General features: G+C 48.0%; 25 protein-coding genes and 1 long non-coding RNA gene across 47 annotated transcripts; 14 read left to right on the top strand and 12 right to left on the bottom strand.

Annotated features, from left to right (window-relative positions):
* Window positions 1-1828: 1828 nt before the first annotated feature.
* CELF5 (CUGBP Elav-like family member 5) lies at window positions 1829-43231 on the top strand. 2 transcript variants are annotated; one of them, XM_054291201.1, is made up of 13 exons: window positions 1829-2111; window positions 8636-8718; window positions 21210-21258; window positions 29516-29644; window positions 30197-30276; window positions 31511-31657; window positions 37464-37608; window positions 38169-38315; window positions 38531-38593; window positions 38681-38764; window positions 39842-39985; window positions 40081-40245; window positions 41113-43231. In XM_054291201.1, the coding sequence occupies exons 1-12, from the start codon at window positions 1829-1831 to the stop codon at window positions 40206-40208; spliced, it is 1482 nt and encodes a 493-aa protein (XP_054147176.1). In that variant the 3' UTR covers window positions 40209-40245; window positions 41113-43231. The 2 variants fall into 2 exon arrangements, with proteins under 2 accessions (XP_054147176.1, XP_054147175.1); XM_054291200.1 differs by having other exon boundaries at window positions 21210-21261.
* A 552-nt stretch (window positions 43232-43783) lies between these two features.
* On the bottom strand, window positions 43784-49079 carry HSD11B1L (hydroxysteroid 11-beta dehydrogenase 1 like). Of its 2 annotated transcripts, XM_054291213.1 has the most exons (8): window positions 49060-49079; window positions 48184-48492; window positions 47380-47510; window positions 46339-46450; window positions 45890-45981; window positions 44983-45076; window positions 44199-44364; window positions 43784-44022 (listed from the first exon to the last, which is right to left on the bottom strand). In XM_054291213.1, exons 2-8 carry the CDS (start codon window positions 48266-48268, stop codon window positions 43836-43838), a joined length of 867 nt encoding a protein of 288 aa, XP_054147188.1. In that variant the 5' UTR covers window positions 48269-48492; window positions 49060-49079; the 3' UTR covers window positions 43784-43835. The 2 variants fall into 2 exon arrangements, with proteins under 2 accessions (XP_054147188.1, XP_054147187.1); XM_054291212.1 differs by lacking the exon at window positions 49060-49079 and having other exon boundaries at window positions 48184-48808.
* Window positions 49080-49344: 265 nt separating this feature from the next.
* Window positions 49345-52074, top strand: MICOS13 (mitochondrial contact site and cristae organizing system subunit 13). Its single transcript, XM_054291225.1, has 4 exons — window positions 49345-49410; window positions 50496-50652; window positions 51375-51426; window positions 51880-52074. Exons 1-4 carry the CDS (start codon window positions 49382-49384, stop codon window positions 51975-51977), a joined length of 336 nt encoding a protein of 111 aa, XP_054147200.1. The 5' UTR covers window positions 49345-49381; the 3' UTR covers window positions 51978-52074.
* A 1899-nt stretch (window positions 52075-53973) lies between these two features.
* Window positions 53974-74817, bottom strand: LOC128947072 (scaffold attachment factor B1-like). The gene is made up of 21 exons (XM_054291182.1): window positions 74497-74817; window positions 73123-73210; window positions 72147-72211; window positions 71856-72062; window positions 69814-69873; window positions 69195-69222; window positions 67792-68296; window positions 67311-67360; window positions 64334-64434; window positions 62102-62251; window positions 61930-62006; window positions 60912-61051; window positions 60471-60562; window positions 60009-60115; window positions 58677-58970; window positions 57224-57361; window positions 56723-56765; window positions 55709-55830; window positions 54739-54851; window positions 54575-54626; window positions 53974-54338 (listed from the first exon to the last, which is right to left on the bottom strand). The coding sequence occupies exons 1-21, from the start codon at window positions 74683-74685 to the stop codon at window positions 54209-54211; spliced, it is 2751 nt and encodes a 916-aa protein (XP_054147157.1). The 5' UTR covers window positions 74686-74817; the 3' UTR covers window positions 53974-54208.
* A 249-nt stretch (window positions 74818-75066) lies between these two features.
* LOC128947071 (scaffold attachment factor B1-like) lies at window positions 75067-94054 on the top strand. 9 transcript variants are annotated; one of them, XM_054291176.1, is made up of 23 exons: window positions 75067-75377; window positions 76534-76621; window positions 77401-77465; window positions 77552-77830; window positions 78970-79032; window positions 79778-79805; window positions 80754-81258; window positions 81770-81816; window positions 82227-82327; window positions 83141-83290; window positions 83388-83488; window positions 83951-84087; window positions 84622-84710; window positions 85172-85308; window positions 86128-86421; window positions 87125-87262; window positions 88394-88433; window positions 90719-90831; window positions 91534-91646; window positions 91844-91910; window positions 93320-93357; window positions 93445-93558; window positions 93591-94054. In XM_054291176.1, exons 1-23 carry the CDS (start codon window positions 75183-75185, stop codon window positions 93773-93775), a joined length of 3087 nt encoding a protein of 1028 aa, XP_054147151.1. In that variant the 5' UTR covers window positions 75067-75182; the 3' UTR covers window positions 93776-94054. The 9 variants fall into 9 exon arrangements, 7 of the variants coding, with proteins under 7 accessions (XP_054147151.1, XP_054147155.1, XP_054147154.1 ...); XM_054291180.1 differs by having other exon boundaries at window positions 93445-93571; window positions 93624-94054; XM_054291179.1 differs by having other exon boundaries at window positions 93320-93361.
* Window positions 81448-81734, bottom strand: LOC128947099 (uncharacterized). The gene is made up of 2 exons (XR_008484022.1): window positions 81541-81734; window positions 81448-81485 (listed from the first exon to the last, which is right to left on the bottom strand). It is a non-coding gene; the product is annotated as an uncharacterized LOC128947099 (long non-coding RNA).
* A 2091-nt stretch (window positions 94055-96145) lies between the features above and the next one.
* Window positions 96146-104457, bottom strand: SLC35E1 (solute carrier family 35 member E1). Its single transcript, XM_054291204.1, has 6 exons — window positions 104058-104457; window positions 103357-103427; window positions 102925-103062; window positions 102124-102249; window positions 101405-101650; window positions 96146-99893 (listed from the first exon to the last, which is right to left on the bottom strand). The coding sequence occupies exons 1-6, from the start codon at window positions 104455-104457 to the stop codon at window positions 99663-99665; spliced, it is 1212 nt and encodes a 403-aa protein (XP_054147179.1). The 3' UTR covers window positions 96146-99662.
* Window positions 104458-105454: 997 nt separating this feature from the next.
* Window positions 105455-129437, bottom strand: MED26 (mediator complex subunit 26). The gene is made up of 3 exons (XM_054291193.1): window positions 129335-129437; window positions 110961-111035; window positions 105455-109715 (listed from the first exon to the last, which is right to left on the bottom strand). Exons 1-3 carry the CDS (start codon window positions 129407-129409, stop codon window positions 108036-108038), a joined length of 1830 nt encoding a protein of 609 aa, XP_054147168.1. The 5' UTR covers window positions 129410-129437; the 3' UTR covers window positions 105455-108035.
* A 1971-nt stretch (window positions 129438-131408) lies between these two features.
* SMIM7 (small integral membrane protein 7) lies at window positions 131409-133770 on the bottom strand. The gene is made up of 5 exons (XM_054291226.1): window positions 133719-133770; window positions 133226-133267; window positions 133088-133140; window positions 132444-132534; window positions 131409-132051 (listed from the first exon to the last, which is right to left on the bottom strand). The coding sequence occupies exons 1-5, from the start codon at window positions 133742-133744 to the stop codon at window positions 132036-132038; spliced, it is 228 nt and encodes a 75-aa protein (XP_054147201.1). The 5' UTR covers window positions 133745-133770; the 3' UTR covers window positions 131409-132035.
* Window positions 133771-133903: 133 nt separating this feature from the next.
* TMEM38A (transmembrane protein 38A) lies at window positions 133904-141157 on the top strand. The gene is made up of 6 exons (XM_054291210.1): window positions 133904-134123; window positions 136053-136209; window positions 137106-137290; window positions 138627-138714; window positions 138821-138938; window positions 139194-141157. The coding sequence occupies exons 1-6, from the start codon at window positions 134000-134002 to the stop codon at window positions 139407-139409; spliced, it is 888 nt and encodes a 295-aa protein (XP_054147185.1). The 5' UTR covers window positions 133904-133999; the 3' UTR covers window positions 139410-141157.
* A 17763-nt stretch (window positions 141158-158920) lies between these two features.
* On the top strand, window positions 158921-174321 carry SIN3B (SIN3 transcription regulator family member B). The gene is made up of 19 exons (XM_054291172.1): window positions 158921-159028; window positions 159568-159674; window positions 160556-160709; window positions 161762-162025; window positions 162391-162534; window positions 162743-162865; window positions 163351-163440; window positions 163684-163802; window positions 164417-164624; window positions 165278-165394; window positions 165840-166078; window positions 166536-166719; window positions 166924-167518; window positions 168419-168588; window positions 169411-169584; window positions 169870-169962; window positions 170258-170352; window positions 170772-170976; window positions 171814-174321. The coding sequence occupies exons 1-19, from the start codon at window positions 158921-158923 to the stop codon at window positions 172042-172044; spliced, it is 3420 nt and encodes a 1139-aa protein (XP_054147147.1). The 3' UTR covers window positions 172045-174321.
* Window positions 174322-179870: 5549 nt separating this feature from the next.
* Window positions 179871-182024, top strand: F2RL3 (F2R like thrombin or trypsin receptor 3). The gene is made up of 2 exons (XM_054291208.1): window positions 179871-179946; window positions 180955-182024. The coding sequence occupies exons 1-2, from the start codon at window positions 179871-179873 to the stop codon at window positions 182022-182024; spliced, it is 1146 nt and encodes a 381-aa protein (XP_054147183.1).
* A 4147-nt stretch (window positions 182025-186171) lies between these two features.
* Window positions 186172-246176, bottom strand: CPAMD8 (C3 and PZP like alpha-2-macroglobulin domain containing 8). Its single transcript, XM_054290877.1, has 43 exons — window positions 246082-246176; window positions 243332-243483; window positions 242134-242156; window positions 241102-241267; window positions 240949-241001; window positions 239760-239777; window positions 238675-238729; window positions 238419-238532; window positions 237353-237437; window positions 236971-237079; window positions 235675-235902; window positions 235368-235538; window positions 234887-235015; window positions 232064-232253; window positions 230624-230796; window positions 230365-230514; window positions 230090-230251; window positions 227567-227709; window positions 226518-226583; window positions 222849-223074; window positions 221506-221659; window positions 220843-220985; window positions 220346-220397; window positions 218910-219208; window positions 217533-217758; window positions 216807-216983; window positions 214740-214821; window positions 212867-213023; window positions 212358-212432; window positions 209501-209666; window positions 208064-208150; window positions 207049-207185; window positions 206568-206723; window positions 206146-206208; window positions 204583-204815; window positions 201828-201915; window positions 197200-197274; window positions 196511-196616; window positions 196317-196427; window positions 194979-195194; window positions 194431-194505; window positions 187668-187836; window positions 186172-186580 (listed from the first exon to the last, which is right to left on the bottom strand). Coding segments are annotated over exons 1-43 (5556 nt in total). The 3' UTR covers window positions 186172-186579.
* Window positions 246177-253912: 7736 nt separating this feature from the next.
* Window positions 253913-260221, bottom strand: HAUS8 (HAUS augmin like complex subunit 8). Its single transcript, XM_054291227.1, has 10 exons — window positions 260158-260221; window positions 259928-260031; window positions 259552-259648; window positions 258724-258837; window positions 258144-258232; window positions 257464-257535; window positions 256830-256988; window positions 255990-256131; window positions 254845-254986; window positions 253913-254122 (listed from the first exon to the last, which is right to left on the bottom strand). Exons 1-10 carry the CDS (start codon window positions 260216-260218, stop codon window positions 253996-253998), a joined length of 1107 nt encoding a protein of 368 aa, XP_054147202.1. The 5' UTR covers window positions 260219-260221; the 3' UTR covers window positions 253913-253995.
* Window positions 260222-261327: 1106 nt separating this feature from the next.
* Window positions 261328-308648, top strand: MYO9B (myosin IXB). Of its 6 annotated transcripts, none has more exons than XM_054291159.1 (43): window positions 261328-261375; window positions 267442-267550; window positions 270075-270968; window positions 282223-282317; window positions 283557-283619; window positions 283742-283841; window positions 283970-284070; window positions 284285-284414; window positions 285215-285304; window positions 285546-285662; window positions 285926-286060; window positions 287879-288000; window positions 288524-288665; window positions 288892-289087; window positions 290365-290440; window positions 290840-290929; window positions 291944-292054; window positions 293008-293047; window positions 293508-293630; window positions 294072-294152; window positions 294269-294379; window positions 294866-294988; window positions 295459-295608; window positions 295728-295894; window positions 296438-297394; window positions 297906-297972; window positions 298305-298435; window positions 299079-299236; window positions 299344-299522; window positions 299992-300090; window positions 300580-300756; window positions 301235-301276; window positions 301797-301908; window positions 301993-302063; window positions 302720-302918; window positions 303493-303621; window positions 304172-304277; window positions 304948-305079; window positions 306009-306132; window positions 306570-306617; window positions 307089-307225; window positions 307480-307607; window positions 307756-308648. In XM_054291159.1, the coding sequence occupies exons 3-43, from the start codon at window positions 270132-270134 to the stop codon at window positions 308190-308192; spliced, it is 6633 nt and encodes a 2210-aa protein (XP_054147134.1). In that variant the 5' UTR covers window positions 261328-261375; window positions 267442-267550; window positions 270075-270131; the 3' UTR covers window positions 308193-308648. The 6 variants fall into 6 exon arrangements, 5 of the variants coding, with proteins under 5 accessions (XP_054147134.1, XP_054147138.1, XP_054147135.1 ...); XM_054291163.1 differs by having other exon boundaries at window positions 307480-307619; window positions 307756-307838; XM_054291160.1 differs by lacking the exon at window positions 290840-290929.
* A 477-nt stretch (window positions 308649-309125) lies between these two features.
* USE1 (unconventional SNARE in the ER 1) lies at window positions 309126-499308 on the top strand. Its single transcript, XM_054291214.1, has 9 exons — window positions 309126-309263; window positions 309421-309470; window positions 310003-310081; window positions 310766-310918; window positions 311100-311118; window positions 311815-311845; window positions 312084-312246; window positions 312448-313625; window positions 499295-499308. The coding sequence occupies exons 1-8, from the start codon at window positions 309126-309128 to the stop codon at window positions 312628-312630; spliced, it is 816 nt and encodes a 271-aa protein (XP_054147189.1). The 3' UTR covers window positions 312631-313625; window positions 499295-499308.
* Window positions 320829-377435, top strand: INSR (insulin receptor). Its single transcript, XM_054291171.1, has 21 exons — window positions 320829-320928; window positions 329225-329776; window positions 354241-354556; window positions 357336-357481; window positions 358288-358432; window positions 358673-358887; window positions 361140-361266; window positions 362038-362288; window positions 363158-363325; window positions 363949-364150; window positions 369824-370089; window positions 370662-370804; window positions 371286-371445; window positions 371751-371850; window positions 372095-372162; window positions 372930-373159; window positions 373381-373491; window positions 374355-374514; window positions 375521-375650; window positions 375855-375989; window positions 377076-377435. Exons 1-21 carry the CDS (start codon window positions 320844-320846, stop codon window positions 377428-377430), a joined length of 4065 nt encoding a protein of 1354 aa, XP_054147146.1. The 5' UTR covers window positions 320829-320843; the 3' UTR covers window positions 377431-377435.
* On the top strand, window positions 387203-434158 carry ARHGEF18 (Rho/Rac guanine nucleotide exchange factor 18). Of its 3 annotated transcripts, XM_054291165.1 has the most exons (32): window positions 387203-387278; window positions 392335-392471; window positions 392770-393269; window positions 394840-395023; window positions 395617-395631; window positions 395693-395807; window positions 396440-396497; window positions 396698-396742; window positions 397024-397104; window positions 397464-397569; window positions 398080-398254; window positions 411086-411153; window positions 412828-412891; window positions 415736-415880; window positions 416577-416689; window positions 416849-416989; window positions 417451-417701; window positions 418441-418566; window positions 419779-419896; window positions 420749-420997; window positions 421818-421894; window positions 423606-423784; window positions 424123-424214; window positions 424519-424707; window positions 425726-425857; window positions 426836-426951; window positions 427344-427400; window positions 427899-427946; window positions 428514-428981; window positions 430014-430338; window positions 432034-432156; window positions 432249-434158. In XM_054291165.1, the coding sequence occupies exons 1-32, from the start codon at window positions 387203-387205 to the stop codon at window positions 432407-432409; spliced, it is 4734 nt and encodes a 1577-aa protein (XP_054147140.1). In that variant the 3' UTR covers window positions 432410-434158. The 3 variants fall into 3 exon arrangements, with proteins under 3 accessions (XP_054147140.1, XP_054147139.1, XP_054147141.1); XM_054291164.1 differs by lacking the exon at window positions 395617-395631 and having other exon boundaries at window positions 394840-395050; XM_054291166.1 differs by lacking the exons at window positions 387203-387278; window positions 392335-392471; window positions 392770-393269; ... (6 more) ...; window positions 397464-397569; window positions 398080-398254 and adding an exon at window positions 404953-405017.
* LOC128947077 (ectoderm-neural cortex protein 1-like) lies at window positions 443112-447336 on the bottom strand. 2 transcript variants are annotated; one of them, XM_054291196.1, is made up of 3 exons: window positions 447290-447336; window positions 444692-446486; window positions 443112-443570 (listed from the first exon to the last, which is right to left on the bottom strand). In XM_054291196.1, exon 2 carries the CDS (start codon window positions 446469-446471, stop codon window positions 444702-444704), a length of 1770 nt encoding a protein of 589 aa, XP_054147171.1. In that variant the 5' UTR covers window positions 446472-446486; window positions 447290-447336; the 3' UTR covers window positions 443112-443570; window positions 444692-444701. The 2 variants fall into 2 exon arrangements, with proteins under 2 accessions (XP_054147171.1, XP_054147169.1); XM_054291194.1 differs by having other exon boundaries at window positions 447264-447314.
* Window positions 450283-453975, bottom strand: PEX11G (peroxisomal biogenesis factor 11 gamma). Of its 2 annotated transcripts, none has more exons than XM_054291218.1 (5): window positions 453910-453975; window positions 453141-453317; window positions 452812-452990; window positions 452290-452340; window positions 450283-451450 (listed from the first exon to the last, which is right to left on the bottom strand). In XM_054291218.1, the coding sequence occupies exons 1-5, from the start codon at window positions 453973-453975 to the stop codon at window positions 451225-451227; spliced, it is 699 nt and encodes a 232-aa protein (XP_054147193.1). In that variant the 3' UTR covers window positions 450283-451224. The 2 variants fall into 2 exon arrangements, with proteins under 2 accessions (XP_054147193.1, XP_054147194.1); XM_054291219.1 differs by having other exon boundaries at window positions 450283-451447.
* ARRDC2 (arrestin domain containing 2) lies at window positions 465077-469196 on the top strand. Its single transcript, XM_054291202.1, has 8 exons — window positions 465077-465400; window positions 466648-466714; window positions 466806-466953; window positions 467293-467395; window positions 467615-467871; window positions 468013-468172; window positions 468401-468552; window positions 468638-469196. Exons 1-8 carry the CDS (start codon window positions 465124-465126, stop codon window positions 468689-468691), a joined length of 1218 nt encoding a protein of 405 aa, XP_054147177.1. The 5' UTR covers window positions 465077-465123; the 3' UTR covers window positions 468692-469196.
* IL12RB1 (interleukin 12 receptor subunit beta 1) lies at window positions 481146-485924 on the bottom strand. The gene is made up of 15 exons (XM_054290876.1): window positions 485836-485924; window positions 485582-485751; window positions 485350-485498; window positions 484852-484894; window positions 484635-484733; window positions 484460-484554; window positions 484156-484381; window positions 483193-483363; window positions 483006-483113; window positions 482306-482446; window positions 482088-482231; window positions 481873-481969; window positions 481728-481800; window positions 481365-481613; window positions 481146-481298 (listed from the first exon to the last, which is right to left on the bottom strand). The coding sequence occupies exons 3-15, from the start codon at window positions 485473-485475 to the stop codon at window positions 481203-481205; spliced, it is 1668 nt and encodes a 555-aa protein (XP_054146851.1). The 5' UTR covers window positions 485476-485498; window positions 485582-485751; window positions 485836-485924; the 3' UTR covers window positions 481146-481202.
* Window positions 490586-522421, top strand: MAST3 (microtubule associated serine/threonine kinase 3). 3 transcript variants are annotated; one of them, XM_054291169.1, is made up of 28 exons: window positions 490586-490644; window positions 493838-493869; window positions 506034-506122; window positions 506356-506428; window positions 506603-506623; window positions 508456-508534; window positions 509604-509761; window positions 511052-511127; window positions 512122-512331; window positions 512417-512518; window positions 513000-513132; window positions 513626-513693; window positions 514027-514112; window positions 514233-514441; window positions 514741-514879; window positions 515086-515218; window positions 515320-515485; window positions 515707-515808; window positions 516073-516195; window positions 516479-516588; window positions 516732-516877; window positions 517309-517529; window positions 518451-518651; window positions 518735-518961; window positions 519044-519166; window positions 519277-519413; window positions 519647-519831; window positions 519939-522421. In XM_054291169.1, exons 1-28 carry the CDS (start codon window positions 490606-490608, stop codon window positions 520955-520957), a joined length of 4407 nt encoding a protein of 1468 aa, XP_054147144.1. In that variant the 5' UTR covers window positions 490586-490605; the 3' UTR covers window positions 520958-522421. The 3 variants fall into 3 exon arrangements, with proteins under 3 accessions (XP_054147144.1, XP_054147142.1, XP_054147145.1); XM_054291167.1 differs by lacking the exons at window positions 490586-490644; window positions 493838-493869 and adding an exon at window positions 497525-497614; XM_054291170.1 differs by lacking the exons at window positions 490586-490644; window positions 493838-493869 and adding an exon at window positions 497525-497614 and having other exon boundaries at window positions 520196-520655.
* A 1340-nt stretch (window positions 522422-523761) lies between these two features.
* Window positions 523762-542294, top strand: PIK3R2 (phosphoinositide-3-kinase regulatory subunit 2). Its single transcript, XM_054291187.1, has 16 exons — window positions 523762-523881; window positions 531060-531783; window positions 535801-535893; window positions 536264-536326; window positions 537254-537385; window positions 537576-537777; window positions 538041-538126; window positions 538397-538502; window positions 538589-538687; window positions 538812-538992; window positions 539179-539304; window positions 539545-539687; window positions 539891-540067; window positions 540287-540358; window positions 540555-540725; window positions 541376-542294. Exons 2-16 carry the CDS (start codon window positions 531444-531446, stop codon window positions 541566-541568), a joined length of 2184 nt encoding a protein of 727 aa, XP_054147162.1. The 5' UTR covers window positions 523762-523881; window positions 531060-531443; the 3' UTR covers window positions 541569-542294.
* A 2897-nt stretch (window positions 542295-545191) lies between these two features.
* Window positions 545192-548187, top strand: IFI30 (IFI30 lysosomal thiol reductase). Its single transcript, XM_054291217.1, has 7 exons — window positions 545192-545361; window positions 545976-546155; window positions 546600-546674; window positions 546749-546844; window positions 546921-547073; window positions 547921-547989; window positions 548073-548187. The coding sequence occupies exons 1-7, from the start codon at window positions 545227-545229 to the stop codon at window positions 548136-548138; spliced, it is 774 nt and encodes a 257-aa protein (XP_054147192.1). The 5' UTR covers window positions 545192-545226; the 3' UTR covers window positions 548139-548187.
* Window positions 548188-549561: 1374 nt separating this feature from the next.
* LOC128946878 (la-related protein 6-like) lies at window positions 549562-554613 on the bottom strand. Its single transcript, XM_054290875.1, has 4 exons — window positions 554447-554613; window positions 552422-552620; window positions 550565-550860; window positions 549562-550162 (listed from the first exon to the last, which is right to left on the bottom strand). The coding sequence occupies exons 1-4, from the start codon at window positions 554611-554613 to the stop codon at window positions 549589-549591; spliced, it is 1236 nt and encodes a 411-aa protein (XP_054146850.1). The 3' UTR covers window positions 549562-549588.
* Window positions 554614-558792: the final 4179 nt, after the last annotated feature.

Here is a 558792-nt window from a genome sequence, read left to right as displayed (position 1 = left end):
GGCCCTCAGTGAGTGTTCTGGCAGCTCCACACACAGCTGGGCATGACAGGCAGTGCTGCAGAGAGCAGGGTGCAGGGAGTGAAGAGGAATCCCCAATCCCTCTGGCTGTGCCTCTCTCATTCTTGCCATGACTTCAGCCTGGAAGCCGGGGGGGTGCTCATACACAACCAGTATATCCACGATAGATAGATAGATAGATAGATAGATAGATAGATAGATAGATAGATAGATAGATAGATAGATAATATCCATTCTTCCCTCTGCTCTGTAGGATTGGGCTCCCTCTTCTCCCCCGGTAACACATCCCCCTTTTTCCTAACCTGCCTTTTCCTGCTGTATCTCCTGGTGAAGAGGCCTAGGTAAAATCACACCTGAGAGATCTGGGTAGGGTTTGAGGCTCTGGCATATGGGGAGAGGGTAGGATGAAAGATGGGATTTGGGAACCAGGCTGGAGAATGCTGAATTGGGCTGCAAAGGAGCACAGAGCTGTGGCTGCCCTGGTTATGTTGTGCTGTGTAGTAGGGTCACCTCTCCACTCTGCTGCCCTCCCTGAGCAGGATCCAGGGCAGGAGAAAAGGGAAAGGCAGAAAGCTCTCAGCAGAGACTACACAAGGGGAAGCAAGGCCAGGCTGTGCCTGCACCAGGTCCTTTCACAGGCACAGCCTGGCATTGCTCAGAGGAGCCGAGCACCTGACTCTGCCACAGCTCTCTCCGCAAACAACCCAGCCAAACCCCCTCCCTCCTCCCAGCGTTCATCCTCAGGGACACTGGGGCAGCATGACAGGCTGAAATGTGTGCTGTGACGACAAAAGCCGTGCACGCTGCTGCGGAGGGAATGCTCCGTAGGAGATGCAGGCAGCGTGTGGCTGTGGGCGGCGGAGCGGGGCTGGGCTGCGTCCCTGCGGCTCCCGATGGAGCCTCGGCTGTGCCTCAGCGTCAGCCTGGCGTGACAGAGGTGGGGCACGGAGGTGACACAGCCCCGAGGCCACCTGAGCACTGACATCCCCTCAGTGCTTCACAGCATCTGGCAGAGCTGGAGGAAAGCGGTGGGAGAGCGATGCCGAGCCTCCCTCACACCATGAGGGAGAGCCGGTCCCCTCAGCCATAATGGCTGCTCCAACATGGATACACAACCTGACCATCTGGCACGGTCTGACACAGAACCGAGCTGGGGATCCTCCACTCAGCCCCAGTCAGGAGGGAGCTGAGCTGCTTGGAGATAAGGGGACTTTCCCTAGAAAGGCAGGGACAGACAGACAGACAGACAAGCTTGCCCGGGGTTGTAGAGCTGGGGCCATGTGTGGCTTCCCCTTCCAGCTTAGCCCCCTCCAGCCCCCGTGCTCGCTGCTGGGTCACGGCTGCGTTACAAAATTTTCAGCTTTAAATAATCTCTTCGCCTCCAGACCCTTGTGCTGAGGCACCAAGAAAATGGGCCGAATGCTAATTTCTGACACGAATGTGGAGCGGCTCTGCCTTCGTGGGTGCTCTGAGCTCTCCCTTGCTCCCAGGGCCCTCAGCTCTCCTGGGCCCTAAAAACACAGCGGGGACGGGCATCGCAGCGATCATTGCCGCCTTGTCGCCTTCACCACCCTCTTGTCCCAGCCGGTCCTGAGTGACCCTCCCGGGTCGCTCCCGGGGGTCGCCGGTGCCGTCCCCGCTGCCCCCCGTTCGTGAGGGGCCGCGGCGGCGCGGGGCCCGGCAGGGGGCGCTGTGGCGCGGCTCTTTGTGGCGCCGCGGCGGCGGCGCTGGCGGCGGGGCCGTTCCCGCCGCGCTGCCTCCCCCGCCCGCCCGCCCGCCCGCCCGCCCGCAGCCGCGCCGGGCGCGGGGCATGGCCAGACTCACCGAGGGCGAGGCGAGGAGGCAGCCGCCGCCGCTCCCGCCAGCGCCGCAGCCGCCCCCGCCGCCGCGCCGAGCCTCCCCCATGAGCAGCAGCGGCGGCGCGGAGCCCCCGGCGCAGCCCGACAGCATGAAGGACCTGGATGCCATCAAGCTCTTCGTGGGGCAGATCCCGCGCAACCTGGAGGAGAAGGACCTCAAGCCGCTCTTCGAGCAGTTCGGCAAGATCTACGAGCTCACCGTGCTCAAGGACCGCTACACCGGCATGCACAAGGGTGAGCGTGGCGCGGCGCGCACAAAGGGGCGGCGGGCCCCGGGTCGCTCCACGCGTGACCCACCGCGGTGTGCTGCTCTCCCACAGCCCCGCGTCCCTCAGCGGGGACTGGCAGCCCCGATCCGCTACCCGGGAACGCGTCCGCATCCCCAGCGCCCACGGGCGGGGTCTCCATCCCCGCGACGGAGCCCCGCGGCCCCTCCGGCAGCCCCGGGCCTGTGGCCCCGCGTGGGGTGCGGTGACAAAGGCGGCGATGGGCAGCGCGGGCCGGGCCGAGGCTGCCGCGGAGCGCGGGGGCCGCAGCGGGACCGACCCTCGCTGGGCCACCCCCGAGGGGGCTCACACCGAGCCCGGGCACGGCTCCGGCGCTGCGGTTCTAAAATCCGTGCAACAAAGAATATCGGCCGCGAACGTGCTGCTGTCAGTGGCGTGTGGGGTAGGTGAGGGGCCTTGGTGATGGCACACGGGGAGATGAGGGGTCTTTCATCGCTGAAGGGGGATCTGTAATGGGTGCTGAAAAGTTTGAGGAGGCTCCTTTAGCCTCGCTTATTGTTGTGTTTTTATGCTGAAGAGGTGCCGCGTTCGGCGTGGCGGCTCCCTTCGGTGGAGCGGCTCTACCCCACCCCAGCAGGTGTTTGGGATCTTGTGACCAGCGCGGCTCCAGCCAGGAAAGGAACTCACGGAGTTGTTTGCTGGAGGATCCCAGGGGGTGATGGCAGCATCGCTCCCTGGCGCGGGTAGAACAACCTGCAGGGAGCCGACAGTGAGTGCCCTGAGAGCTGTCGGTGCTCAGCATGGGCTGCTGTGCCCTAAAATGATCTGTGGTGGGGCCATGTGTTGGTGCATGCTGGAGGGAGTGTGCAGCACTCAGTCGTGATGCTTCAGATTTAGGAGGAAGGGTAGGAAAAATCCAGTGCCTTGGCAACGTGAACGGTTCTAGGTTGAACAGAGAGGGAAGAGGACAAGAATAAAACAAGTGTATTTTCAAACAAAAGGCCAAATCTAACTCTCCAGCACAAAAGGAAAGCACTTTCTCATTGAAGCCCGTGGGGGCTGGGTTGGCATGAATTTAGCTGAAGGAGTGTGTCTGGTTGTGAGTGAAAAACGAGGATGCCATGTGCTTGTGTGCAAGGAACTGCATCCAAACCTGCTGCCAGGGGATGGTGACTTGCAAGGTTTCAAACCCAGCAAGGAAGAGAATGGGCCCAAGGCAAGAGACAATTGCACATTTCATTCCAGTTGACATCTTAAATATAGACTGTGTGGTCTGAGGTCAGCTTCCAAGCAGGAGACAAATTCTAGGGATCTGCTTAGGTATGGAAATTAGAGGGGGCAGCAGTGGTATTAGCCAGATGTGTGTGATATTAACTTGCTGTTAAAAGCAGGATTTCTGCAGCAAAATAAATACATCCTTTTGGTTCTAACATTTTATTTGAGTGAATGTGGGTGTTGTTGGTCAGGGGTTCTGTCCAGAAGATGCTGTTGAGATGTGAGGTTGTCTGGGTGTTTTTTGGGGTTTTTCCACACCTCTCCAGCTCCCTGTGCCCCTCCCTGTCCTGTTTTGTACCAAGTGAGAGGCTGGGATTCCTTTCCTGGTGCCATGAGTTTGCATGCAGATCCTCAGCCTGTTTTGGAACAGCCTCTCCAGAGAAGTCATCCCTTGACAAGGAAGTGTGTGGGGGTTTATCGTGCAGCCAGGGAACGGATCCACAATCCAGCCCACCCTGGTGCCTGCTCACTCTCATTTACCAGCTCTGGCTGCAGTGCCTGTGCTCCATGCTCATCCTGGTGAGGAGCTGCTGCTGGCATCTGCAGGCCTGCAAGGTGCCAGGCCTGACCCAGGAGCTGCAGTGTCACAGCACTGTCACAGCCCCCAAACCGGGGACACTTTGGCTGCAGTGAACACAAGCCACCTTTCTGGGGCAGTTCTAACAGCAGACTCAGTTTTCTCTCCCCACCTTCCTGATCTGCAGTGAGATCCAATTGACAGCTCACATGCAGCTTCCATCTGCTTTTTTTTTCCCTTTTTCTCCCCAAAGGGGAGGAAGCAGTTGTGTGAGAAGCCAGCACTGCTGGTGAAGCCCAGCATGTCCCCTTGTATTCCCTTGCAGGAATATGGAGCTGAGCAGCCACCTCTGCCTCCAGGGAGCAAGAAAGGGTGGAAAAGGCCTGCCAGGGGCTGGAGAGCATGAGTTGGGCTGCAGCTCCTCCATGGGTGCTGAGAATGGATGAATTTGGTGGAGGCAGAGGGGAATCTTAGAGATTTAAAAATATGAGCCCTGCTATGAAATGGTTTTGTCAGTACCTGACTAGTCATGTCTCAACAACCTGGCTACTGGTAGCTGATACTGTTCCAGCCTAATATTATTCATGAGGCAGTTTTTCTATTTATGTTAATCACAGATCCATTTGCATGTTAATGGCAGTGTTTGTCTCAAAGCTAATATTTTCATGGGAAGAGAGGGGAGGTGTTTGAACAGGCTTTTGGAATGGGTCAGGGGAGGCTGAGTGGGCAGAATCAAGTGGAAATTTTTTGGCCTTGTGTTCCAGGATTAGGCAGAAGGCAGTTCCTTCACAAGTGTCAACTGGATGGGTTTCCTAGGAGTGTTCATGCGAGGGAAAGTGGAGACATTAAGGAGTGTGAGGTGCCAGAATGAATTGCAGGGGAATATTCAGCAGGAGCAGCCCTCTCCCAGTGTGTGGACAGATAGGTGCCTTTTCCAGAGGGATACAGAAGGATACAACACCACCCTCAGCCCAAGTTGCCTCCCTGGCAGCCCAGTTTTGACTCAGCTTCTTCAGCCTTGTAGATTAGCTCCCCACTGACTCCTCACTTCCCCTGCTGAAGTGTTTAATGTGATTTCTGATGCTAAGCAGAATCTCGAGATCCCTCCCTCCTGCAAACCAGCAGCCTTTTCTTGCTCAAGGCTTTAGACTGCTGATGTGTGGAGTAATATTTAGGATCTGAAGGGACTGTAAATTCCAGAGTCAATGTGCAGTTTGTAGGGAGGATCAGGCACTGAATATATATATTATTTTTTATGCAGTCTCTTTCAAGTGAAACTAGGCTGGGTTCTGCCTTCAGGGAGCTGGAAACCCTCTTGGAGCCCATGGAAGGAGGGTGGTACCACCAACACTGGTTTTCTAATAGATTTGAAGGCCAGGTCACCAAAGCCTCAAACAGCAGGTGGAATTGGATATCTGTATTTGAGGCTTTGGTGACCAGGCCTTCAAATCTGTCAGAAATAGATGATGGAGGTTATAGAGTCTGGTCTCTCTGGTGGGACATAGAGGGATTTTTGGCAGAATGACGGTGATGTGGCTTTGCAGACAGACCTGGCTTTGCAGGCAGTGCTCTGGGTGCTCTCCTGCATCCCTGTGACACAGAGGGATTTTTGGCAGAGTGATGGTGGCCTGGCTTTGCAGACAGACCTGGCTTTGCAGGCAGTGCTCTGGGTGCTGTCCTGCATCCCTGTGCTGGGAATGGATCATTGGCACTGCCTGGAACCTTCCAGGCTGACACTTCAGAACACCCTGAGCACTTTCTAACACCACGTCCTCTGTCTCAGCAGGCACAGCTGACTTGGTGTGAGAAGTGCCCAAAGGGGCCTGAGCCTGTCTGAGCTGGCTGTTAAATAAAGCAGGGAATGTGGAAGTGAGAAAGCCTGGTGAGAGTGACAGGCCCTCTGCACATCTCTTCAGATCCTTGGGTGGCTCTGTCCAACTCAAAGTTTTGGGAGCCCAAAGAACCCCTGAAGGACAGGGTGAGCAGAATCCTGTCCCAGCATCTCAGGAGTAGCTGCACAAGAGATAATGGCTCTTCAGGAAGGAAGTTTATTTCCTCCAAATATTTATTTACACAATTAGTGCACAGTGTTTCTGCCAAACCTTTTCCTCTATTTCTGACCAGGGCTTTGCAAAGAGAATGGAATTGATAACCTCCAAAACACCTGCTTGTATAAGGCAGTAATCATATTTACCAACATCTTTATCTCCCTCCTTTCCAAAACCAGTACAGCTTCCCGGGTTCCTGGAATTGGGGAATGAGAGGAATGTCCTCAACCCTCAAGGCTTAGAGACATGGAGAGCAGTGGAACAGGCTGTCCTGTACCTGCAGCCCCAGTCCAGACAGGACTTTAGAGGCTGCCTGAGTGCTGCTCCGTGCTTGAGTGAGGAGATGGAGCACAAGTGGCTTCTGCTGAGCAAATCCCCACACCTTGGAAAGCAGAGCAGCACAGGGGATTGCATTTGGGTTGGAGTTGGAATGAAGCATCTTCAGGCCCCACAGATACATGGTGTTTCTGTTTCTCTCTGGAAGGTGCTGCCTCTTGGTACCCGAGCTGCTAAAAGGTGAGCAATGGTTCTGCCTTTGATGTAGGGAAGGACCAGAGGCTCTAGGAGGGGATTCAGGGCAGTTTTTCATTGCTGCTGGTGGACCTAGGTGTTGCTGGTTTCACAAATCCCTGATCTGGCATATAACAGTTCCCTGTGTGAGGAATGTCTCTCCTTTATCCCACTAAATGATGTGTCTTTATCCAATTCTCATTTTTATTTTGTCCTCCCATGGACTGGCGTTTTTGGGGGTGCTTTCCCTCAGTTTTGCCATTCCTGAGCACAGGAATATGGGAATCAAGGATGGGGTTTGCATGCTTCATGTGGACATAACTGTGCTTCTATCCTGAGTTTTCTGAGGTTGATGGCTGATGCTCCTGAGGCAAGAATAGTGCCTTCACTGCACGTGGGCATAGTACCAATGCATTGAAGCTTTTAGTGGAATAAATTGCTTATTCCCAAGTGCTGACTTGGGAGTTTTGTGAGCTAAACCTGGCCCAAATTATCTCAGAATTCTGAGTCTTGTATGACTTGCAAAGTAGCAGCCTGGAGCAGCAGGTGGAATTGGGTGTCTGTGTTTGAGGCTTTGGTGACCAGGCCTTCAAATCTGTCAGAAATAGATTATAGAGTTTGGTCTCTCTGGTTATAGAGCTGCTTTTGGGGTTTGATGTCAGGGCAGTCCATGGGGAAGAGTGAAAGCTGAAGGGAGCTTTCAGAGCCAGCTGCCTTTGCCAGGAGCAGGAAAGTTTACCTGCATTCTTCCTGACCTCACTATATTTGTTAAATTATAACAATTTATAATTTATAATGAGGTTGTTATAATTTTAATTACAACAACCAAACCTGTAGGTCCCACGTTTGACTTTGGTGCAGCATTCAAAACCTGGGCAATAAGGAGCTTTAATGAGCTCTCAGAGATACCTAGTGCTTGTGTGCTGTTTAGGGAAGGTTTTTTCCCCTAGCAAGAGATGTGAGGACAGATGTGAGTGTGAGGACAGATGTGATGTGCTTACCTGCAGCAGTTTATTTGAGTTAGGATGGAAGAACAGGATAATGGTGTTGCTGTGGTTGGGATTGTCCTGAGGAGCTGGGGTGGAGGGGAGAGAGGTGCAGACAGTCCCTGCACCCACCTTTGGGTGCAGCTCATGGAGAGCTGAAGCTTTGGGGTACCCCAATCCAGGCACAAGAATGTGGAGGCAGAAAAATGGGCTTTTCTGACCATAACAATGCATCTGCAGCCCCAGAACAGCAGTGAGGACAGGGATGTTCATCAGCCAGAGGGACTCATCCTGCCTCTGCCTGGGATGTGAAATGCCACTGTGGATAGGAGGGGCACAAGTGAGGGGGTCAGATGCATTCTGAGTCTATTCTCCAGTGCTTTGCCTACCCTCATCTGAAACAACTCAAGTGACAGAGCTCCAGGCACTTCCCTGGGGAGATCATTCCACAGTCTGAATCTCTTTCTGCTAGGAAATGTTTCTTGATAACCAGCCAGATTTTTTCCTTTGCTTATTCTTAGCATCAGAGCACCCAAAGATGATCCCTCTTCTTCCTGGAGGGGCTACAACTCCTCCCCCTCCTCCCTTGGCTCCAGCTTTCCTCTGAGATGTTGAGTCATATCTTGACTAAGAATGTCAGGATCTGGCCTTTTCTCTGTGCTTTTTATCTGGCTTCTTAGGCTGGCCCTTGCAGAATGCAGGATGCTCTGCTGGGCTCTGTATTGTCCTTGTGTACTTTGGTGTGTGTTTGTGTGCATCACACAGGGCCAGGCCTCTCCTGCCACAGCTCCTTGATTTGTCATCAATCTGGATCATGGAGCTTTTGTATAAGCCTAAAATCCCAGATATTTCTCTTCTTTCATTGCTTCTTTTCTTCTTTTAATCAGTAATCATGCTGGTCCTTTCCTCTGTCCTGATCCTTGTGATTGGGGCTGTTTGTGCCACACACAGGATCAACTTTCCTTTTGCTCCCCCTTTGTGTCTCACCTTGTTCAACACCTGTGTCAAGCCATTATTCACTGGGATCCTTTTCCAGCTCTTAACAGATTTCAGATGTAGCCTGCAAGTCCTTTCACATTGTTTCTTTGTCTTTTTTTTCCCCTGGAGCTTTAGACACATCCAAATTATGTAACATTTGTGTTGATGTTCATCTGCAAGTGCCTGTCTAAGTTGACACTGTGTGTATCTGCTGCAGGTTGTGCATTCCTCACATACTGTGCCAGAGACTCTGCCATCAAAGCCCAGACAGCCCTGCATGAGCAGAAGACTTTGCCAGGGGTAAGTCCCAGTGAATTGTGTGAATTGTCTGCAGTTGGGGAATTTTCAGGGGAGGGAATGAGGGAGAGAAGTGGCTTAGATCAGTTTTCCTGCTTGTGGAAGAGAAGGGTGTTTGTTTCAGGGATAAGGGAGTGGAAACACAGCACTGCTCCTCAGAGCTGCTGCTTTTGTGCTTTTTTCCTGTTTCTGTGCTGCTCTTTGCTCTCTGGGGTGTGACAGGACTCCTTCAGCTTTCTATGCCTGTGGGCTTTGGGGTGAAGTGTGTGGGTGCACAGTGGGCACTGCTGAAAAACTCACAGGAGATAAGATACCAGAGCCTTTTTCCAGGTGTGCAGAACCTCCTGGTGCATCCAGTTCCACTCTGCCATTGCCCTGCAGGGTGCCTGGATGGAGCTCTGATGCAGTGGCTGAATTGAATCAGCCTCTCAAAAATAAAATACACACTTGCCACAAGCCATTGTTTGGAAGAGAAATGAGTTATTTTTAGGTGAGAGAAGTTCTGCTGGTCTGTTCCTGGGTCTTGCTGGTTTGGGAGCAGAGTTCAGTGGGATTTGAGGGAGGCTGGGCCCTGTGGAACAGGTCCCTCCTCTGCCTCCCTGGGACCTGCTGGAGAGCTGGAAGGAGTTCTGGATTGTTGCCCTTCCCATTTTGGTGTGATTGAAGAGCTTTGACTGGGCAGTTCCCTTGCTGTACTGAGGGGGTTGATCAAGCACATGGAAAGGATTCATTTGGAGGTGAGTAGGAGGAGGAGTTGGGTACTTATAGATAGAAGCTCACAGGAGGCCCTGAGTGCTCAAGGCAACAGAATAATTAATGTAAACCAGGGGTCTCTGGAGGGTGGTTAGGAATTCTTAACCATAACATTTTTTCTTTAACCCATACAGGTCCAAAGAGCTTCTCTCACCTCTCCCAGCTGCCCTCAAGACCTCCACACACACACACACACACACATCATTTTCTGTATTTGTTTATCTCTGCTTTTTTGGCATGGGCTGGAAAATGCATGTGACTTAATTATCACTTAACAAGGTCCTTATCTCAGGCCAGCCAGGGGGAAGAGTACAAATAACCAGCACAAATGTGCCTGAGATATTTTTGTGTGGTGGGAAATGGTTGGATTTTTAAACTAAAGCAGTGTGTTGGATTTTTAAACTAAACCTCGTGTGTTGGTCCAGGGCAGAGCTGACAGTTCTATAAGAACAAGTCAAAGGATGGAGGAGCAGTTGAGAAGAGTCATGGTACAGTGCTGTTAATGCAGTGGGAAAGTCAGATGTGCCTCTAAAAAATTATTCATGGGAGTTTTGGTGGATTCAAGGCAATCTCAGGTTTGCTACAGTTCTACATGGGGGATTTGTTGCTTGTTTCACTGTGTTCTCTGCTGTCTGTGCTCTCAGGGGTTGTAAGAGCTGCATGGAGCAGTGTTTAAAGCAGCAATTTATCTATGATGTGGTGATCTAAAGGCTTTTTATGTTAAGGGAGGTGTAAGACACTGCCTGGGAACAGTAAGAAATCTCTGGTAGGTGAGTACTTTTGAACATCCTTGTCTGGAGACAGTTAATGAGCAGTGTGGTGTAATTATGTTTCAGGATTAGGATGAAGATGAGCTGTGCTGCATTTGGAGCTATTTTCAGGCTGCCAATATAGCACTTCATCACATTTAGTTTCTCTTTTGTTCAGTCCCTCAGTGACCAAGAAGGCACAATTCTCTCTCTTTTTGGGCATGTGGAGATGGTTGCTTGGCATGGACTTGGGCTGGGTGAGCTGAGGTGACTTCCAGCCATGGTTTGGTGGTGTTTGTGTAGCATCACCTGTCCTTGTGGGCAGCACTTTGGAAATGAATCACAGACAGCAGAGCCAGGCAGTTCTTCCCTGTTGTAGGAACAAGGATGTAAAATTTCATCTCTGTTTATTCACATCTGGATCATCTCCTGGTGATCTCTGGGGCAAAGCCCATCCCCAGGAGTTCAGCCAGGCCCCAGCACAGGGCAGGGCACAGAATGTTCTGACCACACCACTGAGATTTCAGTCAATGGGCCACGCTCTGATTTCTTGTCATTTTACCCATATCCTTTCTCTGCATTGCACACAGCAGGAGAAGAAAGAAAGCTGAAGGGTTATGAAGTGTAGGGTGACACAAACTGCCACCTGAGTGCATGGCAGGAGGTTTAGAGACATCAAGGGATCAGACTGGCAGAGGAAGGATCTTGTGCTGATCCTACACTTGCTGTTGTGCCACCAAGCAACTGCAGATGCCACAAGAACCAAAACACCTTCCTTTGTTTCCCTCAATGCAGAGAGCAGTGCTTGAACTCAACACTTCATGAACCTGAACAGAGACAAATGAGATTTTTGGTCCAGACTGAGGATTTGGTAAGGACAGAGTTATGGAAATGCTCTGATATGGTTTCTGAGATACTCAGGCTGTGATCAGGCATCTGGAGCAGGATTCTGGGTTCTGTTCCAGGCTGTCACTGTGTAGGTGTGGGCTCACAGAGATGTTGCTGAGGTCCTCCAGGTCTGATGCCAGCAATGTCAGCCCACCTGCAGGGCCATGAGTGCAGTGTAGCTTACCTAGACTTTTATCTATAGTTATATTTATATTTTAGATTTTCCACATAAGTCTGTAGGAATCACTGTTGTCTGTATTTATTCTTGTGGCATTTGGGCAAGTTCTCTTTGTATGAGGTCAAAATTGTATTTTGTTTCTATATTGAGTGCAGTTGGATGTATGGTAACTGAATGGAATTTAAACTCTAAAAAGCTCATTTTTTAACAGTAAGGCTCAGCATCTTATTCTGAGGTAGACAGAATTTTGGCTTTTACATTCTTTTATATGGACCAGTGTGCTCAGGGTGCAAAGCAACAGGACTGTGATAGAATCATCATGTTGGGAAGGACCTCTGAGATTATTGAATCCAACATTAACCCAGCACTGCCAAGTGCACTGAACCATGTCCTTAAATGCCACATTTGATGGTGACTCAACCAGCCTCACCTGTACATATTGTATTATCTAACACACCTGTGCTGCCCTCAGAGCTGCTGAATTGTTGAAATCAGGCCTTTAAGGCTATTTCCTAAATGTGGTGCCCTCTCCAGCTGCCAGCCAGCCCAGAAGTGCAGTGTTTCACCTTCTCCCCACTCCCTGGTACACTCCTCCCTGCCTCACTGAAATGATATTATATCTCAATAACCCATGCCTTTGATTCGTGATTGTGCCTTCACTTTGCTGAGTTCTGAAAGGAATTGGAGAGGTTATTAATGACACACAGTGATCACACAGCAAGTTAAAGCCTCTTGCTAAGTGAAATTTGAGGGAAAAGCATGCAGCTTTTCAATATTTCGCAGAAACGCTTTATGTCTCTTTTCATTTGCAGCCAGACAGTTGCAAATTACATAAAATTGCTCCTGAAGAAGAAGAGGAAGAAGAATAGAGGGAGGAAGTGGAGGGGGGGAGGTTTAAAAAAGTAATTCTTTTGGCAAGGTACAGTTCCAGTTTTATTTCTATGCAGAACAAAGAAAGGCCTGCTGAAAGGTAGGCAAGTAAGTGACAGAAATTGGTATTGATCCAAGCTGGGAATAAGGGCAGTTTAAGAGCAGTGATGAGGGTACTGAAATGTGGCCACATCATAGGGAGAACTCATGGATGCAGGGACACAGGAATGGAAAATTACAGAGAGCAGCAGCATGAGAGCAGACACAGGCTCTGGGAATGCACCAGGGGTTGAGATGCTGCAGCACTAATTCAGGTGGTTGGGCACCAGCATCGTGCAGAGAGCCAGCAGAGCTGGAGCAGAGGGCTGTGTCCTGTGCTGCCAGCAGCAAGGGCTCACCTGGGCCATCTGGCAGCATCCACAGCCCGTGGTGGTGGCAGGAGGGAGCACAGGAGGCACTTTGGTGGAGAGGGCAGAGCATCTCGTTCTCCCCTCCCCTCTCATTTGTGCACCAGTATTTCTGAAAGTTTTAACTGGTCTAAATGTTTGGTGAAGTTTGAAGCTGTGCCCTGCTCATTAATCTTTACAACTTGAACCCTTGAGCAGGGCAGGGTGGAGAAGTTTTTCCCATGTTCATGCTGCAGGTTTGATAGACAATCCCATTGCTGAGAGCCATGCAGTTTGAGAGACAGTCCCATTGCTGAGAGCCATGCAACATTATCAGTTAGAAATGCAGAGAAATACATTTCCAGGCTATCTCATGGAAATGGCAGCACCAGGACATGAAGGTGCTGGACTAAAGTAGCTCCTGGGCAAGAAGCAGCAGCAGAAATGTCTGTTCAGAGGGAATTGAAAATACTTGTGCTGTTGAGGATTTAGCTGAAGTTTGAAGCTGTGCCCTGCTCATTAATCTTTGCAGCTTGAACCCTTGAACGGGGCAGGGTGGAGAAGTTTTTCCCATGTCCATGCTGCAGGTTTGAGAGACAATCCCATTGCTGAGAGCCATGCAGCATTATCAGTTAGAGACACAGAGAGCATGGCAAGGCTGTCTCATGGAAATGACATGAAGGTGCTGGGGTAAAGCAGCCCAGAAGCAGCAGAAGTGCCTGTTCAGTGCAGAGAGAATTGAAAATACTTGTGCTGTTGAGGATTTGACTTGAGGGACTGAGAACTCTCAGTGAGGCAAAGCCCACTGAAGTGCCTGCCCTGAAGATGAAGCTGCCAAGGCAGACATTGCCTCCTGTTCCCTGTGGAATTCCAAAACCAGTGGAATTAAAGATCAGCACCCATTCCCACATGCTGCCCAAGTGGACACATGCAGGCTCTGTCCTGTGCACAAGGGCTCTTCCTTTCTCCAGAGGAATTGCTGCCCTTGGCACAGCCAGGCCCTGGCATCTCCTTGCAGCACAAAGCTTTGATTTTGCCTCCCAGAGCTGGGTTTTCCCTGCTGGTCTCACTTTCCTGTGCTGCTGAACTCACCTGGACCTGCACACCAGCCCACAGACACCCCCTCCTGGGTGAGGCTCCACATTCCCCCCTCCCTGGGGTCATTTGGGGTGTGAGCCTGCACAAAAGTGTTTGTGAACATGATGGAGATGGGATCACAGGATAATTTATGGTGCAAGAGACCCCTGGGGTCTGTGCTCAAACGCACTCAAAGCAGGGCTGACTACACCACATCACTGAGGGCCTTCTCCAAATGGGATTTCACTGTCTCCAGGGGCGTCCTGCAGTCACCTGGGGCCTCTTTTCTCGTCTGCCAGCACCCCTAAAGGGAAACAGCTTATCTCACATCAGCCCAGAGCAGGCCCAGGGGATTTATGTGGGGTTTGGGGTGGATTTTCCCGTGGGTGTGTCAGTACCCACGGAGGTTTTGCTCTGCTGGGATTGTCAGTGTTAGTGGTTGCCAAGGGAACTGGCACAGCCACTCTGTGTGTGCAGGCAGAGGGTCCCTGTGCCTCCCCCCTCTCTTACATCACCAGAAATGGCTTTTCCTGGCCACTGCCGTTACCTGCCATGGGGCAGGAGGAGGGAATGGTGCAGCAGTGAACCTGCCAGCACAGCCAGGAGAGGCTTGTGCAGGCTCTGCAGAGCTGCTGAGTCCATCAGTTCAGACACTGCTGTCCTAAGCTCTTCCCTTCCCCTTCCCTGCTTTTTTGGGGTCCTTGGAGGTTACACCTTGTGCACAGAGAAGCTCCTGAAGGTGCTCCCTGGACCAGTGGGAAAGGCTCAGGGTGCTGGGGGTCCTTTCCAGTGGATCAAAGCCAGCTGATGTGTGCTCCCAGCTTTTCCCTCTGCAGCTTTCTTGCACTTGCTCAGAGGAACTTGGTGACCCATCTCGCAGCATCTTGCTGCTGCTTTTTGCAGGCTTTAAGCCCTGAGCATTCCTTGGGGCAGTTCCTTGGGAAATGTGGCAATCTTGGGCAAATCTCAAGCAAGATGCTGCAGCTGACACAGGACTGTGGATCTGAGCACCCAGCCATGCCTGAGTGTTGTCCCATGACAACATTCTGGAGGCCAGAATGATCTCTTGTGGTCTTGATGAACTTTCTAGAGGAGTTTTGGGGTTTTCAGTTTCATCAGTCCTTCAAGAATCTTCCTTGCTTGTGCATAAAGATGTAGCTGAGCCTTGCAGGCAGAAGCTGTGTCCATCAGCTCAGACACTGCTCTTCCCTGATTTTTGGGGTCTTTGGAGGCTGCAGCTTGTGCACAGAGAAGCCCCTGAAGGTGCTCCCTGGACCAGTGGGAAAGGCTCAGGGTGCTGGGGGTCCTTTCAGTGGAGAGATCAAAGCCAGCTGATGTGTGCTCCCAGCTTTTCCCTCTGCAGCTTACTTGCACAATTTGGTGACCCATTTTACTCCTGCTTTTTGCAGGCCTTAAGCCCTGAGCATTCCTTGGGGCAGTTCCTTGGGAAATGTGGCAATCTTGGGCAAGTCTCTGAAGCAAAATGCTGCAGCTGACACAGGACTGTGGGTCTGAGAACAATCTGTTTTTGTGGTCTTGATGAACTTTCTAGAGGACTTTTTGGGTTTTCAGTTTCATCAGCCCTTCAGCAATCTTACTTGCTTGTGCATAAAGATGTAGCTGAGTCTTGCAGGCAGAAGCTGTGTGGTTTGCACTCTGGGATTCACATCCTGCTTCTGCCACAGACTTTCTGCATGATCTTCATCACCACATGCCTCAGTTCCTCCACCTGGAACACACACTGCTCATAATTATCCTTGTCTCCTCCGTGGCAGGATTGAATGAGGTGAATTCATAAGCAGCCTGTAGAGCTGTGCCACAACTTGGTGCTAATGTTGCTCATGTTTCTGTATGAGACAACCCCTCTTTCGCAGGAAGGATGGTTCTGGACAGGACTGAGGCACACTGAGATGGCAGAGGGAAGATGCAAGCAGGACACTTGAGCACTGAGACTGGCACTAATCCATTCCCAATCAGAAACAGAACCCAAATGAGCAAATTAGCATTTAGATTTATGAGCTCTGCCCACTTAGAAGTGATTATGATCATTCAGTCAGGGCATTTTGAACTGGCCAGAGGAGGACAAGCCCACAATTTGTAAAAGGAAGAGCCTAAGACCTAATTCTGCCAGTGGCCTTGGATGCCTTTTGGTTTTTGCCATCCCAGAGGAGCCAGCGTGCATTGTGTGCTTTGTACACTCTGCTTCTGACCCTCTTACACTCTGAGGTTCCCCTGCATTGCACCTTAGGGGCTATTTTACATCACTCACTTGTAATTAATAGAGAGGCTTGCCCTGCTGCCTCAGGGGGCTTTTTCCTTCCATCCAGCTTTTGCAATTTGAAAGCTGAAGAAGGGGGAATCTGGGAATCTTCTCCTTGAAGAACAGGGCTACCAGATTGCTGAGCTGACTGCCAGCTCATGCTGGGCACTGATTGAACATGGTGAGCCAGTTCACCTCCACAAGTCTTTATTTGGGGTGTGGTGAGAGAGGTGGTGCATTTTTTTGGCCTTGGTGAGACCAATAGCAAAACTTCCTCTGACTGCAGGAGTGTCAGGATGTTTGATGCCAGGTTCTTGTTCTACAAAGGTGGGGAGCATTTCCTCAAAAGCAGAGGGGAAGGGTTCCCTGCTTCTCTGTGCTGCCCAGTCCTGGGATTTGGGGTTGATGTAATCCAGACACTTTCCCCAAAGCCTCTTAGCCTTTCCCCTTTCCTGGAAGTCTCTGGGCTGCAGTGACATGGGTTGGACTGATGATCTTAAAGGTCTCTTCCAACCTAGAAATTCTGTGATTCTGTGACCCTCCCTGTGGGTGTCTCCTCTCTGTTCTCAGAGGGCTGCACAGGACATGGCTGCTGTGTGATGCTCCTGAGCTTGGCTGCCTTTGCTTCCCACCAGGAGCCCCCCCAGAAATCCAGCAAGGCTCCTGAGAGGGGCAGTGGTGCAGGCAGAGAAGCCTCAGTGAGAGCTGAGAGCAGGGACAGCTGTGTTGCGTATCCAGCCAGGAGGGAAATGTGAGGGAAAAGCTGGAGCAGGAGCTTTGCTGCCCATCTGGTGCCCTGCAGAGGATTTCCTGAGTGCAGTGGGTCATGGAGCTGCCAGCCCTTGCAGTGGCAGCAGCAGTGGGTGAGGAGGACCCTGAGGTGTGAGGGACAGGGGGCATTTGGCCCTTGTTGTCCTGACAGCTTGTGCTAAATGTTAGTGTGATATTCTTAAGAAATGAAGGCTAATAATGCTCAGCTGAATTATTGAACAGGGAAGGCAAAGCTCAGCTTGTGAGGCAGGTGCAGGCTCATGAATCATTTGCTGGAATTCTCCATCCTACACATGTGCTCACCTCTATGTTCCTGTGTGGTAAAAGGCATCCATGTCCTTCCACTCTGGGAATTTAGGGCAGGCACATCCTGACTGCTGGGTATATAAAAATACAATTTTTTTATTCAGGTGTGCTCTCTGATTACTGAGCTGGGTATATAAAAATACAATTTTCTTATTCAGGTGTGCTCCCTGATTACTGTGCAGCCTCAGGTAATGACTGGAGGCCAGGAGAATTTGTACTTCCAGAAGTGGGTCCTCCATTGCTGTTCCTCTCTTCCTCCCTCAAATTAGAGAGGTAAAACTTGACCATCCCTACTGTGTGTCCTGTAGGGGACAGAGCTCTTTGTCTGAGACCTCTACACAGAATTTAGGGACAGTGCTTAAGGCCTTAAGTTGGTTTAGTTAAAGCTGCTGTGGACTCCCTGTGTTTGAGAGGCCTTTGATAATTTGTTCATCTTTGGTGACAATATGAGAGTGGTGGTGTCCTTCACCATGGAAGCCTCTTGTGTGCAAGGAGGACCATGGCTCCCTCTGCCTCAGATGAGAGACAAATCTGCCAGACAATCCTGCTGCTCTTCTCCAAGCCTCAACATCTGGACAAATTTCTTGTATCTTGTTTCCTTCTCTTTCCCCTTATCTTCTAGAGCAGATAAAGACCAGCTCAGAGCCTCTGGAAACGGGCAGGACTTGGTGTGACATGGGCAGGGGGAAAGTCTTTCAATGCCCACCCCAGGGGCTGTTTCAGGTGGGCAGGAGAGGAGCTGTGGCCATATCTGGGGGTGCAGGACAGCCCTGATTCCTCTTGTATTCCCAGTCAGGTGCTGCCTCTGGGTTTGCACCATTGCTGTGCTGGCACTGCCACCACTGCCAGGGCACCGTGGGCACATCACCTCACAGGGTCAGTGACCCTGAGGGATGCCACTGAAATCCTCCCCCAGGATTTCAGCTTTGGTGGGGTCACCACCCCTGGGGTCACGTCCCTGGGGTATGGGGGAAAGGACAGGGATGGACAGATGGGGAGAGGGGGCCCCTTCCCCAGAGATCATATCAAAATGTCTCTTTTGTGCAAAGCGCAGGGAATGCCCCCAAGAGCTGGTTTCCATGGCAACTGCAAATGTCAGGTTCCATGTGGTGAATAACCGTTTCCATGACAACACCTCCTTTATCCTAGGTGCTGGGAGCTGGAGTGACAGCCCTGTTGGGGGAGGGGACAGGGAGATGGCCTCAGGTACTTAACCTCCCCCCATCGTCCCCTCAGCCCCTGCATCCCTGGCAGGGAGGCGCTGGGTGTGTGTGCCCTGCATTTCCACAGCCTCCCTGCTGCCCCTCCTACCCCCACATGGCTCTGGGGCTTTGGCTTCCTCACAGGAGCTGAGATCTGAGTCTGTGCCTCACCTCCCTCCCCATCAGCTCAGCTGGTTTTGCATCCTGGGTAGAAACAAAACCATTCCTTGGTGCTGGGGGAATCCATGTCCTGGATGTGACGTGGCCAGCTGCCTCTGCTGGCTCTGCAGGGAGCTCTCTCTGTTGTGAGCACACATCTGGGCTGCCTGCCCTCTCCCACTCAGCCTCTGCCAGCCTCAGCTCACACAGGCAGCGTGCCAGGGCCCGTGAGCACCGACAGCAGCCTCTCAGCAAGGAAATCTGAGGCTTTGTGCAGCAATCCCTGACCTCAGGCTCCTGAATCCCTGCCCCACATCCCACTCAGCTCAGCAAAGGAGTGCTGGGCCCTCAGCAGCTCCTGGTGACTTCCAGTGCTGCAAATGCTGGGGCCACATGGCAGCAACAGCAGGACATCAGGAGCTCTGCTGATCCCTGCAGCTGAGCAAGGGTGGGGAAAGGACCTGGGTAGGATGGATGGGGGTAGCACAGTCAGGACAGACAGAGACAAGAGATCTCTGCAGCCAGGGCATGGAATTTGGGGTTTATTGCAAAGGGCCTGGGTGCAGAGCCCTGCTGGGAGCTGCAGCCACAGCTCAAAGCAGGCCTGAGAGGGGAGAGGGGTAGAGAGGATGAGAGGGTGAGAGAGTAAAAGGCAAGAGGTAAGAGCTAAGAGAGTGAGGTTCCCATTCCAATACAATAAATCTTCTTCATTGTTGAATATTCTAATTCTCACTAACCAATCTAGTACAATAACAAATCCATACAGCCTATACATATGGCCTATAAGAATCACTACATTACCATCCTGTGTTACATTTTAAACCCTAAAAACTCCTCTTTGGGCTCCTTCTGCCAAGCTGGCAGGGCCTGCTCTGACCCTTGGGCCTGTCTGCAAGCAGAGGGTGTTGTTCCATCAAAAGGAGATCACCTTCAGCCGGCCACACCATTGTTTTCCAGTTGTTCAGTTACTGAGGTATCTCAAAACTTGCTTTCATTTCAATCTCACTTATAGTTTCCATATTCTCAAAATCTTTTGCCAGGCAATCATATTTATAAGGCTTTCCTGGTTCATCTTCCCCACCAGACCTGCAGCTCTCTCTCTTCCCTAAATGATTCAGCAGCTCTTGGGGCTGTTTTTGTCAAGGTGCAGCATGGCACCAGCTGGGCCTTCCTTTGGGGAGCTGCCAGCCCATCCCTGGGGCCATTCTCAGCAGCCCCATGATCAATCCTTGAGGCAGGAATGGTGTGGGCCTGCTCCAGCCTCTGCTCATCCTGCCTGGGGTCCTTCAGCCAGAGGAAAACAGCTTCAGAACCCCTCAGCTGCCAGGCTGTGTGCCATGCCATGCCAGGAGCCCCCAGCTGCCAGGCTGTGTGCCACGCCATGCCAGCTGTCACCTCCTGGTTGGCATCTCTGCCCTGTGAACTGCAGAGCCACCTCACAGGTTTCCTCCAGCTCTTGGGGATGTGGAGACTGACAAGCCTTCCACATATTGCATGCTGGCTTTTAAACACATTTCACTTGGTGACTTTTATGGCTTGATTTCCTTTTCTGTTTTGTTGCTGTTTTTCCTTAGGGGTTTCCTAAAAGAGGGGGCAGGCTGTGCCTGGACCTGCAGCTCGTGTGCAGGCCTTGCCTGCAATATTCTGGTTGTTTTTTTATTATGAATGTCACTGATTCAGGTCACTGTCAGCCCCTGTGAGTGTTGCTGAGAGCCATGGAGTGAGATATGCTGTGAATGTGGAAATCTGCCCTGTGCACCATTCCTTGGAGGATATTCTGGTGCACTTGGATCCTGCTAGCTGGGAAAGGAGGCTACAGCTTGTCAGCTGCCTCTCTGGGCAGCACAGGACACACAGCCCTGCCAGCAGATGAGTTTTGCCCTGCTTTTCAAGGCAGACACTTAAAGCTGTGTGTTCCTAATGCAGCTGCTTCTGTCTCACCTGGAGAGTCCCCAAACCGTGTGAGCTAAGCTACCCTTGAGGCTTATTTGTGCTTGGATTATTGCTGCTGACACTCACGGCTGCAGGAGAAGGAAAAACCTCTTCTCCACGCCCAAACAAGAGGAGTTTTGCCACTTTCAACCTGAGCATTTCCCCTGAGGGTCAGACATGGAGATGTTGGAGAGCAGCACTGCCCTTCTCAAGAGCTTCTCTGGTGTCTGTGTGAGGGCTGGGGAAGTGGAGACAGCACAGCCCTGCTTACCCTGCTGCTCCTGGACAAGTTCTCAAGAGCTTCTCTGGTGTCTGTGTGAGGGCTGGGGAAGGGGGACAGCACAGCCCTGCTTGCTGTGCTGCTCCTGGCCATGTTCTCAAGAGCTTCTCTGGTTCACAGAGCTGTCTGTGTGAGGTCTGGGGAAGGGGGGACAGACAGCCCTGCTTGCTGTGCTGCTCCTGGACAAGTCCTCAAGAGCTTCTCTGGTGTCTGTGTCAGGGCTGGGGAAGGGGAGACACCACAGCCCTGCTTGCTGTGCTGCTCCTGGCCACGTTCAGTGTCCCCTCCCTGCTGCAAGGACAGTCCGTGGTGGCTCAGTGGGTGACGTGGCCGTGCCTGCACTGAGTCAGGGCACACACAGGAAGAGCTCCCAGGCACAGCCTCACCTCAGGCCACTGCTCAGGCTCCAGTCACATGGTGCTGAGCTGCTTCCTCAGAGTCCTCCCAGTGCTGAGGAGGCAGAGCTTTGTGCATGGTGGGCATTTCCAGGAGAGCAGAGAGGGGAAAAGCGCCAGGTTCCTTTTGGAGTAAAATGCTCCCTTCTTCAAGGGTACTGCTGGCCATCACAGTGTCTTGGTTTCCCTTCTGCCTCTCCCCTTCCTGTGCCCTGTTGCCAGTGCCTTCAGCAGCCTGTGCTGGGCACTGGGCCAAGCAATAACCTCTGCATTTCTGTTCCCTTGCAGATGGCACGCCCGATCCAGGTGAAGCCTGCGGACAGCGAGAGCCGTGGAGGTAGTTGTCATCTCTCCTTGCTTCTCCTTTGGTGGCCCTGGGCTTGTGAGGGGGGCCAGGAAATGAGACAGAGGGTCCTGACTCTGTGTGAGGAGGGGTCTGTGTGTGGCAGAGGGCTGGGGGGCAGGAAGGCAGTGCAGGGACACAGCAGGTGCTGAGGGTGATGGTGTGGCTGCCCCTCCTCGCTTTCCTGTAGGAGCATCAGGGGGTAGGATGGTCAGAGATGAGAGATCCCTGCAGCCAGGTTGTGGAACTTGGGGTTTATTGCAAAGGGCCTGGGTGCAGGGCCCTGCTGGGAGCTGCAGCCACAGCTCAGAGCAGGGCTGAGAGGAGAGAGGGGGAGAGAGGATGAGAGGGTGAGAGAGTAAAAGGGTAAGACAGCGAGGTTCCCATTACAATACTATAAATCTTCTTCTATGTTGAATATTCTCATTCTCACTAACCAATCTAGTACAATATACAAATCCTACAGCATTTCCATACAGCCTATAAGAATCATTACATTACCATCCTGTGTTACATTTTAAACCCTAAAAACTCCTCTTTGGGCTCCTTCTGCCAAGCTGGCAGGGTCTGCTCTGACCCTTGGGCCTGTCTGCAAGCAGAGGGTGTTGTTCCATCAAAAGGGGATCACCTTCAGCTGGCCACACCATTGTTTTCCAGTTGTTCAGTTACTGAGGCATCTCAAAACTTGCTTTCATTTCAATCTCACTTATAGTTTCCATATTCTCAAAATCTTTTGCCAGGCAATCATATTTATAAGGCTTTCCTGTTTCATCTTCCCCAACACTTTGGGTGCCATCAGCCTGGCAATGTCCCCAGGACATTACTGTGTGGCACTGGGGCTCCTGCAGCCTTTGGGAAGAGATTCCTTCATTCCTACACCTGCCCAGCCCACTAAGAGGCAGATCCCTGCAGCAGCACTGGCTTTTTAATGTGTTCAGCTCACTGGTCTGCGGCTGATTCTCCTGTCTGCAGCTCCCTCCACTGCCTCCCCCATCACTGCTGAGCTGCCTCAGTCCTGCAGCAGCCCCCAGCACATTGTCAAGGCCAAAATGCTGTTGCAGAAAAGATCACATGATGGGGAAATAATGTCTGAAGGGAAAGGATCCTGAGATGGAGGTGCTGTCAGCCTGCAGGGGACAGCTTGGGCAGAGCAGCATTTGCTGAGAAGTTCAGAGCTGGGAACAAGAGAAGCTGGTAATTTAATGGGGAGCTCTCAGCAGCTCAGATGCCTCCTCCAGGTGGAGAAGGTTTGCAACTTCAGCCCTTTCCAAATCCATTAACTCATTTTGCCTCTTCTCCTTGCTTTACTGCTCTATTTCTTCTCCTTTTCTCTCCATGGCCTGTGCTGTTGGTGCTGCCCCTGAAAGCAGTTCAGTAGAGGCCAGGGGAGGGTTTGTGTGCTGCTGTTTGTGCTGTGGGACAGCATTTTATTTCGATTTCAAAGGCTTTTATTTTACATTCCCAAACAATTTGTAGTGACTGTCACTGCCAAGAACATGAGATATATTTGATAATATTTTACGTGAATGTTTATTTCTGGTTGTGTGATACTCAAAAACCAGGGTGCTGATTTAGAAACAAGCTTTTGGCCAAGGAAATCTCTTAAGTTTATGAAAAGTGCCAGAATTCCTAATGTCAGAACATCAACTCTGCTTCCCATGGACAAGAACAGAAACCTTTGGGCTCTGAGCACCTCTCTGCAGGCTCCTTGCAGTTCCCACAGGACAAACTGGAGTTTTTCCTGAGGCAGGAGCAGCATCAAGACAGCTCCCTGTGTTTGTCTGGGACAGGTTTCTCTCCTGAAATGTTTCTGTCTTGATGCTCCACTTGTCAGAGAAGTGGCTGAACTTTGCAGATATGGGAAGAGGAATATCCCTACAGCAATAACCCCACAGTGGCAGGAGGTGAAACAAAGATTTGAAGCAGGGCAGAACTGTATGAAGTAGGAATTTATCAAGGAATAGTGGGAATTTATCAAGGAATAGTAGGAATTTATAAAGGAGTATCTGCATGCATCACTGAGGCACAGCTCTGCATTACCCTTGAAGGGAACCTCCTTTGTACTCACCAGGCACTGACATTTCTCAAATGAAGCACCCTGAATTTAGAAAATGAAGTTGGAACACCAGAATTTATCTCTTTGGTCTGAGAGATGCTAGTTTTTCTGAGAGATTCTAATTTTCAAAGGGGCAGTTTTGGCCAAGCCCTGCAGGGGCTGTGTGGGAATATCTGGATGCTCAGTGAAGAAATTCACTACACAAAAGTTGTTTCCTGCATTAGTTCAGAGTAGGATTTGTGATGCTGGGCCAGACATTGTCAGCTTTTCCTGCTGTGAGCCTGCAGTGCCAGGAGAAGGGCAGAGGGGTTTTTGTGCTTGTCTGGAGCTCTGGGATGCAGTGATGGACATGAAGGCGCCCCAAGCCTTCAGCACCACCCAGGGACAAGGAAACTCTCTCTGCTTCCAAGATTTGCTGCATCCCATCCCCACCAGGAGCTGCCTTCCCTCCCTCCCTGATCCTGTCCAGATATCTGAATTCTCTGGAAATTCTATGAATTCTATCTGCTGGCCAGATAATCTGAATTCTATGGAGGATTTGTTTCCTGCATGGAAAAGTTGTTCTCTGCATTAGTTCAGAGTCAGATTTGTGATGCTGGGCCAGCTTTTCCTGGAGTGAGTCTGGAGTGCCAGGAGGAAAGGGCAGAGGGGTTTTTGTGCTTGTCTGGAACTCTGGGATGCAGTGATGGGCATGAAGGCACCCCAAGCCTTCAGCACCACCCAGGGACAAGGAAACTCTCTCTGCTTCCAAGATTTGCTGCATCCCATCCACACCAGGAGCCGCCTTCCCTCCCTCCCTGATCCTGGCTTTGTGGGATCTGTGTCCTGTGCTTGTTTGCTCTCTCTTGCTCACAGATTTCAGCCTCCACCCCTGGGTTGTTCCCTGCTACCTCCATCAGCAGCTCTGAGCTCGGTGCTGGCTCCTCCTGCTGCCCAGAGCACGTTTCCATGGGAACTCGACAGTCAGAGCTCACAGTGAATTTCCCTGCTCGCTGGACAGCTCGGGAAATTGCCAATCAGAGGGTGAAAAGCTGGAGATGTAGGGAAAGTGAAGGGGAAAACAGCAGGAGGGGAGGGAGAGGAGAGCTTCCAGTGCTGCAGGAACCCCTGTGGGGAGCTGGAGAGCCATGGAGGTGATGACTGAGAGTGCCAGAGGGTTTGGGATGAGCCCTGAGAGTGCCAAAGGGTTTGGGATGAGCTCTGAGAATGCCAGAGGGTTTGGGATCGGCTCTGAGAGTGCCAGAGGGTTTGGGATCAGCCCTGAGAGTTCCAAAGGGTCCCTGAGAATGCCAGAGGGGTTTGGGATCAGCCCTGAGAGCCAGGGGATTTGGGAACAGCTCTGAGAGTGCCAAAGGGTTTGGGATCAGCTCTGTTAGTGCCAGCAGGTTTAGGATCAGCCCTGAGAGTGCCAGAGGGTCCCTGAGACTGCCAGAGGGTTTGGGATGGGTGGTTTTAGGATCACAGCTCAGGTGGAAGGGTTTAGGATCACAGCTCAGGTGGAAGGAAGGGTTTGCAGCATTCCAGCCCTGCTGGGAGGGATGAGTCAGCCTGGAGGCCGTGGGAGAAGAGCCCTGCTTGGAAGCTGACAGGATCCAGAGGATCCCTGATCATGGCTTGGGCTCCAGGATGCAGGGATGTAGGGGTCAGCAGCAGAAAACCCTTTCAGAGGATCTCCAGCTGCTGCAGAGCATCCAAAGGGAACAGTCTGGATCATTTTGCTTCATGTGATCTTCAGAAGCAGGATATTCACTATGAAAAATATCTTATGTTATCAGTTATCAGTGATTTCATTCCCTTTACTATTGCTCTTCTTCTTCTGAAAATATTCCACACCCATAGCTGTGTGTATTTATATTTGTATTATTTGTGTATTTATATTTTTGAGTCCCTAAGGTGTCACCTGTGCTGCATAGCACATAGGAAGACTGGCTTTTTTTTTATTTTTTTTCCTTCCAAATTCCAAAATGAAAGCTGAAATTCCCACATGAAGGCAGGACTTCCAAAAGGTTCTGTCAGTGAGCCCTGAGACAGCAGAAGAACCTGTAAAGGGATGGAGCAGTCACTGTTTCAGTGGACTTTTCCCACAGGGCAAGGTGAAAGGGTTTTAGGATCACAGGGTAAAGAAAAATGCTTTTGATTCAACAGAAATGGTGTGAGGAATAAACCACAGGAATTACCCAGGAAATCTGAAGTAGAAAATAATTAATAACTTGTAATTTGATGTTGATATGATTGCAGGGTTTAGGTAACTCAAAACATCTCAACACCCCTGCCCCAGCCAGCCAGGGGTCCCTGAAGAGAAAGGCAAAACCATCAGGTGCATTTCTGGCTGTCACATCTCAGCCCACAGTTATTTCAAAGAACAGAGGATTATTTCACAGCACCTAAAGTCAGTGCAAATGTTTCCCAATGTATTTCTCCCCTTTATTGATGATTTTTTAAGGGGCTCTCCATGTTTGCCACCCAAAGGCTGCAGAATATCAATAAAGGCCTGGCTGCAGCTGCAATGGAGATTTGGGGTAGTTTTAGTGGACTTTTCGCACAGGGCAGGATAAAGCAAAATGCTTTTGATTCAACAGAAATGGTGTGAGGAAGAAACCACAGGAATTACCCAGGAAATCTGAAGGAGAAAATAATGAGTAACTTGTAATTTGATGTTGATTTGATTGCAATGTGTAGGATAACTCAAACCCCTGCCCCAGCCAGGGGTCCCTGAAGAGAAAGGCAAAACCATCAGGTGCATTTCTGGCTGTCACATCTCAGCCCACAGTTATTTCAAAGAACAGAGGATTATTTCACAGCACCTAAAGTCAGTGCAAATGTTTCCCAATGTATTTCTCCCCTTTATTGATGATTTTTTAAAGAAGCTCTCCATGTTTGCCACCCAAAGGCAGCAGCATGTCTGAATAAAGGCCTGGCTGCAGCTGCAGTGGAGATTTGGGGTAGTTTTAGTGGACTTTTCGCACAGGGCAGGATAAAGAAAAATGCTTTTGATTCAACAGAAATGGTGTGAGGAAGAAACCACAGGAATTACTCAGGAAATCTGAGGGGGCTCTGAAGGAGAAAATAATGAGTAACTTGTAATTTGATGTTGATTTGATTGCAATGTGTAGGATAACTCAAACCCCTGCCCCAGCCAGCCAGGGGTCCCTGAAGAGAAAGGCAAAACCATCAGGTGCATTTCTGGCTGTCAGATCTCAGCCCACAGTTATTTCAAAGAACAGAGGATTATTTCACAGCACCTAAAGTCAGTGCAAGTATTTCCCAATGTATTTCTCCCCTTTATTGATGATTTTTTAAGGAGCTCTCCATGTTTGCCACTCAAAGGCTGCAGAATATCAATAAAGGCCTGGCTGCAGCTGCAGTGGAGATTTGGGGTAGAGGAAGGAGGAACCTCCCAGACCTCCAGTGTCCCCTGGATGGCCAAACTGGGCTCACATCTGGCACTCAGTCACACCACAGAGCTGCTGCTCCTTTAGTTTCCATGCTCCTCTTCACTGCCCAATCAATCTCTTCCTGTCCAGTCCCTTTTTTTTTCACCCCCTCTGTTCCAATCTGATTTTTCACCTCCTCTGGGTGCTGTTTTCAGCCCTCCTGAGCTGGCCCTTGTGGGGCAGGTGCTGTCTCCCTGCTCAGAAGGCAGCTGAGCAGCAGCTGTGAACTCCTTTTTGAACTTTATGAACTCGTGTGCCTTGGCTGGGGATTATTGGGCATCACCAATTTGAATGGACTCAATCAGCTGAAATAATGTCTGCAAAGGCAGCCAGTGCCATGCAGGTGCAGGGAGGAATTTAGAAAGAATCACAAGGAAAACAGAAGGGGATGAAATCCCCATGGGTGTAGGTGTAGTTACCCAGGGATTCATGAAAATGGGAAACCTGGCCCAAATATTTCAGCCACTTGTAGTTATAAAAATCAGGAATATCTGCTTGGGAGTGGGTTAAGAGCCACTTTAACACCTCATGGCACATGTCTGCCTGGGGTTACAGGGGAGCTGTGCCATACTGGGGCTCTGGGGCAGGCTGAGGTGATGTCTGCATGCTAGGTGAGCGTGGCTGGCTCTTGTTCATGAGGAATTTCCTTCTGGAAGACATTCCCAGGGGGTTGGGGTGTCCAGGTGTGTTCCAGGGGTGTGTGAGTCCATTAATTCTGCTTTTCTGTGAAGGACCCACAGCACTGGTATGTGTGTGCTGAGTGTATCTGAACCTGGTGAGCAGCAGGGAAGGTTCCTCCCTTGCTTACCTGGGTGGGGAAAATCCCCTGAGCCAAGAGGAGCAGGGCAGGGGTGTCACAGACATCTTTTATGGAAAATCCTTTCCTTAGGGTTTTTCCTCCTGAGAAGCTGGGAGGCCTCAGGAACAAAAGATAAATAATGATTATCTGCTGTTGTAGAATGCAACAGGTGCATCTGTGATTGGTCTCATGTGGTTGTTTCTAATGAATGGCCAATCACAGTCAGTTGGCTCAGACTCTGTCTGAGACACAAACCTTTGTTATTCATTCCTTTTTTTTCTATTCTTAGCTTAGCTAGCCTTCTGATGAAATCCTTTCTTCTATTACTTAGTATAGATATAACATAGATATAATATATAATATATAATGTATATTATATATAATATATAAACATATAATATTATATTATATTATATTATATTATATTATATTATATTATATTATATATTAGTATATAATATAATTAATATTATATAATAGTACAGTGTAGTACATAATATAATAGTATATAATAGTATATAATAGTATATAATAGTATATAATATATATAATGAAATAATAACTATAATCCTATATAATATGTATAATTTTTATATATAGTATATATTATAACATACCATATATAATTAATATATTAAATAAATATATAATATATATAATAAAATAAGAAATCAAGCCTTCTGAACCATGGAGTCAGATCCTCATCTCCTCCCTCATCCTCAGACCCCAGTGAGCACAGTCACACAGGGGCTGTGTGGATGTGTCGTGTGCCATCCTTGCCTGGCATCCCTCCCCAGCACCCCCCTGGAGCTGCAGTGCTGCTGTAGCTCCCAGACCTGTTCTTTTTCAGGTCAGTGCACTCTGAGGCAGAGAGCAGCTCCCTTGCTATTGCCCCTGTCACATTGCGTTGCTGTGTGTGGCGCCAGCCCCTCTGATCCTGTCGCTAACAATAAGGAATCCTCTGGCACTGCAGCTCCTGACACGGCCCCTCCTGTGGGTCCTGTCTCCCCACCCACATTTGGGCCACTGGGGGAGGGTTAGCTCTGTTTGCTGGCTAAAACCGAGCCTGGCATGGAGTTTGGGCTGGGATTTTTCAGTTTTGTGCTGTTTTACTGCTGTTCACATCAAGCAGGGGAGGATGCTGCCCCAAACATTGCTGTGCTTGTGGTTGTGCTTGGCTGGGATGGGATGGGCTCCTGTGGGTGCTGAGGTGGGGAGAGAGTGGGAGAAAGCTCTCTGCACCTTCCTTGCCTCCACATTCACCCATCCCAACAAACCATAATCCTCATTCCTCTCTTTGAGTAGGAGCCCAGGAGGAGGCTGAGCTCCAAGTCCTGGATTTGGTCACTCTTCCATCTCCCTGCCAGTGTGACATGGGTGCACAGGGAGAGAGGGGAGCAGGGCCCATGGGGCTGATCTGTAGGATGTGGATGATCCCACAGTGCGGCAGATTGGGACCCAGGTTTATGCCAGAATTTATCCCAGGCTTTGGGAGGCAGCTGGTTAGGCTGGAGTGGGGAAGGGCAGATGGATATCAGGATGCTTGGTTACATGGCAGCCGAGGAAATGGTGGCTTGGAGAGAAGGAAAAGGAAACAGAAGTAAAAGATCGTGGTGTGTTGCCTAAGGCACCTGTTGGACTTCACCTGCTGATAAATAGAAATGGGATTGCCCAGACAGATTTTCTTGCCATCATTTCTTTTGGATTATTTGAAGGAAAAAGCTAATGAATGAAAGGAAATTATATATCTGTTGTTTTCCACTGGGGAGGGTAGGACAGGGGAAGCCACACAAACCCTTGAAGGTGTGAGGAGCTTGGGCAAACCCTGCGTTTTCACCCCTAGAAGCATTTCCATGGCAGGCATGTTTCCAACAGCAGGCTGTTCTGTGCTCAAGTGTTCCTCTCCTCCTGTCCTGGACTGCAAGCCTCATAGCAGGTTGATGTTTCTGTGTTTGCCCCTAGGGGACAGGAAGCTCTTTGTGGGCATGCTAAATAAGCAGCAGTCTGAGGATGACGTGCTCCGGCTCTTTGAACCGTTTGGGGTCATTGATGAATGCACGGTGCTCCGTGGACCTGATGGGAACAGCAAAGGTGTGAACCCACCCTCTGTGTGTCCTGCCCTTTGTCCCTGCCCTGGGTGCTGCTCACCAGCCTCAGCTCCCCCCTGGGGCACCCTGGATTTAGGGGAACCCATAAACCAGGCAGGAATAGGGAGCAGGGCAGGATCCCTGTGCTGCCAGGAGGGGTTGGGGAAGGTGGGCAGAGCAGGAGGGAGGCAGAACAGGATGAGTAGCTGAGCTGTCACTGCTCTGTCCTGAGCCTGTCCTGTCCAGCTGGGGCTGCAGGTTGAAGTGTTTGTACCCACAATGAGGAATCCACAAAGAATTTGGGGAAGAGGTGATCAGGGGCAAGGGTGGAGATGGTGTCATCATCTGCAGAATATATCATTGATGTAATAATTTGAGACCCTTCCTCTTTTTTCCAGGCTAGAGGACTTGGGATGAGGCATCCTTTTTGTTCCCTGCTTCCTTGGGGTGGCTTTCCTTTGCCTTACCTGAGATACAGACACTGTCTCTTGAGTGATGGCACTTTCACAGCACTCCTGTCACTGCAATCTCCTGTGCTCTTTCTGTCCCTTTCCAGGCTGTGCTTTTGTAAAGTTCTCATCTCACACAGAGGCTCAGGCAGCAATCCACGCCCTCCATGGCAGCCAGACAATGCCCGTGAGTATAAGGCCAGGGGACCTTCCCTCTTCCTCATCCTTGTCCCATTTCCCTGTTCCAGACACCTCCCCACACTATCCAAAAAACCACAGCAGGTTCAGCAGCAGTGTGTGGTGTGGCTGGGAGCTCTGTGTGTGTGTGTGCTCCTCTCAGTGACCATCCTGTGCCCTGGGCTGCTCTTTGTGCCTGTGTTCCTCCACACTGGGAGGGACAGCACTCACAGCTGTAAAAGCTGAATGAGCCAAAAATCAGGCCATGGTTTTGTCTTAGAAGCAGCCACCTGTTCAAAACTGAGCAGGGTGAAAGCTGACAGTTCAGCCAACATGGGTGCTCAGGGCTTCAGTGTGTGAGCTCTCCTTGGCTGCTCTGATTCAGGCAGCAGAGGAGACCCCTGGGGTGGGCTGGGTGTGGGTGGGAACCCTTTGTGCCTGTGTGGGGTTGTGTGGCTGGAGCTGTGCAAGTGGGGCTGCAGCTGTGGCCTCATCTCTGGCAACCTCCAGCCTGAATTTGGGGCACCTCAGGGACAGGACAGCTGCAGCCAGGGAATTCCCAGCTGCCAGGAGCTGCTCTGGCTGCACCAACCTGAATTTGAGGCACCTGATGGACAGGACAGCTTCAGCCAGGGAATTCCCAGCTGCCAGGAGCTGCTCTGGCAATGTCCAACCTGAATTTGGGGCACCTCAGGGACAGGACAGTGCATTGCTTCAGCCAGGGAATTCCCAGGAGCTGCTGTGGCTGCACCAACCTGAATTTGAGGCACCTCAGGGACAGGACAGCTTCAGCCAGGGAATTCCCAGGAGCTGCTCTGGCAATGTCCAACCTCACTTTGGGGCACCTAATGGACAGGACAGTGCAGCCAGGGAATTCCCAGCTGCCAGGAGCTGCTCTGCCTGTGCAGCCAAGCTCATGGTGGTGCTTGTGGCCATCGATGCCCTGGGTGTTCCTGGCTGCACCATCACCTGCTGAGCACAGCCAGGGATGTGTGTATCCATAGGCAGCTGTGTGAGGCTCAGGGTGTGAGAGGGAAGGGTTGGATGGACAGACAGATGGGGGAAAGGCACAGCCCAGGTTCCAGGCAGCTCCCCAGCACTTCCACACCAATATTTGCTCTTCTGCTCCTCTCCCACTCCTCTCTGCTGCCTGTCCTGCCCCGTCCTCCCTTGCCTGACCGCTCTGGCTGTCCCACGCCTCTTCCTTCTCTCCTGCCTCCTCTGTCTCCTCTCTCTGTGCCTAGGGTGCCTCCTCCAGTCTAGTGGTGAAGTTTGCTGACACAGATAAGGAGAGGACCCTGCGCCGTATGCAGCAAATGGTGGGGCAGCTGGGCATTCTCACTCCATCTCTCTCCCTGCCGTTCAGCCCATACAGCGCCTATGCGCAGGCTGTGAGTATCCACGGGGGAAGGGGGGATTGCAGCCCCTGGGAGAGCTCCCCAGCAGCTGGCTGCCTCCTTTCAGCACCCACTGCCTCCTTTCAGCACTCAGCTGCCTCGTCTGGCAGAGTTTTTGTGTGGTTTTTCTGTTGGCAACGGAGGGAGGGACAAGGGAACAGCAAAGGTGTTGTTGTGGTTTGGAAAGACAGGAGGCTGCTAAGGAAGGCAGGAGCCTCCCCTGAAGTGGAAAATGTAAACCCTCCCCACCCCTCTGAATTGCTATAAATTTTAAATTAAGGGGCTCTCAGGCAAAAATAAGGGAGCAGGAATAACAGTTCTTTAATAGGGAAGAGAAAAACAAAAGGATAAAATAAACAATGCAGTAAACTAGAACAACGCTGACAGAGTCAGAACCCAACCTGACACTCTGTGGGTCAGGGTGTTGGTGGCAGTCCCATTGGAATTGTGGCTGCAGCCCTCCTGCAGTGTCAGGGGTGGTTCTGCTGGTGCAGGGATCCTGGAGAAGGGTAGAATCTTCCTCTGAAGCTCCAGTGGAAGAGGCAGCTGCTGTTCCTCTGGGGAATCCAGTGGAGAAGCTGTGCTGGTGTTCCAGAATCTCCAGATTATATCCAGGCAGGAATGCTTGGCTGAGGTTCCAGAATCTCCAGATTATATCTGGGTAGGAATGTTTGAAATCTCCAGATTATATCCAGGCAGGAATGCTTGGCTCCTCCCTCTGGGCTCACATCTCCCAGTGGGATGCTGCAGTTCTTATCAGCCATGCAGTGACATTCAGTAGCTGTTATCAGCAATGTCCCCTCCCAGGGGAGGTGTGATTGTGGTCACTCAGAGAGAGATAAGGCAAGCTGCCCACTTGACAAAGATAATCTGCCATACAGATGGTAATAAAATACATCTTGCCTTGCAATCTGGAGCAGGTGTGAAGCCTGGGATCTCTCCTCCAGAAGGGAGAGCAAAGATGGGGATGGCACAAGAGGAGAAAGAGTCAGGTGTGAGGTCAGTGCCTCAGGAGAACCAAACCCAGTGGAAAATAAAAGGAAGGGAAAAAAATCCCCAAAAAGTGGGAGACAGGCTGAGTCTTGAGTCAAGGGGAAAGCCAAAACAGAGTCACAGAGCAGGAAGGCTGCTTGGGAGAGCTGGGGCCTCCTCAGAGTGAGCCTGGGATTTCTCTGATGTTGTTGGAGGTGTTGGGAGCAGGTCAGTCATGACCCATGTCCTTTGTGGCTTGTTCTGAGGAGAGCTCAGAGCATTGGTTCCTGCAATACCAACCTGTGAGCCCTTCCTCTGTGTGACACAAATGTGTCTCTCTGGGTTTGGAGCAGCAGGAGAGCTCTGGACCCAGCTTCAGGAGTTCATTTCTCTGCTGAAATTCCCAGCAAGTTCCCCCAGTGCTGTTCTTGCTCCCAGGTTCTCTCACTTGGCCAGTGGGAGTTGGAAGGTGCTGCAGAGGGAGCAGAGAGCCAGAGGTGTTTCAGCAGCCTGGCTGTGCTCTGGGATTTAGCGAGAGACCCTCCTTGCCCTGGAGGATGGTGGCAATGGCCATTGATGTTCCAGGTAGGTCCCAAACTCAGCAAGGCCCACATCAGCTGTGCTGGAGCATTGTCTGAGCCTCCTTGGTGACTGTCACTTTCAGGTCTCTGCTGCCAAGGGTAAAGCCCATGGGAGGAGGCTCAGAAATTGCTCAAGGAATGAGAGATTCTTGTGTGGACAAAGAAGTCCAAAGCAGATATTGTTACTGAATGTAATTCCCTAGGGGGGAGTGCAAATAAACCTGGTTTTGTGTATGTGGACACTTCCTCTGGCTTTAGCAGCTCCTTGCTGTGCCTTCCTTTCATTCACATGGCAGAGGAGGATCTGCATCTCAATTGTTGGCTCAATCCTCAAAGATTCCCCAAAAACTGCCAAATGCATTTTAAGTGTGTGGCAAGAGTATGGATGAGATAAAAAGGAAATGCATATGAGGCTCTACAACTTTGGGGAAATTCTCAAGCCAAACAAAGAATCGATCCCACACAGATTATTGTCACCAGGCACCACCTTTTGCCAGGATCCTTTTCTGTCCATTCCAGGAGCCAGCTGCAGCTGAGGGCAGAGTTGTACCCACCATGAGATGATGATCCTGGTGTCCCAGAGATGGCCCTGATGTGGGCATGGAGTGGTGGTGAGGGCAGGGAGGGACCACACAGTGAGGTTGTGGTGCCAGGAGCTGCTTTAGCAGCTTGAGCTCCAGGCTGTGAAAGGAGGAAGAGCAGTGAGAGCTTCCAGACTCAGGAGCCCTGGTGATGCCAAGTCAGGTCTAAGCTGTGCCTCCTTGCTTGTCTGCATCTTCTTTCTCCTCAGCTGTGTCTGTTGCTGTGTTTCTCTCTGATTCTTCACTGGCCTTCCCTCTGTGACTCTGTTTTGGCTTTCCCCTTGACTCAAGGCTCAGCCTGTCTCCCACTTTTTGGGGATTTTTTTTCCTTCTTTTCCTTTTACTTTCCACTGGGTTTGGTTCTGTTTTTTCCCTGAGGCACTGACCTCACACCTGATCTTTCTTTTCTTGTGCCATCCCCATCTTTGCTCTCATTTCTGGAGGAGAGAACACCAAATGCCACCATCAGAGGGAGAGGGAATCAGCCCTTTGGAATCCCACCTGACATCTCTGAAAGTGGGGGCAAAAGAGAGGGATTTCCATGCTGAATCTCCTTTTGGCTCCTCAAAACCATGGGCAGCCCTTGGCAGCTGGGACCTCTGGTGAGGAGGAAACCCAAAATCCTTCATCCTCATTTTGGGCTTGGAGGAGGAAATGCTTGCACCCAGGGTCCCTCCAGGGCTGGGAAATGCAGCTGAGAATTCTGGATTCTGAGAATTCTGACAATTCTGGATTCTGACAATTCTGAATTCTGACCCTTCTGCCCATTCTGGATGTGGCTGAACCACACTGACAGGAGCAAGAGCTGCTGGGGTGAGCTGGTGCATCAGAAGCACCACAGTTCTTGTAGCCATAATTTCATACACAACATTTCTTGTAGCCATAATTTCATACACAACATTTCTTGTAGCCATAATTTCATCCCCAGCAGTTCCCTCTCCCTGTCCCCACAAGAGTTTGCTGAGTTACCAGACCAAAGTGGTCCCCAGGGGTTTAAGAAGAAATTTGGACCCTGGGTTTGTTTTTGTTTTGTTTTCAGTTGTCTGGTTTAAATTTATATTAATAACCTTATTCTTCAAAATCTATCTCAAACGTGAAATAATCATACACTAAGTTTAGTCTGAAGTTATTTAGATCTATGCAAATATGCAAAATAAGGTGCTTAAAATGTCAAAGAGCTGAAACTGTATGGAAAGGTCTCATCTGGGAAGTACAACTGGCCAAGCATCTAAAATCAGTTTATTTCAGTGCTTAAATCAGGTTTTGATCCCAGGTGCTTCTGCAAATGAGTTCATTTTATTCAACAAGTCAGTTCAGGTGGACTCAGGGAAAAGTTTGGGAGCTGAAAAAGAAATTATCAATAAAAAAGAGGCCTGAAGTCTTAAAAAAGAAACTAGAGCAATTTACTAAGTGCTTATAATGCTTGAATATTTCTTGTCTATCATAAATCAATTAGTTCCAAATACAAAACATAATTTGTTCACACCTCCCCTCCTTTTATTTCTGCTCTTATGGTTCATTATGATAATTTTATGTAAGTGAAGAGAACAATTCCAGAGTGGCAATTTGGTGCTGCTGTAGCCTTGGTCCAGCCAGAGTGTGGCACAGAAATGAGAAAAGAGAAGATCAATGTTCACTTAGTGAGTGGGAAATGTGGTGGTTCCTGCACTCTGGAGAGGGACAGGAGCAGGAATCCCCCAGGGACCCCAGGTGTGACTGCAGCCCTGGCTTGGGGGCTCCAGGAGTGAGTGCAGGGGAGCCAGGGGTGGTTTGGGGGTGCACAGAGAGGTGGGACCAGGGTTTGTCCTGTCTGGAGTGGCACAGGAGTGACCCCTGTGCTGTCCCCTGCCCCAGGCCCTGCACTGGGATGGGCCTGGGAGCTCTCACCCATCCCCTAAAGGGCTCCAGCCAATTTCACCCCAGGGCTGGGCTTGTTCAGCTTCCAGAGGCAGCCCTGCCATGAAATTCCTCTTCTCTTTGTGCTAAAGCCATGATCAGCTGCTGGGTGAGGAGATTGGGAGGTTTAGCTGGCCACAAACCTCTCACAGCCCTGGCCCAGCTGCCTTGTCGTAGGAAGAGGACCAGGACACCAGCTGGTTCATCACAGGTCCAGTTTATTGAAGAAAGCATCAAACACTTATACAGCAAATAACAAGCTCATGAATATTCTGTAAGCCAAGCTATCTATTGGTTAAACTATACCATGAACTCTTCCTCAGTCCCCAGGGGTTACATCTCTCTTTTCTCATGTCTCTTTAACTATTAGTTATGATACTGCAGCCAGGCCCAAGGACACACTATCTAGCAGGTGCAGAACTTGGAATTAGCCACGGCTTTGTACTTTTCCAATCTGTAGTCAGGTAAATTTCCCAACACTGCCTTACTGGGCAGGGTGGGTTCCTGGAGAGCTCTGTGCTTGTGTGGCAATGTCAGGAAGATTTTTTGGTGTTTCCCTGGGTTTTGCCCCCTGTGTCACCCCTCAGCTCCTCCTGAGGAGCTCAGGTTTCCTGAGAGCCATGAGGGCCTCCCCTGCTCTTCTTGCTCGGTGTGAGGACAGAGCTGATAAAGGGCTGGATAATTTTGCATCCGAGTCATTTTTGCCACTGCACTCTGAGGGCATCTTATGCTCCCACTGATGGTCAGATAGAACCAAAAGGATTTTTTTTCTTCTCTTAACCCTTCTCCCACCCTTCCTTCTGTACTGTGCATCTCTGCCTTGGCACGAGGAGCTGATGTCCCCCGGCCCCAGGGTGCAGGGCAGTGCCAGGGGACAGCCTGAGCTCAGGGCTCCTGGGCTCTGAGGGCAAAGCAGGGCACCAGAACTGGGCCTGGCACAGAGCCCTGCCCATGCCAGAGCAGGATCTGCTCATGGAGGCTGGGCAGAAGCAGAGGGACCTGGGCCCTGTTCCTGGAGGCAAAGCTGTGTTAATAAATGTGCCACTGTCCTGGCAGAAGTGACAGGGAGAGGGACAGTGCAAATGGGGAGATGCTGCTGGTGCCAGGGGCACAGCCCTGAGCTGCTCCCTGCCCTCTGCAGGAGCTCTCAGAGCCCCAGGGGCCTGTCCTGCTGCCCTGCCCAGCTGAGTGAGCCACAGCCCCTCCGAGAGGGTGAGCATGGGGGTGCCCAGCTGTGACCCTGGCATCTGGGCTGTGTGCCCTGCCTGCAGCACAGGGTGGCTCTCAGGGGTGGCTCTCACTGTCCCACGCTGGCAGGGACAGCAGCTGTGTGGGTACAGAGCTGCAGGGACCTCGTGGGCCTGGCAGTGCCAGGGGAGCACAGCCAGCACTGCCACCCCAGCAGCCCTGACAGTGCCAGGGGAGCACAGCCAGCACTGCCCATCCCAGCATCCCTGGCAGTGCCAGGGGAGCACAGCCACCACTGCCTATCCCAGCATCCCTGGCAGTGCCAGGGGAGCACAGCCACCACTGCCACCCCAGCAGGCTCTGGTGGTGCCAGGGGAGCACAGCCAGCACTGCCCACCCCAGCAGCCCGGGAGTGCCATGGGAGCACAGCCAGCACTGCCACCCCAGCAGTGGCTTTGGGGGAAGCTCCAGGGCAGGTGGCAGCACCCGGGGGAGGTGCCAGCCAGGCTGCTGTGCCCAGCCTCCCCCAGCTGTGCAGGGCCTGGCACAGGGAGGCCCTGACTGCCCGCTCCTGCCTTGCAGCTGATGCAGCAGCAGACCACGGTTCTGTCCACGTCCCACGGCAGCTACCTGAGCCCGGGCGTCGCCTTCTCGCCGTGCCACATCCAGCAGATCGGCGCCGTCAGTCTCAACGGGCTGCCGGCCACTCCCATCGCACCAGCGTCAGGTGAGGCTCCCCCGGCTGGGAACTCCGGCGCTCACGGGGTCCCCTCAGGGCACAGAATTCTGCAGCTCCAGCTCAGCAGCTGCTTCAGCTCGCTGCTTTCCAGCAGTGCAGTCTCTGCTCTGCACAAATTCCTGCAGTCCTCTGACGGCCTCACATGTTCAGCACATCCTCCTGCCCCGTGGCTGTGCATTTTTGCTGCAGTTTTTGTAAAAACCTGGGCTCTCAGCATCGCACTTGGCTGTTCATGATCCTCACCCCACAGCAATAATCAATGTTGGGTTCAAACCCTGTCAGAGCAGGCTCATGTCCTGCCAGGTGCTGAGCAAACCCAGATCAGAGATGTTCCCCCCACCCAAAGCTCTGACAGCACTCAGTTCTTCTCACACTCTTCCCACCAGTGCTGCCTCTTCATTTAGTGAAGGCTCCAGCACCAGTCTGCCATCTCCATGTGCCAAATACAAGAGTTAATGGCTTCAGACACAGCAGTGTTGGCAGAATGGGGGAGCAGGGGCTCTGTGGGACCTTGATTTCATGGGCTGTCCTCTCTTCTTGTTCTGCAGGGCTACATTCACCACCTCTCCTGGGAACAGCAGCCATGCCAGGCCTGGTGGCTCCCATTTCCAATGGATTCACTGGAGTGGTACCATTCCCAAATGGGCATCCAACCTTGGAAACAGTTTACACCAACGGCCTTGTGCCATATTCAGGTATTGAGAACAGTAAAAAAACCCCACCATGCAGAGACCTGAGGAACTGCAATTAGCTCCTCTTTTCTGGATTTCCCACATTTTTGTAGCTCCTTCCCAGCCAGGCACTGAGACTCATTTGGGGGTGAGGGTGGGAAACAACACAACACAGAAACACAAACACACAGAATGCATGAGTGATCCCTTTGCTGTCCTGATTGTGCTTTTCTCTGCAGCCCAGAGCCCTTCAGTAGCAGAGACTTTGCACCCAGCCTTCACAGGAGTTCAGCAGTATGCAGGTACCAGCTTCCCTTGTCTCCCTCAGCCCTTTGTGTGGCTGACCAGATCCTCAGGTAAATGCTTTGTTCTGTCTCCTTGGGCTACAGCTGTGTATCCAACCACCACCATCACCCCCATTGCCCAGAGCATCCCCCAGCAGCCTCCCATCCTGCAGCAGCAGCAGAGAGAAGGTGAGGATCACCCTGGGAATGGGGTGGCCAGAGGTGTGGGTGGGATTTGTGAAGCTCATCTGCTGCACAACAGAGCCAATGGAGAGGAGGTAGCACTGATTTTTGTCCACTGATATTTAATGCTGGAGCTGGGGTATGGAAACAACAACGTGTCTGCAGTGAGTGGGAAGGATCACAGGGTGTTTCCTGACCTCACATCTGGCCAGGTGCAGAGGGGCAGGAGGCCCTGGAACAACTTTCACACCAAAGAGGATGAGAATCAGCACCTTCCCTGTGCAAAGAGCAGGGACAGGCTCAAAGAGCACCTTCCCTGTGCAGAGCACTCATCCCCTCTTTGCTGGTGCCAGAACCACAGTGCAGCCAGTCAAACCAGCCTCTGCAATGTGCTCTCCTCTCTTTTCAGCCTCTGCAGTGTGCTCTCCTCTCTTTTCAGCCTTCACAGCTTACTGAGTTTATTTTCAACTTCAAAACTGGCTTGAATAGAATTTGGAGGCAAAGGCATTGTCTCTCTGCACTTGATTGGTAGAGCAAATGTCAGCAAGGGAGCAGCAAGTGGAGGAGTGGACAGCACCAGGCCCATAAATTGGATGTGTGGCAATCCAGGAGGTTTCCAGTTAAGGCTGTGGCCTCTGGGCTGCAGGCAGTGCTGCAGCAGCAGCTGTCACACAGCAGTGTCTGCCACTCTCCAAGGACTGGGACAGCTCTGAGCTCTCACCTCAGCTGATTTCCATCCAGCAAAACAGCACCCAGATACTCACAGAGTTCCTACACTGTGTAGTGAGTTCCTGTGAGTTCCTACACCCTGTGTAGGAGCTGGGCAAGCTTTGAAAGAGAATCTGCTCTCCAGATTTTGTATAGAGTCTCCCAGTTTTTTGTATAGAGTGTCCCAGTTGCTCTTTGAGAGCCCTCAGATCCCTTGATGGACCAGTGGCAGGGACAAGCAAGGGGAGGTCAGAGCAGAGGGAGGCAGTGCTTGGGCTCTCCTCCAGTGCTGAGCTGTGAGTTGAGCCCATTTCTCTTCCCCTGCCCTTTGGGGGCTTTCTGTTTTGTCCTCCTCCATCACCCCCATACCTGCAGGTCCTGAAGGCTGCAATCTCTTCATCTACCATCTCCCCCAGGAGTTTGGAGACAACGAGCTGATGCAGATGTTCCTGCCCTTTGGCAATATCATCTCCTCAAAGGTGTTCATGGACCGTGCCACCAACCAGAGCAAGTGTTTTGGTAAGTGCAGGCAGGGGAAGCATGATCAGTGACAGTGACACACTGGGCATGGCACCAGCAGTGCCACTGTCACCCATCCTGTGTCCTTCCTTCAGGTTTTGTGAGCTTTGACAACCCATCCAGTGCACAGACTGCAATCCAGGCCATGAATGGCTTCCAGATTGGCATGAAACGCTTGAAGGTGCAGCTAAAACGGCCCAAGGATGCCAACCACCCCTACTGACAGCAGGGAGCCAGCAGGAGTCACTTCTGCAGCACAGGTACAGTGTCCCCAGCAGGGCACAGCTCTGCCAGGCTCCAGCTGCTCCCTGCAGGGTGGGAGCCCAGGAGTGGAGGCAGTGACAGCTGGTGGGGCACAGGGTGAGCAGAGCAGGCCTGGAGATGATGGCCAGGTTCAGCAATCATCAAAACAATCATCAGTCAGGGAAATCTGTGGCTGTGGGGCAAGCCCAAAGCCAGGCCAGAGAGATCAGGGTCAGGTCTGAGGAAGGTGAACAGGATCAGAGTTCAGTGATTGCCAGGCAGGTTCTGTAATGACAATAATAAATATTGAGGTGGGAAGCCAGTGCAGGGGTTGGAGCCCAGGTGATGAGATCCATGGACAGCACAGGTCCTTGGGCAGGTGGGACTGGCACTTCCACACTGTGTCAGACAGAGGGTGATGGCACAGGGCTGTGAGGAAACTCCTGGAGCTGAGGGCAGTGTGGACAGGCACTGGTGGGGCTGGTCAAGTTCATCAAGGCCTGTGAGTGCCCTGATGAACAGGCACTGTTGGTGCCCTGTTTGTGCTCTAAGCAAGGTTTTTCTGTGCTGTCCAACTGCTCCCAAAAAGCTTTTGACTGCCTAAAAAGGTATTAAACCCTAGTAGTTAGTCTGCAAACTGTGCTTTCTGGGGTGAGAAGAGAATCCCATGCTTCACAGGGATCACAGAAAAGCAGAGAGAAGGTGAGACCCTTGTTGGGCTGCTGTCCAAGAGCCAGCTCCTGCCAGCCTACAGATGGGGAGCAGGGGAGGGCTGATCTGATCTGGGTCAGAGTCCTCCATGTTTAAGCAGCAGCTCAAAGCCTGAGGTTTGCACAGGTGCCCTCCTAATCTCCCAATTCCCTCCCTCCTCCATTTCTGTTCAGGTGAAGGGAAAGTCCAGAGGAAGAATTTCTGCTTCAGGTTGATTTTCAGAGAGGCCAGTAAATTTATCGACTCTTTTGACACCACCCCTTTCCTTCCTCGGCTTCCCACCTTTCCCACCCCATCTTCCTCCTCCCCTCCTCTCCAAGACATGCAATTAAAGAGAAGGCTCAATATCTGCCCAGGAGGAAGATTCTTGCCACGCCTGGACTCGCATATTTGCTGCTAACGTGGTGCAAAGCAAAGGGACCAGCAAACCAGCAGCCCCTGGGACACCGAGCTCTTCCTTGGGGTGTGGCTGGAGAACATGGACCAAGCAAACCCATGGTGTGTCTCTAGGTTACTGCAGTGATGTGTGGAAATTTATTTCCCTCCCTCCCTCCCTCCTGCTCTGTTTCTGGCCCTTTCATAGATAACTATAAATATATACAGTCTCTATTTTTTTTTTAAACTAGCTCACAGGACCAAACTTTTCCATTCAGAGAGTGACTGCTTGCAAGAGGTGTTGGAAATTGAGGGGTTTGCCTTTGCAACGGTGTCTTCTCAGCATGCACTGCAGATAGGCCTGAACATTTTGGAGAGAGGGAGCTGGGGGTGGGTTGGGGAGAGAAAGAGAGAGAGAGAGAGAGAGAGAGGCAGAGAGAGAAAGGGAGAGCACATCTCTCGAGCAAGAAGAAGGAGAAATACATTCCTGCAGGATTAGGGCACAGTCAGCTGCTCAGCTTGAGTCACTCATCCACCTTAGCACCAGCCTGGTTCAGGATCTGGAGAGCTCTCCCTTACCTTTCCAAGGGCTCCTGCAGACCAAGCTCCTGGGATGTGGTGCCAGCCCCTGCCCTGAGCACGCTGTGATCAGGCTGAAAGCACAGCAAACCAGTCCCTAACAGAGAGGAGCTGCACTGCCTCCCCACACACGGCACAGATCGTGGTGCACAGCTCTCCATGGCAACTGCATCTTCCTGATGAAGGCAGGAGGAGATGAGAGAGTGAGCAGATGCAGAGGAGGCTCCCAGGGCTGCACACTGCCTCCCTGTGTCGGATACCAGCACTGGGCAGTGGGCAGTTTCCTTCCAGGTGACACAGGTGACATTTTCTCCCTCTGAATTCAGCAGCCTTCCCCAGCAGATGCAAGGAAAACAGGATGAAAGAAGGTTCCATTCTGGGATTTCCCCCCCAGCACCCCCTCCAAGAGACAGATTTTACATTATGCAGCATATACATATATATATACACACATATATATATGTAGGGACAGCTCTATACACTATATACACAACTCTATAAAGCACAGAATGTAGTTCAGAACTGGATTTTAAAAAGATCCCCTGGGAGTGGGGGGTGTGTGTCATCCTGCCAAGGCACAGCCCTTGAACAGTTTGGAACAGTCTCTTCAAGTTTCTACAAAAGGAAGGAAAGGAAAGCAAGGCAGAACAACCAACAAACCCCAGAGTGATAAGGAATGAACGATTTCAATAGTCAGAGTTTGATAAGGTACCACAAACATTGGTGTGTGTGTGAGGGTGTGTGAGCACATTGAAATAGGGACAAGAGAGTTGGTGGGGCAAAGTTGGTGCAATTGATACTGAAGTGAGCTATGGGGATTTTGGAGAATCTCGGCCAACTCTCATTCTCCTCCAGTTTGCCCTTTGTTCAGGTGTTTGTGGCACAGTCCTTTAAGTACCTTCAGATCTCCTCAACCACCCTTCTGTGTCTGATGCTGAGAGTTTATGAGAGGTGAATGAAGCTGTGAGAGTCTGTGTGTTTCTATAGTCCATGTTTACTTATTGTAAATACCATTTTTATACTTAACATCTATTATGTATGTGATTTGTATAATGTACTTTATTTCTGCTACAAGTAATTTCATGAAGTTTAAACTTAGTCTAATTTTGAACAAAACAAAAAAAAAAAGAAAAAATATGAACAAATGCAAAATGGGAAAAAAAAAGGACTTTGGGAATCCTAGGTCAAGCTGGTTTAAAACAAGCATTTACAGTTTCTTCCATCACAGTTACTGATGTGACTGTACAATGTTACAGGTGCGATACAAGCTTTGTCAATGTCAAATTCCTCACTCTGGTCAAAAAAAAATCCTAAATTTATTTAATAAAAGTTTTACTTGCTAAGTAACTGGGGCTCTACTTCATCTTCTTAGTTGTACCTGCTTTTAAGTAATGCTTACAGACATTGCCAGAGCCCTGGGCTAATTTAATAGTTCACATGGGCTCAGCAAACAGCCCTTGGCCCACAGAACCCAGGGGAGCAATATTTCATCACAGAGGAAGCATCAACACAACACCAAGACATTAGAAACTTGTTTAATTAAAATAGAGATAAAAATTCTACTTAGAGGAGGCAAGAGGGTTCGTGGTATCCAAAATAAGTAGTGAGGAGGAGATGCAGCCATGCCAGGACATCCTGTGCAGACACACAGGGGTTAAACTGGGGCTCAGCAGAGGCTGGATGCAGTCAGAGCACACAGGGGAGGCTGAAGGAGGAGGGAGATGGGAGGAAGGCTAAGGCAGAGTGGAAGAGATCTCTGACTGATGGGTAGCAGCAGCAGAACCATGGCTGAAGCAGGATGAGAGACCATGAGTCACGTTAGGAAAATGGGATTTTGCCAGCACTGCTGCCCTGCTCCTGATTGACAGCAGTGGTTCAGTAGGATGCTTAGTGGGATGGCAGGAATGGGATTACAGGGCTGTAGGATGAGACTGGGCACCCCTCAGGGGCTGCTGTAGTTGTAGAAGGTCCGCAGCACCTGGTTCCCGCTGCTGGGGAACAGAGCCCAGAGGCAGCAGAGCGGCCGCAGCCACCGCGGGTAGAAAATCTCGGGTGCCCGAGCGGCTCCGCCCCGGACGATGGCGAGCGCGGCCTCGGGAGCGGGGGAGGCGCTGAGCAGCACTTTGCCCCTGCAAGGCAACGGGCACAGGGTCACAAACCTGAGCCCACAGCTCCTGTTCCACAGTGAACTCCCCCTGTGTGTGCCCAGGCAGCTGCACTCTGCCCACACCCCCTCAGACAGAGCTGCTGGGCATTGTTTTGCACGTTTTCAAGAAGAGATGTGTTCCTGCAGACAAACACACACCTGGTGTACTCCAGTGCTGACTCAGTGTCAATCAGGCCCAGGATGCACAGGGTGACTGACACATCTCTGCTCTGCATGATGAGCTCGTGGCGCAGCGAGCTGAAGAATCCATCCAGGGCAAACTTGGTGGCAGAGTAAGAAGTGGTGAAGGGAGTGGGCATTTTCCCTGGAAAGGGAAAAGAGAGAATGGAAAACCCCAGAAAAGTGAGTGTAAGGAGGATCCATGGAGAAGGAATCTGGGAAAAGATGGAGGCTTTGCCATACTATATCTCAACTCCTGTTCAGGTGAGTCTCCCTTTCTGTAAGTATATTAAAATACATATTACTATAGTCATATATATTACTATATTATTAAATATTATATATATATATATTTAATAATATAGTAATATATATTATATTATGTATTATATATAGTAATATATATAATATATATTTTTTATATATACACACATATACACATATACATATGCATATATACATACATATACATATATATTGTAATATATATAATATATAATATATATAATATATTATATATAATATATATAATATATAATATAGTAAAATATATTATATATTATATAGTAATATATATAGTAAAATATATACTACTATAGTAATAATACATTACTATATTATTATCTATTTATTATAATATTATTATATACTATAAAAAGCACAGTTTGAAAATGTTTAGGAGTTGAACAACAGAGAAATATGGACAGTACAGGGAATCACTGTTTCCACAAGGCCAGCATTTACTCCAGGTAAAGTCACCAACCTGTGAGGGAAGAAACAACCACCAGAGCACCTCTGTTCTTCTCCAGGGTGGGAAGAGCTGCTGTTGCAAGAGCCACATAACTCAAAAAATTCACCTGGAATGATAAATGTAGACATGGAAAAAGCAAGAGGGTTTGGAAGCATGAGCCAAGAAAGTCAATAGAGTGGTCAGAAATGGAAAGGGGCGTGGTTTGGAATTGCCTTTTCAAACATCAAATGAGAGAAATCATCTCTAGTTGCATCCCTGAGTCCTTCAGATTCCAGAAAAAGCAGTGAAGAAGATCCAGAGCAAAGGTTACTCCTGGGCTTTAATATACACATTTCCTAACAAGATACAACCGGCTGTCCCTGCTTTTTCTTTATGCTTTTCTTTACTCTGCAATCCCTGTCAAAGACACCACTCTCAGTTTGCTCCCCTTCTAAGTTTTTCTTGACTGAGCTCAGACTATGAGGCACAAAATTCAGCATCTCTTCAGAGCTTGACTGCTCTCTTAAATTATATTAATGTCTTCCCTATGTTCCTAAGTTCCCACTCCCCTCAACCTGACCTGCCACACAGACCTCGGTGGGTCAGAGAAAGAATTTTATAGATAAAAATCAATAAACAACCTTGAGAACAAAACCAGAAGAGTTCTGACTCCTTCTGTGACTGCCAGGCTGGGAAAAGAGACATTCTAATGCATCTTGGGGTCACTCTGAGCAGCAGAAGTCCCAAAATCCCAGGAGAAGCCAGGGGAGTTGCAGGAGAGCTGGGAAGCTGCAGAGGACCCAGGAAGTTGAGGGGAGCTGGGAAGTTGAGGGAACCCAGGAAGTTCAGGGGACCCAGGGAGCTCAGAGGAGCTGGGAAGTTGAGGGAACCCAGGAAGCTGAGGGGACCCAGGAAGCTGAGGGGACCCAGGGAGCCTCACCTGCAGCAGCCAGCGCGTGTACTCCACATCCCCAGCCCACTCCTGGAAGCGGTTGGTGCCGATGTGGTTCAGCATCAGGTAATCCAGGCCCCCTTGGAGAGCAGAAAGAGCAGTGACACACAGGACCCATCCCTGAGCATCAACCAGGGAGCTCAGGAATGCCAGGAGGGCTCCAACACTCCCTCAGAAGGATGGAAGTGCTTTACCATGAAGACAGGTTAAATATGCTCATCTGGGGCAGCTTTGGCTGCTCCTCAGGGGTAGAACTGAAAGGAAAACTGTTTGACTTTGACAATAACTCCCTGAAATGATTCAGGAGCAGAACTTAGCTCTGGTGGTACATCTGTGTCCTTAACACCTTTCTCAGTTCAGGGAACTGAAGCAGGAAGCTCCTTCTAGAATGAGAATTGTGCACACACCTGAAATCCAGAGATGCTCAGGATGCTTACCGAGCTTTTGGACAGCAAACTGCACCACCCTTTCAGGCTCTGAAGGGGAAGACATATCTGCAGGGATGTAAAATATTTTCTTTGCTCCAAGTGTCAGGCATTTCTCCATCACCTTGAAAAAGAACACACCCCAAAGATTAAAATATTTGAAAAAAGAGTAGGGCAAAAGGGCACTATAAAGCACATACTACAGCCAGTGAGAGTCAGTTCTGGACAGAGACACACTTTATTTTAAAGTTTATTGTTGTTTGGGCCATGGAGAGCTCATTCTGCATCCAGACTGAATCTGCATCCTGCAAAGAGTTACCTCTATTTAACTCTCTGCTTAAATGATCTACCTGGGACAGGATCAAGATTCACTGGAAAAAAGCCCCAATCTTCTTCAGGGGAAATCTTCTGGAACAAGGATTATGCTTTACATTAAATTCTTCTCTTTTTTCCAAAATAACTGGAAAAGAATTCATCTTTCATAATTCCTTTGCTATGTTGAGTGTGTGAATGTGCCTGACAATGATATGCAGTTTTGAAATAATGCCTTCCAGTCATTAGGAACTATTATTATGCTCACTGTCCTCAGCTCACCTTTGGCACCATTTCACAGTGAAGAACTTTCCTTGGAAGTCACAAATCCCCACAATTAAAGAGTTCCCCTTTCTAAATGTTGCCCCATTTCATAAAGATGGAGAAATCTCATCTGTTGGAGTTGGTCAAAAGGCATTTAACCTACAAAAAGTCTTGAGTTTTTAACAAAACAGCTACAAATAGAACAATCTGGACTGAAAAGTTGCACAATATTTTTGGACATTTTCCTAATGTCCAGCCTGAATTTTCCCTGATGCAGTTTCACACCATCCCCTCATATAAATAAATGTTCAGGCAGTTAAAAAAAGCTCAGGCACTGAATTTGCATCTTCTTCTCTTCTGGGTTCATGCTTGACAGTTCTGAAGGAAAATCCATCATGCTGACAACTCATTTTTTTGTTGGTTTGGTAAAAGCCTGGATCTCTGATATGTTCCCCCATACAAGGAGGAGGTTCTTACCTTCTGCAGCACAGCTTCCCTCCTGGCAGTCAACACAATTTCAGCACCAAACCTGGCATAGTGATATGCTATCTGCTCTCCAATCCCAGCACTGGCTCCAGTCACGAGGACACGGGCACCAGACAGGCTCTCTTTTTATGGGAAAGAGAATAAAAGATACAGAATTAAGTGAAGAAGCAGCAGAGGAGCTGCCCTTAACTACTGGCAGAGCTTTAAAGAAGAAAGATGCACCTGAGTGCTCAAAATTCCTGGTGCTTCTCCACAACTAGAAGAGGCAGGACTGGTGATGCAATGACACGATGAATGCCAGCTAGCTGTGTCACAGGGCCTAGATTTTGGTTGCTAGACCGAAATCTTTAAAGAACCAAGTTCCTGAAGTTGTTTTTCACCTTCTGAGAAGCTGCACAGAAACCAGAAGGCTATGTGCCTTCTGCAAATAATTTACTCTTTGCCACCAGTCTGGAGGCACATCACCCCTCTTGTGCCAGGCACTGCACACCTCTAGAGATGGTTCTTGAATTTGTAACAAGGAATTTACAACCAAAACATAAAAAGAGCAAGGCAGTAGCAAAGTGCCATTTTCCCCCCCCGACAGAGACAGCAGGATCCCTGCTCTTAGATAATTTCATCTTTCTCTTTGTTTCAAGTTTCTCTTTGTTTCTGGGAATGAAACATTGCCTTGGGGTCACCAACTCTAGTAAGACTACGGGCAGGAATGAGACCATCAGTCCAAGTTTGGAAACTCAACCTCTTCCCTTGTGTGACTTACATTTCAGCTTGAAATCATCCCCCTGGCGAGCCTACCTGGGTTAAAGTCGTCTTCCCAGAAGAAAGCTATGAGCACAGCTACAACCCCTGTAGCACAAAGAACTTTTCCAATTGCCTTCATATCCCTCCAAGCTGTGAGGAACAACGTGAAGTCTTGAAGCTGAGCACTTCAGCCAAAATAACACCGTGTTCTCCTTCCTCTGATGCTTGGAGCCAGCCTGGGAGAGGCTTTTGTAGAACCGAGAGCCCACCTGAAGTGTCTTTCCCCTGAGAGCCACAGCCACCTTGGTTAAGAATAAAAAGGATTTTTCACCGGCAATTCCCACAGCCCTCTGCACTCAGAGCCTACAGGAGGAAAAAAAAACCCTCTCGTGTCTAATCTTAGAGAGCTGTTAATTCATTAAAGACTAACGACAGCTGGCAGCAGTGACCCCAAAGCAGCGGGATCTCGGGAGGGAGGCGGCGGCAGAGCCCACAGGACGGAGCCGTGTCTGGATGAGAAGAGCAGCGGGATGAGCTGCTCCGCCACCACGCTGCGACACAGCGCGACAGAACACAGAGCGGCGGGGACAGCGCCACAAAGGCGCAGGAGCCGCGTTCGGCCCCCTCACGCCCCTCAAGACTTGCCCAGCCCCTTCAGCCTTGCCTGGCCCCTCACTCAGCTCGTCTCGGCTCGGCTCAGCCCTGCCCAGCCTGGCCCCTTCACATCCTCGACCCTGCCCGACTCCTCACGCTCCTCACGCCCTCAAGTCCTACCCGGCTCCTTCACAGCTTCAGCCCTGGCCGGCTCCTTCAGCCCTGCCCGATCCCCTCACGCCCCTCAAGTCCTGCCCAGCCCCTTCAGCTCTGCCCGGCCCCCTCACACCCTCGGTTCGGTTCGGCTCGGCTCGGCCCTGCCCGGCCCCCTCATACCCCTCACTCCCTCAGCCCTGTCCGTCCCTGTCACGCCCCTCATGCCCTCACGCCCTGCCCGGCCCTGCCCTCTCATGCCCTCAGCCCCGCCGTCCCCTTCAAGCCCTGCCTGGCCCCCTCACGCCCCTCACACCCTGCCCGGCCCGGCCCTGCCCGGCTCCCTCAAGCCCTCAAGCCCTGCCCGGCCCTGCTCTGCTCTGTTCTGTTCTACCCTGCCCGTCCCTCTCGAGCCCCTCACGCCCCTCCTGTCCCTCACGCCCCTCACGCCGGCGCCGCGGGCGGGGCCTCGCGCGCACGTGACGGTTCCGGCCCCGCCGCCGCCATGGCCGCCCGGCTGCTGCCCGCTGCCAAGTGAGTCCCGCACGCCCTGCCCGCCCTCCCGGCCCGGCCCTCCCGCACCCTCCGCACGGCGCTTTCCCCTCGGTACTCCCTGCCCGCCCCTCAGTGCTCAGTGTCCGGGCTATCCCCGGCCCGTCCCCAGGCCCGCGGCCTCCCCGTCCCGCGGCTCTGCTCGCCTCGCTCCGCGCCCTTGGCCTCGCCTGCCCCCGCGGCTCCCCTTCTGCACCGGCCGGGAGGGCCCCGCCGCTCTCTGCGGGCACGGACACGTAACAAAGCCGGGAGTGGCTCGGAGCTCCCGTACACCCACAGCCAGGCAGGGGAGAAGGGTATCCTTGGGGGCCAGCCGGGCATTTCAGCAGAGAAATCGCTTTTTTCCAAAATGCATGTGAATACATGACTTAAAAAATTGGTTCTCTCTTCTCAGCTCTCTTGTATCTGTCCTATGTCCTATTACTGCAGTACCGCTGTCTTGGGTTGTCCCCTTGTACAGCTCTTGCTGTTTTCTTAAAGGGAAAATACCTCTCTGTGAGTCTGGGAAAATCGCTTACCTCAGATCTCTGATTTATAATAAAAATGTCAATAAATGCCAAATATTCTCTTCCCATCTTCCCTTTTGTAGGTTGCCATCACGGCTGTAAAACTGGTGACTGCACATCATGCAGGGAAACTTTAAAAGCCGTGGTCAGGAGTTCACTGGGCTGTAATGAGCTTAACAAGATATTGGTGTCTGTCAGATTTATCAGATAAATATCAGATTTATAAGGAAGAATTAACATGGATGGCTTGCTTACTGCAGAATCCTTGAGTTGCTTTTAGCAGAGGAATATACCAGTGATTCTCAGGCTTTAAAAAGTGTCACATGCTCTTGAGGAACACTTTCTCATTTTTATATTGAAAACCATCACTGATAAAATGTGAATAAGGTGTAGTTTGAAGGGGCTGACAGGAAATAGCTGTCCTGGAAAGGCAAGGAACATAGGAAGGTATTTTTCTGCTGATTTTTACTTACAGTAACACATGAGGCAGTCCCAACCACTGAGAGAGATGCACTGATGGTCAGAACAGGAACTGAACTGTTGTGCTTTCAATTCTTTCAGGTTTCTGGTCAAAGGAGGCCTGGCTGGAGCTGCTGTGTATGTGGCATATGACCAGGGGCTGCTGGGCAGTGGCATTGAAGGTGCTGAAGCCCTGAAAAAAGCTCAAGAAACGCTGCCTCCAGCTATCCAAGAGTGGACAGATTACCTGGGCTGGGAGGTGAGGGCTGCTCAGGTGATCCCTGCAACACAAACACCTCCTCTGAATCAGGAAGAGAAAATATGGGGCTGATATTCTGATTCCAGTGAGGCTGGCAGGAGTTTTACTGCTAAAACTGGGTTCCACATGGCAAATATTTTGAAGAGGATTGAAATGGAAGGCGAATAAAATGCTAAATTTGGGGCAGAGGTATTGCTCACAGATGTTATTTCAAAGGAGAGGGGTAAGCAGAGGGTCAAGGGAAGGACTGCAAACATGCTCTGGGAGGTAATTCACTGTGCAGTTTTCTTCTGAAGGATCCTAGTTGTTTTTAAGGAAAACAATGAAAATGTTATCCTCCCAATTTTTAACATTGCTAAAAGTTCAAGTTGAATTTAAATTGCTTGAAGAGACCCCTCCTCTGTGAGTTGTTCTTAGTTTTAAAAATCCTCAGAAAATAAGAAACCTTTGCTTAAAGTTTGAGAAAAATTTTCATATTACAAACTAACAGAGACAGCCATTGAGATGGTTTTTCAGGAGCACCTAAATAATATGTTGTACTTTTTGCACCTACTTTATATTGCAGAAAAAAGCAAAACCCGGACTTTAAACATCATGTCTGGTCCCTTTTGGGGCTTATGGCACCTTATTTTTGAGATCTGAGATCAAGAGGCTTTGCCAAGGTGATGTGAATTCCCAGTGAAACCACTCAAGTGCTGATATTTTGTTCTCTTTCTTTCCAGCTCCCAGCCACTCCAAAAATTGACTTTTCCCTCTCTGCTTCCTGGAATAAAGGTAAAATAACTGCTCACTAACTGAGTCTGAGCTCAGTTTTTCAGAAGGGATGAGCATTCCCATTGTTATTAGAATTTTAGACATTTTTGTTTGAAGGCCATACCTATAAATACCAAGTAATTAATACCTATACTGGGTTATAAATACCTATAAATAGTAATATATAGGTTTTATGGTGCAGGAAAGAATCTTCATGTAATTGTGGGGAAACACAATCCACAAATAACTGTGACATGTCCAGCATCACCCATGGAGTCTGTGGCAAGGCCAGAAATAAAACAGGAATTAAACAAAGAGCTGAGCTCAGTCCTGTAATTGTCTTAGCTCATGTACAGACCCTGAGGTTGGAATTTCTGTGTCACAAATGCTCAGGGCTTAAAGAGATCTGTTGGAAATGGGGAAATTTGGCTTGGATGATGATTTTGGGGTAATTTTTCTCTGCTTTGCTTGCAGGGGTGCACACAGTCATGGGTGCCTTGTCTGCAGCTCCCAGCAGGGCCTGTGAGTACACAGTGGAAGGCTGGAAATATGTGAAGGATCTCATGAAATGAACACGTTCTCCAGAGCTCAGGATTCTCTCCATCTCCACCTCTGGAGGGCAGCTCAGCCGTGTAAGGGCTACAATAAAAGACTTTGGTGGAACTTTCATTTGTATTTGGGTTGGTTTTAGCCTGCAGAGTGGAATTTTTAGCCTGCTTTGTGTCTTAGCACTGATCCAAGGCTTCAGGAATCACAGATAGTTGTGATGAAGTGCTGAGAACAGCTTCTGTTCTAAAGCTTGGAAATAAAATAATTGTTCTGAAGCTGAATGAATCTTGAAGATAAAAGCAATCTAATTCAAACCAAGCCAACCAGAGTTCAAAAAAATTTTAAAAATCCAAGGTAACAGTAAAAGATGCTGTAAAAGGTGGTCTGGGAGGATTATACATAACTGAGCAAAGTTTATCTGCATTAAACATTTTGTTAGCTTGCACCATGCCCCACTTGGCAGACTGTGCACATTTTCATTTTAATGTGCATGCAAACTTTCACAAGGTCACTTTTCAGTCACAGGTTTTGCTTTTTCCTGCAATATAAAGTAGGTGCAAAAGGTGGAACATGTTATTGAGGTGCTCCTGTCACTTTTCACAGGCAAATATAAGGAGGACACCACTTGTAAAATAAAGTTACAAATTGATTCTGTGTTTTTAACCCTCTTTGATAGGATTGTTGTAATTTAGAATGTGCCAAAACACAGCTGCAGAACAGGGAACAGCAGGATGAGTCCTTACTCAAATCAGGAAGCAAATATAGAACATGAGGATGAAGAAGGATTTGCAGTTTTGTTTCCTTTTTTAACAAATAGATAAATGATGAAGCTAACTGCCCAGAGATTTCAGAGGATTTGGCTGAGATGCAAATGTCTTTAAAAAGTGGTTATGTTAATTCCTGAAGGATGGGTCCATCAGCAGCTCTTAAACCTGATGGTGCAGATGCTTCAAGCTCAGTAAACTCTGGAGTTGTGTCCTGCAGGTGCCAGATGCTTCACAGCACCCCAAAACCCAGATAACCTCTATTAATGCCCCAGTTCTTCTCTAAATTTGCAATGTCCACTGCTCCTGAAGCAGCACAGCTTTGGTTCCAGGTCTGTTCCCCCTTCTCTAAAGAAATCCTGACATTTATCAGGAGAGTTTTCCTCTCTCTGGCTTTGCTACAAACCAAATGGAACCACTTGGAGCAAAGCATGTACAAACAGAATACTGCACCTCCTCTATGCTCAGAACTTGAGTTCTCCACACTTTTCAGGATCTTCTGTACCAATTCTTTGATGTTTGCTCTCCAAAGCTTTATCATTGTGCTTTTTCCATTGATGAATGAAAAAAAATCTTCATGCAACTCATAAAGAACCCCTTCTCTAAAGATGGAAAAACCCCAGTGACCCTACAAATGAAAGTTACAGCATTATTTTTCCTCTTAGCATCATGAAAGCCATTTTAGGGTAAGGCTAAGGTCATGTTGCTCCAGAGATGTCTGCACAAAGAGGAATTACAACGTGGATATGACAAAGCAACAGATCATTTGCACCAATCTTGATCATGTCAGTTCCTCAACACAAAATTATGCCAAAGCACAGCCAGTGGCTGCTTCTAAGAAAATGATGGACTGCTAGGTGAAATTATAAGACTGGTGGAGCTTTGGACTACCCTGATCTATCAGAAGCTAAATAAAAACACCTCTGGGCTGTCTCTGACAGAAGCTGTGCTGCTATCACAGAATTTAACTCCTTTTTCAGACATTATATTGCACATGACACCAGATGAAAAGAATTCTTCACCCCTTGCCCTACAAGCTCCTGTGGCAATTCTGCAGTGGCAGGGCATCAAACTTTGCAGCTGTGATCCACAAACGTTCTCTCCTGGGTTGGTAACTGACAGCTGTGGTAAAACACAATATTTCACTATTTCTGGGAGTGCAAAGGGACACCTCTAAGGCATTTTGGCACTTCATCTTTGAAACAATGTTAAGCTGAAGAAATCTGTTTGACAGGAACTGCTGAAACAAAGCAAGTAACTGTAAACTGGCGTTTATTTATGGAAAATGGAATGCTTCATTAACAAACATTTTTAAATGGGATATGAACAACACCTTACAAAACAAATGAGTTCACATTGGATTGAGTGACATAATATGGCAGCAGCTTAAAAAAAATTACACTTACAGTCGCCCATAAGTTACAATTAATGGTAACCCTGGGGTAACAGATTTGTTTCACTTGCCACCTTGCATTAAAAACCAAACCCAGTCAGTAGCGACGGTTGAACCGAGGATCGTTGGGTCTGTTTGCCCTTTCCTGGCCAGCAAATCCTTCTCCCTGCATTCCTCCTCCGTGCATGATCTGACTCTGATTGCCACCCTGCATGAAACTGCCACGCCTGCAAAGGGATTCAGACATTTCAGTATTCTCATGCTGGTACACTCAGGCTGTTCTGTTTTCACTCTTCCATAAAACACACTACATAAAAACCATGGGGATATTTAATTATTCATTGATATTTAAGTAACAAATTACGTAACTGGTACTCCCATAAAATGTTTCTTTTGCTAATTTAAATAGAAGAAATGTCCCTTGACAGGAAAACAAACACTTTGCTCCTTTTAAAGTTCTTACCCTGACATGCCTCCACGATGCATCACATGGCCAGGTCTGCCTCTACCGCCACCTGAAAAAGTTCAAACAATCCCTTTATATCCACAGCAAGAGTTTTACTTCAAGGATAATGTCTGAATTTCCTTTTTCACACAGCACAGCTAAGGAGCTGTGCAGAGCCATACCTTGCCATCTCTCATGATCCCGTCCTATCATCCCTCCATCCACGCTGCTCTGCCAGGAACGATCTTGGTGCCCCTCAAACTTCCGACTGTGATCTCCCCAGTCACGGCCATCCCTGTGAACAAATGAAATTCCCATCTTGTCACACGAGCCACAGCACATGGAACAGTTTTTATATTTGAATCCAAGTCACAAACTTACTCAAATGTCTTACCAAGGCTCATGTGAATCTTATATTTATACTGCTATCTGTTAAGTAAAATCTCAGAAAAATTCTTCTGCTCGAACCAACTAAGATGATGAATAAAAAAGATATTGGGGGAGAACCACTATCCTGAAATTAGCAAGCTTTGATAGGAATGCTAGTTAAAATTTGTCACAGACACATTTTATGAAAAATCCTTTCCTTAGGATTTTTTCTCCTGAGAAGCTGAGAGGCCTCAGGAACAAAATGTAAACAATGACTATCTGCTGCTGTGGAATGCAACAGGTGCATCTGTGATTGGTCTCATGTGCTTGTTTCTAATTAATGGCCAATCACAGTCAGCTGGCTTGGACTCTCTGTCCGAGCCACAAACCTTTGTTATCATTCTTTCTGATTCTATTCTATTCTTAGCCAGCCTTCTGATGAAATCCTTTCTTCTTTCAGTATAGTTTTAATATATATCATAAAATAATAAATCAAGCCTTCTGAAACATGGAGTCAGATCCTCATCTCTTCCCTCATCCTAAGACCCCTGCAAACACCATGACAAAAATTAATGGCAAGCATTATGACTTTAAGATGTGAAGTTATTAAAAAGATCAGGCGAGTGCATGTTTTGATGCACAAGGCATCAAATATCTGCAGTCCACCCAACACACCTTTGGTGAAAGCTGGAAAAAAAAATAACATCTTCCAAAAACTTTGACATGTGAGAACGCTCCTTAGGTGTAGGAGAAGAGCTTTGAAGAGGTGCTGGCAGCACTAACCGTGACTGTGGGGGGATCCCTCTGCTCTCACTCATCCTCCTGTCGGAGCCGTAGCTGCCCCAGCTCTCCCGCGAGTCCCGCGAGTGCCGCTCGGGGCCTCCGTGGCGCTCGTCTGGGTAGTGCTGGAAGGGACAGAGCTGTCACACACCTGCTCACAGCTGCAACTGCTCCATCTCACCCTCATCTGGGAGGGGAGGGACCTCCTGACAGCTGCTCAGGCTTTCCCAGGGAGTTTTGAGGATCTCCCCAGCAAGAGATATCACAGGCTCTCCATGCAGCCTGTTACAGTGCTCCCAGTTAAAGGGGATTGGAATCCTCTTCAGATGGAACTGTGTTCCAGTTTGTGCTCACTGACCCTTGTTTTTTCAGTGGGCACCACTGGGTGGCACCTCATTACATCTTACCCACATCCTCCCTCCCATCAGTTATTGATGCACATTGGTAAGATCAGCCCAGGACTTTGCATTTCCTGCTCTTGACCTTGAGGATATTCCCATCAGCCCAACTCTCCAGCCTACCCAGGTCCCTCCAAACCTCACAGTAAAGGCCACTGAGGATTCTATGACTCCATAAAATTTACCTGTCACTGCTTGAATGAGCCCTGAAAGTCCTTCCCCCAGCCCTCAACCACAAACATCTCTACAATTCAGTTATAACCATGTAACCCCACAGAGTGAATTTGTACTTTGTACCTTTGCCTCTTCTAAGCAATCTTTTGGAATAGTGTATTTTGACACAACTCACTTGCTTTGATTTCTATCAGAATAACTATATATTTTACAAGAAACAAATCTTCAAATTTAATTTAATCTTATTGAAAACAATCTGATTATTCCAACATATTTTGGTAGATATAATGTAATTCTCAACTACTGAAATGTAATTTGACACACACACACTATAGAAAACCAGGAAAGATATTTCTATAGCTCTATAAGGCTTTCTATGCTTTCACTATAGAAAACCAGGTTATAAGATGCAAAGATATTTCTGTAGCTCTATAAAGCAACTCACTTGTCCATCCCGATCTCCCATAATTGTTCTGGATCCATCTCTCCTAGAAACAAACAATTAGAATCAGACTGTGATAGTAAAACACACAGCAGTTTATAAAAATCCATTTATTTAACAACACAGATGAAAAATCCTGCTCTCACATTGTGCCATATTATCCACAAAAGGCATAAACAGCACATATGGAAAATGTGCCACATTTTGGATTCCTGGGAAACAGAGTTAGTCCTAATGTATAAACCAAAACATTCTTGTTAAAATTCTAGGTGCCTACAATATTATTTTTCAGAATCCTATGAATGTGTGAAACAGATTGGAAAAAAACTCTGACCAAGCCTGGGAGAAGCTTTAACTCATGACACAGTACAGACCTTGTCAAGGTTTAGAAGAGAAATTCCACAACCATTTGAAAAATAAAATGCAAACTGAGTATAAAAGCAAAATGTGACATGAAATACATATTTGTATTTTGCTGTCAGGCAGCAGAGGTGAGACACCAACCTGTCTATTGAGTGCTCCTGGTAACGGCCACGGTCCCTGTGATCGAAGTCATGGAAGCGATCCTGGCGGCTGAAGTCTGAGTGGTACCTGTCATTCATGGCCATTCGTTTTGCCTCTGGCCAGTATGGATCATCCCTCCTGAAACAAAGAACAGACTCATTTCAGCCCACAGAATAAATGCCTGTGGCTGCATTTCTCTTCACAGAGAAAAGCAAGGCACAACTTCCCAAGGATATTTTTTGGGAATCGCAGCGAGGAACCTCAGAGAAAGAAAAAACAATTCTTATCTCAATTGTTGCTCCTCTTGTTGTGCAGAAGTGGAATTCTCTCTCACAAGAGAGTTTACCTGAAGGGAATTGGTAATTGGATTTTGGTGTGTTTGGATTCATTGACCAATTGAATCCATTGGTCTGCATGGGACCAAAACATTGGGACTGTTGGCTGACAGTCACAAGATTCTGATCAGTTGAGTGGAGTTGAGTGCTTGTGCAGATTCAGTCTAGATGTAGTGAAATATAGTATAATAAAGTAATTAATTAGCCTTCTGATATCAATGGAGTCAGATGTGTCATTTCTCCCTGCCACAAGGGTATCTTTGATATTCAATAAATGCCTTTTGATATTGTTCCTCCTTCCAAACCAAAAGAAGGGAAATTAAGTTCAAAAGGGTACTGAAAAACCTGGGCTATTAAACACAACCATCTCAATGCAACAACAACTGCTGAGAGCACTTGTATGGCTTTTTCCAGTCTATGCAGATGAGACAGAACCAGGCAGTGACATTTCCCACTGGCATCATGAGGATTTGGTGGTTTTACCTGTTGTAGTGTGTTGTTATACTTTGTAATAGTTTTGGTTTTGTATCCCCGTATTTTTCCCAAATGGTTTACCACAGATTGTACCCCCTCCCTTTACCTGTGTAATCCCTTTCCTTTGCTGAGATCATCCCCAAATCCCCACCCTGGCTCTGTATCAATCACTCAGCATCCCATCCCCTCCATCTAGAACTTTCAGTCCAGGATGTTGAGTGATCAGCCAGAGGCCAGGGGTCAACCCCCATAAACTGACCTAAATGTCCATTTCCCAGTATCCATCCCTTAGGGTTAATAAAATGTTATCTACTTTAGGTTTCCACCTCCCTTTAAATGTAACCTTGGCATATCTTCCTGGGCTCTCAGCAGGAGAGCCCTGAGGTGTAGGGGCTCCTCCAGAGCTCCTGGAATAAACCTTGGATTAACCCTGCTAAGAGTTGACCCCTTCATCTTCTCCGTTTTTCCAGTGTCTCCTGTGCTGCAGGTGATCAGCCTGGCTGCCTTTGGTACCCTTGGGGGCATGAGAGAGTGTCTCCCCTGCTGTTCACTGTCTTGGGGCAGGCTGGGGTTCCCTCAGTGGCACTCAGAGGGACTCAGCAGCACTCAGAGGGACTCAGTGGCACTCAGACCAGAACATTCACCTGCCATCTATGTCATAGGGTCTCCTCATGGCGGATCTCCGCTCCTGCTCGTAGCGCAGCTGCTCGTGCTGCCGCCGCAGCTCCTCCCTCTCGCGCTGGATCCGGTCCTGCTCCCGTCTCCTCTCGTGCTCGATGTGCATCCTCTCCCTCTCCAGCCTCTCCCTCTCCATCCGCTCCCGCTCCAGGCGCTGCCGTTCGATCTCCAGCCTCTCCCGAGCGATCTCCAGCCTCTCCCTCTCCTCGCGCTCGCGGATGGTCTGGAGGTGCTGCTGCCGCTCCCGGCGCTCGCGGGTGCTGTGGAGCAGAGACAGAAGTGACACAGGCAATGCTTCAGCAAAGAAAGGAAGTCAAAAGAGTGCTAAAAATTAAAATTACAGTGGCTGCAAACTTGCATCATCCCCTTGAAATTAACACACGTGGAGGGAAGATACAATGTACACAAATTTATTTAGAGACTGATCAAATGACTCCTACAAAACCCATCCCCAGGAGGAAATACTCTGTATGGTCAGGAGAATCTGAATTCAAATACCCAAAAATACTGCTATGGGACCAGGAGAATCTGAATCCAAATGCTCACAAATATTTCTATATGATCAGGAGAATCTGAATCCAAATGCCCACAAAGACTTCTATAGGGTTAGGAGAATCTGAATCTAAATGCACACAAACACTCCTATAGGATCAGGAGAATCTGAACCCAAATGCTCACAAGTATTCCTATATGGTCAGGAGAATCTGAACCCCAATGCCCACAAATACTTCTATGGATCAAGAGAATCTGAATCCAAATGCTCACAAATATTTCTATATGGTCACAAAAGTCTGAATTCAAATGCTCACAGTTAATTTCTTATATTGAAATAAAGTATCTGTGAAGAATATTTTATTTTTGTGAAGAAAGGCAGATGGTGTGGTGGATAATGACTCCACTAAAGCTCAGGAATTTAACTAGGAGGGAAAAACTTTTTCCTCCTCAATAAAAAAACATTTTCCTCCTGCTCAATCTGACTACTTTTAGGTGAGAAACAGAAGTTTTGTAATGTGTGGAAAACATGGAATCCAGGTCACACTTCTAGCAAGGAATTTGAAGGATGGCAATTATCACCTTTAAACATTATGAAACCTATTAAAAATATGAAAACAAAAAAAAAGCCCTATCAAAAATAATTAAATACCTAAATGAATTTCAATAGGTACCCATAAAAATATAACAAAATTACAAGTGGGGAAAAGAAACTGAAGGCATTTTTCTCTGTTTTATTTGATTAGAAATGAAAATTGTATCTATTTTAGGGATAAAACCCCACACAATGTCAGTGCTGCTCTTACCGGCGCTGCTCTGCCTCCCTCATTTTCCTCTGTGCTTTGATTTTGTCAAAGGGGACAATCCCTTGTCTCTCTCTGCTCTCTGATTTGCGGTCCTGGCTCTTAACACTCTGTATTTAAAAGAGAAACTTTAATTTATTAAAGGAAAACCACCACAAACAATCCTCTGAGCTCTGTTTCCATTTGTACAGTTCACATCTCAAAGCTTGGTTCCGGTTTTTTTCCAAAAGTTGTTATTTTTTATCATTACAGACACCATATATTAATACAATGATACCTTGCCCCATTTGTTTGGCAGGATTTGAGTGCTGTACCAGCCAAATGAGAGGGATTTTATTAATTAAAACCATTTTATAGAAACTCTAATTGGACAAACTGGCAAGACAAGTGTGGGTTATACAGAGCCTGGCAGGATTCAGGATCTGTTTTTTAGGAAAATGTTTTCCATGCAGAAGCATCACTTACTCTGTCCTTTGATGTAGTGGAGGTTTTCACACTAATGACAGGTTCTCCTTTGGATTTATCCATGACTACTGTTCTCTCTGTTCCTTTACTTCCTAAATAAATCAGAAGTAGAAAGAAACAAATTATATGACCTACACCACTCATTGCTACACCATGCTCTCTAAAATGTGAAAATTGGCATTTAACTCTCTTCAAAATCAGTATTTTCACTCCACCTAATCCAGGCACCTCTTTTATGGATTGCACAATGTCAAACATTTCCCCTTCCCTTTATTCATTCTGGATTTCCACCCAAGTATCTGAAACAATCCCAGTATCTTTAGAAAGAACTACCTACAATTAAATATTCCTACATCAACATATTTGTATAAAAAACCCAATTACCTGATTTAATAGTTTTAGGCTGATCTGAATAGTTAAAAAACCAAATTACCCAATTACCTGATTTAATAGTTTTAGACTGATCTGATGAACCAGACTTCTGGTCATCTTTATCTTTTTTTTCCTTTTCATCTTTATCTTCTGTTTTTTTAGAATCATCTTTTTGGTCAGATTTCTCATCTCTTTTAGCACCACCAGGTCTGTGGATAGATATTGATACAGATTAGATTAATACCGACTAAGAGAAAAAAAATTCAAGGGAAATGCCAGCAACAAAGTAGAACTCTGATGTGATAACAATCATAATTAGATTTCCAAATATTTCCTTCCACAACTTCCTGCACCATAAAACAAGATATTCAGACCATCCAAGTAGTCAACAAACTTGCCAAGGATTCAGGATCTCAATGGAAGCATGAAGACAAATTCACACCACTTTGTGCTAATACCCAAAGAGTTTCTTACACAACATGACAATGAACCATTTTTGTCAGGCAACTGGGTGAAATAATAGCAAAAAACTCTCAGCAAGTAGCATTTAACAGAAGTTATGCCTCAAGAAGGCAAAGTTCTCAATGTTTAATTCACTCTTAGTGCCTCTTTCAGCAATGTTAGAGAGGAAGAGCAAAGTGCTCAAGAGGAACATGATCTGGAACAGATCTTAGACAATTCTGTTTTAACTGTTTGGGACCTGGAGGAAACCCTATTCCAATGAGACAAGAGGTAATGAGGAAACAGTGATACACAGATCAAAATTGTCACATCTTTCCTACAGATTTAAGACATGAAAGCCCCACAATCATTACTAAACCTCAAATATGGCTAAATTAAAAATTAAAATTAAAATTTAAAGGTGTGCTTGAAAATGCAACCTTCCAATGCCTACTTTAAAGCACACAATAGGAACATTTTAATTTAGGCACTGAACATCAACTCAAGTCTGTCTTGTAGTAAAAGCTGTACTCCTTTTTTCAATTTTTGCCACAGAAATTCTTACTGTAATTTAACTTTTCTCTGACATCAACACAGACTGAAGCACAGCAAAACACCTTTGGTAGGAGAATTTTTAACACAGTACCTCTCACTGACTGTTTCTCTCTTTGCTTCACTCTCTTTTTTTTCACTTGTCTTCTTCCCAGCGGGTTCATTTTTTGCCTGAAATTTATTTTGCACATCATCAGCTGAGAATGTGGCCTCGATCATTTGCACAATCTGCTGGAAATTCAGCATCTCTGAGGCCCAGTACTCACTTTTTCCACAGAAATGATCTTGCCATGCAGCTCCGTCTTGTGCAGGTGGGTGATGCACTTGGTGGCCTCCTCAGCTGTGGACATGGTGACAAAGCCGTAGCAGCGAGCGCCGGGGCTGCGAGCGTTGGTCACCACCTTGGCCCCCACCACCTTCCCAAAAAAAATGGAATTATTCTCCCTGAGACAGATCCCCAAGGTTAAACAGCACCAATTGCAAGCTTCACTTCTGCTTTTTTAATTCCTGGCCACTACTAGGCAGGAAAGTTCTGGTTTTGAGAGATTAACAAATACAAAGGTGCAATGCTTGGAGCCAACCATGCTTCTGTTACTGATGGAATGCTACGAAAGCTGAAGCAAGAGGTGGGAGCTAAAATTGAATTCTTTTCCAGGGAAAGACCTCCTAGCTGACAATAAATTTGTTTTAAAAGGCATCTAACCTTGCATTAACAACATCACATTGCTTTAGTATAAAACAGTAAATATCAATACATATTTTAAAGCAGATTTCCACATTAATGCTCAGCTGCTAAGTGCCGAAAAAAATTGGAATTACTCTCCCTGGGACAATTCCTTAAGGTTAAACAGCACCAACTGCAAACTCCACTTCTGCTTTTTTAACTCCTGGCCACTACCAGGCAGGAAAGTTCTGGTTTTGAGATTCTGATTTTGATTCTGATTAACAAGGATGCAATGCTTGGAGACAACCATGCTTCTGTTACCACTGGAATGCTACAAAAGCTGAACCAAGAGGTGAGAGCTAAAGATTGGATTCTTTTCCAGAGAAAGACAATAAAATTGTCAATAAAATTTGTGACAAGTGACGATAAAATTTATTTAAAAGGCATCTAAACTTTACATCATTTTGCTTTAGTATAAAATAGTAAATACCAATACAAATTTTAAAGCAATTTCCACATTAGTGCTCAGCTGCTAAGTGCCACCGTCCCTCCAAAAAATGTTTATGTGTTTCTGCTGAGGCAGATCAACAATGTTATCTGCAATCTTGAAAAAACATGAAGTTTCCCCAAAAACTAAAGCTTGAAAAATCACACAAATGGTGTTTATACATGCTCAGATATTCAGTACAGCTCACTTTGTAATACAGAAATCAATCATATTTTAGGAGAGATGTTTTAATGTACAGCTGAATAAAGAACCTACTTCTGAGCATTTGCTTTATTGCACAAGTACATCTACTTCCAGGAAGATCTGCCTCTGTTAACACCCTGAAGAAAATAACAATATTTTATTTAAATGACTCAATGGTACCATGACATCTATCAGAGCCAAATGCCAGGTTGGCTGTTGTTTAGATTTTACTTAAATTTAAAGTTTTGTGGCACATCTCCATGACCAACAATTCAGGTTACCAGATGGAATTCTAAGCAATGTAAGTATTGCATTACCAGGAGCATTAAAAGGTTTTATCAGTCCCATGACTTTTAAACTCCAAGCTGTGCTACAATCAATCAATTTTTGTACCTATTTGTAAGTTGTGCTACAATTAATCAATATTTGTACCTTACCATATTTAAGTTCCAGAGTATTTTCACCACTAAAACATCCAATGGTTGATTGCCAGCACACACAATTTGCTTTTATTACAATCTGCTGGTAGTTATGTGTAAATAGGCTTCAGTTCTGACAAAAATCCTCATTCATGGCTTTGATATCAGCTTTTTATTGAACTCTTTCCATTTTCCAGCTGACATTGACATTTTGTCTGTCCTTAACAGCAACTGCAAAACCAAACAAGTCCCCATATCCCAAACTACCCACACAAGTGTTTTTCAAAGGAACTGCCAACTCTTGATAAATTAAAATTTAAGTTACTAAGACAATTTCTAAGATATTCCCCAGTAATTCTGTCTCAACATTTACTGCATATTTACTTAGTCCTAAGGAAATCTTTAATAAGCATTTAATTCAGTTGCCTGTGAATTTTCAGGTGAGAATACCACACTGCAGCACAGAAGTGTGTGTATAGTTACTGACTATTTCAAATGGAATTTTATATTTATTTTTATATATTCTGGGCAACAGAATAAAAAACCTCCAGTCATTCAATGTGTATTTTTCCTTGATATCCCACAGTATTTTTGCTAATTGGAATCTTTTCATGGGTATTTTCAGTGATGAGAGTTTTAGAAGTTTTATTAACAGTTTCAAATAAACTTGTGCAAACAAACCACACACCAAAAGAAAAACAAACCAACAAAAAGAACCCCTTACCTTCCCATATTTGCTAAACAGATTCTTCAGATCTGTAGCTCTGGTGGTGGAAGCCAATCCACTCACCCAAAAGTTTCTACCAGAACTGCTAGCACTGCGACCTAGGTGGGAAAACAAACAGAAAAACCAAAACATACCCCAAATCCTAATTATTTGGATTAATTACTTGAATTGTTACGTGAATTAAAACAGAGCAGGATCACAAATTTTTAATTTTTTAAAATCACAGAGCAAGAAATGCATTGTGTGATATTCTCCTCCCATGGTTTGCTTTGCTGAAGGTAAGGAGCAGTACAAGTGCAAAAATTTGGGTGGAACTATGAGTTTTGATATAGAAATATTTTATATCATTCTTCAAGAAAGCAACTGGATTAGGGCACCTCTGAATTAATGAGGCCCTTAAAAACATGCCAGGATAAATCCAAGCAATTTACAGAACACAGAGGAGTTGTGGGAACTGTGTCTGCACCCCACATGTGCTCATATCTTTTTATATTAACTCATTTTTATCTTATCTCATTTTTATCTTAACTCCAAGGGAATGCTGATGCAGAATTCCTCTCAAGGAAAAACAGTCACCACCAAGAAATCAAGGAAATTTCTCTTTCTGCCCACACAGATCCTCAGCTGGGATTCAGTCTGACCTTAGGAAAGACCTGGCCTAGGAATTTAGGAAATCAGACCTGGCCTGCTTAAACCATGCAAGAATTCCAGAACACCCCTGGCCAATTCTGCAGCTCAGCTACAAAGGTGATTTAATTAATGCTGATGAACTTGCCAAGTCTGAACACCCACCATGAAGTGATTAAAGAGTGAACTGCAGCCCAAGGTTCAGTGTTTGCATGAAGCACTCACACAAGGATTCTGTTCCCAGTCTCCTCTGAAATGTCTGTCCTGTCCTTCTGTCAGTCTGGGCAGCTCCAAGGCCTCAGTGAAAGGGTTTTAATCCAACTCCCTGCTTCTATATTTCTGTTTTGGGGTTTTTTTGGTGATAAATGGAATTTTACAGAAGTCATTTTTCCCAGAACCTTTCCAAAATGTTATTTTATTTGGGTGCCTTTCCATCTTCTACAACCTGATAATTTCAGTCACTAGCACAAGTAACTGAGAACACAGTTAATATTAAATTTATATTAAGAATAAATTTATATTTATTAATTAAATTAATATTTAAACAGGTTTCCTAGGGAAGAATGCAGTGATTTGTATCAATCTCTTACAAAAACACCCAAAAAGAGGTGGTTTTTTTGTATAAAGGTGAGCACACTTGTGCCATCATTTATCTCAGAAGTGCATGCACACGAACACATGGGAGATGCACTGTGCTGGTATTTTAAAAAGCTGAGCCAAAGGCTTTGATGCTTTTACTCCACACATTTCTACAATTTAAAAATTACTGTCTGTAGTTACTCTGGCACCAGAATCCTGAAGAAAGTGCTCATTTTTCTTTTTTTCTGCTATTTTACCAATGCATTTTTAAAAGATTTTTAAAACTATGTTAATGTTCTTTTTGATTAAGAATTGATCAGTCTTCATGTCAGGTTTTGCCCTCCCACAAGACTTTAAAAAGTGCTCCTGCAATGGTTCTGCACTTTTAAAACAAAGAAATACTGAGATTTGAAAATATTTAACTTTGAACCAAGAACAATGCAGGTATTGGGAGTGAACCATCAACACTGGAGAAATCTTTCAGATGTGCATCCATCAACAGCCAAACCCAGCAGGGTGAGCTCATAAATTTATTTTTCAGCACTCTTGTTGACAAGACAGTTTTCAGAATTCTTGCATGGAATATGGAAAACTCTTCATTCTAAATTAAACCCTCTCATACAAGTGGGCAAATAGCAATGTATGAGTCACACCTGACTTGTACATACTATTTTAGGTTCCTTCTGGCTCAGTCACTTTGTTCTGCATGCAGAGAATGTTACACTCAAGCAGTTCCCTCTCACTGCTGTTCACCAAGCCAGAACATGAATAAAACAAATATTGTGGAGCACACAGGAATGCAGGAGCAAGAGGGTTTCAGACACCCAAATTCCTGAAGGCTGCTCTGAAAGCAAACTCAAGGAAGAATTTTTTCAGTCCACAAAAATAATGCACTCAAGTCCTCAGGTAAAGGACAGCATGCACTGAAAACTCCTTGAAATATTCTGAAATAAGAGAACTTGAGATTACAGACTGGAAACAAGAGGTAAATTGACCCTAACAAGGGAGGGCCAGCAGCTTGTGCAAACAGGTATAACCCAGGACCCTGGAAAAAGCAGCTGACAGGGAGGTGAGTCTGGGTTGTAAAACCCAATTAAAACCAATCCAATTCCTCCTCACAATGAGCTTCTTGATTTTTATAGGAATTGCTGGAACTTCCATATTTTAAAGTGCTGAAGTCCTGCCAGCAGCACGTAAGAGAACAGTGCTGCAAAGACTCAGCTGCTTGGTTATTAAAAGCAAGAAGTATGAAGGAATCTGTCACTGATTAAAATAAATTCTTCTTGTTTATGATGCCCATTTGCACCATAGATAGGATCTGTGTGGACAGAAGTTTAATAAAATCAATATAATTTCAAGGCAACATTAAGCTGTAATATTTGTGGCATTTAAATGTGAATACTGGATCTCAAATTACTTCAGCAAAACAGAAAATGGGAAGAAGAATTCCAAGTGTATAGTAAAGCAAACAATTGCAAAAGGTTCCTAACAGCTGTTAGTGGGCATCTCCAGTGTCAAATAACCATAATTGCCATGTATTAACATTGACCTTTAAAAATCAAGCTACAAACACAACAGTGCAATGCACATGTCCTGAAAGAATGCATAAAAGGAAAATACTTATTTAGACATTACTAAAAAATGCAGAAAGAGGTGAATTTATGTTATTTAACAGCTGCATAGACTACAATCGTTACTGAAATAACCCATCCAAGACAAACAGCCATCAAAGCAATCACTGAAATTTTACATTTAAAAACAAACATACCTTTCTCATCTTTTGAGATTATCTTTGTATCTCTGTCCTCCTCAACAGGGCTAAAGACAAAACACCACATTATTCAAGTCAGAAAGAAAAGTGACTAAATATAAACTATGAAAAAAGCTAAAATTAAATACCTACCAGAAAATATGTTGCAAACGAAAACACACCTTTGTATACTGGATTTAAGAAATCTGACAAGAAATAACGAAGTCAGATTCTTAAACAGACTTACATTAAGAAGATGATTACAAATAAGACTAATTTGGGAAAACAACCTTTGAAGGTTGATGAAGGACAAGAAATCAAACCCACTGCGTTTAAAAAAAATAAAAAATATCTGCACATGGAGAAATAAAAGAGACCTTTAGGAATAGGCTACAATTTCATCAGTCTCGGAGGCCAATTGAAGGAAACAGCTTATTCGCATCACTTAAGGACCAATGATAAAAGATAGCATCTGGTCTAGAACGGAGAAAAAACAAACCTCTTTTTCTGATCACCGCCCTCACTGGCTGAGGACTCTTTAGTGGCAGGGGAAGATTCCTCTGAATTAGCTTTGTCTTCTGCTCTCTTGCCATCTTCTTTGCTATCTCTGGCTTCGGCACCTGCGCCTTTCTCCGCTGCCTCCCCACTAGAGGCTTCCAGGCCTTGGGAGCGTTTGCTACTCTGATCGCTTAGGGTCTCTACCACTACACCTTCAGAGTCCGGGGCCTCTTCCTCGGGGCTCTGTTCACTTGTCTCCCCTTTTGCTACCACTAAACGCTTTGCTTCCTTCCTTGCCAAAGCTTGGGCCGATTTGCTGTCCAAAGCTAAAGCATCTTCCTCCAGCTGAGCGGCAGCGAGAGCGTCCTCTTCCTCAGCCAGCCTCTTGCCTGGCCCCGCGTTACTGGCTTCCTGCGCACGCGGCCGCTCCGCTTCGGGAGGTTGTTCTTCGTTAAGTAGCTCAGATTTACAAGTTTCCCCCAAAATGTCGAGTATTTTCTCATTTTCTACGGATTTAACAGGAATAGAATGGCACAAGATTTAATCACCAGGGAAATACAGCAAATCACAAATGTGGAACTGGCATGGCTGCCACACTAACACCAAGAGAACTGCTAAGCTACACAGAGATTGGAAAACCCTAGTGTACACAGTGTTACGCCTACCACGCTAACTGCTCTCTCACACCCTGCCAAATCAGCCCTAGCACCTCAACAGCCAAGAAAAATGCCCCCACAGATTTAACAAAAAACTTCAGGCTCAGCCTTCATATTCTTCAGCAAATCGTTCAGCTCTGTTTCTTCTCTAGTTAGCTTCCAGAGTCCGAGATGCTTAACTGAACGTATCAAGGCACTGAGAGTTCAATTTTTAAATTTCTGTGAAATTCTTTTAGCAGACAGTCCAACATGAGAACTGGGCATCTTCTTATGGTGCATGAGTGTGTTTGCAGTCCAGAAAGGGAAAAGTATCTGTATGAAATTTCCATGAAGAAACTCTCTTCTTTCTTCTGTATCCAGTAACTAATCTTTAAACTTTAATGCCCTACAATATCTTTTTACTGCTTTCACTGCTCTCTACATAGTAACAGAGTTAAGGTGTGTGCAATATCACAAGATCTGTTTACAAGTAGAATATTTAGCTTTTATAACTGTGATTAAACTTCTCTAAATCCACTTATGTAGTTTAACAGGTTTTTAAACCATTTCATTTCACTGGAAGTATTTCAAGCATCACTTCACAGATCTGGGGATATGATTGGGTTTCCAATCTCTATGACCCTGCACGATCTGGATTGTCCATTATAAAAATAATGCAAATTATGTTTGTTTGCTTGGGTTTTTTAATAGTTAATGGTTTAAAAAGTATTAGTTGAAAAGACAGGAATATGTTTTTCTTTAACAGTACCTGGCTCCAAGTGTAGCTTCTCCATTTTCTGTTTAGGAAAAAAAGACCACAGAATGAGGATTTTACAAAATGCCTTTTCTAACACAGAGTAATAACAACTCCCTACTCGATCCCAAAATTGAAAAGTAAACAAATTCATCTATCACATTTAGCTCTTTTTCTCACCATCCACTGGAAAGGAATATTTTATATACGGAGTATTTTATATTTTCTTTTCTGGCACATTAAAGCCAAATCAAAATATCAGCCATAACTGCATTCTCCCAAATAAATCTGAATCATAAAAGACCAATAAAGTACCTTTGTATACTACAACTCCAACTACAGAGTAAGAAACAAACCCAGCTACTACTTCAAATAATTGTGGGAGAAAGAAGAAATCAGCAGCACAAGCCCCTTTTTATCTGCCATAAAGTGAAGGAAATCTTGAGAGCTGACTGAAAAGTAGGGAAAAAACCACAGGGCACCCTCAATTCACACACTGTGCTGAGCAAGGACTTGGATTCTGGTACAATTTCATTTTCATTATGGTCAATTTTGGTTTTTTGCAGTATGAGAACTCAGTAAACATTAATACTACAACATACAGCTATGAAATAGAGCTACATTTTCAGTTTACCTTCATTTCAATTAAATCTGAAGAGGCTTCTAAATTGTTTTCAATCTCATCATAATCTTCCTAAAAGAGTAAGAAAGGAATGAAAGTATTTCTTACCAAAAGCAGCTTAAGGAGAATACACCTGTACTTAATTTTCCCTTTCAAGAAAAGCAGAAATATTTTAATCTCAATTGCTACTTCAGAGTGTGACCCAGAAATGAGGAGCAATGTGTGAACATACCTGATATTTAAATATCTTTCTCCAATTACTTTTCATTTTAATTTCAACAAGACATTGTCTATTTCAAAGTTATTCTTAGAGTCTTATCTCACATTTCTGTGGTTACTGAACATGTTTTTTTTTTCACTTTCCCACTTTTTAACTTTAATTTCTAAATGAAAAAAAGTTAGAAATTAAGATGACTTAGGTTTACACTCTTCCAAAACGAAAACATACCCCAAAAATCTTTTTTCTTTAAAGAGCTGAGGGTAAGATGCAACCAAAACTCATCCATTACATGAAGTTAGTTTACAGAACATCACAAAATTGATTTCAGGTGAAGGGGATGCTGTTGCCACTGTGTTCAGTCCCATGAAAGGGGAGATTCTCTCCAAGCCTTTGTGTTTGTTTGGTCTGTTGGGGCGCTGAAATCCCTGCTAGGGGGGACTCAGTGGTAAATTGCAGCTGCTAAGCCACAGAGCAGCTTTCAACCAAAGGAAAAGACAGAAGATTTCTTGTTGTTGACCCAGCTCTGTGCCAAGGGTCACCTCAGATGCCACACTGGTGTCACCCACCTCCAAGGCATGACCACCCTCACTGATGTAAAATCAGAGTCACACAAGCTCCACCTGAATGTAAAAATAGTATAAAAGTGAGTTAAAAGTGGGGAGAAGTTAAGGAAGGCTCCACTGCCACAGTCTGAACTTGTCTTTTCCCATTTAGGGATGTCTGGTGGGTAAGAATTGTACTCTAAGTGTGATGAATGATGAACTCCAGCCAGCTTCTGGTAGGAATTAAAGCTGGTTAATATGGGGGGGCTGTTTTGCAGGCAGATACCACCACCAGCAATCCTGGAACCTTAACCTGTTGTGATTTTCTATTAAATTAATGCTGTTATTCCATAAAGGGATCAGTGTGAGTCCTTCAGGGCACCACCAGTACCTGCAGTGAGTAACAGATTCAGCTGAGGAGAGCTGGGACAGGGGTCTGGGACTGTGTCACCCTCCCCAGGGCACTGGAACCACTCTCTGCTCCAGGGCACTCCCAGTGAGGGGTGCCCAGAACAGGATGCTGATTTTGTGGGTCCTGGCTTTCCTGTGGCACTGACAGACCAATCAAACACAAAGGCTTGGAGAAAATCTCCCTTTTCAGGTGACAGAAGGTAAATGATACGAAGTTGAAGCAGATATGCAGACTCCAAAGAAAGAATATGTTGTTTAATGAGTGAACAACCTAAAATAAATTAAAACAAATCCACAAGGATCCAAGAAGGATAATATCCGGGGACTGAATGTGACACATGGATAATCCTATGCTGTCTGCAAATGACATTGCAAACTCTCTCAAAACCAAATAAAAGCCTGACAATGTCAGAACAGGGCAACACAGGAAGTCCTTCTTTTATCACTCTCTATGAGAAAACAGCACACCACAGCTTCTTTAAACCAGAGCATTATTTCTGCAGAAAAAATATCCAAATTACCTGAGTTAAAATTTCTCTCTCCCCATATATATAAATGCCTAGGTGTATGCAAATATACACTTTAAGACATATAACATACAGACAGAAGAGGGAATACAGAAACTAAAACAGCATTTTCAATTCCAGGCTCCTTTCACAGCAAGCAAAGCTGCAAGGTAAGGAAGATGGTGATTTGTCTACTGAGAACATTTCAAGCCTCAAGAATATTTACCATTTGTAAGAGTAGGTCTTGAGAGCTGTGAATGGGGAATAGAATCCAGACCACATTCATGTCCTGTATTCTACTGGACAGAAATCCCTTCTTTATGTGCCCATATCTCTACCAAATGTCTTCTGAAAAATTACAAAGACCTCACTCACCTCATTTTCTGTCAGCTGATCAGGAAGCTCTTTCATTTCTGCTTCCACATTATCTTTGTTATCAGACAGGGAATCCAGAATATTGTCAGGACTGTAATCTTCCCCACAGTCCACAGCACTGCTGTTATCTATTTCAGCTTCATCTAACACACTGATATCCATCATGTCAATGTCCTGCAAGGTGTCCAGATTTGCTTCAATATCCTCCTACAGAGAGAAAAGGGTAAATGTGTGTTTATTGCAGGTCACACAATGCACATTCTTAGTAACTGCAATCATCATTTCACTTACCTGCCCATCTCTGGAGTTTTCTTCTAGACCATTGTCTTCCACACCTTCTTCTTCTGGCTTTCTTCCTACAAACAGTAGCACTGCAGTGAGATGTAGCACTACATTTTGTACTATGTTTAAGCTTTGGTGAATTATCTGTTACAAAAAGTAATCCTTGAAAAGGCTGATTCAAAGTCTGGGTCTGTGTGGATGTAACTGAGGCCCCCTTGCCACCCCATAAAAGCAAACAGCATGAACTACCAGCAGTATTTTTTTTTAAATGCTACAGTATTTTTCTAAAGCTACAGTCTCATTGCACAACACTTCAATACCTAAAAAGACACAACAGCCTCTGGGTAATCCATTTAAAAGCAACACCTTAAGATTGTTATGAAAACACCTCCCTTAATTAAAAGGATTTAAGAATTAAGTGTTCACTTTCAAGATCTTGGACATACAAATCACATTTATGCACATCTGGCAGCTCCATCTCGTACTGCTATTCAAACACAACAGCTCTTTTTCTATTTTTAGCCTCTCTGTCTTAAAAAAAGCAGCTTAATAATCTGTTTCTCATCACAAAATATTTTAAGAACAAGTTATCAGCAACTCAAGTAAGCCATGTGTAAAATGGCATGTACAACATTTAATATTTTGAAGCAAGATGTAGTTAAATATAATTAAAGTTTACAAATTATAGAGGCTTTCCATGGAGCTTATGCTGCAGCTGCTTGTTCTGTACTTGACACAATTCTACTCATGGTCACAAATAAAGCAACACCTGCAATTTACAGTTTCAGCTTTGAGTTTCAAAACTTCCTAATAAGACACAGGTTTAAAGTTGTGATTGCTCATTAATGCAAGAGTGTTACCATTTTCCACAAGGTAAAAAGCAGGTTTTTTTTTCAAATAAACTAATTCAACAGGAGAAAACAAGTTTGTATGCCAAGTTCTAGCACCATGAAACAGTGGAAGTGCAAGCGTCCACACACTGTACCTTTGCTAGTTCTTTTTGGCATTCTCTTTGTGGTCAGCTCTGAGGCCACGGGAATTTCATCAGGGTCTCCTCCTTCCTCCTCAATGGCCTGTTGGAGACAGCAGGATGATATCCAGTATGATTTGCTGCTGTGCATTTTTACTGGCTTTGGATGGGGTAGTTAATTCTCTCCACAGCAGCTGACAGGGGGCTGTGGTTGGAGTTTGTGCTGATAACACAGTTATGTGGTGCTTGGCTTCCTGCTAGGGTTTAACCACAACTGCATTTTTTAGGATTTTTCAGAGAGAAATATTGGTGTCCCTCCCTAGCTCAGGCCATACAGCCAGGCAGCTGTATCACCTGTCAGAAATACTAAATAATACTAAATAATAGGGAGCAACACATCCCCACAGGCAAATCAAGCTAGAGCTGGGGAGCAAAGCTCCCTGCTCTGCAGATAAACACATTAACAGTATAAAACTGGGAGAGACTATCACAGGAGCTCAGGAAAATGAGTTTTTTTTTAATATGCACGCTTATTAGAACCCATAAAAGGGCCAAGACTAACCGTGCTGTTCTGGCCTCATGGAAGTCTGTGGGAACACATTCCAGAGAGGTCAGAGAGATGGAACAGGGTCAAATGTAGCGGTGCCAAGCATCAGGGCAGAAACTGATGCACAGAAAGTTCTACCTCAATAGGAGCATAAAATTCTTTCAGTGCAAGTAAGCATGCACTGGAATAGATTGCCCAGGGAGGGTGTGGAGTCTCTCTCACTGGGACATACTCAGGATGAAATCCTGTACCATGGGTTCTAGTACAAAACTCTGCTGAAGGAGATGGCCCACTGCGATCCCTTCCCAGCTTACCAATTCTACGAACGGCATGGAGAAACACGAGGAGGGGGACGGGGAAGAGGCCCGTGTGTGTGTGTCGGGGGAACCGGAGAGTAAAGCGGGGAAGGACGCGCGGACACCGGGGTCAGGCGGTGACGGGCAGGCCGAGGCCATCTCACATTGTACCCAGCGCAACCCGAGCCGCGCGATGGAGGAACAGGCGCCCACACCACAGAGCGGTGCCACAAAACAGCGCAAAGGCAGCGGAGGCAGCAAAGGGGACAGGCCAACAACAGCCCGCGGGTGCCCGCAGCAGCAGCGGAACCGCGCTCCCCTCAGCCCTCAGCGCTGATCCCGCTTCCCCCTCAGCCCTCAGCGCTGATCCCGCTTCCCCCTCAGCCCTCAGCGCCAGTCCCGCTCCCCTCAGCCCTCAGCGCTAGTCCCGCTCCCCTCAGGGTCCCGGGCCCGACTGCGCACGCGCGGAGAGCGCCACAGACAAAGGACCCGGATGGCCGCACGCCGCTCTCCCCCCCCGCTTCCCCCGCCGCGCTTCGCCCTCACCTTCCTGAGCCGCTCCATGAGGACGCTCTTGTTGCCGCCGCTGTCCAGGTTACGCCGCTTGAGCTCAGCCCGCAGGTCGATGACTCGCAGCTCACTCAGCCGCCGGGTTTCAGGTTCCGAGCCAAAAGCCGCGGCCCCACCAAGGGATGTGAAATCCCCCAGTCCGGCCGCTGATTGACTCTCCGCCATCAAGGCCCCTTCGATATTTGGCCTCGAGCCCGAACGCGCAGGAGAACACGGCACAACCCAGCAGCGAACCTGGCGATCACGGCACAAAATGGTGGGGAGCGAGACGCGCCGAGGGGAGGGGGAAACAAAGCGCGCTGTGCGCATGCGCGGGCGGGACTGAGCGGGCGGGGCCTGGCGGGAGAATCGCCCCGCGCAGGCGCAAAAGGCGTCGCCCGCGTCCAAGGACAGCTCCCGAGTTCTCGCGCATGCGCGGGAGAGAAACTGGGGGCCGGCCGGCCGCGTGACGTCATCGCCGCTCCGGAGTTGGCGGCGCCGCGGCGAGCGCGGCCCGCCCGGGCCCTGGCGCGCATGCGCGCTGCGATTCCCTCCCTTTCCCGCCCCCTCGCTCTCCCCTGCGCCCCGGGTCTCCTCCATTTTGTGCTGCGGCGGCGGCTGCGGCTCTCCCGCCTCGCCTTCTCCCCGCCTCGCCCCGCACGAACGAGTCCAAGCCGCGGCCCATGGCGGAGAGTCACTCACCGGCCGGACTGGCGGAGGCTGCGTCCCTGACTGGGCCTGGCGTCCCCGGTTCGGAGTCGGAAAGCCGGCGGCGGCCGCTGAGCGAGCTGCGCGTGATCGACCTGCGGGCCGAGCTCAGGCAGCGCAACCTGGACAGCGGCGGCAACAAGAGCGTCCTCATGGAGCGCCTGAGGAAGGTGAGGGCGGTGGGGCTGCCTCGGGGTGCGTGGAGCGGCTGCGACCCCGGCCCGGCGGCACCGCTGAGGAAAATGGCGCCAAAGAGCGTTCGGGGCCGTGAGGGGATCGGTGCGAGCGCTCGGCGCCCTGAGGGGATCGGTGCGAGCGCCCGGGGCCCGGCGGGGCTGGGCCGGCCCGGGCTCACCCTGTGACCGCTGCTGCTGTCACCGAGTGTCACCGAGCCCGCTCCGATCCCAGCGCACGGCCCGGGTATTTCCAGCTTCGTGCACCACAGGGTTCTGCTGTTCTCTGAGCTGCTGGATTTACGGTTCTGTGCGCTGTCTGTCGGGATTTTTGCTGCGTTTTTCTGGCAGTTTAGCTGGTAGCCCTTTCACTGTATCCTCATCACACCGCTGAGTGTGTTAATCCCATGAGGAATCCCTTCTCTGATCTCCTTGCTGTGTCTCAGAGCCGAGGTTTTTACCCTGTCAAAAAAACCCGTGTGTCTGTGATCAGTTCCAAATGCTGTTCACTTTCAAGATCTTGGACATGTAAATCGCATTTATACACATCTATCACCCCCAAACTCGTACTTCTATTCAAAAACAACAGCTCTTTTTCTATTTTAGCTAGTCTATCTTAAAACAAGCTGCTTAATAATCTGTTTCTCATCAGAAAGTATTTTTAAGAACTTTAAGAGTTATCAGCAACTCAAGTAAGCCACGTGTAAAGCGGCACGTATATTTAATATTTTGAAGCAACATATAGTTCAATATAATTATAGTTTACATATAACTGAAATATAATTATAGAGGCTTTCCATGGAGCTTATGCTGCAGTTGCTTGCTCTGCACTTGACACAATTCTCCTCATGGTCACAAATACAGAAACACCTGCAATTTACAGTTTCATCTGTAAGATTGATGATAAACAATTCCAAATGGTGTAGGATTGGCCTTTTTTTGCTGACAGTTTTCCCATAACCTTACACCAACATGTCACTGCCTTCTCCCTGCTTGTTGCTTTGCTCTGGTGGTTTTTTGTTTGTGTATCCAAGTTGCTGATTCATGGTTTGGAATTTTTCAGCCTCTGGTGTGCAGCTCTCAAACTCAACAAAAATGTACAAATGAAATTTTTAATGTCTATTTTTATATCTTTCTCTTTTGCCCCTATTAGGCTATTGAGGAGGAAGGAGGGAATCCTGATGAAATTCCAGTGGTTTCAGAAAATATCATGAAGAAAACTCCAAGAAGAACCAACAAAGGTAGTTAGAGAGACTTTTTATTACTAGATTTGGTTTACGTGAAATGTAAATTGGTGAGTTGAGACTCGACTGTTTTGCTAGCTAATTTGTTTTATTTTTATCATTACCTCTGATTTGGAGTGATGGTGCAATTGCTAAAATGCAGGCTAAAATGTGAAATCTTGAATGTCACAACTCTGGGTGAAAGAGATCTTTTAAATCATATTGATTTCCAAGTCTCAGAAAAACACCTGATGTCTGTTACAGCACCTTTAATGTGGGGATGGAAACAGATGAAATATTCTTCTTGGCTTTTTTGAGTTGTAATGTGCTTGTAGTTTTTGAGGAAAATAAAATGCATAAAAGGTCAAACAGCTGCTCAGCTCTGAGTTTGAGGAGTTGCTCATTGGTGCTGAATCTGGTGTGGTGTTTTCAGTAATTTCAGTAATTCATTAATTGGGATAATTCCCATCCAGCTGGTGGGCAGAGCATTGCAGTGAAACCCACAGGTAAAGTGGGGTTATTTCAGTATTTTATGCTGTGTTTTGTTTGGTTGGTTTATTTTTCTTCTCATAAATGTTGAGGTAATAAACTGCTGCAATCTGAGCTGAGCCCAATGTTGTGGGGAGGTCACAGAGCTTGAGCTGCTGCCAGCTGCTGGACTGTGACTTGTTTGTCACTTAGTGGGTGCTCACAAACAGGGCAAAAACTGAAGGAAACACCAACTCTGATAAAAAAGCAAAGCTTGAGGGGTACAATTATAATTTCTGCTCTCATTCTAATGCTGATGTTGTTGTTAGGACGTAGAGCAGATGAAGAAGGAGTGGAGGACAATGGCCTGGAGGAGGATTCTGGAGATGGACAGGTACAGGGGCTGCCTCTGGAGGGGATGCTGGCAGGTGGCTGTCAAGTCACTCTGACTGTGACAATGTCCTTTTTTTCTTTTCACAGGATGATATTGAAGCAAGTTTGGACACCTTGCAGGACATTGACATGATGGATATCAGTGTGTTAGATGAAGCTGAGATTGACAATGGCAATGCAGTAGATTGTGGAGATGATTACAGTGCCCATAACATTCTTGACTCACTGTCTGATAGCAAAGAAAATGCTGATGCAGAAATGAAAGAATTTCCAGATCAGCCTACAGAGTTTGCTGTAGGTAACTTGGAGGCATCCCCACAATTTTCAGAAATTAAAGAAGAACCAAGAGAAATACCAATAGTGATGGTATGCATCTCTTATGTGTGTGGAATCAGGGTTTTCTTTTTTAAATTTATATATTTCTGGGTTAAATAGCAAAATGCTAAAGCTAAAAGAGTACTTGGGAAAAGAGCTAAAGAGTACTTGGGAAAATTTGGAGCTGTAGTGGTCCTTATGGTCATTGCTTTTCTTTTTATATATTTGTAGAAATACATGTCTTAATTTTTAAAATACTTAAATGTTGTTGGTACACATGTGATTGTATTAATAACAGTTTACAGAGCATTTGTTTTTAATCATGCTTTGAACTCTGCTTCACCCTATTAATTATAATGTATATATTATTCCTATTTTCATATTTTTATTTTAGAGAACATGTGAGGCATACAAATAGTGTAGCTTATTTTCTTCTCAACTCAACAGCACCATCCAGGAAATTATATTTAATGTTATTTTTCTGCTAAGATTGGGTCTTGCAGTTATTCAGTTGCTGAAAATGTTATTATGTTGACTTTCTGTGTTTATCTGGCTGTTGACACTGGGCTAGAGGATAATCCCTATCCCCTTGAGATAAATCAAGTGCTTTATCTCCTGAAATGTACAACAGCATTTAAAAAAAGTTCTTTCTGCCCCATTTAATGGGGGAGTATTGCTCTTTGTTGTGTGTCCACATTGACTGTGAGATTCTAAATTTATGTATTTTTTTTCTAAAGCTGCACAAATAAGCTTGGCCTCCTATCCCCAGGCACATCCTTGTCCTACACAAATCAAATGGAAATACTCAGAATAAAAGGGGTTATTTTTGAGTGAGTAAATGTCTTGAAGCCAGGTCAGCTCCCATCAGTGAAGGAAATAATTACCAAGTCCTGTAGAATTTTTGGCTCTTTGTTGTTGGCTTTAAATAACAGGGATAAAAATCAGATTTTGCTGTTGGAATCCCTATGCTTAAAAGATTTTTGTGAGCTGACCATCACCATCATAGTTAGGAGATAATGAGATGTTTTATTTAATTAGTGGGGGTTATCACTCAGTTTTTACCATTATTGGTTGTTTTGGGTGCTGGGTAAGAGCTGTCAGTGCAAATACAAATCTTCATTTTCTCACTCAGGTTTCACTCACAATATTCCTTTATAAATAACAAGCTGTCTCCTGTTTATTTTTTAAAGGTAGAGTTTGAAGATGTTGGGAACAGTTTAGATGCTTCTTCATCAGATTTAACCATAATAAAGGTAAATGGTAGCCAGTTTTTCTTTACAAACAAAAAAAAGCATAAAATAATGCACTATATAATACTGTATGGTGAAACTGTGTGTGTATAGTGGATGCATTCTTCCTCTGCAAAGAATGGGAATTAATGCCTTTGGATTTATTCATAGAAACAAAGATTTCTTCATCAGATCATATATGTGCTTTTATCTGATGTAAATACCAGCTCAATGCCTTCCTTTGTGTTTAACTTCCATTAAAAATGTACATATCCCAGGGTGAGAAGAAAGCTGGAACTGTCTATTCCTGAAATGCTGCCCTTGTTTCCAGATCACTCCTGGTAGGTTAAGAGCACCAGCTCCAGGTGAAGCTGGTGTTTCTGTTGATGCTGTTTTCAGAAAGGAGACTTCAAAACACACAGGGTAGAGAAGGGTAACATGAAGATAATCTTTCCTCTGTGCTGCTTACATTTATTGATTTATTTATCCATGTGAATGTGTACCATGTGTTCAACAGGTGGCTGAATTTGAGAGGTTTTAAAGTTTTCACAGACTTCATAAAGTTTGAGGATGTTAAAAACTCATCTTAAATTTTTCTTCTGAGAAATTTATTTAAATTTCAATGTTTTCAAAGCTGAAATAGGCTCAATTATAGTAATGCTTTCACTAAATACTCTCCTGTAATGGGTTGATAAAAAATGTCATTCAGAATTGCATCTTGCTTATGAAATAATGATATTTCTCCTTTTTAAAATCTTTTTCACTACAGGAACTTGAAGAGTTACCTTTGGAGCCAGGTACTGTTTGTTTTTATGTGGTTACTTGGATTTATTTTTTTAATGAAAAAAAAATTCCTGGGTATTTAAACAGTTTCATTCTTCATTTAGGCTTTTTGCGTCCCTGTTTGGTTTTTTTTGGTTCTTTTTTTTAATGCATTACTGTAGTGTACGTTATTATGGTGGAAAGTCCAGGTCATGCAGGGTCATAGAGATTGGAAACCCAGTCATATCACCAGATCTGTGAATAACCACCCTTGGAAAACTTGTTTAATGCCATGAAATGGTTCCCTAGAACTGTTACTGCAGAGTGAAGTTAAGGAATGAGCCTTAAAGATGTAAAGGTTCTGAAAACAGATCTTGTGATATCACACTGTACAGTGGTTCTGTGAATAAATATAAATACAGGAGTGTAGGCAGTGCAAAGCTCTGGTGCAGAACAGAAATTCAGGAGTGACTGGACTTCAGAAGAAGGAGCACGCTGCCATCAGGAATTTGCTACAGATCCCACTCACTGTCTGGACTGCATGCACACTCAGAACCATCAGAAGATGCCCAGTTCTCATGTTGGACTGTCTCTGCTAAAAGAACTCAACAGAAATTTGGAAAAATTGAACTCTCAGTGCCTTGATACGTTCAGTTAAGCATCTCGGACTCTGGAAGCTAACTAGAGAAGAAACAGAGCTGAACGATTTGCTGAAGAATATGAAGGCTGAGCCTGAAGTTTTTTGTTAAATCTGTGGGGGCATTTTTCTTGGCTGTTGAGGTGCTAGGGCTGATTTGGCAGGGTGTGAGAGAGCAGTTAGCGTGGTAGGCGTAACACTGTGTACACTAGGGTTTTCCAATCTCTGTGTAGCTTAGCAGTTCTCTTGGTGTTAGTGTGGCAGCCATGCCAGTTCCACATTTGTGATTTGCTGTATTTCCCTGGTGATTAAATCTTGTGCCGTTCTATTCCTGTTAAATCCGTAGAAAATGAGAAAATACTCGACATTTTGGGGGAAACTTGTAAATCTGAGCTACTTAACGAAGAACAACCTCCCGAAGCGGAGCGGCCGCGTGCGCAGGAAGCCAGTAACGCGGGGCCAGGCAAGAGGCTGGCTGAGGAAGAGGACGCTCTCGCTGCCGCTCAGCTGGAGGAAGATGCTTTAGCTTTGGACAGCAAATCGGCCCAAGCTTTGGCAAGGAAGGAAGCAAAGCGTTTAGTGGTAGCAAAAGGGGAGACAAGTGAACAGAGCCCCGAGGAAGAGGCCCCGGACTCTGAAGGTGTAGTGGTAGAGACCCTAAGCGATCAGAGTAGCAAACGCTCCCAAGGCCTGGAAGCCTCTAGTGGGGAGGCAGCGGTGAAAGGCGCAGGTGCCGAAGCCAGAGATAGCAAAGAAGATGGCAAGAGAGCAGAAGACAAAGCTAATTCAGAGGAATCTTCCCCTGCCACTAAAGAGTCCTCAGCCAGTGAGGGCGGTGATCAGAAAAAGAGGTTTGTTTTTTCTCCGTTCTAGACCAGATGCTATCTTTTATCATTGGTCCTTAAGTGATGCGAATAAGCTGTTTCCTTCAATTGGCCTCCGAGACTGATGAAATTGTAGCCTATTCCTAAAGGTCTCTTTTATTTCTCCATGTGTAGATATATTTTTTTTTCCTAAAGAACAGTGGGTTTGATTTCTTGTCCTTCCTCAACCTTCAAAGGTTGTTTTCCCCAAATTACTCTTATTTCTGTCATCTAATGTGCTGGTTTGAAAGGTTGTTTTCCCCAAATTACTCTTATTTCTGTCATCTAATGTGCTGGTGTGGCCAGGAAGAAGTGGGAAACAGAATTGTCCGTTTAGGGGTACAAATCCCTATTTCCTGTCACTCTTCTAGAAAATTGCCAGTAATAGTGTTTATTTTGGAACTAATTTACTGGTAGGTATCCAGTTTTAGTTGTGCTGTCTAGAATTAATGGTCTTTTTGTATATGATCTCTTGAGTAATGTGGTGTTTTGTCTTTAGCCCTGTTGAAGACAAAGATACAAAGGCAGTCACAAAAGATGAGAAAGGTAGGTGCATGTTTGAGGATGCAAGATTTTTTGGGTTTTTTATTTTCAAATGATCTGGAATAAAAAAGAGGACTGTTAATTCAGTGAACCCTCAATGCAGTTGTATCATAGTCCTTCAAAATATAACTAAAATATCAGTTCTTTGTAACTTCTGTAACATTATTAACAAACAGAGTTGAGATTTGTTTTAAATAAGTTTTTTTTTGTGAGTTAACATTTGATACTTTGTAATTCTCCTTAAAGTAATTGAAGTGCAGGAAGAAAATCTGTAGCTACAAACTCTTAGGCTGTTCAAATGTACATTTACTATGGAGAGTTTTATGAAGGAAAATTGTGGAGGAGTTAGGACTCTGAATTTTGCACTGCTGCATTTGTGTTTCACATGGTCTTTTATGTTTTTTGTACCCCAGGCCGTGTGGGGAGTGGTTCTGGCAGAAATTTGTGGGTTAGTGGACTTTCCTCCTCTACTAGAGCTACAGATTTGAAGAACCTTTTCAGCAAGTATGGAAAGGTATGTAGTGGATGTATAAATGAACAAACCATTCTGTCAGTTTAAAATGCTGACCTTAAATTTCACTCTTATTTTCCCCCATGAGTACAGGGCAGGCTGAGTTCTTAACTTTGTGTTCTTTTGAAACTCCATATCTGAAAGCAGCACAGTTCAATAAAGAAGATTGCAATGGAGGGGTGGGAGCAGAGATGGAATTTGCAGAGAATATCTGTGCAGATACCTGTGAGAATGAGGCAATTCTTGACAGGAGAGAGTGGTAGATCATCATGTAATAGTCTAATTGAGTATCCAGGAATTAATGCTGTTTTAAAATATTCCATTTCAAGGGGTATTCTCTGGAGAAACCCAGTCTTTGAGGACAGGCTCCCACTTGTTTTGCAGTGCCTGCTGGCATACAAGAGCAGAAGTTGTGGAAGGGAACTCTGTGTGACCACGTCCCCTTCTCCCAAATACTTTTCTGAATGTAATATTAAATGTTTGTCACTCACTAACTGCCACTGCCTGTCAGAGATTGTTATCTGTGGGTACAGATGTCCTATAAGGAAAGGGAAAGTGGTAGTAATTTTTATTCAATTTTATATTGTTTTTTACAATCTCACTCTCCCTTCTTTGTATAAATCTGCCTTAAGCTACTGCCCTGCTCAGCAACTTGAAGATGAATTTTCTGAGCTGCATTATTGAAGGGGGCATTGATTGAACTAAATGGCTTTTAAAAGTCCTTTCCCATCCAAACTGTTCTATGAAATGATCATTAAGTTAGAATTTATTTAGTGACAGACCTGCAAACACAGAATATTTTGGTTTTTCCCAAAGGTGGTTGGTGCAAAAGTGGTGACAAACGCTCGCAGCCCTGGCGCTCGCTGCTATGGCTTTGTGACAATGTCAACATCTGAGGAGGCCACCAAGTGCATTAATCACCTCCACAGAACAGAGCTGCATGGTAAAATGATTTCTGTGGAAAAGGTAAGTGGCAGCTATTTCATGACATTGTAAGAAAATAAAATCATGCAGTTTTAATCTCTGTCTCTGACTATGGAATTCTTTCTGGCTGAATTTCTAGGCAAAAAATGAACCAGCAGGAAAAAAGCCTTCTGACAAAAAGGAAGGTGAAACAAGGAAGGAAAAAGACAGGCACCATTCTGCAGAGTCCAAATCTGAGAAGTAAAGTGTTGTTTTGTGTTTTATGATACTTAAAGACCACTTATTTCAAATATAACCAGGTGACCAAGTTGAACAGTAGCTGTAATAAGTCTTGGTTTAATGTTTTATCCTGCATTTGAAGTAGGAATAATGCTTGGAAAGTTGATGTTTTACAGTAGTAAGGGCATCTTAACTGGTTCTCTGTTCAGAAATAAAAAGCTCTTTAGTGTCAGTATAAAAACTTGTTAGCTATATTAGGAGATACTAAATCAAATTATTTATAGATAAAAACCATTATTTTTACCAGTCGTTTGTCCTCTGATCTGACTCTGTCTTGGACTCTTCTTCTAATTGACAAATATTTCTAGGATTTTGTCTTTCTGGTAGACTGACTGTGTGGTTTGTGAGTGATACTTCCAACATTGGTTTTTCAAGTGGTTTGTTGCTTTTGAAAGAGGCATTTTGCTTTCCTGCTTTTTGTAGATCTGTTGGTATTAAGAAGGAGGAGAAGATTGACAAAAAAGAGGATGCTAAGAAGTCAGAAAAAGATGAAAAAGAAGGAAAAGAAAAGGATGAACAAAAGACTGGATCTTCTGATAGATCCAGGGCGAGCAAATCAGGTGATGCCGGCTGTCTTTCAGAAATGTTTTCAAGGATACTTGTACATTATTAGATGTGATTGATAATTCAGTAAAAAGGAGCTTGCTTAGTAAAACTGGCACAAACATCAGAAAACACCTTGAAAATTTTTACTTCAATTTCTAATAACTTAAAACGGTTTCCATAATTCTTACGGAATTGTCACTGGGTTTAGACCTGACACTATGTGTGGTTTTTGTACTTTTTTGAGCTTTTTTTTTTAAGCTGTGATTAAAGATGTATTTTGTGGACAGAAGAATTAAGTTAAATTTGTGTTCTTTTAGCTGTTATCCCTGCCAGAAAATACTGCTGTAATTTTGTGATAAATTTACTACTCCCATCCTCATGTTAGCCAAATCTTGGCAAGCTATTTAAATCATGAATAAGTTCCATAAGTTATTAAAGACCTCATTAAAATAACTTTTTACTATTTATTATCTTCACAGTTTTGAATCTTGAAAGAATTGTTGAATGTCTTTTGTACCATTTATTTTTGGCTCTGTTTTGTTTTCTAGCAAGTCGAGGAACAGAGAGGACAGTGGTAATGGATAAATCTAAAGGAGAGCCAGTTATTAGTGTGAAAACTTCTGCATCAAAAGAAAGGGTAAGGCCAACTTCCAGAGAACCTTTTGTGTAAAAATAGGTGTCAAATAGATTTATGTGCTCAGAGATGAAGGGGTACAATTTGGTACAATTATACTTTTGGAAAAGCATCAGGATTTTAATGATGTGGCAGTGGGGAAATGCTTCTGTTTCACCTGTTTTATACTTTTCTACGGCTGACCTAGTGGAAGAAGTGGAGTTGCAGTATGGAAATGGTGTTAGGATGATGTGTTTCCCTGAGTATGGGATGTTATTGTGCAAGTCGGGTTGTGTTCCTCTAGTATTTATTTGTAATATTTAGAAGTTCTGCTCAAATTTGGGGTACTTTTCCCTGGAATTCCACTGTTGTTTTTTACCTCTGGGGAAGGCATGGCAGCCTGTTTTGTTCAGCTTGACATAGTGTAGGTGTTTGCCTAGGAAATGCACTGTGTTCTGCTCATGCCTTGTTCTGATTCATCACAGAGCACAAAGAGCCAGGACCGCAAATCGGAGAGCAAGGAAAAGCAGGATATTTTATCCTTTGATAAAATCAAGGAGCAGCGAGAGCGGGAACGGCAGAGGCAGAGGGAGAGAGAAATCAGGGAGACGGAGAGGCGCCGGTGAGTTCCCAGCACCTCTGACCTTTAAATGGCATTTTTTACCTCTTACCTGTACCTTTAACTCCCTTACCTCTCTGTGTTTTTGTTCAAAGCAGTACTGTGCTGACCCTCCAGCAGTGATATCTCAGATTGATTTCATACTAATTACTGCTAGAACAGACATAATGCCAAGTGATGGAGGATTTTACTGCTGAAATCAATGTTCTCATCAGACTTCCATGGGTGCTTTCAGGCTTTGTCTTCCACTTGACTGGATTTGAATTTTCTTGATTTTTTTCCCCAGAAGCTTTTAAATATTTGTTGTAGATCAGATTTCTGTCTTAGGACTTGCTGTACTCTCTGAAAGCTTTTTCAGACCTGACTATCTACTTAAGTAGATATCTTAAATAGATACTTAAGATAGGTGCTTTCAGGCTTTGTCCTCCACTTGACTAGATTTGAATTTCCTTGGTTTTTCCCCAGAAGCTTGTAAATACTTTTTGTACATCAGATTTCTGTCTTAGGACTTGCTATACTCTCTGAAAGCTTTTTCAGACCTGACTATCTACTTAAGTAGATAGTACTACTATCTACTATTAGTATCTAAGAGTAGATACTATGTTACTTATGCAGAATTTTTCACCTTTGCATCTGTCATTTTTATGGAGTTTTTTATTTTCCCCTAAGCTGTTACTTAATTGGCAAGAAGGGGGAGAACATAGAAACTTCTTAAAAAAAAAAAAAGGCAAAACCAAACAAGAAACACAACCAAAAACAAAGAAGCAGTAAAGCTTGGACTGAAGAATCTCAATTAAAAACTAAATATCTCTTTTAAATCAGAGAGAGAGAGAGGCGAGACCGGGAGCAGCGCCTCGCAGCCATCCACGAGCGCGATGAGAGACAGAGGCTGCAGAGGGAGCGGGAGCGGCTGGAATTCCAACGGCAGCGCCTGGACAGAGAGCGCCTGGAGAGGGAGAGGCTGGAGAGGGAGAGGATGCACATAGAGCAGGAGAGGAGGAGGGAGCAGGAGAGAATCCAGAGGGAGAGGGAGGAGCTGCGGCGGCAGCAGGAGCAGCTGCGCTACGAGCAGGAGCGGAGATCTGCCATGAGGAGGCCTTATGATCCTGACAGCAGGTGAGGAGCAGGGCAGTGGGACTCCAAACTCCTCAGCCACATCCCCTTGGGAGCCTGTGGGAATGGGGAGCACTCTGGATAAAGCAGTCATGGGAGCTCACAGCTGAAAGACTCTAGGTGCTGCTTCTAGCACTAATAACAATTTGAAGAAGAGCAAATATCACACTTGTCCACTTGTAAGCCTTGTTTGGGTCTACTCTTCTTTCCCAAAGAGGGATGACCAAGAGTAGTAACAACATAGAGTTGTTACTTCTTTGAGTAATAGAGAGTAGAATAGTAATAATAGAGTAATGGAGTTGTAATAATAGAGGAGGAGTAGTAGTAGAGTAGTAATAATAGAATTAATAGAGTAGTAGAGCTGTAATAATAAGAGTAGTAGTAGTAAAGTCATAATAATAGGGTTAATAGAATAGTAGAGTTGTGCTAATGGAGTAGTAGTAGTAGAGTAGTATAATTAGAGTTAATAGAATAGTAGAGTTGTTTGTATCAGCTGTAAATGGTAAGGGAAAAGATACTCATTCTCTTCTCACATCACCACATACTGAAATTAAGCTATTTTTTGCAAACCAAATTTTCTCTGAAACTGAAATGCGAATCCTGCTTAACACACATAGATTTTTAATTCCTGGGTTGGATGAGGTTTGAGAGAGCAGGAAAGGGGAGGTGTTTCTGGGGCTGCTGCTGATGTGAGCCCTGTGTGCAGGAGGGATGACCCCTACTGGCCCGAGGCCAAGCGCCTGGCGCTGGATGACCGCTACCACTCAGACTTCGGCCGCCAGGATCGCTTCCACGACTTCGACCACCGCGACCGCGGCCGCTACCAGGAGCACTGCTTGGACAGGTGGGCAAGGCACTGCCTCTTCTTCTCCTTCCTGTGCCTTCAGGGAAATTTGGTGCCTTGTTGTGGCTTGATTTGGTGTCAGCAGAGTAAAAGGAATCACTCCTGTGCATTTCTCGTGTCTGATTTCACACGTGCTTGCAATCCTTTGTTTCCGTGGGTTAGGGACTATGGAAAGAAGGCGATCCATGTGGCAGGGAGGAGTGATGAGGAGGACTCCATCTTATCAGAAGGCTAATTAATTACTTTATTATACTATATTATTCTCTTACATTACATCTAAACTGGATCTGCCAAGCACTCAACTGCCCAGATTTTGGTGACTGTCAGCCCCCAGCCCCGACACACACACACACCTGGCCCTGACAGGCCAAGGAACCAAACCACCATCACTTTGGCTAAACAGTCTGCATATTGCATTGTACTTTGGCACAACACAGGCACAGCAAATAAGATTAGAATTGGTTTTTCTTTCTCTGAGGTTCAGAGAATGTGAATCTCAGAAATAGTCTTAGGAAGACTTGTGTCTTGCTTTTCTCTGTGAAAAGAAATGTGGCTACAAGGGATGTAGAAAGAGGCTGCATAAAGATTATAAGCCAAGTCTTAATGTAGTCTGCTATGATGCTGATGGAAATACAACAGCTTCTCCAAAGTCTATGGAGGTCTGCTGTATGAAGATTTAGCTCTTTCCTTTTGCTTTAAAACTTTCCCTATTTTCATCTTTACAGCCTGGCTAATGCAGGTTTTTGGCATCACAGAATGGAAAATATTTTCTGCATGGTGCCATTGCGATTTCTGTTTGCTCTCAAGGGATCTCTGGTGAAAACTGTGCTGTTTGTTTTTGCTTGTAACTCCTTTCTGACACTGGCAGATTCACTCAGTGTTCTCCCTTGGTGTCACTGAGTACCTGGCCATCCTCAGTGGTGTGGTTTTTACCCATATTACAGTGATAGGTGTTAGTTTGATCTCTTTTTATGCTATGAAATAAAAACTCTTTTGAGTTATCTTGCCACTGAACATTAGCATCCAGATTTACAGCCTAATGAAGATTAACTTTTCATGTGTTGTTTCATGCAGACCCTGGTATTAGAATAACAGTGTTGATTTAACTGAAACTTTTCATTTTTTTTCCAGGAGAGACTGTGCAAGGGGAATTCCAGATCGAGATGGGCAGGTATGTTACAACCAAATTACTGCTTCAGTTAAAAACCAAAACAAGCTGGCCCCAGAGCAGAAAGGACACAGTGTGCACACAACACAAACACAATCCTTTCAGCTGAGATACTTAAGCAGAACTAATTTTGTGTGCTAATGAGCATAAAATAAATTATTAGGTCACCTGCTTGCTGGGGTGGTAGCCTGAGATACAGGCAAGGGGAAACCTCTGAGTGATGGGAGCATCTTTTCAGGCTGATGTGTGGCAGTAAAAGCTTTTTGATTGACCATCTAGGTGTTAAGAGAGAGCTGCTGTACTTATTTAGCTTGCAGTGGATGCCTTCTCTTACATTTATCTAAATGAAACAAGGCTGTAAAAGGACAGGTGTGAAAATCAATGCCACAATGGGATTCAAAACCTTTCATTTCTGAAGAGAGGTAGGAAGTGAGCAGATATTCAATATAAAAATTTAAAACCTGAAGCCAAGAACATAAACCTTAAAAAACCTTAGCAAACAAAAAGGACCTCTCCCACCAGGGAAAAATAAACACCTGGAGTGAGCCATGCCCTACAGCAGAACCTTGAAAAAATGAGACAGCTATAAATTTTTTACCAAAAAGCCAAATTTTTGTAATCCTAGAATGTTGGGAAGGATGAAAGTTTGACAAGTAGATCTCACAGATACATATACTTAGCAGAAAGATTTTTAAATGTAGAGTCTGATGAAGGAATAGAGATGGAAGCAAGTTTTGATATAGAAGAAAAGAATTGCTGAGCCAGTCTTACTGGATAACCAAGGAGGCAAAGGGTGTGTTAGGTAGAAGAGGATTTTATGGCTTAGAGCAAAGAATAAACCCACCTCAAAGATGTTTTTACCAAGCAGGAAGATAGCACAGGCAAACAAGTCAGCAAAGTTGCAAGTAGAAAAAAACTCTCAGACTTATCCACTGCAAGAAAACTGAAAATCAACTTCTAGCTTAAACTGTAATGTACTGACTTTTAGTGCTTGGAGAATAGTAACATGAATATGGTAATTATAGTCATTATGATAAGCTATAAATAAAAGTTAAGGTATAGATTGGTTCTACTGTATTAAGATGCTCAGCAAAGAAAAGTATAGAATGCAATATAACCAAAACCAAAGGGTCTCCAGGCCTGCCTGGGGCTGACAGCTGTAGGCACAGCTCTGTTGCCCACAACCCTGGACTGCTGGAACATCTTAGATACAATAAACTGCATTTTGGAGAGCTGCCTGGAGTCCCACATCCCTCATTTCAGCTCTTAGAGTGGTGCCCAACGTGTGGCACCATTAGTAAGAGGTCGAATGAGGGATGTGGGACACCAGGCCTGCCTGCAGCTGGAGCTGACAGATGTAGGCACAGGTTCTGCCACCCACAATCCTGGACTGCTGTGATGTCTTGGATGTATTAAACTGCATTTTGAAGAGCTGCCTGGAGTCCCATATCTCTCATTTAGGCTCTTACAGTGGCACCCAAATGGGGTGCCATTAATAAGAAGGATTAGTAAGAGCCTGAATGAGGAATGCAGGTCTGCAGGCCTGGCTGCAGCTGGAGCTGACAGCTGTAGGCACAAGCTCTGTCACCCATGACCCGTATAATAAACTGCATTTTGAAGAGCTGCCTGGAGTCCCACATCCCTCATTTAGGCTTCAACAGTGGCACCCAACGTGAGGCACCATCAGTAAGAGCCTGAATGAGGGATGTGGATCTCCAGGCATGGCTGCAGCTGGAGCTGACAGCTGTAGGCACAGGCTCTGTCACCCATGACCCTGTAATGTCTTATATGTAATAAACTGCATGTTGGAGAGCTGCCTGGAGTCCCACATCTCTGATTTAGGCTCTTACAGTGGCGCCCAATGTGGGGCACCATTAGCAAGAGCCTGAATGAGGGATGTGGGACTCCAGGCCTGCCTGCAGCTGGAGCTGACAGATGTGGGCACAGCTCTGTCACCCACAGTCCTGCATTGCTGTAACATCTTGGATACAATAAACTGCATTTTGAAGAGCCCCTGGAGTCCCACATCTCTCATTTAGGCTCTTACAGTGGCGCCCAACGTGCGGTGCCATCAAAAAGAGCCTTAATGAGGAATGCGGGTCTCCAGGCCTGGCTGCAGCTGGGGCTGACAGCTGCAGGCACAGCTCTGTCAACCACAACCCTGGACTTCTGTGATGTCTTGCATGCATTTTGAAGAGCCACCTAGAGTCCCACATGCCTCACTTAGGCTCTTACACTAGCAGAAAGCCTGTGTTGGTGTTTGTGACCGTGTCCTGCTTGCCTTGCAGCACTACCCCGACGAGCGGCACGGGGGCCCCGAGCGGCACTCCCGGGACAGCTGGGGGGGCTACGGCTCCGACAGGAGGATGAGTGAGGGAAGAGGGATCCCCCCACAGACCCGGTTAGTGCCTCCCACAGCAGGGAAGTGATTGGGGTTCTTCACATCTCCTCAGTGAGCCTTTGGAGGGTGACAGCAGAAGGAGCTTGACAAGTGTAAATCCTCTCTCCAGATCTTTGAGCATCTGCAGGAGCAGGGAATTGCCATGTGAAGCTCTGTAGTGAGTAAAGAGCTGCTCAGTTAGCTCAGCTCCTGACTGTGCTTCTCCTGTAAATAACTTTCATTTCTACAGATGAGATTCGCTCTGTTTCTACAGTAAGGGCTACACAACTCTCATTCATGACCAGTGGTCAGGTTTTAAAGGAAATTGAGTGAGAAGTCTCTGCAGTGGTGGGGGTAGAGAACTTGGACTCACCTGAATTGCAGTGGTTTCTCTTTAAACCAGTGAATCAAGCTGGGCAGTGAATTCCAGCTGCATGACTTTCAGACAGAGGAGTGGCAGCCAATGAATTGATCCATTCCTGAGTATTTCAGTCCATTGCAATATCCATGATGTCTCTGGATGAAAAAAGCCCAGTTTTGTTGTGTGAAGGATGCTGTTCAGCAAGTGTCTGTCATTGTTTCTCTTTGAGTGGTTGGGTGGCTACAGCTCTAGCTTGATTAACCATTTAACACACTTTGGCATGGGGTATGGTGTTTGGCTTTACCCTGTGCTGCTCAGTGGGTAGGGGACATACCTAGAAGATGTTCTTTTATTTTTTTAAGAGATGGACGTGACTGGGGAGATCATGGTCGAAAGTTAGAGGGGCATCAAGATCGTACATGGCAGGGAAATGTGGATGGAGGAGTGATGGGACGGGATCATGAGAGATGGCAAGGTACACTTGCTGCTTACCAGTGTGATTGTGGTTCTTTTCTGTGAATTACTGCTGCTGAACCTTCTAGTGGTAGTTGAATTACTGAGAAATCAAATGAAATTCTGGGAACAAGGTGACATTTGTATTAGGGAAACACAAAAACTTGTCTTTTTCTTTTTTCTTTTTTTTTTTCCCTTTTTTTTCTCCTTTTGAATTAGGTGGTGATAGAAGCATGCCTGGTCAGTCAGGACCAGGCCATGGGATGACTCGAGGAGGGACATCAGGGTAAGAACTTCTATCAGAATGTTTATAATGCTTTTATAATACTTTGATCTGTATAAGCAAGGGGGAAAAAACCCCAACAAATTAAAGAAACACCTTTCAGAGTGTAGGAATGTGCCCCCTGTTGATGGAGTGACTAAATTATTCTTTGTCTGCTTAAAAAGTCAAAAAGGTCACAAGTTTCTCTCCATGATTATAGAAATCTGATCAATCACTTTATTGTACTAATACTAAATTCTCTTCAGAAAAACCCATCACCCTTGCCACACAGTGCAACACAGCTTTGACCTAATTGGTCAATCCCTCCAAACACCATCCAGAATCCAATTAAGAAATCACTTTTTGCTCAACAAATCTCCTTAACCAATTCCACATATGCACAACATATGTGCAGCAAGTGATAAAAATTGTTTCTCATTTTCTCTGAGCTTTCTCAGGAAAACCCTCCAAACACCATCCCCAGAGTCCAGTTAAGAAATCACCCTTTGCTAAACAAATCTCCTTAACTGGACACTGGGGATGGTGTTTGGAGGGTGTTCCTGGGGATCCGTGAGAAAGCTCAGAGAAAATGAGGAACAATTCTTACCTTCATTTGCTGCACCTGTTGTTGTGCACATGTGGAATGGGTTAAGGGGATTTATTTAGCAAAGGGTGATTTCTTAACACATTCCATATGTGCACAACAACAGATGCAGCAAGATAAGAATATTCTCATTTTCCCTGAGCTTTCTCACAGCTTCCCAGGAACACCCTCCAAATACCATCACCAGAGTCCAGTTAAGGAGATTTGTTTAGCAAAGGGTGATTTCTTAACACCCTTTTCTTAATCACCCTCTGATTTCTTCATCATCTTTGCTAAACAAATCTCCATAATCCATTCCACATGTGTCCAATGTGTCCATACAACTTTGAGCTAAATGGTCAGTCCATCCAAACACCATCGAGCATCCAATTAAGAAATCACCCTTTGCTGAAAAAAATCTCCATAACCCATTCCACATGTGCACCAAGATAAGATTTCTCATTTTCTCTGAGCTTTCTCAGCTCCCCAGGAGCGCCCTGGCAGGGAGCTCTGTCTGTCTGTCTGTGTGTCTGTCTGTTCAGTGATGCCCTGGCAGCGAGCTGTGTCTCTGTCTGTTCCCAGGTGTGTGATGCCCTGGCAGGGAGCTGTCTGTCTGTCTGTCTGTTCAGTGCTGCCCTGGCAGTGAGCTCTGTCTGTCTGTCTGTCTGTTCAGAGGTGTGTGATGTCCTGGCAGGGAACTGTGTCTGTCTGTCTGTCTGTTCAGTGCTGCCCTGGCAGGGAGCTCTGTCTGTCTGTCTGTTCAGAGGTGTGTGCTGCCCCAGCAGGGAGCTGTGTCTGTCCGTCTGTGTGTGTGTCTGTCTGCTCAGCGCTGCCCCTGCTGTCGTTGCAGGCGCGGAGCTTTCTCCAGGAGCCTTTGTCTGTCTGTCTGTCTGTCTGTCTGTCTGTTCAGTGATGCCCTGGCAGGGAGCTCTGTCAGTCTGTCTGTTCAGAGGTGTGTGATGCCCTGGCAGGGAGCTCTGTCTGTCAGTCTGTTCAGTGCTGCCCTGCTGTCGTTGCAGGCGCGGAGCTTTCTCCGAGAGCCTCTGTCTGTCTGTGTGTCTGTGTGTCTGTCTGTGTGTCTGTCTGTCTGTGTGTCTGTCCAGTGATGCCCTGGCAGGGAGCTCTCTCTGTGTGTCTGTCAGTCTGTCTGTCAGTCTGCTCAGCGCTGCCCCGCTGTCGTTGCAGGCGCGGAGCTTTCTCCGGGGGCCAGGGCCCGGCCGTGCAGGGCCAGGCTGTGCCCGGGGCGTTTGCAGGCGCCCAGAGGAGCCCCAGGCTGGGTGAGCCGCGCTTCAGCCGCCGCTACTGACGCCTCCCGTGCCCCGGGGGGGTTTAATGCCACCTGACCGTGGCTGGGAGTTTTGTTAACCCAGGGTCACCTTGAGGTTGTGATTCTAAACATGCCAGACTGCTGCTGCGCTGTAGCCAAATCCTGTGTCAACTTTGGTTTGGGGTTGGTTTGGTTTGGTTTTATTTTTTGTTTGTTTGTTTGTAATGAACGTGGTGTTGGTCAGACATCGCTTTTAAGTTTCTGTAAGTGAAACATTCCATTTTTCAGAAATAATAAAATTGGTTTATGGCTACTGGTTTTTTTTGGTTTTGGAGTCTTTGTCTCTTTAATGACTTTGAAACCTCTCACAAGGTCCACAATCTGCTTTTAGCAATGTGAGCTTTGAAGAGAACTGATAGATCTGGGGCTTGGCAGACTCTGCCTGTCTTTAATTATTTCCTTTCTGCCATTAAGTTTAAATATTCTTTCTGCATTTCCATTTTAGTTTTCTGTCATTACAGGAGTAGAAAGTGGAGGAGGAAGGAGAGCTGGGAGAAAGGGGGAAGGAGAGAGAGGAGGAAGAAGAAGGAAGGAGGCCTGAAAAGTAGGATTGAGTTCAGTCTAGGGCTCAGTGCTCACCTTGTTCACCTCCCTCTGATGCTGATAGCCTGCTCTGTTCATGCTTTGCACCTTCAGCATAAAACCCTAAAAGCCAAACATGAGAATGCTTGAGAATTCAATGAGAATTTCTTCCATCCACCTCTGGCTTCCTGTCCCTATGTTTTAATTCCTTGCTTGAAAATTTCTTATTAATACACATACTGAAAAATAATATTAATTGATATAATAACTGAGGGTTTTTCCAAATAACCCTGTTCATCTGTATAATACACAGAAATTTTAGAAGGTAAGGAATTCTGAGTACAGATACATATAGCTCTTGAACATACAAATATAACTTTTATATATATATATATGTAAAAATTAAGCATGCAGACCTTGAAATTGTAAGAAAATCGCTTCTATGAGGAGGAAATCGAGGTTTCTGTGTTTATTTTTTCCTCTAACAAACTGAAGTCTGGGATTTTGGTTCTATTTCAGTCGCTGCTGTCGCCGCCTGGCGGTGACCGGGAGGAACTGCAGCGTCCTGAGGGCTCGCTCGCTGCGCCGCCTTGTGGATAAAGGTGGAACTGCAGGGCAGGAACGGGGGTGACACCGGGGACTCGCTGGTGGCACTGGCACAGTGACATCAGGGATTCACTGCTGTCTCTAGCACAGTGATATTGGGGAATTGCTGCTGTCCCCAGCACAGTGACACCAGGGACTCACTGGTGTCCCCTGGCACAGTGATATCAAGAATTTTCTGCTGTCCCCTGGCACAATGACACCAGGGACTCACTAGTGTCCCCCAGCACAGTGACACTGGGTATTTACTGCTATGCCCAGCATGGTGACATCAGGAGCTTGCTGCTGTCCCCAGCACAGTGACACTGGGGGCTTGCTGGTTTCCCCAGCACTGTGACATCAGGGACTCGCTGCTGACCCCAGCACTGTGACAGCAGGGATTTGCTTGTGTCCCCAGCACAGTGACATCAGGAATTTTCTGCTTTCCCCAGAACTGTGATACCAGGGACTCAATGGTGCCCCCAGCACAGTGACACTGGGGACTCACTGCTGTCCCCCAACACAGTGACATCAACGATTTGCTAGTGTCCCCAGCACAGTGACATCAGGAATTTTCTGCTGTCCTCAGCACAGTGACATCAGGGATTCGCTGGTGTCCCCATCCCAGTGACACTGGGGGCTCACTGGTGTCACCAGCACAGTGACATCAGGAATTTTCTGCTCTCCCCAGCACAGTGACATTGGGGATTTGCTGCTGTCCCCAGCACAATGACACCAGGGACTCACCAGTGTCCCCAGCCCAGTGACCCTGGGGATTTGCTGCACAGGGATCCACCAAAAGCTGTGTGACCTCCTGGTGAAGGCAGGAAGGAGCCCCAGGAGCTGCAGTCCCAGTGTGACAATTTTGTCCCAGTGTCACAGCTCCTTTTTGTTCCAAAGGAATCTCAGCAGGATCCACTGAGTGACATCCAGAACTTCACAGAACAACTAAACAGGAAAACAACACCAAAAAGTTCATTTGCTGAAGGGCAGGATTCCACACAGGAATTAGGGGTGTGGGGTTGGTTTGGGTTTTTTGGGAAACTCATCCATATTCCCATCAATTTATAGGAGATTAATATAAAATAACAACAAAAAAAAAGCTGGGTACCCCTTGGATATCTGCACCACCTGTCACTTCAGGGTTAAGAAATTCCTTTCACTGCCCTGAACATCATCACAAAGAGATTTCAGAATTATTTTTAACAGCTCACAGCACGACCCAGAAATTTAAGCCTTGAAAAAACAAAATTTTCCCTTTATTTATATTGCACCTGTTTCACAAAGAGCCACATGGCAGAAACTCCTTCTGCTGCAAAATGCTGCATCAGAAAAAAATGGGTTTGAACAGATTAGAAAGGAAAACTGAGCTTTGGAAATCATCATGAGTTGACCCCAAAATACCAACACTATTTTTACAAATCACTGTGCACTTACAAAGCCTAAGTCTTGCCTCAATTTTATTTAGCATTCAGTTATTTAAAAACCACAAGCATTTTACCAGATGATAAAGATCCTCTTACCAAAATTGAACCTGCAGGGGGAATATTTTTAAAGAGCACCAAATACTCTTTGGAACTGCCAACAGAACACCCACACGGAGTGGGGGGAATTTGGTTTTCTTATTTCCACAACTACCCAGGGCTGCTTGGGGAAGAAGTTTTTCAATGTTGTGATGAATTTCTGTGTAAAAAATGCATAGTAAAAATCAAAATATCTCAAGTAAGTCCAGTTCTAACCCTGGTTTCAGCATTTGTGAGTGATCACATCCACCCAGCTCCTCAGCAGTGCCCATTATGACACTCCCAGAGCTTCCTGCAAGGAGTGAACCCAAACCCTTGCCTTTGATTTAATAACAGGGTCATTGTACACATTGTGCAGACTTTGCCCTCTTTATTCCAGCTTTTCTGTCCTTCCCCCAGCCCTGTGTACAGAGCCAAACACACCCCTCATTTACAAACCAGCTTAAAACAAACATCCCACTTGGCCAAACAAAAAACCTTGCACAGCTCCAAGATGCAAATGTTTATTTCAGCAATGCCAGGAAGTTCCTTTCCCTCGATGGGGGCAATATTGCTTAAGGACTGGGATTTGGGATCCAGCAAATCCACCCTGTGGAACCTGGCAGGTTTAATGTCCCCCTGCACCACACCCAGCCCTCCCTACTGCCCACAGACCTGGAGCAGATTCATTCCTGAGCCCTAAAAAGATCCTTTATCCTCCTGGGAAATCCTCATTTTGGGCCAGACTGGAATTTGGGACAGTTCTGAACAGGAAACCTTCAGCTGCTGGCAAGACTACAGAAAAAAACTGAGCTTAAATCTTCTCTGGGAAGTGTGCAGGGCAAGCTCACTGTGAAAACATTTGCCAGAAAAGGTTTGGTTACGTTCTTTAAAAGGAAACAAATCTGAATATTTTTAATAAAATCTCTGGTCTGGTTTTTATTTACTCCCTGTGGCAGCTGAAGTTGCAGGAACCTGGCACAGCAGAGGATGGGGAGATGAACTCAGAGGATCCCTGCACATCCCCACTGCCACTTTTTTCTGGTATTTTACCCCCCGTGATTAAAGAAGAATAATCTCCATTTCCCAAAAGGGAAACTGAGGCACAAAGACACAATTCAGGGTTTGCAGGATTCACCAGGTCCCAGCCTTTGAGAGCAGCTGGAAAATTTCAGCCCCTTCTGAAATCTCAGCCTCAAATGAGTCTCTGCAGAGTCAGCACCAAATTCAAATCCAGAGTTCACCAAATCCAAATCCAAACCCAGAGTCAGCACCAAATCCTTTTTACTTTCAGGTAAAAGCATTGAAATGTTGGCAAATGAGCCCTAGAAATCCACATTTGGCATTTTCCCCATATTCCAAAGAAGTAATTATACACTCATTAATACTGGACCAGGCAAAAGAAATTTCACCTGAAGGAAAGATTTCCTCATGACCTTGTTCAGATTTATTTAGATTTTCTGCCAAAATCCCAAATTCTCAGCTGGCATTAACACTGAACTCCAGTCAAGGCAAGAAGTTCTGCTCACACCCAGCAGCAGCAGCATTTTTAACCCATTTTTGAAGTTTCAGAAGGACCATTTCCTCTTTTGGACTCTGGTGGAACAATAAAAACCTCACTCCTCTCACATGCTGTTCGTGTAACTACCACCCCAGCAGCCAAAAGAATAAGATCAGCTTGATCTTGCACTTAAAAATAAATCCTTTATTATCCAGAAAGGAGCCAAATCATCATCTCACATCATGGAAATGGTCATTTGAAAGCAATAAATAAGAGGAGTGTTCTGGGACACACCCTGGGGTTTGTCCCTGGTACCTCTCTGGTTAAAAGCATAAAAGTTATGCTATCAAAGTCTCACTGTACAACAGTCTGGGAAGGAAAGAAGGCCCCTAAAATCTTTTACTAAAGCAAGGACAGAAAATTCTGATTCAGTGAAACCCAAGTTCCAAGTTGGCTTTCACTTCATTCCAAGGAATTTCATTCAAAGGAAGGAAAGCCAAGGTTCATCCCTTCCATGCACAAATCTGTACCTGACACACACAATCACCTTGTCTAGAATTTATTCTGAACCAGTTTTCAGCCATAAATTATCTATTTACTGCTGATTCAAACAGTTTTTCAGTTTTTCTTTCATTTCCTATTCGAGCCAGGGGAGTTGCAGGAACAGCACAGGATACAAAATTTAATTTCTTTCAGCAGGAGGTGGAAGTCAACCTAAATCCACACAGCTACTCCAACAGCAGTGATTAAGAAATTTAAAAAACCCAAATTAGAGGCTAAAAAGATTTAAGAAACAATTAATAATGGTGATTGTTCAAATCAATGCATTGAAAAGATATAACTCATATAAGAGAGCATAAAAGTGAGAACAAAACACCTTTCACCTTTCAATTTCTAAAGCAACAAAACAGTTTTGAAAGAACAGGTGTGAAGCAAGTAAAAAAATAAAATCACATTATTCCAAACACTTTTTATTGAAGGAGTTTCCTGCATGGCCAGGGGATAGCAATGTCTGGACTACATGATTCAGAAAACAATGATGATTTTAGGTTGGGCTTGGCTGTTCTCTGCCACGAGCAGTGATTTGGAGAACTGTGTTTTTCCTGAAGCGGTTCTGGGAGAAATCAATCCTTCCACTGCCTGCTCCTGCAGAAACAATTCTGCTTTCTCATCCAGGGCTGGAGGCAGAGGCACAGGAGTTGTGAATATCCACAAGGAGCTGCACAGATGCTGGAGATGAACTCGACCTTACCTGCCTACAGCTGATCCTCCCCAGGCAAATCCTGATCAGCACATACACCCCTTGCTTTCACTTCTTCCTGAAAGCTTCATCAAAAGGATCATTGAACCGTTATTAGAGAACAAGTTAAAGGTGACATTACCAGCATGGAAAGGAGATACTGGCCAGAATTCAGCTGCCAAGAGAACAAGGAGCTGGCAGAGCCTGAAAGGAGCAGTGGCAGATGTTCCACCGTGCAGTGTCACTCCCACCTCAGCAGGACCTGCTCTGTGAGGTTGGTTCCAGTGTCAGCTCTGGTTTAAAGCTCTTCCAGGTCTGGCTGTCCCAGGTTTAAAGCTGTTCCAGGTCTGGCTGTCCCAGGTTTAAAGCTCAGCCCAGCAGCTCCTGCACCGCTCCCCTGCCCTGCCCTGCAAGCTGCACACCTCAATGGCTCCGTGACATTCATGGATGTACTGGAAGTGTTCTGATAATGCTGGGGACACTTTGATATCACAGTCTGTACCTTTGTGCCAGGAGATCCTAAATATCAAACCTATTGAGGTTGTAGGCTGTGGGGTAGCTCTGCCTGCTGAACTGCAAGTGCTCTGTGAGGACGTTGCTGCGCAGGAAGTCCCCGTGCTGGCCAAAGGCTGCGAGTCCATTCTGGGACTTCTCAGCAGCATTTCGGTGCCTTTCCAAGTTCACCAGGTCTCCAGTGGTCACTGGGAGAAGCTGCTGCTTCTTTGCCTCTTGGTTTGCATCGTATTTTGTCTGGGAAAGGAAAGAAAGTTTGTCACAGAATCATTTGGGCTGGGCAAATATCACTGGCTTGGGGTTGGTGTACAAATCACAAATGGGATGGGGATGCTGGGGACACTTCCCAAACTGTTTTATTTTCCAGCATCTGTCTCATTACAGGGTTATGGCAATGGGAAGATGCCAGCAGCTCACATCCCAGGCAGCAGACAAAGAACCTAATGTTACTTGTCACTTAGAAGTCACTTAATGTCACTTAAAAGTTTTTTGACCAATCACACAAAGCAAGAATTTTATTGACAGCATTTATATCTGTGTAGTATATATTCTATAGCACATATTCTATAGAATAGAATAGTATATATTGACAGTATTTATATGTATAGTATATATTCTACAGTATATATTCTATAGTATATATTCTTATAGTATATATTCTATATTGACAGCAGTTCTATTCAGTCACTATAATAACACCTACCTTTGGTTAAAACAATTCTTGCTTATTTCAAATACAATACCTGCTTTTAAGCCTTCAAACTCAATGCACAGAGCTCCATTATTAAGCTTAGAATTTTCTAATATCTAATTAATATACTAATATTACTTGGTAAAAATCAATATTAACTTATTAATGTTTACTTTAATAATCAGTATTCATTAATATTACTTTAATAATTAATTATTATTAGCTTAATAATTAATATTACTTTAATAATCAGTAATATTACTCTAATGATATTACTTATAATTAGAACTTCATAATATCTCACTAGATATATTTTTCTGTAGTTTAGGGAGTTATTCTATCCAAGCATTAATACACAGACCATTGTTCTAGTTGTCCTTACTTTCTACTTCTCATAGAACTTTTTTGCTGTCAAATCTCATGGCTACTGCTTAGCTCTAATTGCAGTTCTGCTGTCTCTAAAACCTCCCTTTTGCAGCTTTCCCCAAACCCTCTAATTTTAAAGATTCCCACAGGAAAATCTGAGATCATCAAGTCCAAGCTCTGCCCTATCCCCACCCTGTGGCACTGAGTGCCTTCCTTGGACACCTCCAGGGATGGAATGGACACTCCAAACCTCCCTGGGCAGCCCTTCCAAACCCTCACAACCCTTCAGTGCAGGCAGATTTCCTTAGATATCACCTAAGATACCACCCAGACATATTCCCATACCCAGAAAAAAGCAGCCAGTCCTACAGCCACATCACTTTTTTTATTACAGCCTTAAAATATCAGTGGCTTCTAATAAAAACCTCACTCCTCTCACATGCCAAACAAACTTTTGCTCAAGAGATTCCGAGTTACTTCTCTTTTCAAAAAGAGCTCAAGATCAAAATTTAATTGTGTGAGAGGCCCAGCAGCTGCTGTGACCCAAATCCTCCACCTGGGCCATGCTCATCCCTCCTCTGCAATGGAACTTTGTGCCTTTTGTGTTGCCTGTTTTTGCTCCAACTTGTACAAACAATCATTCAAAGCTGCAGGACTGCTCCAGCTGTGTTTCCTGGTGAACAAACCTCACCTTGTTGTAGAGGAAGACCCCCAGGATGGCTGTCATCATGCCCAGGACGTTGGTGCTGGTGACGGGGTTGCGCAGCATGATGAGGGACACGGTGATCACCATGATCCTCTTGGTGGCATTGGCCACCGAGTAACTCAGGGGGCTGATCAGGTTCAGGATGCTGAAGGCAATCACATTCTGGGCAAAATTACAGAATCCACTGATTATAAGCAGCATCAAGGTCCAGGACCAATGGGACATGGAGCTCTGTGGAAAAGTAAACAGCAGGAGGAAAAAAAATTATCTCGGGTTTCAGGTAACAACACAAACACAGCCTGAGGCACTTTTAGCTGCCTTTGGAGCAGGAATGTCTGCACTGAGCTCTGAAGAGGCCCCCAAGCTCTTTGCTTTATGCAATTCCCAACTCAGAGAAACCAGAGGAGGAAATTCCCCAACACTCTGGGAGTGTTTGTTCTGCCTCCAGCTCCCAACTCCGGACATTTCTGCTGTCCATGAACTGCCCCTGCTAACCCTGACAGGAATAATAACAATAATAATAATATTGTTCTCACAATAAACACTTTGTTAACTCCTGTGAAACAATCTGCAGGTGTTTCACAACACTTCCTTCCACACTGAAACACTTCAGAGCACTTTTCTGGTTGGTTGCTGGAGTTTGTTTGGTTTTTTTTTCTATTTTCTTTCATAATAGCAAACAGTTCTCCAAATTCTGCACTTACCAAGTCATTCTCTACCAAGAAGGAAGAAAGATCCACCAGGACCCAGGTTGGGATCATGAAGAACACAGCGTGGCAGCCAAGGATGTTCAGCAACCGAAGGTGGTGAATTCTGGAATCCCTCAACACCTAGCAAGAGCCATTATTGAACAGCAGTCAGGAAACAAACTGCTCCAGGTGCCAGGTAAAATAGGAAAATAAGTAAATATCCTTATAATATTAATTTTCTATTAGGATAGCCAAAGAAAAATTGATGTGTTTTTGAAAAATAATGTTTTTTTCAGTGGTGGCTCTTAGTACCAACAAGATATTAATATTAATAGATATAATTTATATAATACATCATAATATAATATAATATAATATAATATAATATAATATAATATAAATTAATTTATATAATATATATTGATAGCTCTACAAAACAGAAACCATTTTGTAACTAAATAGAAGCAAACCACACATTTTAATTTTGTTACTGTGGTTTCAAGGAGTGCTCAGTGTTGACAGCGACTTGCTCAGCACAGAGGAATGATTTTGATATAACAAGATACATTAATTTGAGCACTACTGAATTGCCACCAGAAAAAAAAAAATCCACATTGAAGAGTAAAGAAAGGGCTCAGGATAAACTCAGTGTAACAGCTTCAACAGGTAGGAAGAGCTGCAGGGAACACACAAAATAACAACCAACCCTCTGGGCTTGTCTGATTGCAAAGCCAACTAAAAAAAATCCATTTATGTAACTGAAATGACAGCCTGTCCTGCTGAAGGGTGACACCAGAGCTGGGAACACAGCTGTACCTTCTTTGAGAAGATGTTCTGAAGAGAAAAGCACAGCGTAGCAGCAAGGGCACTGATGAGTCCCCACATGTCAAAGGACAGCTCTGTGACCGTGGCCAGCAGGACACCAGTGATGATGGGGATCAGGGACAGGTACACCTGCAGCAGGGACAGAGGGGTAAATTCCATCTGCTAAGAATTTTCCACCAGTTTATACATCCTGCTGATTTAGGGATCAACCATTTTACTGCTGCAGCTCAAGGAAATTTAAGTGACTGCAGTAGACACTGACAACTCCTGTGCATCACACAGCATCACCCTGGTCATTGTTCACTCACAACAAAAGGAAAAGGGATTTTAAAAATCTAATTCTAGTCACAAAATCTATCCAAAGCCAGCACAGCCTCCCCCAAGCAGCACCAAGAGAAGAAACCTCAGCAAACCTGTCCGCACCTTCGTCGTCTGCTTCTCCTTCATGATGATCCGTGACAGCAGAACCACCCAGATGGGCATGGTGGCTTTCACTGGGGACAGCAAGAAAACATCACTGGGGACTGGGACAGCTCCAGCAACCACCACCAGCACAGGGACGGAGCCCAGCCCAGGATGGGTGCTCCATTCCTGTCATTGTCCTGGACACTTGGACACTTGTCACCAACCGGACCTTGGTGCTCTGGGCACCCACAGGGCACACACTGGGGCACTGCCCCTGGATCTGCTGCCAGCACACACTGGGGACAGGGGCACAGCTCTGGGGATACACAGCACACACAGTGAGCACTGGGATGCTGCACTGGGTGCCAACAGCACACACTGGGCACTGGGACACTGCAATGGGCACCGGTACGAGCACAGGGTGGGTACTGGGACACCACACTGGGCACTGGGACACTGCACTGGGTATTCACAACACAGAGAGAGTACTGGGACACTGCAATGGATAGCTGTAGGAGCACAGAGAAGGTACTGGGACACTGCACTGGGCACCCACACTAGGTACCGGGACACTGCACCAGGTGCCAATACAAGCACACACCTTGCTTCAGGTCACACCCCTGGGCATGAATACACTCTGACCCCCAGGGCACCCCCCGAGCACCTCCGTACGAGCACAGCCAGCACCGGGACACCCCAGGGACACCCGCATCCCTCACCTGTGTGCGCGTAGGACACGGGCACCCTCCAGAGGGAGACGTGCGCGGACACGGAGGCGAAGTACTTGCCGAAGGCGAGCGGGAGGATGTAGCGGGGGTAGGCGCGGGGCGGCAGCTGCGCGGGCCCGGCGGGCGGGACGCGCCAGGCGCGGAGCAGCGGCGGCAGGAGCCCGCACAGCCCCAGGATGTGGAACAGCGACACGGTGACGGGCCGCGGGAAGCCGCCCAGCAGCAGCTTGTTCACCACGTTCCCGCCGGCGCTCAGCCCGTACCAGGCGAGGCACAGCGCCGACACCCGCGCCCCCTCCCGCAGCGCCGGCCCGCGCCCGCCCCGCGCCGCCCCCGCCCCGGGCCCGCCACCGGCCCCGGCGCCGCCCGGAGCCGCCAGCGGCGCCGCCATCGCTCCGCAGCCGCCGCCGAACGTCAGCGCGGCCCCGGCGCGTCGCTTCCTGGGGCGGGGCGGCCGCGGGGCCACGGCGGGATCCGGGCGTCACTTCCTCCGTTCCTCCGGCGCTTGGCTGCCTCCGCCCCGCCCGGCCCGGGCCCGGCCCCGCGGGATCCCCGCGCTCCTGGTACCGGCTTCGGGGCGATGGAGCCCCAGGGGTTGCCGTGAGCCGGGCCCAGCCCCGCACAGGGTGATGGAGCCCCAGGGTTACTGTGAGCCGGGCTCGGCCCCGCGGTATCCCCGCGCCCTCCGTGCCCGTCCCGGGGCGATGGAGCCCCAGGGGCTGCCGTGAGCCGGGCCCGGCCCCGCGGGGTCCGAAGGCGATGGAGCCCCAGGGATTGCCGTGAGCCGGGCTCGGCTCCCCACGGTCCCCGTGCCCTCGGCGCCGGCTCCGGGGCGATGGAGCCCCAGGGTTGCCGTGAGCCGGGCCCGGCCCCTCATGGCCCCGGCAGCCCCAGGGGTTGCCCTGAGCCGGGGCCGGCCCCGGGAGCCCCAGGGGTTGCCGTGACCCGGGACAGCGCTCGGGGAGCGGAGCCGCCTCCAGGGAGGCAGAACCGACCCTTGGAGCGCCGGGCAAGGACGGAGCGAAGGTCGCGGGCTCGCAGGCACCGAGACCAGCGCTCCCGACCTTTAAAACTAAAGCGAGGAAGGCCGGGGTAAAGGATGGGTGAGTACCTGGCAGGCAGGAGGGGGTGTTGGAGAGCCCGGTTCGTCCATGCACCCTGTCAAGAGACTTCTGCAGAATTAATTTGGCCATAAAACCACGGATTTTAGGTGATAGCAACTCCCCAGAGATTTGCTGATCAGCCATTTCGTGTCATCCCGTCACAAGGAAGAAATGGCAGTGTTTTAACTTCAGGCTTTAGGATTCGAAGGAGAAATTTTGCAAGAGAGGTAGGAGAAGGCAGTAGCAGAGAAACTGAGTCATGCACAAATGAGAGTACACAGCAGGTACGCACATGGTAAACTTCATTTGAACTTGTTTACAAAATTGACAAAAAAATATCACCTTGTAAACTTATTCACATTTGTTGGAGCTCACAGAACTGGTTATACTGGCATGCTGAAATAAAGATTGTCAAGCCTCATCTCACCCTGGAGGACACACAAGTGAGTTGACCCCTTACAGCAGCAACAAACTCAGCAAGGAACAAGATTTAAAGCTTGCATTGGGAGGGAATTTCTCCGGCAGTTTTTGTACCACCAGGGAAAGGGCTGGGTCTGATTCCTGATGCTTCCCCAAACAGAGGAGCACCAGCACAGGCAGTTTGGGTGGAATCTGAAAGCTGTGATGAGCTTTGGGTATCACCTCACCCAGTGCAGTCAAGGGCCATCAATTGCATCAGAAATGGAAGCAGTGGAGAAAAAGATGGAATTTATCAAGTAATACTTTGTCATTTCCTGAATTCAAAGGCCTCCAAAGAGCACGGACCCTGTTCCTAAATGGGACCATTCAAGGAAGGAGGGAGGAAGGGCAGGAGGAGATAAGATGCACAGTACTTTTTTACATAAACAAAACTTAAGCATTTCCAAAATGACCAGCAGCTTAGCCCTCTGCCATCCAATCTGAGCTGCAGGACAGGAGCTCTAAACCACACTGCTCAACCTCAGCAACTGCAGAAGGACAAAATGGAAGTAAACTGAAAATATACTTGGATGCATTTTTTGGTAACCACTTCTGGTTTCACTCTCAGACCTCAGATTTCAGAAATGGAAGCACACAGACATTGTTATTTCTGAGATACCCACACATTTCAGTAACAGTCAGATCATAAATGATGAACAAGAATGACTTAAAAATAAAACCAGACTTCATCAGTTGTATTCCAGGGAATGAACCAACACCATGCAGGCCTGGCCAGGAGCACCTTCCTTTGAAAAATCAGGGAAGAGCTTCACTCTACCCTCAAAGGCAGGACAGCTCCTGCCAGGGCTCATCTCCAGCACAGATGACTTAACAGAGTTAACATCACTAAACCCAGGAATATTTTTGGTATAGTGTCCCCTCCCCAACCCCCTGAACAAAAACCCAACAGTGGGGACTGCATCAAACAGCACAGCCCCAAATATTAAAGCAATTACAGTTAATAGAAATAATCCTTCACTTTCCACACCCCAGGCTGCTTCAGAAAGCACTGTAACAAACAGGAATAAAACATTACAAAGATGAAATCTGATCTCTTTAGACTTTGAGGTACATTATCAGCAGTTGGGTTATCAGTCTCCAGAGTTAAAACAGATCCACCCTGTGTGACTGGACAGCACAGCGAGGTTCTTGGAAGACATTCCTGTTCTCCCTGGGGCAGTGTCCAAGGGATTCAGCTCCACCTCCCTGCTCTGAGGGGTCCCTGGTGCCAGGGCTCCCCTGGCTGGGCTGAACTGAGCAGACTCAGGGGAGAAAAACGAGTGGAGTGTGTATATAAATAATTCACAAACTGGTTTGTGCAAATTTTTTTTATTTCCACATTTATATCACAACGTGTCCACTTAAAGGACCAAATAGCAAAGTTGCTCCCTTCTGCATCCCAGGAACACAGAAGTCTAGTTACTGTACATTCACTAAGGCTCTTTGTTTTTGCAAATTGCGTTTATGATGGATATCCATAAGGCAAACAATATCTAAAGGAATGGTAACAAGTATATTTCCAGCATACAAACAGGCTTCCTTTTTCCCTCTCACAGTACAGTTACAAACTTGTAGCACCCTCATTACATTTAGATTCTAGAAAAGGTGATTTTTTTTTCTTTTTTTTTTTTTTTCTTTTTGTCTTTTTGTTTTTTTTGTCTTTTTCTTTTTTACCTATAAGTTTGCAGGAAGGGAAAAGGAGGAAAAATATTTGGCTGGTGGTGGTGGGATCAAAAAATATCGTTAAACATCTAGTTTTTGCAGCATTTCTCAGAGACTGGATTTAAACTGAAACCAGACTAAAATATGTGGATGCCTATGGAATGTTGAGCTGAAGCTGGTGGCCCAGCCTGCAGTGCAACACCTGCTGTTTAAAACCCAATCTCCGTACCACATGACTCTTAAATAACTCAATCATGTTTCAGAGATGTGATAGAAATAAAACTACAGTTTTTGCACATTGTCTCTCGAATATCTCACTGCCAAATAAAAACCCAAATCAAGTCAAATAAATAGATGCATATTTTGTTAAGGTAACTTCCACAATTTTTTTTTTTTTTTCTCTGTACCTGCCTGTAATAAGATTCCGGCATTCAGAAAGTGCTGGAAATCCTCTTCACTTCTTGGGGACTAACACTTTTTATAGCTGGCTCGCTATAAGAGTTTTAAACTCAACTGATCAAACCTTCGTATGCCTTCCTTTTGCAATTGTTAGTAAACTGGTAGCAGCATTTCACAAAAAAGGAGAATTTAAAGGAACGAGCTGGAAAAGGCCCAGCTCCCTCCCCCCCTCTGCTCGTGGGGCCTGTTTGTCCAGGACAGGAGGCTCTCTCCAGCTGGAAGTGGCATCAGTGTCTGCCAGTTCTGCTAAGTGCAGGTGGAAAAAGCGTGCTTAGCAGGACTGCTCTCAGTCTAGGCAGACGTAAGGCAGGATGTTCAATCTCCCATCATCCCCGTGTGGATCTAAGGATATGCACTGTGTCCAATCATACCAGTTACCCTGTGTGTCATAACAACCGTTCACGCCCGGCCAGTTGTGGTCACGTATTCTGTCGAGGTCATCGCCCGTGACCTCTCTGGTGACCCCAGGCAAGTCTGTAGGTTTGCTGTTAGGAGCTAGAACGTGAGTCTTTCTAGCCTCTTTTCTAGTGCTTTCCTCCTGCTTTAAATACTCAGACATGAAGTAGTGAGCTCCTGGAGTCTGTACTCCTGATGAAGACAGCAAGCTACTCTGTCTGTTTAAATATGACTGAATGATTTCATTTCTGGACAACTCTTTCCAGTTCGTTTGTTCAAAGGGGCTTTGCAGGTTGGGTTTTTGCTCCTGCTTTTCCGTTTCTGTCCTGTGCTGTTCAGTTAGTGCAGGGATTTCTACCTGCAAAGGATCTTTCGGTGTTAAAGGTTTTATCTGTCCTGTCATGGGATCAAAAGTGAGTTTTCTCTCTTTTAACCTCACAGGTTTCACACCCCCTTCTATCACGTGCCCATCCAAGTTGACTGTATAGTCTCTGGGTCGGTACCTTTTCTTCTTTTTGCTATCAGACCCTGAAGCAGCATCATCACTGTCCATTCTGGAAGTGTCCTGTGGGAAGCCCGTGTGCGATTCCCCGGGGTGGCCTTTGCAGCCGGGAGCCGTGTGCTGCTGAAGTGTCCCTGCTGTGTGCCTGTGCTGGCCCTCGGGGGCTCCCTGCTGCTCCTGCCAGTGCTGTGCCACCTCGGGGGCCGCCTGAGCAGGGAACTCCAGTCTCTTGGCTGGCATGGGAGGTGTGGATGGTTGCATCAGGGATGGAGGCGGCGACGGCACCGGCGCGGCGTCCGCGAACTGAGACCTTTGAGATGGACTGGGCATCGAATCCTTTGGTGAGTACGTGGTGTGCTGCCGAGCAAAAGTATCATGCCTAACGTTCCTGGGGCTAAAGGAGGAGCAGCGTGGGCTCTTGGGCTGGTGGGGGCCCGTGGCTTCTTCTGATTTATCATGCTGCTGAAGCACTGCAGTCTTTAGTAATGAGGAAGTGCTTGAAGGTTTTACAAGTCCTGGAGAACTGGTGTGAGGTTTTACAGCATTTACTGGGATCTTATTGTGTTTATCGTTTTCACTGAGATCTGTCCTGCTGCTTTCAGGCCCTGCATGTAGGTTTATGTCTACAGGACTAGGAAAATTTTCAGGACTACCTCCAATCCCATTGGTTGGAGGGGGTGAAGAGTTTTGTAATACTTCATGACTAGCTTTGGAGACCTTTGGGGGAGGAGGGCCCTGATGCCCGTCCCTGTGATCACCTTTCCTTTTCCTATTTCCCAGTTTCTCTGTTTTTGGAGAATTGAGTTTCTGGATGTCATTCCTGCTTTTCAGTTCGCTGATGGGCTTGGCGCCGGGCACAGCAGGGAGTTGGGAGTCTGGTTTGCAGTTGTGGGCCCCTCCATTTGCTGATCCTGGCGGGTTGGGCAGCCCCCTTGGCACTGGCTCGTTCTGGGTTACGGGTTCTATCAGCTTCTGCCAATTCCTCAGCAATTTCTTGGCACGTTTGGCAAGTTCCTCATTGGATGTCTTCTTCCTCACCTCATTGATAAGCCTCCCGAGTCTGGTTTCCTACAAAGACAGACAAGGTGCTTTACAAACATCATTCCAAGCAAAATTCTTAAGGAATGGTTCTGCTTTGTAATGCTGAGAAACACCTGGTTAAAAACATTAAAGATTTAAGGGTTGAATGAATCTTTTTGGAAAGGATTAGTCCAGTGCTCTGCCACATGAAACTGTAAATTTCAAGTCAGGCTGTCTTTATTCCCTGGTAAAAGCAGGAGAGCTGGGAAAAACATCAGAAAGGAATTCTTTAATGAGGAAAACCCATAAGAATGAAGGTGCAAGTTCAGGTTTGAGGGGAAATGCAGCACCCAAAGGTGTGTGCTTATCACAAGGGAAATGAAAGATCTGCAGAGAGAGCCAAGAGAAAAGAATTCCAGGATCTTTGCCTGTTACAGCAACTTGTTAACAATAAAAATTTCCATTTGACAAACCTGACTACCAGCTGTGAGTTGTGTCCTACCTCTTTCCTCCACCTCTCTCCTCTCCCTTCACTCCCCAGCCTCGTGGAAATGTATGAAAAAGCCATTTAAGCACCATTCCCAGGGAGTCCCAAGGTGGTTTCGTGAGCGGAAGGAAATGTTTGATTGTTCCCAAAGCACATTTGAAAACAAAGAACTGTTCCACAAGTCAGATTTCTTAAGGAAAGTACTTCAAAGGAGAACACAGACCAGACTGTGAGAGAAATATGCAACCTGTTGTCATAGATATGTTGAAATACAGGTGGAGTTGTAATTAAGCAACAGTTAAAAGCAAGAACACCGCTAATTTCAATACAAAGAGTGAAAAAGAAATATCTAATTCAGCCATAAAACTTCTTTGGGCTGTTTCTACAAGTGACCAGTGAGAGTTCAGCTCTCCCTACACCTGACCTCACCACAAATATCAGGCCTTGAAATCTGCTGAACTGCATTTAAGATTAATTTTCCTATTTCAGATTTTAGGTGCTTTGTCACCAAATGTCCACAAAGGTGACCAGAAGTGCAGGGTGATATTGCTGAGTACAACAGAATTAATCAGTGGCAAGTGATGATTAATGTAGTGCCCTGCACAAACAGGAACTGTGCTGCCCAGAATACTGAGTCTGGGCCCAGAAAGGATCTCTGTGTTCAGCTAGATGACAAAATAATATCTTAATTGTGAATCCTTTGCAATCCATCTATTGTTTCCAGAAAAAGCTCTGATGGAAATGAGAAAGGCAAGGAAAAGTCCTTTTATAAATATAAAAAAAATCATGTTTAGAGGGTGACATACCTCAAGTGCCTCTTTGGTAATGGGATATTTCTCCAGGCTGGAGATCACTTCCAGCACTGCCACCATGTTATGGATCTGCAACAAGGAAGACAAAGTCACTTCGTGTTTCATGTACTGGTCTTAGTTAACAAATGTAATTTAAGACCTTCCACTTTATAATTGCTGGAAGCATTAATCACAAACTGCTATCAGACTGTCTGGCTTTAGGGAGCTGATTGTTCAAGGAATAGGGACAAGGACACTTTTAGTGACCTAGTTGGAAACTGCGGGAGCTGTAACAACCACACTCTTATGTAAAACCCAAGGAAACAGTGGCAATAAAACTGAGCAACAAAGTTCTGAGACCCCTGTGCAAAGCATCAATTAATAACTGGGCACACCTAATGGGAGCAAGAGCAGGGGCAGCAGTGGGAAATGTGGAGTTGACTCCTTCAGATCCCAGTGCAGACAGACCCAGGGCTCTGCTCTGCAGTTCCATTCCCAGGATCACTTTTCCTGATGGCAAATCCCACTTTTCCTGCTCTGCACACAGCAGTCCCAGCCTGCAGGTCCCTCCTTGGGCCGGGGCTGTGCCCAGCAGGTGTCCCCAGACCATCAGCCACCCCTTGCTGGGGCTGGACATGGGCAGGAGGAATTGCACAATCCCTCAACCCCTGAGGAGGGGAGGATCAGCTTCTCTGATCACATCCTCAGCACTTGTGTGATTTCCATGGTTTCCATCAGAAACCACACACTGCAACACACACACTGCATGTTTTAGGGGTAAACATGGCACTGCTGGGTTGGACTCTTTAATCTTGGAGAGTTTTCCAACCCACACCAGTTTATGATCCTATAGAGAGATCTTTGTTTCCATTACCTGATGTTAAGAGAGCTGAAAGCTGGAATTTCTAACTCGCCTTTGGAGACAGATTTAAAAGATAAGCAAAGGAAAACTTGAATCACAGTCTCATTTATTGCTTAATTGCATTTATGACTCAACTGGAGGTGAAGTGCATGTGAGAAAAATCTCGCAGCAAGAACCTCTGCAGGGATCCTACATCATCCTGAAACCTCATCAGAGCATCATCATCATCACCATCATCATCATCATCATCACCAGCAGCTCTGCCCTCCCAGCACAACCCCTCCTCTTAAAACACTGATTTGTGTAAGAATTGGTTTTTTCCAAGTCAGTTCTAGCCCTCCACTAAGATCCCACAGGAACACCAGGAGCTGAAATCTCCTCCCTTCAGAAAACCTTGGGCTCACACCATATTTTATCCATCCCTGCAGGACTGTTAAATGCTATTTAGAATTTTTGTGTTATTTAGGAGATACCTGGTTAGTGAACAAACACTCGTCCTGATTTTCAGATTCACTTTTATCAAATTTACATTTAAAAAGTCCATGCAGGCTTTGAATGATTCCAACTCCTATAGGGTGTAAAACCAACTCCAGGCTAAAGATGAATTAATTTGTGCTGGTTCTTTCTTTATTCTGCAGATATTTAAAGCCCTACCATGAGGTCAGGCCTGGTAAAACTCTGCTTGACTTTTAGAGCAGCAAGAGCACCTACTCTGATAGATTTTAGTTCTTATTATTTCACTTCAGTGCACTTTATTCCATGTTTCAACCCTTGCCCTGCCCTCAGAGCCCAGCAAGGACAATTTAGCACCACAGTTTAAGCAATACACAACATCAGGGCTGTTTTTTTCAGTTTTTAACTGTTCTAAGGGCTCTGCTTCTAAAGCTCAATTCTGGGAGTTTCCAGACAAATATTTTTAAACTTGCAAAACACGATCCTCTCCTTCCCACCACATATTTTAGACCATGAATTACCAGAGTGAAAAAGGCTCTGTTTCACACACCATTAACTACTACATTATTTTTGCAGTTACTGGTAATCCCCAAATATTCATTATCTAAATGATGGCAAAAAAAAAAGTCACTGGCCTATCAGAAGGTGAAGATGAGGAAAGTGATACCAAATATTCATTATCTACATGAAAATCTGATGGCAATAAAGGGTTATTGGCCTATCAGAAGGTGAAGATGGGGAAAGTGATACCAAATATTCATTTTATACATGAAGAAATTATGGCAAAAAAAGGGTCACTGGCCTATCAGAAGGTGAATATGAGGAAAGTGATACCAAATATTCACTTTATACATGAAGACATTATGGCAAAAAAAGGGTCACTGGCCTATCAGAAGGTGAAGATGAGGAAAATGATACCAAAAATTCATTATCTACATGAATTGATGGCAAAAAAGGGTTATTGGCCTATCAGAAGGTAAAGATGGGGAAAGTGATACCAAATATTCATTTTCTAAATGAAGAACTGGGGGCAAAAAAAGGGTCACTGGCCTATCAGAAGGTGAGGATGGGGAAAGTGATACCAAATATTCATTATGTACATGAAAAACTGATGGCAAAAAGGGGTCATTGGCCTATCAGATGGTGAATATGGGGAAAGTGATACCAAATATTCATTATCTAAATAAAAAACTGATGGTAAAAAAGAGTCATTGGCCTATCAGATGGTGAATATGGGGAAAGTGCTGCATTCATGTGCACACACAGCTCAGGAAGGTGGAAGTGCTCAGGGAATTCCCAGTCCCACAGCAGAGGATGCCCCTGGCCCAGCCCAGCGGCACTGCCAGGCTGGGATTCCCTCCCTGCTCTGGGCACACGTGGTGCCAATTGCAGGCAGTGAAAGTGGCCTTGCACCCTCAGCTCCTGCTGGAACACAAACCACCCCTGGTGGATTCCTCACACATTTGTAACCAATTGAGAACGCGCTGTCACGGAGCAACTGCTGAGCAGAGCACGAACATCTCACACCCAGACAACTGCCAGCAGCTCCTCTCCTTTTCTCTTTTTTTTTTTGACCTGTAGGGAAGCTTAATTCTTTGAAAATAAATACATAAAATGTTCAAGCACGTTTAACAACTCGTCCTCCCTTCCCCTTGTGTGGTTTCTTCAGAATGTTTCATCCAAAGTGCCATAAAGAGGAGCTTATAGTAAAAATCATATTTGATTATTTTAAAATAACACAGATTACGAAATTTCTTGTAGTGCAGTTAAATACAGGGACAGAAACAAGAGGACCTCCTACAACACCTCAAATATCACCTGCTCACAGCAGCACACCCATCCTGCACACCAATTCACCTTAAACCAACTGTAACAATAAAATTCATGCATTGCCACATAACCAAAGTGACGATAATGTTAGCAAACCTGCTTTGAGCAGCACCAGAAATGATCATTTATTAACACAAAGGGCTACTGAAGATGCTTACTGGGAACAGAACAGACAGGTAAAGTGCCAGGGAGCAGACAGAGCAGGACAGGGAATTCAGCAGCCCCAGGTCAGCAACTCAGGAATTTGCATTTTAGTTTCTTTTTCTGCTCACACTGCAACCCCTTAGTGCCCCTCAAAACAATTCCAGGACCCCCATTTAGAAACTTGAAGCAAACAGCTCCAAATAATTGATAAGGAATTGATAAGGTGTTCCAAACTCTCCCATGCTGAGAGCACTGAGGGCACACACACTAATTCACTCCAAAGTTTACTGAGAACATCTGCTTTGAGTCATCCACGATAATCCTTTCCAGCCAACCCTAATGACAGGCACAGAAAACAAATCTTATTTATTCCATGCAAGGCTCCTTAAGTGATCCAGCCATTCAGCCATACTATTGCTGAGATCTTTTCCAAGTTAAGCACTGAATGCTTTTACTCCAGCCTCAGACAAAAGCAGCGGCTTCTGAACTTAAGCTTAATTTTCTTTTCTTAATGGCTATCTAAATCTTATTTCAGCATTTATAAAGCAGGAGTAAGTCAGTGACTGATTTCAGGGTGTTACAGAGCAGCTCTGAGGGGTTTTGGGGAAGGTTGAGCTGTTCCCTCCCAGCTCCATTTCCACCAGGAAATCTGAAAGCAGCAGCAAGCTCAGCATCCAAACAAGCTCTGGTGCTGGGATGTGTTTTCTGTGGGATGTTTGATTCCCTTCCTTTGCTTACACACCAGCCCAGACCCCAAAAACAACATGAGCACCCCCAGAACACCTTCCTGTCCTCCTGGACACAGAGCACAACCTGCACTCTCTCATGCAGCCTCAAAAACAAATGTTACAGAAAGTTTCTATTCCAATAATTTTCTTTTTTTAATACTTCACAGGGATGTTTCCAAAGATCTTTGCAAGCCTGACTAGACTGTGATAAATGACAAACCAGCCCTGAGTTACCTGGAGCAGAAGGAGCAGCTCTTTCTGTGCAACATGAAAAACTCAATAACAATTCCAAAAAAACCTTGCTCATGCAGATCCCTGCCTTTCAGGTAGAAAGGCTCTTTTCAACCACAAAATTCAAAAGGCATCATGTAATACAGTAACATCATCCTTCTGAGTCACATTAGAGCCTTCACAAGTTTCTAAAGGATATTTAAACTTGGCCTGGAGTTGCCCATCACTGACAATCCTCTAAAACCAAAGTGTGACACCATCAATCCTCCTGAAATCAGAGCTCACAACAATCCCAGCCTGACTCCACCATGGGCATGGTGAGCAGAGCACACAGCTATTCACAACACACTGCTTTGCAGAGAATGGATTTCCCATCACACTCAACTACTTCATCAAAATATCCATAAATATTCCAAATTTTGATGGTTTCAGAGAAAGTTCTGCAACACTGTCCCACCTGCAGCCCCAAAGCAGTGTGACAGAAGCAAGCAGAGAATTGGAGACACTGTGGGAGACTGAACAGATCTTCTTCCTACAAACCCAAATCCAGGTGTCCATTGCCAAGCTGGAGGTTTCTGGTGGCAGTAGGTCCAGACAGAAATCCACAGGAGCATTTTTTGTCTTTCCCCTGCTCCAGGGCCAGGAATCTGCTCAGGGAGTGCAGGAAAATGTTCAAGAAAATCCCAGGTTGCAGGGGAATTTTGCTGAGGAGGTCAGGGATCTTTTTCTTCCTACAAACCCAAATCCAGGTGTCCATTGCCAAGCTGGAGTTTCTGGTGGCAGTAGGTCCAGACAGAAATTCACAGGAGCATTTTTTGTCCTACTTTTGCTCCAGGGCCACGAATCTCCTCAGGGAGGGCAGGAAAATGTTCAAGAACATCCCAGGTTGCAGGGGAATATGGCTGGGGAGGCAGAGCTGATTGTCAGAGGTGCAGTGCCTGCTCCAGGGGTGATGGCATCACTGCTGTCCCTTTCTTGGAGCTCTCAGTGTCACCTGCAGCAGCTCCTGCCCCACATCAGGGTCCCACTCACCTTGCCCCAACACTGCTTTTGTACAAAACCTACTTCACAATAATCTAAAATATGGAATAAGAAGTGAGGAGAGAAAAGTTGCTATTCACAGCAGGCTTTATTTAAATGTGACAACAGCAATACAGCAGTGCAGAGTTTATTTAGCATTTTGTGTAGGAACTATGAGACACCAGACACTGATAATACACACAGCAACAGAAAATTGTCATGTCATTTGTTCAAAGGGACAGACCAAACACACCAAGTTAGAATTCAGGTTACAACCTGCTGGTATTTAGTTCAGTTCCCTTGCAGCTGATCTATTAACAGTTCCCCCCAGCCCCAGTGTGACATGATGTTGTCTAAAGATAGGGAACACCAGATACTATTCACAGACACAACATACCAAAAAGATGACCATGCACTACTTTGCTCACATTATTGAAAATGTCTGAAAGTCAGTTTGCCAAGCAAAGATCCCATATTAACCAGTACACAAAAATACTCTTAAAGGTGGAAGGCAGTTTTCTAATGGTATTTGGTAAAACACTAAATAATACTTTGTTCACATTATTGAATATGTCTGAAAGTCAAGCAAAGCTCCAATATTAACCAGTACACAAAAATATTCTTAAATCTGGAAGGCAGTTTTCTAATGGTATTTGGTAAAACACTAAATACTACTTTGCTCACATTATTGAAAATGTCTGAAAGTCAGTTTGCCAAGCAAAGATCCCATATTAACCAGTACACAAAAATATTCTTAAAGGTGGAGGTCAGTTTTCTAATAGTATTTGGTAAAACACATCTTTAAACATGAAGGAATCAATTATTTGGGTTGAAAATAATTCAATAATTCATTCACTAGGAGAATCTTCTATGACAGAGAAATTCATGCCTTGAAAACTGCTCAGAAATTTGTGCTGCAAAACAAGGGGGAGATAAAATACTCCTTGAGCACCAAGAGGATCCAAAGAGTGAGCAGGCACAGGAAACATCATCCGTACCTCCAGATTTCAAACTCCCAGCTCTACTTTAAAGAATCAAACCAATCTACATATATTTTATTCGTACTGAGGCTTAATTTAATGGCAAATTAACATAATACAGATACTTTCCTGTATATGCTTTACAAAGGCAGGATCAGCAAATGAGAGGAAGGTCAGAAATCCAATTCTGCAGTGTGAAGGAACCAGTGGACCTGAAATATTTCCCTGAGCAGTGCCCATGCACATCCCTGAGCAGCCAAGAGAATGAGAGGAGTTTGCCAGCACAAAGCCCAGTTTGCCCTGGCACTCACAAAGGGCCTCCAGACACAAATCCCAGCAGCTGGGAGTGCCATGAAAGCTCTGCAGGGAGAAATTCTCTCTCCCCATCCCCAGGGAGGCACCCAAAGCTCAGCAGGAACAAACCCCAGGCAGGGGAAACCACCCAGCAAAAGGAGAATCCACTGGAGGAGGAGGTACAAGAGGTAGTAAAAAGTAAAATACAAACTATGAACACCAGGCACACCCCCAGCTCCCTGTGCCACAGGAAAATGTCTTGAAGGCAAACAGAAAACAGCAACAGTGAAACACTTTTCTCCATTCACGTTTATTAGCCAGGAACTGAAAGACATTTTTGTTACTACAGAAAGAAAAACCTGTTGGTTTCAACAGTTACTAAACATTTTGTGTAAGACCATAGGAAACCTGCCTGCAGTGCCAACCCTGAGCTGCAGATGTAAAAAGATTCACTGCAATATCACTCCCCAACTTCTTTTTCCACACTCCACAACAAACCCACCCCACCAGACTGTGAAGCTGGACAAATAAAAATTAATTAGCCTGATTTTAGCCAAAGAGGTTCCATGAAATAAGATTTAATTGGTAAAAATTCCTGCTGAAGGAACAGAGCAAAAATCAGGGAGCAAAACTCCAGGCAGCCACTGCCACTCCTGGTGGCATCCACCACAGCAAGCAACATCATTTAGTGTTGTTTTCCAAGCTGCAAGAGATGGCAGAGGAATCAAATTCAGCTGGAATTACATTTTTATATCAAACTGCAACAGTGCAAGAAGAACATACACCAAGAGGAGGTCAGAGGACAGCAGGATAACCATGCTTTGAAAACAGGGTTAATAACATAAAGTTGAAGTTTTCATTTCATACCACATTGAAAAAAAAATAGCAAAGAGACACATGAAGCTTGAAATAAACCTTCCTCTGCGTTATTAGTCATAATAAAGAAATGTTAATCAACTGTTTTTATGCTCACTGGCCTAATTTGCAACAAGACAAATACTGATTGCATACAGAAATAACCAGTGAGCTGCCAGTGCACTCAAATAATCTCTCCACAGTCTCCTGAGCCACGATGGAGCTTTAAGAACAGATTAGACAAGTGCAGAAGGAGCTGTTCCAGGAAGGTGATGGACCACATGAAGTCACTTCCAACCATGCCAGGAGACACTGAGGGAGCACAATCACATCACACCATTTCCATCTACTCCAAACTAGACTCAGAGCAGCAATTCAGAATTGTCCTCTCAAAAAGATCCATACAGGTAACCCTAAGAAACAGCTTGTTTTGTAAAAGACCTAAAAATTGTTTTGTAAAGGACCTAAAAATTCATCACTTCCAACCTTACTGCCCCATGTGATCCCAAAAATGCCCAAAGTTTCTGTCCCCACTCAGGTTCTGTCACCATTTCAGCCACCTCACACTCACCCTCAAACCACTCAACCCCACATCCAACTATGCTACACCTTCCTTGTCTACTGGAAAATCATTTCTCCTCCTCTTCCTCCTGTACAGAAACTTCAACCAGACAAATCTTGGGAGTTACTATTTATTATAAGCCACGAACTGAAGTCCAAAATTATTGCTTCAAAATTTAGAGAGCCATAAAATGAGGTTGCTGTGCAAGCAAAGTCACAGGGACAACTGGTGCTACTTCAATGAGACAGAAATGCAGTTGGGTGATTATTCAGGCAGAATAATACAGAATATGGAGAAAATCCAGCCTTAAAATGTGCCCCTTCTGATATATCTTGGGGCTTTCTGTTTAAGGAACTCACCTGAACTCACTGCTGGTACCTCCCCTTATTTTACCCATCCCTTAAAGTATCTACCCAGATACTTAAATATTTATTAAATAAAATTTTATTAAATTACATTTATTAAAATATAATTTATATCTATTAAATATCATTTAATATTTTTATTTACATGTATTAAATATTATTAACACCTTTACTGATATTTATTAAATATTATTTTACCCATCCTTTAAAGTACCTACTCATATACGTAAATATTTATTAACTAAATATTTAATATTTATTAAATTATATTTATTAAAATATAATCCATTTATATTTATTAAATATTATTTGTTCATTTAAAAAATATTTATTAAGTAATATTTTACCCACCCCTTTATTGATATTAATTATTTTGCCCATCCCTTAAAGTATCTACCCAGATACTTAACTACTTATTAAATAAAGATGTATTAAATATTCATTAAATTATATTTCAATAAATATAATTTACATATACTCAATATTTATTAAAGTATAATTTATTTATATTTATCAAATATTATTTAATAATTGTATTGATATTTATTACTCATCCATTTATTGATATTTATTAAATATTGTTATTAAACCCTTTATTGATACTTATTAAATATTATTTTACCCATCCCTTAAAGCTGCTAACAGAGAGCAGTTTATAGCTGAGTGCAATTCAGAAAGGCCTTACTAATGTCCCCACAACACAGAATTTTCACTCTTTTTAAAAAGTAAAACCATTTACAACCATCCCAGTGTACTTTAAATGGAGCAGGCCAACTTTCCTCAAATTTCTAGGCAAGTTTCTCAGCTGATTCCTTAAATGATAGAGAAGGCTGAGGTGAACACAATGTAGAATTCTTTGTGGAATATATTAATTTATCACACTGAAATGCAAGATGCTCATGTGACTGCTCATGAGAGTTTAGGCATGGTGTGTTTGTTCACAAAACCTGAGAAAAAATAGTGTTACAAACTGAGAAAGTTTGTGGAGAAGTCACTGTATCCTTCCAACAACTGTTACCAATAGCGAATTCTTGTCAGCACCCACCATAAACAAATTTTATGGATATGGAAAGAAAAAAATTGAAATCAATTTACACATCTCCTAGAATTACTGCTCTCCAAACTCCGGATTAAACACTGCTGCCAGTCAGCCATTTCCAAATATCTCTGTTCCCTGAGGGCTCTGTCACCTCAGGACAATGTCACCTGTCAGGAAAGCAAAGCCCCCCAGGAATCCCTGGAGGATTTTTGGCCATTCCAGCCACTGGCACAATCCTCAGCAGCTCCTTGGAAACAAAATGCCTTTTCTACCTTTGGCTGGGGAATAAAGGAAGGTGGGCATGGAGCATTCTCAGCTCAGGGTTTGTAAAGCAGCTCCACTCCAGCCAACTGCCCTGTGTGGTCATGGCAGGAGCAAGGAACCAAGGATTCAGCAGCATTTTTTAATATTTAAACACAGAACGTGGAATTGTGGAATCTCAGACTGGTTTGGGTTGGAAAGGACATTAAAACCCATCTCATTCCATTCCCCTGCCGTGGGCAGGAGCACCTTCCACTGTCCCAGGCTGGTCCAACCTGGCCTTGAGCACTTCCAGGGATGGGGCAGCTCCAACCTGGCCTGCTTATTTCTAACCTGGTGGCAAAAACCCTCTCCATTTCCAGTTCAGAAAGCCCCAGTGAGGTTTAAGCCCCTTGGCAGCCTGTCTTGAAAAGTCCAGCAAAGAGAATAAGAAGTCAGAACCCCAAAGCACAAATTTTGACAAACTCCTTCTCAAAGACAAGGGACACTGAGTTTTCCAGGATGCAGCCAGGCTCCTGAGCAGTGTAAGCACAGGGGTTCAATCCAAATAAATCCAAATCCATGAGCTGCAGGGACCCAATTTCACAAAGAAATCTGAAACATCACCTCTTGCATCTTCTCCACCTCACCATGCTCAACTCTATTCAAGAATCAACTGTGGTTTCTCCAAGGATTAAATACTGGAATTTATATAATATTTCTCCAAGGATTAAATATTGGAATATTATTTTTTCCTGGAACTTTCAGGATGCCAAATTATATAGAGAAAAGTCCAGCAAAGAGAATACAAAAGCCAAAACACCAAAGCTCCTATTCTGACAGACAAACTCCTCCTCAAAGGGACACCGAGTTTTCCAGGACACAGCCAGGCTCCTCAGCAGTGTGCTCAGCCCATGAGCTGCAGGCACCCAATTTCACAAAGAAATCTGAAACATCACCCCTTGCATCTTCTCCTCCACCTCACTGTGTTCAATTCTATTCAAGAATTAACAGTGGTTTCTCAAAGGAATAAATACAATATTGGAATATTATTTTTTCCTGGGACTTTCAGGATGCCAAATTATATAGAGAAAAGTCCAGCAAAGGGAATACAAAAGTCAAAACCCCAAAGCCCCAATTTTGACAGACAAACTCCTCCTCAAAGGGACACTGAGTTTTCCAGGATGTAGCCAGGCTCCTGGCACCCAATTTCACAAAGAAATGTAAAACATCACCTCTTGCATCTTCTCCTCCACCTCACTGTGTTCAACTCTATTCAAGAATCAACTGTGGTTTCTCAAAGGATTAACTACAATACTGAAATAATATTTTTTCCTGGAATTTTCAGGATGACAAGTTCCACAGAGACATTCCCTGTGCTTTCCTGCTGCAGTTAATTTACAGAGCACGAGGAGTGTTTTGTACTGACCTGCTCAGAAAGTGATGCCTTGAGTTCCAGACATTTGTAGATGTGCTGCAAATTTGTTCACCAAAGACAATTTATGACTGTGCATCACCACCTGGAAAAAATCCCATGTTCCTCTACCTTCCACAGCTTTACACTCTTTAGAAAAATACAAATCAAAGCCTCCAGATCTGTACTATAACTGTGATACTCTGCAAGCTGATCCTGCATGGAAACTATGTGAGAAAGCAGCTCACAGAAGCACTGGCTGTCACTCTGAGACAAGACTTCCACCTCTGCAGTCGTCTCCACAGCTCCAAGTTTGAAAACACGCCCAGCTGAGCGTGTCCCTGAATCCCTTGGATGCAGGATCCCTCCTCCCCAGCTGCTGGGTTAGAAACTGTTCACTAAAACACAGCTAATTGTGTTTTACTTCCAGTGACTCCTCAGCAGAAATTGCTGCCACTGACTGTTTGGACATGCTGAAAATTGTACACTTTGATATTAACAATCACACTCGGGCATGCATGGCTGCCCTGTGAAAGCCGTGCCCCTGAAAACACCAATTCTCTGCAGAGTTTGAGCAGATTGCGCCTCAAATTAAAGCAATTTGCTGGCACTTAAATATTATTCCAAACACCAAAAGCATGAATTACCCTCAAAAAGAGTAATTTAGCTGTTAGAACACGGAATAAACAAACCTACATTTACATTCAATTGAATATGAGGTACTTACTTACCTTTACGTTAAATTATTTCTTTAAAAACCAAGTGTAAAAGTGGGGCCACATCCTACCACATTACACAGACCTAAGGAGTATTTGGTGTTATCACCAAGTACATAACTGGTGAGAAGAGATAGCAGCAAAATATTATCAGCCAAAACAGACATGTTTTTATGTAAAAAAAACTACACTGAAGTAGTAATTTAATAGTAAGTTAATTTTAACTCCAAGCCTAATGTATTGGGGTAACTATGCCTTAAAAGCAGTGAATCTTAACTAACATCAAACTTCTGCAGCAGGCAGAATCAATTCCTCCTTCCCCTTTCCTGAAACTTTTGTGGTTCCTGAACAAAATAGAAACACTAATTGTCACCTGCAGCAGCTTCTTGAAGAAACTGGGAAAGGATCTCACAGGCAGAGAAAGCTTCAGCTGCAGTGGAGCTGCTTTGATCAGGAGCCAGAGGTGCCAGGATGACAGTGCTGATGTCTTATGGCCACAGCAAAACCCCAAAAAGAGGCAACCATGCACAGCTTACCACCCCTAAACTGGGCTCACCTCAACTTATCAGAGAAACACCCCCAAAAAGACAAATTGGAATTTCTAGCCCAGCCCCAGAGTTCTGAGACAGCCTGAGCTGAAAGTTTTCCTGTTTCCCAAGGCACAGCTTGGGTCCCTCTGCACGTGGGAGCTTTGGAGAGTTTTCCTGTGGCCCCTCTGGTGCCAGGCTCCAGTGCCCTGGCAGGAGGAGCTGATCCAGGATCCCAAACCCATCCCATGCCCATCCCATCCAGGATGGCAGCTCAGCTCAGCTCCCTGCTCCCTTGGCATCAAGGTGTGCCAAGGTGCACTCAAATGGCCTCACACAGGGTCCAGAACATCCCAAATCAGAGCAGCACCAACCACAGGCCCTCTGCTTTCTGGGAAGTTTGTTCCTGCACATCTCTCCTGCAAGGACCCTGTCCCAAGCTGTGGCTCCTGGTGACTGCCAGAGGTTATTCCCCATATTTATATTCCCTACAAAAAGTTGGTTCTTCCATTCAGGAGCAGTTTCATGGCTACAGCAATAAAAATGTGTTCATGAGTTCCTTCCCTGCAGCCTCTGAGCGTTCAGGGTTTGTTTCCCACCAAGGGCCCAAATACAGCACGTGCAGGTGGCTGCTTGCTGCAAAGTTTTATCATTTGGATTTTAAGAGCTTTTTGATGATGCAATCTGACAATGTGATGGGGCTCAAGCTGCTCTAGGACAGCCTGAGCTGCCACCATCTCTGTCACCTCTCCTTGCCACACAATTCCCCTCAGTGAGCCCAGGAGGAGCTGGGCCATGGGAAGGGGTCCCTGAGGAGCCCCTGTTCAGGCAGGGCTTGGCCAGGTGAGTTCCTTGGTTGGGTCAGCACAAGGGAGGGGACAGGAACAGCTGGAGGTGGGGACATGATCCCAGCAGCTCTCCCAGCTCCACTGGCAGCTTCAGGGGTTCAAGCCAAATCAATCCAATTTTTGATCATTTGGAGCATTGTCCACACAGCCTTTAGTGGAAGGTGGTGGTTTACTCATGAGTTGCAGAGTTCACTCATGACTTACACTCAGGAGCATCCTCCTGGCTGGCTGTGAAGATGTTTCCCAGGTATTCCAGAACACATTCAGAGCCCCTGTACTGCTGCATGCCCACAAACACAGGACAATTCCACACATCTGTGAGCCACACGCAAGTGACAGCAACAAAAAAAGGTTCTGCAAGTGAAACTTGACCATAAGGCAGCCACTGTCACCTCAAAACACCCAGACAGGCGTGGTTGACTTTTCCAGGTGACAACACCTCCCTCCTGCCAGCTCCCAAGGCAGCAGGGAAGCACCCAGGAAGCAGCAACATTCCACTCCTCATGGGATCACACTCTGGGCTGGGCTGGAAGGGACCTTAAAGCCCATCCCATCCCATTCCATTCCCCTCCCACACCTTCCCCTGCCCCAGGTTGCCCCAAGCCCTGTCCAACCTGACCTTGGGCATTTCCAGGGATCCAGAGCCTCCCCACCCTCACAGGATGCTCTTTACTGCTTCCAAACTCACTTAAACACTTTCAGACCCAATTCTGTTGCCAAAACTATTTGTGATGCAGCAGAAGTTTTATCAAATAATTGAGTTACATCAAAAACTACCTAGGAAAAGATCTATATATTGCCTTTTTTCTTCTTTAAATCCTGATCAATTCCTCGGTTCAGTTCACTACACCATCCTGTGCACATAAAATGGGTGTGTGTAGCAGGAATAAGAAGTGGGTGTTATTTAAATTGTCACTGCTGCCGAAACAAACACTCAAATTAGAGCTTCAGAGCAAATGACTACTGCCATCATCACTGCAACCCGGGGAGTTTCAAGGAATTAACAACTGAAAAGCAGTCTGGCATTCCCCTTGCTTTGACCTCTCTGATATCTCTGTTCACTCAGATTTTGTCTGAGCAGCATCAAAGTTCAGAATGGTCTCACTGCTACAAGGGGCACTGTATAAATTAGAAGTTTTTAAATCTCCAACTCCTCTCACGAAGTGACAGCCTGCACTGCCACTAAACCAAATAAGCTGTTTCAGAAAGAAGTGGACAAGCAATATTCAAACCAACTGCATCACCACCCCCACACAGTGAATTCAAGTGAATCCAAGTGTTTATAATAAAGAGCATTAAGAAATACAGATCTCAGTTAAAGTTATAATTAAAAACCTGAATACAATGGGACTCTCTCCATCAGGCCCAAATCTTTATCTGAAACTAAAGCTTGACATGATAACACTTTAGACCTTGCACATTCAGAAATGCTCCCCCAACCCCCTGCATTTTGTCACACACCTGGAACAACCTGCTGCTCTCCTGCACGAAATGTGAGGCTGCTCCAAACGAGATGAGCTGCAAGTGAAGAAAGGGACAAAGAGGGCAAGAGGTACAACAGGTTCTCTGCACCTCCCTCAAAACTGCTAAGCTCATTAGGGCTCACAGAAAAGGATAAAGCTCAAGCAAGAGCCATTCCTAGTCTACTTTCGCCCACACAGAACACTTCTGCACCCAAAGAAATCGCTGGGACCCTCAGGAAGTGAAGCACCAGCTTCCCCTGCTTTCTACACTTATTTATTATTTTATTACATTTATTTTATTACACCTTCTTAAGACATTATTGGAAAGCACCTGTACCACTGGTGAGGGGGGTTTTGCCCCCACAACCAACAGAGAAAACAGCCTTTAAAGCATCTTTAACCATGCATTTTGTGCCAGCTGGGATCAGCCCATGCCAATGCACCACACAACATATTCCAACACACAGATTAATTAATTATTAATAATTGAGGCCATGGACCACTGCTGAAGGTCCTGAGGTACTGCACGAAGCACAGGCTGAGTTAGAGCCAAGCCCAAGCTCACAGGGAGCACACAATGCAGGCTCTCACTCAAACCAAAGCTGGGTTTGTGTCACAGAGGGGTACTAATGGCAAATAATGAAGTTATTATCTAATATTTAAAAACAGGAACAGATTGCTACATATTCAGCATGAGGAACCATTTAATTGCAAGCACAATTCTAGCAGCTGGCTGGAAACGACAGGCTTGTCCACAGAGCAAAAAAAAAAAAAAAAATATCAACATTTCTCATTACTCCTGACTTTTATCAGGGAATAAACTCCCCCAGCAGCGCAGAGCACGAGTTACCAAGGCAAAGGGGTTCTAAAGGGGTGGTTTCTCAGCCTTGTTCCCACCAGAATCAAGGAACATCTCCCCTGTGAGACCTCACAGAACAGAACTCCTGCTCTCCTCCACCTCCTGCTATGTTCTCACAGAAGCCTTGGAAGGAAAGTGATGCTGGTACTCAGTGCTTAGGTCATGGAGCAGAAGTGGTTTGCCCATATGTTTCCTCGAGGAGAAAAGGCTGAATAAATGAAGACACAATACCAGACATCCCGGGTGGCTTCTAGGATGATGTAAGTTCTTTTAAAAATAGCTTATTTCTTATAGGTCTCCTTTGAAATAGTTCAGAATTTACACAGGTAACCTCTAAGTGTGAGAAACTAAGTTCTGAATACATTCTGCAGCAATTACTAGAGGAGGTTCAAGTGCTAAACATGTGTAAATTCAATATTGCTCCCGAGTCAGCAGGGCTGTGTGGAGCAGCTGGAGATGAACAATCAGCACAGGAGATGATTTCCTGAGGCCAGCAGGTTCTGCAAGCTTGGGGAAACCATTCTTTTGACCAGTTCAACCCAACAGAGGTAGAGAAACTTATGTCCTATTTTTTTTTTTTCCCCTGTGAGTCGACCAAGATCCAACTAACCACTCAGAATAAATATCCACAATGGCAGCTTGTGTTAGGGGATGTGTTAGGGAATTTAAGGGAAGCTTAAATTTACAGACCCTACAGTAAAGCACCATGAAGAACCAACAATCTTCTCCCTCCTCAGCCCCATAAAACTGGACTGGTTTTGCCCACCTGAGCTTTCACCTTCTCCAGAAACACACACACTGAAAAACTTGAATTAAATCTAGGCCTCACAGCTTGACCTTCTTGGTAAATGAGGAAGTCAGTGGCAACAATGTCTGCTGTAGGTTTGAACACAAGTAATGCTGTCGGGAGAGGATTCTGAGAGCCAGCAGAAAGCAGCTGGAGCTTTCCATGAGTCCCTGCAGGCACAGCAGCTCATGGCTGCACTGACTCTCCCAGCAGGAAAACAGCACAGCAGCTCCTTGTACTCTCATGATGGTGCCCAAGTGTGATTAAACTCAAAATCTGCTTTTTAAGCGTATTCAAAATGTAAGTTTTTCTTCCCTCTGTGCCAGTGACATGCCAGGTAGTGAACAATCAACACCACCACATATTCCATGTGCTTTGGAGCCAGGAGTCTGAGCTCTCAGCCTGCACAATGAACCTCAGCAACACCACCTCTGCTCTCCTCCAAGAAAAGGTTAAACTGGAAGACAGACCCTGCCTACAGGCACTCTGCAACAATGGGCTGATTTTTCTGCCACCGATTACTGCCCTGGATAAGTATCAAGTATGTAGAATTATAATTTAACATACATCACTCCTAAACTTAAGGGGCTACTGACCTGTTGGGAGCAGGGAGCTGCCTGGTTATTTTGGGTCCTCCTCACAACACAACAGCGTCCTGAAACATCAGCGTGTGGAGAAAGGGAAGAGTATCCATCACAAAATTGACTTCCTGGCTGCTTAGCTCTGCACAGCCACAGTGTCTGACAAAGTAACACCAGAATTAGGGTAACCACTGCAGCTGACAGTTCTCAAGTCAAAAGACACCACAGATCTGCTAGAATTTTATTAAAGTAGGTTGGCACTCGGTCTCACGTATAGAGTGAAAAATCTGCTGCCACAGAAAGAGAGCTCAGAGCAAACAGGATTCATGAAGTGCACTAACTGACATTTCAGCAAGATCCACGTTAAAGTACTGCAAACTCAGACAACGCTGACATTTAACAGCTCACAATTACCACCAGGATTTGTTACTGTTACTCCAATGTGTAACACTGCTGGGCACTCAGATGCCCAGCCCAGGGAGTTCTACAGAACCTACAAGGCCAGAGGGATTTTTCTTCCCCATGACACAGGCAGGCTGCTCCGGGAGGGGTTCCAAATGACAATAACTTTATTGGCTACTTTAGCACTTTGATGCAGGTCTATCACAAAAAAGCACTTGTTCAGACAGGAGCAGGTATGACTTTGATGGAACCAAAGCACCATTTCACCCTAAAATAACACGTACACATTCAGCCTGATGCACCAGAGGCTGCCCCCACAAACTGCAGATGGCCAAGACAGACCCACCTCGGCATCCTGCGGCAGTGAATGTTGATCTAAGACTCAAAAACGGGACAGATTGAGGGCCCTGCAGTCCTCTCACAGTAATAAACACCTAAGCGGAGAACTGCTCGGATGAGCCAAAAAACCCTTAAAAGGAGCAAATGATCCTTTGGATAACCGCCGCTTAAGGCCACTTACAGGTAAAATACACGCTGACTTCTGTGCTTACACCACATCCCAGAAGGAGCCCATAAGCTCATTACGGCGCTGCAGGAAGGGATAAAAGCGAAGACCGAGGCTGCTCGGTGCTGGAGCAGCTCCAGAGCCCCGCGGCCACCGCCGGAGCCCTCCCGGCGTCCCCGCAGCCCGGGGTGCCCGCGGTCGCGGCCGGAGCGGCCGCAGGGCCCGAGGAACAGGTGGGCGCCCCGGAAGGTCCCGGCGAGCGGCGGCGGGGCCGGCCCAGAGCCCCCTGCAGGCCGCGCCCGAGCCGCGGCCTGGCGTGGGGAGGCGGCCGGGCCGCCCGCCGCATGGCCGGGCAGCACCGGCCGGGCCCGGGGCGCCGAGCGGCGGCGGGGCGGGGGCGGCCGCGGCCCCGGGCGGGCGGGGAGCGGCCTCCGGAGCCCCCAGCGGGGCGGCCCTGAGCTCCCGGCCCGGGGGGCGCGGGCGGGAGGCGCCGCCGGCTGCGGGACCCCGGGCGGACGGCGCGCCGGGAGCTCCGCGCTACCGCCCGCAGAGGAGGCTCCGCGGCGGCCGGGGCGGCCCCGGCGGGAGCCCCGGAGGCCCCGGGAGGGGGAGAAAGGCGTCGCGGCGGGAGCGGCGGGCGGGGGTCGGCCCGGAGCGGCGGGGGCCCGCGGGGCCCGTACTCACGTTGCTCTGCGGGTCGATGGCCTGCAGCAGCCGGTCCCTGATCTGCTGCGGGGACGGGGCCGGAGCCGCTGTCATTGCCTGGGCGAAGCGGGGCGGCTGCGGCTGCGGCCGGGGCGGGCGGGCGACGGGGCCGGGCCGGGCCGGGGCGGCGGCGGCGGCGGCTCCTCACTCGCCGGCGGCGGCGGCCTCGGGGAGCCGGAGGAGCATGTTCGCTCCCCGCGGGGCGGGGGCGGCGCGGGGGGCCGGGGGGAGCGGGCGAGCCCAGCGCTCCGCTCCGCTCCGCTCGGGCCGAACGCGGGGCGCGCTGGGGGCAGGGCCGGCGCCGCGCGCGGCTCCCTGGGACGCGCCCGACGCCGTGACGTGCGCGCGCCGCGCCCCGGCCCCCGCCCGCCTGCCCGCACCGCCGGGGGCGCGCACCGCGCGTGCGCGGGGGAGGGCGGGAGGCGGCGGGAACGCGCGTGCGCCGTCCGGGGAGAGGGGCGGGGCTCGGGCGCCGTGAGGGGGGAAAGGGGGACCCGGGGAGAGGGGGGAACGGGGGTGATACTGGGGGATGTGGGGACAGCGAACGGGGACCCGGGCTACGCTGGGGGGCATGGGGACAGCGAACAGGGACCTCTGAGGGGAGAGGAGCGATGCTGGGGGACATGGGACAGCGAACAGGCAGCACTGAGGGGACAGGAGCGATGCTGGGGACATGGAGACAGTGAACGGGGAACCCTTAGGGGATAGGGGCGATGCTGGGGGACATGGGGATCGCGAACGGGGACCCCTGAGGGGACAGGGGGGACAGTGAACAGGGACCCCTGAGGCGACAGGGGCGATGCTGGAGGACATGGGGACAGCGAACTGGCACCACTGAGGGGACACTTGGGGACATGGGGGCAGCAAACGGGGACCCCTGAGGGGAGAGGGAGACATGAGGGCAGCAAACAGGGACCCCTGAGGGGACAGAGGCCATGCTGGGGGACATGGGGACAGCAGGAAGAAGCTGGAGGAGAGGGCGCTGCTGCGGGGAGCCGTGAGGGGAAGAGTGGACCCCACCAAGTACCCAGCAGAGAGAAATAAATAATGGGAATAAACCCCCTGCAGGCCGGGAAGGTGAGGGGTGTTGTGCTCAGCAAAGCACGTAGAAGTGGTTCACGGCATTTAAGAGCAGCTCAAAATTGACTTATTTCGTTATTTTAAGCAGCTGCTTCAAAGCTGAATCATAACTTTTGCACAACTGGAGTCTTGTGGGGCCAGCACGCTCTGGAGCCACACGGTGTGTGCAGGGTGATAAAACTGTTTGAATTCCTTTAGCAGTGGAACTCTCTGTCATCATGAAGTCATCATTCATCTAAGGAGAATAAAAAAAGCTGAGCCCAGGGGTGTCCAGCAGGTCACACAAACACAGCAATGCCACATCCACCCTTCTCTTCACACTTGGTTTAATGAAGATTAGGCACTAAATGTTTTCCAAGAATTATATTGGTTCAATCCCTGTATTTGGCAGTATACTTTTTTCTTTTTGTCTCATTCAAAAGAATCAGGAAAGGGTTAAAATATACCAAAATTACAGGCAATGAATATGTTTAAATTACAACAAAGGTTGTACATATTTCTGGATGGCTCAAACCACACTTGAAGGAACCTGTCTGTACATTTTTCTGGGTTCATTACAGCCTCCCTCAAATGACCCTTCCCCTGTCATGTTTCATTAAGGTGAAAACTTCAGTTCAACCAAGAGGGTGACTCAAGTAAAATGCTGCAGGTGCCTAACACTTGCATCTCACTATCAGGAAAAATCCAAAATATCCCTAAAACCTGTGCCAGGGAATCATTTAAATCAGATTTCCTCTCAACAGTTGAAGAAACTGAAGCTGTGTAAGCCCCACTAACAGTTTATAAAAGATACTCAGTACTTCACTCTCTTAAATGATTTTGGTGATTCTGGGGAAAAGCTGTTGGTCAGAAAGCCCAACTTAATATAAATAATACATGACTCCAGAGAGATTACAGGAATAGCTTTAATTTCCCAAAATACACCAATACAGAATCAATTTCTCCTGTAACAGAATGAACACGGCATGAAATATATATTTTACCCTTAAATAGAACTTTATTCAACCAAATCCAAGATTATTCCAAAATTATCTCTTAACATTAGCTTAGAGAATTATTTTTGCCATTTTTCCCCATTCAAAATCCCTTACATATTGCTTAGGAAAAAAATCTTTGAAATATTAATTTAAAAAGCATTTTTTTCTGGAAAAACAGGGAGAAAGTGAGAATGGAATTATTTTTTTCCTTGAATATTCCTTTTTAACACCTCCAACAAAACGAATGGAATAGTGAGAAGTTACAAGAACACTCTGCTCAACTTTTACACAAAACTGAGAACTCAGGAGTGTGACTTGGACGGGGGGAACTCGAGCTGGCACAGCCCCAGCTGGGACTGGCAAGGCAGAGGCTTAAAACTGGCTTCAATTCTCCTCTGCTCTCAACTCAGAGCTTAGAAAACCAAGTCCAAATTCTCTTTGAGTGAAGCTGAGATAATTTGTGTGAAGGTTGTGGCTCCAAGCCCTGGCAGAGCAGGAACCTGGAGGGGACGAGCGTGTCCCAGCTCCCCACGGGGCTGCAGCTGGAGAGCAGGAGGATCTTTTACTTCTAGAAAAGTTTGTTGCCAGCCAAAAGTTTCTTCCAATGTGCCCATGGGTGGTTTTCAAGATCCAAATAACCTGGGGGATACAAAAAAAAAAAAAAAAAAAAAAAAGAGGTGAGAAACAGCCACACCAGTGCAAGGCTGATTTACTTGGTGGGTTTCCACCCCACCCCAAAATGAAAAACATCCCCCAATTTAAACCCAGGTGATTTTTGTTTTGAGTAACCCCCAAAAACCAACATTCAGCATGAGGCTGAATGGCTCAGGTGCTGGCACAGGTGGTTTTCATGCACTACAGATGCTCACATTAGCATAAAAAACCCCATGAGATCAACCCACATTTGAAAATTGAAATAAAGAAGTGAAAAAGAATTGTGGAAAAATCGAGTGGGAGAGACAGATGTGAAAAGAGATGCATGTGCAAGAAAAGTGCCAATAAGTGAGAAGATGCTGCACAGGGTTACTCACACAATCATGCAGAACATCATGAAGATATTCCACAGGGCAATGAAGATTCGGAAATACCTGAGACTCAGCAAGAACTCTCTGATATTGTCACCTAGAATCCAAGAGGAGAAGCTTTTGATATGAAAAACACACCTGACAAGTCACATTTTCAGCTCTGCCTGAAAATCACAAGCAACTCTGAGAGGGAAAAACAAAATTAAAAAACACAACAAAAAGTTTGGATTGAAATTTGAGGTTGTAGGTGAAGGATGGATGCTCTGTTTGGTGCAACTTTGTAAGGAGACGTGGGAAAATACCAAAAAATTATAAAAAGGGGCCACACTGTGAAAAAGGGAAGACCAAAAAAGGTTTTCTGGGATTTTTAACCAGCAAACAGAGCTGCAAGGGAGCAACACAGGAAATGGCAATCAGGGAGTGAGCAGAGCGTTACCTCATAGCATAGGTACCTACAGGTCAAAAATGCTGAAAGAAATGTGCTTTTTGTATACTTCTCATTTCAGTTTACAATTAATAAACCAGTTATTCCACAGCAATTCACATCTAACAAAAAGGGGTAGAAAATCTGTGGTTTGGCCAAGGATTTCCTCCAGAAAATCCCGTTCCTGTGCGTGTCCCGTGCCCGGCTCCCGCATCCCCTCCGTTACCGGTCGTGGGTTCCCTCTGCTCCTCTCCGAATCCCTCCGTGTCCCTCCTCCTCCTGTGGGGCACAGGGGTCGTGTCAGGCAGGTGAACCCCAAAAAAACCCTCCCCGTTCCCCTGCCCGCCCTTCCCCGGTCGCTCACAGCCTGAAGTTGAGCACGGCACCGGCGTTCACCAGCAGCGTCCTGCGGGAGAGACGGGGATGGAGAGGGGCAAGGAGAGGGGATGGGGAAAAAGGGTCGGGGAAGGGGAATGAGGATGGAGAAGGGAGAATTGGGGACGGTGGAAAGGGGATGAAGAAAGAGGGAAGGGAAGAAGGAAACGAGCACGGGAAAAGAGAGAGATGGGGAGTGAGGACGGGGATGGAGAATGGGAAAAAGGTCGCGGATGGTGAAAGAGGTCAAGGAAGGGAAACGGGGAAAGGGTCAGGATGGGGGAGAAGGGGAAAGGACGGGAAAAGTGAGACGGGGAAAGGGAGTGAGGCCGGGAAGCGGGTCGGGGAGGGAGAACGGGGATGGGAAGGGGTAAGGGGATCGGGAAGGCGGAAAGGGGCCGAGAAGCGGGACGGGAACAGGGTCAGGCACAGCCAGGCCGGGCTAACCCGGCCGAGCCGCTCCCGGTTCCCGGCCCCGGTACCCGCAGAGCAGCAGGTCCCCGATCATGGCTCCGGCGGCGGCGGCTCCGGGGGCCGGGGGGAAGCGGAAGGGGCGGGCGCTGCCCGGGCCGGCGGCGCCTGCGCTCCCCGCGACGGCTCCGCAGCGGCGGCGGCGGCGGCGGCTTCGCGCCCGGACACGGCGGGGAGCGAGCGGCCCGGGCCGGGCAGCGCCGGCCGCATCCCCCGCAGCTCCCGCACGGAGCTGCCGGGCCGGGGCAGGGAACCGAGAACCGGGGACTGAGAGCCGCGCTCCGGGGCCGCGATGGATCTGGCGGAGGCGCTGCCCCTCGGGGAGCTGGCGGCCGCCTTCGCCGCGCTGCCGGTGTTCCCGCTCTTCGACACCGCCTACTTCATCATCTCCGTCCTCTACCTCAAGTACGAGCCCGGTGAGTGCGGCCCTTGGCCGGGGGGCCCCGGGGGGAGCTCCGGTACCGGCACAGAGCCCGCACCAACAGGTCCTGCCACCTGCCCGTGCCTCTCCTGTGCCGCCTGTCACAGGCGGTGTCACAGCTGCGACACCTGTGCCTAAATATAAAGCAGGAAAAACCCCCAGGAACCCGTGACTCTGATTTTGAGAAATAATCCTGGGTTTTATTTGAGGCTGGATTCCGGCAGCATTGAGGTATTTCAGTTCGGTCACTTGGCTGCCGCCCCAGGACTCAGAGTTGCGTTTCTGGCCAATCCCTTGGCTTGAATATTTTTGTGGCAGCACCTTCCTCCTATTTATATACAAAAGGGCTGGAAGTAAAACCTTGGTTTTTTCCCACCCTCTGGACCATGCCCTGAGCTGTTCTCAGGAACCATAACTGACCTTGCTTTGTTTGTTCTCTTGGGCTTGTCTTGCACAGATCGATAGACCCGTGCCTTGGCTTTCACCTTCTGCCATTGTCACAGCCTGGCTGTGCCTCACTCTTTCTCAAACGCCCTTTTCCCTCTATTTTTGACAATGTGTGCACTCTTCATGCTCTGTTTTGAGCAGTTTCACGGTAATTACACAGTGACTGAAGGGAAAACCAGCCCTGATTTCAAACCTCGTGTTATGCGACCTCTAAGCCATACAATCCACACGCTGTTCCCCTTAAACTCCTGTAAACAAGCGCTGCCTTTCCAGCCCTGATCACTCCCAGCTGCCTTCCAGCACGGAGCCCTGAACCGAACAATTAACAGGCAGCCCTCACAAAAATAGCTTTTAAACATATGCAAGCCCAGCAATCCGTTTGGGACTGGAGAAGGCCGGGGTGTGCTTTTCCCCAGATTCCTGCAGTGCTCCCATCCCACAGCTATGGGCTGGGGATCAGTGTCAGGACAGAACCGTCCTGTTTCCCCCTTGGAGACAGCATGGCTTCGTGGAGCCAAGGAAAAACAAGTGTTGCTAAATTTAAGCCTCAAGCTAAACCTCAGGTTCCTATAGAACCAGTTTCGTGTCCCGGCTGTTGCAGCTGTCTCGCTGCCGCTGTGTTTTCAGCTGGTTCAAATGTCCCCGAGGATGGAAGAGCCTGGGCACTCACAGCTTTGGCTCATGCTGATCCACTTACTGCTGTTTAAGGGGTACCAGGTAATCGTGTTGATATAACATTTTTAGTGTTTTCACTCTTTGTCCGCTCACTGAACAGTTTTGTACCTAAAAAAAAAAATCACAAAAAATTCTGGAGTATTTTAAGGTGGTGAAAGAACTTCCCAGAATTGATATTATTGGGAGGTTTCCCTGAAAAAGTACAAAGGTGGATGAAAATTGCTACAGGAATTTAAAAAAAGGCCATAGCAGATTGTGGGAGGAGACCACAAAGTATTTCCAGACTAGCACAGGAGTGGGGTAGAACCCTCAAATCCTCTTCTCTCAAATAAAGATTAAGAATTCCTGTTCTATTTTTGCAGGTTATCTTATGAATGAAAGAGCTGAACAGATTGTTCATGAATTCTTGAGGGCACCTAGGTTGAAGCAGTGGAGAGAATGGTACCAGTATGCATTTTATTTTTAGACTGTAAAAAGACACTGATTTCAAGGGGGAAAAAAAATGTTCTTTATGGTAGCAGAATGAAGGAGAGAATCTCTCAGCCCGTTCATCAACTTCTAATGGCTCTGTTCTTTGGGGGATCTGCAGGTTGTGATCATTTCTTGGCCATCTCTGGTGCTTGTTTGGGTTTCACACTTTTGTGTTTTGTTTTACAAGCGCTTCTCTTTGAGTTGCTTTGTGGGAGAACTCGCACCTCCAGCCTCTCTCTTCCTGGGTCTTGAAGTTCCTGCTTCTCTCTGAGACGGCCTTGAGGGTCCCTTCCATCACTGGTGACTCCAAGATTCCCAATTTTTTCCACAGGAGCCGTGGAGATGTCCCGGAGGAGCCCTTTTGCCTCCTGGCTCTGTGCCATGCTCCACTGCTTTGGGAGCTACATCCTGGCTGACCTGCTGCTGGGAGAGGCTCCCATTGCCTACTTCAGCCACAACTCCAGTGTCATCCTGGCCACAGCAGTGTGGTGAGTGCCCTGCAGCCCTCCTGGTGTGGGGGGAGATGTTTTCCTTGTGGGACACAGCTCTGATCCCACTGGGATTAACTGGGGACTCCAGAGGTGGGCTGAGGCTGCCTTTGAGGCACTCCTGGCTCTGGTTCCCAGTTTCCCTGCCCAGTTGCCTAATGCTGTGATTATCTGGGCTGGGGCACTTCTATTCATAGCAGGCACTGCTGAGCCAGGAGCAGCAGCACCCACGATACCACACGGGGCAAGGGGTGGCACATCCTGGAGGTTTGGGGGCATTTTATGTGTTGTGTTGGTGAAATATGCACAAATGGAGCTTTAATTTCCCCAGTGTGTGTGGGCTGCAGGTGCTTTTGCCTGGCAGAATGAGCATTGTTGGGAAATATTGTGAATGAGGTTTTCATAAACAGAAGTGTTCGAGTAAATCCCTTAGCCATCTAGTTTTCTATACTTGAAAATAAAAGAGAAATATCTGCTTTCAGGGCTGAAAAATATGGCAGTCTTCTGGAAAAAATAGTATTTGAAATCTCTCCTCTGTCTGTAATATCATTTCAGTATATGTAGCTTTGTGTTCTGTATGAACTGATGCTTCTGGACCATACGCAAACTGGGAGATGCTTCTGGACCGTACAGGCACAAACTTCAAAAAAATTCTGAATTAAAATTATTGGGTTTTATTCAAGATGGAGTCTTAGTAGTGAGGGCTCTCTGAGTCACTGAGGGCTCACTCAGCTCTTCCTGTAGAGAGGCTTTTTTGCATGATGGTTTCCTTTCAGAATTAGCTATAAAATCAGAAATATTTTATTTTCAGATTTTCCTTCACCTGCCATAACTCAATCCGCCACACTCTGCACATCCCAGATCAGAACAAACCCGTGGGTTTTTTTTTTTTTCAGGTACCTGATATTCTTCTGCCCCATGAACCTCTTCTACAAGTGTGTCAGCTTCCTGCCCGTGAAGCTGATCCTGGTGGCCATGAAGGAGGTGGTGCGGGTGCGCAAGATCTCGGCCGGGGTGCACCACGCTCACCACCTGTACCACCACGGCTGGTTCGTCATGATGGCCACGGGATGGCTCAAAGGTGACACCTGGGATGCTGCAGGGCCTGCAGGGAGGGGACAGCTCAGGGGGAGCAGCAGAGAGGGTGTTGTGTTTACTGGGGTGCCCCGATGGTGGCAGGAATGAGGAATCTGAATCCGTGTTCTTAGAAGGCTGATAAATTGTATTATGTCATGTCATAATAATATCATATTTATACATTATTATATATTATTATAGATTATTATAATATAGAATAATATAGAATAATATAATATAATATAATATAATATGTCTATATTGTGTATAATATATATTACGGTTGTAATATAATATAATTATTATATTATAAATTATTCTAATAGATAATATTGTATTATCTATTATATATTATTATATATAATATAATATATAATATAATTTTAATATATATTATAGTATAGTTATTATATTACTATGATATCTAATATCTATATTATATATCGTATATATTACAATGATAATGTAATATAAATGATATTATATTGTATTATGTTGTATTATATTATATTGTATTATATTATATTATATTATATTATATTATGCTATACTAAAACTATACTAAAGAATAGAGAAAGGATACAGACAGAATGATCATGAAAACCCATGACTCCTTCCAGAGGTGAAATTATATACATCATATTCTATCATATTATATTATGCTAAAACTATACTAAAGAGTAGAGAAAGGATACAGACAGAAGGCTACAAAGAATGATCATGAAAATCCTTGACCCCTTCCAGAGCCTGACACAGCCTGACCATGATTGGTCATTAAACAAAAACAATTCACATGAAACCAATCAAACATTTATCTGTTGGTAAACAATGTCCAAACCACATTCCAAAGCAGCAAAACTCAGGAGAAGCAATCAGATAATTATTGTTTTCATTTTTCTCTGAGGCTGCTCAGCTTCCCAGGAGAGAAATCCTGCCTAAGGGATTTTTCAGAAAATGTGACAGTGACAGGTGTGGGCTCAGGTTCTCACTGTGCAGGTGTTTGTGCAGCCTTGCAGAGTGGTTGAAGAGCCGGAGTCAGGAGTTCTTTTTTCTTTCTCCTGTGAGCTCTGACCTCACCTGTCTCTTTTCAGGAGGTTCTGCCAGTCAGTTTTCCTTTAAGGTTGTGTTTGGAGCAAGCACTGGAGCATCAGTGACTGCAAGAGGCAAATGCCTTTTCCCTGAGTCAGGATCCACTTGGTGGAAAGTCAGGGAAGCATTTGCCCTGCTCTGTTGGCTTAGGCTGACTTCTAAATCTGAGGAGAATGTCAAGAACCCTTTGTCCCCTTGAGGCTCCAGAGCCTGTGGCAGCTCCAGCTCTGACAGGTTTCTCTGTCTCCCAGGTTCTGGTGTGGCCCTGATGTCAAACTTTGAGCAGCTGCTGCGTGGCGTCTGGAAGCCTGAAACAAATGAAATTCTTCATATGTCCTTGTAAGTCAGCGGCCTGGAAATTCCCAGCCAGGTGAAGAATGGAATGAAAGAACCACTCAGGGCTGGGTGCAAACCTTCCAGAAAATCTCCTTTATTTGTCTTGCAGCCCTACAAAGGCCAGTCTGTATGGCACAGTCCTCTTCACCCTGCAGCAAACCCACTGGCTCCCCATCTCTGAAGCCAACCTCATCTTCTTTTTCAGCATGTTCATGATAGTCTGCAAGGTAAGTTTACAGCTGCTTTGTTGCCAGCAAATTACAGAACCTCAAGTGGGAATATTCAGCTTCCTGAGCCACTGCAGGATTCATTGTCTGTAGGATCTGCTCAGGAAATTCAGTGTTAAATCCTCCATCACACAAGCAGCTCCCTGTGCCTGGAGTCATGCAGCAGCAGGGAGGTTCTGTGGGGTCAGGAGGATGCTCACAGGTCAGAATTTCCCTGCTCTGTGTGATCTCTGGGTGCTCCTTTTTGCCTGGCAGGTTTTCATGACGGCCACTCACTCCCACGCCTCACCCTTTGCTCCCCTGGAGAACCTCATCTGCCCTGTCCTCTTTGGCTCTGTCTCCAGTGGCCACCCAAGCCACCACCACGACCACCACGAGGTTTCCCACCCTCCTCCTCCTCCTCCTCCTGCCAAGTCCAAAGAGGAGCTGAACGAAGGCACCAGGAAAAGGAAGGCAAAGAAAGCTGAATAAAAAAAGCGACGGCGCAGAAAACAGGCCAAGAAAATTCTTCCAGAGCTGAGTCTCAAAGCCACCTGTGACCTCCTTTGTGCTCCAGTCCTTCTCTCTCAGACTCCCAGAGGAGAGGTGGAAGCCAGGACACTGCCAGCTGGGTCCCTGAATTTCATTTTTGCTCTCTGTGCTGCTGCTTGCTTCTTGGTCTCTGCCTCTCTCTATTCTGATCAGGTTTTCAGGGATTTGGAGGTTTGTGCCAGGGTGGGGAGTGGGTGCCACTTCCCAAACTGGCAGCAAATCTGATGCAGCATTTTCAATTGATGTAAAATCTTTCACTGTGTTTATTTATGAATGGTTTGCGCTCCTGCAACTCTTAAGTTCCTTCGAATTTTCACTGACCTTCTCAGCGTCTGCCAAAACAACAAACTGTTAAGGCACAATGTGAAAATCAGGTTTCATACTCAAGGAAATTGAATGTTCTGGTATGAGCCTGCTCTGGTTTATCCCAGCTCCCACAGCTGCCATATCTCCAGGCACTGTGACATTTTAAATGCAATAATGACATGGCCTTTGAGCCAAACCCTGTTCACCTCAGTTCCCTCAGGTTCTGATGGTCAGGACATTGATTTGCTCAGCCAGGTCTGTGTTTGCAGGAGCTCTGAAGCTGTGAAAAGCTCCCAGTGCCAGTGATGGCACTGTCACCATGCTGGGCTCTGTGTGGCATTGCTGAGTCCCACCCCAACCTCAAAACCTTCAACCAGGGGAGAAGCATGGCTCTGGTTTGTTTGTGACCCTCTGGGATACAGGAGGAGTGTGTGCGAGTGTAAGTATTTATTATTATTTATTTGTAATTGCCAGGGCACCTAAGGCAAGGACCTGAATCTGGCTTTTTTTTTTGAACTTTTAGTTGTGGCCCTGAGCCCACAGCTGGTTTGGTGATCCTGGAGTGCTCCAGGACATCCTGAACACTCCCTGGGGGCAGGAAAAAACCTTTCCTACATTCTTAAATTCACATAAAATAGGCTGAAGCAGGGCATTTCACACCAGCTGATGAAAAACTACCTTAGAGGACTGATAAAAATCAGCTGAAAATCCTGATTACCTTCTGCAGGTCCCCTGGGGCCAAATTGCTGGGCTGTGGCTGCAGCTTGTGCCCAGTGAGTGAAGAACCTGAACTGCCCTGCATGGCTCAGGAGGGCTCTGTCAGCTCATTTGTGTTACACTGGCTTTTAGAGTAGTCCAAAGCTGTTCTTATCACTGATTTTCTTCTTATCAACGGCATCTTCCAAGGGCTGGCATCACCCCAGGGGCAGTGGCAAGCCTGGGGATGCAGCACTGGGCATTTTCCATCCCTGGCACTGAGGTTTTGCTGCTGTTTCCATTGCAGCTGGGAATGGAAACAGGATTGGAGAGAAAAGAGGGTTTGTGTGTGTGTGTGCGTCCCTGTTCAAAACTGCTGGTGGTTAATTAATTAAAGATAAGAAACCCTCCCTGTGTGCAAGCAGGGGAAAAGCCAGGAGGAAAGTTCAGATGTGTGGGTTTGGGGTTTGACAGTGCCTTAATGTTGTGAGTTTCCCTCCCCTTGAGCAGGGAGCAGGAATTCTGCTTTCAGCTCTGTCTGCTCCTGCAGATGCTGCTCTGCTGGAACCTGGTGTGTCACGAGCATGCACGAGACTGAAATAAATGTTCTATGAGGTGTCTGACCCAAGGGGAATTTTGTTTTATAAAAGCTGTCAACAAATAAAAAAATTGTGAGGTGACTCTGATTGTCCAGTGGCACCTGGGGAAATCTCTGTGTTTGCTTTTTACCCTTCCCAGCCACACAGGACCTGGGGACAAAATGATTCTGGTTGAAGAAGATCAGAATTAATGTCCTGCAGCTGTGTCTGAAACTGTTATAAATGGAAATAAATGGTGTTTGTGGTGTTGTTCTCAGAGCAGACAGCTTCAGATTTCAGGGAAAGAAATTGGAAATTTAGGAATAAGAATAAATATAAATTAGAAATTTCCTTATTTCCTTGAAAATTCCCTTGAAATTTCTTTATTCCCTTGAAAATTCCCTTAAAAATTCCCTTGAGAATTTCCTTGAAATTTCCTTATTCCTTGAAAAAATGAATTGCCTCCTTTGGTGTTTATACCATGTCTCTATTTTTCCTTTTGTCACTGTAAGAGGGAGGAGGGCATTCACCTCTGGCTGGTAAATATACACACACACACATAGTTCTAGCATATTTATGTGGAGTATCAGCATTGAAAACTGGAAAAAAATCAAAATTCTCTGCATGAGTGAATATTTAGTGTGACTGAATATTCACTGCTTCTCTACTTTCTGAGTGCAGTCTTTGCTCTAATTTGGAGTCTTTGGACTCTGAATCAAATCAAACTGAGTCAAATCACAGCTTCTAATCAAACACAGAGAGAATAAATATTCCAAAGGAGGTTAAAATTTAAGCTCTGAACACCTTCAGAGTACCCAACAGGAGCAGGATTAATTTTGAGAATACAACAGGAATCACAAGTTCCATTTGGTGAAGCCTTTCCCAGTGAGAGAAATGGAACTTGTCTTGAATTTCCATGGCTCAGCACGGCCAGGCTGGTGCAATTCCAGCCTGCTGCCCTTCACCCCAAGGAGCAAAAATGGGATTTGAAAAAGCTGCACAATTTAACCACACAGCTGTGGGGACACAGAGCTGCTCCAGCACCTCTGGAAACCCCAGCTGACCTTTCCAGACCCTTCCTTCCTTCAGGCTCTGCTCCAAACAGAAAGAAAATGGGAGTGGGGTTTTTCCTGAAGGGATGAAAGAATTTTATTTATTTCCACAGTTAAGAGGTGGAAATGATGAGGAAATCATGACAGTCAATCAACCCAAACAAGGATCTGCAAAGCCTGTTTATATTTTGAAGGGCTCTTCTCTTCTCTTCTCTTCTCTTCTCTTCTCTTCTCTTCTCTTCTCTTCTCTTCTCTTCTCTTCTCTTCTCTTCTCTTCTCTTCTCTTCCCTTCCCTTCCCTTCCCTTCCCCACAGATTTAACTCTTAGAATGTTCATAAACACTCCTTAATTTAGAGCAGATGAGAGTGTAAATTGCACTGGAAAAGGGAATTTCCATTGGCATGGTCCACCAATGGAAAAGGTCAGTGAAAAACACTAAAAAAAACAGCTCAGAAAAGAATGGGTCACAATGTTTCAGGTGGTTTGATCATTCTGCCCCATGACATTCAGGTCAGGGTTATTTTGCTCTGTGGACAGGCTGATGAGAGCAGGTTTTTCACATCCTCTGAAGAATTCCACGATGTGGGGATAAATAATAAATAATTTTTAATTAATTATTCCTCTGGAGTCTCTGGCTCCACAGAATATTCCAAGTTGCCAACCCAGGGCAGGACAGGAGCCTGATCTGATAACTTCTGACAAGGTACTAATACTGACAAGATATTTTGAAGGGTTTCTCTTCTCTCCCCCACAGACTTATCTCTTTTAAAATGTTCATAAACACTCCTTAATTTAGAGCAGATGAGAGTGTAAATTGCACTTAAACAAGAAAAAACCAGCTCAGAAAAGAATGGGTCACAATAATTCAGGTGGTTTAACCCTGTGACATTCAGGTGTCAGGGTTATTTTGCTCAGTCAGCAGGCTGATGAGGGAGAGCAGGTTTTCCACATCCTATGAAGAATCCCACGATAAATAATTTCTCATTAATTATTCCTCTGGAGTCTCTGGCTCCACAGAATATTCCAAGTTCCCAACCCAGGGCAGGACAGGAGCTTGATCTCTTGATAACTTCTGATACTGACAAGATATTTTGAAGAGTTTCTCTTCTCTTCTCTTCCGCACAGATTTAACTCTCTTAAAATGTTCATAAACACTCCTTAATTTAGAGCAGATGAGAGTGTAAATTGCACTTAAACAAAAAAAAAAACCAGCTCAGAAAAGAATGGGTCACAATATTTCAGGTGGTTTAACCATTCTGCCCCGTGACATTCAGGTGTCAGGGTTATTTTGCTCAGTCAGCAGGCTGATGAGAGAGAGCAGGTTTTCCCCATCCTATGAAGAATCCCACGATAAATAATTTCTCATTGATTATTCCTCTGGAGTCTCTGGCTCCACAGAACATTCCCAGCTCCCAGGACAGGAGCCTGGCAGGGCTCAGCCTTGCAGGGACAGACGTCATTCCCTCCAGAGATGTCCTGATCTGATAACTTCTGATACCGACTCCAGTGAGACCAGGCTAAATTTAGCTGTAGGTTTAATCCTCAAAGAGGCCCTGGGTGCCTGGTGGGAAAAACAAATGTTTCAGTTGCTGTTTCAGCATTTCATGAGGATTGACAGGTTTCCCTTTTCCTCTTGCAGAGCCAAACCCGGTGCCTGCAGCTTTTCCATGGTGGCAGATCAGCTCCACAGATAGGGAAAGCTCCACAGGCCTTGTGTGTTTGCAATTTAAAACAAAAAGAAACAAAAACAACAACAAACAAACTCAGGGGATCAATTTACACAGAGCATTAATAATTCCTCACAGTAAATGAAGTAACAAAAAGAGGAGGGCAAAGGGAGGAATTTCAGAAAGGGCAAAGCCAGTGTGAGAGCACCAAGCCAGAGCAACCAGTGTTCTTGGTTTCCACTTTTCCTTTTGTTATTATGCCAATATTTACATTATTGCACGCTTTGTCCAAAGAATAAACGAATTATATAATGCAGCAAAGCAGAAAGACCCAGAGGATAAAGGTGGAAGTTACCTTGGCAGCCTCCTGAGCTCTACAGAAGTTTTTCCTTTTATCACTTGCCAGGTGATCAGCTGCCAAATGCCTGCTCCTTCCTGCAGCCTGTTCATGGTGCTTTAAGGGCACAAAAAAAGCATTAAAAATTAGAGCTTGGTGTGTTTCAGCTTTTTCTGGCCTTTAGCTATGATTCTGTGTTTTAAGGTTCTTGTGCTGTTCTTTAGAGGGTGTGAAAAACGCCAATCGCTTGTTTTTAAAATGTTAAAAGTTTGATAGTAGTAAAATGGTTAAAAAAATAGTAACACAATTAGAGTAATAACAATTTGGACAAATTGAATTAGGACAATATGAGACAATAAAAGCAAAGAGTTACAGACAGTCCGGGTACCTTTTTCTGGGCAAAATAAGGACACAGATCACAGAGGATAAACCCTTAAAAACAATAACCTGTTGCATATTCATACACCTCATACATGATGCATAAATTCCATTCAAACACAGGATTCTGTCTGGTCAGTGTCAGCTTCTTCCTCCAAATCCCAACAGCACCTTCGAGGTGGGAAGAAGTTTATTTCTTCTGATAAAAAGGCAATAAATTCTTTTTCTCTGAAAGATTCAGGTGTCCTGTGGCTGCTACCTCGCTGCGAGTCCTTTATTTTAAACAAAGCATCTTACACAGCACAGATTCTATTTTAACAATTTTTATAACCTAAAACTATATTTAACACAGTACTTAAGAGAATTAATACAGCACTACTTTCTAACACAACACATATAATATTCATTTGAATATTTGCGAAAAGCCAATCATAAAATACATGCATTTTTCACAGAGGGTGTAAATGGTTTAAATGGTTCCTGTGAGGATGCTAAGGAAGGTAAATCTGGGATAAAGTGGCATTTCCTACGGCCTTAAATTTTAATTCTTCGTCCAAATAACGAGAAATCAGAATATTCATCTATACAAGACTTCCCAGAAAGGTCTCAAGGGGAGTTTGGATTTAGTGTGAGCTGCTTCCACCCAGGAAAACAGGACACAGACAAGGCAAACCACTCAGAGCAGAGAAATCCCACTGTTGATGCCAAACCCTCTGCACAGTGTGTTGATATTTTCCTCTTTAGGATGCTCTCAGCATTGCCCCCAAGGCATCTGGCTCACCCTGCGGTGCCCAACAAGGAAAAGCCAATTAAAGGGGTTGGAATTTCATCAGACACCAACACGACCTGGTGAACACCCACAAAATTGTTGGAATCTATAAAGTTAGAGGGTTTTTAGGAAATGGTTAAAAAAGTATGTAGGCCTTAGACTGGAGTTCTGTTAGCATTGCAGATACAGCAGAAAAGTTTCCCATGCAAGCAGAAAAGTTTCCCAAGCAGTAGATGTGACAAATAACATTAGGCCTCTGTAGAATTGGCTTTAGGATGGCAACAAGGTAATTTAATGTATATCTTCAGAAGGTTAGCATGAATAGAGCTCTGTTCTTTGTCTCCTATGAACTAGTCTTTGTTTTAACTACCATTACGTGTGTTTTATAAGATTGGATAGAATGCTTGTCGATATGTGTTTTTCTGTGTATGATTGGCTGAAATCTAGACTGAGATGATTTTATGTCTTTCTGTACCACCCCTCCCTAGGGAGACTTTTTGGTGTGGATCAGTGAGCTGTTAACATCGTGTCTCCATTTTGTGTCTTGAGACTGATGTGCTGGAAATAAAAGCAAAAATCTTTTCACTGGTCTGGTTCCAATGTTGTCCACATCTGGACGTTTTGCCGCGGCATAGTGGGTTCCTTTTTTAAGACGTGGGTCCCTGACAAAATTGGACTTATATCTACCCTTCCCCCGCAATACAAAATCACCTCGCAGCGGAGGATTTCACCCCGCTCCGAAGGCAGAAGGCTGTGAAGGAGCTGATGGGGGCTGGAGGCTCCAAGAACAAGCAGAGAATGAGAAATCTCCTCTATCCTGCCCACGCTGCCGTCCTGAGTCACAGCTGCTCCTCACTTCACCTCTGCGGTGACATCTGCGACAAGAAGATGTTGATGGTGCGAAGATCAACACCCAGGAACACCTCGGAGTCTGCGCTGTCTTTCACACTTGTGCATTTGCATCTTTCACGCGTTATCCTTAGCAAAAAAATGCCGTTTATATTTCCTTATCTGCTTCCATTCCTTGCCAAAAGCGAATGTGGGGAGGGATTTTTTTTTTTATTTAAGGAGCTTGTGAATGTCAGGGAGGATCGGTGTGAGGCAGAGATTCCATCTTAGCCTTAGGGTACAGGTAGGCTATAGCCCTGGAATGCAGGAAAACAGGTCGGAGATGTTCGGAGGCTTCAACATATTTATAGCCCGAGGAAATCCAGAATGTGCCCGGAAAAGATTTCCTGGTCTGATTTTGTCTGGTTTTGATTTGCAAATTACAGCGAGCTCCCCCAAAACTCGGCATTCCAAACTGCTGCTGCCCCGTGATCCCAGCTGTGAAAAATGGGTATTTTATAATTGGCTTTTGGCAAAAATCCAATTGAATATTATATGTGTTGCGTTAGAAAGTGATGCTGTATTAAGTCTCTTAAGTAGTGTGGGAAATGTAGTTTAAAGTGATAAAAATGTTAAAACAGAAACGATGCTATGTAAGATACTTCTTTTTTTAAAGAAAGGACTCACACTGAGATAGCAGCCACAGGACACCTGAATCTCTCAGAGAAAGAGAATTTATTGCCCCATTATCGGGAGAAACAAACTTCTTCCCACCTCGCTCAGCCATGAAGATGCCATTAAGATTATGAGGAAGAATTGAAGATGACCAGACAGAATCCTGCGTTTGAATGGAATTTATGCATCATGTATGAGATGTATGAATATGCAACAGGTTACTGCTTTTAAGGGTTAATCCTCTGTTAATGTGTGCCCTTTTTGAGGCTTATTTTGCCCAGAAAGAGGTACCCAGACTGTCCCTAAGTCTTTGTTTCTATTGTCTCATATTGTCCTAATCCAATTTGTCCAAATTATTATTACTTTACTATTACTATTTTTATTACTATTAAACTTTTAGAATTTTAAAAACAAGTGATTGGGCATTTTTCACACCAGCCCTGGTGCTCCTCAGAGGAATCACAAGTTCCTGGCAGCTGCAGCATCCCTTTCTCAGGAAAGGGAATTTTCTTCTCTCCTTCTGATTTCTGTCTTGCTGGGCTCTTTGCTAGTGGTTACATTTTTATTTTCTACGTTTTCCCAATGGAGCTGGCAGCTCTTGGCACTCCCAAAAAAACCTTTGCAGGCTTGGGGACCTCTGTGCCACTGATTTTGTTTGTGTGTGTGACAAGAATTGGTGACAATGGCAGGGGGATGCAGTGGGAGAAGCAGGGAAAACACCCCAGATTTTGATGCCTTGAAATGCAGCCTAAAAATCTATTTTCAGAGTGCTGGTATTGGCTTAAATTAGATTTCGAATAATGTAGGCTAAACCCCAATGTAGGCTCTGTGCTGTTTGTAAGGCTCCCTGCCTGTTTGATTTATGACAGATTAGGATGTTGGTTAATCTCCTCTTATTTGGGTAAATGACTGTGGAGATTAATCAAGTATTGTGTGCAAAAGGAGCCCATAAATGCAGATTACTAATTTTTCATTAATTATTCCTCTGTATGCCAGAGGGATCCAGCCAGGGATAGACAGCAGCCCCTGAAATCTCATTTCATGAGAGAACCGGGAAAAGCACAGCAGCTGATATTGGTTGTTTCTCACATGCTCAGTTCAGTTTCCTGAGAAAGGCAAAAATCCACAGAAATTATAGATTATGGGCTTTTTTGATTGAAGGAAAATTAATCCACAAACACCAGAGGTTTATGTCCAAAAAGAATCCAGAGGAGTCCTTTGACTTTATTTGAATAAAGGGAGAGGCCATGGGGCATTCCAATGGGGTGTCTCCAATTTTTGGAGGATGCAGCCTCCTTTTTATCCCAATTTCCTTCTCTCTTTCCCCATTTCTGAGGTTCAGACTTCCCAGAATCCCTGATACCAAAGATTTCCCTCTAATCTATAACCCTCCCTTTTAATTTTTAATTCTTACAGAATTTAGGGGTTTTTCTTCTCCATTGTTTCTTTCATCTTTCAATGTCTAATTTAATTTAATCAGCAAACCTAAATTTTATTTGTAAAAGCAAATATCTCTTTTTCCATTCATCAATCAGTGGAATCCTTCCCATTGTTTCTTTTATCTCCCAGTGCTGGTTTATCTACCAGCAGCCCCACAGCTTGTTTGGAAAGACAAATCTGCCATTACTCTCAATCAGAAGTTCCCTTTTTATCCTGGTTTTTGTCCTTTTTGTGAAAAAATGCATATTTTATGTTTGGCTTTTCACAAATATTGAAATGAATACTATATGTGTTATGTTAGTAATGTAAGTAATGCTGTATTAATTCTCTTAAGTGGTAAATATCGTTTTAGGTTATAACAAAATGTTAAAATAGAAACGATGCTATGTAGGATACTTTTTTTTAAAGAAAGGACTCTCATCAAAATAGCAGCCACAGGACACCTAAATCTTTCAGAGAAAAATAATTTATTGCTCCATTATCAGAAGAAATGAACTTCTTCCCACCTCACTCAGCCCTGAAGATTCAGAGGAAGAAGGTGAGGATGACCAGACAGAATCCTGTGTTTGAATGGAATTTATGCATCATGTATGAGGTGTATGAATATGCAACAGGTTATTGTTTTTAAGGGTTAATCCTTTATTAACGTGGGTCCCTTTTTGGTTTTTTTTTTTTTTTCCCCAGAAAGAAATACCCAGACTGTCCATAACTCTTTGTTTCTATTGTCTCATATTGTCCTAATCCAATTGGTCCAAATTATTATTACTCTTTCTATATTGCTATTTTTATAACCATTTTATTATCATTAAACTTTAAACATTTCAAAAAAACAAGCAATTGACGTTTTGGTTTCTTTTTGGATCCTTCATTTGCATGAAGGTTTAAGGCTCTTGATTTGCCCATTACAGTTCTGTCTGGGTAGTTCTCTTTAATTAAATGTATAATGGTACACTGAATTCCTTATTTTTTATAACTACTCTTTCCCAAAATCCTGGACAACACAAGCTGCACTCCCATCCAGCCCTGGAACAGCAAGAAGTGTTTGTGCAGAACTTCTCCTCTTGGACAATGCCCAAACATTTCCCACTTCCTCTGCCCACTGGGACGCAGTTGCCAGACTGAGCTCCTAAAGTGGCAACTGGCAGTGGGCAGCAGTGACTCAGATTTTCGGGAATTACAAAACTCAGCTTCTCCCTGGTGGAAATCATTCCCTCAGACTCCATTTTAAATAGGAAAGGCTCTGAGTTGCATAAAAATGCCTCCCAAGGAGGGGAAGCAGGTGTTCACAGGGGTCTTAGGATGAGGGAAGAGACAAGGATCTGACTCCATGCTTCAGAAGGCTTGATTTATAATTTTATTATATATAATATAATATAATATAATATAATATAATATAATATAATATAATATAATATAATATAATATAATATAATATAATATATCATTATGTACATTACAGATCATATATTACATATGTATTATATATTATATACTATATACTATATACTATGTACTATGTACTATATTTTTATATATAATACATTGTATATATTTTATATACTATATAATTATATAGTATTTATTATGTCATATATATTTATTATATATTATATTATACAATACATATAATATATAATATATAATATATAATATATAATATATTATATATTACATAGTATGTAGTATATAGGATGTAGTATATAGGATATATGAAATATTATATTAAATTTAAATTCTTAAAATATTTTCTATATTATGATATATATTAAAAGTTTCATTAAATTTATTATTTTATTATATTTATTGTATTAAAAATATTAAATGCATAAATTTAATATACTAAATGTTTAGTATATTCTTCTATACTAAAAGAATAGAAGAGAGAATTTCATCAGAAGGCTAGCTAAGAATAGAAAAAGAAAGGATGATTAACAAAGGTTTGTGGCTCAGAGTCCAAGCCAGCTGGATTGTGATTGGCCATTAATCAGAAACAACCACATGAGACCAATCACAGATGCCCCTGTTGCATTCCACAGCAGTAGATAACCATTGTTTCCATTTTGTTCCTGAGGCCTCAGCTTCTCAGGAAGAAAAAATCCTAAGGAAAATGATTTTCCATAAAATGTGTCAGTGACAGGAAGCAGAGCAGGATCTCCTGCAGGGAGGTGAAGCTGCTCTTTGGGCAGGGAGGGCTCCGCTCAGTTTTTGCAGTTTCTCCTTGCAGAGTAGTAGGAGCTGCAGCCTCTGGAAGGAATCCATGAGAACTGCAGAGGGGCTGAAATTTAAGGTTGAACTCGGTGATCTTGGAGATCTTTTCCAACCTTAATTATTCTAAGATTAGTCAGCATGTAAGGACACAGTGCTGAGTTTTACCTACAACACCTTTCAAGGTGTGTTGGACCTCAGGCATTTTTGAGATGAAGGATGTAACATGGGCCTGGATTTTCACTAAAAGACAACAAATTAAACCCACTCTCTCTCACTGGAAGGTTTGGAATTCCTGTGGGCTGGAGTGTAAAGCGACACAAGAATTTCCTTTAACTCCTGCAGTGTTGCTGAGAGCTGATGAATTATTCCAGGGCTTTGTGCTGAGCCTGGTCCCTGTGGGACAGCAGGACAGACACAATTCCCACCCCAGGGAGCTCTTTCCTCTCCGACTGGCGCAGGCCCCACCAGGGATCACTTTGCACTCAGCCCAGTCCCAAAGAAAGCTGAGACAGAGCCATTCCCCTTCCTAATTTTAGCTCTCCCTCTTGTACCACTTTATCACATGACTCTGTAAGGCCATGAAAGTTTACATAATTTTGGGGAGAAATTATATCAGTTCTGAAGTGATTTTAATCTCATATGATAAAACACACCTTTATATTTGTTGTATAAAAATATAATTTATTTATATTCCCTTTATTTGGGAAATTCCCCCTTATTTATATTTAAAAATACAGATTTATTTATTTTCCCTTTATTTGGGAAATTCCCTTTATTTATATACTAAAAAATACAGATGTATTATATTCCCTTTATTTAAGGGATTCCTTTTATTTATATAAAAAATACAGATTTATTTATACTCCCTTTATTTGGGGAATTCCCTTTATTTATATTTAAAAATACAGATTTTTTATATTGCCTTTATTTGGGAAATTCCCTTCATGTATATAAAAATATAGATTTATTTATATTCCCTTTATTTAGGAGATTCCCGTTGTTTATATAAAAATATATTTATATAGTTATGTTGGCATTTATTTGTATATATATTCCCTTTGTTTGTATATATTCTAAATACTTATATTTAGAATATATAAATATATATAATAATAAATAAGGATATATTTATTATATTTATATTAAAATACAGATTTATTTATATTCCCTTTATTTGGGAAATTCCCCCTTATTTATATTTAAAAATATAGATTTATTTATATTCCCTTGATCTAAGGGATTCCCTTTATTTATATAAAAATATATTTATATTTATATTTACATTTATTTTTATATATTCCCTTTATTTATATATTATAATATATTCTGTATTATATTTCTAGATATCTATATTATATTTCTATATTATTCTATATTCTATATTGAATATATAGTAATATATGAATATCATATATTTATATATTATTATATATTATATATTTTTTAAATTTTGCATGTATGAAAAGTATCCATGAACATAATATTGTGTATCATTGAACAGGCTGCTGGGTGAGAGCTCTCATGCATGAATGTGCTCAATTTATTTTTATTTGCTTTGTCTTCTTAAATTATCTGAATTTTCCCCAGCTGGCTGTTTGATTTAATTCAGTGAATGCATCACTTGAAAGGTGTCACACAGATTTTTCTGGAAAAGTGGGAATCTCTCTTGTAAAAGGCACAGCAGGGGAAGCAGTGGAGGAATTTCAGCCTCCACTGTGTATGAAAAGCCTCCCTGGGAGCAGAGTTGCCTTTTATTAAGGCTCTTTCTCACTGCTGAGCTGGCCAAGAGCAGTGAGGGGGTTTGAAATCAGCTGCAGGCTTTGCTGCAGCAAGGTGTAAGAAATGTGTTTTTCTGGATCAATGCTGCTGGGCTGTGTTCTGTAACCAAGCAATCCAAAATGGCTCAATCCGGAGTTTTCATGTTCTTTTTTTAACCATAGAATCCCAGATTGGTTTGGGCTGGGAGGGACCTTAAAACTCATCCGATGTGTGGGAACCCAGGACATCCCCTGGCTGTTCTGAGCAGCCAAGACCCTGCCAGGGGGCTCAGAGACCCTGGCACAGAGCCCAAAACACCTGTGGGTTTGATTATGACCCCTGGAGCAAATTACCAACCTTACATGAAGATCAGCAAGCCACAACAGTTTAAGCAGAATATTAGTGAAGTTATCACGGGGTGAAAAAGTAGATTTTGGGGTTTTTGGTATGGGGGTTCAGGAGGCAACATGGAGGGAACTGGGTGTGTCCAGCCTTTCTCCTTCTTCTTCTTGGCCTCCATCTTCTGCTGTGATGGCGGCACAAGTTGGGAATGGCAAATATCAATAATGGCCAGAGCAACAAGCTCCAGTGGTGTCGGAATTCAGGAAGGGAATTCAGGACATCCCTCTGGCTGTCCTGGACTGCCCAAACCCCTGCCAGGGGGCTCAGAGACCCTGGCACAGAGCCCAAAACACCTGTGGGTTTGATTATCACCAACCTTATATGAAGATCAGCAAGCCACGACAGTTTAAGCAGAATATTAGCGAAGTTATCACGGGGTGAAAAAGTAGATTTTGGGGTTTTTGGTATGGGGGTTCAGGGGGCAAGATGGAGGGAACTGGGTGTGTCCAGCCTTTCTCCTTCTTCTTCTTCTTGGCCTCCATCTTCTGCTGTGATGGTGGCACTTTTAGATTGGTTTAGAGTAGAAGCTCACTGTCTAACATAGGTGATAGGAATTGGGAAGGAGTTGTAAACATTGTACAGGTAGTTTTTAGTTATAGTTTTATGAGGGTCCCCAGGATGAGGTGAAAGATGAGAATTGACTCCAAGTTCTCAGAAGGCTGATTATTCTATTCTATTCTATTCTATTCTATTCTATTCTATTCTATTCTATTCTATTCTATTCCTAGACTAAAGAGACAGGAGACATCAGAAGGCTTAAACAAGAATGAATAATAAAAACTTGTGACTGAGCAGAGTCCCAACACAGCTGGACTGGGATTGGTTATTAATTAAAGACAATTCACATGCTGGGTAAACAATTCTCCAAATCACATTCCAGAGGAGCAAATAATGGAGAAGATGAGGCTTCTCATCTTGCCAAGAGAGGAAATCCTGGTGAAGGGACTTTCATAAAATATCATGGTGACACTCATAGATTTTCCATCTCCTCAGAAGTCAAATACTGCTGCACCAATTTCCTAGAATCTTTGAATAAAATGTATTTGTAAGATTGAGTTGTCTGGATTTCAAGGCTGAGGTGGCTTGATTGAGGTGGATCATCACCTTCAAACTCCTGGACATGAGGGTTATAGAATCTTTTCATTTCTGTATTCAACTGGAAAAAAGAGCCATGTAAAAATTCCACTGGATATATTTCAGGGGTAATTTATTCCTAATTAGACTAATTTGCACAGAATTTCTACCATAAAAGAGGCTATTAAAACATGAGGGATCATTCTGTGGCAGTGTATAGGCTTGAAATGTTGCAGCTGCAGTCATGAGGTTCCTTGTCCTGAAAGACCAAGTTGTTCACTGGGTCATCCATGGTCCAAAATCCCCAGGTTTTTCACAGGAGAAACCCTTAGCAAGAGATTTTTAATATTTCAGTGTCTCTTGCAGAGTTCTGGCAATTAGAGTTGCATGTCCTCGTTCACACTGGAATGGGATTATCTTTAAGGTCCTTTCCAACCCAAGCCATTCTGTTATTCCCTGATGTTCAGACTCATCTAAAAATCCAACTTAATTTTCCCCATATCCCTGTTTTTACATTAGTGGTGACTCCACACTGCTGAGGTTTGCTCAGTAACCAGGCAAAAACTACAAATCCCCCTTGCAGAGAAGCAGAAATGGAAATGCCATAGCAACCAGCAGGGACAGAGCAGGGTGGCACTGCAGGCTGGCACCAGCTCCCTGCTTCTGTCTGCAACCCTCTGCTCATTCCTAAACCCTGAGAGCTGCCCAGCCCTGCTCAGTGCACTTTGGTGACAGCCATGAAGAGAAATCTTCATGATTTCTCATTATTTTAATGATTTCTCATTATCTTCATGATTTCTCATGAAATAATCTTCATGATTTCTCATTTTCTTCATAATCTCTCTCCAGCTCATTTCACTTTGCACACCACAGAAATGCAGCAGCTCTGGCTGCTCTCACAGGCTCACCAGAGCCAGGTCCTAAAATGTTTTTCTGTCTCTGCCCTCTCAGGGATGAGGATAATCCACACAGAAATGTTGGCCAGGGCTCCTGGGACAGACCTAGCTGCTGCAGGATCTGTCCCTACCCTGTGCTCATCCCACTCTGTGGATTTCTCGGGGTTGTGTGTAGGATCCTATCTCTCCTCAAAGGTAGGATCATTCCTGGGGCAGATACAGCCCAAAAAATATTTCTAATTATCCACCTGTTATGAATGGTGGATAATTAACCCCATAAACACAATAAACAGGAAGGAAGAATTGATTGTGTTCTTCTGAGGAAGAACAGACAATCCTGTGCCCCTCATCCACAGGAAGATGATGTGAGGATTGTTCTTTGGGATGCAAATCCTGGATAATGAACCTGCCTCTGCCAGAAATCAAATTCCAGATGTGCAGACTGTGATCCATGGCAGCAGAAGCAGCACAGGTTCCTTTTTCAAACCCTCCCACACACCTCAGCTATCACATAAAAGAGGGGCTCACAAAATGAGGGATTTTCTCTGCAAGAAACACAAAAATAAATTTGGAGGAGAAAAGCCCTCTCCTCAAAGCTAGCATCATTCCTGGGGCAGATACAGCCCAAAAATATTTCTAATTATCCACCTGTTATGAATGAGATGCAAGAAACACAATGAACAGGAAGGAAGAATTTATTGTGTTAATCTGAGGATCACAGTCAAGCACATGGCAACCAAGAGGCAGGAGCAGCAGTTTGCCACAGCACAGGATGATTTGGTCCTTGCAGATCCACAGGTCCACCCACACCACCAGATCCCTGATTTCCTTGGAAATCACAGTCCCTGTGCCCCTCATCCACAGGAAGATGATGTGGGGATTGTTCTTTGGGATGCAAATCCTGGATAATGAACCTGGCTCTGCCAGAAATCAAATTCCAGATGTGCAGACTGTGATCTCTCATTTGATAGCTGTGATCTAGCCTCACCTCAGCTACCAAATAAGAGAGAGGCTCACAAAATGAGGGATTTTCTCTGCAAGAAACACAGAAATAAATTAGGAGGAGAAAAGCCCTGTTTGTGTAGGACCCAGCTCGCAGACAAAGGCAGGAGGAAGGTGCTGTGCCTTTGTGCTGGCCATGCCCCGGCCCCATTGGCAGCTGCTTCCACAAATGAGGGGAAAGTGGGTCACTCAGTCGTCAGGACAACAGCAGCACACACTGACCTAGATATGGTGCAGGAACCTAATCGTGCTCCTGGCACAGACCACGGGCTTCACACAGCACCAGGGGAAACACAGCACAGAAACAAGCTCCAAAATGGCATTTTCCTCTCTGTTTCACAGCGATGGCACTTGGTGCTGGTGGCAGCCTCCTGGGATGGCTTCTCTACAGGATCCTGCTCCAGCAGAGCCACCCCTGACACTGCAGGAGGGCTGAGCCACAATTCCAATGGGACTGCCACCAACACCCTGACCCACAGGGTGTCAGGTTGGGTTCTGTCAGTGTTGTTCTAGTTTACTGCATTATTTATCTTTTAATTTTCTTCCCTAATAAAGAATTGTTATTCCTGCTCCCATATTTTTGCCTGAGAGTCCCTTAATTTAAAATTGATAGCAATTTGGAGGGAGGGGGTGTGGCGGTGTTTGCAGGGGTCTCAGGATGAAGGAAGAGATGAGAGTCATGACTCCATGTTTCAGAAGGCTGATTTATTATTTTATGATATATATTAACAGAAAATGATGTATAAAACTATACTAAAAGAATAGAAGGATTTCATCAGAAGGCTAGAAAAGGAATGACAAAATTTGTGACTGCTCACAGCCTCGACACAGGTGGCTGTCAGTGGTCATCAAGTAAAGACAATTTCACATGCTGGGGAAACAATTCTCCAAATCACACTCCAAAGCAGCAAAACATGGAGAAGCTGAAGCTTCTCAGAAGAAAAGATCCTAATGAGAGGATTTTTCAGAAAATATGTCTGTCACACACATCTTTTATGAAAAAATCCTTTCCTTAGGATTTTTCCTCCTGAGAAGCTGGGAGACCTCAGGAACAAAATGCAAACATTGATTATCTGCTGCTGTGGAATGCAACAGGTGCATCTGGGATTGGTCTCACGTGGTTGTTTCTAATTAATGGCCAAGCACAGTCAGCTGGCTCAGACAGAGTCTGAGCCACAAGCCTTTGTTATCATTCTTTCTTTTTCTATTCTTAGCCAGCCTTCTGATGAAATCCTTTCTTCTATTCTTTTAATATAGTTTTAATATAATATATATCATAAAATAATAAATCAGCCTTCTGAAACATGGAGTCAGATCCTCATCTCTTCCCTCATCCTCAGACCCCTGTGAACACGGTCACACATGTCTGAGACAAGGGGGTTTACATTTTCCATTTCAGGGGAGGCTCCTGCCTTCCTGAGCAGAAACCTGACAACTTTCCAAACCAAGGCAGTCCCCCAGAGGGATTCAGTCCTTCAGGGGATGCCTTTGGAAGGTCACAGAGCTCCTGCCTGGCAGCAGCAGCCAGTGGAGCCCAGGGTCCCCTGGAGCTCTGTCAGCAGCAACTTGAGCTGAGCTATTCTGAGGCACCAGGAGCTGAGTGTCAATGGTTAATCGACATCCAGCCCCCAGGGTTCCCAAGAGAACACCCAAATCCTGACTAACTGACAGGCACAAGCTTTTCCCAGCACCCAGAGCTGCTTTGGGAGCAGCCTTACAGCTGGATTCACCTCCCAGGTGCTGGTGCTGAGAAAACTGCTCTGACAGAAAACAAAACTCACAGGAGTTATTTATCTGCAGCTGGTTCTGGCTCATGTCACAAACCAGGGAAGAGGATGAGACTTCTTCAGTTAATAACAGTAATAAAAAACAGAAATTGGGCCAGCTCAGGAGAATTGAGGAGGAAAAAAGGGAAAAAAAAAAAGAAAAAAAAAAAGAAAGAAAAAAAAAGTGGTGTAGGAGGTTGGATCAATGCTGATTTTCTTTCATCTGACAACACAAGGGTATCTCTGAGCTACTCCTTTCCACAGATGGAATAAAGGATTTTACTCTGTCCAACCAGGCTCTTTCCTGTACAGCTATGAGTGCTTCGTAACCTAGGAGCTGTATTTGGTCCCACCACCCTTCCAGCATCACTCCTGTAAAAATCTGTATTTATTATCTCTATTCTTAAGCACCGAAAACTCTAAAACATCTCCATTTCAACCTATTATTTACCAGCACAACAATCTAATGCCATTTTCAGCCCACATCTCTCCTGAAAGGTCTTTGCAGTGCCTGCTTCTCCAAAGATGATAAATACTTGTAAGCTGGGTCAACGAATCAATCCATCACAGTCTGGGATGTGGAAAGCAGTAACTGTGAAAGAAAAAGTCTGTATTAATTTAATCCTTCCTGTATGAAGGGAAACGGGTCACAGGGCAGCAGTTAGGGCAAGTATCAGAACAGGGGATGGAATATCAAATCCAGAGGCAGAAAAACATGCTGGATTCAAATACCAGCAGCAAGTTTAAAGGCAAAGCAAGAAAGGCTTCTGCACTTCTCTATGATGCAAATCATGGGTAATGCTTTAAGGAAAAACAAACCACATGGCTTATTTTATCCCCTCTCCTCCTTGCTCTTCACATCACTCAGATTTACTGAGTTCAAATTGCCTGCTGACAGGGATGGCCGGGGAAGTGACACATTTTAAGCTCACATTTATCCTGATTTATTCTGCTGCCCCAGAGCAACGCTTGAGCTCAGGGCACACCAGTGAGGGGCTCCTCGGGCTCTTCCAAACCCCCCCATGATTCTCCCAAATCCCCTCACGGCCCTTCCAACCCCGGCTCCTCCAGCCCCTGGGGCTTCTCCAGCCCTCGTTCCTCAAGCTCCCCTCAGGCTCCACCAGCCCTCCCGGCCTTCCCCAGCCACCCCTGGGCCCCTCCAGCCCCATCTGTGCCCCTCCAACACCCCCCGGCTCCCTCAGCCCCGCAGCGCCAGACGCGGCTCCTCCAGCCCCGGCAGTTCCAGTTCTCAGCCGGCGGCTCCTGCAGACTCCGTGGGATTCCGCAGCCCCCTCAGGCTCCCGCAGCCCCCGGGGCTCCTCCGCGGGCGATATTCGCCCTCGGTCCCGCCGCTCCCTCAGGCGCTCCCTGAGGCGCCGCTCCCGCCCCGGCGCTCGAACGGCCGGAAGCCGCACAGGGGGCGTGGTCTGTCACAAATGAGGGCGTGGCCTGCTGGACAGGGGCGTGGCTACACAGTGTGGGCGGTAAGGAGGTGTGGTTTACCACGGGGCGTGGCCAATCAGAGGGCGGAGACGCGGAGGGGGCATGGCCCGTGCCGTGCGCGCTGACGCAGCGGCCGCGCGCGCCGCCGGGGCCGCGCTCGCCCGCCCGAACCCAACATGGCGGCGGGGGGCGGCGGCGGCGGCCGCGGGGCCGGCGGGGGCAGCGCCCCGCGCTGGGGCGGCGGCGGCGGCCGGGCCGCGCCGCACGAGAAGCTGCCGGTGCACGTGAGTGCGGGGGCCGCCCCGGGGCCGCCATCGCCCCTTCCCCACCCTCCCCGCCCCCGCGAATGGCCGCTCCGAGCCCCCCCGGGACGGCTCCGCCCGCCCCCGCCGTGACCTGCCCTGTGCCGGCCGCGGTGCCGAACTCGTCCCCCGGGGCTTGTCCCTCATCCGCCGGTATCGGGGGGTGTCCCGGGGACTTGTCCTCATCGCGCCGGGGGCTTCCCCGCCCTCCTCCGCTGCTTCCGTGGGGTCCCCTGGGGCCGCATCCTTTCCCCCCGGTACCGTGTCGTGTTCCCCCGGTACCGTGAGGGCTCCCCGGGCCTGTTCCCCCCTCCCCTGGGCCGTGCCGCTCTCCCTGGCCCTGCTGTTCTCACTGGTACCGCGGTCATCCTCCCCCGGGACCTGTTCCCGGCTCCCCATACCGTGCCGTGACACCCCCGAGCCCGGGCGGCCACCGGGGCCTCACCGGCACCGTGTGCCCTTCCCGGGGCTCTCCCGGGGCCGGTTCCCCTGCCTGGGCTCACCGTGTTCTCCCCCCACAGGTGGAGGATGCCCTTTCCTACCTGGACCAGGTGAAGATTCGCTTTGGCAGCGACCCCGCCACCTACAACGGCTTCCTGGAGATCATGAAGGAGTTCAAGAGCCAGAGGTAAAGCCGAGGTCCTGCAGCCCTGGGTGCTCTGGGAGCTCCTCAGCCTTTCCTAGACCCCCAGAACATCCTGAGCTGGGAGGGACTCTCAGGGATCAAATCCAGCCACCCCAAGAACCCCACCCTGAGCACCCCTGGGGGCTCCTGGAGCTCTGGCAGCCTTGGCACCATTCCCTGGGCAGCCTGGGCAGTGCCCAGCACCCCTCGGGGGGCAGAACCTTGCCCTGAGCTCCATGCCAAGGCCTGGCACAGCTCCAGCCCTTCCCCCAGGTCTCAGCCTTTGTGGGGTCTGTGCAGAGCCCCCCAGCTTTACCCCATCATTCCCCCTGTGCCCTGTCCCACAGTGTTGCAGTCCTGGAAGTATTTCTGGAGTATTTCTGCCCATCCCATCATTTTCCAGAGGTGAAATCCACAGGAGAAAGCAAAATCTGCTTTTTCTTTCCACTCTGAAGCACAGATCTGGGAAATAAATGAGGCAGTCTGAGCAGAACCTGTGATCTGCCAGCCCTGGAGGTGCTGTCTGTCTGTCTGTCCTGCCCCTTTGCCAAGCTGCACACTCATCTCTCCTCTCCATGGATAACATTCCCAGGGTGAAGCTGCAGTAGTCATTCCCTCTAATCAGGCTAATTTTTTTAAAAAGAATTGCATCTTTAATTTACCAGATACTTCACATTTCTCTTGGCATTTTGTGGACTTGTGTTTCTGATTTGGATAAAAGTAACAAACCCCTCTCAGTGCTCATTCCCTCCAGTTGAACTAATTTTTTTTTAAAGAATTGCATCCTTAATTTACCAGATACTTCCCATTCTTCTTGGCATTTTCTGGGCTTAATTTGTGTTTCTGATTTGGATAAAAAAGTAACAAACCCCTCTCAATTTTAGCATTGACACACCTGGAGTCATCCGACGTGTTTCTCAGCTTTTCCATGAGCATCCTGACCTCATTGTAGGATTCAATGCATTTCTCCCTCTGGGCTACAGGATAGAAATTCCAAAGAACGGGAAATTAAGTATACAGTCACCTTTGAATAGTCAGGTATGTCACAGAGCTCTTATTCTCTAAATAAACTCTTCTGTGTGTCACTGGACATGTCTGCACAGTTTAGGCTGTGCAGAATTATGTGGAGTGCACGTTGCTGATGCTTTTCAAACCTGGGATAATGGGTGTAGTATAAATTTAAATGTTTATTCAAAGAATCATATAGTGGAAGGGGCCTTAAAGATCACCTAGTTCTAATCCCTGATTTATTCTCAAACCAGGTAGTTTGACTTACACAGGAATGATGATTCTGCATGGAAACACCAAATATTTCAGTTGTATTTGGAAACTGAAATTTAACAATATCAAGCCAATTACTGAAATTGTGATTGGCTTGATATTGTTAAATTTATTCCCAATATGGGTTGTGGGTAGTGGCAAATTTCAAGGGGTGATCCTGGAAGAATTGCACTTCCAGTCTTCCACTGAGAAACCAGGAAATTTGTTTAGGAAGCAGGCAAAAGAACTGTGAAATCATTGAGTTGTTTATGTTGGGAAAGGTCTTTAAGATCATGGAGTCCCCATCAGGTTCTCTTGGTGTGAAACACTTGCCAGGATACGGATGGGTGTTGCCCCTGCTTGTTTTTTGTTATATTGTGTGGTTGTGGAGCTGAAATAGAGCCATAAACTGAATTCTACTGATAAACTTGTGGTTTAACTCCAGCTAGCAGCAGTAACTACCTTTTAAATCTCAGCTCCCTCAGATCTCTGTGTTGTTTAGGAATTAACACCTGTAAGGGTGTTATGTTTAATATAGCCCTTAAAACTGGCAGCTCCTCTGCAGTAACCAGTGGGAGCAGAACCTGGAGGGGTGTTTGGTACAGCCTCAAATCAGGTGGTTCCTACACCAGGGAGAACTTCAGGCATTATTTTAACAGGTGGAGTTAATAAACCTGGCAGGGAAATTGATTGGTGACTGAAGTAATTTCTCTTCCTTCTTCACGTGACAGTATTTCTTAGCTGGACACCTTGCCAGCACTGCTGCTGGCTTGTTGTTGGGCTGATCCCTGATCTTTTTCCAACCCATCTCGTGTGTCCTGTGCCCCCAGGTGCCCCCAGAGCCTGTTCCCAGTGCACTCCCTGGCAGTGGGCTGGTGTTGCACTACTCCCAGGAGAACTCCCACAACCACAGCGACTGCTCCGAGGAGTTCCGGCAGCAGCTTCCCTACAAAGAAGATAAATCCCAAATCCCCTTGGAATCTGATTCTGTGGAGTTCAATAATGCCATCAGTTATGTGAATAAGATCAAAACACGTTTCCTTGACCATCCAGAGATTTACAGATCTTTTCTAGAAATTCTTCACACTTACCAGGTAAAAAGTCTCCTGTGTTGGAGGCAGTGGGTTGGCACTGGAGCTGTTGGAGTTGTGGTTGTCGAATTTAATCTCTGCCTGTTGAACAGACTTAGAGTTCCCAAGCACTTTTCTTCATAGATATTGACAGGAAATGACAAAAAATGTGAAAACTGTGGGGTGTAAAGAGGTTGTAGCCAGACCTATCTTTACTCACCTTCAGCTGATTTTATGATCCTGTGTGTGAAAAGAGGCCCTGTAAGAACGTGGAGCTGCCTCAGAATCCTTTCAAATTCTGTGGCATTCATGTTTTTGTCTCGGGGTGAATTCTCTGGCAGAGTGAGGGATCTTTTGGCTCTGTTGAACATCTGTGTGTATCTTTTCAGAAGGAGCAGCTGAACACCAAGGGCCGACCCTTCCGGGGCATGTCAGAGGAGGAAGTGTTCACTGAAGTGGCCAATCTGTTCCGGGGACAGGAGGATCTGCTCTCAGAGTTTGGACAGTTCCTCCCAGAGGCAAAAAGGTCTTTGGTATGTGCTGAGAGCAGGGCAGGATATTGAATGCTCTTTCTGCATGTAGAATATGAAAAACATGGAAAATCATTCAGCCAGTAATGAACGTTGCTCCTCTTCATTGTTTGGATTTTCTCAGAACAGGTGACTTAACCACATGCTCTGTGTCCTGTTAGGGCTCTTTATTTGAGAGGAGAATGTTGAAATCATTATTTATTTACTTCAGTTCACAGGAAATGGACCATGTGAAGTGAACAGTGTCCAGAAAACTGAGCATGAGAAGAATCTGGAGCACAGCAAGAAGCGATCCAGGCCGCTGCTGCTGCGTCCTGTTTCTGGCCCAGCAAAGGTATTTTCCAGCAAGTAAAAACTCATAAAAACCTCATATTAATTGTGCTTACTAATTACTGAGATAAAGGTGTAATGAGCAGTGTCTTTTATGTAGGTGTAAAACAGAATTTTGAGTTATTTTAATTGCTGTAGAAAAAGGGAATTTTTAATGCATGCTTAAATGTGTGTGGTAACATGTTTGATACTAAATATCACAATCTTCTGTGCTAAGTATTGGCCCTGGAAAGGAACGATTTATTACTTCTATGCAGGATCTGAAGTGATTCTCTTTTTTTGTTGTTTCTTATTAGCTGGGAAGCATTTGACAGAGATTGCTGTGAGGATGTGACACAGCAATGCCAGATCACTGCTGGGGAAATACAGGGAAATAGAGGGAAATACACGGTCTCAGCCTTTGCAGGGAGCTGTTCTGTGTCAACAGAGTGGAATTTGATGGCATTTGAGTCACAACATTTTAAATATAACTGCTTGTTCTTTTAACAGAAGAAAATGAAGCTGCGAGGTACCAAAGATCTGTCAGTCGCAACAGTGGGGAAATATGGGACACTGCAAGAGTTTTCCTTCTTTGACAAGGTCAGTATTTGTCCTTTTCTCACTTTCTCTGGACTTACCTTCAGCTTTTTACATGGTTGTTAATTTGTTGGTTTTCTGTACAATTTATATGTCAACACTTAAACATTCCCTGACTTTTCAGATATAGAAAAACCAACAAAAATTAAAATAAGTGGGTTTGGAAGATGAATAGACTGATAATGAATAATTTTCTCAATACAAGTGGCATTCAGGGGCTGTGATCATCTCTCCAAACTGCTGCAGGTGCGCAGGGTGCTCAAGAGTCAGGAGGTCTATGAAAATTTTCTCCGTTGCATTGCTCTCTTCAACCAGGAGTTGGTCTCTGGCTCTGAGTTGCTCCAGCTTGTTACACCCTTTTTAGGGTAAGTTACTAACTTACCTCTCTGCCCTTTACTTTGTAGATACTACTCTGTTATTTTTTGGGCACATTGTGAATGTTTTGGATTTAATTTAGAAGTATCTCCTGGGTAGCAGGCAAAAAAAATGAAGTTTAATCCAAAACGAGGAGGAATAAAATCTGAACCTTTAAATTTATCTATACAGCTCTTAATGAGTATTGTGAAGAGGATATTTTCTTCTGTCTGTTCACACTCCCCATTTAATATCTCAAAGTGTAATAAAGGTATAAACATGAAATCTGAGAACAGGGCTGTGAGAAGGATAAACAGCTCCAGCTCTGCTCTGAGCCTCCTGAGCTGCTTGGCTCGCAGAGAAGAGGGAGAATCAAATGGCAAGGATCAGTTTCTCCTCAGGCACTTAAGGGGGAGTGTTTGTGTGGTGAAGGGAAATAATTTTCCTACCTTAAGTAAAAAAAAAACAAACCCTAGAGCAATTCAGAGAGAATGATAACAGAGGTGAGATGTTGGAGAAAGATTTCTCCCTGCACTGCTGAGTTTGTTGAGATATTTCTGCCTCCCTTTTATTAACCACCCTAAAACTGTCACACTGAAATAACAAAATACTTGTGTTTTTGAAGGAAATTCCCAGAACTCTTTGCACAGTTCAAGTCCTTCCTTGGGGTGAAAGAACTTTCCTTTGCTTCTCCTCTGAGCGACCGCTCCGGGGACGGAATGAGCCGGGAAATCGATTACGCCTCCTGCAAACGCATCGGATCCAGTTACAGAGCTCTCCCAAAAACCTACCAGCAGCCAAAGTGCAGTGGGAGAACAGCCATTTGCAAGGAGGTACTCTGGGATCAGGCTCTTCAATCCCTGAACACACACAAAAATCAGAGTGGGGTGGTTTGTGCCACAGCTGCTGCATGCGGAGTCCCCTTTTTGGTGCTAATTCAATTTATTCAGCCAATTTATTGAAATAATACCCACATTTCACTCATTTTATCTAAACCTTTCTCAAATCACATCTCTAATACCTTTTGAGTCTGTGTGCAGACAGAAATTTATTCCTGTAGACAAAAAAGAATATTGAATCTGCTTGTCTTCATAGTTGAAGATAAGATGAGGCTCGTTTGTGGATTTCTATCCTGGAATTAATTTTCTACCAGTGGGCCAGTTTGGCCTTTGGGAACAATTTTTCACAGGAAGAGCCCTGTGAGGCAGTTCCTGAGGTGCCATTCCTGCTGTTGTGGGGAGCTCTGTCTCCTTTATTTACAGCTGCTGATCACAGTTTGTGAGGTGATAGTGAAGGTGTTGAGTTTTCTGAATAGAGCCCTACAGTTCCACACAGACCTCAAATCTGGGGAGCAGTGACCTGGGAATTAGGCCTGGAATATCCTACAGAACCTCAGGAAAGACTTGTGGAAAATACAAGAGAGAAAACCTCATGAGACCAGCTCTGGGCTCGCAAGGCTCAATGTCATGCCTCTGCACTGTTGCAGGTGTTAAATGATACCTGGGTTTCGTTTCCATCCTGGTCTGAAGATTCCACTTTTGTCAGCTCCAAGAAGACTCCATATGAGGAGCAGCTGCACCGCTGCGAGGACGAGCGCTTTGAGGTACCTCTGCTGCTGAGCCCCCTCTCTGCTCCCTCAGAAAGTAAAACCTCTGGATTTTACTGAATTAATTAATGGCCAATTCCTGAAAGTTCTGTTGGTGTTTGTTGGTTTGAGGTGGAGTTTGGTGTGGAGTCTAATAGTTCTTCCTAGGCTTGAATCCAGTTCTTCCTAGGCTTGAAAGTTCTGTTGGTGTTTCTTGGTTTGAGATGGAGTTTGATGTGCTGTGCTTGGAGTCTAATAGTTCTTCCTAGGCATGAATCCAGTTCTAAATTGCATGTGACCTTTGGGAGAGCTGGCAGAGGTTTGTTTTCCAGTAAAAACCTTCTTCTGCTTCCTGGCTCCACCCTGTGGGCTGGAACACCTTCCACAAACCTGATCTGCTGCTGCTGCTCTCCATGTTCCTGCTCTGCCTGTTCTGACACTGATTTTTGGCAACTCTCAACAGCTGGATGTTGTCCTGGAGACCAATTTAGCCACAATCCGTGTGCTGGAGAGTGTGCAGAAGAAACTGTCCCGCCTGAGCCAGGAGGACCAGGAGAAATTTCGCCTGGATGATTGTTTGGGAGGAACCTCAGAGGTGATCCAGCGCCGGGCCATCTACCGCATCTACGGCGACAAAGCGCCTGAGATCATCGAGAGTCTGAAGAAAAACCCGGTTACTGCTGTCCCTGTGGTTCTTAAGAGGTAATTCCCATTGTGTTGGGTTCTTTAAGAAGATGAAAAAGGATTTTTAAACAATAAAATGTGAGGAATAGCCTCAAGCTTCGCTTCTGGTTGGACATCAGGAGGAATTTCTTCATGGAAGTGTTTCTAAACATTGGAAGGGAGGTGGTGGAGTCCCCATCCCTGAAGCTGTTCAAAAACCAACTGGACATGGCACTTGGTGCTCTGGTCTGGTTGACAAAGAAGTGATTGACCAAAGGTTGGACTTGATGATTTCAGAGGTCTTCTCCAACCTAAATGGTTTTGTGATTCTCTAGGTGTTGTTTCAACTCATCATCACTGCTGGTGCTTTCTCAAATGTATTTATTGCTTCCAGAAATCAATTCTGGTTTTCCACTGGAAACTTCTTGCTGCATTAAAATGTTTTGGGTGTGTTTCTGTGTCTGTCTGTCTGAACTGACGCTGTTCATTTATGCAGGTTGAAAGCAAAAGAGGAAGAATGGAGGGAGGCCCAGCAGGGCTTCAACAAGATTTGGAGGGAGCAGTATGAGAAGGCCTATTTGAAATCCCTGGACCACCAGGCTGTCAACTTCAAGCAGAATGACACCAAAGCTCTGCGCTCCAAGAGCTTGCTGAATGAAATTGAGAGTGTTTATGATGAGGTGGGTGTGACAGGGAATGAGCCCTCCTCCATTTCCTGCCTTGCTGGTGTGACCCAGATGTGTCCATAACATCTGGGACTGTGTGGAAGTGGTTGGAAATTGGGTTAAAACCAGCTGTGCCAAGCACAGGCTTATTCCTCCTGGCAGGAATGGCTCTTGAGCATGGATTGGAGGGATCTTTATGTGTTTGTCTCTTGATTACAGCACCAGGAGCAGCATTCAGAGGGGAGGAGTTCATCCACAAACGAGCCTCATCTTATCTTCATCTATGAAGACAAGCAGATTTTGGAAGATGCAGCATCTCTTATCAGCTATTATGTGAAAAGGCAGCCCACCATCCAAAAGGAGGATCAGGCAACCATCAGGCAGATTGTGCATCACTTCATACCTGAGCTGTTCTTCTCTCAGCCACCTGAACACAACATTTCTGAGGAATCAACAGATGAGGACAGGGAAAACCACCAGGGGCAGAACCTGGATACTCCTGAGCTGAGGAAAAAACACGTGCCTGGGCCTCCAAGCAGTCCTTTGGAGACCAAAGCCACCTTCTGTGATGTGACAGCTGCTGAGCCCCACAACACCCTGGATGATGTTTACAGCCTCTTCTTTGTCAATAATAATTGGTATTTCTTCCTACGCCTTCACCAGACTCTGTGCTCCAGGCTCCTCAAGATTTATCGCCAGGCCCAGAAGCAGCTCCTGGAATATAGGACTGAGAAAGAGAGAGAGAAGCTCCTCTGTGAAGGGAGGAAAGAAAAAACCAATGATCCAGCCATGGAGCTAAGACTCAAACAACCAAGTAAGAATAATGCAGGGCTTAGTTCATTCATAATGCTCTGGGTGCTCCATTGTGTTTGTCTGAGTCACCAGGGCCAGCAATGTGAGGGGTGTGGAGGTGCAATCCTCTGCTGTGTTGGTGATTTGTGGGCACAGCTCCTTCAGCAGGGCACTCAGGGTGTCACAGGCTGCTTCACAGAGATTTCCTGAGCACTGTGATCAGCTGCTCTCAGGTACCTCACTGTAGGAATCCGTTCCTTTGATTTACAATGTAAACAGCCCCACAAAGAAATAGTTATTGCCCAGGGCACTCCTGGAAATGCGTGAGGGAAACTGTCCCAGCCTGTCAGGGCAGCTGGCAGGGATCTGCCTGTCTGTAATGTCACTCTCCTGTCTGTAATGTCACTCTCCTGTCTGTCATGTCTCTCCCTGCCCTGGGTTTTGTGGTTCTTGAGCAGTGCTGCTGTGGTGGTGTTCTCAGGAGTCCCAGGATGAGGGAAGAGATGAGGATCTGACTCCATGTTTCAGAAGGCTGATTTATTATTTTATGATACATATTCTATTAAAGCTATACTAAAAGAATAGAAGAAAGGATTTCATCAGGAGGCAAGCAAGGAATAGAAAGGAATGGAATGATAATAAAATCTTGTGACTGATCAGAGAGTCCAAGACAGCTGGACTGTGATCGGCCATTAATTAGAAACAACCACATGAGACCAATCAAAGATGCACCTGTTGCATTCCACAGCAGCAGATAATTATTGTTTATATTTCATTTCTGAGGCCTCTCAGCTTCTCAGGAGAAAAAGATCCTAGCAAAAGGATTTTTCATAAAATATGTCCATGCCATGCTGCTTCTTGCACTGCTTGACTTCACTCTGCCTGTTCTGTGTGTGGAATGAACTCCCTTTCCCCATGCCAGGTGAGGTGGAGCTGGAGGAGTACTACCCAGCCTTCCTGGACATGGTGAGGAGCCTTCTGGATGGGAACATTGACCCCACTCAGTACGAGGACACCCTGAGGGAGATGTTCACCATTCACGCCTACATCGGCTTCACCATGGACAAGCTGGTGCAGAACATTGTGCGCCAGGTGAGCCTGGGCTGGGCTGGGCATCTCCCCTCACACACTGCCAGCCTTCTCCCAGTGCCCTGCAGAGCAACGGGCACTGAGCTCAGAGCAAATCCAGAGAAAAGTTAAATCTGACAGGGAAATGCCCCAGCAGAAGATTAGGGAGAGAATTTGGCTTCTATACAAAACCGTCTTAGGGGGATTTATTCTTTCTGGCCTTTCCCAAATTTTTTAGTTCCGGTCTTTTCAAAATTCTGCCATGCTCAAAATACATCTATTGTTCTGATTTTTTAAAGATTTTCTAAGGTTTTTTTAAGATTTTCTAAGTTTTCTGATGTTTACATTCTCGTAACAAACTTTCTCACACACTTTCTGAAATAATTTACTGTTTTGCATTCTTTATAGAAGAAGAAAAATTTGATAGACTGTTAATTTGTCCAGTGTCATTGGAGAGGTGGCACTTTCACCCTCCAATCCACTGTCACTTTTGGAAAACTGTAAATGTTAAAATCAGAAAATAACTTTCCTTTTTTCACCTTGAGAGCAGCACTCGTGTTTTGTGTCCTATAGTGACAAACATGTAAGGCAACACAAAAAATGTCAGATCCTTACTCAAATCTTTCTTCCAGCTGTAGATTTATAGTTAAGGCACATCAGCCCCTCACTCTCCTCTCTTCCTTTTATTGCAAAGTCATGAAAAAGAGGATGAAATATGGAAAGTCTTTGCAGTTTGCTGCTTCAGCTGAGTGTGATGCCATGCTGAATTTCACACTCCTTTATGACACACTGGAGTTAACTCTTGGCCCAGGTTTGCTGACTGAATTCCCCCTTTTTTAATGGAAGCTTCACCATCTAGTGAGCGATGACATCTGCCTGAAGGTGGTGGAGCTCTACCTGAACGAGAGGAAGCGAGGAGCTGCTGGGGGGAATCTGTCATCCCGCTGTGTCCGGGCAGCAAAGGAGACCAGCTACCAGTGGAAGGCTGAACGGTGCATGGCTGATGAGAACTGCTTCAAGGTGAGACCTTGCTGCCAGGGAACTTCACAAAATCACTGAAAACCTTCAGGAAATCTCCCAGGTGAAACGTCAAGTTTCACCCAACGAGAAGTTGGGTTAGAAGCTCCAAGGTGAGAGAGTGAGCAATGTGGAGAGAAGGCACCAAAATCAGAGCACAGGCACTGAGGGGACATTGTGGCTCTGCTGCTTCTCTCCTAGCTTCTTTTTGTTGTCCAAATCACTTGTGAATATGCAGCATTTTATTGTGAACCCCTGTGGCAAATATTTTCTGTAACTTTATCCCAGGTCATGTTTCTCCAGAGGAAAGGACAGGTGATCATGACCATTGAGCTGCTGGATACAGAAGAAACACAAACAGAAGATCCTGTGGAGGTCCAGGTAACACCACAGTGACCATGGAGTCTGGGTACCACAGACCAGATGTCTTAAAATGAGGAAAACTCATTTCCCTGCTTAATTGTTCAAACTGTGAGGCTTTGCCAGGAGGATAAGTTTGCCTGGGAGGTGGGCAGATGATGTGTGGGGCTGTGGCCATTGACAGAAATGGTGCTTTAGCAAAAGAGTAGCAACCTAAATCAGCCTCAGAATAATCAGCTTGGAAATAAACAGGTTCTTTGCAGTGATGTTTGTCCTGATGAAACGAAATCTCACTGGAATTGTCTCCCTTGTGTAGCACCTGGCAAACTACATGGAGCAGTACGTTGGGGTGGAAGGAGCTCCCAACAACCAGAACGATGGCTTCCTCCTGAAACCGGTCTTTCTGCAAAGGTGAGCTGCTCCCTGCCCTGAGCCACACCTGCAGCAGCTGCTGCTGCCTCCTCCCTGCCCCTGTGCCAGGGGTTTGGGTGCTGTGCCAGCCCTGGGGGAATGCACTCACCTCTGAGGGGCTGCTCCAGGCCAGTGAGCTGCATGGGAATGCTGACAGAGAGATTTATGATCACTGCACTGAGGTTTGTTCATGGAACTGTGTTTGGAATGGAGCAGGGTGCACTCAGGATGCAATTCTGGGTCTACTTTGTTCCCATTTCAGTACGTATTTGTCAGAGGATACAGAGGAAGCTCCCAGAGAGAGCCTGAAATACAAAACGTGCAAATACAAGTCCCATACTTGTGCTGTGAGCCCTGTCAGCCAAGGAGGGCACTCCAGCAGGTGTGACACATGCTTTGTCATCCTTGTTTTGCTGCAGGAACCTGAAGAAGTTTCGCAAGTGGCAGTGCAAGCAGGTGAGGGCCCTGCGCAGCGAGGTCAAGAGCTCCTGGAAGCGCCTGATCGGGGTGGAGAGCGCCTGCAACGTCGACTGCCGCTTCAAACTCAACACCCACAAGATGATGTTCATCATGAACTCTGAGGATTACATGTACAGGAGGGGAGCTCTCTGCAGAGCCAAGCAGGTACATCCATCTCCTTTTTGCTCCCACTGCAGCCCAGGTGGTGGCAGAGGTTGGGGGTGTGATGGTGGTCACAGGGGTCTTAGGATGAGGGAAGAGATGTGGATCTGACTCCATGTTACAGAAGGCTTCATTTATTATTTTATGATATATGTTACATTAAAACTACACCAAAAGAATGGAAGGAAAAGTTTCATCTCAGAAGGCTAGCTAAGCTAAGAATAGAAAAGAAGGAATGATTACAAAGTCAGCTGCCTCAGACTCTCTGTCCGAGTCAGCTCTGCTGTGATTGACCATAGATTAGAAACAACCACATGAGACCAATCCCAGATGCACCTGTTGCATTCCACAGCAGCAGATAATCATTGTTTACGTTTTGTTCCTGAGGCCTCTCAGCTTCTCAGGAGGAAAAAATCTTAAGGAAAGGATTTTCATAAAAAGATGTCTCCAACTGGGGGGTGGGAGGCAAAATGTAGGTAGCAATAATTCTGATTCTGCAATACCAATTGCAGGAATTGTGGCTGAATTCTTGGAAGCTGCCCCCAAAATTTACAGCTCTGTGTTGGGTGTAACACAAAAGAGAGCTGGTAAATGCTCTGTACTTTGGATTAGTTTAGCAGCCTTTTCTTTACATGCAAATTCTAAGTGGGAGTGGCAGCCATTAGGAAATAGGGGTGGTTAAACGGTCTGTGGTTTCCTGTTTCCGTTTGTGCTGTTCCCAAAGCATTGCACACCTCAGGTAGAGCTCAGGGCTTTGGCTCCAAAGCATTGCACACCTCAGGCAGAGCTCAGGGCTTTGCCTTTCCCTCTCAGTGATCTTTACTGCCCTGCTCCTCCCAGGTCCAGCCCGTGGTGCTGCTGAAGCACCACCAGCAGTTCGAGGAGTGGCACAACCGGTGGCTGGAGGAGAACGTGTCCATGGAGGCCGTGGATGTGGTTCAAGACTGGCTCATGGGGGACGAGGATGAGGAGATGGTGCCCTGCAAAACCACCTGTGAGACAGTGAATGTCCATGGGGTGCCAGTGAACAGATACAGAGTGCAGTACAGCCGCCGTCCTGCTTCACCCTGAGCACCCAGAGATGCAGAGCTCTGCTGGTGAAGCACATTTACCATGAGAATAGTGGTGGGAATGCAATGTATGTATTAATGATATTTATCCAAACAGCATTTTACTTTGGATTATCATGTATTTTCCATATGGCATAGACTTGTCTCCTTGCAGTGTAATCCTCCAGCCATCATGAAGAGACTTTGAAAAGTTTTTATGGGAAGGGGGCTCTTGGCATTGCCACACACTTTTGAGCAGTTTCCTGGCTTTAGGCCTCTGCTGACCAGCTCAGTGAGGGGGTGAACTACCACTGGTGGCTTTGTTGGAGAGGCGGAGCTGGGCTGGTGTTTGAGCAGATGCTGGCAGCTGCTTCCACTTCCAAGGGTTTGATATTCCCTATCTTCCTGACTTTGTGCTGTCTTGGAGCCTGTAGAACTCTTCACTGGGGCTTTGTTATCCCTGTGACCCAACAAGGCAACAAATGACTCTTGTTCCTGGTGCTCTGGTGAGAAAAATGCCAAAACTGACACGGGGATGGCCAGCACTCAAGGCTCTGACTCTCCTTCATCAACCAAGTGTTCAGGAGCATGAACTGAGGGAAGAACCCTGAGCTGTGGATCTGGGATGGGAGTGATGCTCAGCCAGAGATCCTCCAGCTGAAATCCAGAAATCCACTGCTTTGGGAGCTGAGGAGCTGCTGCAGACTCTGCCTTCCAGAATATCCATGGGGAGGAGCGTCCATTGCGAGGTCTGGCCTGGTTTTTGGGTTTGTGTTTTGCATGTTGGAGGGCAGCTCCGGAGCTGGGCGTTTCCCTGCCCTGCCCCCGGCGCTCGGGGCTGCAGCACATCGGTGCCATCGGCAGATGGAGCTCCCGGAGCACGACTGGGAGCTGAGATCCAGCCCACGGGCTCTGCTGTTCCTGCTGGGTCAGCACAGGCGCTGGGTTTGCAGGGACACACGGGAATCTGCGAGGAGCAGAGGGAGATCCAGCCCCAACCATCCTAGACGAGCATCCATACTGCTATTGAAGCTTTTTTTGCCATGAAGCCTAACACAGCCTGCCCTGATCCCTGCAGAACACTACATCTGACTTAATCTAGTGAGAAATCAAGGAAATTTACTGGTGTTTGTCCTGCAGCCCCACTGTGACTTCTTCACTCCTGTTTTTCAGTGGCCGAGGGCAAGCACGCTGTCTGTGGAGTGTATTACAAAATCAACATTTTTGAGGCATACCCAGCCTCCTTTCAGCTTTGCTTCCAACTTTTCCCTGGCTTTTGGGGCAATAACCCCCCTCCCTACCCCTGAAACTTTCTGTGGCTTTGATTTTTAGGTTATGATTTCTGCCAGACCTAAGGAGCAGCCTGTAGGATTTGTCCTGGGTTATTTCCACTGTACGACATTTGGTTTCGCAATTGTCTCACTTGACAGTAGAAAAATTGGCCTTTGGGGTATGTTTAATAGAAAACTGTCCCAAGTCTTTGTCTTTTTTTGCAAAATAATCTGTGGGAGGGGAGGAGGGAGGCCACTCTCTGGCATTCGTGGCCACTTGCACAACCACTGCCAGCAGAGACTTTGCAAGAGCCCCTGTTCTCCTGGGCTGGGTTTCTGCTAAACTTTGGTTCCTGAAATGATCTGAAGGTTCTTCCCCTGCCCTCCTTGCAGTGATAAGAGACCACAAGGCTCTGCAAGGGCTGGGGGAAGCAGGGGGACAAACCCAGTGCCAAGCACAGTGTCCCCCTTTCCCTTCCAGCCAACTCACCAAAACACACCTCAGCCCTGCTCACCTCTCTGCTGTCTCCCAGTGGAGATGACAATTGTGCCAAATTTTATGGTTTTATGATACAGAAAACTGTTTACTAGAAAATAGGTGGCAACTTGTGGCTTAAAATGCATTTGATTCCAGGTGTCCCAAGGTGGGCAGCACACCTGGGCACCGTCCTGTTCCATCACCCATTCTAAGTGTACTTCAGGTATTTTTAAGCATCCTTATTTTGTAAACCTTAATTTATAATCTGAACTGATTAAGCAAGACTTTTGCCCTTTTACAGTGCTATTGTCTCAAAGCTGAGAGTAGCAAAGGATGTGAAGGGAATATCAGGCAGGTTTGAGAGGGGCTTGTTCATGTCTGAGGGTTTCAGCTGTGTCACTGCACGACCTTGAGTCAAGAGTTTGTTCTTCCATTTGTTTGAAGGATTCTTTGCTTTTGGGCTTGTAATTGCTTTGCCAGCTCCTTGAATGTAGTTTTTTTTATATTTATTTGCACATTCAAGTAAAATAAAATATTGATTTTAAAAGTCTGCAGCTGTCACTGTTTTATATTTTATTCCAACTAATTTAAACTTTGTGACAACCCCCAGAATTGATTGTTTTTTGCCTGAAAGTGGATTTTAAATGGGAGAAGAATGCAATGGAAAGGTTGAAGGCTGCAGGGTGTGCTGATGCAGCTGTGTGTCAGCAAATGCTGTGTGAGGGTGTGAGCGGTGCACTGCTGATGGAAAAGGGAAATAAATTCCCTGTAAGCAGAGATCCCACGCAGGAGTTGGGGCTGCACTCACCAAAACCCCTCCTGCAGCAGGAGCCCAGGGGGTGGCACAGTTGCTCCACCAGAGAGCTCTCAAAGCAAACATTGGAAGAGCTGCAGCTGTGCCAGGCCTTGGCATGGAGCTCAGGGCAAGGTTCTGCCCCCCGAGGCTGCTGGGCACTGCCCAGGCTGCCCAGGGAATGGTGCCAAGGCTGCCAGAGCTGCAGGAGACCTTGGGCACAGAATTCACAGAATCACTGGGTTGGGAGAGACCTTCAAGATCATCGAGTCCAACCCAGCCCCAACCCCTCAACTGAACCCTGGCACCCAGTGCCACATCCAGGCTTTGTTAAACACACCCAGGGATGGGGACTGCACCACCTCCCTGGGCAGCCATTGCAGAACTTTATCACTTTTCTGTAAAAAACCTTTTCCTAATATCCAACCTATATTTTTTTTCCTAATATCCTAATTAGGTTTTTCCTAATATCCTACCTATAGGATAGGATCTTGCCAACTTCCTAATATCCAACCTATATTTTTTTTCCTGATATCCAACCTGTATTTCCCTTGGCACAGCTTGAGGCTGTGTGCTCTGGTTCTGTCAGCGCTGCTGCAGAAAGAGCCCAGCCCCAGCTGAGCACAGGCACCTTTCAGGAGCTGCAGAGAGTGATGGGGGCACCCCTGAGTCTCCTTTTCTCCAGGCTGAGCACCCCCAGCTCCCTCAGCTGTTCCTCACAGGGTTTGTGTTCCCAGCCCCTCACCAGAGCCCTCAGGGGTGCTCAGGGTGGGGTTTTTGGGGTGGCTGTGCAGGGACAGGGGCTGGATTTGATCCCTGAGGGTCCCTCCCAGCTCTGTGACCTTTTCAGCTTTTCCCAGCCCAGGCTCAGCGATATCTCACAAAGATGCAGGGCCAGGGGCTGGATTTGATCCTTGTGGGACCCTTCCAGCTCTGGAGCTGTGTCCTGCCAGGCAGTGACTCCCTGCAGCCTGGTTCCTGCCCAGCAGCACCTTTGAGGTGAGGCACAGCCCCAGGAACCCCTCAGGGAACACCAGCAGGGCTCAGGAGAAGGGGCTGATCCCAGTTCCCAACCCCACCAGCACATCTGCTACAGGTTAAGACAACACAAACTGCAACCATGAAAATAACCCTCCACCCGCCTTTCCCTCAGCCTCCCCAGATTCCTGGCTAATAACATGTTTAACTGTGTTCCCTGTGAGCTCTGCAGGACAAATGAATGAGTGGATTTTGCAAATGAAGCTGCAGTGATGTGACCCAGAGCTGATAGGAGTTTCCTTGACATCATCCCCAACACTTCCGTTGCCATAACAAAAGGCAGCTCTGCTCTCTGGGCAGCCCCCTGCTCACTCACAGGGAAACAAAGTGTTGTTCTCCCCAGAACAACCCTCTGTGCACAGAATAATTGGATTAAAATGGTGGTGGGGGGCTCTCAGAGGACACAGCCCACTTTGCACAATTCCTCTCACAAAGGGGATGGTCCCTGTGCTGCACAGCCAGGGGTGACATGAGAGCTCTTGGAGATATCTTGGAGTGGACAACAGCAAACAGCTTTAAAACATCCTTCAGGTTGGCAGGATGGAATAGGTACAAATGGTTTGCACAATTAAACCCAGAGTTGCTAAACCTGAGTTCAGCATTTAACATTCCAGGATGTTTTTTAATTGTTTCCTCATCACAGGGATGCACTGGGAGAGTTGGGGTTCTCTCATCAGTGAGAGAATCTGGTGAGCAAACACAAATTGAGGTTTTCTTCATGTTTTAGCCATTCCTCTGGATTAGAACTAACTAATTCAACTTACAGACTAAATTAAAGTCTGGTAACTCCTAACCTGTGCTAAAGAGGAGTTAAGTAAACTCCTAGTTAACTAAACTCCTAACCTGTGCTAAAGTGGATTCATTCTTCATAAAGAATGAATCCAAAGGGTCCTGATGCTGAAAAGCAATGATGATGATGATGATGAGGCTGTGTCAGACCAGGTAGTCCCCACCCCACTGTCACCATTTTACTGAGAAAGGCCCCCAAAAAGCTGTTCCAGAACACTGAACTGTAGGGGTGTTAATGAACTTAAAATACTCCTGGAAAATGTTTTCATGTGGTCTTTTATGGTGTGAAGTGACAGCTGCCAGCAGGCAGAAGAGCAGCTCTGAGAAGCCTCCCTGAGCAGGGTGAGGCTGAGGAGAAAGTTTGGGATCACTCAGGGTGGGATCCCAGAGGAACAGCAGAGATGTGGGACAAGCAGGAGGAGAGGAGAGGATTCTCTGGAGCCATGGAGAGCCTCAGGATGGCCCAGGGAGAAGGAGGGGACCTGTGTCAGAGATTTTAGGGCACTTTGAACGTGCAGAACCTGCAGAACCAGCTCCAGGAACCCCCTGGAGCTGCTGGAGCAGAGCAGCCACAGTGAATCCCATCCTTTACCCACCACAGTTTGCTCTTCCAAGCCTCCAAGATGTGTGGGACAGGCCAGGTGGGGTTTGCACCCTCCCTCCGAGCTCTGAAATCCCCAGCCTGATTTCCAGCATTACATCTTTTGGCTTCAGAGCCGCGGAATGGAAGAGCCCCTGCTCCCGGGAGATGATCTATTGCACAATGAATTACTTTAAAACCAAATTGTTACCCCACAGGGCAGGGATCACACGACTTAAAGAGATGTTAACAAGCCGTGACAAACCTCTGGCATCAGAATTTTCAGGCAAGCTGTTCTGCATCTAAGGCAGTCACTAAAGATCACACAGCATCTGAAAAATGAAGGATACAGAGATGAGTAACCCCTCTCTGCTCCACTCCAGAGACCTGCCCATAGGAAGCAGGGCTGTGATTTGCACACTATCTGAACCTGATTATGGCTAATTTTTTGCATACAGAGCATGGAAAGGATCCTGGCTGAGGCATGGAAAATATGTGGCCACATGAGTCATTCTGCAATGGTTCATAAATCCTGAGAGAATCACAAAAGCAAAACATCTAACATTGCATCTTCCCTCTCCCTGCCAGTGCAACTCCACCTCTTGACACGCTCGGCACAGGGATGTGGGAATATGGTGAAAGCAGAGGAAATGGGATCATTTTCTCCTTGGAATAGAAGAATCTCATCAAACAGCAGCCAGGCTCAGATTTGCAACCTTCACAGAAGAGGCCATTCATGAGGAGAGGAGAAAGAAACGAGCTGCTCCTCCTCGCCTTGCCAAACCAAATTTACAGTTCCTACTGCCTGGGCTCCAGCTCCTGTCCTTCCTTCCTTCCCTGCAGAGCACAGCCCAAAGCCCAGCACCCTCCTGTCCCACTGACCCACGCCACACTGGGGCTCTGACACAGGAGATGGGAGAGGATTTAGGTGTCAGAGCTCAGTGCATCCCTCTGGGTGCCCAGGGTTGCCCAGAACCTTGCCAGGGGGCTCAGAGACCCTGGCACACAGCCCAGAGCACCTGGGGATTTGATTTTCACCTCATACAGCTTTGTATGAGGACCTGAAAGTCACAGAAGTTTAAATAGTATAATAAAATTATCACAGGGTTGCCCAGAACCCCACCAGGGGGCTCAGAGACCCTGGCACACAGCCCAGAACACCTGGAGATTTGATTATGACCCCTGGAGCAAGTTGCCAACTTTGTATGAGGACCTGAAAGTCACAGAAGTTTAAATAGTATAATAATAAAATGATCACAGGGTGAAAATGTAGATTTTAGGATTTTTGGTATGGGGGTTATGGGGACAAGATGGAGGAACTTGGGTGTGTCCAGCCCTTCTCCTTCTTCTTCTTCTTCTTCTTCTTCTTCTTCTTCTTCTTCTTCTTCTTCTTCTTCTCCTTCTTCTTCATGTTCTCCATTTTCTGCAGTGATGTTGGCACTTTGGGATTGGTTTAGAGTAGAAGTGCACTGTCTAACACAGGTGATGGGTATTGGGAATTCAGTGTAAATACGTTATAGGTAGTTTGTAGTATAAAAAGACAACACAGAGAGTGCCCTGTGGCTGCCCTGCTGAGCAGAAAGTAAAAATTTATAGATAAGAATTAATAAACAACTTCAAGAGTGAAAAGTGAAGAGTCCAGACTCGTTATTCAGACAGACACACGGGCTGAAACAGAGACACCCTGCACATCTCAGGGCAGCAATTAACAACAGCTACCCAAGAGATTTAGGAGCTTCCCAGAGCAGAGCACAGGAGGGACCTGCCTGGGGGTTAGAGCAGGTGGGACCTGGCAGCAAAGGCTCCTCAGGCTCATTTAGCCTCTGCCAGGCCCTGTTCCAGCATCATCTGGGTTGTCTGCAGCTCCCTGTGCTGCTCTGGGTTCCTATCCCAGGCAGAGTGGGGATTGTGCAGGGTGGGACTGCTCAGCTCTGGGGAAAAGCAGCTTTTTGTGAGGCAGGAGTGGCTGGAGCTCCCCATTATCTCCCCACCAGCAGGGACTTCCTGAGTGCCCTTTGCAGGCCCCTTTCCTGCTGCTTGGAGCTGCTCTCCCTGTTCCAGTGCTTTATCAGGGGAAGCAAAGCTTCTCCTCTCCCTGCCACCCACCCTTGGTGTGTCATGGTGCTCCTGCTGCTGCTTTCCAGTGCAAAGTCCTCCAAAAACCAGAGGGCTTTTAACCATCCTCTGCAGTAAAGGGTGCAGGAGCTTGGTGATGTTTAGCCAGGAATAAAAGGGAATAAAAAGGAATGAAAGGGAATAAAAAGGAATAAAAATGAATAAAAGGGAATAAAAAGGAATAAAAGGGAATAGAAGAGAATAAAGGGGAACTCAGAAGGGTCCAGCCTGACCTGGAGGCTGCAAGGCTGACACTAAAACCCTTCCACTGCCAGAACATCCCCCTGGAATCACTGGCAGATCTGGGTGGCCTGCAGCTCTGGTGTCTGGGATTTCTCCCTGTTTGTAGTACCAGCAATTGTTGTGACCCAGGCTTTAGGAAAAGACCTCAGCTCACTCACAGAGCCACTCAGGTCTCTGTAGTGGAGAATGCTCAGCATTTCCACGGGCTGAGCTGCATGGGTTCTGTTTACGTGCAGACCAAACCCCACATTTGTTATTTCCAGGAATATTCCGGAGCAGGAAGGAGACCCAGATGAGTCACTTGAGCCACCATCTCACTCCGAGGATGAAGTGCAGCCCTAAAACACGTCAGGCCTGGCTGGACAAGCCCCTCCCAGTCCCACTCTGACGCTGGGGGTGTCCAGCGGTGTCAGCCCCTCCATCCCCTCATCCTTCCGAGGGTTAAGGAGCAGCAGGAGCAGGAAATGCGTAAGCAGGGTCCCTCTGCTGCTGCTGCTGCTGCTCCCACACAGCTCTGGGCTCTGCCAGACCCTGCACTGCCATGGGCACCCTTGGGATCAGGCAGCTCCTGCTCTGCTGGGCCCTCTGGGGACTCTGCCTGGCCTCAGACTATGATGGTGAGTGTCTGCTTTGGGTCAAAGCTGGTGTTTGTTAAAGTGCTGGGTGTTTGGAGCTTTGTAAGATCCCTGGAAGCTCATTTTTAATGGGTTCATATGGGAGGATGCTCTGATAGAGCTTCATGTGGCTCTTGTTGAACAGAGGTGATACAGCAGAGAAAGAAGGTGGGGTGGAAGAGACTAGAAAGAGAAAGGAAAAATAGAGGAGCAGTAAACCAGAAAGGAGACAAAAGCTAAATCTTCAGCTAATAATACACCCAGAGCCACAGCTTTACACTGGAGTGGCTCCAGAACTTTGGATTGTTGTGAAAGCCCAGCAGAGGAATTTCTCTCTGGATTCCCAGGCCTGTTCATGAATTTACAAAGGAATTGTTCCCTGGATTCCCAGGCATGTTCATGGCTGAACAAGGGAATTTCTCTCTGGATTCCCAGGCCTGTTCATGGCTGTACAGAGGAATTGCTCTCTGGATTCCCAGGCCTGTTCATGGATTTACAGAGGAATTGTTCTCTGGATTCCCAGGCCTGTTTGTTCATGGTTGTACACGGGAATTTCCCTCTGGATCCCTAGGCCTGCTGAGAGCTGTAGAGCATCACAGTCCACTGTGAGCTGTGGGAAACCACAGGGCAAAGGAATCAGGGCTGTTCTCAGAGAGGTGGCTGAGGGTGGCTCCTGCACACCTAACTCTGCCAGCTTTTTGTGCCTGTCACTCAACAGCCTTTCCAGAACATTCCCAGTTGTAGGGAGCCCAGCAGAAAAAACAAAGAGCAGCGTTTGGGGTGAGCTGTGTGCTCAGAGTGTCCAGCTGAGTGAGGAACAGACTGAGAGAGGAACAGACTGAATAAGGAAGAGGCTGAGTGAGGAGCAGACTGAGTGAGGTACAGGCTGAGGAATAGGCTGAGTAAGGAATAGGCTGAGTAAGGAACAGGCTGAGTGTGTAACAGTCTGAGTGTGTAACAGGCTGAGTGTGTAACATCCTGGGTGAGTAACAGGCCTCCTTCCCCTCCCAGATTACTCCCAGAACAGCACCAGCGATCAGCCCAGCGCGCCAGAGGTCACCCCTTGTCCCCGAGCCATCCCGGGGGACCAGGCCACGGTCAACAACGTCACCTACCTGCTGATCCCCGAGGCCACCCGTGCCCAGCTGGGCAGTGCCATCACGGTGCGCCTCATCCCGTGTCTGTATGTCCTGGTGCTGCTGCTGGGGCTGCCCTCCAACGCCCTGGCGCTGTGGGTGCTGGCCACGCGGGCCGAGCGCCGGGCCCCCACCGTGTTCCTCATGAACCTGGCCATGGCCGACCTGCTGCTCATCTCCGTGCTGCCCTTCAAGATCTCCTATTATTTCCTGGGCAACCACTGGCCCTTCGGGGAAGGGCTGTGCCGCCTCACCACGGCGCTGTTCTACGGGAACATGTACTGCTCCGTGCTGCTGCTCAGCTGCATCAGCGTGGATCGCTACCTGGCCGTGGCTCACCCCTTCTCCTCCCGCGCTTTCCGCACTCCCACCTTGGCCGCCAGCACCTGTGCCGGGGTCTGGCTCTGCTCCGCCGCCCTCACGCTGCCCCTGACCCTGCAGCAGCAATCCTACCCCCTCCTCGGGGCAGGCCTCACGCTGTGCCACGATGTGCTGCCCAGGCATGACGATGATGGGTTTTATTTTTATTATTTCGTGGTGTTGATCTCCTGCGCCTTCCTGCTGCCGCTGGTGCTGCTGGTGCTGAGCTCGGGCGCGGTGCTGCGCGTCCTCCTGCGAGGGGGAGGCCGCTACGGCCACGCCGCCAAGCTCACGGCCCTCATGGTGGTCACTCTTGTGGTTTTTTACGCTCCCAGCAACATCCTGCTGCTGCTTCACTACTCCAGCCCCTGCTCCAGGCTGCACGGCCGGCTGTACCTCAGCTACATGGTCAGCCTGGCCCTCAGCACCTTCAATAGTTGTGCTGATCCCTTTGTGTATTATTACGTGTCGGAGGATTTTCGGGAGAAGGTAAAGAGGAGAGTGTTCAGGGGCAGCAAAAAAACCACCACGTCCCTAAAGACCTCCAAGGAAACGCTGCCCCGTTCCAAGCACTCGCTGGTGTGAGCCTCCAAGGGCGCTCATCATGCTCACAGAGGGGATAAGAGGAATTCAGCGCTGGAATTCCACAAGTTTCACCCAGAACAGCGTTTTGGGGCCAAGTGCTTTTCCCTGTTTGCACAGATAAGGATGAATAATGCCAGGCTGCGGGGTTCTTTGCTCAGACAAGATGCTGAGTGCTGGACACAACCACGCCTACAGCTTCTCAGCTGGTCACACACCCCCAGGGATGTTCCTCACCTGGGTCTGGTGTTCCTAACCTGGCTGTTCTCGCCTGCTAGTCTTGCTCCTGGCTTGCTCTATGTCCTTAAATGCATATTTAAGTGCATATTTAAATGCATATTTTCCCTTCCCCTAAAACAGAAAAAGAGCCATCATTGCAACCCCAAATTTCTTAAAGTTTCAAAAACCCCTCTCCTGAGCTAAAGCAGTCTGTCAAAAGAGTGCAGAACGCTGGCTTGTGTGGCAAAAACATTCTTGGCTTGATTTGTCAGCAGTGTTAGCCCACTGTTGGTAAAAGGTGTAAAAATCCCCTTCACTCATCCCTGTTTTTGCAAATCACCCTTGGCATCCATCATTCCTTTCAGGCAAAGGTTGTGTTAATGGATTTTGTAAAAAAATGATGTCTGATGAAGGGAAATAGTAAAGTAGGAATGGAGCAAAGCCTCTGGTACACCACATTGCCTTTATGTAACGTCACCTACAGCCAAAAGCTGGCTCTGATCAAAGAGGTGCTCAGGTTTGTTGTTTGATGGAACCTGCTGCAAATCTGACAAAATGCAGCCTGCTCATCTCTCAGACACAACTGGGGCACAGCTCTGAGAGCAGTCAGGTAGAAAATGAGCAATAAACCTCTTTAGAGCTCCTTAATTCTTTAGTTTTCCTAGCACAGGCTTGACAACATGAAGCATGAATAAAATGCAGAGAGGATTGTCTTAAAATCAGTTTTTAATAAAATATTTATCAGAATCTAAAACAAACACTTTTCTGGACTCAGACTTGCTAAGATGTGTGTGAACAAACCAACAGCTGCTCAGAGAGCTGTTTGTGTGTACCTGTGGGGGCAAAAGGCAGGGGAAACACAAAGCTGGGCTCCAGGTGCTGGGCACTCACTCAGAAACAGCAGAGACTTAAAAAAAACCCCAAACCCAACTCCAAAGTCAGGCTGGGAGAGGTTTTCTAAAGAGTTTCTCTATTCACAATAATGAAAACCAGGTTATTGTGCATTAAATGTCAACAGTCAATGTGAGCAAAGCAAGTGCTGGTGTGTCAGGGATGTTCTTCAAGCAAGCTGAACATTCTTCTGGTATTTGCTTTCTACTGAGGCTGATTAAGAAGGAGGGGAAGAGGCAAGACCAAAACACAGGACAAGAAAGAACAAGAGGGACTATTGCTTTAAAATAAATACCATGGTAATGATTACTCTGCATAATGTACAGTTACAAATATATAAATATTCATTTCCTTGAAAGGATTGCAAGCATCAATCACTGATAACTAGCACTGCTGCAGCTGTTCAGTCACAGAACTCGGTGGAAGAAGCAATTTCTGTGTCTTACAAACCCACTGGCACTTTTCTCCTTTTGCAGTGAGGGACCATCAGGAAAAGGAAAGGAGAAATATCTCTGATAGAGGGAGGCAAAGTCTTTAAACCAGAAATAACCCAAAGCAGCAGCAGCAGCTGCTGGCCTTGCTGGCTTTGGCTTTGCAGCACCCAGCTGGTCTTTTCCTTGGTGGAAAAATAAAATAAAATAAAATAAAACCAATCCTTCTGTCTAAACTGCCTGGCACAAAGTGGGAGCCTGAGATGTCCTTGTGCTCCCAGGGACAGGAGGGAGACTGAGCAGAGCCTGTGAGTGGCTTTGAGTCTGTTCAGCTGTGCTGCTCAGGGATCCAGTCCTACAGCTTCTGTATTCCAAGCAGGATGTTGAACAATGGAGGGAAAATAATCTATGCTTTTTTTCCCCCTAGATAAGAATGAATGATGGCTACAAGAAACATGAATGCAAATGTGGGACAGGGGAAAAGCTCTGGACCCTCAGCTGGGGTGGAGAAGGGAGCAGAGACCTCCTTTATTCCTGTGATGGGGGAAAAGGCAACCACAGTGGTGGAACTGCAGGTTCCTTGATTCATTTCCTTCAATAAAATCACCTTTTTTTTCTTTTTAGACACAAAGAGGAGCTGGTTTGGTGCAGCAAGAGCAGGGGAGGCAGAGGCTGCCAGGAACAGAGGGACTGGAAGGGCCAAGGCTCAGGGTGAAGTGAGGATCCAGAAATCCTGTCCCATCCCCTCCCACACACTGCCCTGCTCTGTCTGGCTCTGAGGACATTAAAGCTGCTCTGCCTTTGCCTTCTGAGGGTCCAGGGCTCTCTGGCTTTCCTTTGAATTGTAAAACAGAAGCCAGACTCCTCTGCCTCCAGCACTGGCACAGAGATGCCTCAGACAAGGCCCTGATTGATGGGCTGGCACCACCAGCAGGAATTATTTACCTGGCAGCAGCAGGGGGATGGCTGCAGCTGGAATTAGGACATTACATGTCCCACAGCCTAAGGGAAGTGAAGAAAGCCAGGTTTAGTTCTTGGCTGGAGCTCCCTATCCTCACCTCCTCATCCCCAGGGGGAGGCCTGAGTGCCCAAATATCTGTGAGAGGACCAATAAATTTCAAATTACTTCAAATATCTCTCCACTGGGTGTACAATGGGGGTGAGAGAGAGGAGAGGAACACCAGAAAGGGACTGAGGAATGCAGAGCACAGGTCCCAGCTCCTGGAGATGAAGGCAGTGACAGCCAGCATCAGGGTGATCAAATGCCTCATCCTCAAACTCACAGCACCAAACAGCTGCAGCCTGAACCAGCAAACAGCAGGGCTTGTATTGTGCAGTTTTAAGTTTTAGAAAAGGAAAAAAAAAAAAAGAAAATAAAAAAGGAATCTTGTTGCAGCTCACACTAGGCCTGTTATTTACCCAGGGATAAATATTGACCCAGTCCTGTGTGTGTACACAATAGCCTGCCAGGACAGTTGCTTGCAGGAGGTGGAATTTTAGTTTAAAGGCATTAATTTACCTGCCAGGCAGGAATGCAGCTGCCAGGGTGAGGGCAGGATCTGCCCCTGCACACCCTGGACCCTCACCCCATGAGGGGAGGCTGGCACAGCTGCCAACTTCTGAGGCAGCTCAGAAATTTCTGGGAACTTCAAGACCCAGACCTTCATCATGTCAACTGCATTCTGCAAATGTCTGGCCCCAGACAAAAAGGACTGGAAACTACACATGCCCAACCTCTGGGACACCTCCTGGTTGTCCCCATGTGGACATTTTTCTGGAATAAACTTGCCTTTATTCTGGTATGGAATGTCTATACTGGGATATATTCTTGTCATGGTTCCTGTGTAAACAAGCCTTAAAAATGAATGGAGCTGGGCTTTTTTTTTTTTTTTTTTTCTGTTTCCATTCACCAATAAACACCCTCAAAAAGGAGTTTCCACCCTGCTCTGGGTCCTGGTAACAATAGAAGTGGGAAGATAAAATATTAACACTATTTTGCAAGAGGCAATTGCATGTAACTCCTCCAAAGAGAACAATGCTGCTCCAGGCAGGAAGGGAAACTCAAAAAATCTTGGCTCCTGCACTTTTGGGAACACAAAGCTTTTCTTTTTAAGTTTTGCCACATTGCTTGGGGCAGGTCAGACCGAGGGAGTCCAGCCTGTGACACCAGGGATTGGTACTGGCCAGGGAGCACCAGGACCAGAACATGCTGTGCTGGATGCCAGTGGGAGCAAAATAAAAGGGGTTGGTGAAATCAGGCAAATATTTAAAAAGGGCTGTGCCTGGGCCAGGTTCATTTTCAGGGGCTGAGAAGGCTGCAAGCAGCCCCTGTCAGCACATAGTGCAACACAAAGAGGGCTCCCCCACCTCAGCCCTGCCTCTACTGAGGCTGCAAACAGCAGCAGACATGAAACCTTTCAGTCCTGGCAGTGGATTTCAGTTTTCTCAGGTTAAATGCACCTCCCTGAATAGTGGAGCCACAGGGAAGTGTTTCTTTCCTGATGGGCTGGGGGAGATGAGCAGCCTCTTGCTATGTCATAATTGGCAAAACACACTGATTTTTTATTACTATAATTTGAGCAAAAAACCTTCTCAGCCATCTGTCCTCAAACAGCAGTTCAGCTAAGCACAAGGCCTGGACTTAGCTTCTAAGTGTAGCTAGGAAATGGCATTTGCAGAATATCCTGATAGCAGAGAAAACACTTGGAAATGCTCTATAGGTTTGAATTCCAGCCCCTATTTTTCTCATCTAGAGGGCACACAGCATATTGGTCTCTTACCACTGGGAGGGCTCCAAAGAGGATGCACAAGAAGGCAGGAAAATGGACAGAAAAATAACTCTGAGTGTCCCCCTTAGAGCTCCAGATCTGCCCCGTGGGGCAGCAAAGCCTACAGTTCTGAGGGCATCAGCAAGTAGTCATCATTCAGGTTCTGTTCTGCAGCAGGTCATCATCTGGAGGAGCAAACTCATACAGGAGTCGATTCTGAGCCTCTTCTCTGGATTTAAATTATGTATTTCTGTGGGGAAGAGAACACAAGGAGGAAAAGTGACCTTGCTGTGACGCATCTTTGTGAGATATCAGTGAGACTGGGAAAAGCTGAAAAGGTCACAGAGCTGGGAGGGACCCTCAGGGATCAAATCCAGCCCCTGTCCCTGCACAGCCACCCCAAAAACCCCACCCTGAGCACCCCTGAGGGCTCTGTCAGTGAGGGGCTGGGAACACAAACCCTGTGAGGAGCAGCTGAGGGAGCTGGGGGTGCTCAGCCTGGAGAAAAGGAGACTCAGGGGTGCCCCCATCGCTCTCTGCAGCTCCTGAAAGGTGCCTGTGCTCAGCTGGGGCTGGGCTCTTTCTGCAGCAGCGCTGACAGAACCAGAGCACACAGCCTCAAGCTGTGCCAAGGGAAATTCAGGTTGGATATCAGGAAAAAAAAAATAGGTTGGATATTAGGAAATTGGCGAGATCCTATCCTATAGATAGGATATTAGGAAAAACCTAATTAGGATATTAGGAAAAAATATAGGTTGGATATTAGGAAAAATTTATCATTCTTTCAGTTTTTAATGGAAAGGATGATGAAGTTCTGCAATGGCTGCCCGGGGAGGTGGTGCAGTCACCGTCCCTGGGTGTGTTTAACAAAGCCTGGATGTGGCACTGGGTGCCAGGGTTCAGTTGAGGGGTTGGGGCTGGGTTGGACTCAAGGATCTTGGAGGTCTCTCCCAACCCAGTGATTCTGTGATTCTGTGCCCAGAGGCTCCTGGAGCTCTGGCAGCCTTGGCACCATTCCCTGGGCAGCCTGGGCAGTGCCCAGCAGCCTCGGGGGGCAGAACCTTGCCCTGAGCTCCATGCCAAGGCCTGGCACAGCTGCAGCCCTTGCTGGGCTCCTGTCCCTGTCACCCCAAAGCAAGATCCATGTCCATTCCCCCTCCCCACCTTCCCTGGGCTCCTCTGCTCCAGCTGAACACACCCAGTGACAGATCACTCCATCCCCTCGGGGATGAAACCACTGAGGTCCCAGAGCCTTTTGGAGCTGTCCCATTCCCTTTTTGGGGAACTGACCAGCACAAGGACACCACAGGTGGCTCAGAGCTCTGATGTGGACTCACCATTCTGCTGGGGTGGCCTCAGCCTGGCTGCTGTCCCCTGCCCTGGAGGTGCTGGCCGTGCTCAGCTCTGCCACCAGCTCGAACGCGTCGCCCTCCACGGCGAAGGCGTCGGGGTCGTACTCGTAGGAGTAATAGGACAGGTCTGTGTGCAGGGGGGGCCCCTCCTCGGCTGCTGGGGCAACCAGAACTGCAGGAGCTGCAGGAGCAGGGCAGGGCAGCAGCAGGAAGGGGTTTTAGTCATGGACACCAGGGTATTTCATTGTGATTTCAGCGTTTACCCCCAAAACCTTGGGTCCCTCCCTAATAATTCCCTCCCAGGTGTGTCAGTCACCTCTCCTTTCCCCTCCCAGCACTGTCTGTCAATTCTGGAATTCCAGAAGGGTATGGAATTGGCAGATTCAAAGGTGATGGCAGATTCAAGTGATTGGCAGATTCAAAGGATGCCCTCTACCCCTGTGTAGCCATGATATTTTATGAAAAATCCTTTCCTTAAGATTTTTTTCTCCTGAGAAGCCTCAAGAACAAAATGTAAACAATGGTTATTTGCTGCTGTAAAATGCAACAGGTAAATATATGATTAGTCCATGTTAGTTGTTTCTAATTAATGGCCAATCACAGTCCAGCTGTCCAGACTGTCTCAATCAGTCACAAACCTTTGTTATAATTCTTTTTCTATTCTTAGGTAGCCTTCTGATGAAATCCTTTCTTCTATTCTTATAGTATAGTTTTAGTAGAATATACATCATAAAATAATAAATAAGCCCTCTGAAACATGGAGTCAACATTCTCATCTCTTCCCTCATCCTGGGACCCCTGTGAAGGCCACCACAGCCCTGGGGGGCATTGGGCCATCCAGGTGTCCTTTGTCCCTTTGTCCCTCCCCTCCTGTCCCTGGTTGGTGGCTCCCTGCCCCTTCCCTGCCCCTCTCCCCAGGGTTCAAAGGAGCAGCAACCACGGGCTCAGGGACTTCTGCTGGAGCTGGTGCTGCATTCAGAGAACAAAGCTCTGGATCCAAACCCTCCATCAGAACCGACTCCTTTCCTTCACCATCCCCTTAAAGCTTCTCCACAGAGGGAAACCTGAGCAGCAGCCCCTGTTATGGGGGGAAGCTCCATCCCAGCACCACCAGAGCTCCTGCAGGCCTGGCCTTGTCCCCATGGGCCCAGCTGCAGCACCCAGCCAGACAAAAGTGTCTGTGGGGTGAAACACCACACACCCAGCCAGGCCAAAGTGTCTGTGGGGTGAAACACCACACACCCACAGCCAAAAGTGTCTGTGGGGTGAAACACCACACACCCCACAGCCCAAAGTGTCTGTGGGGAGAAACACCACACACCCCACAGCCAAAAGTGTCTGTGGGGTGAAACACCATAGTTGCCACTATTTGGTTCAGCAAAAAGTGCCAGACAAGCTCAGGCACATCCTGTGTGCAATATTGGTAATTATTCCAATATCAGGGAAGGTATTGGTGGGGTTCATAGGGGAGGGGAGAAGCTGCTGCAAAAGGAGTTTTCTATTTCCCGGTCTGAGAAACTGGAATAAAGGAAAGGAAAGAGGGGGAAGAAAGAGAGGGGTAAAGGGGAAATAAAGAGGAAAAGGGAAAACAAAGGGAGAAGGTAAACAAGGGTGGGAAAAGGAGGAAGCAAGGAGGGGAAATGAGAAAACAAGGGGGAAAGAAGAAGAAACAAGGGGGAAAGAGAAGGAGAAATAATCAGAGAATGAAGGAGAAACAAGGGGAGAAAGAAGAAGAAAGAAGGGAGAAAAGAAAGAGAAAGAAGAGGGAAAGAAGGAGAAACAAGGGGGGAAAGAAGGAGAAATAAGGGGGGAAAGAAGGAGAAACAATGTGGGAAAGAAAGAGAAAACAAGGGGGAAAAAGGAGAAAACAAGGGGGAAAGAAGAAGAAACAAGGGGAGAAAGGGAAATAAAGGGAGGCAAAGGGCAATGTAGTTTTAAAAAAGTCTCCTTTTCCAGCATGGAATTAACTGAGGTGCTGAAGTTCAAACCCATCAGCCTGAGGGCTGCACACAGTGAGATAAAAGTGTCATGCAGAGGGCAGATGGCACCGGGGGTTCACTCTGCACCCCGAAAATCTCTCCTCTCACCAGGCACCTCAGGTAAGGAGAGCCCCATCTCTATGGGGACATGTCCTGTGTGCCCTCAGCTGTGCCTCATTCCATAAAACAAGTGACAAAGCTGCAGGGACACCCTGAGGGAGCAGCTCACCTGGTCACTGAGCAGTGCAGGCAGCCAGTTTTCTTTTGGGGAAGGTTTTGAGGCCAGGAAGACACAGCAGAACCACGGACTCCAGCCTGCATGAGAAGCTGAGGTACCTCTGCCCCAGCACAGTCACACAGCACTGAAAATTCCATCACTTTGTGTAGGGACAGCCCCAGCACAGGCAGGAGCAGGAATTTCTCCTTTTCCCACTCCCTGCAGCCTGTGTAGATCCCTCTCACCAGGCTGTGCCTCTGTGCTCCCTGTCCAGAGGGCAAAACTGCAAGATAAAGGGCAATGTAGTTTGAAAAAAGTTCCCCTTTTTGAGCACTGAGGTGCTGAAGTTCAAACCCATCAGATAAAACTTCCAGGAACAGCAGCAGATTTGTGTTTCCTAAAGTGCTCCTCGAGCCAGCTCAGCTGTCCATCCTTCCTGTGTACACTGCTTTAATCCAAACCAAAGCAAGCTCTGAGGCAGAATTATTGCAGGGGAGGAAAAATCCCCAGCCTGCCCAAAGTTGGCTTCATTTAAAGGGAACACTCATCAAGGCCTTTGAAAATGTTTGTTCTCTAGAAAGAAAATATCTGAAGGATCTTCCCTGTTGCCTCCCACATCCTCCCAGCTCTGGGCAGGGGAGTCAGGCTCTGTTCCCTCCTTCTTGGCCTCCTCCCTGGGAGAACCTGCCAGAGTATGAGCTCCTTCTATGAATGGGTGATTGCTGAGATGGGATGAACATCACAGGCCTGACTCTTCCCAGGAATTCAGCTCTGGAGCCCAAGCAAAGAGCACAGGCCGAGGTTTCCTGCTGCACACAAACCACACCCCCAGCCCCAAATGTTTGTGCCACGGCCAATGTTTGCTGAGCAGGGATGGGGGGAGAGGAAAACCAGGCCTGTGCCAGCTCAGTCAATCCTGAAAGAGCTGTGGGGAGCACACCAGCCAGGGAATTTTGGGGATGACTGCACCTGGAAGCAGAGCTCAGGCTGATGCTCCTGGTAGGAGCTGGTGTGGGTGATGGCATTTAATTAAAAAAAATAAAATCCACAAACAAAACACCGCCACCAAACAAAAGTGTCATAATTCCACCTAGAACTTTATTCCAATTCCAGCCATTGGCCCTTTCTGATTGTTGGAGCAGAATTGTACTAAGAGCATGGCTGTGGGAAGAGGCAGGGGGCCAGAGAGCTGAGCCTGGGGGGGTTCCTGCTCATGTACCCCAGCACTGCTGCCCCACACACCTGGATGTTGTTTTCCACCAAATCCATGCAGAATCACAGCAGTGATGGCAAAATATTGTCCTCCAACATCAGTGGCTGTGCCTTGAGTGCCTTTGGCAGAGATTTATCTTGCAGTTTTACTGTGGATAGGGAGCACAGAGGCACAGCCTGGTGAGAGGGACCTGCACAGGCTGCAGGGAGTGGGAAAAGGAGAAATTCCTGCTCCTGCCTGTGCTGGGGCTGTCCCTACACAAAATGATGGAAATTTCAGTGCTGTGTGACTGTGCTGGGGCAGAGGTGCCTCAGCTCCTTGTTCAGGCTGGAGTCCATGGCTCTGCTGTGGCTTCCTGGCCTCAAAACCTTCCCCAAAAGAAAACTGGCTGCCTGCACTGCTCAGTGACCAGGTGAGCTGTTCCCTCAGGGTGTCCCTGCAGCTTTGTCACTTGTTTTATGGAATGAGGCACAGCTGAGGGCACACAGGACATGTCCCCATAGAGATGGGGCTCTCCTTACCTGAGGTGCCTGGTGAGAGGAGAGATTTTCGGGGTGCAGAGTGAATCCCCTGTGCCATCTGCCCCCTTTTATCTCACTGTGTGCAGAAGAACAGCAGAGAGTTAGTGATGTGTGGAAGCAATCAAAGCACCACTGCATCACAGAGACACCATCAGAGCTACAGGGAATCCCACAGGCTCCAAAATCCACCCAGATCCTGGTGGCCAAGGAATGACAAGGATCTCGGGAAAGGCACAGCCAGAAATTCAGTGAGATCCCAGTCAGTAACTCAGCTCCTGCTCCAGGGTTTTCTATCCAAACAAATATTGCAGCAGGCTGTGAAGGCACACGAGCACACCCAGAGCTGGGTCCACTCATCAAAATCCTGTCCCACCCTTTTGAGACTCAGTAATTCACCTGAGAAGGAACAGCTGAGGAAGGGGATTCGCCCAGGAGTTATTACAGCTGAGTCCTGTCACCCTGCACACTTCCCTGGCAATCAGAGCATCTACAGATGCAAAGAGGATCCCACCCATCTGCTCAAAAAAAGTTTTAAGGTCAAACCTCAGCCATTCTGCCTCTCTGCAGACTTTGGGAAGGCATTTTAAAATGTTCTGACAACAGCAACAGAGCTGCATCCTGACCTTTCAGGGCCATCTCTGTTCAATTACTCGTCTTGAACAGCTGGAATTTATTCCTGCAAACCCACTGGCGTGTGTGGAACTTCACTGTGGGTCCAGAGGGAGCCCCAACACATCCTGTAATTCCCACTGATGGCTGGGAGACTGCTTGCTCCTCAATTAAAGAATTCAATTAAAGCATCCATCAGCCCAAGCTGAGCTGCATGGCAAACTCAGGAGGCTCCCAGACAACACAAACACCACGTGCCTCCCTGAAAACCCAGCATTTCCTGCAGATTAACACACCCAGATGGTTTCACACCAACCTGCCCTAAGCTTGATTCGGCTCCTGGAGTTTTGCAGCCCTTTAGGAAGTCCCAGATTTAGGCACGGCTCAGCAGAGCCCCTGCTGGAGCACCTGAGCCGACTTAACCCCATCACATGCTCCAGCAGCCCAGGAGAGGCTGCCTGAGGAGGGGCTCATTCATCTGCTGCTCTTTGATTCATGTCCTGTGTGCTTGACCTGAGAGAAGCCCTGAGGATTAATGAAAATCACATGCTGGGCCCTTTTCCTGGGGTGGGATTTAGTCAGTTTGATTCCTGAATGCTCATTCTGCCACGGCTGCTCCCAGCTCAGCATCTTCCTGCCAGGAAATTTGGGCACTCCCAGATGCCAGGACAAAGCCAAGTGCTTGTGCTTTGACAAAAATCCCTATGGCACTCAAGTTTGTCCATCTAAAATCTGAATTAAAATGCCACACTAAATAATCCGATTTTCCCCTTTAGCTCCTTCTGAGCCAGCACTGTTTCTGTCAATTCAGAGCAGAAACCACAGAGGGATTTTCCTTTGAATTTAATGCAGATTATTTCAGAAACTCTGCTCTAAACATATGGATTACCATCAAGTTCCATCTTTTTTTTTCCCCCAGGTAATCATATCAAATTTTTATTTGAAAATTATGTAATGGCAGCCCCATTTTTGTAGACCTTGGTGTGGCCTCACATTCCAGCAGTGCCCAAATGAAACACTTTGGGAATGCTGCTTGAAAGGGCTCAGATTGCAAATTTTCCATGCTGAGCACATGGCAAGTGTATAGAATAAAGGGCAACAAGTTATAAATATATTCACAATAAGTCCAGGAAAGAAAAAGGGGGGAGGAAAGTAGCAGAGACATTAAACACTAAGACTGAATGACCATTAGAAAATGTGATAATGGAATATTCACCCTGTTTTTGCACCTTAATAAGAAAACTGTCCATCAGCTGCTGCCCAGAAAGGAAAGACCAGGATGGTGTCTCCTGTTGGACATTTGTTAGTCTGACTCTGGTCCACAAGGAGGACATGAGGAGCCACAAAGCTCCTGAATTTAATTCGTCTCCTGAAGACTTTAACTGGTTTTACCAATTTGTTGGGAGAGTCGGAGGCCAGGGGAAAATTAATGAGTGGAAAGCAGCCAGGAAAATAATCCAGACCAGTTTATTTACTAGAAACAGCATGAAACAAGCTATTCTATTGACCCTCCACTGCTTCTTGGTGAGATTTATTGTGAGCCATGAGCGAGTTCGACACGAGTCTTGGAAAAAAGTGCAGGAACATAAGCACCAAATAAAATGAGCAGCCAAATTCCTGGCTACTCCATCCACTGACCTTAACATTTTTGTTCACTAAGGCTCTTTATTCCAAACAGAAAGAACCAAGGCTGCCAGCCCCATTTTTGCACAGAACTGCAGGGACAAAGTTAATCCACCTGGATTTGAGTCCTTGCAGTGGTTTGGGCTCTTGTCAGTTGTTTGTTGGAACACATTACATCAGCCTGGCTTTCAATGGGATCTTTCCAGCTTAATAGTGGAAGAAAAGATCACAGAAAGTGTGTTGTTCAAACACAGCAAGGCTGAGAAAACAGGAGGGTCAGTTGTCCACTCCTACAAATAATTATCTACATCCTGCAGGTGCTGAGCTGGGCAGGATTCCTGCATGATTTCCTGGAAGGAAAAGGACCAGGAGAGCTGTCTGCTACTGAATACCTCTCATCCTCAGCTTCCCTGACCTCTTAATCTTTTTTCTGATTTCTGAATATTCTGTCTTTTCTATAAGATGGAGAAATTTAGCATCTTTATTTAAAATGTGCTTGAGAGCCACTTGTACTTAGTACAGAGATAGGACAAACTTTAACTCTATTTAAGAAAACCTTTGGATAAATGCAAAAGTATTGCATTACCTGCTGGGGTCTGGGGAACACTGGACTGCTCAGCTGTGTGGGAGTGTGCCTCCCTTTCTTCTGGCAAGTTCTTGGCTGCAAATACAAAGAAAAATAAACTCATTTGTCACATAATTTGTTAATAATGCCTCTCTACTAAAGGTTTGCTTTTCCAGAGGTGGAGTAATCAGTTCCCTGATACACTACACACCTTGAAAGCCCATGCAGAATCTCCAAAGCTTGCTACATTTCATGGATTTAATTTTTATCCAGGAATATTCACTTCAGATCAAACAGTATCACTCATTTTCTCTTCAATTCATTCTGACTGGTAAAACATGTATCCATGAAAACAGAAAACCAGTTTTTCCAAGCTGAAAAGCAGCTGCCCTTATCCCTTAATCTATGTACTATGAACAGCAAAATAACAGCACAGAGCAAGTTCTGAATCAGAGAACTCTGAATCCCTATCCCATCCTACACGTATGGAATATTAATTTGCTCGAATGACGATTTGTGACATCCAGCAGCTGAATCATGATTAAAAAAGGGAAGGAAACGAAACCTACAGGCAGAAGAACACTGAGACATGGGCATCTGCTCTATCCTGGTGTTGTTCCTGCAGGATGCCACCTCCATCTGGCAGTGGTTGGGGTAGATGAGGCCGTCGGAGGCGCACACGGGCTCGCCGTCGTAGCCGCAGTCCCGCGAGCACAGGCACTGCTCGAAGTGCTCGTCCTCCAGGCAGCCAAAGATGTTGTTGCAAGGGCCAGAGTGGACAAAGCCTGGGGATTAAACAATTCCCAGTCAGTTTTGCACAGCACAGGGAGGGTGGAATGGAAATAGTTCACTGATCATTAAATTTTGTGTTGAATTCTCAAAGATTTCTAAGAGGGATGTACAAATTTATAGAGTTAAAAGCTCTGGGAACAAAGTTGTCTTTTTGAAGGAGCCATGGTGCAACAGCTTCCTGACTTCGGATGAAGCAACTGGTTTTTGGCCACAGAGCACAGAAGGGAACAACAGCTTCTGGGGCAAGTTATTCCATTCATGGATGTATGAAATTGTTCAATCTTCCTACAGTTAACTGTGGAACTCCACTGTAAAATATTGGAAACAAAGAAAACCAAATTGCATGGTGAGGATTTTTTACCTCTTTGTTTACTGACACATCTGCCCTTGTGCAGATTCTTCTAGAATTAGACATTTTTCTTGCCTCTGAAGCAAATCACAGTCACTTAGGTGCCTGAAGAGCACCGCTGCTCTGTTTGTCCTGACTTAAACACTGCCAAACCCCCAAATCTTTGTGAAACTTACACTAATACAGAGAGGGAAACACAACATTTGTCTAAATCTAATTTATAATATTATACAATATTATATCATTTTATATGTTTATATATAAATATAATATAAAATTATATTATTTTATTATACTAACACAGAGAGCAAAGCAAACCATTTGTCTAAATATATTTTATAATATTATATAATATATAATTTTATATATTTATATAAAAATATAATATAAAAATGATATTTTATTGTACTAATGCAGAGAGGGAAACACAACATTTGTCTAAATACAATTTATAATATTATATAAATTATATAATAATATATAATTTTATATATTTGCATATAAATATATTATTAAAATTATATTATTTTATTATACTAACACAGAGTGAAACACATCTGTCTAAATAGAATTCATAATATTATATAATAATCTATATTTTATATAGATAAAGATTATATAAATATATATTTATTTTTAGATATTTTATATATTTATATAGAAATATAATATAAAATATTGTAACTCAGAATATAAATGTTCTGAGTCTAGAACAGTTGCGGGTCCCATTTTTCCTAAAGATCTGTGTGGTTTTGGCGTAACTCACCAACCCACTGGCTGGCTGAGCTTTCCACCTCGTTGCAGGTTGGGCCATCACAGAGCTCCCTGGCCAGGGGGCTGTTCTCACTCACGTTGTAGAAACGAGTGGCTTCAAAAGCTGCAACAAGGAGGAGAAATCACAGCTGAGCCTCCAGCCTGAAGATCTGATCAATCAGGGATCAGAGGGGAACAGGCACCAACCTGGCTCGTAGTAATCGTACACCTTGATGGGAACTGGGGCTGTTTTCCCCACTATGTGCTCTCTGAAAGCTTGGAACTTCACACAGGTCATGCACTGGCTGGGAATCTGTGAGAAATGGGGTAAAACACTCAAAAACTACGCTTGAAAATGAACACAGCACGTGCCCCAAATGCCAAGCACAAAGACACCTCCAATACTCCAAATACAAGGACAGAGATAATGAATAAAAACCAAACAGGGTGAACCAAACCAGGATGCTTTGCTGACCTTTAAAACACATTTTTGCCACAGACACTCCAGCTGTGTTCCCTGGCTTGCCCACAACCACCAGACAATTTCCTGCTGCTGACAAAGCCAAGAGATCTCACCTTTCACTCTCAGCTCTGTGCTGGGAGATCTAAATTATTCTGCATTTAGCACTGAAAATCAGATTATTTCAAGGCAAAAATCTGAGTGACATCCACTCAAAACCACTCTATGGGCTGAAGGGAATCACCTGCCTCTGTTATACTTTGGTTTCCAAGCAAAACCAGAACGCCACCTGCAGCAAAAGAAGCTCAAGCAAAAATCACTTAAATCTGCAGGGAGATCCTCACCCCTGAGGGATCCCAACCCTGCCTGTGCCTCATCCCCTGCTCATTTGCCTCTCATTAAAATCCAACATAATTATAAGAAACAAAGCCATTACCTCATCAAAATAAAACAGGACTTTTCTTCCATCCACTTCATATCTTTTTAACCCAATTTGCTTGTTCATCAATAACTGTGGGCAAAAAAAAAAAATTAAAAATCATTGTGTTCAGTTTAATCTCATTTTATAGAAAACAGGTAGAAGTGAGAGAATAAGATTTCAGACTGCTTAGAAAACTCATCAGACACTAAACACCAGGGATTTCTTCTGTTGGAAAAGGGTGTTTCCATAAGAGAGGAAAAATGCAAAGGGATTGAAATTGCTGCCACATGACAGAGGGGGAAAATGCACCTGTGTGTCCCTGCCTGTCTTGCTGAGGAATTCTTGCAAGTGAGGGAAAATGCAAAGAAATTGAAATTGCTGTCACATGACAGAGGGGGAAAAGTTACTTCTGTGTCCTGCTGAGGAATTCTTGCAAGAGAGAGAAAATGCAAATAAATTGAAGTTGCTGCCACATGACAGAAGGGGAAAAAGCCACTTCTGTGTCCTGCTGAGGAATTCTTGCAAGAGAGGGAAAATGCAAAGAAATTGAAATTGCTGCCACATGACAGAGGGGAAAAAGCCACTTCTGAGTCCTGCTGAGGAATTCTTGCAAGGTGCATCAGCTGAGGGCTCTTCCTTATCCCCCTGGGACTCTGCTGCTGCCTCATCCATGATCTCATCCAGCAGCTCCCAGATTGTTTTCAGTGCCAAGGCTCCAGCAAGACCCCAGAGACCCCAAACCACTCAATGAAGTCTCTTATTTATTTTACACCCCTCAGACCACCAGGGAATCTCCCTGGGTATTGAAGGTCCCCTCCTCCCAGCAGCTGAAAAATCCAAAACATTCTTCTGCCAGGAAAATTAATCCTCCCATTTGAAAAGAGCAGCCATTTGAAAGAGCCCCAGGCACCCTCCCTTTTGACAAATGGGGTCAGGCCAGGCCTCTGCTCCTCAGCTTCTCTCCCTTCCAGGCCCCAAATTTGGAATTTGGGGTTTGCATTGTACCAGGCAGGCCCACAGACCCACTTTTTATATTTTTATCTTTTTATGCTTTTTATTTGCGCACCATCTAAGGGCACTTCCCACATCTCCAAAACTTCATTTTCAATTTTCCAAAAATTCCTCCCATGATTTCTGCCCTTGGAACATCTCAACACTGTGATTGTCCTGCCTGATCGAGCATTACTATTTTGACAATTTGTATTAAAATGCATCTGGCATGTGGAAAATACCTAAAACTGAAGCTGGGGAGGATGAGGGTTTGTGGAAAAGGATTTTTGTGTTTTAATCAAAGTTTGGAGAGCCAAGATAGGGCCAGAGCACTCTGTTCTATAATTCTATTCTCCAAACTGTCCTATTACTTCAACCTCTGTTAGACAACTCCATTTTTAAACATATTCTTGTGGGGGCATTTTGTGAGTTTTTGTTTGTTTGTTTGGGGTTTTGTGGGTTTTAGGGGGTTTGTTTTTGGTTTTTTGGTGCTTTTGTTTTTGTTTCTGTTTTGTTTTTATTTTGGTTTAAATGTTCTTAAGTTACTCTAAGATCATAGGCTAAAATCTCTGCGAAAATGAGAACAAATAATTATAATTATTATTATTTTCATAATAATAATAATAATAATGAATAAATCTAATAATTATATATAATAATGTAATATTAATATATCTTATTATATATATCTTAAGTTACTTTGAGATCGGGCTACAATCTCTACAGAAATGGGAACAAATCACTATAATTATTAATTTTTCATAATTATTATTTTCATAATTATAATAATAATTATTATCATCAATAAGTTTAATAATTATTCTATACAATAATGTAATATTAACATATATTGTTATATATATCTTAAGTTACTTTGAGATCACAGGCTAAAATCTCTGTGGAAATGGGAACAAATAATTATAATAATTATTACATATTATGATATATATATTATATAGTATATAGTAAATAGTAAATATACTGTATACTCTATAATATATAATATTAATTATAAAAATAATTGCTACTAACAAATATTGTAATGATAATAATAATAGTAATAATAATAACAACTACAATTATAATTTAGAATGACACGAAACAAGCAGCACTGCTTCTTTCTGAACACTGAAATTTGCCCAAACCTGCCACCAGCAGAGTGCTCCAACTTGTAACTCCTGCTCCTCCTGTAACAAGCCAAGCACCATCTCTTTAAGCCCCCCACAACATGGAAAGGGCCAATTTAATTTGTCCTTATAATTTTAGGGCCCTGCTGGTGGCTGTTATCCCTCAGCAGTCCATGGCTGCAGACAGGACTTTTATGAGGGCCTGGAGACGCCGGCGCCACCGGGAACTGCTGGGCTCAGCTAAAAGTGCATTTTTCTGCTGGGGTTTGATCTATCCCAGCCCAGGGTGACCTCCTGACCCTGTCGACATCCAGCATTATTAGGAGGATTTGTGGTGGGTTGTGCACAGAGCCCTCATTAAGCACAGGCTGCCCTGGGGCTGCATGTGGGGCTGCTCCCGGCCTGGGCTCAGGGAAAATCACAAAATGCCAAAAAAATGCCAGAAAATGCTGATTTACAGCCCAGCCCCTTCACAGCAGGGCAGGGAAAAGGGAGCAGGGGCAAAGGTGGGACTTGGCTCTGCTCAAGGTGGGGTCCAAAATACATGGTGAGGCTTCAGGCAGTGAATTTTGTGTTGGGCCCTTGTTTGATAGCCATGAAGAAATCCCAAAAAGGGATGGTTGAAAGGGACCTTAAAACTCACCCCATGCCATGGCAGGGACACCTTCCACTGTCCCAGGCTCCTCCAAGCCCTGTCCAGCCTGGCCTTGGGCACTGCCAGGGATCCCAGAGCACAGCTGCTCTGGGAATTCCATCCCAGCCCATCCCCACCCTCCCAGGGAACAATTCCTTCCAAATATCCCACAGAAATCTCCCCTTTTCCAGTGGGAGCCATTCCCTGGGTCCTGTCCCTCCAGGCCTCATCCCCAGTCCCTCTCCTGGAGCCCCTTTAGGGCCCTCAGCGGGCTCTGAGGTGTCCCTGGAGCCTTCTCGCCTGCCAGGGAGCAATTCCTGCCCAATATCCCATCTAAATATGATTTTTTCCCATCTAAATTTCATTTTTTCCAGTGGAAGCCATTCCCTGTGTCCTGTCCCTCCAGGCCTTGTCCCCAGTCCCTTTCCTGGAGCCCCTTCAGGCCCTGCCAGGGACTCTGAGCTCTCCCTGGAACCTTCTCTTGTCCAGGTGAGCACCCCCAGCTGTGCCAGGGAACAATTCTTTCCCAATATTCCATCTAAATGGGATTTTTTGCCATCTAAATCTCACTTTTTCAGTGGGAGCCATTCCCTGTGTCCTGTCCCTCCATGCCTTGTCCCCAGTCCCTCTCCAGCTCTCCTGGAGCCCCTTTTAGGCCCAAAGGCTCTCAAGGATGCAAAAATTTTACACCTCTTCAGTTAAACAGTCCTTAAAAAAATAAATCTTTGCAGCATAAGAACCCCAGCAGTGAATGCAACGTTCCACAAAATGTAATGAGTTGTAATGAATGGAATACTCCCACAAATATAGAGCAAAGCTCAGGATTTCAGTTCATCTGCCCTGAAGGGCTGGCTGGGCACGAGGCACATTCTGTCCACCTCAGCTTGGCTGCAAGAAACTCCATGTTCTCCCAGAGAGAAGGGAAAAAAAATAATAAAAAGGGCAAAAAATTCCAAGACACAGAGCCTCCAAAGAAATGGGATCCAGATGTTGGAGATAACACAGCTCACTAAGCAGCCATAAACAGCTCCTGTAAGAGCACATTTGCACCTCAGCTTTTCCAATGGCTCTCAGTTAATTACTGTGCACTGGCTCAGGAGAGCCTTGGCGTGGCCAGGCTGGGTTTGCTCAGCCTGCTCTGTTGCCTCATTTCAGAGAGATTTTTTGACAAGTGGAATCTCTTCCTCCCCTTTCCCAATTTTAATTGCATATTTTCAGCAGTGCTCTGACGCTCAATGGGCTCCTCTTGCACCTCAGAGGGAAATCCTCCCAGGCAGAGATCCACATCCAAACACTGCACCCCCATCCCACTGATACTATTGATCCTATCCCATCCCATTGATCCCATCCCATGGATCACATCCCATCCCACTGACCCCATCCCATCCCATTGATTCCATCCCATGGATCCCATTGATCCCATTTCATCCTACTGATCCCATCCAATCCCATCGGATTGATCCCTCCCACCACACTGATCCCATCCCATTGATTCCATCCCATTCCCATGGATCCCATCCTATTGATCCCATCCCATCCCACCCCATTGATCCCATCCTATCCCATCACATTCATCTTATTGATCCTATCGTATCCCACCGATCCCAATCCCATCCCACTGATCCTATCCCCATGGATCCCACTGATCCCATCCTATTGATCCCATCCCATCAATCCCATCCCACTGATCCTATTCCATGGATCCTATCCCATCAATCACATCCCATCCCATTGATCCCATCCCATGGGTCCTACCCCATTCTACTGATCCCATCCCATCCCATGGATCCCACTGATTGCATCCAAATCCCATCCCACTGATCCCATCCCATGGATCCCAATCCCATCCCACTGATCTCATCACATTGATCCCACCCAATCCCATCCCTTACCTGCTCCAGGCTCTCAATATCTGCCCGAAACCCCGAGAACAGAGGCACTTCCAACACAGCCATGTTTGAGGATCCAGAGTGCAGCCATCTTCCCATGGGAACAATAAGAGAGAAAATGGGAGTAAACTCAAGATCCATAGGCAATTCAGAATGAAGAAATCAACTCCAGAAGAAGGAAAAAAAATAACATATTAAAAGGCTCTCCTCGTTGAAGTGCTGTGGGAAAGCCACAAGCCACAAGTTGGTTTTTAAAAATCCTCTTTTCTGCTTTTATTTAAAAAAATGATGCCCAGCTCACAGGGTGTAGGAGATGTCCTGGAACCCAGAGGCAGAAAAGCAGAGGGATGCAGCCACCTGTGGGGCTGATTGCTTTATCTTTCAATTAATCACTGAGAAAATGCACTTGGAGAAAGGAAATAAACCCTTGGAGTAGGAGAAACTTCTGTTCTACCCTCAGAGAAGGGCTGTGGATGGACAGTGGTGGGAGAGGGATGCTAATCCCCAACACCAGGCAAGGTGATTCAGTCCTGGGCTTTTATAAATGCCTCTTTCACCCCTGGCACTGAGAAAAGGGCTTTTGCTAATGAGTCAGCAAAGTGTTAAATCACTGCCTGTATCATCCTCTAGAGCATAACTGAAAACTCAGAAAAACCTCTGAAACTGAGTTGTTATAAATGTGCACAAAACCTCCACACAAAAAGGCGTGGAGAGAAGGGCTGTTGGGGCAAAATCTCAACTTCGCCACACCCCAGCCCAAGGCTCACAGTAGCATGAGGTGGCTCTGGGTGAGGCACTCAGGGCTCCCAGAGCCATTAAACCTCCTCAATTTCCATTTAACTCCATGCTCCTCTTGGTAATGGGCATCAAACCATGCAAGAGCGTGCAAAGTGTATTCAAACAGAGCCACACTCCCAAATAAACCATCCAGGATCCCTCAATTCCCAAATAAATCATCCAGGATCCCTCAATTCCCAAATAAATCATCCAGGATCCCTCAATTCCCATCTAACTCCATGTTCCCCTTGGTAATGGGAACAAAAAGATGCAAGAGCATGCAAAGTGTATTCAAACAGACCCACATTCCCAAATAAATCATCCAGGATCCCTCAATTCCCAAATAAATAATCCAGGATCCCTCAATTCCCATTTGACTCCATGCTCTTCTTGGTAATGGCCATCAAAAGATGCAAGAGCATGCAAAGTGTATTCAAACAGACCCACAGTCCCAAATAAATCATTCAGGATCCCTCTGCCTGCATCTCCCCAGCCTCTGTTACACATCACAGCTCTGTTTTCCACCCTGGGCTCTCCCTAACCCTTCAGCAGTGCCCCAGGGATGTCACTGGCCATGACAACATTTCATCACATCCTGAGAACACCCCCAGCTCCAAAATAGCTCACTTGTCATCCTCAGCTGCACTCCTCTCCTCACACTGCCCCAGCAAGATGATGATGATGGAGCTGAGAGCATCATTACAGGGAGAAAGGGAGGAAAGGAAGATTTCATTTGCTTTTGTTTCCTTTCCAAGCAATCCATCTCCCTGCACTGGGCTTCCTCTCAAATTTCTGCCTCAGCTGCAGCAATTCCCAGGGCAGGAGTGTCAGAGCTATCAGCAGAGGGGTTGTGCTGATGCAGGGCAGCCTCCTCAGCATCTGACAGCGCTGTGGAATTTGATCCTCCCCCCAAAACAGGCTGAGGGCTCGGGCAGGGGGAGAAGAGGTTGGCACAGTGACATTGTGACACTTGGGGGCAGTGCCTGTGCCAGAACACAAGGACCAGGGGCAAGTTTGGGCCAAGGAAAACAAATCCCAGCTTTTCCTGGGGCCCTGCAGCTCTGCAGTCCTTGTGTGCCCTTGTCTCTGCAGGAAGGAAGGGACAGAAGCTGATAGGGGAGCCAGAGTTTCCCATTAAGCTCTGATAAGGCAGCCGCAATTTTCCATTTCCATCTAAGGCCCTCTCTGGAGTTCTTCTGTTGGAGGGAAGCAGCATCTGCCCTGCTCCGGGTCACAAACATGAAATTAGTTCTGAATTTCTTGGGAATGGTTTCTCCTGTTGCACAGCATGATGCTGTGAGCCCTCTTTATTTCCTCTGGTTGCGGCTTTATCTCTCTTGGGTCAAATTCCCAATAACCTCCCTAAAAATCCAAATGTTTTCTAAAGAGGTCAGCAATCCCTGATGACTGCAGCAGTACCAAGGTGTTTGAGCAAAACTTGTAAGTGGATTTAATACAGGTCAGAAACTATTCTTGCTGCTGTTTGTCTACAGCCAAGTTGTAAGAACTGTGAATTTCTAATAAAGGACTTTTTAAAATAAAGGACTTTTCATGCCTTCTGATGATGGTTCTCTGTATCACCTTTGTCTGTCCCCAGTACCCCTTTGGTGACAATGCACACCAAGACCAGCAAACCAAACATTCTGTGGGGAGCAGGAACAGCATTTCCTACCTGATGCAGGTCTCCAGGATATATACACTATAAATAATACATATATTTACAAACTATATTATGTATATATGTATAAATATATAATATTTATATAAAGAGGAGGCCAATAGTCAATTTCTGCCTTTTTTTTTCTTTTGAGAAAAAAGAAAATTGTTTCTGTAAGAACTGTGAATCTCTAATAATAAAGGACTTTCCTGATGATGGAGTCTCTGTATCACCTTTGTCTGTCCCCAGTACCCCTTTGGCGACAATGCACACCAGGACCAACAAACCAAACATTCTGTGGGGGGCAGGAACGGCATTTCCTACCTGGTGCAGGTCTCCAGGATGACTTTGTACTCTCGGTGGTCCTGGTCAGAGGCCGGGTCCTCGTCATCCCCCAGGGCCCTGTCCCTGTGCAGGGCTCCAGGGTGGCGCTCAGCGCCCGAGCGCAGCGGGGCTGGGGCTGGCAGGGGCTGCTCTGCCTTGGGCTCCTTCAGGTTCACCAGCAGCTGGAAGGCTGGCTTGGCTATGGGGTCAGGCACGTTGTACGTGACATCGATCTGGAGTGGGAAAAGGTGAAAAAAAAATCTAATCAGGATGGGTTATTACGGCTCCAATGTAATCTGTCACAGACATCTTTTATGAGAAATCCTTTCCTTAGGATTTTGGATTTTTTTCTCCTGAGAAGCTGGGAGGCCTCAGGAACAAAATGTAAACAATGGTTATCTGCTGCTGTGGAATGCAACAGGTGCATCTGTGATTGGTCCCATAGAGTTGTTTCTAATTAATGGCCAATCAGCCCAGCTGGCTCAGACTCTGTCCAAGCCACAAGCCTTTATTATCATTCCTTTTTTTCCTATTCTTAGCCAGCCTTCTGATGAAAACTTTTCTTCTATTCTCTTACTATAGTTTTAATATAATATATATAATAAAATAATAAATCAAGCCTTCTGAAACATGGAGTCACATCCACATCTCTTCCCTCATCCTTGGACCCCTGTGAACATGGTCACAGTAATCCAAAGTAATGTCAACACAAAAAAGTGTCCTCAAACAGCCAGCACAGACACAACACCTCCTCAGAGGGAGAGGCAACAGAGGCTTTAGCACATGTGGTAATCACATATCCTCTGAACACAGAGAGACATAGTTCTCTCCCAGGATTTTCCTGGGAAGCTGTAAGAAAATTCAGAGAAGAGAATGAGAAACAATTCTTACTTCCATTTGCTGCACCTGTTGTTGTGCACATGTGTTAGGGAGATGGTTTACCAAAGGGTGATTTCTTAATTGGACACAGGATGGTGTTTGGATTGATTGACCAATTAAGTTAAAACTGCATCAGACAATCTGTAAAGGTTATGAGTTTCTTAATAGTGTAGTATAGTATAGTAAAGCAATTGATCAGGTGATTTCTTAATTGGACACTGAATGGTGTTTGGATTGATTGACCAATTAACTTAAAACTATATCAGACAATCTGTAAAGGCTATGAGTTTCTTCATTGTATAATATAGTATAATATAGTATAGCTTAATAAAGCAATTGAATAGCCTTCTGCAATGATGGAGTCAATGCTAATTATTGGAGTCATGAAGTCAATGCTAATTATTGGAGTCATGGAGTCAATGATAATTATTCCCCATTCAGGGGGAATTGTTGCTACAATAACACACAGTTCTGTCTCTATCTAAGCTCTACCAGAGCTTACATAGACATCTCCACATTCACTTCCCAAATTAAAGCAACACCAAGAGTTATAGAATTATTTTGAGAGAAATCCCAAGTGTAAGTCCTTCCTTGCTGCAAAGTGGGATTAGAAAAGCAGCAATCAGGCTGTGAGGTTAGAGATCATCTCCTGCCATGCCTTCTCCAGCCCCATGAGAAGCTCACCTGCATCAGACAGCATCCTTCACCCTTGGCACTCACAAACAGCCCTGTTGGAATACTGGGGATCTGGGGAGAATGCACAAGACAAGACATGGCACTCAGAATGGAAATGAATATTCAATTTAGCTCTGTTCTGTACAAAATACCTTTATAAAGGACACTACAGAAGTGAAGTGAGCATGGCTGAGTCTCTTCACCACCTGCACTTACAACAGCAGAGACAAACAGCAGCACAAAATCAACATCAGGCATTGTTCATGGTGAAAAATGCCTTTAATTAGGAGTGCTGCCTCCTTCCCAGCAGAATCCAGGCACAAACCCACAGAAAGTCCCACAGTGCTTAACTTCTGCTTTTCCCATCACTGATCCAAGTCCTCATCCAGAACCTGATTGCTTTAAAAACCTCCCTGCTCAGAACCACCTACCACTGCAGTCTGAAGGACTTTTTTGTTCATCTTGTTAAGCTCAAAGGTCTCCTGGTAGTCCAGGTTTGTAGAAGCCAAGGAAATGGTCAGGTTGACTCCTCCAACATAAGAAAGGATGGCATATTCAGCCAGAGCCTGCAGGGCCACACAGGTGTCCTGGGGGCCAGAAGAGGGAGAAATCAGAATAGTGAAAAAGGAGCACAGCAAACTTCCAAACAGCTCCAGCTGGCAGAATCTCCCTTATTAATTCATATGGCAATAGAAACATCAGCTTTTGCTCACTTTTCCTATCAAAGGCACCTGTGAGGACAAACTCTGGGTTCCTTTTATTACCAGCCTGAGGAGGAAGCAGCAAAGAGCTCTGGAAAGTTTTCCTTCTTACCAAAACACAAATAATTTCTGTCAGGAAGATGCAAACTCCACATTCCTGAATCAGTTGCCAGTGCATCCATCCCAGGTACCTTTTCCAGAGGCTGCCCACCTGAGTAGAGGAGAATCCTCCCAGTGCATTCCTCTGCTGGGAGAGCCACTTGACCACAGGGAGTGCAGAGGCCACATCTCCCAGCAGTGTGTAGGTCAGAAGGGCATAGGATGTCATTTCCACCTCTGCAGAAACAACTGAAAGAGGGGTGAATTAAAAAAAAAAAAAATCAAAATACCACCTAGATGTGAGAATCCAGGTCTAGAGATAGTTCTATGAATATTTATTAACTTAAAAATAATTCTAAAAAGTTAAGCATCTGTAGAAGTAAAAAGGGAAGTTAAAATGTTTGCACCCAAGGTGCTTCACCTGCCTAAAATATCTCTGCTTTCAACATAGGCCTCCATTCAGCTAATAGATAACCAATAGTTAAGATATTTACACAATAAACTCCCTTTTCTTGACTGTATCCCACAAGTAATTCCTCTCCCACTGCAGTTCTACTCTTCTGCTGTCCACACTGTTGTCCTGCCCTAGAGATTTTCATACAATATCCAGTCAGATCCCTCCTGAGTATTACTGCACCAAAATCACATTCAAAGAGTCAATGGCTTTAAGTGGCTTGAAAATCACAGCATCATTCAGTTTCTGTGGCTTTGACAGCCAAAGTGCAGAAAAATCAGCTGAAGAGTCAGTGAATCCTTAGGTTCATTTGAAAATACATAGATAAACAGCTCTAAAATTAAATTTATTTGAATTCCCTCAGATTTCCATTTTGAATTATTACTCCCTGACAGAAGAGTGAGAGCCACGTGGGATTTTGTCTCAATAAAACTGGAGTGAAAGCTGATGAAACATCTGGGGCTGAAAAACCTGTCCTGTCTGAACCTCATCTTGCTCTGTCTCACATTTATTTTTCAGCATCATGTCACCAGCCTGAGCTCTGTCTTCTCTGCACCCTTCCCCGAGTGACAATTTCAGAATACCTTATATTTTATAAACAATCCCCTGCAATACATGCAGGCTGGTTGTGGCACCCCCTTCCCTTTTCTCTGCCCTGCAGGTTCCCAATTACCTGATTGAGAGAGTCCATCATTAAACCCCATGAAGGTGTCTTCATCAGTCACAAGGGTTCCTGTGAGGCTCCAGTGGGTAAATCCATCTGGGGGAAGAGGGCAGAGGGACAGGGCTGTTATCAGAGCAGTCAAATTTCACTTTTGCTCCCTGCCCTGAGCTCCCTGTCCCTCCTTTTGGACAGCCAGTGCCTGGGCAAGGAGCTCCTTTGGAATGACAGAGACAATTCAATGTAATCCAATGACAGAGGTAATTCAATGTAACCCAATTCAATGAAATCCAATCCAATAATTCCAAAAAATCAGGTGATTCTTTAATTTTGGATTAAAACACACCACCAGGGAATGTGAGGTGTTACAGGGCATTGCAGAGCCTCTGAACAACTCTAAATCATTCCAGTGGTTAGAGAATTGAACTGAACACCAAGGCTGTGGCTCTGATCTCTGTGTGGGACACTCACTCACAAGTTGGTCCCTTACAATTCAGAATATTCTCTGATTTTGCTGCACTTGCCTCCCTTCAGCATCAGCCACATGTGTGGAGCCCTCTCCAAAGAAAACCAGGAGCACCCTTGCCTTGCAAAGCCAAACTGTGCCACCTTGGGTTTGTATGAAAATCTTGCCTCTTTATATTTCTTTATATTTCTTTTCTTTTCTAATGTACTGAAAAAAAAATCCAGATTTAGTGTTTGTCCTCTTGGTGTTCCTGTTCTGATAGTGTTTAAAGGATCCTACCAAGGGTCTGATCCTAAAGAGGGCACAAAGGAGCTTCATGGTATCCCAAATGTGCTTGTGAAAGGAAACTGTGATGATTTCCACATGAACACAAAAATTATCATATTAGAGAGATGGGATTTTTCTTCATTTTTTTTTCCAAAATCAGCCTCTTTCAGTGAAACTGTCAGTGAGGAATCCTTGATCCTCTAGATCCCATCTTGTCCAGCAGCTCAAGATGATCCAGACTGTGTTTGGATGGTGTGAGGGCAGAATAGTGAAGAACACAGGAACACAACAAACTCCCAAACAGCAAATCTCCCTTATTAATTCGGTTCTGGAAATTTGAACCATCAGGTTTTGCTCCCTTTTCCTATCAAAGGAAACTGTGATGATTTCCATACGAAGACAAATGTTATCACTTTAGAGATGGGATTTTTCTTTTCTTTCTTACTTTTTTTTTTCCAAAAATCAGCCCCTTTGAGTGAAATTGTCAGTGAGGAATCCCTCATCCCCCATCCTGTCCAGCAGCTCAGATGATCCAGGCTGTGTTTGGATGGTGTGGGGACAGAATAGTGAAGAACACAGGAACACAACAAACTCCCAAACAGCTCTGCTCAACTCCAGCTGGCAGAATCTCCCTTATCAATTCATATGGCACAAAACCCACCAGGTTTTGCCCCTTTTTCCCATCCCAGGCCCCTGTGAGGCCAAGCAGCTCCTACCTTGTGTGATGGCCATGCTGTTCATCCTGCGCAGCGTGGCAGCAGCGCTGGGGCTGTGCAGCAGGGTCAGGGCGTAGGCGCTCAGGGCAGTGGTGTAGGGATCCTCTGCTGAGTACAGGTTGGACTCCAGGAAGTGCTTTGCTTTTTCTACAGCTGTTCTTTCTTCCTACATTCACAGGGGAAAGAGGCCCAGGTAGATGTACCAGTCTCAGGAGTTGGGATTGCTTTATTACTTGTTACATTAAAAAAAAAGGCAACTTGTAGCATTCACATTCTCTGAAAAAAATCCCCATTTTTCTTTTGGGAAGCTGAGAAGCCACAGAGAAAAGGAAAACAATTCTTATCTCATTTGCTTCTCCTGTGTTTTGTTCATGTGGAATGTGTTTGGGGATTGTTTCATTGGATTCTGCTGTGAGTTGTTTTAACTCATTGGCCAATCAGTGCCAAGCTGTGTTGGGACTCTGCAGAGAGCCACAAGTTTTTAATTATCTTTTTAGCATTCTGTAAGTATCCTTTCTGTATTCTTTAGTATAGTATTCTTTAATACAATATAGTATTATAAAGTAATAATATTCTTTAATATAATAGAGTATTACAATGGTATGTATTCTAAATATAGTATAATATTATATATTATACTATATAATATATATTATACTATTATATATTATAATATAATATATATTATATAGTAAGTTATAATATTCTTTAATATAATATAGTATTATAATAGTATGTACTATAAATATAGTATAATATTATATATTATACTATATAATACATATTATCATATTATAAATTATAATATAATATATATTATATAATAATATTCTTTAATATAATATAGTAGTATAATATAGTATTGTAATATAATATTATAAAGTAATTATACTCTTTATAGTATTATATTCTTTAATATAATATGCTAATAATATTCTTTAATATAATATAATATTATAAAATAATGAATTAGCCTTCTGAGAACATGGACTCAGATTCATCATTCCTGCCTCGGTCGGGACATTTCCCAGCAAATACAATAGCAACCAAACAAAAACCCCCAACAAAATCCAAACAAAAATCCACACAATCAACTCAGAAAGATACATTTTGTTCTCTGCAGAACAGCATGGACACTTTGAGAACATGTTGGACACCCTGAGAAATGCCATGCATCAAAAATTCTAAAATAAAGGTGCAACCAGCAGAGTAAGAATGATTTAGGCTAACAGAGAAAAGCCAGGCATCAAAAATTCCAAAATAAAAGTGCAAACAGCACAGTGAGAATGATTTAGGCTAACTTTTAGACAGACTTTTCCTCCTCTAAAGCTGGAGAAATTGTGTGCCCTGCAAGGCAGCAGATGAGCAGGGCAGGGTGAGCTCTGTGCTGGAGGTTTGATTGTGCTCCTGACACGTCTGGCAGACGCCAGAGGATAATAAAGGCCAAGGTTCCCAGGGGTCCCTGCAGCCAACAAACATGTTTTATTAACTCCCCCAATGACCTCACCATGCAGGAACGTGGCTCTGATAATTTATAGAAACAATTTAATTGGACTTGATGTAATTTGGTTTCCTTTGATTTCCCTGTGGCGCTAACCTTGCCCTTCCTCATTTCCCAGCTAAGATCATTAGGAACACTCACAAATCTCCTCTAGGAAAAGCATTAGAATGCGCAGAAACTGCACTGCTGGGGCTGCCCTGCCACACAGAGCATCACATCCCTGCTCACAGGGAGGCAGGAAGTTCCTCTGTGAGCTCTGCAGGGTTTTAGGAATTTTTAATAAGGTTGAAAGCCTCCCACTCCAACAAGGATAAGGGCTTAGGGGGCATCTGCCTGCAGCAGCAGCTCTATTTTTTGTTATTCTTCAGGCTCCATAGGGATGGGTGAGGAGTGCTGAGGTTATCAGAGGTCCTGAATGGGCACTGGCTGCTCTGACACGCCACAAACCCACAGGGTTGTGCTGAACGGGCCCTTTGGTGTGAGAGCAGATCTCCAGAAGATGCTGCAGCATCCCCTGCACCTCCTCTTTTCACCTCCCAGCCCACCCCTGCCCTCTCCCTTGGCTGAAGGGCAGGGGAACATCTGCAAGGGAGCATCTTCCCAGTCCTGGTCAGTGGGAATGTGCCACTACAATCTTATCTAAACAGCTCCATCCTAGTGAAGCTGCATTCTGGCAGAAACACATCAGAGGCAGGAGCACTTTGTTAGCAGGAGTTTTAAGGAGGAATCCCCAAAACCACCAGTTATACTGGAAAATTGGTTTTTTTTTTTTTTTTCAGTGGAATTGGCTGTTCCTATATAACTGCTTCTCTTTTTTGCAGTGTTCTTGCAAAGAGCAGCAACATGTTCCTCCAGAGCCCTGAATCCAGCTCAGAGCAGGAGCTCAGCTCTCCAAAGGCTCTGTAATCTGACAGCAGTAGCATTTTGGCCAGTGCAGCCAAGCCAGACCACAAGAGCTCTCTGGATCCCCAAGTTAAACTGCTTTTAGCACCAAGCCAGGATTCCTGAGTCCCTGCAGGCAAGAGAAGAGCAGGATCAGCACAGGCTGCACTCACAGCTTGAAGATAAGAGGCAGAAAAACTCTTTTTGCAGTAATTTCTGGGAGAGGTTGAGGGATGGGGCTGCAGGGGAGTGTTCTGCTCTGCTGGAATAATCACGAGCTGATGGCTGGAGGGTGGGAGACCACCTTGAACAACTTCAGAACAGAATCTTTAACTTCAGAACAGCCCCAAGGCTTTCCAGCAGCCTCCCCTTCCTTGGATGCTGTCAGAGAGCACAGAACCTCTGAAGGCAAACAGCAGCAAAATGAAGATTTTATAAAGAAAGGATAGAGAGAATTTTTGGAGCTTTTGTTACCTCAGAAGTGACACCTGTTTCCAGAAGAGATGCAACCACATAAGCTGTCAGGGAGATCTTCCCATGGATCCCACCCTGGAAGGGCAAACAACACAAACACTGGATGAAAATTACAGAAAAGACACTGGAGTTAAAAAAACAGAATTTGAAGTAATACAAAGGATGTGTTAGAGCTGGAGGAGAAGCTGAAGCATCATCAAATTTCTTTTCCTTGCACACAAGGAGTACAAAATTTAGGAACCCAAGCCCACATTGGTTAGAGCCAGCTGTCCCAGGCCTGAGGACTCATTTAATGTAGGATTTTTTAAGATTTCACACCTTGATTTCCATCCTCTGGGGACACCCCACAAACACATTCTGATGGACCTTTCTGAACTGGAATTCCCCTGGTTCTCCCTGCAGCATCCCAGCCTTTCAGGTGCAAAATTCACATTCAAACTGCACCACTTCATGCCCTGATAATAACTTTAAAATGTTCTTGCTGCAAATTGATCCTGGCTGGTTTTTACCTGAATATCCTTGTTTAGTATCCTGCCCATAGCAGGGAAAGAACCATCTTCTTTCTGGTGCTGGATGATCCAGTCTTTGGCAGCTGAGAGTTCTTTTGGATCAATGAAAATAAACCCACGGGACTGAGCAAAGGACTTGAGGACAAAAGCTGTTAACCTGGAAAAATGAATTAATCGTCTTTACTGAGATAACAAATTCAGATTTAAGTACCTGCAAGGAAAAAATTATATTCTTAAAAAGCACAAATTGAAAAAAATCTTGTTGGGAAACACTAAACATTGTTGTTAAAACCTCAATAACAATAAATTATTGCGGTTTAATAATTATTAAATTAATAATTTAATAATGGGACATAAAATCACCAGAACCCTGTCCAGGCTTTGGGTAAGAGAAGGATTAAAGGTCAACAAACTAAATTGAAAAGTAGAACTCAATGGTGTATTTGTCATAATTATGCCACACTCTGAAATAGTTATTTTTTATCCCAAATTATTAAAGTTTTTAAGCAAAGAATCAATATTTTAAAATTAAGAATTAATATTTCTCATAAGAAATCCAGTTTCTCTCCTCAAGCCTGAAGCTGTGTTACACTTCATACAGAATTAAGACTTCAGAAAGCACCAGAAGTGTTTTTGGAATTCTAAACCTCTGACAGCAAGTGTGAGCACTGGCCAGCTTGGGGGGATTGAGTCATTGCATTTACAGGCCCCTGAGGAATGGGAGGGTAGCAAACTCTGCTGCCTGGCAGGGGATTTTTGGAGTGTTGAGTAATTCTGTGTCACCACATTTCACATCCAGGGACTGGGACATGCTGGGGCTGAGGTGGAAGCTCCCTGTGTTATAGATGCATATTGTAATATTAGCTTTTTGCAAATATTAAAATGGATTTTATATGTGTGGTGTTAAAATAACTTTGTTATAAAGATATACATTTTATTTCTGTTGTTAATTAAGCTTAATGAAAATAGCTGATTTAAGCATGCTTGTGTTAAAATGCCTGCTTGGATGGGAAAAGATCCAATAAAAATATAAGATAAGATAAATAAAAATATAAGATAAGATCCAATAATAATATAAATGAAGACACCTGCTACAGAAATGCCAACAATCAGCACTCACTGACTGAAGACAGTGAGGACCAAAGCCCAAAACTAAAAATGATAATAAAAAAAAGACTAAAACCACAACCAAGGAATTCACATACTCTAAATAAGTAGAACCAAGGAGGAGCCATGCTAAACAGTTCATAGAATATACAAACTAGTTTAGGGAAAAAGTTTATGAATATACAACAAACTGATGTAATAGAAAATGTATTTAAGGATTTTCTCCAAAGATCACAGTGCACAAATCCAAAGATCACAAAGATCGAAGACAAACCCATCCTGTTGGTACAAGGATGTCTCTGAGGGCTTTTGGGTTGGTTTTGGTTGGTTTTTTACCTGACAGAAGCCTCTGCTTCAGGTAAAACCCCCTTCACTAACGGAATCAGTGCTTAATTACCACTTAATTACTACTCCAATTGCAGATATGATCCTTAACCACAGCTTTGTGCCTGAAACCTGCACTAATTAACAGATTTAACTCTCCTAACTGCTCCTGAGTCCTGAATCACACCAGCTAATGCAGTCAGAGCACTCAGCAGCACTGTACAGCAACTCCATAGAATATCATTGGATATTTCTGAGTATTATTGCATTATTTCTGCTCTCCACTGTGTGTGATACCAGAGAAAAGCTAGAAAATTACTTCTCTTTCCCAGCCCAGTGTGGTTTTCCTGTTTAGCAAACACTTAGCACTTTTCTAACTCAGTTTTAACTAGTTTGAGCTCAGTTTTAAGTAGTTTGAGCTCAGTTTTGAACAGACACTCACCACATGCTCCCTGAGGAGTCCCTCTCCCCAAAAGCACTGTAGGAGCCATCCTGCCTCTTGTAGGTCAGCTGGCGCTGGTAGCCTGCAAGGAATTGGGGAAAAGCAAAGAAATTGAAAAGAATTGGGAACTTCAAACCTCCTCACACAGAGAAAAATGAGTGTTTAAAGTGAATGAAGGCTCAGAACATCTGGAACATGTGTAAGGGATTCTGCTGCCCCAGGCAGCTTCTTATTCTGTGTATGTATCTGTGAGTGAGAGCCAGCTCTGTGTGCACTTTGTGCAGAAATCTGCTCAGGGAAACATCTGGGACCCTGCAAATGCTAAAAATCTGACACTTCTCTGGAAAAAAAAATGCATTATCAAAAGGCTTTTACTCAATCATGCAGCCACTCTCCTTCCATTTTACTTCCATTTACAAATGAAAAAGGTTTTGCCTCTGACAGTACAGCTGGGTTCTGGCTTTTCCCAAAGCTGTTGCTTGGAGCAACTTTAGGTAACATAAAAACAACAAACAGCTGTGGCCTCAATGCATGTGAACACCTCCAAGGCTTGCTTTAGACATCCTTATTAATATTACAATAATTAGGTGAATAATTAAGGTGAATGCTGAAGATAAGAACTCCCTCCTGGAACGTCTTCTGAGGCTGAAAATGAAAAAAAAAAAAATTGTTCTTTCTACTAGGAAAATGATTTATCAGACCTTTTTGTCTATAGCCATGCTCATCCCAAAAAATTGAATTGTATAAAATATATATTGTGTATTCATCCAGTTTTCTCCTGTTCACCTGCTTCTTTTTATTTTTTGTGGGAAAGTATTAAAAATACTGACTGGTTTAGCCCAGGCCACTTCAAAACAAGAGGGAATATATGGGAATTATTGGCATTTATTATCTTTGTATCCATGATGGATGCTTGAGGGATGAAGAAGGTTTCTGGCTCGGTAAATCACAAAAGCAATTCTAGAATGAGCATTTCCCATCCGAACCTTACACTTGGCAGGGCTCCAGTGAACACAGAAGGGTTTAAAACTCTTGGGGGTTTCTTCTGTAAGGGTTAATTAGCAAACAGGGTTTGGAGCCAAAAACCTGGAAGGTTTGCAGATTCGTAAAAAGAAACAAAAGCAAATGATGTTGCAAAGGAAACACTGACTCGGGCCATTAACAAATTCCCTTTGCCTCACTGCTCCCAGCAAGCCCAGAAAATTCCCAGTGAAATGAGTGGAGCCAGGCAGAGGAAGCAGAGCTGGGCTTTTGCTGCTGAACACAAGAAATATCTCACATATTACATTTTATATTTATATTTTCAGAGGAGAACCACCTAACCCTGTCACCTCTGATTTCATGACATGACTATTGTCTGACTCATACACAAGAGAGCTTTGTCCCTTTGGGTCACTCTGGGTTTTTAATGATCTCTGCATTCTTACTTGTCCTGAGAATTATTGCACTTAGTTATAAAACTGTTTTGCATGTGGCTCTTCCCAAAACAAATGCTGAGGAAAACAGTGCAAAAAAAAAAAAAAAGGAAAAAATGATAACAAAAAAGGTTGGTTTGAGTTGCTTGGTAAAGTAGGACAGGACACTGAAAGGACAGATGACCTAGAGCCATGTAATGAAGGATTTTAACTACTTTGGATACTAAATTTTGATTTTTGGTATACTATTATTAGAAAATACCATAAAAAAAAAGTCCAGAAAAGAGCCATAACTCCAGTGACTAAAGGTTTGAAAAGACAATTTACGAATAAGGCAAAACCCCCTAAATATACAGATTTTCAGTAAATTTCGTTTTCCTTTACTTTCTAAAACATTTAAACATAGAAATCAGCTAGGGAAAAAGAGATAAAGATAAATCAATCTGAACTAGGAGTTACTGAAGGGAAATAGAGATTATATATCAGAGGAAAACATCTTGCCATCAAAATCTGTCAGACTCTGAGATTATCCTGCAAGAAATGATGAATCCTCACCACTTGGGCTATTCTTGATTACAAAAAGTGACATGCAAAGCAAAACTATGAATTGAAAGCCTTTTCTCCACCTGTGGATTTAATTGTGCTGAGTTACCTTGAACGAGGTAATCTGTAGCCTCAGCCTCCACCTCGTGGCTGAGCTGCTTGGTTTTCTGCAGGTATTTCAGGACAAAGACATTGGGGGCAAAGTGGATCATGTTCTGCTCCCCACAGCCAAAGGGCAACCTCAGCAGGTTGTCCAGGTTGTTCAGGGTGGGACCCATCACATCTCCTGATGAGAAAGAGGGGAGATGCTCAGGATCAGGAAATTTAAGGTTTTCCTTTTGGTGTTTTGTGGTTATCCCCCACCTCACTGCACTAATATCTCCTGGCTACCCCAAAGCAGCTTAAATAAACTGTGACGAATGGGAAGTCCTTCAGCTGTTAAGTCTTAGCCTTTCCATCTCTTGTTGGATTAAATAAATTCCACATTTCAGCCTCTGATTATCCATGACTTCCCAGTTTAGACCAGTTTGGAACACAGCACAGTTTGTGATGAGGATGACAATGAGACAAACACCATGAGCAGTAACAGACAGTGCCCCTGCCAAGCCCCTCACCAACTTCAAGCCATTGTCAACCCAAACAGGCTTCAAACAAGTGCCAAAAAAATTCCCAAGGAATGATCTGCCCCCAAAATTAAGCTGTAATAAACCTTTTAAAGTGCCTGTGACTATCTTATCTGCTGTGCATTACTCAAGAACTGGTCAGAAGTAACAGCTGGAGTATCTGTTGACATTTGGGAGGGGGTACCTAAGTGATACCTCCTGATTATTGATACCTATTATTGAAGCCGTAGCTCTTTCTGATCCTGGAATTATGTTGTGGGGAACTCCAAGAGTAAATGCTTCATTGTGATTTTCATCAGTCTCTTCTTTTCTCCAAATTTTAAACTCTCCCATTGACCCCCAGCCTGTGGAAAAGCCAATGTACTTCACCTCAAGCTGTTTGGGGACTGTCCACTCCACAATTATAGATTCGTTTAGCACCCGAGTACCGTGGCCAACCTGAAAGGGACAAGAGACCATGGAGATCCAAGAGGCCACACAGGGGGAGATCCAGGAGGTCACACAGGGGGAGTCACTGTGCCTGGTGTGCTGGGACACCTCCCAGCCCAGAGAGGTGCAGCAATACCTCTCTCCTTCTCTCTCCTTCCCACCCACAATACAACCCAAGGGAGTTCAATGGGAAATCCACAGGCTTGGCCTGCAAGGTTTTGCCATTACAAATGTTGAGGACTTGTGGAAGAGGTTTTAGAGCAGCTTCTGTGAGCCAGAGAGAAGTTTGAGAAGAGGATCCATGTTTACCCCTGAAAGAATTTTCTACCAAGGTCATTGACAGAGAAACCAAGATAAAAAGAAGGATAAATAAGAGAAACCTGCAACTATTCCAATAAACACTTTATCTCTTGTAATCAATGAGTAAAGTGTAAACTTGTGAGTTTTGTAAGAATATGCATGCTAGAATGAAAACAGCTTGAAGCCTTCTGAAAATGGCAATAAGACAATCAGACAATATGGCAAATAAGACAATGGAAAAAAGACAATACATTGTTGTGATGGTGTTCACAGGGGTCTGAGGATGAGGGAAGAGATGAGGATCAGACTCCATGTTTCAGAAGGCTTGATTTATTATTTTATGATGTATATTATATTAAAACTATACTAAAAGAATAGAAGAAAGGATTTCATCAGAAGGCTGGCTAAGAATAGAAAAGGAAGAATGATAACAAAAGTTTGTGTCTTCGACAGAGTCCAAGCCAGCTGACTGTGATTGGCCATTAATTAGAAACAACCACATGAGACCAATCACAGATGCACCTGTTGCATTCCACAGCAGCAGATAATCATTGTTTACATTTTGTTCCTGAGGCCTCCCAGCTTCTCAGGAGAAAAAATCCTAAGGAAAGGATCTTTCAGAAAATACCATGGCTACACATTGCTTTGCATTGTCTCAAACACATTGCTTTGCATTGTCTTCATCTCAAGCAGGACTGAGGTCCTGAGAACATATTGGTGGCAAAAGCAGATTTGTTGTGATCACAACAGCCTGATCAGGGCTTCAGAGGGAAAAGGCAACAGGAATGAAGCTCAGGAAAAAACTGCTCTGTGTGTGCTCAAACTCTGCTCACAAAGAGACTCCCAGAAGGACTCGGTACCTGGATAACTCCATTTTTCCAGCTGATCCAGAAGCTGCGGAACTCATCCCAGGAGAGGATGCCAGGCGTGTCCCTGCTGGCCACTGGCTCTCCCATTTTGCTGGAGGAGATCCAGGTCCTGGAGTTCTGCTGTCCCCCGATGACGATCTCGGCCATCTCGGCCATGTCGTGGGGCCCCGAGGACAGGGCCAGGTGGGCATCGTTGTGAGCCTTCACTGCCACCTCAAAGTGCCTCATCTGGGCTGGCTTCTGCAGGTACTGGTACTCGTATTTGTTAGGGGTGGAAATGTGTATTTTCTCTAGTCAGAAAAACAAGGGGATGTTGTAAGAGTTGGAGCTCAGCTTAGAGGCGATGACTGAAATTCGAACAGAGCTTTGCTAAGCACATGGGGGTTTTTTTTTCCAGCTTCTTTTAAAGTATTAATGTTGGGAAGGATGAAAGTTTGACAAGGAAGTCTCACAGATATGTGTGCTTAGCAGAAAGATTTTTAAATGTAGAGTCTGATGAAGGAATAGAGTTGGAAGCAAGTTTTGATATAGAAGAAAAGAATTGCTGAGCCAGTCTTACTGGCTAACCAAGGAGGCAAAGGGTGTGTTGGTTAGAAGGGGTTTTTATGACTTAGAACAAAGGATAAACCCACCTCAAACTAGTTAGAAGGGGTTTTTATGGCTTAGAACAAAGGATAATCCCACCTCAAACTAACACACCCTTTGCCTTCTTGGTTATCCAGTAAGACTGGCTCAGCAATTCTTTTCTTCTATACCAAAACTTGCTTCCAACTCTATTCCTTCATCAGACTCTACATTTAAAAATCTTTCTGCTAAGCACACATATGTGTGAGACTTCCTTGTCAAACTTTCATCCTTCCCAACATCTCTCCCGTTCTGATGAACAACACATTAAAATACACATGGCTGTTTCTTCTCATCTTTTATTTTTACCCCCTTCAAGGCAGAAAATCCTTCAAACTGCTCAGCTGAATTTCTTCTGAGCTCAGCAAGTGATTTTTCAGTTCTAATCTAGTGGTCAAAAGCATCTCTGTTCAGTTAGTGGAGCCAGCTCTGAGCTATCCAAACCTCTGGCAGAAAGGACAGACTGATTCCAGAACTGAATCTTAAAGCACCAGCTGAAAATAAAGCACAGTCCCAGTTACTGTCCACAGTGCTGAATACTGAAACTGTTCCATAAAGTAAAGGAATTTAATGGCCATTCCCAGAAATCACTTGGGCAGTTAGAGCAAATTCATAATTAGCCAGCCAGGTAAGAAAGACTCTTTATTTACAAGTTCTTCCTACAGACCAGAACTCATCAATCACAGAGAAATGGAAACAAAGATTTTTTTAAATTCTTTTTTTTTTTTTTTTAAAGTAGCCAAATGCTTCTTTTTAAAACTGATTCAAACAAACTGAATATCTCATTCAAATCATGAACTTACCATTTGGGCAGAAGAACACACTGTAGGTGTATTCTCTGGACAGTCCTTCTGGCTATAGAAAGACAGAAATCCATGCATAAACCACAGGGCTTGGATTATCAGGAACAGATCCCAGTTTGACTTGGAAAACACAGAAATTATTTTTGCTGCTGTGCAATGGTTTATATCCTTTATAAAAAAGTGGTGGCACTGTGTTCTGTTAGTTAGAGCAGTACCAGAGAACTTCCCCTTTTCTCATATTTCTTAGATTAACAGGGCAAGCTTATCCCATAAAAAAATCCATTCTTTTTTCTCCTGAACAGTGTTGAAGATTCACCAGAGGAGCTCAAATGGGCTCTTTCTGTACAAGTCCCACTAAAGCTGATTATTTTCAATCTCCCTAACACACCATAAACCACCTTGAGGGTGAATCACCTTGAGGATCATCATAAACCTGCTCAGGTTTGATTTCACAGTCTCCCAGGCATTTTTAATTTCCTAAATTGGCGTTTTCTCACCTCAATAATGACACTGCTGCGAACATAATCCACCCCCACAGGGCTCCTTTTGTCCAGGTAAGAGTCCTCTGAGTGTTTGCCATTCTTCAGGCTCTGCATCCCCTCCTGGCAACAGTTGGTGCCACCATAGGCAAAGGCTTTTGCTAAGAAACAGAAGGGAAAAGCAGCAGAGATTTTGAGATATAAACACCTCTAGAAGTTAAAAAGATCCAAATTAATTAGAAGCAGCTGATTAACAAGTGCTGTAATTACCTCTCTCATATTCCCCTTACCCATATTTTAGTGATCACATATAAAACCAGGCAATATTTGAACAATTATGGGGCAACAGAGAAGCTCTTCCCTAATTTTTGGTTTTCACTGGGATTATTTGCACAGAATTTGCTGTTATTCTTTTGTTTAAAAATTTCCAATGATCTCTTCAGGGAAATGAAACAGGCCCAACCTTAATATCACAACAAAAAAATGATGACCAGGGAATGTCCTGCTGTTTGTTTGTACATCCTGTGCATCACAGGCAGGGGATTTGTTCCTACAACAAATGAGGTTGAAAAGCCAAGCTGGCAGCAAGTGGAATGAATGAACTGGGGCAATGGGGAAATCACAATTTTCTCCTGAAAGAGGAAGGGAAATAAACACTTGTGAAGCTGTTTTGAGTTGTACCAGTGATGTTGCTCAGGCCCAGCTCGCTGAAGGACAGGACGATGGAGGTGGGCTTGGCCTCCCCTGGGGCCACACATTTCTTCCTGGTCAGGTGGTGCTTCCCAGGGTGCCCCACAAACTTGATGCCTTTTGGGACAGAAATCTTCACGTGGACCTGTGAAAGATTTGGAGATGTCATTTATTGGAAATAACAGCGGCCACAATATCAGTCACGAAGTCAAACTGAGCTATGCGAATGAAGAATTCCGTGGGTTTCCCATCCTAACAGTCACAGAATGAAGATTTGAAGAATCTTCAAATCTTTGAAGATTATTCATTCTTCAAAGTTTCTAGCCATGGATTTGACTGAGAGCAGTGCTTTCAGCTCAGCAATTCTACAAGTATTTCTGGTAGATGGTACTGGAGATGGGGAGTGTGAGAAGGGAGATGGAATTCCCTGGGGAAAAAAAATTCCTTCAAAACGAAAAAAAATTAGCAGCTTTTTGATTATGAAGGAAATTCTTTTTGGTTCAGCATGAGATTCCAAACTGAGGAATGTCTTTTCAAATGTCTTTTCCCTGCCTTTTTCAACATTTGCTTTCCTGAAATGCTGCAGGACACTTCAGCCTACCACAGGTGTTTCAAACCAAAACCGAACCAAGCAATGACATTTATTTGAGTTGAAAAAAATCCAATTATTTATCTTCTTAAAGCATCTCTGTTGAGCTTACCCCTCTGTCAGCCTGACACTTATCTCCTGTGACAGGTAAATCACCCACCAGCCATGGTGAGGAGTTAGAACTGAGGCAGGGGTAGAATTTGCAGGCAACCCCAACAAAGGAAGAGATGAGAATCTTGACTCCATGGTTCAGAAGGCTGATTTATTATTTTATTATATTTATTATATTAAAGGAAAATTAATATATTAAAATTATACTAAAAGAAAAGAAGAAAGGATTTTATCAGAAGGAATAGAATGGAATGATAATAAAATCTTGTGACTGACCAGAGAGTCTGAGACAGCTGGACTTTGATTGGCCATTAATTAAAAACAACTACATGAGACCAATCACAGATGCACCTGTTGCATTCCACACCAGCCGATAATGACTGTTTTAAATAATTAGTATTATTTTAATTAATTTTATTAATTAAATATTAATTAATTTAATTACTTTTATCATTATTGCTTAAAATATTAATAATAATTTGAATTAAGTAAATATTAATTATTCAAATTAATTTTATAATTATTGTTTAAAATAATTGTTCCTGAGGCCTCTCAGCTTCTCAGGAGAGAAAGATCCTAAATAAAGGAATTTTTAAAAAAAATATGGCAGTGGCAGGGGAGGGCTGAGCTTTACCTCCACACACAGGGGCAGGTAGTTGTAGACAGTGAGGGGGATCTTGGTCTGCTCCCCCCTGATGACGTGGTAGGGCAGGGTGAAGTCGATGAAGAAAGGTTTGAAGGTCCTCAGCTCTGCCTGGCTGGCAATGCCCAGCCCCTTGTCCTCAGACAGAGCCACGGCCTCTGTGATCCACGTGGTGATGGAGTCAGGCACCTCCACCTGCAGCTGGGCCTCCCCTGAGCTGGGTGAAAAATGCACATTTTATGATTGGCTTTTGGCAAATATTAAAATGAATGTTATAATATTGTATGTTATAATATTGTATGTATGTTATAATATTAATTATAAGACATTATATTATAATATATATTTTAATATTAATTATAATGTATATCCTATATATAATATAATATATATTCTATACATAATACTATAATATATATTCTCTATACAATATAGTATATTCTAGACATATTTATATATAATAGATACATAGAATATATATGATATATATTATATTTCGCAAATATTAAAAGGAATATTTTGTTAGAAAGTGATGCTGTATTAATTTTCTTAAGTAGCATGTTAAATATAGTTTTAGCTTATAACAAAATGTTAAATGCAATATAAGATACTTTTTTTTTTAAAGAGAGGACTCTCACTGAGATAGCAGCCACAGGACACCTGATTCTTTCAGAGAAAGAGAATTAATTGCTCCATCATCAGGAGAAATGAACTTCTTCCCACCTTGCTCTGTTAGGATTATGAGGAAGAAGTTGACTCTGACCAGACAGAATCCTCTATTTGAATGGAATTTATGAGGATTGAAATTAGTAATTAAAAATCAAATCTTCGCATATTTAGCTTTTTTGTGCATAGCACAAAGCGATATCATAACCCCGGTATCCTCTTCCATGCTTTATAATAATAAAAATTCAGATTTGCTCTTCAGACTTTGCTGTTTCCCTCCTGCAAAGCAGCTTTGGCCCTGGCTGGAACAGAAAATATTTCCTCTCCCACAGGAACAAAAGCTGTTTCGTGGCTCAGCTGGCAGGGTGATGGGTGCAGGTGTGAGTGCACCCCAAGGTTGTTTCCTCACAAGTCCTTATTTATTCCCCAGAGCCTGGCACACATGGAAAATGAGAATGGGAGGGCTGCAGAAGAAGTGTCCAGCACGACACGGTGTCCTCATGATGCACACCCAGAGCTGCACTGGCACTGCTTTTCAGATTTGCTCTCACTTGGGAAAAGCACCTTGGCTTTGCTTTAATCCCTCTAAATAAATGAATTCCCAGTGAGGCTGAAGGTGTTGCTCATGTGAGGAGCCAGTGTGGTGGTTTGATTCAGGGATTCATCTTTGTGTTTGTATTACAAAGGGAAGGGATTAAAACAATAAAAAGTGGAGATCAGTGTGAACAATAAAAGTGGAGATCCGTGTGAACAATAAAAAGTGGAGATCCCTGTGCTTTTTGTCATTCAGCCCCACTCCAAGCACTGCCTGGTGAATTTGGCTCCCCCAGCTCAAACTGCAGAGGGAAAAGCCTTGGGAAATGCACTTGGATCATAAAAACATGGAATGAGTTGGGTTGGAGGGATCTTAAAGCCCATCCAGTGCCACCCCTGCCATGGCAGGGACACCTTCCACTGCTCCAGAGAAGCTGCCAAGTAACAGATATGGTCACACAATCCCAGGATGGTTCAAGTTGGAAGGATCTCAAAGCCTCAGGCCACCCCTGCCCATCCACTGCTCCAGAGAAGCTTTCAAATAATAAAAAAAAATAGAAATGTTTGCAGAATTCCAGGATGGCTCAAGTTGGAGGGATCTTGAAGCCCATCCAGTGCCACCCCTGACATGGCAGGGACACCTTCCACTGACCCAGAGGAACCTCCAAGCAATAGAAATGGTCACAAAATCCCAGGATGATTCCAGTTGGAAGGATCTCAAAGCCCATCCAGTGCCACCCCTGCCATGGCAGGGACACTTTCCATTGCCCCAGAGGAACTTCCAAGCAATAGAAATGGTCACCCAGGATGGTTCAAGCTGGAAGGGACCTTAAAGGCCCTCAAGTTCCACTCCTGCCATGGCAGGGACACTTTACAATGCTCCACCAAAGCTTCCAAGCAATAGAAATGGTCACAGAACCCCAGGATGGTTCAGGTTGGATGTCAAAGCTCATCCAGTGCCACCCCTGCCCTTCCACTGCTCCAGAGAAGCTGCCAAGCAATGGAAATGTTCACAGAACCCCAGGATGGTTCAAGTTGGAAGGATCTCAAAGCCCATCCAATGCCAGCCCTGCCATGGCAGGGACACTTTCCACTGCTCCAGAGGAACTGCCAAGCAATGGAAATGTTCACAAAATCCCAGTATGGCTCAGGTTGGAAGGGACCTTAAAGGCCCTCAAGTTCCACCCCTGCCATGGCAGGGACACCTTCACCATCCCAGGCTGCTCCCAGCCCTGTCCAGCCTGGCCTTGGGCACTGCCAGGGATCCAGGGGCACCCACCCTGTGCCAAGGCTTCCTAGAAAGATTCCTTCCCAATATCCCATCTAAACCTACTTAAATCTCAAAAATATTTAACTCCTTTCCAGCGGCCATTGGTGCTCACCCAGTTTGCATTCGCAGCTGCCCTGATGCTGAGCCCTGAGGAGCAGCAGGGAGGGAGGGAGGGAGGCAGAGCTGGCACAATTCCAGCCTGTTTAACCGGACAATTTGTTGCAGCTGATGTTCTTTCCACTGGGATTTCAGCCCATAACCAGCATTAACATTATTTTCACACATGAGGGCACTTACTCTTCTGGGCACAGGGCCAAAGTACACACTCATTTCCAGCCATTAGACCCTCCAGCCAGGCTCTAGGAATTTTTAGAATTGGTTTGGGAAGTTGACATTAGGCTTTTGTTTCTTTTTTTTTTTCTTTCTTTTTTTTTTTTTTTTTAGGATTGTATATTATAAATTATAGAAGGAAAAAAAAAAAAATTCTTCCTGTTCAAGAGAGTGGAAATGAAAGGAATGCTCCACCTCAGTTGTTTCTAATGAAATGAAGTAGAGAAAATGCAATCTGCAACTTTTTATTCCATGCTCTCCCACTTATAATTAACTGCCCTGGCTTGCTGAGGCCCAAATGGGCACTTCTGGAATTCTTTGTGTATTTCTACAAAGCATATTTCATGCTCAATTGAACAGATTTGAATACACTTGCTCCAAGTTCCTGTCAAATTTAATTTACAACCATTTACTGAGGATGAAGTTTACTTGCAAAACCTGGAGAAGCTTTTTAACAATTGCTTCAAATTATCCTAGATGTGCTGTTGTGGGATGGATTTATTATCTCTTTAATAATTTATTTTTTTAGTTCCAACTGTACCCAGAAGGAATCAGGATTTGAGAGGAGGCAGATTGAGGTCTGGGGGAGATGTTCTTGCAGGAGATGACAGAGAAAGTGAAAATTTGATAAGAAATCAACAGAGAATCAATGTGGGCACAACTAAAAGGTTCAGTTTGAAGCAAGGGAACACTTCAGAACCAGAGGAAATGCTGCAAAGACTGAAATGGTAAAGAAGAAAAACAACAATAGGAGGAAAATAATAATAAAAAACCTTAAAAAAATCAGAAAATACCAATGTAACTCATTAGATTTTAAAGAGCTTTGTTTACAACCCTCTGGATATAATTAATGCCAATACCTGACATTGAGGCAGTGCCAAATCCACGTCTCAGGGAAGAAGGTTCTTTTCCTCTTCTCTGCTCTGCTAGAACAAGAAATAAACCCTTGCAAATTTATTCTTTTAATAAGACATTTCCAGCAGTCATTGATAAATCAGGGTTATCAGCTGACTCTGGCTCACACAAGCAAAACTCTGCCTGGTCCAGACTCATTAAGGAGTGAATAACACAAATTAAATGGGTTTTGAAACAATCCCTTTGTGTGCACACCCACTCTGCAGGCAGAAACAAGAATCTAAAAAATAGTATAAGAAAGATAACCTTTGAAATGAGCAGAAATAATTGAATTTACAAAGAATTGGTTTGTGATCCAAATTCTTTTACCAAAGGGAAATCAAGGGGAAGAAATGCAGCATGTGACTTCCAGCAATGACATCCTTCTCCATCCCTGCTCTTTGAATTGTCCTGATTTCTAATATATTAACAATTTAAATCAGCTTTTTATACTTGTTATACTTCATTATACCTATTATAGCTCATTATCTATTTCCTAACTAACCCCAAAATTTCCTCTCCTAACAGAGGCTTTTAGGAAATTCAGGATGCAGAGGGAAGGCCCATCCTCATCACCTGTGATATCTCACTGCCTTTCGTTCATGCAAATCCTCATTCTGCTGATTCTGACCACCAGCTGAATGGTCCAAATCATGAGCAATGAGCGACTCTGCAAAAACAGCTGTAGCTTGCAAATGTTCCGAGAAATTCCCAGCAAATTGCAAGGAAATATTCTTCAAAATGATAATTTAGCACTCTTTGCACATGTCACTTTTCAAGAATTAAATTAAATTTAACAAAGCGGTGTCAGTTTTTGGTTTTTATATCTACCAAGCCATTAGAAGAATTTCTCCATCACTGCCTTGTCTAAACCTGAGGTGGAAAAAACTGAGAATAGAGGAAAAAACCAGACAGGAGTTATCTATATTTAATATTTATAATATTTAATATTTATGTATATTTATCTATATTAAATATATATCACAGACAATAGATATTAAACCCCAAAAGTTACCTTGGTGCTATTTTGGAATGCATGGTGGCCACCAAGGTGCCAGTGTGTGGCTGGAAGGCTGGGACAGCCTCATCTGTGTACATCCCTCCATTCTGCCTGTGGTTCAGGCTGACTATGTCAGTCATCACCACCAAGCCAGTTTCCTAGACAGTGACAAATCAACAGCACAAAACAAAAACCAGCAAGGAAAAAAAAAAGAAATAAATAAAAAAGAATTAAAGAAAAATAATTAAATTTGATTAGTTAACTGATTTTTTAAAATAGAATCCCTTAATAATATTTTAACATTTGCCAGGGAAATCTCAATTAAATCTTGGGGATTTTTTTAAAGCTTTGTGTAAAAATTATTGTTAATGTGAAGGTGCATAGGCTTTATGAGAAAGCTTGGAAAATATTTGTATTAAATATTATTAATTGTTTAGTAATAATTTATATTTAATATATATTTAATATTTATATTAAATATTAACATTTAAATACTTTAAATATAGAAATCTTTAAATATAAATATATACTATTTACATAATAGCATAATATATAAATATATAATACTAATATAACTATATATAAACTAATTATATATAGTTATATATAGTTAACTAATATATATAAACTATTATATAAATATATATAATATTAATATAACTAATGTATACTATTTAAATATAAATATATACTATTTAAATATAAATATATACTATTGTCTGCTTGGAAAATACATTTAAATCAGTATCTAACATTACTGGGCAAGTGTGACATGTAAAAAAATCTTTATTTTTTCCCCCTAGAATACAACATCACAGCTTTTTACCCTTCCTAAAAGCTCCCAGTGTGCTCTGCTGCAGTGAGCAGGCTGCTCTCTCATCAGGCATCACCAGTCCTGCCCTGCCAGGGATGCCAAGCAAAATTAAAGTGTCCTCACAGGAAAGCTCCCAGCTCTAAATTCCCTTTTTCATGAGAGGCAGCAGCTCCCAGCAGCACTGGAGGATGAGCTTTGTCCCCTGCACACATCAGGTGTGCAGCCCTGCACTCACACCAGCTCCCCAAAAACGAACTTGTTCCCAAAAAATGAACTTGTTCCCAAGAGTTTGCAGCTCTCAGTAAGGACAAAAAAGCTGCATCAGAGAAGAAAAACCCTCAGATCCCAGAGGGAGAAGCAGCAGTCGGCAAAAAGAGAGTAGGGAGGCTGCTTATGGGGCTGAAAATCACCCTACAAACATGAAAGCACAGAAGACAGAAGGAGGATAGTTATGGGGCTGAAAATTGCCCTGAAACATGAAAAGCATAAATGATAAGAGAAGCTGGTTCTGGAGCTGAAAACCCCCTTGCAAACATGAAAACACACAAGGGAGATCCTCCAGAGAGGAGGGAGGGTGGTTATGGAGATGAAAATGCCTCTGAAAACACGAAAGCACAGGACAGAGAGGGGAGGCTGGTTACAGGGCTGAAAATCTTCCTACAAACATGAAAGCAGAGAAAAGAGAAGGGAGGGTGGAGCTGAAAATGCCCCTGAAAACAAGAAAGCAGTGAAGGGAGGCTGGTTAAGGGGCTGAAAATGCACTGCAAACATGAAAGCACAGAAGAGAGACACTGCAGAGAGAAAGGAGGGTGGTTATGGAGCTGAAAATCACCCTACAAACATGAAAACACACAAGGGAGACTCTGCAGAGGGGAAGGAGGCTGCTTCTGGAGCTGAAAATGCCTCTGAAAGCATGAAAGCAGAAAAGAGAGGAGAGGCTGGTTCTGGAGCTGAAAATCACCCTGCAAACATGAAAGCAGAAAATAGGGAAGGGAGGGTGGTTAAGGGGCTGAAAATGCCTTGCAAACATGAAAACAGAGAAGGGGGGCTGGTTCTGGAGTGCCCCTGCAAACATGAAAAGCACAGGAGAGAGAAGGGAGGCTGGTTATGGGGCTGAAAAATCACTCTACAAACATCAAAGCACCAAAGAGACTCTGAACAGAAGGGAGGCTGGTTCTGAAGGTGAAAGTGCTCTGGAAACGTGAAAGTACAGAAAAGACAGGAGGGAGGATTTCAGAACCATCAGAAGGTTCTAGAGCTGAAAATCATCCTACAAACATGAAAGCACACCAGAGAAACACTGCAGAGAGAAGGGAGGCTGATTCTGGAGCTGAAAATGCCCCTGCAGACATGAATGCAGAAAAGAGAGAAGGGAGGCTGCTTATGGGGCTGCAAACGCCCTTGCAAACAAGAAAGCAGAGAAGGGAGGGTGGTTACAGGGCTGAAAATCACTCTACAAACATGAAAGCACCAAAAAAAGACTCTGCAGAGAAGGGAGGCTCATTCTGGAGCTGAAAACCCCCCTGCAGACATGAATGCAGAAAAGAGAGAAGGGAGGGTGGTTATGGGGCTGAAAATGAAAACGTGAATGCACAGGAGACAGAAGGGAGGGTGGTTATGGGGCTGCAAACATGAAAGCAGAAAATAGAGAAGGGAGGGTGGTTAGGGGGCTGAAAACCCCCCTGCAAACACAAAAGCCAGAAGGGGAGGGTGGCTCTTCCTACTGTGAAGGCGAAGCGAGCGTCCTTGGTGATGTCCCAGTGCCAGGGGAACACCGAGGAGCGGCGGCGCCTGCGGGAGGACATGCCGGGCCACCAGAAGTGCCCTTCCTCCTTGGGAGCCCCAAAAGCATCCGACACATCGTACTCTGCCAGCTCCTGGAACACCTGCAGGGAAAGGGAAAGGGAAAGGGCACGGGCTGCTCTCCTTGGCTGCTCCCTCCAGCTGGGGAGGATCACAGGGCTCAGGAGGGGACAGCAGAGCTGGGAGCCCACCCTACCTGGCTGGCTGTCAGCTGGAAGCCTGGTTTGAGCAGGTAGACACTCTTGTCCACCGTGGCCAGGCAGACACAGCTCCCTTTGGCAGCTCTGACCTTGATGTTCACAACGTCACCAGGCCTGGTCTCGTTGGCCGAGAGCGCCACGGCGACCTGGGAAGGGAAATGCCATTAAATCCGGTGATTGTCCCAAAATCCAGCGATTGTCCCAAAATCACTGGGATGATTTTGAGACAATCACCCAGCCCTCCCTCTCCTGTACCTGGTTCTCAAAGGAGGAGGTGACAGGGACCTGCAGGCTGTCCGTGACCCCCTCTCCGTTCTCCCTGACGTAGTACACCAGGAGCCGAGCCAGGGGAGCCATGGAGTGAACGACAGAGAACCTCAGGAAGGTCACACACACCTCAACCTCTGCTGCAGGAGTGCTGGGAGGTGCTGAAATAGGAATTGTGGAGAAAAAAAAATAGCTTTGTTTATCCTAATCACTCCCTTTCTGCCCCCTCCTAATGCTGACAGGCACAGAACTCTCCATCCAGGACTTGCATTCTTCCCTTGTTCCTGCTCCACACCTTGAGTTCACAATATTTCCCTTTTCCTCCTCATTGTGGAAGGTAGTTAGCACTCCTAATTTAATGAGCAGCACGGAGAAGGTGGGGAGGGAAGGATTACTCAGTGGTTTTCCAGCCATGAAATCAAGGAAACACACAGTTAAGTTATCAAGCCGTAGAAAATAAACAGAAAATGTTATCTATTGCTGGAAAATGATGATGACAGAAAAGGAATAAGCTTGAAAAAGGATGACGTCTTTTGTAGAGCAGAGAATCACTGGAGTGGTTTAGGTTAACCTGTTAACACTGTTAAATAGAATCACAGAGTGGTTTAGGTTGAAGGGACCTTCAAAGATCCTGTACTTCTGTGGACAAGGATGTGTTTCACCAGACCAGGCTGCCCAAAGCCCCACAGAACCTGGCCTTGAACTCATCCAGTGACAGAGCAAACTGTGAATGCAACAGCTCAGAACAAACCTTCAGTCCAGAGAATCATCACAAATCCTAAATTACTGATTGCTTGGTGGGTACTGGAGGGAGGTTCCGGTTCCTCTTTCCCCAATTCCCACAGTGGTTACCAGCACAGTCAGACTTTTCCTTTGGCAGGTGTTCTGTCCATCTTCCCAACTCCATCATTTTTCATCCCCCTGCTCCCCAAATCCACCAGATTTGTGTGTTTCTGTTACTCCTTGTACAAACCAGGAGTCCCCATTTCATTTTCCTTCCCCCTGTGGGCTGTGTGATCTCCTTTATCAGCCCATTTAATTTTCTCTTCCCATCCAACATCCTCTCCTCAGTTTGAGCTCAACCAACTTAACCAGCTGCCCCAGCCCTGCCCTACACTTCCCTGCCACTTCACTCCAAGCAAATATTAGAGTTTTGTCATCTGAGAAAGAATTCAGAAAGACCAAAGAAAACTTTTCAAGAGTTACCCCTCTTGGAGAACTTTCTTACATGCCTGAGGACAATGGATTTCACTATTTTTCTTGCACAAAACCATCTATATTCTTTAAAGGAGCATCACATCTTTGCACATTTTTCTTGCACAAAATTATCTATATTCTTTAAGGAGCATCACATTAACAAAAAAGGTGTGGAAAGGGATTTATTTTTGGCTGAAAATAGGGGTGAGCTGCATTTCTGGTGCTGGCTACCTGTTCCTGGGAAGTGTGTGAGGTCAATGTTCCTCTCCAGGGCTGTGGTGGCTCTTTTGCTCCTCTGCTGGGTGACATTGCTGGGCTGCAGCCCCGACAGGACAATGTTCCCCCTTGATGCCACCTCGTAATGGAGAGTGAAGTTGCAAGGACAGGTGGATTTCACTGCAATCCAGGCCTCCTCTCCCACCTGCACGAAGGGACAGAAAAGCCAAAAATTTGCTCTGTTCTGAGTTTTGGGGTGATAAAGGACAGAATCCTGCTTGGGTTCCAGGCCACAGGAGGTGTGAGCCCTCTCCTACCAAATGGGTGGATTGAAACGTGAATAACAATAATAATACAATAAAATTAATAATAATAAAAATAATGTTAAAAATAAAAATAATAATGAAAATGTATAATAATAAAAATAGTATTATGATAATAAAAATTAGTGATAATAACAATAATAAAAATTAATAATAACATAATAATGAAAGATAATAAATTACAATAATAGTGAAAATAATAATAAAAATTATTGATGATAAATAAATAATTAAAATAATAAAATAAAAAATAAATAAAAATAATAATGAATAATAATTCAAGTAATATAATAATTTAAAGTAATAATAGCAATAATAATAAAACTATTAATAATAACAACAATAATAAATAGCAACAAAATAAAATAATAAAATAATGATTAATAATAAAATAGCGAATAATAAATAATAAAAATAATATAATGATAAAGTTTATAATAACAATAATAATGAAAATTTAGTAATAATAAACACAATAAAAATTTAATAATAATAAGAATAAAAAATAATGATGATGATGAATTATTACATTAGCACTGTTCTCAGGGGCCTTTTCCACACTAAAAAGGAGCCTGTGTTCACTGCAAATCTACAGGAGACTGAGCTGGGGGTTGTGTGCATTAATGGAACAATAAAGGAATCTCTGGAATTCTGAAGTTAAGCCTTTTGGCACAGAGCAGCTGTCAGAATTGGTTGAATTTTAGACACCCCTTCAGTAGCCCAGCCCAAAAAAGGAAAGACTTGTGTTGGGGGTGGGAGGAGATGTGTGTTTGATAGTCTTTGAAATTTAATTGTGATTACATCCATGAGGCAAATACCAATTCAAACATCAGGGAAGAGATCCGAGGGAAAATGCTGTCAAATGACACAAAGCCTTGATAACAATTTGTAAATTGGGCACTCAGGGAGGTGTCAAATACAAAGATAAATGAGAAGAAATCTGCTTTATTTTAGTCTGATGCCTGCAATAGGTTCCAGAGCAGCACACCTGGGCACTCTGCACCCAGAGGGGCTCAGGGAGTGCTGAACACCCCCAACACAAAATCCCCCAAATTCCCAACAGAACAGACACCAGCCATGGGACTGATCCCCCTGAGGAGCAGTGGGCTGTCCTGGGAACACAAACTCCTTCCTTTTGGAGCTCTGAGTGTGGCTGACACCTGCAGGGTCCTACATCAGCAGCATTCCTTCAGCACCTTCCCCTCCTCGCCCTCCTGCCATTTAAATCAGAGCAGTTCCCAAATAAAACCATTAAATCTTAGAAAAATCCCCAAAGAAATGTTCTGAAAAAATTCTCTTTTTTTCAGCTCCAAGTGTTCTCCCTGCAGAATTCACACATGGCACCAAGCAAAAGGGCAGAACTGGAACACAAGGAGCTGCTGATGCTGAAACACACCGAGAATGCCACAGAGTCCAAGAGGTGCCTCGTGACACCAAATATTTGAAGTATTAAGAATTCCCCGGTGCAAATGATGAAACAATTCATTAAAAAAATGAATGTAGCTAATTGGAACACCCAGTAAGAGCTGGCAATGCATGGGAATGGTTCCCACATCAGCTGGTCACCCAGCTCCAAGCTTTCCCACAGAAGAATTAGTTCTAATCAGGTTATAATAAGAACAATGTGTTCAGATTAGCAGTGTATAATCCCCTTTCCATACCTCAGGAAACTTGTAAAAGATTAATTAGCCATTAAACTTCCATGAAATGCAATGATTGAAAAAAAAAAAAAAGCTGCTCTTATTTGGATACAAAGAATCTGAAACCAACCTCACAGACCTGCTGATAACAAATCTCAGTGTGTTTATGGCCAAAACTCACTTTTTTTTTTTCCACTGAGCAATATGCAGATATTATCAGAACATTTTCTTGGGTAGGAAGAAAGCCTGAACAACTCTCAGAAAAATTATGCAACAGATGTCATTATTAAATCAGACTTTTTCTCTAGGAGAGGAATCACGACAGCTTTTATAGGGCAGGATTACATTTTTAGAGAGGCTCCTACAAAACCTACCAAAGAAAACAAGGCAATCATGTTCAGAGCCCAATAACTGGAGGATTGAACAGATCCAGCTGAGATTTAAGCTGGAAGTTCCAGTGAGACTACACAGCCTTAATTTTGGTCTTTAGCAATTCAGCCACTCCCACTAACATCACTTCCAATCACTTTCAGCAAGCAATCCGTGTCTGAGCATTACTGGAGGCACAGAACACACATTCAAATGTGAAATTATCAAGTTTTCCATGCCTACACCCACCCTGTCTTAACAGAAAGGGTTGGATTTGTGGATTGGTGCACAGAGCACCTAGAGAATTTTGTTTAGCACCTTGTGGAGCCCACATTCAGCAATTATTTGGTGGCTCCAGTGCAGCTTCTTCTTCCTTTGTGGTAGAAACAGCTCAAGATCCCAGAATCAGGAATGTCCAGAAATATTTAATTAGAACAAAGCTCTTTGAGCCAAGCAATGCAGTGGATTTGATTTAATTTCCATGCTGGAGGGTGCAGCCAACATACCTGGAAAGGTTTATCTGGCGCCTGGAGCTGGATGTGGCACTTGCTGGGTGAGTACCAGCTGCTGATGGACAAATAGTTGGGCAGATATTGATCCCCAGAGGGTTTCCCATCAATTGCTGTCACTTTGGTCTTAAAAAAAACCACAAAAAAGTTACATCAATGTTATGAATAGAAAGCTCATTTTGTTCTTTTTTAGTCTCTCCTCTCCCATTTTATACCTTTCAACACTTGACATCTTCACTCCCCAAATTTTGCCCCCTACCACCATGTTAAGGTGCATTTGGAGGAGCATCTTTTCATGGTGGTTACCAACATCAGTTCTCTTGGCAGCAGGAAACAAACCAGTGTTTGCTGTGTTGAAATCCAGAAGCTGGAGCTAAAAGGCACCGATTTCCTCTTTGCAGCACTGGTTTATAAAGTGCAGGTTTGACAAGATTAGTTCCATTAAAGCCTGCTAATCCCATAAGGAGCTTTTACCCACCTCCAGCCAAACATATTGGGCAGCTGTGGGGATGGAGGGGATCTCAAACTCCACCAGGCCATTCCTTGAGACCAGTTCACTTGTGTAAACGTTGTCCTTTGGTGTGAGCTCAGCTTTAATTCGGATGGTGACTCTGTCAGCTGGGCTTCCATCGGGGTAAGTGACCTCTACCTGCACAGTGGGGCATTTATAGAAAAATTAGCTTTAAATTATCAGCAATTCCAGGTGGGGAAAACTACTGGAGTCAACTTAAATCAGCCATATTAGTACACAAAACCATGAAAAACAGGATTATTCCTAATCTCACCTTGCCTTTGTAAGGCAGCCCGGGTTTGAACTGCTTCCTGGTGTCCTTGGAGTACTTGATGTCAATCAGCTGCTTCTGGACAGGTGTGGAGTCATCAAAGGTCACCTGCCTGCTGCCATCAGAGCTGATCACTGTGGCCCAGATGTTGACAGTGCCTCGGAAGTGCTCGGGGACATCGGCTGGCATCATGTCCCTGACACACACCTCGAACTGGGCCGAGCCATCGATCTGGGGTGGGCACACAGGGACGGGGTTGGACACCACACAGGGCACAGCAAACACAGGCACACGGGGTGGTGTGCAGCAGGGTTTGGAAGGGTTAGGATGGAAAGGAAAAGGAAAAAGGAAAGGGAAAAGGTGTCGGAATGTTCCTCACTCGGGGTCACCAATTGTAGCGGTGTTCACAGGGGTCCCAAGGACAAGGCAAGAGATAAGAATCTTTACTCCATATTTCAGAAGGCTGATTTATTATTTTATGATATATATTATATTAAAAGAAAATGATAAACTATACTAAAAGACTAGAAGAAAGGATTTCATCAGAGGGCTAGCAAGGAATGGAATGATAATAAAATCTTATGACTGACCAGAGAGTCCGACATAGCCAGACTTCGATTGGCCATTAATTAAAAACAACCACATGATACCAATCAAAGATGCACCTGTTGCATTCCACAGCAGCAGATAATTGTTGTTTACATTTCATTTCTGAGACCTCTCAGCTTCTTTCTTTTATGAAAGGATTTTTCACAAAATACGTCCATGACAAAAAGGAAGGGGAAAAGGAAAGGAAGAGGGAAAAGGAAAGGGGAAGGGTGCTTCATTTTCCTCCCTTAGCCATGGTCTGGACTAACTCTGTCACCTCAGGCTCCTGCTCTCCTCAGCCCCATATGCTTTTAAAACAGATTAAAACTATGCCAAGAAATTCTCATCCCACCAATTCCCAAAATATCCTGAGCTGGAAGGGACCCTCAGGGATGATCAGTGCAGCCCCTGTCCCTGCACAGCCACCCCAACAACCCCACCCTGAGCACCCCTGGGAGCTCCTGCAGCTCTGGCAGCCTTGGCACCATTCCCTGGGCAGCCTGGGCAATGCCCAGCACCCTCTGGGAAAAGACCTTCCTCCTAATATCTAAAATCATAAATATATCACGTAAAAATAAGCAATGGCCTCAGTTATAATATTTACACCTTCATTTTCTGATTTCCCATCAGCAAGAAAACAGAGCTGTGGGATAAGTGTTAAAGAAGACAGATCAGGCATTTTATCACAGGTGAGTCCATGGTCTCCCTCACCTGGGTGGTCTTGAGGACAGGGTGTCCCACTTCATGTCTGTAGTAGCCAACACCATTTATTGTCATATTGACAATTAACTTCCCTGTCACTGGTTTGCCAAATGTGTATCTGAAATGCAAAGGAGATGATTAATGACTTCCAGCTGGTTTCTGTTCTTCTGGCTGTATAAAGACAATTATCATGTCACCTGCACATCTAGAAAACATTACCACAGGAAGTTTTCCAAACTGTTATTTTTACCATGTTTTTGAAGGCTCTTACATCAGATAGCTGATGATGATGATTAGAAATCATCTGAAAAGCGTGCAGCAGCTGGGATCCAAGCTCCAGTGCCTGCACTCCAACCCAGAGCAGTGAAACCTGGTTTGGGAATGTTCCTACCTGGCATGGACAGTTCCTTTCTCACACAGGGAAAGGTCCCGGATGTAACGCGGGGGATCGATCAGCAGCTCAAACTTTGGCAACACTGCATGGAAAAGAAATAAAGCAGAACCTTTCCAAGCAGATCTCATTGCTCAGGTTATAGAAAAAAGTCCCCAAAGCCCTGACAGGAGCTGGTTCTGATTTATCAGGGTAACACCCAGTAGAGGGTCAATAAATTAGGTTGGAAATATGGGTGTGTATTCAATTCCCATCTGTTAGAGGTGGGGAAGATATCGTCTGTTCACTGGGCAGTTTTCTTTATCTCTCCCACAGTCAACCCTCCCTCCAGGAGATCTCTTCTCTTAATGGGCCATTAATTATTAATTATCTTCTGTCCATGGCCACTGAGTGTCCCTGCAGGGCTGATCCAATTCCAGCATCCCATGGGGAGATGCTCCGCCCAGGGGAGGAGCCAAGCATTCCTACCTGGATCCAATCTGAGGTTTTGGGACACCAGAACAGCCTTTCCGCTGGATACCCAAAGGAACAGTTGCCTTGTCCACTGGATCTTCAGAGGAAAACTCCACCCTGCTCCAGCAGAGCCACAGCTGGCACTGCAGGAGGGCTGAGCCCCCATGGGATGGGGCTGTGCCACCACCCTGACACACAGCGGGCAGGGCATGCTCTGACTCTGGCAGTGGTCTGTTTTCTTTTTTTTGTGCTAGTGCATTTGTATTTTTATTTATCCTGTTATTCCTGCTCCCATATCTTTGCCTGAGAGCCTTTTAATTTCAAAATTATAATAATTTGGAGGGAGGGGGTTTGCATTTTCCATTTCAGGGGAGGCTCCTGCCTTCCTTAACAGAGACCTGGCTTTTCTAACCAGGACAATCAACAACAGCAACAAACCAAAACCACCTTGGCAAGGTGACCTCAGCAAAGCTCGCAATTAACATCCCTGAAATACATGGCTCTAAGGAATTTCTCCTCATGGCATTTTAAATGTTTCAGGTGTTTCATCTCAAATGAAAGCATTTCTCAGTGTTCTGTACTTCCAAATGCACCAGAGTTGGGGTCAACTCACCATATTTCTGCACCTCAAAGGATTTGTTGTAGGTGTGCCCCTGCATCTCAGCAAAGATGAGCCATTCCCCAAACACTGGCTGATCAGACAGGGGAAAAGTCATATTGACAATGCCTGAAAAAAGAAAACAACATTCTCTGAGCTCTGTCACTCTCCAGCCCCTGCCAAGCCCCACTGAACACTACTCAGTGGAAGCAGAAGCAAAGGGAAATCACAGCACACAGAGGGGGAAAAAAATAAATAATCTGGAACTTACCACAACAAAATGGCTTCAGGTTATTCCATTCTATCATCCGAGACCCCCGGGGATCCTGCAGGGAGGATTAGGGGTGAGAAATGAGCATCACTCATGAATTTATCTCAGTTTGTAACAAAGAGCTTCCTTTTGTAATACACACACCTCTCTGACAGCTCAAATGTAACCAAAACCTGTCAAAAATGTCCCAAAAATACCTTACAGCAGGGGTATTTGCTTTCTGGAGTTATTTAAGAGCTCTGCTCCTGTAAGTAATGCACACAGATAAATGCCAAGCAGATCTTCCCCCTGCCTTAAGACACCAGTCCTGGATGGGGTGAACTGACCTCATTCTTAAAGGGAGCTATACAAGCAGAAAGACAAATTTTGGATAAAGAAACTCAGGTGAAATGAACCCTGCTGTTTTTGTCAGCATTAAATCTTCAACAAGAGTGAATCCTCCTGCTTTCTGACAGGCAAACACATTAAAAACAACAACAAAAAACCCCAAAACTAAACAACAAAAAAAATCTACAAAAACCCACAAAAAACCAAAAACCAACCAACAAAACAAGACAAAAAAACTGCCAAAAAACCAAACAACAACAAAAAAAACCCAAAAAAACAAAAAAAACCCCCACCCCAAAACAACAAAACAGCACCCAAAAAACACCCCCCAAAAAAAACCCCTTGAGCACAGAGGGAACCTCTCATCCCCCTCATAAGGAAAAGGACAGGAGAACCTTTGCTTTCCATGAATTTCTACTCTCCACTATCCATGTTTGGGTGCAAGGATTGGAGTGAAAAGAAGGGAGAAGAAATGGGGCTGTCACAGTTATAAATCACAGTAAACCAAGCCAATTCTTCTCAGGCTGAAAAATGGGAATTAATTTCTAAAAGTGAAGTAGAAAACCAGGATATTTGCTGGTGATGGCAAAAAAACCAAAGGCACAGAGATCAGATAGAGACACAGGGATAGAAAATTGCATTGGTTAGGGGTGGGAATGGCAATAATGGACAGGAAAATCAGAAATTTGTTCCTTTAAATGCTACACAAACCTTGTACCTCTACAGGGCAGGTGTTGGAAGGGCACACAGATACTCACCACAACATAAGCTTCAATCTGAAAGGAAAAAGAAAATAAAAGGCTTTATGAAACAACTTTTCTGCTTTTTGTGATGAAGTGTTGAGTCAACATAAGTGTGAGACCCAAAGTGACAAAGTTTGAACATCTCTGCTAAGAGTAGCCTGAGAAACACACATTTAATTCAGATATCTATCTGAAAAAGTGACAATTTTCAGATTTGCACCTTATTAGCTAAATAAGGTGCAAATCTGAAAAATTCTTGTCTCTGCTCTGGCAGGGCTGCCTCCTATTTGCCAGCACTCCAAGAGTTTGTATTCACCTCCAAAGGGAGCATGACCAAGTGAAAAAAGCTTAAATTATAAATTACATATTGTAAAAATTACAATTTACAAATAAATTACCAATTGCAAATAAAAACTACAAATAAAACAAGCTGTCACAAGCTATGCCCAAAGAGCTTCAAAATCCAATTCTGTTTCTGCTTAAGTGTATTGGGGAGCACCCCCAAGGCTGAACTTCCAGCACAGGGCAGCCTGTGCCTGCTGAATTGTTTTGGTCAAAAAAGACCCTTTTATATGTTATATAATAATATATATTATATATTAATATATAATATTAATGTAATATATATGATTTTTATTATTTTTATAATATTAATATAGCATTAGTAGTATAATGTATCAATATATTATCAATAAATTATACATATAATATATAATATAGAAAATTTATTAATAATGTATATTATTAATATATATAATTCTATATTATAATATATATTATTTTTAATATATAATATATCATATATATTATATATATTATATAATATATATTATTTTTAATTTATATTTATTTTCACATATATCTCTATTTTATATATTAATATAATGCATATTTTTATTTATATTATTAATATAATATATATTATTTATATATTTATAATATAAATATATAAGTATATATTTTATTATTTTATATTATTTTTATTATATATAAATACACATAATATATATTATATATTACATATGTAATAGATGATTATATATTATTATATAAATATTTATTATTGTATATTAAATATATTATATAGAATAAATATAAAACCTATATTTTATATAATTCTCAAATGTTCAAATATTTGAATAAAATGCAGGCTACCAAGTATTCCATCATATTGCACAATGTGAAAGAAAACGGATTTCTTTACCCTGTCATTGGCTGGCCTCAGGTCAGAAGTCACCATGAAGAGATTTATCAACACTAAAAAAGGAAAAGAGGGAATTTATCAGTTGCCAAACAGAAAAGCTCACCCTAAAACTCCCCTTGAAAGCATCTGGCAAGTTATCCAAGGTGATTTTACCTTTCTGCTTGGGTTTGTAGACAGGTTTGTCGGTCTGGATGAACACGGAGGAGCCCTTGCTGTCGATGGTGACTGTGGTGTAGTTGTGGAAGATGTGCCCTTCCTCTGCCAGGTGCCTGTTGCCCCAAACCTTCAGGTGAGCTTGTCCACGGAGCCCTGGAGGCACCTGAAAACCACACCAGGAGGTGAGGAACACACAGAAAAACCTCTGAGGATATCATTGACATTGAAGTGAGCAAGAAGAGGCACCCGCTGCGTTTTGGTGTCAATCTGTGTTAGTAGTGAAAGGAAATTTAAGGACATACTAGGTTTTCTACAATATATAAACCTCAAAGGAGGTAAATTCATGTTGAAACAGGGCAGGAAATTCTCTCCTGCCCTCTATCATTCAAGCAGAGTGATGGTTGATCCATGATCCACACATGCAGCTCCCAGAACAGAGCTGTGTTATGTGGGGAAACCAACCCAACAGAGGGAAAAACTCAAAAAGTCCCCAAAACAAAAAGTGCATGCATGTACATGTTCAACCAGCTGCTCAGAGAAATAAGTACTTTAAAATTACTTCAGATTAAAAGTGACAGAGTAAAAAGTCTGATACCATTCTGGGTGCACATAATTGAATATTCTGTTCCACCACCCCCCTTTAATATCCCAAAGATGACAAGCCCAAATTAAGTCCCGAGTCAAGAAACCAAACACTTTTAAGGGTTTGTTTTTCTAGTCCCACTCCATTTTGCCAATATTTGAAGTCATAACCCCCACGCAGAATTCTCTACTACCATTTGTATAAAATAACCCCAACACAGAAATTTATGTGGAGCCACTGATTTTCTGTAGTGGTGTAAAGGTGAGCTGTGATGGGTTGAGCTTTGTTGTTTTCACTTTCCATTTTTCCCCTGGTGAAGGCAGTGTCCTCCTCACTGTGTGCCCCAGAATGTGACATTTATTTGTGCCAGAGATCAATGGTTGATGTGGCTGAGGGAAAATCCCTTACATGTTCACTGAAAACATCTTTAAATTATTGATACTCACCTTCAGCTTAATAGTTCCTTTATCTAAAATATGAGAGAGAGAGAGCAAGAGTTATTCTTAAGGTAAGGCACTAAGATTTTAGATCTTTGCAGTTGAGTGAAGGAAGACCCCCACACCACAGAGCTGCTCCCTTTTTTGTGATTTTGCTGCTCCCTGCAGTATCCCTTTGTGATTTTACCTGAAATAATTTTCCTGCACTGTCTGCAGGGTAAGTCAGACCCAGTAGAGCTCTCCAAAATAAACCTGGTCCACATTTATTTATAACTTTTGCCCAGGTTAAATTGCAAAGTGCTCTGTGATTGGAGAGCACCCCCAAGGCTGAGCTCAGAGCAGCCTGTGCCTGCTGAATTCTTTTGCTCTAAAAAGGAACTGGCATCGTTTGGGACTTAAACAATTCTCAAAACAAACACTCATGGGATCTGTTTGGATTGCTGGATCCAGCCATACCTAGGAGTTCTCTGGAGCATTTGCTGCCCACATGTGTCAGCATCACTCCCTTTGAATTGCTTTGCAATTGTCAAGCCACTTTCAAATCATCAAGGGGAGGACACAACCAGAGAAAATCTGTTCCAAGAAATGGAATGGTTTCCATAAAACTCCCAGTTTTAACACACAGAAGGGTTAAAACATGAGGGCTAAAGAGCCTGATTGCCTTGACTACACTGCAGCTTCCACCACTACTGACAGTGGCACCACAGGGCTGCTGCAATTCACTTTCAGCACTGTAAATTCACTCAGTTGGATACTACCAGATCACACTGATTTTACTCACAGGACAAAGGTATCTGACTTGGATTTTAAAGATTTATCCAGCTACACAAACATTACCACCTGTCTCAGCAACACCCAGTCCTAAAGATGGGGATTGTGTTCCCAGCACTCGTTTTGGAGAGAGGAAATGGATGATGATGATGATGTAGATTTTTTATTTTTCTCAAAATTAAACGTATAAATATTCAGGCATCAAAAGGAAGTGTAATCACTATAAAACTCTAGAATATCAGTTATATTGGGTGTCTGGATGTCTTGGTGTTCCAAAGTTATCAAAGTGTTTGAGATCAAAACCACATTAACACAGAGAAGGCGCAGCAGCAGCAAATCCATTTGTTTGATGCCATTATCACCTAAAGCAATTCTTTAGGAGATACCAAGGTGCTCCCCCAGCACCTCAGCTCATCCATCAGGGCTCAGAGCTCACCCAGGACCGTCCCATGGCTCCGTGACACCGTCTCTCCCTTGACCACCAGCTGGATCTGCACCGTGGTCTCCTTGGCAGAGTTGAAGATGGTCACACTTATGGCTTCCTCCACCCCAGAGCGGAAAACAGAAGGTGCTGCAATCAAATAACCCCTGAGGAGCACAATTGGAAGTGGTCAGTCAAGACACAGCCACAAGGAATGGCTCCATTTGTGAGGCACTTCTTGTGTAGCAAAAGGAAAAGAACAAATGCTCTGTGGTGTATTTCCTCCTGCAGGGCCACATTTGTTGTCACCAGCAGTCTAAGCCTGTATCTAATGTATAAATATAATTTAATATATAATTATCTAAGCCTGTATCTAATGAATCTAATTAATTAAATTATAAGATAATTTAATGTATAATTATCTAAGCCTGTACCTAATGTATAAATATAATTTAATGTATAATTATCTAAGCCTATATCTAATGTATCTAATTGTATAAATTAACAGAGCCCAAGTGGCTACAAATGGCTACAAATCCTCAGAATTTAAATAAAACCAGTAATATATCCATGTTTATTGCATCTATAATAATAAATTCATATTCAAGTGAATAAATGAATAAAACCCCATTCATTTATCTACTATATGTAACAAACTAAATGTACTACCATAAAAGAGTTAAAGTTCATGAAGGAATAAGGAGGTACCTGAACTTCTCAGAGCTTCATAACCAAGGCTTTCTTTTAAACAATTTTAATATTTTTAACTCGATCACATGGCTCCATTTTCATAGTTCAGCCTCATGAAGGAGAAGTGAAGGGACTCAGATTTTTGGAGCTTTCTAAATGTCAGGCTCAAGGCATGTAACACACCTGACCTTGCAGTTTCTGCAGAAGCAGCCCAGAAACTGCAGCTAAAAAACCGAGCTCGAATTCCCAGCTCTGCCACCACATTCTTGTTCAAACAATTAGATCCTGCAAGCTTACAAAAGGCATTATTTTAGGAGGCACACAGAGAGCTTTAAAGCCACCCAAAACGACCTCCCATCGATGCTGCAATGTGAGAGTTTCTGAATGGAATCTGCACCACTCCTCCCTGCATGGCACCGTGCCATGAACTTGTCAGCTGAAAGCATTGCAGGCTCTGAGCCCTTTGATGCACTGGGCTGGAAGCAACACATTTATATTCTCTTCATGACACACCTTTCTGGGGTTTTTTCCCTACCCAAAAGGATTTTTTTTAAAACAAGAGGCAATTCCTCAGATGCCTTTTCAAGCCAAATTTCTCAGCCCGTGCCTTTCTGCAGTCCCACGAGTCGGGTCGCTTTAGCTCATGATTAATTATCACTTTGGGATGAGGATGATGGTGTTTTACAGCCCCCAAGTAATCTTTTATCAAATTCCAAGCCCATGTTCCTCTCTCAGCAGGCCTCATTGCCATGGAGATCCCATTACCCCCAAAGGAAGTTCAGAACTCTGTGGCATTTGAGTTAAATTGCACGGGGTACTCGCAGATTCAAAACCTTATGGCTGCCAGGTTTGAAAATTCATCAGAATGGCAATAAATAACAATAAAAAGTTACAACAGAGCCTGAAATGCTTGGTAAGAGAGATAGCTGATCTAGCTGCAGAGGGAGAAAGAGTACCAGCTGCATTCAGGATGAAATGATCAGATTTAAACTGTCAGAGCCCAGCAGTGCAGTGCCATATGTGAAGCACATGTACTCACATTGTTCCCAATTGCTGAAACTCCTTCTGAAGTATCAGTCCCTTGATACAACCATTTAAATCACTTAATAAGTGGCATTTGAAAATTAAATATTGGATTTGGCAACCAAAGAGTTAACTTGACAGGGACTGGACAGATCCTTTAAGGACTTTTAACTAACAGCTCTGTCAGGTTACACCAAAACTTGGCAGAAAATATTTTCTAGTAAGCAAGTGAGAATAAGTTCTCCATGGCATTCAGTTAATGCAGCTATTCACGATGCTGTCGGGCTATAATAACGCAGGGATAAAGAACAAAGCAAACCTTAATCAAAATCAACCTAAACACGCTGGAAAAGAGCTGCGGATTCAGTTCCTAACAGTGCGGGGAAACTTCTCTGACTTTCTCCCCGGCTGATCTTTCCCATTAAAAAAACCCACCAAAAGTCTTCACACGCTGCTCGGGAGCGCCCAGCGCTACCTTCAACCACCCCCAGCACGGCAGCAGGCGGATTCCTTAAATAACTGCCGGCAGATAAAAGCTCCGCTCCCGAAGCAGCTGCGGGCAGGTATCGCACGGGAGCTCCCTCCTCCTCCCGGTTCGCTCTGCCCGCGCTCCGGACACCGGGGACAACGAGGGACAACGAGGGACGGCCGGGGACCGTGGGGCAGAGCCGGGGACAGGGGGGACGAGCGGGGACAAGCGGGGACAAGCCGGACAGAGCCGGGGACAGTGGGGGAGAGCCGGGCAGAGCCGGGCGCACCGGAGAAGAGCCGGGGACCACAGGGAAGAGCCGGGCAGAGCTGGGGACGACTGAGGACAGCGGGGAAGAGCCGGGCAGAGCCGGGCACACCGGGGAAGAGCCGGGGACAGCGAGGGGCCGCCGGGCAGAGCCAGGGACCGCCAGGCACAGCCAGGGACAGCCGGGGGACCGCTTGCTCCATCCGCGACCCCTCCGGCCGCCCCGCGGGCTTTGTTCCGTGGCCGTGACCGGGCACAGCCGCTTCTCCCCCGCCGCCCAGCCCGGGGATGCTGCCGCGGGGTCCCCGGTACTTACTGGCGCTGGCGGGGCTGGGCAGCGCTCAGGCTGCAGAGAACGAGCAGGACAAGCAGCAGCAGTGCCGGGGCTTGGCGGGGCTCGCAGCCGGACATGGTGCCGCGGAGCCCGGGCCACGGCGCCGTGCGCGGGCAGCTGGAGCCTTTTGTTCGCGGCGAGCGCAGCCCGAGGCTCCGCCGCCCCGCGCCCGGGCTCCGCTCCCCGGTGCCTCTGGCCGCCGCCCCCGCCGCGTCCCCGCCCCCGGGCCGCCCCCTCCTGGCCCCGGTGCCCGCTCGGCTCCGGCCCCGGCTCTTTGTCTGCGGCTCCCCCGCCCGCCCCTGACAGCGCCGCCGGGGAGGGGGCGAGGGGAGGCGGCCGCGCCCCGCCCGGCCCCAGGTGCGCCGAGCCCGGCCCGCAGCCCCGCCCGCCCCGCGCGGCTCTGCCCAGCCCCGGCAGCGCCGCTCGGCTCCTCGCCTTCCTCCTGAGCTCCAGAGATGGGAGCTGAGAAAGCCGAAGGGAGCAGGACCGGGGCACGGTTCAGTCCCTGTGCGCTCAGGACTTCGTGGAGTTCTGCCCGGGAGCTGCTTTCCCACCCAAATTCCAGCACTGACTGATGCTCGTCCGTCCTCCCCGCTCCCTAGGCCCGAATCTGCCCCTCTCCATCCCTCTGTCCTGGGGATTGGGGCTGGGACAGGAGAGGGAGCCCTCAGTGCACCAGCCCGAGAGCAGAGCTCGCACAAACCGGGAAAAGCAAACCCAGGGCGACAGCAGAGGTGACAGAACAAATGCCATCTCCTCTACACAGAGATGTCAATGAATGATTCCTCTGATCCCTGCTGGAGAAATCCCAGGCACATCAGGGTTTCAGAGGGGAATTCTTGCCCCAGTAATATACGGAAACCCTCAATGTAGTTTGAATCGTATTTCTCCACCTGGCTTGCACACACAAAGAGTGCTTAGATTTTTATCTCGTGTGAAACTGATGCTCATTTTGATGTCTTCTCTTAAAAGTAATGTCACTAGCTCAACAGCTTTTTGATAAATTCAGATTATCTTTAATAATGGCTAACACTGTGAGATGTGGCTACGTTATTCTACTGAAATCTACCCTAAACCAGCACGGTCTCATTTTTGTGGAGAGGCAGAACAGACCTAGATAAAGAACAAACCCTTTTTGACAAATGAGACAAGATGAGACTCTAGAAGGACAGGGGTCACTTCCCAAGGAAATAATGAGCTAGGAACTAGGAGAAGGAATTTATTAGAAAGTACATTAAAGTGGAATGGTTTAGGTTTTGTTTGTTTAAGGATTTTTTTTTTTGAGACAAACTGAAACAAGCAAAGAAAAATATCTGGCAATTCCAAATTCTTTTCCAGTTTCTTCCTGTTTTGAGCTACAAACCCAGAACCCTGTCTGCAGAGCAGCCCTACTGATCCAGCCTCTCCTCAGGGTGACACTTCAGGGGATGTTGGGATCCTTTCTTTAAAGATTAAAGGAGGCAAAATGAAAATGAAGCACCTTTGCTGTTCCCATGGCATGGCAGAGATCAGGTATGCTTGGGCTGAAACAGCATCATGCTTTCAAAAATATTAATTCATTAATTACCTCTACACTCAATCCATATCTTTCTAGAGCAAACCATAAATGGTTCATTACAGACTTGTAGATGAGATCTATGGGGAATGTACCATAAAACGCACAAAATGCCACTAAACACCCATCCTGCCAACCACAGGAAGAGCTTTGAAAAATCTCTGGGTAAGGACTTTGAACAAGCAACAGGATTCAGCAATGGATTGATGCAGGCAGCAAAGTGCAGTTCTAAAATGGAGCTCCATCACCTTCAGAGCAACACACAAATGTGTATTTCTACATCTCAAAAAGCACAGAGAGAAATCACCCTTATGTGGAATACGGCCCTTCTGAATTGCACATTCTTTTAAAGGAGAGATTTCTCCTAAATTGAAGTTTTTCCATTTGATATTTACTGACTACAAGAAATCTCAGGCAATTACAGCCTCTGAAGACTGCAAACCATCTTCTAATTATGAAGGTATGTGCAATCCTGTAAATAAGGCTGGAATGAAAAAAAAAAGGAGGCTTTAGATATAATTTCAAACTATTTACTTGCTGAAATGGAATTTTCTGTGCTTGCCAAAATGAATCCCATTCAGTGTGATGCAACAGGTGTTGGAATTCCAGCAGCCGCCTGCAACCCACATCTGGTAATGGTTAGGAGTTAAAAGGAAGTTCTGTAAGAACTGCTCATGTATAAAAACTATTCATCAGTCACATCTATGGGCCATATTCACCCACCCGCTTGCTCTGCGCATAGCTCAGATTTTTATTTCGTTTACAGAAAACGTAATTCTGCTCCTCATAAAGTCTCAGGAATCTCAGGCACTTGGGAGCACGTGGGGGATTTCTGCTGGTGGCAGAAAGGTGAGGGAGGGACAGGGGTTTAGGGAACAAGGTGTGAATCCATCTGTGTTGGTTCTGGCTGGATCCAAATTCACACCCTGATCACTTCTCATCATTGCCCTGCACGAGAAGGAATCCTCCCCCATGTCCCAAATACCTCATAAAAAAAAACCTGTGCAATGTGAAAATTATCAGACAGGGATTTGTCAAGCAAAAAAATAGTAATAATTTCCAAGTGCTGCCACTCACAGCTGGGAATCCTTCTGCTTTTTCCCCCTCCTCAATTGCCAGATTGAACTCAGTCAGACAACTCACAGGAAACAGTGGTAGGACAAATCATCAATAATTAGTCCTTGCTAACCACCTCAGCATGAGTGGTGTCACTCACTTGTCACTCAGGTATAAAAGGTTATTCTCACTTGCTTAAATATTTTAATACATGTAAATTCTGCATAAAAGACTGTACTAAACCCTAGGCTATTAATTATTGAGTTTTGTATTAACTCTTGCCCACACTAGATTTCAGTAGAAGGTGGGTGAGAAATAAAAAAGTCATCAATTTCCAGAATTATTTCTCCCCCTTTCCCAGTGGAAAAACATTCACTTCAGTCATTGCACAGCACCAGACAAGAACAAGGCCTTGGTTAATTTTTACAGCATTATATTCATGCTAAAAAAGCCACACCTATTCTTTAACTCTGAGTTTTGTTCTCCCTTCATGTTTCTGTGACAGCCAAACAGAGATAGCAAACGCAGAAACTGATAAACTGCAAAATGTCCCAGACTTTGCCACACTCCTGCACCTCCCCAGCACTGAGGAAAATGATTTAACATCAGTCCAGACAGTGGCAGAAACCAGAGTGATCCTGCCCCCCAGGAATACAAACATCTCTAGAAAAAATTATAAAGAAAGGATAATTAAAGAGCACTTTTCAACTAAGACTGTAATCTAAGTAGCATGTAACACGATAATGATATTGAGAACATAATTATTAAATAGTTCTGTCAAAAATGGTTATTATTCATCTATAGAGCAGGAGAGTCTGATCTTTCACAGTAATATAGCGTTTTAATTTCTGACAAAGTGACTGAAATAGTACTAGGAAAGCATTCAAATGGAGGATTTTGAATGATTTAGAAGGGTGTGCTTATCATAAGGGGCTGTCATTCAGATTTTAGTCAGAAATAATTTCCCAATTCTCTTCTCAGCTCCTACATGACTGGTGAAATAAAATTTGTGTATAGTCTGACTGAACAGTAGAGTCACCTCCCATTTGCAAGAGATATTAAACAAAGGGATTAAGTTTTTAAATCCTACAATCTCCAAGCATACATTGTCTATATAAATTTTAAAATAATTTATATCTAGGGGTAACCATAACATAGGAAATTAAAGATCTTGAATTAGCAGGAAACTCAGATTTTGCATGTACATTATCACGGAAATATTTTAAAAAGAAACTGATCAGAGGCATTTGAGCCCACTCTGCAAACCTCATGCTGGCTGTACAGACCACACACAAATGCAGCGGAAGAAACAACCTAAAATAATTTCTGTGAGTCGAACAGGAATGCTCCCATATTCACTGGAACTGCTCTTAATTGGTGTGCCTCAGTGGTGCATTTCAGAGCTGTTAGATCTTCTGCCCCTCTGGAACTCTTTTCATGTCCTGGCAATCCCAGCCCAGCCAGCAGTTTGTTTATCATATTCAGGATGAATTTCCGGATCTCCAACAAAGTGGTATTTACTCCGAGGCAGGGAAGACTGCAGTAATCCAATAAGTTCTCATTAGCCTAAAATGCAAAAACATCTGCTGGGGTCATGAGCTGCTTTGCTGTTGATGAGCACAGGCTCAGCTCCCTTTGCAGCTCATGTGAACAGAGAGTTGAGGGTTTGGGGGACAAAGGAACCTCGGGGGTTTCCAGAGCTGCAGCTCCACCCCAGAGCACCCCAGGCAAGGGGGATCCTGCATTACCTTCACCCCAGAGCCCCCATTGAGTGAGCACAGAAATTACAGCAAAAAATGCCTTGACTCAGCCCTCCTGAGCTGGTGGTCAGGGGCTGGCACAGAATGTGGCCACAGCACCCAGGCAGGGCAAGCTGCAGGGCAAACCCAGCCTAAAATCTCTTCTTAAACAACCAAGAGTTTTGCAAGGGACAAATACTTCCATTTCTTGCTCCCCTTTCCTCCCAGGCTCTCACCCACCTGGCTCAATTCACAACTGCTTTCAGTTTTTCGAGGAAGGAAAAAAAATTCCCTTCCCCACAAAAAGCATCTTAACACACAGGAATGTTAATAACTGGTCAAGAACTTCTGGCCTAAAAGATGAATAAATAGGTAATAAGTACTGCACAAGTTCAAACAAAACAAAATTAAATCTCCATTGATGGATGTTACAGTAAGGAGAACATCATTAATTCCACAGGGACAAAAAAAAAAAAAGACACACAACCTGAAAAAAAAGAGCCCCTAATTTGTTTAGGATTCCAACCGATTTAGAGCATGTGACATTGTCAGAAAATAAGTGGAAAACACAAAATAAGTGGTGTCACATCTGTTTAGCTCCTGCTCCAGTGATTCCGCAGTTCTTTGTTGTTGTTTGTACAGTGCTAAATGACAGCAGCCAATTCAAGGTGGAGGAGCCTAAAACACTTCTGCAAAGAGCCAAACCAGGACCACTTAGAAAGAATAGAAAATAGAAGAAAAAGTCTCAGTTCAAAGCAGTTTAAAACCCTTTCCTGGAGAGGCCGAGCTGCTTTAGCTAACACTTGTTGTACCATTTATACACAGAATTACACGAGTGCTCCGTTTAAAGAAGGGCCAGAAGGCTGAAATCAATGCCTGTGATTCTTGTGGAACAACGAGCGCACATCCCCGGGCACGGAATTGCTGAGGAGCAGCAGCTTGGCCGCAGCCCCAGGACTCCCTTCGGCCTCGTGGGAGGATGAGGAGGGCAGCGAGTGCCGCCTGCAGCAGCGGGGCTGAACCCCCGCAGGATTTACAGCTTTAATTGTGCTCGCAGCGAGCTCCTCCCCGGGGGAGAGCAGCGACATTCCTGCGCTCTGCAGAGGGAAAAATCTGCATTGCTGCTGCTTAAGGAACGTCTGGGTGTAGGTAGAGTCGCCTTGGTTTTTCACAATTTTCTAAGCCTTCTGATGTTTATATTCTTGTAACAAACTTTTTGACACACTTCTGTAAATAACTTGTTTTGCATTCTTTTATGGAAGAAATGTGATGGACTGTTTGTTTGTCCAGTGGCACTGTCACCCTCCAATCCATGCCACTTTTAGAAATCTATAAATGTCAGAATCAGAAAATAAACTTCCCTTTTTTACCTTGAGAACAGCAGTGCATGTGTGTCATGTTATTTCATGTCCTATAGTGACAGGTATACACATCCAACAGTATCTAAAGGGCAGAAAGTCACTTGAACACACAGAATGGGTTTAAGTATTTATTGGTTTAAATTTAAGTATTTAAGTATTTATTTAAGTGTATTAAGTATTATTAATATAAGTTTAAATTTAAGTAAATGTAAGTACTTAAAAAAACCTAAACTTTTTCAGACAATCAGTAAGATGTACCATTAAGGAATCCTATGAAAGACATTCTGATATGCCTGTGCTGAGATATTAGAATCAAGGCGCTACAATATTGATTTTAATTTTATCCCTCCCCTCCCATATTTAAGATGACCCTTCCTAACTTTCAGAACTGACACACTGATCATAAAGAGTTTAAAGGTGTGAGGACACCCAGCTCAGCAATAATCCAAACCAGTTTCATCACGTTGGAGCCTTTCTACCCACATCTCCACCCACCAAAACCAACCAGCCCAAACATTTACAGCCAAGCTGACTTTGCTGGGCAAAGTTCCCCATCCAGTGGCCAAATCCAGGGATGCAGCTGATGCTCCTGGCCCAGAGCTGGATGCAGCTGCACCACCCACACTGCAGAGCTGGACTGCAGCCACACAGGTGAACTGCCAGGTGCAGATTGTGAAGAAAAAGAAATAACAGATGGATATCCTGAAATAACACTGGCTCACAGGGAAGCTACTGCTAAAAAAATGACACACACTGTATGCAAGGAGGGTCTGGACAATTAGTTGTATGGGTGTGCCATGATACTTTCTGAAAAATCTCTCCTTAGGACTTTTCCTCCTGAGAAGCTGAGATGCCTCAGGAACAAAATGTAAACAATGATTATCTGCTGCTGTGGAATGCAACAGGTGCATCTGGGATTGGTCTCATGTGGATATTTCTAATTAATGGCCAACCACAGTGAGCTGTCCAGGCTATCTCAGTCAGTCACAAGCCTTTGTTATCATTCCTGTCCTATTCTTAGCTAACCTCCTGCTGAAATTCTTTCTTCTATTCTTTTAGTATAGTTTTAATATAATATATATCATAAAATAATAAATCAGCCTTCTGAAACATGGAGTCAACATTCTTGTCTCTTCCCTCATCTTCAAACCCCTGTGAACACCATCACACTTAATTTATACCTGATTTTTTAAAAAAAGGAGAAAATAATCTAGTTAGACCTTTAGTAGTACCTGAACAGCACCTGAAGGAGTACAAGGATAATACTCCAGGTATTTTAGGAGTAGGCCAAAAAGCCTTATAGACACAGCTTAAGCTAGAAATGTGGAAAATCATCACAGAATGAGGTTAAAAAACACAGGTTACAGCAAGTCTTCCAGAGAAAAATGTGGAGAAAAGGAAAGGATGTTGAAGAAACAAGCCAGGTGTGGCTGGGGTGTTCCTAGCACAGCATATGCACTCAGTGATCAGGTTTGTGGTTTCTTTCCCCTTCCCAATCCTTTGGATTCAGCCCTTGGGGTGCTCATGGGACTTTGGGACACTTGGTGTGTACAAGGGCATCACTGGACTGTGCAGTATGAGCCCTTAGTGAGGCCAGATGGGAACAGAAGCTGCTGCAGGAGATCAGCAAACACACTCAAACTTGTTAGAGCAGTGGAGAACAGTCTTTATTATCAAAAACAATAAAATCCTTAAAGAGGAGTCAGGTTTATACAAAAGCATTTGTAAATTCAATAATTTATTTACAAGGCAATTAGGCAATGAAGAAGAAGTGAGAAGTTACCAAACCTTCTCACTTCTTTAAAGTGACCAGGCTCCTTCCAAGCAAGTGCTTTACACCCACCCAGCACATCCAGAAATATGGGACAAATCAGAGTCCTGCAGAAGTTGTTCAGTGAGCAATGCTCAAGCTGTAATTACCACAGAGATCAGATTTGCCGGGAATAACACTTTTTATCATTTACCTGTCAGTTGTGTCAGGGCAGAAAGGGATGGAAACCTGTCACAGAAATCCCCATTAAAAGCAAGCAGTGATGTCTCCCTGTGGGACAGGCAGAACAATTCTCCAATTCCTGTATCAGTGAGCACCCCTGCTGCTGAAAAACTGGGCAAGTTGGATGTCCACAGCAGAAAAAAAAAGATAAGAAGTCTGCTGGCTTTGAGTTAGTACCTACCCAGTAAAACACTACACACAGTTGAAATACCAGCCTTTCACAACATCTACTCCATGCTTCTCTTCACACAAGTACTGGTTATGCAGAGAAACTTCTTTCCTGGCTTCAAAGGACAGGTTCTGCACATCTGTGAAGCTCCTGCAACACATGAAGCTAAATCAGTGACTCTGAAGGACAAAAATTCTGCTTTAGCCCAAAGACTGCATGCCTGGACATGTCCATCCTTCTCCTACTATGGCCCCACAAGAAGAAAATAAATGTAAAATGTCAATTTTCTTCTCAAAAGTAGGAACTAGGAGGAGAGATGGGGCAATTGAGTGGCTTAATGGTCTATTAATCCTCAAAGATTTTAACTCCAATCTCTTCTGGGGCAAAAAGGAAGGGGAAGAACATCAGTCATGTTTTATCTCTTCCTCACCCTCCCAGGGATGCTTTGTATTTGTTGTTAAAACAGTTGAGGAGAAAACCCTTCTCTGTTCTCCTTGTGCCCTCACAAGGATGACACATTTGCAGGGTTGTTATTTAAGACAGTTTGCAGCTCACTTTTCTGTCTCCTGGGTTTCTCCACTCCTACACACCTAAACTTGCCAAGTCTGTTCTTGCTCAGTGAAATTCCCAGCTGAAGTGGCAGAGAATGGCACACTGAGGCGGCTCACCTGGGTACAAATCCAGCCCCAAACACCCTCCTGTGACTGCAGGCAGGGCAGGGACAAAAATCTGATTGCTACAAAGAGAATTACACCTAGTGCTACCTCAGATAACCCTCCTCCAGCCTGAGTTCTGAATATATTCTGGCAAGGGATAAAGATTTTCCTCCAGATATTTAGTCAACAAATCTTTCCCCCCAGTTGCTGTGATACCTTTGAAGCCCTGTACTCAGTTGTTGAGACACTTCTTGAAGCTCTTTCAGTGCACCAAGTGCTTTTCCACCATCCTCTGAGTGCTCTGGCATAACTTCTGTCAGAAGCTCCTGTGTGATCCTTAATTGCTTTTCCAGTTCCTCTGGAAGATGAGAAGTTAAAGGTATTACTAAAAATGAACCAGTTAATACAAGATATTAACAGCTGCAGTAACCCAGAGACAGGTGAAAAGATGACAAAAAAATATTCAGCTTTCACAAAACCACCATGAAACTGTGAAAGCCAAATTATTTTTCACTTTGTGACTAGCAGCAGCAACAGGCTATTAAAATTGCTCATCAAGCTCTCATTTAGAGTATATCAAAGGTTTTTAAGAGAAATGTAAGAGGAAAAACAAGTTTTAGACACCCAAAGTTCCCTGGCCAGTATTGCTGTTGGCATGTATCCCCTCCATGAAATCTACTCAGCTATTTCCTAACATTCACAAACAAAAAATGCACCTATTCCTTTCTAGTCTTCTCACAAGAATTCTAAGTTCTTCAAGAAATGTTTTTCATGTGCCTTAAAGTGCAAGTTTACTGTAAATGATTTAAGAATCTTGTTTGTTGCAGACCAGCAGTTCAAAAATGTAACTTTTTGTCCAGACTTCAATACAAAATGCATGTACTGGTTTATTAAATATTCTCTGATTCAAGACAGCACATGATAATATTTAAGCTCCAGTTCTACAAGAAACAGAAGTTTGAGCAAGTCTGCCCAGGTGAATCTGTCCCTCAAACACAGAAAAAAGAAAGATCAGAGCATTCCTGTAAGTTATTTACACAGTAGGAAAAAGAAAGGGGGAGGAATACCTTGAATAGTTAAAATACATAGAAACTTGCTAAAGAAGGTGTATATGAAGACTGAGCTAACTTTAAAAGTTTTTTTAATAAAATTCTCTGCTGCAAGATAAAAAGCTGTGTAGTTAAGTGGTTAAACAGAGGTAAGAATTCCACACAGCACAACATGTGAATTTGTATCCACACAAACTCTCAGAGCACACACAGTTCCTCCAGTGGCAGATGCAGCAGTAACAATGTGAGAATTTTTTTTAAGCATAAACCCACTAAAACTGAAAGCAAATTTGATAAATCAAATTTTCATACCAAGGTAGGTTTGCTTATCTCCTTCTATGTGAATGTTCTTTATGGGTAATTTGTGTCTTGTGGCATCCAGGCCAGCTGCAAAGCTTTTGTATTGCTCTTTGAACTGCTCACACACAGCAACCAGGGGAGACAGCACTTCTATCTGAAAGAGAAACATTGATCAACACCTCTCCAAAAACATCTGTCATTACACACCTGGCTCACTACAAAAAAAAAACTTTATGATCAAACCAAACACCACTCTGAAATGCTTATTGACACAGGAATTCAAGAAGTCTGTGGTACAATAATTCTATCAAACTGTTGATTGTGTTTCCCTCTCTGTCCTCAGTACCACTCCCTTGTTTCTGTAGCTCAGAGATTGGCAGCACAGCAAAGGGTTTTATATCAGATCCTTTGATATAAATTTGATCCTTGTAATTAACAAGTGTGTTGTCCAAAAGCCTTGTTTGATTTTTTCAATGAGTATTTATTAAAAAGCAAAGAGTCAGTTTTGAAAATTCATTATTCAAACATTAATTATTCATTAGAAACCTGTCTTCTCACAATTAGGCCAGAACTACTTGTGGCTACCACATACAAACAAAGCAAATAAAAACCAGAATCTCTGCAATCTCTGCCCTTGCCCAGGAGCTCCAGCTTCTCCTTCCTCCCTGTCCACCAGGGAACTCAACAGTGCCAAAAGTGCTGCAGGCCTCAGCAGGAAGGAGATATTTATTTCCTTTAAGATGTATGAAATTTTACCCCTGCAGGCCACAGAAACAGAGCAATCTCCCCTGGATAAAGGACTACATCATAAATGAGTTTCTGTAACTACAGAGAAACATTTTTAAAACTTACCTGTTTGTCTAATGCTTCATTGAGCTTCTGCTTTCTCTCCTCGAGCAGAATTTCACGTTTCAGCTCCAAAAGCTTCTCCTGCTGTCTCCGCTTTTCTTCACACAACATTAACAAGTATTCTTCTGCTTTCTCCTCCATCTTGGCAACCCTTTTTTCTGTCTATTACATCCCAAAAATATTCACAATTGAAGCAATGCTACATCTGAGCAATTAGCATATTCTGAACAAAGAAATGCAAGCCTCAGATTAGATCAAAGAGTTTCAATTAATGAAGAGGAGACCTCACACAGTAAGCAGAGAAAATCAGAATTAAAGATCCTCTTAAGACTCTTTCTTCACTCCTATTTAAAGGAAAATACACAGAGCACTGAGGGAACAGAGTCACTGCCACAACCTTTAACTCCAGACAGAATCACATTTTTCCCCAAAATTTCTGCCTCCCCCTAATTCCCAAGAACCAGCATTAGCTTAATAAACTGGTATTGAATCATAGCAAGTCTTATGGTTTTAAAAAATGATAAAAATATACAGTCCCAAAAACCTAACTTTTATAGGTCAGGAAGTATTTAAGAAATTGAACAATTTCCCCATATCAAGTTCTACGTGAAACACCAAATATTTGAGCAGCTCTCACCCTTAATCTTAGGAAAGTTAAAATTAGTGCCTCAGATTCCAGCACTTCCAGTGGATCAGAAGAAGTAGTTGCCTTCAGAAAAGAAAAGAATATTTTACATCAAGTTAGGTATTGAAATAATTGTTTTATCAGGGGTGAAATTAATTACCAAATTAATTACTGATAGTCCAATTCATGCCTGGAATCAGGCAGTTCAATGATAAAACTTTATTTTTTTAATACTCATGTTAATTAAACACATCTCTTTGTTCCACCACCTTTAATAATATTTTCAGCACATTTTCATTATTCTGGTAGATTTTGAAGCTCCAGTTTTACACTGAATGAGATCCACAAATAAGGCCCTTTTTATTAGATTGAGTCAGTGTCTGTTCTCAGAACAAAAATGCCACAAAATACTTAAAGATAACGTGATATAATTAAATATTATGGGCAGGAATGCAAGAAGAATCCACCTGAGGAGATGCAATAACTGGAACAGATTTTTTATCACAAGTAATGGAAGGAAAGCTCTGGTCAGTGCCCAGGTGTCTGATCAACACAGCGAACACTGCCAGCTCTGACTTCTGCAAGGAGGCTTTGGGTCCTCCCAGGGCCTCAGCTGTAATTCAGATTAAAGCTAAACAGAAAACCTTCATTTCAAAATAAATATCCTTACCAATGGAAGCAGTGAGACTCACCTCACGAGTCTTTCTAGTTCTTTTCTTTGTCTTTGAATTCTCTTTTGAAATAGATTCTGAAGAAGAACTCTTCTTGAGGTCGCTTTTATCTGAATCACAACAACAAAGTTAGTGTGCTGCTTTTCTGAGAGGTCTGTAGGGTGAGTCAAGAGACCACCAGGTTCTTTAAAGGCAGAGATCATTTTAAAATTATTGTGTGCACCAGTAAGAAAGATCTGTGCTCTGTTTCTCACTCTGATATATTCATGGGCAGATATGGATCATTTAGCTTTAAGTGACAAACAAATGTGATCCACTTTTCAGAAGGGCTGACACCCACCTGTTATAGGAACAAAGACTCAAGAGTACTTTATTCTTTAATCTTTGACTTTATTCTTTACTTTTAGACTTTAAATAAAAACAGAGCACCAAAAGATATCAATTAAGAGGTTATTTTAAACTCCAAAAGTATTGGTACCTCTACTTAAAATCCTTTTGTGAATATACAAGAATACAATAATTTCTTATCTCCAAGTTTCAGCACACACATTAAAAATAAAAAAAAAAGCCACCCAAAAATGGTGTATGAATGGAAATTTACCATTAATAGCAGAAATATCGAGGTCTGGTAGCTTTATTTTCTCTTCATCTAATAAAGTGGACTGCAAGTTACCCTTCTCAAGACCAGCCTGATTCAATGAGTTGAGGTTCACACCTGTAGAGAGAAGCTGTTATCAGACTAGGAGAATCAGAACTAGAAGAATAAGGCTCAGCACAAACCACAATTCCACCTAGGCAAGGTTCCTCCTGAGCTCATCAGAAACACTTTCCAGCAATGTCTAATGAGCACCTGTTTTCTAATGAACAGCCTTAAAAACTTATTTTTCTTGAACCTCCTGAGAAAGTTACCAACTGGAATTGCAGCCAAAATGGAAAATTATTATGGCTCCAGCTCACTCTCTAAAAAGTGAGAATCCCCCATAAAGTGAGACCCTTTGAGGTCCCAATTCCCAGAAAACAAGGGAATAATTTGTCTCAATAACTGGGTATCTGTGGAGACAACCAAGGACTATCAGTAATACCAGACAGGAAACATTGGTAATAACAAAAGAAATAAAAATGGATGGGTTTGCTGACAGATTTTCTGTCATTCACATTTGGCTTAACAGAAAGATCAAATAAAAAAAGCAGAGTAACTGTGAGGGCAGAGGAAAAGAACCATTCTGCAGAATGCAGGAAAGACCAAGTCACTCAATTCCAGAGGCAGGACCTGATTTGTCTTAGTCCCACATGAAGTTTCTTAATTTCCTATGCATACAAATAATAACTGCCAGTAATGCAAATAACACAAAATATCACTACCCCAGAGTTAACAGTTTCATAGGCTAGAAATACAAAATAATAACTTTTAAACACTGGTAAAACTTACTAGCAGAAGCTTTATTTTTCTGAGAGACAGCCGCACTTGCTTCAGCTCTAGAAGACAGCAGTGAACTATTTGATGAGGAGTAACCTGAGGAAGCATCCTGAAAATAAAGAAAACAGATAAGACAGAACATAATCAGCAGTATCTCACCTTCAACTTAAATGCTGACAATAAAAAACTAAATCCCAGGTCACCTTGCTGCTTTGCAAGTCAGCTGAGTACAGTCCCAAGCTCCCACCTAGCAGCACTCCACAACTCCCGCATAACCCCAGCAGAGGTGGTTTCCCCACCGTTTTGTTTTGTTTTTTTCGGTTGACTGAGGTGGTTTTGTTTGTTTTTTTTTCTCCTCACTGCCACAGGTCCAAGCAGCCCCACACACCTTTGCTGCCTTTCGCTGAGCGACGCCTGAGCTTGGCTGTTCCGGCACCGTCTTGCTTTGTTTCTTATCGTACTGCAGGTAGCGAGACTGAACCACTCTTCCTCCTGAAAGAGAGCAAAGAGAGCTCAGCCGGGCCCACCGCGGGGCGTCCCCGCATCAGGTCGGGTCCCCCCACAGCCGGGCCGAGCTCCCGCCTCAGCCAGTGCGGATCCGCCCTCACCCCACGCTACCTTTCCGCTTAGCTTTAGGTGTTTGTCCGGCCGCCGCCATGCCGCTGACCTCCGAGGACATCGCGCCGAGGCAGCGGAGAGCAGACGAAGAACCGGGCGAGAATCACTCCCCCTCAGCAGCCGCAGCCGCCATCGCTTTTGAATCACCGCGCATGGGCGTGTCGAGGAGGGAGCGGTGAGGGGATGGCAGAGCGCCCCCTGGCGGAGCGGAGGAATGAAACCCTCCCGGGGGCTGCGCTGCTTTTAAATAAAGCGATAAAGGAGGGTCTGGCTACTCCTGCAGCACGGCTGGCCCTAAAAGAGCTCCTTGCCTCAGGCTTTTGGTGGGAGGTAGCTTTAGCTGGTGGAGTCTGTTCTGGGATCCTCAGTACAAGAAAGATAAGGGGCTGCTGGAGAGAATCCAATGGAGGCCACAGAGATGATGAGTCTGGAGCGTCTCTGTGGTGAGGAGAGACTGTGGGAGCTGGGCCTGCTTAGCCCAGAGAAGACAGGGCTGAAAGGATCCCATCAATCCTATATAATATATATAAATATACTGCTCTAAGAGGTGTACAGGGGACGGTGCCACTGCTCAGTGATGCCCAGTGACAGGACGAGGAGTAATGGGTGCAAACCAAAACACAAGTCAAACTTCAACATTAGGAAGTTCTTCTTTTCATTGAGGGTGGCCGAGGACTGGAACAGCTGCTCAGGGAGGATGTGGAGTTTCCCTTTCTGGAGAGAGGCGTTCCTGTGTCATCTGCTTCAGGTGGAGACAGGACTGGGTGATCTCCGAAGGTCCTTTCCAACCTAAACAATTCTGTGATTCTGTGAACCACTGTGCCCCAGGGCTCTGACACACCGAGCACCAGCCACCCCACCACAACCGCAGCGCCAGGCGGGGACGCTCTCCGCCCAGCAGGACTCTAGGGTTCTTCAGTTTTGACAAGAATCCACCCCCACTGCCTCAAACAGACACAGATAGACAGACAGCACTTGGCTGCTGCTGCCACCGCCCACCCGCAGCGGGGGCGAAGAGCGGGCTCGGGGCTTGAACCCGAGTCTCCCGCATCATCTCCCTTCCCACTCCCTTCAGGCTGTGCTGCCCATGCGCATGCGTGGGGCGAGAGCGGCGCTGAATGGGCGCGCCCCGGCCCCCCCACACCCGGAAGTGGCGCGCGCGGGGCCTGTGGCGGCGGCGGGGCCGGGCCGGGCGGCCGCGCTTCGACACCGGCGCAGGTAACGGGCCCCGCGCTCCTCTTCCCCTGCTCCGCAAACCTCCCGCTCCTTCGCTACGGGCTACCCAGCGCTGTGGTGGCCCTGCCTCGCAGCGACCGATCTCGCACCGAGCGCTGTGGGCGGCCGGGGCAGCTCTGAGGGGGCGTGTGGGGGTCGGCTCTGAGGGGATCTGTGAGGGTCGGTGCCTTGGGGCTGATGTGAGGGAGCGCGGGAGGGTCGGCTCGGAGAGGTTGTCTGGGGGTCACTTCTAGCCCGGGGGGCACTTCCAGCCCGGGGCAGCCGCCCTGAGGAGCTTGGGGCCGGAACGGTTCCCCGGGACTCCCTGAGGAGCTCGGGTGTGCTCGGGGCCGGGGTCTGTGCCCGGCTCCGGGGTCTGTACCCGGTTCGGGAGGCTGTGCCCGGCTCTGGGTGCTGTGCCGGGCTCCAGGGGTCTGTACCCGTTTCATGGGGTCTGTGCCGGGGCTCTGGGGGGCTGTGCCCGGCTTGGGTGTGCTGTGCCCGGCTGAGGGGCAGTGCCGGGGCTCCGGGGGGCTGTACCCGGTTCATGGGGTCTGTGCCGGGCTCTGGGTGCTGTGCCGGGCTCCGGGGGTCTGTACCCGGTTCATCGGGTCTGTGCCCGGCTCCGGGGTGCTGTACCCGGTTCGGGGGGCCGTGCCGGGGCTCCGGGGTCTGTGCCGGGCTCGGGGGCTGTGCCCAGCTCGGGGGCTGTGCCGGGCTCGGGGGGCTGTGCCGGGCTCGGGGGGCTGTGCCGGGCTCGGGGGCTGTGCCGGGCTCCGGGGGCTGTGCCGGGTTCGGGGGTCTGTACCCGGTTCATGGGGGCTGTGCCGGGCTCCGGGGCTGTACCGGACACGGGCAGATGCTGATAATGTGTCAGCGGTGCCCAGGGAAAGGGAAGTGTCCGACCCCGGCTGTGCCTCCCGTTTCTCGGGCAGAGCCTGCCCGCTGAGCAGGGCACGGTGTTGCTTCCAGCTCCTGGTTTTTTTCCGTCCCTTGCTTGTGATTTTTCAGTCTCTGACTCTCGGTATGAACAGCCTGTGATCTTTCAGACACATATCTCACGATCTTACAAAAATTCGTTAAAGCTCTCAGGGTTCTTTGGTTTCTTTGTGTTATTTTCGAGCGGCTCTTGACAGCTGGTGCTGCTGCTGTGCTGAGATCGTGCTTTATCCTGATGAATGTCATTGCCCACTTGAATCGTGCCTCTTGCTGTGTGCATGTCGATAGTGCTCTGTGTTTTTGGCAAGCTCAGTTTTGCAATCTCTGGGAAGTAAAAACTTTTGCAAGCTCGGAACATCCTTTGTTACATGTTTCTAGACTAAAAGTATCAGACTGCTCTCCTGACTCATGACAATTCAGGGCATCGGTCTGATGCAGGTATGTGTGATCCTGCTGGAAGATGAATTCCCACTCTCATTTTAGCTTTGTTTTCTGTTACTCTGTAAGCATTTTGGTAATTTTTTCGCCCAGCTTTATTTGCAATTCGCGTTTCTGAAAAGCGAGAAGCGCTTTGGATGCAAACGAGCTGAGCATTCTTTGATTTCACCTTCTGGAAAAGGGTGGCAATGGAGCAAAGGGCTGCAGATGATCTCAAGCTCCTGGCAGATGCAATTACCCTTTCAAAGATGTCATCACATCCTCCCACGGTGCTCCTAGAGGTGGATCGGTATCGGTGCGTCTGCCAAGCTGTTTGCAAATAAGTTTGTCATGGGTAATTAGGAGCTCTTTGATTTCCAGGCCTGTTAGCTGCAATCCAGGGCTGAAGAACTTGCCCTAAAGTAACAGCGTGGGGTGAGCTCGCATTCCGGTTTATGATGTAGCTGTCACACCCAGCGAGTTTTAGTGAGCCCTGGGTGGTTTTAACTCAGGATCTTGTCAGGAACAAACCCATTTAATGTAGGGGAGGCAGTTTGGGGAGCATTTAATGCATATTTCAATTAGCTCCAATATTTGTGGCTTTTTTTAGAAAACAGTTCAGCTTGGGGTGTTTTTGTCTTTGCACTGCTATGGGGTTTTCTGCCTGCCCTACATCTGAAGTGCAATAACATTGTGCTTTTCAGGATGATGCATCTGAAGCCACTTCCTCAATCTTTAATCCTAAATTATTCACATAAAAATTATTCACATAAAACTCGGGAGTCACTGCAGTAATGCAAAGTGTTTTAACTTGGAACTTTTTTTTTTTTTTTGGTTTTTTTGTTACTGTGCTTGAACATTTGGCTCAACAAAAAGCTTTTTCACAAGTTGAATGTTGCAGCTCCTGCAGTGACAGCTGCCTGCACAAACTGTCCATTCCCTGTGGGAGGATTCCCAGCTCTGAGCTTTTCTGTGGAACCCAAAACTCCCAAGGAGCTGAATAATTTAGGAAGAATAAATGCAGCTGATGAAAGATTTAAGGGAGGCTCACCTAGGAAGGAAAACTTTTCTGACCCACAGTGATTCAAGCATCAGAGCCCTTGAATAATCCTGTGCATGAATAACGGGTTTGACTCACATGCACACAGGCTAAATATGGCCTTTCCTCAGCTCCAAGGTCACAGGGCAGGATTTGCATATCCTAGGCTTTTAAAAAGGAAAAAATCCTAAAAAATGCAGCAGCATTGGCTGTCTGAACAGTCAAGGAAAAATAAAGACTCTGATTCAACAGAATGTTTTGGCTCAGTGTTTTTTGGGGATTTGAAGGCTGAAGGTGTTTATCACAAGGCCTGTTTATGCTAATATCAAGGAGAAGCAAAGGCTGAGATGCTGATAAGGGTTTATTTTTCCAATAGGAATGTCTTTATTTCCCAAAATGAAAATTCAGAGGTTTTGGCTGTAGAATATTGTGTTTTCTTGGTGTATCAAGTGACTTAAGCCTGGCTTCTGGAGTTGCTTTTATCAAGGCTTTATTGTCTTGTGTGTCTCTGATTACCAAATGAAACTCAATGCAGATTCCAGAAAAATCTGCCCTTTCTAGAAAGACCATTGATACTAAACAATAAAAGTGTTTTTCAAGCTATTTTGGACATGTGTACATTCTGTTCAGCCTAAAGTTTCTTCAAAAAATTTCTCATCAGTGTAAATACAACATTAGAGCAATGAAACTTTTATTTCCTTTGTTGCCAGCTGTAGCCCTGTTAAGAAAAAAATTAAGAAAACTACAAAAGGTGATAGAATTTTATTTATTTGTTGTGTTAAATTGTTTTTAATTTTTTTTTTTAAACTATTGACTTGTGAATTTGTAGGATTTTATGAATTTGTAAGTTGTTAATATTTGGGTAATTGTTGGAGGTTGATTAGGTAAAGTTAGAATAATTTTTTTACATTTATTATTAGTATTTACATAGGTAAGGTTTTGAATAATATAAGAGTGGGTTTGTTTATGTGGATATTGTTTTTTGATTGTTTGAGTTAGTTTATTTAAAAAAGAATTATAGGATTTAGTTTTATTTTGTTTGATTAGTGGATAAGAATTTAAATGTGTGTTAGTTGGTTTAAGTGAAAATAAGGGCTTTTTTGTAGTATTTTTAATGTTTGTTAAAATAGATTGAGGTAGGTTTATGGTAAGGTGAGTTATCAGTTAATTGAGTAACATTTAAATTTGTATAATTAGCATTTGTATATTTTTGAACTAATTTATTAAGAAGATTTTTTTTATTGTGAATTGGTTAAAATCAGAGAAGTTATATTTTTACAATTAGTAGGGATTGACCCCTAAAATTCTTTTGGCTTGCATTCTTTACCTCTGAGCCTTTCAGCTGCTTTGCCTTTATTCCTCAGCTGGGCCACATTTTCTCAGTCATGCCCTCATGTGTAACTCTGTGACATCACACTTTTACAGGTAACATCACTGATAAGAACTCTGTGTTTTGAGGTGAGATTGTGTTTTAATGTGAATTTGAGTCACTCAGAGGAAGTGGCTGCTTGAGGGTGGGGATTGAGATCTCTGTTACCCAGGAGCAGGTACCAGAGAAGGAACTGTACAAAAAGGATTTCTTTGACTTTTTCCTGTGTTACACTGCATTGCAGCCCAGCTTGCAGTAACTTCCCTGCAGGGTTGATTGCAAAGAGTGGTAACAAATGTGGTGTAATTGTTGTGTGGTCCATTCAGAACTCCTCCTTTTGGAGCAGAAAATCCCAGAGCTTTTAGTAAAAGAAAAGCAAAGATTTAAAATTGTTTAGTCCCCCTGAATTTTTTATTACCGAGGAAAACATTGAAGTTATTAGAACCTGAAGTGATTTTCAGGTAACCTACAAATGCCTGAAATACTGAAAAAAATTAAAATCAATTATGCTCAATTAACAGACATGAGGTAGGACAAGGATCTTTACCTTTCCTGTTAATTGTGGAAATTTTAAAGTGTCTCTGTAGCCTGATTTGCTGATAATCCTTTACTTTGGAAATCAAGGTTGGTAATATTTTGAATATTTTGAATTTGCTAAATGTGAATGTTTTGAAATTGCTAAATGCTGAATATTTTGAATGTGCAAAATGCTGAATATTTTGAAATTGCTAAATGTTTTCAATTCAACCAAACAGATTGGTCACTTTTTGGGATGGTCACTGGCAGTTCTGGTGTTGAATATCAAAAACCAAGTACCTGTGGTAGATTTGCACTTTTGTGGTGCGAATTGCTTGGTGAGCAGTGGGAGAAGCTGGAATTTTTCCCTCTGAGGATGCAGCAGTGGAAATGCCCATGAAAATGTGATGAACTGGAATATTACACAGTTCATCCTCAACAATTTTGCTGTAATGGTAGCTTTCCCTTTTTAGCTTTGCCATGATTCATTGACTAAATATGTGCCTTCAAATTATGGCCTTATTTAAACTAAAGAGAGACCCTGCACTGATTGGGGCAAAGCTCTGGGCTGGAGTTCCTCTGCTACCACTGTTGGCTTTAATGCCTATTTAAATTTATTAATTGGCTTAATGGAGTCTGGAAAACCCTCACAAAATACCACCAAAATTTCCGTCTAGAATTGGATTCTTTGGTTTTGTTACTAAAATTTTCTGAGCAAAACCAAATTTACGGATTTTTTCCTCTTCTGTGTATTGAAAAGGGATCTCTTATAAGAAAAGGTATTGAAAGAACTTGAGGTAACTGCAGAATTTCCACCTCCAGCCAGAGGCCAGCAGTGGTGGTTGGGCTGCAGGGTTTGCCTGTGATGTGTTTGGTTTCAGGATTACTTTCTTTCTTGTATTTCTCCTTTTACTGCCAATATTCTCTGCACCTGAATTCAGGCTTGTGCTTCCATGATGAACCAGATCCCACAGAATAAATATTTCAATTGCTAAAAATTGTCTAAATAAGTGATCATAAAATAAGAAGGAATCATTGCAATCTCTTCAGACTGCTCTTGACATAAACAAGAGGGTGATACCTAATTAACTCTTCTAATTAACTCTCTAATTAACTTGGTTACTGGGGGCTGGCTGATTTTCTAAAAAGAGCTTTGGTGTCAGTTAAATTTTTGCAGTTTAACTTTCTGCTGGTGTTTTTGTCTCCTGTTTGCCTGGGCTTGTTTAGCTGGGAATTGCAGCGTGTGCCCTGTGTTGTGGCTTTGTCCTCCAGCCTGGTGATTGTACCCAAGTGCAGCTCCTGTGCAAGGACTGCCTGATAACAGAGTCCTCTGTGTGCTCCTGGCAGACAAAGCTTGCAGAGTGTTTGCCTGCAAAGGGAGTTATTTTCTTGTTGTTGCTGCCTTTCGCTCCTTAATTGAAATTTGTATTTATTCTAGATGCTGTGTTGGTCATATCTTCTGAGTCCAAGGGTGATAGGGCTGCCTAATGAAATATTAATTTATGTTTATCTGGAGATTGCATTCGCTGTCGTGCTTGGGGGGCTATGGTAGAAAACCATGTTCAAATAATTCCTTGCTGTGCTTTCAAACCTATTTCAGGATATCTGCCCTTCCATCCCTCTGATATAGATTGGTTCTTGGATAAAGTTGAAGTTTTATTTATCTGTAAACTCGGCAGCAGTTGTTTTCTTACTCCTATATTCCTGAACTGTATAATTGATTTAACTTCTTGGTGCCTTCTCCATCTATGGTATGTTCTTTATCAGTAACTCTTTCCTTTTTTTTTAGAACCATCATGAAAATGTTTACTTTGATGCCAAGAGCCCAACTTCACTAGGAACTCACCCTCCAACTGCTTGAAGACACCTGTCCTTAGTTGACTACTGGGACTCATTAGGTAACCAATTAATAATCTGTCCAGTGAATGCTCCTTTGCTTTTAAGTTCTAATTTACAGCTTGAAAAATTGTTCAATGAGAAGCCAGAGGTCTGTCTCTTTCAGAGCAGTGTTGTCATCAAATAAATTTGATATCCTTTGTAAGAAAATCACAGGCAGTGGGGGACCAGCAGGTTTTCCTCAAACCTCTGCAATATCTGGACATTTTCAGATGGAAAAATTGGATTTTCCAGTTGTACCCACTTGAGCAGACCCTACTGGCTTGGGTTTGTCACTTGTAGAGAAGTGGAGCTGGGATCTTGAGCAATGTCCCAAATTTTGGTGGCTGACATGAGGCAAGGTTAGGAAATGTGTGTCAGTAAAGTCACAGGTCAGCACTGAGGTTCAGCTCTTCTGTGTTGGCAAAAAGCTGCTGCAAGGATTTTTAGCGAGCTTTTTTGGCCAAAATGCTTCTGAGGGGACTTCCTCTAACTCAGCAGACTGAGTGTCTGAAACTCATTGCTGGGGAGTGAAAAAAGGAAGTCTGCAAAAGGCTGTGTCCTTTAAACTGGCTGAGTGGCTGCAGAGGAAAATGGGCACTGTTCTGTTTTCTGTCTGTGCTCAGGTGGATCTTCCCCATGGGCACAGACAGAAAATCTGCACATTCTGCTCTGTGGCAAGGTTTGAGCTGTTATATATTAAAAATGCTTAACACTTGTTTAATCACTTCAAAGGTGCTTCAGACTCCTTTAGTGGCCAATGGTAATTGCAGGAAATGAGAGGGCACTTGGAGCTCCCTGCTGCAGCCTTTGGATGGCCTGGCTCTTGGAACAACCCTCCTTAATGAACACAGAGTGACATTTCATGAGGAAAAACATTTTTGGGTGGATCATACAGTTTGATCAGAGATGTGTTGTGGTTTGTCTGGCCATCTGTGCCTTATTCAGCCTTCCTTTTGATGAGTAGCCACTACAAATGATCCACCCTGTGTGGCAGTGTCTGCTGTAAGTGTCTGTGCAGAGTCCCTGAAAGCACAGCTCCCTCCTCATGAGCCACAGCTATGTCATATGTTTTGTGAAATGATTCATTATTGCACTGGAAGTGGCAGCTAAAAGCCTCCAACTCTACTGATTTTAATTTGAAATGATTGCTCTCTGTGGCCTTGTGCAAGTTCCTGTGCAGTTGTTTAGTGGCAAAAAGTAACTTCTTTGGCATTTCTCTGCCTCTTCCCTCTTTTTTTTTTCAATGTATTTGGCATGTCAGTGTATAATTAGAACACTTTGTTCTTGAAACAAAAATTGAACTGCTATTCTCAGAATGCAGTTTTACAGCCTGCTGAAACAAAGGGGTTTTTCATTATCCTTCTCCTTCAGTACCCCTTGATAAGCAAAAAAACTGTGGAGCTGAAGCAGCATGGGCAAAACTTAGCCCTGGTGACACCAAACTGCATAAGAGGGGAAAAATCACTGGGGAAGGCACAGAGGTGACAGAGGCTGGAGACTTTTAACTTGGCACTGAAGAAAAGGTGGCTTTGAGGTTGGTGATTGATAGGCTGGGGCTTCTGAGGTTGGTGATTGATAGGCTGGGTTATTGTCTGGCCTGCACCAAGGCTAAAGGGAGGAAAAAGCCATGGTGATGAATGATTTTTGGAGATGTGTGAATGAGGCCCCTGAACCCAGTGAGGAAGGAGTTGCTGTGATGGGTACAAAGCTTCTGAATGGACTGAGTTATTTTTGGAGGATCTTGTTTACTGCTAAAAAGTAGCTGCAATAAGACTTGACTTTGCTTTGTTGCCTAAAATGGAAGATAAAAGTCGTGTTCAGCCCCTCTGTAGCAAGGATGTGGTTCTGTCAAGTGGAATGAGCAATCTCTTGGCTGTGTGAGTGACCTGTGCTGGGGAGATCCCTGTGGTGTCACAGGGGGCTGCCAGCAGTGGCTGCTCCAGGCTGCTCAGGGGGGTGGATGCTCTACCTGTCTGTACTTCTCATGGAAAGAGCTCAGTTAGGGAAAATAGGGGGAAAAAAGTGTCAGAACCATTTTCCTCCTTGTGTCTGTGTACACTGATCCTCTGCCATAACTTGTGGCTGCTCTAAACTGCCACTGCTGACTTAATAAGTGACCAAACCCTGTTTCTGCCTCAAACTGCTGGTGCAGCTTTAAGGAAGAGTTTCTGTGGGAGGGTGGATAAATGTTTATGTGGACCAGGTCAAGGAAACCTAACCTGGGGAAATAAGGAAGTTTTAGTTTGGACGTTGATCCTGGATTGTTTTGCATTGTTTGTATGAATTCTTGTGTGCCATGACAGGAAGAAAGGGGTGGCCTGGGAATAGAAGGAAAAGTGAAAGGCAGCTGGATGCTGTGGCACTCCATAGGATATCCCAAACAGGCTGTTAGAAATAAAATCATTGTTAGTAAATTATAAAGAATAAATATACAATATACTATGTAACTAATGTATTCGCATCCTGCAGAAAATCACACCTTGCCCTAATACTTGTTGTACACACTTTTTAACACCTGATTTTTCATTTTTCTTTTTTTTTCAGACAATGGGCACTGCATATTAAGCAGGGGTGGAAGACTGAAGCCCATCTGGGGACAGAATGAGTTTAAAAGATGCTGACAGTGCAGTTTGCCAGGCAAAGGCAGCCTATAATCTTCATATTTACCCCCAACTCTCAACAGAAAGCGCTCCCTGCTGCAAAGTGACAGCAACCAAGGACAGCACATCATCAGATGTCATCAAGGATGTGATCAACATCTTAAATTTGGATGTCTCCAAGCATTATGTCCTCGTGGAGGTGAAAGAGTCAGGAGGAGAAGAATGGGTGCTTGACATCAACGATTCTCCCGTGCACAGGGTTCTGCTCTGGCCGCGGCGCGCTCAGGACGAGCACCCTCAGAAGGATGGCTACTACTTCCTGCTGCAGGAGAGGAACACTGATGGCTCTATCAAGTATGTGCAGATGCAGCTGCTCTCCAAGGAGACGGATGCCAGGCGTTTGGTGGAGAGGGGATTTCTGCCCTGGCACCAGGAGGACTTTGATGATCTCTGCAATCTGCCCAACCTGACCGAGACAACGCTCCTGGAGAATCTCAAGTGCCGCTTCCTGAAGCACAGAATCTACACTTATGCAGGAAGCATCCTGATTGCAATTAACCCCTTCAAGTTCCTGCCCATTTACAACCCCAAGTATGTCAAGATGTATGAGAACCATCAGCTTGGGAAGTTGGAGCCTCACATTTTTGCCATTGCTGATGTGGCCTATCACACAATGCTTAAAAAACACGTTAACCAGTGCATCGTTATATCAGGTGAAAGTGGGTCTGGGAAAACCCAAAGCACAAACTTCTTAATTCACTGCCTCACTGCACTGAGCCAGAAAGGGTACGCCAGTGGTGTGGAGAGAACCATTCTGGGAGCTGGACCAGTTCTGGAGGTAAATTCATGCTCAAGTTGCCTTCTGTGCTACTTGTTTTTTAGAAACTTCAAATAGCTGCTGTTGAATGTTACTTCTGAGTCGCCTACTTGGTTTAGGCTTAAAATGTCACTGGTTTAGGCTTGGTTTAAATGTCACTGGGCTGCAGTGGTGCTTGGCAACATTACCCAACTGCTTCTGTTTGATTTTCCTTGTTCTGTTCACTTCACTTCCTGTTGCTTGTAATTTGTATTTGACTTAACTTTGCACCACTGAGCACCAATATTCTGGGGCAGAGGTTACCTGTGTTTTCCATCTGAAAGTTTTGATGGCATTTGAATCAAATCATAAGCAAATTTTCCATACATATTGTTCCACTGAAGCATCAGCTGCTTGGTGTGATCCTGCCTTTGTGTGGGAGCATTTTACTGAACTCACTTTTGGAGGGAGTCATTTCTGTTTGTGGATGAGAGCAACGTTTTGAGTTGGGGAGAAAGTAGGAGTCTGTTTTGGCTTTTAATTTTTACAGCATTTCCAACAGAAAGCAAAACTAAACGTGTGAGAAGGAAGGGGCAGAGCTGGCCCTGTGTTAGATAATGTCAGAATAAACTTAAACTGATCTGTTGGGCCCTTTTACTCTCTTAAAGGAATAACCCCAGAAGTGTGGATGGATGTAATGTTCACCCATAACAAAATCTTCAACAGCAAAGAGCTTCAGCACCATCATTGCAATTTTTAGGTTTAGTTTCAAATGTAGTAACTCCTTCATTAAAAAAAAAAAGTTCAAGCTTTTCTTAAAGCTCTTCTGTAAAGAATGAGGAATATATGCAAGTTCTTTTTTGTGTTGCTTTCAGCTGCTTGAAAGAAGAAGTAAAATTGAGGCTTTTTGGTTGCTGGAGTTGAAGTTTGCAGTTCTGAAGAGAAAACAGGAAGGGGTCACAGTGGAAAGCCCTGCTTGATCAGCTGATCTCTCTGCCTTTGATAAATTTAAGTCTTTCATATCCTTGTCTACAGCCCTGGTACAGCTGTGTCAGAGACAGAGATTTAAGGTCCTGTGTGTCTGCTGAGTGACAAATGCAGCTATCCCTGGGCTCACAACTAAAATTCATAACTTTGTGTAAAGCTGGGCATGCTCATAAAGAGATATTTGTGTTTCTCTGTGCTAAGACTGGTTGTCTTAAATACCACAGTTTCTTCAGACTTCCACTGAATATTTAGTAATCTTTTTCATGAGAAAATAGTCTTTTGGAGTTGAAAATTCATGTAAATTTGGAGTTGAAAATTCATGTAAATTTGGAATTGAAAATTCATGTAAATTCAGTGTACATCCAAAAGGCAGGCTGAGAATATAAGAAGTAAAACCCAGTTCTCCTGTTTTGATGCATCAGGGCTGATTCAGCTGACAGTGAAGCTTCCATGTTTCCCAATTTCAGTCACTAAGCATAATTAACAAAAACAACAATCAGCTCTTGGTCCTGGGGAGGGATGCACAGAAAGCTTTGTGGAAGTTAAACTGAATTCAGGCTCCTCTTAGAGCTGGGCACTTCTAAACCCATCCCTGGTGACTCATTTTGGGTTTTTACTGAAGGGAACTAAAGTGCTACAAGGGGGTTTTTCTAGAGTGAATGTTTCTGGGGATTTTTTGCACAAACACTTTTAGTGTGCCCAGACTATTTGAGAATGCTCTGTTTAACTTGGAAGTTTTATTCTGAATCTTCATCAAAGTTGAAAATATGTTTTTGACTAAAAACTTCCATGATGTAGAAGTGGGTTGCATTCTGGGTCAGAACTTCCTCATTTGAGTTATCTCTTATTTTTCTGTTACCTCAGTGAAATGGGGCTGTTTGTAGGGTGACCTTGTGTGAAAGTTCAAGGGGTTAAAGGGGTTCTAGCACAGGGGGGTGAGCACAAGGAGGGTGTTATGGAGGTGGATTTATGATTTGATCTTTTCATGCTTTAGGAACAAAAACATTTCTCACTAAATCCTATTTCTGAGCTGGCTGATTGATCTGAGTTCAATTCTCTGAACAGTTTCCAGATAAACTATTATTAATATTTTTGTTCCTTGATTACAATTTCTAGACTGAAGAACAGAGTTACAGCTGGACCATTATTACAGCGACCTGAGTGGGTTGCTGGGGGTGAGAGAAAGATGAGAATCTTGTTTCTTGATTAGAAGGCTGGATTTATTGATATATGATATATAATACATTAGAACTATACTAATAGGAATAAAGAGAGAAGTTGCAGAGCTGCTAAGCTAAGCTAAGAATAGAAAAGAAGAATCTATAACAAAGTTGTGTCTAGGGACTCTGTCCCCAGCTTGCTCCTGTGATTGGCCCTTAATTATAAACATGGGAACATGAACTAATTACAGGTGCATCTTATTGCATTTTACAGCAGCTGATAATAATTGTTTACATTCTTCTTCTGGGGCTCTTTTGCTTCTCAGAAGATACACAACCCCAAAGAAAAGATTTCTGTGAAAAAATGTCTGCGACAGACCATGAAAGATTTGATGTAAAATGTTGCTTGGTGTTGCCTTGTCAGACATCTGAGAGATGAAAAACTATTATTAATATTTTTGTTCCTTGATTACAATTTCTAGATTGAAGAGTGGAGTTACAGCTGGACCATGAAAGATTTGATGTAAAATGTTGCTTGATGTTGCCTTGTCAGACATCTGAGAGATGCAAGCCCTGGTGCTGAGACAATGGAGTTAATAATGAACCACGGTATCAGCACAAGTGCTGTCACATGGGCTGGGACAGGAGAGGAGCGTGCTCATGGGGCAGCTCTGACACTTCCTGCTCCCTCCCAGCCCCAGCCTGAGCTGTTTGAAGGTTCCTTCTAGGGCAGCTCACCAGCACAGACCAACTGCAGTAATTCTGGTGATGTTTGGCACTGCTTGCAGCTTTGCAGAGAAAAAGGATCAGGAAGTGAAGCTGCTTCCCTGGACAGTGGTGCCTAAAGCTGACCTTTGGTTTCAGTTGCCTCTCCCATGCAGGAATTGCTCTCACATCATGGTTTGTTGTTTTCTTCTTTGTTTTAATTGGATCTCCAGCCTAAGGGAGATCATCTCCAGTTTCAAACTGGTGGGAAGATAAATATAAGCTCTAAAATACTCCTAACGTTTTCAACCTTTTCTAAATTTAGTAATTAAAATACAGTTCCCTCACTTGAAGCTTTGTCTTCTTGTATTGACTAAATTCAAGTTATTTATGATTGAAATCCTGAGAAGAAATTTACACTTGAGAACTATTTGGGTCAAATTTGGAATAATCAAATTGGAGATTGTCTCCAGTTTAAAACTGGTGGGAAGATGAATATAAGCTCTGTTTTAAAATACTAAACATTTTCAGCCTTTTCTAAATTTAGTAATTAAAATATAGTTCCCTGCCTTGAAGCTTTGCCTTCTTGAATTGATTAAATTCATGTCACTTATGATTGAAATCCTAAGAAGAAATTTACACTTGGCAACTATTTGGGTCAGATTTGGAATAATCAAATTTGAGATCATCTCCAGTTTCTTTAAAGCCAGTAGGAAGATAAATATAAGCTCTGTTTTAAAATACTCCTTTTCTAAATTTAGTAATTAAAATACAGCTTCCTGCCTTGGAGCTTTGCCTTCTTGTATTGACTAAGTTCAAGTAACTTCTGATTGAAATCCTGAGAAGAAATTTAGACTTGGCAGCTACTTGGGTCAAATTTGAAATTGTCTCCAGTTTCTTTAAAACTGGTGAGAAGATAAATATAAGCTCTGTTTGAAGATACTAAACATTTTCAACTTTTCTAAATTTAGTAATTAAAATACAGTTTCCTGACTTGAACTTTGACTTCCTGTATTGACTAAATTCAAGTAACTTATGATTGAAATCCTAAGAAGAAATTTACACTTGAGAACTATTGGGGTCAAATTTGGAGCAATCAAATTTGAGATCATCTCCAGTTTCTTTAAAACTTGTGGGAAGATAAATATAAGCTCTAAGATACTCCTTTTCTAAATTTAGTAATTAAAATACAGTTCCCTGACTTGAAGCTTTGCCTTCTTGTATTGACTAAATTCAAGTTATGACTGAAATCCTAAGAAGAAATTTACACTTGGCAACTATTTGGGTCAAATTTGGAATAAGGAATCAAACCTTTGTTTATTTTATAGTCTCAAACAAGACAAACCTTTCCATACACACTGAAGAAGTTTCCAATAAATTTATATTTTCCTTTCATCGGGGAAAAATGGTTGAACTGCATGTTTTAGCTATAAAGTGCACAGCATGCTATCTAAGACTCTGAATTTCTTTTGGAAACTTAAAGTTCACTTATTCTTCAAGGCAGTTAATTTAGTGAAGGGGCAGAAAATTGAGTTAGGGGATAGGAACATGTGGTGAGAGAACAGAGGGAATGGGAGCTTTGTTTTCTTGCAGCAGAGCTTCCCTTGGCTCTCTGTTGTTTAAGCTGTAACCCTCAGTGTCCTCTGTTTATTACAGAATTTCAGTCACTTTCTGAGTGTGCTAAAAGTTCATTTCCCTCTGAAATGGGAGCTGAGAGGAGTTGGGACAGATGAAAATATTTGGGGTGTCATAATTCTTCATGTGTTATTTTGAAAATCATTGCTTGTTCCCATCTGGATGTGTTCTGGTTTCTCAATGGTGCTGAACCAGTCTTTGGAAAGAAATAAAGCCAAATAAAATGGAAATTCCAACAGGAAGCTTTTATTAATTGATCTTCTAAAGAAGAATTATTATTGACAGCACAATCAGGTGGGGGCAGATCAGATTTTCCAGAACTCGCCAGATTTAAAAACTTCTAAAATTTCATCATAGCAAGTTTTATGCTTTAGAATTCTGTGGAGAGGAGCAGAGCAATTTGCTGCCAGCTCTGTTTCCCTCATGACAGCCCCACTGTGCTGGTGCCTTTGGGAGGAGATGGGCTGGGGCTCAGTGGAGCTTCAGCTCTGCTTTCTCTGGTTTTCATTTCTATTTACCATCAAAGTGAGGGCTGAGCTAGAGCAGAGACTGAACAGAGCTAAAGAACAAAGCAGGGATTTATTAGGAGCCTCAATGGATCCACCTTGGGCAGCACAAGAGCCCAGCCAGGGCTGAGCCCAAGATGAACCAAAATGGCCCCAAAATGGACAACAGATCACAGGGTCTGTCACTTTTATCAGTTCTGCTCCATTTGCATATTGCAGTCAATTATCCAATTAGCCCATGCAGTCCCATCCTTGTTTTTCTCTCTCCAGCCCACGGTGTTTGTGCTCTTGGGCTGAGATTTGGATCCTTTGTCCTTGGTCCCCAGCTGGAGCAGGAATTGTTTTGTCTCCCTGCTCTGTGCACAGAGCTCACCATCCCCTCATGTGAACCCAGACCCACCCACTAAAGCAGCACAGAATGTGAAAAATATAAAAGCTCAAACCTGAGGCATCAAAAGCCTGCACATTCCAGGGAAGGTGATTGCTTTGAGGCCATTATCTGCATGGCTTTCCTTTAAGAATCCTAATCAAAGGAGAAACTTCTTTTTCCATTTGCTTGCATGGTTTCTCTGGTAGAAATGTGATGTTGCCCGCTTTCCCCTGCTGCACACAACTCTTGGAGAAAAATCACTTTATTCTTCATTCATCCTGCCAGGGGGATTGCTGGGAGTTCCCAGGACATCCCCCAGCAGGAGGAGTTGTAAAATTACCCTAAATTTCCTGTTGGTGAGTGGACACTTCACAGCATGGCTGTGAGGAGCACTTAAACCAAGTTGAATTAAACCAAACTCAGCTCTGAGGGAATTCTTTCCTGTGCCAGGGTGTGGAATTGGGGTCTGTGTGCAGGGGTGGTTCTGCCATGGAGCTGAGTGCTTTACATCAAACCCCCAGCAGCTTTTGCAGATTTTGACAATTCTTATGAAACAACAAAATGAAATTTTTGTGTTCCTGAGGTACATGCTGGGAGCATGTCTATGGGGGTTGAGGTTTTGGTTTTGTTGGTTTTTTTTAACAAATAAAAGGAGAATTTGGTGATTTTCTGCTTACTTTTATATCTGTCCCTTTTGTAAGAATTTAAATGTCAAGCTCAGCTCTGAAGGAGCCCTTTCCTGTGCCAGGGTGTGGAGTTGGGGCCTCCCCTGTCCTTTGGCAGCTGGGTCTGTGTGCAGGGGTGGTTCTGCCATGGTTTACATCAAACTCCAACAGCTTCTTCAGATTTTGGCATTTCTTATGAATGAAATGAAATTCTAAATGAAAATTTTGTGTTCCTGAGGGACATGCTGGGAGCATGTCTATGGGAGTTGGAGTTTTGATTTTGTTTATTTTTGGGGGGGATTTTTTTGTTTGTTTGTTTGGTTTTTTTTTTTACAAATAAAAGCAGAATTTGGTGATTTTCTGCTTACTTTGACATCTATCCCTGTTGTAAAATTTGAAATGTCAGGCTCCAGTTTCTGCCTCTTGCATTCCAAGGTAAGAGGATGGTTTCAATGATTTCCTGCCTCCCAGAATAGGCTGTCCCAGCTCTGATTCCTGCCACCATTGCTCTATTTTTGACTCAGCCTGTTTTATTCAGTGTTGTGCATTGCAGTGATTTAGTTGGAATTTTTTGGTTTTGTCTTCTCATGGATTCACAAGGGAAAACAGTAAATGGATTTGCTTATATAAAGGATTCATTATCTTTAGCTGAAATTTTCTTGTGAATTTATTTTGTCCTCTTCAAAGTATTTTGAAGAATGTGGTAACAGTCATTAAAGTTAAATGTTACCAAAAAAACCCCACAAAAACCCACCCAGAATGTTTCCTGACTTGGAATGTTCTTAAACTTGTAGATATTAAAGGCTCTTCTGAGGAAATGGGTACATGAAAACTTTCCTAAAAACTGTTAATATTAGATCAGCTTTTAAGAATTTGCTGTGTGCTTTGACTAAATACCAGACACATGAGATCATAAGAGCCTTTAGTTTTAAACTGTATTCATTGCTTACATGAGTAATCACTAAGAAAAGTTTTGCAGGAAGCCTGAGTGATGGGATTTCTTAACTCTATAATGCCAACAATATTTATTAATAAAAAATAATATAGTATAATATATATAATATTATAATATTATATATATAAAATATTATAAAATATTATATATATATAATATTATAATATTTTATAATATATATTGTGTATTGTATTATATAATATATATGTGTATTTTATAATATATATTGTGTATTGTATTTTATAATATATGTGTGTGTGTGTATATATATGTGTGTGTGTTTATATATATATATATGTATATATATATGTATAATACAATGCAAATTTACTGTTCTGTGACTTGGCTTCTTGGACATAACTGGTGAACTGATAATTCACTGGTGGCTTAACTGGAAAACTTTATAAAAATGTTTTCTGGGATCATTTTGCAAGTCCATTACTCTGTAACCTGGCAAGGTTCAGTGCAGGAGATTTCCCAAAGCCCAGAGTGGGAAGTTGGATGGGGTTGTGCAGGGAGCAGGAGCTGAGCCACTGTCCTGGAGAGGAAGAGGAGTTGGATTTCCTGACAATTAATTCACTGTGCTGATGTCACAGCACTTTCACTGCTGCTCTGGCAATGCAGGGAGCTGACCTGGATTTTATGCACCTCTTAAAGTGCATTAAAATGGGCTCTAAAAAAGGGAAATCTGGTGATGCATTGGTGGATAAATACTGCAAACAGATATTAATGACTGGGCAATGCTTGAATTGAAATATCTGAGTGGGGATGCTGCTGGCACTGAGATGTGTGCTGTGGTCTTGGAAAATGCAGAGCTGAGCTCAGCCTCAGCCCTGTGTGAGCACTTCTGGATCCAAATCCTCTCCCTTCTGAAGCCTGTTGATTTTTCTGGACTTTCATCACAGTTACTCTGCACAGGAAAAGCTCCTTGAGCTTTTTCCTTTAGGTCAGGAATAAAAATTCTCTAAAGAATTATGGACGTTCTCCCAGTATATAGAAAGTTTTTCAGATCCTCTGAATGCAGATAGTGGGATAATTTGGTGAAACTGGAATTAAATTTTGGTCTGGAATTAAATTTTGGCCCAAAAGTTCCACTGCAGCACTGCTGAAACCCTTAAGGTACTTTGAAAAGAAAACCAAAACCAGAAGAGAAGGGAAGAGTTTCAACATACAGATAATGATAATGGCAATGTTTTCATGGAAATAGGAATATTTGGCTGGGTGCACACATGTGGGAAATGGATTTGTAGAAAAAGATGTGTTGTCTCAGTAAGGAGTGAAGAGAAAAGTAAAGTTTTTAATAGAAACCACAACAACTCCTACCACTCTGAAGTTATCATAAAAACCAATCAGCCCATTGAAATAAATCAATAACCTCTTGAACAGAAAAAGTGAATACTCTCAAAAAATTACCCCTCATAAATCCTAATACATCCTTCATAATTTTATTAATCCAAAATATCTAATCTTTTTTTACAAAACCATCCTTTAAAACTTATTTCCATTCTCTCTCAACAATATCATTCTTATTCCATAACATTTTGAAATCAACCTTTCTTATCTCAAAATGTACAAACAGCTATTATGTAAAGCTTCTCTCAAGTTTTCTTTTTCTTTTTTCTTTTTTCCAAATGTTCAGGGCTGCAGCGACATCCGCTGTGCTGTGGATGTGGCAGGGAGTGTGTGTGAGTGTGTGTGTGTCTGAGTGTCTGAGTGTCTATGTGTCTGTGAGTGTGTGTGAGTCTGTGAGTGTGTGTCTGTCTCTGTGTGTGTTCGTGTGTGTCTGTGTGTGTGTGTGTCTGAGTATGTGTGTCTGTATGTGTGAGTGTGTGTCTGTGTGTCTGTCTGTGAGTGTGTCTGTCTGTCTGTGAGTGTGTGTGTCTGTGTATGTCTGTCTGTTTGTGTGTGTCTGTGTGAGTCTGTGTGTGTGTCTGAGTATGTGTGTCTGTCTGTGTGAGTGTGTGTCTGTGAGTGTGTCTGTCTGTCTGTGAGTGTGTGTGTCTGTGTATATCTGTCTGTGTGTGTCTGTATGTCTGTCTGTGTGTTTGTGTGTGTCTGTGTGAGTCTGTGTGTGTGTCTGAGTATGTGTGTCTGTCTGTGTGAGTGTGTGTCTGTGAGTGTGTCTGTCTGTGAGTGTGTGTGTCTGTGTATGTCTGTCTGTGTGTGTCTGTATGTCTGTCTGTGTGTTTGTGTGTGTCTGTGTGAGTCTGTGTGTGTGTCTGAGTATGTGTGTCTGTCTGTGTGTCTGTGAGTGTGTCTGTCTGTGTGTGTCTGTGTGTCTGAGTGTGTGTGTGTGTCTGCGTGAGTCTGTGTGTGTGTCTGAGTATGTGTGTCTGTCTGTGTGTCTGTGAGTGTGTCTGTCTGTGTGTGTCTGCGTGAGTCTGTGTGTGTGTTTGAGTATGTGTGTCTGTGTGTGTATGTGTGTCTGTGTGTCTGTGAGTGTGTCTGTGTGAGTGTGTGTCTGTGTGTGAGTGTGTCTGTGTGTGTGTCTGAGTATGTGTGTCTGTGTGTGTCTGTGAGTGTGTGTGTGTCTGTCGGTGAGTGTGTCTGTGTGCCTGTCTGTCTGTCTGTCTGTGTGTGTGTCTGTGTGTGTGTCTGCTGTGAGTGTGTGTCTATGTCTGTATGTCTGTGATTGTGTGTGTTTGTGTGTGTGTGTCTGTGTGTCTGTCTGTGTGTGTGTCTGTGAGTGAGTGTGTGTGTCTGTGTGTGTGTCTGTGAGTGAGTGTGTGTGTGTCTGTCTGTGTGTCTGTCTGTGTCTGTGTGTGCGCAGGAAGGGATTGCCCAGCTCTCTGCAGTAACTCACACCCCATTTCACAAGGGCTCTGTGCTGGGGAGGATTTCCTCGTGAGGACTTCACAGCCTGGAGCTTGCAGAGGAAATGTCTGTGCCAGGAGACGCTGGGGGAGCCTGTCCTGAGCAGTAATTGCATTTTGGGGAGGTTTCCTTCTTTGGGGTGACAAGCTTCCCTTCCCCTTGAACACATGGCTGAGAGTTGATAAAGACATTTCCATGGTAATGGACTTTTACATTTTGTAAGTTCCTTTGTAGTTAAATGTGGCTCAGGCAGAGGATTTTGTGTTATTTGTGCATTAACAGCTATCAGAGGACTCATGATCTGATAGAAGAATTAGAAATGCTTAGTTAAATTTGTGCCATATCTATTTTTTCTTTCTTAACACCTCATCATAAAACTCCATTTTTCAGTATTGTGCAGTTGCTCAATGAGTTGTTCTGTAAACCAAAATTTTTCTGTTTATCCTTTTCCTGTTTTTTTGAATACACAACTTTGAAAATTCCTTCGGCAATTTCTTCCCTGAAGAAAAGTTAAATGTGAATTCTTTTGCATGGTAGCAATACATGGGGGAATAGGTTGTGGTTTGTGACTTTTGTGTGGAAGAGGTGATTTCATGGTGGTTGTGCTGAATCTCTTCTCTGAGGTCCTGATTTTTTGTTATTGTTTGAGGCTGATTTGCACTCCCTACCTGTGGTAATTTTCCTGGGTTTTTTTGAATACACAACTTTGAAATTCCTTATATAAATAACTTTAATATATAAATTCCTTATATAAATAACTTTATAACTGAGATATTAATGTGCTGTCTTTCTTGAAGAAAAGTTGTGTTTAATGTGGATTCTTTTCTGTGGTATCAATACATTGGGGAATAGGTTGTGGTTTGTGACTTTTGTATGGAAGAGGTGATTTCATGGTGGTTGTGCTGAATCTCTTCTCTGAGGTCCTGATTTTTTGTTATTGCTTGAGGCTGATTTGCACTCTCTACCTGTGGTTACCTGTGGCCCTTTCCCTGTTTTTTTTTGAATACACAACTTTGAAATTCCTGGGCTAACTTTATAAATGAGATATTAATGTGCTGTCTCCCTTGAAGAAAGGTTGTGTTTAATGTGAATTATTTTTCTCTGGTAGCAATACATGGGGGAATAGCTTGTGGTTTTTGTATGGAAGAGGTGATTTCATGGTGGTTGTGCTGAATGTCTTCTCTGAGTTCCTAATTTTTTGTTATTGTTTGAGAATGATTTGCACTCTGTACCTGTGCTGTACTGCTGAAAATATCTAAAAGTGCTATTCCCTTCCCTCAGTCTCACCAATATTACTGCAGGGGTGAAATAACAAACACATACACTTCTATGAGGAACTTCCTAGCCTGCTTTTTGCTCTTTTTGCGCTGCAATCCCCCCAATATTCTGATTTATTCTGGAAGCCAACAGGAATCTGAGCAATGAACACAAGAGCTTGGGAAGCTGTGCATTGATCCATTCAGTTTGATTGAAAATTAACTCATTTTGCTTTATTGCAGGCATTTGGAAATGCAAAAACAGCACATAACAATAACTCCAGTCGTTTTGGGAAGTTCATTCAAGTCAACTATTTAGAGAATGGGATTGTCAGGGGGTAAGTACAGGGAGAGCTGGTTCTGGGGGTGATCTCTGGGCTTTTAGGAACTGGGGAGCCTCTGTTGGACACAAAATGCTGCCTTGTTGCAGCTCTGCTCATATGAAAATTACTTGGTGCTGTGGAGTTGAAAATTCTGTAAAGTGAACTGTGTGGAATTGTTAGGTGATGCTCAATATTCTGATTTTGAATATTCTGATGTTGAATCTTCTGACTTTGCTGTACAGCTTGCTCATGTTAAGGATCTGCTGCTGTATCTTTACCTTCATGGTAAATGAAGGCTTTCTGCCCTCTCCATTTTGCATTTAAAAACAGAAGATCTGAATTTTTAAAAGGAATGGAGAGAACTGAAATAGATTTGAGGAAGCCATTTTAAAGAGACAGTTTAAACATCAGCTAAAGAGATAAAGAAAACTATAAAATTACTTAACCAAATGTGTGTGTTTATATCTGAAGGTCTTAAAACATATTTCATGCCTACATTTGCTGGTTCTGAGGGATTGTGGAGCAATCCCTGACCTTGATGCTCCAGTGTTTCTTTTCTTTGCATTTCTTCTCATTTGCAATAATTTGAGTGACTGGGATCTCTGTGCCACATGTGCCTTGAGTGTTATCCTGAATAAATTTAACATATTTTCAGACCCAGCCACACCAGCTCAGCAGATTGGTACAATTTGAATAAACTTGTTTTGTCTTCAGCCTGAGGAAAAAATGCTCAAACTTTGTCCTCAATCCTTGTGCCCCTTGTCAAGGACTTGGAATTCTTGTTTAGGTTACTTTGTCACCCTGTAGGGGTTTGCTGGCTGCTTCCATCCTGTGCTGATCTCTTCACTGACATAAAAATCCAGCAGATTGATTGGGATGAGAATCAGGCAGATATCTGGGATATTTCAGGCTTCTTGCCTTGGCATGCCTTGTCAGATAAGTGTTAATAATTCAGGATAACACATTGTTACCACTCCGGGGGCCTTGTTTCAGCACTTTCCTTGCTTGGTCTGCCTGTTTTAGGTTATCTGCACTAAACCCAAGCACTGCAGAGAGCTGTTCCTTGGGTATTCCTTTCTTCCAGAGCCTACTAAAATTCTTGGTTTAGGTTTAAAGTAGTGTCCAAGCTCTTCTTTTGCACATTTTAGTGCAGATCTCATTGTTTGAACTCTCTTGGCAGATGTTGCTGTCTGATGTTTTCTGAGCTCTTTTCTTTTTGCCCTCATGCTTATTTCATTTTCTGTGCCTCCTTAGGGCTGTGGTTGAAAAATACCTGCTTGAAAAATCTCGTCTGGTTTCTCAAGAAAAAGATGAAAGGTAAGAGAGAAATGGAGTTTTCCAAGAGAGTTAAAATCAATTCAGCAGTTTAAGAATATTTGAATTATACAGAATAAAAGAAAATCCACTATATTTTAATGAGAAATGCATTGACTTTGCAGGAACTACCATGTCTTTTATTATTTGCTACTTGGAGTCAATGAGGAGGAGCGTAAAGAATTTCACCTCAAGCAACCTGAAGATTATTTCTACCTCAACCAGGTAATCTGTGATTTACCAATGCATTGATAAGGATTGGTCAGAGATGAAAGGAAGGAGAACAGATTGTGCTGGGCTTTTTGTGATGTTTGGGTTTCGCTCTTTGCCTTTTTTTGGATTTCTCTTTGCAGCATAACTTGAAAATTGAAGATGGGGAAGATCTCCGACATGAATTTGAGAGATTAAAACAAGCCATGGAGATGGTTGGCTTCCTTTCAGCAACAAAGAAACAGTAAGTGCAATTCTGTTAGCTTTTGTTACTGGCATTTATTGCTCATGGGTTATTGTAATGAGCAATTGGGATCAAAGTAGTTCTGTAGGGAATGAGGAGAGCTGAGTGTTTGAGAGCTTACAGACTGATTATTGAGGCAAAATTAGCTCTGATAACCTGACATAATAAACTCTCTTAAGAAAAATTCTCACATAATTCAACTTTTCTTCCTCAGGATCTTTTCAATCCTTTCAGCTATTCTGTATTTGGGCAATGTCACCTACAAGAAGAAAGCCACAGGTCGGGATGAAGGGTTGGACGTGGGACCTCCTGAAGTGTTGGACATTCTCTCCCAGCTGTTGAAAGTAGAGTATTTCTCTTTAACATTAATTAATGCTATTAATGCTAATTCTCTGTATTAATTAATACACCTGTTTGTCATGTTCTACCTCAGCATTTCACTCAGCTTTCCCAATTGCTGTATCTAAATCTCCTTTGTGATCCACAAAATTGATCCTGTGGGAGGGGAAACATAAAATTAGTGAGATTAATGCAAATTCTCTTTAGTATTAATTAATTAATACACCTGTTTGTCATGTTCTACCTCAGCATTTCACTCAGATATCTCAATTGCTGTATCTAAATCTCCTTTGTGATCCACAAAATTGATCTTGTGGGAGGGGAAACATGAAATTAGTGAGATTAATGCTAATTCTCTTTAGTATTAATTAATTAATACACCTGTTTGTCATGTTCTACCTCAGCATTTCACTCAGCTTTCCCAATTGCTGTATCTAAATCTCCTTTGTGATCCACAAAATTAATCTTGGGAGGGGAAACATGAAATTAGTGAGATTATTGGGGTTAGAGATGGAATATAACCTACAGCATGGAAATAGAATCTGTTGACTCACCAATCACAGAGGTGAGCAAGAATAGATTCAGTGTGGGTGTGTTCTTTGCCACCACAGGGAAACATAAATGTAGGGTTAGGAATAAATGTAAACAGGATAATTTAAACAAGTTGTAGGACTTGTAAAGCTACTGATGGATGATAAATGTGGCTGTTGTCAAAGAGATTCTCTGGAGAAGTTGCATGTCCTCTGCTGCAGTCAGATAACTCATTCAGGATGGTGACAGCAGCTCTTGTTCTCTTGTTTTGAAGGTTAAACGTGAAATCCTGGTAGAAGTGCTAACAAAAAGAAAAACTGTGACTGCTAATGATAAGCTTATTTTGCCATATAGTCTCAATGAGGTGAGTAAAAAAGCACTTGTAGAGTGGTTTTAAATAACTGAAATTTGCTTTTTTGGATTAAAAAAGCTGTTATGGTACACTTTCATATTTTGTGAGGGATGGTTGGAAAGTTAGAAGTTTGAATTAAAGGCAAATTGTGGTTTTATTTATCTCTGCTGGGGTTGTAACCTGTGAGTGACACTGGTTTGAAACAGAAATGATTATTTTTTAAACAAAGTCCTGAAAATTGTTTGATCTGCAGGCAATAACAGCTCGAGATTCCATGGCCAAGTCCTTGTACAGTGCTCTGTTTGATTGGATTGTTCTGAGGATCAATCATGCACTCCTCAACAAGAGGGACATGGAGGAATCTGTTACAGTAAGTCCCCCACAAACCAAGTCTTTGCAGGCACCTAACAGCCAATCCTAGAGATGATATATTGTGATATCTGGGATGAATTTTGATACTTCTCAAGCTCGTGGTAAATTTCCTGGTAATATTTAATCATCTCTGTTTTCACAGAACTATTAAATATTTAAAATCTTTCAGCACAGACTGCAGTGCTTTCTGGGCTGTTTATCTGTTGGGGGTTAAGGCACTGGATGACAGATTGGTAACTAGATTTCCACATCTCCTTTTAGTGTCTGTCCATTGGTGTACTTGATATTTTTGGATTTGAAGATTTTGAAACCAACAGTTTTGAGCAGTTCTGCATAAATTATGCAAATGAGCAACTTCAGTATTATTTCAATCAGCACATTTTCAAATTGGAGCAGGTAAGAAACGAGAGTGGCTGAAGTGAAACCTGTTTTTATCAAATGTTTGTGTATTATGGAAACTTAGCCTTTACTCTGCAATTGCTTGAATATTTCTGAAAGTCTTTATTTTTAAAATTTCTTCTTTCACTGCTGCTTGTTCTTGTACTAATGGGGTCTTTCTTCAGAGGGCTGGCACCAAGTTTCTGCTTGACTGCAAAAACTTAAGATAACATCCAGGTGATTCCAGACAGAAGTCAGCTAAAACTGTGAACTTTGGTACTGGAAGTCTGTAGGTGAGGGGTTGGATTTGGGTGTTTTTGTTTCAATGGTTGGGAAACAGCTTCTCTTATTTTTAGCAGTCTGGAAGTGTTTAATAACCAGTCTTTGCTGCTTCTCCCACCCAACTGCATTTAGGGGGCACAGCTGTGATCCTGGCAGTGGTGCTGAATTCCTGGCATGTGTGGATTGACTGGTTTGCAGGTGCTGTCACCTGACAGAGCTCTGAGTGCTGCAGGAGCCAGCAGATCCTGTCCTGGACTGGGTTTTGGAGGTTTTTTTTGCTCCAGACTTGTTTTATTTCTGCTTTGTGCAGAAGTGAGGTTCTCAGGTCACTGCTGAAAGGACTCATTCTCTAGTATGTGGTACTTTGTCAACAACTTTAGGCAAGCATTTTAAAGAAAATAAAATTACCTAACATCCAAACTCTGTGTGTAAACATGATGTTGAGGTCCCTGTTTTGTAACTTGGGACAGAATTGGTTATCCAGGCTGCCCAGAGTAAATAGTTACATTGTCTTCTTTTTTTTTTTTTCTAAGGCCATTTTTCCAAATAAGCTTAATCCTTGAATGACCCATTTCCTGTATCTCTTGCAGCCTGAGGGCCCTCAGGGAGATCTCTATATCTTTTTAAATAAAGGCTTTTTTGTCTGTGCAAAATGGCATTTCAGTTCTGTAACACGGTGTGCACTGTGCTGGGCAGACTGAATTCCACCTACTTAAAAATAATGCATTTATCATCATCATCATCCTCCAGACCATGAGAGGTGCTCTTTGTCCTTTGTTAAACATAAAACTTATTTAATTTTCTGTGTGATTATTATTTTAACTTTATCATTTTTTTTTACTTTATTACTTTATCATTAGCTTTTTCCTGTGGGTATTTACAGCATTAAGAAAATCTGGTATTTTGCTTTTGTATCTTAGTGGGAAGATTGTCTTGTCAAGCATTTGAGGGATTGTCACTTCAACAGAAGAGCTTCATGTTCTCTTGTCAGGGAGCTCCAAATGTTCTGAGCCCAAGCAACATCCTTTGCTTCCTGAGGGAAGTTCTGGTGCTGATGTTCTGCAGGCCTTCACTGCCTGTTTTGAAACTTCTTGTTATTTTCTCTGACTGTGCAATATGAAAATTCTGGAACTTGATATTTAACTACTCTCATTTCCCATATTACAAAAACCATGGAAGAGCAAATAAACTCAAACTCCTCTGTGTGTGCCCAGTTTTGCTGGAGTGCTGAGGATGTAATGTCTGACTCCAGGGTCCTGGGCTGATTGCTGGGAAGGCAGAGCACAGCAGAACATTCCTTTCACAGCTTTGGTTTTGAAATAGTTTCACCCCAAACAGACCCTGCTGAGTAACGTGCCTGAGGACCTTTGATCTGTGCCACTGTGCCTGTTCTTCTGTTCTTATTTATAAATTCTCCTTATTTTTATCTCTGCTGGCTGAACTAACAAACTCCACTTGCTGTGCCTGTCCAAGGCTGTGTTTTAAGCACTTAAACCACAGGACATCAAAGGTCAGGGCACTGTACTGACAAAGGAATTTTCTTGAGCCACACAGGAGGAATATAAGAGTGAAGGGATCACTTGGCACAATATTGACTATACTGATAACGTGGCCTGCATTCACTTAATCAGCAAGAAGCCCACTGGCCTCTTCTATCTTCTGGATGAAGAAAGCAAGTAAGCAACAAACATCTGCAAAAACATGTGGCAGGGAGGAGGGAAGGACTGTTAAAGGGAACAGAAATACATTGTGGGAAGCAAAGGGTTATTTATGACTCTGATTTACACTGGAGTTTGCTTCTAATGACTCCAATATGGTGGTGAAATACATTGATGCTAAAACTGAACTTTGGCTTATGCAAACTTGGAACTTCCATGTTTGTGGTTTACCGTGGAACTGCAGTTAAAGTAAAATGCATGGCTGGAAGTCTTTGGAGCATTAAGTTGCAAGTGTGGTAAATAGTTAATGTGGTGCAAACTAAATTTGGCTGGTGAAGTGGGAGGAAACACTTGAAGTACACTTGAAACCTCAGAATATTCTGCTGTGCGTGGAGCTGCTTGGTTTGAGCCCACCTTTAAAATTCAAAGCAGGTGGAGAGATCTTGGACAAAACACTTGCCACAAGCAACAATAGGTGCTCATTCTAATAAACATACCAGTGTTTGAGAAATAGCTGACCTCTTTTGTCTTGTATTCCCAGTTTTCCACATGCCACCAACCAAACTCTGCTGGCAAAATTCAAACAGCAGCATGAGGAGAACAAGTTTTTTGTTGGAACCCCAGTGATGGAGCCTGCTTTTATCATTCGCCACTTTGCTGGCAAAGTGAAATACCAGATCAAAGTACGTGGTAGATTTGATGGGCACAAGAATTTCCTTGTCTTTCTGGGAGTTTTTTGTCAGGATGTAGAAAATTTGGGAATGGGCTGGATCAGAAGGGTTCTCAGAGGTACTTTGGGTTTGTTTTTTGGGGGATGGTGGTGGTGAGTGGATGGTAATGCTGACTGTTATTCTGAGTAAACCAGGGAGTTTCTGTGAGCTGTTGTGGTTCCACGTGGCTGTTTTGCAGGATTTCAGGGAGAAGAACATGGATTACATGAGGCCTGACATCGTGGCCCTGCTGCGCAGCAGCGACAGCGCCTTCGTGCGGGAGCTGATCGGGATGGACCCGGTGGCCGTGTTCCGCTGGGCCGTGCTGCGCGCCGCCATCCGTGCCGTGGCCGTGTTCAACCAGGCTGGCAGGGACAGGGCTCAGAAAACTGCAGGTGGGGATGGGGAACGGGGGTGGGATGGGGAAGGGCAGGGATGGACTGAGGAACAGCAGGTGGGGCTGTAGAAGGGCAGGGATGGACCGAGGAACAGCAGGTGGGGCTGGGGAAGGGGAGGGGTGGGACAGGGGAACGGGAGGGGCGGGACGGAAAAGGGCAGGGATGAACCAAGGAACAGCAAGTGGGGCTGGAGAAGGAGAGGGGTGGGACAGAGAAGGGTGGGGATGGACCAGGGAATGGCAGGTGGGGCTGGGGAATGGCAGGGATGGACCAGGGGAGGTCAGGGATGGACTGGGGAATGGCCGGTGGGGTTAAGGAGCAGCAGAAATGGACCAGGGAAGGGCAGGTGGGGGTGGAGAAGGTCAAGGATGGACTGAGGAAGGGCAGGGATGGACCAGGGAACAGCAGATGGGGCTGGGGAACAGCAGGGATGGACTGGGGAATGGCAGGTGGGATTAGGGAGCAGCAGGGATGGACTGGGGAAGGACAGGGATGCAACAGGGAAAGGCAGGGATAGACCAGAGAATGGCAGGTAGGGCTGGGGAAGGGCAGGGATGGACCCGGGAGGGGCAGAGATGGACTGAGGAGTAGCAGGTGGGGATGGGGAGTGGCAGGGATGGACCAGGGAATGGCAAGTGGGGCGGCAAGGGTGGAATGGGGAATGGCAGAGATGGGACAGGGAAGGGCAGGGATGGAACAGGAGATGGCAGGTGGGGTTAGGGAAAGTGCAGGTAGGGCTGGGAAAGTGCAGGTATGACAGAAAACTGCTCTCTGAAAATGGTTAATACTCTACAATTGCTCTGCTGGCAAAATGAGTTTGTGGCAAAACCTCATCAACCAGACACCATCTTTGGCAAAACTGAGTGTGGAAATGGTGTAATATTCATACATGGAGGAGATGGTCACTGTTCTTACCTGAGATCATTCAGCTTTCCTCCTCCGGTCAGTGCAGCATTTCCAGCAGGCTGGGACAGACTTGAAGGCCTGTTTGTCAAAGTTGGAGGTGGTAATTCTGATATTCTCATCTTGTCACTAATTTTGATCTTCCTAGACCTCTGTGAAGTATCAAACGAGTATTCAGGGTTAATAACTAAATTTGAGCAGCTGCAGCTTCCTGGCTGGTAGATGGGAGCTTGAACAGCAAAGCACTGTGGCTTGATAAAGGACTGGATAAAACTCCAGGCCCTTGGATGATTCTTTGCTTGCTGAAGTTGGTGGTTTTTTGCCTGCTCATATCTTTGTCAAAATGCAGTTTTTTGGTTATTTCCTGACAGGAGTGGTACGTCAAGGACCCAGAGTTCCCCTTGGAGAACTCCAGAGATCCAACACGGCAGTAGAAAAAGTTTATCGGTGAGAAACACATCCCTGACCCCTGCAGGGAACAGCTGAAGTGCTGAGCTGGATTTTCATAGATCTAATCTCAACTAGATCTTTCGACAAGGAAAGCAAGCTTTATTTCTTCTGCCTTGTATTCTTTGGCCTTTTTAATACCATCCAAACAACACTCTGGCTTATTTTATGTGAGACCCAATGCCACCACATGTTGGGGACAGCCTCAGTTCCATTTCCCACTGGGTTTTTTGAGTTCTCTGTGGTTGCTGTGTGCAGCTTTTAGCATTGTGTGCTCCTCTGCAGCCAGTCTGGGTCACTGAAGGGGGCAGAGGCAGGGCCAGTCTTACAGAACTGTATCTCTGTAGGGAGATTTGCCTTTCCATGGATATTTAGGCTTTGTACATGTTCCTTTTGCAGCCTCTCAGTGCTCGATTTCTCATTTGATTGTTCTGAGGATTTCGATATAAATGCTTTCCAAGACATCATTTCTTTTTGTGAGAACAAGAAGTAAGTAGCAAAAGGCCTGAACTCCCAGGCCAGGGAGGCACATTTCCAGGACACAGTGACTTTCTCAGTGTGCTCTGGGTGACAGTGAAGCCATGGAGCACTTAAAGTAGTGACTTCATGCTGCTTCCTAATTACTGCATCCTGGACAGCCTCTGTCACTTGGGGAAACAAAGAACTAAATATCCAATTTGTGTGAAAGGATTGGTCACAGCTTACCAGATCTGTTTCCTTGAGTTATCTTAAATATTCAGAAAAGTTCAGAGGTACCCAGGGAAGCCACAACCCTGTGTAATAATGCTGCTGCCTCTGGGAGCAGCTCAGAATGGGGAGAGCACCTAAGAGTCAGAAGTGATTCTTACACTTCTGTTATTTTTGGTTTGTGCCTCTCTGGAGAGTAAAGAAGGTAAGTTCTGTGCCAGGACACTGCACTTCACAAGAGCACAGTGCATGCTTGAAGAATGGAACATGCCATGAATTAAGGACCATCCCAGGCTTACTTTGAAAAGCTAAACATGAATAAGTTTGAAGTGGAAATGAAACCCAAAATTTCTTCAAGTACCCCTCTAACAGTTTGTTTATAACTTACTTTTCTGCTGTAAGTGTTTAAGTAGCCTCATTCTAGTAGTCTAATCTCTGTATAAAAATGTTTACTCTTGGTTATAAAGAAGCTTATATTAAACTGAAAAGGTTCCTTGGCTTAACCATAACCATTAACCTCTCTAAATTTCCCTCCATTTTCTGAATTGATGGCTCAAGAATTTACAGTTAAAGGTAGAATCAGAGAGTAAGTTGAGTATGAGACTGGCAATTAAATTTTAGAGCACTGATAGAGTAGAAAGTGCTGACTTGTCATCCAAATCATTCATGTTTAGAAAAAGTAGCCTGGGATTGACCTGCTGCATTTTGGAGCACACTTGGTGATGGAACCTTTTGGGGTTTTAACTCCTTTTTTCCCCCTCTCTCACGGCTGTGTATCTCTGTTTGCCACCTGTGTTTTGCTGTGGATCATTTTAGAGACATGCATGAACAAATCATCGCCAGTATTAAAGGACTGCCCTGGCAGGGTGATGATCCCTGTGAGCTGCTTCGGTCCCTCAGTCAGCTTCAACACCGCTCCCACCTCCTGTGAGTGCTCTGCCTATTGCTTTGCAAGTGCAACAAGAACCAGGCAGTTTCTCCAGTCCCTAAAAATGATGCTTGTGCCAAATTTGTCTTTTGAAAAATGCCAAACAAGACAATTAAAAAGAAAACATCCCTTCTGGTAGAGAACGCCTTGTTGCTTCATTGCATTAGCTGAAAGTTAAACCTATTTCTCGTGTGAACTTGCTTTAAAAGCTCCAAATGTCTAATGTGAGCTTGTTGTTGCAAAATATTCAATAGTGAGATCTCCCACAAGGTGTGACAAATGTTTCATGAAATTCAGGGTGCTGGTGCTGGATGTATTCCTGGGTTTAGAAGCTTTACATCTGCAGTTCTGTGTGTGTGTAAGGAAATTAATCTCTGCTGTACAAGTAAATGTAAACTGGGTGGCTCAGAGCAGAAACCTGCCCTATATCACAGAGTTAATGTGCTTAGAACCAGCAGGATGTGAGCTGCAGCCTTTCTGAGAGCTTCCACTGCTTCACCTTCTGTGTGTGACCTGCTCAGACATTCCAGAGTCCCTGGTGCTGGGACATGCATTGTCCTCCTGGGAGCAGTTGGGTTCTTTCACAGCTTCTGGTGCCAGCAGCTGTAACTTCTGAATAGAGCACTTTTATTTGCTAGTGTTATAATGAGTTTAATGTCCATCAATGCAGTTTTGAATATCTTTAACTTCAGAGGTAATGTTTCACTTTTGAAAGCTTCCAATACCTACAGAGTTTATTTAAGAAAAAGAAATTGTTCTTGTTGCAGAGCAGTTTGCATTTCTTGCATTGATCACTTGTAAGAGTCATGCATGAACACACCCTGGTGCTGTTGTGCTCATTTTCTTCTGTCCTTTACCTTGCCTCATAAATTGCACCAATTTATGGCTTGCTGAAATAATCAAAAATCATGTGCATTTTTTTTTTCTTAAATTATCTTTAATATTTTCACAGGAAAAGTAAAGGTGTCAAGCAAAAGCAGATCATTCCCAAGGTAATCAGAAAATTTAGATTTCTCTTGGGTATGGGCTTTTTTGCACTGTGAATTTCATTTTGATTGACAGAAATCACTTCACCACTGTTTTATAGTGTAGGAAAGTTGTGTTATTTATCCTGACAAGCTGAAAAATAGGTGAATGTTCTCTTTAATAAGAATTGTTTAATTAGACAGATGTGAAGATGTCATAAGTGTATAAAGTCATTTCCAAGTCAGGGAAGGCAAATGCAGTGATTGTGTGATTCCCCTTGTTCACCTTACACTCTTGGGACAGGGCAGTGAAACAGTTTCACTCCTAAGAAATGTTTTGACCCAAAATAGAAATAATCATGAAATATAACATGTCACTGAATGTGGAACTCTGGGTAGCTGGTTTCATTCTGACTCATTTCAGAGAAAATATTTCCCTTTTAGTTGAAGGACTTGCACTTTGTTGATTATGAAAACTTTTTTGTAGAACTTGCTGGATTCCAAATCTCTGAAGCTCATCATGAGCATGACTCTGCATGACCGGACTACAAAGTCCCTTTTGCACTTGCACAAGAAGAAGAAACCCCCCAGCATAAGTGCCCAGTTCCAGGTGGGTGACAAACCCCAGGGAACAGCCCCTGCTGGGCTGATCTGGGCTGGTCTTGCTTGGAAAACCAAGTGGGTTTTATTCTTGAGGTTTTTTTGAGGTGAGGTTTATGCTTGATTAAAGTCAGAGTACATTTTGAGATGCCATTTATGCCATTAAATGTGTCAGTTCTCTACACTGATCATCCTTGTATACAGATCTAATGCTACTGTGAGAGCATGAGAGGATGTTCAAACCCTGCTTGAAATTCTCTTGAGAAAAGCTAAAAGCAAATACCAAACACAGGGATGTGCTGAGCAATATGGCAGAATCTGTTTGGATTTTGTACAGCCATGAGACCTGAAACAACCTGATTCCTGAGGCAGAAGCTATCCTGCTGTCAAACACCAAATCACCATCAAAATGCTATCCTGAGGAAAAACTTTTGTGACTGTTTCATTTCAGTCTTCACTGAACAAGTTGCTGGAGACCCTGGGCAGAGCTGAGCCATTCTTCATCCGCTGCATCCGCTCCAACGCAGAGAAGGTGAGGCTGCCTCAGAGCTGAGCTGCCTGCTGACATCCAGGGCTCAGCCTTGGAATCTCTGTTTCTGCTCAGGCTCCTCAGGCTCTCACTGGCTGTTTTCTGCTGGTTCTTTACAGAGGGAGATGCTCTTTGATGAGAGCTTGGTGCTGCAGCAGTTACGGTACACGGGCATGCTGGAAACTGTGCGGATCAGGAGGTCTGGCTACAGTGCCAAATACACATTCCAGGTACATGGGGACTGGGTTGTGCTTTCAGGAATATCTATTCTCTTCAGAAAACACATCTTCAGTGTCTCTTTGTATGAGTCTCATGAACACTTGGGATGAGCTGTAAAAATGCACTGAAGTTTTGAGAGAGCCTGCATGGTAAAAAGTCGTAGTTAAACTGTTGTGGGTTGTCTGCCAGTAAATTCCCTTCACACAACCAGGAAGAAACATTCTGAGTGCAGTCAGTGCTGTCTAATGTGGGAATTAGTTTTCTGTAAAAAATCCTGTGTAGGTTTAGAGATCACATCCAGGTGATATTTCCCATTAACAGAGACTGACTGTAGCCTGCATTTTACATGGAGAAATAGCTCAGTTTGTAGTGAGAGGTAAGTATTTTCAGATCCCTGTAGCTTAAGTGTCTTAAATAGATTTCTATTTTAGAGATAAAACTCCAAACTTGGGAGTTGCCTTCTAACTTTGGTCTCTTGGTGTTTCTGCTTTTTACAGGAATTCATTGACCAGTTTCAGGTGTTACTGCCCAAAAATGCCAAAGCCTCCAAGGAAGACATTTGTGCTTATTTGAATAAACTAAAACTGAATGAAAACTACTATCAAATAGGGAAGACCAAGGTCTGTGAAACTTTCTGTAAGGCAGTAAGAACCACTGCTCTACACTGCAAAATTCAGTGCAGTTCATTTACAAGTGTTACTCTTCTCTGCTTTTTGTACCCAAATTGGCTCTTGCAAGTGGTGACACAGAGATTATACTTGACCCCTTGGTTTTGATGCCAACCTGGTTTCTTGACTACAGTACAAATCCATGTTATATAGATAGTTTGGGAAATTGTTGCTGTTGGCATTTGTCAAACAGGTCAACGTTTACATTTTAGAAGGTTCTGTGATTTGAAGGCTGTAAGGACAGGTGTAAGTTTTAGAATCCAAGCTCTGAAATTTAAAAGGACTTTTATCTTTTGGGCAAACTGTCAGCCAGTAAGGTTTGGTGCAGTGGTACCAAACCATTACCCTATCTGTTATTATAGTTCCAGTGGGGGCTGAAAGGAGTTAACTCCTTCTTGATGAACTTTCCTTTAACTGAACAGGTTTTTATGAAAGAGGCTGAACGGCAGATACTACAGGATACACTACACAAAGAAGTGATCAGGAAAATCATCCTCCTTCAGAGCTGGCTCAGGATGGTTTTGGAGAGGAGACGCTTTCTCAGGATGCGTCAGGCAGCCGTTGTTTTACAGGTATCTTTGAGAACTGCCAAAAACTGTTGTTATTTTCCTAACAACAAACAAACAAACCCTGTCATGGGCACTCCCCACCTCGAGGCAGCCCTCCCTCAGTTCAGAACCTCCCTTTGCAGGCGTGCTGGCGCTCGCGCCGTGTCAGGATGGCCCTGCAGAGGAACAACGCTGCCATCGACATCCAGGCGGCCTGGAGGCGGCACCGGCAGAGGAAACGCTTCCTGCAGCTCAGGAGGAGGATTTGTCTCCTGCAGGCCCTGGTCAGGGGGCACCTGCAGAGGAAGAGGTAAAGGGGAAGGAGCAACGTGGCATAAAAACATCAATTCGTCACCTGGCTTCACCTGCCAAACTCAGTTTGTGTGGTGGGGTGACTTAGTCAACAACTTGGTAAACAATCTTGTTGCCCAAGGAAGTTGTGGCTGCCCCTGGAATTGGCCAAGGCCAGGTTGAGTGGGGTTTGGGATAGTAGAAGGTGTCTCATCCCCATGGCAAGGGGGATGGGAGTGAGATGATCTTTAAGGTCCCAACCATAAACCATGGGTCGCACCCCAAACCATTCTGGCATTGTATGAACTTTAAGGTAGCTACTGCCATGTGGTATTTCAGTCAGTATCAAGTGGTCAGTGCAGTGTGGACACTGGATAAGTGCTCAGGATTTGAGCTTTTTTCAGCTCAGCTGCACTGGTGCTGCCAGTCCTGCCACCTCCCTGCAGTCCCAAACTGTAGTTTGGGTCTGTGCTGCTATTTGAGCTGCATTTAAGCAGTTGGTGGGGTTTTTTGACCCCTGGGCATTAAGGATTTGTGTTTTCATATTAAAAATTCTTAACAGATACCAGAAAATGGTTCTAGAAAGGCAGAAAGCTCAAGAAGAGCAGAAGGAAGTGCAGGAAGATGAAGACAAAGAGCAAGATACGAGCAAGACGTCCAACATAGATGAAGATAAGAGCAAGGATGAGCAGAGTGAGCCAGCAACAGATGTGAAACACGAGTCAGAGACAGATCAAGCTGTTGAAGATAAAGATCAAGCTCAGAATGAACAAGCTGAAAAGCTGAGCTCATCTGAGAAAGGCCAGAAGCACACGGTGGAGGGCTCAGAGAGAGTGAGCAACAGCCGGGAGAAGCGGGAATCCCGTCGGCAGAGGGGGCTGGAGCACAACGACTTGCAGAACAAGCATGCACTCCTGTCCTTGGAGGGACCGTCTGCATTGTGCCACGAGGAGCAAACTGTTTCTGAACAGGCCCTGGAAAGTGCTCCAGAGGCAGAGAAATCCACAGCACAAGAAGATAATGCCCTTCAGGGAAGCAGCGAGCGAGAGAAAAGTCCAAGTCAAGAAAAAACTCTTTCAGACACTCCACCATCAAGTGAGATAAAAGAAAGTGATTCTGTTCCTGAGCAACCACCTGGATCAGAGGCAGAGAACAGGGCAGCTGATAGAACAAAAACACAACAGAATCAAAATAACCAAATAAAAAGCAGCCAAAGCTTTACCTGCCCTGAAAGGCCAACAGATCTTGCACTGAAAGTTCACAGCACACTGTCTGCTGGTGGCAGCTTTCATGGCCCTGCTGACTGCTGGGCAGATAGAAACAGGAGGCAGAGGGCAACCAAAGACCTGGACAGCAACACTTCTGCAATCCAGAGATATGTGGATGACCCAGAGAAGCTAAAGTACAAGAGAGAGAAGTGGAAAGGAAAGAGGCAGTCTGATTCTGGCCAGAATGATGTGCTGAGTCAGTCTCTGGATGGGAGGATACGTGTGGATAAGTCTCCTCAGGATCAGCTAGAGTAAGGGCAGCTTCCTTTTTTATCACTTATAAAACAGATATCTGTAATGTTTAAGAATCCATGGAGAACTCCTGAGGGCCTGTACATTTGGGCCATGTTGTGGGAGCACATGGAGTTTGAACAACTTCTGCTTTTCCTTGGCTCCCAGTCCTGCAGGGAATCTGTATGGGCAGAATGTTTTCAGAAGCTCACAAAAGCTGCAAAGCCTGCCTGGCTGTATTAAAAGGAGGAGTCAGGGCATTAGTTGAAATAATGTCTGGAGATTATTTTCATGTGTCTTTTACCCATTGAAAACAAGGTTTTAGTGACCTGCAGCTTGCAAGCATCATCCCTCTGACATGGCAGGAAATCTGACATTGCCATGCTTTTTCACTTCTCCAGTACATTTTGCATTTAAAAGTAAATTGCAGGGGCTGACTCAGATGTAGTGTTGATATGTGAGTTATTTAAAAGATGCGAAGAGGCCACAGACTTTATTAAAATATATATCCTGAAACTTATCTTACTACAGGAAGAAGGGGAGTTCAGCTTCATTAAGTGACCTCTCAACACTGGCCCAGACTGTTGCCATGAACCAGGTACTGATGCTGTTGTGCACATTTATACTTAATTATTGTTTATAAATATTAAAGATTTGTGAGTAATTGTCTGTAGTGTATTTGTATGGCTTCAGGTTGATTTTCTTTTTGCTTGATATGCATGTAAAAAAAATCATCAGGAAATATTTGAAAATATATTTTTTAATAAATGGATCCTTGATCAAAGCATTAGCTCTTGTGTTAGGAAGCTAATATCTGTTGGGTAAAGTGTATTGTCTTGATGAAGTTAACTTAACCATTCTAGCTTTTAAACCATTTAAAGAATCTATGTCACTCAAAATGCAGTTTCTGACCCCTCCTCTCTCCTGTAGCTGTCACCAGACCCAATTGAAGAAGAAAAAGGCAACAAGAAGTTCCCTGTGCAGAAGAAGCCCAGTGACCACTTCCCCAGCTCGGACACGGCCGTTCCTGCACAGCCAGCGAGTCAGCAAGGGGATGCCAAGTATGGCTTGTGTGTGTGACTGGCCTGTCTTTCAGAAAAATGGAAAAAAAAAGAGATTTTCCATTGGTTCTTGAGCTGGGCACCTTGAGACTGTGATTGTACAGAGACACAAGCTGGGATCAGCTACACCAGTGGCTGTGTTGCTGCTTCGTGTTGCCCTGAGCATGATATCTGAGCCTGCTGAGGAACAGATTCTCTGCTTGCATAACACTTTCTGTGAAGTGATTCTTTTTAAAATAAGAACCAACTTACAGCTGGGATTAAAGGTTCATGTAGTGTAATACAACACCAGGAGAAAAGCTGAAAGCCCAGCAAGCATGTAATTCTGCTTCCCTGGCCTGCTCCAGCCTCTGGCTTCTGCAGCCCAGAGACTTCTGAGCCAGAAGTGATGTTTTGGATATGTGAGGTGTTGTCTGTGTGTGCTGAAGGTTGTGCTTTGATTTTGTAAATACCAGAAACTCCAGAAGTGCTTTCACATTGTCTTTCCTTTTTTTTTTGTGCTGCTCAGTTTTTCTGCAGGTTGGGCCTTAAATATTCCCCATAGTTGTGAATCCTGTTGTGGGTTATTGTTAAGAGCCTGTTCTTGTGGCAGAGCCAGCTTCCATTCCTAATGGGACAGACTTGTATCTGCTTTTGTATTCAGGTCTGCTTTCAAAAGCCCTTTGCGGAGACTTTTGGGGAAAAAGCCAGACAAGAAAATTGCAAAGGAGAGTTCTGATGTGATTGAGGAAGGAGATGGCCTCTCCCTGGTGTCTTGTGTCCTCTTTACAGACACAGGAAGTGTCCAGAAAGTTTCAGAAGGTGAGTTTGGTGGTTTAACTCTCAGCACAGTGCATCTTCCTGTGAGGAAACAAATGCTGCAGAATTCTCTCACCCTGCTTGAACATCCAGATCCATTTCTTTGGCAGGTTCCTTGGGGCAGCCAGGCCGCCCCCAGGCTGGGAAGGAGAGCAGCAAAGCCAAGAAGAACAGAACCATAAAGATCAGCAAGATCTCCAGCGCGTCCCAGAACTGGCGCGCGTCCATGGTCCGGGAGATTGCCAACGCCAACGAGCTCAAACACCTGGATGAGTTCCTCCTGAACAAGGTGAGAGGCTCCCAGCCGTGGAAATTCAAACCTTTGTTCATTGTTTATATAGTATTTTCAAGCCTGATGGTCTAGGTGCAAGTTGTGTTATAATTTAAAGCAAAAGGGAATTGATTGGATGGTTTGACTGAGTTACTCTGCATTAGGGCCCTTTCTGTTCTTTTCCTCAAGTCACTGAATGCATAATATTGCATTAAATACAATACAAGGCATTCATGTTAGGTCTTTGTTTACAAATGAGTGGGCAGCAAAACTTTTATTAAAAAACCAGCAAAAGTTGTAAATAGAGAGTTCTCTAATGCCCAACTATCCAACTCTACTGTATTGTATCATCAGCACAGTGCATTAAAAAAATGTTGTTTTAAATAATTGGACTGGTCACAAATGACTAAGCCCAGCCACTGAAGCTTAACTCTGTTCAGATGTTCTTTTTTTAACAAAATCTGATGCAGATGTATTTCTTTTCTAGATCAATGACTTACGCTCCCAGAAGTCTGGTGTTGAATGTTTGTTTTTTGAAGCCACAGAGAAGTTCAGAGGAAACATCAAGACCATGTACTCTGCTCCTGTAAGTAGCAAGTCTCAATAAAGGGAAGTTGGCAGGCAATAAATGAGTTGAGTGTGCAGGTTAAAGGCTTGGCCTGCAGCTCTTCAACAAAGCACTTCAGCAATTCTCAGCACAGAATTCAGAGCTGAATGTTAGACTCATTTTACAGCTCTGCTGTAATCTCAAGCAGCCTGCTTTGTTTTCCTTTGCTCATTCACTCAGCCATAAATTTATTTTTAGAAATGGATGGATTTTGCTGTCTTCAGCCTCCTAATGCTGAAGAGAGGAGCCAACAGCTTTTCCAATATTCTTCTGACACTGCCTTGTGTCAGCCAAGTGCTGTTGGACAGTGCAGGAGGGAAGTGTGCTAACTTGTTTCTGTCATGGGCTGTTATCTTTGACTTTGATCATGGCTGTGCTTTTTCACCTCTGAGCTTAAGTACATGAAAATATGAAACTGTCTCAACAGTATTAAAAAGGAATGTCTGACAAGTATTTTTCCTTCTGTAGAATGGACAAATCCATGTTGGCTATAAAGATCTGGTGGAAAATTACCAGCTCCTAGTTACAAACCTGGCCAAAAAAAGGGAAGAGAAAGAAGTTAAGCTGGTTTTGAATCTCTTTCTATCCCTTCTGGATGAATTCATTAGAGGATATACAAAGAAAGAGGAACCTGAGCAGCCCAAGGTATGAAAGTTGTTCTGTTGCTGGTTTATGGTATGATGAAACACTGTTGCTCTGTTAACATAGGGGACCTGTGTTATCTCAACAACCTTTTCCATGGCATTCTTAATTATTTGGGAAACACTTGCCATACACACATCATGTGTATAACAAATTCTGATTGCTGATACACCTTTATGGAATTGTTAATTTTTTAACTTAATATTTTCAGAATCTGAAAGTGTGCATTTTCTTTGGTGAAAACATAGGAGTTCTCTGGAGGTTTGAGAGATGGAGTTGCTTTGTCATCAGGCAGTGAGCTCAGTTGGTTTTTAGGAAGTTGATAGTGTCAGCTCAGACAACCCTCAAACCAAGCTGAAGCTGCAGGATAGTGTCCCAATGTCTGGAGGTGAAGTAAAGTCTGGGAAACTCAGTAAGGGAGAAAAAAGGAATGGGATGTCTGAATTTCAAAGACTAAGGCCAGTTTTGTTTCCCTTTGCAGCAAACCAAAGCCCAGAAGAAGAAACGGAAGCAGGATCGTGCAGTAAGTGTTTTCTTTCTGCAATAATCCAAGTCCTCAGGTGCACTCACAGCACACAAACACCCTTTGAAGAGCTTGATTTTGTACTGACATTCTGGTTTGTTTTGCATGCTCATTCACTTACCTCTTTTATGAAGATGTGACAATACAAAACCAGTTTTCTCAAAGCAGAGATCTTTCTCATGCAGTGATAGGTGGTACTCAAGCATTTTCTTGCTTGTCCATAGCTTCTTTTAAAGTCTAAAGGCTATTTCAAGCATGGGCTGTTTAAAACAACTACTCAATATTAATGACAAAACTACAGCTCTTTTACTGATGAACTTTAAGGCAGCAAGTCAAGTATGAAATGTTCCAGCAAACTTAAGTTCCTTAAGATAGGGTGAAATTTGGTTTCAGGGTGAAACGATTGTAAAATAAAAGGTGGAAATGGATGGTTTTGTTAATAATAATAAGGTTTTATAAAAATAATAACAATAATTTTTAAAGGCAAGAAGAGTTCACTGGTTCCTTGCTGTCTCACCAGATTGAAGAGCACAATGGCCACGTGTTCACAAATTACCAAGTGAGCATCCGGCAGTCGTGTGAGCACTGCTCCTCCTACATCTGGCCCATGGAGAAGGCCTGTCTGTGCAGTGGTGAGTGAACAGGCCATGTAGAAAGTGGGTAATTTAGGGTACAAAGTGTGATTTAGATGCTTGTAACAATTGCTCTTTCTCTAGTGTGCAAGCTGACTTGTCACAAGAAGTGCATGTCCAAAATCCAGAGCAGCTGTACCTCTTGTGGGAAAAAGGTAAGGCCCATGGATGTGGGATGGGGTTCTGTGGTACTAGAAGTGGTGCATGCAAAATGCTGCATTTATTTCTCAGTAAATGAACAGTGGATGCCCAGGCACTGAATAAAATGGCTTAAACAGTTCCCTCCTCAGTGAGAGAGGGACCCTCTGCAGAAACAGCATTCTCCTAGGAGGTGATGCTTGAGCTAATTTAGGAATCCTTCTCACAGAGTATGTGTGCAGTGTTGGCCAAACTGATAAGGCAATCCTGCAGTGTGAACCATAAAGGCTCTTTATTGCTGCAGCTCAGCAAATCTGCCTTCTGATCCAAGGCAGAATAAAGCACTCAGCTGTAGCTTCTGGAAGCATGAGGTGGTTGTAGCAGGAAGCCATGGCAGTGCCTGGGGCAGGGAAGGGGCAGTGGGATCACAGCTGTGTCACCCCCAGGGGCAGAGGGCTCACAGCTGTGTCACCCCCAGGGCTCACAGCTGTGTCACCCCCAGGGGCAGAGGGCTCACAGCTCTGTCACCCCCAGGGCTCACACTGTGTCACCCCCAGGGGCAGTGGGCTCACAGCTCTGTCACCCCCAGGGCTCTCAGCTGTGTCACCCCCAGGGGCAGTGGGCTCACTGTGTCACCCCCAGGGGCAGTGGCTCACAGCTGTGTCACCCCCAGGGCGAGCAGGACACGGAGTCCCTGCGGGGACACTTTGGGGTGTGCGTGAGCGCCCTGACCAGCGAGAGGAACTCGGTGCCCGTGGTCATGGAGAAGCTGCTGGAGTACGTGGAGATGCACGGGCTCTACACTGAAGGCATCTACAGGAAATCAGGATCAGCAAATCGCATGAAGGAGCTGAAGCAGATGCTGCAAGAAGGTCCAGGCAGTGTTGACTCTTTGCATGTCATTGCATGATATCAGTTTTCCCTGCAATTCTCTTGTATCTGAATGTATCTGTCACTTCTTAGTGTTCAAAAGCAGCTTTTTGCTGACCGTTCAGGCTGTATTATTTTTGTTGTTTAGTACCTTTAAATTACTACCTTCTGCCTATTTTCAAGTTCTGAATTGTCCACTTAGTAGGTATGAAAATAATTTTAAAGTTTCTTTGCACTGCTGTACATACTGAGTGTCCAAGAGGCCTCCTTACATGTCATTTGGGAACTCTGGCAAGGTGTGATCAGGTGTTTGTATTCTAGCAAGGGTAAAATCTCTTTTCCTGGATGTTGAATTCCAGAGTGGCTTCTAGTGGAAGATGTGAACCTCATGTGCCCCAACACCTTGGCCATCATGTTATCAGATTTATCAATTCAATTCAGAAGTTAAAAATAGGCAGCAGATAGTAATTGGGATTCTGTGAACAGGAGATTAGAATGTTCCTAATCTTATTTCTATGGGGTCTCATTGTGTGCATCAAAGGAATGAACTGCTCTAAATAAAACATTTCTTTTCAGACCCAAACTCAGTGAAACTGGAGAATTACCCTATTCACACCATCACAGGGATCCTTAAGCAGTGGCTGAGGGAATTGCCAGACCCACTAATGACCTCAGCACAGTACAATGATTTTCTCAGAGCTGTAGGTAGGTTTAAAAACCATTCTTCAAACATTTCTTGGGAAAAGAATTCTGAAGATGCTCATGCTGACTAAACAGCTCCTTCCAGTGCACTTAAAACAATGATTTTAGACATTTTACATAAAACACTCCTCAGGGAATTTCTCCTCTAGCTTACTTCATCTTGCTTCAGGATTCTTTTTTTAATTTTAACGTGTCACTTACAGCTGCTCTTTCTAAAAACAGAATAAGGATGTCAATAAGTTTTCTTTCAGGAAGGGTTTTTCTTGTTATTCTGAACCAGATCTGGATATACAGATACTTTTAATACCTAGATTCTTTTAACTTCAGTGGGATTAAGGCACCCTAGATAGTGTTGGAGGTCTTACTGTGGCATTTGATGGTTGCTATCAGCAGCTGCTCCTGAAAATGCAGGATAATTGCAGTGCCATGAGGGGGACTTTAACAGTCAGTTATAATAGCTGCTAATTAAATGAGAGTAAGACTTATCAGAATTTTAAGCTTTCCACTAGCCTAGCACAGCAATTAATATCTTGTGTTTTCTCCCTTTGTGCAGAACTGCCAGAGAAACAGGAGCAACTCTGTGCCATTTACAGTGTCCTGGAGAAGCTCCCACAAGCAAATCACAATACCTTGGAACGACTCATCTTCCATCTTGTCAAGTAATGACTTTAATTTCTTCATTTGTAGAGAAACTGTGATTCTGAATGCTGCTTGGAAACTTTCTAAAGTGTTAAACACCTTCAGTGTCAGTTTGGGGATTGTGCTGCTGGTTTGGAAATGAAAGAATTCAAACTGGTAGTTGTGCTCACAAACAGGTGTGTGGTTACTTCAACACCTGGTGTATTTGGATCAAACCAGGTAAGAACAACTTTGAGAACAAGGTAGATCTCAAAGCCTTGGTGAATCATCCAAGCACCAGGATTTAGACAGAGGGGCTTTGTAGTGAACTGAGGAGGAGCATAGGCAAGTCCCAGGAGCAGGGATAAATGGTGCTGGGAAAGGGCTGCACTTACCCAAGGAACCTGGGGACTTTCCAAGCAGCTCTCTGAACATGGGCAAAAGGGATTTTTGAAGAGAAGATGCTGAATCACCAGTACACTTTTGAGAAGCTACCAGACTAGCTTAACATGGGTGACTCCCTGATCCTTTGATACATGAAATGTTATCTACTTAGTAGGTATGAAATAATTGTAAAGCTTTTTTGGGCTGCTGTACATACTGAGTGTCCAAGAAGCCTCCTTGTGTTATTTGGGAACTCTGGCAAGGTGTGATCAGGGTGTTTGTATTCTAGCAAGGTTAAAATCTCTTTTCCTGGATGTTGGATTCCAGAGTGTCTTTGATAGAAGATGTGAACCGCATGTCCCCCAACGCCTTGGCCATCGTGTTTGCTCCGTGCCTCTTGCGCTGTCCCGATACCTCTGACCCCTTGACCAGCATGAAGGATGTCTCAAAAACAACCATGTAAGTTTTGGCAGCTGCTGAGAAGTAGTGTTTTGGAATGGGATGGAAGGTCAGCACCACTAGCTGTATTTGTTATACATATCAAGCTGAGAAGCTGAGGTTCAAGAGTTGTTGAATTTTAGCTCTGCCAGTGCTGCCAGTTCATACACCCCTCTCAAACCTTCCACATGTTTTACTAAGCATAAAGTAGGATGATCTATAAGTCTTTACTCTCAGGTTTGTGTTTTACATCAAGGTAATCTATTTTTTGTTGGCTTGTACCCTAATTATCTATTTTGCTGAGATACAAGGCATAATAAAAAATATGATATAGAATTAAGCTATCTCCTGAATACTTAGAACCCCTGATGATCTCTTCTGCATTGTTCTTTGAATTGAAGAAGGTTCTGTCCTTGACCCTCTCTGTTCTCCTCACCCTGCAGTAACTCTGGCTGTGAGAGCCCCTCACTATCCTCACTGGCCTTGCCTCTGCCTCTAATGGAAAGAGTTTCAAAAATGACAACTTTTTGTAACTTCTTACTGACCCTGGGGCCGTAGAGCTGGAGAAGGGCAGTTGCAGGCTCGTTGTGTCTCTGCCAGCCTGTGCCAGCACAGGGACAGCAGGTAGAAGCAGCAGGAGCTGTTGGCAGCTGTGGTAATGTCTGTGTGCTCACCACTGTGTACAGCCAGCATGGGAGGCTCTGGTGATCCCAGGAGGAACATGTGCCATTACCTGTCACCATTACCTGCCTGCTGTGCCTGCTGTGTTGGACTTTTCACCTGTTTCCATGCAGTGCTGCTGTGAGGGGTGGGCTGGGACACTGTGTGACACTCCAGCCACGTGTGTGTGACAAACACCCCCAGGCCAGGAGCAGCATCCCACCCCACCATGGCTGTTTCAGAACCTTCAGGGTATGAGGCAGCTCAGTAACACCTTGCCTTTCTCACAGGTGTGTAGAGATGCTCATAAAGGAGCAGATAAGGAAGTACAAGATAAAAATGGAAGAAATCAATCAGCTGGAAGCAGCAGAGAGCTTTGCTTTCCGACGGCTCTCGTTGCTTCGGCAGAACACGGTAAGTGTTGAAATAGAACTTCCAAAATAAATAAAAATTCCAAATAAAACTTCCACCAGCTTCTTGGGGAGGGAGTGCTACTTCTCCTGTCCATCCATTCAGTGATTCAAAAATCAGCTGGAAAAAAACAACTGCCCAAAGGTGTAGATAGGAGCTCATATTCAGCTGCACTGAAGCTCTGATACATGAAGGGTGCAGGGGTGGGAATCTCCTTTTGTACTGGTCAAAATCTATTCCCATGTAATTCTGTCAGTGGAACTAAGATTGAGTGTCTGATATGGCAAAAGAGTTCCTTCACTCCAGGGATGGCTGGGGTGCAAAAATATGCTGCATTCTAGGAGGGAAAATACTATTTGTTTTTGTTGTACTGATTAATACAAACCAAACTGTCTGATCAGAGGCTGCATATAGTGAATTTGGTCTCCATCTCTCCCTAGCTCTGGCCTATAAAACTTGGGTTCTCTTCCCCTTACGAGGGGAAGCTGGTATGTACAACTGCCTGGTTCCAGTGCATGGGGTTTTCTTGTGGTACTCTTGCATGACTAAAATACTTACACAGGTTGTAACTCAGTTTTAAACACTCTTGAACAATCAGGACTGCATGTACTGGTGCAACTTCGTCCCCAGACTGCATGCAGGGCTGCTGGGCTCTTCTGTCATCACCTGATATTTTATAAACACTGTGTGTAACTTACATTGGATGTAATAATATTACTCATTAAGTGACTACTAAAACTAAGCTGAGCCTCACAGCTCAAAAAAAGGTAACAAAATCCTGGATATCAGGTGAATAGGAAATTTTCTTACTTTTTGAAACATTTGTGTGGATAACTAACAGCTCTTCATCAATTCCATCAGCCTCTCCTTTGACCCACTCATTTGTCTTCCACTCTGAAACTTGCAGGCAGGTGTAGCCATTTGTGACTGACAAGTGTTAATGTGAATCTTTTTTGCAGAGTAAAAGTTCTCAGGTCAAAGGAAGTGACAGTGGCACCTCAGAGCTGGACTCTGTGCATGAAGAGGAGGATGTTTCTGAAGCCAACCGGGAGAAGGAGATTCTCATCGATCGCATACAGTCAATAAAAGAAGAAAAGTAAGTCCCCTTTTACCTGCTCAGGCCATGCCCTTTGCACTTGGTAACACAGGTAGTAAAGCAGGATGCCTTTTTGTCTAAAAGGATCTAACTCTGTTCTGTAAGACTTTGATAAGGGGGAAAAATGAAAATACAAAGCATTAACTGAGAGAACACCATGAGCGTTAATAGTTAATGGCTACATGCTTTACCTCTGAACACGAGCTGGGTGAAGGTGCTTGTGTCAGAGGTGCTGCAGCCTGTGTTTGGTGCAGGGAGGACATCACTTACCGCTTACCTGAGCTCGACCAGCGAGGCTCTGACGAGGAAAACGTGGACTCGGAGACCTCTGCGAGCACAGAGAGCCTGCTGGAGGACAAACCAGGCCGGGTGGATACCGAAGGTCAGTATTAAGGTAGTAAGTGCTTTTTTTTATTCTACATCTTTCATTGCATACAGCCAGGTGACCAAACATTATCTGGTCACAGTGGCTCGTATTGAGTTACATTTTAGGCCTGCTATCAGTCTCTAAGTATCTTCTTTCTTTAAAGCAATTATTGGATTAGACTGCTGCGCTCAGAGCTCCAGCGTGCCTGCCAAAGACATTTGCAAAGTGCCTTCTCTCCCGCAAACCTCTTCAGATTCTTACTCCGCACCCCTGGCTTCAAGGCGCAGATACTCCTTAACACTGTCCAAGATTAAAGTGCCCCGTCGAACTCCAGTGATGCCAACAGCAAACATAAAACTTCCTCCCGGGATGTTCAAATGTACAGAATCCCAGGACGAGGCTTTCTCTGAGGAAGAGTGTCAGAGGGTGCAGCGGAGGGAGCAGCCAGCCAGGCGGACTGACAGCATCCACTCGGTGTACATTGCACAAGGGTCTGCACTGGCCCACGCTCAGGAACTCGGGGATGAATACGAACCCACAGCAAAACTCAAGCGCAGGTTCTCGGACCCTTACTCTCACATTCCCTGTGTGGAGAAGTGAAATTCTTCCGTGCTCTGGACTCTTCTTGAAGTTGACCACAGCTTTGGCTTTAACCCTTTGAGGGCTGTGAGCTTGTTCATGGTCTTTTAAGGGGCTGCGGGGAAGGCAGCCCAGAAATGTACAGTACTGTAAGGGTTAAGCAAGGTTGTTTAAAGCAAATATTCTCCACTTTAAATTAAAACCTTGCAAAGAAGGTAAAGCATCATGTTGAATAACATGGATCAAGTGTACAGGAACCAAGCCCCCCCATTCCGCTGCTGTGCCTTTTCCATTTGCCTTGCAATGGATTCTCACGGGACCAACAGTCAGTTTAGGTCAATGTGTGTTGCCTTAATGTTTTGTATGATTTTATGACAATTTTCTCTATGGTTTACAGAGCCGTTAATGTGGTAATAGCCTTAATTGAGACCAACATGTATAAAAACGTTTATTAAAACATTGCACTTTTAAAAAATACATGTGGTAGTTGATCGATGTCTGTCTAACAAGTAATTTAGTCCGAAGGAAGCCTTTACTTGGGGTACTTTTTTTATTAAGTAGTGAATAAGGACGGGGGAAAGGGGAGCTCTGACGCTGCTGTGGTGTCACAGGGGAGGGTTTTGGTGCTCCTGGAGCAAAGGGGAGCTCCCATGCTGGGTGTGCTGTGCGAGCCGCCTCACCTCTGTTCGGGAACACACCTGAGGGCGAGCTGCCATCCCACAGCAGCGCCTTGAGCCCACGGCCATGCCCCGGCCCCTCACGGCCTGCACCATGTTGGAGTGAGGGAAGAGCTCAGCTCGGCCACAGCGCTGCCCCGAGCCGCAGCTGCCTCTGTGTCCGTGTGCACGCCTTGGGTGTGGGGTGATTTGGGGGAGGTTTTGGGGTTTTTTAAATAAACCGGGGCGGTCACGGCCCGCCCGGCGCTTCCCGCCCCTCCCCGCGCTCCGCCCCAAGATGGCGCCCGGCGCTGAGGGGAGTTCCGGTGCCACCATGGCGGCGACGCGGCTGGAGCTGAACTTGATGCGGCTCCTGAGCCGGTGCGAGGCGCTGGCGGCGGAGCGGCGGGACCCCGAGGAGTGGCGGCTGGAGAAGGTGAGGCCGCCGTGCCCTCCTGCCCCTCTGCCCCGCAGCACCGCGTCCGGCCCCTCAGTAACCGAGACGGGAGCGCTGTGGTGTTACACCCACAGCCTTTGCCAGACAGGGGATTTTTCCTTAATGCTGTCATTTAAAATCTTGTTTTTGCCCTCAGTATGTGGCTGCTCTGGAGGACATGCTCCGGGAGCTGAAGAAGCAGTCCAGGTGAGCGCCCTGAGCCCCTGGGTGCCTGTTGTGGGTTTGTGCCAGGGGGAGGTTTAGGTTGGATACCAGGAAAATTTCCTTCAGTGAAAGTGGTTAAACACTGGAAAAAGCTGCCCAGGGAAGTGATGGAGTCACCATCCCTGGAAGTATTGAAAAAGAGAGCAGATGTGGCACTTTGCAGTATGGTTTAGTGGGAATGGGGGGATTCAGTCGAAGGTTGGATCTGGTGATCTTGGAGGTCTTTTCCAACATTAATGATACTGTGAATCAATAATCTCTTACCTGTAAATCAGCCATAGCCCACAAACACTACAGCAGTGTGTCTTCCCTGTGGAAATACATATTCCTTGAGCCTTCCCTGCCTTGGAAAAGGTGATTTGCAGAGGATTTACAAATGAATTCCCGACCTGAGGCTATTTCTGCTTCTTTGAAAAACCATGTGGGTTTTTTTTATTATTTCACTTGGAAAATAGAACGCTAGAAAATGCTGATAACTTTTGATTTTGATATTGTTATCTTTCAATTCCAACAGCAAGCCAGCCCCTGAACTGTTGAATGAATACTCTCGCAAAGTGGACTTCCTAAAGGGACTCCTAGAAGCTGAAAAATTGGTAAGATTTACTAGTTCAGCTTGAAAAGAGACATCGATAGAGGATAAAGGGGCTGACTCTTAGCAGGGGTTAATCCAATTTGGGAGCTCCGACACTTCAGGGGGCTCCTGCTGACAGCCCCGGGAGAGGTGCCAAGGTTACATTTAAAGGGAGGTGGAAACATAAATTAGATAACATTTACTGACCAATAAGATAAATTAAGGTATGGATGCTAGGAAATGGATACTTAGGAGGAACACTTGGGGGTTGACCCCTGGCCTCTGGCTGATCACTCCATGTCCTGGACTGAAAGTTCTAGATAGAGAGGATGGGGATGCTGAGTGACTGACAGAGAGCCAGGGTGGGGATCTGGGGATGATCTCAGCAAAGGAAAGGGATTACACAGGTAGAGGGAGGGGGTACAATCTGGGGTAAACCATTTGGTAAAAATACGGGGATACAAAAACAAAACTATTACAAAGTATAAAAACACACTACAGCAGGGAAGCAGCTATGGGATACAAAAACAAAACTAATTAGGGAGGGGGATACAAACCCAAAGCTAATTACAAAATATTACAAAGTATAAAAACACACTACAACGGGGAAGCTGCTGTGGGATTGCGCCCCCATGCCTGTGGGTCACACCCCAGCTACCTCACACTGCACAGTGTCATTTCCATGACTGCTTTTTCCCACTGCCAGTCTTCATCCACAGAAAAGGCTCTGGCCAACCAGTTCCTGGCCCCGGGGCGCACCCCGACGACAGCCAAGGAGAGAACCCCGGCCACCAAAACCGTGCACCTGCAGACCAAGGCACGCTGCACGGGCCAGATGAGGAGCGAGCTGCTCGGCACAGTATGTTCACTGCTTCTTTACAGATTGTCTTGCTTGTGTTCAGCTGCCTCACAAGTGTCCCAGGCTGGGTGGGGAGGCACCTCTTTATCTCTAAATCCTGGGCACAGGCACTCTGCCAGGCCTGTCCTTTATCACTGACCCTTTGTAATTTGCTGTTTTGGTTCTCTTTCTCCTCCCCCAGGACCCCCTGGCTGCTGATGGTAAGTTCAATCTGTTGGTTCCTCCAACTGTGTATTACAGAGAGGGGAAGAGGGAGGTCAGGTATTCAATATTTCCCAAAGTCTGCTTTTAATTTAGTGCCTCACTTCTTTTCAAGACAACAGATTTTAAAAACAAAACCCCTGACAGATGAAAGCAGAAGCGTTGTTATCAATGGTGGCAGGGACTTTCAGGAAGCTCTTTTTGTAGCATTCATGCAGAAACAGACATTCTAATTACAGAATTAGCAGGGGCAATTTATTTTGTGCCTGTTCCCTTCTGCTCTGAGCAAGCCATGTGATCCTGGGTGCTTTGAGTAGGTGTTGTTCAGTTCCTCTGGAATACACAGCCATGTTATTCACGTAGGGAACTGGGAGGAATTAATTTGAGGTTTCCATGGCTACTGTTAGAGCGGCTGGAGCTGGGCCAATCTAACGTGTCCTGAAAGAACACCGAGACACACGGGCTGAAACCCTGCCCTCAGGGATGTGATTCAGCTGGGGTTTTTCCCCTCTTTTGATGTTCTGTGTCCTCTTTTCCCTGCAGAAAGCAGCTAGGCATTTGACACCCATATTCCTTGGGGTAGAGGCTAAGTAGGATTTGGATATCCAAAAATCCCTTAGAGGAGACTTGTTTTTTCAGCCTGAGATTGCATGAGAATTTATAATATGCTAAGCACTTTTTTTTTATTTTCCCAGATTCTGAGGAGTTGAACATAAGGAGGCGAAAGTAAGTCAGAATTTCTCATTCCAGTGCTCAATGTTTTGGGAACTGTTTTCCCAATGACCTTTAAATCCCTGATTTGCTTTAAATTGGGTAAAGTGTCTGCTTATAGAGACCAAAATACAATGGCTTCAGTTGACTCAATGGGCTTTGTTGTCTTGTAAAGATGTAAAACCTGGGGAAAACCTGTGAGATCAACCCACAAGGAAATGTAAATCCCTTTTTTTCCCTTGTGCTCTTGCAGAGGCCTCACATCAGACGAGAAGCAGTCAGCAGTGGAGCTGGACGCTGTGCTGCAGCACCACCAGGACATGCAGGAGAAGCTGGCTGAGGAAATGCTCAGCTTGGCTCGCAGCCTCAAAAACAACACCCTGGCTGCCCAGAACGTGATCAAACAGGACAACCAGGTAGTGCACGTTGAGCTGTGGCCCCTCAAGTTTTGCAACCCACAAGGTTCAAGTGCTGATGTGTGAAATCCTGCAGCTTGATTCTGGGTTGGATTGGAGTGGGGGCAACACCTGCCTGCAGCTGAACCTTTTCTCTGTTGGGGGAAGCTGTCAGAGCTGGCAGCTGTGAGGCTGACCCTGTTTGCTCTCTTTGCTCCACAGACACTGTCACACTCCCTCAGGATGGCAGACCAGAACTTTGAGAAGCTCAAGGATGAATCCGACCGCCTGGAACAGCACGCCAAGAAATCTGTCAACTGGCTGCTGTGGATAATGCTAATTGTAGTTTGTTTTATATTCATCAGCATGATTCTCTTCATCAGGATTTTCCCCAAACTGAAATGAAAATTTTATTTTACTTAAAGCTGGCTGTAGTGCAGTGGGAAAGCTCAGCTGGTGTGAGAACTGTCGCAGTCTTAGAGGCTGTGCAAGGCCTGCCTTGCATCTCCCAGTGGAGGAAGGCTTTCCTGAGGAAGGCTTTCCACACTTCCATTCTTGTTTACTTGGTGACTCTTGTTGCCTCTTGCAACAGCAGTCAACCTGTGAGGTAAGGATGAGAATTTACACTGAGCTGCTAACAAGTTCTTTAGTGGATAAATACATTTTTAATGTGTTTGTGACAAATGTTATGACTCCTAAAAGGCATTTAGTCAATACAAAGTTAAATAACTGTTGAAGTCTTACATTCTTTCCTGTGTTCACAGCTTTTCTGTGCTGACCTAGGAGCTTGCTGCCAACAGGATATTTAATTTCAGTTCTGTACATACACAGCTGCAGTGTAGAAAGAGAATTCTGCTGTTCAGGTGCTTGCTTGGCTCAGATTCAGAGTACCAACAGGTAAAACTCTTCTCAGGCTCACAGTTTGCCCAGATGGGTATTTGGGACTTGGGACTTCACCATCTTCTCCAGTTTAGATTGCTACAGGACTGGAGCTGCTTTCTGTGCAGTGTTTGCCTCCCTTTTGTGTGTGCAAATGTTCTCACTTCTCATTGTGGTGTTGGTGTTGTTCCATGAAGGAAACACCGTGACCCTGCCACCTTCCAACTGTACACACAGTGCTGCAGGTGGCACAGACCTCACCTGTGCAAACATGCTTGTGCTGCAAGATGAGGGCAAAGGAAGGTGGTGTCTTCAAGATGGAAATAATAATTTAAAAATACTCAGCCTTTTTTTTTCAGCATATTATCCCTGTTGTCTTAAGAGTTCACTAAAATAAAACAGAGAAAAAAGAAACTCATATTTTTAAAACACTGCTGCTGCTAGAAAAACTTGGAGAGTGTAGCAAAGCAGGGTTTGTGTGACAGCCTGAGAGTCTCTGTAGGTGCTGGTGGTAATCAGCTGTGTCCCACGGAGGAGATGAGGGCCAGCAGGTGACCCTGGCTGTGCTTTGGTCTGGGACCAAACCATGGGCTGTTCCAGCCTGGCTGCTGAGCCCAGCAGCCCCAGGAATGATGGGGGAAGAGCTGTTTGTCACAGCTGGGGTCTTAGGAACATCCAGCTTTGCTTTGAACACGTCCCACAGCACCAGGCTCTGTGTCAGAGCTGTGCTCTCCTCTGTACAGAAATGTGACATTTCTATTTCCCATCTCTGGTAATGAAGGCTGTTAACATTTTTTACACAAAATATTTCTGTTTATTTAACACAATGTTTGCAATGTAGTATACCACTCACTTATGGATTATCAAAGGAATAATTATATTATGAGGTACAGCTTTTAATTCCAGCTACTCAGATATCTGCAATGTACTCCTGTTTTATTTACCTTGAATTTAAATAAATTTATAGTTTAGCAATCAATTTATGGACATTTCTACTTTTCCCAGTTGTTTTCCTTCATCTGTATGTAATGTTTGACATTTCACTGTGCTTCATTAGTCAATGCTGTGTCACCAAATTATTTTTTCAATTCTGATTGTTCACTACTTTCCCTGCAGGCATTTCAATGCCAAGCTCTTCTCTTAGAGTCTGAATGTGATGCTGGAATGGTTTTTGTGTGTGAGATTTTGGGATGCAACATTAATGCTTCATTGTCCATAACACTGTCCTCTTTATTACTTGAAATAAATTATTTTTTCCTAGTTTACAAAAGATCTGGTGCATCACTGCAGACAAGTTTAAATCTGACTTTTGCTATCAGCAAAATGGGTTGCCTGTAACTTTTTGACACTTATAAATTAGGAAATTTTTGATTGGAAAGACATGAAAGGGAGCTGCTAGTGATAGCTTGTCTCCAAGAAAACATCCTCTACTCCAAGTCACAGATATTGATTCACAAAGAAGCCTGCACGGAGTGAGTTCAGAAACCACTTAACTTTGCCCACTGACATTTCATGGGTGTTTGTTGTGTTGAATGAACACCAGGAGTGAACCCTGGAACACTTTTTGTTATCTCCAGCAGCCGTTGAGCACCGAGCCTCTGCTTCCTGGGGCTTCTCTCCCAGGTGGAAAAAGGTTTCCTTCTCCTCCCAACCCAACGGATCCCCTGCCCTGCACACAAAGGCTGGGTTGTTGTCTTTGCTTTTCTCGAGTTCATTTAGCAATTGCAGTCATTCAACACCACTTTGAAGATGGGAGCCGGTGCTATTTAGAATAAACAATGACTCAGGGCTTTGTGACATTTCCCGGATGAATGACAGTTTTTATTTTTGACTGACCTGCGGGGGGTGGTGGATGCTCTGCTGCTCCAGCCCTCAGCTCCATTTCGTGGCACAGGGCTCTGTGCAGAATAATACATCTAGAATATGTATAGAAATGGCCTTCTGTGAGAGTTGCTTAACTTTCCCAAAAGCTTGGGAAATCCAGATGGGCAGATGTTTATCAGGCACAGGGCTGGGCCTTGCTTGGTTTCTTGGCAGGCTACCTGCTTTGAGAGAGCAAGGAAAATTAAACCAAAACCCTTTTGGAGGCTTGGGTCACGTCAGGCCAGTGGATGCAGAGGTTCAGAGTCTGCAGCAGTGGCTCTGGGTCAGTCTGAGCTTTTCTGGCAAACACCCTTGGTGGCAGAGGCTCTGTGTGTTACCGTGCTGAGTGTTCAGCAGTGTCCTCAGCACAGATGGGATGTGCTGGAAGGATCCTTCACAGGCTGCTGGTGCAGGAATGGCAGGAGCAGAATGCTGGATGCCATGGTTCCTGTGGCTGGGCAGTGCCAGGTTTTGGGCACGTGCTCCCTTGGGTTTTCTTTGCAACCTGAGGGGCTGTGAGCAGCTATCCTGCCAAAAGGGAATATCCCATGGAGAGTGAAAAGGAGGGAATGGGCAGAGCAGGTTCTGCTCCCGACTGTTCCCTGTGTGACACCCAGTGTCACCTCCCTTCTCACTGTCTGCTGTAAACCTGCCATGAAAGCTCAGAATTGAGTCTTGTGATTTATAGTTACGATTTAGTTTATTTTACAAAGGAATTCTTCCCTGTGAGGGTGGTGAGGCCCTGGCACAGGGAGCTGTGGCTGCCCCATTGCTGGAAGTGTTCCAGGCCAGGCTGGATGGGGCTTGGAGCAGCCTGGGATAGTGGAAGTTGTCCCTGCCCATGGCAGGGGTGGGATGGGATTGGCTTTAAGATCCTTCCAACCCAAACCATTCTGTGAATCCAATCACAAAAACTGTAATGGCAGTGCTAGAGCAGCTCAGAGCAGATACTGAAATGTCACAGTCTGCAGCAGAGTTCCCAATGTAATTCCCAAGTGCCAGGGCCTGGCATGGGGCTGGCTGGGAGCTCCTGTCCTGACCTGCCCCACTGCTGGGAATCTGCGAGCACTTGTGTCCCACTGAACGGGAGTGACATTAAACCCAACGGCACTAAATCAATACCACCTGTCACATGATGCCACCGTGACATTTCTGGCATCAGCTCTCCCTCTAATAGGAGCTGGAACTGGGAAGCAGCAGCAGTTAGTGAATAATGGATCAGATACGCCTGATTTGTAACATTTACAGAGGGAGGGCGTGTCTCCCAGCGACAGAACAAACCGGTTATCAAACGGGAACTGGGAGTTCTGGCTCGTCCAAAACACAACCCCTGAGCAGTGCAGAGCACACAGCGGGGCTTGGGAACCCTGGTGCTCCCTCCAAATTAGACTCTGGATCAACAAAAACAGGCATTAGTGCCAAGAAATAACCGAGGAAGGAGGGGCTGGAGGTGAGCTGTGGATCAGAACTGGTGTGGCTGGTGGCCGTGCTGTGGTCACTGCCCTGCACAGGGTGGCTGATGGAGAGCAGGGAGCCTGGCAGCAGGTTGTGCAAAGCACACCTGGGGCTGCCTGAGGTGAGCAGGGAGGCTGTAGGGAAGGATGGAGGTCACATCTGTCTGGCTGTCTCACATCTGGGCCCTGCTCGCCAGACCCAGGTTGGGAACGCTGACAGTACTTCGGTTTGTTCAAGTTAAAAACTTTGATGCTGAATTAGAAAGAAAATATTCTTACAAGGAATTAAAAATAAATTGAATATTGCATCTGCCTCTGTGACACCCAAAATTCAAACTGCACAAAACCAGAAACTGGACCAAAAAAAAGCTAAAACGAGGCAGTGCTGCAGTTGGCCATGAAGAGCTGGAATTTACATCCTTCATCTCCAGGGTCTTTGACCTGCATGTAGCAGAGAGATGCCCTCTGCCATTTTCACCCTGGCCAAAATTTGTATTTGCTCATGTAACAATAGAATTCTCCAGAAGGATCTGACAGTGTTTCCTGTTCCAACAGTAAAAAGCTGAGACTTCTGTCCTCAGCACATAAAGTGACCGGATCTCCATCCTCTGAGCCTTCTCACTGACAGAAGTCACTTATCGGATTTGGTGTGGACGGAAGGAAGGGTAAGAAAGGAACTCTGTCAATCCATGACGTGAAATATTTCATATTAAAAGATTTGGCCGAGGGTTTTGTGTGACTCTAAACAGGATGAGATAATTTTCCAAGGTCAGCTCTCCTGTGCTCTCAGTGTTGGGTTTAGTCACTGAGAAGTCAATCCCGTAAACCTTCACAGCAACATCCGCCAGTGATGCAGAGACTTGGCTGTTGTTGGCCTCTGCTGCATCTTGAAAGGGCAGGAGGCTGCAAAACGTGCAAATTGCCTGGTGAGAAATGTGTGAGCAGGAAAGAGGGCCTGGCAAATCAATAAAAACAGAGCAACCCCAGCCATGGGGTAACTCTTCAGCCAGGCAGTTGCAACTTGTTGTTAAGAGAAGGCCACAGTGAACTGGTGGAGCAGAAAGGGGGAATTGTGACCTCAGCTCAGCCCCAGGCTGCTGTGTGGCTTTGGCTCCTGAACTGGTTTTAAGCAGTTTAGTTCTTAAAACAGAATTGGTACCAATGAACCTTCTTGGTGAGTCAGCTGCTCCAAAGCTCCTTTTGGGCACAAAGTTTGTGTTCCTTGACTATTCCAAAGCTGGTTAATTAATGAGGAACTTTAATTTGTATGGCTAAAACCAACCCATGTGTTCCAGTATATAGAAAAAAAGATATGTTGGTTTTCAAGGTGTGAAGCTTTCAGCAGCTCCATGTGTTGGTGGTTGGGAGCTGAGCTGGGATGTCTCTCCACAGACACTTGTGACAGTACAAGGATGTCAACATTGAAGCTGCTTTACAAAGTCATTGTCCCCACCTGTTTGTGCAAACGTGGCTCCTGCTCAAGGGATGGGCTTCCAGCTCTGAGCAGCACTGATCTGCAGGAGGGATCTGGTGGGAACTTGGTACTCTTAGGATGGTTTGATGTGGAGGCATCTGTAGGACAGAGCAGTAGACTTTGGACAAGGCCTGGAGGGACAGGACACAGGGAATGGCTCCCACTGCCAGAGGGCAGGGCTGGATGGGATATAGGGCAGGAATTGTTCCCTGGCAGGGTGGGCAGGCCCTGGCACAGGGTGCCCAGAGCAGCTGGGGCTGCCCCTGGATCCCTGGCAGTGCCCAAGGCCAGGCTGGACAGGGCTTGGAGCACCTGGGACAGTGGGAGGTGTCCCTGCCATGGCAGGGGTAGAACGAGATGGTCCCCAAGGTCCCTTCCAACCCAAACCATTCCATGATTTAAGTAAGGAATGGATCAAACCAAAACAAATAAGTCTTTGTATGGTCAAACAGATGGATGCACTCTATTGCAAGTATCTCTGTACTTATTTTCTCAGGAGGATTCAGATTGAACCCCCATGTCTGTGATTGTCACAGTTCATAGTACTTACCCCTGCTTATTTCCAAGTTATTTTAACCAAACCATAAAACATCTGTAGTGAAGAGGAAGAAATGTGACTGTTGCCAACATTTAATATATCAAACTGGTGATTTTAGTAGCTTCTTGAATCAGGAATAAAAGAAGAGCCTGCATTGCAGCTATTAGAAAAAAAAAAAAAAAGAGTAAGCAGGTGTTGGCTTAGTTTCTAAGCGCCCACATTGCTCCTGTTGGTTTATCTGATTGCAAACCAAGTGCACTGTAGCATGATGAATATGTAGCAGTGAATGTATGGGAAAGATGCTGGAAAGGTTGCACCCTGATGTTCTTAATCAGTAATTAGAAACTAAAAATAGTATTTTAAGGAAAGATAATAAATCTGTAGCCTTTAATCCTCATGTGCCAATGTGTAAGCTGATATCATTATTACATGAAAGGCAATGAGAACAGAAGTGAGTAAGCAAGAGCAGGTTGCTGTTACAGTCCCAGTAAAAATTCCACACAGCCCGAGCTGTCCAGGTGATGTTTGGCTCTGTCTGTTTTATGCAAAGTCTACACTCATAAAGCAGGTTAATTTGCAAACAGAGAATGCATACTTTTGTTGTTTATTTCCATTCCTTAACTGCCCTTACTTCCTGAAGCAGTCAATGAGTGGGGTTCCAAGTCTCTCTGCACTTGCCAGCTCGAGGCAGCAGCATGGATTTGGGAAAAAAGGACAGAAATGGGGGAAATGCTGTCCCATGACTGTGGCTTTGATACATCAATGGGCTGAATCAACAGCTCCTGTGCTGTGCAGACACACATCTGCTGTGCTGATGACAGAGAAAGCATCCCCACTTAAGCAGAGCCTTTCATCTCAGCATTTAAATAGCCTGCAAGTGCCAAGATGTAGTTATTGCCGCACAGGTACCATCCCAGCTAATCCTGCTTCCTCTGGTCGAATCAGGCTGCCAGCCTTACCCTGTCCAACAGGGAAACCTCAAACAACGTCAGGGGCTGAATCACAGCAGCAGAGCCACGGTTCCACTGGCCAGCCCTCCCCTCATTCACACTCTGTCGTGTCCCTGGCACAACTGCAGGGATTCTTTACCTGGAAAAGCAATGCAAAGTATTTTAAATAGGGTAAACTCATAGTGCAATTCAGTGTCCAGACAAAGGCACTGAGGCCCAGTGACCTGCTGGTCACCACTGGCCTGCCCAGGGGCTCTTCATGCCAGGCAGAAGTGAGAGATCTGTTGTAAGCCAAAGAAGGTGGGATAAAAATGTTAAAAAATGTCTATTTGCCAAGCATTTTTGAATTAAAAAAGGCTTTTTTTCCCAGCAGTTTAAAACTCATTTGTCTCGCAGAAATGGCTGAAAGCAAGAGCCAGATAAAATTACTAGAAGTTGCCAGGAAACGTACTGTCATGGCTTAGTGCGAGTGCAGCGCAGGGATGATTAAAAAAGGCACCAAATGGTGAATCCCACTGGAAAAAGAACCAGAAAACCAGAAATCTACAATGGCTCTTTGGGTTCTGTGATACTAAAAGCAGTGGCAGTGGTAGACGGTATCCTCATCCCAAGCTCTGTCCAGCTCTGTGGCAATTCATCCTTTACAAGAGGAGGAGAAGGGACGTGGGCACAGCCAGGGCAGCAGCCTGGGCTGTCAGCACTGGGGACAGAATCTTAGAATGGTTTGGGTTGGAAGGGACCTTGGGGACCATCTCGTTCTACCCCTGCCATGGCAGGGACACCTTCCACTGCCCCAGGCTGCTCCCAGCCCTGTCCAGCCTGGCCTTGGGCACTGCCAGGGATCCAGGGGCAGCCCCAGCTGCTCTGGGCACCCCGTGCCAGGGCCTGCCCACCCTGCCAGTACAAATCTTTTCCCTAATCTCTAACCTAACCCTACTCTCCTTCCATTTGAACCCACAGCGAGGTGAGGCTGCTCAACTCCTTCGTTTCACTCGCTCAACGCTACCGAGGCTACAGCGGCTGCTCGGGCAGCGCCAGCAGGGCTCACAGCCGGCCTGCACGGGTGGGCGGACAGCAGGACGGACGGACAGATGGCTGGTTGGACGGACGGATGGCTGATGGGTGGCTGATGAAGGGTGCCTGGAAGCCGCTGCCGCTGCTCCTCCCCCGGCCCGTCCCGTCCCGTGCCCGCGCTCCGCGCCGCCTCTTGCGGCCGCCCCGCTCGGCTCGCAGCTGACGGGGGCAGCCCCTTGTTTACTGGCCGGGGCGCCGCCGCCAGCCCGGCCTGCGCTGGAAGGGGCCGCCGGGCCGGGGCCGACACCGCGGGCAGGGAGGGGCCCGGCGCTATAAAGGGGCTCCGCGGGGGCTCCACCGGCGATGCTCGGCCGGGCCCGGCCCCCGCGCCCGCCCCGCGGGCTCTGATTCGCGCCGGGCGGCGGCGGCCGCGGCAGCGGCGCGGGATGGGACCGAGAGCGGCGGCGGCGGCGGCGGCGCTGGCCGTGGCCGTGGTGCTGGGAGCCTGGTGCGGCCGCGGCCGCGGCGAGAGTGAGTCGGGGCCCGGCCGGGAGGGTTGGGGGGCGGCGGCGGCGGCGGCGGGGAGGGCCCGGCCCCGCCGTGCCCTTTGTACCTGCGCGGGGCCCGCGGGCAGCGCGGCCGCGGCCCGGAGCGCTCCCGGGTCACCTTCACCCCCGGCCCGGGGAGGGCCCGGCGGCGGCCGAGATTGGAGCGGGCACGGCCGCGGGGAGGGAGGGCAGCGGCTGCCCCGGCGCGTCCCGGCCCGCGGGGCCCCGCGCGGGCGGGCGCTGGGCCGGGGTCAGCGGGGGCCGCGCCCGGGGCAGGCGCGGGGAAGGGCACGGGCCCCTCTCGGTGCCGCTCCCCGGCTCCTTCCGTGGGCACTTGCCCCGTCCCTTCTCCAGTTCCTCCCCAGGTCCCCTACCCAGTCCCCTCCCCGGGCCCTGACAGCGTCTGTTCCTCGGTTCCCTCCCCGGTCCCTTTCTCGGACCCCTCTCCGACCCCTTCCCTGGGTCCCCTCCCTCGATTCACTCCCCGGTCCTTTCCCCGATTCTTTTCCGTGTCCCTTTCCCAGGTCCTGTCCCATGTCCCTTTCCCTGGTTCCTTTCCCATGTCCCTTTCCCTGGTTCTTTTCCCGTGTTACTTTCCAGGTTCCTTTCCCGTGTCCCTTCCTGGCTGCTCTCCCCTGTCCCTTCCCCTGTCCCTTCTCGGGTCCCTTCCCTGATCCCTTCCCCGGTGCCCTCCCCAGCCCTGTGCCCCCGCCGCTCCTCGGCTGCCTCAGAACCGGCTCCGGTTTCAGGAGGGTTTAGTGTGGCCAGACGCGGAGGTTTTGTCTTTAACCACTTTTAGGTAGTGTGCCAAATCCACAGGTATTAAGATGGGAGAGCTCCGGGGGGAGGCTCTGTGTGTACACAGGGGCTTGTAAAATACAAGACAGGGGAATAAAGATGTTGTGTTGGAGGTCACAAGCTTGTTAAACCCACGGCTGGCTCGAGGTTAAGCCTTACGAGCTGTTTTGATGGGCTACGTTAAATAAACTTGCTCAGGGAATCCTTTTAATGAGAGGTTCTTTAATTTTAGGTGATTCTTACAAATTTTTTTGACAAAAGGAAAATGTTTATTTAAAGACAGCTAACTGGATCCGTGGGTCATGTCTCCCATAGACAATCTACCTGTTGGCTTTCCCATCACAAAAGGCAAGAGCAAGAGAATCAGTTCAAATACAGACAACACAGTGATGGACATTATTGGGATATGTATGGGATTCAGGGAATAAAGCAGCATGTTCCTGTAAGACAACCTCTTTTCCCAGCAATAGGACAAGTCGCATATTTCAAAAATAACCCAGTTTCTTCCCTGACACATCTGAAACCTCACAAGAGGCCGGTGACACTGTTACCTTGGGAGGGTCAGCCCCAGCTGCTGTGGGCAAACCTGCCCTCCTCCAGCAGAGATGGAAAAGGCAGTTGACATATAGCACTAATAATAAATAAATACGTGTGCAACTGGAGTCCAGCAGTTCCTAATTTGAAAACACTATTATTATTACTGCCACAGCACAGCCTGTGATTTGGTTATTTATTTAAATCGTATTTGCTTTTTGGGGTTCAAGCGTGTTTATGTTCTAAACTCCCTGATCTTTGCTGTGTTACAGCGTGGTAGGAAAATGTACTCTTGAGTTCATGGATGGAGGAGCAGGGGCACAAGACAGCAAAGCAAAGCGTGGGCTGGAACATTTCCGTGTCATTTTTACCATGCAAATACTTGATGAGGTATCCTACAGACAGGGTTCTGATGATTGAACCTGATTTGAAAGGTTTTGTGGTGTTTGATTCCATTTTCTGGCTCAGTTTTCTGGGAATGGTGAGGTCACGGAGCAGCGCGCTGGGGACGGAAAGCAGAAACAAAAAACCAGGGGGGGAAATGCGCGTACGAGAGCTGCATGAGCAAACAAGTTGTTCCCTGAGCAACGGGGCTGATGGAGGCAGCTTTCTTGGAGATCTGTGCCCTGTGTTCCCACAGAAAGCCTCTCCAGGGACAAAATTCCCCCATCCATGGTTTTTCCTTGTGCCCCGTGAATTCCTCTCCCCTTTGGTGCCTTGAGGCAGAGTTGGGGGCCAGCAGCAGGTGGGTGGAGGTGGTTGAGTAGAAAAATGAAGTGGATGGTAAAGTTCACATTGACATCCAGATTATGAGTTTCTCCTCCTCCATCCATCCCCTTTTCCTAAATATTTTTGGAATACTTCAAGTGAGAGCACAATATTCATATTAACCACTCTTCCTCTCCTACATGTGGTTAAGGGTAGTTGCTGAGTTCAGGAATTACTGACAGTAGTAGAAAAAAGGGTTAAGGAAAGAAGGCCTGACTTGTGCATAAAATGAAGATCCATATATCTCATTTTGGGAAGAAAGACAGTTTTGTGTATTTTTTTTTTAATGACTGTGTAAACATAATGCAACTTCTTGAAATAAATCTCGCACATGACTCATGCCTGTCAGTTCATTAGCTCTGGTATTTGGGGTGGGATTTACCTCACCTAGTTTTAGGCATCTGCTAATGGAGCAGCTTCCTTTGGGCTCCTTTTCTGGTTAATAGAAAACTGATCAATGCAGTCATGGATGTTTGGAATGCTCTTCCTCCCCTCCTGAACTCTTCCCCTAAATTTGGGAGCTGCACATGTGCTCCAGTACCTGCTGCTGATCTGAGTTGGGAATGCAGTTGAGAGATCTCTGCCTAAATCATCCTGTGGGACAAATTTCCCTGTGGATTGCTGTAGTAACACACTTCTAAAATAGGTTGCTTCTTAGTTAGTATCATATCTGGCTGATACAGATATTTTTGTGCTTGTAAACTCATTAAGAAACTGTTCCCTTGTCCCACCTCAAGCCTGTGTTAGAGACTCAGTCTAGAATGAATTTTTTATGAGAATAAAAGTAGAAATAAAAGAGAGAAAAGTAGGAGAATAAAGTAGGAAAAGTGAGTGCAGAAGGGCAGGGCTGTACCAAACTCAGCGTGTTCTGTCCCCTTTTTTGGGGAGAGGCAGCACAGTGGCTGTCTCTGAACAGTGTAAATAAAACCCCAGAGCTTTGTGGAGGTCATTTTTGGGGTGAGTGCCTTGTGGAATATCAGTGGTGTTGATATGGGCAAGGTGTAGAACCTGTTCCTGCTGCCTTTGGAGCAGGGAGGATCCTCAGGAGTGTCAGCCCCAGCACAGACCCCGAGTTACCCCAAGGTTGCTGTCCCTTGTGATCTCTGCATGGAAATGGGGCAGGACAAGCTCTGTTTGCAGTTTGGGTTCTGAACCAAATGAGGGGAGCATAAACACAGCCCAAACCAGGCTTTAAAGGGCAAACTTCGAGGGATTTACCCTCGGTTTGGGCGGTGAGAAGCTTCACTCATTTCTTTTTAGATTCACCTTTAGCCAACCTTTGTTCCTTAACACATCTTTTGGGAATATTTTGAATTGTTAGCCTTTGGTCACCTTTTCTGTGAGGAATCTGTGTCAGGATGGAAGAGAAGGAGGTTTGGACCCTATGGGAGTGCTCAGATGGTTGAGTTTTGTGGAAATTGGAAGTTCTTTGAGCAGTTTTTGGGCTGTTTGGAGCATGAGCAGCATGGCTCATGTCAGTGGTGATGTCCAGAAGCTTGAAAGCAGAGTGATTTAATTTGGTTTTGAGGCATGCAGTGTATCAGGCACCTGAGATGTTCCCTGAGGCCTGGGGGTTTACAGGGGCTCATTTTGGACTCCATATCCAGTTTGCTCAGCAACCCCAAAATTGACCTCTGATGTGCAGAACTGAAGCTTAAAAATCCATATTTCACAATTAGATGTTTTTTATGTGTATTAAACAATTGCTGCAGGCTAGGAGCTGTCACACAGCCCTTCCCTCTAACCTGGTACCAGGATGTTTTCCTGTCTCAGCAGTTAGTCCCAAACACCCAAAAAAGAACAAGAAATCCCAAAAATCACCCAAAATCCCAAGAAAGTCCTTTTCCCAGTTCCCTAAAGCCACTTCTAAAAATCAGCTTTATGTAGAATTACAATGCTTTTGACCCAACCCAAGCAAGTGTAATTTTTATTTTTTTGCAATAGTTTGTTTATTCAGTAGGCAGCAAAGACTACAAAAAAAAAAAAAATCAGAATTAACCAATAGTTACCTCAAATGGTTTGTGATCCTTCTGTGCCCAGTTCCCCTGATCTTGATTGTTAAAGGCCAGAGCTCTGAAGCAGTGAATCATTAAGGTTTGCTATCCACATGATTTACTATAAACAAGGTTTAAGTTCCAGCTATTCCCCTGGTTAGCTTGAAAACTTAACCTCTGGCATCAGATCTGGTTTCTTCATTCAGGACTTGAAGGTTGTTACCAAACCAGTTTGTCCGAGAGGCTTTGGCATCTTGGGATTTGTTTGTTTGTTTGTTTTTTGAAGAGCGTGGCTTCAGCTTGGTTTTCTGGGGGGAGCTGGTGGAACATGTGTAGGATGATTTAGTAATTTATTTTTTTTATTTTGAGTGAGTAGCTTGGTTGCAAGGATGGAGCTGTGCTTCCTCTGGCAGCTCAGAGCTGTGCTGCTGTTTCTGCTGAAATTTAGGAATTTATGTCTAGTGGGGGTTTTGCACAGGAGCAGCTTTGGGCCCACTACTGGAGAATCAATTTGTGATTTTTTTTTTTTTTTTTATTTCCCTGAAAGCTGATTTATGTGTTTTTTTGAAACCAGGTTGTCTGTGTTATAATTGATGGCTCAACTTTGCTCTCCTTCTTCTGGGATCAAACCTGCCTTGCCTTCCTACTGAATGGTTGATTAATTCCCCTGTCTTTGCAGAAGAAATACTATCAAGAGAAGCTGTGGAAAAGCACTTATTACTTTGCTTAAAACTGCTTCTTGTTGTCTTGGTAACAATAAATTTATGGGGTGACTTAAGCTGCTACTGCATGAACAGGAGATATAAACTGCTGAAAATTGAAAGGCATGAAAAGATGGAGAAACCTCCAAGTAAAAAGCCCATTTTGTTTCAGATGTTCTTACTTCCTTATTATTCTCTTTGATCTTTGAGGTGTTAAAAAGAAGGAGCTTAGATACCATTTGTCACTTAAAAGCTAAATTGAAGTAGAACCTGAAAAATAATTAAGTGTGATTTTTCTCTAAATGTGGGGAAAAGCAGCTGATGAACCATGGCTGTTGTACTTCCAGCTCTGCTAGATCTGTATTTTTATTTCATCAAAAGCTTCACTCATTTCTTTTTAGATTCACCTTTAGCCAACCTTTGTTCCTTAACACATCTTTTCAAAATATTTGGAGTTGTTAGCCTTTGGTCACCTTTTCTGTGAGGAATCTGTGTCAGGATGGGAGAGCTGGGAGAGAGGGAGGTTTGGACCCTGTGGGGGTGCTCAGATGGTTCTTTGTGGAAATTGGAAGATCTTTGAGGAAGATCTTTGAGCAGCTTTTGGGCTGTTTGGAGCAGGAGCAGCATAGCTCATGTTAGTGCTGATGTCCAGAAGCTTGAAAGGTCCAGGAGCAGAGTGATTTAATTTGGAGTTTTTGAGGAGAGGGGTGAGAGCTGGGAACTCCAGGGCTGCAGTGACCAGCAGTGCCAGGACACAGGGAATGCTTTCCACTGAAAAAAATGAAATTTAGATGGGATATTGGGTAGGAATTGTTCCCTGGCAGTGCCCAAGGCCAGGCTGGGCAGGGCTTGGAGCACCTGGGACAATGGAAGGTGTCCCTGCTATGGCAGGGATGGCACTGGATGGGCTTGAAGGTCCTTCCCAACCCAACCCATTTTGGGATTCAGATCATCCTCTCAGAATCCTTGCTGCCTGTGGATCTGTTCCTCTGCCAGGCAGGACCTTGAATTTCCTCAGTGCTGGGCACCCACCATGGGTGGCTCCTCCACACCAAGTTCCTTAACTCTGTGCCTGCACAAAGGGAATTTCCACAGCCTGAAAAAGCAGCCACAGCACTTTTGTTCTTAAGTGGGGAGGGAAGACACTGGCCCAGCTGTAAACAAAGGAGAGAATCCTTTGAGTGGATGCAGTCTTCAAAAAGCAAAAATCCAGGAAGAATCCACCTGGATTTGAACATTATGGCTCTTTCCTCTTTGAGCACAGACTCTTTCCTCTTTGTGTCACTATATGTAAAGCTCACCAGCTATAAAACCACCACGTCACAGCTCCAAGGCATCACCCAGCCCTACAAAACTGATGTGGACACAAACATTTCACAGCAAGGATTGTCTGACTCCTCCTGGTTTAACACAGGGGTTAAAACCGAATTCTATGGTCTGGTTGATGTTTTTATGAAGTTGGTTTCAAAAGCCAGGCAGTGAGGAATGGGCTTTTCCTGGCCATCCCTCAGTGCAGATGCCCCCAGCCCTGCTCAGGGTGCCCTTTGCAAGGGCACTGAGGGTGCAGGGTTTGTGTTCAGCCCCTGTGAGTCACCTCATTCTGCCCAAAATGATGAAAGACACAGGCAATTGTGCTTGGGGCATTCATGCATCCCTTCAGCCACAGCCATAGCCTGCAGCTCTGACTCTCACAAGAAATTCCTGGTCTGTATTTTTTGACCTTTCCTTTCCCTGTCCATTCCAGCAGGCAGTGCATTATCCTGTGGTGGTGGGTACCACCCCAACACTGCTGTGCACCCCAAAATAATAATTATTAAAAAAAAAAAGAACCAAGATGTTGCATTTTGAATTTATCTGGTAATTTTAGCTGCACTGGTGGCTTCAGTTGAATTCAGTCTTTCGGTTTCTTACGTGTCCCTCTGTTACTTCTCCTTTCACTTGACCTGACCTGCCATGCACTTGCCTCTTTGGAAATACCAATGTTATTTATTGCAAATAAATATCCAGAGCATTTAAGCTGAATCTGTTGCTCTCCTAGGTCTTTAATCCCAGGTTGGGATGTGCAGCAGTACATTTTGGGGCAGAGGATTGTTGCTGGCTGGTCATCAGGTTCCTTTTCCCACTTTTTCCAAGTACATCCTTAATCCTTGAGGCACCGTGTGCGTTGGCTTTTTTCTTCCAGAAAGCAATTTATGAAATGACTTGGATATAGTGCCAAAAAATCCCATTGGGCAATAGCATTGCTGCAAATCCCATATTAGTATTGCCAATTTTTTTTCCTTGCAGTCAATGGAGCAAATTTTTGAATAATTATTAAGAGATTTGCATAGAATTTGGTTTTAACCCCTGTGTTAAACCAGGAGGAGTCAGACAGTCCTTACTGTGAAATGTTTGTGTCCACATCAGTTTTGTAAGGCTGGGTGATGCCTTGGAGCTGTGATGTGGTGGTTTTATAGCTGGTGAACTTTACATATAGTGACACAAAGAGGAAACAGCCTGTGTTTTTTGTTCTAAAGTGGGGAGAGAAGACACTGAACCAGCTGCAGACAAAAAAGAGACTTCTTTGAGTGGATGCAGTCTTCAAAAAGGAAAAAATCAGGAAGAATCCACCTGGATTTGAGCATTATGTTGATGTTTCTGTGAAGTTGGTTTCAAAGGGGTTGTCACAAAAGGGTTTTTGTTTTGTTTTGTTGTGCTGTAGAGGCGTGGGGCTGCAAATTTCCTTCTTGATTTCTTACCTGTACTTAGAGTTGAAAAAATATTTCCCTATTCAAACTTTTTCCTTTTGCTGGTTCCTGGATTCCTATTATTGAGTTTACCTTCTAATTTATGCTCCATGCATTTGTTCACTTTGCCAGTTCTTTGGTTCCTGCTTCTATGAAATAAACTGCCCAGATAGCCAAGAGAGGGAGATTTGCACCCTTGAGAAAATAATCACCAAAAAAAAACCCCCAACACCTCACCTGAAAAGAATGCTCAGGGCAAAAATTACTAATGTAGTAAATTACTCCTGTCAGCAGAGTCTGGGCAGGAGCGTGGGCTGTGCTCCTGTGCATTTCCAGGTTTTTCTGCTCCCTTCCCAAGCTCTACCATCTCTGGCCATTATTCTTTCCTATCTTCCCCTCCCTGCAACCATTCTAAATGCCTCCCTCTAATCCCCTGGCATGAATTGCACAATCTGAGATGAGGTAGGTGTGCTGCTGGCAGCTACCTGGAGGAAACAGCCCAGCCATCTCTTCCCTTTGTGATGTCCCAGCACTGCAGTCGTGATAGAGGCAACAGGCAGGCACTCAAGATGGCAGAAAAAAATGATGAAATATTCTTGTTTTGTAACCTTATACCAGGGAATGTTCCCCGCTGTGTATTTCTTAACACTTGAAGCTTGAGGGCCACAAGTCCCCAGCGGAGCTCGGTGTGGTTGGACAGAACTGAGAGTTTGGAAAACTCCAACAATTTAATAAATGAATTCTCCTTTGCCTCCCAGTTTGCAGGAGCATGGACATCCGAAACAACCTGACCAGGCTGAACATGCTGGAGAACTGCACCGTGATCGAGGGCCACTTGCAGATCCTGCTGATGTTCAAAACCAAACCCGAAGATTTCCGTGAGCTCAGCTTCCCCAAGCTGACCATGATCACAGATTACCTGCTGCTGTTCCGTGTCTATGGCCTGGAGAGCCTGAAGGGCCTCTTCCCCAACCTCACTGTGATCAGAGGGACTCACCTGTTCTTCAACTACGCCCTGGTGATCTTTGAGATGGTTCACCTGAAGGAAATTGGCCTCTACAACCTGATGAACATCACCCGGGGCGCCGTGCGCATCGAGAAGAACAACGAGCTCTGCTACCTGTCCACCATCGACTGGTCCAGGATTTTGGATTCTGTAGAGGACAATTACATCGTGGCCAACAAGGATGACAAGGAGGAGTGTGGAGATGTGTGCCCAGGCACTGTGAAAGGGAAGAGCAACTGTCCCCCCACGGTGATAAACGGGATTTTCATCGAGCGCTGCTGGACGCACGATCGCTGCCAGAGAGGTCAGTGCGCGCTGAGGGGTCTCACATGGGGCTTTGCTGTCAAATTTTGACCTGTCAGGACCTGTGAGGCCCTGATCCAGGCTGCCCCTGGATCCCTGGAAGTGCCCAAGGCCGGGTTGGACAGGGTTTGGAGCAGTCTGGGACGATGGAAGGTGTCCCACCATGGCAGGGTGGCACTGGATGAGCTTTGGTGTCTCTTCCAACGCAAACCACTTTGGGGTTCTTGGAGGCCTGACAGGTGCCTCCTGACCTGTAAGCACAGATTGGGCTGAAAATTGACCTTAAATTTTCAGCAGGGCTCAAAATTGACCTTAAAAGAGGAAGAGAAAACCTTTGGGATGGGTTTGAGCAATTCTTCCCCCTGTGTTTATAAGGCATCCAGAATTCTGTGTTTGGTTCTCCTGCAGAGTCAGGAGCTGCCCAGAGCTCACCATTTTATGGATTGTGAGTGTCTTGGATAACACTTGGTACTCTGAGTGTCTTTATTGAAGTTTGGGGTGGGAGTGAAAGTCCAGACTGGCTGAGAGGCTGCAGCAGGTGGAAGCACAACAGTGGGGAAAAGTCTCATTGAAATAGACCTCATTCTGGAAAGTTGCAATTCCATCTTTACCAAAACCTTCCTGCCATAAAAAGGTGTAAGATCTGGGGATGAGTGAGCAGCATTTGGTCAGAGAAGAAGCTGGAGTCAGACCTAAAGGAGAAGAGAGGACCTGGGTGGGGTAGAGGGTGAAATAACAGAGCTTTGAGCCCAGGGCAGAAGCTGTGTTCAGAAAGCTCACTGCTGTTGCCACCCCAAATGTATTGGAGTTGCTTTCAATTTCATACAGATTTGTTTTTTTCCAAACTTGGAACTGACCTTAAGCTTAGCTTTAATTATATATTGGCTTTGATTTATGTTCAATCTGACTTGACAGGGAGCAAAGTGAATTGAGGTGAGAGTGACACATTTAGGGTTGTCTGCCTTTCTGGAGGTCGTGCATCCAAACGAACCAGTGTGTCCTGAGACAAAATTAGGAAACTTGTGGGCTGCACAGAAATTCTTGCCAAGCTTTAAAGGGCAGCTCTGAGTGCTAAGTGCCAAATTTGAGGAGGAATTCCTCCCAGTATGCACAAACTAATGCAATTAATGTGGTTTCCCCTCTGCTACTCCTCACCCCAAAATCGTCCAGCTTCCCTTTAAAGAAAGTGGTTATTTTTTGTGGCCAGAATAACAGGGTATGAGCAAGAAGATGCAAGTGTGTACGTGTGTTCCTTATTTTAAAATGAAAAATAAGATTGTAAAGCATTTTATTTATAAACTTTCAGGTATGCAGTTACATCAGCACTGAAACCTGGTTTCTTATGCATTTCATGTGCTGTGTTTGCTGCTGTTTCATAAGGGTAAAGGTCTAATTGGCACTTTTAGTGCCTAGAACATAATGCCCCAAAATTCCTGTGAATTTTCTGGGGCTGTTTTGGAGCAGACTGGAATGGATGGTTTTCTCTTCTTTAAAAAACTACCTGCTTCCATGAAACCTGGAGAAATGTAAGATTTTAATGATAATATTTTACCATTGGGACAGAAATGTGAACTCCTGAGCCTCTGATGCAAGAGTTTGTTGGAGGGCACCTGTCCAGTACCTGCCTCAGCGCAGTCTGACCCAGAAATTGAGATTTTAATCAAAAAATGATTTCAAAAAGCAATATATACAGATGCTCTGGTTTTGTGTGTCCCCTGCAGAAGGAACAGTAGGAAAGCCGTGCTCCTGAATATTCCCAAAATTCCTGTGAATATTCTGGGGCTGTCTTGCAGCAGACTGGAATGGATGGTTTCCTATCCTTTAAAAAACTACCTATTTCCATGAAACCTGGAGAAATGTAATATTTTAATGATAATATTTTATCACTGGGGGAGAAATCTGAAGGAACAGCAGGGAAGCCGTGCTCCTGAATATTCCCAAAATCCCTGTGAATTTTCTGGGGCTGTTTTGGAATGGATGGTTTTCTCTCCTTTTAAAAACTGCCTATGTCCATGAAACCTGGAGAAATGGAATATCTTAATGATAATATTTTACCAGTGGGACAGAAATCTGAGCTCCTGAGCCTCTGATGCAAGAGTTTGTTGGAGGGCACCTGCCTCAGCTCAGTCTGACGCAGAAATTGAGATTTTAATCAAAAAATGGTTTCAAAAAGCACTATACACAGATGCTCTGGTTTTGTGTGTCCCCTGCAGAAGGAACAGCAGGGAAACCATGCTCCTGAATATTTGGGCAGTGACTGGAATGCACTTCCCAAACCACTTAACAAGCCAGGCTTATCTTTGTTTGAGCGCCGTGATTTGGACTTTAGTTTTTTGGTGGCCGCTGCTTTGCACTGGCTGGGATCTGTGTGACCCCGTGCCTTGTGACACCTGCCCCTGTGCTTCTGCTGCTGTTTTGACAGCCTGAGAGGGTTTTTAAACCTTTTTTTGTCTGTTTGTGAGTAGCCTTTGGACTCTGAGCACACGCCAGTGGTGGAGATTAAGTGACATTTATTCAGCCAACCTGCAATCGCTGCCTCTCTGTTCTCCTGCCAGCCCTAATGTATCCTTAGCATGTGTAATTGTTTTGTCAAGATTATTAAAAGCTTGTGTGAATTGTATTTTGGCTTTCCTTAGCCTGAAGAGCCTCACAGCAGCTCCCAGTTGTTGCAATGTATTTGCAAGGGTGCACAGTGTGCACCAGCCAGGCTGCTCCTGAGTTTGTTGTCAAAGCCTCAGGAATTGGTCAAAGCTATTAGAACATAAATTGTGCTAAATTAAGAAAGAAGAGGCTGAGAAACTGAATACCAAGACCACAAAAACTAGTTAGCAGAAAACTGTAAAACATCTAAACTATAACCAATCATATACTCAAAAAAATTCAAACAAAAACCAAGTGAACAAAACAAAAACACCAATTGAAAAATGTGTATTTAGTAGTTTAAAAAAAAATCTATAAAAATGTTATAGAAACAATAAACAATAAGCTTCTACTGGACCATATTAATTGTTTAAAAGTCCTAAATTTCCTACAATACCCAGTACCCAGGGTATTAATGTCATGAAATCTTTCCCTCTGTGTTTCTGCAGCTTATCTGGGAATCTTCTGCTGTGCTCAGGTCTCCTGGCTCTCTGGATTTAAGTGTATTCTCTCTAATTTTTTCTCTTTATTTTCTAACCAGAATGAAATGCAGCAATTTCAGTATCATTTTCAGAGGGAACTTTGGTTTTGTGTGGAGTTTTTAACCCAGGTTATTTGTACCCCTGGTTCGTTTAATGAAACTTGGTGTAGAATCTCCTGGTTCTGCTTTGGTTTTTTATTTTTTTAATCATTTTTTTGCATCTCTGGATGGGAAGTTGCTGCACTGGGACTGGGAAAAACCCTTCAAGGATATGTAAATATTGATTGTTTTGATTTTACAGAGTGGGTGTCAATTGACAGAGACAAGTCCCAAGCTGACTGGCTTTTCCAGCTTGCTGAGCTTGGAGTCTCGCTGGAAAATATTAGGAAATGGGCAAGAAATTTGGGAGAGCACCTGTGGGAAGGCTGGAAAATGAATTCCCTGACAGGAGGGGACAGCCAGGTGGGGATTGGTGTCTTTTTCAAGGAGTAAGGGACAGGATGAGAGGAATGGCCTCAAGTTGCTCCAGGAGAGGTTTAAATGGGAAATTGGGGGAAAATTCTTCATGGAAAAGGTTGTGAAGCACTGGAGGTGTTGGAGTCCCATCCCTGGAGGTGTTCAAAGGCAGGGAGGATGTGGCACCTGGGGACAGGGGTAGGGATGAACATTTGGGATGTGGCATTTAGGGACAGGGGTTAGGGGTGAGCATTTGGGGACAGGGTTAGGGGTGAGCATTTGGGACTGGGGACAGGGTTAGGGATGAGAATTTGGGGACAGGGTAAGGGATAAGCATTTGGGATGTGGCACCTGGGGACAGGGTTCGGGATGAGCACTTGGGATGTGGCACTTGGGGACAGGGGTTAGGGGTGAGCACTTAGGATGTGGCACTTGGGGACAGGGGTTAGGGGTGAGCACTTGGGATTGGGGACTGGTTTAGGGATGAGCATTTGGGGACAGGGTTAGGGGTGAGCATTTGGGTTGTGGCACTTGGGGACAGGGGGAGGGATGAGCATTTGGGACTGGGGACAGGGTTAGGGATGAACACTTGGATGTGGCATTTGGGAACGGGGGTTAGGGATGAGCATTTGGATGTGGCACTTGGGGGACAGGGTTAGGGATGAGCACCCGGGGACAGGGTTAGGGATGAGCACTCTGCTGCTGCTGAGGGTTGGATTTGATCTCAAAGGGCTTTTCCAGCCCTGAGGACTCTGGGGTTCTCTGAAGGGTCTGGTGTGTGTGGGAAGTGGCAAATTTGGGGCAGGATTGGGGTCCTGGTGTCCCCCATCTCTTCCACACCATTCCCTGCCCTTCCCCTGCCAGCTCTCTGTGGTTTGCTCCACGTTATCCCTCCTTTATTTAATTATTCCTTTATTTAATCAGTGCAAATATCCCAGTTGACTCCAAAACTAACTTTTCAGTTCTAGCATGGAATTATCTCCAAGGCACACATCCAAGCCTCTGAATCATCCCTGTAGCTACAATTCCAGCCTGGAATTTTTATTTTTTTTTTTATTTTCAGTTGGTGATAACAGTGTTCAGGACAACAAAGTAAAGGATCATCTTACAGACATTGGAGCAAAGGTTGGGGAGGAACTGAAATCATTTGTGGGCAGCTGCACCCTTGGAAAAACCAGTGGCAGTATTGAGAATTCTGTGTCTGAGAGCAGGGATGTGTAGGTGGAAGCTCCATGGATTGAGATCCCTCAGGATGTGCTTCTTCAGAGTTTTCTTTTTTTTTTTTTCCCTCCTCCTAAATCACTCATGTTGGTGTGAAAACCAAGTCAGTTCAGTTAAGGCCAGCTCATGTTATATTTTGGGTAGGCAGGCAGGGAAATGTGTAGTCTGTTTGGAATTTGGGTCTAGCCTGATGCTGTTTATGGCAGCCAAGTGCTGTTCCTGTTCTGGGGGTTTTGTACCTCTTCCCTGACATTTTTAACAGGGTTTTTTTTCACACACACAGTTATTTTATTGCCATCAAAATGTACTTCTTGGTCCTGCACTGCAGAGAGCGTCTTTGCTGAAGAATGCAGACAACAAAAATGCTGCAAATGCCACGTCCTAGACCTCGCTCTGGATCTGCCAAACATGATTTTCATATTTCGCATTTTTTCCACGTCTTTTTTTCTTTTTTTTTTTTTTTCCCTATATGTCTGTCACTCCTCTTGTGGAAGGAACAATTCCCTCTGAAATAGGATTTCCTGCCAATTCTCCCTGCAGTCAGGCTGCTGTGTCCATACAGAACTTGGAGCAGGCTGATGGCTTTGACAGTCTAATTATAAAAGCTGGTTCAGCCTTTTATTGCCTTTTATTGGTCATGTGGAAGTGGAGGAAAGCAATAGGAAGGAAAAGTGGAATGGCCAAATAAAAATTACCAACAAAATGATCTGCAATATCAGACAGTGAAGGGCCACATTCCTGGGATGTAAGGATGGATATCTGAAATAGTTTTTACGGGGCCAAGTAGTGATAGGAAAAGGGGGAATGGTTTTTAAAGTAGAAGGGGAAATATTTAGGCCAGATGTTAGGGAGAAATTCTCTACTCAGAGGGTGCCCAGAGCAGCTGGGGCTGCCCCTGGATCCCTGGCAGTGCCAAGGCCAGGCTGGAGCAGCCTGGCATGCTGGAAAATGTCCCTGCCATGGCTTGATTGGCTTTGAGGTCCTTCCCAACCCATTCTGAGATTAATTTTATTATTCTGTGAACTATAGGTTCATTCATTAGAAGGTAAGATAGAATTCAAGTTCTCTTGTTCATCCTGAGTGAAACCCTTGGTGGAATCTGTTACCTGCTTCATCTTGGGCCTTCTTGCCGCCAGGAAATTTGAGTTATCATCAGTGTGTGCCATTTCAGGTCTATCAGGAGATTTTCCATCTATTATCTCTTTTATTTTTTTATAAAAACAAAAGTTTTTTCTCCATTAGTGCAGTTTAGAGTTTGTGGCAAAATATTGACTTTGTGGAAAGTAGATGAAACGTTTTGTGTCCATTGAAGGGGACGTAAAGCAGCAGATGGAAAGGATGACAGTGTGGAATAATTGACATGCAAAGAGCTGCTAAAGAAAGGTTCTGTGTGAAAATAATAATGTTTTTCCTGGTTTTGAGTGATTTTTGGGGTTGTTCTGTGCAGAGCCAGGAGCTGGACTTGATCCTTGTGTTTCCCTTCCAGATCAGAATATTTTATGATTTTTTGAATTTTTTTTTTTTTCTATCATGTTGGGAAACAGGTCTAGAGACAAAGGGATACAACAGGATCTCTCTTTAATTTCCCTGTGATTTATCTGGGGAAAATTGTGGGACAGATAAGGGACAGGTAAGGAACTGAGGAGCTGCTTTGTTCTCAATTACAAGCAGCACAACAAAGCCCTGAGAAAAACACTGAAAGCCTGAAATGTCTTTCAACTGCTGTGAACCAGCACCGAGCACTCTCAGGCAGACCAGTGCCAGCAGAAATTCTGCAACTCTGAACTTCTTCAAGGCAGGTTTGAATAACAAAGTTCAGAGGTGTGTGTGGGAAACGCTTTGTGATGTTTACTTAGGTAGAAATATTACTTAGCAACAGCTTCCTGTAATTTTTATGTGCTGGGAATTTCTGTAACCACGAGCTTGGTTTTTATTACCTTTGTATGGGAAAGGGGTCTCGAAGCACTGAGCACACTCAGCCAACCTCAAGGGCAGAGATATTTTTAAAGCTTCAAACACAAAGGGAATTTTTCCAGTTGCTGCTACACGACGTGGAAGTGCTCCTTTTATTTGGAGATCTGATAAGGGTTGCCTTTTTTTTTTTTTTTTTTTTTCTTTTCCCTTGCTCTGACAAATGCCAGATGGGAACTGACACCGGATAATCTCACTGGGGTGTCTGTGCTGACCCTGCCAGGCTCCACTTTTATTGAGGGCCCATGGCTGGGGCAGTGGTGACACTTTGCCAGCGCTGAGACATCCTCAACTAATTCACTAGAGCTTATTAAGAGTAGTTAAGAGATTTATGGTGCTTGAGGGGGTTGTGATACAGCCCAGAGTTGGGGGAGAAGGGGTGGAAACAATCCCTCCTATAAATGAGTGTTTAAGGATGTGCTGCTTTGGAAACAGCAAACAAAACTGGGGGAAAACTGGAGCAGCTTTTCTGCACTGAGCTGGGTGATGCAAGGCTGTAGGATTTTAAAATAAAGTCCTTTAATATAAAGGATTTTAATATGAAGGGTCTCAACTTGCTGAGAAATCCCCACAGGTGCAGCTGAGCTGATGTTTCATCAGGTTCTTCGCTGCTTATTAAATTTGGGGTGGGAAGTGAAGATTTCCTGCTCCTGCCCCAGTTCCAAACCAGCACTTCAGAAGGAACTGTCTGACCCATGTCATCTTTAGAAATGTAAATGCACAGAGGATTCCTCCCCATAGCTGAGAGGTCTGAATTCCTGAACAAAAATCCTGTCAAGGCAAAGGTTTTTGAGGAGTTAAAAAGGAGAATGATATAAAATATCATATATATATATATGTTGTATGTATGTATGTGTATATATATATATAAAAGGTTAAAATGTATTATATATATATAAAATAGCTGCTGTTTTAATTCTTTCACCTTAGCCTTTCCCAAAACCGCTTGTTATTTGGGTTGGTGTCTGGGCCCTTGAGGAGTCTGAGAGGAGTTCCATGCAGTGGTTCAGCACTGAGGATACTCAGGGTGTTTTAAATCTCTGTCTGATCCTGGCATTGGCTCCTTGGGAGTTCCAAGAGTACTTTAGGAAGAACTTTTTCCCCCTCAACAACAGTTTTAAGTTACCTTTTTTTGCTTAAACAACGGAACCTGCACTACCCTTGTTAGATAAAAAGCAGGAGACCTGGCAGACCATTCTTTGGAAAATGCTGCTGGCTTGGGTGCAAGGGGAAAGTCAGAGAATGTAAAAATAAAATAAAGTAAAAATAATAATAATAATAGTGAGTGACAGAGTTAACATGTGCTGGTAGTGCACGAATGGGAGAGCAGGAAATGGTTCACCTGGTGTGATGTGTTTGCTCAGGGAGGAGGAGGAGATGTGTTTCATTCAGAGCAAATCCTGCTGATGTTCAGGGTGCTTGTGTGTTCTGTGTGTTTTCTTTCCTTTACCCCTCTTTCACGAAGGCAGGGCAATGAAATTCTGCATTTTAAATATTTTAATTAATTGTAAAAGTATTGTAAATTGTGTGCAATTCAGATTCTGCTTCCCAGATTTAGGCAAAATGAGCAGAATAAATGTAATCTGTGTGATGGGACAACAGTCTCTGATTTTACAGGGAAGGGACTGGAAATCTTTGTTGTTCAAGGCTGTGAGGGGATTGTGAACTGTTGGGTCTGTACAAAGAAGTGCATTCAGAGTGTGTGAGCAGACCAACTGAAATATGTCACTTGGCAAAGCTCTCTGAAACATCTTTTCCTATCAGGAATTGGATTTGACAGGGATTGCCTCTGTAAATAATTGCTGCGCTTAAAAAAAAATCCCAACAAAACACAAAAAAAGGTCAAAACCCCCCAGGTGTGACCAGCACAAAGATTATTTCTAACTGAAAGGTTGAGGATTTTAGGACCTTTTGATTAATTACATAGCTGGGGAATAACCAGCTGTGTCCTGGAGGAAGCAACACTCACCCTCCTCTCAGCTTCTAACAATAGTTGGGTACAAGTTCAATGATTAGGCTTCCCAATTATATCCTATAATTGTCTGCAAATTCCCATTGAGGGATGTGAATGAACTTGCTGGGATGCTCATGCTGCTTAATTAAGGCTGGTGGTTGGTGGGAAAAGAAAAGAAAGAAGAGAAGAGAAGAGATAGGGAAAGGAGAAAGGAAAGGAAAGGGAAAAAGAAAAAGAAAGTTGGGTCAGGGGAAGTTGTGGCTGGGATTGCCTGCTTGGGATGAGCCTGTAGTTATTCCAACTCCTGCTTTGAGCCCAGTTTTTGTCTGGCATTGCATAATTGTGCAGGGAGATATGGATCCCAGCCATTGCCTTGTCTTTATCTCGGATTTTTGGCTGAGGGTACTGGGGGGCACGGGCTGACGTCGCTGCAGGTTGTGGGCCTGGCTTTCCTTTTGCCTTGTGACATGGAAAACAAACACAGAATTCACTTTGGCTCCTGCAGTGCTCCAGTGCTGGCTGAGGGCTTTAATGGATTTGTGTGAAGAGTCTGGATTCCTTGTGAATCTGGGTTTAAACTGACAAAACAGGGCAGGACACTCGGCTCCTGTTCTTGTCCAGAAAGTTTTATGGCTGGAATTGGATGCTCTGTACTAAGGAGCTTCTGTACCCTCAGTAGGAATTCCTTCATTTGAGATGGTGTTTATTTCCCTGCCTCCTGGGCACCTTGAGGGGTCCCTGAAGGCTCTGAGGAAGATGATGCTTTGAAGGAAATCCCACCAAAAAGGATGGAAATAAAGTCCAGTTAGAATAGCACTCAGGAGAAAGTCGGGATTAATTCTCTTCAGCATGTTTCTAAAGAACTCAGGGTGTGCATGGTTTTGGTGCACTCCAGAAAGAGAAATGTGATTTTAATGGTGTGTTTCAGGCCAGAGGTGCCCTTTTCCAAGGATGCCAAGAGCTGCTGCTCCATTGGAATTGTAACTCAAGCAGTTTTCAGCTTTTGCAGAGCTCAGCTCCCACTCTGCAGTTGCTGATGCACTGGGTGAGCTGTCAGGAATTGTGACCCTTCTCAGGAATTGTCCCTCATTCGTAGGCATTAAAGGGTGGCAGATATTTAGCAATATTGGTCTAATGAATAGTGTGTAACTTTCAAGGTATTTTCAGTCTGTTTTCAGTGCAGTTTGGAGGCTTTTGGACACATTGAGTCACTTTGGACTCCCACAGGATCAGTGCTGCTGTGTGGCCACACTGGAATTTCAGGGCCCTGATGTGATGAGCTGAGCCTGAGCTCAGCTTACAGCACAAGACTGATGGTTTTAAGTCAAAGGAATGGTTTTAAGTGAAAGGAATTTAGGGAGCAGGTTTGTCAGAGGTCAGAGCAAACACCTGTGACGTCTGTGGTTCTGCCTTGCTGCTCCCTCCTGCTCCTCTCAGCTCACTCTGCTCTCACCCCTGGGCACAATTCCTCATTTAGTGGCTTTTAAAATGTGAATTGTCTGGGGCAGGGAGGGAGGAGCTTGGTCCCACTGTGTTCATCAAAGCAAAGCCTGTTGGGCTGCAGGGTGTGAGGAAGGGAAGGGAGCAGGCAGGTTTGGAGCTGTGCAGCCGTAATTTCCAGCCCGATTTTTGGATGTTTTTCTCTGGTTTTGTGGCTGTGGGAGTTGAATTATGCTGAGGGCACACAGGATTATTGCACTGCAAGGCTCTAACCCCATCAGCTGGGGTCCGGGGCAGGAGTTTGGGCTCTCCACAGCTCCAGAGGGGCAGGAGCAGACACTCTGTGGAGAGGGTGCTGAGATGTGATGTTCTCACACAGCATTTTAATAACACAAAATGGGGCTGTTTGCTGGGTGATTTTTGCTGCCTGATTTTTGCTGCCTGATTTTCCCCCATGGATGTGAAGACCCCAGTTCTGACACTGGTCTTGCAGGGATGGATTATTTGGGGTCTGTGGCAGAGCTGCTGAACTTGGCATTGACGCTTTCATAACGTGAGTGACACAACATCAGTTCTGAGCTGTTTGCTCTGAAATATCTGCAGGAACTGAGAGTTCACTCAGCAACCTGCAGGAAAAAGTCAAGTTGCAGCTCTTGCGCTGACCTGGGCACTGGGAAATCCCTCACACAGAGGCTGCAGACAAACTCTGTCCTATCAGCAATGTTTTGTGATTGATAAAGTACATAAAGAATGTTTGCACTTGAAGGTGGGCTTGATTAGAAAATCTCAGGAAATGTGCAGGGAGCCTTATCCCTGTGTGTTGGTTTTCCAGGAGTAAGGCATGTGCAATCCCGCAGACATCATAGGATAACAAAGCATTTTTCTGTTTCCATTTGCAACTTCATTAAGCACATCCACGTTGCGTTACGGCACTGCAAGGATTTTAATACTTCATGAGCAATGAAAGGATTCATTAAAATTTGAATATCAGACAAATGTTCTTCTTGTCTTTTCTGCAAAGACAATCCAATTATATTCTCTGGGTAGTGCAAACATAGAGCAGGGATTTAATGAAATGAACAGGATTGGTTTTTTCCTGGTCTTTGGTCTCTTCTGAATGTCATCTTTCTGAAGTCAGGCTGATGTGTTTACACAGCTTCAGTTTGGGATGGAGGAGTCCAAGAGCTCCCTCTAAGTACCCCTCAAAAGCTCCCAAAAGCCAGAGAGGAAATGGAGCTCCTCAGTGTGATGTCTGAGTGTCTGAAAGTCTCGCCCAGTGGAGCCTTAACACGGCTTAAAGGAATAAGGCTTTTGTTTTAAAACAGTACTTGAAGGGAAGCCTTTAAAGCTCAGTAAACTATTTCTCTGTTCATTCAGTTCTGTGGACTTTAGGCTCTGGGAATCTGAGCATTCTGTTTCTGGCAAGGGGAGCGTAGCACACAGGACAGTCTTATGTGGAGACTTAAGGATAAAACAATTTATGTATGAATTGGTGCTTTATATGAAACAACTTCTCGCCTCATCAGCATCTTTACAATTATTAAATCAGCAAAATAAATGCCATGTGTAGATTTTCCTTAGGCTTCTCCTCCACACTCCAATAACCTTATCTCCAGAGCTGCTTAAATAATTTGTGTAGTGTTTGGCTGCTCTCTCAGCGCTTGGATATCGAGTTTCTACTCCACAAAACCAGTCCATTGGAGCTGGGTATCTGCATGGAGTGTCAGTTTTTGTTCTGGGAAACATGAAATGTTCTGCTTTGGGCCTGTAGAGTGTGTGAATTTGGTGGGTGTGATAAGAAAAACGTCCCCGTGTTTTGCATGGCTCCGGCGGCCGAAGGAGGAGCAGCCTCGTGATGCTCTTTGCTCACCAGCACCAGGGAAGAGTTGTTTTTCCACATGCTCTAATCTGTGATAACAAAAAGAACTTGAGATTGTGTTTTTCAAAGGCGCTGTGGGTCTCTCAGCGCTCAGATTTGCCTGTGGCTCTCTCTGCTGTGTGTCTGTGCACCCAGAGCCTGATTTGGAGTGGCTCTGGTTCAGATCCACGCCTTGTTCTGCTGCTGGAGGAGGCTGAGCAGGACCCAGCAAGCAGCTGGAACCAAGGGATTTGTTTTCCTTTGTGCTGTTCTGCAGAGGGTTGAGGGCTGGATGTTTTTTGGGGTGCTCTCAGTCTCTTCCTGGCACTGCCTCACTTTGTGACCTCCATAAACTTCAGCCGGATGATGCCAGAAAGGATTCAGGCAAAATTTATCTTTAATATAGATTTAGACAAACAACCAACAGAAATATCTTAGGTAGGGTATTTGAGGTGGCCTTGGGCCAGGTGGATGGGCTGGGTGGCATCTCCAAAACTCCTTGGGCTCCCTTCCATTGGCAGATTGATTCCAGTGCCAACAGCTCTGAGCTGAGCCTTGAAACCTCTGGAGTTTGGTGAGGAAAAAGGCTCTTTGTCCCTGGAGAAACTGATATGGCTTCAGGTTGTTTGTAGAGGAGAGTCCCAACTCTCTTTCTTGCTTGATAATGCTGATTTGTGTAATTTTTTTCCCCCAGAGGTCTCTCTCCATTGTAAGGTGATTTCCCCAGTCCCTACCCCGTGAGGGATCTGCAGGTGCGTGGCTGTGGCATCAATTAGGGAGCTCTGAATAATCCTAATTGCTCTGCAGTGGACAATGCTGATGGCAGCTGGTGATTAGACCATATCTGAGTGCTGTGCTGATAAAGTGAAGGTTTTTAGCACCGTGGCACACGCCTGCAGGGGTGGGGGATGTCAGCAGATCCTGTTCCTCCCGCTGGCCCAGCATGGATAATGGGATTTTCACTACTCCTGCACTTCCCTGTGACCTCAATGACAGTCAGTTTTATTTTCAGAGCTCCTCAGTGTATGAAATATAGCAGAATTTGTGAAATAAAGCACAATTTTCACAATTCTGACCATTGACAATTGGAGCCATCAACTGTTGTGGAAGGAGGATTGAGAATCCAAGATCTCCCAAGTTCAGGGTAACTTTGGATGATTCAGTTCCCCTGTTGTTGGCCTTGTTGAGATGGCACAACTAGTTTGGCATTAAATGCCTTCAGATTACAACTTTCTCTTGCGTAATTTACAAGGAGAGATAGATTAATGGCCTCCAAGGGTGGCTTGTGCAATGCAGCTAATGGTTTTTGTACTCATCTCCAGTCGTTTGGTTTTCCTCAGGGTTGTGTTTGTGTGACTTTTGGTCATTTTTATCATTTCTCATTTGGCATCTGGGTCAGCGCAGCAGAGGGATGTGGCACAGTCACAAAAAACTCCAGGGATCAGTGTGTTTGTAAGGAGAAGCTCTGGGAAGAGCCAAACTGTGTGCAGTGCCACACTGGTGTACAGTGAATTACTTGAAAATGGGCATTGCTGGTATGCCAAGGATGACGAGGGCGAGTAGTAAATAAAAATACATTGCACATTGCTTGGCTCTGCAGGCAAACAGTATCTATTTCAGTCCTGCTAAGGAAATTCTTATGCCTCGAAATAAACTGTGGCAAGCGTGCGTGGAGCTTTGGGCAAACAGGGGAGGGTGTGCAGGGGAATGGGCAGGAGGCCACGACTTGAGGAGACGATTTTATACAGAATTGATGGATTTGATACTGGTTAACAAGTTACTGCATCTGTTTCTCCTTTCCACAGTTCAGATTTGCTTTGGAAAAAGTTATTGTAGGGTCAGGGGAAGCTGAAGTGACACCTGTAGAGTGTGTGAAGGCACAGGAGGAAATCATTGGAGGATGGATGTGTCAGTGCTCCTGGTGAGCTTAAATTTGGGCAGTGACTGTGCACTGAACAGTTTGTGCACCCTGATAATTTCAGAAAAAAACAAAATATTTTTAGTAGAGCCATTTAACTCTGCTTCCTGGTAAAATTCACTTTTCTTTGCACTCAGGTGCTGCTTTGCCTTTCTCTCCTCATCCTCTCTGGAAGGTGAGGCAGGAATGGGGATCTGGAGCAAGGAAGGAGGATCTGAATTGATCCCTTCCTTTTCCCTCTCTCTTTGTTTTCAGTCTCGTCACCCACAAACACAAATTTGGTTTCAGTATCGATGTTTACAATTCATGACTGCGCCATGAAATCTGCCCAGATTAAAATCTTAACCTCTGCCTGACATTTCTGTGTAGATCATTAGTTATCAGCATAATCTCCTTGTGGTTAATCTTATACTTCCTCCCATTCCATTGCCTTTCTCAGTTATGGACAGCTTCATTTTTGCTGGGAGCTCTGCCTCTGTTTTGGTGTAGATTTGTTGTTTTCTGTGCTGGGATTACGTTTATATAACGTATCTAAAATTCCATCTTTCCTCATCCCCACGTGGCAGCATAGCTCTGGTTCTTTCATGCCTTGTTTACTACAACATCCTTCCCCCTGGCCTTGAGGAAAGGAATCTTGTCCCTCCCTTATCTCTGCAGAAAGCAGAGCTTGGATGTTTTGCCTCGTGCCCTGATCCCATCATCACTCCTCATTTTCAGGATGGGCTTTGTAGGTTAAAGTAATAACCTGGGTTTGGAAAAATCAGATGGACCTTGCTCTTAAACCATCACCAAGTCCTTGTGTGTATCTCCATTTGTCTCTTTTCTCACATAGAACCATAGAATCATGGAATATCCTGAGCTGGAAGGACCATCATTATTTTTAGGATATTCCTGGACCACTTTCGTGTGATTTGGGGCTGCAGTGAGTGAGCAGGTTTGGCAGGAGCAGGTTAAAGTGAACAGGGATGTTTACAAGATGCTGTACATTGGAGAGTAATAAATAGTTAAATATTAACAGGAAGTTTTCATGAGGCTCCCAGGTGGCATCAACCGTTGGATGATAACACCAAATCCTTGGGTTGTAATAAAGATTGAAATTTAACAAACCATAACAACAAAAAACCACAACATTATTGTTGTGAGTAAAATTACAGTCACAGCTTTACAGGGAAATGCCCCAAATTAACATTAAAGATTCTGGTCTTGGTCTAAATAACAAGTGATCTCTTCTGCTGTACAGAATGAAATACAATATTTTGCCTGAAGATGTGATGTCAGTTTTGGGGCTGGCATATTAAAAAAATAAAAAAAAAAAACAGCTGCCACGCAGAGGTGGGTGGGTGGTTATTTCTGATCCCTTACACTAAGCTCCCATGTAATTTTGAACACAAAGTACAAGGAGCAGGCTTGACCTGCTTGCCAGAGAATGGCACAACAGCACTGTTGTAGACCCTGGGTGAAGTATTTACAGCTCCTGGTCGCTATCCTGGTGTGCACTTTGTGACACTTGTCCCACCTCTAACAGTTGCTGCTGTGTTTTCAAATCAAACTCTGTGTTTTGGCACTTGGGACTCAACTGCCAACAGCTTTGCTTGATTCCTGCAAGTTGTTTGTACCTGCATGGGGAATCAGCTCGATTGAAAGGTGCCAGGTGAATGAAAACAGACCTAGTCTTAATTTCTTTATTCTTTTTTTTTTCAGTGTGAGGTGGTTTGCTCTGTAAGCCCAGGTTTGCAGCCATGGTGTGAACATCACTGCTTAAAATGCACAAAAAGAAAATGTTCATTTGATCTTTGTTCTGTCTGGGCAATATTAGGGATACTTGGGTGGGAAACATCCAGTTCTCTGTATAAATAGTTGGGGTGAGAGAGGAGAGCAGGAGTGGAAACCTTCAAGGGAGAGAAACAGAAAGGTCTAAAAAAATCCATGAAAGTGAGAGCCCGCCCTGAGGGTTCAGTGGAAGAAGATGAGAGCCTTCCATAGCTGAGGTTTATAGCCCAAGAAGTCCTGTCCCCAAAAATAAGAGATGATATTGGTGTCGCCCCAAAAATAAGAGATGACAGTGGTGTCCTCCAAAAATAAGAGATGGTATTGGTGTTCCCCAAAAATAAGAGATGATATTGGGCTGTCAAACTGCTTCCATAAAATCTGAATTTGCACAGGACTTGGCACACCTGTGCCTTGTGCCTCAGTGTGGAGCTGTTGAAGCTAATTTGCAAAGGTTGTCACTGACAAGATGAAGAATGAGTGACCAAAGGCATCGTGGGTCCATTGAGGTTGATGACTCCTCCAAGTTTCACCATATTGAAATTATTTACATATATTTTATATATTATATAAGCAAAATGTGTGTGTTTACATATGTGAGAGCTCCTCTTACCCCGTTTCCCATCTTGCTTGTCATAACTCACACAGGAGCAAATATGTATTTCCAGAGAAATGCCCCAGCAGCAGGTGTAGTGCAGAAGATAATAATTACTCCTCAGTTTAAACAGCAGAAGGCTGGCACAGAGGAGGCTGTTTCTGGAGAGCTCTCCTGTTATCTGCCCCTTTCCTCTGTAAACAACTGAGCTCAACCTTTCCCATATCTCCATTCAGCAACTTCTTCCACTATCATGGCAGGACAAGGTGGCACAAGGCTCCGAACTCTTTTATCTGGTCTAAACTCACATTTGCTGATCTGTGGAAACCCAGAACATTGGGAATATTTCTCTGTCTGCTCTGGAGTGCCCTAACCCTAGAAGAGCTCTGACTTTGACCCTCATTCATGGAGAAAGTTTCCCAGACTTCAAGATAGGCTAGAATCCCCAAAAGTGTGAAATAGATTATAGAGAGTAGTGTAGGTGTGTCACTTGGTGAGAAATTGAGGTTTTGGGATTTTTAGTGTGTTGTGGATGGAAGCAAGAGGGAGGGCACAGGGTGTCATCCTTCTCCATGCTTCTTCTTCCTTCTTCTTCATGGGTTTGGGTGGCATTTTGTAATTGGGCAGAAATTCCACATTGCAACTCTTTGGGGATCAGTTATTGGGTTAAAAGGGAAAATAATCCAGGTGTCAGTTCTTCATTGGATAGTATAGTCATTTAAGATGTAACAAGACATTGTTGGCCATTTTGTGCCTTGCTGCCGAACTCACAGCAGTGAGACTGTTTTACTGATAAGAAACAATAAACACCTGAGTCCCAACATGAACTACCATCTCAAGTGCCTTCACTGATCCTCACAGGTCCAGCATCCCCATGGGTTTCATCTGTTCCTGTCTGGAAGGGGCTGGGTTGGAATATCTGAGACATTCCATGTAGCTCCAGTTGAGCACGTAATTTGTGCAAGCCTTGGGAGGAGAAACTTTTTTTTTTTTCCTTGTCCTTAGTGATAGATGAGATAAGAGGTGTAATGTTGTCCTGAGAAATGTCAATGGGAAGAGTTTCCTTGACGTTGTAGTGAGTGTGTTGTTTTTGGAAGTCACTGTCCATGGGAAGGGAGGCACCTGCAGTTAATTTTATCTGTTCCTGTGTAAATACAGACCTCCTAACATTCCCAGCTCGCAGTTCAGAGGGGTCATGGCATTATGTACTGTAATATCTTATTTTATAAATAACACTTTATTTTAGTGCTGATTGTAAAATCTGGGATTTATTTGGCGCTTGCTCCTTCCCGACCTGGTGCTGAGAATTGCAGCCCTTTGTTGTGGGTTACAGCCCTTGAGTCAGTGCCTTTTGGAAGGGCTGTTCCTTGGTTGTTTTTGGGGAAAAGGAAGGGATGAGTGATTGTTGTTAGAGCAGCTGAGCTCGAGGAAGAAGTGACATTAAATTTGCTTGAGCATCTCGTGATTATTTCCTGAATTTTGCTTGGGCGTTGCCGGCAGGATTTTGGTATCACCGTGTCAGCTTCCTATTTTTTGTGCTCTTCTAGTTACTCCATTTATTTTGTAGGCTCAGGAAGGGCTGGGGGAGCTGCTGTTGTTTGTCACCAAGGCGATCTAAAGTCCTTGTGCTTTTTACAGTCCACTGGAGCTCTCCAGCCCTGTCCCTCCCAGGCACATTTCTGCTGCTCCTGCTGGGGTTTGGGGTTTAGGTTTCTCCCTCTCTAGCCTTTGTGACATGAAGAAATAATTGAAGGAATAAGCCACAATGCAGTGGGGTTTGCAGTACACTGGTTTTCTTGCAGCAATCTTCTGTCTACCCACTCCGCTGTGGGTTTTAGATTTACTTTTTACTTAGTCTTCACCAGGCACAGTTTTGCTTAATTTAATAGTTTTTTTCAGCTTTATTATACATTGACGCACTGGGATTAGGTGTTGTCTTTTTTATATTGTTGTGAGTAAAATCACAATCAAAGCTTTACAGAGAAATGCCCCAAATTAACGTTAGGTTCTGGTCTTGGTCTAAATTACAAGTCCTCTGCTGTACAGAATGAAATACAATATTTTGCCTGAAGATGTGGTGTCAGTTTTGTGTTCAGATCAAATAAATGCTCAGAAGAAAGCAGGTGATTATGAGTGAAAAAATTAAAAATAGGTTTAGGGATAAAAATTATGTTTATAGGACAAATGCCACTTTACATCTGCCTGAATTAGGGGTCTTCTTGACTGGAAAAGAAAGAGTGAAACAGCAAAAGCTATAGAGTAAAAAATACAGTGTAAATACAACAGGATTTCATACATGATTTTCTAAGGAGTAAAACCCATATGGATTTCCATAGCAGCAGTGCTGCTCAGCACTTGCAGCAGGAAGCAAGCCCAGGCTCTGTAGTGCTAAATTAAGATCACATGCTTGCAACACACTGAGGAGTTGCTGCCGGGGGTGATTAGTCCTTGGGTTTCTTTTTTATTTTTTCTTCCCCTTTCCTTGTTGGTTTTGTTTTTGTTTAGAACCACAAGAACCCATTGCTGCAGAGGTCACTGCTGGGACTGTACCGTTAGGAAATGAAATTACAGTTCCCTCTGCAGCCCTAACTCAGGCAGGACTCTGTGTGTGTGTGTGTGGGGATAAATTTATGTGTCACATCTCGCAGCCATTTACAGTAAGAGGGGGAAAAAAGCCATGGGGACGTGCAGATCCTGTTTCTGTGGGGCTCTGTATGTGTGCCCATCATCTAACGTGACACCAGCCCAGCCCTGGCACTAGGGCAGCTGTGGCATGGCCAAACCAAGCCATTTTCAGCCAAAAAAAAGCCATTTCCAGCCAAAAAAAGCCATTTTCAGCCGTGGCAACGCCGCGCTCCCTTCCAGCTTATAAACACCCCGTGCCAATTAAACACCACAAAAGCCACGGCAGCCCTTGAGCTGCATGAAATGGCATGAAATGCATGGGGCTGGTGGTGCTTTGGGTGGCGGTGGTGGCAGGCTGGGGAGCTGGCAGGGTTAAGGCTGTTTGCCTTGTGCAGATAGCGGGCGGTTGGCTTGGATGCCTCCCCTGCTCAGGCAGCAAATGCATTGGCTGAGGTTGAGGGCGGTTCTCCTGCCGCAGTTGTTTTGTGTCCTGGACTCCCTTGGATCTGGAGCCTCCTAATTGCCTTGTCTGTAATCAAAATGAGAGTTTGCGTGAGCCAGAGGAGAGGAGCTGGTGGTGCGAGGAAGAGTTGGACATCAGACACTCACAGTGGCCCAGGTTGCCTCCACTGACCCCATCCACACACACAAGGCTTGTTATTTCACCCTAAAAAAAATCACCTTTATTCACAACAAATCAGTCCCAAACCCATGTGGTGGCTGGACAGCACATGTGCAACATCCTGATGTTTGTGTGTGTGGTTCAGAATTTGTCCTTAATGAACCATATTCCTCTTACCCAACCCAAACCTGTGTGAACACCTAGTTCAGCTCACCCAGGATGTTGCTGTTAAAACCTGAGAATCCCAAAGGAACAGTAAAACTTATCCTGAACGGTGTTTTCCCCCTCTTTTTCAGACAAATGGTGTTTTCCCCCTCTTTTTTAGACAACTCACCATTTTATTAACAGCAAACGAGAAAAACGACCAAACACCAAACTTTTTAACAGCTTAACGCTTAATTGACTTGCCTGTTAAATACCTGGTTACCTGTGCGGGCTGGGGAATGTGTTTACAGTCTCTGGGAGGGTTGTTTCCACCTGGAGCACGGGGAAGTGGTGAAACACCGAGCGATCCATCCGGAGGTGGAAATTCCTTTGCGCTGACTCCACGGCCGCCTGTCCCCCCCAGCCGGGCCCCAGCAGCACCAAGAAATGTCTGTTTGAATCTCTAATCAGAGAGCTTTGGGAAAGGCATTGTTCCCTCAGTCTTGGGAGCCACTGCTAGCAGCGAGTTAAATATTTATACACCCCTGGAAGGTTGGACAGGTTGGAGCCCCTCGTGGCGCTGCGTTTCTCCACGGGTTTGTTCATGTCAGGCTCTTGGGCAGATTTGGGATGGGGTTTGAAACACCCAGTTCCTGCAGATGTGGTGAGGAGGTGCTGGGGTCTTGGTCAGCTTTGGGACAGGGGCTTGAAACACCCAGATCCTACAGGTGTGGTGAGGAGTTGTTGGGGTCTTGGGCAGGGGTTTTAAACACCCATTTCTTGCAGATGTGGTGGTCTTGCTCAGCTTTGGGACAGGAGTTTTAAACACCCAGTTCCTGCAGGTGTGGTGAGGAGGTGTTGGGGTCTTGGTCAGCTTTGGGACAGGGGTTTTAAACACTCAGTTCTTGCAGGTGTGGTGGTCTTGGTCAGCTTTGGGATGGAGATTTGAAACACTCAGTTCCTACAGATGTGGAGAGGAGGTGTTGGGGTCTTGGGCAGGGGTTTTAAACACCCAGTTCTTGCAGATGTGGTGGTCTTGGTCAGCTTTGGGACAGGGGCTTGAAACACCCAGTTCCTGCAGAGGTGGTCAGGAGATGTCATGGCTGTGCTGGGCAGCTTTGGGAGAGGTGTTGTGGTCTTGGTCAGCTTTTGGACAAGGGTTTTAAACACCCAGTTCCTCCAGATGTGGTGAGGAGGTGTCGTGGCTATGCTGGGCAGCTTTCTCCTGGTCCATGGCCCCACAGCAGTTTTTGTGGTGCAGCGTGGTGGGTTCTGCCCCTCCCCAGAGCAGCTGTTCCTTTGTCCCCTTGCTTGGGCCTGTGGATTTCCCTTTGGACTCTCTGTGAGGAATGGAGGGAGTTGATTTTTTATTCCCTGTGCTGATTGTCCAGAGTCTCCCACAGCCTTAGCAGAGGCTGGGGGCTGTGGATGTCATGTGTGAACCTCTCCTGAGCCTCCCCACATGCCAGAGCTCCCAAAAGCCACCTCAGAGTCACAGAATGTCCTGGGTTGGGAGGGACCCACAAAGATCCTTGAGCACAAACACCCCAAAAATCCCACCCTGAGCATCTCAGGGGGCATTGTCCAAACATTCCTGGAGCTCTGGTTGCCTTGGGGTTGGGACCATTCCCTGGGGAGCCAATTTTTTTGTGCAAAAAGGCAAATTTCTGTATGCCATAGCAATTATTGGGGTCTGCAGACCTCGGTGGAGAAGGGTAATGAGGTGCACAAACCTATTCACTGTTGACCTGCAGTGAAAGCACAAAGTGGCAGCAAAAACCCAAACAAAACCCATATTTCTGGCCCATCTGAGTGACATAACCTGGAGTAAGAGTTGTAAGAAGCCCCAGTGAAGATGCTCTGGAGAGGTTTTACACAACTTGAGGTGCTCTCTAGCATTCAGACTTTGATAATGTCATGGCATCTGTTCAGGATCTTGGGTAATGAGGATTTGCACAAAATGGTGATTGAATTTCTGGTCTTGAGCGCTTAATGGAAAAAGAGCTGTTGCCTTGGGTGCTTTGCTTTCTTCGAGCTGTCTTTGAGACATCAAAAGCTGGCGGAACAGGAAAAAGAGAAACGTTAAGAATGGTTTAAAAATAGTTTAATTGTATCTTCTGAAAACCTTTGGAGTGGGGACTTTAGGCGGTTTCTGCCCCTGTGAATACTTGCAGCTGAGTTCAAAATGTGTAAATAAGCACAGGGCTTTGAAGATTAGTTTCCATAACAAATTAAATAAAAATATTGTGTGACAGAATGTTAAGTAGGTGCCATGTGTCACCGGGTGCTTTGCATGAGGGCTGGCTTTTCCCAATTACCTGGCTGCTCCTTGGAAAACAAATGCTGTCTTTTGGATACTTTAAACTTTGTAGTTCTTGAGCATGAAAGAGGCAGGGGAAAAGTCCCTTTTTAAGGAAATGCTGGTGAGGAACACTGAGAGCAGGATTCCTTGCAGGACATCCCTGTCTCAGGGGAGGTGTGGGAGAAACAGCCCAGGCTTTCCCCCTGTTCACAAACCTTGATATTCCAGCTGGAATTAGTAAATTTGATAGTGCTTTGGACTAAAATCTGGAATTTTCTGTTGCAAATATTTCTAATAAACTGCAGGCAGGACATCTGTTGCTAGACTCTGTTCATCTGCGTATAACAATTTAAAATATCCATGTATAACCATTTAAAACATCCATGTATAACCATTTAAAATATCCATGTATAACCCGGCTTTTAAAGCAAGCTTCTCATTTTATATTTAGTCTAATGCAAGGTGTCACCTGCAGGTTGCTATTTGACTGTTGCATTTCAATCAAGTATTGCTTGTGACAGGGTCACAAAATAAGACTTGTTGCTAGAAAAAGGCAAAAAGTTGGAAAGGAAATTAATTTGAAACACATTCCTGTGCTTTTTGTAATGGATGAGTGATGCACAGAGAGAACACCTGCACTGAAGGACAAACACAGAAGCAGTAAGATATTTGAGATTTGTGGTAGAATTTCAGCTTTTTCCATTTCATATTTCTTCAAGGGATTTATCAGGCTGGAGCAGAGCAGAGGTTGCTCATCTTTACTACCTCATCTAGTCCTGCTTATTCCAAGAATGGCATTAACAGCTTTAACACACTTAATTCTGCAATCCCCTGTCATGGGCCGGAGGGGGATTTTCTTCCTAACACAGCTGGGGGTTGGATCATCTCAACATGTTGTGCTGTGGCTCCCACATGCTGCTCCTTTGGCTGGATAAAACTTGACCACATTCCACTGCTGGTCTGCTCAGGTGCCTTAACCAGAATTTAGAGATAATATTTCAAAATAGAGATAATGTATTTCACCTCTGGACATCACTGGGTCAGGATAAAATAAATAATAAATAAGTTAATAAAGCCCCTTTTGCCTGGACATTGAGTGTTGGACAGAAAGCTGGGGAAATGTTGGGGCAGATGGTGCTAATTCAGGATTTATTGCTGTCTCCCTTCTCCAGGGGGGCTCAGGCAGGACATCAGGAGATGCTCAGGTGTTCCCTCAGACAGAACACTCTGGTTTGGTGAGGACAAGGGCTGTCTTGATCTGCATCTTGGCAATTCACAGCTGGATCTCCAAGGATAAATCCAGGTCCCTGTTCCCCATCTAAAGCCCTTCTTCCTACTTCTGAAGCCCTGCTTGGTGTTGGTGTTGGCTCTTGGAGTGCTGATTTCACCTCTGTTCTCTTTCCTGACATGGAGTTCTTGGTGTGTTCTGGGTTACAGAGTTGGGTTTGATCATTTCAGCCTCATTTGAACTTCTCAGACTGAGCATGGAGATGCTGATGGACAGGACTGACCTTCCCTTGGGTTTGTTCATCCTGCCCTCCTCCTCCTCCCCGAGTTACTCACGGTGTTTGCTCTGTTTGGTTTGGAGTTCGAAGCCCAAACCGCTCGTTAAAGCTGTTGTGGGGTGCTAAGTAAAGAGTAATTAAAAAGAAAAACATAAAAACCTCAAGCAGTAACACTCGTGGGTGCCCTTCTATGTGGACTTGTTGGGAGAGCCACTGAAGAGCTCGTGTTGGTGCCAGGGCTTCCTCCAGGAAACCAGGGACAGGGTGATAGACAGATGGGAAGCAAATCCTGATTAACATGAAGGATTGTGTAAAAGTGTTGTTGGACATGTGTTATTGGCAGTACTGCTGTAGGAAATTCAGCTTTCTAAACTGAGAAACAAGAATTTTCTGGCTGAAACTGGCTGTGCCAGGCTGGGATGCTCTTGGTGTGGAGTCTCATCACTCCTGAGCTTCAGAAATGACACCAAGGCTCTCCTGGAGCCTCTTTGCTGGACTGAGGGAGCAGGAAAACTCAGTTTTCTTTTGAAGATAAGCATTGATAAGTTGTGAGGATGAATGGTAAGACTCCTCAGAAACATTCTTGAAATGTGGAATTTACACAGAAAGGTGGAGATGAGGCAGAATTTACACTGTCAAGTGGAGATGGGGCAGAATTTGCCCTGAAAGGTGGAGATGAGGCAGAATTTGCACTAAGTGAAAATGAGGCAGAATTTACACAGAAAGCTGGTCATGAGGCAGAATTTTCACTGAAAGGTGGAGGAGATGAGGCAGAATTTGCTCTGCCAAGTGGAGATGAGGCAGAATTTTCACTGAGAGCTGGAGATAAGGCAGATGCTCCATGGCTGCCCCTTCGCACAGGAATCTCCCAGGACAAGCAGGACCAGGTGCCACCTCTGTAACCTGTCAGGCCTCACGTGTGCAGGTTCTCTGTGACACTCACCTGCCTCTGGTGTTTCTCCCCAGTGTGTCCCCCTGCCTGCAAGTCCCAGGGCTGCACGGGGGACGGGCAGTGCTGCCACAGCGAGTGCCTGGGCGACTGCACAGAGCCCAACGACCCCACCAGGTGTGTGGCCTGCAAAAACTTCTACCTGGACGGGAGGTGTGTGGAGAACTGTCCCCCTGGGCACTACCGCTTCGAGGGCTGGCGCTGCGTCACCTTCAGCTTCTGCCAGGAGCTGCACAACAAGTGCAAGAACGCCCGCGAGTCCGGCTGCCACGTCATCCACAACAACGAGTGCGTGCACGAGTGCCCCTCGGGGTACATCATGAACTCCAGCAAGTGAGTACCTGGGCTGCATGGAGAAAATTGGGGCTTGGGTGGGCTTTCCTCCTCTTTGGACATGGGGTTTGGGTGGTGTGTGAAGAGCAGGAGTGTCATTCTTGTGCTGAGAGTGACACAGTGTTGTGGTTTGACACAGTACCCCCATGAAAATATATTCTCCCCAGTGTCTGCTGTGAGATGTGACCAGAAATAGAGCAAAACAGGCTCCAATTCAGGAATAAGGGACAAAAACTTTATTAACTTACAATATGTAAAAGAAACAAACAGAACTCAGAGTAAAAATTTTCCAAAAAAGTTCCTCCTCCCCCCACCAAATTCCCAACACAGCACAGTGAGACAAAACCTTGGATTCTCAATCAATTTACCACCCCTCAGATAGCCAACTCTCAGTTCATCACCACCCTTCATATAATCAATTCTCAGCTCATCAAGAAGAGAGGACCATAGGCTTCCCCAGGAAACGCAGTTGAAACTTCTTTATTCAAGAGAACCACGCGGTTTTTATAGAGTGATACAATAGATTCTATTTGATTGGCTAGCTAACAAAAACATCTTCTGTAAGTAAAGATGAGACTCTTAATCTCAGGGTTATGGGTTTGAGCCCCACATTGGGCACCACCTGTAAGAGTTCAGAGTTGTAGGTTTGAGCCCCACGTTGGGCACCAGCGTAAGAATCCACCCAATCTGGATGGGCTGTTTGGGTCCAACCCAGCTGGCTGGGGACCCCAGCCCACATGGTCTTACATAGATGAAAGCAAAAGACGAGAAGTCCTCTTCTCCACGTGGGAATGAATTTACAGTGAAAGCTGAAGATGAGGCAGAATTTACACAGTAAGGTGGAGATGAGGCAGAATTGGCACTGACAAGTGGAGATGAGGCAGGGGATGAATGTCCTCTGTTTATTGACTTGAGATGGAAAAACCCACATGGGAAGCACTCGTGGCTCATGGCAAGAGACTTTTATACCTGGGAGAAGGGGGGGCAGAGGAAGAGGACCATGGCCAATGGGATACCAGTGAGGAGGGGTGAGGGGAGGGACTGACCAGGGAAGAGACCACCAACGCTGATAATTAGTGGGGGGGAAAAGGGGAAGAACATGTTGTCATAGGATACAAATCATGTGAAAAGCAAAAATTACCAAACACCCAGTGAAAACAACTAAGTAACTGTTTAGTGCAATACAGCAATCTTCCTCATACACCATCCTTGAGAAGAACAGACAGAAGAAGTAGAAGAACACCACCTGCAGATTGTTTATACATAACAAGTTATCACATCCTTACAACTCCCTAAAAATTCTCACAAGCCACTCTGAGAAACGCTCGCTGTTTCTCTCTCTCTGTCCCATAGCATCCACACAGGAGTTAGAGCAATCACCTGGCCTGCTTTAATATGATTTACAAACTAATACCTTGCTAATTCAAGCCATTAAAAGCTCTCCCTGCCATGGGCTGGTAGGTTATTCTTGCCCTGCTTGCTGTCAAGTTTGGAAAAAGCGAGAAAGGGAGATGGAGAGAGGAGAAGGAAGAGCATCCACGGCGTGGGAGGAGGGAGGTGGGCAGTGGATTTAGCAACCCCACTTCCCTCCCCTCTGGAGCAGCCTCAGGCCAGGGAGCCAGGCTGGAAAAGCACAGCAGGGAGAGGCCGTGGCTAATGAAGAGAGCACAGCGTCCTCGGAGTGCTCGTTCTCAGAATATCAGTCCCTCATCCCTGTAATTACTTTCATTGAGCAGGTTCAAGCTGTGCCAGACATAAATGCACAATGTAACAAACAAGTGTAGCACGAATCAAAGCAGGGAACAGCCATTCTGCCTATTCCCAGGGGGTTTTGACAAAGGAATTAAATAATTTATGGTGCTGAGCTGTTTATCACTGAAAACTTGGTTGTTTGTCCCGCATTACCATTCTAGATTGTGGTGAGTCAGATTTCCTATGAATATTGGTCACTTTGTGCTTGCATGTACTTGCTCCTGCCATAATAATTTCAGGGAATTCACTCTTAACAGGACTTTTTATGCCATTTCCTGTTTTGTTTTTCCAAAGAATCAACAAGCAGCCCCCAAAGTGGCTGTGCTGCTTGTGCAACAGCCCCGTGGCCCCTCCTGTGCTGTTCCAGGCTGCTGCCAGTGGGACCTCACAGCTCTGCTCCCTGCTTTTCCTAGAGCATTTCTTTCTCTGAACTAGTTGGGAACACATTCTTGTGGTGGTGTGACCAGGGCAAGCCATCAGCTCGTGCTATTTAAGCAGTATTTCCCCAGAGCACAAAGCACGTTCTTGCCTTTTTTTAAAGCAACATTGTGTGCAGTCCTCAATCAGAGGATTCCCAGATGCAGGGCCAGCTCTCCACTCATCAATTACACGTTTGGTTAATGATTTTGAGATGAATACTGGGCTGGGACTTATTATCTTGAAAGCCCTGGGATGGAGAGCACTGGGCAGCATCGTGGCCAGTTGCCTCTTCACAATAATTCAGGTCACTTCATTTTTGTTTTGTAGGGAGGGATAGAACGATTCATGTTTGAAGTGACAATTTAAGACCATTTAAATTTACCAGCAGTTATTTTCAAGGCCAGGTTGGATGGGGCTTGGTGCAAGGTGTGGAAAGAGGTTGGAATGGGATCAGCTTTAAGATCGCTTCCAACCCAAACCATTCCAAGATTCTGTGCCTCTCTTTGGAGTTCCTAAAAAGCGACCCCACGATGATTGATCACTCAGCTTTTGGGCACTGCTGGGGCCATCCTGCCTGACCCTGCTCCCTTCCTGTGCTGTTTTGCAGCCTGCACTGCACGCCCTGTGCAGGGCCCTGCCCCAAGGTGTGTGACTTTGGCAAGGAGAAGACCATCGACTCGGTGACATCGGCGCAGGAGCTGCGGGGCTGCACCGTGGTCAACGGCAGCCTGGTCATCAACATCCGCGGGGGAAGTAAGTGGGGATGGCTGGGCAGCCAGGGAAACCTCCTCAGCCTCAGAGGGACCCAGAGAAACCAGCACAAAGCAGAGGCTTTCATTTGACTGTTTTTGTTAATTGATTGTTGCCAGTTCTCCTGAATTAACGTAAAGAAATTAAATATTAATGTTTATTAATTGTCGCGTTCGCGTTCTCTGGAAAAATCCCTTTGCCCAGGATTTTTCTCCTGGGAGGCTGAGAAGCCTCAGAAAAAGGAAAACAATTCTTATCTCATTTGCTTCTCCTCTGTTTTGCTCATGTGGAATGTGTTTGGGGATTGTTTACCCACTGATGATTGTTTCATTGGTTTTTGGTGTAATTTTTACTCTTTGGCCAATCAGTGCCAAGCTGTGTCAGGACTCTGGAGAGAGTTACAATTTTTCATTATTATCTGTTATTTAGCATTCTTTTTAGCATTTTAGCATACTAAGTATCCTTTCTGTATTCTATAGTACAGTATAGTATAGTATAGTATAGTATAGTATTCTTTAATATAATATAGTATCATAAAATAATAAATTAGCCTTCTGAGAACATGGAGTCAGATTCATCATTCCTCCCTGCCACGAGGATCTCAGCAAATACAATAATTAATATTGTTAAATATTAATGTTTGGGCTTTAATTGTTTAATATTCATGTTAATTGTTTAATATTCATATTAATGGTTTCATATTCATGTTTATTGTTTCATATTAATATTAATTTTTAATATTAATTTAATATGTGGATGTTTCTCTCTGTGATACCAGAAAACTCTTCCCAATGTTTTCCTCTCTGTAGATAACATAGCAGCTGAGCTGGAAGCAAACCTTGGCTTGATAGAAGAAATCTCAGGTTACCTAAAAATCCGCCGCTCTTATGCCTTGGTTTCCCTTTCCTTTTTTCGGAAGCTCCATCTGATCAGAGGAGAGACACTTGAAGCTGGGTGAGTTCTCTCAAAAGATGCTTTATTTGAATGTTTTGAAGTACCAGGAGTGCCACTTCTATCAGGGTGATTTGTATTGGGAAACAATTCCCAAGTTGTTTTTAAATGTTCTTCTGCCCATGACTTGTGCCCTGCCAGGGCAGACAATTTGCATTCATTTTTCTTTGGTGCCTGAATTAGTGCAAAAAGAGTTTTCCATTCATCCCCTCCCAACCCATGTTTTCATTCTTCTGTTTTCAGGAATTATTCCTTTTATGCCTTGGACAACCAGAATCTTCGCCAGCTCTGGGACTGGAGCAAACACAACCTCACTATTGCACGGGGCAAACTCTTCTTCCACTACAACCCCAAGCTGTGCTTGTCAGAAATCCACAAGATGGAGGAGATCTCTGGGACTAAGGGGCGTCAGGAGAGGAATGACATAGCCCTGAAGACCAATGGGGATCAGGCCTCGTGTAAGAGCCTCAAAATAAAGCTTTGCTTCCCTTTCCTCTCCCTCTGCCTTGCTCTCCTCATGCTGCTCCTTCTCCCAGCCCAGCCCATGATGCTTTCCATCCCTTTCCATCCTTTTCCATCCCTTTCCATCCCTTTTCATCCCTTAGATAAAGCAGCAGATGTGCCCCTTGCCTGTGCACTCACAGTCACTGTGCCATGAGGAAAAGTCCCCATGGGATCTCCCTATGGCACCCTTGGTCCCACAAAACCCTGGGAGGTTTTTGGGGCTGGGAATGTCTTTATTGGGTCTTTTTGAAGAGTTTAACACAGTGTAACCTCAGCCCAGGCTGGGACTTTGTGTTACTGCTGAGTACCTGATTAATAGTCATAATCTGCTTTTCCCATGTCATGAGGCAACATGGAATAAACACAGGAGAAACAGGATTTCCGCCCATCCCTGCAGCCACATGAGGCAATTGCCATGACAACAGGCAGGGAAAAATTTCCAACAATTTTTGCAATGCCTCTCTGAGGTTTTTCACCGAATAGCTTTCTTCAGGAGCAACGATCAGACAGCTCCTGTGTCAGCAAACAGCACAGGGTGGGCTTTGAAGTTGTGCTGCTGAAGATGGGGTTCTGCAGGCACTTATTTGGCAGCAATATTGCAATAAATGCAGTCCTTCTGCACCCCCAGTCCTGCTGTTTGTTCCCTTTTTGTGCCACCAACAATCCCCTTTCCATGTTTGTACCAGGGCTCTGTTGTGGAAGTAAACAGGGGTAGGAAAATCCAGCTTTGTTCTGAGCTGGTGGTGTCTCTCTGCCCTGATTCATTCTCAGCCCCACAGAGATTCACCTGCACGCAGGAGCAGGAGCAGGTGCAGGTGGTCATGGGCCCCTTGGAGCTCAGGATATTCTGTGCAGGACATGGGGACAGGGGCAGTGACCCATCCATGCAGTTGGGTTGTGTCCTGGGAGATCACAAAAAAGCCCAGCATTGACTGAACTGGGATTTCAGACCCTCGCTCACAACCTGCAGGGCAGCTTGGGGCATCCTGTGGCTTCACTGTCCCTCTGCTTTTGGGGACAGCACTGCCAGAAGAGCCCAAGGTCCTTCCCCGCCCAGAACATCCCAGGATTCTGTGGTTTCTGATCCTGTCCTCGTTGCCCCTCATTGATGCCGCTGTTTGTGATCAGACCTGAAAAGTGAAGATCTTTCAGTTGACTCAGTTTCCTGCTCTGGTTTCCCACATTTCATCACCACAGGCAGGCAGGCCAGCACAGAGGGAGAGGGGAATGCAGTGGCTGTGACCTGAAACCTGGCAGGAGCAGTGAAAAACACACACGGAGCCTCTGGGGCACCGCAGCTCCAGCCGGGCACAGGCAAGAGCACAAGGAATCAGCTGTCTGTAAAGTTCATCTCCTCCCATGGGACACTGAAAAACTCTTCCCACATTGGGGATGAACCTGAATTTGGGTAGATGCAGCTCTGCCTGTGGCTCCTGGGCTGGTGTTTGGTGTGAAGGCAGCTGGAGGAGACAGTTTTGCATTTCTGTTTGCCAGCTTTACCCTCACCCTGCTGAGCTGGTGTCTGTGCCACCCCCACCTCAAACCACAGCTTGCCAGGTTGTTTGGCTTTTTGTTTGCTTTTACATTTCAAGCTCAGCTTTCACACTGGCAGCATCCTGTTTACTAAAAAAAAATAGAAAAGGGGAAAAAAAAGCTCCCCTGTTTGTTCTGGATGTGGTGCCAGTGAAATAAATGTTCTTCCTCCTACTGCAGGAATAGCAAATTCAATCAGAGCCACTTGGGCTGGGGGCACAAAACATGTCATACCATGTTCCTTGAGCTCCATCCTCCTGCAAACACATTCCTGTGACCTCACTGCTCCTGGGCAAGGCTGGAAATTCTTCTGCATCATTTTTGTGACCTCTTGCCTTCTGTGCAAACCATATTGCTGTGCAGATCATCATCAATTGTGAAATGTGTTGCCTTTAGATTTCTCACTTTGTAGAATTTAGTTGAGCTCTCCTTCAGAGTCATTTTCATGAAATCATACAAAAATTTAACCTTAGGAGGGCATTGATACCAGCCCCTGATTTGAGGTAGGAATGGCTGCCAGGTAAGATAAGGTTTTACTGGGCAGCTCTTCTCAGTGCCAACATCCTCACGTTCATCTTAAACTTCTAAAATAATTAAAAACAGAATTTAAATTATGTTTGATGCTTCATTTTCCAGCATCAATAAAACCCTTGTCACTTCTCACTTGTTACAGGTGAAAACGAACTGCTGAAATTTTCTTCCATTAGGACTTCTCATGACAAGATCCTGCTGAAGTGGGAGCCCTACTGGCCCCCTGATTTCCGTGACCTGCTGGGGTTTATGCTGTTCTACAAGGAGGCGTAAGTGACCCCTCAGTGGCCTTGCTGGGCTGCCACCAGCAGCAGCTGCCATTCAGAGGTGGATGTTCAACCTGCTGGATGGGCAAAGCTGTTCAGTCTCTGATTTTGTGGCTCCTGCACTAAAGTTTCCAGTGATATCCTTGTGTAAAAGTGTTCATTGAGATCCCTGACTTGTGCACACAATTCCTCATTTAAGAACAATCCCAACTTGAGTTATTCCTGCTGTTCTAGACACACATACTCAAATCATGGAGTTTCTCATCTCCTCACAGTTCCTCATTTAAGAACAATCCCAACTTTAATTATTCCTGCTGTTCTAGACACACATACTCAAATCATGGAGTTTCTTATCTCCTCACAGCTCCTCATTTAAGAACAATCCAAACTTTAGTTATTCCTGCTGTTCTAGACACACATACTCGAACCATGGAGTTTCTCATCTCCCCACTCTCTCTGTGGAATGCTGAGGGGTTTATCCCCTTTGAGGTGGGAAGGATTCTTGTAGAATCAAGGTAACCAAGCTGATTCTCATAAAACTCACAATAATCAGTCTGGATTTAGTTGTTGGGGTCATGCTGGGCACAGATCCTGCTCTGTGATGCTATTGGAGGCCCAGATGACAAAGCTCCCAATGCCTCCATTTCAGAATAAATACAATGAGATAATTTTACTTTCTCTGAAGGGTAAAGGGTGATAACTTCCAGTGTGTCTTTAGAAATTTTAAGAGCTTGATTGAGGATTCTGTTAATTGGAGCCTTTTCTTTCCTCAAGTCCCTACCAGAACGTGACGGAGTTCGATGGCCAGGACGCCTGTGGCTCCAACAGCTGGACAGTTGTGGATGTGGATCCCCCACCACGCTCCAACGAGCCCAAAGCCCAGGCCCAGCCAGGCTGGCTCCTGAGGGGCCTGAAGCCCTGGACACAGTATGCAGTGTTTGTGAAAACCTTGGTCACCTTCTCCGACGAGCGGCGCACGTACGGCGCCAAGAGCGAGATCATCTACGTGCAGACCAACGCCACGGGTCAGTGCAGCACCCCTGGGCTAAAACCAGGCCTAACTGAGCCTGCTTGGGGGTTAGCCAGGAGATTTCCCACTGCTCTGCTTTGGTAGGGAGGAATTATCCAGGAAATTTCCCACTGCCCTGGAGGAATTACCCAGGAAACTTCCCGCTGCCCTGCTTTGGTAGAGAGGAATTATTTAGGAAACTTCCTTCCCACTGCCCTGCAGGAATTATTTAGGAAACTTACACTGCCCTGCTTTAGTAGGGAAGAATTATCCAGGAAACCTCCCACTGCCCTGCTTTGGTGGGAGGGAAATATTCAGGAAATTCCCAGTGCCCTGCTTTGGTAGGAAGGAATTATCCAGGAAACTTCCCAATGCCCTGGAGGAATTATGCAGGAAACTTCCTTCCCACTTCCCTGCTTTGGTAGGAGGGAATTATCCAGGAAACTTCCTTCCCACTGCTCTGCTTTGGGAGGGAGGAATTATTCAGGAAACTTCCCACTGCCCTGGAGGAATTATCCAGGAAACTTTCTTGAATTATCCAGGAATTATTTAGGAAATTTCCCACTGCCCTGCTTTGGGAGGGAGGAATTATTCAGGAAACTTCCCATTGTCCTGCTTTGGTAGGAAGGAATTCCTAAACCAGGGGAGAGATTCCAGATGGTGCCAAGGGGCACCTCTTCTATCCAATTTGTGTGGCCTCATTAAGATAAGGCTGGAAGAGGCTCCAGGATGATCCAGCCCAGGCTGGAGGAGCCTGCTGGGTGCCTCAAGGGAATCAAGGGAATGCTTGATTGCCATAGAAATGGGAATTTGCAATAGAAATGGGAATGTTCCTGTGCTGGCTCTGAGGGCAGTGCAGTGACTCTGTCTCTTGCCCACCCCCAGTTCCGTCGGTCCCGTTGGATCCCATCTCTGTCTCCAACTCCTCATCCCAAATCATCCTCAAGTGGAAGCCTCCCTCAGAGCCCAACGGGAACATCACACACTACCTGGTGTACTGGCAGCAGCAGGCAGAGGACAGTGAGCTCTATGAACTCGATTACTGCCTCAAAGGTGAGTGCCTGCTTCTCCCTCCTGCCCTTTCCCTCAGTCTCTCCCACAATTGGGGATTTCCCTTGCTCTGGGGTCCTGCTGGATTCAGGACTGTTTTTCTGGAATCAGCTCTGTCCCTGTTCTGTTACATTAGGTGCTGCTGCCAAGGTATGTGCAAAAGGTCTAAAAATGTTTTTAAAAATTATCACATGTTTTTTCATTTGGGGAATGTCCCTTCTGCCCTTGCTCCTTTTAAACTGAATGATGAGTTTAATAGCAGCAATGGAGATAGTAAAGTTAAAAATTTGGGTGATGTTGGACCTCAGGCCCAAGTTCATTTTTGAAGGCAGCTGGTGCCTGGTTTGGAATTCCTTGAGAACACAGAATTTCACTGAGGACTTCCAAAATCTCCCCTGCTGCTCTGTGTTACCTGAACCGGGATAAAGCAGCATCCAAGCTCCATTGCAAAACCAGCATTTTTGAACTAAATTCCTGTGAGAAAGAAGGGAACTGCTCAGCCCTGGATGAGAAAATGAGATGCCCAAATGTGCCATGAGTCCTGTGTACACTGGTTTGGGATCTCTGTGTAGGATCAAACATCTGCCAAGCCAGGCACAAGTGACACTAAAACTGTTTTGTCCCAGGATTAAAGCTGCCCTCAAGGACCTGGTCTCCTCCTTTTGAATCTGAAGACCCCCAGAAGTATAACCAGAGTGAAGCTGAGGATGTCAGTGGAGAATGTTGCTCCTGTCCTAAAACAGACTCCCAGATCCAGAAGGAGCTGGAGGAATCTGCTTTCCGCAAAACCTTCGAGAATTATCTCCACAACGAGGTTTTTGTGCCCAGGTGAGAACATCAAACAGGGCTCAGGGGCAGGGAAATGTAATTGAGGATTAAATAAAAATACCAGCTTGGACACAGCCACATTGCCAGGCCTCCATGAGCCAGCTGGATATGGGTGTTGGAATAGGGAGAGCAGAGCACCTACCACGGATCTTCCTGCAGATTGGGAAACCCCTGCTTTCATTTCCTGTTCCTGAATTCTCCTCAGCTCAAGAATAAAGTGAGAATCCTTAACAAACAGCCTGCAGCTCATCTGGCATCAGATGATGCCAAAAATAGCGATTTTCTTTTCCTGTCTTGAAATTTTGTGGTCAGGTTTCTCATTGAGTTGCAAAGAAAGGAGAAGGGCAGTGTACCAGGCCACAGCCTCGTCCTCCAGCGTGGTATTTGTGGTCTCCCTTCACTTAGTGTGGGAAATGCCTCCAATACCATGAGGAATGTGAGTGCCTGGGTGGTGAATGTCCTGTTTGCAGTGGCACACTTGGTGTCACATTAAGTGGTGTTGAATGTCTTCACACTTCATCTGCAGCCTTGGGGAGGAAGTGCTGGGGAGCAGGGTAGGATCTGTGGTGATTTACCCTCTTCCCTCTCATGCCTTTTGTGCTCTAAATTTACTCTCTGCTTGCTGCCCTCAGCCAGCAAAGCTGCATTTGCAGCTGCCTGACAAAAGCTGGGTCACTGCACTGAGCATTTTCCCTGGGGTTCCCTGCCCTGGTGCCTGCACTCCTCACATGGAAGCTTGGGCAGAGCCCCTCATTTTGCTGTTGGTGCTCATCAGGATGAGCTGCAGTGTGCCACAGGATGCCAGGACATGACACGCTCCAAAGCAGAGGAGAACCAAGCCAAATGCAAAAGCCAAACTCCTCCTGATGCAGGCAGACAATTCTGACACTCTGATTTCTTTTTTTTTTTTTCCCCCACCCCCAATTTTATTGTGCAGCCAGCCCAGGATGCTTCTCAGGCCATTTTTTCTGGGGTATATATTTTAGGAAGAAACCAATCACCAGGATGTGCCACCTTGTCAGCCTCCTGAGGAAGAAATCCCCACATCCCATGGCCAACTAATCCTCTAAAACAAGGCAGTGCTGGAGAGGCCTCCCTGCTGCCACATGCCCTGCTTGTCCTCTCTGGCAGGCTCCAGGCTGTCAGCACATAAATCAGAATTCTTCTTCCTGTGAATGCTGTGCCATCACCTGCTCACAGAGCCTGGCAGGGAGCAGGGAGTGTGGTTTAATTTACTTCAGGTGCTTTTTTTGTGGCTCCTGAGAGTTCAGTGACCTCTCCTGAGGTGCTGTGTGGCCTCTCCTGGAGAGCAGGAGCTTGCCAGCCACGGGAGGAATGTCAGGGGTGAGGCCAGCAGGGAACAGGAGATGCCAGGGCAGCAGAATCACAGCAGTTTCTCCCTGATATCTTCTTGTTTTCCATGTGCCATTTGTGCCCTCCTGCCCTGCTCCCAGCGATCTGATCCCTGGGCAGGATCCAGCCTCAGTGCAGGGCTGATCTCACCCTCTGGAAATCACAGTTCCTTCCCCCTGGGCACGTTGATTACCCCCTCCAGGAGCCACTGTCACACCTCCTGGGGCTCAGCTTTCTCTGGCAGTGACAAAAAGCCAAACTAGAAGTTCAGGAATGTTCCTGTGCTCAGGCAGAGCTGGCAGTGCCTCACTCCAGGTCCATTTGGGGCTGAACAAAGTGGCCATCTTTGTTTGTTTGGTGCTTTCTTTCTTCTTTCCTGGGTTATTTGCTCTCATTTTGGAGGAGTTCTGCTCAGGTTGGAGCTCAGGGCTGGTCACAGCCTGGCACAGGGATGGATGTGTGGAGTCTCCATCCCTGGAGACAGACAATCAGACAATGCCCAGAAGTGTCTCCAGCCTCAGCCCTCCATAGTTCTGTGGGGAAGATTCAGAAAAAGTCCTGAGAGGCAGAGAGGAGCTCAGTGGCTGCTGTTCAGGTGTCATTCCAGGTATTCCCTCCATTCCTTCACCACTGCAGCAGGAGCAGCCCCAGTTCTCTGTCTCTCTCTGTCACACACGTTTGTGCCATTCCCAACATTTTTGGGGAGCAAGATCTGAGGGATTATTCACTTTAAAAGTTATTGTTTTCCTCTGTGTTTCCCCATTCAGTTAATTGTACAGACAAATCTAAAATGCTTTGGCCAGGCCAGCTGACCTGGGGTGGTTTCAGGGGTGTGGAAAAGCCTGGCTCAAGGTACCAAAGGCATTTTTGGAATCCCCCAGCACAGGCTGTGCTGTGTGTGCTGAGATGTCACTTCCAGCCCCCTCACATCCCTGTGAGGACAGGAGGAACCTGGACCTGAGGGTTTCACAGGGAGCTGCTGAGATGGCCTCAATGCAAATTACACTGGAACAACTCTGAGAAAAATCAGATGTTTGAAAACACTGAGAATTTGGCAAGAAAATTGCTGCAAATCCAGGATAATAAATATGGGAAGATTGGGGATTTACAGCTTCAAAAGCTTTTCTTAACTTACTGTGACATGAGAAGGAAAGAATTCTTGCATTTTACTGTGTGTTGCATCAGTGGTCAAATTACTGTTTTACTTGTGAAAAACAAAATTCCCTTGAACACGAGGATCAGCTGAATTCACATTGGATAAACAGAGGGTGTAGCTTTGCTTTTATGCAAACCAGGTCCTGTTTGACCAGAAGGAATCTTTCCCAAGGAGGGAGGTGGCATGACCCAGAGCTGGGTCCCTGAACTCTGCCCCATCCTGAGGGGACGCAGCACCACACAGGCTGAGGGAACAGCAGCTCCAAAAGGAGTTAATTAGTAATTAAGAAAGAGAAAACTTAAAACTGGAATGTGTTTGCTGAACCTGCCTGTAGGATTGATGGGGGTAGCACGGTGGGGACGGACAGAGATGAGAGATCTGTGCAGCCAGGTCATGGAAATTGCATTTATTGCAAAGGGCCTGGGTGCAGGGCCCTGCTGGGAGCTGCAGCCACAGCTCGGAGCAGGCCTGAGAGGAGAGAGGGGTAGAGAGGTGAGAGGGTGAGAGAGTAAAAGGCAAGAGAGCAAAGTTCCCATTCCAATACAATAAATCATCTTCTGTGTTGAATATTCTGATTCTCACTAACCAATCCAGTACAATGTACAAATCCTATAACATTTACATACAGCCTATAAGAATCATTACATTACCATACTGTGTTACATTTTAAACCCTAAAAACTCCTCTTTGGGCCCCTTCTGCCAAGCTGGCAGGGTCTGCTCTGACCCTTGGGCCTGTCTGCAAGCAGAGGGTGTTGTTCCATCAAAAGGGGATCACCTTCAGCCGGCCACACCATTGTTTTCCAGTTGTTCAGTAACTGAGGGATCTCAAAGCTTGCTTTCATTTCAATTTCACTTATAGTTTCTATATTCTCAAAATCTTTTGCCAGGCAATCATAATTTATAAGGCTTTCCTGTTTCATCTTCCCCAACACCTGCCATCCTTATTTGTCATCAGGTGGATGAATATTGTGTCCCAGCTGGGAGGGTGGGCAGGCCCTGGCACAGGGTGCCCAGAGCAGCCCCTGGATCCCTGGCAGTGCCCAAGGCCAGGCTGGACAGGGCTGGGAGCAGCCTGGGACAGTGAAGGTGTCCCTGCCATGGCAGGGGTGGCACTGGATGAGCTTTGAGGTCCCTCCCAACCCAAACCATTCTGTGATGATGACAACTCTGTGAATATCTGTGTTGTGTGCAGTGTTTAGGTTGAGGACATCTCAAACTCTGCTTTTGGCAGGTGCCTTTTGCTGTAGGAGGAGAAACAGCTCCAGGGAAGGTGGCAGAGACCTGTGAGAGCAAATCCCTGTTGGGGCTGGGGCTGGCCATGGCCTGGTGGTCAGAGGTGGCAGTGGAAAGTTCAGTTCAGCAGCAAAGATTTGCTTCAACAGCTTGTTACATTTTTAGAGCCTGGAGATGCCTCAAGTGTGGGTTCAGATCAGGTCACTCTTTGTACCCTTTAATAGCTGCACACACATGCACACACACACACAAAAAGATCATCACCCCCTTAAAATACATGGTCTGGATTTCAGCTGGCATTAATTCCTTTTGTGTAACTGAATACAGTTACTGATTCACCACCTTGGTTAGTTCCCGACCTGGAATTCCCCGTGGCAAATATGTGGCAGCACATAAGAGTGTTAGATTGAGCACTTTTGGAACAGTGTTAGATTGAGCACTTTTGGAACAGTGTTAAATTGAGCACTTTTGGTTTGGTACTGATCCCTTCTTCTTTTTCTTTTTTTTTTTTCTTGCCAAGAAAATGAAATTTTTGAATGTCTCTTAATTCTGTTGAATTTATTCTGTTTATTTGCTGACAAAACCTGATATTAAAGCTGGCTGGTGGCACTCAGTACAGACAGGGAAGGTGACATGGTCACACTGCAGGTGCTGGTTTTACAAGTGAAAAAATCACATTTTCTGACTGAAATGCAATAACCTGAGCAGCAACATTTGCTTAACAAAACCACACAGTGAATATATAATCAGAATAGAGTTCTAAATGCATGCCTTGAAAAGAACTTAATAGACTTGATCTCTTGGGGAAAGTTTAAAATGCTTCGTGTATCCATCGAGGTTCAGCCTTGGAGGTGAATGTGGCAAATATATTCCAGAGAGCTGGGACAGTGGCCTTTTGCTTTATAGATGCAAGTTGGTGGCACTTGGGACATGTGGCACATCTGAGGTCACTGAATGGGGCCATGGTGTGACCTGCTGTGCTCAGGCTGGAGCTCCAAAGCATTGCAGCCCTGCCTGAGGCATCTGTGAGGCAACCTGGTAACGTTAGACTCAGCTGAGAGACCCAGGAGAACTTGAATTCTCAAGCAAACACTTGAAGCTTGGTTTATTTTTATTTTATCTCCTTGTGTGCAGATCCAGAATTTTGTAAATGTGATGGTGTTCACAGGGGTTTTTGGATTGGGGAAGAGATGAGGATCTGACTCCATGTTTCAGAAGGCTTGATTTATTATTTTATGATATATATCACATTAAAACTATACTAAAAGAATAGAAGAAAAGGTTTCATCAGAAGGCTAGCTAAGAATAGAAAAGCAAAGAATGATAACAAAGGTTTGTGGCTCGGGCTCTGTGTCTGAGCCAGCTGGCTGTGATTGGCCATTAATTACAAACATCCAACATGGGCCAATCACAGATCCACCTGTTGCATTCCACAGCAGCAGATAACCATTGTTTGCATTTTGTTCTTGAAGCCTCTCAGCTTCTTAAGAGGAAAAATCCTGAAGAAAGGATTTTTCATAAAAGTTGGCTGCAACATGTAAAGATGCATGTCTTGGTTAAAAAAAAAAAAACAAACTGAATTTCTTTGTTGCTTTGCAAATATCAGGACATCTCAAACTCTGCTTTCTGGCTAGTGCCTTTTGCTGTAGGAGGAGAAACAGCACCAGGGAGGGCAGAGGGAAGCGGGGAAGGTGGCAGAGACCTGTGAGAGCAAATCTCTCACAGATGCTGGGGCTGGCCATGGCCTGGTAGTCAGAGGTGGCAGTGGGAAGTTCAGTTCAGCAGCAAAGATTTGAGTTTGGAGTTTTCAGTGGCACCCCAAGTTTGAGTTTTCAGTGTCACTCAGCTCTCCCATGTTGACCCCTCCTGCCCAGCTGGATGTGTTGGCACTGGCTGTGACGCTGACCTGGTGCCCGTGTTGTCCAACAGGCCATCGAGAAAACGCAGAGACCTGGGCTCCGTGGCCAACGCCACCGTGGTGTTCCCCACCATCCCATCCTCCCCCAACAACTCAGCAGCTGAGGGTGCAGAGGAGCAGAAACCCTTTGAGAAGGTGCTGTCCAAGGAGTCGCTGGTGATCTCGGGGCTGCGCCACTTCACCGGGTACCGCATCGAGCTGCACGCCTGCAACCACGATGCCCAGGAGTCCCGCTGCAGCGTGGCAGCCTATGTCAGTGCCAGGACCATGCCAGAAGGTGATTCTGTCCCTCAGCCCCTGGTGGTTCCTCCCAAAATGCTGCTTTTCCCACAGAAGGCAGCTGCAATATGTAAAACAGGGCTGTCCGTATGTCCTGGTGTGTGACGGTGTTCACAGGGGATTTAGGATGAGGGAAGAGATGAGGATTTGACTTTATGTTTCAGAAGGCTGATTTATTATTTTATTATATATATTACATTAAAACTATGCTAAAAGAATAGAAGAAAATGTTTCATCAGAAGGCTGGCTAAGCTAAGAATAAAATCAGAAAGAATGATAACAAAAGCTTCTGTCTTGGACTCTGTGTCCGAGCCAGCTGACTGTGATTGGCCATTAATTAGAAACAACCACATGAGACCAATCACAGATGCACCTGTTGCATTCCACAGCAGCAGATAATCATTGTTTACATTTTGTTCCTGAGGCCTCCCAGCTTCTCAGGAGGAAAAATCCCAAGGAAAGGATTTTTCGTGAAAAGATGTCTGGGACACTGGTGGGAAAGGAGGATGGGTGAGGTGTGAATTTTGCCCAAAGCCATGAAACTAAACCTGATCTTGAACTTGGTTCTAGCTAAAGCTGATGACATCGTTGGCCCAGTGTCCCATGAGCTGGTGGAGAAGAACACTGTGCACCTGAAGTGGCAGGAGCCAAAGGAGCCCAACGGCCTCATCGTGCTCTACGAGGTGAACTACGGGCGCCTTGGGGACACCGAGGTGAGAGTTCTGTCACAGCACCTTTGGTGAGAGGTTCTGGATGCTGCAGGAGCCTCGAGGAACTCACAAGGGAGCACTGGGTGCTGCCGGAGCCCCCAGGAAACTCTCAGGGAGCCTCGGGAGCTATCAGGGAGCCCCCAGAAGCTTTCAGGGAGCCCCGGGTGCTGCAGGAGCCCCCGTGAAAATCTCAGGGAGTCCCCAGGAGCTCTCAGGGGAGTCCAGGGTGCTGCGGAAGCTCCCACAAAACTCTAAGGGAGCTCTGGGTGCTGCAGAAACCCCCAGGAACTGTGAGGGTGCCCCGGGTGCTGCAGGAGCCCCTGGCAGCTGTCAGGGAGCTCTCAGGGAGCCCCGGGTGCTGCAGGAGTTTTGGGGGGCTGTCAGTGAGCCCCGGGAGCTGCCAGGAAACTCTCAGGGAGCCCCGGGAGCTCTCAGCTAGCCCCGGGTGCTGCGGGCCGAGCCTGGCACTGCCCTGTCCCCACAGGAAGCCCATTTCTGCGTGTCCCGCAAGCACTTTGCCAGCGAGGGCGGCTGCCGGCTGCGGGGGCTGCAGCCCGGCAACTACAGCGTGAGGATCAGAGCCACCTCCCTGGCGGGGAACGGCTCCTGGACAGAGCCCACCTACTTCTACGTGGCTGATTACTGTGAGTTCAGTTCATCTGTGGCTTCTGATCCCTGACAGAAACTCGGGTTATTGCTGGAGGATGGGGTGGAGCAAGCAGGGAGTCACTAAATGTTTACCAAATACATCTGTTGTCAAGAACCTGAATTACATGGAAACACATGGCTTTTGTTTGTTAGTCCTCATGCTGACCAGCCCCACATTTTGATGTGAAATTGCTTCTAGTTTTGTATTTGTTCCAATTTATTGAGGGGGGAGATTTTATTGAGGAAAAAGTTTGTATTTTGGACTTGTATAATACCTCCAACTCTCTCTCTTCTCTCCTAGTGAATGCTCAGCCAAATATTGCTGTTATCATTGTTCCTATTATTTTTGCCATAATAATTGCTGGAATTATTGGAGCTGCTTATGTGCTTGTGAAAAAGAGGTGAGTGCACTTTCCTCTTGTTTTCACCATAAACACCAAAATTTACATCCAAAAGTTTTGCTGCTTTGTTGGGAGTCAGTTTTTGTTTGGTTTCTAATTTCCATAGTGATTGCAGCATTAATTTAAGTGCAGGAAATAGTTTGTGCCATATGGGGACAGTTTATTTGCTGCATGCTTTGGGGATTGATCAAACTGCCCTCACCTCAGAGGCTGCAGAGTGCTGAGGATTTTGTGTCTCTTCCAGACAAACTGAAGGACCAACAGGACCCCTGTATGCATCCTCCAACCCTGAGTACATCAGTGCCAGTGATGGTGAGAGCAACCAGGGCTTCTTTGTTGTGTAATCATGCAATCAGTGCAGCACGATGGGCTGGGAGTTGTTTTTGTGGGGTTTTCTGGTCCTTTTGTAGAATTCAGCCCTCCTCAATCTGGCAGCACTACCCAGAGCTGCTGTGAGTGTCTTTCAGAAGATGCTCTGTCACTGATACATTTTATGAAAAATCCTTTTGCTAAAATATTTTCTCCTGAGAAGCCTCAGAAGCAAAATGTAAACAATAATTATCTGCTGCTGTAGAATGCACCAAGTGCATCTTTAATTAATCCATGTAAGTTATTTTTACTTGATAACCAATGACAGCCACCTGTGTTGAAGCTGTGAGCAGTCACAAAATTTCCTTTCCTTTCCTTTCCTTTCCTTTCCTTTCCTTTCCTTTCCTTTCCTTTCCTTTCCTTTCCTTTCCTTTCCTTTCCTTTCCTTTCCTTTCCTTTCCTTTCCTTTCCTTTCCTTTCCTTCCCTTCCCTTCCCTTCCCTTCCCTTCCCTTCCCTTCCCTTCCCTTCCCTTCCCTTCCTTCCCCTTCCCCTTCCCCTTCCCCTTCCCCTTCCCCTGTCCTTCCTTCTGATAAAATCCTTTCTTCTATTCTTTTAGTATAGTTCTAATATATAATTTTCTTTTAACATAACATATAAAATAATAAATCAGCCTTCTAAAACACAAAGTCAGCATTCTCTTCCCCGGTCCTGAGCCCGCTGCAAACAGCCCCACAGTGCTCAGCTCAGGATGTCCCCCTGTGCCCCACAGTTTATGTCCCTGACGAGTGGGAGGTGCCTCGGGACAAGATCACGCTGCTGCGGGAGCTGGGCCAGGGCTCCTTTGGGATGGTCTACGAGGGCATCGCCAAGGACATCGTCAAGGGAGAGCCCGAGACGCGCGTGGCCGTCAAGACGGTGAACGAGTCGGCCAGCCTGCGCGAGCGCATCGAGTTCCTCAACGAGGCCTCCGTGATGAAAGGCTTCAGCTGCCATCATGTGGTAAGTGCTGGGCGCCTCAGCACGCAGCTCTGCAGTGCCTTCTGAGCCCAACCCTCAGCTGGCTTCAGCTGATCCGTCAGAGCTGGGATCTCTCCCTGCTGGATTCCCCATTCTGCCCAAGTCGTTTCACTGCTGCTCTTTTTAAACCTCTCAGCCTGACAAGGCCTGGTTTCACCTCTGTTTGGACACAGCCTCAAGGGAATTTCTCATTCCTTTTCCAGGTTCGCCTCCTGGGAGTGGTCTCCAAGGGACAGCCTACTCTGGTGGTCATGGAGCTGATGGCACATGGGGATCTGAAAAGTTACCTACGCTCTTTGAGGCCTGAAGCTGAGGTAAAGACAGGAGAGAGGGAGTCTGCTGTGGAACAGGGACTTGATTTGTCTTGTGGGCTTAGTTGTGAATTGCAGCCCCGAGATATGTGAATGGGTCAGAGCTCTTCAGTTTTTGGTCTTGAGGTTGTTTATTAATTCTTATCTATAAAATTTTCTTTCTGCTCAGCCAAGGTCTGCTCAGCAGGGCAGCCACAGGCATTCTGACCACCCCCAAGGCAGTGTTGTCTTTTTATACTACAAACTACGTATAACATATTTACAATTACTTTACAATACCTATCACTTATGTTAGACAGTGCACTTCTATTCTAAACCAATCCCAAAGTGCCAACATCACTGCAGAAGTTGGACTGGACACGCCCAAGTCCCTCCATCTTGTCCCCAAAGCCCCCATTCTAAAAATCCTAAAATCTACCTTTTCACCCTGTGATAATTTTATTATTACATTGTTTAAACTTCTGTGGCTTTCAGGTCCTCATACAAAGCTGGTAACTTGCTCCAAGGGTCAAAATCAAATCCCCAGGTGTTCTGAGCTGTGTGCCAGGGTCTCTGAGCCCCCCGGCGGGGTCCCCGGCCACTCTGGACACCCAGAGGGATGCACTGAGTTCTGACAGATTTAGAGTTTAATACTTTTTAATCTAATGACTTTAAGCTGAAAAAGGGTAGATGTGATGTGATTTTGGGAAGACGCTCTTGGCTGTGAGGGCGGGCAGGGCCTGGCACAGGTTGCGCAGAGAAGCTGGAAGTGTCCAAGGCCAGGTTGGAAGGTTGGAGCAGGGTTCCCTGCTCATGACAGGGAGCTGGATGATGTTTAAGGTCACACCTAACCCACACCTTTCTGTGACTGTGATTTTTCCTGGCAGAATAACCCCGGGCGGCCGCCCCCGACGCTGAGGGAGATGATCCAGATGGCGGCGGAGATCGCCGACGGCATGGCCTACCTGAACGCCAAGAAGTTCGTGCACAGGGACCTGGCAGCTCGCAACTGCATGGTGGCAGAGGACTTCACTGTGAAAATTGGGGGTAGGTGCTGCTGGTCCCTCCCAAGCCTGGCCATTCTGTGATCAGGAGATGGTTTTGTGCATTGTGTTTGTTGTAAAAGCAAATTGGTAAAACCAAAGTGTCAAACATGGGTGTTTCTCGCTATCTGCCTTTGGGAAATTGCAGCACTTCCCTCTGTTTCTTCCCTGTGACAGAATTGTGTGGACTTCAATAAGAACAACATTTCCTGTAGAGCCAGAGCAGCTTTTCTCCCCTTCTCTATTCTCCCCTTCTCTATTCTCCCCTTCTCTATTCCCTGTACTTTTAGGACCTCTGTCCCAAAGGTTCATTACCTTTCCAGCTTAAACTACCTGGGTTTGTCTCACTGGTCTTTGCTTCCATGAGAATTAAGACAAAGAAGGAATTGGGTACAACAAACCCACTGCTGATAATCCTGTCATTGGGTCAGGTGGCTTTTAAAAGTAATTTAACCCAGTTTTTAACTCAAACATTTTAGTAATAAGTAAACACAACATTTCAAAATAACTTGGAACCCCACAGTAGGAGATGATTCTGAATCCTGGGAGGATTAAGATATAGACTTCTGGATGGCTGAATAATCAGAAAAGGTGCTGGTATAGAACAGGGTGTCCTCCCCCTGCAGGGTCGAAGAATGTGCTGTTAAGATTACGGTGATTTTATGTGGTGATTTTTTTATGTGGTGATTTTTCAGAGCTCTCTGGAGTTAAAGCCAGGGCAGTGGGATTTCAGACAAAGGGAGCTCTGTTTTACTTAGAGAGGATGAATAAAATAATGTTTAGAATAGAAGCTGTCACCAAGAAATTTAACTCTGGAGTCTCTGTTGTGACTCCGTAGAAAAAAAATGCAGGAAAAGGGAAATGTTTTGACCATTGATCACGAGCTGACAGATGACTGCAGGCTGGGCTTTGGCAGCGGGGGGAAGGCAGCATCCATCTGGAGATGCTGCACAGGAGAAGCAGGATGGAGGGAGAGGAGGAGTTTAACACATCCCAATTGCTTCCCTCAGACTTTGGGATGACCAGGGACATCTACGAGACGGATTATTACCGCAAGGGGGGCAAGGGGCTGCTGCCCGTGCGCTGGATGGCCCCCGAGTCGCTCAAGGACGGGGTGTTCACCACCTACTCCGACGTGTGGTAAGTTGTCCTCTGCCATCCCAGATGCATTCCAGCTCAGGAGCTCCTTGTTTTAGTTTAAACTGACTTGCTCAGAGCACAGACAAAACAAAGCCGTTGTTTTGAAACACTTCCATGAAAATATAGCCGTGTTGTTTAGAAGTTCATTTTCCAAAATAACTCCAGGATGTTTTGTTCTCACCAGGAGATTTCTCTCTCCCTTAGGTCATTTGGTGTTGTCCTTTGGGAAATAAGCAGCTTGGCAGAGCAGCCGTACCAGGGACTCTCCAACGAGCAGGTGCTGAAGTTTGTCATGGATGGAGGATACCTGGATCAGCCAGACAACTGCCCTGAGAGGCTGTAAGTGCCAAGCAGGGACAGCCAGCCCAGCTGCACTCTTTGCCTGGAGTGTGGCCCACAAAGATGGCCTCACCTGGGGCTCCTCTTAACCCTCCTTGACTGGGGAAGACAAAACCAGACTTTAGTGAGGCATCTCCCACCTCACCAAAGAAATTCCACCAAAGTATCCTTAGTGATCCAAGGAAGGGGCTGCCCAGGGAAGTTTGGAGTCCCCATCCCTGGAGGTGTCCAAGGAAGGCCTGGATGTGGCACTCAGTGCTCTGGGCTGGGGACAAGGTAGGGGTGGATGAAAGGTTGGACTTGATGATCTTGGGAGGTCTTTTCCAACCTCAGTGATCCTGGGATTCTGTGTGAGGAGTCACACTGGAGCAATTGTGAGGGAAAGCAGCTCTGGCTGGGAAAGGGAGCACAGATGGTAACTCTCTGGTTCTGGTAGCCTCTTCCCCCAGCTGCTTCTGGCCAAAACAGCACTTCCAAAGTAATAAAATAAACATGTTTTGTGAGTATCCCTATGAAAACAGCCTGCTGTGCAGGACATTTGTCTGATGGCCAGTTACAAGCTCCAGTTTGAGACTCTATTTGTATTTGTGAGTTGTTTCTCCATGGTGTCTGATAACGTGACCTCTTGCTGCAGGCCTTTCTTTTGGGTGGGATGTTTACAGGACCTCTGTCCTCTGCCCAGCCTCCCATTTTCCTTGAAGTTTTGGGAGCTTTGTTATCTTTCAGGCTGAGTTAAAATTAAAAGGGAATTAATTAAAAAAGGATGACCTGGCTGTAAGTGCGTGCGCACACACACACACACACACACACACACACACACACACACAGTCTGTGAACCACAGCCCTGTTTCCTTCAGCAGCCAAGTTCAGAACAATTGAAGGAATCGGAAGGAATTTTTAATGCAGACAGAAATAGAGAAAAAGGAGTGTCAGGATCCACAGGCAGATGTGGAGGCTGGAAAGAGAACAAACAACCTGGGGTGTCAGAGGAGTGGTGTGGGTGGAGGGGGGTCTGCCATGGGTGCCAGGCTTGCTGTGCACATGGGATTGTTTGTGCTGCCCTGACTGTGCTCTGTGCTGCTGCAGGCACAGCCTGATGCAGATGTGCTGGCAGTACAACCCCAAGATGCGCCCCACCTTCATCGAGATCATCGAGATGCTGAAGGAGGACTTGCACCCCAGCTTCCACGAGGTCTCCTTCTTCTACAGCGAGGAGAACAAACCTCTGGAGACCGAGGAGTACGAGATGGACTTCGAGAACATGGAGAGCATTCCCCTCGACCCCTCCTCGTACTCCCAGAGGGACAAAGCGCTGGGGAGGGACAATGGACCCTCCATGGCCCTCAAGGGCAACTACGAGGAGCACATCCCTTACACTCACATGAACGGTGGCAAGAAAAACGGGCGGATTCTCTCCATGCCCAGGTCAAGTCCTTCCTAACACTTCCTGTTTGGCCCAAGGGTTGTGTCTGCTTTTTCCTCCCCCCCTCCACAAATCTCAGGACTCTTGTTATTGCTGCCACAGTGTATGACACACATCTACAAACTCTTCAGATTTTTAATCATCTTACAATGAGGTTTTTTTTTTTTTTTTGCCAAGTTGACTGGTTGTCAGTGGACTTATCTGTGAACATAAATGGAAGAGGTTTCCATGGCTGCTGTCCCTTCTGTAACCATGGTTTCACAACAGGAAGCGACTGTGTGAGTTCAACTGAAGGAGAAGCGTCCGCGTTTGCCAGCAGAAGACGTGAAGTTCTCTGGTGCCTGAGCTCCAGCCCAGCAGCGCGGAACAAGAGATTTCCAGTAGAATTCCAGGCTTTTCAGGCAGCCTCTCCACTACAGCTGAAGGATTCAGCACATCAGTCAGATCCTCAGATTGACCAATAGCTGCTGCTTTCATACTTTGTTTTTTTTCAAGGGGTGGAAGCCCCGGGGTGCGTGCGTGGGCGTGTGTGTGTGCGTGTGTGCAGTATCAACATGTGGGGTGTACCCGATAGCAAAAGAGACATTTCTGGTTTTGTACACAACTTACAGCGCTTTCAGGCACTTGGTGGGATTCTCGGGGTGTCCTGCACAGGGCCAGGAGTTGGATTTGATGATCCCGGTGGGTCCTTTCCAACTCAGCATACTCTATGATTCTCTGTTCTCACAGGAGCTTTCCTCTTCTTGGAAGTGTGTACTTATCTTTTTTCCCCATTTCCCTGGAGGGACTGAATCCTAAACAGATTATTTTTATACTGAGGACTCTTGAGAGCAGGTTTTCTCTCATTAACAAATGAGGAGAACGTGCTGGGAGCTAAATGAGCAGAACTCTGAGATTTGTGGGTACTTTCAAGACCAAACGAAGTAGGAGTCCCCTGACCTGAGACACGGAGTTTTCTGTCCTTGCAACATTGAGTATATATATTGTTTGTTGTAACATATTTAAAGATGTCTTTAGTTTAAATTTTAACTTCATATAAATTATTGACTGTTTATGATCCTTTTGGGGCGGGGAGAGTTTTTGGGGGATTGTTTGGTCTTAAAGTGGTCCAAAGATTTCAGAATGAACTAATTTTAGCCTTGCAGGAGCGATGAAGCACATGTTCAGTTCAAACTTGACAAGGCTTTGTAATAGTTTCATGATTTATACAACACAGTCAGCTGGCTCCAGTCGAAGCCCCATCTTGGGTGTTGGGAGCTGAAGGACACAGAACATCCTGGCCTTGAGTCCTGCTCCTCCTCTGCCCCGCGTCCCTCGCTTTGCCTTCACGCCACAGCTGCAGCCGGCGAGAGAGGACGAGCACGAGCTGGAGCTGAGGAAGGGACACTGAAGGAGAGAAGCACGAAGCTCTGGGCTCTGCACCCTGGAGGTGACTGTGGTTTGCTGCCTCTGCTGCTGCCAGCCCTCTCCAGCCTTGTGTTCCCCGAGATTCCCACTGCAGAACTCCTGGGATGTCAGCGCTCGCCGTCGGGACTGTGCTTTGTCGTGCTGGTGTTGAAGAATAATGGTGAAACTCAACCAGGGCTGGTAGCATGGAGCTGACAGGAGCAGGGGAGGAAGATGATGGATGTCGCAGGCCCGTGGCATGCAGGAGGTGCTGAGAGACGCTCAGTCCTTCACTTCTCCTCCTGGAGAAGTCCTGGATGTGTTTTGTGCTCTCTGCCAGGACAAAGCGAGGTGCCCTGGCTCGGGAGGGCTGGGCTGGGCAGTGCCTCCAGCCCGGGCAGTGCTGCTGCTGTGAGCGAGGCAGAGGGGCTGCAGTCCATGGGGATGCAGCTGGTGCTGGGAACCTCTGCCCCCAGCTGCTTCTGGCCAAAACAGCACTTCCAGAGTCGTAAAAGGGGGCACAACAGACTGGGCAGCACCGGGAGCTGTTGGGCCCTTTGCTGCTGGAGGCTGATGGGTTTGGCCCAGGTGGAGGGTACAGGCTGCTCCACAAATTTGGGTGGAAAACACAGTCCAGACATGGGTGAGAACCTTTGGATTTCAAAAGGCCTCGTTTACATTTCTTCTGCTTTACAAAGTTGTAACTGTTTAGCAGCTCTATACTACACTGCAGGAAAGAAGACATATTCTCACACTTTTCTAAGGAAGAGAAGTTTTTCTTATTAGAATTTTTTATTTATTTTAATATATAAAACACTGTAAAAAAAAAAAGCAACAAACAATTAGTTTTCTTAAACACACAGAACATGTAAATTTGTATCCGCAAAATCTTGGCAGGTGGATGTGGTGGGATTATTTTTGTCCTGTTCTGGTGCAGTCTACCTCAGTGTTTCTTAAGGATATTTTTTAATACTACACACCTCTAAACCTGTTTAAATATTCTGGTCTGGACCTATTGTGGATCAGGGAAAATCAGTATCAGCTGATTCCAATACCAGGGACCATTCATGAAGGGAATGGGAAGGAGAATGGCCCATCACTGTTGATCCCTAATCTGAACAGTAGTGGCCAATGAACCCATTTACAAATTTGGATCTGATCTCATCCCTTAGTTCTGTTGTGATTAAAAAAAAAAGAAAAAAAAAAAGAAAAAAAAAAAAGAAAAAAAGATCCATTTAAATGTTTGGACTTTAGTGAACTCATGACCTAAAAGGAGCAGGCTGCTTCCTCCTGGATCAGCATGTGCCAGCATGGAGCAGGGACTGGGACCAGCCCTTGCTGTTGGGGTGGCATTGGGGTGGCTTGGTCACTGCTCTTCTTGCTGTGCACAGGTGACCCAAGGTCCTGCCAGTGACCTCCTGAAACAAACCTTTCCCAGCACACCCTTGCTTTGATACCATTTCCAAGGGCAGTGATCATAACTGTGGGAATAGAAGAACTTTAACCTGAAGGAACATTGGAACCTTGTATTGGTGAGGCTTTTCCTCGCGGTTGATACTGGTTGGCCCTGTGAGTACACATGGTTTGAACACTCGGATGGCTGAGCCAGGGAATGTGTGCTGCTCCATGGACAGGCAGTCCCCTCCCATGGCTCAGTGTCACCTTCACCCTGCACCAAACGGAGCAGTTGTTTTTACCCAGCACTGTGTGAAGGTCACTCATCCTTCCTACCTTGTGCCCAGGGGAGGGAAGGCGTGTGGTACCGGTGGGGAGGGTATGGTGTTTCTCCTCTGTAAAACAAATAACACTAGTGGTTGCTGCTCGTGGCTGCTACAGATCACATTCAGCTGTAGAGTTAAGAAGAATAAATGAACATCACCCACAAAGCCCAGCTCTCACTGCTAGAAAATCCTTCCTTGGCTCACAGCCGACACTTCAGTCTCTGCTGCTGGAAGATCCTCGTCCCAGGGATGCCCAAATGCCTCACTTGGATCTCGCTGATTCCTGCTCAGAGAATTCCTGCAAGTGAAGACTCAAGTGCTATTGAAACCTCTGGGGTGCTGCCAGGGACCCCAGCCTGGGCACGGGGGGCTGTGCTGAGCCTTCCTTGGGGGAGCTGCTGCTCTTTGCTCCGGCCACATCCTTATGGGGCAGGATTCCCCAGCTGCAGTGGAAGCTCCACACTTGCTGCTCCTGCTGCTGCTTAGGAGGAACCAAACACTGGTGCAGGAGAGCAGGTGGGATGGCTGGAGGAGGGCAGCCAGCAGTGGGAAGCTCTTTCTTTCCTTGCATTAATATTTGTTGGAGGGTTGGCTCCTGCCCTTTGTGGCCAGAGAATGCTCCACTCACAGCATGAGACCCCGCAGCCTGTCCAGGAGCACCTGGAGCCTCCTGGGCACACTCTGGCACCACCACATAGCCAGAAATTCACTCTGGTGGATCAGGAGGAGCAAGAAGCTGAGCTCTGCTGAGCTTTCACTGAGAAAATGCCTGAAGTGTGAGGCTGGAGAGGTTTCTCAGAAAGGTTTCCACATTAAACTCAATTGCCACTTCCTGAACGGCTCTTGCCAATCTGGAACTTCTCTGGCAGGCCAGCACAGCACTGCAAAGCTTGGCTGCTGGGTTAGGAACGTGTCTGTCTTGGCTGCTTGTAAATACTCTATTGTGTTGTAAAATAGAAGAGCTCAGACATAAACTCTGTGCCAGCACTGGGTTGGGAAAGGTGATGGGAACTAGACCACGCTGCAGCGATGATGGTAAAGCAGCTGTGTGGGTATCAAGAGGCTGCTTTTAGGTTGCTAAAGGGTACTCTTAATTTATGGGTAGTTTATCTCTTTCCTCCTAAATTTGTATTATAGCGATGGGACACTGCTTAATTTTAGTCTGTTGGCTATAGTGTTGGTATCTCTTTGGAAAAAAAAAATCTCAAAAGTTGCTTCTTGTGTTACTGAGCTGATTGTGCTGAAGGCAAATAGGAAATGACAGGAGGGAGAAGGGTGCTGAGCCTCTGCTTTAGAGGAGGGAGGGAGGGAGGCAGTCGAGTTCCCTCTCAAAACCACTGTGACACAAAGACGGACCCTGAGGTGTCCTGGGCCCTTCCCGCTACCAAGACTGGAACCTTGTTTGACAAGCCAGAACGTGAAATATCTTTGTGCCATAAAACCTTACTGTCAAGGCTGTGCCAGGTGCTCCCATGATCCGTGTGGGATGGGCTCAGAGCCTGGAGGGAGCTCAGAACTGCAGATGAACCCTGAGATCCTCTCGGAGCCCCGGCCCTGCCCAAGGAGCCGCCGCCCCTCGGAGTGTCCTGTGGTCCAGGGACAGGAACTGCTCAATGGGTTGGAATCAAGAAATAGTTACTTCGTGAAATTCAACGTAAGATTAGTTTGGTATTTGTATGAACTTTATGGAATTTGGCCTTTTTATTACCTTCTGCTTGGCTCTGTGTTCCCTCTGCTTGGATTCTGTCCGTGAGTGTCGGTGTAAAGCCTTGACGTGTTCAGCCTCGTTAGGAGCATCACAAGAGTGAAGCCAATCATCCAGCTGACTTTTGGAGGAACCTGACTGTTGAAAAGCAACTCTAAAGTTAACCATTTTTAGCAAATCTGCTGTCATTAAATGTGTATTTCTTTTTAAAATGCATTTGCTTGTCCTACTCAGAAGGAAGCACTTATTCTTGCAGTTTGGGCAAATTCACTGCAGCACAATGCAAGCTGTAAGGGGACAGGTAGAGAAATGACTTTTTAAATATTGTATAATAAAGTTAGTATTAACTCCTATGGTGTTGTTACTTTTTTGCCAATAGATTTGCAATCAGCCAGAAATTCTGTTCCTGGTAGTGGTTTTGTGCCCACTCCAGTGTTCCAACTGGTGGTGTTAAATAGTCTCATTTCCCAGCCCAGAAAGATCCCTTGGGAACAGGGTCTGGTGGCTGGGAGGACCTGGAATAGTCCTGGCAGCTAAAGAGGAGCCATCAGTGGAGGTTAAATATGGGCTCTTGCTTAGCTGAGCCCCTGGTCAGTCCCAGCAGCACCAGTAAATCCTGAGCTGAGGGCTCTTTACCTGAGAGCTCTGAGCTGGGCTCAACACCAAAGCTCTGTAAATCCAGACTCTCCCAGCAGCATTCCAACGCTTCCACCATCCCCATTTCCAAGTCTTTCCCTTAATCATGTCCCATGAAAACTGATGGAGAATTTTAGAAAGGCCACTTGTAAATCTGCAGAGGTAGAGTGTTGTTTGAGCAGGAAAAGCATTACCTTTTGCTTTAGTTAGGGGAATGTTTTTATTCTTGAGGTATCAAAACTGGTTTGTATTTGAGGACCCTCAAGGATGGGGGAACTGGACATCAGCTTCATCCAACACAGCCCAAAGCAAACACTCTCTGCTTCACTTAAATAAACCACAGATGGTTTCAGTTACATGTTAGGTGATGTTCTGTGAAGTCTTGAGGTTTTTATTTTTTTCCCCAGTTCATTCTTGCTGCTCCCACCTTTCTCTCTGCGTATCTAAGGTTCCAGAAAACAAATAGTACTGCGGATACCTCTTGTTTGAAATAAAGGATCAAATGTGCCATGATTTTTTTTAAAAAGGAAGAAAAAAGAGAAAAACCTTCCCCCTTGATTTATTTTTTCAGTGTTTTCATATCTAAGAGCCAAGCAGTGACATGTACAGAAAATCTTTGAATAGTAAAAAAAAATCCTTGCCGTGTGTCGGAATATTGAACAATTAACTGTTTATATTAAAATTCTGAATAAATTATCCAAGAATAACTGTTCATTTTGCGTCTGCTGTCTGTGCAGCACTGAAGGCTGCTTTGCTGTGGAGAAAGCACTAAATTCATACCTTGGAATAAGCTGCAAAATAAATGGTGTTAAGGAAAAAACCAAAACCCACAGCTCAACCAACTGTAGGCTTGTAGTGTGAAGGCAGTGGAACTGCTCTACCTGATGGCTCTGGTGATCCCTGTGCTCACCTTGGGACTCTGGGTGATGCCTTTGATGCCATCAGGTGAACTTTGATGCCAGGATTCCTTCTGGAGCACGGAGAGCTGAGACTCTGTGATGTAATTTGTTATTTCCTGGGCGCGGAGCAGGTGCTCCCTCCTCGGAGGGAACAGACTCCTCCCTCCCTGCCGGTTTTAAAGCATCAAAGGCAGAGAGAGGATCGGCCCCACCCTGTCCTGTGGTGGAGCTGCTCTAACTGGGTGTGCCCCAGGAGCCTCCTGTCCTGCCCAGGCCCCTCTGGGGGTGTTTCTGACTTAAACCTGGTTTTATTTCACCAGAGCCAAGATTTCTCTCCTGGTGGGTGAGGTGAGGGCTGTCCCTTCCTGTCAGGGAGTTGTGCAGAGCCTGATGATCCCCTTGAGCCTCTATTTCTCCAGGCTGAGCCCCTTTCCCAGCTCCCCCACAGGACTGACTCTCCAGTCCCCTCCCCAGCTCTTTTCCCTTCTCTGGACACCTCCAGCCCCTCCATGTCTCCAGTGAGAGGCCCAGAACTGGACATAACACTCAAGGCCCCACCAGTGCCATTTTTTTTTCCTAAGCCTATCCAGGATTCTCTCACTGTGAGAATGATCATAAACAAACTGGTATTTTAAGATGTTTCGGAGTTGTTTCTTCTGGCACAGGCTTGTTCTCTGGGGATCCTAAAATGCAAAAATAAACAAAGCCACAAAACTTGAACTTGCTGTCCCGGGAGGTTTGCTTCCCACTGGGCTCTCTGGGATGCTGTGGGGAGGCTGCTGAGGCTCAGACTGCCCTTGTGCCATTATCCCTCATCACTCTTCCAGGCTGCCTGCTCAGCTCAGCTTTGGCACCCCCCAGGCTGTGTCAGACACGTGGCAGGAGGGAAAGAGCTCTTGTCCTTGTTTGAGCCAAGGACAACTCACCATCCCATCAGCCAGAGCAGCTGCCTGGTGTTTAGGAGCTGCCCTGATCTCTGATGCTCATCGAGCTCTTGTGGACTTCAGAGAAATTAAACCTTAATTCCTCTTTGCTCTTGTGGTTTCCTGGAGCACAGGGTAATTGCTATTCTAAATGCTGCCAAAGCTGCGGTCTCTGAGTAATTGGAGTGTGAGTGGTTCTTGTTCTGATTAGGGTTTGGCTGGGGCTGATGAGTGCTCGGGGCTCTGGGATGAGGAGCGTGTGTGCCTCAGCCCACGGGGCTCGTTGGGAAGGAGGGAATGGCTGTGCCAACAAACCCGAGCCTGGACGTGCCAGGGGCTCTGTCTGCTGGCCAAGAGCAGGGCAGGGGCTCTGCTTGGAGCTGAAGCCTTTGTCTCTGTCCTGTGCAGGTGAATATGGTTAGTACAGGCATTTCTGTAATGTTGCCATCACTTCACCCTGTGTAAAACAAACCTGCTGGGCTTTGTGGTCCCTGTTGCTCCACAAGGTCAAACCATGACAGCAAAGACCAGGGGCTCGTTAAGAGGAGCCCTGTGTAGGAGGCTAATGAGCCATGGTGCAAGGAGCCCATGGGCTGGGCTGAGTGTGTGGGGTTCTCAGGGCACACACAGCGGTTTTTCCCCGAAGGGAACAGGAAGCTGTTGCCTCAATAGCTGCTCCTCGCAGCCATCGTGACTTAGGGCTGCCAGGGCCCTGCAGCGGCTGCCTCAGGGTCCAGAGCCCTCCTGGTGGCTTTGCTGGACCCTTGCAGAGCCCGGAGCCCTGTGAGGGTGGGTTAAGCAGCACTGGGGCACGGCGGTGGGAAGGGCAGCATGGGAGAGGTGGGTTTGTTTGTGCTCTCAGAAAGGGGAAGCGGTGAGAGGGCTGAGCCAGCGGCCCCCGTGAGCAAACCGCCCTCATGGCCGCTGCTTCCCCCGTGAGGCTCCGCTTCTCGCTCTGCTCCAGCGGCTGCAGGAGAAGCCACGGCTGTCAGATGTGATGATCCTGCACGAGGAACCCGCCACAGAGATGCCTCCAGCCCTCAGGGTAAGTGGCTCTGTGCACAAGCTCCATCTCACAGCAGCGGGGTTGTCACTCACCTTCCTCAAGGCCTTGTGAGGAAGCAGCTTGTCGTGAAGCCAAAAGTCCCAGGACTGGGTTTGGTGCAGCTTCAGTGCAAAACATGGGCTGGGGAGGCTCAGCTGCACGGGGTTTTGCTCTGCTGTGAGTGAAGAGGAGGAGATGAGGTCAGGGTTTAACCCCCAGGTGCCATCATGGTGGGCTCTGCAGCAGTGCTGGGCTGGCTGGGCACCCTCTGGGTGCTGCTCTTGGCTCCTGCTGCTCCTGTGCCACGGCTGAATGTTTGCAAAGATGCCCTGGCACTGCCCACAGCTGGGTTTGGGCTGTGCACAAGAGGGGTCCAAGCCCAGGACCCCCAAATTCCACTCTGGACTGGGCTGGTCCCCAGTGTTATCAGGGAGATGGAAGCACAGGGGACGTAGACAGGGCTGTACTGGACAGGTGACACTTCGGGGTTTGTGGCCAGGCAAGAAAAATGCTTTTTGACACCTGCTTTTGGGCATCACCAGCCCAGCCTGGGCTTCAAGCTGTGGAGGTACCTGTGGCCATTCCCAAACTGGCTGGGCTCTGCTCAGTGAGGCCACAGGGAGGAGTTTTGGTCTGGCCCCAGAGACCAGCATCTGCACTGGGGTAAAACCTGGCTTCTTCAGCCTAACTGAGGGGTTGGGAGCAAAGTTTGGAGACTGGGATGTGGGACTGGTGACAACTGGGAGCAGTGGGTTTGGAGGGTAGGGAATTGGGTCTATTGGGGCAGTTTGGGATTTGTCCCACCTTCTTCCCTCAGGGAGAGCTGAGGAGGGCTTGGAGAAATGCCCTTGCCAGGGACTGGGACTTGCTGTGAGCTGCAGGATGATGCTGATATTGAGGATAGACAGGATGTCTTGCAGTTCCTTGCAGAGGCTCTGCCACAGCACTCGAAAATGAGAAAAAAGTGTAAATAATGAATCTTCATAAATGTCTTGTAAAGACACCAAGCCTTGTCAGTATCGACTCTGACCCTTCACTGAAGGTGAAAGTGACCCTTAGCCAGGTGAGAAGTGCCTGAAAGTGCTCACAAAGTGTCTGTCATGCTCGCAGCCGTGAATGGAGCAGGGAGGTTTTGGCAGAGGGGCTGTGCTGTGTTAACAGCTTGTTTTCTGTTTCTGTCTGCAAGCCTCGAGCAGCACTCGGGGGGCTGCGTGTGCCCCGAGGCCACTAATCCCCAGGCCCAGCTGCAGGAAGTCCCTGACCTGCCACACAGGTGGGAATGCCAGGGACCAGGAATGTCTCTCTGGCTACAGCTTCCATCAGCTGATACTTCTGACAAAACACTTGGCTCCTCCGCTCCCCCCTTGGCAGCCCCTGGGCTGCAGCCTGCAGCGCTGCCTTAGAGCGCGCTGAGCTCTGCCGTGCTCCGTGCCGGCGTCTCCTGCTCGGGGCTGGACCTTGCCCGGGGCTCCCAAATGTCAGACTCGCTGCTCAACCACTCCTGGCCATCGTTTTCCAAGCGCTGGAAGAAGAGATTGTCCTTTAAGCGAGGTAATGGCCTGTGGGGACAGGGGGCTGAGGGGGCTGTGGCAGGGACAGCTTGTCCCGGACTGAGCAGGTACCAAAGAACCCCAGGGGCACAGGCAGAGCTTGTCTGGAGGTGCCCCCCGCTTATCTCTGCAGGGGGCACTGCCTTAAGCGGTGATTAACACTTTTCCTTGCATTTAATCTTCTTTTCAAGGCACATAACTGCCTCCAGGAGCTGGGTAATGGGTTAAATATCAGCCTTTTGGTTTTGCAATAAGTTTGTTTCGTGGCTGGCAGTGAGCTGGATGTCCCGGTGCTTGCAGACAGCTGTCTCTGCATGCTGCCTGGCCAGAGTTTGGTGTTTGAGCAGATGTGGGGGAAAAGACTCCTTCAGTCTTTCAGTGAGCCTCAGTGTCCGGAGCCCTGGCGGTTTGGGTGGCCCTGGCTGGGCTTCGCTGTGTCCAGCAGCAGGGCTGGGAAATGGCAGCAACTGGTGTCAGCTGGCCTCATTTCTGCATGTGGTGCCGTGACTTGGAAAGAGGGAAGTGAGAGCCCCAGGAAGCAGGACATTTGCAGTCCTGGAGGAGCCAGACACTTGTGTGAGCAAACACTGCCTTCAGGCTGATGCTTTTGGGTACCTTTACCTGCAGCATCAGAGCTCCTGCTCCTCTTTCTCCTTCGTTATTCCCCACCCATTCCCAGTTCTCTTCTGGTGTGGATGTGCAGGAGACCAAGATCCAAACTGAACAGTTTGGGGAAGGTTAATTCAGAGCAGGACACGGAGTCCTGCAGGCTCTGATGTGTGGTGAGCCCCAAAGCCCAGCTGGGTGCCCCACTCCAGCCATGCCTGCTGGGGGGGTTCTGGGCTGGCTGGGATCACTCAGGTGAGCTGATTTAACTAACAAATGAATCAGCCTCACCGTGCTCCCAAGCACTGAGTGCTTTGCAGACAGCCTGGGTGCAGCCAGCTCCCTTCAGCAGGTGCTTGCAGAGCAGTTTGAACTGTTGGGGTTTGTGCTTGGGCACAAAATGCTCAGGTCTCACTCTGCCCCTCTCCCACACTGATGTTCTGTAGTGTGGCACTCGCTGGTCCACGTGGGCCCTTCCCTCGGTGCCCCTGAGGCAGCTGCAGGAACCTGCCCAGTGACCTGGAGGGAATCAGAGGGGCTGCAAACCCCTCAGCCCTGCTGAGAGACAGCAGGGAACTGTCCCAGCCCCCTGCTCCTCTGCCCTCCGTGCCCAAGAGCCTGGCCCCAGCAGTGTGGTGATAAGGCAGTGGCTCTGTACAGTGTGTTACAGTGTGGGACAGCTTATCTCCCCCTGCTCCTGCCCAGAGCCAATCCCACAGCTGCCAGGGCGGCCCAGGAGGGGCCCACACCAGGCAGGGGCTGCACTTCAGCCCATCTTGGCACAGGGAGTTCAGCACTTGCTTTCCAGAGGTTTTTCTCTACAGCTCTGCACCCCCTGCAACAAGATACGTGAAGGGCAGCTGGTGCAGGGCCAGGAGGGCAGGGGTGGGTCAGGGGAAGATGGAATCATTTTTATTTCATGTCTGTGATGCTCTCCATGGTTTCCCAACAGTCTCTATCCCTGACTGCTGGGAAATGCCCAGACATTCTTGTCTTTCCTTCCTCCTGGGATTGTTTCAGGGAGCAGAACTGCCCAGTGCCTTTGTCCTGCCACGTTTGGTGTGGTCTCTCCCCAGTGGGAATGCAGACAGTGTTTGATGTTGCAGGATGTGACTGGTGTGGCCAGGGCTCACATCCATGTTTTCCTCCACCGCGTCCCCTCCCAGCGCCAGCCTGGCTCCAGGGTCACTCGGGGACATGCAGCATCCTGCGCCAAGCCAAGGGACAGGCAGGTGAGGGTGGGACACTGCTGGCAGGGCTTGTTCCAGTGCTGGCTGCCCTGGTGCTGTCACACTGCCCTGCTGTGACACTTGTGGAGTGACCAGCCTGTCTGAGGGAAATCAGCACAGCCAGCTGCAGGAGGGAGGGTTTGACCAGAGGTCTGAATTGGAATGATGAAAATCTCTGTTGGGATCCCAGTGGCCTTGGGCACGGTTAGAACAGCATGAAGCCTTCTTCCTTGAGCCAGAGCAGCTCAGCCAGCTGATCCTGCTGTCCCCACAGCACCAAACCCCCTGAGACCATCCCAGAGTGTCACATGCCGTGGATGCCTGTCACTGCTTCCTTCCTCCCCACACAGCAGCCCAGAGTCATCATGTTTCACCCGTGGGAAGCTCTGGCAAAGTGCAGGAACCATCCCAGCCCAGCAAGCGATGCTTCCTCTCCAGCTCTGCCCTGGGAATTCCTCTGAGGAGGCTGCTCCCTGCAGCAATAACCTTTTATGGTTTCCACCCAGAGACGAATTAAGCAACTGCAATACCTAATCTGCTTAATGTTCTCCTAAAGCAAACAGCATTTGTTCTTGAAAGTGTCATTTTGTTATCCCATCTCCAGCTTCAGCTGAGGAAAGGTGACTGCTGCTGTCTGCCAGAGCCTGGGGGGCCAACATTCCCTGTCCCCTTGCCACCATGCTGGAGCCTGGCTCCTTCCAGACAGATTCAAGGGTGGAGTATGAGAGACTCAAGGTGCTCCAGAGTTTGCCACACTTGCTGACACATTGGCGACCACCTTGACCATAGATGTGGGGATGTTCACAGCCCCCCAGCCCTGCCTCCCTCCTATGTGCTCTCCACGCTCGACTCAAGGTGCTCCACAGTTTGCAACATCTGCTTGCACACTGGCGACCACCTTGATCATTGATGTGGGGATGTCCACAGCCCCCCAGCCCTGTCTCCTTCCTGTGTGCGCTCCATGCTCGAGCTTCCTCACCCACCATCCCACAACCCGACACCTGGAGGCATTTCTCCTCCATCACCCCCTTGCCCACGCAGGGTGCCAGCCCAGCCTGTGAAGAGGGAGCCCAGCAGTGCCTGGTGCTCACACATTGCCTAAAATGGTGTCCCCACGCTGCCCCGACCCCGCGCTCGCGGCGCCGCTGATTTATCGCGTGTTGAACCGAGTGTCTGAAGCCTCCGAGCAGGATTTAAGTCCTTTGGTGGGTCTGGACCGGGTCTGTTGACTGCAGCCCAGGCCTTGGCCAAATCCTGAGCCCTGCATGGCACAGGCAGAGCTCAGGGAATGTTTTCCAGGCCTCCGAGGAGCTGACTCTGTTCCAGGGATCCACTTTAGGGCTGCACGGAGCTTGGTGCTGGCCCAGAGTAGCCTTGGCGGGATGGCTGGACACTGCTTGGGAGGAAAAAACTCCTTGTTTTAGTTAAACCTTCAGTCCAGGCCTCTGGCCTGTGTCAGGCCACAGCCCTTGTCAGCTCCTGCTGCCTCCCAGGGCTTTGCTGCTCTCCCTGTGGGTAGCTCACTGCTGAAGGGATGGCGAGAGCAGGGAATCTCCTTTTTCTTCCTTCCTTGGATTTGTATGAGGGGAAGCACCCTCTGTCCTGGCCTCCCTGGGATGTTCCCCACCTCCTGGTTGCTCTCCATGGGTTCATTCTACCTTAGCCATCATCCCAGCCTGTTAGGGGGCTTCAGTGGTTTTCACTGTCTGCTGAGAGTTTTGACTGCTGTTTCCTACAAGCTCATGCCAAAATCTGTTCTGGCTCAAGGGTGTATTAACTTCAAAATCCTGATTTTAGATTGCAAGCTGAATCCAGGTGCACTGAAGAAAGCAAAAGGTGATGTTTAATAGCTCACTAAATCTCTGCCAGTTGCAGATGCAGCTCAGGGATATCCTGGGCAAGAATTGGTCTATTCATTAAAAAATGTCATGTGAAGTAAATTTTACAGCCTTGCTAGAAAGCCTGTTTCAAATTTTCCCTGGTCTTGTAGCTAGAAACCCGTAAATTAAAATAGTGCCTTCAGAAGTGTTTTCTTTCTATATTATTTATAGTCCTTCACTTGAAACCATCACACACATTTGAACACACCAAATGCTCCTTAAAACAGAAAATCTGGCATCTGCAGTGTGCAGCAAGATCCAAGGAACAAACCTCCAAACTCTCCCTCACGTTTGCTGCCTTTTTTTAGTTGGCACCATGCAATTCCTGGCTGAATTGTGTAGCTTTATAATCCACAGCAGGATGCAAGCCTTCCAAGAGTGTGTTTTTTAACAATGTCTTCCTTACATTAATGTTTTTATGCTGGATTTTCCTGGAGTGTGATGGGTTTCTAGCAGTTTCCTGCTGGTTTTTCCCATTGGATAGATATGGCTGCTTACAGTCTCTTGCTGTTCTCTGCTTCTTCAGAGATCCACCACAGTGCTTCAGCCAACAGCCTGGCTTTTTTCCCTCTGCCTCAGCCTTTTGCCTCAGCTGTGTGTGTCTCCAAGGGATAAAAGGGCTCCATGAGTAATGCAATGGTTCAGGGATTGTGGCTAAGGTTTACAGAGTGTCTCGCTCCACAGGAATGTGCTTCAGTCAGCTGCACCATCTATTGTACCACAAACACATCCAGGCCTTGGTTTGTTTCTCAGTGAGTTATCAGATGGAATATGGACATGCAGGTTCACACTCCTGCCTGGGGAAAATCCAGAGGAGTGATCCAGAACCAGGAGAATGATGTGCTTCTGGTATTACTCTGCATATTCAGTGTCGTCTGGAGCCACCAATTTGCCTCCCAGTATCCTTTATTACCCACCCAGGAGTCCTTTATTCCTTACAGATGAAAATAAAACTTCTGTGAGTATTTTTATTCCTAGATTTCTGATTCAAAGGTCCATAATGTCAATAACAGACATCAAAATGTGCTTAATTCTTTTACTGTGGAAAAAGCCTCTGCAGCATAGGACACCCTATGAGGGTCTGGCTGGGACAGTGCAAGCCTAGTCTGTCCCACATGCTGCAGGGATGAAGTTTCTGTAGAGGGATGAGGTTTCTGCTGGCAGGAAATTCCTGCACTAGGTTCCTGCAGGATCAAGGCTGCTGTGGTCTGGAGATTGCCTGGCACTGCCTGTCTGGGAAGGAGCATTTCAGTGCTGCCTGATGTCACCTGTGGGTGTGTAGCAGGTTTTTCCATCCCTAACAGATGTCTGGTTACCTGCTGAGACCTTCTCTGTCTTGCAGGGTCTGACTGCAAGCCATGCTTACGGGAATTCACTGACCACCACAGCCCTGCCTTGGAGTATCCCACCCCCAAAAGCTTCCTCCCATCCCTGATCGCTGAGGATGATTCCTTCTGCACCAGCATGGCTGAAGAGAAGGCAAGTGTCCTCTTTGCTGCTGCTACCACTGTGCAAGGCAGAGGCCAGGGGCAGCAAACTGGGTGGTCAGCACCACATCCAGAGGGGTTTGTGGTGGAGTAGGAATGGGGGAAAGTGGCACTGATCCAGATTGTCAAGGAATACAAGGTTATGTTGCTGTGAGGGACAGCAGGGGAGGGTGACTATTAGAAAGCCACTTGCAGGTCTGGCTCTGCTCTGCACCCCAATTTCTGCACAGGAGGTGTCCCCTTTGCAGGGTAGGTGTGAGACTCTCAGAGGATTTGTGCTGCCTTTGCAGGAGGACTCGTCTTCCACAGAGCTGGATGTGCCAGCAGCAGACTTGCACAGCAGCACGGAGGATCTCCTCTCAGACTCTGCTCTCCAAGGCACAGAGTATTACAAAGATCTGGGACTCCTGAGTCTGCCGTCTGTCAAAACAGCACCAGACACAGCAGCACAGCCAGAACAAGGATCCCAGACTGTGTCTGCCCTTCACTCATTGGAAGAGAGACCAAGGGCTGTGAGCAAACTGTCTGTGGATGTTGCTTTTTCCAATCCCGTTTCCTGCTCGGTACGTTACGGCGAGGCCGACTGTCGTTTTCTGAACAAAGGCCACCTGTGCTCCTGTGCAGCCATGCCAGAGGGTGGTACCAGCACTTCTGAGCATCCTGCAGAGGCAGACAACGAGCTGGACCTGCAGGAGGCCCAGGATTCCTTCCCCACGCTGGTGAGATCGATGTCCACGTCCCGCAGGCACAGCTGGGAGAGCCCTGTGTCACCCGTGGACTGCAGGCGCAGGTACAGAGGGACTGTGAGGGGTATTTGATGTACACGGTGCAGGGAAGGTGGGAGGCTGAGCATCACACTGCCCACAGCTCCAGATGCTGCTGGGTGGTCTCCCTTGCCTGTCAGCATCTGCCAGAACAGCTGGACACCCACTGCTCATGTCGGGGGCAGCAAGAGGCTTTAATGTCTCCTTGGAAGCAGGAAGACCCTCACTTCCTGGTCTTTTCCATGGTGTTGGGGCTGAGAATCTGTTCAAGATTCCCTCCCTCTTTTCTGTCTGGAGGGAATCTTGCACAGCATCAGTTGCCCCGATGACCTCCATCCTCTGGCTCAAAGGGAATTTTTCCCATCAAAGAGGGATTAAGAGAGCTCTGTCAAATCCTTTTTCTTCTTGTCTGTGAGTTGGCTTGGTGGGGCCTTTGCCAGCCCTCTGCCCTCCACGTGGCTGCAGAGGAGGTTGTGTTTGTAGGTTGTGCTGAGCCCTGGCTGGGAGCAGAGGCAGGCCTGGCATCCCTGCCATCCTCTGCTCCTGCCACATGAATGCCTTGAGCTCCAGGTTCCTCCAGGAATGCTTTCCCTGCTGACAAATGTATTGATCTCCCAGCTGACTGGGATTTAGGTGCAAGCCAGCAAGGACTATTTTTATCTCTCCTCCTTATACGGTACCCTAAAATTATCTCAGCCTGAAATCTTGGCAGTCCTTTACCAAGCTCAGACCTTGGTTCTCAGACCCATTGTTGTGCCATGTGCCATGGATCATTCACAGTTTATGCTGTAACAGGCACTGAGTAACGGTGGCACGGAGTGGCTGTCGGTGTCAGGGACACGTTCTGTCTCCTTGCTGGGTGATGGAGCACGTGTGAGCAGGAGGCCAGGGAAGGGGAATACACCCCACTGTTCCCTAAGCAAACATTTCCTGAAGCCTGCCTGTGGTAGCAGAATGAAGTGACAGTGATCTGCAGACAGAGCCCATGCAGAGACTAAGATTTTCCACTGAGCTTTACCCATAATTTTGCTGCTGTGTTGTCACTGCAACAGCACCTGGTGTGCAGGACACTGAGGCACTGGCCCACCCCTCATTTCCTAGAAAATAATTTTTTTCCTTCCACAAATCTGGGCCCTGGTGGGAGCAGGATTTATGGCATGATGCCACATAGTGATGTGATAAACATCATCTGCCACTTCTAAATGCCCAGAGGGACTTTCCTGGATGGCAGCTGACAGGGCAGCAGCTCTGGGGCTGGCAGGACAGGCTGCTGCCAGGGTGGCTGCACAGTCTCAGGGGTTGCTAAGAGATGAGTGTGAGCCATCCAGCACTAAACATCCCGGGTGACCAGGGAGCTGGGGACTCACTGGTGGCAGCCAGAGAAGCTGTTTTTAACAGGCTCAGGACTTGGTGTCCAGGCTGACATTTCCTGCCATTTCCTTTCTCTTTGCCTGCTGTGGGGACCCTCCTTGTCCCAGTTGCAAGAGGTTGTTAGGAGCACCCAGCCAGGGGCATTGCAGAGGCTGTGCCATGCTGGGCACAGTGTGCCAGGTCTGCTCAGGTCTGCTCTGAGGCTTCTTCCTGCCCCCTGATCAGGTTCAGCCTGGATGTGACAGAGCTGGGCAGCGACCCAGAGCAGGACGATGTGGAGAAGAGGAGCCAGTCCTGCCTCCAGCCTCAAGTGTCTCTCCAGCTGCCCAGAGGGGAGCGGGGAGCCTGGAGCAGCAGCCAGGGTGGCACGGTGATCAAAGTGGAGATTGAGCCACTGCACCCAGACCTTGTGGCCACCCCCAGCCTGCAGGAGGTGGTGAGTGTGGTAAGGAGGGCTGGGCACGGGGGCAGCAGGGCAAGCTGAGGGTGCAGAGAAGCAGCACACACAGGTGTCAGCTGCAGGCTGGACTCCTTCAATGCCAGGGTGGAACCAGGAGGTCTCAGCAAGGATGGGCTTTTTCAGATAAACTGCCCCATCTTGTGGGATAAAGGCCCTGGGAGCTGCCTGTAGTACAGCCCTCTTTTCCCATTTATTTAGCTGGAATTTCCCTTCCTTTTTGCCTGCTGCCTCTTGTCCTGTCACTGCAGCTCTAAGAAGAGCCTGGCCCTATCTTCTCTTAATCAGGTAGTTGAAGACAGCAGTGTCACACACCCCCACACACACACACATCCCTTACACATTGCTTTGCTCTGGGGAAGACCTTTAGATTCAGTTAATATTAAAAGGACAATTGGATCATGGTGCTGCATGTCCAGTAAAAGTGAGAAGTGACTAAGAAGGTTTCAGGCATGAGTGTCACTTGCTCCAGCCTTCCTGGAGCCAACAAACAGCTGGGCCTAATGGTCTCCTGCATCATAACTCTGACAAAACAAGAGGAAAAGGGTGAGGAATCAGCTGTGATTGAGGCTCCCTTGGTGCAGAAAGCACAAAAGATTTCTGTGATTTTTACTTCTCCAGAAATGTGTCAGCAACGGGAAGAGACTGAGGTCCAAGTCTGTCCCATCAGCCTGTGACACCATTGCCTCCCCCCAGATATCTCACAGTTTCAACACTTCTCTTCCAGCTGTGGAAGGTTGGTATAGACTTTATGCCATTAAATGGGTTCAAGGTGTGATTAAGAGAGATAAAAAACTGGAGCTGTAGCCTCTGGAAGTGTGGACAGCCTCTGCTTTCCCTTCCACATGGTCCCAGGAGCTCCTGAAATACAAAGCCAAGCTGGTTCTGGGTCTGGCCCTGGCTAACAGCACAGTCTCAGCTCAGACATGCCCATCCCCAGTGACACATTGCCACATAACCTCTCTGTGCTCAGTGCATTGGTCACTCCCTAATCAAGTCCCACCTGTGAGGACTTCCCCAGAGAAAAATGTGGTGATTTCAGAGCCTGGGAAGTGGAGGGGAGGCTGGCTGTCATGGGGAAGGGCTCTGGGGTGGTACCAGCTCCTCCCCTACTGCAAGCAGGACCCTCAGCAGCAAAAATACACACTGGGAAGGGGAGGAGTAACACAGAAAAGTGATCTGGCCTTCACTTCCCTCACAGAAATGTAGAGCAGAATCTCCTTCCCTAACTGCTCCTGGCATTTCCTCCTCACCAATCAAGGCAGAGTGGGAGCCCAGCACAATTAACAGGATCCAGCTGCATAGATTGCAAGGTGGTGCTCTGCAAAGGCAAACCAGGATCCCTGCTGAGAGCATTTTGTGTTCCAGGTGTTGAACCCCCTGCTCTGGAGATGCTGGAGAAGGACCACGTGTCCCCAGACCACGTGTAGGTATTGTCAGTCCTGGCTGGTTTGAGATGAGGGAGATTTTTGAGTGTATTTGAGCTACTGGGGATGCAGCAGCAAAGGAGATCCCTCTCTGTGCTGGGCCACAGCTGAGCAGCTGGTCATAAACCAGCACCTGAGGCTTTGTGGGGTGCAGAATGTCTGTACAAGGATATTTTCTAATCCCTTGCTTTTCTTTTAGGCTAATTGTCCAGAAGGTACTTCAGGAGCTGAAACATTACCATGGGTAAGTGTGTTTGGGACAGAGATGTGTGGGGAGGTCACAAGTGTGACTAAGACACACCTGGAAAAGGATTTGGTCCCTTGAGGGGCAAATACCCAGGATACCAGAATCACTGATTTATTCCAGTGAAACCAGGGTAGAATTGCCTGGAAAAGGGGCATTTTATGTCCCTCCTCAGTAACTCTAAAAATGTTCCTGCCCCATCCAGAAAATAAGAGTTTCAGCTGACCCAGAAGTTCTGCTCTTGTGTTCTTTGCTGTGTCTGATGCCTTTTCCCTGCCCAGGGCGAAGCAGAGAGCTTGTGTGCAAGAAGGCAGCGATTCCTCCCAGCAGAACCTCACTTGGTTCGAGTTCCTGTCTAATGAGTAAGTGAGACAGCGGGTGACACACACTTTGTGTTCTGAGAACAGACTGATTTCGAGTCCTGTCCATCTAAGTTCTACTGCCCTGCTAATCCTGTGTGCAGGACACTGGTATCTGCAGGGGTTCAGCCAGGAGTGTGGTGCTGAACAAAACTGCACACATATCTTGAAAGTTCAGCTCCTTATTTGCAAGTGTCTCATTAATAAGTGACATGGCTGATGCCAAACCAGATCCTCCAGGAGATGGAAAGCTCACCTTGGGGTCCTAAAGTAATGCTTCAATGAACTTCATCAGTGATCTCCCTAAGCTGGGCTTGGTCAGGGAATTTCCCCTTTTTTAAGGTATTTTGGTCTCCTTTCAGAAATGAGGACAGTGGGAAGAGCGATAAAGCAGAGAAAGGCACAAAGGTGATGCGACGTCTGAGTTCCCTGCGGAGCCGAGTCACTGGATCCTGGCAGAAGGATAAGGTGAGAGAGAGAGATGTTGAATTTGTGGAAGGAATTGTTAAATTCTTCAAGGAGAAAAGGGGATCTGACCATATGGAACAGTTAGCTGGATTGCTTTGGGATGGCTGAGGCCTCTATGTTGGCCAGCAGAGGCACTGTGACCCCTAAAGCAGGAGTAGTGCATGGGACTGAGTGATCCCTGAATTCCAGCTCTCCTTGCTCCAGAGCATGTCCTGGATGCTCTTATGCTGCCCTGGCACTGTTGTGCACAGCAAGGAGAGTGCCTTGGCTGGGTGACTGCCTGGATCACTCTTTGTGGCAGGAGGAGCCTGCAGAGGGACAGCCAAGTGTGCCCTGCCCTTCATCACAAATGGACTTAGACTAGAGGGGCTGGCCTGAGCCTTGGGAAGGCATTTGGGAAAAGCACTGCATTCCCACTGTGCCTGCTGCCCACCAGCTCTCTGCTCATTTGTACACTGGGGAAAGGAATGTGTGGGCCTGTGACTGAGCTGTGTTCTTCTCTCCCTCCAGGGTAAGAATAAAGAGCAGCTCAAGGAGAGAGACAAGGAGAAAGAGACGAAGGAGACAAAAGAGAGGTGTAAAGATATCAATGGGCACCAGCTTGTGCCAGGGGTTTTCTCCAGTTGCACCAGCTGCTCACTGTGTGCCAAACCTCTTGGGAATAAAAGTGGTCTGCAGTGCCTGAGTGAGTATGGCTGTCACTGCCTGGCCCTGCCCCAGCCTGCACTCCCTGCCTGCCCTCCAGCCCAGCCTGTGCTCCTGCCTAAACCACCCCTGGATTCCTTCACTTCTCTGCCTGCCTCCACTCTACCCCACCACTCTGCTTGGCCTGGCTTGGTTGTTTCTCCAAATAGTCTAAATAATCTCTGAATCCTGCCTGGCAATAATTTATCCTCATTTTCTTTGGCCACTTGACCGTTTCCTGCCCCTTTCCCTCAAGGAGGGCTCCAGGTCAACTTTCCTTTTACTAATTGTTTTTTTATCATGAAGTTCTGCTTTGCCTGAACAAATATCCCAACTGCCTGAGTGTAGCTGGATATTTCAGGCTGTTTTTCACAGCCTCAGTGATGTCTCAGCTCAGCATCTGCCCTTTGCATGGACACAGGGATTTCTAGAGCATCCAAAATTTTATTAACTAACAAAAAGTCAAATGTTGCCTCCCAGGATGTGCATGGGTGAATGGGTGCTTTTCAGCTCTAAGTAGTGCCAGCATGCATGGGCCTCTGTGCTCCCACTGCATCCACTGAGGCATGGCTTTGGCTGACAAACCCTGTCCTTCCTCTTTGGGGCAGGTACTCAGGGCACTGAAGAATGTTTTAATTCCCAAGGGATTGTCTGTGGGCAGAGAAAATTTTCTGGATATGAAAGGATTGCTCTCTTTCTCCACCCTGTACCCTCAAGCAATGCTTGCTCTCTCAGAGGCTCTTAAGGTCAGTAAAACCTTTCTGGGCCATAAAGGGACTGATTGCCCTCAGACATGTGTGGTGAGAAATATATTTTCCCTTCAGGGCAGCTGGAGGGAAACTGAAAAGGGGCACAGAGCTGGCTATTAGTGAATATTTTTCAGGCATTACAGCAAAAAGTAGGAAGCAGGGAGCTGAATAAGAATTTTGCGGATATTTAGAGAGAACAGAAATGTAATGGGAGGAGGCAGAGTTGTGCCTTGTCATTCCTGTGCGAAGAATCTCCCAGCCAGAGGCTCTGTTTGCAGTCCTGCATGCTGCTTTACAAAAATACCTTAACCTGGGATTATACAGACAGCCCTTGATAACCATGAGCATGGAGCCATGCTCTGTATGGCCTTGGGAACCATAGGGAATGGTTCCTTAACCTGGGAATATACAGACAGCCCTTGTTACCCATGAGTATGGAGCCATGCTCTGTATGGCCTTGGGAACTGTGAGGGCATTTAGTGTGAGTGATTCTCCTCTGGACAACCCTATGGAGATCTGTGACCTGGACTCGGAGCTAGCTGTTGAAACGAGAGTGTGGCTCAGCATGGCTTGTCCATCATAAATACACAGGGACTGTACATGAATTATGGCAACTTTCACCTTGTGTTCCAGCCCTTCCATAAGGAATCTGTGTTCTGTCTTGTGAACGTTCAGGAGAAAAGCTCTGAGGTGGCAGAGGCACTGGTTTGTGTTTGGGACTCTGTGACATTTCCTTTGGCTCTTGGCTGCCCAGGCTGCAGAGCGGCACAGCTTGTTTTGTAATGTTCCCTTTGCAGTGGTTTGAACCGAGGCCGAACAATCGGGCAAAGTTCTGAGATGTCTGTTAAAATTAATGGCCTGTCTGTGGTGAGAGATGGGCTGGGACTTGTGGTGTGACAGCTGATGGCCTGAGAGTGCCTATATTTGGATGACGCTGAGCTGAAACCTTTGCGAGCTGCTGCTGAGCTGGTAGCTGATATCAGCAGCTCCCGTTACTGCAGCTCGGAGCAGTGCGTGGGCTCCTGAGAGTCCCTGACAGAGCTCTGGGACACAAAGCTCCGTGGCCACCGGGAAGCTGGAGCAGCAGCCTACTTTTCAGAAGTGTGAGCAGCTCTGTCAGGCTCAGCCTGAGCCGTGGCTGCTGCCAGGGTGTGAGGGCATTGGCAGCGCCTCTTGCTTTCTCCTCGTGGGCTCACATTTGACCATCCCCGCGCCTTGGCCCCCGGCCAGCCCTCGGCCCATCGCTGGTCAGGTGCTGCTGTTGCTGTTGTTGTCTCCGTGGTATTTTTAACTGCAGCACCACCACGTGGTCCGAGGCAAAACGGGCTCGTGGAAAGCACAGGAAAAGATGGTGCTTACAGCAAGGGATAAACTGGAGGGGGAGGAAGGATGGGAGAATGATTGCAAGCCTGAGATTTTTCACTGTCCAGTAGACACAAAAGGTCTGGTGACTTCCCTGGCTGTGATGAGCTGGGGGAGTGAGAGCTCTTCCTATTAGAGATACCAACAGTAGGAGGAATTCTGCATTTAAGTCAGAACAAAAAACCCTTGTTCTGTTAGAAACGTGTGTGAGCTGTGAAGGAAGTGGGCAGCTCGGATAGCCTGGTACATGGTAACTCATTTCTCTCTCCCACTGATTCCTCCCATCTATCCTCACCCCACACACGCAGAGTCTCCCAGGGGAGAAGGAGGCTGTGCTGTGTGCTGAGAGTATCGATTCAGGAGAGTCTCTCACAGTCTCCCAGGGGAGAAGGAGGCTGTGCTGTGTGCTGAGAGTAGCGATTCAGGAGAGTCTCTCACAGTCTCCCAGGGGAGAAGGAGGCTGTGCTGTGTGTTGAGAGCAGCGATTCAGGAGAGTTTCTGCAGCTCACAGATGTGCAGTTCGGAGCCTGGTAGGGATGAAAACCAAAGAGGAATGATTGCAGTCACAGGGATGTCAACAGCAGTGGCCACCCAAACTCTGCTGTTATGTAAACTACGAGCTGTGAGTCCCGAGGTTTATTGTTCACCTGGAAATGAGAAAGCTCCTCTTGAGCCTTTGCTATCACGGGTGGAGAAGATTCTGTGCTTAAATTAATCCTCTGTTATAAACACGCTTCCAGAGTTTATGCAACAAGAGTTAGACGAGTCCCAGGGAAGCCCTGACAGGAGGAGAGCTCTCCAAGCAGGCTGTGCCATGGAGGAGAGCCAGGGATATGCTGTGGAATACAGATGGAAGGAGGATTACTTCCCTTCAGCTTGAGCACTGGGGGGGAGGTGGGACTTCTACATCTCTAGCTGAGAATCCATCTCTATTACTTATGGGAAAGACAGAGCCCAGGCCCCCACAGAGGTGACAGATTGACCATCCTCTTCTAAGGAAACATAGCTGCGAGCAAACTTTGGCAGGCTTCAGACAAACTCCTCTTCTTTAAGAGAAGGTGCTCAGTTTAATGAATCTTCCTGAACAATACAGGCTGTGCTAGACTGTCCACCTGTCCTAGGCTGACCCTTGCTGGCTGCTTCAGGGCACTGGCTGATCTCTAACTGGTTGCTGTAACAACTGGTGTCCAGGATTTATTTAAGGTGCATTGTGAAAGAGGTTTGGAAAACCATTTCCTTTCTCACAACGAGAAAAGGAGAGGACACAGATTTTTGCAGTTTGTCAGGCAAACATCCTCCACCCATGGCCAAGGAGAGGCCAGAACAGCTTTTGGTTTAGACCTGAAATTTGGAGTGAAATTCACCTTTCACTCGGCACTTGTGCCTGCAGGGTTTTGCTTTTGGATTCCCAATGCAGTAACAATAAGGTGGTACTAATAGGTGAAGGATAGTTTGGGCTTATGGTAAGGAAGAATCACTTGATTTCCTATCCTGAAATTTCTGTTCACAGCCCACACAGAGTCCTGAGAAATCTGAAAAGCAGCAGACAACCTGGAACTCTGCATTTCCGTAGAGTGGCACAGCTGCCAAAAATCTTCTGTTTTGGGGGGAAAAAGGAGGTTTGGCTGCTGTAACACGATGACAGTGATAAATGGACTGGGAGTCCCACTTGGAATAAACTATTACTGACAGAAGTCCAAATAAACAGAGGCAAAACCAGAGCCACTGTGGGTTAAGGTGGTTCTGAGCCAATGGAGCAGGATCTGAAGCAAATGTGAAAGCGGCTGCAGCGCTGTCTGCAGAGGAAACACTGACTGAGCTGAGTGTCCTGACACAGAGCTGGCTCAGCCGGCTCCAGAGGGCTTAGAAAAGGAAACCAAAGTACATCCTCTTCTCAGTGCTTCTCCTTCTCTGCTTTTCACTTTCTTTTTCTTTCTGGGCAGTATTACCTCGATCTGGAACATCTCCAAATGCTGCTCCTTCCATTCCCTGATAAAACCTCAAGATCTTGTATGCTCAGGCTGACAAAAGGACAGTAATCAATCTGAGACACATTCAGCAAGAAATCTTTTGCTATAACAGAATTACACAGGATTAGACAGCTGGTACCCTTCTCTTCTTTGCAATCCAAACCTTAGCTCTAAGCTACAGAGTCTTGGAGCTGGCTGCTGTGCCAGATTTTGCACTGATTTTGTGGCGATGCCCTGAGGCTGCACAAGCACAGCACGTTCTCTCCATGACAGCTGCAGTTGGGCAATCTGCAATGCTTTACTTTTATATTACAGCAAAGCACGAAGTTTGAAGTGCCCAAGGATTAATCAGTCACCAAGTGACAGCCAGCTGTTTACTCCCAAACTGCTTTGTGTAATGATCATTTCTCTGTAGTGGTGACAGGCCCCAATAAACAATTGGGACTGCAGTGTGCTCAGTCCTGTAGAGAAGCAGCACAAAAGGGAACATTTTGGAAAAGCTTGAAACTATGAGATGAAGATAAAAATAAAATCGATTAAACAGGTGCCAAGGTGGGAACCAGAGATCACACTGGCCCCATGGCAGGATTTCATCACATCTCCAGCCCAAAAAGTGGCAGGTTCTTTCAAAGCAGTATGGGGAAAGCTGCAGGGTGGATTTTGGGAGGGAAGTTTGTTTTGTAATCGTGTATATTGTGTTTTCAAGCTCAACAGGCAAGTGGGATATGTGTGATTTAAAATATGACAAACTTTCAATCAGTACTGTAAATCCTCAGAGTGAAATTGGGAGGGGAGGTTGTGTGAGCTCTTCCCAGTTTTCCTGCCTGCACTGAGTACTCCAGCAGCCCCATGCTAGTACATCAAACCTTATTGGTGTCAGGGAAAAGGTGTTTTTTCTAGCAAGCAGTTTCGTTCTATGAGTCAGTGCATGGATCTCCTGCTAGGGAAGATAATTCCCCTTTCCTCTCGTCATTTGTCTGTGCAGGGGTCACTGACAAAGGCCTGGGCAGGCACTGGCTGTTGAGAGGCAGATAGGGAAGCCAGCACCTGCCAACCCTCCGGGCACTGCAGCCTTGCCTTGGCAGGGTGTTCATAAACACTCCAGCACGTTGGGATGGCAAATCCCACCGAGCTTTTAATAACAAATTATGTATTTCAAGTCGCAGGCGATGTGCAAAAACATATGAAGTGCTGTGCTGAAGGTGTCACTGGGGTGCCACATACCGTCCATTAGAGGCCTCTTTAGCCTGGGAGGAATTGTGTGCCCTCCCTGTGGGGAAAGTGTGGGCTAATAGTGGTGGCTATGTGCCCTCCCTGAGGGGAAAACACAGGCTGGGGGGGCCATGTGTCTTCCCTCAGAGAACTTATGGTTTCTGGGCAGCCATGTGTCCTCCCTGAGGGGAAAGTGCAGGCTGAGGATGCTCATGGTGTCCCTGAGGGGGACACACAGGTTGGGGGCCCTGTGCCCTTCCTGAGGGAAAGTGCAAGCTATGGATGGCCATGCCCTGCAGGAGGAAGGAGCAGGCAATGGATGCTCGTGTGCCCTCCTTGAGGATGAAGCACAGGCTGAGGATGCTCATGCCCTCTGTGAGGGAGATGCGTGTTGGGGGCCCCTGTGCCCTCCCTGCAGGAGAAAGGAGCAGGCTGTGGGTGGCCATGTGCCCTGCCTGAAGGAAAGGGAGGCTTGTGGGTGGCTCTGCTTCCCCTGATGGAAAGCTCGCAGCTGGAAGGACTGTGTGCCCTCCATGAGGGAAAAGGGCAGGTCAAGGGTGACATGTGCCCTCCCTGAGGGGAAAGCAAGAGCTGTGAGAGGCTCTGCCCTCCCTGAGGGGCAGGAGCAGCTGCAATGGCTGTCTCCTCCATGAGGGGAATGAGGGCGTCAAAGGATGGCAAGGAGGGACCCACTTCACCCTGAGGAATGCCCTCCCTCATGGAAGGTGGAGGATGCGGGTAGCCATACCCTTCCCAAAGGAAAACACAGGCAGAGGGTGGCCATGTGCCCTCCCTGAAGGGAAAGCGTGGGTCAGGGCTGCGTGTGATCTTCATGAGGGAAAGAGCAGGCTAAGGGTGGCCATGTGCTCTTCCTGAGGGAAGAACCAGGCTAAGGGTGGCCATGTGCTCTCCGTGGGGTGCAGGCATGGGCTGCAGGTGCTCATGGCATTCCTGAGGGGAAAACACAGATGTCCGTGTGCCCTCCTTGAGAGAAGCTTGTGGGCTAAGGATGCTCATGGCTTGAGGGTGTCCGTGTGCCCTTCCTGAGAGGAAAACATGGGTTAAGGGTGTGCGTGTGCCCTCCCTGAGAGGACAACACGGGTTAAGGGTGTCTCTGTGCCCTCCCTGAGAGGAAAACACGAATTGAGGGTGTCCTTGTGCCCTCCTTGAGAGGAAAACACCGGTTGAGGGTGTCCGTGTACTCTCCCTAAGAGGAACGTGCGGGCTGCGGGTGCTCTCCCAGAGGGGAAAGCACGGGTTAAGGGTGTCTCTGTGTTCTCCCTGAGGGGAAGGCACGGCCCCAAGCTGTCCCTGCGCCGTCCCTGAGGGGCCGGGACCCTGCCCGGCCGTGGCGCGGCGCGCAGGCGCACCCTCATTCCCATTTTTCCTTCCGGGACACGGGGGCGTTTCCTGTTGCTGTGGCGGCGGCTCCCGGGACCGAGAGGGAACCGGCGGCTCCCCGGGGAGTCCGGTAAGAGACCGGGCTGTCAGCGCGCCCGCCGGCCCCTGGCTCCGCTCCCCCGGCCCCAGCGAGCCCCCGAGCACCGGCACCCCCTCTCCGGGCCCGCGGCGTGGGGACCGCCCGGCCCCGGTCCCTGTGCGGGCAGGGGGGCTCAGACGGCTCCAAGGGGTCCCGGCGTTTGGCTGGGGCAGCGATTTGATCTTCGCTTTGCCCCAGTCCCGACCTGTGCAGCTCAAGGCTTCAGCTGCGGGACGGGACGCAGCTTGAAAGATGCAGTGTTTACAGTAGAAGGCTCTTTCGAGGGCTGCGGAAGGATGAAAAATGTTGCTGTGTGCGGTAGGGAGGCGAGCGGCTGGAGCCTGTGTGAAACTCAGGCTCTCTTTATGCCACAGTTTGAGTCTGAGCATCCTTGCGATCATTATATCCCGCACCTCGTCCTCTCGGTTATTACACACATTGTGTGTGCGGCGAGAAAAGTCTAGGATTTGCGTGAATAGAACTGAAATGCGCTAGGGATAACGTGGTGAAAACTTAAAATTGCGAAGACTGACCCATTTTAAATATTCCGCATCTCTGGCTCCTTGGGGAGAGGAGCGGGAGATGGTATCAGCGTAGCTTTTGTGTGCTGAAAGGAAACGCCAGCAAGAGCCAGGAGTGGTGATGGATTTTGGAGGAGGAGCAGGGAAACAGGCAGTGATTCGATCAAACAGCTTTCTGAGTGTTTCTGCTGCTGTGTTTGGGTTTGTTGCTCTAATAAATAAGCATAATTTCTGAATATTATTTGAAGATTTGGTGTAATACCAAGAGAAAAAAAGGGCTCTTTCTTAGTTGCTTTTCACTCCTCTCTTAAGGGAGTTTTATGGCAGGCTTGTTTATTTGGCCCTTTTTGTTTAATTTTATAAAGGTAATCGTTTCTCTTTGGCACGGTAAAATAAAAGAAAGCTGTGAAACATGGCTCTGAGACAGGAGCCATCGGACATTGTGTGTTGTAGTTCCACCTACTGTTTACCTATGAAATATTTTAAATACCTTTTATGATTGTCATAGTTGCTGCTTCAGTTCTGTAGCGTAGACTGGGGGAAGGGTTCAGCGTGAGACAATTGAATTGAGACTCCTCTTTCTTTTAGGATAACATGCACATTTTACTTGGCAATGTTTAAAAAACAGAAGTATCGGTTGTTTGTGTGTTTCTGTGCCTAAAGAAAACCCTGTGACCACCAGAATTTGCACTGCCGGGAATCACAGAACCCCTCTCTCTGCTTCATCCGACTGATATTTTGACAATAAAACCAGATACAGTGAGCAAGTAATTATAGGTTGTTTTGGAGACAAAGAGGAATGCTCTAACAGGGAGGCTGAAACTTGATAATTTAGTGCTGTTGCTCTCTGGTGTGGACTGTCTCTGTTTCAGAATGTGAAGTATCTCATCTCCCTGTACCCTTCCAGTTTTTGGTTTCTGCCTCTGCATATTAGACAAGTGAGAAAACAAGTAAACACCGACCACTGGAGCCACTTGGACAAAAATTAAATCTGCTCTGAGTTCCTCAGGGTACCTGACCTGGATTTACCCAACACAGAAACTTCCTCGTGTTCCACTGAAACTCCTCCTCTTTCCTGAGAAGTTTGATCCCAGTCACTCTGCATTTTCTGGAATGCTGTGGTGGTTTGAGATGTTTCTTGGCTGTCGTGTTGTGCATCTCTGTTTATAAATTGAGTTGATTATGTTCAGTGTTAATCATTCATATCATATAAGGGTTGTTTCCTCTGTCAGTTCAAGAGGGAGGAGTTCCCTGTGTGGTGTAAGGATGAGGAAGGAGGGAAGATATTCTTTTTGATCCCTGAAGCATTGGTCAGTTAAAAAGAGGAAAAAAAAAATTAAAATTACTAATTCATAAGGAAGTAATTAATAAAATTACTAAAATTTCATAAGGAAGCTATTTTGTCCTTGGCTCTTTTCAGCTGATTGGATTTCATAGGTGGTGAATATACTTGAACTCCTTGTTCATTAGAAACACTCCTAAAGTCTGTCCCTGTTTGAACTTAGCTGCTTTAAAGTGGTTTGTTTTTAATCTGTCATTTAAAAAATAAACAAAAAAAAAATCTTTGAGATAAAGAAAGTCAATAGATGAATTTTAGATTAATCACAGCATTTTTGTCTGTGAGTTGTTGTTTGCAAATGGTCTTTTAAGAGTTATTTTATTGGGCAGTACCGTTCCAGACCAAAGGTCAGGGTCATAGTGCTCATAATGTCTGGTGAGTCATAGATTTGCCCTGGAAGCCAATTCTGGAAGACATTTATAGGACATTGGCAGTGTCTGATCCCCTGGAAGATATTCCAGCTGGGGGAAAATATGGTTTTGCTTGCCCCTTTCCAGCCAGGTTTGTTGCCCTCTCCTACTGTGAATATGGTGATGCTTTTGGGTGTTGTAATGGCCAATAAAATGCTCCTAAGCTGTAAATTACTCTCTGTGAGCCATGGGGAAAACATCTCATTAATAAGGGAAATGCTTTTTATTATACCACATTATAAATTCATTACCCTCAACCATGAACAGGATCTTTTCTGATGTTTATGAGCCTTTTAGTCTTAAATATTTCTTTTCTGGTTGGTCCTTGCTTTAGTCACTCATTATGTCATTTTTGGCACAGACCCCTGCAAAATGCTTAAGTGAGTGTGAGTGTCAGCCCCTGTAGTCTGCAGATCTGGGATAATGGGATGCTCCCAAAATTCTCAGCCTTGATTCCAAACCTGCTGATTAAAGCCCAGGAACAAACCTGGTGGGTTTGCTGAGTTTCCACCCTGTGGGGTTCAGGTGTGGCAGTGGTGCTCCTGTCCCCATCCAGTCAAGGTGACCCAAATCCTTGGACCCTTTCAGTGTGTTGGCACTTTGGTGTTGGCAGCACTGGCCAGAGCTGCAGCCCTTCTGCACAGTCTGTCTCAAGATGAAATCCTTCCTTTGGAGGGGCTGTTTTTCCCTGCCAAATTCATCTTCTTGCTGTTCTGTGAGTGGGTGAGAGAGGAGAAGACAAGGAGGAGCCTGGCTGCAGTGCTCTGAGGTTTTATCTCTGCCTTTCTCAGGAATATCTTCTGTGCCTCTCCCATTTGGAAAGAGCTTGCTGACAGAACTGTTCTTTTTTATTTTTCTTTTCTTTATTTTGGACCTTCCCATATTCTTGATCTGAATAAGACCAAATACTACCGATGGTAAATGCAAAAATAATTTTTTTTGTCAGTTTGAGTTTACTGATGCTGCTTTACTCTGGATGACTGGAAAAGATAGAAATCTGCTATTTCTCTACACCTGCAAACAACCCTTTGTGTGTATTTTTGCTCTTACCTCCATGTGTGCAGGTTCCTGCCCCTTTTTTGCTGTCCCTCATTCTTCTCTTTGCTGTTTCTTTCACCCCTGCAGTTCTCTGATACCATTTTCAGAGAGGCTTAATAAGAATGCAAAGTAATAATCATGAATGCAAAGTAATAATAATAAATGCAGAAATCTTACATGCATTAAAAGCAAACCACAGCCACTGGTATTCAGAAGCTCCTCATCCTGAATTAGAGTGGCCTCCCTTCAGCACTGCAGAAATGTTGAATAGAGGAAGCTGGAGCATGCTTTAGAAAATGAAATATGTTTATAAAACCGTCTTCTGGCAGGTTTCAGATTTCTCTTATGTGGGCAAAAATAATGCCACTTTGAAATCATTAAATAAATGCATTTCAAATAGTCTCAGGGAGAATCAGCTCCTTGGATTCAGCTGCAGTTTCCTGCAGCTTTTCTGTAGCATTTTGCTGTTTTCTAGCATGTTCTGCACTGTTGTGTAAAGAACCTTTCAGCAGTGCAGGGAAGTCATACACAGCCCTGTTAGATATGTCAGCTGATTAAGTGAAAAATGCCTACTGAGAGTGCCACAAGCTGTTATCTTGTGTTATCCAGAGCAAGGGCATGATTTTAAAATTGAAATATGTTTTTAAGTGAGATCCTTTTTACAGTTACCTTAACAAGGAACCCGAGCTTTTCAAGTGGAATTGGTCCTACTAATCATGGATAGGAAAACAATTACTGAATGTAATCACTGAAAATGGGTAAATGTTGGGGAATATTAATATTTAGTTGAAATTTATGTTTCTAGATGATTATATTAAAGAATTCTAGATGAGTTATGATTTCAGGGCTGTGTGGGAGGGCAGTGGCTGTAGGAACCTGGGGCATCCATGGGGCTCCTGTTCTGCCCTGAAGGGAACCCATCTGTGAGCAGCTCTTGGAGCCAACCCAGCCTGACGTCATGGAGAATTTTCTCTATTTCCTTTTGTGTGGTGATTTTTGTCCCACAGTTCGTTTCTTTGTCTCAGGAGAAAAGGGATTTCCATTGTCAGCTCCTTGTTTGTTGTTGAGGCATGTCTTTTTACAAGCTCTATGTTCCCTCGTGGTCGGTGGAGGCCTTATCATTGCTGAAATAATGAAAATATTTGTTATTCTCTACACAGTTTTAATAAGTGATAATTTTGATACATTTTTTCTCCTACATTTGAAATTAGATGTGGTGCCTTTTGCTTTGTGGCATAGGAATATCCCAAATAAGAGAAGTTGTGGGAGGTGGGAGTTTTTGTGGAGGTGTTTTTTTTTGTGTGTGTGGCAGAACTCTGCACTTCATTTCCCACACTTGGGGAACTTGTATAACATGTGAGCATCTTGCAGGTCTGTGCACTCAGTTTTGTTTTTATATCTTTATTAATTTATTTGTGTTTAAAACCAAGTAGGTATTTTGGTCTTGTTCTCTGGCTTTTGCTGAAATTATGGAAAACACAAATGAGCATCTCTAGGTTAGCCAGGAGCCTTAAAGCAGATTCCCAGTCCTGGTGCCAGGCAGGGGTAGTTCTGAAAGGACCTTAAATAGATTTTCCTCTGTGCTTCAAACATAAACTGGCTTTTCTCTAGCAGATATGGTGTTCATCTTTCCAGTTTTCTCTTTTAAAGAGAGAACACTATGTGTCTGGAAAAGGCAAATCTGGAAAAGGCAAATCCTGGTGTCCTTTACTGAGTTGTTGGTGTCTGGAAAGGGCAAATTCTGGTGCCCTTTACTGAGTTCTTGGTGTCCTGCTTTGCTTTTGATGAGAGATCTTGTTTTATAGATGGGCAGAAATGCTGCAGAAAATATTTGGCACTATCAGTTTCCTGATTGTGTCTGGAGAAGGGAAATCCTGGTGTCCTTTACTGAGTTGTTGGTGTCTGGAAAAGGCAAATCCTGGTGTCTTTTACTGAGTTTGGTGTCTGGAAAAGGCAAATCCTGGTGTCCTTTACTGAGTTTGGTGCCTGGAAAAGGCAAATCCTGGTGTCCTTTGCTGTGTTGTTGGTGTCCTGCTTTGTTTTTGATGAAGGCTTGTTTTATAGATGGGCAGAAATGCTGCAGAAAATATTTGGCACTATCAGTTTCCCTTCCTGTTTTCTCAATAAGTAGTTATCAAGAGGTAAAAAAAAGGAGATTGGATTTTATTATACTAGTAATAGTTTTATGGCTTTTGGGCGAGAGGGCTGCTTTGGTGCCTTGTATTGGGAACAATTCCTTTGTGCAGCTGGAAGGGTGGTGATGCTGTGGTGCTGGTAATGCTCTGATGATTCTGGAGGGTGTTTTGATCTTTAATTATCTTTAAGTATCTTTAATTTACTGTAGTTGCTGCAACAGTCCATGCAGAGAGGCAGCTACTCCTGTGGAGCCAAAGAATTGCTGCCCCCTTGACTGGAATCGGTTCTGGATGGAGAGACATGGAAATGGGCTTGGCAAAATGAGGAAAGCTGTGCTCCACCGGGTGGAGGTGGGGCAGAACCCTGCTCCTGCATTCCAGAGTGCCTCTGGGTTCTTGCAAGTGTGAATTGCACTCAGTGCTGCAGTCTCAGTGAAAAAACTCAAGGGTTTGGTGTAAAATCCAGAGCAGAGCATGCACAGCAAGGATGCTTGCCACAACACCTGAGCTTACTCTGCACCTCTTCCAGAATTAAGATCCTATGTGTGCCATTATTCCTTTCCCTAGACAGGAAAGAAGAATAATTAAGACTTTATTTTGTGTGTGTGCATTGCAGATTGTGCAGTGAATGTCCACAAGAACTGCAAGAATTTGCTGACTGAATGCAGCAGCATCAGACCCAAGGTGGGCTTTAACATTTATTCTTTTATAATGACGAGGCTTGACATGATAAATTTAATTCTGTCAATGTTTTAATTTACATCAGTACAGGATCTTGCCCTACATCTTTGAGGCATTGAGTAGTTATTAACTTGTTATTATAGTAATTAATGATAGAGTGTGGAGGGAAATTAAAGTGAAACATTTTACTGCTATACTGTGAAGTCCTTTGCCTGTGTCCCAAACTGTGACTAACCCTAAGAGTGCTCAAACCTTTTGAGGAATATGATTGAATTATATGGTACCTTTAAATGTTCTGTCCTCTCAAAAAACTGATGGAAGAGCATGAGGGGTGGTGGGGAATCTGATTGTAACAGTTGCATTTTGTTTCTAAGCTGGAAAATGCAGAATAAGTGATTTCATTTGGGAACTGTGATGAACTTGGTCTTGCTATGCTGTTTATTTTTTTATCTCTGTCGCCATGGTGCCTGTGATTGCATGTAAGGTCAAGGTTGTTTCACATAGATGTCTATCTGTTGGGTTTTTTGTTCTGGTATTGGTTTTGGAAATCATTTCCTCCTCCTTATAACTAATAATACTTGAGGGAGTTTTAGTTTGTTTTAACCTGCAAGTGCTGATGATTTCAGAGGCTGATAGCAGATTAGGGAGTTGTGAGGGGGGAAAAGAGAGAGCAGAGCAGCTCAGACCTGAGCAATTAGAGGTTAGAGGAAGTGTGTTCAGCCATTGGTGATATGGAATGTAACTCTTCTGAGGGCAGAAATGTTCTTGTGGGGGTTTTGAGATATCATTTTAAACATCTCAGGGCGTTGTGAATTTTCCTTTTAAACCAAAAACTTCACTTGCTCTGCTGCTTTCATTTCCACTCCTCACCACCACCCAAAACTTCATGCTTGAATCAGCCCTGACAAACCACTCCTGAAGAGAGCAGAGAGGGAGTGGTGGCACAAAATGGGGTGAAGAATTCAGTCAGAAATGGGAACCCCAAAGGGAAGCTCCCCAAAAGCCATTTGTTACAGCCTGCATTATTTATTTATTTAATTTCTTTGCATCTTTGATCACTTGTGTCTCAGTGGTTTTTAATATCCTAGTGTTGCTAGAAGGACAAAGTTTAGCAAAGATTACCAAGGATGCAGTACAATCTGAATTTTGGTTGAAAGTGGCTGGATTAGTTTAGGCAATATTGCTAGAAACTAAACTACAGCAAAGTGAAGGCTGTCAGCATGAAGGGGTTGCTTTCATCTCATAAATTAATTATCATAGCTTTAATTCAGCTGTAGTTTCAGTTTTGGTTCTATTTCATCCTGATTTATACTTTGTGGAATTCAATACAAAGTGTTAATGTCTCTATGTCATTCATCTGACACATGAAAAAATCAAAGCTGTTATTGTGTTAAATCTTTTATATTCATTAATTATCATAGCTTTAATTCAGCTGTAGTTTCAGTTTTGGTTCTATTTCATCCTGATTTATACTTTGTGGAATTTAATACAAAGTGTTAATGTCTCTATGTCATTCATCTGACACATGAAAAAATCAAAGCTGTTATTGTGTTAAATCTTTTATATTCTCAGTGAACATCTTCACTTACAGTTAATGCTATGGGATGGGAAAAATCTGATTCATTTTGCACTGAAAGTTTGGTGTGGATGTGTAAAATATTGTATTTTTTGCTATAGCAGAAAGATTTGCAGCACAGACCTTCTGGATCTCCACAAAGTTCGCCCCAGTGCATTTCCCCAGGTTTGTACTAAAGAATGATTTCTGTGCTCAAGGCTTATCTGTTCAATTGCATTTTTTTTTCTTTAATATGTTTTAAAGGCTATACACGGTGTGTTATTGAAGTATAGAGAAGGTCTCTTTTAATAAGATGGTTTCATTTTTTTTTCTATTGGGAATGGCTTAGAGGCTCCTAGCAATCTCCTGTGTGTTTTTATCTTTTTATCTTTTTATTTTTCTTTATACCTTCTTGCTGTGTAACCTCAAAATATCATGGTGAAAAGGGATCAATAAGCTCGTTTTTCATTGATTGTCTATTCTCTGGCCTCTGAAAAGACTAGAACTGTGAACTTTGTTTTACATCAGATTTTCATAATTGTCTATTTAAAACTTGCCTGCAGCTAGTGGTTGCTAGAAATCTCTAAGACAAGCTAGCACTAATGGTCTAAACATAAATCTTTGTTGAAACAAAATGAGGAAAAAGGATCTGGGAGGGAAAAAAAAAAACCAAGAAGAAAAAGCATCTGTGCAGCACAGGCTTTGAAATATCTTTTTGCTCCTGGAAAAAGACCATCCCAGTCACAGGTGTATTAAATGACATTTTAATTTTACAAGCTGTTACATTAAGAGAGGAGGTGAGTGTCAGACACAGCTGTCTTGGATGTCTGAGCATCACTCTGGGTGTTTTCAGGTACCATTTGCATTGCAAGGTCTCCTCTTCATTAAATGACTCTCCCCAAGAGGCAGCACAGGAGATAATTGTTATGGAGATAAGTGGCTGCTTGCATTACCCAGAATGGGTCTGTGCATTTAGGAGAAAGTGCAGGGACTAAAATAAGAAGCAAGGGCTGATGGAAATGGGAGAAGTTGTCTGTAGGGCTGGTGTGTGTGAGGGGAGCAGCGATCGATGTGGGCACAGCAGTGTGCAGACAGTGCTAATTGAACTCAGAAAATGGCTTGTGGGCCAGGCAGCTTCTGCTAGGCAGCCTGTACTCATTTTCCTTGGACAAAAGCAGGAGCTGGAAATTAAAGGAACAGCTAATAGCCTGGGCATTGTATGTTGTTAGCCACAGCATAACCCTGCAGACTGCAGTGGCCAGCAAAAAAACCCCTAAGATGTTGTCTCAATGTAAAAGAAAAATTCATTTTTAGAGAGGTATAAACTGTGTTGTGTGTCCCCATCCCTGTCCCCTTGAGATTTTTAGGACTGGCCTGTCCTTGTGTAACAGAACTTTATGTTCCTGACTTGAGGAGCACAGAAAGAGAACTTGCTGGCCAATAATTTCAATATTTCCCCAAATGGAAACACAGGGACATTGGTTATTAAGTCTTTGTTTAAGAAATCTGGCTGGGCAAATCTTTCAGATATTTAATTAGTCTCCTTTTGGAGATGGAAAGGACTCAGTTTACCCAGTTTGTTAGACTGATAACATACTGTAGCCAGGAGGTTTCAAACCCAAACTGGTTCTGGGAAAAATATTTCCAGCAGGAAAAGATGTGGTGATATAATTTCTATGAAATGTCATTGATGAGACCCTCCCTGCAGCCCCAAAACAATTCCTCTGTCAATGAAGATTAAATGAGAGAGAAGCAGGTATAGAGCAGGGATATGAAAAAATGTGGAAAAACCTGTTTCATGGCAAGAACCACAAATACCTTGGTTTAACCGTGCTTCACTGAGAAGGCAGAAGTGAAAGAGAGAATTCTTGGTGAAGGTACACCAAGGAGGGCAGGCTGAAAAAAGGGAACTTTTAGGGCTGGGTGGATATGAGTGTTTTTACTAGGAAGGTGATACATAAGCTTTATCTGGGAACTGGAGACCCCTTGAGCTGCTCCAGCAGCAGCCCCTGGTCCTGGAGCAGCCTCCTGGGGCTGGGAGAGGAGCTGGGTCTGTCCATGCAGTGACAGAGCCCAGGGATCTGTGAGATCCCACTCCCATGTCCTTAAAAGCTCTCTGAAAAAGGGCAGCCACAGACCTTGGCAGGGATCAATTCTAAAGATTGTCTGGCTGAGTCTTCATCTTTGACTCCCCTGAAGCTCCTTTTTTAAAAGGATGTATTTTGTCTCCCGTTCCTTATCATTTATTACAGACATTAGTACTAAATAATTGTATCCATTTTTTATAAGTCTATTACAGGCTCCCACATATTGTGTAATAGTGATTAAAGTTTCAAATATCTTTCCAGTTCACAGTCTGTCTAGATTTAAAAAGCATTAAAAAGCTGCAGTATTAAAATTAAATTTAGCTCAGGTATCTATTATGTGCAGTGTGTGTGCATGCAGATATAAATTGCTGTGAGCATTAAGCATTGCAAAAAACTTGTGGGTTTTTTTTTCTGTGATCTCTGATTTTTCTTGTTTGCCATGAAATGTTCTGTGCCCTTATACGGTGGGGTGTGAATAATTGTGTGTAGGTTCTGGTGTTTTACTAAAGGAGAAGATACTTTGCAATTTCCACACTAAATGGGCACAGTAGGGACCAATTTCCTGCACTTCAGACCTGCTGATTTAGCCAATACAGTAAGTTAAGTGGCAGCTTTACATTTCTAGAAGGATCACAGGTAGTATAAAAACAGAGCATCTCTGGGGCCACTTTACTGTGCCAGGTCTGAGGGCAGCCAGTGGCGAGCATGGGGAATACAAATTCAAAAAGCAGCGGCAGAAGCAATGCCATTCCAGCTCACCCCGAGCTGTCTTTTTGTGGTTCCTTTTCAAGAAAATGGAATGAGAATGTTTTTTTGGACAACGAGCTCCTGACATCCAAGATCCTGTCAGTTCTCCGGCCGCATTCCGAGCGAGGGCTGCGAGCAGGCGAGCTGCAGTGCACGCCTCATTTTCTGAGCACCAATTCCATTTTTGCCTCTTTAGCCACTTCTCTGAAGGAGCAGCCCCGAAGTCTCCTCCTGGGAGCGGATGGCACCCCAGCACTGTCCCGCAACCTCGGGATGACTATCGCCCAAAGGGGACATTCCCAGCCTTCACTGAACACTGCTGGAGCTGTTAACAAATTTGGGTGAGTAAAATGCTTCTCTTCTAATCCGCTGGCTTCAGATGTCCCCCACCTCCCCAGCGTGGAAAGAAAAATGAGAATTCACGTCATGAGCTTTTAATTCTGAAAGTTTTTTTTCCTTCTCTTTTTACCTTTACTCCCTCTGCCTTGTGTCACAAAAGATACTGTGTAAAATAGTGCAGTATTTGAGTGTTTCTGTCCTGGATGTATTTGTCTTGAGAACTGCTGTGAAATTCAGTGATCTCCTCCGAGTTCAGCTATTCTAGGCTGGGCTGGTGCTGGCTGGTGTAGGAGGCAGCAGTGTTTTAAATTGCTGAATACCTTCATTAAAATAGTAGGCAAACTCAAGGCTATCTGCTGTTTTAAGTAGCTATTTACTTTTGATGTGCCCCAGTTATACTCCCTTCCCAGTGAAAGTGCCCTTTGTACTCTGAACTGGCTGTGGCTTGTCACCAGGTGATGTCCTTGTAAACTGTCATACCAGAAGTTACAAGCTTTGCTCATGCTGCTCTAATTAAACTGCAGTGTTTCAGCGTTGGAGTTGCTAAATTAATTTCACTGTTTAAAGAGTGCAGTGATATCTTTTATTTATTTATTGTAAGATAATTGCACTGTAGTTTAGGGAAGATGCTTGTCGAAGAAGTTGGATTTTTTAAATTTTATTTTAATTGTTCTGGTCTAATTTTTTTGGCCATTTAGGCTAATTTCAGGAGACATGGATGAAGGGGATTCAGGCTTTGTAAAATTTAAGCAGACTTCAGATGACGTTATCTCGCTTGCACCTTCAACAACAGACTCCATTTTTCTGGAAGGTATGGAATTTCTGTGCTTTTCAGGATTGTTATGCAACTTCTCCCATGGGTTTGAGAGCAGCATTGAGGTGTTTTTCCCCTTGTTGTTACTGATGGTAAACAGAGATATGGTGAGAAACAGTTGAATAATAATTGAAATTTAATGTGCTTTTGGTCTAGATGCATATTCTGTGTCCCTCCGGAGTGAAATAGAAACAGATGCTCATGAGTTTGAGGCAGAGTCTTGGAGTCTTGCAGTGGAACAGCCTTATGCAAAAAGGCAAAGGAAAGATGTTATCAAAAGGCAAGATGTCATTTATGGTAAGAGTATTTGTTATTCTTAAAGCTTTTTCTGTTTCATAGTGCCCACTGTTGTGATACAAAGCAGAAATCATTTTTGTTGGTTCCCATTTTGACTTGTGCTTGAAAACTAAAACTGAGTGAAGGTTTTTGAGTCTGTTACCTGCATTAATGTGTGTAATTCCTTGTGTGAGTGCCTTTAAGCATGCCATGGGTTTCAGCAGGGCTCTGTAGGCAGCAAATCCCAGCTGTACAATTGGGGAACAGCCCAGCTGCCCCTGGGAGATGTGCTTAAATAAGTAGGGTCAGTCACTGCTGGCTTGGGACATTAGCAAGGCAAATTTAAGAGCTTCACATGAGTGATGCAAAGACTGTAGTGAGGAAGATGATTGTGGCTTTCAGAGCCTGCTCTTCTGTCCCCCTGCTCACTGCACAGCATATAAATGACCTTTGATTTTATTTCTGTATTTCACCTTGCCCAGAACTAATGCAGACTGAAATGCACCACGTTAGGACACTGAAAATAATGCTGAAGGTGTACTCCAGAGCCATGAGAGAGGAGCTGCAGTTCTCACATGCAGTCATCAACAAGCTCTTTCCCTGTGTGGATGAGCTGCTGGAGATGCACGGGCAGTTCCTGCTCCAGCTGAAGGAGAGACGGAAGGAATCCTTGGAAGAGGGCAGTGACCGAAATTATATAATCCAGAACATTGGAGACCTCTTGGTAAAACAGGTGTGAACTCAATCCTGCCAATGATCTTGACATTATGAAGCTTCTAAAAAGCTTCCTGTGAGGGTGAAGTTGTGTGATGCAAAGATTGGTTTCATCCTGGTTTATGGTTCTCTTCCCAGTTAATGGGGGAGCATGACTCCCAGGAATAATTCTAGTCACAAGTGACATGAAATGGTCATTAAATGTTCTTTGAGCATGCATATATATGCCTTGTGGGATATGTGACTTGTTTGGTTCTATTTTTCATCTGTTCCAAGAGTAAAATAATATATTCCTAGTGTCCATTCCAGATTTGGCTCTCCTTCAGATAAAGCCAAACTTCTTCATTCTCATCTTTTAAAAATACAGTCAGGATCCTTTGGAATCATGGCAGTTCTAGTCAGGACCCTTTGAAATCATTGCAGTTTTAGCACCATTCTGGCATGGAGTGGTTGCAACAATTTCTACCATATATCATTACCTTTTTTTTTTTGCCCTTCAGCTTTTACAGTTCACAGACTTTTTAAGTGCAGAAGTCCAGAAATCCTTTTTAAAAATTCTCATCATTACAACCATCATTTAATATTTGGTTATCTTGTGGTATTCCAAGCCCTCACGTGTCACACTGCATAAATGTCTCATTTCTGGTACAGAAGAAATTAAAATAAATGTTTTAGAAACTATATTAGACCTGGAGTTTATAGTGGAGGTTAGTTTGCTCTGAATGATTCATGTCTTTCATTCTTCTATTTCCAATCAGTTTTCAGGTGAAAATGGGGAGAGAATGAAAGAAAAATATGGTGTGTTCTGTTGTGGACACAATGAAGCTGTCAGCCATTACAAAGACCTGCTCCAAAGCAATAAAAAGTTCCAAAACTTAATAAAGGTAAACGATAACCAGAAGTCTCCTATTCTGACTATGCAAAATGTATTTCACTGCTTTGGGCTTTGTTTTGTTCTTGAAGATCTCTCAAATGTGAATGAGCAGGGTTAGAAGCATATTCTCATTATTTGGTGGGTTGTGAGCTCCTTGTATTTTAGATCTTTTGAGCTACTTGGAGACAAATCCACAATTAGGAAGTGTTACATTTGAGGCAGGCTCTTGAGAGCACCCAGGACTGGGGAATAGAGTATTTGTTCAATTCAGGGCTCTGTCCTGCTGTGTGGCCATCAGGTTAAATTGGTTTGTTAATAAATTAAATCAATGATAAATGCTGTTGATGAGCTGCTGTAGAAAAAGCAGAGACTCTTAGTCGGGTTTTGCTGACACCATCATCTCTCCAAAGGCAGAAGATTCACTCCAGGGTGGTTTGCTGCACACTCTGATGTGCAGGTAATAGGAAAGGCTGAAGAGACACAGCCCTAATGGAAGCTGTAACCTGAATCTCAGGTGGCTTTGCAGAGGCCTAAATATTCTCATTTTCCAGTCACCAGTAAGTGATACTGTGTGAACTTTCCAGCTTAGCTCTGTACTTACAGCTCGCCTTAGCCTTTAAAGTGAGAGCCCTTCACTTCCAAGGAGCTAAATAAGTGAGCAGAGTTTTAAAACATTTAGCTTCAATCCTTGTAGAGAAAGATCTTGGTGCTGTGTTCTCCTGCTGCCAGGTGTGTGCTGTACCTGCAGTCAGATTAACTGGGGCTTTACAGTCCTCCCTTTCTCATCAGGAATGTGTTTCTGTAGGTCAGGCTGTTGGGGAGCATACAGTGGTAAAATAAACACTTAATTCCTTCATTATTGATCTAATTTGACTGGTAGGTGGTTAGGTCTGATTTTAAAACCACAGAACTTTTCTATGTATTTAAGGTCTGACCCTGTTACAAAGTGTGATCAGTTAGCAACAAGCTGACAGTTCAGATTTGGGAGTTTCCCTAATTGACTCCACATTTAGTTAACAGGAGTTGAAAACAGTACCTGAGATATTTTCCAATAATAAAGGCAATTTTTGGAATGTTATCAGGATTAGTAGAAGAGTGCAGCTAATTTCATGCTGCTGTGTCTAATGAGCAGAAGTGTTTTGGGGCAGAAGGCATGAGAATGGAGAGGGAGTTAGAAGAGCTCCATGCACAGTGGGTGTGACAAGTTTCTCTTGTTTTCTAGAAAATTGGGAACTGCTCTATTGTGAGGAGGTTGGGAGTTCAGGAGTGCATCCTCCTGGTCACCCAGCGCATCACCAAGTACCCAGTGCTGCTGGAGAGGATCATCCAGAACACAGAAGGTGGGATGGCTCCTGCAAGGCTCACAGTTGTCTCTTGGTCCTTTTTCTGCCATGTTTTGCATGTTCTTACCTCAGACAGGCTGTCACCTGCTTGCTCACTTCTCTGTTGGCTGATGATGCCAGATCATTCTCACCTCAGAGGGTCAGGAGAATCACAGAATGGTTTGGGTTGGACCTTGAAGTTCATCTCATTCTATCCCCTGCCATGGCAGGGACACCTGTCGCTACCCCAGGTTGCTCTAAGCCCCATCCAGCCTGGCCTTGAACACTTCAAAAATAAAATAAGATGACAATAACCTGCCACAGCTTCTCTGGGCACCCTGTGCCAGGGCCTCCCCACCCTCACAGTGGGGAATTTCTTCCCAATATCCCATCTAACCCTGCCCTTTATCAGCTTAAAGCCAACCCCACTTGTCCTGTCACTCCAGGCCCTTGTTAAATAGTCTCTCTCCATCTTTCCTTCAGCTCCCTTCAGGCCACACTTAGATCACTCTGAAATTTCTCTTCTCCAGGCTGAACAATCCCAATTCTCCCAGCCTCTCCTCAGAGGAGAAGAGAAGCATTTAAAGTTTGCAGCCACAGATAGTAGTGGAACAACAGGTTTAACCCACAATAGTTAAACCTATTGGTTCATTAGCTTTTCAGAGCTTTAGGTTATTACATTTTATTTTTAAATAAATAAAAATTTTAATAAAATAAAATGAAATTTTATAATAAAATAATAATTTTTAATTTTTTTTTTCTTAGAAAATACTGTTAGCTGTCCAGTATGAAACCCTTATGCTAAAATACACTTGGATGGCTCGTGTCTTGTATTCCAGAGTTGAAAATGTGGCTTCTCTTTTCCCTTAGCTGGAACTAGAGATTATGAAGACCTGACCCAGGCCCTTGGTTTGATTAAGGACACCATCAGCCATGTAGATGCCATGGTAAACGAGTGTGAGAAGGGGCAGCGACTCAAGGAGATCATGCACAAAATGGAGCTGAAATCATCTGGGAAATGCAAGAATGGGCTTTTGTTCAGGAAGGATGACATGGGCCAGAGGAGGCTCCTCCTGGATGGGATGCTGTACTGGAAAGCTGCATCAGGGAGGCTCAAAGGTACAGCACCAGCAAGGGCACAAACACAACTGGGAAACAAGATTTATGTTGGGGTGGTTTTTTTTAGTAACTGTTTATTACTGATCGATTGGGTATAAAATAAGATGACAATAACCTGCTTGTTTAATAGGATATTGGAGGAAATAGCACTTGTTCTATTCTTGGCTTGTCCAATAAGCATCTCTGTAATGGTGCATGATAAGTTCCTTATGCTGCTTGCTTATTATCTGGCTGGTCTGCTTCCCAATTCAAGAGGGAAGTCTTCAGATGGATGACAAAGCTTTGAGTCATCCTGACTTAGTCTCCTGTGGAAAGGCATTATCTCTGCTTCACACTTTGCAAAACCTGTGTCATGTCAGCTGCATGACACTTAATTCTGCATTTGCCAGAAAATCAAAGCAGTGGCCATCAGGGAATATTTGAGCAGCTTCATTGCTCAAGTGTTCAAGGAGAAGCTTCAGTGGCACAGTGAGTGCAGCCAGGAGTAGGTGGGACCCTAAATGGCTGCAGTTCCAGAAGAATCTGCTGTTTGGAGAGATGTGTTCCCTCTGGAGTGCTGGAGTCCATGTGTAGGATGTGTGTGTGGGTGTTCTCAAGCTTTAAATGGGCTCTGTTTAAATCAGCTGCTGCTGCTGCTGCATGGTTCAGCCTGACTGGGGCCAGCCCAACTGGAAGGCAGTAACAGACCCAGTATTGAAAACGTGACATGCTATTCCCTGGCCTGCAGGAAATATAAATTAAGTGATTTTTGAGTCTGGACTGGTCTTTCTGCTTTGAAATATCACTTTCTTTCCTTTTTTTGTCTCTTTTATTATTGTAGATATTCTGGCAGTCCTGCTCACTGATGTACTGTTGCTCTTACAAGAAAAGGACCAAAAATACACATTTGCATCTGTGGTAGGTATTGTTCTGTTTATTTAATACATGCACTTGGAGGATTTATGAAAGTGACAATAACTACAGAAGAAACACAGTTAGGGATGTTAGATACTTGTTATAGGAGATTCAGGAAGAAAATTAAATGAATAAACCAGCCAAGTATTATGGAATCATTTTTTCTGAAGCAGTTCTGATACTTATTGAATCCTTTCCCCCCTCTCCCAGTGCAAACCAGTATTTCCTTGCTTTGGCCAGTTGTAGCTGCCACATCTGCCATGGTTTTCACTGTTCCTCTTCTTGTGCTCTGACTTTCCCTTTCACTGAACTTTTTTAGGCTGGGATTTTGTGCACAAGTCATGGATGTTGCAAGTGCTAGAACTGTGCTTTGAAAAACTTGCAGATCAATCCTGCTTCTGTTCAGTGTGCAGGGAAGGAATCTCAGTTAGGGACATGGTAACTGTGGTCACAGTGCCCTGAGATTTACTAGGGGCAGAGAACTTTCCTGAAAGACATGGAATAAGCACTGAATGCAGATATTATTACTGCAGGCTCCAGAACATTCAGTGAATTCACTTTTCCAGGGCATTTCCACAGGTGTCCTGAGAGAAGTTAATTTGTACATTTTGTCCTGATCTAGTTCACTGATGGCTGTTGTAGAACCTGTAACAGAGAAATTCTTTTATGTAATTGTTTTCTTAGATGTATTTTTTTTTCAAGACATTAACATTAGAGCTGAATTCTAATGGCAAAAGCTATTTTGGTGACCTCAGGGCTGTACAAACAACTGCTTTTCAATTACCCTTCTCCTAATGCACAGAACAGGGTGCTGTGTGATGGATTTTTTTTTTCCTTCTGGAAACGTGCTCTACACTTAGAGTCTGACTAATTTTTTTGCATCTCTGTATATATACAGTTCATTTGAAATTTAATATCAGTTCTCCATAAATAAATCAAGTGAGAGGGAGCAAATGGATCTGCTCAGTGATTCTGTTTTTCCAGTGACCTCTGTTTGTGGCTGGAATTGCAGTACAGCTGCTCAGAGAAGCTGGCAGAAGCTGCTGTTCCTGGTGTTTGCTTCACACTTCAGTTCTCTTATCGTGGCTCTAGATTATTCTGTGAAGGCTCAGCAATCACAAAGAGCTGCTTTATCCTGGGAAGGAACTTTCTAGGCTGCATATGTTGGAGCTCTGCTGCAGGAAGCCTAGACAGGTTTTTAGTAACTAATATCCCTCCTGTAAATGTGTTTTGACTGCGAAGGCTGACAGCTAATCCAGTTAATCCTCATTATACAATACACTACCTGTCACCTGGTGTCATTTTTATCAGGGCCTGACACCCTCTAACACCTCTGGTTTATTTCTTTTAAAACCTCTAACACTTCTCTCCTTTCAATTCACAACGTGTCATTAAGGTTTTTGTTTTCTTTTTCAAATTTTGGGTTTGCCTCCTTTTGAGCAAAATTTTTTGAGCCTGTTCTTGACTCCTGGGACTCAGTGGGAATCTTTAAATTGACACAGGCTTTGATGTTCAATCTGGAATCAAGACCTCTTGTTTCTGACATGCATATTATTCATTCCATGTTTTCATTGATCAAATGACAACATCAGGAGTGTCATGTGAAAAAGTCAGAGTTATTTCATGATGTTACAGCTCCTGGTGGCTCTGGATAAACAGGAAGGAAACACAATTCCTAAAGAACACATCTAATGTACTGTGTTTTATTTTACAGGACTCTAAGCCACCAGTTATCTCACTGCAAAAATTGATTGTGAGAGAGGTAGCTAATGAGGAAAAGGCAATGTTCTTAATTAGTGCTTCCTTAAAAGGACCAGAAATGTATGAAATTCACACCAGCTCCAAAGAGGAGAGGAATTCCTGGATGGCACACATCCGCAGGGCTGTGGAGAGGTAAGGGAGGGGGAAAACAGGAGCCTGATTTCTTGCTTGTCTTCTACTCACAGGTGTAAATTTATCTTTAAAATCCATTTAACTCTCCACAAACTTCCTTCCTGTGTGCAATTCTGTTTGTGTTCATTGAGAAGCAATCACTGGTAAAGACGAAATAAAAACTTCTCAAAGACTTTATCACTCACTGATGTCAAATACAACAGGGCTTTGGAAAAGGGAGGGAGTTTGGCAACCAGGATAAACCACAACTGAGGCAAAAGCTTCAAGTTGAATCCTCAGATGGTTTTAAATTATCTCACATGCAAATCCAACATACATCTGTCTTTCCCTTTGGACAGCTGTCCTGATGAAGAAGGAGGTTCATTTAATGAACCTGAGGCAGAGAGAAGGCTGGCTGAAGCAAGAGCTGCAAAGTTAAAAGATTTTCAAGGTAATGACTTAGTTACATATTCTACAAGCTGCTTCTCAGCATTATTTGTGATTTATGGCTGTCTAATTCTTTATCAAGATCAAGTTTCTCCTTCATATGTCTTTCAAGGTGGTGTAAGATTCTGTAGAAATAGTGACTAAGGAAGTCTAATAAGCTTTGTCTGCTCCATAAGTTTTCTCCTTAACTATTAATTACATCTCTGTGTTTGATGCTCTGGCCATAAAATCAAAGATAATCTCCCAAATTGAGCACAGTCCTGTGACAGTGACAAGAAAGGCAGGACTGAATTTGTTTCTTCCTTCAGAGCGTTTGAACATGAAAGATGACCTGATTCTGCAGAGTCTCACTGAGAAACAACAGATTTATCTGGAAATGTCTGAGGTGAATGGCTTTGAAGACCATTCCCAAGGATCCCGAGCCAGGCTGCTCCTTCGGGGGGATATCTCAGAGAATCTGCAAGGAGAGGCAATTCTGAAGTCTGCAGTGACTGAAGGTGAATGGAATGTGGGAATGTGTGGGCATTCACTCAGGTGCTGGGGTGGGGATAAGCACCCAGGATCTAAGTACAGGCCCTGAAAATCATCCTGTAATAACATAATGCTTTTATGTAACACGGTTCAGACTTCCTCATTCTCAGAACCAACCTGCAGGAAAGGTGAAGTGCATTTTTGGCTTTAGGTAGAAAACCTGCACAGCTTGGATTGTTTTATTTTTGAGGGTCTGTGACGGTGTTCACAGGGGTCTTAGGATGAGGGAAGAGATGAGGATCTGACTCCATGTTTCAGAAGGCTTGATTTATTATTTTATGATATATATTACATTAAAACTCTACTAAAAGAATAGAAGAAAGGATTTCATCAGAAAGCTAGATAAGAATAGAGAAAGAAAGAATGATAACAAAAGCTTCTGTCTCAGACAGAGAGTCCAAGCCAGCTGACTGTGATTGGCCATTAATTACAAACAACCACTTGAGCCAATCCCTGATGCACCTGTTGCATTCCACAGCAGCAGATAATCAATGTTTACATTTTGTTCCTGAGGCCTCCCAGCTTCTCAGGAGGAAAAATCCTAAAGAAAGGATTTTTCATAAAAGATGTCTGTGACAAGGGTCAACCAATGGAATCTTAGGACAAGTCTGTTCAGAAAGGGTAGCAGAGTGCTCTAATAGCACACAGTCCTGAAATGTAATATTATAGCAGGGTTATCTATTAAAAACAGCCTGTCTAAAGATAGTGTGTTTACAAAGAAAATAAGCCCAAAGATAGTTTCTGTTTTAAAAAAGGAAAGAAAAAACAAACACTCAAAACTTGATAATCTTAACAAGGATCTTAATCCTTGCAATTAAGGAAGAGCTCATGTTCATATGAAGAGCCTGTCATGCAGAGCTACTCACAAAGGAGAATTCATCAGTACTGGAGGATATCTCAGACTGCCTGAACTTACATTAGCATGATAACTTGTGTTGCTGCATAGACATGGCTGTTTACATGACATGTTCTCCTCTTCCCCAGCTGAGAATCTCCAGGAGTTTATCTTCACTCACTTTGGCAGTGCATCCTGTCAGCCTGAGGATGGCTCAGGACTCCCCCGGAGAGCAGAGACCTTTGGAGGATATGACAGTAGTCCCTCAATTTCAAGTAAAAGTAAGAAAGGGAGCACTCAGAATTTTTCTGATCTTTTTACTGTGATTACTGTACAGAGAATAAGAAGAAGGAATTGAGGCTCTCATGTAAGGAAACTTCAGCAGGCTCTAAAAAGGAAGATCAGAGCAAATCTCCAGCATGTTTTGCTCCTGATCCCAACACTAGAGAGCAGAGTAGGGCTCTCAGTGTTATGCTAAGGGTGTTACTGTAACCCATTCTTTATAATTACCACAATTCCACACAGAACTTTAATTTTGTTTAAAAAAAAATAAGCCTGGCCTGAAAACCTAGAAAATTTGAATTCAGCTGTCTGTTTTCATTATGTCATCAACACTTTTTCCCACTTTGTATCTGCACAGTCACTAGAGGTTTGCTGAATCCTTAATAATATACATTGTTCTTTGGACACAGATGATTTATCAGTTAATTAATGAAATAAGAGGAAAGACCAGCTACTATATATGTCCATTTTTGCTTCATGCATTAATTGAAAAAGTGAATGGCCCTTATTTCACTGGTTGTTAATCTCTAGAGTACATTCTGATTCTCTGGAAGGCTCCATACAGCTGTCATGTACTTTTTACAAGAGAGGGTCTATCTCTCCTTGCCTCCTTCCACACTCACAGTGGTGCTGCAGTGACTGCAATATTCCTGCTGACCAGTATTCCATGTCATGAACTTGCAATTCTGGGAGCTGATTATTTTCATGCAGACATTGTGGTTGCTTCACTTAAAATAGTGTAAGGTAATTTGAACTTACCCTCCCTATTTATCTTAACCCAGTCTTCTCAAGTTTTTTAAACTTTTTTGAGCAGTCCTGTCTGTCAGTGTAGCCTGATCTTCCACTTGGGATCAGCATGGAGAAGCCATGCAGTTGCATTTTGGTTCAAAGTCACCATGTTTTTCTGTTCTGGCACTCCCTGAGTTATCCCAGGCCTTGTGCTGGTGTGAGCTCCTCATACTCCTCTCCTCTTTCAGGTGGCAGGAAGAGCAGTGGAGGTGACCAGAGACAGTGGGACTGGAGGGGCCCTGCACTGACTTCAGATGTGCAACTCCATGACCCCTCTTCTGATGCAGAAGAAGGATCTCAAACTGTATGTTGAGCTTATGAGGGATTTATTTAAATGCTTTTCATTGTGTTTGTCATCATGATAGTGGTGCAGAACAAATCTCACAAAGTTAAAGTTGTCATAGCTGGCAGGGCTGGACTGGAGCAGCTTTGTCTGTAAAATTACTTGACTCTTTAAGGATGTTTTATGGGGCAACTTGGTAGCTCAGCACTTGTGATGCAAGATAATTCAGTTTTCCATTTGCTCATTTGATGCTGTCCCATTAACACAACTTTAATCACCACACTGCTGTTTCAGCTTGGCTTATGAACTCAGTATTTTTGATGATTGTCCCGGCAATCCCAGCCCTTTCTGGCAGCACTGCCAGTGCACAGCACATGTCCCTAGCACAAATGTTGCTTTTGTTTCCCTTACAGAGTGATGGGACAAGGCTGGATGACAGCAGTGGTGCTCAGCCCACCGTAGAGTCTCAGGTATGTTATTTTTGCTGTGAAGAAATCCAATGGCAAATAGCCATAGTCTAATAATAGCATGTAAAATCAAACCAAACCCCCTCCAAAACTCAGTGTTTGTAATGTCTGTGGAACCCAGCACGTTAACAGCTCACTGGCCAAACTTGCCTCTGAATCCCTGTGAGGTTTGTACCTGTGCAGTGATTCAGTGCTGGGGCACAGGAGGAAGTGATGGTTAAACAGTTCAGGTGAAGAGAAGATAATGAAGATGTCTCTGTGGAATCTCAGGGAGATTTGCTGAGCACTGATTCACATCTGCACAAGGATAATAAACTGAAATTCCTTGTGCCTGCATATTAGCTCTTGCTATGCTAGAGTACTCTGGTGGCCATGCTTCCATTGTGCGTCTTTTTGTATAGATACCGTGGATTGTTTTCACTGCTAAAAAGTTTTTTAAAAGTCTAAAGCCTCAAAAGAGAGTTCTGCTCAAGTGCCTAATGTTTTTTTTCTCCTCTTCAGCTTGTCCATAGGATACAGACACTGTTGCAGTTGCTCTTCAGTCTTCAGGTAAACCACTATTTACTATCCAAGAGATTTGTTAGGCACTAAATGTAATAAAATTTATGCAGGTGTGGAGAGGAGCTACCTTGAAAATATCCCCTAAAGCTGGAGTGAAGTGTAGAATTTACTCCTGAGACTCAAGGAAACTGTGCCTGGTATTTTGGAGGAAGTGTTAGAGCTGTTGTCTTAAGTAATTATTTCCTTTTTCCTGCTCACTTAATTCTTTTCCTGCTTTGAGCTTTGTCTGCTCTCTGTGCTCATTGTTCATACAAGTGTGTATGAATTAGTCGTTTTAATGTTACCTTGCCTTGTATATTGCCTTGTAATCAGCAATATTTTGACTCAGATTTTGATTCAGCGTAAGAATTCTAGGTGCAAGGAATGTTCAGTTTGACATAAATAAGCATAATTTATTTGCTTGGCCATCTTCAATATCGTGTCAATCACCATGGGTTGTACAAGCTGGAATTAAGATATGCTCTGGGAGAAAAAGACTCAGCTGCTAGATGCTGTTGTCTCCTGCTTAGCTGTGCATGTTTTTTGAACCTGAAGCTGCACTTTTCTCTCCTGCAGGCTGTGATATCTCAGCAGGACAGCTACATCGAGGTGCAGCGAGCCACCATGGCCGACCGGGAGAAGCAGTACCGGCTGCAGTCCACGCGGGGCAACCTGCTGCTGGAGCAGGAGAAGCAGAGGAACTTTGAAAAGCAGAGGGAAGAACTGATGAACGTCCAGAAGCTCCAGAGCCAGCTGAAGCTGGAGCAGCAGCGCCTGGAGCGGGAGAAGAGCCGGCAGCAGAGGGAATTTGAGCTGAAGGAAGCGCAGCTGCAGGAGCGCGCCGAGGAGATGCGGCAGCTGCGGGAGAGGCTGAGCCAGGACAGGGAAGAGCTGGAGAGGCAGAGGGAGGCCTACCAGCACGACCTGGAGAGGCTGAGGGAGGCCCAGAGAGCTGTGGAGAAGGAGAGGGAGCGCCTGGATCAGCAAAAGAAGCTGAAGAAGCAGAACACTGTGTCGGGCACCTTCTCCCCAGAAATGGGCCAGGTGAGGGGTTGGTTTCCTCAGTTTTATTCCTGTTAACCTGCTTGTTTCTGGATGAAGGTTTTGCACTTGCTGCAGCACCAGCCTGTTCTTGCCTTTTGCTGGGCTACTCAAACCATCACCTGAAGTAGCTGGTGATGGCTACTCTCAGAGAGACCAGTGTTCATGAAGTTCCACCAGATGTCTGGCAATGAGAATATATTTTAAAAAGATAGAAATGGACAATAAATTATTTTCAATTGTGGCTGACTGAATAGTTCTCAAATTCAGGAACTTGTAGTCAAATGATTGCAGAAGCTGTGCTACGTCAACCGCATTTTGTACAGTTGATTTCTAAAAATATTTCTTGTGTTTTGAACAGAAATTTGGAGGTCTGATTAAATTAATTCATTGAAACTTTCTGAAAGTTCTGCTTTCTCTCTGCTCTGTCATCACCCTGTGCAGTCTGCTCTTTCCTAGGTGCACTGTTGAGCAGTTTGGAGCTGCTGATGTTCTTTTCAGTGTCCAAGGACTTACACCTTGCTCTTCTTTTTGTTCCCCAGGAGCCTTTAGGCTTTGTCTGTTCTGCTCTGCATTAGGAAGTGCTTCGTGCCCTTGGGGCTGGGGATGGTCTCTCCTTGTGCAGCTCTGCTCTTTCCTACGTGCAATCTATAGCAGTTTGGAACTGCTGATGTTCTTTTCATTCTCCAAGGACTTACACCTTGCTCTTCTTTCTGTTCCCCAGAAACCTTTAGGCTTTGTCTGCCCTGTTCTTCTCTGCACTAGGAAGTGTTTTGTACTCTTGGGGCTGGAGATGGTCTATCCTTGTGCAGGTCTGCACTTTCCTAGGTGCAGTCTTAAGCAGTTTGGAGCTACTGATGTTCTTTTCAGTGTCCAAAGACATCTTGCTCTTCTTCCTGTTCCCCAAGAATCTTTAGGCTTTGTCTGTTCAGCTCTGCACTGGGAAGTGTTGCTCAGGGCTGGGGATGGTCTCTCTTTGCACTGAAGAGGCTGAAAATCCCCGTTTGCCTCAGAATGCCTTTTCTCCTCTTGCAGAGCCAGATGATCAGTCACTCCATCAGCTTCAATGGAGAAGGGGTGGAACCCTCTGCAGCTGGCTCCAAAGCCTCAGTGAGGGTGAGCTCAGTGGCCGGGCTGGAGTTCCTGGAGCGGCCGGAGCTGGCGCGCAGGGACAGCACCACCCTGGAGACCCGGCCCTCCCTCAAGAACGAAGTGCCAATCCATCTCCTGAGTGCAACCAACCAGATCCAGAAACCAGCTGCAGTCCAGCAGCAGATCCCCACCAAGCTGGCCACCTTCACAAAAGGAAGCAAGGAGAAAGGTGGCAAGAGCAAAGCATCTCATAGGACAGACAGTTCAGGTATGTGTGGTTTTAAGTCCATTTAAATGTTTCTGATCTACATCAGGATCACAAGGAGACAGAACCCTGCAGCTAAACCTCTGTATGAAACCCAGAAATTAATATGCTACAAGTTATTAGTGTGTCTGCTGCAGTTAAAATCTCTTAAACTCCTAAAATCCTGTTAGCAGTCCCATGTCTATATTATCTGAATTGGAAATACAACCCAAAGAGATAATGCTGAAAACAGAGCTGTGTATTCCAGCACAACAGAATGGTGGTGAGAGGTTCTAAACCTGGATGCAAAATCTTCTTGTCTAACTGTAGAGTTAAAGAAAAAGAGCAAAACCAAAAAAACCCAATAATAAATAGGAAGCTGTTGTGCTTGAGTGAAATGTTTTGAGGCTGGCTTAGCCTTTTCTTGCAGTCTGTCCAGAGTTGTAGTGACATTGAATGCAGTGCTTTTCTTAGCACCAGTCAGTCATTAAATACAGATCTCCAGGCCACAACTGAGATGCTGTGTGTGTTGTAGAGTTGAAAGGGGCTAATTTTGTCACAAATAGAAGCAAGTAAAAATGCAGTCACCCTGTCCTGGTGTAATTTCTGCTTCTAACTGCTGGGTACTGGAGTAGTGATCTTTGCCAATGACAGACACACTAAAAACACTTTTATCTCTCCCACTTAAAGTAGCCCCACTGCCAGCTTAGGGGAATGGCCTGTAATTTTAAGTTACAAAATTCTCTTTTTAGCATTGTGCTGGATTCAGCATTGGCAAGCTTGTCCATCACTCTGCACTGCCACAGAGGACTCAGGCCAAACCTGACAGAGATCAGGGAGAGTGGGTTTGGCACATTGCAGAAACATCTGTCTCTGTCGTGCATGAAGTTTAGTGCTTTTGCAAACTTGCTTATGGTTTTGCACATAAATGAAGCCTGTATCCTCTTACCCTGCATACCAGATGCTGGTAATATAAAGTTCTAATGCCACATCTCCCCAGTTTATTTCTAATAGCTCTTACATAATGGTATCTGCACTGGAAATGGACTTAATGGTGTTTTTCTGTAATTTATATGAAAGGTATAAACCACTAATATATTGGTCTCTATTCTCTTGTGAGCATTAGTGGGCTTCATGCTTGTTATGCCCATGTGTTGGTCTTAGAATAAAATGGAACAAAACTTTCTGTACCAGAGGCAAAAATTCTGTGTATTGAATTTGGGTTTTGTGACATGTAAGGAATGTGTACTGAAAGAGAGAAGTTCTTTAGATCCAGAATAGCTATTTCATGAACTGCTTTCATTGTTGAAACTGAGAATCTGGGAGGCTGTAACACCAGAATCAGTGGGCTGTGCTGCTGAGCAGCTGTGAGACAGATGGAGAGCAGAGACAAAAGTTCGTCACAGCTCTGCGTGTTAGAAGTAGCACAAGTGGCCATTTGCTCTTTGAATTCTACAGACAAAGGTTTTTTTCTCTCTCTGCTGTGCTTGGTGATACTGGGTTTTAAATCTGAGATTGTCAGTAACTGAACCAGAAGTATCAAGGAAAAGTATTCATAGTTTAAACAGTTGAAGAGAAAATTTCAGTTGGACCAGCTCTTTGTTGTTTTGCAGCTTTCTTAGTGTGTAAAGGTGTCAGTACAGTGGCCCCAGCATGAAGCAGTGACATTTGTGAAGTGCTGCTTGTCTCTAATACTAATTTATGAAATGTTTTCTTCAGCCTCTGTTGATCAGAAGCAGCTGCTTCCCCCCAGGCTTGCAGGACGAGAGGAGGCTGTGCTGAGAGGCAGGAGGTCAGCGAGCCCATCCCTCCCAAGCAGCCAGAGCTCTGCATTCCAGCCAGGTATGCCTTGGCCAACCTGCCTGTGCCTGGAAGTGCCTCAGGCTCTCTCTGCAGTGTCATGAATGTGTCTTCTTCCATTTTTTCCCCTCTAGAACTGTATGGCCCTACAGATGCTCAGCCAGAAGCACTTTCATCTGCCTCAGCGACCCTCTTCAAGCCCAACAACGTTCAGGTTCAGCCCCTGGTGCCCTCTCAGCCCAATCTGTTGAATGTGCAAGATGATACCAGCAAAGAAGATGTCATTTTCTTCTAATTGTTTGCATTTGAAGACGAATCACCTGCCACACTGGTTCAAGAACTCAGGCCCCAGTGTGCACGGTGGTGGAGACCCCACATGGATGGATGTCTTCTGATCCCTGCCCAGTTACTACAAGCAAGGACCAGACCAGGATTCCTGTCCTGCTTTGAGGGCACAGTAGTAACAATTTGCTTTAAAATTCTCCAGTGTGTTGACACATGGCATGGCTATATCAATTCAGAGCATGTTAAAATTCTGACATTTATTGTAATGTGCTCTTTTTTGGAGAATGTAACTGCTCATGGGCACCATCTTGTAAATTGCTATCGGTGATGTTGAACCACCCAGATTTTTATGTAAAAAAGTTTTAGTAGTAGGCCCCAAAATGGCTGCAAATTTTTAAATCTGTTTTCCCAGGTCCAGGTCAGTAATGGGTTGTGTGTTGGTAAGCAGGTGACAGCAAGCCAGTCCCCTCCCTGCCAGGTGTGCCAGGCCCTGTGAACCCAGTGGTACAAGCCCTGTGGCCAGGGACAGTGGAAGAGAAGGTAAGGTGAGCTTCTGACAGCATCCTCAAGGGGCAGGAGCTCCACCTGTTTGTGGAGGAGAAGGGTTGGACGTGTGAGAATTCACAGTGAGGATGAAGAGTTGGACTGAATGCACATTTCATTGGCCACCAGCATCACTGGGATCTGTCTCCCTGTTGGGGACAGCAGAACAGGTTCCCAGGCAAACTCCTGAGTTGGTTCAGAATGAACTTAGAGACTTGGATTCTGTTCTTTGCTGAAGACATGTCTAAGAAGTGTTCAAATGCAGTAATTTATTGTCTTGTTTATTCCTGTTTTCTGCATCCTTTGTTTGTCTGTTAATTTGTTGGGACTTTACTCCCAGTACCAGAAGATATCAAAGCTGCTGTTGCTGCAGAGGCTTCTCTGCAGCATCATGTTAGGAATGAAGGGAATAAGAACTGTTTGGTTTTAGAATTAAATATAATTATAATAAAAAATACTCTCAGCTAAACCTGTGTTTAGCTGCTTTCAGCTAAACCAGCTTTGATACCTCTTGTGAAATGGGTCAGTTCTTGATCATGGAATGGTGGTGACATTAAGTGTTCTGCTCAAAAAGGCATTATTTCCCTTTGTAGTAATTTGCACAGTCAGTTTGTGTTGTGTTTTTCACTCTGTGTCCCAGATTCTTTTCCCACCCTCACCCAAGGATGTGTGTTCTGGTGTGTGTTGAGTGTGACTGGTCAGATACTGATGCACAGGAGAGATTGTTACAGAATTAAAGGAATCAGGATCTCAAAGCTTAAAATCTTGTATTAATGCCTCTCAGGGCATGATTGATAATAGCTTTTTTAAATACCTTTAACTGATTTAAAGTGATTTTAGCAGCAGTGAGTGGAAGGTCTGGTCAGTTCTCCATGCAGTGTCATGTCAGTGGATCCAGTGGTGTTTGCCAGTCCCTGTGATTAGGCCCTGTGTGATGTTAATGATGTCTTTAAGGCCATAACTTCTCTTTGCTTGAGAGTTTTAAAATTATTTCAGTAGTTGCAGTGCAAGAAACGTTATCAATTTTCAGCAGAAAACAGCAGCAGTTTATATTTTCAAGTGGTGATAATTTGACTAATTGCCTTCAGACAAGAAATTGAAGAAAGGGGAAAGATAAGCTACAAAATTCTGAATAAAGTCTTAGGGACAAGCAGTCCTGCTGGAACAGTTCTTGGATTTAAGGTTCTTTTTCTTTTCTGAGTGGTGCTGGTGCAAACCTGAGGCACTGAGTTCAGTGAGAGGAAAGTCCAAACTGAATGGCGCATTACAGGATGGGGGATCCTCCCCCAGCCCCCAACAAGTGAAATTGGACACATTTGGCTTTAATACCAAAGGGCTGCTTGGTAAATCAGCAGAACCTGGAGTGATTGTCTGCAGGAAACAGAGTGGGACTGCTCCACTGGTGGTTTGGTGGTTTTGGGATACCCTATGTTTGATGATTAGAACAGAGTTCCACTCCATATTCGGTTTTTACATCCCAAAAGCTAGTTTGGAATGGAGGGGAAATCTTAAAATCAGTGTAACTCCTGATCCATGCAGCAGTGTGGGATCCTGCAGCTCTGTAGGACTGGCACTGATTTTTCCACTGGGTAATTTAATTGTGCAGACTCTGGCCCCCTGTAATTTCCCCTGGAAGCTCACAGGGATGTTCTCTCCTTCATGCTGTGGTTTGGGCCACTCCTAGTGAAAACTCAATGCCCCCACTTGCCTTAAATTACCTTGGTTAAACATGCCTTAAATTACCAGGTTTTCAGGAGTTTTAGGCCAAAGCTAAGTTGCATCAGTGGAGTAAATCACCTCAGCCAAAAAGGGATGTCAGTTTGGGTGCTTGGAAGCAAATTTTGGAAACATTTATTTAGGTTTATTTTGTGCCTGTCCAAAAGTATGGGAGGGAGTGTTGGAAGGGCTGGAGAAGTTCATTGGATGCTTTTTTCTTCTGTGCAATGAACAAATTTGAATATAGAACAGTGACATGTGCAAAATAAAGTCTGCAGTGAGGTCCTATTTATTTTAATGGTTTATCTTTAATATTAACTTTTTGAATACTTCTTGTCAACAGTGCTTGAAATAAGTTTTGGCTGTTAACAAATGGACCCAGGCCTGTGACAGGCCAGGCTCAAACTCCAAAAGCTCCTTGGAATATGGGACCTTAGAAGTCATTCTCTGTCCTCAGTGCACAGGTCTGGCTGCAGCTCCTTTGTGAAACCTGTTTGCACCCTGAGATGGTGGCTTCTGTCACCTGGAGAAGGTTTGGGAATCAGCAGGTGCTGTGATACCTCATTGCTGCCAGAGTGTGGGCAGGGATCCATGCAAGGCTGAGGGAAGCAAGTGAATTATTTTCTTTTAATGAATCATGGGTCTCTTCACTTGTGCAAAACTGAATCTGTGAAATTGTTAACAGATCACTCCAGTTGAGTGAAATGGTTTTGGACTCTTCACTCAGATCTTCTCCTAGAAAAAGAACTCTTCTAGGTGAGTTAGTTTGCAAAGTGCTGCTGTGTCCTGGGCTCAGTAACCTGCTATTGATTCTGAGTTACATCCTTCCTATTGGACTTTTTGATCACTTCAGCTAAAACTTTCCTTTTAAGTGATTTCTGAGGATTAGACAGTTCAAAATTCTGTGCCTCCCAGGTGCCTTTTGGCTTCTTTCTGAGCTGGGGTGTGGAGGAAGTGCCAGCACGAGCTTTGAACTGCCGCCCTGTTTGCTTGGTGTCCCAGCCTTAAAGTTTATCAGCATGTTTGTCCTTCAATATTGTGATGTTGCAATGTAGAGGCCGTTTCTATGGTTCTGATTTCAATTTGAACTCTGGTGTTAAGGAGGCTTCCTCTTCCTCTTCCCCTTCCCATCTGGAACGTGGCTCCGGGCTGAGGATGCCTCCATGGCCACTAGTGCTGAGCACAGCTGCCCTGTGTGTGTTGTGGATGCTTCCCTGGTTTTTATCTGTGCTGTCTGTGGATTGTGGCTGTGGCATGTCCCACGAGTTGAGCTCGCTGCTCATCCCCCAGCGTGAGGCAGAAGAATTGGTGTTCTAGAGACGCTTGCTCACCCAGGTACTCGCCTTCCTGCACAGCTAGGAGTCATTCTAAATCATTTGCAGGCAGTTTTGTCTTTCTGAGTAGTGGTCAGATGATTCTGCATACATGGAGCTTGGTGTTTGTCATTTGCATTTACAATGAGAGTCGAAACTTAAACTAGGAAAGGATTAAAAAATACTTCTTGCATTTTACTTCTAACTCTGCGGAATGGGAGCCGAGGCTCCCCGGTGCTGCTCAGTGGAGTCCCTGTGTGTTGTGCCCCCCATGCAAGGGAGTTTGGAGATTTTGTTGTCTTCCCCAGCAGTTCTCACATTTACCAGGAAACAGATCTGCATGCCAGGTTACACAAGTGCTGTAGGCAAAGCAAAGCCTTCCCCCTGCTCTCTCTTCGAGACCAGACCCAACATCTTCGTAACCACTGGCGACTTCATCATCCTCCATCATCTTCAAACAGCACGTGTGAGCTCTGGTTCATAACATTTGTGCCATGTTTATAAATCAGTTTTTTATATTTTTGTACTGAAAGAAATTGGAGCACTTTAGAAAAGTTGATTTCAAATTCCGTTTCTGTCTGTAGCCGGAAGGAGATCTCTCATGGGTGTAGATCCTGTTGGCATAACTGCGTGCATCTCACTCAGAGCTGTGAACTCTCTTGACACTCTTTAGTCTTAGGTCTGGTTTCTAGGCCCACCTTGCACTGTAAAGATTTAGTAAATAATCATGGTCCATGGTTAAATTGACCATTTTGTTGGGGAAGAGTTTGGTTTTGTTTTTTCGTTAGGGTGTAAACATTGTAAATATTTCCTTTACTGTTGATACTGCAGTAGCAACATCTTTGTAGTCTTTATTTTATTTGTAAAGTTGATGGTTAAATGTTAATATTCTGTTGAATTGTGCACTCTTGATTAATTGTAAACATGATCTTAGCACACCAAATGATGATTTTTACAATGACTGCAATGTTTCTCCACTGAAGGATTTCAGAGCTGCAATAGGACTGAAACCAACTTCTAGCAATAAAAAAAAAGAACATTTAAAAACTCTCTGCCTTTATATCTGTATAATTATTTATTATTGTTTTCTGTTTGAATGAAGATCCAAGCAGCTGCCACTTCTCACGTGCTTCTCATTTGCCACAGGAACAAAACTGTGACGTTTTTCCAAAGGAGAGGACAGCACAGGAGATATTCAGTGCAGAATACAAATAGCTGCAGCCCTTGGCAGTGAGGTGAACACCTGAGGGAAAGATCAGCTGCTCCCAAACATCTGAACTCTGCTGGTGAGACAGAGAGAGAGCTTGGTTAAGTTGCTTACATTAGCATGGAGGTGCTTTGCATGGTGCCAGCCTGAGAACATGCCTGGCTCTGTCCCAGGCAGTATCGGTTCCCACTTGGAACAAGGAGAACAAAAATAGAAACTTTCTCCCCAGTGCCCGTGCCAGTTTGGCAGCACCATCCCAGAGCCTCTGCCTGGGGCTGCTCTTCCCAGCGCTGAAATTTCCTGCTGAAATCCCCACTGCTGGCGCAGCTGGCAAGCAAACCCAAGAGCTGCAACCTCCAATCGTTTCTAGAGAGCAGAGCAGATGTAAAACCAGGGAGACAGTGGGAGAGCAGGCCCCTGGATTGGTGCTCTCAGGGAGGAGGGAGGGGTTTGCCATTGGAATCCTGCTGCAATCAGGGCTAGGAAAACCCTGAGCCAGGGGGTTTGATCTGCCTGTCCCTGCCTTTGGGGCTTATCAAAGCAGCTTTGGGGTCCCTGGGCCTTTGTGTGCAGCAGTCAGTAAAACAAGCCAGCATTTATCAGCCTCTGAAGTGCATCTGACGTCTGGGTTCTGACGCACACTGGAAAAAAAATTTTTTTCTTCTTTTCCACATCCATAAATAATCAACGACTTCTAGACAGACCAGTGTTTAAAGTTTGGTCTTTATGGGAGCTGTCATGTGAGAGAGGATGACGTCTCAAAGTGAGTGTGTGTAGAAGCTTTTGCTTGTGCTCTTTTTAGGAAAATATTTCTTCCATCTGTGGAGCTCCTGGGAGCTGAGCCACAGTGCCTGCTGGAGATCAGTCACTGCCTCTGCGCTCCCAGACCTCCTGTCTGTGCCACCACAGCAAGGCCAGCCACCCCATGTCCATTTCTAAATCTTTTTTGGCAGCAAGAAGTGGAATCGAAGTGGTTTTGCGGGGGACAGCAGGGACGGAGAGTCTGGGAGAGAAGCTGAGAGGAGCTGCACTGTGCCTTGTGCAGTCAGACTTGCAGGAATTGTTTGCAGGAAGGCAAGAGGAGCCCGGATCAGGGAGATGCAGGGTGAACACGGCCGGGAGGGATCCCTGCAGCACCGATTCCCGCTGGGAGCTGCCCGGCTGCAGCAGCCAGAGCTCAGCAGAGGCAAGTTTAAATGCCGGGCAGAATTTGCATGTGTTAGAAGCTCGGTGCTGCTGCAGCCATCCTGTTCCCAGGTGTGTGGGTGTTGCTGCTCTCGGTGTTTGCACAGCAGCAGGGCAGACATTCCTTGGGCATTGCGGACACCTGGAGCGGCGCTGGTGACGCTGTCGCTGCCGTGTGACACACGAGGCTGTGATTCCAGGCCGGGTGTGACCTCAGGACACCCCGGCGGTGCCTTCAGAGCCGCTCGCACCCCGATATCCCCGCCCTGCCTTGTCTCCTCCCCAATCTGCAGCTAATTAAGCCGAAACCCAAACCGCATTCTGCTGCGGATGAATCACGCCGGGGCCATCGGCAATGACCAGCTTTATGCTAAACCTTCCTCTTTGATGTGGGTGAGACGAGGCTGATGGTTCCCATGCGTGCATCTGGGATTCATCTGGGAGCCAGATGCTGCAGGACAAACATGCACAGAGGATGTTGGCTCCTCCGGCAGTGGGAATGTGCTGCTTGCTGCCTTCCCCTTCCCTCTGTGACTCAAATCCGGTTTCATTTCTCATCCCGGCCATGGGGCCAGCCCAAGGCTCGGCAGATGGGGGATGTGGGGCCTGTGCTGCGTTGTTTGCTGCTGCTGTGCCCGTGGGATCTGGCAGAGGGTGAAAGCCAAACCCTGCTGGAGCTGGCAGTGCTGGAGTGTGTGACACAGGGTCCCCACTCTGGGGCTGCCACAGGCACTCGGGCTCAGGCAGAGGAACATCACTTTGTTCTGGGGCTCTTTGACTTTGTACAAGGGTCTGGAGTGCCAGGACACAGGGAATGGTTTTAAGCTGAAGAAGGGCAGGGATGGATGGGATATTGGGCAGGAATTGTTCCCTGGCAGGGTGGGCAGGCCCTGGCACAGGTGCCCAGAGCAGCCCCTGGATCCCTGGCAGTGCCCAAGGCCAGGCTGGACAGGGCTGGGAGCTCCCTGGGACAGTGAAGGTGTCCCTGCCATGGCAGGGGTGGCACTGGATGGGCTTTAAGGGCCCTTCCATCCCAAACCATTCCATGATTCCCTGTGCACAGGACCATGGAAACTCCTTGTGACAGCAGAGTGTGGATTTGCCTCTCCCATGTCAGAGCAGCAGCTGATGCCATTTCTCTGTGGCTAGACCTGAAGCCATCCCAGAGGACTACACATGAAATGCAGATCTGCCAGGGAATTTCAGGTGTGCAGTGTCCCTCTTCCCTTCTGGAACATTGGAAATCATGAACAAAACCACACTGTGTGTCCTTAAAATTTTGTTTTTCTTGGGCTGCCACGAATTATCATTGCAACAGTTCCTTGCTAGATGTGAGGTGAGTTTGCTGCAGAACATTTCCATGATCCATATCCCATCTTAACCAGGAAGGGGAATTTCTCAGCCACTGCTGTGCTTGGAAGGGAGAAAGGCCACAATGCTGTCTTGGTGCTTGAGCAGGAGGCACCTACAAAACCCAAGCAGCAAATCCCTTAAAATCAACCCTGTCTGTCTGTCTTGTGGCCATGAGGGAGCTGGGTCAGTCTAATCCCAAACTTCTCTGGCTGTGGTGGCTTCTTTGTGTGAGAAGAGGAGCATCCCATGGGACAGTGATGTCCCACTTGGACTGTTTTGCCTTTGAGCCTGGTCATACCCATGTGGCATCACATCTTCCAGGCGTGACTTTGGGCTGGGGTCCAAATCCTGCAGCTGCAGGTGCAGACACAAAGTGGGGAATCTGAGCTATGACCTGAGCTAGGATTGGAGCTAGGAGAGGTCTAGGTTTGAGGTATGCTGATATTCTAAATGAATTCTGTTAATGGGGGATTAATTCTATTAGAGGGAGAACTCTATTAGTGGGAATTCTATTAGTGGGGGATCTGAGCTATGATCTGAGCTAGGAGAGGTCTAGGTTTGAGGTATGCTGATATTCTAAATGAATTCTGTTAATGGGGGATTAATTCTATTAGTGGAGGAATTCTATTAATGGGGGATCTGAATGGGAATATTGTGGGAATTCTATTAGTGGGAATTCTGTTAGTGGGGGATCTGAGCTATGCTCTGAGCTAGGAGAGGTCTAGGTTTGAGGTATGCTGATATTCTAAATGAATTCTATTAATGGGGGATGAATTCTATTAGAGGGAGAACTCTATTAGTGGGAATTCTATTAGTGGGGGATCTGAGCTATGATCTGAGCTGGGAGAGGTCTAGGTTTGAGGTATGCTGATATTCTAAATGAATTCTATTAATTCACAAGGATTTCTACCCAGCAACCAAATTCACCTCTAAACCAAATTCACCTCCAGCTCAGCTGGCCTGAACCTTCCTGGCGCTGGCACTGAAGCAGATCCAGCATGGAAATGTCAAACTGGGAGAACAGGTCTGCTGGGACAGCTCAGGCACGCAGCAGTGAAGCTCCCTGGTTTCCCCAGGGCACTCCTGGAGCTGGAGCTGGTTCCTGCCAGCAGGAGGAGGAGCAGGAGGGACAGGACGGGGCTCTCTGCCAGCTGAGGGAGGGTGAACCCAAGCAGAGCAGCCCGGGCTGGCTTTGTTGGAGCTGCCCAGCCCAGGTGAGCTCGGAGCTCTGGTTTTCCCTGACAGGGGTTGGATTGAAAGGAGGGAACAGCAGCAGCAGAGCCGGGGCTCCCTCCCTGTCACAATCCATCCTCACAAACGGGGTTCGTGATGGTTTGCGGATTGATCTCAGGGTGCAAAGAACCGACACGGTACAAGGGGGTTTGCAGTGATAATCAAAACAAATGCAGCTTTATTGAATGACCACAGCAAAATGTGATAGAGGGATAAAGGGAGAGCAAAAAGATAGAGAAAGAGAGAGAAAAGAGAGAGAGAAAGAAGGGGATATAGCTACCAAACATAGAGACAGAGTCCTTTGGTCCAGTCCAGCCGAGGATCTGCCTGTTACGTTGGGGAGATTTCAAAATCTCTAGCTAACTCAGAGGTTTTTATTATGATAATTCTATTGGAAATTGTGAGGGAGGGGGAAACAGATACAGTAAGGAATAGATGTAGCCGGTAGTCCATGTTCTCAGCAGTAAATGAGAGCCATTTGTGGTCCAGCAGTCACAACCTGCAGGCAAACATCTCGCTTTGCTCAGCTTTGGTCCCACACACACCTGCCCCAGGCTGGGGGTTTCAGTCCCAGGCCTTGGAAGGAGCAGAGGGGCCTTTTCACATGGGGGTTCCGTGTCTCAGTCCTTGATGGAGAGGCTCCTTCCATCTCAGTCTGTCTGTCACGGTGGGTGTAAAACAGGTGAGGGTCTTCTGTGGGGGGACCACCTGAAACTCAGGAGAATCCAGCCAGGCCGAGAGGTGGGACAGCCCCCAAAGCTGTTGTTGCAAAAAGGGCACGGTGCTCCCTTCTTCTTCTCATTGGGTCAGTGTAGCACACAGCAAACAACAGCAAAAACAGTAACTTAACACTGTGCTCTCAGGTCTCAGGGCCTTTGGCATGTGACTTTCTCCTTCAGAGCCAGAGATTTTAGACTGGGAGGTCTTCTCTTCAGTGGTCCCCAATGACAATCGTGAGGCAGATGAGGGATATTTTGGACAGACTCTCACTCTCCCCCAGCTGAGAACCCCCTTACCTGGCTCAGGTAAGGCCCAGCAGATGGATCTGATGGATCCGTGCTGCTGGAGGCTGCTCCATCCCCGAGCAGGGGGGGATGTGGCGGGCAGCCAGCGTTGATTGCTTGGCAGCATCAACCAAACAAAACAGCTGCTGATGAAATGGCCATGAATGAAACCTCCACTCCTCCAGCTCTGTCCAGCCCTCAGGAGCAGTTGGAGGTGTAACAAAGGTGAGGCAGCTCCTGGCTGGATAACAGGGCTGGAGATATTCCAGACAGAGTCCCGTGCTGTGATTTTCCCCTCTTGCAAGGCACAGCCAGGCTGGGATGATGGTTGGATCCCATGATCTAAACAGCCTTTTCTCATCAAAATGAGTCTGTGTCCCTGCTGCTGCTGCCTGTGGGCTCCTCTCCCTGCGGCCTGACAGCTCCTGTTGGGCTCAGCCAGCCATGAGAGGAGGCACAACAAGGGTGCATGAAAAAAGGCCCAGCCTGGGGGCTGAAAATGGCAAAAGAATCAGAAAAGGGGTTGGAAATGAAGCTGATGCATCTGCTCCAGCCCTCAGCAGCAGGGCAGCTCCCTTCCTTCCCTTCCTGCCAGCTCTTGCCTGTGCAAGCAGCTCGGAAGAGTTGTGACATTGATTTATTTAATTCTGAAATAATGGATCACACCCAAACCGTGCTTGTGTGGTGAGACAGTTGGTTGTACCTTTGGTGCCTGTTTCCTCTGACCATGCTGGTTCCTGTCTCACCTCCTCCCCTTGGCAGAGCTTTCCTTTCCCAGGCACTGCCTCACCTGGAGCACACAGCTCTTTGGGACAGAAGGGGCAGCACTTTTCCCATTCTTTTGGATAATGAGGAAACCCCACTCTGTGCACAGTGACCAGGAAAGGGCAGAGAACACCTTAATCTTTGAAGTTTCGAAGAGATTTGTGTCTCCTTCAAAGCCAGAAGGCAGTGTGAGATCTGAGCTTTCCTCAGTCCCAAGTTACAAAGGCACAGGAAGATCTGAGCCCTTGATTTGCACTGCAGCAGGGAATGCTCCTCACTGTTCTACTAAATAGGGTCTCAAGTGTGGGCTGGGAAAACTGCACCTTAAGCACACAGAACAGGCAAGGCACACGGTGGATTTTATTCAGATTTATTGAAGCAGCTCCAGGCTGAGTAATAAACACACAAAACTGCCGTATAAAAAAGAAATAAATGTGCAGAACCAGCCCTTGGGCAAAGTACTGTCACGTGTTCTGACATCCCAGGCTGCTGCTTGGGTGCTGTGGGTCCCAGCAGTGCAGTCCTGCAGCTGCTCAGGAGGGTCCTTTCTCCTTTCTAGCACCACTGAAACCAAAATAATCCCTCTGAGATCACACGAGTTAGGAGAACACTTGGAAACCGTTTTGCTGTCTCAAGGGACAGCACAAGCTGCCAGCCCAAGGAGGTCCTGTCCCCTCCCTGGCCTGACCAAGGGTTTGCAGAAGCAATTCAAAGCCAGAACTGAGTTTCCTTGAGCCCTGCTGGTGGCACCCAGCTCACAGAGCTGCCAGGTGGGAGGAGAAGCTCCTGCTGCCCGTGTGTTCCATCTGGGTCCTCATCAAGGGAGGCACTTGGCAAAATCAGGTGTGAAACCTGTGGTGCAGAGCAGAGCATTGTGAGACCAGGGCACAGCAACCCCAACCCCTCTCCTCGGGCCTCAAATCCCAGAGAAATCCCAGCCATGCCTGCTGATTCCCCTCCACAGCCAGGAATTTTCTAAAGGTATCACTGGGTATTTTATTACAGTAAATAATTGTATTTAGACAGCACGACTCCTGCAAAGAGAAAAGGAAAACCCTGCAGGGTCTGTGATTCACTGGCATAGTTTCTGACAAAAGCCTTTAGAAAGATTTAATTCCAGTTGCAAATGTTGAAAGTCAATCTCTGTGTAGCAGGAAAGCAATGGCATGAAAGGGACACCAGGGAATAATTAGAAGCAGAGAAACCCTGTGTTTATACATAGACAAGGCTTGTCTTATAAATGCAATTACCCACCATTCTGGGACTAAGTCCCAGCTATAATCTTGTTCTGGCACCAGCTCACAGCCCCGGCATCCCACAAGACATTTGGGTGCCACTGGCAGATTAAGTGTGGCACCAGGAGGAGCAGGCTGTGCTAAAAGCAGCAGCTGGAGCTGGTGGCACCACGGGGTCTGTCCCAGCTCCTGCAGACAGCCTGCCTGCACAAACACCAGCTCCTGCAGCCTCCTGACCCAGCCAGACACCCAATCCCTGCACGCAGCATTCCCCAAAATCCTTGCACGGGCCAAGATGCCAGGTTGAGAGTCTTGTTATTTACACTGATCCTTCTCCCTGCAGCGATTCAGCACCTAGGGAGATCTTCTCTCTCCTGCAGGGATTTCAGATCCCACCATCTCCTGCAGGGATTTCAGATCCCACCATCTGCAGGGCTTTTAAATCCCCCAATCTCCTACAGGGCTTTTAGATCCCACCATCTCCTGCAGGGCTTTTAGACCCCACCATCTCCTGCAGGGCTTTAGATGCCACCATCTCCTTGAGGGCTTTTAGATCCCATCTCCTGCAGGTTTTTTAGAACCCACCATCTACAGGGCTTTTAGATCCCACACTACCAGCCTGAAGTTTAGGAGCTCACACAACGCTCTTCTTTAGGACAACTCCAGTCCAGAGCCACATGCATCTTCCCCTCAAATTTTAACCTGACACAGAGGAGCTCTTGACCCACAGCTGTTTACCTTGCAGGTCTCAGGCTGACAGGTACTTCCAGGTGCTGACGAAGGCGGTGGGGATGAGCGAGTAGGGCACGGTGGTGACGCTGCTCCACGTGTCGGACGAGGGGTCGTAGCAGTCCAGGGTTTTGCAGCGCTGCGCCCCGCAGTAGCCGCCCACCACGTAGAGCCTGTTCCCCGAGGTGACAGCGCGGCAGCTGATGCACTTGGCGGTGACGTCCCCGAACTTGGACCACTGGAAGGTGTCGCTGTGGAAGCGGTAAGCGGAGCTGGCCGAGAACTCGGTGTCGCCGCCGATGACGATGACGTGGCTGCCCACCACGGCGGCGGCCGTGTAGCGCCAGGGCTGGGGGCAGCTGGCGGGCACCGTCCAGCGGTTCTGGCACGGGTCGAAGCACTGCACCTTGGGCAGCTTGTTCTGGTTGGCGCTGGTGCCCCCGAAAACAAACAGCTTCATCTTGGCTCCCACCACGGCGGCGTTGCTGACGCCTTCCCGGAGAGGAGCCACCAGCGACCACTTGTCCAGCTGAGGGTCGTAGTGCTCCACCTGCTTGAGGGACACGGAGGGCGAGGCCGGGAAGGCCCCGCTCATGGCCGTGTGTCCCCCCACCACGTACAGGCAGTGGTCCAGCTCGGCGGAACCGTGGCCAAACCGCGCCACCAGCATGGGAGCGGCTTTGGCCCACTCGTCGTGGAGGGTGTCGTAGACCCAGACGTCCCTGGAGGCGCCGTTCTCGGAGCCCTTGCCGCCGGTGATGTAAACCTTGCAGCCGATGGCGCAGGCGCTGCACTCCTTGCGGGGGCTGGGGATGTCGGCACGAGGGATGATCTCGCTGCTTTTATGGTCCAGCACGTAAATCTTGTCGCACATGAAGGTCTGGCCGCCGAGCAGCAGCAGGGCCTGGCTGACCTTGCGGGGCCGGGCGCAGCAGCCCGTCACCAGCCCGTCGTTCTGCAGGATCTTCATTTTGCAGCGCACGGCGTCGGCCACGATCTCCTCCCCCAGCTTGTGGCTGGTCACCAGCTTCTCGCAGGCCACCTGCTTCCTCAGGTAGGACTCGGGCAGCAGGGCCAGGCGCACGGAGCGCAGCAGCTCGGGCAGAACTTCGTGGCGCCGGGGCAGATCGTAGCGGATCCAGCCTATAACGGCTTCGTAGACCAGAGTCTCGTCCTCCACCTCCAGCTCCTCGCTCTCCACCAGCTCCAGCAGCTTGTCTTTGGGCAGCCGGAGGAAATCCTCAGTCTTGCAGAGCGAGGTGAAGTTGGCCAAGGCCATCCTCCAGGACAGCTCCAGCAGCCGCTCGCAGCAGTGGGCATCGGACAGCAGCAGCATGTTCAGGCAGTTCCCAGGGTAGAGATTCTTCTCCAGAAAGTCAGCAGAAGCATCCCGGATATCCTGGAACTGCAGCATGTCCCCGGCCTCCAGCAGGGACTCGGCGTTCTCCTCGTTGATCAGCACCCGGGCTGAGTAGGCGTAGTCCAGCAGCAGCTCCAGCACCTCGGGGTGCAGCGAGTCGTGGAAGTTGACCTCGGCATCCCTGCTCTCCTTCAGGCCCCCGCTGAACATGGCGTTGAAGTAGCGGCTGCAGGCGGCCAGGACGGCGCGGTGGCACGGGAAGCTCTGGTTGCCCGCCCGCAGCACCACGTCGGTGAAGAGGTTCTGCTGGCGGAGCAGGTTCAGCTGGGTGAGGAGGCTGTCGGCGTGGCCCGGTTTGTGGAAGAGGTGGATGTTCATGGAGCCCGAGCTCGAGCGGGATTTCCGGTTCTCGTGGCTGCTCACGGACATTGTGCTGAGGCTGCTCTGCGGGGCAAAAGCGGCGAGTCAGCACGGGCAGCGCGGCCACGGGCCCGGCACGGCACGGCCGGGAGGAGCGCGGTACCGGCCGGTAACGGGAGCGCGGTGGGGCCGTGCCGGAACGGGGCACCGGGAGCACCGGTCAGCTGCGGGGCACCGACCGAAACGGGGTACGGGGAGATCCCGAACCGTGCAGCGCAGAACTCCGCCGGGCCTCAGGTAGTACCGGGGAGGGGGCGATGTGCGCTCCCGGTGATGCCCGCGCCCAGCCCGCCCCGCGGTCCCGCACCTGGCTCCTCTGTCCCGCATCCGGACCCGCTGTCCCGGGCTTGACTCAGTTATTCTGCACCCGGCCCCGCGGTTCTCACCTGGTCCCGCTCCTGCCCCCGCGGTCCCGCGCCTGGTCCAGGTGTCCCTCACGGTCCCCCCTATGCCGTATCCAGTACCGCGCGGTCCCCGTTACCCCGCACCCCGTCCCGCACACGGTTCCGTATTCGGCCCTACACGGTCCCTGCTATCCCGTACCCGGTTCCCTACCCGTTCCTGTACAGTCGTCGCTGTCCCATACCCGATGCCGTACCCGGTTTCTCACTGTCCTTGCTATCCCGTACCCGGTCCCCGCTATCCCGCACCCGGTTCCGTACCCGGTCCCCACTATCCTGCACCCAGTATCTCGTACCCGGTTCTGCACCCGGTCCCGCCCGGTCCCCGTTATCCCGTACCCAGTATCCCGTACCCGGTTCCGTACCCGGTCCCCGCTATGCCGTACGCGGTATCTCATACCCGGTTCCGCACTCGGTATCCCGTACCCGATTCGGTGCCCGGTCCCGCCCGCTCCCGCTCCGCTCCGGCTCTGCCGCCGCCCCTCCGCCGCCGCCGCGTGGCCGCCCCGCTCCGGCCCCGCCCCCCCGCCTCGCAGCCAATCAGCGCCCGCGGCGCGCGGCACTGTCTCTTTGTGAATGGGAGGCGGGGCCAGCCGTGCGCATGCGCAGCGCGCTGCTCCCCGCCCTGCCCGCGGGCAGCGTGGCCGTGTCCCCTCCCCGCGTCCGCCGGTGCCTCCCGGTGTCCCCCGGTGTCCCCCGGTCCCAGCATCGCGGTACAGCCCGAGCATCGCGGCACGGGGGCCGGGCCGGCGGATCTGAGGCTCCCGGGTTTGGCGGATGGAGCCACCCCCGCCATAAAGGGCCATAAACGGGGCAGCGGCGCCGGGACCGGCAGCGCCCTTTGGATCCCGGCTGCTGACAGAGGCAGATCCCGGCCGGAGCAGCCAGGCCTGCTCAGCAAATGTGCTCCTGCGTGGAGCATGTGAACAACGCCAAACAGTTGTTTCTAAATTTTTAAAAGTTATAAAAATAACTTTACAATTAGAGTAATAACAATTTGGACAATTTGAATTAGGACAATATGAGACTATAGGGACAAAGAGTTACAGACAGTCCGGGTACATTTTTCTGGGCAGCATAAGCCCGAAAAAGGACACAGTTAACAAAGGATTAACCCTTAAAAATAATAACCTGTTGCATATTCATACACCTCACACATGATGCATAAATTCCATTCAAACACAGGATTCTGTCTGGTCATCATCAGCTACTTCCTCTGAATCCTAACAGCACCTTCGAGGCAGGAAGAAGTTCGTTTCTTCTGATAAGAGAGCAATAAATTCTCTTTCTCTGAAAGATTCAGGTGTCCTGTAGCTGCTATCTCACTGCGAGTCCTTTCTTTAATAAAAGTATCTTACACAGCAAAGTTTTTATTTTAACATTTTGTTAAAGCCTAAAACGATATTTACCACACTACTTAAGAGAATTAATACAGCATTACTTTCTAACACAACACATACAATATTCATTTTAATGTTTACAAAAAGCCAATCATAAAATATATGCATTTTTCACCAGCCACCCCAGAAAAGAGAAGAAAATCACCAAGTTTTGAGAGGATCGGGTCTGCCTGCACAAGTCCTTGTGCTAAAAATGAGTGAGTGCTGCCCTGGAGAGGCAGCAGCCACCACAGGTGTTTAAACACTGTGTGTCAGCAGGGATCAAAACAACCTCAAGAAAAAAATACAAATCCCAGAAATTCTGAATCACCCAATTTTGATTTATCTCTGCATGTTCCAGCTGTAAATTAAGGTCATTTGTTGAGGAATGGATGAAGCAAATGCACTGGAAATGCACTGCAGACTGCACTTGGAGCAGTTTACAATTTCTTTTCTCTACATTAAAATTAATGCATGGTTAAGATGTTTATTAATTTGGCATCAGAGGTTATGCAGGATTTCTTGTCTTGTTTTCTTAAAATTGGCAGAGCTACAATTGTCCTGTATAGCATTAGTATTAATATTATATGGATACCTAATAGTATTGTCCTGTGCTGAGCAGTCCAGTGAGTCCTGGAGGAACGATCAATGGGGTTAAGAACACCAAAAGAAATCTGATTTATTATTAAAAACCACTAAACTGCAGCAGGAGCCACCACAATAAGTGACAGAACCAGGCAATAGCCAGAGGCCTTGGGTGCTCCCCCTTTTCAGGCACAGGACTGAGAAAAGGAGAGAATAAACAAGAATAAACAAACAAATAAATTAATTTGGCATCAGAGGTTATGCAGGATTTCTTGTCTTGTTTTCTTAAAATTGACAGAGCTACAATTGTCCTGTATAGCATTAGTATTAATATTATATGGCTACCTAATAGTATTGTCCTGTGCTGAGCAGTCCAGTGAATCCTGGAGGAATGATCAATGGGGTTAAGAACACCAAAAGAAATCTGATTTATTATTAAAAACCACTAAACTGCAGCAGGAGCCACCACAGTGGGTGACAGGAGCAGGAGGGATCCCCCTGTTCAGACACAGGACTGAGAAAAAGAGAGAATAAACAAGAATAAACAAACCCCAGGTAAGCCCTGAGCTGCACCAAATCCTGCCAGTGTGGCACCAAATGCCCAGCACAGCCACATCCTCAGGGACACTGCAGGGTGAAGGTCCAGATAAACACCAAGGGCAAAGGATAAAGAGTTTGCAGGGCTCCCTGTGCTCTTTGAACACAGGCAGGACACAGCTCCCCGTGCCCAGGCCAAAAGCAGCCCCACACAGCAAGGTCACAGCTCCTGGAAGTGCAGCATGTGCTGTGCTGGGGGCAGAGACACCAGAGCAAGCACAACTCTTTTCAAAGGATGCATTTCCATGGCAGGCAGGCAGGCACTGGGAATTACTGCAGCAGGAGTGTGAAAAATGCGTGTATTTTGTGATTGGCTTTTGGCAAATATTCAAATGAATATTGTATGTGTTGTGTTAGAAAGTAGTGCTGTATTAATTCTCTTAAGTAGTGTGGTAAATACAGTTTTAGGTTATAACAAAATGCTAAAATAGAAAGGATGCTATGTGGGATACTTTTTTAAAGAAAGGATTTGCAGCAAGATAGCAGCCACAGGACACCTGAATCTTTCAGAGAAAGAGAATTTATTGCCCCATTATCAGAAGAAATTAACTTCTTCCTGCCTCGAAGGTGCTGTTAGGAGGAAGAAGTTGACACTGCCCAGACAGAATCCTGTGTTTGAATGGAATTTATGCATAATGTATGAGGTGTATGAATATGCAACAGGCTGTTGTTTTTAAGGGTTAATCCTCTGTTAACTGTGTCCTTTTTCGGGCTCGCGCTGCCCAGAAAAAGGTACCTGGACCATCCATAACTCTTTGTATTTATTATCTCATATTGTCCCAATCCAAATTGTCTAAATTATTATTACTCTAATTGCATTCCTATTTTTATAACCATTTTATTACTATTAAACTCTTAAAATTTTAAAAAACAACTGATTGGCGTTTTTCACAAGGAGGAAGGCTGGTGGCACATGTGGAGCTGCGGCTCACACAGCACTAATGCTCTGGAGCTTTCCAGAAGCAAAGATAAAGAACTTCTCCCTGTTATCAGGAGGAATGATCACTCAGGGCCACCTTTGAAGCATTTGTGTCGTTTATTATTGGCAACGCCCAGAACTGGAACTGCAAACCCCAGCTCGGCGCTGGTTTGATTGCTCCTTTGAAAGGTGATTTATTAAAAAGAAAAAAAAAAAAAAAAAAAAAGCAGGAAATTTCTGAAAACAGGTCTGTTGGAGGCTGCCGGAGCCTGGTGGAAGAGCTCCACCCGGTGGCACCGCACAAAGGCACAGCTGGAATGGGAATTGGGGAATCTCCACTCCCAACATTTCTCCTCCAACGGGCAGGGCAGGTTAGGAAGATCCACGCTGCTTCCAGCAGCAATTCCTGCCCCTCTCACCTCTGAGGAAACACAAACACCACCCTGCTGGCTCCTGTCTGAGCCCTAACCCCAATACCTGGAGAATTCCCAGCACAGGGGTCCCATCCTGGCTCAGGGTGGGAGCTCCCAGGATTCTTCCCTTACCAGTTCTCTGTGACAGAACTGTGGCCACTCTGCTCCTTTAAGTGGCAAACAACACTGGCAGGTTGCATTTATCTTTTGGGACACATGGAAGCAACTTTCCCCCTCAGTTTTACCCACTGTTGATTGTCAGAGGATTCACCTGAATTATTTCTCTGACAAAGAATGATAAGAATTATCAGCTGCAAAAAATCTCCTCTGCAACAGGCATCTGGATTCCATCCCAATTATGGGATATCTGGAAGGACAATCATCAACCCAGGAAAGTTAAACTACACCCTGCTTCACCAAAGGCACTTTTACCATGTGAAAACTGAGCTTGTGATGCTCAGTTCTGGCTTAAGCAGCTTCAGAATTTGCTCCTCTTGATGCCTGGTAGATTCCAATCAGGGAGGAGATGGTGCCCAGGAGTCCAACCAGCCATGGGGGGAACCTTCCTGCCCAGAGGAACCCTGGAGGCAGCCAGTGGATGGCATTGCAGAGATCTGCTGTGTCCATGAGGATGCTCAGAAGTTCAGCCTTCACCTGGGCTCTCAGCTTCTGCTGCCTCTGAGGTGAAGGGCTGCTGGAAGAAAAGGTGATGTGAGTGACAGTCTGTCACATTAAACCTTTTCTGACCCAGAGATGGGGTAACTGAGAGGTGTTTTAACAACTTTTAGTCCATTTTCAGTCTCATGTGAAGGGTGAGACAATACAGATGTTATAGTTCACACCATCACCGTGAGAAGTTAACTATTTCCTAATTACAATATAAACGTTTATTGGCCTATCAGCTTTAGTCACACCATGCTGTAAATGCCTTAAAGCCAATCACCCAAAATTACCCCTCATGGGTCCCACTACAAGGAATCTTTCATAGTTCTATTTATCCAAAGTGTCCAGTATTATTTACAAAACCATCCTTTGAAACTTTCCAGTTCCATTTCTCTCTCAGCAATGTCTGTGCTATTCCCTGGCATTTCTAAGCCAGCATTTCTTATTTCAAGGTTTGACACTGTGTGAGCCTCTGTCAAACTTTGAGAATTCCCTCCAAATCCATTTCCCACATTAATCCAGCATGTCCTCAGAGCTGTGATGGCCACAGATGAGAACTGACAGGAAGGATGGAAAGGGACTTTGGGAAAGGACACAGAAAATGGCTTCCACTGCCAGAGGGGAAGAGATGGATGGGATATTGGGCAGGAATTGTTCTTGTGAGGGTGGGGAGGGGCTGGGATAGAATTCCCAGAGCAGCTGTGGCTGCCCCTGGATCCCTGGCAGTGCCCAAGGCCAGGCTGGACAGGGCTTGGAGCAGCCTGGGATGGTGGAAGGTGAAAGGGAGTGGGATGGGCTTTAAGGTCCCTCCCAACCCAAACCACTCTGGGATTGCCTGATCAGCTCTACAACCACAGAGGGAAATCCTACCACTTGTGCTGGCTCAGCTTTCTTCTTAACTGGAACAGGATTCTCAGGGATCTGAAAAGCACAGAATTATTTCTCCTACAGCAACAAGCAGGAGGAAGTTTTATTTCCCTCTTTCACTACCAACTCCAGCGAGGAAGAAGAGCACCTCCCTCAGCTTTGCCAGGGCAGGATCACCCTGGTGCCCATCCCGTACCGCAGGATGCCAGGAGCAGGGCACAGCCCCCAGTGCCCATGTTGTACCACAGGATGCCCAGGAGCAGGGCAGGATCAGCCCCCAGTGCCCATCCCAGGATGCCCAGGAGTAGGGCACAGCCCCACAGTGCCCATCCCAGGATGCCCAGGAGCAGGGCACAGCCCCACAGTGCCCATCCCAGGATGCCCAGGAGTAGGGCAGGATCACCCCCCGGTGCCCGTCCCATACCGCAGGATGCCCAGGAGCAGGGCACAGCCCCCCGGGAATGCCCAGAAGCAGGGCACAGCCCCCAGGATGCCCAGGATCACCCCCCGGTGCCCATCCCGTACCGCAGGATGCCCAAGAGCAGGGCACAGCCCCACAGCGCCGTGCTCCGTGCCCACCAGCGCTGGGAGGCGGCTCTGACGATGCCGACATCGGCGGCCCAGGCCAGGTGCTCGCAGGGGTAGTACAGCTGGTTGGCCACGTTGGAGAGCACCGAGAGCCCTCGGACCAGCGCGTCCTCACCCTGAGGGAGGGCACAGAGCGGCACATGGGGCACGGGGGCACCGGGAGCCGCCCGGGAGCACCGGGGCCGCTCTCACCTCGGGGCCCGGCCCGGGGCACCGGGGCCGCTCTCACCTCGGGGCCCGGCCCGGGGCACCGGGGCCGCTCTCACCTCGGGGCCCAGCCCGTAGCTGCAGCTGTGCCGGAGCATGGCCAGGTCGTCGAAGAGGCGCAGGGCGGTGCGGCAGGAGCTGAGCTGGGCAGAGGCGGCCAGGAGCCCCCCGGGCAGCCCCCCGGGTCCGGGCAGCGCTGCCCCCGCCAGCTGGCAGCCGTAGGACAGAGCCCGGACCTGGGGATGGCACGGGAGGGTGCGGCTGGAACCGGGGCTGCTTATCTGTCTATCTATCCATCCATCTTTTCTTTTTCCTTTTCCTCCCCTTCCCCTTTTCCTTTTCTTTTCCTTCCTTTCCCTTTTTCCTTCCTTTTCCTTTCCCTTTTTCCTTCCCTTCCCTTCCCTTCCCTTCCCCTCCCCCTGTGCTCCGGGACTCCCATTCCCGTTTCCATCCCGTCATTTACCGGTAAAACTCAGGATTGTTTGTGCCCCCTCCGCCTTTTGTCGTTCCTTTCCATCACCAGCACTTAGGAACCCCTCAGCTGCTTCATTCCCGTTAAAGGTGGGTCGCTACAGTCCCGGTACCGGCGGCCTCAGAGCCCCCTCCTCACTCACTGCCCGGTACCGGGGGTTCAGAACTCCCCTCTCCTCACTCACTGCCCGGTACCGGGGGTTCAGAACCCCCCTCTCCCCTCATTCACTGCCCGGTACCGGGGGTTCAGACCCCCCCTCCCCTCACTCACCGCCCGGTACCGGGGGTTCAGAACCCCCCTCTCCCCTCACTCACTGCCCGGTACCGGGGGTTCAGACCCCCCATCCCCTCACTCACCGCCCGGTCGCGGCCCCGGTGCGTCTCCAGTGCAGCCACGAGCCCCCAGAGCGCGCCCGCCGCCATGGCAACACTTCCGGGTGTGAAGTCACGTGCGGGCGCGGGGCACGCTGGGAAGGAGGCGGAGCTGTCGCCATGGCAACGCGGCCTGGCTGCCCCGCGGCCCAGCCGGGCCCTGCCCGGGAATGGTGCCTGGAAAAAATGCGAATTTTATGATTGGCTTTATGCAAATATTCAAATGAATATTATATGTGTTGTGATAGAAAGTGATGCTGTATTAATTCTCTTAAGTACTGTGTTAAATATAGTTTTAGGTTATAAAAAATGTTAAAATAGAAGCTGTGCTATGTAGGATACTTTTTCTAAAGAGAGGACTCGCAGCAAGAAAGCAGCCACAGCACACCTGAATCTTTCAGAGAAAAAGAATTTATTGCCCCATTATCGGAAGAAAGGAACTTCTTCCTGCCTCAAAGGCACTGTTGGGATTCAGAGGAAGAAGTTGACACTGCCCAGACAGAATCCTGTGTTTGAATGGAATTTGTGCATCATGTATGAAGTGTATGAATATGCAACAGGCTGTTGTTTTTAAGGGTTAATCTTCTGTTAACTGTGTCCTTTTTCGGGCTCGTGCTGTCCAGAAAAAGGTACCCGGACTGTCTGTAACTCTTTGTATTTATTGTCTCATATTGTCCTAATCCAAATTGTCCAAGTTATTATTACTCTAATTGTATTACTATTTTCATAACCATTTTATTACTATTAAACTTTTAAAACTTTTTTTTCACACAGCTGCTTCAGCGTGTCCAGAGGCTGGGCACAGAGTCATTCTCACACTGCTGCTAATTAAAGCTGTAAGAACTATCTGGATATTTTGCCTTTTTATAGCAGAGTATCACAGAATCAGAACATCCAGAGCTGGATCCCACAGGGATGATCAGTGCAGCCCCTGTCCCTGCACAGCCACTGCAATACTCCCACCCTGAGCAGCCCTGAGAGCTCCTGGAGATTTGGCAGCCTTGGCACCATTCCCTGGGGAGCCTGGGCAGTGCCCAGCACCCTCAGGGGGAAGAACATTTTGAGTAGATCATCCTTTGAATAAATAAATTTGATTTCATAAGACAGGATCATGGCACTAAGCAGAGCCACTCCCAGCCAAGCTTTTGCTGCTGGACTTGAGATCCTCGTGGGTCCCTGTAGCTGTGATATTTTCTGAAAAATCTTTTCTTTACAATTTTTCCTCTTGAGAAGCTGAGAGGCCTCAGGAACAAAATGTAAACAATGTGGAATGCAACAGGTGAATCTGTGATTGGTCTCATAGAGTTGTTTTTAATTAATGGCCAATCACAGCTTAGCTGGCTTGGACTCTCTGTCTGAGACACAAGCCTTTGTTATTCATTATTTCTTTTTCTATTCTTAGCTAGCCTTCTGATGAAATCCTTTCTTCTTTTAGTATAGTTTTAATATAATATATATCATAAAATAATAAATCAAGCCTTCTGAAACATGGAGTCAGATCCTTGTCTCTTCCCTCATCCTAAAACCCCTGTGAACAATGTCACAGGTCCCTTCCCACCTGGGATATTCAGTGATTCTGGCTGTTTTACACTTGCTGTATCCTCAGATGCTGCAGTTATCCCACCTGATGCACCACATCTTTGTCCCAGTCTCGTGACTCACCTCACTGCAATCTGCTGTCAATCCCTTTGCCGCTTCCTTACGTAAAATGAATAAAATTATTTCTTTCTGGGACGTGAATCAGTGTCTTGATCTTTCATCATCGCTGCATTTGTTTTTAAAAGTTGTTTTACATTTATTTTTGGGAGGAAGGAAAGGATTTTGATCAAAAGCTGGGCTTATGCAACCTCAGGAAGGGATGTGGTTAGAGCTGGTCATGGAAGGCATTAAGAAAATCCTCCTGTGACGCTGCCTCCTGTTTGTCCAGCAGTTCACAGAGAGGTCCCTTCATGCCATGTTTCTGTGTTTGAGCCATTTGATTTGCTAAATGTGGAACAGATCACAGCTGAATTGGTCTTTTCCTTGGCCCTCAACTTCTGGAGCAGCTCCATAACTACCATATGGAGTGATGTTCCCATAACTGCTATGTGAATTTCTTCATTTGCCTCCTCACCCTGAGAGTTGTTTTCTGTTTGGGTGAGGGTTTTGAGCAAAGTGCTGACAGCAGAACTGGCCTTTTCCTGTCACCAGGGGAAATGCACACAGGTATCTGTGACTGCAGAGCTTTCCTGGTGCTGCCTCCTCATTTGCTGCCTCCAATTTAAGTTTTATTTTGATTCCATCTGTCAGCAGATCAAAGTTCTGTCAGAACCACGCCAGCCATGCTGCAAAGGGACTTCCCAAAGAAGTGCCACAGCAGGCCCAGCCTTAACAGGCTTTGATTAACCGCAGGAGAAGTGAGTTTATACCCAGCAAAGCTCCAGCCTCCCTTTAATTCCCCTTGGAGTGTGCTCCTGAGCTGTTTGAGATGGACCAGTGAGCACCAAACCCTGTCTGCTCCAGCCTCAGGTGGGAGCACAGTCATAGATGAGAAATATTTTGAAGGCAGAGGAAGGACAGGCAACCAAGTTCCTAAGGCAGGGAGTGTTGGAGGGAGGTAGAAGGGGACTGAAGTCCCTCACAGAGGGTCAGAGGAGGAAAATTGTCATGGCTGGAGGTGTCCAGGCAGGGAAAACACCTCAGAGAAAGCTGAGCATGTGCCAGGTACCTGAGACAGAGGATACTGCAGCTACCCTGGTGGGGTGACCCTGTAGGTGACAACACTCAGATCTTGGGGCTGCCAGGCTCATGGTGCCACCTGCCCCTTTCTTAGCCCCATCCCAGCGAGCTGAGAGCTGGTTTGTCTCCTCAGGTGAAATGCTCTGCCCAGGAGGGCACAGAACCTCTGTGGGGCTGAGCAGAGAGGAGAGTTCACACCCAAACCCACAAACCCACTGAAACCCAACAGGCAAACTCCCAGGGGAGCTGTGTCCCCACGGGGACCCTGGAAGGGCCCTGTCCCCAGAGGAAGGTGATGAGGTGATGTCCTCCCTCCTCCAGCGCGTGCTGACGCACTCTGAGCTGCCCACACGGCGTGGGCTCTCAGAGCCATCCCTGAGCTCTGCTCTTGGCCCGGCTCTGTGTTGTCACAGGGAACATCTATTTCTCAGCTTGAATGAGGACACAAGGAGGTGTTGTGACAGCAAGAATAAACACGAGGAGATTAGCCCAAAGGCGTGGGTGCCACATCCCTCAGCATGGCAGGAGGCACCGAGAGCCTCTGGGCAGGCCTGGGGTGGAACAGAGCAAGTGGTGAGATCAAACAGAGCCAGAGGCAGCACCAGGGCTGCCTGGGGGATGGGATATTCCCTTATTTTCTGTTTGGATTTTGGTGTCAAGGCCTGCAGCCAAAGGTCAGTGAACAGTAGGACAGCGGGGCTGTGATGAGCAGGCTGTTTTCCCAGAGGTGAGCCCTGTGTTTTTGTTGAGCTGCTCACTCACATGGATTTCCTGAGTGCTGAGCTTGCACTAACTCTGTTTGGGATCGAGGTGTGTTCCAGAGGGATCAGTGGGGGCTGGCCAGCCCTGTCCCTTGGGGTTTGAGTGAGCAGGGTGGCTCAGCTGAACTTGAGAAGCTTTTCTCAGCCTTTCCATGCACATGGCTTTGATTCCTCAGGACCTCTGAGCACAGGGTGGGGAAAATTTCACAACTGCTTCACTCTGTGTGTGAGCAGTGCCTGGGCCCACGAGCCTCGTGCTTTCCTGGATGGATTTGACTCTTTATTTTTCAGGAATGAGACAATCCCTGCTCCACACGTGCTTCAAAGGAACCGTGCACTCACATCTTCCAAGTGCACACAGGCACTCCCATCTGTCCCTAAACACCTCCAAACACCTCAGTTGCAACACTTGGTGGAGTAACAGGGACTTGCATCTGCTCCAGCTCTGCCCCATTACTTTGATGTGACCCTGAGGTGGCACTGCCACCTGTGCTGCTGCAGGAACAGGCACGGGGAGAAGTGCTGGAATCACCCTTGGAGGCACCAGCTGGCTGGCAGAGCTGTTGCTGGGAGTCCCTGTGATTATTCACATTCTTTTGCACGTGGATTTTAGTGCAACTTCTAGGCACAGAAAGCAAAGCTGGTTTTGGAGCTTTCTAAGCTTCTCTCCCATCCCAGCAGTGCCACAGGAATGCCTGAAGCAGGAAGGCCAAGCAGGCTTTCTCTGATTGCCTGTGAGATGTGCCAGCACATGATGATCATCGTGTATCCCCAACTCCCAGCCAGAAACACCAAAATTATATTGGTAATTCTAAAGTTGATAAATCTGATCTTATATTGATAATTCTAAAGTTAATAAACTTGACCTTCAAGAGCTAGAAATCCTAGGCTCATTAACTATGGATACCTGTTATTTTTTTTCATTTCCTAGGAGAAAACGTTTAAATGTTACTCCTTATCACCCACTTTATAACAATATGACTTCTTGGTGTAATCAAACTAAGATTCTTACATATGACAAACCTCACGCAGATTGTTTTAGCAAACTTCCAATTTGATTTCCTAAAGGAATTTGGCTTATCTGTGGAGACAGGGCCTGGCAAGGTATACCCTCAAAAATTTGATTTCCTGAAGGAATTTGGCTCATCTGTGGAGACAGAGCCTGGCAAGGTATACCCTCAAAAATAGATGGTGGCCTGGCTCATCTGTGGAGACGGGGCCTGGCAAAGTATACCCTCAAAAACAGATGGTGGCCCAGCTCATCTGTGGAGACAGAACCTGGCAAGGTATAGCCTCAAAAATAGATGGTCGCCCGGCTCATCTGTGGGGACAGGGCCTGGCAAGGTACACCCTCAAAAATTTGATTTCCTAAAGGAATTTGGCTCATCTGTGGAGATGGGGCCTGGCAAGGTATACCCTCAAAAATAGATGGTGGCCTGGCTCATCTGTGGGGACAGGGCCTGGCAAGGTAGACTCTCAAAAATTTGATTTCCTAAAGGAATTTGGCTTATCTGTGGAGAAAGAACCTGGCAAGGTATACCTTCAAAAATACAGGGTGGCCTGGCTCATCTGTGGGGACAGGGCCTGGCAAAGTATACCCTCAAACACAAATGGTGGCCCAGCTCATCTGTGGGGACAGGGCCTGGCAAGTTATACCCTCAAAAATTTGATTTCCTAAAGGAATTTAGCTCATCTGTGGAGACAGGGCCTGGCAAGATATACCCTCAAAAACAGACAGTGGTGGCGCTTGTGCCACCCCTGGGACAACTTTGCTGGCTGTGCATGTCACCCCTCCCAGCACGTCCCCGTGTCACGTCGCCGGTGTCTGTGACTCAGAGATAAGATGGAGGCCCGTTTTTTTCTCCCTTTAAAAACACATCCCTCGTCACTACAGGACACGAGTCCAACGCTGCAGCACCGCTGCAAAACAAGGGCTCAGTCCAACCCCCAGTGATAAATTCAGGAATTTTGGTGCAGCTTTTTCTGTTCCTCCTTCCCCTGGGCAGCTCCTGGAGCAGTGAGGGCAGCAGGGATGCAGCTGCTGGGGAGGGTGAGGAGGCTGGAGGTGCAGCTGGAGCAGGGCAGGGCCCATGGCGGTGGGGAGCTGCTGCACGGGCGGGTGCAGCTGGAGCTGAGCGGGGCACTGCGGGTGCGGGCGCTGGAGGTGTGTGCCCGCGGGCTGGCCACCGTGCACTGGCTGGAGAGCCACAGCATCGGCCTCAACATCGTCTACCGCGACTACACGGCCTGCCAGACCTTCCTGTACCGCCAGCGGCAGCTCATCCACGGTAAGGCCAGGGCATGGGGTGGGGGGCTGTGCCAGGGTGGAGAGTTGGGATGTCCTCGGGTGGGTCTGTGTGCCAAGTTGTGGGGTTGAGTCCCCTTTGGGTGAGTCTGTGTGCCAAGGCATGGGATTGGAACCCTCTTGGATGGGTCTGTGTGCCAGGGTATGGGTTTGGGATCTCCTTGGGTGGGTCTGTGTGCCAGGGTATGGGATTGGAACCCTCTTGGATGGGTCTGTGTGCCAGGGCATGGCGTTGGAACCCCCGTGGGTGGGTGTGGGATTGGAACCCTCTTGGATGGGTCTGTGTGCCAGGACATGGGGTTGGGATCTGCATGGATGGGTCTGTGTGCCAGGGTGTGGAACTGGGACCCATTTGGACGGGTCTGTGTGCCAAGGTGGGGGATTAGAACCCCCTTGCATGGGTCTGGGTGCCAGGGCATGGGATTGGAACCCCCTTGGGTGTGTCTGTGTTGGGTTGGGACCCCTCAGGCTGCAGGTGTCCCCTCAGAGGCTCCTCTGCCCTGTGGGTATTGCTGACCCACACAGAGCTCCTTGCCCTTCTTCTCACCTTGGCCGAGGGTTGCTCTCTCTCTGCCGCTGGTTTCCAGGAGGCCGATGGCAAAGCCAGGGCTGGGGAACACCAGGGATTTGTGGCTTTTGTTGTGTTTGCACAGGGAAGAGCAAACACGAGTGTCTGTTCACAAGTGTGGAAAGAGCACTTAGTGCCTCAGCCAATGTTTGTTTTCGGGTCCCTGATGCTGGGGCCGCGTGCCCAGCTGGCACGTTGCTCAGATCTGCTGCAGGAGGACAAGCCACTGGCATGCCACAAGCCATTCTTTGTGTGCTTGGCATGAAATGATCCAGAGCTGAGGGATATGGGATGTCTCACTGTCCATCCACTCATTAACTCTGGCTTTTCTTAGGAACATGCACGTCTTTTATCCTCCCCTCCAATAACAGGGTCACAGCCATCCCTCTGTTGCTTTTCCTCCCTCTTTCCCTGTTTCTTGTGGAGATGGCTGTAGGATTTATGCCGAGGGCATTTCAATGTATCAGTAGCCAAGTGCAACCCAGAATTTTACCAGCCCAATCTGGCAAATGTAGATGTTACAGGAATAAAGTGGAGGGATGGAAAGAGGACCTGAGTTGGCTTCCTGGAGGTTTTCCTGTCTCTGGACTGTACTGTAAAGGTAATTTTCTCTATTTCTGGACAACTGTGCCATGCCATCTGCCCCAAACACCTGCACTGCTCTGGAGTTTGTGTCTTTTGGCAGCAGCTCTTCCATGCTGTGCCTAAGGATGTCCCCTTGGCAGCTGCACCTCTACAAAGTGTCCAAATCACAATTAATCCCTTCTCCAGCAGTAAATCTCCTGAGCACTTGGTCATGCAGTCCTTGGTCCATGTCCCATTAGCTCTGAGGTGACAGGGTGAGTTTTATCCCCCATTATCCCTGCAGGGAATGTCTCTAGGGAAGCCACAAGCTGCTGCCAGCACATTTGGATTTTGCTGCTGGGGCTGTGAGCTCCAGGAGCCCTGGAGCCATCTGGGGAAGGGCAAGGGCTGCAGGAATTGCAGGAACTGCACCTGTACAAAGTGTCCAAATCACAATTAATCCCTTCTCCAACAGTGAAGCTCCTGAGCACTTGGTCATGCAATTCTTGTGTCCCATTAGCTCTGAGGTGACAGGGTGAGTTTTGTCCCCCATTATCCCTGCAGAGAATATCTGGAGGGAAGCCACAAGCTGCTGCCAGCACATTTGGATTTTGCTGCTGGGGCTGTGAGCTCCAGGAGCCCTGGAGCCATCTGGGCAAGGGCAAGGGCTGCAGGAATTGCAGGAGCTGCTCACAGGCACCCTGCACACCTGCAGCTCAGAGCTGATGGCTCCTGGCCCTTCCTGACTGCACAGGGACTGCCTGGAGAGCAGAGAGCCTCACCAGAACTTGGGTTTTATTATCTCTGTCCACACACAGATTCCTGTTCTGCCTTGTGAGAGGGACACGTGCGATCACCGGGGTGTTTTATGGGAATGAACAGCAGAGAGGGGCTGTCCTGCAGCCAAAATAACTTCCTTAGGATCCTGCTGTCCGCTGTTCTGTCCCCAACAGCAGCGTGAGGGCCTTCCCGATGTCAGCTGGTGAGAAACGTGCCACCATCCGCCAGCCAGGCCCTGTGACTGCTCCTTTCTTGTTGCTTCTCCACGAGATCAGCCGTGTGTGCGTGGTGTTTAAAAAGCGCAGGTTTTGTCATGGTAACGAGGCAGTGCAGAGGAGGGGAGCTGGGCACAGATAAGCGCCCTCCCTCCTGCTCTCCCCTCAGCTGAGTTTATCTGCAGTTCCCTGGCAGGGTGGTGAGTGCTGGCGCTGGGGTGCTGCGCTGAGAGACAAGAAAAAAGTGTGCAAGGAGGATGTTCAGGCAGGGCCTTTAAACGTGTGTTGTGTAATCTTCTGAGAGAGGGAGCAGGGGGAGAGGAACACAGGGGGTTAATGGGCAAAGGCAGCACAAGGAGAGCCCCGGACTCTTCTGCGTGACATGATGGGAGGATAGGAAACATAAATAATTGTTGTGCAGTGATCTTTTCTCTCTGAGGATCCTGCAGCACTTCCCAAAGGTGTAGTTCCTGCCCTACTGAGAGACAAATATCCAGAAGCCATTTTATTTTCAGAAGAGTTCTGGCATCAGGGCTCTCCTTCCTTTGTGGGGTGGCCTCAAGCAGCACCTTAATCCTTGTTCCTACACAGCAATCCCAAATCTGGCTGGTTCCTCAGCCTGGCAGCACGTGTTTGTGCCAGGCTCTGCTCTGTCCCATCTCACCCCCATCCTGGGCTGCTGCCTTCCCCATTTACCTGCTGCATTCCCTTCTCGTGTGACTCCGAGAGCCACCAGGTCGCAGCAGCGTTTCAGGGAAGGTGCAGCCCCCCATGAGCAGGGCAGGCTGTCAGCTCCTGTCCTGCTGGGAGCAGCTCCAGCCTGGCCAGACTCTAGATGGGGCTGAAGAGTTGGAGATGATGCCCTGAGCGCTGTGCCCGGCCTGGCTGCGCTTGCCTTGGGCACCTGAAAGGAAAACCCTTGGCTGTGCTCCCCACCTGGGCAGGAGAGAGGAGAGACCCTGTCTGGGTGTGGGGGTCCCAGAGGGTCAGTGAGGAGCTGCCCTCCCTCCCTGTATGGCACAGCTGAGGGCATCGCGTGCCACGGGAGGGAGGTTTGGTGTAGTTTAGTTTGGTTGGGTTTAGTTTGGTTTGCAGGGATCTGCATCCCGTGGGCGAGGGCTGAGTCACAGCCCAGGGGTGTGTGCCGGGAGGAGGAGGAGGAGGAGGAAGAGCAGGATGCCAAGCGAAGAGAGGGGCCCAGCCAAGGCTCCAGCCCCTCTCAAGAGCCTCCCCACCTCTCATGTCACTGCAGGGACACCAGGCTCTTTCCCAGAGCTGGTGTCACCAGTGAACTCGTGCTGTGACGTGCCTTCCTTCCTCCTTTCCCTCTCCCTCGGAGCTTTTGCTATGATTCATGTTTGCCCGTGGCAGCAAATGGCCGTGCACATAAAACAAACCACAGTCCCCTTCCCCTGGGGAGGGAGGCAAACAATTCCAGTCCAGCCTTGGAAACAGCTAAAAGCAGTGCCAGGCTTCAGCCCAGCTCATTTTTTCAGAGGCTGTGATCAGCCGAGTTCAGCGCAGCAGCTCCTGCCCGGCATGGCTGGGAGCAACTCAAAAATCCCCAAAACTCAGGCAGCCAAATGCTGAGTAACATTTTTAGTGCCTGTTCTGTCTCATCCCTGGCCTGTGCTGGGGGTGCAGGGCTCTGGTGCTTCACAAACATGACATTCATCCCCAAAGTGGAAGTTTCTAAGGCATAGATTCCTTTTTCTTCCCTTTTACAACATCTCAGGGTGCTGCTGATGGTGATGTCCCCCCTGGGAATCCCCAAAACTCAGGCAGCCAAATGCTGAGTAACATTTTTAATGCCTGTTCTGTCTCATCCCCTGCCCATGCCAGGGGTGCAGGGCTCTGCTGCTCCACAAACACAACAGCCATCCCGAAAGTGGAAGTTTCTAAGGCTGCATTAACCCTTTTGGGGGCACAGATTCCTTTCTCCTCCCTTTTACAACATCTCAGAGTGCTGCTGATGGTGATGTCCACCCTGGGAATCACCAATTCCCACTTTCCACTGTTTTACCCCATCTGAGCACCAGCATGGAGCTGCTCCTGCCCATGCAGGTGGAATTTCTCACTGGGTTTTGGACACCAATCCCAGCAGGATCTGGTGGAAAACTGGCGCTCGCCTGGTTAAAAAGCACAGGGATTGCTCACCCTGTCATTGCACAAGCTGAACCCCAGCCAGTTCTTGATTTCTTAGAACTGAGTGATGTCCCAGGCATCCCCGCGTGTGTCAGGAGCCCAGATCCAGCTGGGGCCGGTTCCCAGCCCTGGGAATGGCTCCTGGGGAGGGAAGGATGTGGGTCAGGGTAGGGTGTGGCCCTCGGCTCTGGCCTGGGGGCACTGGAGGAGGGAGGAATCCCCCCTGACCACAGCCCACCGGGAATGGGATTCTGGTCAAAGATGGGATGGGATGTCAGGACTGGAGTTGCAAGGGGAGTTTGAGGGGCAAGGATGGGGATTTTGGGGGGTAACGATAGAAGCTGGTGAGGGAGCTTGAGGGGCAAGGATGGGAGCCAGAAAAGAGATTCAGGGGACACGGATGGAGGTGGAGGGGAAGTTTGGGGGGCAAGGATGGAAATTAGAGGAGGGCTTGGAGGTCAAGGATGGGGATTTTGAGGGGCAAGGACGGGGATTTTGAGGGGCAAGGTTAGGAGATGGAAAGGAGTTTGAAAGGCAAGGATAGGAGCTGGAGGGGGATTTTGAGGGTCAAGAATAGGAGCTGGAAGGGAGTTTTGGGGGACAAGAACAGGAGCTGGAAGTGAGTTTTGGGGGTCAAGAATGCAGGCTGGAAGGGGATTTTGAGGGTCAATAGGAGCTGGAAGGGAGTTTTGGAGGGCAAGAATGGAGTTGGAGGGAAAATTTGGGAGGGGGCAAGGATGGAGCTGGAAGGGAAATTTGTGAAGCACGTACAGAAGCTAGAGAAGGTTTAGGGTTAAGGATGGGAGCTGCAGGGAGCCTTGATGGCAGCAGACAGGGAGTCTCCCCCGAGCACCAGCAGCGCTCAGCCCCTGCCCAGCCCCGGCCCCGCAGCAATGTCTCGGTGCGGCCCCGGGATAAGTCGGGGAGCCCGGCTGGGACTAGCCCCGGCCCCGCACGGTCCCACCCCGCCGGCGGAGCTCCAGGGGCCGATCCGCACATGCTCCCTGCCTTGTTTTGCTGAGCCCGGCCCGGCCCGTCCCGCCCCGCCGGGGCCGCCCCCGGCCGCGCCGGCCGCTTAAAGCCGGGCTCAGCCGAGCCGAGCCGGGTTCAGCCGCATCGCGCCGGTCTGGGCTGAGCAGCGCCATGATTTTCGATCGCCTCAAACGCTTCTCCATCGTGCTGGAAGGCGCCGAGCGGGACGGCCCGGCCGCCTTCAGCCCCGGGCAGGCCGTGTCGGGCCGCGTGGTGCTGGAGCTGGCGGCGGCCGCGCGGCTCGGGGCGCTGCGCCTCAGGGCCATGGGCGCTGCCCGCGTCCACTGGACCGAGTCCCGCAGCGCCGGCTCCAGCACCGCCTACACGCAGAGCTACAGCGACCAGGTGGAGTTTCTGAGCCACCGAGACACGCTGATGGCACCGCCAGGTACGGCAGACCCTGACCCGGGGGGAGCTCCGGGTGCGGAGCCCCTCTGGCGGGTGAGGGCAGCGGGCACCGCAGGGGCTGGGACAGCGCGGCTGTGGGGCAGCCTCGGCTGGTGAGGGCTCCAGACACCCCAGCCGGCACAAATCGGGGTGCATGGCACCCCAAAACTGCAGGGATCTGGGTGCAGGGGCCAGCCTGGCTGCTGAGGGCTCCAGACGTTTTAGCAGACTGAAATCGGGGTGCATAGCACCCCAAAACTGCAGGGATCTGGATGTGGGGCAGCGTGGGTTGCTGAGGGCTCCAGATACCCCAGCCTGCACAAATCGGGGTGTATGGCACCCCAAAACTGCAGGGGACAGCCTGGGCTGCTGAGGGCTCCAGACACTCCAGCCGGATGAAATCGGGGAGCATGGCATGCCAAAACTGCAGGGATTTGGGTGCCTGGGTTGCTGAGGGCTTCAGACACCCCAGCCGGCTGAAATTGGGGTTCATGGCACCCCAGAACTGCAGGGATTTGGATGCAGGGGACAGCTTATTTGCTGAGGGCTCCAGACACCTGAAATCGGGGTGCATGGCACCCCAAAACTGCAGGGATTTGGGTTTCAGCCTGGCTGCTGAGGGCATGACACACAGACAAGCTGAAATTTGGGTGCCTTAGGGTCTGAGCGCTCTGTGGAGGTCCCTGCAGACACTTCACGTTCTGGTGCACCCCGTAATCTTGGGGTGCACAGCTGGATGATGATGCTGCTGTGCAGGGCACCTTGGCTGGGGACAGTACTCCTTTTCTCTGATCTGTTTATGGCAGGGAAGCGATGTTGGGAAAGTGTGGAGGTTCAGGAGCTTGTTTTGAGCAGCCTTAATGAGCCCTTCAGCCCTGGGGTGCAAATTCTTGAGGGGCATGGGGGCTTGGCTCCCTCCAGCTAGGCATCTTGGTCTCTCACTCCAAAGCTGTGGGGTGAGGTGGCTGAAGGTGAGGGTGAAGGCCGTGGGGTGAGGGTGAAGCACAGCCCACCTGGGGAAGCTGCCCAGCTCTCCAAGGAGGTGCCCCTGGGCCGTGCCCGTCTGCAGACGCACGGAATGCAGACAGTGCCCAGCTCTTGTGTCACAGCTGCTGCGGCTCAGCCCTGGCAGAAACTCTGCTGTGCCCTCGTGCTGCTCCTTGCTGGGTGCTGCACACCTCTGTGACCTGCCTGGGGAGGAGGTTCTGGAGGAGGGAGCTAATCCTCCACAATCTGTTTTGCCCACAGACAATGGTGAGGCCACTGTGCTGCAGGCAGGAAAGCACGAGTTCCCCTTCACCTTCCAGCTCCCCGAGTAAGTTGGCATTTTTGGGGGGAGAGGTCATCTTGAAAATGTGATTTTTTTGAGCAAAACCTTTCTAAAACTTTTTGTTGCTCATGCCCAGAACCCTGGCCACCTCCTTTGAGGGGAAGCACGGCAGTGTGCGCTACTGGGTGAAGGCCAAGCTGCACAGACCCTGGTCAACAGTGAAGAAAGCAAAGAAGGAGTTCACTGTGATTGAACCCATCGACATAAACACCCCTGCACTGCTGGTGAGCTCCCCCTTCTCCACCCCAGAACTCTGACATCCAAAATTTACCCAAAGAGCCCACAGGGAAGGTGTCTGCCTCCCCTTCAGCATCACAATGCAGGCCTGATTTGCTGAGGGAATGTTTCCCCCCTGTAACTTGTGCCCTCCAGCCTTACCTGGGCTGGGCAGAGGTCAGCTGTGCCTCTTTGGTTTTGGAAACTTTAATACATTGCAACAGCTTCTTGCATCAGATACCTGAGAAGTTGCTGATGCTCCCCAGCAGGTTCTTGGTGCCAGGGAGGTGATTGCTGCGAGTTTCATCCTTAGTTACTAAATAGCCAAAATATTTCCCTTTCTCCAGGCTCCCCAGGCAGGTGCTAAGGAGAAACTTGCTCGTGCCTGGTACTGCAACCGTGGCCAAGTGTCTGTGACTGCCAAGATTGACCGAAAAGGCTACACCCCAGGTGAGACCAGGTGCTGGGGCCCTTGAGGAGGGGGTTTGGGTCACTGGGAGCTGCCAGGAAATCAGAGAGCTTTAGTGTGGGCAGCATCCTTGGATGAACCCACGTGCCTGCTCTATCAGACAGCATGGCCAACCCTCAGTTGGGGGTTGTGCAGCAGTTCTTGAGGCAGAACTGGGCTCTGCCTCCCCTCCTCCAACAAATGTGTGTCTGTTTTGGCAGGTGAGGTCATCCCCATCTTTGCTGAGATTGACAACTGCACCAGCCGGGCCGTGGTGCCCAAGGCCGCCATCATCCAGACCCAGACCTTCATCGCCCGGGGCACCAAGAAGCAGAAGAAGTCAGTGGTGACCAGCATCACTGGGGACCCCATTCCAGCTGGGAAGAGGGAGGTGTGGCACGGCCGGGCGCTGAAGATCCCGCCCGTGGGGCCGTCCATCCTCCAGTGCCGCATCATCCAGGTGGAATATTCCCTGAAGGTGAGGGAGCTCTGCAGGGATCCCTTTGTGCCCTTCCAGATTGGGAAAACACCACCAGGCTGAGCTTCCCTGCTCTTCCCTATCTCCAGACTGGGAAAACACCACCAAGCTGAGCTTCCCTGCCCTTCCCTGTCTTGGCAGGTTTGTGTGGATATTCCTGGGACGTCCAAGCTGCTCCTTGAGCTGCCTCTGGTCATTGGGACCATCCCCCTCCATCCCTTTGGGAGCCGCACCTCCAGTGTCAGCAGCCAGTACAGCGTCAACCTGGACTGGCTCAGCACCATCCCAGAGCAGCTGGAGGGTGAGCATCTCCTTCTCCCTGGTCAGGAGAGTGAGACACAAAGTTCTCAACTAGGCCAGTGTGGCTTTTTTCTAACCTAATTTTTGGGTGTGGTGCTCGATTTCCTGGGTTCCTTCCTCAGGGAACTGAGAGGGTTTGGGGAGTAGTGGGTTTGAAGCCCTTTTACCTGCATGTCCCCTATTTATGGAGAGTGTTTGCTATTCCCTGATGGCTCTCCTTTCTCTGCAGCCCCCCCTGAGTACTCAGCAGTGGTGTCCAGCCCCGAGGCCGAGCAGAGCCTGGCTCCCCCGTGCCGCAGCGAGCTCGGGGACATCCTGGAGGGTCCCTTCTTCGCCTACATCCAGGAATTCCGCTTCCGACCACCCCCGCTCTACTCAGAGGTGATTCATCCCTCTGGGCTGGGAGGCTGCTGCAGCCTGGCATGTGCCACTGCTCGGGGTTTTGACTGTGGCCTTGGCTCTGCAGGTGGATCCCAACCCGGCGTCAGACGGCATCCGCCCGCGCTGCATGACCTGCTGAGAGGAGCGCTCTGGCTGCGTGCGGCAGCGTGACGATCCCTGGGGATGGCAGCTTGCAGCCTCACAGCACTGGGGTCTGGGAACGGGCACGTGCCACCCCGACCCTGCTCACAGCTCTCGGCCACTCCTGTCGTCACTGTCCCCAGGCCCAGAGCCAGCGCGGGGCAGTGGCCCCGGCACGGGTAGGAGAACACGAGGAGCCGGGTGGGACACGCAGGGTGCAGAAGTGCCCTGGGATTTTGGGGTTGGAACAGGGAATTCAAGCCCAGATTGCTCTCCCCTTGCCTGCAGTGCCGTGCTCTGAAAACTTCTGTCAGCTCCTGGTGTGCAGAGCAGGAGCTTGGAGGTGTTTCTCAGGATTACTGGAGAGTGTTTGTTTGGATGGTGCTCAGGGCTGGGCCCTGGGGTGATGCAGGTGCTGCCCTTTGCCTGTGGCTCGCCAGGACTGCAGGTCCCCAAGGCAGTGAAAGGTCCTTTCCTGACTGGATGAAATAGAGGGCTCAGCCACTGCTGATAATCTTTGCCACAAGCCTGTGCGCACCTGTGGGGTGAATGGTTTGAGCCACTTAACCAAACTCTGAAGGCCTCCAAGGGCTGATACAAGGACTTGGGGGATGAATTTAAGATCTGTAGCAGTGTTTTGGTGCTGTTTGCTAAGAACAGGAAAGCTGGTTTGTGAGTGTCAGCACCAAACCTGCAGAGTGTGCTGGTGCCTCCCCCAAGATGGGGCTGAAACCAACCCTCAAACTGTGGTACCAGCACAGGGGGCCGGAGCTGTGCCTGGTGGCCAAGGAAGAGAGAGGGAAGCCCGGTGTAAGGCTGGTGGCAGCCACAGGTGCTGATGGAAAGTGTGGAGTTGGTGTGAATCCTTCAGGGCTGGGAGTCCTTGAGGTGTCAGAGGCCCACAGCAGCAGCCTGTGCTCACTGGGTGGGAACCAGTATGGGAAGGGTGAGCTGGGTGTTGTGGTCAGGAGGCAGGGGCTGACCCTGCTCACTGCAGGAGGACCTGAGCAGAGTTTGGGGGCTGAGGACCTTTGCATTCCCTCACTGAGACAATCCCTGGCCGTGCACAAACCGATGCCAGCGTGCCTTGGGCTCTGTGCTGGGGTTGCTCAGATGAGTCTTTTCTATCTGTGAACACTTTTGTAATGACCACTCTTTGTCTCTACTCTTTTTGTACGACTTTTTGGTGGGGAATTTTTTGTCTGAAATAAATTCTTTAAACCAAAACTGTTGCCTGGATAGTTTTCTGTTCTTCCTGTTGTCTGGAGCCATGCTGTGGCTGTTGGGATTTGGAAGTCCATCTCTACCCTGTGCTCAGTCCTGCACTGGGATTAACTGGTCACTCAGCCAGCACTGCTCCCTGTGTGTTTGGTCCCTTGAACCTCCAGCTCCTCCACATCTGGGCAGTTTGGGCACTTTTCCCCTTACCTGGGATGCAGGGTTATGAGCAAACCTGTTGTATTTTTCCACACTTGCTTCCTGTTTATGTCCAGGCTCTGGGAGGACAGACACATTCTCCTCCTTCCTGGAATCCTGGCAGGGACCCAGCAGGTCCAGCTGGGAGCTGGGACACTCCTGCATTGGCTCAGCCAGTCCCAAGGAGGGCTGGGATCAGCCCCATGCTGTGCTGCCTGGGAGGATCAGGGAAGGCTCCTTCACCTGCTTCCTTGGGCTGGAATTTGGTTTTTCACAGCATTTCTGTGCTCCACATCTCCACTGAGCATGGCAAATCTTGGTGCATGCAAGGCAGGGTTTGAATCAGGGCTTTAGTTTTGTCTTCCATGGATTGTGCTGCTTAAAAATGCTGCCACTGGAATGTGATTTTCCCCCCCACACTTTTATTTTTTTTTTATTTGCTGAGCTGCTCAGCCCCGCAGCTGCATCAGAGCACGTGCTCCTGCCCTGGGCCAGAGGAGAGAGCTTGTCCCTGTGTGTGTTTGCCTGTGAGAACCTGGTGCTCCTGCAACCTTTATTCAAATCTGCTTTTTATTTGGCATCCCTGGCGCTCTGATTAATTTTCCCTGGGGGAGGATTAACCAGCCTCGCAGGGAATTTGTTTGCATCCCCGTTTGGGGGGATCGTGTCTGGATCTGCCGCTGGCAGCAACAACAGCAGTGCCTGGTGTGCTGTGGCCTCTTGGGGCTTTTTTGGTGACATCAAAGGCGACACGAAGCACAGCACTCCGCCCCTCAGGTGAAGATGTCCCCGAAGGCAGCCCTGTGATCCCAGCCTGCCACAAGGGAGCCATTCTGTGCCATCAGGGGGCTGCTGGTCAGCCCTGCATCATCTGCCCCGGCTGCACAAGGGGCTGTTTATTCCCGGGGCCCGAGGGGGAGGCGAGTGCCCAGGCCCCCGTGCCTGTCCTGCCGAGTCTCTCTGTGAAATGAGTCACACGGTGACGGGGACAGGCCAGCAAGGCCGGTGGGCAGCGCTCCCGGTGCCCGTGTGGCAGCGATCTGTCCAGCTGGGATTCTTGTCAACGCCCCCAGGCTTTTCCGTACAGTCGGGCAGTAGCGCAGCGAGGTTGGGGGGCGATGGCCAAGCTGGGGCTCCTGCCAGGAAAGGGCTGCACTCATCCTGAATCCTCAATCCTGAACCCTGGAGGGGCTAAAAATACCTCGTCTGGACGCTTGGAGCCAGGGCACGGTGCGGACCCTTCCAGGCAGCGCTTTCACAACTGCTGGCAGCGCTGCAGCCTCCTGTTGTTTATCCGCCCCGGCTCCAAAGTCCTGATTGAGCAGCCCGGGCCGATCCAGGTTTATTGGCCCGGGGGGCTGGGGCTGCCCGGGGGGCTGCGGAGCCGGAACGGCCCCGCGGCAGCACCGGGACCGACCCCGGCCGGGAGGCGCGTGATGCAATTACAGTGCCGGGATTATTTATAGCTCTTGGCCCCGTGCGCTGGAAAATGCTGCCCGGACCGTCCGTCAGAACCTGCTCCTTGCGAGGGGCACGGAAACCACCCCCTGCTCCTCTAGCCTGTCAGTTTTGCTTTTCAGCCCCAAAATTCCGGGGAACTGAAATCCCAAAATTCCCCCGCAGAGCTGCTGGGAACCCCCTCCCCAGAGCAGCTCACGGCTCTGCAGGGACACCCCGATCCTGCAGCCCCTTTCTGCAGCATTTTGAGGCTCCCCTTTCCCCCAGCCCCCGGAGGATGCTCGGTGCCATCACGGTGGCCCAGCCGAGGCTGCTGTCCGGTGACCGGGGGTCGGTGGCGGGGGGACAGTGACACGCCAAGCCTGTGGCCGTCCCGGCGCTGCCAGGGACAGAATGTGCCGGGGCTGGCTCAGCCCTGCGAGGGCCGGGATTAACTGAGCCGCTGCTGCCTCCGGCCCGGGCTCCCGTCCAGCTCTCAAAACAAGCACCGCCTTCCCCCATCGCAGCTGGGCCGAGCCCTGCGGGGTGCAGCTCACCCCAGAACTGCCCAGGGGCACCCACCGGGGGCTCATCTGTTTGTTTGCACGGGGATGATAAATCCACGTTTTGGCTGGAGTGGAATGGCCATGCACTGGGGTCGGGGTTCAGGCGCTGCCCAAATTCAGCATCAGGGATGCTGGGTGGGCAGCAGGAGGCTCAGGAGCGTATGGGGCATATGGGACCTGCCCAGCCCGGGTTACGGGGGACTCCAGCAGCACCAGGCCTTGCTGTGGGTTGGCTCCAGGGCTGAGCCTTGCCCTGGCAGCATTTTTGGGGTCGGGGCTCTGAGGTTCCCCCTTGTGCGGCACAGCTCTGCCAGGGCTCCGGGAAGCAGCCGCGCACCCCGACATGCCGGGGCGGCACCGCTCTGCCCTCCGCCCGCTGACTCAGCCGCTGTTTGCCGGAGCTGCTCCCGCCCACGGAAACCGCAGGCAAAGTCCCCGCATCCCAGCACCACCGGGGCCTTCCCCGCCGGCTCGACAGGAATCGCAGCTTTTCCCCAGCCTGGTGCGGGCAGAGAGCCCCTCTGGCTGCGGGGAAATGCTGCAGAGAAACCGCAGGATTTTTTTTTTTTTTTAAATTCCAAACCGGTTTTTTAATGGCAAAAAACGGGGTTTGGAGTGGCCGGGTGGCCGTGTTGCACGTGCCACATGTCCCCTGTGAGCATGGTGCCAGCAGCATGGTGACATCACCGGGACACGCCACAAACCCCGATGATGACCGGTGTTGTCTTTGCAGCGAACCGCCACTTTTATTCACTATATCAAAACCAACCCTTTGGTTTTTTTAGCGTCTGACCCCTCATTTGGGGTCCCCCGCTGTTGGCACTGCCCGGCCCCTTTGCACAGTCACTCTTCACTCCCTCCCTTCCTCAGGCAATGGAAAATTTTTGTGACTTTTTGACTTTCCTCCAGTTGTTTGGGAGCGAGGAAGGGGCCGGTGCCGCGCACAAACATGTCTATGTATAAACACTGAGACCGTGCCAGGGCCGGAGCCGCCGGCACCGGACCCTCCCCACGGAGCCGGGTGTCCCCTCTCCTGCCGGGACCCCAGACTGGCGTTCCATGCTCGGTGACCCAGAGCCGTCCCCTTGGGGACGCAAATATTTTGGCTTTGTTAAAAAAAACAACAATAACAACGCTTAAAGAAAATAAATCTTCCCCTCCGGGGTCATCCAGCGGCGGCACGTGATGTGTTGGCACACAAACAGCGAGCTTGGGGACGGGGCACGGCTCCCACGCCACGCGTGAGTGGCACGGCCGTGCCCTGTGCCAGGGATGTGGCACCATGGACTTTGCTCCCAGCGCTGCTCCACACCCGGCTGGGGCTGCCAGCACTGCCAGGAGCCGCTGCACAAACCACAGAGGAGTCACTGTGCAGCCACGGGTGGGCTGGCATGGACAGGAGGACGTGGCATGGTGACATCCCCCACCGTGTCCGATGTGGGACAGTGACATTTCCCTTCATGGCCTGGGGAAAGTGGCACGGTGACATCCTGTGCCATGCCCAGGGCTATGTGGCACGGTGACACCCCCCAGCATGCCCAGGATGTGGCACAGTGACATCTCCTGCCATGCCCAGGGGGACGTGGCACTGTGCCATCTCCCACCATGCCCAGAGGGATGTGGCACGGTCGGTGACATCCCTCACCATGCCCAGGGGTATATGGCATGGTGACATTCCCCACCATTGCCCACAGTGACATCCCCCGCCATGCCAAGGATGTGGCATGGCGACATCCCCAGCCGTGCCCATGGTGACAATTGCCATGCCATGCCCATGGGGATATGGCACTGTGACATTCCCCGCCGTGCCCAGAGGGGATGTGGCACGGTGACACCCCACACTGTGTCCGATGTGACACTGTGACATCTCCCGTTGTGTCCAGGGGGATGTGGCACTGTGACATTCCCCGCTGTACCCAGGGGGATGTGGCACAGTGACACTCCACGCCCTGACCCCTCAGACAAAACCCTGTTCGTGTGGCACCAGGGGCACCACAGTCACTGCTCTGTGTGTCGGTGGGGACACAGCTGTCCCCAGCTGAGAGGCCGGGAGTGCGTGGCTGTCACCCTCACTGTCCCTGTCACCTCAGCCGTGACCGGACAGCCTTGTCAAACCCCACGCCTCTGATCCTCCCTGCCACGCCCCAACCCCAAACCCTTCACAAACCGGGTTGAGCTCCTTTTTTCTGTCCTATCACCCTGCAAGAAGCAGCAAATTCGAGCTGATTTCAACAACAAACAAAAAACCAAACTCATCCCAAGCTCGGTTTGGGGAGGAGAGGGCTCCAACCACCACCAGCATCCTGCAATGAGCCCCCTCCCCATTTCCCTCCACCTGAAGGCGGTTATCTCTAAATTCGCGGGGTTATCTTTAAATTCGCGGGGTTTTGTGAGCAGGGAGAGGGATTTTCCTGCCGAGCAGCGCTGTAAATGCCACCGCATCCCGGCCAGCGATGGAGCAGCGATAGCCCGAGGGGTCCGGGCTGGTTGGAGGTGGCTGTGCCGGGCAGTGCCGGTGGGGAGGGCGGCTGTGGTGCTGCGGACAGACCCGGAGGGGCTCCAGCCGGTTCCCTCCGCTTTCCCGGCGGTTTTGGCGTGTGAAGAAATGAGGGAGAGTGAATCTGCCTGCAAAGAGCTGGTAAACACCCTGCGAGAAGGGGGGGCTGCTCTTGCTCCTGTGTTTATCTTTGCAAAGCTGGGATGAGACAGATGGGGGAGACTGCTGGGAAAAGGCGATTTTTGGGGGGGGCTCGCTGGTTATCGGGTTGTCCTTAGCTCAACTCTGGCCGTCTGCTTGAGCAAAATATGTTTGTGCTGCGAAACCTCCGGCCAAGGGGGCAGGGAGGGAGCGCGTGTGCGATAAGGGCGCAGCGTCCTCCCCTTCCCGATCACCCGATACCCGCGGCCGCCCGCCTCCCGACACCCTGAGTTTATGATTCCTTTTACTACTGTTGTAAAGTTTCCTTTGAAATAAAACAACAAAACGAAAAAAAAAAATATCCCGTAATTCAATAGCGGCTGCCAAAGCCTGGAAAGCTCCGGCCGTGCCAGGGGCTGAGCTGGCCATGCGAGAACATTGAAACTGCAGGAAAGAAAACGCTTCCTGCCATGGGTGTGCAGGGAGAAGATGGCTTTGGTTTATTAACCACTTCTCCCCGCTGGCATGCTGCGGCTCGCAGCATCCCCGAGGGGTTTTCAGTGATCTGAGCATCCCCCAGGGCAGCTCCGAGCCCCTCTGGGCGCGGGGGGGAGATGACAAATTCACTTTCGCTGCTGTTTGGAGTCGTTTTTCCGTGGCAGGGTTTGGAAGCAGCCGCGGCCCGGGTGAGGCTGCTGCAGCTGACGCGAGCAGGAAAGAGCCGAGGCCTGTTTGCGAGGCAGAACCGAGCTGTTGTTGTTGTTGTGACACCGGACTGGTTGCAAAACGCTGCCGCTGAAACCCCCGTGACTTTCAAAACAAGCTGAGCCCAGCTGTCTGTCCACATGTGTCCGTCTGTCCAGCTGTGGGTCCTGCAGCCCCTTCCCCCAGGGGAAATAACCCAAAGAATTGCCTGTACCAGCAGTCCTTTGGATTATTTTCTGGGAGAGAAAAGAGTCCCAGAAGCGTTTTTTAGCTAGGAAAACCCCAATTCCCCAGCAGCAGAAGTTTCCTACCACAGGGCTGGATATCCTGCTCAGAGGGGCTTTGCAGTGCTTGGGGATGGATGAGCTGAGCTGTCTGCTGCCTTTGAGTTCTGCTTCAAATAAAATAATTAATAGGAAAAAAAATCCCAGGGATCAGTTTGTTTGCTTAGGGATTAAGTCAGCTAATCTGCCTGGCAGCGGGTGGCATTGTGGAGGTGGTGGCACTGGTGGCTTTTTGCCCAGCAAATAATCCTGCCCCTGGCCATGGCTGCTGGTCAGGCTGGGCTCAAACTTCTCCCTGGCATCAGCTTTTCTCCAGGATGGGGTTTGGGGAGCAGGAAATAGTGTTGGGTGCAGGGAAAGGGTTGGGAGAGGGATGGATGGATGAGGGAAGGGATGGATGGATGAGGGAGGGGGTGGCAGGGTTGTGACCTTCTCCTCTGCCCCTGTTAGAGCCAGGCTGGTGGCTCCACAGGGCTTCCCCGAGGCTGGAAAACAGGTTAGACTTCTCAACCTGGGAGCAAAACAACTTAATCTGGTGTTAAATTATCAGTCTGGGCCTGCAGGGATGGACCTCTGCTCCTGCAGGCGCTCAGACACCCCAAGAGCTGATGCTGATGGGGCCTCAGCAAACCCCTCTGGGTACTTTGTGTTCTATCTCTGAGATCACATCCCCCAAAATCAAGAGGAAATGGCTTCAAGTCACACTAGGGAAGAAATTAGGAGAAATTTCTTCATGGAAATGGTTGTCAAGCCCTGGCACAGGCTGCCCTGGGCAGTGGTGGAGTGACAGCCCTGGAGGGATTGAAAAGCTCTGTGGCTGTGGCACTTGGGGACATGGGTGAGTGGTGGATCAGTAACTGGACTCGATGATCTCAGAGGGCTTTTCCAGCCTTAATGATCCAGTGATTCCATAAAATCTGGGAGCCAAGAGCAAATCCCCAGGCTGCCCAACCGCCCTGCAGCTCCTTCCCCAGCTGCTCCTTGGGATGCAGGGCTGAATTTTCCACTCTACAGGAGCAAGTGGAGCCAGGTCAATCCCTGTGCCCGTGTCCCCAGTGCCATTTGCTTTTGGGGACACAGCACAGGGACCCTGTGGGAACAGGGAGAAAAGGGTTTTTCCTTTTAGGGCAGGGATAATTGTCACCAGTGGTGTGTGGGCACTGCTGGCTGTGAACAGGGGACCCCATGGAGTGATTTTGGGGTTGATGCATCCTCATGGCACCGGGCTGAGCTTTGTCTTCCCTGCTGTGGTGGATTTTGGCTGCTTATCCCAGAGCTGTCCCCTGTTGGTGTAATGAGTGCCCTGCTGGGTGTAATGAGCTGTGGGTGGCAGTGGCTCCTGCCAGGCCTCACCAATGCCCTGTGGCACATCTGGGTGCTGTGCTGAGACAGAGGAGCTGGCAAAGCCACATCCTGCCTGCCAAAACTGGCCTTGGGTCACCAAGCTCAGTGTGGCGCCTGGGGACTCATTTGGGAACCAGTCGTGTGAAATTTAAACTAATTAGCAAGTCCTGAGCTGCTTTCTAGCACTAATTGGCAAGCCTGGCTTGATTAGCTTTCCCTGGCACGTCCGTGGCTCCACGTGGCAGAGCACTGCCCAGCTTGGGACACCTGTGGGGGAAAATGCACGGGGCCACCGGCGGGGACAGAGCCATTGGTGGGGACAGGGCCATCCCTGAAGGGTCAGAGGGGATGTGAGTGGCACCACGGATGGCATGGGACCCCATGAGGGGGGTTTTGTGTCCCCTCCCTGCCCAGGGTGTTTTTGATGCCTGGCTGTCCTGCTGTGACCTCGTTCCGTGGCTGCAATGATTAACTGGCACGGCTGGCACCGAGCCTGGCCGTGTGTTTACTGCTGCCACCCGAGCGTGCTGAGCTGCCAGTGACCCTCAGCGCTTCTCCTCTTCGCCCTGACCCCCAAAACCCGCTGTAAACAGGGGCTGGGGCTGAAACCCGAGCGTGCCTCCGTGTCTGTAACCGGATACTTCCTCCACATGAGCCTGGTGTGCTCTGAGGAGAGCCTGGCATCGCCCAAACCCAACAAAATCCCTCAATCTGATCTCTGTGCCGGGTTTCTGCATGGCAGGATGCCAGAGCTTCCCCCTCCAGCCCATCCCCAGGGATCTGGGGGCTGGAGAGGCACGGGGGGCTGGCACAGCCTCTGCCGCACAGGCAGGGAGGGAGAGGTGGATTTGTTCTGCAGAGAGGTTGGGGACGTGGGGCTGGTGCCACCTCGTGGCTCCACGGGCAGCTGAGCCGGGCAGCGGTGACACGGCCCTGGTGACATGGTACTGGTGACACTGCACTGATGGCACGGTACTGGTGACACAGCGCTGGTGGCACTGCATTGGTGACACGGTGATGGTGGCACAGTGATGGTGGCACGGCGCTGGTGACACTGCCTGGCGGCACTGCATTGGTGACACGGTGATGGTGACACAGCGCTGGTGGCATGGTGATGGTGACACTGCCTGGTGGCACCTCACTGTGACATGGCCCTGGTGGCACAGTGACTGCACTGGTAGCACACTGATGGTAGCACTGCGCTGGTGGCACCGCACTGACGGCACTGTCCTGGTGACATGGCCCTGATGACACAGCCCTGGTGGCACGGCACTGGTGGCACGGCGCTGGTGGCACGGTCATGGGGTCCTCTCGTGAGCTTAGTTGTTAATTGCTGCCCCAAGATGTGCAGGATTTCTCTGTTTCAGCCAGCACATCTAAAGGATGAGTCAGAACCCTTCAGTTTTTGGTCTTGAGGTTGTTTATTAATTCTTGTCTATAAAATTTTCTTTCTGCCCAGCCGAGATCTGCTCAGCAGGGCAGCCACAGGGCACTCTCTGTGTTGTCCTTTTATACTACAAACTGCCTATAACATATTTACACTTAATTCCCAATACCTATCACCATGTTAGACAGTGCACTTCTACTCTAAACCAATCCCAAAGTGCCAACATCACTGCAGGAAATGGAGAACAAGAAGAAGAAGAAGAAAGGCTGGACACACCCAAGTCCCTCCATCTTGTCCCCAAACCCCCCATTCTAAAAACCCTAAAATCTACATTTTCACCCGGTGATAATTTTATTATTATACTATTTAAATTTCTGTGACTTTCATGTCCTCATACAAAGCTGGTAACTTGCTCCAGGGGTCAAAATCAAATCCCCAGGTGCTCTGGGCTGCATGTCAGGGTCTCCAAGCCCCCTGGCAAGGTTCTCAGCAACTCTGGACACCCAGAGGGATGCACTGAGTTCAGACAGGGTCCCATCTGGTGTGACAGTGTTCACAGAGGGAAGAGATGAGAATGTTGACTCTATGTTCAGAAGGCTTGATTTATTATTTTATGATATACATTACATTAAAACTATACTAAAAAGAATAGAAGGAAAAGTCTCAGCTCAGAAGGCTAGCTAAGCTAAGAATAGAAAGGAAAGAAAGAAAACAAAGGTTTCTGGCTCGGACAGAGAGAGAGAGCGCCAGCTTTTCCGTGACTGATCATTAATTCTAAACATCTACATGAGACCAATCACAGCTGCACCTGTTGCATTCCACAGCAGCAGATAACCATTGTTTTCATTTTGTTTCTGAGTCTTCTCATCTTCTCAGAAGGAAAAATCTTAAAGAAGGATTTTAATGGAAAGATGTCTGCGACAATCTGGATGAGACCCCAGCCATGGGAGCTCATGGCAGCACCGCATCCCTGCGGCACCAGGAGTGTCCCCACAGCCGAGCCCCCATCCTTGGGCAGGTCTGGCTGCAGGAGCCGCCCCAGCTCTGTCTCCACCGGGCCCCGCCGCGGTTTCCGCCCGCGGGCGCCGCTCTGCCAGCGCAGTTTGAGCGAAACACTCTGCAAAAAACACGAGTGGAGCCACGAGCAGCAGCGAGGAGGCCGCGTGTCAGTGCCTCACACACACACACACACACACACACACCACACTGTGCGCCTGGAGTTCCCCGTGATACCAAACCCACGGCGCTCTTGGGTTCTGAACATTTTTTTCTTTTGCTCTGTCAGCAAGAAAACACCGCTGCGCCAGGAACAGCAAACCACAGATTGCTTTTCATCTCCTTTCTGTCCCAGATAAGGCCCCAGGCGGCGGCGTGGCCCGACGGGAAGGGGCTGGGGGGGCCCCCATGGATCACCCCCATCCTGGCTGCCTGGCTGTGCCCTCCCCAGCCCCATGTATTGAACCCCGGCTCTAAATCCTTGCTGTAATCTGCTGGGGTCAGGCAAGGAAAAACCATCTCAGCCCTGCTGTTTGGTGCAGTTATTTTAATTTTTTAATGTTTGTATTTAATTTTGTTTTCTGTTTTTTTTTTCCAGTTATTTTTTTGCGGGGTGGGTTTTGTTTTTTGGTTTTTATTTTTTGGGTTTTTTTGGTAGCTGGTGTTTAGTGCTGGGGCTTTTTGCATCCCCACCAAGATGCTGGTTCCAGAGGCAGCAGCCACCTGGGATGAAGCTCTACCTCTCCTCCCAGTCCAGGCATGGAATACCCTCGGTCCTGGCCAAATTCTGCAGCCAAACCTTCGCTCAGGTTTTATCACCACTGAAAGGTTGACACTGGGAATTACGAGGCAAAAACCAGTCCTGGTGCAACACTGCATCCAGAGGCATCACCTTCCATGCCCTGGAAACCAAAAACCCCCCTGGAAGTGCTGGTGCCACCCTGGCCTGGCCCCTCAGTGTCCCACAAAGACACTCAGCACTGCAGGGATCACCCCGTGCCCGTCCCCACTGCTCCAGCCTCCCGATGGCTGTGGCACCTCCCCTGGCCTGGGATCCCATCCTTCCTCATCTGTGATGTCTTGGTTTGGAAAGACAGGAGTGTGCTAAGGAAGGTAGGAGCCTCCCCTGAAATGGAGAATGTAAACCTTCCCCACCCCTCCAAATTGCTGTAAATTTTAAATTAAGGGGCCCTCAGGCAAAAATATGGGAGCAGGAAATAACAGTTCTTTAATAGGGAAAGGAAAAAAAAAAAAGATAAAATAAACCATGCAGTACACTAGAACAACACTGCCAGAGTCAGAACACAACCTGACACCCTGTGGGTCAGGGTGTTGGCAGCAGTCCCATTGGAATTGTGGCTGCAGCCCTCCTGCAGTGTCAGGGGTGGTTCTGAGCAAGGGGGATCTGTAGAGAAGGATGTATTGTTCCTCTGAAGATCCCATGGAAGGAGAGGCAGCTGCTGTTCCTTTGGGGAATCCAGTGCAGAAGCCGTGCTGGTGTTCCAGAATCTCCAGATTATATCCAGGCAGGAATGCTTGGCTCCTCCCTCTGGGCTCACATCTCCCAATGGGTTGCTGTAGTTCTTATCAGCCATGCAGTGACATTCAGTAGCTGTTATCAGACAATGTCCCCTCCCGAGGGAGGAGTGATTGTGGTGACTCAAAGGCAAACTGCCCGCTTGACAAAGATAATCTGCCATACAGATGGTAATGGAAAACATCTTGCCATGCAATCTTCAACACCTGATGATGATGGGCTTGTCGGAGATGAGCAGGGCAATGGGGACCAGCGGCTGATGCAGCTCCTGCCTTCCCTCCTCCTCCTCCTCCTCCTCCTCCTCCTCCTCCTCCTCCTCTCCAGGTGGACGCCCAGTGCTGCTGTTGCTGCTGGAGGGGGCAGATCCCACCGGGTTCAGCATCTCCTGCCTGCGGTAAGTGAAGGGCAGCTCCTCCCCACAGCCCAGAGGGGACATCACCACTGTCACCGGCTTTTCCACTGCGGGGCCGGGCTGTGACACGTCAGGGGGTGGCACCGCGCTCTGGCTGCTCGTGTCAGTCCTCTCCTCGCTGGAATTCTGCTCCATCAGCAGCAGCTCGGCTGGGCTGAACCTCTCCGAGGGCTCCAGGAGGCCGGTCCGGGGCTGGCCCTGAGGGTTGGGTGGGTTTGGGGTGGGACACCCCATGCCAGGGCTGTGCACGGGCGTTTGGGGATGTGGTATCTGCCCCTTCCTGCACCTCCCACCTCACCTGGCCCATCTCACCTGTTCGGCCGAGAACTGCGTGGCTTTGGTGCCCACGGGCTTGGGAAGGGGTGGGAAGAGGAGGCGGCGAGCCCTGGGGAGGGAGCGGTTGGTGAGGGGGTGGGTGATGCTGGGGGTGGCTTTGGGGACAAGGGGACTCTGTCACCTCCTCTTGCTCAGGTGGTAGATGGCAGCTGCAGCGGGGACACCAAGCCAGATGCCCAAGTAGCTCAGGTTGCCTCTCCACAGTGCTCCCTGGGGACCTGAGGGTGGGGATGGCTGGGTGGTGGCATTCCTGCCCCCACAGGGACACAGGAGACGTTTTGGGGTGATGGTGAGCACCCCATGGGGAGTGGGAGGGGATGGGGTTTCAGCCATTACCCAGCACCCTGGTCTGGAAGGGCCACCAAGCCCTGCAGGCGCTCTCGTTGTCCTCTGTCACCTCCCAAACCCCCACCTTGTAGCCTGTGCCAGGCTGGAGGTTTTGGAGGGTGTAGTTCGATGCCGTGGCCTCCACTTCACTGTCTGGGCAAACAAAACCCAATGTGGGGCAGTCTGGCACCTCCTCCTGCCCCAGGGGATGGCGGGGTGCCACTCACAGGTCACATTGTCCCCTTCAGCCACATGGCACACGAGGTACTTGGCCAGGGCGCCGGGGCAGGCGGCCCGTGGGGACGGCTCCCAGTGGAGCACGGCCTCGCTGTCCCCGGTGCTGATGTTGAAGGGCACGTCCAGCGAATCTGCGGGCAAAAAAAACCCCAACATTTTTGAGGGTGGTTATTGTGGGGATTATTTTGGGACCGCTCCTTCTGGAGTGCAGCCAGGTGCGGATGCTCTGTGCTGGGATGCTCCGTGCTCAGATGCTCCGTGTTTGGATGCCCCGTATTTGGATGCCCTGTGCCAGGAGGATCCATGCTGGGATGCTCCATGCCCGGGATGCTCCGTGCCAGGATGCTCCATGCTCGGATGCCCCGTGCCCGGATGCCCCGTGTTTGGATGCCCCGTGCTCCGATGCCCCATGCTTGAGTGCTCTGTGCTCGGATGCTCCATACCCGGGATGCTCCATGCTTGGATGCCCCAAGCTTGGTTGCCCCATGCTTGGGAGCCCCATGCCCAGGATGCTCCGTGCTGGAATGCCCCATGCCCAGATGCTCCATGCCTGGACGCCCCATGCCAGGATGCCGCATGCTGGGATGCCCCGTGTTTGGATGCCCCGTGCCCGGATGCTCCCTGCCCAGATGCCCCGTGCTCGGATGCCCCATGTTTTGGTGCCCCATGCCACGATGCCCCGTTCTCCACACTCACCGTTTCCGCTGTAGTGATGCCACAAAGCGAAGGTGGCCCAGCCCCGCTCCGTGTCCCAGCCGTGCACAGCCAGGCGGTGACATCCCTGCTCTCCCAGCGCTCCTGGAGGAACCGGGGATGCTCCTTAGACCCTCTGACCCCACTGAGGGGGAGACAGCGGGGTCTTGGGGCGCTCCCTTGCCTTTCTGCGCGTGGGTGCTGTTGGCAGGGAATTCCTGCGGGATGCAGACCCCCTGTTCCGGGGGCTCTGGCAGAGTCTGCTGCTCGAAGCAGAAAGCCTCGCCAGGCACCGGCGCTTCCCAGTGCGCGGTCACGGTGCTGCCGGCCACGCTGATCTCCTTGAAGCTGAGATCTGGTGATGAGAGCCGCGTTATTTAGCGCAATACAACAATCTGGGATGAAACGGGGGATATTCGGGGTAGTCGGTGTTATAAGTAAAAAATCTGCCATTTTTTTTTTTTTTTAAAAAGGTTGCAGAGTGAACCAGTTAAACCAGTTGCTGCCAAGGTGGAGTTCTACCTGTTTATTATTGTAATCGCCGGTCGTTTTCGTTAATTGCTCCTTTTGTTTCAGTACAGCCCTGCCTGCTAAGTTGATGGCCCTTCTCTCCAAACAGTGAGAGGAGGGGACATGGGGCGGGGGGCATCAGAGAGAATGCAAAATAACCTCGAGACCAGCATGCCACGGGAAGCCACCCTACCAAACTTACCGAAAAGACCCCAAAAACAACGAGCCAACACAGAATTAAGAGATCAGAGTGATGTCTGGAAGTGAGGAACAAAGTACTGAGCCTGCAGAGATGCTGAGACCCTTTGTGGCCCCTCGCCCTGAGCAAAGACCTCAGCTGGAACCAAGACGCCGAGACTACAAAACTAAAAAGCTGTAACATGGGGTTTATCCCCATTGTTCTTGTGAGGATGTGACTCCCGGCTCTGCTCTTTAGTGGACAGAGCTGCGCGTTTCTCCTCCGAGCCACTCCTGGGAGCGATGATGGAGAAGCTGTGGATTCCTGGAGCCTCCCAGCCCAAAGCTGATCACTTCTAATAGCGGCATTAAAAAGGAGAAAAAATCTCCTGCCCTGTTTACTTCAGTCGGGAAAAAACAGCGCTCTGAGGGCTGCCGGGGGAGCTCAGCATCTCTGTACCTGCGCTCTGCCCTGCCGGCACACGGAGCTGCCGTGCCGGCCCGTGCCCCGCGGCGTTGTTGGCGGTCAGCAGGATCCGGTACTCGGCCCCGGAGAGGGTGAGGCTGTGCTCTGTCACCTCCCCGCCCAGCTTCACCGAGCCCTCCTCAACTGCCTCTGCACAGCCACACCCCACCATGGTGATGTCCAGCTTGTAGCTGACGTCCTTGTGCTCCACGAGGACTGGCTGGGGAGGAAAAGGGGGTGACTCGGCGGGTGAAATGGTGGGGGACACCCAGGAGAGCCCCCAGAGATGCTGCTGTACCTGCCAGCTCAGCCTCAGCGCCCGCTGCCCGTCTGTGCCCAGCTGGCCCAGCTGGTGGCTCAGCACCGGCCTCCTCAGGATCGCTGCAGGAGGAACAGGCCTGACTGAGCCACCAGCATTTCTGGGAGCTGCTGGGATCCCACCAAGCTCCTCTCCTCCTCCTCCTCACCCTCAGAGATGTTGCTGCTCCAGTCGCTCCAGGAGCTGCTCCAGTGGGGAGGCTTGTGCCGGAGCTGGATCACGGAGGTGCCATTGATCCCCAGGGCACAGGTCACTGGAGAGGGGTGGCAGGGTCAGCTGAACCCTCCTTTCCCCAAATTTTGGCCCTCACAGGCTGCTGGTAACACCCCCAGGGGATGCTTGTCCCCAGCAACCCCACAGGATAAACCAACCTGAGTTTTCTTTAGTTGTCACCATCACTGTCTCACATGTCACCTGCAGAGAGAACCAGGCATGGAGACACCCTCCCAGTAAAACCAGTACTTTACTGGGGCATCAGTGCTGCCCTGTGATCCCCAAACACCCCAGGGGCCGGGAGAGCCAAACAGTGCAGGGGACAGGGTCTCCTCAATCCTGGCACCCTCCCGGCAGCAGCTGAGAGGGATGAGGGGTCCCAGCTGTGACAGCTTCATGGGGACAAGCATCTGGATTTGATCCATTGTCGTCATTACTATAATCTGGGGTTTTGCCTGTGTAATCCCTGAGAATCCTGTTATGGGCAGCAGCAGGATCCCATGGCCAGGCAGAGCTGATAACCCAGGGAAACAGATGGGCCACAGCTGGGTTTGGGGGGGCACAGTGACATCACTGAGCCCCCACACTCCCCGTGCTGCCGTGATGCTCCTGGCTGTGCTGTCAGCCACTGCCAGCCCCAGCAAGCAGCATTTTACCTGTGTCCAGCCGCTGTCTCCCACCCTCCAGAAGCGAGCCTCGTGCTGTGGTGGCTGCTTCAGGCTGTCACACTGCGGCTGTGGCACCCTCACCCTCAGCTGGCCACCGCTCTTGGAGAAGGACATCCCAGTGGGTGGATCCAGTTTGACTGGAAAGATGAGGCGGTTTTGGGTGGTTTTGGCAGTTTTCAGTGCCAGCACTGGCTGCCAGCCCTGCCCCTGGGGCACTCACCAGCCTCGTTGAGGTGCAGGGTGTGGTTGGGGGTCCTGCGGACCTGGTTCCCCCATCGTGCCTCCACCCAGGCCGTGGTGTTATCAAAGATGTACACTTGGCTCCTCGAGAGGATGTAGCTGGTGGCCGTGCCCGCCTCAAACCGCCTGCACTGGCCGTGCTTCTCAAAGCTGGGGAGGGAGCGGGCACAGGGTGGGCACAGGGTGGCACCCGGGGCTCCCCCCATGCGCTCCCCCTGCCCGCCGCTCACTCACCAGAGGTTCAGGATGTGGGAGGTGCTGCCGGCGGGGCCGAGGGGCGGCCAGGAGCAGTGGAAAGGCTTGGAGGTGTTGCATTTCTTCCAGCAGGAGACGTCGTGGGCTGTCAGGGTGCCTGCGGGGCAGGGCAGTGCCTGGAGGCTCCTGCATCCCAACCCCATCCATGCATGGAGGGGAGCAGCGGTGTGGCTTTGCCCCTGTTGCTCAAATTGGGAATTAAAGCAGCGACACCCGCGATTCTCACCCCGAGCCCCCCGTGTTCCCGTGGTGCTCAAATTGGGAATTAAAGCAGCGACACCCGCGGTTCTCACCCCAAACCCCCCGTGTTCCCGTGTTGTTGCTTGCCGTGTTGCTCAAATGGGGAATCAGAGCAGAATCAGAGCGATTTTTACCCCAAGCCCCCCGTGTTCCCCCTCCCCGGTGATGGGGCACTGGTCGGTGCCACTCGCCCCATTGGGGATTCACCATCTTTACTCCATCTCTGTGGTTTTGGGTGAATATCTCCATCTCTCTCTCTGGGAGCTCCCCAGGTCTTATCGCCCCCGAATCATTCATTGAAAGTCTTCTGAAGTTATCTCTTATCTCCCAGCACCGCAGGAGCACTTACCCTGCACCAGCGCCGCCAGCAGCCAGCTCAGCATCGCCCACCGAGCAGGGCTGTGCCACACCGGGGCTGTGCCACACCAGCTCCGGGCTGTGCCCACACCGGGGCTGTGCCACACCGGCTCCGGGCTGTGCCACACCGGCTCCAGGCTGTGCCACACCGGATCGGGCTGTGCCACACCGGACCGGGGCTGTGCCACACCGGGGCTGTGCCACACCGGGTCCAGGCTGTGCCACACCGGGTCCGGGCTGTGCCACACCGGGGCTGTGCCACACCGGCTCCAGGCTGTGCCACACCGGGTCCAGGCTGTGCCACACCAGCTCCGGGCTGTTCCCACACCGGGACTGTGCCACACCGGATCGGGGCTGTGCCACACCGGGTCCAGGCTGTGCCACACAGGACCGGGGCTGTTCCCACACCGGCTCCGGGGCTCCGCTGCCCTTCCCGGCTCCCCAGTCCCCCCGTACCCTCGGCCGTGCCACAGCCCCGGTGCTCAGCGCTGCTTCCCGCCCTTGGGGTTTCCTCTTCTGCCGAGTCCGCGCCGTTCCCAGGCGGGGCAGAGCCCTAGGCGTGAGTGCATGCCCCACTTTTAGCAAAAACAAAAGAGAAAGCGACCGAAATATCCCCCTTTTTTGGGCGGCACGGCTGCCGGGATGGGGCCAGCCCGGCCGCACCACGTGCCAGAAGCGCAAGGTAAGCGAAAGATGAGTCTTGGGGGTTTTGGGTTGGTTTTTTGTGTTTTTCATTTTCTTTTCTTGCACGCAGCGTGTTTGTGTCTGTGAAAAAAGCCAATCACTTCTTTTTAAAATTTTAAAAGTTTAATAGTGATAAAATGGCTATAAAAATAGTAATATAATTGGAATAATAGTGATTTGGACAATTTGAATTAGGACAATCTGAGACAATAAGAACAAAGAGTTATGGATGTCTGGGTACCTTTTTCTGAGCACCCGTTAACAAAGGATTGACCCTTTAAAACAACAGCCTGTTGCATATTCATACACCTCATACATGATGCATAAATTCCATTCAAACACAGGATTCTGTCTGGTCAGTGTCAGCTTCTTCCTCTGAATCCTTACAGCGCCCTCGAGGCAGGAAGAAGTTCTTTTTTTCTGATAAGAGAGCAATAAATTCTCTTTCTCTGAAAGATTCAGGTGTCCTGTGGCTGCTACCTCGCTGTGAGTCCTTTCTTTAAAAAAGCATCCTACATAGCATAATTTCTATTTTTTATAACCTAAAATTTTTGGGTTATACATTTTATACATTTTTTATACATTATAGGTTATACATTTTATACAAATTTTATACTTATTTTATACATTTTTATACATTATAGGTTATACATTTTATACAAATTTTATAAATATTTTATACATTTTTATACATTATAGGTTATACATTAGGTTATACATTTAATACAAATTTTATACATTTTTTATACATTTTATACATTATAGGTTATACATTTTATACAAATTTTATACTTATTTTATACATTTTATACATTATAGGTTATACATTTTATACAAATTTTATGCATTTTTAATACATTTTTTACAACCTAAAACTATATTTACCACACTACTTCAGAGAATTAATGCAGCATCACTTTCTAACACAACACATATAATATTCATTTTAATATTTGCGAAAAGCCAATCATAAAATACACATTTTTGACATGGTGCTCTGCCTGTAACAGGGTAAATCTCCAGGTTGGGATTCTCTGAAAGATTCAGGTGTCCTGTGGCTGCTATCTTGCTGCGAGTCCTTTCTTTAAAAAAATATCCTACACAACATTGTTTCCATTTTAACATTTTTTATAACCTCAAACGATATTTAACACACTAAAGAGAATTAATACAGCATCACTTTCTAACACAACTCGCATAATATTCATCTTAATATTTGCAAAAAAGCAAATTTTAAAATACATGCATTTTTCACATGGTGCTGTGCCCGTAATGGGGTGAATCTCCAGGTTGGGATTCTCTGTGTTTTTTTATTTTTGGGGATGTTTGTTGTGTTTGTCCCCACTGCGAGAACAAAGCCGCAGTGAGCGGGAGGTGGCAGCGGGGCCGTGTGACGGGCGGGTGACCCGGGTGGCGGAGCCGGGTGGCACCGAGGGCCGGGCACAGAGTGCCCTTGTTCCCGCAGAAAGCGGCTCCTTGTGCGGGGCCGGAGTGTCCCTGAGCTGGGACAGCGTGGGCACGGCTGGGGTGGGGCACACAGGGTCCCCTGGCACCTCCGTGTGCCCCCCTGTCCTGCCCTGGGATGGGGGCACACAGGGTCCCCTGGCACCTCCGTGTGCCCCCCTGTCCTGCCCTGGGATGGGGGCACACGGGGTCCCCTGGCACCTCCGTGTGCCCCCCTGTCCTGCCCTGGGATGGGGGCACACAGGGTCCCCTGGCACCTCTGTGTGCCCTCCCTGTGTGTGCCCCTGCCCTGGGATGGGGGTACACAGGGTCCCCTGGCACCTCCGTGTGCCCTCCCTGTGTGTGCCCCCCTGTCCTGCCCCGGGTGGGGGTACCCCAGTTTGCTGGGCCGTGCTGGGCTTTGCTGTGTGTGCAAGAGCACAACTGGGCTGTGCCATGCTGTGTGATGTTAAGCTACGCCATGCTGTGCCATGCCACACTCTGTGCTGCTCTGTGGCAACCAGGACAGACCTGGGCTGGGCCACATCAAGGTCCCAATGCCAGCTGTGCCAGCCCCAGGCCGTGCCATGCTGGGCTGTACCATGCCAGGCAGACTGTGCCAGCCCCAGTCCATGATCTGTGTGCCAGAGCTGTTGTGCTGGGCTGTGTCAAGCAGAAAAGGCTGTGCCAGGCCTGGGCTGTCCCGTGCTGTGCTGGGCTGTGCCAGGATGTGGCAGAGTCTGCAGTGCCAGGATGTGGTGAGGCAGGCAGACTGTGCCAGCCTTTGCTAACACCATGATGTGCTGTACTGTGCCGTGCCATGCCAGACTGTGCCACACTGGGCTGTACTGAGGCAGGCAGACTGTGCCAAACCCAGAATGTACCATGTCCTGTCAGCCCCACACGCTGCCATGCCGTGCCAGCCCCATGCCGTGCCAGCCCCATGCCATGTCAGCCTCATGCCTTCCTGTCTGATGTTGTGCTGTGTCATTCCAGCTCTGGGCCATGTGGGTCTCATGGCATGCGGTGCCATCTCCAGGCCATGCCAGCCCTGTGCCATGCCGTGCTAGCCCCCTGCTGTGCCCTGACCAGACCATGCCAACCCCATGCTGTGCTGTGCCACTTCATGCTGTGTTGCTCTGGCCCCATGCTGTGCCAGCCCCATGCTGTATCATGCCAGCCCCATGCCATGTTAGCCCTGTGCTGTGTTGTGCCAGCCCCATCTTGTGTCAGTGCCGTGCCATGCCATGTCAGCTCTGTACTGTGCCAGCCCCATGCTGTACCGTGCCAGCCCCATGCCACACCAGCCCCATGCCATGCCAGCCCTGAGCCATGCTCTGCCAGCCTCATGCTGTGCCAGCCCCGTGCCAGCCCTATGTCGTGCCAGCCCCATGCCGTGTCAGCCCCATACCATACTATGCCAGCCGAGTGCTGTGCCATCCCCGAGCAGTGCTGTGCCAACCCCATGCCATGCTATGCCAGCCCCATGCCACGCCAGCCCCATGCCATGTTAACCCCGAGCTGTGCCATGTCAGCCCCATGCCATGTCAGTCCCGAGCCGTGCCATGCCAGCTGAGTGCTGTGCTAGCCTCGAGCGGTGCCGTGCCAGCCCCATGCCATGCTATGCCAGCCCCGTGCTATGCCAGCCCCGAGCCGTGCCGTGCCAGCCCCGTCCTATGCCAGCCCCGAGCCGTGCCGTGCTATGCCAGCCCCGAGCCGTGCCAGCCCCGAGCCGTGCCGTGCCAGCCCCGTGCTATGCCCGCCCCGAGCCGTGCCGTGCTATGCCAGCCCCGAGCCGTGCCAGCCCCGAGCCGTGCCGTGCCGTGCCGTGCCAGCCCCGTGCCGTGCCAGCCCCGAGCCGTGCCGTGCCGTGCCGTGCCAGCCCCGTGCTCGGCGCTGATGCGTGTCCGGTGACGCGGCGTTGCCGCTGGGCGGCGCCCCGGGCGCACCGGCGGGCGGACCGGGCGCACCGGGCGGAGCGGGCGCAGCGGGAGGAGGCGGCGGCGGCGGCGCGGCGGGAGCGGGATGGACGAGCCCAGCATCCTGCGGCGCCGGGGCCTCCAGGTGAGCACCGGGCACCGGCAGCGCGGGCGGGGGCGGCGGGAGCGAGCGCGGGGAGCCCCCGGTGAACCGGGGCCGGGGGCGCGGGAATGCGAGGGGTGGGCGCTGCGGGGGCGCGGGGGGCGGGAGCTGCGGGTGACACGGGGGTGCTGTGGGTGAGGGGTGGGTGCTGGGGATTGGGGGTGGGTGCTGGGGGTGACACGGGGGTGTTCCGGATGCGGCTCTGCGAGGGGTGGGCGCTCTAAGTTGGGAGGTGGGCGCTCCGCGGGTGGGTGGGTGCCGGAGGGGAGCTGTGGGTGCTCAGGGTGAGTGTGAAGCCCCCATCTGAGCTGCGTGTGCAAAGGTGGGTGCTGCGGGTGCTGTGCGTGTGCCAGGGGTGGGTGCTGTGGGTGCTGTGCGTGTGCCAGGGGTGGGTGCTGCCGGTGGGAGTTGGGCGCTCTGCGGGAGTGTGAGAGGAGTGGGGGGCTCTGCGTGGGGCTGTGGGTGACAGGTGGGTGCTGCGTGTGAGCGGTGTGGGACAGGGACAGGAGCCGGGCAGGGTCTGAGCCCCGACTGTGCCATGGGATGTGGGTGAGGGGTACCCAATGTGTGGGGGCTCCCTCCCGATGCCCAACCGCTGTGCCAGCCCCTCTCCGAGCCCCTCTCTTGCCTGGCATTCCCTCAGGCAGAGGGACGCCCACCCTCCTGCCCACCCTCCTGCCCATCCCGCAGGGTGCCCGGCGCTCGCTGCCACGCTCGGAGGGTGACGATGACCGGGCACCCCCCGGCTGGCAGAGCCGAGCGCTGAGCCGGATTTTCCGGCTGACCTGACGCCTCCATCCCCATCTGCAGTATCCGGGGGGCCCGGGCGGAGCTGTCGGCGCGCTTGGAGGATGGCACGGCGCTGCCTTCATCCGAGCTGGCAGCTCCGCGGGCAGCTGCGCTCGTCTGGGGGAGAGGGAGCCGAGTGCGGGAGCTGCCTCCCCGCGGCTGCCGTGGACAGAGCCACGGCCCTGGGCTGCGGGGCTCGGGGCTCTGAGTGTCGCTCCTGGCAGTCCGGGAAGGGCAGAGCTGTGGGACCCGGCTGAGTGCCCACAGGAGGGGTGGGAAGGGGGTCCCACCAGGGGCTTAATCCCAAAGGGCTGAGCAGCAATGCTGGCCCAATGCTGCCCCAATGCTGCCCCAATGCCATCTCTGATGCTGCCCCAATGCCATCCCCAATGCCATCCCTGATGCTGTCCCTGATGCCGTCCCCGATGCTGTCCCTATGCCATGCCCACTGCCATCCCTGATGCCATCCTGGTGCTGTCTCTGATGCTGCCCGCACAGGGATCAGCTGCTGGTTAATCCTGGCTCCCACGGAAGGGACAGGCACACAGTGCTGGGCAGTGCTGGTGTGTGGGGCACCCTGTGGGTGCTGCCTCTGTGACATTTCCCCCACAGGGGCCCTCAGTGCCACCAGGGGATGCTCTGGGTGTCCCTGGGGACACAGAGTGGCCAGAGAGCCCCTGGCAGTGCAGGATATTGGGCTCTCTGAGCTCTGGCACCCAGAGATGGCTGTGGGTGAGCACTGGGGACAGTCCCCTGTGCCACTGCTCCATGTGAGCACTGACACCCCCAGCGTGCCCCCCCTCTGTCCCCTGCCCTGCCCAGGGGCTGGTGGCCTGTGGCACAGCTCCAGGGGTGGCTGGGGACCAGGCTGGGTGACAGCAGGGCTGCCTGAGGCTGCTGGGGGCTCCCCTTCCTTGTAAACACCCCAAATCCCCTCGCCCTGCCCGGGCCTGGGTCAGCCTGTGCTGGGTGCACGGGGACACCCACACCCTGTCCCTGTCCCCGTCCCTGCACCCACAGAGGTGCCCCACGGCACCCCAGGGCTGGCATGCACCCGTGGGCCCCGGGGCTGCCGCGTCCCTGTGCACCCAGGCATGATGTCACCCGTTGCCATGGCAATGCTGCTGCATCACTGCGTTGCAGCGCGCCCCAATCCCGGGATTTCCATCCACAGGGGCTGCGTGGCGTGGGCAGCAGGATGGGCACGGCTAGCCCGGGCTTTGGGGGGTGGGTGGGTGCTGCTGGGGGCCCCCACAGGGGTGGCAGCAGCTCCAGCCCGCAGGGAGCTCCGTGCCTGTGCCAAAAATGGATCTGGGCTGCTCAGGGGTGCCCACGGGAGCAGGGCAATGATGGGGCATTAAGCAGCACCTGCTGCTGCCACACACCCCTGCACCCCAGCGTGTGCCCGGGCACACATCAGCCTGTCCACGTTGTGTGCTGGCAGAATCTGTGACACTCTGTGGGGTGACAGGGTGGCACACGGATGAGGACAGTGCTGGAGCAGGATGGTGCCCAGCACACCAGGAGGATGGCACTGGCATGGGTTCCTGTCCCCAGCACACCAGGAGGATGGCACTGGTGTGTGTTCCTGTCCCCAGCTGCCCTTTGGCCCTTTGCACCACCTGTGAGCAAACAGCTCCCACAAGAAATATTCCCAGAGGCTGGAAAAATAAATAACCCAGGGGCTGCTGGCTGCTTCCCACTCCCGGGCTGGGGGGACGAGGTGGGGACAGCGTGGAGCGCTGAGCACATGGGTGCTGCTCCAGCTGGGCCCATGGGTGCTGCTCCCACTGCAACACCCTCGTGCCATCACTCCTGGGCCTGCCCATGGGACCGGGGACACTGGAAATGTCCTCTTGTGCTGGCCTGGGCTGATTTGGCACCCTCACCATGGGCAGAGCTGTGGCACATGGCTGAGTGCCCACATGCCCGTGGCAGGAGGGGTGGGAAGGGGCTCCCAAATCTTAATCCCAAAGGGCTGAGCAGCAATGCTGTCCCCAGTGCTGCCCCAATGCCACCCCTGATGCCATCCCTGATGCCATCCTGGTGCTGTCCCTAATGCTGCCCTCACAGGGATCAGCTGCTGGTTAATCCTGGCTCCCACTGAAGGGACAGGCACCGTGCAGGACCAGCAGCCCTGGGGACAGTGGGATATGTCCTCTTGTGCTGGCCTGGGGTGATTTGTCACCCTCACCCTGGGCACTGCGAGTGGGGATGGATCCTGTGGTGACACTGTGTGGCAGTGGGGGTGCTGCCAGGTGTGTGGGGTGGCTGGCAGGGGTGACAGGTGGCACCCCGGGTGCTGCCAGGTGTGTGTGGGTGGAAGGGGTGACAGGTGGCTCCCAGGGCCACACTCTGACCCCACCTCGCGCTTGTCTCGTTGCAGAAGGAGCTGAGCCTGCCCCGCCGAGGAAGAGCGTAAGTTCTGGGCTGGGCCACACGGGGCAGAGGTGGTGTCACCGGCAGGGTCACACCTGGGGACACAGCGCTGCCACCGTGCTGTGGGAGGGCTGCAGGGAGGGCTGGTGAGTGGCACCAGACAGGGATGGCTGTTGAATGGCACCAGGACTTGTTGTCCCCAAATCTGGAGTGGCATCATCATGTTCTATGACACTGGAGGGAGCTGATTGTGCATGTCCTGGGGTGTCCTGGGGTGTACTGGGATGTACTGGGGATAACTGGCATGTACTGGGGTGTTTGTGCTCTGCTGTGGGTGTGTTGGGGTTCTAAGCAGTCCTGGGGTGTGTTGGGGTGCTCTGAGCAGTCCTGGGTTTAACTGGTGTGTATTGGGGTGTTTGTGCTCTGCTGTGGACGTGTTGGGGTTCTAAGCAATATTGGAGTGTACTGGGGTGTACTGGGTGTGTGGGTGTTCTGAGCAGTCCTGGGGTGTTGTACTGGGGTGTGTTGGGGTGTTCTAAGCAGTACTGGAGTATATTGGGGTATACTGGGGTGTGCTGGGCTGTGTCGGGGTGCTCTGAGCAGTCCCGGGGTGTACTGGGGTACACTGGGCTGTGCTGGGGCTGCTGCAGAGCTGCCCTGGGTGTTTGTGCCCGGGCTGTGCTGGGGATGCACGGCTGGGGCCGTACCGGGGCCGTACCGGGGCCGTACCGGGGCTGTACCGGGGCTGTGCTGGGGATGCTGGGCTGGGGATGCGCCGGGGCCGTACCGAGGCTGTGCCGGGGCTGTACCGGGGCTGTACCGGGGCTGTGCTGGGGATGCACGGCTGGGGATGCACCGGGGCGGTGTTAGGGATGCACTGCAGCCATACCGGCACGGCTGGGGCTGTCCGGGGCCGTATAGGGCTGTACCGGGGATGCACCGGGGCTGTGCCGGGAGCGCTCCGGATCGGGGCCGCCGCTGGACCGGGTTGAGTGCGCGGGGGTCGGGGGCTGCCGTGCCGTTCCGTGCCGTGCCGTTCCGTTCCGTGCCGTGCCGTGCCGCGGGGGCGGGCCCGGGCCCGGCGGGCCGAGCAGGGATCCCCGTCGGTGCCGCCGGTGCCGCCGCCCCGGGAGGAGCCGCCCAGCGCGGGGGCCGCCGGTGCGGCGGGAGCGGAGCGGGGCGGTGGTGGCGGCGGTGTCGGGATGAAGTCGCGTCGGGACAGGCTGAAGATCCCCTCGCTGACCTTGGAGTGAGTCGGAGCCGGGGCGCGGCTCGCTGGTACCGGCACCGGCACCGGCACCGGGGGAGGGCGGCGGGACCCCGGGCCATCCCCGTCCCGCTGCTTCCCTGTCCCCACCCGTGCCCCATCCCGCTCCGCTCCTATCCCGGTGCATCCCCGCCCCGAGCCGCCGGTCCCGGTCCTTCCCCCCGCAGCCCCAGTCCCGGTGACAGCCACGCCGGAGCACCCGCTGTATCCCCACCCTCAGCCCCCGCAGTGTCCCCGCTGCCCTCCGAGCTCTGCCTCAGTTTCCCTGCCTCACCCCGTCCCCAGCCCTGTCCCCTCCGCTCTGGTGTCACCCCCAGCGCCCTCCATCAGCGCTGATCCCCCGCCGGCCCCTCTTGCCTTGCAGCCTGTCACCGAGCAGCCAGAGCCCGACGCTGCTGAGCCCCTGCAGCCCCTGCAGCCCCTGCAGCCCCTTCCTAACCCTGCACCCCTGCAGGTAAGAGCCCCCCAAACCCGCCCTGGGAACCGCCTGCTGCAGGGAATGAGGGGGGAGAGGTGGAGATGGGGACAGAGAGGTGGGGCCCCTCCACCAGGGACGTCCTGGGACACCCCAAAAAAGGTGTGACTGTCTTTGATGGGACACACGGAGTGATGTGGCTGGGGTCTGTGCCAAGCCCTGCACACCCCAAAACCAGCCTGGCTTTGTTCTGCTGCTCTCTGGTCCGTTTTGGGGGTGTTGTGACAGCAGCTCAGGCTCTGAGCACCCCAGTTGTGAACGGCGACTTTGCAATGGGAGCAGGGTGGGACCGGGGATGGCGCCTCCTTTGTCACCTTTTCTGCTCCGCCACGTGTTGAAGGCGAGGAGGGGCTGCTCCGGGAGTGGGTTCCCCTCTCGACTCCTCCCTCTACCCTCCCCCAAATGCCCCAAGCCCTTTGTGGCGCCCTGCGGTGCAGGCGGTGCCCGTGCCCTGTGCCCGGGGACAAGGTGCACCAGCTGTGCTGGCACCGCCGGGCACAGCCCGCCCTGTGCCCCGTGGCACCCGCGGCACAGAGCAGCACCTGCCCGGCACCCGCTGCCTCCGTCCATCTGTCCGTCCGTCTGTCCGTCCGTCTGTCTGTGTGCCGGGGGGAGCAGCTGGTGGCAGCTCTGGCGCCGCTCAGCAACAGCAGAGCCATTTGTGGGCAGGAGGGCAGGAGGCTTGGGGCTGCCTGTGCCCTGTCTGTGCCCAGGTGTGCCCTGTCTGTGCCCTGCCTGCACACAGGGCCCTGCTTGTGCCCTGTGTGTGCTCTGTGTGTGCCCTGCTTGTGCTCTGCGTGCACACAGGGCTCTGCCTATGCCCTCCCCGTGCCCTCCCTGTGTCTAGGTGTGCCCTGCCTGAACCCTCCCTTTGCTCTGATGTGCCCTGCCTGTGTCCTGCCTGTGCCCAGGTGTGCCCTGGTGTGCCCTGCCTGCACACGGGGCCCTGCTTGTGCCCCATGTGTGCCCTGCTTGTGCCCTGGTGTGCCCTGGTGTGTCCTGGTGTGAAAACCAGCCTGCCCTTGTGAGTGCTCAGCCGAGGCCCTGAGGAGTTTTTGGGGTGCTGATAGTGACAAGGAGGTGGATGAGGATGGGGACAAGGCCAGGCATCAGTCTGTGCTGGTGTCTCAAGGCTGCAGGGCAGGAGCTAAAGGGAAGTGTGCTGCCCGCTGCCCAACCAGGATTTCAGGCTGTGGCACCGGTGAGTGTGGCAGTGCCACCCCACACAGCTGGGGGGGTTCTGGTGGCCCTGGTGTGCCACCATGCAGGAGGGTGAGTGCCACTGGCCCTGAGCTGGCATCTCCCTGGCTGAACTGGGGGTGGGAGGTTGCAGGGCACTGCCAGGACCCTGTGGGTGCCCTCAGAGGGCACATCCCATGGCTGGCAGGGGGCTCCCAGGATCACCCCCCCCACGCTTTGGGGCTGCCCCCAGTGACTTAGGGGATGATGTTTGTGCCCCTCGAAGGCACCAGGAGCAGCTGTTGACTCTCCATGGTACTCCTGACCCCATTTTGGGGTGCTACTCCATCACTGGGCTAACCCTGACCCCATTTTGGGGTGCTGCCCCACCTCCAGCCCAACCCTGACCCCATTTTGGGGTGATGCCCCCTCCCTCCCGTAACCCCGACCCCGTTTTTGTGCCGCTTCCTCCTTCCCGTTGTTAACCCCCCCACCCCCACTTCCTGTCCCTTTTTGGGGGGTGAGCCCCCCCATCTCCATGGCAACCCCGACCCCGTTTCGGGGCGCTGCCCGTTTCCATGGTAACCCCGTCGCCGCCGGGCGGGAAGGGGCGGGAGGCGGCAGCGGGAGGCGGCGGCGGCGGCGGCAGCGGCGGCAGCCCGGCCCCGCTCCCGGCCCCGCTCCGGCCCCGCTCCCGGCCCCGCTCCGGGCCCCGCACGGTCCCGGGGGCGCCGCTCGGTGCCGGGGGAGCCGCTCGGTACCGGGGGGGGAGCGGCGATGTCGGACCCGAGCTGCTGGGGAGCCGCCCCGCCCGGTTACCGGGGCCAGCGGGCGGCCGGAGCCCTCCTGCAGCGCTCCAAGAGGTACCGGCGGCACAACCGGCCCCGGGGGAGGGCACCGGGGGCAGGGGATCGGGGCCGGGACCGTGGTTTGGGGGGTGATCGGGGTCTGTGGTTTGGGGGGGGATGCAGCGGGGTCCGTGGTTTTGGGGGGGGTTTCAGCGAGGGGGGTCGGGTCCGTGGTTTGGGGAGGCTCACCGGGGATCCACTGGGTCCGTGGTTTTGGGGGGGTGATCGGGGTCCGTGGTTTGGGGGGGGGGATGCAGCGGGGTCCGTGGTTTGGGGGGGCTCACCGGGGATCCACTGGGTCCGTGGTTTTGGGGGGGTGATCGGGGTCCATGGTTCGGGGGGGTTTCAGAGGGGGTGATCAGGGTGTGTGGTTTGGGGGGTTCAGAGGGACTGCACCGGGATCCATGGTTTTGGGGGGTTCAGAGGGGGATGTACTAGGGTCCCGTGGTTTGGAGCATTTCAGAGGGGATGATCGGGGTCCGTGGTTTGGGGGTGTTCAGAGGAGGTGATCAGATCCATGATTTGGGGGGGGGTCAGCAGGGGATGCACTGGGGTCCCTGCTTTGGGGGGGCTCACTGGGGGATGCACCAGGATCCATGGTTTGGTGGGGTTCAGTGGGGGTGATTGGGGTCTGTGGTTTGGTGGGGTTCAGCGGGGGTGATTGGGGTCTGTGGTTTGGGGGGCTTCAGCGAGGGATGCACTGGGGTCTGTGGTTTGGGGGGGATTTCAAAGGGGGTGATCGGGGTGCATGGTTTGGGGGAGGATGCACTGGGGTCCGTGGTTTGAGGAGATTCAGCGGGGGATGCACCAGGATCCATGGTTTGGGGGGGTTCAGAGGGGGTGATTGGGTCTGTGGTTTGGGGGGGTTCAGCAGGGGATGCACCAGGTGCGTGGTTTTGGGGGGGTGATCGGGGACCGTGGTTTGGGGGGGGTTCACTGGAAGGGATTGGGGTCCGCAGTTTGGGGGGGTTCAGCAGGGGATGCATCAGGGTCCGTGGTTTGGGGGGGTGATTGGGGTGCGTGGTTTGGGGGAGGGATGCACCAGGGTTCGTGGTTTGGAGGCACAGGACACGCCACCGTGCATGGGGGGTGGGCACCGGTGTTCGTGACTCTGTGGGGGGGGATGTGGGGATGAGTCTTTGCACACGTGGTGTGTGGGTTTGGGGGTCCCCACACGGCAGGGGCTGTGGGTTTGGGGGTCCCCACACAGTGGGGGCTGTGTGCTTTCGGGTTTGGGGGTCCCCACACGGGGGGTGTGTGTTTTTGGGGGATGGAGCACAGTGTATGGTGTGGAGGAGGCCATGTGTGGGGTTTGGGGTGGTGTTTTAGCACCTGGGAGGCACAATGGGGTGTGTGGTTTAGGGTGTGTGCATTGTGGGGTGCTTGGTTTGGGAGGGGCAGCAATGCAGGGGGAGGTGGGCACCAGGTTGTGTGATATGGGGGGAGCTGTGTGATTTTTGGGGAGGTGTCAGCACTGGGGGTTTGGTGGGGCTGTTCACCACACCTGCATCTTTTTGGGGGGTGATGAGCAGTGAGGCAACACCCTCCAGATCCCCAGTGTGGCAGGGTGGGTTGGTTGGGACCCCAGTGCCACAGGGAATGTGGGGTTTAGGGTTCCAGGGCGTTAGGGGATGTTTTGGGGTGCTCTGTGCCCGTCCTTGGTGTGTGTGGGTTTGGCAGGGGTGTTAGAGGGAGGACAAACCCTTGTGACCCCCTGTGCCAAGGTGGGCACTGCTGATGGGATGGATCCCATGTGGCACATGGCCCCAGCAAGGGTGAGGGGTCTGGAAGAGTGGGAAGGGTCCAGAACCCCCACCCCCTTTGTTACCAGGGCTGGGGGGTGCATTAATGGGGTGCATTAATGGGGTGCAGTGGGGCTGCCCCATCTCCCCAGCTGCAAGGCCAGGCAGGCTGGTGGGACACATCCCCAAGGAGGGGGACAGGAGGTGCAGAGCACCCTCTGAGCCCCCCAGGTGTGGGTGGTGGAGGCTGGGAGCTCCCCCCAGCAGGTTTGGGGTGCTGCAGGTGGCCCAGGCATCAAACCCTGGCGAGGCTTTGTGTGCTGAGGGGTTTGATGGGTGCGGGGGCAGAGCAGAGAGGTTCCCATTGTTGCTGTCTCTCAGTGTCACCGTGAGCTGGCACAAAGCAGCACGGTTGCTTAGCAAAGGTATCCATCCCATCCCATCCCAGGCTCACCTGGGCTGTGGGAATTCCTGCTCCCAGTGCATGAAGCCAGCCAAAAAGGGCCTTTGATAATTAAGAAAAGACGTTGGATGGGGTTTTCCAAGCTGGGATGGCCAAGCTGGGGGGGCTCAGGGGGAGATGTGTAATTGGAAAGATGATCTAGGCAGTCATCTGTCTCCAGCTGAGCATGATGAGGCTGTAATTCTCGTGAAGGGCAGAGGATTTGCTCTTCTTTCATTGGTATTCCTAGAATCCACGGTGAGGAGCGCTCTGGCCTATTTAACAGAAAGCATATGATGTTATTTAGTGGGATTAAGAGGTTTTGAGGGATCCTAATTTCCCGTGGGGGATGTGGAGATGGCCGGTGCAGGGCAGAGGATGCTGACGGGGTTCTCCTTCTCCATGGATGGCTGTTCTCACCTCAACCAGCACAGGAGCACAGCCCAGCAAAGCTAACAGGTACAATTCCCTCCCCAGCACCGGGAACCCGCGGAGCAGGGACGGGCAGGGATGCACCTCAGGGTGCTGGGCAGGCTCTTGAGGCTTCTTGTGCAGTGCAAAGAAATAAATAATTCTATACCTGTAGGATTGATGGGGGTAGGATGATCTGGATGGATGGAGACGAGAGATCTGTGCAGCCAGGTCTGGAACTTGGGGTTTATTGCAAAGGGCCTGGGTGCAGGGCCCTGCTGGGAGCTGCAGCCACAGCTCAGAGCAGGCCCCAAAGAGGGAGAGAGAGATAAAGAGAGTGGTAAAGAGAGAATGAGAGAGTAAAAGAGAGGATCAGAGGGTGAGATTTGCGTTGCAATACAATAAATCTTCTTCTGGTCTTGGAACTTGAGGTTTATTGCAAAGGGCCTGGGTGCAGGGCCCTGCTGGGAGCTGCCAGGCACAGCTCAGAGCAGGCCTGAGAGAAGAGAGGGGTAAAGAGAGAGAAGGCAAGAGTGTGGTAAAGAGATGAGAGAGTGAGGAAGAGCAAAGAGGGTAAAGAGAGAATAAAAGAGGACGAGGTTCCTGTTACAATACAATAAATCTTCTTCTGGTCGTGGAATTTGGGGTTTATTGCAAAGGGCCTGGGTGCAGGGCCCTGCTGGGAGCTGCCAGGCACAGCTCAGAGCAGCCTGAGAGAAGAGAGGGGTAGAGAGGTGAGAGGGTGAGAGAGTAAAAACATAAGAGAGTAAAAGGGGTAAGAGCATAGAAAAGTAAGAGAGCGAAGTTCCCATTCCAATACAATAAATCTTCTTCTGTGTTGAATATTCTGATTCTCACTAACCAGTCTAGTACAAGATACAAATCCTATAGCATTTACATACAGCCTATAAGAATCATTACATTACCACACTGTGTTACATTTTAAACCCTAAAAACTCCTCCTTGGACCCCTTCTGCCAGGCTAGTAGGGTCTGCCCTAAGCCTTGGACCTGTCTGCAAGCAGAGGGTGTTCCATCAAAAGGGGATTACCTTCAGCCAGCCATACCACTGTTTTCCAGTTGTAAGGGATCTCAAAGCTTGCTTTCATTTCAATCTCGCTTTCAGTTTCTATATTCTCAAAATCTTTTGCCAGGCAATCATATTTATAAGGCTTTCCTGTTTCATCTTCCCCAACATACACCCAACTTGTTACGCTGTGATTCCCTCTGAGGATTTAGGATTTTGCTCTTGGGTGTTGCTTGGTGCTCCAGGGTGGGTTCATGGGAGCGGCCACAGTGGTTTAGGCTGGGGTGGGATGAGGGTGTGGTGGGGTCTGTGCCATCCAGCGTGTTCCATTTCACTGTCCAGACCCTGGTCCTCATCCCAGCCCCATTCCAGCCCTGTCCAGCCCCATTCCTGGAGGCAGCAGAGTTCAGCGCTGTCACAAGTAATGGAGGACAAATGCCATGAAGAAACTTGGGATGCAGCTGCTTGCTTCAGCAGGTTTTGAAGTTAAACATGAATTTATCCCACTGGAAAGCAATTTTTTTTCCAGGACATGGTGATCCATGGCACTTCCCCAAATCTCCAGCTCCACACTGGAGCTGTTGGGGGATATGGAGCCAGCAGGGAAGGGAGCTGGGAGCACAGACACGTGCTCTCGGTCACGCAGCAGGAGCGGAGCCTGCTCTGCCCTTTGAGATTGTGCCTGCTCCCTTATCACCGTCAGACCCCGCCCTGCTCGCTCCACCCCGCACCCACTTTGTCCCAAACTGGTTCTTTTCTGCCTCAGATTCACCTGCCTGCAGTGCCCAGCACCGCACTGGTATCTGCCCTACGTATCTCTGGCAAGTTTTAGGGACAGATCCCATAGGAGATCAGCAGGAACTGCAGCCCCTTTGTTCTTTTCCCTGCCTGGCCCTTGGTGTTCTACAGCCCTGGCCCCGAGCCTCCCATCCCTGCTTGCCCAGCTCCTGTGCCAGCTGAGCGTTGTGTGTGCAGAGCATCCCAGGAGCTGCTCAGGGTCCCAGCCCCAGCTCAGGGAGAGCTTGGACAGCACTGCTTATCCCCGTCAGAGCCTGCCCTGCTCCCTCCACCCTGCACCCACTTTGTCCCAAACAGGCTCTTTTCTACCTCAGATTCCCCTGCCCGCAGTGCCCGGCACATTTGCCCCATGGCACTCAGGTGTCCTGGCAAGTTTTAGGGACAGATCCCTCAGGAGATCAGCAGGAACTGCTGTTCCTTTGTGCATTCCCTGCCTGGCCCTTGGTGTTCCACAGCCCTGGCCCCGAGCCACCCATCCCTGCTTGCCCAGATCATGGCAGAGCCTGTGCCAGCTGAGCGTTGTGTGTGCAGAGCATCCCAGGAGCTGCTCAGGGCCCCTGCCCCAGCTCAGGGAGTGCTTGGACAGCACTGCTTATCCCCGTCAGACCCCGCCCTGCTCGCTCCACCCCGCACCCACTTTGTCCCAAACTGGTTCTTTTCTGCCTCAGATTCCCCTACCTGCAGTGTCCCCACGGCACTCAGGTGTCCTGGCAAGTTTTAGGGGTGGATCCCATGGGAGATCAGCAGGAACTGCAGCCCCTTTGTGCTTTCCCTGCCTGGCCCTTGGTGTTCCACGGCCCTGGCCCCGAGCCACCCATCCCTGCTCACCCACGTCCTGGCAGCTGAGCATTGTGTGTGCAGAGCATCCCAGGAGCTGCTCAGGGCACCAGCCCCAGCTCAGGGAGAGCTTGGACAGCACCCTCAGGCCCAGAGTGATGTCTGTTCAGTGCCAGGAGCTGAGCTGATGATCCTTGTAGATCCCTTCCCACTTCAGGGTATTCTGGAACCCAGAGGAGCTGCCAGGTTCTGCTCCGTCCCCTGCCCGTGCACATCCCGTGCCGAGGCCGGGCGCTGCTGCAGTGCCAGTTCCTCCTCCCAATGTCTGACACACGATTTTACCCCAGCCTTTGGGGTCACACAGGCTGTCACACACTTTCCACACCCCTTGAAACAACTTCTGGATGGCAGCAGCAGCGCCAGGGCCAAGGCAGCCTCAGCCTGAGCGGTGCTGACAGCGATTTTCCACTCCATTTTTGGTCCCAAACGTGCAGCGAGGTGATGGAGGCAGAGCGGGCAGCAGCCCCAGCAGCTGTCTGTGCCCCTGGGGCTGGTTTGTAGGCCGAGGTTTCCGTGCTGGAGGGATGGGAAGCAGCTGGAGATGATGTGTCAGGCGCAGGGGGGGTGACAGTGGCGCAGGATGGTTGTGGGAGCGAGGGTGGAGCGCGGAAACAGGAAACGCCGGCCGCGCTCTGTGTCACCCTTACGGGAACTGCCTCCACTAAAGGTTTGTTTTCACTTCCAAAATGAAAGCCAGGCAGGAGAGGTGAGCCCCTCACCCCCCAGGCTGTCCCCTCTGCAGTGTCAGAGCTCTTGGAGCCCTCCTGGCTCCTAAACCTCTTCCTGTGCCGCTGCGGTGCCGGGGCAGGGCTGCTCACCCTGCCTCAGTTTCCCATCCAGCACACGGGGCTGAGGCTGTGGGTTCTGGCTGAGAGTTTGCAGCTCTGCTAGGGGTTCAGGCCTGTGTTTATGTGAGAAAATGAAACACTGAAAGCAGGAAGGAGAGTAGGGTTAGATGGGGTGTTGGGAAGGAAATGTTCTCTGGGAGGGCACTGAGGCCCTGGCACAGGGTGCCCAGAGCAGCTCTGGCTGCCCCTGGATCCCTGGCAGTGCCCAAGGCCAGGCTGGACAGGGCTTGGAGCAACCTGGGATGGTGGCAGGCATCCCTGCCCATGACAGGATGAAATGATCTTTAAGTTCCCTCCCAACCCCAACCATCCTGGGATTCTGTGATTCCAGAAAGGGGAAAATGCTTGGGGAAGGGAAGGGAAGGTTCTGTCTTTCCCCAATATATCAGCTCAGCCCAGGTGCTGAGAGGGAACCTCTGAGCCCTCGAGGGTCACTGCAGCTCCAGGTGAGCTCAGAGCAATCACAGGATGTGTGTCCTGGGGGACACTCAGAGACCCCTCGTTCTGGGGCAGAGGAGGGGTTTGGGTGGCCCCAAGAACCATCCCTAGGGGCCAAGACCTTCAAAAGAGTTTGGGGCTCCTGATTTTAGCTCCACTAAAGCCAGAGCAGGAGGAGCCCGGCAGGGGAGAGATGCCAGAGGGAGGGGAGGGGTGCTGGATGTCAGAGCTGGAGCTCTGTCCATGTGTCTGGCACTCTGTCCATGTGTGTGCAGCTCTCCATCTGTGTGGAGCTCTGTCCATTTGTGTAGAGCTCTGTCCATGCGTCTGGAGCTCTGTCCGTGCATGTGCAGCTCTGTCCATGTGTCTGGAGCTCTGTCCATGCATTTGGAGTTCTGTCCATGTGTCTGGAGCTCTGTCCATTTGTGTAGAGCTCTGTCCATGCGTCTGGAGCTCTGTCCACATGTCTGGAGTTCTGTCCATCTGTGTGGAGCTCTGTCCATCTGTATAGAGCTCTGTCCATGTGTCTGGAGTTCTGTCCACATGTGCGGAGCTCTGTCCGTGTGTCTGGAGCTCTGTCCATGCATTTGGAGCTCTGTCCATCTGTGTGCAGCTCTGTCCTTGTGTCTGGAGCTCTGTCCATCTGTGTGGACCTCTGACCATCTATCTGGAGCTCTGTCCATCTGTCTGGAGCTCTGACCGCCTTGCCTGTCCATCAGTGTCCTGCACACCCACCTGTTGGTACCTGTTGTGAGTCACTGTCCTTTACACCCTGGCTGCCCCTGTCACTCCCTCCTGTTTTTGGGATCCATGGAGGATCCCCTCTGTTCCATCTCACCCCTGGCTGCTGTGGGTGTTTGTGGCCGTGGGGTGATGTTAAAAGCTGCCCTTTAATCAGCAGCATCTCTGTGGGTTCCTGTTCCCAGCTGGGTGAGGAAACTCGGTGTCTTTGAGGAGTCTGCAGCCTGAGGAAGCGGAAGGAGGGGAAGGGGAGGCTCCTCCTCGTGCCTGAGCCTCTGCTCTGGGCTGTGGATATTTGCAGTTTCCTCTTGGCAGAGTGGAGCAGAACTTAAATGAGCCCATAGTGCTTTAAATGTGGCAGTGGGGTACAACAGTGGGGAGCAGCAGTGGGAATTTTAGAGGTTGAGCCACTCTTGCAAGGCAGCCTTTCCTTGGAAAGGAAAACCAGAATTCCTGTGAGGATGGAAACCCTGTGAGCTGGGAGGGTGGGAATGGAGATGGGGATGTGAGGATCCAGCACTTGTGGATGTGGCCTTGCAGAGATGCTGGGCTGTGGTGCCAGGATGGGATTTTTGGGGAGTTTTGGGGTGTCAGGTGCTGGTGCTGCTTTTCACCTGGTGCTGGTGCTCGTGGCTCCCTCCTGCTGCCAGACAGGGGCAAAATTCCCACAAATTCCTGGTGACACTGGTGCTGTCCTCTCTGCTGTGACATGGGGGCCACCAAGGGCAGGGGGATTTATGGGAACTGGGGGCATTTTCCATGCACTGCAGAGGTCAGGTTGTGGCTGCTGGGCATTTCCACTGCTTCCTCCTTTTACATCCCTTTTTCTATTCCTGCCTGGGGCTCTTGCCTAAGGGCCTCCTTCCTCTGCCCTCCCCAGTGAACCAAAACCAGAAGTGGGACCTTGTTGGGACAGTTCTTTGTTAAAAATAGCCCTGTGTGCCCATCTCCAGCAGCAGCCCTGGGCCTGGGGTGGATCTTCCCTGTGGCAGGAGATCTGTAAGCAGTGGGGTGACAGCAGCAGTGTTCCCTGGCACAGAAATTCATGTGCAAGCAGATATTTATGTGCCTGAGCCCATCCAGCTCTGGCTGCCATGGATTCCCTAAATTTTTTTAATTCCCTAAATTAATTCCCTCTCTTTCTTCCCCAGTTGCCGAAGCAGCAACAGGAAGAGTTTAGTGGTGGGCACCCCCTCTCCGACCCTCTCACGGCCTCTCTCCCCTCTCTCTGTGCCAACAGGTAAGGGATTATCCCAGTGGATGCTTCAGCATCCCCCAAAATTACCCAAATATCCTAAAACTAACAAGATGCAGGGCTTCAGCACCTTGTTAGCAGCAGTGGACTGGCTCCAGGTGCCTTTTCCAGGGTTGGGAAGTGCTTTAAACACTTTCCCCTGAAGGAGCAGCCTGAAGCACTGTGGACATGGTTCTGGGGTGGGTTTTGGGATGAATTTTACCCCTTTCTCCCTGCAGCTGGGAGCAGCCCCTTGGACAGCCCACGGAATTTCTCTGCCAGCACCTCCATCAACTTCCCCTTCGCTCGCAGGTGAGCTCCCAGCCCCAGCCCCAGAGCAGTGAATATTCACTGTAAAGATCATTCCCCCTCAGGGAACTGGTCTGTTGATCTCAAATTACTTGTTTTGCTTTTATTTTTGCTTTTCTTCTGCCTGCTTTCTGGCCTGGTGCTGTTTCCTCTGCCTGCTTCCTCCTGCCACCCCAGCCATGCTCCTCGGACTGACAGGCAAGTACCAGGGATGGGCATGGGCTGGATTTTGGGGGGATATCTGCTCCACATCATCAGAGACCTTCTTTTCTAAGTGTTCGAGGCCAAGCTGGGCAAGATTTGGAGCAATCTGGTGGAGTGGAAGGTGTCTCTGCACATGGCAGGGAGTGGGACTGGTTCTTTGAGGTCCTTTCCAATGCAAGCCCAGCTGGGACTCTGTGATTCTTTATTTGCATCCCTGTGTGGGGAATTTTGCACCAGGACTGGGCTCCCTGCAGCTCTGGGAGCAGAATTATCTCTGTTCCCATGGCTGGGTGTTCAGCCCTATCTCAGACTCCTGCTGGATTTTCACAAGATGTCCAGGGATCTCTCATCCAGATCCCCACAGAGGCAGATCTGCTGCATGCCCTCCCCTGTTTAACTAATTAATTAATTACACATGGAGGGCGGGTGGCTGATTCTAACCCATCGATTGTCACTGGAAACAAGCCTGGGGCTCTGCTGGTTTGCACACTTGTACCAGAGGGAGCAGCCAGGCTCTGGGGTCAGGAGTTTGCTGGAGCTGCATGTGGCTCCCTGCCAGCTCCTGCTGTCCTTGACCCCACAAGGGAAATGGCAGTGGGAGGTGAAGGGCCTTGTCCTGACCTGGATGTGTCCCCATCCCTTGGAAACATCTCCAAGAGGAAGCATTTGCCTGCGTATGAGCAGTTCCCTTCCTGTTTATGGGCAGGCTCTGCTCCCCGGCGCCTGCTGTCTCAGGATGAGTCTTTGGGAATCCCAGTTTCTCACCAAGAAAGCTCCCAGCAGGCTGAATTTTGCTCTAATTACAAATCAGATTCTTGCAGGCGTTTTTTTTTCTTTTGCCCTGTGTGAAATGGATTCAATGGAGCCCCAGCTCTGTCTCTTCACAGTGACCCTGCCCTAACCCTATGCCTATGCCTGGGGGTCCTATCCACACTATTTGCAGCCACATGCGCCCTTACTCAAAATGACATTAAAAAGATCATTGCCTTCTCCACTTCAACTAGGGTTAATAATAGTTACAATTGGACTAAACCTCCCTGAACTAGCCTTCCTTCACATCTCAACCCACGCATTCTTCAAAGCCATGCTCTTCCTATGCTCAGGCTCCATCATTCATGGCCCAAATGGTGAACAAGATATCCGAAAAATAGGGGGACTCCAAAAGATACTACCCACAACCACTGCATGCCTTACCATGGGCAGCCTTGCCCTAATAGGAACACCATTTCTAGCAGGATTCTAATCAAAAGACCAAATCATCCTCCCTAAACACCTGAGCCCTACTTTTAACCCTACTAAGCCACATCATTCACAGCAGTGCACACGATCTGCATGACCATATTAGTACAGACCAGCTTTGTTCAAACTCTCAGGATGAGTCTTTGGGAATCCCAGTTTCTCACCAAGAAAACTCCCAGCGGGCTGAATTTTGCTCTAATTACAAATCAGACTCTTGCAGGCTTTTTTTTTTTTTTTGCCCTGTGTGAAATGGATTCAGTGGAGTCTCAGCTCTGACCCTGCTGCCTGCCACTGTCCCTGCAACAGCTTCCCTCACTTGCAACCCCCTTATTTCACCCCATTTCAGTCCATTCAGCCCCCCTCACCTGCAAACCCCTTATTTCACCCCATCTCAGTCCTTTCAGCCCCCCTCACCTGCAAACCTCTTATTTCACCCCATCTCAATCCATTCTGAACAGAGATTTCAGGGTTTTATTCCTCAAGCCACGCCTGTGTCCTGTTCCCTGATTTTTGGCTCTGCTGTTGTTGGTTTGCATTTCGATGTTGGGTTTTTCCCCAGTGTGTGATTGCTGTGTTTGCTCTGGCAGGGCTGATGGCAGAAGGTGGTCACTGGCTTCGTTACCCTCCTCTGGCTATGGGACCAACACCCCCAGCTCCACGGTCTCGGTAACACTTGCTTTCTCATGCTAGCAGATGATAAGATCCTAAACCCCTCTGATTTTTGGTGAAATGCCTCCCAAGCTCCATGGTGCTAGGTTCTAAAGGGCCATGTGCTTTAGCTGTATCCTGCTTCCCAAATGAGCTTTTGAGAAACACATAAGGCTTGGCTGTGGGCTTGCAGCAACCCTGGGGGTTATGGTGTCCCATTAGAGCATCTCTGGGTTAACTTCATCCATGGGGTTACAGCATCTCTGGGTGTTACTCTGTCCTAGGGTTACAGTGTTCCTGGGGTTACAGCATCCCAGGATATCAGAGCATCCCTGGGCATCAGAGCATCCCTGGGGTTACAGCATCCTTGGAAGTTACAACATCCCTGGGGTTACAGCATCCCTGGGCATCAGAGTATCCCTGGGAGTTACTGTGTTCTAGGGTTACAGTGTTCCTGGGGTTACAGAATCCCTGGGGGTTACAGCATCCCAGGATATCAGAGCATCCTTGAGAGTTACTGTGTCCTAGGGTTTTTTACAGTGTTCCTGGGAGTTATAGCATCCCTGGGCATTGGAACATCCCTGGGAGTTACAGCATCCCTGGGCATTGCAGCATCTCTGGGAGTTAGAGCATCCCTGGACATCAGAGATCCCTGGGAGTTACAGCATCCTAGTGTTACAGTGTTCCTGGGGTTACAGCATCCCAGGATATCAGAGCAATCCTGGGAGTCAGAGCATCCCTGAGCATCAGAGCATCCCTGAGCATCAGAGCATCCCTGGGAGTTACAGCATCCCTGGGGTTACAGCATCCCTGGGTGTGACAGGACTGAGCTGCCTGGGATGCTGCAGTTACCCGGGATGGGGCTCAGTGGAGCTTTGAGTGGGAGAATGGAGGATTTTGGGCTGGCACTGAGCAGTGCAGACCTCCCCAGCCTGCTCCTGTCCCCATTCCACACCCCGAAACCCACCCTGCGCTTCCTGTCCGTATTCCCAACCTCCTCAGAGGAGATTTCCCTCACAGGCTCTCTCACTGGGAAGCACAGCCCATCACTGATGTCCTTCCTCCCTGTCTCTCCCTCTCTCCCCAGTCATCTTCATCCTCCCAGGAGCGCCTGCACCAGCTGCCGTACCAGCCCACCCCCGACGAGCTGCATTTCCTTTCTAAGCATTTCCGCAGTACGGAGAGCGTCACGGACGAGGAGGGCCGGCACTCGCCCTGCCTGCGCCCACGATCCCGCAGCCTCAGGTGGGACACAGCTCCCAGGGCAAGGCTGGCTTGCTTTGAAACACAGGGGTCTGCTAAGGAAGGCAGGAGCCCCCCTGGAATGGAAAGTGTAAACTGCATCCCTCTGAGTTATTATATCAGATATCTGAATTATCGCATCAGATTATCATATCTGAATTATCATATCTGAATTATCTGCACCCACAATCCCGCAGCCTCACATAGAACACAGCTCCTAGGACAAGGCTGGCTTGCTTTGAAACACAGGGGTCTGCTAAGAAAGGCAGCAGCCTCCCCTGAAATGCAAAATGTAAACCCTGCCCCTCTGAATGATCTTATCTGAATATCTGAATTATCATATCAGATTATCATATCTGAATTATCATATCTGAATTATCTGTGCCCACAATCCCGCAGCCTCACATGGAACACAGCTCCCAGGACAAGGCTGGCTTGCTTTGAAACACAGGGGTCTGTTAAGCAAGGCAGCAGCCTCCCCTGAAATGCAAAATGTAAACCCTGTCCCTCTGAGTTATTATAATTTTGATTTTTTTTGTTAAATTGGGGTTTTTTGGGTTAAATTTGGTTAAATCCTCTTTTCCCTCTGAAAAATCTCCCAACCCTTTTTGCTACCAGAGGCAGAGCCACAGCCCTGCGTGTTGCCGGCTGAAATTTCATTAAAATCAGATTAATTATCTGACAGGGGTTTGTAGGTGGTGAGATTTTCACCCAGGAGATGCCAGTTCTGCAGTTGGCACAGCACAGGCTGGGGCTGGTTTTAATCACAACACTTATTATTTTATAGTGGTTAATGAGTTGCTGGCTGCTCCTGTGACTTGCTTTCCATAATGGGATCACCAGGCAGAGCCCTGGGAGCGGCAGTGTTGGGTGAGGGAAGGAGGAAAACTGTTTAATGAAGGTTGCTGTGGCCACCATGAGGTTTGGTTGGGTTTTTTGTTTGCTGGTGAGCTGCAAAAAGGGCAACGATGGCAAGAAGTTGTGGGATCCAGAGGAAGGGAAAGATGAGCTCGTTCTTCAAAGCTGAGGGGATGATGGAACATCCAGAACCTCTCAGTTCTGGATTTCCAAGTGACTTGTGTGATCAGGGTTAAGTGTCCCTAGAGCACATCCCAGGGACCTCCAGTGCCTGGGAGTGCTGGCCCAAGGCTGGTGGCTCCTCTTGGATGAGTTTTCACCACTTGGAACCAGGATTTAGGAGGAGATACCAAATTGCTCTCCAGGGGCAGTGACCATTTGCACAGGTGTGAATGGCCTGACCCTCCTAACACTGCCCTTCTCCTCCCTCTGCAGCCCTGGACGGACGAGTGGAACGTTTGACAATGAGGTGGTGATGATGAACCATGTCTACAAGGAGAGGTTCCCCAAGGTAACAGCCAGGACCTGGGGGATGAGTGTGTTGGTGCCTCCATGGCATCCTGGCAGTGCCTTCTCCTCCCTGTGGGAGTGTGGAATCCATGGGTAGATCATGGAGGGTGTTGGGGACACTGGAGACACAACAGACCTGGGGTTTGTTACCCACACAAGCAGGCACAGGGCTCTGGAGACTTTGGTGGAGCTTTTGCAGTCTGTTGGAAGCTGGTTCCCAGGTGGGGGCTTTGATGTGTGTTTGGATATTTGAGCTGCAGGAGGTGGTGGGATGAGATTCTGGATGGCCAAACCCAGTGCAGGAGGTGGGATGAGATCCTGGATGGTCAAATCAGATGCAAGAGGGAGGATGAGATCCTGGATGATCAAATCAAATGGAGGAGGTGGCAGGATGAGGTCCTGACTGATAAAACCCAGTGCAGGAGGTGGTGGGTGAGATCCTGAATGGTCAAACCCAGTCCAGGAGGTAGGATGAGATCCTGAATGGTCAAATCAAATGCAGGAGGTGGTAGGATGAGATCCTGACTGATAAAACCCAGTGCAGGAGGTGGTGGGTTGAGATTCTGGATGGCCAAACCCAGTGCAGGAGGTGGGATGAGATCCTGGACGGTCAAATCAAATGCAGAAGCTGGTAGGATGAGATCCTGACTGATAAAATCCAGTACACAAGCTGGAAGGATGAGATGCTAAATGGCCAAACCCAGTGCAGGAGGTAGGATGAGATCCTCTATGGTCAAATCAAATGCAGGAGGTGGTAGGGTGAGATTCTGACTGATAAAATCCAGTATAGGAGGGATGATGAGATCCTCTATGATCAAATCAACTGCAGGAGATGGAAGATGAGATCCTAAGTGATAAAATCCAGTGCAGGAGGTGGTAGGGTGAGATCCTGGCTGGCCAAACAGAGTCCAGGAGGTAGGATGACATCCTGGCTGGCCAAACCCATGGCATGGGGATGTGTGTTCCTGGCCATCACCATCCTCTCCGCCTCGCAGGCCACAGCCCAGATGGAGGAGCGCCTGCAGGACACCATCACCAACTTCTCCCCGAGCAGCACCCTGCCCCTGGCTGATGGGGTGCTGGGCTTCATCCACCACCAGATCATCGAGCTGGCCCGAGACTGCCTGGCCAAGTCCCAGGGAGCTCTCATCACCTCCCGCTACTTCATGGAGCTGCAGGAGAAGCTGGAGAAGATGCTCCGAGACGTGAGTAGGGAGGGGCAGTTCCCTGCCTGGTGCCACCTGGTGAGGCCACCAAGAGACACCTGGATTTTGTCTCCACTCCCAACAGGCTCAGGAGCGTTCTGAGAGCGAGGAGGTGAAGTTCATTGATCAGCTAGTGAGGAAGCTGCTGATCATCATCTCCCGGCCTGCGCGACTTCTGGAGTGCCTGGTAAGATGTGGAGGTTCCTGTCTTGCCTTTCATGGTCTATGTCAGCCCAGAGAGGAGGCAAAGCCTCCAGGATGCCCCTGGATCTCTGGAAGTGTCCAAGGCCAGGTTGGATGAGTTTTGGAGCAACCTGGGATGGTGGAAGGTCTCCCTGATCTTTAAGTTCCCTTCTGACCCAAACCATTCTGTGACTCTGTGGTTTTCAGGTTTATTGGTTTTACTTTTTGGCTGATTTGCTCAATTTCTAAAGCAGTGACCTTGTGCTGTGGTTCCTGATGAAATTTTCATCTCCCTTAGTTTTCCTTCCAAGGCCAACTCACAGAGCTGCATTTTTGTTTTTCCATCACCCTTGACCTGGGGAATGACGAGGGAATGATGCACCCAGGGCCTGTCCCCAGTCACAGGTGTCACCTGCAAGGCTTAGAGTGAAAATTTAACTTTTCAAAATCTCTCTCCTCAACTGTGCTTGGTTTTCCCCATCCAGGAGTTCGACCCAGAGGAGTTTTACCATCTCCTGGAAGCTGCAGAAGGACATGCCAAAGTTGGACAGGGAATAAAGACTGATATTCCCAGATACATCATCAGCCAACTGGGGCTCGTCAAGGACCCACTGGAGGGTAGGGAACCACTCTGAGGTCTGCAGGAGGATGTGGACTCCCAGTTTGGCCACTGGTGATCACAACTGAGCACTGGGGGGTGTCAGGGAGACCTGCAGGGCTGAGCTGGTGTCATGGCAGAGAGGTCACAGCAGGACCAGGACGATGGCCAAGTCCTTCTGGCCAGCCCCACATCCCTTATTATTGCTTCCAACACGTTCAGCAAAGCAGATTAAGCTCAAAAACACTTAATCTGTGGCCCTGGGGGGTGAATCATAATCCCTGGAGAATGCAGGAATGACTATCAAAAAAAAAAAAAGAATTACATAAATGTTTAACCTCGTGTTGACCCTCTTAACGTCATGACCTGAATTTCTCCATACCATAGCTCAAGCAAAGCATGTGGCCAAATCCCCATGGAGTCCCTGGGTTTGGGGGGAGAGTGGTTGGGCAGGGGGTGATTTTGGTGGGTGTTGAGCGTGAGGAAAGTGAAAACCATCCCTGTGATCTGCAGAAATGGGGCAGCTGGATCACTTCGACAGTGGGAACACCATCACGCCGGAGAACGATGACACCTGTGAGGTGAGCGTGGTCCCACTGCCTGTCCCACCTGCTGCCCCCAGCTTCCTCCCACCTCACCCCACACCAGAGCTCCTGGCAGCTGCCCTAGGCTGGGAGATAATTTTGGATTGTCCCCAGGGGTGATTGATGTACTCAAGGGGAAGATCTCACAGTCCCTCATTTGGCTTCTTGAGTGGACAGAGCTCAGAGGGGGCTCGTGATCTGCAGAGCATCTCAGGCTTCTGCTTTGGGGTTTGACACTAGGGAGGGCTCTGGCAGAAGGAGGCTTTTGGAGGTGGTACATGATGGTACTGGGTGAATTCCTCCTTCATTAAAAACCTGTGTGTTCCTCAGAGCCAGCCTTCAATCCCCGTGCCACGGAGGAAGCCCTGCGAGGGGGACTTTGAGACCATCAAGCTGATCAGCAATGGGGCTTACGGGTGAGTTGGGGAGCTCCTATCAGTTGTCTCCATCTTTAAATGACTCCAAAGCCTTTCTTTGTCCATGCCCCACGGTGTGGTGGCTGGAGGACTTGTGTTGAGGTCCTGCTGTTCCTCCAGGGCCGTGTACCTGGTGAGGCACAGGGAGACGCGGCAGCGCTTCGCCCTGAAGAAAATCAACAAGCAGAACCTCATCCTGAGGAACCAGATCCAGCAGGTGTTCGTGGAGAGGGACATCCTCACCTTTGCTGAGAACCCCTTCGTGGTCAGCATGTTCTGCTCCTTTGAGACCAAGAGACACCTCTGCATGGTCATGGAGTATGTGGAAGGTGAGAGCAGGACTTAGGGCTGGACAGTGCAGGGAGGAGGGGAGGATATCAAAGCCTGAGCATCAAGGACACCACCTGGACATCTCCTGCCCTGCTGTGCTCCAGGGAAGCACAAGGAGATGATTTTGTGGTCCTGATCTCCTTGATGAGGGTGGTGACCATGGTCACCTAGGGAAGCATGGTCACCTATGGAAGTGTTTGTGCCCCGTGCCGGGGGATCAGCTGCTCAGAGGGGCTGGTGGGAGCCTGCTGGTCCTGCTGAGCTCACCGCCATCCCTGAGCCCCCCGTGTCCCCACAGGGGGAGACTGTGCCACGCTGCTGAAGAACATGGGCCCCCTGCCCGTGGACATGGCCAAGATGTACTTTGCTGAGACCGTTCTTGCCCTGGAGTATCTCCACAACTACGGCATCGTGCACCGGGACCTCAAACCTGACAAGTGAGCCTGTGGGGCAGTTCTGAGCAAGGGTGGGGCTTTGAATGGGGAAGGGAAAGCCAAGAGGGAAGGGCAGAATGGGTTTTGTTCCTCAGAGACTGGTTCTGTGCTGTTGCATCAGGACCAGAGGCCTTGAGGTGCAGCTGGTCCATCTCAGGTCTCCCCAAAAGCAACCAGCAGCATTGTGGGGTGTCTGTCTTCTCCTGCAGTTTGCTCATCACCTCCATGGGCCACATAAAGCTGACAGACTTTGGTCTGTCAAAGATTGGCCTGATGAACATGACCACGAACCTCTACGAAGGGCACATGGAGAAGGACACGCGGGAGTTCATGGACAAGCAGGTACGAGGTCCTGCTCCACGTGGCTGACCTGCCATCCCTGATAACCTCAGGATTTGTTGCAAAGGTCATTGCAGAGGTGTCAGCCCCTGCTTCCCTCACAGGTGTGTGGCACTCCAGAGTACATTGCCCCCGAAGTCATCCTCATCCAGGGCTATGGGAAGCCCGTGGACTGGTGGGCCATGGGCATCATCCTCTACGAGTTCCTGGTGGGCTGTGTCCCCTTCTTTGGAGACACCCCCGAGGAGCTCTTCGGGCAGGTCATCAGTGGTGAGTGTCAGTGTTCCTAGCAGCCAAGGCTCCTCCTTTAACACGTGGGAAGCTCCATTCCTTCCTGTCACCCTCGCTGAGCAGTGAGGAGGCTCCTCAAGCTTTGACTCCCCACTTTGGGAGAGCCCTTCCCCTGCTTCAGCTCCCGGGTGACTTTCCTGTTGCCCAGAAGTGTCCAAACCCTTCCAGCCACCCCTTTTCATTTTCCTTTTTCCTTGCAGATGAAATTATGTGGCCAGAAGGGGACGAGGCTCTCCCTGCAGATGCCCAGGACCTGATCACACGGTTGCTGAGGCAGTGTCCCCTCGAGCGCCTGGGCACTGGTAAGCATGGCAGCACCCCCAGGGACGGACATGGCACCTTGATTCCCATCAAATTTGTGTGGCTTTGAGTCCAAAGCATGTCCTACCACACTGAGGGTGCTCAGAGGAGGTTTCCTGCTCAGGGTTCCCCCCAGGAAGGCTGCACTGTCCATCTTTTTTAAGCCGTTTGCTCTGTGTGGAGGGCAGACTGTGCTGTTTGGGGTGGGAGTGGGAGGACCCTGGGTCCTGCCCCATGCCCCTGACGTGGGTTTCTCTGCCTGGCAGGAGGTGCACACGAGGTGAAGCACCATTCCTTCTTCCTCCATCTGGACTGGAACGGGCTGCTGCGGCAGAAGGCCGAGTTCATCCCCCAGCTGGAATCAGAGGATGACACCAGCTACTTTGACAGTGAGGCCAAATCCATCCCTCTTCCATCTCTGCCAATCCATTATCCCAGCTGCACTTTGGATGCTCCCACGGGGGATGAAAATCTCCTGGGTGAAGCTGGTCACTTTACAACCCAAATCACAAAACAGATACAATCCTATTTCCAGGCTGCTCACCCTTACCTGCTTCCTCCCCCAAAACTCCCCTGGGATTTGTGGCTGGGCTGTCACCCTTTGGGGCCCTGCTGCAGGCAGGATGTGGGGTGCTGCAGGCAGGGTGACATCCCTTCCCCTCTTGCTTTCAGCTCGCTCCGAGAGGTATCGTCACTTGGACTCGGAGGATGAGGAAACCAACGATGAGGAATCATCAGTGGAGATTGGGCAGTTCTCCTCCTGCTCCCACCGCTTCAGCAAGGTGCTCCAGCCCCTCCTGCAGCATCCCAAATGCTGTGGCACCACAAACAGCGCGGCTGTGCCAAGCATCGCCGTCCTGGCTGACACCACAGCACCCAAACTCCCAAATTTCTGCTCCTTGCTGATGGCTCCTCTCCCTCTCAGGTGTACAGCAGCTCAGAATTCCTGGCAGTCAACTCCACCCTGAGCCTCTCCTCCTCTGACCGGAGTCACTGCGATGACAAGGAGGAGCGGTGGGACCGGCACTCGGGGGATGAGGACAGGAGCAGGCCAGCGGGCACCGAGCCCCGGTGCGTGGCCAGGGGACTGCACTGCTGGGGTGGGCCCCTGACGGTGCCCAGGGCTTGTGCCAGCACCAAGGGTTTGTGCCAGCACTGAGGGTTTGTGCCAGGACCAAGGGTTTGTGTTGGGACCAAGGGTTTGTGCTGGGACCAAGGGTTTGCACCAACACTGAGGGTTTGTGTCAGGACCAAGGGTTTGTGTTGGGACCAAGGGTTTGTGTCAGGACCAAGGGTTTGTGTCAGGACTAAGGGTTTGCACCAACACTGAGGGTTTGTGCTGGGATCAAGAGTTTCGCTGACACCACAGTTTGTGATGGCACTGAAGGGTTTGGTTATTTCTGAGGGGTCAGGGGGATGTGTCCTGGGGGTGCTGCAGTGGCTCAGTGCCATCTGCCTTGCCCACCTTGGCTCATCCTGAGCCCTCCTGCTCTTCCCCACAGCCTGCGCTCCTGGACGTCCGGCAGCTCCAGCTCCCGGCACGAGCGGAGCCGCAGCCCCACGGCGCTGCCCAGCACCCTCAGCCTGGACACCATGCCCAAGTTTGCCTTCTCCTCGGAGGATGAGAGCCCTTGTGTGGCGTCCAAGCCAGAGAGACCCAAGTTTGTGGTGGGAGACTCGGACGCGGGGACTGGCGGCACGGTGAAGCAGTCGGCGTTATCTGGTGAGCAGGCTGCGGGCAGTGTGCGGATCTCTGGGGACAATCAGGGTCCTGCAGTATTGGAATTAGATCCCGATATTGGCGGATGGAACGTGCCTGGGCTTGTCTGACCCTTGCTGCTTGACCAAGGATGGCAGCTGTGGTGGTTTCACCTCAGAGATACCTTTGGCTGGCTGGATGTTGCAGTAAAAGTGAGGGTGCCACCTCAAGGGTCTCTTCCCTGACTGATCCATCCCCAGGATTGAGCTGCCCCACGTTGGGCGCCAATATATTGGAATTTAATACCAATATAGCCAGATGGGATGTGCCTGGGCTTGTCTGGCTCTTGCTGCTTGACCAAGGGCGGCAGCTGAGGTGGTTTCACCTCAGAGACACCTTTGGCCAGCTGGATGCTGCAGCTGGACACTAGAGACAAGTCCAGGCATGCAGGAGCTCGGGTTTATCTCTGGCAGAAAGGCTTTAGGCGAAGTGAAGGAAAAAGAGTCTGATTCTGCTGAAGGGTTTGGATCCAGAGCTTTATTCCTGGCACACAGGCCTCTGAATGCAGCAACAGCTCCAACAGAACCAAGGCCACATGGTTGCTGTGTCTTTTTAACCCCAGGAAGAGGGGCAGGGAAGGGGTAGGGATCCCACCAACCGGGTAAAAAAGGGGAAGTCACAGGGGACAAATGACATTGGATAGCCCAATGTCCCCCAGGGCTGAGAGGCATCTTTTGAACTCTGCCAATCACACGATGCCCTTGCTGGAATGTTAAGATTGACGGACAGCACTGAGCAGAGGCAAGGGAGGGAAGGAAGAGTTTATTGGCACACCTGGGTAAAGAACCAGGATACTGAGAGAGGCTAGTACATCACACTGCAACCCTGCAGGGCACGGGGTGGCTTCTCCACATCCCCAAACCCTCCCTCCTCCCCTCCGTGCAGCCGATCTGGTGAGCCTGAACCGCATCCGCCTGCGGAGCAACAGCACCGGCACCAAGAACTCGACCCCGCGGAGCCTGGAGCCCAGCGGGGGCCGTCGGCTCAGCACCCAGAAGGATGTGCCCGACAGGCAGAGAGCCTCCCTGGGCAGCCGTGTGCCCAAATCTGCCTCCGTCTCAGCCCTGTCCCTCATCATCACCTCAGGTCTGTGTGCTGGCTGATTCACCCTGCTGGATGGCCACTGCCAGGTGGTTTTGCCGGACTGAGGTGGCTCCTTCTGCTTGCAGATGACTTTGGTGGCAGCGCCCTGATGAGCCCCATCTCCCCTCACTCCCTCTCGTCCAACCCCTCTTCCCGGGACTCCTCCCCGAGCCGAGACTCCTCCCTGGCCATCGCCAGCCTGCGGCCTCCCATCATCATCCACAGCTCGGGGAAGAAGTACGGCTTCACCCTGCGCGCCATCCGCGTCTACATGGGCGACAGCGACGTCTACACCGTCCACCACATGGTCTGGGTATGTGCCCTGGGGTCTAGAGGTGCTTTGAACCCCAGGAGGGAGCTGGGATCCAAATAAAACCCCTCTGTTTGTGTTGCAGAGCGTGGAGGAGGGGAGCCCTGCGCAGGAGGCCGGGCTGAGGGCAGGAGATCTCATCACACACGTGAACGGAGAGTCCGTGCTGGGGTTGGTCCATCGGGACGTGGTGGAGCTGCTGCTGAAGGTGGGTGACCAGAGCCACTCTGCTCTCCCGGGAAATCAATTCATCATTGGCAGCTAAGGCAGGAGCTGGCTCAGATCTGGTGCTGCAAAGATTTGTTTTCCATCCATCAGAGCGGGAATAAAGTGGCCCTGAGGACCACTGCCCTGGAAAACACCTCCATCAAAATCGGTCCTGCAAGGAAAAACAGCTCCAAGACAAGGATGGCACGGAGGAGTAAAAAGAGCAGGAAAAGGGATGGCCAAGACAGGTAGGTAAAACCAGGACAAAGTGGCATTTATTCCACTGTGTGGGGTACTGGGAGAATGCTCTGGATCTGCCATATCAGGGTGTCCAGTGCGGCCTGGTCCTGCCAGCATTGGGTTGGATGCTCTAGATCTGCCATACTGGGATGTCCAGCGGGGTCTGGTCCTGCTGCCACAAGGTCAGCAGACTTGCAACTAACAGCTTTAAGGAGAAGCCAAATTATTCCTATCCCCACAGCAGGAGAAAATCCCTTTTCAAGAAGATCTCCAAACAGTCGTCGGTGCTGCACACCAGCCGCAGCTTCTCCTCTGGTCTCCACCACTCTCTGTCCTCCAGCGAGAGCCTCCCGGAGTCCCCCACACACAGCCTGTCCCCGGGTCCCACCACGCCGTGCCGCAGCCCCGCTCCCGACCTGCCCTCAGGTACCCCAGGGGGGGATATTGGCTCGGGGCAGGGCAGGATGCTGCGTGTCCCTCGGGGAGGCCGCGTCCCTCCATCCCTACAGTGACCTTTTCTCTTTGTACGGCAGATGCTGTGTCCCCTCAGAGCACCTCTCCCTCCTCCAGCACCCCAACGTCACCCGCCGGCCACGTGCGCCCCAGCTCCCTGCACGGGCTGGCCCCCAAACTGGGTGGGCCGCGCTACAAAGTGGGACGACGCAAATCCACCAGCAGCATCCCCCCCTCGCCCCTGGCCTGCACCCCTTCCTCGGCCCAGCGCCCGCCTTCCCCGCAGCGCTCCCCGTCTCCGCTCCACGGGTACCCCAAAACGCCCCATTCCTTCCAGGGCAAGACCCTGTCCCCCCCCACCATCGTCCGGCAGAGCTCCCGGCCCCGCAGCGCCGACTGCCCCCGCTCCCCCCTGCTCAAGCGCGTCCAGTCGGCCGAGAAGATCGTCACCATCCTGGCCGAGAAGAAAACCGGCGGCCGCAAGCTGGGCCTGGAGATGATGTCCTCGCTGGATGGGGAGGCCATCACCGAGGGGGACGCGCTGTCCTACCCCGGGGAGCACGGGTACCACCCCGGCAGCTCCCGGCTGGCGGAGCGGCACGAGCGGGACCAGGAGATGGTGGTGATGCGGCGGCTGAACCTGTCGGAGCGCAGGGACTCGTTCAAGAAGCAAGAGGCGGTGCAAGAAGTGAGCTTTGACGAGCAGGAGACGGCGGCAGGAGGTGAAGATGGTGGCAAGAGCGAGGAAGGGCAGGGCACGGCCGGTGCGGGGCTGCCGCCGAAGCTGAAGCCCGGCACGGTGCCGCAGATCGCGGTGCAGGGCTCGGAGAGCGACGAGCAGGAGCCGGCGGTGCCCGAGTGGGAGTGCCAGGGCTCCTACCCCATCAGCAGCACGGAGCAGCCCAGCAGCATCATCTCCTTGCCCTGGTGGGATGGGTGTGAGCACCGGGACCGTGGCTCCCAGCAGCAGCAGCAGCAGCAGCGGAACTGCGGGCAGGGCTCACCCGGCCACTGGCAGGTGCCAGCACAGGGCCAGGAGCAAACAGGGGCTCATCTCCCGGCTCCCCGGGGCGTGTGGAGCGGGGCCAAGCACGCCTGAGCCCCATGCAGGCACCAGGGATGGCTCAGGCTCCCTGCAGCATCCCCAGCACCCCGTTCTGTGTGGCAAATCCATGAGAAAAATGTCCCCGGAGCCACTCTGGACCCTGGCCGGGCCGGCTGTGCCCCGGCACTTCGCCCCCCTGGAAGGCTTTTTGTACTCCCTGAAAGATGCTCATATTTTTATAGAGACGCAGGAGCTTTTCCGGCAGCGGCGTTTCCCCAGCTGGGCCCCAACCTCTGTGTACAGAAAAGGACTCGATGCAAATATTCCTTAATTAATTTATTACTTTTTATAAGCTAAACGGGCAGTGCAGGACTGTCGCAGGGGCCAACCCAGCTCTGGGAGTCCCAGCCTTTCCCGTGCGTCTCCCAGCCCACTGTTTTCTAACCCACCTGCTTTTCCCTACTTTTAAACTCCAATTCTACCTGGAAACACTCCAAATCTCCTAAGAACCCCATAACTCTAATATTTAAAATTAAAACAAAACCCCAAGTCCACAGCAACATCCCCGAAATGCTGGGATGCAGGGGGGGGATATTCTTTGCATATGGATCATCAGATGATGAGCATATGGATCATTTTATAAGCTTATAGGAGGTATAAAAAGGGTTTAATTAGTTTATTTGGAGATTTTATAGCCTCCATTTGGCCCTTCCAGGTGGGGAAAACTGAGACATTCCCCAGATGGGAATATCAATGGGACTTTTAGGGTCAGTTTTTGCTCTTTCAAAAATCCCATGATGTTGGTGGGTCAGTGCACATACACTTACAAAATCCCAATTTAATTTATCTTTTTTTTTTTTTTTTTACATTGCCCTAACTCAGTGAGCACCTGTGCTGCTTCACTTGTAATTTGGGAATTTCACCCCTTTCTTTCCCCCCTTGTTGCTCTCTGTCCAACAAACAACAGCTCAACCCAGCATTTCTCCCCCGTTTCTACCGTTTTCTGGCCTATAAACGTTTCCATTTGTTGATGCATGTTCTGGCCTCCCCTCCCCTGCCGTGGTTTGGTGACAGGGGCACATCCCCGGTTTGCCAACCCCACTGCCATCAGGTGTCACCGTTACCCCGGTGGATTTTTTGGGCTGCGTGTTGGATTCTTTTGTGCACGTGTGGTTTGTGCCTGCCAGGCTCCGTATCCCGCTTCTCCCGTTCAACTGGTGCTCTTAAACCTCCCCAAAAATGAGCAACCAGAGCTGCTCCGTGTTTCCTTTGCTTCTCCCTCCTCTCTCTGTAGGAAGGTCTTGGGAAGGCAGCGGGGTTTTGGGGAGACACCGGGCACCCCCGGTGGCATGGAGGGGCTTGGCTGCACACTGGTGGCGTGGGTAAGGTGGGAAGAGGAATTTTTTAAAGTGGGAAATGTCTTAAAAGCCGAGGGGACTGTGTGTTCCTGCCCAGTGCCCGGCTCTGTTCGTACCTTCGGGAAGTTTTATGTTGGATTAAAATTGTCCCTTGCGCTGAGTGTGGTGTCCAGTGGCATTGGAGCGTGCAGGGCAGCGAGTGCCCGCTCTGGGGGTGATGGCAGGGGGTGAACGGGGTGCCAGCACAGCTGGGAGGGGAGGGAGGTGGCCCTGCAGTGGCACTGGGAGGCTGGCACCCAGCCTGGCTCCAGTACCAGTCCCAGTGTGGTGCCAGTGCCTGGAGCAGCGTCCCACACCCCAGTGACCTGTGCCCAGGGCAGTGCCCCGTGCTTGGTGCCACGCCCCACTCCAGGTATGCCCCATTCCCAAATCCCTGCCCCAGTCCCAAATCTGTGCCCCATTCCCAAATCTGTGCCCCATTCCCAAATCCCTGCCCCAGTCCGAAATCCATGCCCCTTTCCCAAATCCCTGCCTCATTCCCAAATCTGTGCCCCACTCCCAAATCCATGCCCCAGTCCCAAATCCGTGCCCCACTCCCAAATCCATGCCCCTTTCCCAAATCCATGCCCCATGCCCTGTTCCCGGTGCCATCCTGGTGTTCAGTGCAGTCCCAGTTCCTGGTGCAGCCCTGGTGCTGCGCCTCGTTCCTGATTCAATCCCGGTTCAATCCCAGTACAATCCCTGTTCAGTCCCGGTTCAGTCCCAATACAATCCCAGTTCAATCCCGGTTCAATCCTGGTACAATCCCTGTCCAATCCCGGTTCAATCCCGCTACAATCCCCGTTCAATCCCGGTGCTGTGCCCCGTTCCCGGTTCAATCCCGGTGCAATGCCGGTACAATCTCGGTGCTGTGCCCTGTTCCTGGTTCAATCCCGGTTCAATGCCGGTTCAGTCCCGGTTCAATCCCGGTGCTGTGCCCCATTCCTGGGACAATACCGGTACAATCCCCATTCAATCCCGGTGCTGTGCCCCGTTCCCGGTTCAATCCTTGTTCTATCCCGGTTCAATCGCGGTTCAATCCCAGTACAATCCGGTACAATGCCGGTTTAATCCTGGTGCTATGCCCCGTTCCCGGTTCAATGCCGGTGCTGTGCCCCGTTCCCAGTTCAATCCCGGTACAATGCCGGTGCTGTGCCCCGTTCCCGGTTCAATCCCGGTACAATCCCTGTTCAATCCCGGTACAGTCCCCGTTCAATCCTGGTTCAATCCCGGTGCCCGATGCGGTGTCCGCTCCATTCGCCACCAGGGGGCGCCACCGCGCCCTCCCTCCGGGCCCCCTCGGCTCCTTCCGTAGAGTCTCGCGCGAGGGGCGGGGCCCCGATAGCGATCGGGCCAGGGGAGGGGCGGGGCCGGAGCCTTCGGTCAGCTCCGTCCTCTGTCGTCTGCTCTCGGTTATTTCCGGGATAGATTCGGGCAGTTCCGTTCTCTCTCGTCGGCTGTCGGCTGTTTCCGGGGCGGGTTCGGGCCGTTCCGGCGACGCTCGGGCCTGTCCAAGGCTCCGCCGGGCCGGAGGCAGCAGCGGGCTGGAGGCGAGCGGCGGCGGATGGGGCCGGCGGAGAGGTGCGGCGGGGCCGGGAGCGGCGGGATCGGGATCGGGGCATCGGGATCGGGGCGAGCGGGCACGGATCGGAACCAGGCCCAGGGTGGGCGTCGGGACCCCCTGATCGTGAGGCGCCCCGGGGCTTGGCTCTGTCCCTCAAGGGGCAGCCTCGAGGATGTCCCCGGACCCTTCGGGAGCTGCCGGCGCAGGGTGTCCCGCTGCCAGGACACTGCCACTGCCGTGTGGCTTCGCCGTGATGCCGGGGCTATGGCCCCCGGTTCCCCCCAGGGCTGATCCTGTGTCCTCCCATTGACGGGGCTGTGCCCCCCGATTCCTCCCGATCCGTCCCTGTCCCCCCATTGTCGAGGATATGCCCCTCGGTCCGCCCCAGGGCTCTCTCTGTGTCCTCCCATTGCCGGGGCTGTAGCCCCCGATTCCTCCCGATCCGTCCCTGTCCCCCCTTATTGTCCAGTATATGCCCCCTGGTCCCCCCAGGGCTGATCCTGTGTCCTCCCATTGCGGGGGCTGTGCCCCCTATTTCCCCCTCGAGCTGTCCCTGTCCCCCGCATTGTCGGTGCTGTACCCCCGATCCCGCCCCGAGCTGTCCCTGTCCCTCCATTGCCGGGGCTGTGCCCCCCCATCCCGCCCCGAGCTGTCCCTGTACCCCCCATTTTCGGAGATATGCCCCCTGGTCCCCCCCAGGGCTGATCCTGTGTTCTCCCATTGCGGGGGCTGTACCCCCAATCCCCCCCTCGAGCTGTCCCTGTCCCCCCCATTGCCAGGGCTGTGTCCCCCGATCCCTCCGAGCTTTCCCTGTCCCCCCATTGCTGGAGCTGTACCCCTGATCTCCCCCGACCTGTCCCTGTCCCCCCCATTTTCGGGGATATGGCCCCCGGTCCCCCCCCAGGGCTGATCCTGTGTCCTCCCATTGCGGGGGCTGTGCCCCCGATTACCCCTCCGAGCTGTCCCTGTCGCCCCCATTGCCAGAGCTGTGCCTCCCAGTTCCCCCCAGAACTGTCCTTGTCCCCCTGGTACCTTGTCCCCCTGGTACCCGACCTCCCCCCCACAAGCTGTCCCTATCCCCCCATTGCCGGGGCTGTCCCCCCCCCCCCCAATCCTGCCCCAAGCTGTCCCTGCTGTCCCCCCCATTTCCCCCTGGGCTGTCCCTGTCACCCTCATTGCCAGGGCCCAGATCCCTCCTGGTTGTCTGCAGCCATCACAGATCCCCCTCTGTGCCACTGTCCCCACACTGGTGATAGTGCAGGGACCCCCCCATCACCGAGAGTCCTGGGGGTCCCGTGGGCCTCTCAGGTCCCAGCTCTGTTCCCCCTGCCCTGGGGCAGCTCACACCCAGCGGTTCCCGGGCTGGAGCTGGTGCCCCAGGGATGTGCCAGGTTCAGCCCAAGGGTGGCTTTGCAGGGCATCCCCCAAGCCCTGCTCTGGCATGAGCCCCCCCACTCCTTCCCAGGGAGGTTGGCCATTGCATTTCTTCCCTTCCTGGGGATGTTTCTCAGCCCCTTGAGGAGGAAGATTCCCATGGTCTTGTGCCTCCTGAACTGGGGGCCTGTGATCGGTGGGGGGATAAAACCAGGGGGTAAAACTGTGGAGAAAAGCGAGCTGTGAGGAGCTGGAGCAGCCCCAGCGCTGCCTTTCAATGGAGCCGAGGCTGCCTCTCCTCCCATTAACGCAGCTTTGATTTCCCAAGCAGCTCTTGGAGCCGCTGGGGAACTGGCCCTGTGACTTTCTCTGTGAGAGCAGAGAATGGAGACAGCTGAGTAAATATAGCCTAAATCACTGCTTTCCTGGCCATTCCCCCACCCTTCCCCGACGTGCCACGGGCTGCTGTGTCCCCGAGGCTGCACTGGGCTCTGCTCTGGCCTTCCACCCTGTGGGAAAGTCCAGGGCATGGTTTGGTTTCTTTGGTGGCTCTCTTTGACGTGGGCAGCTCGCGCTTCCAGCTTCGTGGCACGGCCTCGTTCCTCCTCAAGCTGATTTCTGCCCCAAACCCCAGCGTTCCCAGCTCACTGGAACAAGGTTTTAGGCACACAGGAAAATCCTCTGTGCCTGCAGTTGGGTCTGGCTTGGACAAAGGCGCTGGGCTGGAAGGGAGAGCGCGGCTCAGCTGGAATGTGGCGAGCAGCAGAGTGGTTTGCGGAGCCAGTTTGGAGCCGTGTCAGAGCTCTGAGTGCCGGGGTGTGTTTACAATGAAAAAGAGTATTTATAATATCGAGGGCTCTTTTTAATTCCTCTGGGAATCTCTGGAGCCGCAGCTTGGAGCTAAAGTAGCTGGGTAATGGAAGATGAAAAGCAGACAGAGGAAGGGATGGTGGATTTCTTCTTCTTCCTTCAAGTTGGAAGGTCTTGGCTCTCTCACCAATACCCAAATCATGCTGCGCTATTAACTTGGGTGCTTCTTACCTTGTCGGTTACCTCATGTGATTGCTGAGCTGTGCAGAGCTGCTAATAAATCATATAAATTCCAAATACCCTGGGGAACGTGATTTTAAGCAGATAAGTTAGCAAGAGCAGTTGGATTTTTTTTTTTTTCATGTACTCAGGTTTTTTTTAGAACTGTAATTTTTTTGCCAAAATCCAGCTCCTGGGTTTCTATATCCCTAAAGCCAGCTCCATGAATGCTCCTAAAATGGAATTAGTGTGTTCTTGCTGCGTGGGGGATGGTGTAAAAGCAGCTTGGAGTGAGGTGCTGGGTCCTTCTCTGCCCACTGCCAGCAAATAAAAGTCTCTGGCCACATAAAAATGTCTTGTAGGCAGGAGGAGAAAGTTTGTGAGGTGGTTAAGAAAGAACAAGCTTCAGCTGGAGCAAGGAAGTTCAGTTTCAGGAGAAGCCTCTGGACAGTGTGAGAAGCCTTGGAGTAGGTGTGCAGACTGAGGTGCTCTCATGCTGCCCAGCCTTTGAGCAGGAGATCTCTGGGACTTCCAGTGGTCTCCCAAAAGTGAGGATGGTGTTGGTCATCTTGTTTTGTTCAACTCCTCGTGTCCCTGCTAATCATGACATTGACCTTTTCAGTGAAATATTTCAGATATTCCTTCATTTCCTCGGGCTTTGGTGAATAAAGCAAGATATTTAATGAGACTCAGGCATGAGCAGGAGATGCTCAGTGTCCCTGGCAGAGGGTGGCTTGTGGCTGTGGGCAGGAGCTGCTGCTGGCTGCCTGGGAAGCATTTTTGGTGAAAAGAAGAGGTGAAAACTGCCTTGGCTGTCCCATGCCTGGCTGGGGCACGGCTCAGGCATAGCTCCCCTCCTCCCCTGCAGCTTTTCCCTGTTTGGAAGGAAATACCAGCTGGCTTGGCAGCGCCGTGGCCAGCCCGGGCTCGGCTCTCCCTGCTCCGCTGGCCGCTTCCCCAGGGGCAGCTGCTGGAGCGCGTCCAGCCCCGCTTCCCGCCCGCCCCAGCTCCCCGCAGGCTCTCCCAGCTCCTTCCCCCACAGCTCCTCGTGGCACTGCTGCCTCCAGCACGGCCTGCCTCATGGCTCCAGCCTCGCCAGACCTTTCTCCAGTCATTGTTCTGCCTGGGAGCTCAAGGATTTGCTGTGCTGTTTGTCCTGGTTATAAATCAGGGGCTTGCCAAGCTCTTTGCCCTCTCTGCCGCTCGGTGGGCACAGGATGACCCATGGTGTGCTTGCCATTGCCAGCTCCAGGAGCTGAGGCCATCAGAGCTGCCCTGGCTGCGTGGGTCAGAAGGATGTGATGCAGCAGCAGATGTCACCGTGGCAGGCAATTCCCTGTCCATTTTTATTCCCATCCATCATTGCATTGTTCTGTTTTCTCTTTTTATTAAAGGAAAAGTTTGTTCTTTTTGTCTGTAACTTGCAGTTCGAACTCGATATGGTGTTTGTTTTGCTCACTGAGGATCTGATGTAACTTGGAGAGGTTGGAGCTGCGTATACTGGTGTGAGCATATTCTACTTTTAAATATTTTTATGCATTCTTTCCTCTCTCTGCAAGGAAAGTAACTCAGTCTTGCTTCAAGTCAAGCTGCACTTTGAACTGCATTTGGAACTGGGTTAAAAAGCACAGGAACCACATTTAAAATGTTAAGATGCTTTTATTTATGTGCTGGGCACAGACAAAAAGACTTGTAATGTGTTTTTTGTTTCAAACCGATGTATTAAACAAAGAAAGTATTGACAGCAGTTAATGAATCGAGGGATTGTTTCTGGGCGCTGAGATAGATTTACCAAAGGTATTTAGCTGTCTGATGCATGGGATTTTCAGAGCAGCCTAAGCAAGTGCTCGCCAGCACAGACACACGAGGTTCCTCTCTGAGAGCTGAGCAGAGCTGGAGCTGGGCCCAGCAGAAATCTTTTGGCGCGGTGCTGCTCTCTCCTGCTCCGAGGTGCGCTTCCAGCCGACAGGCTCGTGCGTGTCCCGGCCTCTCAGCGCTGCCTTCCCTCCAAAGAGCTGTTCCAGGGCTTGGGAAGTGTGTGTTCCCAATCCCCAGAGCTCTGCCAGCTGCTCTCCAAGGGTGCAGAGCCTTCCTGCAGCTCAGCCAGGGAAGCCTCTGCAGGACAGAGGACAGCTGTTGCCCCTGGAGAGGACGGTGCTGGCACTAGCCATGAGGATTTGGGTCTCTTGGGGGGCTCCTCACTCATGTTCATGAGCACTCAGTGCCCGCCTGGGCTGAGTGTGAGGAAAGCAGGTGAGGCTTCTCCAGGAATAGCCTGGCTCTGAGTTGTCTGGATTTTTTCATGTGCCCAGTGACCTGCTGGGACGTGGCGAGCGTGGTGGCACAGAGCTGTGCCTGCATTCCCACCCCAGGGAAGAAGGCTGTGAAGGAGTCAGTTGGAAGAAGCTGTGGGACCTGCTCTTTGGAGACACTCGGTGCTCCAGAGTCACTCTCCTCTTCCCAGCCCTCCACGCAGATCTGCTTTTAAAAGCTACTGAACGAGTTTGCCAGGCCTGAGCGTTTTGTCCTTCCAGCCTCTTCAGCTGCACCGGCTTGTCGGAGACGCCTGCAGTCGGGGCTGGGATCCGCGGGTGGAAGCTGGGGGGGAGCATTGACCCTGCTGGTGTTGGGCTCTGCTGCCTCTGGGTGCACTCTGGAGTCTGTCCTCTCTGAGAGGAGCCACTCTGGGGTCTGGGAGGAGCTGGAGCTGCCAGCGCCGTGCCCAGCGGCCACTCAGGCCCTTGGCATCCAGACAGTGCCCCCGGCACGGCGACTCCGCTCTGGGGGACCCTGACAGGCAGCACTCAGAGGGGCAGCCAGTCAGCCTGGTCATAAATCTCTCTTTATGCTCTGGATTATGAAGTAATATTTTCCTGGCTAGGGCTGGTTGGATTGGGGAAATGCGGCTCTGCTGCGAGTTCCTTGCAGCCACTATCCCAACACGATGGGAGCTTTCACAGCGGCCATGCTGGGCTGTGCTGCTTCCCCCGTGAACATCAGAAACCTCTGTAGGTTCTCTCCATGAATTCTGCAGTCTGCTGTTGCTCCTGGAGCTCTGGAGAAGCTCTCCAGCAAGTTGGATCAGGCTCAATCCTGTTCCCCACCCGCCTCTGGCCGCAAGTGCCTCACCTCCCCGCGGGCAGTGCCTGTTCATTCATGGCAAAGACAGCCCGGCTGGGACGCCTGCCCGAGCTCAGGCAGGCGGTGCGGGCTCTGGCTGCTGCGCAGGTTTCCTGTGCCATGGCCTCTTTGTGCCTTTTGTCCTTGTCAAGGGAAGGAGCCCTGGTGCCGAGCTGGAGAGCCTGGCTCTGAGAGGTGGGGCTGGCTCCTCTCTCGGGGGACTCACCCCGATCCCACCACACAGACTTTGTGGCAGCACGTGCAGATGTGGTGACACGTGCAGGGGTGATATACCACGTGCAGGAGGAAAGAGGGATTTGTAGCTGATATGAACTCTAAAGTGTAACTGGCCCGGAAGGGTTATTTTGAAATCCTGCAGATCACCACCGTTGGTGCCTGTCACAGAGTCCAACCAGCAGTCAGAGCAGCCCTGGCTTGGTGCCATGCTTGGTTCCTCTGGGAAGGGTGTCCTGGCTCCCTTTGCCTCCTCACCTCCCTCTGCCCAGGCTCCCACAGCCCTGAGAAGCACCTTCCTGCTCACTAATAGTTTTCAGATGAGGCTCAAGAGTTTGAGCTGGGTTTGGTGGTTTCTGGGCCAAAACAGCTCAAGCCTTTAACAGGATTTTAGCAGCATTTGAGCAGGCCCAGGGTGTCCCTGGGAAGGCTGGGTTCTGGCTGCCCCGGTGCCTTGCAGGTCCGGTCCTCGGCCGCACGCCATTTCTGCGGGAAGCAGAACTCTGGGATTTGCCTGAGGGAAGTGGAAAACTGGCCTGTGCAGCCAGGAGGGGATGGGAAAAGAGGACGTGCCTGGCTGGTGGGAATGTCCCGGCTCGTACATCTCTTCAGCAACATGTTATAACCCAGGTTTATTCTTTTTGGTGGATTTCTGGGCAGGGCAGGCAGCATATTCAATTTCTCTCTGAATAGCTGAAAGGCAGTTAGGAGCTCTAAGTAGACTTGAAGGCTTCTAAAGATTATTTTAACTCCTTTTGCCTCCATCTCTGCAAAGAAAACCTGTGCCTGCACTTGATGCTGCTGCTGCTTTTGAAAAGTTCAAAAATTGACTTTTTGCTCAGAGCAAAGCTTTGAAGTGCTGTTCTGTGAGAATGGCAGCGCATCTCGAAAGCCTTTTGCTGAAAGCGTGGTTAACCTACATTTGTGGGGAGCTCCCTTCAGAAGATGCCTTTGTGGGGGATTGCATGGCAAGATGTAAAGGTGAACAGTGAAATTTAATCGATTTAACAAGGGAAGGTTAAATCTGTTTGTTCTGCTCCCATTCAGGGCCTGCAGCTGGTGGGTGCAGGGTCACCCTTTTCTGTATGCAAAAGTTATCCTGCATAAAGGCTGTTTTGTCCCACTTGTTGTCTCCTTGTTTGCATAAGTGCTGCGAGGAGGGTAAGCTGAAGAAGCAGGGGTGAACCTCTTTAAGATGCAGAGCTGGTGCCTGGCTGTAGCAGAGAGGAGGCAGCGTTCCTGCCCGCAGCCACTGGCTCCTCTCTTGCTTTTGGGAGTGTAAATCGGGATTAGCATGCCCTGCTTGGATCCAGGGCTCTGCTAGGTAGGAGAGAAACGAGTCCTGCCTCTCTCAGGTGAACCCCTGGTTTGAATGTTGGTGTGTCAGGAGGGTGTGGGGTGCCTGGCCGTGCAGTGACAATTCTTCTTCTCTTTGCAGGCACTGGGAAGGGGAACATAGCGTGCCACGCTGTTCCAGGCTGGGAGCCTACTGTGCTTTTCCTCCCCACACTCCAAGAGACTGGTTTTTTTGGTGAAACAGACCCTGATCTCGGGTTTCTTTGCTGCATGCCCGCTCACCAGTGCTGGATTATGTTCGTCTCCTTCTCCCTTTGCTCCATAATTTGGCTGAATCGTGGTTTCAAGCTGAGGAAAAGGGGCTGCACCTAAGCGCTCCTGGGCACCCACACCAGGCTCCTGGGGTGCTGCTTCACACAGAGACAGTTCAGAGAGCTGATGGGGCAGAGCTGCCTCTGAGGGCTCTCCTCTCCCACCTGGAACGTGCTGCCTCACCCTTCAGAGCCCTTCTCCCCCGGCAGAGAGGATGGGCAGCACCGACGGCTTCCAGTACCGCGCGCTCTACCCCTACCGCAAGGAGCGCGAGGAGGACATTGACCTGCTGCCCGGGGACATCCTGGTCGTGAGCAAGGGGGCCCTGCAAGCCTTGGGCTTCAAGGATGGAGATGAGCAGACCCCCAATCAGATCGGGTGGATCCTGGGCGTCAATGAGCGCACCAAGCAGAAGGGAGACTTCCCTGGCACCTACGTGGAGTACGTGGGGCCGGTGAAAATCGCTGTCCCCTCACACCGGCCCCGCGTGCAGAGACCCCTGCCTGCCACACCCGGGGCCACTGGTGGCCGGCTGCCCGAGGCTTTGGAGCAAGGTAAGCCCTGCTGTGTGCCCTGTTGCTCTGGGACACCTCCACAGTCTTGCTGTGTGACTGGCTTCATAGGACAGCGGTGAAACCCTCAGCTCAGCAGCACTGTGTTGCCCCACCAGCAGCAGTACAGTTGAGTCACAACCAAAAGCCAGCCTCTCTCAGTGCTGGCCCAGAGGAAAGCACTTTGTTCCTCCAGCTTGTCAATCTGCTCAGCAGAGCTTCCTGGGGTGTGCGTTGTCCCACTCTTACATCTCCAAGATCCTTCTCCCCCTCTGTTCTGCAACCAGCCAGGATCTCCATGATCCCTCTCCCTGCTCCACTGAGTTTTGCCAGGCTCCCTCCCTTCAGGATAAGTCCTGACCTCTCCCAACCACCACCTCCCCGCCCCTGCAGCGCCTGGGGCAGTGCTCCCTGCCAAGAGCTGCTCAGCCCTGCTGAGAGACACAATTACTTGTCTCTGGGCAAGAGGAGAAAAGTCAGGGTCTAAAAGAGTTCTTCTGAGAACTGGAGCTAATTGCTTGTCTGCCTGGCAGCCTGCCCACCCCGCGGGTCGCATTGCCCTCGCTGGGGCCAGGCAGCCACCCTGGGGCTGGGCATGGGCTGTCCTGCACCTGCAGCTGCCTCCAGCCTGCCTGGCCTTGGCACAGACCCGGCCTGGGAGAGCCAACATGCCTCAGCCCTGCCTGTGGAGCTGTGGCAGCTGCCTGCTCTCAGCCTGTTTGTTTGGCTCCCAGGCACACAAACCCCGTGGCCAGGGCTCAGCAGCCCCCAGGGTTTCTCCCTTCTACTCTTCCTTTGTGAGACCCCCACCTGCAGTGCTGAGTCTGGGTCTGGACAAGGCAAGAAAAATGTGAGCCTGTTAGAGTGAGTCCTGAGGAGACCACAGAAATGCTCCTAGGGCTGGAGCCAGGCTGGGAGAGCTGGGGGTGTTCACCTGGAGAAGAAAAGGCACTAGGAGACCTTATTGTGGCCTTCCAGTGCTTATGTAAAAGACGGAGAGAGGCTTCTTATACAGACAGATAGTGATAGGACAAGGGGGAAGTTTTAAATTAAAAGAGGGAGAGATTTAGATTAGATGTTATGAAGACATTCCTGACTGTGAGGGTGGTGAGGCCCTGGCACAGGTTTCCTAGAGCAGCTGTGGCTGCCCCATCCCTGGAAGTGTTCCAGGTCAAGCTGGATGGGGTTTGGAGCAACCTGATCTAGTGGAGGATGTCCCTGCACAAGGCAGGGGGGGTTTAATGGGTGATCTTTTAAGGTCCCTTATAATCCAAACCATTCTGTGATCCACACTTGGCCTTCCCATGCCTGACAGAAGATCTCGTGCTGGTGTCCATGGGAGGAGCGGGGTCAGCAGCAGGAGCTGCAGAGTGCCAGGGAACGCTCCCAGCTGGCAGTGCTGCATCCTCCCCGTCCCTCTGTGCCTGGGAGCCACGGCTACCCCAGCAGATGCTTCTGGCTGTGTGAAAACACCTCTGGGGTCTTACGAAAGCGGGCTTGTGGGGCTGGTGCAGCTCCCTGCAGCTGCCTCCCGCTCCCGGAGCCCGAGGGGCGGCCCCAGGAAACATCTCCGCAGGGTGGGAATGCGGCCGGGCCCTGCTGCGTTTGGCTTGGCAGGAGAGCCTGACCTGAGTCATCCCGCTTGCAACCTGCCTTTCCAAGAAAGCTGCTCCTCTCAGGAGCCTGGGGTGTGCTCTGTGCTGCTGCTCTGTGCTGCTGGGATGTGCTCTGTGCTGCCTGTGCTGCCCTTGCCTGCACGGTGCTCCCTCCAGGGCTGGATTTCTGCCCTTCTCCTCTCTCCCCTCTTCTCAAGGGGGCTTGGTCTGGGTGGTCAAAGCTGCTGGTGGGGTCTCTGGGAGGTGGAACAAGATATCTGCCAAAGCTCCTGAAGCACGGCAAAGATAAATTTGGGAAGGAAAGCAAAAGCCAGCCTCTCTGCTTCGTGCCCAGGGATGGAGGGTGGGGTGCCAGGGCACGTGAGACCAGCTTTGTCCCACTCTTACATCTCCGAGATCCTTGTTCCCCTCTGTTCTGCAACTAGCCAGGATCCTCATGGTCCCTCTCCCTGTTCCACTGAGTTTTGCCCTGTCCCTGTCCCCTATGGGGCCATCCCCAGAGCCAACCTCCACTCTGGGCATAGGCAGGGCCTGCAGGGAGGCAGTTCAAACACCCAGAGCCTGCTGGTTTGATCCCTCTATGAGCCATTCACTTAAGAGCTGGACTTGAAGGTCTTTGTGGTTCCCTTCCAGCTCAGGATATTCTGTGATACTTTATTTCTGCATTCTGCTGGAGAGACACATTTTTGCAATGGAAAAACCGTATTGGAGCCAAGCCTGTCTTATTTCTTCACAGTGTGCACTTTAGGAGGTGCAGAACCATCTCCTGGCAGCTCCTTCCCTGCTTCCCAGCTCCTGCCCTGGCTGGCAGGGACCCCTGAGCCCCTCAGTGTCCCTCGTGGAGCAGGGCCAGCCCCACAGCTGTCCCGGCTGCAGCGTTGTGCCGCTGGATTTACGAGCTGCTGGTGTTTGCCTTCCGCAGAGAACACGAGCGGAAAATGCGGCTCGGGAATATTTCCGCAGCTGCCCGGGCCGTGCTGTGAGCAGCCTTGTTCACCACGGCAGCCCAGCCCGGAGGCCCGGCAGGCTCAGGAGTTGCTGCTGGCTCCCCGCTCTGTGCCTGACAAAAAAAGACAAGCTGCTGCCTGCTGAAGCAGCACATTCCCGGCCGGGCCACGTGGGCAGCGCCAGTATTTACTCTCCTTTCAGTTCTTCCCAAGGGTCAGGCAGGGAGCTGCCAGCCTGGAAGTTTGCCTGCAGCTTCCCCACACCAACACCATGCCCAGGAGCTCGCTGCACTGTGGGATTGTCCCCCCTTCCAGCAGCACAGGCCTTTGCAGAGCTGCTGGGTGCCTGACACGTGTCCTTCCCTTCCCTTCCCTTCCCTTCCCTTCCCTTCCCTTCCCTTCCCTTCCCTTCCCTTCCCTTCCCATCCCATGGCTGTTGTGTCTCCCCTCGAGGCCCTGGGTGCAGGAGGCTGAGCTGGGTGCTCAGTTCCAGCTTGCTGCGCCTTGTGGTGAGACCACACCAGGCGAGCTCGGGTCAGATCCATGACAACGGAGCTGTTTCGCAACGGGGAGCAGCCTCTTGGCTCTGCCTCTGCACAGTGGAGTGTGCTGGGTGTCCTCACCCACTGCGGGCTCCCCAGGGTCTGCCAGGTGCTGTGGACCAGCCTGGAGGAAGCTCCTGCTCAGGCTGGTGCTGCTTTGGAAGGGGATGGAGCCTGGCACCGCTCATCCCTCGGCAAACCTCCTGCTGGCAGCTCCTCAGCCAGGCCTGCGTGCTCCTGCCCCGGCATGCACAGGGGAGGGGGTGCCTGCAGCCAGAACCTCAAGATTTTCTGGAAGTGGCAGTGGAACACCACCTGACACGGGGCTGCAGATCCCCCAGGAATGGGGGGATGCTGGTCCCGTGCCACGGGCTGGCTGTGCCCTGTAGCAGCTTGCACAGAGGCTGTGGGCTCACGGGGAGGGGGAGGCACAGGGCCGGTTTCCATGTTAAACGAGCAATCAAGGGCAGGAATTTGCTGACACGGCGTTCTGTCTGAATCGCTGGATTAATCACAGCTCACCACGACGAGCAGAGCGAGCTCCCTGGCCCCGCTCCCCTGCCAGCCCTACGCAGCCCCTGTGCTGGGCAGGGACCCAGCCCTGAGCTCCAGGAGCCCTGGTAACCCCTGTGCTGCCTGCCCGGGGGGGTACAGGTCCCCAGGGGGGTGGGCTCTGTCTCCAGGCCTCAGCACAGAGCAGCAGATATCTCCCTGTGCACACCCAGTCAGGGCTGGAGCTCAACAAGTGCTGGCTCCTGGGCAGGTTGCTTGCAGGCTGCATGCTGTGTTTGCCTGGGTCACAGCCTCACAGAGGGGGCCACAGCTTTCCTTGCTCCTGTTGGGAGTTGCATGGGTTGTACCCTGACCCAGTTCTGCTGCTGGTGCTGAGCCTTTCTCTCCCTCCCTCTCCCCCAGGGTCTCCTCTCCCGGACTTGCAGGAGCAGTTCAGCCCTCCCGAGATTGCTCCGCCGCTCCTGGTCAAGCTGGTGGAAGCTATTGAGAAGAAAGGTAAGGGGGCGATGCTGATACACCCCAAAACCCCACAAAGAAACCTGAGCTCTGTGGGACACACAGGACACAGCTGCTCTCATCTTCCTCCCTGGGCTGAGCTGCTGAGGCCCATGAGGGTGTTTGGATTGAGCACCTACACGCACTGGGTGGGTGCTGGGGTTTGGGAAGCGTTTCTCAGTTCCCAGCCTGGATCTGTGCTATGGTGGAGAAATGGGGCCACTGAACCGGGTGTCCTGGGGGCCAAGGGGGCTGCAGCAGGGGGGTTGGCTTGGACACCATCCAGGCCTGGCCGTGCCACAGCCATGGCCCAGCTGGCACCGAAATAGTGCCTGTGCTGGAGCTGACAGCAGTGTCCCCCCTTCCGCAGGGTTGGACAGCGAGATGCTGTACAGGACATCTGGCTCCGAACTGAGGCAGGCGCTGAGAACCGGTAAGAACCAGCTCGGCGCGGTGGAGGCGAATCGGCTCAGATGGAGGAGATTAGTGGATGTGACAGCGCCAGCAGTAATGCAATCCAGGCCAGGCTCGCCTGTCCCCGGCAGTTCCTGACTCCCAGCACGCTGCCTCTGGGGCTGGGCTGTCCCCATCCCAGCACGGCCTTGTCCTGCGTGGAAGGGATGCGACAGGGGGGATCCCTGGCTCCATCCGTGGGGGGCTGGCTCACAGAACCCCTGTGCCTGTCCGCTACTCTCCTGATGGGCTGCTGGAGGCTTCTCTGGCTCTGTCATGCCACTAATAAGCAGGGGAGGATCTTTGAGCTCAGTTTGGTGGCTGGAGCCGATGTCTGTGCCGGGGAGCCCTGGGAGCCGTCTGCCTCTCAGCTGGGCTGGGGCCTCATCCGGCACCACGCTGGCGAGTCCCCTCCCGCAGACGTTCCTGCAAACCCCAAGCACACAGTGCTGCCAGGCTGGGCTCTTGGGACAGGCTTTTTGTGCTTCCCAAAATGCAGGCTGGGCTCTTGGGACAGGCTTTTTGTGCTTCCCAAAATCCTGTGTTCGAGGGAGGCGTGTGGCTGCTCAGTCTGTGCTCTACCCTTGCTGGCAGCAGAGAGCAAAACTCTCACCCGAACTATACCTGCTCAGAATTCTTCTGTTGGGGCTCAGAGCAAAGGTTGTGGGTACACAGAATGACCTCTGCCCTCTCCCAAGGGGAACTGCTGGGGTTCCCAGAGCCAGATTATTTCTGGGGTGCACATCCTCTGTCACATGAGCTGCCTGAAGGCTGCATGAGCTCCCTCGTGGGTGCTAATGAGCTCTCATGATAGCTGGCTGCTGTGTGATGGTTTCTGGGATGGGTGTTGGCAGCTGGGTGCCCAGTGCTGTGTCCGCCCTCCCATGGGAAATCTGTGCCCTGACAGATTGGACCCTGGGTGACCTGGAGCCCCTGGACGTGCACTCCCTGGGCGAGGCACTGCGAGGTTACCTGCAGGACCTGCCCTCCCCCGTGGTGCCGGTGTCAGTGCACGGAGATATCCTTCGCATCCTGCAGGGTAAGGGCCTCCCTGGCTGCCTTGGGAATGGGTGCCTGGGTGGGATGGGATATTAAAATAAGCCCTGTCCCTAAGGGGCCTGGCACACGGCCCCCAGTGCTGACAGCTCTCCTGTGCTGTGACGCAGCCGGAGCGTGGAGAGTGGTGCCGGCTGTCCCAGCTCTTCCCTCGCGTCTTGTTCTCTCCCCAGAGATCCCCCAGGCAGAGAATTGCCGGAAGCAGCTGCTGCTGGCCCTGGAGTCGCCTGCGGTGCCGCTCCAGAACACGCTCACCCTGCAGTTCCTGCTCCGGCATCTGGGGAAGGTATCGCAGCAGGCCGAGAGCAACAGCCTCCACCCTCGGGCCCTGGGAGAGATCTTCGGGCCCCTGCTCCTCCGGCTGCCTGGCGCCAGGTACGTCAGGCTCCTGGTCCCAGCAGTGCTCCCAGCTCCGGCCACTGGGCCTGCCAGGACAAGGACTCCAGTCCCTGCTGGGCTGCACGTGGGATTGAACTGCTGGCAGCACACAGAGGTGGGCTCAGAGCTGGGACAGAGCCCTTGCTGCCCTGACAGCCTCAGGTCTGGCAGCTGGGGTGAGCCAGCTGACCCCAGGGGATGTGGGAGCAGTGCCGTGTTGCATCCCGCAGCTTCTGTTCTTAACTTTTCTCTCCCTGCAGCCCAGAGCTGAGCCCTGACTTCTCCGTGCTGTTTCTGGAGACACTTCTGCAGACAAAGGAGCTGGAGCCAGAGCAGTTGCCTCCAGGTACTGAGATACCCCTTCCCTGGGGCCTGAGGCACTGGCATTTGTGGGTGTGGACTCTCTGCCCCCATGATTGGGTTGCTCAGGGCGTTTTGGTAGCCTGGAGGCCGGCTCAAGGTGTTCAGCTGCTGGAGATGTGCCTGGAGCAGCTCCAGTGAACGTGGTGGCCAAGGGGCATTCCTGGGCCAGTCATTGCAGGGAGGGAGACTCAGGGATTGCCAGTGAGGAGCTGGGATTTGGGCTCACCCTGTTTCATCCCTCCTCCTCTCACAGCCCTGCCTCCCAAACCGCCGAAGCCGAAGCCCAGCGCAGCCAGCCTGGCCAACGGGAACAACGCGCCCTTACAGGACGCCGAGTGGTACTGGGGGGACATTTCCAGGTAAGGCAGCTCACACCTGGGGTGCCCTGTCCATCAGGTGAGCCTTGGGGCCACCTCCCAGGCCGTGACAATCGTGTTCCTCACAGGGAGGAGGTGAATGAGAAGCTCCGGGACACACCAGATGGGACCTTCTTGGTGCGTGATGCCTCCAGCAAGATCCAGGGGGAGTACACACTCACACTCAGGTAGGGCTTTGGGATCCCCTGGGAGCCTCAGGGGTGCAGCTCGTGGGACATGTCCCTGTGCTTCCAGGGCTGCTAGAGATGGCTGGGGTGATGCTAAGTGCCCTCTGCTCTCCCCTGCATACAGGAAGGGAGGCAATAACAAGCTGATCAAGATCTTCCATCGGGAAGGCAAGTACGGCTTCTCGGAGCCGCTGACCTTTGGCTCGGTGGTGGAGCTCATCACCCACTACAGGCACGAGTCACTCGCCCAGTACAACGCCAAGCTGGACACCAGGCTGCTCTACCCCATCTCCAAGTACCAGCAGGTGAGGCCTGTGCTGCAGGGACATGGCTGGCAAGCACAGTCTGAACCAGAGGTGTTCGTTCATCCATCCCTGCCCTGCTGGTAGATGATAATGTCCCATCCCTCTCCCTGTGTGCTGGAATGTTTTGTTGTGGGGTTTTGTGGGACCAGCTGGAGCAGGTCCTGACTGAGGCTGTGCCTGTGGCAGGACCAGGTGGTGAAGGAGGACAGCGTGGAAGCTGTGGGGGAGCAGCTGAAGGTTTATCACCAGCAGTACCAGGACAAGAGCTGGGAGTACGACCTGCTGTATGAGGAGTACACACGTACATCCCAGGTATGTGGGCACTGCTCTGTCACCCCCTGAGTGCTGGCAGCCACCCTGTGTGCACAGGGGAGACCAGAGATGGGGCATCTGTTGCCTCATTTGTCAGCTCATGGACAGGCATTCCCCAGAGGACAGGCATGAAGAGGGGGATATTTTGCCTGCAGCAAGGACAGAGCTGCTTTGGGGAAGGTGAAACATTTCTGCAAATGTGCAGAAATGTTCCTCAGCTTTTCCCTCCCTTGTCCCCAGGAGCTGCAGATGAAGAGGACGGCAATCGAGGCCTTCAATGAGACGATCAAGATCTTTGAGGAGCAGTGTCAGACGCAGGAGAAGTGCAGCAAGGAGTACATCGAGCGCTTCCGGAGGGAGGGCAACGAGAAGGAGGTGCAACGGTGAGCATGGGGGTGGTGGGGGCCTGCCCTGCCTGCAGAAGGGCCCCAGGGGCTGCAAGGATCCTCCTGGCTCAGCACAGAGCCGAGGCACGTGGACTCCTTGTCTCTCCAGCAGCATGCTGTGGGCTGGAGCTGGCAGGCTGCCTCCCCTGCCTCCCCCACTCTGGCTCACAGCCTAAACCACCCCCCCTTATCTCTCCCAGGATCCTCATGAACTCGGAGAAGCTCAAGTCCCGCATCACAGAGATCCACGACAGCAAGATGAAGCTGGAGCAGGACCTGAAGAAACAAGCCTCGGAGAACCGGGAGATCGACAAGCGCATGAACAGCCTCAAGCCAGACCTGATGCAGCTGCGCAAGCTGCGGGACCAGTACCTGGTGTACGTAGTGCCCCTGCAGCGCTTCCCGGGAGCCACCCGCCTGCCTCCCCCGGGGCTCCGCGGCTCGTCGGACCGGCTCGCAGCCCGCTGTGGGCTGGAGCCGCTCCCGCAGCGCGGCCTCGGGGCTCGGCGCTCCCCGGCAGCGGCGGCTGCTGCCCTCTGGTGATGGCCGCGCCCGGGGCTCGCTGCACCGCGCTCAGCTCGGCTCTCCTCCCCCAGGTGGCTGACGCAGAAGGGTGCCCGGCAGAAGAAGATCAACGAGTGGCTGGGCATCAAGAACGAGACAGAGGAGTGAGTGTCCTGCTCGTGTGCTGTTGGGTTTGGGGGATGTGGGAGCACAGGCTGTTCAGCTGGTTCTGTTTGTGCTGTGGGCAAATCCCAGGATGTGTTCCCTGCCTGATGGGCGATGGCAGCTAGCAGTGTGGGGAGATGTGGGGGCCACACACCCAAATTTAGGGAATCTGACCCTGCCTGTGCTCGATTGCAGTCAATACTCCATGATGGATGACGAGGAGGAGCTGCCCCATCACGAGGAGAGGACGTGGTACGTGGGGAAGATCAACCGTGTGCAGGCAGAGGAGATGCTGTGTGGGAAACGGGACGGCACCTTCCTGATCCGTGAGAGCAGCCAGAAGGGGTGCTATGCCTGCTCCGTGGTGTGAGTATCCCTGTGTGGGTGGGGTGGGATGGGATGGGATCCATGGGATGGGATGGGATGGGATGGGATGGGATTGGGATGGGATGGGATGGGATGGGATTGATGGGATGGGATCCACGGGGTGGGATCATTGGGATGGGATGGGATCCATGGAATGGTATGGGATCCATGAGATTAAATGGTATGGGATCCATGGGATGGGATGGGATTGGTGGAATGGGATGGGATCCATGGAATGGTGTGGGATCCATGGGATGAGATGGTATGGGATCCATGGTATGGGATTGGGATGGGATCCATGGGGTGAGATGGGATGGGATCCATGGAATGGTATGGGATCCATGGGATTAGATGGGATGGGATCCAGGGGATGAGATGGGATCCATGGGATGGGATAGGATGGATGGGATCCATGGAATGGTGTGGGATCCATGGGATGAGGTGGGATGGGATGGGATCAATGGGATGGGATGGGGCTGGCCCAGCTTGTGTTCCCATATTGCTCCACCCTCCCCTTGCTGGATGCTGGAGGTGACAGCTCCCATCTGCCTTGGCTTCTCCTGCCAGGGCCAGGTGTTTACACTGCTTTGGTGGCCCTGCTTGTGCTCCCTGTCCCACTGCTGACCCAGGCTCCTGTGTCTCCCTGGCAGGGTGGATGGTGACACCAAGCACTGCGTGATCTACAAGACGGCGACGGGCTATGGGTTTGCTGAACCCTACAACCTCTACGCCTCCCTCAAGGACCTGGTCTTGCACTACAAGCACACGTCCCTGGTGCAGCACAATGACTCCCTGAATGTCACGCTGGCTCACCCAGTCCTCTCCCAGCCACCAGCCAGATGAGCAGCCCATGCACAACACAACAGCTGCCTTCAGCTTCTCCCCAGGGCGCTGCTTTCTGGCTCTGGACTCTTGCACCCTGTATAGTTGAGTCTCTGTGCTCCTGCTCCTTCAGAGCCTCTGAGATGTCTGTGACCGTTTCTGATGTCCCTCTTGGTCAGTAGCTGAAACCCGTGTTGGCTGATGGGACAGAAAGGCTGGGCTGTAGATTTGCAGTGGCCTCCAGCCTCTAGGAGGTGGGATCCAGTTGTGATTGAATTGCTGGGGGTGAGCACAGCCCCCTCCCCTTCCCTGACAAGCAGGTCAGATCCCCTTTTTGCTGGCAGGTCGCCCCGCTACGCATCACTGTAGAGCTTTGGTTCTTGATTCCTCGGTGCTGGGACCGAGGGGTTCCCTGCATGGACACCCGAGGAGGCAGAGGAGGAGGAGGCTCCACTGAGTGTGTGCATCCTTCTCTCTCACTTCTCTGAGTGGCCTCGCAGGCTGTGATGGTGTCTGGTACGAGGGGTGCTGCTCTTGCATGCAGAGACACATTTAGGAAGGAGAAACCTCATCCTCAGTGGGGCTCCCTGGCTGAGATCTTCGCTCCGTGCTGTGCCCCACCTGGCCACCATTCCCTCTTGTCATAACCACCTCTGGAGTGTTGCTGCCTGGGCTGGGAGGATCTGCTTGGCCACGAATCTCCCACCTTAGCTGTGCCAACGAAGCTGTGAAACCCGTGTTGGTACCCGTGTTGGTACCCGTGTTTTCCTGGCAGGATCTGTGGCATGCACAGCTCGTTGTTTCCAGCCGGTCTCGGTGACTCTCTGCACACGTAACCCATTGAAGCTGACTGTAGCTCTGTAAATATGGTTCTTTTTGTGACCAGCTGCTCCCCTGGTGCTGGTGTTTGCTGAGCCCCCAGTGCCACCCCCAGCGTGGGCAGCAGCTGCCAGGCTGGCACAGCCCCGGGCCCTGCAGCTGAAGCAGGAGAGGGCTGCAGTCCAACGCACACTACAAGCCCTACCTGCAATGAAGGACCTCTGTGCTGCAGGAGGACACATCTGTGGGGCCCAGGGCATGCTGAAATGTATCTGCATGATGGTGAACTATGTATGCAAAGCACTTAAATCATGGGTACTGTATGGGGCCGGGGCAGGGCTGCCCAGCACAGCTGGCTGCTGCAGGCAGGGCGCTGTGTCTGAGCTCAGAGGGCCCCAGGGCAGCCCAGGTGGGTCTGGAAGAGCTTTAAAAGCTGAGCTGAGAGTTGAAGCCATGGTGGCATTTGCTTTCCTGGGTTATCTCAGCTGCCTGGCTGGAGGAGAGCATTCTTGATCCTCTTGATTTGCCAGAGTGGCTCCTTCCCTCTCTGGGCTCCTCCTTGGGACAGGCAGGTGGATGCTGTGGAGTTTGGCACTTCTGTTTCCCGTTGCAGCTTGGGTTCTGCTGGATCCATGGGGTGCTCTGTGCTCATGCTGTGCCTGCATCCTGTCCTTGATGTGCCACCTGCACTGTCCCTCCCTCCCTGGCCAGCTTTGCTGCTTGCCTTGCTCTGGGCTTGTCCCCAGATCCTTCTGGAGCTGGGGCTGCTGGAGCAAACATCCCATTCCTGTTGCTTGTGGCAGCTCTTCTCTGCTCAGCTGTACAGCCCCATTCTGTGTTCTGCATGTTCTCTCCAGGCCCTGGGCCCTGGTTTTGGGGTCTGGTTTGTCAGTGTTTGGTGCTCAGGTGCAGGCAGTGGGTCAGGAGAGCTGTGGTTGGCTTCGGGGATCACTTGGGAAAAGCTGCCAGGGATGAGTAAGGGAATAATTTGGACTTGGGCACGTGAGAGATGAGGGCACGTGGGCCTGGGGCAGGGAGGCTCCGTCCTCACAGCTCTATCCAGAGTTCTCCTGGGGCCTGTGGAGTGACCAGAGGGCTGCACCAACACTCTAAAGTGTTGACAGTGTTCCCCACCTTTTCAGCCTGGGGACTCTGCTGGTCCTGTGCTTGTCCCTGCACTTCCAGCACATCCCCAGATCCCAGGACAGGCTGCAGGCAGATGGGATCCTCAGCCCCTCATCCCATGGGCTCCACGTTCCACCACCACCCCTAAACGTGAGCTTGGGGCCACTCCTGCCTGGGGGATTGCTCCCTGCTCATGCCAGGACCTGCTGAGCATCTGGAAGAGTCTCAGCTTGAAGCTGTCACCTGTCAACACTCGCTTGGTGCTCACCTGGCTTTGCTGCCCAGGGAAATTCCAGCTTCACTTTCTCCTTTATGTGTTTTTCTCCTTTTGGCTGAATTTCTGTTGTTCTCCCCCTACTGTCCCTTGCTGCTGTCCAGCCACAGCCCAAGGGGGGTCACAGTCACTCCTCCTGCAGCACTGCCTTCCTTCCCTGCCTGCTGGCAGCCTGTCCTTGACAGGGCACTGCTCACAGCGTCCTGTGTACGACGAGGAGGAAGATGCCCTTCCCCAGGGCTGCCTTTCCCTGACGGTGCTTCACCCAGCTCCTTCAACAGCAGCTTCCCCCTGCTCTCCCCGAGCTGGGCTCCCCCGGCATTAAAAGCTCCTTGTGGTTTGTCCTTTTTGCTGCTTTGGCTCGTTCTGAACCCGGCCGTGTTTTGAGGCTGTGCTTTGCTGCTTGTGACGCCCGCGTCCCCCAGCCGAGCCGCACACCCACATCCCGTGGGTGCCACATGGCTGTCCCTGCTCCCCAGGACACAGTTTGGGGCTTGTCCTTCCGTGTCCCTGCTCTGGGGGGGCTCCCCCGTGTAACCCCCAAGGTGCCAGTGGAGGCTTTGTGCTCGGAGAGGACGTGGTGGCTGCGTGAGGTTTTAGTTTCTAGGTATATGCAATAAAGAATAACCTGCCCCCCCGAGCTGTCCGTTACCAGCAGTAGTGCTCTCTGCTCTTTCTGTTGATGTTTACTAATGTAAACCCAGTATTTGTTACTGTAAGAGGAATTTTTTTTGTACGGTACTTCGAAAAAACCCACGAAAAACAACCAAAAAAAGAAAAAAAAAAAGGAAAGAAATAAACAAAATAAACAGAGTTAATGAAGCAGGCTGCTGGATTGCTGTGGGAGGTTGTGCGGGGGCAGGAGAGCGGTGGGGCCGTGCCCCAGTTTCTGGGCTGGGTGCAGGATGTGACCCATCGCGCCAGGATTGTGCACACCGGCTTTGTAGGGCTGAGAAGGGGCCGGAAACAGCGGCTACAAACGGGGGAACCACGAGGTTCCCGTGATTGAGCTCGGGATGTCTCGGACTGCAGCCCCGTCCCGCACCCACCGGGGCTGTACCGACACCCAGCCCCGTTTGCTGCTGGGGGAGCTCCACGCGTGGCTGCTCGGGCCGGCTTTCACTGCCAGAACCCGCGGGGAACCGAGTCCCATACTCGGGGGCAGCGGGGACCGATCCCAGCCCGGGGACAGCGGGGACCGAGCCCCAGCTTGGGGACAGCGGGGACCGAGCCCAGCCCGGGGGCAGCAGGGACCGAGCCCAGCCCGGGGGCAGCGGGGACCGAGCCCAGCCCGCCCGGGGCAGCGGGAGCGGCGGCGGCGGAGCCCACGTGGGGCGGCGGCGTCACGGGAGGCGGCGGCCGGGGCGGCAGGAAGGGCAGGCAGGGCCGGAGGGCGGGCACTGCCCGGCTTTAAAAGTCCCCGCTGGGACGGGCTCGTTTCCGCGTCACCCCGGCGTCCCGATGGCCCCCGCGGTGGCGCTGCCTGTGCTGCTGGCCCTGGTGGCCCTGGTGGCGCCGGGGCTCGGCGCGGCCCCCGGCTGTGATCACCCTGCCCACCGCTGGTGCAGCTCCCGGGACACCGCTGTCGCCTGCCAGGTCAGAGCTGCTGCTGCTGGGGCTGGGGACAAGGGCAGGGTCACCGGGACGCGGGGTCACTCCCGCCTGCCCGGGAACGCGGGGACAGGGTTGGGGCAGCGATGCCCGGAGCGAGTGCCAGCTGCGAGTGTCGGTCAGGCTGTCACATCCACGGGGATGCTCAGAGCCACACGGGCACCACGGCATTCCCCAGATCCCCGGCGAACGGCTGTGGTCCAGCAGAACCCTGCCAGCATCCCCTCCCCAGCTGCCCCTGACACTTCTGCTTTTTAAGCCTAAAACCGCTTTTTGGCTTATTCTGCCCCAAACAGCCGGGTGCTGACAGCGCCCTGTGAGCCCCACGGGGCTGCAGCTTCCCCCTGGCACTGGGTGCTGGGCCATCCCCCCACCCAGGCACATCCTGCTCTAAATTTGTTTTCCCCTGAAATGTTTTGGGGAAGTTCTGGTGGAAAGCCCCGAAAGCTCTCAGCCACTCTCACTTCCCTCCAGCCCTGCGCGCCCTCATCTCCCCCTTCCTCCCTGCATCCCGGAGCTTCACCCCATCCCTACAGACACTAGAACGGGGGTGCAGCACCCATACCCCCCCGAGCACCCCGAAACCCTCCCGTGTGCAGGTGCAGAGCCGCTGCCGGAGCCTCCCGCGCCCCGCGGCCGCGCCCGTGGAGCTGAGCCTGTACTACGAGAGCCTGTGCCCAGCCTGCCGCGAGTTCCTGGTGCTGAAACTCTTCCCCACCTGGCTGCTGCTGCCCGAGGAGATGCTAAACATCACCCTGGTGCCCTATGGCAATGCCCAGGTAGGAGCCTGTGATGGTGTTCACAGGGGTTTTCAGATGAAGGAAGAGACGAGGATGCTGGCTCCGTGCTTCAGAAGGCTTGATTTACTACTTTATGATATATATATTACATTAAAGCTATACTAAAAGAATAGAAGAAAAGTTCTCATCAGAAGGCTAGGCTAAGAATAGAAAAGAAAGAATAACAAAGGTTTGTGGCTCGGACCGAGAGAGAGCCAGCTCTGCCGTGATTGGCCATTAATTCCAAACATCTACACGAGACCAATCACAGATGCACCTGTTGCATTCCACAGCAGCAGATAATCAATGTTTACATTTTGTTTCTGAGGCTTCTCAGAAGGAAAAAGCCCTAAGGAAAGGATTTTTAATGAAAAGATGTCTGTGACAGGAGCCGGTGCTCTCCCTGGTGGTGCCGGCCCCACTCAGCCCCTCTTGGTCCCACAGGAGAGGAACGTCAGCGGCAAGTTGGATTTCCAGTGCCAGCACGGCCCTGAGGAATGCCTGGGCAACATGATGGAGGTGACGCTGCCCGTTCCCACGGGGCTGGCATGGAGGGGTCCAGTGTCCCCTCATCGCCCGCCCTGTCCCCCCAGGCCTGTCTGATGCACGAGGCCAAGAACTTCAGCACCTACTTCCCCGTCATCTTCTGCCTGGAGTCGGGCAGCTCCGTCACCAAGAACCTGGAGGCTGTATGTCCCCTCCCCGCCCCTCACTGCCTCTCCTGGGGGATGTCCCTGTCCCCCTGAGTGTCCCCTGTGCCCGCAGTGCCTGCAGATCTATGCCCCCGAGGTGGACAGCGGCCGCATCAGCGCCTGCGTGCAGGGGGACACAGGGGTGGCCCTGATGCACCACAACGCCCAGCTGACCGAGGCTCTGGATCCTCCACACCAGTACGTGCCCTGGATCACCATCAACGGGGTAAGGCAGGGGGGCACGGGGTGCCAGGGGGGCTGGGACACCCTGGGGCTGTAACCATGGCTGTTCACCCTCTGAATACAGCACTAAAATCTGACCAGACTGACAGCAAGCCCCCAATATTCACCATCCCCTCATCCACCCATAACCCCAACACACCCCCATGACAAGCCCCACCACCACAACCAGCCCTATCCCAGTTCCCCATTCCCAACCAGCAGGTTTAGGATGGAATCTTTCCCCTGAGCACTTGTGACAAGCAAATCTCTCTGGAATTTCCCAGACCTGCTTGCCCCAGCAAGAAGCCATTCCCAGCTGGGGTCTGGGGGGTGAAATTCACCACAAGGACAAGGAATTCCTAATCCAGAGAATTTTCCTCCCTACCTGTAGAACAACTCCTCAGTGCCAGGGCCCTGGCTGGGTGACGGGCACCAGAACCTAAACCTGCCATAACCAACAACACCCCAACTACCCCAAGCCTCTGGATAAGGATCCGCCACCAGTGACACTGAATAAACAAACACCACCAACATCCCCACTAAATAAACCATAAGCACCAAAGAGACAAAAGAGACCCCCAAATTTACCAGTCAACCACACCCTGCAACCGCTGCTACAACCAGCCCCAGCACCCCATAGTAAGGAGAGGGGTTAGATACAACTGCCAACCCCCTTAGAACAAAACACAGCCCTAAAAACAAAACAAATTCTGTCATAAATTCCTACTCGGCCTCTCTCTGAGATTTATGGCCTGAAAAGCCATTGTTACAGCCCCAGTCCCAGCCCCATAAATCTGGGACCCAGCTTTATGGCCTGAAAAGGCCCCTGACCAGCCCCTGTACCCCCACAGAAGCACACGGACGAGCTGCAGGCACAGGCCGAGGCCTCGCTGCTGGCGCTGGTTTGTCACCTCTACCAGGTGGGACAGGGCTCTGTGGGGACAGCAGGGCTTGGGGACACGTCCCCATCCCTGCTGGGGCTCTCATGGCTGCTCTCTGGCAGGGGGAGAAGCCTGAGGCCTGCGGGGGCTCCAAGGCCCCGAAGATCCGGCCTGGCTGCAGGCGCTGAGGGAGCGCTGAGGGAGAGGCCAATAAAAAGGATTTTTTATGGAAAAGCAGCAGGATCTGAATGCTGTGCTGGGGGAGCAGGGAGGGGGTGGTTGTGCCCTGGCACAGTGGGAAGGGAGAGGGGCTGGGCTCTGGGATTGCCCTCCAGACCTGGGAATTACCTGCTCCAGAAGGTGACAAAGAAACCCCTTGAGGATTCCCATGGAACTCTGCTGAGCACCAGAACATTTCCTCTCTCCAAGTCTTGGGGAGCAGCTCCAGTGTCCATCTCTCTCCTCACACTGACAGCATTAAACTCAATAGTTTCAGAGCACTGGGGCCAAGACCATTCCAGTTCCCACCAGTTCCCCATTCCCAACCAGCAGGTTTGGGATGGAATCTTTTCCCTGACAAACAAATCTCTCTGGAATTTCCCAGACCAGACCTGCTTGCCCCAGCAAGAAGCCATTCCCAGCTGAAGTTTGGGGGGTGAAATTCACCACAAGGACAAGGGATTCCTAATCCAGAGAATTCTCCTCCCTACCTGCAGAACAACTCCTCAGTGCCAGGGCCCTGCCTGGGTGATGGGCACCAGAACCCAAACCTGCTTTGTTTTCCATCCCCCTCATCCTCAGCCAGAGGCTCCTGACTGCAGGGGCTGCTCAAAGCTCTCCTCACACGAGGTGTGAGACCCATCCCAGCTCTGGGCATAGCCCAAGGGCACTTGCACACCCTGAGAGTCACCTGCAGCCTCCCCTAAACCCTTTCCCAGAGGAGCTGGGGAGGCGGTGGGAGCAGGAGGGACACAAGAAACCCCCATATTCCATCCTGAGAGATGCCAGAGAGCCTTGAACAGCCAAGAGCAAGGAAAAACCATGGCCCTGCCACCACAGCATCATTCTTGTCTCAGGGTCAGCCAACCTGGGCACCCCTCAGTGTCCCCACCACCCCAAGGACAGCAAGGGAGGGAGCTGCAGGCAGGGACCCTCCTTCCATTGTCTGGCTGAACCTCAGGCAGCAGCAAGGCCTGGAAACATAAGGGGGGAAAAAAACCAAAAAAAAAAACCCAAACAAAAACAAGCAACTAAACCAAAACAAAACCCCCCCCAAAATCCAACAAAAAACAAAACAAAACCCCCCCAAAACCAACAAAAAAACACCTCAAAAAAATCACACCATCAACCAGAGAGTGCCTGGAAACTTCATCTCTCTTTATTGTCCATTTCTCATCCAAAACCTGGACCCCAAACCCAGCTCTGGGCCCTGAGCAAGCACAGTCTCACTGGCATGAGCACAGCACAGCTTCTGCTGCTGCTCTGCCTCGAGCATCGCCCGTGCCCCAAAACTTCTGTGCCCTGGCTCAGCTGCTCTGCCACTGCCCACAGCTCGCAGGACCATAGGAAAGCCTTCCTCTCGAGAGAAGAAGGGGAAGAAGAGACAGTGAGAACCCCCAGCCCTGGACTGAAGGATTCTCAGCGCCGCAGGACGAGCTCTTCTCTCCCGAAGCTCTTGGGGCTGCTGGGCAAGGGCAGGACCCCATCCCACAGGCTGAGGGGCTCAGACACCCCCTGGGCATCACTGAGGGAACCTTTGGGACAGAGCCCGCTGCTCCAGGGTGTCCAGGACCCCGCTGCACCCCCGGGGCAGCTCTCAGTGCCCACCCCGAGCTCAGGGAGGAACGAGCCGGGGAAGCTTCTGGAATCTCCCGGTGTGAAATCACCACCAGGCCACGCCGGTGCCAGCAGCTCCTGGTCCAGGAGGAAGGACAGCGACCCTGCAGCATCACCGGGCTGGGGAGCGCTGCAGGGCAGGGAGCCCTCCCTGGGGCTGCGGGGGATGCTCAGAGCCGGTGGTGGCACCTTCCAAGCCGCTCTCTCCTCGCTGGATTTCTTCTTGCCTCCCTTGCCGCACAGCCGCACCACCCTGATGCCGCCGTGCCAGGCGCGCTGCCCGAGGCTGTCGGCGGCGCTGCGGGCGCTCTCCAGGCTCTCGTACTCCACCAGGGCACAGCAGCGGCTCAGCAGCTCCGGGAACCTTGCTGAGTACCTGTGTTAGCGTGCAGAAACACATAATCACGGAGGGACTATATGCGGTGCTTTTTATTAAGAGCTCTGGGTGCCAGGGGTTCATTCAACCCAATCTGACTCTGACCATACATCCGAAATGATAATGTTTTTATACTCTATCGTTATATAATTTCCATGTTAATTATTTAACTTATATTGTTCTATTGCATACATAGATTTAGCCCCCCTCTGAATTTCCAACATAGCTTCCCATTATTCTTCTTATGGTTATATAAGAATTATATTTAATTACTAAACAATCCTCACATCTAACAATTATATAATTTATCATACTGCTTACACAGGTGCAGTTGATCTGGGAAAACACAAAGCTTAACATTTCAGACTCCATCTTTAACTTTTTCCAGGGCCCCACCATCACCTGCGCACGTCCGAGGGCAGCTTGCGGCCCGGCCGCAGCAGGCGGATGGAGGCGATGGCTCCGAAGGGGCTGAACATCCTGGTGATGGTGTCCAGGAAGGTTTTCTGCAGGGGCAGGTCCTGCTCCCGCGGCTGCAGCTCCCAGACCAGCAGCAGCTTGCTCGGGGGGACGCTCAGCAGGTGCTCGGGGATGGGGAGGCGCCGCCGCACTTTGGTGCCCTCCTTGTTCACCTCCAGCAGCGCCGAGAACTTGAGGGCGTAGAGGGTGAGGCGCCAGTCCCGGGTCAAGTATTTCACCTGGGTACAGAGGGGGTGGAATGCCCATCACCCTGCATCCCCCACAGGGGCAGGGAGCACCCTAAACCCCCTCCAGGCAGGCTGGGACCCCAATGTCACAATGTCCCCCTACTTCTGACAGCCCCAGCATCCCCCAGGCTCTGGCAAGGAGCCACAGCTTCCCCCTAAGCCACACCAGCACCTCCCTGGGGTTTTTTTGGTGAAGGGATGATCACTTCCAAAGAGTGAAGAGGTGAATCCAACCCTGGGGATGATTTCAGGAGCTTTCCCTGCTCCCCTGGGCACAGAGGGGGTGGAATCCCCATCACTCTGCATCCCCCACAGGGGCAGGGAGCACCCTAAACCCCCTCCAGACAGGCTGTGACCCCACACAGTATTCCCCAGAGCAATATTCTGTGTGAGCAGAACAGCAGAGAGACATCAGGGGACTCAGGGGTCATTGACATCTATCCTCACAGTTTTCCTGCCACGATGAATGCAGGATTTAATACATTTCTTCAGCAAGCAACCTACTCAGAAACACTCCTGTTGTTCCCAGAATGGCAATGTAGTCTAACGTGTGTTAGCAAGATCTCATAAGACCTAAGTCAATATCAAAGTGAAGGGTCACAGTGTGAATGTTGTTGTGGGAAAAAGCTTCATCTTCAGGTTTGAACATTGCTTGGTTAGGCATAAAAGTACATATTTACCTCATAGAAAGTGAATAATTTCTAATAGTTGTTAATAGTGCTGAGGTGGTCAGAAATTTTAGGAAAAAGAAAAAGGTCTCTCCAAAGGAAAGCTCTCAGCTGCGTGGGTAAGTAGGAGTTGAGACTCACTTGTCAGTTGGGTAAAAACAACACTTGCCCTGGGCACGGGGAACAGCCCCAGCCCGTGCCCACCAGCTTTGCCCAGAGGGCAGGGAACATCCTGCACTTCTGTGTGAGCAGCTCTGGGATCTGCAGACAGCCCCGGTGTCCCCCAGGCTCTGGCAAGGAGCCACAACTTCCCCCTAAGCCACACCAGCAGCACCTCCCTGGATTTCTTTTGGTTAAGGAGTGATCACTTCCAAAGCAGTGCATGGGAAGTGGGAAGAAGAGGAGAATCCAATCCTGAGAGTGATTTGAGGAGCTTTCCCTACTCCCCTGAGCACAGAGCGGGTGGAATCCCCATCACCCTGCATCCCCCACAGGGGCAGGGAGCACCCTAAACCCCCCTCCAGGCAGGCTGGGACCCCATACAATATCCCCCAGAGCACCCTAAACCCCCTCCAGGCAGGCTGGGACCCCATACAATATCCCCCAGAGCACCCTAAACCCCCTCCAGGCAGGCTGGGACCCCAATGTCACAATGTCCCCCTTCTGCTGTCAGCCCCAGTGTCCCCCAGGCTCTGGCAAGGAGCCACAACTTCCCCCTAAGCCACACCACCAGCATTTCCCTGGGTGGTTTTTGTTAAGGGGTGATCACTTCCATGGGTAGAAGAGGTGAAGCCAACCCTGGGGATGATTTCAGGAGCTTTCCCTGCCCCAGGACCCACCCAGAGCTCCCCACACACCCCACAGGAGGCACCCCCAGCACCCACCTTCTTGAAGGACGTCAGCAGTTTGATGCTGACAAAGCCCATCTTGTTCTTCTGCACGTGTTTGAGCAGGAAGGCGTCCCTGGCCAGGTTCTCATCGGACAGGTAGAACTCCACCTGCGCCACGATCCTGCGCAGCAGCTGCGGGTCGGGGCCGGGGCAGGAGCGCTCCAGCAGCGCCACCCCCGGCTCGCAGCGGCTCCTGGCACAGAAATGGGGACACAGGGCTCGGGTGCTGCCCAGGCCACCGTGCTGGGACAGCAGAGACACCCAGGGACAGCCCCAGCCTTGGCCCGGGTATGGGGAACTGCCCAAGCCCGTGCGCTGGGTACAGGGAATAACTCCAGCTCATACCCACCAGCCTTCTCCTGGGTATGGGGAATTACTCCAGCCTTGCCCTGGGCACAGGGAACAGCCCCAGCCTGTGCCCACCAGCCTTTTCCAGGGTCCAGGGAGCCCACCAGCCTTGCCCGGGGTACAAGGAATGACTCCAGCCTGTGCCCACCAGCCTGGGAACAGCCCCAGCCTTGCCCTGGGTACAGGGAATGACTCCAACCCGTGCCCACCATCCTTGCCCTGGGTATGGGGAATTCCTCCAGCCTTGTCCAGGGTACAGGGAGCAGCCCCAACCTTATCCTGGGTACAGGGAACAGCCCCAGCCCATGCCCACCAGCCTTGCCCTGGGTACAGGGAATGACTCCAGCCTTGTCCAGGGTACAGGGAACAGCCCCAGCCTTGCCCACCAACCCTGCCCTGGCTATGGGGAACTGCCCCAGCCTTGTCCTGGGCACAGGGAATGACTCCAGCCTGTGCCCACCAGCCTTGCCCAAGGTCCAGGGAGACCACCAGCTTTGTCCTGGGTACAAGGAATGACTCCAGCTTTGCCCTGGGTATGAGGAACAGCCCAAGCCTTGTCCTGGATATGGGGAATGACTCCAGCCCATGCCCACCAGCCTTGTCCTGGGTATGGGGAGTTACTCCAGCCTTGCCCTGGGTACAGGGAACAGCCCCAACCTGTGCCCATCAGCCTTTCCCAGGGTCCAGGGAACCCACCAGGCTTGCCCTGGGTACAGGGAATGACTCCAGCCTCGCTCTGGGCATGGGGAACAGCCCCAGCTGCTTCTGGAATGTTCTACCCCTCTGATTTCCCCAGGCTTGGGTATGGGGAACAGTCCCAGCCTGTGCCCACCAGCTTTGTCCAGCATACAGGGAGCCCACCAGCCTTGCCCTAGGTACAGGGAGCAGCCCCAACTATGCCCACCAGCCTTGCCCTAGGCACAGGGAATGACCCCAGTCTTGCCCAGGGTACAGGGAACAGCCCCAGCCTTGCCCTGGGCACGGGGAACGACTCCAGCCCGTGCCCACCAGCCTTGTCCTTGTACAATGGACAGCCCCAGCCTTGCCCAGGGTACAGGGAACTGCCCCAGCCTGTGCCCACCAACCTTGATCTGGGTCCAGGGAACAGCCCCAGCCTTGCCCAGAGTACAGGGAATGACTCCAGCCTTGCCCTGGGTATGGGGAACTGCCCCAGCCCATGCCCACCAGCCTTACACTGGGTGTTTACCAGCCTAGGAACAGCCCCAGCCTTGCACTGGGCACAGGGAATGGCCCCTGCCTTACCCACCAGCCTTGCCCTGGGTATGGAGAACCGCCCCAGCCCGTGTCCACCAGCTTTGCCCAGGGTCCAGAGAGCCCACCAGCCTTGTCTTGGGTATGGGGAACAGCCTCAACCTTATCCTGGGTACAGGGAACAGCCCCAGCCCATGCCCTGGGCATAGGGAGTAACTCCAGCCCATGCCCACCAGCCTTGCCCAGGGTACAAGGAACAGCCCCAGCCTTGCTCTGGGCACATGGAACAGCCCCAACCTGCACCCTGGGCACAGGGAATAATTCCAGCCTATGCCCACCAACCTTGTCTTAGACACAAGGAACAGCCCCAGCCCAGCCCCAGGAGCCTCCCAGGCTGTACCAAACTCACCCCAGCCGTGTCCCTTGTCCCACCCAGGCCAGGCCCAGCCCTGCCCGTACCTGGTGCCGCTCTCCACGGGCTCCTCGTGGCCGAGCAGGGCGAGGGAGCAGCTCCAGGGGGCACAGAGGGGCCGAGCCAGGGGGGAATTCCTTGGTGCAGGCACCGGGGGGCTGCAGCTGGGCTGGGAACCGAGCCCCAGGGCCGCTCCAGGGCCACGGGACAACATTGTCCCTTCACCTGGGGTGGGACACACAAGAGGGACAATGCTGGGACAGCCCTGCCAGCCCAGGCAGGGGGTGGGTGATGGTTGTGCGTCCTTACCTGCTTGCTAGCAATGGGAGGAAATTCTAACCTCTAGCAGAACATCCCAAACACCCCGAGGCAGCAACTTCCAAATACCCCAAAAGCTCCCAAAAAAAGGCAAAAAAAAAAAAAAAAAAAAAAAAAAGAAAAAAAAGAAAAAAAAAAAAAGAAAAAAAAGGGGGGAAAAAAAGGGGAAGAGAGAGAGAAAGCCCCTGGGGTGAGGAGGGTGTGGGTTTATAAACACAGCCTGGAGGAGCTGCAGGGGTGGCTGTGGACCTGCCCCCACACTGCTGCTCCAGGTGAAACCTGTTTGTGGTTAAAGGGCCCCAGCTGAGCCCTGGGATCAGCCAGGCTCCTCCTGCCTCAGCTGCAGGGCCAGGCAGGGCTGGGCCAGCAGAACCTGTCCCCCAGGTAGCCAGGGGGGCAGAGAACTGCAGCACGAGGCCTCTGTCTGTGCCTCAGTTTCCCTGCCTTGTGCAGGGACAGTGACAGCCACAGGGAGGGGAGGGAAGCCTCTGTCCAGGGAATCCTTTGGGCTCCCAATCAATCCTTTGGGCTCCCAGTCAATCCTTTGGGTTCCCAGTCAATCCTTTGGGCCCCCAATCAATCCTCTGGGCTCCCAATCAATCCTCTGGGCTCCCAATCAATCCTTTGGGCTCTCAGCGCTGCCAGGGCAGCAGGGAAAGGCAGAAACATCCTGCAGGATGAAACCTCCTGCAGAAACACCCCCAGGCCAGTGAGGGATGGAGCAGGGATGGAGCCCAGGGCAGGGCAGGGGCAGGAGGGGAAGGGTCTGGAATGAAACATCCCCATGGCCTGAGCCCTGTGCTGGGCAGCAGGGGAAGGTGAGGGTGGTGACACTGGGTGGGGACAATGCCAGGGCTGGGGACAATGCCAGGGCTGGGGTTTCTGTGGAGCTCAGTGCAAACTGGAATTGCTGATGCTGGGAGCCCCCCTGAGCCTCTCCTGGTGTCCATCAGGGCCTTGGCTGATGTTCCTGTGCCCACATGGACAGGCCAAGGGCTGCACTGGGAAGGGAAGGTGCTGTTGCAGAGGAAACGATGGGAGAAGCTGCAGGCAAACAACAGGAGGTGGCTCTGGTTCCTGTTTTCAAATCCCTATTTTTGTGTTGGTTCGTTTTGAGAACTTCTCTCATTTCCCTTCTCAAGTCCCTGTCCCAGAGGCTTCCTACACGTGGGGCTGCTCTGTGGCACTGTGGGGACAATCCAGGGGTGCCAGCCCATGGCCCTGAAGCCATCCCAGCCAAGGGGACAAACAAGGGGAGAATCCAGGGCTCATCCCAGCCTCACATCTCAGCAGCCATGCACAGACTGGAGCTCTCCAGGATGTCCTGGTTGCCCCAGAGCAGCAGTACCCTCAGGCTGGTGGCACTGCAGTGTCCCCTGACCCTTGGGCTATGCCACCCTGCCCAGCTGTGCAGGTAATGCCATGATAAAGAAATTATCAATGCTGGAGCTTATGGGGATCTGGAGAAGTTTGGTTGCTGAAAGCAACTTTTGGACCATTTTTGCTTAGTTCTGATGGACTTTGCCCTGTCAGGAACCCAAAGTCAGGGCTGGCAGTCACAGGTGGTGCAGAGAAGGGGGGAGATCCTTTCCCTCCCTCCTCCAAAGCCCAAATGATGCTCAACCACCCAAAGCTCCAGGGAAGATGCTCCAGGAGTTCTTTCCTTGTTCCAGGCACTCCAGGCTGTCCTGGCTGTCCCAGAGCAGCAGCACCCCCAGGCTGGTGGCCCTGCAGTGTCCCCTGGGCTCTGCCACCCTGCCCAGCTCCAGGGTTGCCCCTCTGGGATGAGCCACAGGGACTGGCAATGCCCAGCTGCTTCTGGAACGTTCTACCCCTCTGATTTGGTGGCACCTCCCCTTCTCCTGCCCCCTCCTGGTGCTCTCTGCTGCTTGGGGAGAGGTGGAACACAAAATCCTGGGATGCTGGTGCAGAAATCCCTGCAGGATTTGCCCATCTGGGAGGGATGGGGGTGGAGGTGCTGACAGGAGGATTTTGAGCTGTGTTTGCTTTGTGGTTAAAGGCAGATTTTCCTCAGGGTCAGGAGGTGCTGCCCAGCTCCTCTGGGGGAAATAATCTGAGATTGCCAAAGGAAGAGGCTCTGTCTGGTGCAGAACATCCCAAACCCCCCAAGACTGGGCTCATCCAGAGGGGGAGTGAAGCAAAGGCCCCCAGAGGCTGAGACTGAACCTTCCTGACCCAGCTTTTGTCACATCCTCACTGCCCCCATCCTCTCAATTAGTCTGGAAGCTTAATTAGAAAATCCTCCTGTGGCCCTGTGTCTGATCCTCTCCTCCCCTTGTCACAGACATCTTTTATGGAAAATCCTTTTCTTGGGATTTTTCCTCCTGAGAAGCTGAGAGGCCTCAGGAACAAAATGTAAACAATGATTATCTGCTGCTGCGGAATGCAACAGGTGGATCTTTGATCAGCCCATGTTGGATGTTTCTAATTAATGGCCAATCACAGTCAGCTGGCTTGGACTCTCTGTCCCAGACAGAAGCCTTTGTTATCATTCTTTCTTTTTCTATTCTTATCTAGCTTTCTGATGAAATCCTTTCTTTTATTCTTTTAGTACAGTTTTAATATAATATATATCATAAAATAATAAATCAAGCCTTCTGAAACATGGAGTCAGATCCTCATCTCTTCCCTCATCCTCAGACCCCTGTGAACACGGTCACATCCCCTCTGGGTTGTGTGACACAGCAGCTGCTGCCCCAGGGTGAATTTGCCTCCTGCAGCCCCCAGACCCTGCCCTGAGCCGCTTCAATCCCCCTGGGCAGCTCCTGAATCCCCCAGGCTGCTGCAGTGTGACGGTGCTCACAGGGGTTCTTGGATGAGGGAGGAGATGAGGATCTGACTCCATGTTTCAGAAGGCTTGATTTATTATTTTATGATATATATTATATTAAAATTATACTAAAAGAATAGAAGAAAGGATTTCATCAGAAAGCTAGATAAGAATAGAATAGCAAAGAATGATAACAAAGGTTTGTGGCTTGGACTCTCTGTCCGATCCAGCTGACTGTGATTGGCCATTAATTAGAAACAACCACATGAGACCAATCACAGATGCACCTGCTGCATTCCACAGCAGCAGATAATCATTGTTTACATTTTGTTCCTGAGGCCTCTCAGCTTCTCAAGAGGAAAAATCCTAAGGAAAGGATTTTCCATAAAAGATGTGTGTGACACTGCAGCATCGCCTGGCACCTCTCAGGGACCTCAGAAGAAATGGGACCACAACACTTCTTGTGCAGGCCTGAGTGCTGGAAACACATTTATTGCTGTTCAGCTTTAGTGGGGATTCTGTGGAGGGGTCTGGGTGCTGCTGCAGAGCTCCAGAGCATCTCCTCTGCACTCTGGCCTCCCTCAGAGGCAGAGCTGAACTCCAGAGGCCCTCAGAGGCAGCAGGGCAGCTCAGATTGGGTTGCTCAGTTGTTGTTTCAGACTCTTATCTCCTCAGCAGGATTCCAAGTGTGGACTCTGACCTAGGGGGGTTTCATGGTTCTGTACAGCTAAATCTGCCTCTCTCACTTCTCTCCTGCCACTTCCATGTGAGACATTTACAGACAAACACCACCCTGGCATGACAGCATGGGGCAGAGAGAGGATGTGCCGCTGCACACACTCTCATTTCAATGTGTTGTTTCAATGTTTGAAAGTGGCACAGCTGCCTTAGTGCCTCTGGGAATGAGCAAATCAGAGATTTGGGTAGAAGATTCTCTGCGAGGCAATGCACACGAGACCCCTGGAAAAGCTCACACCAAACACTGCAGCACCAGAAACCATAATAATAACAATAATAATAATAAAAGCTATTTATGACACAGCCTTTATTCACAGAGACATTTGCCTCAGGGCTTTGTTTTACAGATTCCCCACCTCCTCTGCCCTGTAGCCCACAGCACCCCAGTGCAGTCCACAGCATCCCAGGGCAATCCATGACCCCACAGGACATGGGAAAGGGGATAAACCCTGCAGAGCTCAGCCCCATGTCAGCACAGACCCCACAGGACATGGGAAAAGGGGATAAATCCTACAGAGCTCCCCCAGGAGCCACGGGAGCCACCCC

This window comes from Melozone crissalis, unplaced genomic scaffold (assembly GCF_028551555.1).
Source record: "Melozone crissalis strain CALT ecotype California unplaced genomic scaffold, PUWL_Pcris_2 ptg000088l_1, whole genome shotgun sequence".
Lineage (NCBI taxonomy): Eukaryota > Metazoa > Chordata > Aves > Passeriformes > Passerellidae > Melozone > Melozone crissalis.
Note: the sequence above shows the minus strand (reverse complement) of the source record. Positions and strands in the feature narration are given on the sequence as shown.

Coding starts and splice junctions, on each gene's coding strand:
- CELF5 (XM_054291200.1), top strand. CDS start 1,829: ATGGCCAGACTCACCGAGGGCGAGGCGAGGAGGCAGCCGCCGCCGCTC. Junction 37,609..38,168: donor TCCCATCGCACCAGCGTCAG/GTGAGGCTCCCC, acceptor CTTGTTCTGCAG/GGCTACATTCACCACCTCTC. Junction 38,765..39,841: donor GCAGCAGCAGCAGAGAGAAG/GTGAGGATCACC, acceptor CCATACCTGCAG/GTCCTGAAGGCTGCAATCTC.
- HSD11B1L (XM_054291213.1), bottom strand. CDS start 48,268: ATGAAGGCAATTGGAAAAGTTCTTTGTGCTACAGGGGTTGTAGCTGTG. Junction 45,077..45,889: donor ACACGCGCTGGCTGCTGCAG/GTGAGGCTCCCT, acceptor TTATCATTCCAG/GTGAATTTTTTGAGTTATGT. Junction 44,023..44,198: donor TCAGCACTGGAGTACACCAG/GTGTGTGTTTGT, acceptor GTTGCCTTGCAG/GGGCAAAGTGCTGCTCAGCG.
- MICOS13 (XM_054291225.1), top strand. CDS start 49,382: ATGGCCGCCCGGCTGCTGCCCGCTGCCAA. Junction 49,411..50,495: donor CGGCTGCTGCCCGCTGCCAA/GTGAGTCCCGCA, acceptor CAATTCTTTCAG/GTTTCTGGTCAAAGGAGGCC. Junction 50,653..51,374: donor CAGATTACCTGGGCTGGGAG/GTGAGGGCTGCT, acceptor CTTTCTTTCCAG/CTCCCAGCCACTCCAAAAAT.
- LOC128947072 (XM_054291182.1), bottom strand. CDS start 74,685: ATGGCGGAGAGTCAATCAGCGGCCGGACTGGGGGATTTCACATCCCTT. Junction 67,361..67,791: donor GGCGGTGATCAGAAAAAGAG/GTTTGTTTTTTC, acceptor TTTTGTCTTTAG/CCCTGTTGAGGAGGACAGAG. Junction 54,339..54,574: donor CATCGTGGAGGCATGTCAGG/GTAAGAACTTTA, acceptor ATCCCTTTGCAG/GCGTGGCAGTTTCATGCAGG.
- LOC128947071 (XM_054291174.1), top strand. CDS start 75,183: ATGGCGGAGAGTCACTCACCGGCCGGACTGGCGGAGGCTGCGTCCCTG. Junction 83,291..83,387: donor AAATGATTTCTGTGGAAAAG/GTAAGTGGCAGC, acceptor CTGAATTTCTAG/GCAAAAAATGAACCAGCAGG. Junction 87,263..88,393: donor CAGGAGCACTGCTTGGACAG/GTGGGCAAGGCA, acceptor TTTTTTTTCCAG/GAGAGACTGTGCAAGGGGAA.
- SLC35E1 (XM_054291204.1), bottom strand. CDS start 104,457: ATGGCGGCGCCGCTGGCGGCTCCGGGCGGCGCCGGGGCCGGTGGCGGG. Junction 103,063..103,356: donor AGGAGAAGCAGACGACGAAG/GTGCGGACAGGT, acceptor TCCCTGCTGCAG/GTGTACCTGTCCCTGATCCC. Junction 99,894..101,404: donor GGGTCTTCCTCTACAACAAG/GTGAGGTTTGTT, acceptor TTCCTTTCCCAG/ACAAAATACGATGCAAACCA.
- MED26 (XM_054291193.1), bottom strand. CDS start 129,409: ATGACAGCGGCTCCGGCCCCGTCCCCGCAGCAGATCAGGGACCGGCTG. Junction 111,036..129,334: donor CCATCGACCCGCAGAGCAAC/GTGAGTACGGGC, acceptor TCCTTGTTGCAG/ATCCATAACATGGTGGCAGT. Junction 109,716..110,960: donor TTACCAAAGAGGCACTTGAG/GTATGTCACCCT, acceptor CTGTCTTTGTAG/GAAACCAGACTCGGGAGGCT.
- SMIM7 (XM_054291226.1), bottom strand. CDS start 133,744: ATGATCGGGGACCTGCTGCTCTGCGG. Junction 133,268..133,718: donor GGGGACCTGCTGCTCTGCGG/GTACCGGGGCCG, acceptor TCTCTCCCGCAG/GACGCTGCTGGTGAACGCCG. Junction 132,535..133,087: donor GCAGAGGGAACCCACGACCG/GTAACGGAGGGG, acceptor CTTGGATTCTAG/GTGACAATATCAGAGAGTTC.
- TMEM38A (XM_054291210.1), top strand. CDS start 134,000: ATGGATCTGGCGGAGGCGCTGCCCCTCGGGGAGCTGGCGGCCGCCTTC. Junction 134,124..136,052: donor CTACCTCAAGTACGAGCCCG/GTGAGTGCGGCC, acceptor TTTTTTCCACAG/GAGCCGTGGAGATGTCCCGG. Junction 138,715..138,820: donor GAAATTCTTCATATGTCCTT/GTAAGTCAGCGG, acceptor TTTGTCTTGCAG/CCCTACAAAGGCCAGTCTGT.
- SIN3B (XM_054291172.1), top strand. CDS start 158,921: ATGGCGGCGGGGGGCGGCGGCGGCGGCCGCGGGGCCGGCGGGGGCAGC. Junction 162,866..163,350: donor CTGTTTCTGGCCCAGCAAAG/GTATTTTCCAGC, acceptor TTCTTTTAACAG/AAGAAAATGAAGCTGCGAGG. Junction 170,353..170,771: donor AAACCGGTCTTTCTGCAAAG/GTGAGCTGCTCC, acceptor GTTTTGCTGCAG/GAACCTGAAGAAGTTTCGCA.
- F2RL3 (XM_054291208.1), top strand. CDS start 179,871: ATGGGCACCCTTGGGATCAGGCAGCTCCTGCTCTGCTGGGCCCTCTGG. Junction 179,947..180,954: donor CCTGGCCTCAGACTATGATG/GTGAGTGTCTGC, acceptor TTCCCCTCCCAG/ATTACTCCCAGAACAGCACC.
- CPAMD8 (XM_054290877.1), bottom strand. CDS start 246,176: ATGTCCGGCTGCGAGCCCCGCCAAGCCCCGGCACTGCTGCTGCTTGTC. Junction 208,151..209,500: donor CAGCATGGCCATCACACAAG/GTAGGAGCTGCT, acceptor CTCTTCCCCCAG/ATGGATTTACCCACTGGAGC. Junction 201,916..204,582: donor ATCCTGGAGACCTGCACCAG/GTAGGAAATGCC, acceptor TCCCATGGGAAG/ATGGCTGCACTCTGGATCCT.
- HAUS8 (XM_054291227.1), bottom strand. CDS start 260,218: ATGTCCTCGGAGGTCAGCGGCATGGCGGCGGCCGGACAAACACCTAAA. Junction 260,032..260,157: donor ACCTAAAGCTAAGCGGAAAG/GTAGCGTGGGGT, acceptor GCTCTCTTTCAG/GAGGAAGAGTGGTTCAGTCT. Junction 258,233..258,723: donor CGATATTTCTGCTATTAATG/GTAAATTTCCAT, acceptor GTTGTGATTCAG/ATAAAAGCGACCTCAAGAAG.
- MYO9B (XM_054291159.1), top strand. CDS start 270,132: ATGAGTTTAAAAGATGCTGACAGTGCAGTTTGCCAGGCAAAGGCAGCC. Junction 288,666..288,891: donor AAGTGAAATACCAGATCAAA/GTACGTGGTAGA, acceptor GCTGTTTTGCAG/GATTTCAGGGAGAAGAACAT. Junction 294,989..295,458: donor ATCAAATAGGGAAGACCAAG/GTCTGTGAAACT, acceptor TTAACTGAACAG/GTTTTTATGAAAGAGGCTGA.
- USE1 (XM_054291214.1), top strand. CDS start 309,126: ATGGCGCCCGGCGCTGAGGGGAGTTCCGGTGCCACCATGGCGGCGACG. Junction 309,264..309,420: donor AGGAGTGGCGGCTGGAGAAG/GTGAGGCCGCCG, acceptor TTTTGCCCTCAG/TATGTGGCTGCTCTGGAGGA. Junction 310,082..310,765: donor TCCTAGAAGCTGAAAAATTG/GTAAGATTTACT, acceptor TCCCACTGCCAG/TCTTCATCCACAGAAAAGGC.
- INSR (XM_054291171.1), top strand. CDS start 320,844: ATGGGACCGAGAGCGGCGGCGGCGGCGGCGGCGCTGGCCGTGGCCGTG. Junction 373,492..374,354: donor CTTTGAGGCCTGAAGCTGAG/GTAAAGACAGGA, acceptor TTTTCCTGGCAG/AATAACCCCGGGCGGCCGCC. Junction 374,515..375,520: donor CTTCACTGTGAAAATTGGGG/GTAGGTGCTGCT, acceptor TGCTTCCCTCAG/ACTTTGGGATGACCAGGGAC.
- ARHGEF18 (XM_054291164.1), top strand. CDS start 387,203: ATGTCAGACTCGCTGCTCAACCACTCCTGGCCATCGTTTTCCAAGCGC. Junction 416,990..417,450: donor AAGGCAAGATGTCATTTATG/GTAAGAGTATTT, acceptor CACCTTGCCCAG/AACTAATGCAGACTGAAATG. Junction 432,157..432,248: donor GAGCTCTGCATTCCAGCCAG/GTATGCCTTGGC, acceptor TTTCCCCTCTAG/AACTGTATGGCCCTACAGAT.
- LOC128947077 (XM_054291196.1), bottom strand. CDS start 446,471: ATGTCCGTGAGCAGCCACGAGAACCGGAAATCCCGCTCGAGCTCGGGC.
- PEX11G (XM_054291218.1), bottom strand. CDS start 453,975: ATGGCGGCGGGCGCGCTCTGGGGGCTCGTGGCTGCACTGGAGACGCAC. Junction 452,991..453,140: donor GCTACGGGCTGGGCCCCGAG/GTGAGAGCGGCC, acceptor GCCCTCCCTCAG/GGTGAGGACGCGCTGGTCCG. Junction 452,341..452,811: donor CTGCTCTTGGGCATCCTGCG/GTACGGGATGGG, acceptor TGTGCTTTTCAG/ATCCCTGAGAATCCTGTTCC.
- ARRDC2 (XM_054291202.1), top strand. CDS start 465,124: ATGATTTTCGATCGCCTCAAACGCTTCTCCATCGTGCTGGAAGGCGCC. Junction 466,954..467,292: donor TAAACACCCCTGCACTGCTG/GTGAGCTCCCCC, acceptor CCCTTTCTCCAG/GCTCCCCAGGCAGGTGCTAA. Junction 467,396..467,614: donor CCGAAAAGGCTACACCCCAG/GTGAGACCAGGT, acceptor CTGTTTTGGCAG/GTGAGGTCATCCCCATCTTT.
- IL12RB1 (XM_054290876.1), bottom strand. CDS start 485,475: ATGTCCTTCTCCAAGAGCGGTGGCCAGCTGAGGGTGAGGGTGCCACAG. Junction 483,114..483,192: donor CAGCACCCACGCGCAGAAAG/GCAAGGGAGCGC, acceptor CGGTTCCTCCAG/GAGCGCTGGGAGAGCAGGGA. Junction 481,970..482,087: donor CTTCCAGACCAGGGTGCTGG/GTAATGGCTGAA, acceptor CCCCACCCTCAG/GTCCCCAGGGAGCACTGTGG.
- MAST3 (XM_054291167.1), top strand. CDS start 497,529: ATGTCGGACCCGAGCTGCTGGGGAGCCGCCCCGCCCGGTTACCGGGGC. Junction 508,535..509,603: donor CCCCCAGCTCCACGGTCTCG/GTAACACTTGCT, acceptor CTCTCTCCCCAG/TCATCTTCATCCTCCCAGGA. Junction 515,219..515,319: donor GGGAGTTCATGGACAAGCAG/GTACGAGGTCCT, acceptor CTTCCCTCACAG/GTGTGTGGCACTCCAGAGTA.
- PIK3R2 (XM_054291187.1), top strand. CDS start 531,444: ATGGGCAGCACCGACGGCTTCCAGTACCGCGCGCTCTACCCCTACCGC. Junction 538,688..538,811: donor GAGTACACACTCACACTCAG/GTAGGGCTTTGG, acceptor CCCTGCATACAG/GAAGGGAGGCAATAACAAGC. Junction 539,305..539,544: donor AGTACACACGTACATCCCAG/GTATGTGGGCAC, acceptor CCTTGTCCCCAG/GAGCTGCAGATGAAGAGGAC.
- IFI30 (XM_054291217.1), top strand. CDS start 545,227: ATGGCCCCCGCGGTGGCGCTGCCTGTGCTGCTGGCCCTGGTGGCCCTG. Junction 546,675..546,748: donor GCCTGGGCAACATGATGGAG/GTGACGCTGCCC, acceptor CTGTCCCCCCAG/GCCTGTCTGATGCACGAGGC. Junction 547,074..547,920: donor CCTGGATCACCATCAACGGG/GTAAGGCAGGGG, acceptor GTACCCCCACAG/AAGCACACGGACGAGCTGCA.
- LOC128946878 (XM_054290875.1), bottom strand. CDS start 554,613: ATGTTGTCCCGTGGCCCTGGAGCGGCCCTGGGGCTCGGTTCCCAGCCC. Junction 552,621..554,446: donor CCCGTGGAGAGCGGCACCAG/GTACGGGCAGGG, acceptor TTTCTGTGCCAG/GAGCCGCTGCGAGCCGGGGG. Junction 550,861..552,421: donor TGCTGACGTCCTTCAAGAAG/GTGGGTGCTGGG, acceptor CTCTGTACCCAG/GTGAAATACTTGACCCGGGA.